Genomic DNA, 576716 nt, shown 5'->3' with positions numbered 1-576716 from the left:
CGAATACGTAGAACTTCGTAAAATTCGATTTACGAATATTCGTATTTTTTATTTTACTTTCCACCTTACAGATTACATTGATCTGTACTCTGTCAACTACTGTCATCACCCCCCACTGTATCTCGATTGATTCCCAAAAGTCTCACATTCCCTAGAAAGTGATTGAGTTGCGAATCTTCGTAAGGCGATTTTATTAGCGCACATGCGAATATCTACACTTGTCCCAGAACAGAGGCAAAGGGCTTTGCATTCATACATTAGTGATTGAATTGAGCTGCGAATCTTCGTAAGGCGATTTTATTAACGCAAATGCAAATATCTACACTTGTCCCCAGAACAGAGAGGCAAAGGCCTGTGCATTCATATAGTATAGCACCATATTCGCGAATACGTAGAACTTCGTAAAATTTGATTAACGAAAATTCGTATTTTTTATTTTACTTTCCACCTTACAGATTACATTGATCTGTACTCTGTCAACTACTGTCATCACCCCCCACTGTATCTCGATTGATTCCCAAAAGTCTCACATTCCCTAGAAAGTGATTGAGGTGCGAATCTTCGTAAGGCGATTTTATTAGCGCACATGCGAATATCTACACTTGTCCCAGAACAGAGGCAAAGGGCATTGCATTCATACATTAGTGATTGAATTGAGTTGCGAATCTTCGTAAGGCGATTTCATTAGCGCACATGTGAATTTAGCATAGCATATGTATTATGCGATGCGAAAATTCGAATTATCGCATATGCGAAATAATAACGAATTTGAATAATCGCGAATATTTTACGAATATTCTTTCGAATATTCACAAAATTTCGCGAATTCGAATATGGGACATGCCGCTCAACACTAGTGCTGGGCCTAAATTTATGACAATGGACTGTTGCAGTGGTGGGTGACGTGAAGCCTGATTCTCTGCTATGACATGCAGACTGATTCTCTGCTGACATGAAGCCAGATTGTCTGTTACGGGACCTCTCTCCTCTGCCTGGGTGCTGGGCCTAAATATATGCCAATGGACTGTTGCAGTGGTGGCTGACGTGAAGCCTCATTCTCTGCTATGACATGCAGACTAATTCTCTGCTGACATGAAGACAGATTCTCTGTTACGGGACCTCTCTCCTCTGCCTGGGTGCCGGGGCCTAAATATCTGAGAATGGACTGTTCCAGTGGTGGGTGACGGGAAGCCAGATTCTCTGCTATGGAACCTCTCTCCAATTGATTTTGGTTAATTTTTATTTATTTAATTTTTATTTTTATTCATTTCCCTATCCACATTTGTTTGCAGGGGATTTACCTACATGTTGCTGCCTTTTGCAGCCCTCTAGCTCTTTCCTGGGCTGTTTTACAGCCTTTTTAGTGCCGAAAAGTTCGGGTCCCCATTGACTTCAATGGGGTTCGGGTTCGGGACGAAGTTCGGATCGGGTTCGGATCCCGAACCCGAACATTTCCGGGATGTTCGGCCGAACTTCTCGAACCCGAACATCCAGGTGTTCGCTCAACTCTAGCAGTAAGGCTGGCCTGAAGGCCGAAAAGTTTTAGTTTTTTTCACCGGGCACGGGTATATGTCATTTATCAAGCCGGCAAGGTTACAACCCATATTCCCTGACAAAATGGAGGCAGTCGTGAAAGCCCTCATGGAGGCTAACTTGCAGCAGCGGGAGGCAAACAAGCAGCAGCAGGAAACCAACCAGCTGCTATTACAGCATGTGATGGCATTACAAGCGGCAGGAGCATCCCAGAACATCCACAATGCCCGGAAAGCTGTTTGTTCAGCGATCCCTAAGATGACCCAATCGGACGACATCGAGACGTATCTGGCAGTGTTAAAAAAGGTGGCTGTGCGGGAGAAGTTACCCTGAGACCAATGGGCTGAGGTCATCGCTCCGTTCCTGGCGTCTGGACCCCAGCAGGTGTTTTTTGACCTATCAGCTGACCAAGCGGCTGACTACCTGACTGTGAAAGGTGAGATTCTGGCAAGACTGGCGGTGAATGTATTGGTCCGGGCCCAGCGAGTGCTCAGTGGGAATTTAACGTAAGCTGAACCCGCCAGACTTCAGTATTATGATCTGCTACACCGGCTGCAAAAATGGCTGCAGCCTGACGTACTGAGTCCTGCTGCTATGCTGGACCGCCTGTTGGCGGATATGTTCTGGAGGGCTTTGCCGTACCCTCTCCAATACTGGATCGGCCAGGTGTCTCCTGGTAATGCCCTAGAGATGGTCGACCTGGTGGAGCGCTACGAGGCCACCAGAAATCTGCAGGTTTTTTGGGGGGGGAGGGGGACAGTCAAACCCCGGAAATCTCCACCCCAGGCTCGGTGTGCCAGCCAAACCTGCCTGGGACTTACCCCCTGCAGACCCAGCCCCGGTGGTCTGCTGGCGGTGTCACGAGCCTGGACACATAAGGGCCGACTGTCCCCATCGGGGTAAACCCATGGACACTAACTGGCTACCACCCCTCAATGTATGCCAGGAGGCTGTGTGAATCCGGTAACCCTGAGACAATAGACAATAGTCACATGTGCCAGCTGCAAGTGGGAGATACCCTGGCAGCCTGGTGTCCCTGGTAAGAGCTGCCCTGGTGCGGCCCACTGAGTATACTGGCTGAAAAGTAGGCGCAGTGTGCATCCATGGAGTGGATGCACACTACGCCTTCCCACTGCCTTCCCACTGGATTCTCACCGTCCTGGTGTCACTATCCACGGTGGCCGGCACATGGACTCATGAGGTGGCCGTCGCCACAAAATTGCACTATGAACTAATAATTGGGAGAGACTTCCCCGGTTTCCCGGCACTATGGCCGGATACGAAAGTTACCAATACCCAGGAGACAGATGTGACCCTAGCAGAGTGGCCCGGCTCAGGGGGGAGACCAGAACCCTGGGAACCTGAGTCCGAAGGGCCAGTGGTAGGGGTGACCGCCACTTCGGTGGAAGAGGGGGAGACAACCCCACTAAGTGTGATGGTTTGAGACATGGAGGACTTGCCGCCGGGTCCAGAGTTGGCAGACCTCAATGTCTACGTCTCCGGAGATAACTTTGGTACAGCACAGCACCAGGACCTGACTCTATCTTGAGCCTGCGAAAATGTGGTAGTAGTTGAGGGTGAGCAGCAACAACTGGAGGCTGAGTCTATGTTCCCCCGTTTTGCAGTTCAACAGGAGATGCTGTATCGGGTAAATCAACTTCAGGGTGAGCATATTGAACATCTGGTGGTGCCCAAGGTGCATCGCAAGCAAGTGTTGGAGTTAGCCCACCAACATGTTCTTGGGGGACACCTGGGCCAGCAGAAAAATCAGGACCGGATTCTACAGCGGTTTTACTGGCCCAGTGTGTTCAGAGAGGTGGAAGAGTATTGCAAGTCTTGCCCAACTTGCCAGATAACCAGCCCCCAGCCACATTTCTGTAGTCCCCTGGTCCCTCTCCCAAATATTGAGGTTCCATTCGAGCGGATCGCTATGGATCTCATAGGCCCAGTACCGAAGTCTGCTAGGGGCACCAACACATCTTAGTCGTCCTCGACTACGCCACTCGGTACCGGGAGGCGGTGCTGCTGCATCATACATTAGCCAAACTCATAGCTAAGGAGTTAATGGAAATGTTTTCTCGAGTGGGTCTGCCTAAGGAGGTTCTGCCTGACCAAGGGACCCCATTTATATCCAAGGTCATGAGGGAACTCTGTAAGTTGCTCCACATAAAACAGCTTTGGACGTCCGTGTATCATCCGGAAACGGATGGCCTGGTAGAGAGGTTTAATCAAATACTAAAAAATATGTTAAAAAAGAGTGGTGTCTATGGATGGGAGGGACTGGGACCTTCTTCTGCCCTATCTCATGTTTGCAGTGCGAGAAGTTCCCCAGGCCTCTACTGGGTTCTCGCCCTTCGAACTGCTATACAGCAGACACCCTCGCGGTCTGTTGGACGTCGCCAAAGAGGCGTGGGAACAACAGCCCACACCGCACAAAAGTGTTGTTGAGTACGTCACCCAGATGCAGGGACGGATGGAAACAGTGTTGCCTCTGGTTAGGGAGCATATGGAGGCAGCACAGCGAGCCCAGAGTAGGGGCTATAATAGGCAGGCTCAGATCCAGAACTTTAACCCGGGTGATTGTCTGTTGGTTCTGGTGCCGACCGTAGACAGTAAGTTTCTAGCTAGGTGGCAGGGGCCCTAAGAGGTACTTGAAAAAAAATTGAGAGGTAGATTACAAGGTACACCAGCCAGGGAGGCAGGTGAACCATGTGAATCTGCTCAAACCCTGGAAAAATAGGGAAACCTGTACGGAAGACAGCCCACGACCAGGGTTCCTAGGGGAAGCGGTTTCGGCCCCTCTGTCTGAAGCAAGCGAAGCGGCTACCACAGTGAAAATTGCTGACAGTCTCTGCTCTAAACAGGAAGCTAGGGAGTTCATTAGTCGGAACATGGATGTGTTTTCGGACCTCCCTGAACGCATGTCCATAATCCCGCATGACATTGTCACTGAGCCTCAGACAAAAGTTCGGTTAAAACCATACCGGGTGCCCGAGGCTCGGCGACAAGCCATCTCGGAGGAAGTGCAGCTGATGCTCCAACTATGTGTCATCGAGGAATCAAAAAGTGAATGGGCCAGTCCGATAGTCTTAATACCCAAGCCGGACGGGATATTGCGGATCTGTAACGATTTCCGCAAACTGAATGAGGTGTCCAAGTTTGACGTGCATCCCATGCCCCGAGTAGATGAGCTTATTGAGAAGTTAGACTAAGCCCGTTATTTTTCTGTGTTGGACCTCACCAAAGGGTACTGGCAGTTACCCTTGACTGAGGCTGCCAAGATAAAAACGGCTTTCATCACGCCAGAGGGGCTGTATCAGTACAAGGTATTACCCTTTGGTCTACATGGCGCTCCGGCCACGTTGCAAAGGCTAATGGACATTGTACTACGTCCACATCGTCTGTACACTTCGGCGTACCTGGACGATATCGTTGTCCATAGCACCGACTGGGAAAGTCACCTACCTAAAGTACAGGCTGTAGTTGACTCCCTTAGGAATGCTGGCTTAACCGCTAACCCAAAAAAGTGTGCGATAGGGTTAGAAGAGACCAAGTACCTGGGGTATGTAATTGGGGGTGGAATGATCAAACCTCAGGTGAACAAAATTGAGGCAATTCGGAATTGGCCCCGACCTGTCACTACTCGGCAAGTAAAGTCGTTCCTGGGTATGGTGGGGTACTATATGAGGTTTGTCCCCAATTTTGCTACAGTCGCCGCACCATTGACAGACCTTTTGAAGGGACGCAAGTCAGTGACGGTCCAGTGGAATGAGAAGGTGGAAAAGGCTTTCTCCGCTTTGAAGTCGGCCCTGTGTGGGTCCCCGGTATTGGTGACCCCCGACTTCAAAAGGGAATTTGTGGTACAGACTGATGCCCCTGAAGTAGGCCTCGGAGCTGTACTCTCTCAGGACATAAATGGGGAGGAACATCCCATTGTTTTCCTGAGCCGAAAGAATACCCCAGCCGAGACTAGGTACAGTATAGTGGAGAGAGAGTACCTGGCCATCAAGTGGGCACTCAAGTCTCTCCGCTATTATCTGTTGGGGAGAAAGTTCCGTCTGGTGACCGACCACTCCCCTCTCAAGTGGATGAGCCAAGCCAAAGAGAGGAATGCTCGGGTCACCAGGTGGTTCTTGTCTTTCCATGGAACATAGGGCAGCCAGGTTACAGGGAAACGCAGATGCCCTGTCCCGCATACACTGTCTGGCAAGTGTTCACCCCCTCAGGGTTGAACAAAGGGGGGAGGTCATTGACGGAAGGTATGTGTCACCGAGAATCCTGGCCTTGGTGAGGTAAGAGCCATTTATTTTAAGTGTCAGCGGCAGTTAGTGCTGACTGACACTATTTGTTATTTAGTATTGCTGTATAGCCGATCCCGGCCGGCTCTTACTGGGAGCAGCCAAAGTGCAGGGTGGGTGGCTTCTCCCCACGTTTCAGGCCGGGTTTTGGTTTGGGATATAAAAACCCAGCCAGCAGTCTCAGCTGAGTGGATTATCCTCCACTTCACAGTGAAGCTGTGGAGATGCTGTGGTTTTGGGATCTGCATGAGTTGTTTTGTGCTAAAGGGCTGAGAGCCGCATTGCTGGAAAACAGGCCCCCATAAAGCCTGCAGTGGATGGCTGATGAAAAACTGCTAACCAGGTGAACATTTGTGTTCTGTGAACTTTTCATGGTGTGAACATACACCAATACTGAGAACTGTTATTTTGTTTTGCCTTTTGTGTGAATAAACACTGAACTATTTAAGTTAAAGACTTTGTGATTGCCTCTATACTGCGTCCACTAAGCTGCCTACCAGAGCAAATCCCCACAAGTTCTTATGGGACACCCTGGGAGCAGATCCACTGCCGACCTCATCTCTTATAGATTCTGGTGGCCAGGGTTGCGTAAGTGTGTTGAGGACTATGTGTCAGCCTGTAGTACCTGTGCACGCGCTTAGGTGACACATCCTTGGCCTTCCGGATCTCTACTTCTGTTGCCCATCTTGTCCAGACCATGGACTCACTTATCCATGGATTTTATCACTGATCTTCCTAATTATTCAGGAAAGACAGTTATTCTGGTGGTAGTTGATCGCTTTAGTAAAATGGTACACTTAATAGCGTTGCCAGGCCTACCTAATGCTAAAACACTTGCACAGTGGCGTAACTACCGGGGGAAGCAGGGGAAGCGGAGGCGCCCGGCAGCGTGTCAGTCAAGTTCTCAGTGCGGCGCTGTCGTCATTGGGAGCCTGGCCTGTCCATCATCCTTCGCCGCTCCTGCCCCCCAGTGTATCTTACTGCCAGAACCAGACAGTGCAGGAATTAGGCTGGTACAAGCTGACAGCGTGCTGTTTAAATTAGGACTGCCCACCAAGTTCCCCCGGTCAGTGCGAGGCTCTGCAGCAGATCCTCCGTCACCCAGTGGCGCTGACTCTGCCAGGCCAGACAGGTATATGCTCCCTGCAATCCCCCTCCCCCCACCGCCAGTCAAGAGGTTTTGCAGCATCCTCCTCCGCATGCAGCGGCGCTGCAGTCAAGTGTGATGCTCTGCAGCCTGTGGTGTGATGCATCCTTCCTCCATGCAGAGCCTGCTGTGCAGCAATGAGGAGGATGCGGCCCAGGCTCAGTCCGTCCTGCCTGCAGAGCATAAGAAGGGATGGATCCTTTCTACCTCTGCAGAGCATCTCTTTTCTAGGTAGTTTTGCTGCACTGCAGAGCATGTGTGGTGACTGCACCTTACTGCATACACACCTGCAGAGCAGAACACCTGGAGCCATGCCCTGTGCTTCCTGCACAGCAGAACACCTGGCAGTATGCCCTGTGCTCCCTGCAGAGCCTGTTGGTCTCACTGCAGAACATGCGGCGTGTTGGCCACTGTTTACAGCCATACTGAGGGTCCCAAATTACTGATCACAAGGTGTCACTGTCTGCAGGTGGATCTCAGTAGGAGGCACCGAGTTCACTCCCCTGATGCCACTGCTGGGGGGGGAGCAGTTTACCTTGATGTTACTGCTGGGGGGCAGTTTACTCTGATGTCATTGCTGGGGGGGCTGTTATTTCTGTGGTTATGTATTTCTTGCTGTTGGTTACCTCTGTTACAATGTATCATTAAAGGGTTTCTGTCACCTGAAAAATGGGTATTAAGCTGCCGGACATTAGCGATGTGCTAATGTCAGCTGAACATAACTATATTAGGCCATCTCACTGCCTAAAAGTCTTTATTGAGAAAAACTAACTTTTATTATATGCTAATTAGCCTCTAGGAGCAGGGGGGAGGGGGGTGTTGCCCCTGCTCCTAGAGGCTTCGTTCTCCCACCTCTGAGCGCAGTGAGTGAAGGGCAAATACTGAACAGCACAAGATTTACATGGCAGACAGGGCCGGCAGGAGGAGACCAATGCCCCTGTCAATCTAGTGTAGCAGGGCTTGGCTAGAGGTGGGAGAACGGAGCCTCTAGGAGCATATTAGCTGCTCCTAGAGGCTAATTTGCATATTATAAAAGGCAAAAGGCAGTGAGATGGCCTAATATAGTTATGTTTAGCTGACATTAGCACATCGCTAATGTCAGCCAGCTTAATACCCATTTTTCAGGTGACAGAAACCCTTTAAGGTCTGGTCAGTTGATTGTATAATGCAGGTCACCCTCACAGGAGTCCAGGAGGCTTAGCTTTGGGGAGCTGTTTGATGGGGCACTCATACACTGCAGCTGCTTTACCCTGTGAGATGGGTGGGGGGCGCTGTAGTTAAGAAGCATAAATTTACAAGGAATAAGGACAGAGAAATTCTATAGACCGACTAGTGGAGGCCATTGGTGATGGAGCCGGGACAGATCTGTGCTGATCCATGTGATGTTTTATGATGTTGCTCTACTAAAAATTCATAGGGTAATATGAACATATCATTGATCTTCTTCTGTGTGTGACAAGGAGATAAGGTGTTGGAAATCAGAAGTCTTAGGATGCGTCCAGACAGTGCATTAAAGATCCGGCCACATCAATTTGCGTGACAAATGGGGACATGTGTGGAATGACAAGAAAGTCGTACAAGATTTGGTCTTTCTGTGGGACATGTAAACTGCAATCTCAGTGTGTTCACATTCTGTTCTTTCGCTCCCTGTGCTATCAGTTCCCCTAGAATGAGAAAGTGGGAACAGAAGGTGAATTTTTTTTACTAGTTTATTGAAAAGGAAAAACTTAAATCTCACATTGACATACGTCTTCAGCCCCTTTTCTCTGGACATAAGTCTTCAGCCCCTTTTCTCGGGACATAAGTCTTCAGCCCCTTTTCTCGGGACATAAGTCTTCAGCCCCTTTACTCGGGACATAAGTCTTCAGCCCCTTTACTCGGGACATAAGTCTTCAGCCCCTTTTCTCTGGACATAAGTCTTCAGCCCCTTTTCTCGGGACATAAGTCTTCAGCCCCTTTTCTCTGGACATAAGTCTTCAGCCCCTTTTCTCGGGACATAAGTCTTCAGCCCCTTTTCTCGGGACATAAGTCTTCAGCCCCTTTACTCGGGACATAAGTCTTCAGCCCCTTTTCTCGGGACATAAGTCTTCAGCCCCTTTTCTCGGGACATAAGTCTTCACCCCCTTTTCTCTGGACATAAGTCTTCAGCCCCTTTACTCGGGACATAAGTCTTCAGCCCCTTTACTCGGGACATAAGTCTTCAGCCCCTTTTCTCGGGACATAAGTCTTCAGCCCCTTTTCTCGGGACATAAGTCTTCAGCCCCTTTACTCGGGACATAAGTCTTCAGCCCCTTTACTCGGGACATAAGTCTTCAGCCCCTTTACTCGGGACATAAGTCTTTCCCTTTATTTTGGCAAAAGGATATTTTCATTTATTTTTTTACTTGAAACTTTTAACACCCTTCTTGCTTGCTGTTGCAATGTTTGTGATGTAAGGTGACAAAAATGGCTTTTTTTTTTACACAGTTTTTTTTTTTTTTTTTTTACGGTGTTCACCTGAGGGGTTATGTCATGTGATATTTTTATAGAGCTGGTTGTTACGGACGTGGTGACACCTAATATGTTTATATTTTTTAAATGTATTTCACTTTAGCACAATAATAGCAGTTTTGAAACAAAAAAAAAATGTTTTAGTGTCTCCATGTTCTGAAAGCTATATTTATTTTTTATTTTTTGGGCGATTGTCTTAGGTAGGGGCTAATTTTTTGCGGCATGAGGTGACGGTTTTAATTGATAACATTTTGTGGGACATACACTTTTTTGATCGCTTGGTGTTTTTTGTGGTGTAAGGTGACAAAAATGGCTTTTTTTACATCGCTTTTATTTATTATTTTATGGTGTTTATTGGACAGGATGGATCATGTGATATCTTTATAGATTCGGTCATTACGGATGCGGCGATATGTAATATGTGTGGTTTTTTTCTTTCTGTTTTTTATTATAAAATAAGGGGAAAGGGGCGTTTTTTCGTTAAACTTTATAAATTTTAATAAAAAACCTTTTTTTTTTACTTTTTTTTACTTATTTCTGATGTTCACTTTTGGGGGTCTGATCCCCCCTGCAATGCATTACAATACATCTGTATTGTAATGCATTGCCTGTTCGTGTACTACAGCGAGTAGTACACTAACAGGTTGCCTAGGAGACCCAGCATGAGGCTGGATCTCTCCCCGCACCCATAGAAGACAGGTCCCGATGCCGTGCAAGGTATTGGGCAGCCTCTGCCCGGCATCGGGCTGCCTTCTGACACATCGAGTCCCCACCACAGCAGCGCGGGGACTCGATGCGCTCCCTTACCTGACACAAACCCCTTCTATGTCGCAGTCAGCGCGGACCGCGGCATAGAAGGGATTAATCCGCCGGCATCGGCTTTTACAGCAATTACGGTGGATACAGCAGGGGCCTGGCTACCAGGGACTGCCGGACTCCTTCAGTGATCACGCATGCACCTCTCCGTTGCCCGCCCGATCACCATGATGTACTATTACGTCAAATTGCAGGAACACAGTGACTTCCATGACGTAATAGTACGTCATGTGTCGGAAAGGGGTAAATGTTTGGGGGGGGAACTTTTTTTTAAAACTTTTTTTTCACTTTATTTTTTGTCCCACTTTGGGACTTCAACTTTTGGTGGTCTGATCCCCTTTACAATGCATGACAATACTCAGTGACTGCGGATCGAGCGGGCGCATCTCCTGCACCCACCCAATTTATGGTGCTGGTCCTTAAGTCACGGACATCTGCGCCATACACATACAACGTGGGTCCTCTACAGGTTAACCTTCCTATAGTTGCTTCTTCCATTATTCTGTAGCTTCTGTGCTTGTGGATTGTTTGTGTTTGGATCTCGGCTGAGTTTCTGGTGCTTCCATAGCCGCATTGAAGTTAAATCTTTCCTTTCCCTTTTGTATTTTGTTTGGGTTCTGTGTGTTGCATTTGCCTATTGTTTGTATTAGGCCTGAAGTAGACTCCTGTTCGTCCTTCCTTTGGGAGGAACAGGTAGTCTCATTCCTGCCATTAGTACCAGGGTCCTATAGGGCTAGATAGGACTCTAGGTATTCCTGTGTATGAACTCACCTACCTTTGGGGTCTGTTCAAACTGGTAGTCAGTCAGAATTTTGGTTATAGTTTTTACTAGGAGGTGTCCTTCCCTAGTTCTCAGGCCTGATTGCCTGTTTCCCCCTTCCCTCATATGCGCGCTGTTTTTCCCTCCCACACAGAAGCGTGACAATATGTGGCTGATTCAAGCATATTGCTATACATGAAAGGGTGAATCTTTCACTAGAGATGAGTGAATCTCTTCTAAACAAATCAAATTTGTTACGAATTTCCCCTGACAAAATTGGATTTCTAGCTAATCTGAAACTATAGCAATTTGTTTCAGATAAAAAGCTCAGAAAACAGAACAGCAGGGCAGGGAAGATGAAGAAGGAGCTTAGGCTGGCTGAAGGGCTTACCCATAATTCCTTGCAGTTGGCCTCAGCCAATCAGGAAGGACTTTACTGACACATGTCATAGCCAATATAACCTATAACCTTTATAAGATCCCAAACAGGAAATGTATGTTTTTTCTGGGATTATACATTGCTAGCATAGAACACAGAATTTAGCTAGTTTCGTGTTAGGGGAGATTAGTGAGGCAATAGCTAATTAGAAAAATGTAATTAATTGATAGACAGAGACAAAGGTTTAGCTAGGGACAGGACATAGTTTAGTGTATCACTCAGTTATGCTGCAAGCCATTGTCAGTGAGTCCGGCAGCAGCATTTAATGCTATACCAGTTTTTATAAATATGTATCACCTCAATGTTTTGCTGCTAAAATTTTTATTTTTATAATTTTGTAAATCCACCTTTTGGCTTTCAATATTTCCTAAATCCTTTTGGACATGCTTTCAATCAGATTCACGCATGTTTTGACCAAAATTAGTTCCCAGGTCTCTTTTACACATTTCCAATGTTGATGCATACTGGTCGACTCACTTGCATACGAATACAGTTTTTTCTTCAACTCTACCCATAAGTGTTCGATTGGGTTGAGGTCTGGTGACTGGGGGCCAATCCAGTTCCTCTACTTCATTGTTATTGAACTATTTCTTCGCCAATCTCGACATATGCTTTGGGTCAAAGTAACTCGTCTTGTAGGATATTCACATATAGCTCAGCATTGAGACCACAATCTATCTTGGTCAAGTATCCAACACCTTTGGCTGTGAAACAACCACATATCATCAGGCTTACTTCACCAAACTCGACAGTTCCTTCAATTTCTCGATCCATTAGCCCCCTTTTCCCATGTTTCTTCCAGACTCATTTGCATCCATCAGATCCCAATCTATTGACTTTCGTCTCATCGCTCCAAATCACCCTTTCCCAATTTTCTACTGTCCACCGATCGTACTTTTTTGCAAACTCGAGCAGACACTTCTTATGACGATATTGAAGTTGAGTCTTCACCTTTTTTGGGCCACCATTCCAGGCTTGTGTAATGCGCCTTGCACAGTTACTCTGATATTTTGCCTGGACGTTCACCTCTTGGCTTTGGAATGGATAGACGGACTTCATTTTGTATTCTTCCAACTTTCAAAGCACTCACATGAAACAGTTTTTTAATTTTATTGGCCGAGATACCTCTATCAATGAGCTGGATGATGCTGTTTCTCTTTTCTTGGGAAATCTCCTTCTTGGCTGCTCCTGGATTCAAGTGACCTTTGGCTTTGGAATCAACCTAATAGCACACTGAGCTATTAGAGAATGTGAGAACAGGTTGTAATTTGTAGTATACAAGAATAAAAAGATTGTTCCACCACCAGAAGCAAAACAGTAACAATGCAGTTACATGACAAGAATCTGCATAACTAATCATATGCTAAAAAGTTCCAAGTCCAATTTATGTATGAGACAGCCAAGATAATTGTCTATAAAATGATGTTAGGCTCATGTTCGAGGCTGTAGTAGGATGTAGGATGGAGAGATATGTAGCATGAAAGTCAAACGTTCGAAACATTTTTATCTGTTTGCTCATCAGTGTATATATATTGTCAGGGATTGCTCTCTGAAGCAGGGCGGTGGTGACAGATTCTGGTGCAGACAACAGGATAAAGTTCAAATCAGGTTTGACTGTATTGTGGCTCAAACAGCAGAAATAAATAGCCTTTACACTTTCAGCAACAAAAACATTAAAATAAATCCTGCTCGTCTGAGCACTAACTAATACAGATAGTATCTGCCTCACCTATAAAACACAGGTCACACAGGGCATCAGGTTTTTCTTTAGTCAGGACAGCAGCCAGGCTCCTGGACTTATCTCCATACAGCACTTCCCCCAGACTGACAGCCTGGGACAGGTTTTTATTTCCCCTTAATGATGGCTACACCTGGAGATCCCTCAGGCTAGGGGAAAACATGCCCTGGAATGGGGTGGACTGGGTCCCTCTACCAAGCCTACCTTCCCCAGTCAAATAAAACCCTGCCCATAAAGTACTAAAGAAAATAGCTTCCACAACTATATTTGCTGAAGCCAGCACCATTCTGGATCTTACTTACCTCAACCAGTTGAGGAACCTGGGTAAGATATACACCCCTTACAAGACTTTACCATATACTTTCCTGTTAACATTACCACTATATATATATATATATATATATATATATACTATATATATATATATATATATATACTGTATATATACAGTACATTTCCCCAAAAAATTAAAATAATGGATCAAGAAGAAGCTATTTGTAAACAACTTACCTGTCCTGGCTTCAGTGGTGCGATTCTCAGTATCCGTGCGACCACGCTGGGAGAATTGCACTGCTGCACCATGTTCCCTGGTGACCTGAACGCATTCTTTGCAACAGGATGCGATACTCAGTTTCTCCCCACAATGGGCATGTTCTGGGAGAGATTAGCAGTGGACTGATTGCTCAGCTGCTCTATTACATTGTGTTAGTGTTTCTGACTAATGGAGCAGCGAGTCATGGATCTATCAGGTTCTGATCCAGGGACTCTGCGCTCTATTTAAATCCCTTCTTGGCCATACACCAGAGCCAATGATAGTCTTTGACTCACTAGATGTGTTCCTGGTTCTTTCTCCTGTGCTTATTTGCATTACTCATACTTCTGACCCCGACTTGTCTTGTCTGACCACTCTCTGTCTCTCGTTTGGTACTGCATAGTCCGTCTGATTTTGATCGCAGCTTGTTTTATAATCCCTGTTTGTCTCTCGTTTGGTACTGCGTAACCCGACTGGTTTTGAGCCATTTACATACTACTCTGTATGGTGTTTGTGTCATGGAACCATGAACCAGACGTACAACAAGAGATAAGTGGGAATAAGAAGGCTTTATTGAAAATCAAGCTGTAAGCAAAAGTCCAAACGGATGGCTAAACCGAAGCAGGGTCTTGCGTAGCCAGAGGTCAGGAACCAGAAGGGTAGTCAGACGAAGCCAGGATCAGGAACCAGCGGGGTAGTCAGACGAGGCCAGGATCAGGAACCAGAAGGGTAGTCAGACGAAGCCAGGATCAGGAACCAGCGGGGTAGTCAGACGAGGCCAGGATCAGGAACCAGAAGCAGCAGCAGTCTTAGAAGCATGTGAACACAGGAGGACCAAGCAAGGAACTGAAGCCACAGACCTCCTATATATATGAGCTAGGCATCCAGCTCCTCCCAGTGGGAAGGAGAAGCCGCAGGGTGGGAGGCTACAAGAAACCCAGAAACCAAGATGGCCGCCAGCACATGTCAAACGAAGGAGAACAGCAAGAAGGTAAGACCATGACAGTACCTCCCCCTCAAGGGCCCCTCCTCCGCGGAGTAAGGAACGGTTTCTGAGGGAAGCGTGCGTGGAAGGCTCGGAGCAAAGCAGGAGCATGGACATCTGCAGAGGGAACCCAGGAACGCTCCTCTGGACCATAACCACGCCAATGGACCAAAAACTGCAACCGACCGCGGACCAGGCGTGAGTCCAGGATATTGCTCACCTCATATTCCTCACGATTGCCCACTTGGACTGGACGGGGCCGAGGAACCGAGGAAGTGAAACGATTACACACCAATGGCTTCAACAGGGAGACATGAAACACGTTGGAGATCCGCATGCCAGGAGGAAGCGCAAGGGCATAGGCTACCGGGTTTACCCTGCGAAGCACTCGGAAGGGACCAACAAAGCGAGGCGCCAGCTTGGGAGTGGGCACTCGAAGGTTGAGGTTGCGGGTGGACAACCATACACGGTCTCCGACCTGGTAGGAAGGAGCGGGTGCTCGTCTGCGATCAGCCTGGAGTCTCTGGCGCTGCGCAGAGACCTCAAGGGACCTCTGGATCTGTACCCAAGAAGCACGTAGGACGGAAAGGTGATCCTCCACAGCCGGAATATCCTGGGGAGAGAATACCTCCGGTAACACGGCAGGTTGGAACCCATAATTGGCCATGAAGGGAGACGTCCCAGAGGAAGAGTTCACCGCCGTGTTCCTGGCAAACTCAGCCCAAGGCAGGAGGTCAACCCAATTGTCTTGGTGATCGGAGACATAGCAACGAAGGAATTGCTCCAAGGCCTGATTGGATCGTTCTGCGGCCCCATTGGACTGAGGGTGGTAGGCCGAGGAGAAAGAGAGATGAATCCCCAACTGGGAGCAAAAGGCGCGCCAGAACCTGGACACAAACTGACTCCCCCGATCCGACACAATCTCCTTGGGCAAACCGTGCAACCGGAAGACCTCCCTGGCGAAAATCGTGGCCAACTCTTGTGCAGAGGGTAACTTCTTGAGAGGAACACAGTGGCACATTTTGGAAAACCGATCCACAATCATGAGAATGACCGTATGGCCTCGGGATGCAGGGAGGTCCACAATGAAATCCATCCCCAGGTGTGACCATGGGCGCTCCCTGGTGGCTATGGGTTGCAAAAGGCCCAACGGAAGGTGCCGAGGGGACTTACTCTGGGCACAAACGGAGCATGCCGCTACATATGCGGCGATGTCGGAACGTAGAGAAGGCCACCAGAACAGACGTGAAACAGCCCAGGACAGCTGATTCTTTCCAGGATGCCCCGCGGCCTTGGAGTTATGGTAGGTTCGTAACAACCGAGTGCGCAACTCCTCCGGCACAAAACATCTGCCGTTGGGTCTCCCAGAGGGAGCACCAGATTGAGCCGCCAAAATCTGCTCACCCAGGGGAGAGGTCAGACTGGTGCGAATGGCGGCCAGGATCTGATTCGGAGGTATGACTGAAGTCGGAATCGACTCCTCCCTGGAAAGCTCGGAGTACTGCCGTGATAAGGCATCCGCTCTGATGTTCTTGGAACCGGGTAGGTAGGAGACCACGTAATTAAAACGTGACAAGAACAGAGCCCATCTGGCCTGACGTGGTGTCAATCTCTTGGCCTCAGAAAGGTAGGTCAGATTCTTGTGGTCCGTCAGGATGAGAACCGGAACCACCGAACTCTCGAGCAAGTGCCTCCATTCTTTAAGGGCCTGCACGATGGCCAATAACTCCCTGTCACCAATCTGATAGTTGCACTCCGCGGAAGACAGTTTCCGGGAGTAAAACCCACAAGGAAGCAGAGGACCCTCTGGTGTTCTACGCTGAGACAGAAGGGCGCCTACTCCCGTCTCAGACACGTCCACCTCGAGGACAAAGGGCAACCCAGGGTTGGGATGCGACAGAATCGGAGCCGACACAAAGGCGGACCTTAGAGCCTCAAAAGCTCGGATGGCCTCGAGCGGCCAGACCTGGAAATTACTGCCCTTCCTGGTCAGATCCGTGAGAGGCTTGGCTAGCATAGAAAAGTCCCTGATGAACTTCCGATAATAATTGGCGAAGCCCAAAAAGCGCTGCAGGGCACGGAGACCACTGGGCTGGGGCCACTGTAAGACAGCCGAAACCTTCTCAGGATCCATGGAGAACCCCTCAGCGGAAATGATGTAACCTAAGAAGGTTACCTGGGATCGGTGAAATTCGCATTTCTCAAGCTTACCGAACAGCCTGTTCTCTCGTAACCGTTGCAACACTCGTCTGACATCCATTATGTGGGCCTCCATGGATTCAGAATATACCAAGATGTCATCCAAATAGACCACCACACACTGCTGCAACAGGTCACGGAAAACATCGTTGATGAATTCCTGGAAGACTGCGGGCGCATTGCACAATCCAAAGGGCATAACCAAGGATTCATAATGACCGGTCCTGGTGTTAAACGCGGTCTTCCACTCATCGCCCGCCTTGATCCTTACCAGGTTATATGCCGCCCTCAGGTCGAGTTTGGTAAAGACCGTGGCCCCTTTGAGGCGATCGAACAGCTCGGAAATCAAGGGTATCGGGTTAGCGTTCTTGATTGTGATGCGATTGAGACCCCTGTAATCGATGCAAGGCCTCAACTCACCGCCCTTCTTTTTCACAAAGAAAAATCCAGCCCCTGCCGGGGACGAGGATTTGCGAATGTGTCCGCGTGAAAGCGCCTCCCTCACGTACTCCTCCATGGCCTCATTCTCCGCTACCGACAGTGGATAGACTTTGCCACGAGGAGGAACGGCACCAGATTGTAACTCTTTGGCACAATCGTATGGGCGGTGCGGAGGTAGGGCAACCGCGCGCACCTTATCGAATACATCCCGGTACTCTTCGTATTCAGGAGGCAACAGAGAGTCCGAGGAAGTACACAGCAACTTGACAGGCCCATGGATGCAACTAGCCCCACACTGCGGTGACCACGAGAGGATCTCGGCCGATCTCCAATCGAAAGTCGGATTATGCTTCTGGAGCCAGGGGTACCCCAAGACCACCGAGTAGTGTGGAGACGAAATCACCTGGAGACAGACCGACTCTCTGTGAACGGCACCAATGGCTATCCCCACTGGAAGGGTCTCATGAGTCACGTGTGGCGGCAGAAGGGGTCTGCCGTCTATCGCCTCAAGAGCCAGTGGGGAACCTCGAGGCTGCAGAGGAATGGAATTGGCGGCAGCGAACACACTATCAATGAACAAACCACCAGCACCAGAGTCCACCAACGCCTGGGTCGTCACCGAGCCCCCGACCCAGGAGAGGACAACAGTGATCAGTGGTTTGTCAACACGGGAAACCAGGGACGAGGAGACTCCACCCAAGATCTGCCCCCGACAGGATCTCAGGTGCGAGCGTTTCCCGGACGGTTCGGACATGCCAACCGAAAATGCCCACCGAGACCACAGTACATGCATCGGCCCTCGCGTCTCCGGAGTACCCTCTCCCCCTTGGACAGGCGAGCAAACCCCAGCTGCATGGGTTCACCCCCAGACAAGTCATCCCCAGGAGGCGTGGGAGGAGAGGGAGGCACGGGTGGGACAGCAAACGTAGGCGCCAATCTGTTAGAAGGCCTCCGCAGGCTCTCCTTAAAGGAAGGTCTCTCCCTGAGTCTGGTGTCAATCAAAATCAGGAAAGAAATAAGAGACTCGAGCTCCACTGGTAGGTCCTTAGCTGCAACCTCATCCTTCAAGGCATCCGAGAGACCATGAGAGAAAGCAGCGACCAGAGCCTCATTATTCCAGCCCACCTCTGCTGCCAGGGTACGAAACTCAATGGCGTATTCAGCTACGGATCGTGAACCCTGTCTGATGGACATAAGGAGCTTCGCAGCAGAGGCAGCACGAGCCGGCACATCGAATACCCTCCGAAGAGAAGCAACAAAACCGGAAAACTCGGCAACCACCGGATTGTTGTTCTCCCATAAAGGGCTGGCCCAGGCCAAGGCCTTGTCCGAGAGCAGCGAGATCAAGAAGCCCACCTTTGATCTCTCAGTAGGAAAGGCATGTGGCAGCAACTCGAAATAAATGCCCACCTGGTTAAGGAAACCTCGGCACTGAGTTGGCTCTCCCCCAAAGCGCTGTGGAAGGGGGGCAGAACCGGTCATACCCCGAGACACCGCAGGCGCAGCAACAGGTGTCGGGGTAGACTCTGGCGCAACAACCGGAGCGGCAGTAGGAGCGGGCCCAGGAGCGACAACCGACCCATCGGCAACGGAAGCGAAATGAGCCGTGCGTTCAAGCAGGGTTTGCAACGCCACAGCGAACCGACCCAACAGGTGATCCTGCTGATCAAGTCTGGCAATCAGCGTAGGTAGTGAGGATGGCCCTGTACCGTCAGAAGTCATGGCTTGGTCCTAATGTCATGGAACCATGAACCAGACGTACAACAAGAGATAAGTGGGAATAAGAAGGCTTTATTGAAAATCAAGCTGTAAGCAAAAGTCCAAACGGATGGCTAAACCGAAGCAGGGTCTTGCGTAGCCAGAGGTCAGGAACCAGAAGGGTAGTCAGACGAAGCCAGGATCAGGAACCAGCGGGGTAGTCAGACGAGGCCAGGATCAGGAACCAGAAGGGTAGTCAGACGAAGCCAGGATCAGGAACCAGCGGGGTAGTCAGACGAGGCCAGGATCAGGAACCAGAAGCAGCAGCAGTCTTAGAAGCATGTGAACACAGGAGGACCAAGCAAGGAACTGAAGCCACAGACCTCCTATATATATGAGCTAGGCATCCAGCTCCTCCCAGTGGGAAGGAGAAGCCGCAGGGTGGGAGGCTACAAGAAACCCAGAAACCAAGATGGCCGCCAGCACATGTCAAACGAAGGAGAACAGCAAGAAGGTAAGACCATGACAGTTTGTCTGTCTTTGTTTGTTAATCCATCTCTGTACATTGTGGAGATTTGCTCTGGTAGACAGGCTTGCGGATGCAGTGTAGAGGCAACAACAACTTCTTTAACTTAAACAAATCAGTGTTTTATTCACACATAAGGAAAGTGACAATAAAAGTCAGTTTCAAGGAAAAAACAGTCACCTTGAGTCTGGTGTTTGTTCATACCAGGCAGCAACACGTAAGTCTTTGGGTGAAACAGAAGTCCACGTGCGTTCTTCCAAACAAGATAGCAGGCCTTAATCCCGGCCCAAACTCTCAGGCCCCAACACAGAGACTGGCAAAGCTCCACTGTCAGATGGAGGATAATCCACTCACAGCTGAGATTGCTGGCTGGGTTTTATATCCCTAACTAAAACCTGGCCTGGAACGGGGGGAACAGCCACCCACCCTGCACTTTGGCTGCTACCAGTAAGAGCCGGCCCAGATCGGCTTTACAGCCACACTAAATAACCAATAGTGTCAGTCAGCACTAGCTGCTGCTGACACTTAAAATTACCGGATCTTACCTCACTGAGGCCAGGAATCTCGGTGACACATATCTTCCGTCAATGATGGCCCCTTGCACTTTCCTAAAACATATACAGTAAATATATATATATATATATATATACAAAGACAGAAGATTGCAGCTCTCACCTCAGATCCCTGTGAAGCATGGAGGATAGGGCTTGAACCCAGCCACATTTGAAATGTCCAAGAAACAAAGGATCGACTCCAGCTTCTGACGTATAAAAATAATTGGTTCTTTATTGGCTTCCAAAATTTAAGATCCGACATACATCACATGGAAAGACAACTACAACTTGTCTTTCCATGTGATGTATGTCGGATCTTAAATTTTGGAAGCCAATAAAGAACCAATTATTTTTATACGTCAGAAGCTGGAGTCGATCCTTTGTTTTTTGGATATATACAGGGAGTGCAGAATTATTAGGCAAGTTGTATTTTTGAGGATTAATTTTATTATTGAACAACAACCATGTTCTCAATGAACCCAAAAAACTCATTAATATCAAAGCTGAATATTTTTGGAAGTAGTTTTTAGTTTGTTTTTAGTTTTAGCTATTTTAGGGGGATATCTGTGTGTGCAGGTGACTATTACTGTGCATAATTATTAGAACAAAAAACAAATATATACCCATTTCAATTATTTTTACCAGTGAAACCAATATAACATCTCAACATTCACAAATATACATTTCTGACATTCAAAAACAAAACAAAAACAAATCAGTGACCAATATAGCCACCTTTCTTTGCAAGGACACTCAAAAGCCTGCCATCCATGGATTCTGTCAGTGTTTTGATCTGTTCACCATCAACATTGCATGCAGCAGCAACCACAGCCTCCCAGACACTGTTCAGAGAAGTGTACTGTTTTCCCTCCTTGTAAATCTCACATTTGATGATGGACCACAGGTTCTCAATGGGGTTCAGATCAGGTGAACAAGAAGGCCATGTCATTAGATTTTATTCTTTTATACCCTTTCTTGCCAGCCACGCTGTGGAGTACTTGGACGCGTGTAATGGAGCATTGTCCTGCATGAAAATCATGTTTTTCTTGAAGGATGCAGACTTCTTCCTGTACCACTGCTTGAAGAAGGTGTCTTCCAGAAACTGGCAGTAGGACTGGGAGTTGAGCTTGACTCCATCCTCAACCCGAAAAGGCCCCACAAGCTCATCTTTGATGATACCAGCCCAAACCAGTACTCCACCTCCACCTTGCTGGCGTCTGAGTCAGACTGGAGCTCTCTGCCCTTTACCAATCCAGCCACGGGCCCATCCATCTGGCCCATCAAGACTCACTCTCATTTCATCAGTCCGTAAAACCTTTGAAAAATCAGTCTTGAGATATTTCTTGGCCCAGTCTTGACGTTTCAGCTTGTGTGTCTTGTTCAGTGGTGGTCGTCTTTCAGCCTTTCTTACCTTGGCCATGTCTCTGAGTATTGCACACCTTGTGCTTTTGGGCACTCCAGTGATGTTGCAGCTCTGAAATATGGCCAAACTGGTGGCAAGTGGCATCTTGGCAGCTGCACGCTTGACTTTTCTCAGTTCATTGGCAGTTATTTTGCGCCTTGGTTTTTCCACACGCTTCTTGCGACTGTTGACTATTGTTGACTATTTTGAATGAAACGCTTGATTGTTCGATGATCACGCTTCAGAAGCTTTGCAATTTTAAGAGTGCTGCATCCCTCTGCAAGATATCTCACTATTTTTGCCTTTTCTGAGTCTGTCAAGTCCTTCTTTTGACCCATTTTGCCAAAGAAAAGGAAGTTGCCTAATAATTATGCACACCTGATATAGGGTGTTGATGTCATTAGACCACACCCCTTCTCATTACAGAGATGCACATCACCTAATATGCTTAATTGGTAGTAGGCTTTCAAGCCTATACAGCTTGGAGTAAGACAACATGCATAAAGAGGATGATGTGGTCAAAATACTCATTTGCCTAATAATTCTGCACTCCCTGTATATATATATATATATATATATATATATATATACACATATATATATATACAGTGCTGCCCATAATTATTTATACCGCTGGCACATTTTTACCTAAAGTTACTTTTATTCAACCAGCAAGTAATTTTGTGACGGGAAATTACATAGGTGTCTCCCAAAAGATTATAGTAAGACGATGTACAAAAGGCATTATTGTGAAAAAAAAAAAAATTCTCAGCTTTTATTTACATTTGAGCAAAAAATACAAGATGTTCCGCACTGTGCAAAATCTCAGAGGATGTGGTCGGAAGCCAAAAGTGACACCTGTGCTGGCCAGGAGGATAGTTAGAGAGGTGAAAAAGAATCCAAGGATAACCACCAAGGCCATCCTGGTGAATCTGGGCTCTGCTGGTGGCAATGTATCAAGGCAGACAATCCAATGGACACTGCACAATGCAGAGCTAGGACACCACTTCTCCAGATAAGGCACACAAAAGCTTGCTTGGCCTTTGCAAAAGCTCATCTGGACAATGAAGAAGACTTCTGGTCTTTTGTGTTATGGTCAGATTAAACAAAAATTTAATTGTTTGGTCACAATGATGTTTCCTTCATTTGGCGTAAAAAAGGAGAAGCCTTCAACGCAAAGAACACCATCCCCACTGTCAAACATGGTGGTGGAAACCTAATGCTTTGGGGGTGTTTTTCAGCCAATGGACCAGGGAACCTAATCACAGTAAACGGCACCATGGAAAAAGAGCAATACATGAGGTTTCTCAATGACAACATCAGGCAGTCTGCAGAGAAACTTGGCCTTGGGCACCAGTGGAAATTTCAGCATGACAATGACCGAAAACACACAGCAAAAGTGGTGAAGAAATAGTTAGCAGGCAACAACATTAACGTTTTGTAGTGGCCCAGCCAGAGTCCAGACTTCCAATCCAATTGAGAATCTGTGGAGGGAGCTAAAGATCAGGGTGACGGAAAGAAGACCCTCCAACCTGAAAGATTTGCAGCTAATTTTGGACTGGACACTTTTTGCTCAAATGTAAATAAAAGCTGAGAAATGTTTTTTTCCACAATAATGTCTCTTGTACATCGTCTTATTATCTTTTCCCATTCAAAAATTACTTGCTGGTTGAATAAAAGTAACTTTAAGTCAAAATTTGCTAGGGGTATGAATAATTATGGGCAGCACTGTGTGTATATATATATATATATATATATATATATATGTATACAGTGTTATATATATATATATATATATATATAGCATATAGTGTTATATAGTGTGGGGACAGTGGACCAGTTGCGGTCTAGATATCTAGAGCTTGCAATGCAAGTAGGTATGGAAAGCTGTCTTGGTACTAGTCTTAAGGCTAACTGTCCTTGTCTGGCCCTACCTACAGTCGTTACATTTATCACTGGCCTGAAAAAGACTAGGTAACTACACTATTATGAATGCCATGGCAGCTTTAGCCTCACGGATGGAAGGCGTTGCTCAGTTAGTGCAGGATTTAGCATAAAGAGTCCAACAGCAAGAATCCTGTCAGACTGGTCCACCTGCTTCCGCCCCCCATCACCAGTAGAACTTAAGATGAATTTTTCTGACTGCTTCTCGGTTGACTGTAAGGGTTTTGCAATTTTTAAGGAATGTTGCAAATTGTATTTTTGTTTGAGACTTCACTCCTCAGGTTCTGAGGCACAGAGAGTCAGTATTATCATGTCTCTGTTGCAAGGTGAACCCCAGTAGTGGGCATTTGCATTTCCACCTAATTCCCCTGAGCTGTACTCTGTAGAAGTTTTTTTTCTGCCCTCAGTCTTCTATATGATGAGCCTGACAAGGCTGCTCTTGCTGAGAGTCAATTCCTCTCTCTGCGTCAAGGCAGGTATCCAGTTTGAACAAGCCAATAAGAAACGTTCCATGGGTCCGAATTTTATTCTGGGAGAAATGTATGGCTGTCGAATTTATGTCTGAGGGTTCATTCTGGTATTTAGCTCCTAAGTTATCTTTTGCTCTTCAGTTGCTATCCTCCTTTATGAAACAATGTTTTTCATAAATCACTGCTTAAGAAATACATTCCTCCTGTGATTTCTCCAACTAAACCGCCTGATCCAGTTGTTATTCAAGGTAAACTGGAGTACGAGTTAGAGAAAATTCTTGACTCCCGGAGAGTTCAGGGCTCTCTGTAGTACTTTATCCATTGGAAGGGATATGGTGCCGAGGGGAGAACATGGGTTGCAGCTCGGGATGTTCATGCTCCTCGTCTGAATAGGAAGTTTGATCTTGAGTTCCCATTGAAGCCTGCTCCCTGAATTAAGAGTCCTGTGGCCCCTCTTAATTGGTTGGGTAATGTAACAAAATTAGCTGTCCAGGCTCTAGCAGCGTGATCCTCAGCGCCGGCACAGCCACGCCGAGAGAGACTTACTGCTGAACCATGCCCCCTGGTGCAACTGCATCACTAGCAACAGGATGCAATGCTTTGTTTCTTCCCACAGTCGGCGTGTGGGAGAGATTAGCAGTGGGCTGATTATCTCAGCTGCTCTATTACTGTGTCTAGTATGTCTGACTAATGGAGCGCCGAGTCACGGACCTATCAGGTTCTGATCCAGGAACTCAAGTAGGTACGTAGCTACGCAAGTAGGTAGGAAAAGCTGGGCTGGGTACTAGACCTAAGGCTCACTGTCCTTGTCTGTCCCTACCTACAGTCGTTACACTGTTGGAATCGAATACAAACTTGACATGTGTGAATATAATGATAGTGTATATACTCAATTGGTGATAAATCTGATGACCAGGCAGGAAGTGTTGCAACCTGGTGGAGACATTCCTGGGAAACCCTTGCTGTGTGTCGGCAAGCATTATCCTAAAGAAAAATGAAGCCCTGCTATGCGAGGTAACATGTGACCTCAGGATGTCCTGCACATAGCACTGAGCTACTGTATTAGTGTCCCTTATATCACTTCTAGGGATAACTTAATGTAATATGTGATGGCTGCACAGATCATCACACCAGCAGTTGGGGAAGTGTGTTGCCCCACAGCAAATGAGACATTGAAGTGCTTACCACTAGAGATGGCCTTGCGGTACGCCAGGCGGTCATTTCACAGCGAACTTTGCTTGTTTGCTGTTCACCGAACAGGCGAACATATGGCGATGTCCGCCGGCGCCATATTCTTTGCATTGTGCAGAACTTTGACCAATGACACATCCATCAGGTGGGACAGGACAGCCAATTGAGACGTTTCAGCACATGGACACACTCCCTGCCCTATAAATAAACCGATCTGGCCACCATTTTACATTCTGTTTTATGCCAGTGTAGGGAGAGGTTGCTGTGTGGAGCAGGGACAGGATGTTAGAGAGTACAGAGACAACAAACACTAGCTAATAGGGCCACAAAAGTCCTTTTAAGAACTGGTATAGGTGTGCTATCGATAGGTGTGACATACTGAGGGGGGTAATATATTTATAATATACTTTCTAACATAGAAAGTATATTATAGTGCATTTTTATTGTGCAGCAGTTGTGTGTGGTTCTGCAGCGATACTGCAGCTATACAGAGGGACAAATGCTATTGGAACCACTAATTGCAACTGGTGTGCTATACCAGTTGCCCCCCCCCCCCAAAAAAAAAAATATGATTGAGGTAGGGGTGTGATATACCTGTAATATAATTTCTATATAGTGCATTTGTATTGTGCTGCATTTGTGTGCGGTTCTGCTGAGATACCTAAGCTATACAGAGGGACAAACATCATTGGAACAACTAATTGCAACTGGTGTGATATAACAGTTGCCCCACAAAAAATATGATTGAGGCAGGGGTGCGATATATCGAGAACATAATTTCTATATAGCGCATTTGTGTGCGGTTCTGCTGAGATACCGCAACTATACAGAGAGACAAACGCCGTTGGAACAACTAATTGCAACTGGTGTGATATCCCAGTTGCCTCCCCAAAAATATGATTAAGGCAGGGGAGCGATATACCTATAATATAATTTCTATATAGTGCATTTGTATTGTGCATCATTTGTGTGCAATTCTGCTGAGATACTGAAGCTATACAGAGGGACAAACGCCATTGGAACAACTAATTACAACCAGTTGCCCCTCCCCAAAAAACTGATTATGGCGTTCTATATACCTGCTTCCACAAATACTGCTTTTCTCTAGGGACTTTGGCACAGGGTCATTTTGAAAATGACAGGCAGAGGAAGAGGCAGGCCGTTGTGCAGGGGTGGTAGGCGTTGGCAGGTGCACCAGGCCGGAGCCTAAGTGGGAAGTTGGAGAAGGTGCGTGCGATTACGTCTAAGGACGCACCAGAGTTGGTTGAGTGGCTCACTTAGCCTTCCACTTCTGCACCCTCCTCATCTTCTGTATCAGCACCCCCCTCACTCTCTGCTGTGTGCACCCCTAAAGACACCGCCTCCACCATAGCCCCTCCACTCTAGTCAGAGGAATTATTTTCCCATCAATTTCCAAACCTTAACAATGCACAGCCATTCTTCGCATCGGATGAGGAAGAGGAGGTAGCAACAGCCGCCACTCAGCAGTCTGACGACAGTACCCATATCAGCCCAAGGAGGGTGGTCCCTGCTGTTTCTGCCTACTCCGAGATCTTTAATGTCAGTGTTGGTGAAGGTGACGATGTTGACGTGTCGATGGAAGTCACATGGGTGCCCACAAGGGAGGAAGAGGAGGGGAGTTCAGAGGGAAAGACAGAGCAGTAGATAGGGAGGAGAAGGAGGAGAAGCAAGCAGAACTCGCAGTGCACAGGAGGCAAAAAGCAGACGGCAAATGTATCTGGAGCGAGCCATCCACCATGCACGGTCACATCTTGCACTCCCAGGACGCCGACACATGGCTCCGCAGTTTAGGCTTTTTTTTAATGTGTCTGCCGTTGATTATAGTGTTGCCATCTGAAGCCTGTGCTGTCAATGCATAAGTCGCGGTAAACCCAACACTCTCCTAGGGACGAACCCTTTAAGAAGGCACCTAGCCTCCCATCACCCAGCCCAGTAGGAGCAATGCCATCTGTGGCGAAACCAACCTCGCCACTGTGTTTTGGAGGGGGCTGTTTGCCAGCCTCCTGCCCTGGGATTATGGTCCCTTAAGTTATTGGGTCTTAAGACACTTGGGACTGAGCCCTCTGTCCCTGGATTGCATCATTTGCCTTACTTGCTTGGATTTTACTATTCCCATGGTGAGAACAATGGATGAAGCACATGGTGAGAACAATAGAACAATAGATAGCGGCCATTTTAACTCACAGACCACTGCTTGACCCTCAACACGGAGCCTTGTCTCGTTATTGGGGGGATTCCCTGTATGCTGTTAGAGACTGATTGCCAGGAGTGTAAGCTGATTGTATGCTTTTCCTGTTCGTCTGCTAGCAGCTATTCGCCAGGCTCCAGTTTGGAGTGCTATTTTGTATCCAGTTCGGGAGTTTAGTGTTCTGCAGTAGCTGTGCCTGTCTCTCAGAAAGGGGCATATCGCCTAAATGGATTTTAACCCCTTGTCTGCTGAAACGGTCCATTACACCATCAAAATCCACAAAGCAACACTCCTGGCACTCCACGTCCTGCCTTTTTTCCTTATCCTCTCTTCTCCTATTTTTCCTCCACTCCACCTTCCACCGTGCTGTCGTCGTGTTCATCTGGCACAATGCAGGCTTCCGTGGCCCAAATGTTTGAGCGTAAAAAAATGATGACGCCGGATAATCCTCTTGTCGGAACTGCTAGCCCGCCAACTACTGCTGTATAAATTGTTGGACTCGGAGGCCTTTAGAAAATTTGTGGCCATTGGCACACAGCAATGGAAGGTCCCCGGAAGGAAATATTTCTCCTAGAAGTGCATCCTTGAACTATATGGCCAAGTTCAGCGGCCAGTTAATATATCTCTGGCACACAGTGTCGGTGCCAAGATGCTTCTGACCACAGACACGTGGTCTAGCAAACACGGGCAGGGAAGGTACATAACTTTTACTGCCCACTGGGTGAAACTTCTGATGGCCTTCAAGCATGTAACCCGTGGCACCCGTGTAGATTTGGTGTTACCGCCACGGATTGCATGCAGGCCTGCCTCTTCTCCTTCTCTTACTCCATCCTCTGTCTCCTCCTCGGCTGACTCCTCCTTTTCCATTGCTAACGCCTCTTCCGCTTCACCCCCCCAAGCTCCCCAGAACCTATTCGACCATGCTGTGCTGCGGCTGTTGTGCCTGGAAGCCAAGAGCCACACCGGTCCTGCACTCCTTTCAGCTCTGTGGTCACAGCACAGGCCGATCAGTGGCTAACCCCGCTCAATTTGACAGTTGGTAAAGTGGTGTGCGACAACGGTGCCAATCTGCTGAGCACTCTGAAACAGGGCAAAATGACACACGTGCCGTGCATGGCACACGTCCTGAACTTAGTCGTGCAGCGATTTGTTGCCAAATATCCCCGGGGTCCAGGATGTCTTGCGGCAGGCCAGGAAAATCTCTGGCCATTTTAGAAGATCTTACACGGCCATGGCTCACCTTGCTGACGTTCAGCAGCGACACCACTTACCCATCAGACGTCTGATTTGTGACTGCCCGATGCGCTGGAACTCCACCTTGTATATGCTTGATAGGCTTCTCCAGCAGAAACGTGCCGTTACCGACTACCTGTACAAACTCTGCGGCAGGACAGGTTCTGGTCTGGGGAGTTCGTTTTTTTTTTTTACCGCGGCAGTGGCTGCTCATGACTTCTGTGCCTATTTGATGAGATCACCAAACTGGTCAGTCGCAGCCAGGGTGCCATCAGTGACATCGTACCTTATGCCTTCTTTCTGGAGCGTGCATTGCATCGTGTCATTGATCAAGCCTTTGAGGAGCAGGAACAGGAAGATGAGGAAGTCGCAATGCTGAATGAATTCCCAGGGTGGGCTACTCCATCTGAGACAAGTCAGCAGGAGTCTGAAGAGGAGTCCGAGGAGGATGGTGTCTGGGGGGGAGGAAGAGGAGCAAGAAAAGCAGGCTTTAAACTTTTCTGGGATCCCTGGTGTTGTCTGTGGATGGGGGGAGGAGACTGAGGACGACATTCTCCTGGGCGATGATCAGGAGCCAGGCTGCTCCACTGCTTCCAATGCTCCAATGTTTGAAGAGGGACCCCTGTATAAAACGCATAAAGTGCAAAGACCAGTACTGAGTAGCAACATACTTAGACCACCGGTACAAACACAAAATGGTGGACATGTTGCCAGCATCACAGAGGGCTGGAGGAATGCAGCATGCAGGAATTTCCACCCACAGAGAAACAGTTGCGAGTACCAATCTTACAGCACATGCAAGAAGAGGGCGGTTTGAAGATGTGTTGGTCACTTCAGATATGAGATCATTCCTGCAGCCAACACATCAACAGCCGCCCTCCGGATCCAGCCTCAGGGAACGCCTAGACCGACAGGTGTTTGACTACATCGGGTTAACATCCGATGTGGACGCTCTGAGAAGTGAGGAACCCCTTGACTACTGGGTGTGCAGACGTGACCTGTGGCCAGAGCTGGCACAACTTTCTATGGAACTCTTGGCTTGCCCCTCATCGAGTGTCCTGTCCGAATGGACGTTCAGCGCAGCAGGGGGGATCATAACTGATAAGCGCACTCGCCTAGCTCACGACAGTGTGGACTAACTCATATTCCTAAAAATTTATGAGGCATGGATCTCGGAGGAATTCAACACCTGTGATGACCACGTTTAATTGAATTTCTTCATGACAGCCCACAAATATCCGCCATCGCCCAGAATAAATTATGATCCCTGTCTTAGGTAAATACAGCAGCATAAAAGGCCTTTTCTGTCCGGTGAATGCCTAATGTTTGGGACCTCGGAGGAATTCAATACCTGTGACGACCACGTGTTATCGAATTTCAACTGTTATTATTTGTTTGTTTTTTTCAAGAGGGGGGATTTTGTTAGCCATGTTTTTAATAAAATTTTATATTTTTTGTTCTTTTAAACATATGTATTTGACATTTATTTGTACTGGCCTGCAGTAAAATTGATATCCAGTAGCTGTCTGTCAATGGCAGGAAATGTAATGCATGCTGTGACAACAAATTTCTTTCTGGTAAGCACCTGGAAATGGTCTGTGCACAGACAGGGGTGTGTATTGAAAGTGCCACTTATGTCTGGATAGTGGACAATGAAAATGCTTGTGCTTTTCAGTGGATCAAATGATCCTCTTTACTAGTGGTCTGTCTGGGAGTACTGTGAGCCTGTTTGCCATGTGTGCATGCCATCACATAACCACTGTTCTCAACACCTCTTGACAGCTACATCAGAATGGCATATATGATGGCCAATTCATTGAAATGACCATCCTGCTTCTCTCAGCCTAACGATGCACCCCCTCTCAAAGTCTGTCAGCTGGGCAAAATGTCTTTGAGTGCATCATAGTGGCATGTCTAGCAGTCAACAATCTCTCAACGAGAGGTACGCTATTCAAAAGTAGCCTCTGTGAACCATTTTTATAGGGCAGCAGAGGAAACACTTTTATGCCCTCTTGTGGCAAGACCCAGCGTCTAATCAAACCATAACTGTGATCATTTACATATCTGCCTGAGACATAAGTGCATGCCAAGTTTTGCAGAAGTCTGACACGTCTCTCTGTGTGCGTTATTTTGTTTGTCAATGAGTGTACACATACATATATATATATATATACTTATACATACATACATAACACCAAACTTGTTGCCATTCATCAAGAATGGATGATTTTTTTTAAAAAGCATAAAAAATTCAACAGTGCGGTGTGTTTATAAATGGTTTAATTTCAGGGCAATTGGGACACTTTCAATTTGAGTTCAAATTATTCAGACCCAAATCAAATTGGATCCAAAAGAAATGTTCTCATCTATCTAAAAAGTTTTAAGGTATGCACTTGCCTTATCAGTATTGAATAGACATATATTTTTTTTAATCCTTTGTTAAGGATTTCCACAATACAAAAAGCAAAAAAATAATAAAAATGTAATTATTTCCCTTCCCACTCAAGTCCCCTGCCCCTTTGACCAGGTGTAGGGAAAACAATTGGAAGGGGGTTAATAGGGAGGTTCCCAATCAATAACAATTAAAAAGATTTTATTTTATTTTTGCACTTGATTATGGTTATTATACTCGATCTTCTCATACTCATATATTATTCTCTGAACTGTTCTCCATTCAATTAATTACAGAAAGGCTCCTGACAGACACTTTCTAAGTATAACTAAGCTAGCCAAAAATAAAGATCTAGTAATAACATATTTCAGTTCTTTATTACAGACCAACCCTCAAAGTTCAGTTCAGTCCAGTTCAACCATAAAATGAATATTAACTTTTACTCTCCACACCCCTACTGCCAATAATGATTTAATTGGACAATTCCATATTGTGAAAAAATCTGCATCTTCACTATGACATTTTATATATTTAGCCTTTCCACCCCTTCCTATTATTTTTAACAAAGTTTGAGTATAATAAAGTTTAAACACTAAATTAAATTAGGTCATTCCTATTTAGTCTCCCATTGAACTTGTTCCACCGTACTGATATCCTTCGCCCATTTTAGACAACTAACATGTCAAATTTATTTGATCAGACCTCTATAATATACTTATGTGAACTTCTCCCTTTCTTGATCTCCATTATGAATTCAATACCGAAATGTGATTCCACTTTGAATACATTTTTATCTATCTCCTTTTTATATGCATGATGCAATTATAAATACTTAACCCATACCCTTCCTGTAAATCCTCAAAAAAAATAATCTCCTTCCTTAAATAATTGTGAAACAAATGTAATCCCTACATACCTCCAGAATTGTGATTGAGATAGTCCCCTAATTTCCTTTATATAACAATTATCCCAGGTATAAAATGTGATACCTACTATCGCTGTGTACGCCACCCAATTGCTCATTAAAGGTTTACTAATTGGACATTTTAAGAAAGGTTCCTACCCTAACTGTCCTGATTCTAAAAGAACAAAAATATCTTTACAAGGTTCCCTACTAAGGACAACCAAGGCTTTCATAATACTAGAATCTTTCTAGCAATAGATGAATTGCAATTGTGATGCCACAAAATACCCATGAAAGTATAGCAGTGAAAAGCCACCTTTACTTTCTGGCTTCCAGAAACATTTCTGTTTGATACATACATGTTTTCTTTCCCGGATAAGTTGATTCATTAGTGTCTCAATAAGCTTGAATATTTTTTGATTCAAACTGGACTAGATACTAAAACATATCACAACTGCAGCAGTATCACAATTTCAATAAGGCCAATTCTATCCATTCTGGAGAAAAGGCACTTTAGACCAGACTTCCACTTTTGCTCTGATTTTAGATAACAAAAGCATTATCAAAGACATCCAATGCAAAATATGTATCAAATAGTGATGATCGAGCACCAAAGTGCTCGGGTGCTCTAGCTCAACACATCGGGATAATGGAAGTCAATGGGAGAAATCGAGCATTAAACCAGGCACCCCCTGCTTTGAAGAGGGGAGGGTGCCTGGTTCATAGGAAAAGGTCAGAAATTGATTGAAACACCACCGAAATGGTTCAGGAACAGCATGGGGAGGATGTCTGGATACATCTTGCACTCCCAGGTCACTACTGGGAACCATGTTGTCCGAGTAGTATGCCACTTTTACAGACTGACAATAATATACACAAAACTGAAAAAAAAAATATATATTTTAGAGGAAAAATTGTTAAGAAACATTCTTTCCTGTATATTTACTTGTATATAAAGTGCAAGTGCTGCCAAAAATTACAAGGAAGAGGTACTCTGATGCAGCCTGTATATCACATAATGGAGGGACTCCTACACTCAAAGGGCTGCCAAAAATTACAAACCGACACTCCAAAACACCCTTTGTTACACATAAAGGAGGGCATCATACACACCCTTGAAAAATTATGATTGATAGCCTGCTGGTGACCCTCAAAAACATTTGGAGCAAGGGCCTGCTGATCTGACCATCTAAAACATTAGAGGCGAAGACCTGCTGCCACATTGGTGACTCTAGATAACCTCTGGGCGATTGCACGTCCCTAGACAGCGATGATCCATTCGGATATCTGCCCTATCAACTTTTGATGTTCTTTTCTGTGCCTACCACGGTGACGGGTAACGGGCAATAAGGGTTCGATGCTGGAGAGGGAGCCTGAGAAAGGGCTACCACATCCAAGGGTGGTCAATGGCTCAAATCTGATTGGCTGTTGTTGCCTTTCTCCTTTTTTCCTAATTGTGAACCACCCTGAGAGGGTGGGTCAAGTTATTAAAGCACAAGCATCCAAGGAAGGCAGCAGGCGCGCAGCAATTACCCACTCCCGACTAGGGGAGGTAGTGATGATAAATACCAATACAGCACTTCTAAGCGGCCCTGTTATTCGAATGAGTACACTTTCTGTTAATGAGGATATTGTCACGGAAGGTGCGCAGGAAACTAGAAAACACAAAATGAATATACGACTGACTGGATCCAAAACTAAGGAACAAAAAGGGAGAGCCCTGCATCAGACCTGGCTCTCTCCCTGACTGCTCAGCCTATGCGAAAATCCCAATGGTAGATGATCGCATATCCTCGTACCTCGACTGTATAACAGAAAAACACAAATAAATGAACAAAACTTATCTTGTAGAAGACTGAGAAGTAGGAACAGCATGCACACACTCCAGGAAGTTGTATAAACCGCAAAGTGATGCACTATGGGAAAAGGATTTAAAGGGATGCAATCAGTGCAACTACATGACAGCTGAGAGAGGCTAACGAGATGAGAAAATGAAAGCAAAACAAAGGAACCTCAAGGAGGAGGTTCTAGACGTCTGTCAGAGCTTCTCAGATGTCTGGTGGTGACAGTAGCCCTCCTTCTACGAGTGGACTCCGGACACTCAGAGCCCAGCTTCTCAGGATGGGACCTATGGAAAGCCCTGATGAGACGAGTGGCCTTAATGTCCGTCACTGGGACCCACTTCCTCTCCTCAGGACCATAACCCTCCCAATGAACGAGGTACTGGAGAGAACCGCGGACAACACGAGAATCCACAATCCTAGAGACCTGAAATTCAAGATTACCATCAACCACAATCGGAGGAGGTGGCAAAGACGAGGGTACAATGGGTTGGACATAAGGTTTTAATAAGGACTTATGAAAAACATTATGGATCTTCCAAGTCTGAGGAAGATCAAGACGGTAGGCAACAGGATTGATGACAGACAAGATTTTGTAAGGCCCAATAAACTTAGGACCCAACTTCCAGGAGGGAAACTTCAATTTGATACTCTTAGTAGACAACCACACCAGATCACCAACATTCAGGTCCGGACCAGGCACACGTCTCTTATCCGCCACACGCTTATATCTCTCATTCATGCTCTTTAGATTATCCTGAATCTTTTGCCAAATAGGTGACAAAGACGAGGAGAATCTGTCCTCATCAGGTAAACCAGAAGACCCCTCTCCCGAGAATGTCCCGAACTGCGGATGAAACCCATATGCACCAAAAAATGGTGACTTATCAGAGGACTCCTGACGACGGTTATTTAAAGCAAACTCAGCAAGAGACAAAAAAGAACACCAATCCTCCTGATTCTCAGCCACAAAACAGCGCAGATATGTCTCCAGATTCTGATTGACGCGCTCTGTCTGGCCATTCGACTGCGGGTGGAAAGCAGAAGAGAATGACAACCGAACCCCCAAGCGAGAACAGAAAGCCTTCCAGAATCTGGAAACAAACTGCGTGCCCCTATCAGAGACTAAGTCTGAAGGAATACCATGCAATTTGACAATGTGATCAATAAATGCCTGCGCCAGCGTCTTAGCATTGGGCAAGCCAGGAAAAGGGATGAAATGCACCATTTTGCTAAAATGGTCCACCACCACCAGAATCACAGTCTTCCCTGAGGAACGAGGCAGGTCCGTAATGAAGTCCATGGACAGATGTGTCCAAGGACGGGAAGGAATGGGTAAGGGAAGGAGAGGACCTGATGGCCGTGAATGAGGGACTTTGGCACGAGCGCAGGTCTCGCAGGCTGCCACAAAACCCTCAACCGACTTACAAAGCGCCGGCCACCAGAATCTCCGAGCGATGAGATCCACTGTGGCTCTTGCCCCCGGGTGCCCAGCAAGGACAGTATCGTGGTGTTCCTTAAAAATCTTGTATCTTAAAGCGAGAGGCACAAACAACCTCCCAGGAGGACAAAGATCAGGAGCCTCTGACTGGGCTACCTGAACCTCTGCCTTTAATTCAGGATAAAGAGCAGAGACCACAACACCTTCAGCCAAAATAGGACCCGGGTCTTCAAAATTCCCACCTCCCGGAAAACAACGTGACAGGGCATCCGCCTTCACATTCTTAACCCCAGGGCAGAACGTGACAACAAAATTAAACCTGGAAAAGAACAAAGACCATCTGGCCTGTCTCGGGTTCAGACGCTTGGCTGACTCCAAGTAGGCCAGATTCTTATGGTCAGTAAACACGGTAATAGGGTGTCTGGCTCCCTCTAGCCAATGGCGCCATTCCTCAAAAGCCAATTTGATGGCCAACAACTCCCTATCTCCCACATCGTAATTTCTCTCTGCGGAGGAGAGTTTCTTCGAGAAAAAGGCACACGGTCGCCATTTGGCAGGAGAGGGACCCTGATACAAGACCGCACCCACACCCACCTCAATAGCATCAACCTCAACTATGAAGGGTAGAGAAATATCAGGTTGTACCAAGATGGGAGCGGAAGCAAAACTCTCCTTGATATTAGAAAAGGCCTTACGCGCCTCTACCGACCAGGAGGAAAAATCTACCCCCTTTCTTGTCATATCAGTGAGTGGTTTAACAACAGAGGAATAATTCAAAATAAACTTCCTGTAATAATCGGCAAAGCCCAAAAAACGCATCAGCGCCTTCTGATTCTCAGGAAGCTCCCACTCAAGCACAGCGCGGACCTTCTCGGGGTCCATGCGAAAACCAGAAGCGGAGAGAAGAAACCCCAGAAATTGAATTTCTGTAACCGCAAACACACATTTTTCCAGTTTAGCGTACAATTTATTCTCCCGCAGGATGAGCAAGACCTGACGTAAGTGTTCCCTATGAGTTTTGAAATCAGGAGAAAAAATCAAAATGTCATCCAGATACACTAATACAAATTTCCCCATTAAATGATAAAATACTGTTCACAAAATGCTGAAAGACGGCTGGAGCATTCATCAAACCAAAAGGCATAACCAAATTCTCAAAATGGCCCTCAGGGGTATTGAAGGCCGTCTTCCATTCGTCTCCTTCTCTGACCCTGACCAGGTTGTATGCCCCTCTTAGATCCAACTTGGGAAAAACTTTAGCCCCAACAATCTGGTTAAACAGGTCCAGGATCAAAGGAAGCGGATAAGGGTCACGAATTGTGATACTGTTCAGCTTCCTGAAATCCAGACATGGTCTTAAAGAACCATCTTTTTTCTTAACAAAGAAAAAACCAGCGGCAACAGGTGACTTTGAGGGTCGTATGTGTCCCTTTCTCAGACTCTCAGAGATATAAGCACGCATAGCGACCCTTTCAGATTGGGAGAGATTGTATAAACGAGATTTAGGCAGCTTGGCGCCTGGGATGAGATTAATAGGGCAATCGTACTCCCTGTGCGGGGGCAAGTCCTGAACACCACTCTCAGAGAAGACATCCGAAAATTCAGAGATAAAAGATGGTACAGTCTTAGTAGAAACCTCTGAAACAGATGTCGTGAGGCAATTCTCTCAGCAAAAGTCACTCCAACCAATTATTTGCCTCGCTTGCCAATCAATGGTGGGGTTATGTTTAGTGAGCCAGGGTAGCCCCAACACTAGAGGAGTAGGCAACCCGCTAAGGACGAAACACATCCTCAACATGAGCATCTCTTACAATCAAACGGATATTGTGAACTATGCCCTTTAATGATTTCTGAGAAAGTGGAGCGGAATCAATAGCAAAAACAGGTATATCCTTTCCCAAAGTGCATACCTGGAAACCATGAGTTATAGCAAATTGATTATCAATGAGATTGACAGCTGCTCCACTATCTACAAAAATCTCACAAAAAATGTTCTTGCTCTCTAGCGCCACCCTGGCAGGTAGGACAAAATGGGAACTACAAGCAAACGGAAAACCTTCAATTTCCGCATCAACCCTGCCAATGGTAACAGATGGAACATTTTTAAAGGATTTTTTCCTTTTTGTTTCTTTATTACTCTCAAAAAACGGCCTGAATCTCCTAGAGGGACAAACATTTGCCAAATGATTTATACCTCCACAACAGAAACAAACCTTCCCATGAGGGCTGAATCTTCTATTGTTAGAGGCAATCAAACCCAGCTGCATGGGCCTCTGCTCAGAAGGAGTTGACAGCGACTGAGACCCCTGTGCACAGAATGAGACCGCCACACTGTCCTGGGATTGAGTATGACAGGAAGGAGTGATCTCTCCTCTCTCTCTAAGACGCCTGTCAATACGAACGGCCCGAGACATGGCAGAGTCCAAGGAGGTAGGCCTCTCATGAAAGGCAAATACGTCTTTCAATCCCTCTGAAAGACCATGGCAAAATTGACTTCGGAGTGCAGCATCATTCCAACCAGTATCAGCTGCCCATCTCCGAAATTCTGAACAGTATATTTCTGCGGATTGTTTACCCTGACATAAAAGACGTAGTCTAGACTCAGCCAGAGCAACACGATCCGGATCATCATATATCTGACCCAGGGCTAAAAAGAATTCATCCACTGAACGGAGGGGCCGTGCCCCCACCGACAGCGAAAAGGCCCAGGACTGAGCGTTATCCCTGTGCAGCGATATGATGATCCCCACCCTCCGTTCCTCATCACCAGAGGAATGGGGAAGTAGGCAAAAATGGAGTTTGCAAGCCTCTCTAAAACACACAAAAATCTCACTACCCCCGGAGAACGTATCCGGGAGCGAGATCTTAGGCTCAGAACAAGCTCCATGAACGCAAGCTGAACCGGTCACTTGAAACTGAGAAAGAGTCTTACAGAGATCTGCTACCTCCAATGAAAGACCCTGCATGCGTTCAGTGAAAAGTGAAACCGGATCCATGCTTGAGACGGTTTCGGCGGTTTTTAATGTCACGGAAGGTGTGCAGGAAACTAGAAAACACAAAATGAATATACGAATGACTGGATCCAAAACTAAGGAACAAAAAGGGAGAGCCCTGCATCAGACCTGGCTCTCTCCCTGACTGCTCAGCCTATGCCAAAATCCCAATGGTAGATAATCGCATATCCTCGTACCTCGACTGTATAACACCTGAACACCCTATAATAGTGAGGGGACACGACCACCGGCTCCCTACACTAGATACGGAGGGAGTCAGGGTCACCTGGGATCCAGCAAACAGAAAAACACAAATAAATGAACAAAACTTATCTTGTAGAAGACTGAGAAGTAGGAACAGCATGCACACACTCCAGGAAGTTGTATAAACCGCAAAGTGATGCACTATGGGAAAAGGATTTAAAGGGATGCAATCAGTGCAACTACATGACAGCTGAGAGAGGCTAACGAGATGAGAAAATGAAAGCAAAACAAAGGAACCTCAAGGAGGAGGTTCTAGACGTCTGTCAGAGCTTCTCAGATGTCTGGTGGTGACAGATATATTGGAGGACAAGTCTGGTGGCAGCAGCCAACTTGCTCCCGGCTTCCACAACGTTCACCCAATGTTCCATCATAATGAGGATTGTGTTGACCAGACTCTTTGGCTAGCGATACTAGACTTGTAGGTGAGGGCCTGCTGCTGCCTTGACTCTAGATAACTTCTAGGCGATCACATGTCCCTGTGACGGCGACGATCCATTTGAGAAGTTCTCTTTGTAGCGGGGGTGGAGAAGGGTGAACAACCAGTAATCTATGTTGTCTAAAATGAGTATAACGTGCGGGTCATAGGAAAGGCAGCCTAACATGAAGTCAGCCATGTGTGCCAGAGTTCCAATAAGCAAAACTTCGCTGTCATCATCAGAAGTTGAGCTGACCCTGTAAAATATTGTAGGTGAGGGCCTTCAGGTGATCTGCCGCTGTAAAACATTATATGCGAGGGCCTGCAGTTGAGCTGACCCTGTAAAAGATTTTAGGTGAGGACCTGCAGTTAATCTGACCATATAAAACATTATATGCAAGGGCCTGCAGGTGAGCTGACCCTGTAAAACATTATATGCATTATGTGCACACACGCGGCACACCTTCACCAGTAGCTCATGCAAATTGGGGTAGGTTTTGAGAAACCGCTGCACTACTAAGTTTAAGACGTGGGCTAGGCATGGGATGTGTGTGAGCTTGTCCAGCTCCAAAGCCGCCACCAAGTTACAGCCATTATCACACACAACCATGCCTGGTTATAGGTTGAGTGGCGAGAGCCACAGCTCACTCTGGTCTCTTATACCCTTCCACAGCTCTGCTGCGGTGTGCTGTTTGACCCCTAAGTTTATCAGCTTCAGCACAGCCGGTTGACGCTTTCCTACTGCAGTGCTACACTGCTTCCAGCTATCCAGCCGATGGCTGACTGGTGCTGCACACGGATAATTCTGAGGTGGAAGTAGAGGAGGTGGTGGACGAGGAGAAGTGGGGGTTGGAGCCACTAACGTAGGTTCTGGCAGAAACCCTGATGGAATTATGGCCTGCAATTCTCAACGTTAGTAGCACCTGTGCCATCCCAGGGTACGACTCGCTCCCAGCCTCCACAATGTTCACGAAGTGTGCAGTCAGGGAAATGTAGCATTCCTAGCCAAATGCACTTGTCCATGTGTCTGTGGTTGTGGTAACCGTGTTGGTCAGGGCACATGTGACGTTTCGGGACACATGTTGGTGTAAGGCGGGCATGGCACAGCTCGAAAAAAATAGTGGCGGCGGGACAGCCGCCGACATCAGGCTGCAGAAGGCCTCAGTGTCCACAAACCTAAATGGCAATATTTCCGCATTTAGTGCTATGGCCTGTGGGTGGGTGGCTGGGTATATGTGCTTTCATTCAAATGCCTGGGGTAATGACATTTGGACGCTGCGCTGGGACAGAGAAGTGGTGGGCAGGAGGCATCCTCGCATGCGCTTTCGACAGGCGATTGGCCAGCACGTACCATAGGGGAAGAGGAGGCAATGGTGTGACTCGTAGACACAGATTGTGGACCCAGATGTCGTCCCACTTATTACGGTGCTAGGATGCCATGTGGCGGATCATGCTGGTGGTGGTGAGGTTGCTAGTGTTCATGCCCCGGCTCATTTTGGTGTGGCACAGGTTGCAAACTATTATTCTTTTGTCGTCCGCACTTTCCTAAAAAAAAGTGCCATATTGCGGAACACCTACCCTTTGGCGAGGGAGATTTACGCAAGGGGGTGCTCCGTGGAACAGTTATGGGCCTGTTTGGTGTAGCCCACCTTCTACCTTTTGCCACCCCACTTCCTCTTCCAGCCTGTTGCGGTGCTTCAGATCCTTTCCCCTCTGTACTGCTGTCCTCGCTCGGCTTTCCACCTTCCCAGGTTGGGTCAGTGACCTCATCGTCCACCACCTCCTCTTCCACTTTCTCACTCTGATCATCCTGTTGATTTGTTGACCTTATCACAACCTCAGTGATTGACAACTGTGTCTCATCCTCTTCCTCAACCTCTTGAGACAGTAATTGCGGCTGACTCATTGGCAACTGTGTTTCATCATCCACCTCATTAAACACTAATTGCTGTTCCCCACCATCATGTTCTTGCAACTGTGGATGCTTAAGAGGTTGGGAATCAGGGCACAAGATCTAATGTCCCTCTTCAAGCGTGCTTTGCGAGAGGGCCAAATCAAGTAATGGCGAGGAAAAGAGCCCCTCAGTATTTCCGAGTGTGGGATCACTTGTTTGGCCAGACACTCCATGGTGGGAGGAAGGAGTTTCAGGGAGAGGATTCTGTTGACCAGACTCTTTGCTACTGAGACTGGTCTTGGTGGAAGACAGGGTGGTGCTTAACCAACTGGAAGCATTATCTGCTGCAATCTTATCGACTACCTGTCGCACTGATCTGACTTCAAGAGTTTTGTCCTGCGATGCCCTGAAAACTGGGACATGAAGCTAGGTATCGTGGATGATTGTGATGATTGACACACAAGATGTAGCATGGATGTCAAAGTTCACAGCAAGCACAGTATATGGAAAAAGTACGTAAAAGTATGGAAAAATGAAAATTAATTCACTTATATTTTTCCTATCTCTGGCTCTGGCACACAGAAGGTATTGCACAGATGTCACAAGTCACTGCAAACACCATCTATAGAAAAAGTATTGAAAATTATGGAAAAAATATAGTAATTTTCACTTCTATTTCTCCAATTTCTGGCCCTGACACACAGAAGGTATTGGACAAATGTCTCTAGTCACTGCAGGCACCCTCTATGGAACAATTATTGAAAATGATGGAAAAAATATGTTTATTTTCAGTTATATTTCTCCAATCTCTGGCCCTGACACACAGAAGGTATTTGACAGATGTCTCTAGTCACTGAAGACACCCTCTATAGAAAAAGTATTGGAAATTGAGGAAAAAATATTGTAATTTTCACTTATATTTCTCCAATCTCTGGTCGCCTTAAGGTATGCAAAACTGATTTTACAAACATTGTTAACCCTTTAGGTGTTCCACAAGAATTAATGGAAAATAGAGATAAAATTAAAAAATTTCACTTTTTTGGCAGATTTTCCATTTAATTTTTTTTTTCCTGTTACAAAACAAGGGTTAACAGCCAAACAAATCTCAATATTTTTGGCCCTGATGCTGTAGTTTACAGAAACACCCCATATGTGGTCGTAAACTGCTGTACGGACACACGGCAGGGCGCAGAAGGAAAGGAATGCCATACGGTTTTTGGAAGGCAAATTTTGCTGGACTGTTTTTTTTGACACCATGTCCCATTTGAAGCTCCCCTGATGTACTCCTGAAACTCAAAAAAAGTGACCTCATTTTGAAAACTATGGGATAGGGTGGCAGTTTTGTTGGCACTATTTTAGGGTACATATGATTTTTTGTTGCTCTATATTATACTTTTTGTCAGGCAAGGTAACAAGAAATAGCTGTTTTGGCACCGTTTTAATTTTCTGTTAATTACAACATTTACCTGACAGGTTATATCATGTGGTATTTTTATAGAGCAGGTTATTATGGAGGCGGCAATATGTAATATGTCAACTTTTTTAAATTTATGTAAGTTGTACACAGTTATTTCATTTTAGAAAAAAAAAAAAAAATCATGTTTTAGTGTCTCCATAGTCCGAGAGGCATAGCGATTATCTTGGGTAGGGTATGATTTTTTGTGGGATGAGATGACGGTTTGATTGGCACAATTTTGGGGTGCGTATGACTTTTTTTATCGCTTGCTATTACACTTTTTGTGATGTAAGGTGACAAAAAATGTAGCTTTTTACACCGTTTTTATAAAAAAATAAAAATTACGGTATTCATCTGAGGGGTTACGTTATGTGATATTTTTATAGAGCAGGTTATTACGGACACGACGATACCTAATATGTTTAGTGCATTATATTTTTTTTAATTTTTAATCAGTGATAAATGTGTCTTTTTATTTTAACTTTTTTCATTATTATTTTTTATTTTTTTGACCCAGACCCACTTGGTTCTTGAATATCCATTGGGTCTGATGTCTGTATAATACAGTACAGTACACTATATAGTGTACTGTACTATATTTTTACTTTACAAAGTCTGATCAGACATCTCCATTTAGCAGAAGTCTGATCAGCACCATGGACAGCCGGAAGCTTGTGAAGGCGTCTGGTTGCCATGGTAACCATCACTCACTGCCACAACAGAGCAGCGGGTGATTGGGAGGGAGGGGGGCCCCCTCCCTCCGTGATCCCGTCAAGAATCGGGGGCTGAAAAGGCACAGCAGCCCCCGATGGGAGAGGGAGGGAGCTCCCTTCCCTGTTAACTCCTTCCATACAGTGGTCCCTACGGAACGCGGCATGGAAGAGGTTAAACGGCTGACATCACAGCACAGATGTCAGCTGTTTCAAGCAGAGTGTCAGCAATGTGCTGACAATCTGCTTGATAACCGCTCGACCATCCTGGAAATGAGAGGCGGGGGTAGGATGATCGCGCGCCCGCCCACCCCCCGGGGGGGTTAAAAATTTGAATTTAGGTCAATCTGAAGTTTCTGATCCCCATGGTCACGGACCGCAGGGATCAGAAACTTCCAAAAGCGCTGCAAACCGCAGGTCTGAATGGTTTTGCTAATTCCAGTCTAATTGATGCTTTTAGTCCAATGTTCACAATATAATTTTTTCATGTTTACCTTAAAGTTGGATAGGGGGCTGAATTTCTCTAATAGGTCATAGATTAGGGGCAAAGATTTACCCGGATTAGTTAGAATTAAAAGGTTGTCAGCGAAGGCTGCCACCTTGTGTTCTTGACTGCCAAGCTTAATTCCTTTAATATTGTCATCATGACTAATTTTTTTAAGTAATGGCTCCACAAAGATTAGAGGAGATAGAGGGCATCCCTGTCTAGTGCCGTTTCTAATGGAAAATGAATTGGAGACAGTGTCATTCACCAGCACCGATGCTGAGACGTTGATATACATAGAGAAGATGGCTTGTATAAAAGAGTTTGGGAGGCCAAACTTGTCAAGTGTCAGACGTATAAAGTCCCAATGGATGCTATAAAAAGCTTTCTCAGCATCGGTGCTCAGAAAAACCAGGGGGCATGAGTGTTTTTTTGCATGATAAAAAGCATTTAGGATCCTGGCTGAGTTGTCTTTTCCCTCCCTTCCTGTAACAAATCCAGTTTGATCCCTGTGTATTAGTTGTGGTAGAAATGAAGATAGGCGATTTGCAAGCATGTTGGCCAGTATTTTCAGATTTAAGTTTAGCAAGGAAATGGGGCGGTAGTTTGCGCAATAAGTAGAATCCTTACCATACTTGGGGATAATGGTTATATGGGCCTTGGTCATGTCTTGAGATAGTGGGGTTCCCTGAAGGGAGTGATTGCAAATGGCCAATACATATGGAACTAGGGATTTGCTAAATGTTCGGTAGTAGAGAGCTGGGAGACCGTCTGGGTCTGGGGATTTCCCTTTGGAAAGTTGTTTAATGGCAAGAAGAATTTCATCTGAAGAAAATGGGGCCTCTAGGGATATTTTTGGGTTCTCATCTAGTTTGGGAAGAGCTACTGAATGTAAAAACTAATTAATTGCTTCTATATTGGAAGTTGTATTTGGTGTTATTTTGTTTTGAGGAATGTTATATAGTGATTGATAAAAGGTCATAAATTGAAGGGTTATATCTTTAGTGTTCATGACCATGTCTTTTCCTTTTCTATTTATTTTACAGATGAAGTTTTGGGCTTTCCTTTTTTTAATGTGATTCATCATAAATTTAGAGGCCTTGTCTCCATGAGCGAAATACCTATATTGTGAGTGCAAGAAGTGTTTAGCTGAGGTAATATTAAGATAGTTCTTTAATTCAGCTCGGAGAGCATTAAGTTGGGGTATGTGTGTTTCTAAAAGGGATTGTTTATGTATTGTTTCAATTCTCTGGATCTCAGATAATATTGTTTCAATATGGGCCGTTCTTAGTTTTTTGGGGTAAGACCCTATACTAATAAATTGGCCACGCATATAGGCCTTGTGGGCATCCCACACCACATGAGGAGATGTGTCTGAAAGGGAGTTTAGTAGAAAGAAGTCGTCAAGAAGTCGGGTGGTTTTATCTATAAGTTCAGTAGATGATATTAATTGCTCATTGAGTCTCCATTTGAAAGCTCTAGGGGGCATGTGTGGTGTGAAGATGGACACTCTGATGGAAGAATGGTCTGACATGTGGATGGAGTCAATTTTGGCTTTTGAACACAATTGGAGATGTTCTTTTGAGATCAAGATATAATCTAGGCGTTGGTATGACTTATGTACATTAGAAAAGAAGGTGTAGTCCCTTATGGAGGGATTTAAAGTTCTCTAAACATCTATCAAATGTATGTAGGTCATGGAGTTTTTTACGCAGAAAGCCCAAAGCTTTGTGTGAGAGAGATGATCTCTGTGATGAGGAATCTATATTAGGTTCCATAGTAATGTTAAAATCACCTCCCATAATGACCACACCATCCTTAAAGGATTCCATTATCTGAAAAAGAGTCTTAAACCAAAACACTTGATTAGTATTAGGTGCATAAATGATAATAAACATGTATACTTGGTTCGCTATAGTACCTTTGAGAAGAATATATCTGCCCTCAACATCTTGTAAGTGTGCACAGTATTGAAATGGGGTACCTCTATGAAAGCCCACACTCACTCCTCTGGAGGCCGAAGAGTTGGAGCCACATGTGTACCATATAGGAAAGTGTGAGTGGGACAGATTAGGATAATGATTAAACTTGAAGTGTGTCTCTTGTAAAAAAAAAAGTACTGAGCAATTTTTCATTTTTAAATGGGAAAGGATTTGGCATCTCTTAGAGGGGGCTTCGAAGCATTTAACATTAAATGAAGCTATTTGTAGATTAGCCATGTTTAATCTTGATCATGAGTTCAAGATCAAGATTAGGTTCACTGAGAAGAACTATCATTATGAAAAGTTTTTTTTCCTAATCTTGACATGTATATCTGTAAGTTGTACCATCAGGGGAATATCCCCTTAAACAAAAATCTACAGTACAGACCAAAAGTTTGGACACACCTTCTCATTCAAAGAATTTTCTTTATTTTCATGACTATGAAAATTGTAGATTCACACTGAATGCATCAAAACTATGAATTAACACATGTGGAATTATATACATAACAAAAAAGTGTGAAACAACTGAAAATATGTCATATTCTAGGTTCTTCAAAGTAGCCACCTTTTGCTTTGATTACTGCTTTGCACACTCTTGGCATTCTCTTGATGAGCTTCAAGAGGTAGTCACCTGAAATGGTTTTCACTTCACAGGTGTGCCCTGTCAGGTTTAATAAGTGGGATTTCTTGCCTTATAAATGGGGTTGGGACCATCAGTTGCGTTGTGGAGAAGTCAGGTGGATACACAGCTGATAGTCCTACTGAATAGACTGTTAGAATTTGTATTATGGCAAGAAAAAAGCAGCTAAGTAAAGAAAAACGAGTGGCCATCATTACTTTAAGAAATGAAGGTCAGTCAGTCTGAAAAATTGGGAAAACTTTGAAAGTGTCCCCAAGTGCAGTCACAAAAACCGTCAAGCGCTACAAAGAAATTGGCTCACATGCGGACCGCCCCAGGAAAGGAAGACCAAGAGTCACCTCTGCTGCGGAGGATAAGTTCACCCGAGTCACCAGCCTCAGAAATCGCAGGTTAACAGCAGCTCAGATTAGAGACCAGGTCAATGCCACACAGAGTTCTAGCAGCAGACACATCTCTAGAACAACTGTTAAGAGGAGACTGCGTGAATCAGGCCTTCATGGTAGACTATCTGCTAGGAAACCACTGCTAAGGACAGGCAACAAACAGAAGAGACTTGTTTGGGCTAAAGAACACAAGGAATGGACAAATCTGTGCTTTGGTCTGATGAGTCCAAATTTGAGATCTATGGTTCCAACCACCGTGTCTTTGTGCGACGCAGAAAAGGTGAACGGATGGACTCTACATGCCTGGTTCCCACCGTGAAGCATGGAGGAGGAGGTGTAATGGTGTGGGGGTGCTTTGCTGGTGACACTGTTGGGGATTTATTCAAAATTGAAGGCATACTGAACCAGCATGGCTACCACAGCATCTTGCAGCGGCATGCTATTCCATCCGGTTTGCGTTTAGTTGGACTATCATTTATTTTTCAACAGGACAATGACCCTAAACACACCTCCAGGCTGTGTAAGGGCTATTTGACCATGAAGGAGAGTGATGGGGTGCTGCGCCAGATGACCTGGCCTCCACAGTCACCGGACCTGAACCCAATCAAGATAGTTTGGGGTGAGCTGGACCGCAGAGTGAAGGCAAAAGGGCCAACAAGTGCTAAGCATCTCTGGGAACGCCTTCAAGACTGTTGGAAGACCATTTCAGGTGACTACCTCTTGAAGCTCATCAAGAGAATGCCAAGAGTGTAATCAAAGCAAAAGGTGGCTACTTTGAAGAACCTAGAATATGACATATTTTCAGTTGTTTCACACTTTTTTGTTATGTATATAATTCCACATGTTAATTCATAGTTTTGATGCCTTCAATGTGAATCTACAATTTTCATAGTCATGAAAATAAAGAAAACTCTTTGAATGAGAAGGTGTGTCCAAACTTTTGGTCTGTACTGTATATAAACAACAATTAACCCATAACAATAACATGGCATAGGTATTGTGAGTGAAAACGGCATGTCTGTGCCGTCAAAGTAGAGTAGGTAGAGAAGATAGAGGGGTGAATATACCATGAGTTATCACCCAGTATAGATAAAGAACCATTAGGGAAAGAATCAGAAGGAGTAGATTGTGCTGAGCACCAGGTGAGAGAGTTGTCAGCATATGTTGAGGTTTAGCGGAGAGAGTATAGAAGATCCATTGAAAAGGCAAACATATATACCCGAGGGCATAATCATATATAAACAGGAATGTAAATTTTCCTCACTCTCCCATGGGTAGTCTCTTAGGAGTAGCTCCCTGAGTGCCTCTCCTTGGTTTGTGTGGGGTGACTTGTCTGTCCCAGGGTTCAAACGGAGGAAGTGCTGGGAGAGATGTTAGGTCTTGAATGGGGTCCCAATTTTGGATATCCAGCGGTTTTATCTTTAGATGGTCGTATATTGGATCCAAGTCCAGATATGTATTTAAGGACATTCTCCGGCCTTCATACATGAAGGATCGGCCAAAGGGGAAAGACCATCTATATTATATATTATGTGCTCTGAGCCAATCTGTCAGAGGCTTCAGTGAGCTCCTTTTTTTAAGGTGGATTGGGCTAAGTTCTGAAAAACCAGGATATCATGACCGTCCCATATTATGGAGTTGACGTCTCTTGCCTTGGCAAGTATGGCTTCTTTTACGGGAAAGCTTAGCAACTTGCATATTACATCCCTAGGCGGGGCATTATTAGCTGATTTAGGTTTCAAAGCTCGATGAGCTCTCTCCAGGATCACTTCATGGACTAAGTCCAAGGAGAGGCAGATTTGGACTACTGTGTTAGAAATGTCCCCTGCTGCCACCATTTCAGGAATGCCTCTGAAGCGTAAGTTGTTGCGTCTCCCGCGGTTCTCCTTGCCTTCCAGGGCACTATATAGTGAGTTTAGATTAGATTGGATGGTATGCATTCGCTGAGATACAGCGATTTGATGGTGGATTAGAGTAGGTTGCGACTCTTTCAGGGATTCCACCCGCCTCCCAATGTGGTGGACATCTTGTTTGATTGCCGCTAGATCGGAGCTCAGTGGCTCGAGTGCAGAGGCTAGGGAAGATGTCAGAGCCTCCTTCAGGTATGTACGGGATATAGGGAGATCTCTGTGTTCATCCTCACCTCCAAGCGCTTGGTCCAGCACTTCTGTCTGCTTGCGGTTAGTGACTCTCGGCGAGGTCGGCGCCATCTTTGTCTCCCGAGCCACATATGCGGAGGCTGCTTTCTTATTGAATTTCTCCATTTTACCACCGTTTGCAGCCGATTTGGGGTGACCTGAGGAGTCACTAGCTTTAGATCCTCCGATCTTTACCATTTTGGGTTCACCAGGCAGTAAGACAAAGCTTTGTGGGTGATTTCATACACAGAGCAGCAGCTTCACACAGCCATCCACTGCAAGTGCTAGCTCCGCCCCCCTTGTTGATTCCCTTTATGTATTTAAAAGTTTCTATCATATCCCCTCTGTCTCGCCTTTCTTCCAAGCTATACGTGTAAAGGTCCTTTAATCTTTCCTAGTAAATTTTATCCTGTAATCCATGTACTAGTTTAGTAGCTCTTCTCTGAACTCTCTCCAAAGTATCAATATCCTTCTGTAGATATGATCTCCAGTACTGAGCACAATACTCCAAATTAGGTCTTGCTAGTGTCCTGTAGAGCAGCATGCGAACCTCCATCTTTCTACTGTTAATGCCTCTCCATATGAACCCAAGGATTCTGCTAGCATTTCCTGCTGCTCTATGACATTGTCTGCCTACCTTTAAGTCTTTTGAAATAATGACCCCTAAATCCCTTTCCTCAGATACTGAGGTAAGGACTGTATCACTGATTTTATATTCTTCTCTTGGGTTTTTACGCCCCAGGTGCATTATCTTGCACTTATCAACATTCAATTTTAGTTGCCATATTTTTGACCATTCCTCTAGTTTTCCTAAATACTTTACCATTTGGTGTATCCCTCCAGGAACATCAACCCTGTCATCAGAAAAAAGACACTCCTTACCATCGAAGCCTTCTGCAATTTCGCTGATAAAGATATTAAACAATATGGGTCCCAGAACAGATCCCTGAGGTACCCCACTGGTAACAAGACCATGGTCTGAATATACTCCATTGACTACAACCCTCTGTTGTCTGTCCCTCAGCTATTGCCTAATCCATTCAACAATATGGGAGTCCAAGCACAAAGACTGCAATTTATTGATAAGCCTTCTATGTGGGACAGTATCAAAAGCCTTACTAAAGTCTAGATAACCGATGTCTACTGCACCTCTGCCATCTATTATTTTAGTCACACAATCAAAAAAATCTATAAGATTAGTTTGACATGATCTCCCTGAAGTAAATCCATGCTGTTTTTCATCTTTCAATCCATGGGATTTTAGATGTTCCACAATCCTCTTCTTAAGTATGGTTTACATTAATTTCCCCACTATTGATGTCAGGCTTACTGGCCTATAGTTGCCCGATTCCTCCCTACTACCTTTCTTGTGAATGGGCACAACATTTTTTAATTTCCAATCTTCTGGGACGACTCCTGTTACCAGTGATTGGTTAAATAACTCTGTTAATGCTTTTGCTAGTACACCGCTAAGCTCTTTTAATAATTTTAGACAGCTGACTTAGGACCTCTTCCTCTGTAAAGACACATGCATCAAAAGATTTATTAGTCTTCCTTCATTTTCCTTTGTAAAAACTGAACGGAAGTGTTCATTGAGGCAGTCAGCTAGTTCTTTATCTTCTTCCATATACCTTACTTCTTTTATTTTTAATATGGTAATTCCTTGTTTTAGTTTCCTTTTTTCATTTATGTATCTGAAGAATGTCTTATCGCCTTTTTTCACTGACTGAGCTAATTTCTCTTCTGTCTGTGCTTTAGAAGCTCTCATAACTTGTTTTTGCCTGTCATCCTCGTTTTTTTTTTTTATAATACTAAATGCTATCTTTTAGTTTTTCATGATTTTGGCCACTTCTGCTGAGTACCACAGTGGTCTCTTCCTTTTTTTTTTGCTTTTACTGACAAGCCTAATGCAATTATCTGTTGCCTTCAATAGTGCCACTTTTAAGTAGACCCATTTCTCCTGGACTCCATTGAAACTGTTCCAATCTGAGAGGGAGTCATATACCACTAATCTAATTTAAAAAAAGTCAATTTTTCTAAAATCGAAAACTTTTGTTTTTGTGTGGTGTAACTCCTACACGAGTTACCTTATGATTATCAAGCTGCAAGGTAAGCCAAACTGACTCTAAATTGGTCTTGCTAACTTGTATTAAATTATATTTTATGCTATCTTTCACATACAGGGCCACCCCTCCCCTTTCTTGCCTTCTCTGTCTTTCCTATATAGAGAGAACCCTGGTATTGTTATATCCCAGTCATTTCTCCCATTGAACCATGTCTCAGTAACTGTCACTAAATCTATATTCTCAGATGCCATTATAGACTCCAGGCTGCATAGAAGGACCCGGTCACAGGCCGATAAAGTGGTGTGCGACAACGGTGCCAATCTGCTGAGCGTGCTTAAACAGGGCAAAATGACACATGTGCCGTGCGTGGTACACGTCCTGAACTTAGTCATGCAGCGATTTGTTGCCAAATACCCCGAGGTCAAGGACATCTTGTGGCAGGCCAGGAAAATTTATGGCCTTGCTGATGTTCAGCGGCGACACCACTTGTCCATCAGACGTCTGATTTGTGACAGCCCGACGCTCTGGAACTCCACCTTGTATATGTTTGATAAGCATCTCCAGCAGCAACGTGCAGTTAACGACTACCTGTACAAACTTTGCTGCAAGACAGGTTCTGGGAGCTTGGTTTCTTTTCATCGCGCCAGTGGCTGCTCATGCGTGACGCATGCAGACTTCTGCAGCCATTTAATGAGATCACTAAACTGGTCAGTAATAGCCAGGGCGCCATCAGTGATATCATACCTTACGCCTTCTTTCTGGAGCGTGCATTGCGTCGTGTCATTGATCAAGCCGTTGAAGAGCAGGAGCAGGAAAATGAGGACATCACAATGCTGAATGAATTCCCAGGGGGGCTACTCCATCTGAGACAAGTCAGCAGGAGACTGAAGAGGAGTCAGAGGAGGATGGTGGCTGGGGGGAGGAGGAGCAAGATCAGGCTTTGAGGGGGACTTTAAACTTTTCCGGGATCAATGGTGTTGTCCGTGGCTGGGAGGGATAAGACCAAGAATTTGACATTTTCCTGGGCGATGAGCAGGAGCCAGATCTTTTTCTCTCCACCGATTCCAATTTAGTGCAAATGGAAGCCTTCATGCTCCAGTGTTTGAAGAGGGACCCCCATATAAAAAGCATAAAGGGCAAGAACCAGTACTGGGTGGCAACATACTAAGACCCCCAATACAAACACAAAATGGTGGACATATTACCAGCATCACAGACGGCTGGCAGAATGCAGCATTTCCAGGCCTTGCTGCGAGAGATGCTGAATTCTGCTGTTGCAGGCACTAGCAGAGGAATTTCCACCCACAGTGAAGAAGAGGGTCGTTTGAAGATGTGTTGGTCACTTCGGATATGAGATCATTCTTGCATCCAACCCATCGACAGCCACCCTCCGGATCCAGCCTCAGGGAACACCTAGACCAACAGTTGTCTAACGGCCGATGTGGACGCTCTGAAAAGCGAAGAACCCCTTGGCTACTGGGTGTGCAGTCTTGACCTTTGGAAAGAGCTGGCACAATTTGCCATGGAACTCTTGGCTTACCCCTTGTTAAGTGTCCTGTCCAAAAGGACGTTCAGCGCAGCAGGGGGGAACGATAAGCGCACTGGCCTAGCTCACGACAGTGTAATCTACCTCACATTTCTAAAAACGAATGAGGCATCGATATTGGAGGAATTCAACACCTGTGATGACCATGTTTAATTGAATTTCCTCATGACAGCCCACAAATATCCGCCACCATTCAGAACAAAGAATGGTCCTTGTCTTATGTATATACAGTGGCATAAAAGGCCTGTACTCCAGCGGCCTACAGTAACATTTGTGTCCAGTGACCACCTAATGTACCTCCAGCCACAAAATCACAAGTTCTTTTCTGTCAGGTGAATGCCTAATTTTTGGGGCCTGTACTGGCCTACAGTAATATTTTTATCCAGTGACTGCATAATGTACTCCCAGCCACATCATCACAAGTTCTTTCCGTCATGTGAATGCCTAATGTTTGGGGCCTGTACTGGTCTACAGTAAAATTTGTATCCAGTGACCGCCTAATGTACCACCAGCCACATCATCACAAGTTCTTCTCTGTCAGGTTAATACCTAATTTTTGGGACCTCTACTCCAATGGCCTACAGTAAAAATGTTTATCTAGTGACCGCCTAATGTACCTCCAGCCACATTATCACAAAATCTATTCTGTCAAATTGTGAAGCTATTGACCGCACTTATGATGTATTCACCGACTTTTGAGTTTGATATTTCAGTCAGTCAGAGTGCGATTTCTCAGATGTCAAAACCGTTTAGTTTAGTTAGTTGCGACAGGGCTGAATCTGTATCATGTATGCTAGGTATACCTTCTTGTGTTCTTTTTAGCAGGGTCCTGAATTTCCTAGAATGTGAATGGCGGTAGCCACTGTATGTTTCTTCAATGCGCGGGGGATGAACGCATCAACTAAAAGGGGTCAAATCTGTGCCCTAATGAAGAAGCAAAGAGTAGATATCTTAATGCTACAGGAGACCCACTTTAGGAAGAATCATGTGCCCAAACTTAGTCACAAGACCTATAATCAGTGGTTTCATAGCACCTCACCTACCTCTGCCTCGAAAGGGGCTAGCATAGCATTCCATAGACACATTCCTTTCGAGGTGTGTTCATCCCTGGCGGACACGGAGGGTAGATACATCTTAAGGGGGTGATAGGACATCAGGTATATACATTTGGTAGCATATATGTACCGAATGAGGCACAAGCGGCCTGGTTAGGGAATTCATTGACACTACTCCAGGGGTTCGCAGAAGGCCCAACTATTTTGTGGGGTGACATGAATGTGGCTATGTTCCCAGATGTAGACACTTCCCTCGGGAGGTCATCGATGTCACAGGCGGCGCTGAGGTCTATCAGAAGGAATATTATCAACATAGGACTAGTAGACAGTTGGAGAGCCCTCTACCCGAGACAAAAAGATTATACATATTACTCACCAGCGCACAAATCCTACCAACGGTTGGATTATATTTTTATGTCCACCTCACTACTGCCTTACTGTACTAAGGCATCAATTGGTTCCATACTGTTGTCTGATCATGCACCAGTTTTCATGAGCTTCCAACTGCTTAATATCCCAAAAAAGGAAATGGTTTGGAGACTCAATGAAACTCTCTTACACAACCCACAACATTTGGAGAGCATGAAGGAGAAGATTGAAGAGTATTTTGCTCTCAATGATACCCCAGAAATATCCCCAGGAACGGTCTGGGAAGTGCATAAGGCAGTGGTGAGGGGACATTTCATTTCCCTAGGCTCCTTCCTCAAAAAGCGTAGAGAGGCGGATATAATCGACCTACAGAATCAGATATTTAGGGCGGAATCCCTGCATAAGAAAAGACAGACACCTGAAACACTGAGTCAGCTTGATCTTCTTAGATCGCAGGTGGGGAAACTTGTTGAACGCTAGGTCGGCAAAGTTATTCTTGTCAGCTAAGTTTAAATACTATGCTCACGGCGACAAAGCCTCCAAATTTATGCTGGCCCAGCTGAAAAAAAGGAAAGCCCACTCTTACATACAAAAAATACATCCCTCTCCGACACACACGGTCTATCAAACTAAGCAGATAGCCACGTGTTTCACAGAATATTACACCCAACTATATATTCTGAATCAGGGGTCATCCACCTCGGACAGCCAAGCTAAACTCTTGGAGATGACGAATTGGCTCTCACAACTTAAGCTGCCTAAGCTTAAGGGGGAGCAATCACTGGCACTGTCCCGTCCCTTTAGTATTGCTGAATTGAAGAAAGCCCTTAAAGATTCGCCCCTCCATAAAAGCCCGGGCCCGGATGGTCTACCAATGAAATACTATGACTCCTTCCAAACATCCCTCCTGCCTAGACTCTTGTAGGTATGCAATTCACTGTGGGAAGGGAAGCCCCTGCACCCGCATATGCTTGCAGCTCAAATAACAATCATTCCTAAAGAAGGGAAAGACCCCGCATAATGTGCAAGCTACAGGCCAATATCTTTGCTCAATACCGACCTGAAATTACTGGCCAAGACGCTGGCCTCTCGCCTCCAGCCGTTCTTACCTCAATTGATCCATATGGAGCAAGTGGGTTTTGTAGGTGGTCGTGAGGGAAGAATGAACATAAGTCGGCTGATTAATATTATATACCACGCCAGGTCATTATCCACTCCATTAGTCCTTCTTGGCACGGATGCCGAGAAGGCTTTTGATAGAGTGAACTGGTCTTTCATGTGTGTAGCACTGAGAGCTTTTGGTATACCAGCCAGTTTCATTGAAGTAGTGATGGCTATGTATAGTGCTCTGAGCGCAAGAGTCCTAGTCAATAACACACTTTCCCCCCCTTTCACAATTAGTAATGGCACCAGGCAGGGTTGCCCCCTCTCCCCGCTCCTTTTCATCCTATCGGTGGAGCCGCTGTTACAGGCTATCCGGCGGGATCAAAAGATTCGAGGTGTGACCATAAAAGGGAAAACACACTCCCTTGCCGCATTCGCAGATGACCTCCTCCTACTTATCACGAACCCCGAGGAAGCCTTCCCAGCGATTCACACTCTGTTGGAATATTTTGGGCGCCTATCTAACTTTAAGGTCAACCTCTCCAAGTACAGGTCTTAAACGTATCGCTAGACACACAGACACAAGCCCGCTTAGAAATAAAGACGCCCTTTTCATGGTACAACAGTAGTATCCCTTTTCTGGGCGTGAACATCACCTCCCGATACTCAGAATTATATGCAGAAAACTTAAAAAATATTCTGCGCACTATCAAGGATCTTATGACCTCATGGGATATGCCGTTTACCTCCTGGTTTGGCCGCAGAACCTTAATTAAAACTATGGTCCTCCCGAAGGTGCTCTATTATCTGCAAGCTCTGCCAATTTTTGTACCTAGAGCATTTTTTCTACAGCTGAAAGAGATTTTGTTGCGTTTCCTCTGGAGTAGTGTCAGACCTAGGCTACCGTACAGCCTAATGATCAAACCTCAGAGGGTGGGGGGGCTAGGAGTACCAGACTTCTTTCTTTATTATAAATCAGTCCAGAGCCTAAGGGTGTTAGAATGGCTAAGGAATCCTCCAGAGAGGCTAGACGTGGTTTTGGAACAGGACTTAGCGGGTCTCCCTTTGCGCTCTCTAGCTTTGCTCGCGGGGCATAGACAGGAGACACTGAGACAGATAGCTAACCCTCTCACCCGTAATACTCTCAAGGTGTGGTTCGCAGGAGTTTCCGGGAAATTGTTATCTGAGCAGACCTCACCACTAGGGATGAGCGAACCCGAACTGTATAGTGCATTTTCGTAAAAGTCCGGGTTCGGTGTTCGTCGCTTTCTTGGCGCTTTTTGAAAGGCTGCAAAGCAGCCATTCAACAAGCGTCATACTACTTGCCCCAAGAGGCCATCACAGCCATGCCTACTATTGGCATGGCTGTGATCGGCCAGTGCAGCATGTGACCTAGCCTCTATTTAAGCTGGAGTCACGTAGCGCCGCACGTCACTCTGCTCTGAACAGTGTAGGGAGAGGTTGCAGCTGCGACTGTTAGGGTGATATTATGCAGTGATTAACTCCTCCAAAACACTTAAGTCAGTGATCGATCTACAGCTGTGAATCATTGCTATTCAATTGCTCACTGTTTTTAGGCTGCCCAGAGCGTTTTTCAGTCACTTTTTTCTGGGGTGATCGGCGGCCATTTTGTGTCTTGTGGTGCGCCAGCACAAGCTGCCACCAAGTACATTTAACCATCAATAGTGTGTTTTGTTTTTTTTTGCTATATCATACATCAGGGGCAAGCTGTCACCAAGTGCATTTAACCATCAATAGTGTGGTTATTTTTTGGCTATATCCTACATCAGGTGCAAGCTGTCACCAAGTGCATTTAACCATCAATAGTGTGGTTATTTTTTGGCTATATCCTACATCAGGGGCAAGCTGTCACCAAGTGCATTTAACCATCAAGAGTGGGGTTATTTTTTGGCTATATCCTACATCAGGGGAAAGCTGTCACCAAGTGCATTTAACCATCAATAGTGTGGTTATTTTTTTGGCTATATCCTACATCAGGCGCAAGCTGTCACCAAGTGCATTTAACCATCAAGAGTGGGGTTATTTTTTGGCTATATCCTACATCAGGGGCAAGCTGTCACCAAGTGCATTTAACCATCAATAGTGTGGTTATTTTTTTGGCTATATCCTACATCAGGCGCAAGCTGTCACCAAGTGCATTTAACCATCAATAGTGTGGTTATTTTTTGGCTATATCCTACATCAGGGGCAAGCTGTCACCAAGTGCATTTAACCATCAATAGTGTGGTTATTTTTTGGCTATATCCTACATCAGGGGCTTGGCTGTGCTTGCTATTTTATTGAGGGGTGAAATACAATTGCCAAAATGGCAGTACCCTAAATCTGGTGTTTCAGCTGTGGCCAGCCAATTGTAATACTGTCTGCTGTCTGGCAAAGGATATATTTTTGTTCAGGGTTGAAATACAATTCCCAACTTAGCAATTCTCTAAATTAGTGGTTTCTGCTGTATCAGGCCTACTTTAAATCTATCCCTAAAAGGGTATATTAGATTCAAGGTGCTGATAGGGTCATTCTCAATAACTTCACACACACGCTACTGTGCATTTCCAAGTCTAATTATGTCTGTAAACGTATACCTGTCATCCAGCGCCTAAATAATAGGCCTCAAATAATCTGCGGTTATTGCTGAGGCTGGTCAAGTTATTTTGGGTCCGTCAAAGCATAGTTTTTGTTCTGGGTTGAAATACAATTCCCAACTTAGCAATTCTCTAAATTAGTGGTTTCTGCTGTATCAGGCCTACTTTAAATCTATCCCTAAAAGGGTATATTAGATTCAAGGTGCTGATAGGGTTATTCTCAATAACTTCACACACACGCTACTGTGCAATTCCAAGTCTAATTCTGTCTGTAAACGTATACCTGTCACCCAGCGCCTAAATATTAGGCCTCAAATTTATATTCAGCTAAATCTGTTGTTACTGCTGAGCCTTTATTAGTGTAATACGGTACCTAAATAGATAGCCAGATAGTGTTAGGTGTCTGTAAAAAAAGGCCTGAATTTGAATTCAATACATTGGGCCAAATAATATTTTTCTTATTGTGGTGAACGGTAACAATGAGGAAAACATCTAGTAAGGGACGCGGACGCGGACATGGTCGTGGTGGTGTTAGTGAACCCTCTGGTGCTGGGAGAGGACGTGGCTGTTCTGCCACAGCCACACGTCCTAGTGTACCAACTACCTCAGGTCCCAGTAGCCGCCAGAATTTACAGTGATATTTGGTGGGGCCCAATGCCGTTCTAAGGATGGTAAGGCCTGAGCAGGTACAGGCATTAGTCAATTGGGTGGCCGACAGTGGATCCAGCACGTTCACATTATCTCCCACCCAGTCTTCTGCAGAAAGCGCACAGATGGCACCTGAAAACCAAGTGCAGTGTCCCAGGGGGTCAGTAGTGTAGCTTTAGGTATGCTGGGCTTTGTAGTGCAGGGCAACCCACTAACCTGGGACTCACTGTCGTCTTCAAACGGGTCAGCACTGGAACAGGCAGGTGATTAATGTCGTGACGCCAGTGCCAATTGAACGGTGGCACACCGTTTGTTGGTAGTAAGAACAACGCAGAAGCCACGTGATAGCCAACCAAAACTGGAACTTTACTTGTATTCTGTAATCGTCATGCATGGACATAATTGGAAGCGCAGTTCCATTGAAGACAGTTGGTTTGCATACGTTACAGACAGGCCGGTTGTAGCAAGGTGGATTTCAGAGGGTTAAACACAGGAGTTACAGTACAGGCGGCTTGCACTCTATTCCTGACTGATCCTGAAAATATGGAACTGATTCTCCAAGGTCTGATGCCCTATCTCTGGCGTATCCTTGGGTATGTCCTTATTAAGTACCTCCTCTGTTGCTTTGAGTACCTCTTGCTTTATCAGGTTTGCCTCTGTTTCGCGCTGTGTCCAGGCTGGTTAAATATGACATTTCTGCTTGGACAGCTAAGACTCAGGAGGGGAACCTTTTCCTTGGATCCGGAACCCGGTTACAGGGCCTACACTACCCTCTCCTAGTCTGCAGGCTCCAGGCCTGCTCTACTCTCACAGGCCCATGGCCTGGCCTTAACTCAGACACAGTCTCATCTCCTTCTCCTTCTCCCACTGTCTGCTGCTCTTTCTACTCCCTGACTGGGCCTTATATACACTAGGGTTCCCTAGCTCCCTCTAGTGACTCAGAGCTGGAATAACACCCCTAGCCGGCCTGCACATGCACATTTCACAGTAACAGGGAAGTACATAGCATTACATTAGCAAGATGATTTGATACCAACCTCCCCATACATAAGGGGGAACGACAGCACACAAGTGACCCTTCTGTAGTAACGGGCATTACAGCTCCCGTACACTACACAAGCCCATCAGTCTGTCACATCACCCCCATGCATACCAGGGAAACTGTCTGAGCCTCAAGTTATGCAGCAGTCTCTTATGATGTTTGAAGACTCCGCTGGGAGGGTTTCCCAAGGGCATCCACCTAGCCCTTCCCCAGCGGTGGAAGACATAGAATGCACTGACGCACAACCACTTATGTTTCCTGATGATGAGGACATGGGAATACCACCTCAGCACGTCTCTGATGATGACGAAACACAGGTGCCAACTGCTGCGTCTTTCTGCAGTGTGCAGACTGAACAGGAGGTCAGGGATCAAGACTGGGTGGAAGACGATGCAGGGGACGATGAGGTCCTAGACCCCACATGGAATGAAGGTCGTGCCACTGACTTTCAAAGTTCGGAGGCAGAGGCAGTGGTGAGACCGAGCCAACAGCGTAGCAAAAGAGGGAGCAGTGGGCAAAAGCAGAACACCCGCCGCCAAGAGACTCCGCCTGCTACTGACCGCCGCCATCTGGGACCGAGCACCCCAAAGGCAGCTTCAAGGAGTTCCCTGGCATGGCACTTCTTCAAACAATGTGCTGATGACAAGACCCGAGTGGTTTGCACGCTGTGCCATCAGAGCCTGAAGCGAGGCATTAACGTTCTGAACCTTAGCACAACCTGCATGACCAGGCACCTGCATGAAAAGCATGAACTGCAGTGGAGTAAACACCTTAAAAATAAGGAAGTCACTCAGGCTCCCCCTGCTACCTCTTCTGCTGCTGCCGCCTCGGCCTCTTCCTCTGCCTCTGGAGGAACGTTGGCACCTGCTGCCCAGCAAACAGAGGATGTACCACCAACACCACCACCTCCGTCACCAAGCATCTCAACCATGTCACACGGCAGCGTTCAGCTCTCCATCTCACAAACATTTGAGAGAAAGCGTAAATTCCCACCTCGATCCCTGGCCCTGAATGCCAGCATTTCTAAACTACTGGCCTATGAAATGCTGTCATTTAGGCTGGTGGACACAGACAGCTTCAAACAGCTCATGTCGCTTGCTGTCCCACAGTATGTTGTTCCTAGCCAGATTCTCTGTTACGGGACCTCTCTCCTCTGCCTGGGTGCCGGGGCCTAAATATCTGACAATGGACTGTTCCAGTGGTGGGTGACGTGAAGCATGATTCTCTGCTATGACATGAAGACTGATTCTCTGCTGACATGAAGCCAGATTCTCTGTTATGTGACCTCTCTCCTCTGCCTGGGTGCCTGGGCCTAAATATCTGACAATGGACTGTTCCAGTGTTGGGTGACGTGAAGCATGATTCTCTGCTATGACATGAAGACTGATTCTCTGCTGACATGAAGCCATATTCTCTGTTATGGGACCTCTTTCCTCTGGCTGGGTGCCGGGGTCTAAATATCTGACAATGGACTGTTCCAGTGTTGGGTGACGTGAAGCATGATTCTCTGCTATGACATGAAGACTGATTCTCTGCTGACATGAAGCCAGATTCTCTGTTACGGGACCTCTCTCCTCTGCCTGGGCCTAAATATCTGACAATGGACTGTTCCAGTGTTGGGTGACGTAAAGCATGATTCTCTGCTATGACATGAAGACTGATTCTCTGCTGACATGAAGCCAGATTCTCTGTTATGGGACCTCTCTCCTCTGCCTGGGTGCCGGGGCCTAAATATATGACAATGGACTGTTCCAGTGGTGGGTGACGTGAAGCCAGATTCTCTGCTATGGGACCTCTCTCCAATTGCAGGGGATTTACCTACATGTTGCTGCCTTTTGCAGCCCTCTAGCCCTTTCCTGGGCTGTTTTACAGCCTTTTTAGTGCCGAAAAGTTCGGGTCCCCATTGACTTCAATGGGGTTCGGGTTCGGGACGAAGTTCGGGTCGGGTTCGGATCCCGAACCTGAACATTTCCGGGAAGTTTGGCCGAACTTCCCGAACCCGAACATCCAGGTGTTCGCTCAACTCTACTCACCACTACTACAAGTTAGAGATGTTTTGTGGGACTCCTCCCCCGAGTTTAGGTCCACTTTAGGCATCGGGCCTAGAAACAATGCCACCCCGATACTTGATTTATTTTGCTCTCATCGTGAAGAAGAGGATGCGGCTCTAGAACAGCCCCAATTAGGGAATGTAACTCACTTTCAATATGCTCATGTATTAAAAACTATTGCAGGGCGTTCGATGCAGGGTCAAAATATCCCCACTCAATTCGAGCAGATGGTATTGGGGAGGAATGAACCCGCTAAGAAAATATCCAAAATCTACGCCTCCCTTCTTATAACCCCTCAAAATACCACTCCCACTTTCATTAGGAACTGGGAGAAGGATATAGAGGTTAAGTTCACCCCTGACGAAATTAAAACAATTCTATCACAAACCAGCAAAATATCCAGATGTGTACGCCTGCAGGAGAGTTACTATAAGTTGGTTACCAGATGGTATTACACCCCGACAAGGCTCCATAGGATCTTCCCTACCTCATCCTTGAAGTGTTTGCGATGTTTAGATATTGAGGGTACATTCATACACATTTGGTGGAGCTGCCATCTGATTAAACCCTTCTGGATGAAAGTGGGGGATGTTATTTCAAGGTTGCAGGGTAGACCTCTACCGATTCTGCCACAATTCTGCCTTATAGGTCTAAAACCACTTAGTTACCTATCTCCCCATACCAACCGCTTACATCAACATCTATTGGTGGTAGCTAGACTCCTCATAGCCTCAAATTGGAAGTCGAGAACACTGCCTGATATCCCCCAATAGCTAGCTCGCTGCGACCAGGTATTCCGGATAAAAAAAATAGCGCACTGGGAGATCAACAGCACCCCTCTGTTCGAAAAAGTGTGGGGGCCTTGGAGGATGTTCGGAGGTTTTCCTTGTTAGGAGAAGGTCAGCCACAGTGGTTGTTTCCGATATTTGCTGTAAGTTAGATCATCATTTTGAGCTGGGTCCAAAGTAGAGCTCACTTGTGGGTATGCCATGCAGAAGAGTATAAGTCATAAACTGTCGCTTGTTGTTGTTATTGTTTTTCACTGATGTATAAAACAACTGCAAATTGTCTATGTAAATGTCTGACTTTGTGTCGCACTGTGAGTGAACACATTTTGATGTAACGCATATATATTGGAGATGAAGACATTCTTGATTTTCTGTACAATAAAATATTTTACAAACTAAACTAAAATCTATTCTGTCAGGTGAAGGCCTAATTTTTGGATCCTGTACTGGCCTACAGTAAAATTTTTATCCAGTGTCTGCCTAATGTGCCTCCAGCCACATAATCACAAGTTCTTTTCTATCAGGTGAATGCATAATTTTTGGGGCCTCTACTGGCCTACAGTAAAATCTGTATCCAGTGACCGCCTAATGTACCTCCAGCCACATATCACAAGTTCTTTTCTGTCAGGTGAATGCCAAATTTTTGTGGCCTGTAATGGCCGACAGTAAAATTTGTATCCAGTGACCGCCTAATGTACCTACAGCCACATCATCACAAGTTCTTTTCTGTCAGGTGAATGCCTAATTTTTGAGGGCCTGTACTGGCCGACAGTAAAATTTGTATCCAGTGACTGCCTAATGTACCTCCAACCACATCATCACAAATTATTTTCTGTCAGGTGAATGCCTAATTTTTGGGGCCTGTACTGGCCTACAGTAAAATTTGTATCCAGTGTCCGCCTAATGTACCTCCAGCCACATCATCACAAGTTCTTTTCTGTCAGGTGAATGCCTAATTTTTGTGGCCTGTTCTGGTCTACAGTAAAATTTGTATCCAGTGTCCGCCTAATGTACCTCCAGCCACATCATCACAAGTTCTTTTCTGTCAACTGAATGCCTAATTTTTGTGGCCTGTTCTGGTCTACAGTAAAATTTGTATCCAGTGACCGCCTAATGTACCTCCAGCCACATCATCACAAGTTCTTTTCTGTCAACTGAATGCCTAATTTTTGTGGCCTGTTCTGGTCTACAGTAAAATTTGTATCCAGTGACCGCCTAATGTACCTCCAGCCACATCATCACAAATTATTTTCTGTCAGGTGAATGCCTAATTTTTGGGGCCTGTACTGGCCTACAGTAAAATTTGTATCCAGTGTCCGCCTAATGTACCTCCAACCACATCATCACAAATTATTTTCTGTCAGGTGAATGCCTAATTTTTGGGGCCTGTACTGGCCTACAGTAAAATTTGTATCCAGTGTCCGCCTAATGTACCTCCAGCCACATCATCACAAGTTCTTTTCTGTCAACTGAATGCCTAATTTTTGTGGCCTGTTCTGGTCTACAGTAAAATTTGTATCCAGTGACCGCCTAATGTACCTCCAGCCACATCATCACAAGTTCTTTTCTGTCAGGTGAATGCCTAATTTTTGGAGCCTGTACTGGCCTACAGTAAAATTTTTATCCAGTGTCCGCCTAATGTACCTCCAGCCACATAATCACAAGTTCTTTTCTGTCAGGTGAATGTATAATTTTTGGGGCCTGTACTGGCCCACAGTAAAATTTGTATCCAGTGTTCGCCTAATGTACCTCCAACCACATCATCACAAATTATTTTCTGTCAGGTGAACGCCTAATTTTTGGGGCCTCTACTGGCCTACAGTAAAATCTGTATCCAGTGACTGCCTAATGTACCTCCAGCCACATATCACAAGTTCTTTTCTGTCAGGTGAATGCCTAATTTTTGTGGCCTGTACTGGCTGACAGTAAAATTTGTATCCAGTGACCGCCTAATGTACCTACAGCCACATCATCACAAGTTCTTTTCTGTTAGGGGAATGCCTCATTTTTGAGGGCCTGTACTGGCCGACAGTAAAATTTTTATCCAGTGACTGCTTAATGTACCTCCAACCACATCATCACAAATTATTTTCTGTCAGGTGAATGCCTAATTTTTGGGGCCTGTACTGGCCTACAGTAAAATTTGTATACAGTGACCGCCTAATGTACCTCCAGCCACATAATCACAAGTTCTTTTCTGTCAGCTGAGTGCCTAATTTTTGGGTCCTGTACTGGCCTAAATTAAAATTTGTATTCAGTTTCCGCCTAATGTACCTCCAGCCACATAATCACAAGATCGTTTCTGTCAGGTGAATGCCTTATTTTTGGGTCCTGTACTGGCCTACGGTAAAATTTGTATCCAGTGACCGCCTAATGTACCTCCAACCACATCATCACAAATTATTTTCTGTCAGATGAATGCCTAATTTTTGGGGCCTGTACTGGTCTGCAGTAAAATTTGTATCCAGTGACCGCCTAATGTAGCTCCAGCCACATCATCACAAATTATTTTTTGTCAGGTGAATGCCTAATTTTTGGGGCCTGTACTGGCCTACAGTAAAATCTGTATCCAGTGACCGCCTAATGTACCTCCAGCCACATATCACAAGTTCTTTTCTGTCAGGTGAATGCCTAATTTTTGTGGCCTGTTCTGGTCTACAGTAAAATTTGTATCCAGTGACCGCCTAATGTACCTCCAGCCACATAATCGCAAGTTCTTTTCTGTCAGGTAAATGCATAATTTTTGGGGCCTGTACTGGCCCACAGTAAAATTTGTATCCAGTGACCGCCTAATGTACCTCCAGCCACATCATCACAAGTTCTTTTGTGTCAGGTGAATGCCTAATTTTTCGGCCTGTACTCCAGTGGCCTGCAGGATCAGTTTAATAGAGTAAGGCCCCTTTCACACGGGTGAGTTTTCCGTGAGGGTGCGATGCGTGCGGTGAACGTATTGCACCCGCACTGAATCCTGACCCATTCATTTCTATGGGGCTGTGCACATGAGCGGTGATTTTCACGCATCACTTGTGCGTTGAGTGAAAATCGCAGCATCCTCTATATTGTCCGATTTTCACGCGACGCAGGCCCCATAGAAGTGAATGGGAAGCGTGAAAATCGCATAGCATCCGCAAGCAAGTACGGATGCGGTGCGATTTTCACGCACGGTTGCTAGGAGACGATCGGGATGGAGACCCGATCATTATTATTTTCCCTTATAACATGGTTATAAGGGAAAATAATAGCATTCTGAATACAGAATGCAGAGTAAAACAGCGCTAGAGGGGTTAAAAAAATATAAAAAATAATTTAACTCACCTTAGTCCCCTTGATCGCGAAGCCGGCATCTCCTTGTGTCTCCTCTGCGCTGAACAGGACCTGGGGTGAGCTGCTGCATTAAATACAGGTTAAGGACCTTTGATGAGGTCACTCCGGCCATCACATGGTCTTTTACCATGGTGAATCACCATGGTAAAAGATCATGTGACGTACCATGTGATGACCGGAGTGACATCATCAAAGGTCCTTAACCTCTATTTAATGCAGCAGCTCACCCCAGGTCCTGTTCAGCGCAGAGGAGACACAAGGAGATGTTTTTTAACCCCTCTAGCGCTGTTTTACTCTGCATTCTGTATTCAGAATGCTATTATTTTCCCTTATAACCATGTTATAAGGGAAAATAATACAATCTTCAGAACATCAATCCCAAGCCCGAACTTCTGTGAAGAAGTTCGGGTTTGGGTACCAAACATGCGCGATTTTTCTCACGCGAGTGCAACGCATGACAATGTTTTGCACTCGCGCGGAAAAATCATGCATTTTCCCGCAACGCACCCGGCTCTTATCCGGGCAAAAAAACTGACGCCCGTGTGAAAGAGGCCTAACAGATATAATACAAACCGGATTCCAAAAAAGTTGGAACACTAAACAAATTGTGAATAAAAACTGAATGCAATGATGTGGAGATGGCAAATGTCAATATTTTATTTGTAATAGAACGTAGATGACAGATCAAACGTTCAATCCAAGTAAATGTATCATTTTAAAGGAAAAATACGTTGATTCAAATTTTCACGGTGTCAACAAATCCCCAAAAAGTTGGGACAAGTAGCAATAAGAGGCTGGAAAAAGTAAATTTGAGCATAACGAAGAGCTGGAAGACCAATTAACACTAATTAGGTCAATTGGCAACATGATTGGGTATAAAAAGAGCTTCTCAGAGTGGCAGTGTCTCTCAGAAGCCAAGATGGGTAGAGGATCACCAATTCCCACAATGTTGCGCAGAAAGATAGTGGAGCAATATCAGAAACCCAGCGAAAAATTGCAAAGACTTTGCATCTATCATCATCAACTGTGCATAACATTATCCGAAGATTCAGAGAATCTGGAACAATCTCTGTGCGAAAAACCATACTGGATGCCCGTGATCTCCGGGCCCTTAAACGACAGTGCACCACAAACAGGAATGCTACTGTAAAGGAAATCACAGAATGGGCTCAGGAATACTTCCAGAAACCATTGTCAGTGAACACAATCCACCGTGCCACCCGCCGTTGCCAGCTGAAACTCTACAGTGCAAAGAAGAAGCCATTTCTAAGCAAGATCCACAATCTCAGGCGTTTTCACTGGACCAGGGATCATTTAAAATGGAGTGTGGCAAAATGGAAGACTGTTCTGTGGTCAGACGAGTCACGATTCGAAGTTCTTTTTGGAAATCTGGGACGCCATGTCATCCGGACCAAAGAGGACAAGGACAACCCAAGTTGTTATCAACGCTCAGTTCAGAAGCCTGCATCTCTGATGGTATGGGGTTGCATGAGTGCGTGTGGCATGGGCAGCTTGCATGTCTGGAAAGGCACCATCAATGCAGAAAAATATATTCAGGTTCTAGAACAACATATGCTCCCATCCAGACGTCATCTCTTTCAGGGAAGACCCTGCATTTTTCAACAAGATAATGCCAGAACACATTCTGCATTAATCACAACATCATGGCTGCGTAGGAGAAGGATCCGGGTACTGAAATGGCCAGTCTGCAGTCCAGATCTTTCACCTATAGAGAACATTTGGCGCATCATAAAGAGGAAGGTGCAACAATGAAGGCCCAAGACGATTGAACAGTTAGAGGCCTGTATTAGACAAGAATGGGAGAGCATTCCTATTTCTAAACTTGAGAAACTGGTCTCCTCGGTCCCCAGACGTCTGTTCAGTGTTGTAAGAAGAAGGGGGGATGCCACACAGTGGTGAAAATGGCCTTGTCCCAACTTTTTGGGAATTTGTTGACACCATGAAATTCTGATTCAACATATTTTTCCCTTAAAATGGTACATTTTCTCAGTTTAAACTTTTGTTCCGTGATTTATGTTCTATTCTGAATAAAATATTAGAAGTTGGCACCTCCACATCATTGTATTCAGTTTTTATTCACAATTTGTATAGTGTCCCAACTTTTTGGGAATCCGGTTTGTAGATACATATTTTTTTTTTCTGGTTTAAATATTAATTGGGGGAAATCTCACATGATGATATTAGGAGATGTCCAGTCAAAGGGAGATGTAAGGGTACACATGCTTGAAAAACACAAGAGTTTTAAATATTTAGGTATACAAATCTCCGGAAGCATAGAAGATTATGAAAAGCTAAATGTACTCCCTATAATAAAAGAACTTAGAACCAAAATACACATTTGGAAAAGATTACCGCTGTCAATTCAGGGTCGGGTAAATCGATTAAAAATGGTTTTCCTCCTAAAAATACTTTTTGTTTTACAAAATGCCCCATTGAGACTACCGCAGAAGATTCTTAGGTTATTTGATAGCATAACGGGGGATTTCATTTGGAAAGGTGCTGTCCCTAGGATAAAAAAAGAAGTGCTTCAGCTCCCAGTAAGAGAGGGTGGATTAGCTGTCCCGAACTGGTTATTCTACTATTTAGTAACACAATATAGTCAGATAAAAGGTAATTTGAATGGATTAGTGGGAAGGCAGGAATTAAATAAACTGGGTTGGAGAGAAGAATGGAACAACTAAGAGATGGAAACAGGCACACTAGGGAAAAAGAATACAGCAAATAGAATATTTAATACACTGGAGTATATATGGGTGGAAGTTACAGTATTAGAGGTTAAAGGTTTTTTGCACTATACACCTATTTGGAAAAAATTTAATTTAAAGGAATTACAAACGATTAGGACTTATGTAGATTGGGAAAGAAAGGGGATGAAGTATTTTGGCCAGATATTCGAGGAAGACAAACTGAAGGACTTCAGTACACTGGTTAGGGAGTTTGGGATCCCTCAAAAGGATTCCTATAAATACTTCCAGCTCAAGGATGCATTGAGGACAGTGGTGCAGGTAGACAAATATAAAAAGGAACAATCAGACAGATTATACAAATTCACTAATGGAGAGGGAAAAAAAGGAACAACCGCAAAAAGATACAGGATTTTGATGGAGGTAAAAAAAAAAACGGATTACAATACTTGCCGGAAAAAAATGGGAAAAAGAATTACAATCTTTTATGGAAGAGAAATGGAAAGATGCCCTCAGAAGTTATACTATGGTGTCGGATAGGGGTTCACATAAGATATCACAGTTTTTCATAGTGCATAGATTACATCGATCCCCTTGGATGTTAAAGAGAATGGGCGTGAGAGACTCAGATAAGTATCCAAAATGTAGGGGAGAAAAAGCAGACCTAATACACTGTTTCTGGAGATGCCCTAGATTGTTTAGATATTGGAAAGAAATAGCTGAGATAATATCAGTACTTTTGGAGGTCCAAGTGTCTGAAGATCCAGTAGTTTGTATATTAGGAGCAACCGAACATCTGAAGTTAAATAAAGAGACACGATTGGTCCTGGGTAAAGTACTTTTCCAAGCTAGACTCCTTATACTGCGGAATTGGGTAAAAGATGATCCACTGCCAGTGGGGCAGTGGCGAGAAGCATTTGTTAACTTGATTAAAGTGGAACTGGTTACTGAATGCTATATCTAAAATTCAAAAAAACTTGATGAAATGTGGAAAAAATGGCTATATTAGGGCTTGGAATTATTATAATTTTTTTTTCACTCCCATCCCTCTCCCTGGGGGTGGTAGGTGGGTAATAGGGGTAAGATAAAGGGAAAAGAGGAAAGAAGGATGAAAGAAAAGGGGGGGAAAAAAGGGGGAAAAAATAGGAAAAAGTTATAATAATATTTATTAAGTGTTAAGCAATGATTTCATTGCTGTGTTTGTGCTAGGAGAGGCGGGGCCACATAGGGTTAAAAGGCAGCGACCGATACCTGCTGCACGTTCGCACGTTCGCTGGCACGTCTGGGGTCGTCAGTGAGGCAGAGGCAGAGCACTTCCGTTCAACAATAAAAAACGCCTAATCTATGATTTGTCCGCCCCGCATTCTTTACACATACCAAGCTTGAACTCGTTAATTCCATCCGAGGAGTTTTCCATGAGATATGCATCAATAGATGAGGCTATACAGGTCATAATCAAATTAGGCAAGGGCACCTGGCTGTCAAAAGCGGACATCACGGATGCTTTCAAATTACTACCCATCCATCCTGAGTTATGGCAGTAGCATGGCATGAAATTGCAGGGTGCTTATTATTTCGCCAGCAAATTGACCTTCGGGTCAAAGTCCAGCCCCTGGTTGTTCGACCAACTGGCCAGCGCGCTGCATTGGGTTTTGACCAACACCTTCCGGGTAAATCATGTCATCCACTACCTGGATGACTTTCTCCTGTTAGAATCCCCAGATCAAGTACCTCAAGATCTACAGGTCCTGCGCACGGCTTTTTCAGACCTTAAAGTTCCATTGGCCTCGCACAAGGTGGAGGGACCTAGCACAGAGATCACCTTTTTAGGCATTTGCTTGAACACAGTGGACATGAAGGCCAGTCTGCCTCTGGACAAGCTGGCCAGAATCAAGTCTGTTGTTCACAGACTAGCGCAAGTGAGGGTGACTACCAGGGCAGATCTTCAGTCACTCTTTGGCATGCTGAATTTTGCTATGCGTATCATGCCACAGGGTAGGTCCTTTATTTCAAGGCTCCTGGCACTCCTCCCACAAGCACCCTGCCAGGACAGCCCTGTCCAGCTGGACCAACGCAATCGCTGACTTACTGATGTGGGACAACTTCCTCTCCCAATGGAATGGGGTTTCCCTGTTCATTCCAGTGGCATCCAGTAATTCCCCTGTGGTCCACACAGACGCCTCGCCCGCTGCCGGCTTTGCAGCCATACATGGCACCCATTGGTTCGCTCAACCATGGCCGGTAGACATCACCAGCATAACAGGGTTTTCAAGGAGTTCCTCACTCTTTGAAATATATCCCATAGTAGCAGCGGCAGTAACATGGGGGGCTCAGTGGAGAAACCAGACAGTCCTGTTCCTCACCGACAATGAGGCTCTCGCTGACATCCTAATGAAGGGGAGGTCAGCCTCCAGGGACATCATGGCGTTTGTGCGGAAGCTCGTGTGGCTGGCCCTGCAAAACAATTTCAATTTGCACACATATAAGTGGGCAACGTAACATCGCAGCCGATGCTCTATCTCGGTTTAACTTTCCCCTCTTCTTTCAGGTCTTTCCAGAGGCAGATCTCTCCCAAACACCAGCCCCGTCTCATGGCCAACTATTGATGGAGTAGCGGCATTTCTCGAGATGGCCAAAAGTCTCATGTCTGATTCTCTGTCCAGCAACACACGAAAGGCGTACAGGACGGCCTGGCGATTGTTTAACAGATTCAAAGTCACATACCCTCCGGCTGGTGAAGGTCCTATCACATACCTGCTTGCATTTACAGCTTTTTGCCACTCACAGCTAAATCTATCCTATAGCACCATCAAGCTGTACCTCGCTGGCATACAGCATCATTGGTATGTGCAGTTTCCGGATCAACCATCACTGTTCATGGCCCATCCAATCAAATCCTTGTTGAGGGGCATCCAGAAACAGTCCATCAGAAGAAGACCCACTAAGCGTCCATTCACCGGCAACATGGTTAGGACCGTTTCCGACGCACTGGCCAATGACCCGTTCGGGCAGTACATCAGCTCACTTGTCAGGGCGGCATTGTATCTGACGTTCTACGGGTTCCTCAGGCCAGGCGAGTTCACTTGTGCTAAATCTTCAAGCAAGTTCTTGCGGAGGAACCAATTGCGTTGGGACGGCACGCTGCTCACCCTCAGCTTGGACTCCAGCAAGACGGGCCGACCTGGGGAATCCGCGCAGGTGAGGTACTTTGTCACCAACAACAAATGGTGCCCAGTAACGGTCCTACGTGAGTGGTTGCAGTACACCGGGAATGTGCCCGCGGAGTCCCCCCTGTTCCAATTGGATGGGTTTCCCTTGAACATCCAGACTTTCCTCAAGTACGTTCGCCTACTAGTCTCCTCTTCGGGGGTCAACCCATTAGCAATCACAGGGCATTCATTCCGCATAGGTGCCGCCTCCGCAGCCTCCAAAAATAATGTTCCGGCACACGTCATCCAGAAATTGGGCAGATGGAAATCTGCATGCTACGCTCGGTATGTTCCTGACCCTCAACAGGAAATGTCACTTGCATTCAATCATCTGCTGTTGTAAATATCACCTAGAATACACAGATTGAATCCTTCCCTGCATCCGCGTGGTTTTTGGCACCTTCAGGCTACCCTTAATACGGCAGTTCCGGCATAACTCTACTGCTTCAGGTAGGTACAGTTAGGTTGTTCTCGTTCAGCCGATCCTAGCACAATTTGTAATATGGATTTTTTCATTGTTGAATTTTCGTAATTTGTGTATAAATGTATATGTTTTTATAAAATTGAATTAAAGAAGACAAAGGGAACCACATCATCACAAGTTCTTTTCTGTCAGGTGAATACCAAATTTTTGGGACCTATACTCCAATGGCCTACAGTTAAATTTTTATCTAGTGACCGCCTAATGTACCTCCAGCCACATTATCACAAGTTCTTTTCTGTCAGATGATTGCCTAATTTTTGGAGCCTGTACTGGCCGACAGTAAAATTTGTATCCAGTGACCGCCTAATGTACCTCCAGCCACATCATCACAAGTTGTATTCTGTCAGGTGAATGCCTAATTTTTGGTCCTGTACTGGCCTACAGTAAAATTTTTATCCAGTGTCTGCCTAATGTTCCTCCAGCCACATAATCACAAGTTATTTTCTGTCAAGTGAATGCCTAATTTTTGGGGCCTGTACTGGCCTACAGTAAAATCTGTATCCGGTGTCCACCTAATGTACCTCCAGACACATAATCACAAGTTCTTTTCTGTTAGGTGAATGCATAATTTTTGGGGCCTGTACTGGCCCACAGTAAAATTTGTATCCAGTAACCGCCTAATGTACCTACAGCCACATCATCACAAGTTCTTTTTTGTCAGGTGAATGCCTAATTTTTCGGGCCTTATCTCCAGTGGCCTACAGTAAAATGTTCATCCAGTGACTGCCTAATGTACATTCAGCCACATCATCACAAGTTTTTTTTCTGTCAGGTGAATGCCATAAGTGCCGGTGACTTCATCGGGCTTCCTGGCAGCCCCATGGAGAGCCTGGTACGTCACCGGAATACTTGAAAATGCCTTTGCCCTGCGCGATTTAGAGCAGGCCAAAGGAGAGCATCAGAGCAAGAACTGCTCCGATGCTCATGTCAAGGGGGCTGCCATGGTGAAAATGGAGGTATGTCCGGGTTCAGCTCTGAACCCGGACAACCCCTTTAATGGTTCAATAGACAGGGAAAATAATAATTAGGAGAGAGAAAATTCATGTCTAGTTTCCCTAGATAACATAAATGAATTAGTAACCTGCCCATTTACTTTAACCCTTGCTGTAGGACAATTATATACCTCTTGTTTGTTTGTTTTTTACCTAATTAATAAAATAAGAATTCCAGCCAAACCTCTTGATCACTTTCCAGAGGAAAATCCACTCCACCCTGTCAAATTCTTTTAAGGCATCCAGTGACAGAATAGTGTTTCTCCTCCTGGCCCAACTCACAAAGAGTCAGGTTACAGTTTATGCTCCAACTAAATTGTAATTATAGTTAATTATTTGGAAAAAAAAAGGCTAAGGGCCAATATTTTTACTAATATTTTGGGATCTATATTCCTGCTGAATCTTAATTTTATTTTTGGAATCAGTGTAATAATGGATTCAGACATGAACTCTGTTAGGCAACCTTCTACCTCACTTTCTTTAAAAATTTCAGCCTAGTTTAAAAAAAAATCCCATACTTCCTAGAAATTTTTAATGGAAGGTCATTGGAACTTAATGATGAATTTCCAGGAATACGGCATACATATTAGGACATCGTCAGACATCATCCACAACTCCATCCTCCGTCAGGCAAAACTCCATCAGCCCTCAGACATCAGACAAAACTCCGTCCTCCGTCAGGCAAAACTCCATCAGACATCAGACAAAACTCCGTCTTCCGTCAGACAAAACTCCATCAGACCTCAGACATCAGACAAAACTCCGTCCTCCATCAGGCAAAACTCCATCAGACCTCAGACATCAGACACAACTCCGTCCTCCGTCACCCAAAACTCCATCAGACCTCAGACATCAGACAAAACTCCGTCCTCCGTCACCCAAAACTCCATCAGACCTCAGACATCAGACAAAACTCCGTCCTCCGTCACCCAAAACTCCATTAGACCTCAGACATCAGACAAAACTCCGTCCTCCGTCAGGCAAAACTCCATCAGACATCAGACAAAACTCCGTCCTCCGTCAGACAAAACTCCATCAGCCCTCAGACATCAGACAAAACTCCGTTCTCCGTCACCCAAAACTCCATCAGACCTCAGACATCAGACAAAACTCCGTCCTCCGTCAGGCAAAACTCCATCAGACATCAGACAAAACTCCGTCCTCCGTCAGACAAAACTCCATCAGCCCTCAGACATCAGACAAAACTCCGTTCTCCGTCACCCAAAACTCCATCAGACCTCAGACATCAGACAAAACTCCGTCCTCCGTCAGGCAAAACTCCATCAGACCTCAGACATCAGACAAAACTCCGTCCTCCGTCACCCAAAACTCCATCAGACCTCAGACATCAGACAAAACTCCGTCCTCCATCAGGCAAAACTCCATCAGACCTCAGACATCAGACAAAACTCCGTCCTCCGTCACCCAAAACTCCATCAGACCTCAGACATCAGACAAAACTCCGTCCTCCATCAGGCAAAACTCCATCAGACCTCAGACATCAGACAAAACTCCGTCCTCCGTCAGGCAAAACTCCATCAGACCTCAGACATCAGACAAAACTCCGTCCTCCGTCACCCAAAACTCCATCAGACCTCTGACATCAGACAAAACTCCGTCCTCCGTCAGGCAAAACTCCATCAGACCTCAGACATCAGACAAAACTCCGTCCTCCGTCACCCAAAACTCCATCAGACCTCAGACATCAGACAAAACTCCGTCCTCCGTCAGGCAAAACTCCATCAGACCTCAGACATCAGACATCAGACAAAACTCCGTCCTCCATCAGGCAAAACTCCATCAGACCTCAGACATCAGATAAAACTTCGTCCTCCGTCAGGCAAAACTCCATCAGACCTCAGACATCAGACAAAACTCCGTCCTCCATCAGGCATCAGCCAAAACTCCGTCCTCCCTAACTCAAAATACGCCCTACTACACACACTATTCACCTGACGGAGCTGCTAGCTGCTGGAGAGGCAAAGGACCTGTGATGACGTCATGACCATGTGACGAGTCACGTGTGTGGGAGGGGTCAGACGTACACAGCAGCTGGTAGAGTGTACAGAACAGTAGCCATCAAATAGAGCTCTGTACTAGAGATGTGTGTGTAACCTGCATGTAGCAGAGCTGTGTACTGTGTTACAGAGATGTATGTGTAACCTGCAGGTAGCAGATCTGTATGTGTAACCTGCAGGTAGCAGAGCTGTGTACTGTGTAGCAGATCTGTATGTGTAACCTGCAGGTAGCAGAGCTGTGTACTGTGTAGTAGATCTGTATGTGTAACCTGCATGTAGCAGAGCTGTGTACTGTGTTACAGAGATGTATGTGTAACCTGCAGGTAGCAGAGCTGTGTACTGTGTTACAGAGATGTATGTGTAACCTGCATGTAGCAGAGTGGTGTACTGTGTTATAGAGATGTATGTGTAACCTGCAGGTAGCAGATCTGTATGTATAACCTGCAGGTAGCAGAGCTGTGTACTGTGTAGCAGATCTGTATGTGTAACCTGCAGGTAGCAGAGCTGTGTACTGTGTAGTAGATCTGTATGTGTAACCTGCATGTAGCAGAGCTGTGTACTGTGTTACAGAGATGTATGTGTAACCTGCAGGTAGCAGAGCTGTGTACTGTGTAGCAGATCTGTATGTGTAACCTGCAGGTAGCAGAGCTGTGTACTGTGTAGCAGATCTGTATGTGTAACCTGCATGTAGCAGAGCTGTGTACTGTGTAGCAGAGCTGTATGTGTAACCTGCATGTAGCAGAGCTGTGTACTGTGTAGCAGTGCTGTATGTGTAACCTGCATGTAGCAGTGCTGTGTACTGTGTAGCAGAGCTGTATGTGTAACCTGCATGTAGCAGTGCTGTGTACTGTGTAGCAGAGCTGTATGTGTAACCTGCATGTAGCAGAGCTGTGTACTGTGTTACAGAGATGTATGTGTAACCTGCAGGTAGCAGAGCTGTGTACTGTGTAGCAGATCTGTATGTGTAACCTGCATGTAGCAGAGCTGTGTACTGTGAAGCAGAGCTGTATGTGTAACCTGCATGTAGCAGAGCTGTGTACTGTGTAGCAGTGCTGTATGTGTAATCTGCATGTAGCAGAGCTGTGTACTGTGTAGCAGAGCTGTATGTGTAACCTGCATGTAGCAGAGCTGTGTACTGTGTAGCAGAGCTGTATGTGTAACCTGCATGTAGCAGTGCTGTGTACTGTGTAGCAGAGCTGTATTTGTAACCTGAATGTAGCAGAGCTGTGTACTGTGTAGCAGAGCTGTATGTGTAATCTGCATGTATCAGAGCTGTGTCCTGTGTAGCGGAGCTGTATGTGTAACCTGCATGTAGCAGGCTGTGTACTGTGTTACAGGGATGTATGTGCAACCTGCATGTAGCAGTGCTGTGTACTGTGTTACAGAGATGTGTGTGTAACCGCATGTAGCAGAGCTTTTTACTGTGTAACAGAGATGTGTGTGTAACCTGGGAACTATAAAAAAGTGTAAAATAAAACAAAAAAATTCAGATCACCCCCCTTTTCCCAAAATGAAAATAAAAAAAAATAAAAAAAATACACATCATGGGTGTCGCAATGTGTAAAAACACCCATTGTATAAAAATATATTCCCCATACGGCAAACGGCAAAACAGAAGAAAAAAAAGAGTCCAAATGTCCGATTCGCCGTTTTTGGTCGCTTCATTTGCTACAAAAATGTAAATAAAAAGCGATCAAAAAGTCTTAAACACCCCAGAATGGTATCAGTGAAAAGTTCAGATTGCCCCGCAAAAAATGAGCCCCCACCCAGCGCCGTACACATAATTACAAAAAAGTTATAGAGCTCAAAATATGACGACAAAAAAAAATAAATAAAATTCTGTAAATCTCCTGTCACTCCGAGTTACTCAGAATTGTAGCCCTAATTAATAAATACATGCAACATGAATGCATATATGCCGCTTCACACAGATCACAAGTGTTAGGCCTCTTGCACATGAACGTTGTTGGTCCATTCCGTGCATTGGGGACAGCAATTTGCAGTCCCCAATGCACGGGCAACGTGCGTGCAGCAGCCGGGACAGATCCAGACCCATTCAACTTGAATAGGTCCGTGAATATGTTCTACTTTTTTGCTGTGCGGAGGCACGGCCAGAAACACCACGGAAGCACTCTGTAGTGCTTCTGTGGGGATCCGATCCGTGTTTCTGTTCCGTTCAAGTGAATGGGTCGACATCACGGATGCGGGATGCACACGGCTGGTGCCCTGTGTATTGCGGAACCGCCGTATGTGGTCCACAATACAACTACAGGCACACAGCGACCATGTGCAAGAGGCCTTACAAAGATGGGATTTAAGGTGCACATCCTCTTGTGCTTCCCATATTCCACAGATTTATATCACACAGCTACTTACAGTTGTGCTGATAAGTTTACATACACTTGCAGAATTTATGATTTCTTAAAGGGGTATTCTCATCTTCCCTTTTTCATACTTACCTTCCTTGAGCGTGACGTTCACTTCCTGTATTCTTCTCCCGGCCGGGCCGCGCTTGCGCAGAAGACTGAAGATTCTCTCCCGGCCGGGCCGCGCAATGTCCTGAACGCGCACAGCGCCGCGCATGTGCCATGGTGACTTATTCCTGGCCTGTATAGTACAGAGTCGGCGTGCGCATTCGCGGCTCTGTACTATACTGGCCAGGAAGAAGTCATCATGGCGCATGCGCAGCGGCATGCGCGTTCAGGACATTGCGCGGCCCAGCCGGGAGAGAATTTTCCGTCTTCTGCGCAAGCGTGGCCCGGCTGGATTCGACAGGAGAGGTGGCCGTAACCAGGGGAGACCAAAGACAACGATCAGGTAAGAGGGGACTTATTTTCTAAAAAAGGATGGGAATTGGGTAATAAAATGTATTTAGAAAAATTATCACTGTCAAATCATTAACAGATTTAAGAGTGATCATTAAGATGAGAATACCCCTTTAACCATTGTTCAGAGAATATGATTGATACCACAGACACTTCTCTCTCGCTCGTGGTTAGTGGTCGGCTGAAGCCATTTATGTCAAACAACGGTGTTTACTCTTTATAAATCATAATCACAACACAAACTCCCCAAATGACCCTGGTCAGAAGTTTACACACCCCAGTTATTAATACCATGTATTGCCCCCGTTAACATCAATGACAGCTTGAAGTCTTTTGTGGTAGTTATGGATGAGGGTCTTTATTTTCTCAGATGGTAAAACTGCCCATTCTTCCTGTTGAAAAAAAAAAGCAATTCCACCACAAATTTACGTGATTTCTATTTACGACATTCGATGTGCGATAAAACTGACTGGTTACTTTTATTCTACAGGTCAGATCGAATCCGGCAATACCTTATATGTATAGTTTTTCTTGCGTTTTAATAGTGTTAAAAAAATAAAAATATCCGATTTTTTTTGTCGCCATATTTTGAGCCCCATAACTTTTTTGTAATTATGTGTACAGAGCTGGATGGGGGCTCATTTTTTGCGGGGCAATCTAAACTTTTTACTGATACCATTCTGGGGTGTTTAAGACTTTTTGATCACTTTTTATTTACATTTTTGTAGCAAATGAAGTGACCAAAAACGGCGAATCGGACATTTGGACTCTTTTTTTTTCTGTTTTGCTGTTTGCCGTATGGGGAATATATTTTTATACAATGGGCGTTTTTACACATTGCGAAACCCATGATGTGTCTTTTATTTTAATTTTGGGAAAAGGGGGGTGATCTGAATATTTATGTTTTTTTTTTACACTTTTTTATAGTTCCCAGATTACACACACATCTCTGTAACACAGTACACAGCTCTGCTACATGCGGTTAGACAAACTGCTCTATATACACAGTACACAGCTCTGCTACCTGCAGGTTGCACATACATCCCTGTAACACAGTACACAGCTCTGCTACATGCAGGTTACACATACAGCCCTGCTACACAGTACACAGCACTTCTACATGCAGGTTACACACACATCTCTGTAACACAGTACACAGCTCTGCTACATGCTGTTACACACACTGCTCTATATACACAGTACACAGCTCTGCTACATGCAGGTTACACATACAGCTCTGTAACACAGTACGCAGCCTGCTACATGCAGGTTACACATACAGCTCTTTAACACAGTACACAGCTCTGCTACGTGCAGGTTACACATACATCTCTGTAACACAGTACACAGCTCTGCTACATGCAGGTTACACATACAGCTCTGCTACACAGTACACAGCACTTCTACATGCAGGTTACACACACATCTCTGTAACACAGTACACAGCTCTGCTACATGCTGTTACACACACTGCTCTATATACACAGTACACAGCTCTGCTACATGCAGGCTACACACACATCTCTGTAACACAGTACACATCTCTGCTACACAGTACACAACACTGCTACCTGCAGGTTGCACATACATCCCTGTAACACAGTACACAGCTCTGCTACATGCAGGTTACACATACAGATCTGCTACACAGTACACAGCTCTGCTACCTGCAGGTTGCAGATACATCTCTGTAACACAGTACACAGCTCTGCTACATGCAGGTTACACATACAGCTCTGATACACAGTACACAGCACTGCTACATGCAGGTTACACATACAGCTCTGCTACACAGTTCACAGCTCTGCTACATGCAGGTTACACATACAGCTCTGCTACACAGTACACAGCTCTGCTACATGCAGGTTACACATACAGATCTGCTACACAGTACACAGCTCTGCTACCTGCAGGTTACACGTACATCTCTGTAACACAGTACACAGCTCTGCTACATGCAGGTTACACATACATCTCTGTAACACAGTACACAGCTCTGCTACATGCAGGTTACACATACATCTCTGTAACACAGTACACAGATCTGCTACCTGCAGGTTACACATACATCTCTGTAACACAGTACACAGCTCTGCTACATTCAGGTTACACATACATCTCTGTAACACAGTACACAGCTCTGCTACATGCAGGTTACACATACATCTCTATAACACAGTACACAGCTCTGCTACATTCAGGTTACACATACATCTCTGTAACACAGTACACAGCTCTGCTACATGCAGGTTACACATACATCTCTATAACACAGTACACAGCTCTGCTACATGCAGGTTACACACACATCTCTGTAACACAGTACACAGCTCTGCTACATGCAGGTTACACACACATCTCTAGTACAGAGCTCTATTTGATGGCTACTGTTCTGTACACTCTACCAGCTGCTGTGCACATCTGACCCCTCCCACACATGTGACTCGTCACATGGTCATGATGTCATCACAGGTCCTTTGCCTCTCCAGCAGCTAGCAGCTCCGTCAGGTGAAGAGTGTGTGTAGTAGGGCGTATTTTGAGTTAGGGAGGACGGAGTTTTGTCTGATGTCTGAGGGAGGACAGAGTTTTAGCTGAAGTCTGAGGTCTGATGGAGTTTTGCCTGACGGAGGACGGAGTTTTGTCTGATGTCTGAGGTCTGATGGAGTTTTGTCTGACGGAGGACGGAGTTTTGTCTGATGTCTGATGTCTGATGGAGTTTTGCCTGATGGAGGACGGAGTTTTGTCTGATGTCTGAGGTCTGATGGAGTTTTGTCTGACGGAGGACGGAGTTTTGTCTGATGTCTGAGGTCTGATGGAGTTTTGTCTGACGGAGGACGGAGTTTTGTCTGATGTCTGAGGGCTGATGGAGTTTTGTCTGACGGAGGACGGAGTTTTGTCTGATGTCTGAGGTCTGATGGAGTTTTGGGTGACGGAGGACGGAGTTTTGTCTGATGTCTGAGGTCTGATGGAGTTTTGTCTGACGGAGGACGGAGTTTTGTCTGATGTCTGATGGAGTTTTGCCTGACGGAGGACGGAGTTTTGTCTGATGTCTGAGGGCTGATGGAGTTTTGCCTGACGGAGGATGGAGTTGTGGATGATGTCTGACGATGTCCTAATATGTATGCCGTACAGGAAGAATATCCACCACTTCCTTCAATTCTTCCAACAGGATAGGTTGGTTCAACAATTTTCACTAAACTTCCAAAAGTCTAGCCAGGCTTATTTTATCCAGATATCTATCAATTTCAGTTATATCCACCTCTACAGTAGAGCTTTAAAGAACAGAAACAAATAAAAATCACAAATTCACTCTCTATCCTGACCTAGAGTTCCTAGTTGAGTCCATATTGTATTCATGCATTCATTTTATGTTGTGGATTCTAGTTCTGTGTTCACAAAAGTTTTCCCAATCTTTTTGATTGCACAAAATATCCCCCCTCCAAAAAATAATAAAAAAACACGTGGTTCTTTACCCAGCAAATGATCCTTATATTCTTTTTGGACATGAATAAATCTCTGTTGCTTTTCCTTTAAATAAAATCCCTCTGAAATAGACCTTTAATACATCCTACACGTAATATTGTTTTGTTGATTCTTCGTTTTCCCCCTCCAAAATCCCCCTTTTAATACAATAAACTGTATCACAAATCCCTAGCCAATGATGGTTAATCCTTGTAGGGTCAGCGTTCAGCATAATTTCCACAATTATCGGTTCATGATCTGAAATCCCATTTAACTCATAAGTCATTCTCCCTATATAATCCAAACAAAAATCATTATCCAGCACCATATCAGACATGGAGTTGTGAGTTTGATGATAGAGGGAGAACACATGAGTCAGAGGAGTATATGGAGCTAAAGTTCTGCTGTATCCAGCTCTTTTTAACCCAAACAAGCCTGGCTGGTGTTATACTATTACAGCCTGTTTCCTCCATCCAATTAGGAACTTGCTCTGCGGACATAAAAAATCTTGATTGTCCCATGTTCACCACACGTACTTTTGCAGTAAAAATCAATAAATGATCTATTTTGGCATTCGTCAACTTTTTCTTAGTCTCAACAAAGGTACATCTCTTTATCTGTTTCCTTAGAAAAATCACTTCAAATTATTTATGTGTTTTTTTTTTATATCCAGCTTCTCCCTGGCTTTTCTTAGGATAGTGTACCAAAGTAACATTGCTCTGGGCGGGTTTCCTGGCAGCAGCTTTTTGCCCTATGGGCACTCTCTGTATCAAAGAGGACAAATTCTCCTTTCAAATAATCTCACGGGGCCACGTCTTCAAAAACTGTATAGAGTTCTCTCCCTCACTTATTTCCTCGAGACCAATCGAACAACCGTTTTTCCTTGAACTCTTTGGGGGGGATTTATCAAACCTGGTGTAAAATAAAACTGGCTTAGTTGCCTATAGCAACCAATCAGATTGCACTTTTCATTTTTTCAACTAACTAATTAAGCCAGTTTTCCTTTACTCCAGTTTTGATAAATTTCCCCCTGTATTTTCTTTTAGAGCAGTCGCCCATTTTTCTTTACAGTCATCAAGGTCTTGTTCCAGGTTTGCTATCTTTATTTCTGCATCTTTAATTTGGTCCCTTATTTTGTCGACTCATTGAGATATCATTACTACTCCCAACTTGGACAAAAGCATCTTAATCGAATTATATTTTTTAACTGCTGCTAAGATCTCCATCCTCCATTAAAATTTCACCTTCCTTTTTATCCTTTCCATCAGCACCTTCACCCCCTCCATGTCCAGTGCAACAACTCTTGATCCTACTACATTGCCCACAGTTAATTTTTATCTCCCATCTGGGTTCAAGTTCCTCAGATCCTTGTCGCACTTCTGAATAGCAGCCTTCACCACCACAGCCAATGGCTTGGCACTTCCACTGCATTGCCCTAGCACAGTGATGGCGAACCTATGGCACGGGTGCCAAAGGCAGCACTCAGAGCCCTCTCTGTGGGCACCCACACCTTGGAAAACGTCTATGTTGTGCCAATATGCCTTAGACTTCTCCTGTCAGTCATTAGCGCAGGGGGCACCATGAACAGTACAGGCAGCGCATTGAATGTAGGCAGGATATTGTAGATAAATGATAAAGTACATGGAAGATATTCTATTTTGGACTGTAGTATTCAAGGGAAATTTCTGTGTTGGCACTTTGCGATAAATAAGTGGGTTTATGTTGCAGTTTGGGCACTCGGTCTGTAAAAGGTTCACCATCACTGCCCTAGCACATGGCAAGGAGGATGATGAAGATAATGTCATCATGGAGAGGGGATCAATGCGAGGAACATCCTACATCATGTCGCTCATGTTCCACCCACCATGTTAAATTTACATCCTTAGCATCCCAGCAACAACTACAGATTTTTTTGTGGTGCAAACAACCTCCTTCGCTTTTATGAAAGCAAATGACTGGTTGTCATATCGTTGTTTCTGACATCATTGACTGAATATAATAGTAATAATAACATCGTGTTTAGAAACGTGATCTTTAACAATTTCTAATTACATTTTATGATTTATTTCAAGGTTGCCTAATAGTGGCTTCATCATAACAGAGAATTGGGTCATAGATAGTAATTTCCACCCACTGAGGTTCTCATTTATAAAAGTGATTTATCACAAAAGGGACAAGTTAACAACAGCAACAAATCAGATGGCAGGTTTATTTTTTAATGAAGATTCGAAAATGAAAATTACTTTTTATCTGCATTTTTTTCTACCTGTCTAATGTGTTTTTCAGTTATATTGAAAAACAACAGACAGAGGTACATGCATACATGTAGGTACGTACAGGTACATGCATGTAAAAAGGAAAGTAAGGAAGGAAAGGAAAGAGGAAGGAAGAAGGGGGAGAGGAAAGGAGGAAAGAAAGGAAAGGGGAAAAAAAAAGGCCCCTAAGCAAAATAGGCATTCTGCTGAGTATACATTGGCCAAAATAGGCCAAAAATGTAGCACTTTTTGAAGTCTCTAAAGGTTGTAAGTACAAGAGCAGGACATAAAGGGTTGCATAATTTGGATGTAGTAAAAAAAAAAGGTGGATTTAGAATGGAAGAAGCTTCTGAACATTACATTCAGGATTTGGGGGCGGAGAGAGATGATGTCATTGTCTTGTCTAAAGACGAATCCTCATCACTGAATGAAATCTTGGGTGCGGTAAAAAAAAAAAGGAGAGTTACAGGTGAAACTCAAAAAATTAAAATATTGGGCAAAGTTTATTTATTTCAGTAATGCAACTTAAAAGGTGAAACTTATATATGAGATAGACTCATTACATGCAAAGCGAGATATTTCAAGCCTTTATTTGTTATAATTTGAATGATTATGGCTTAAAGCTTATGAAACCCCAAAGTCTTAATTTTGAGATACCCTTTGCTCAGGGGGTAGGGATTAATTAGCTGACTAGAGTGTGACACTTTGAGCCTAGAATATTGAACCTTTTCACAAAATTCTACCGTATTTTTTGCCCTATAAGACGCACCTGCCCATAAGACGCACCTAGGTTTTTGAGGAGGAAAATAAGAAAAAAAAGGTGTGCTTTTGGTGGGTTTTGAACTAATGGTGGTCTGTGGATGACACTATTATGGGGGATCTTTTGAGGACACTGTTATGGGGATCTGTTGAGGACACTGTTATGGGGATCTGTTGAGGACACTGTTATGGGGATCTGTGGGTGACACTGTTATGGGGGATCTGTGAGTGACACTGTTATGGGGATCTGTGAGTGACACTGTTATGGGGGATCTGTGAGTGACACTGTTATGGGGGATCTGTGGGTGACACTGTTATGGGGGATCTGTGGGTGACACTGTTATGGGGGATCTGTGGGTGACACTGTTATGGGGGATCTGTGGGTGATACTGTTATGGGGATCTCTGGATGGCTCTTATTGGGGTCTCTGGATGACACTGTTATGGGGATCTGTGGATGACACTGTTATGGGGGGGATCTGTGGATGACACATATATGTGTCATCCACAGATCCCCTCCATAACAGTGTCCCTGTAGTGTGAATGACTCCCAATACAGGGGGTGGGGGTCGCATCTGGTTTTATGACAGCGTGGCCCGTGCAGTGACTGTATTCTACTACACGGGCCCTGCTCACCGTATATACCGTAATCTTATCTATAATTGTGGCATTGTTAATAGTAATCAGCGCCTGTATTACCATAATCTTATCTATAATTGTGGCAATGTTAATTACTATCAGTGCTGTGTATTACTTGCAACAAGTGCTCGGTAGCAGAGAGGAGGGAGGAGGCAGGCCGGGAGGACGTGCGCTGGCAGTATGAGTCACTACGTCATGCGCCCACGCCGCCTGCTTCATTCATAAAGTGGGCGGCGCAGGCCCGTGACGTAGTGACTCACGTTGCCAGCGCCCATCCTCCCGCCCTGCCTCCTCCCTCCTCTCTGCGTCCGAGCGTGGCGTATCATTGACAGCTCGCCAAAATGCAGCATTCCCCCCACTTTTGGGGGGGGGGAAAGTGCGTCTTATAGGGTGATAAAATACGGTAATTTTAAGCTGCATTAATGCAATTCCTTTTAATTAGCATTACTGAAATAAATGGACTATTGCACGATATTCAAATTTTTCGAGTTTCACCTGTAATTAAAGACATCTCCACTCAACTTGGGGTATTTTATACCGATGTGGTTTTGATAAGAGATGATGTTTCCAAAATATGGGACAGTTACTACCATAGAAAAATCTGTGGAGTTCCTGGAGAAGGAAGTTAAAATGTTTAAAATGGTAATCCACATGTTAATACCCTAAAAAAATGGTGGATCTGGAAGACAGGTCTAGGCGATGTAATGTGAAAATTGTGGGCCTACCAGCAGGTATGGAAGGGTACAATCCTGGTGTTATGGTACAGAATTTAATTCTAGAGAGGTTTGGAAAGGAACATTTTTCTCCATTATTTTCTGTGGAAAGGGCCCATCGAGTTCCAGGGGGTAAACCAATTCCTGGAAGGTACCCGCGGATGCTTCTTGCGAAGATACTTGTTTCACGAGACAGGGACATGATTTTGAGAAGGGCAAGGGAGTGCCCCCCTATTTTATACAATGGAAATAGACTGTCCTTTTTTCCTGATTTTTCTAAGGACATTCAAGATAGGAGACGCAGTTATACCAAGGTTAAGAGACGACTTTGTGAAAAGAACATCAAATATTTATTTGTTTATCCAGCTAAACTGCGGATAATTTTCAACAGTGGGACGTATTTTTTGACACTTCTAACTCTGTGGTAGACTTGTTAGACCAGAATAATATCTGATCTTTTTTTCATTGTGGCTGGTGGTGATGGGGAGGGGGAAATAAGGATATGTGGTCTCAGTTGAGAGATCTGTCTTAAGATGGTGGCGGATCAAGAGTTGCTGGGGAGGAGGTGGGTGGTGGGAGGTATGTAGGGTGGGTTGCGATGCGTCTCCCAGTTTTTCTTTTCTTTTTCTGGTTGATTGAAGTCGGTCAGAATCCTAACCTGGAACTGAGGGGGAGATCCCTCGACTCGGTGGGAGATAGGCCATGCAGACCTATCACTCCACATTCACCAGCTATTCAAGAGGAGAAACATTATTAATTCATAAAGGGATTGATTTTTTCTGCCGGGCCTCCTCCATCGATAAGCAAGGGCGATATGTTTTTCTTTATTGGAATATATTTGGGAAATTATGAAATTTGGCTTTTATTTATATTCCTCCCCCTTTTTCTCTCTATGTACTTAACTGTTTATTAATCTTTATGGACCATTGTGAATGCCCTGTCATTGTGATGGGGGATTTTAATTGTGTTATTGATACAGAAAAGTACAGAAAAGTATAGGGTCTCTATGGAAAGAGATATGTATATAGCCTGTCAAGGGTCTCCTTTGTCCTGTTTCTGCCAGGAATCTGGCTTTGTGGATATATTGGGATATTTAGGAAAGGGTAAACGAGTATATTCTTGTGTTAGTAAATCTGGGAAATCGATGTCTACGATAGATCTAGCCCTTATAAATAAAAACAATTTGAAATATATAAAACATATGAAATCTGAAGCTAGGTCTTTATCTGATCACCTACCTCTCTCTATTGAGTTATGTATGATGGATGATAAATATAGTGCTAGGCCTCCATTTAGACTAAACCCTCATTGGATTTTTATAATGGATAACAATAAATTGATAAAACAGGATAGAACTCTTTTGGGATAGTAATTATAACTCAGCAATGACCCATTTGGTATGGGATGCTTTTAAGGACTTTATAAGGGGGGGAAGGGGTGTTTATTAGTAATATTTTTAATTTAAAAAATTGTTATGCTAAGAAAGAGAGAGATTTTCAAGAAGCTGTGGCCGTTGCTATGGATGAGTTTTCCAGTAAGAATACAAAACAAACTAGGGAAACTATGCAGAGGACAAGTCAGGCGTTTTCTGACTTTCTTCTGGATAAGGCCCAGCAAAAGCTTTTTTTCAGGGACAAAAATATTTTTCTGAATCAGGTCGCCCAGGGAAAATTCTGCTTAGGGTGATAGCTAATCAGGATCCCAAAAAGAGATAGTTAGCATTCGCTCTCCTGAAGGCATAATTATTCAAGATCAGGAATCCCTTATAGAGGCATTTGTGAAACACTTTCTGGAAGTATATAAATCAGAAAATAGTGTTTCAGATGAAGCGATCGATTCATATCTGGATTCTATCTCTCTTCCAGTCCTTACAGATATCCAAAGAGAATCCCTTGACGTGGACCTCTCCTTGCCAGAGTTGGAGGCTGCTTTGAAAATTTGTACGGGAGACTCCTCTCCAGGATCTGATGGACTCCCATATGAAGTTTATCATAAATATATAAATATAGGGAGGTTATTCTTCCCGCCTTCTGAAGGTATTTATTGAGGCAATAGAGGACGGTAGTCTTCCAGAATCAATGACAGAGGCTGTAATAGTACTATTATTGAAAAAAGGTAAAAGATCCCCTAGATATGGGTTCATAAGGGTACCCATAATAATTTACACCGCCTTTTTGCCAATATTCAGTCCCCGGGGAGGGGGGGGTTCCCTCGCTGCATCCTGTCCTTGGATGCCTCTAATGTCTTTGACAGGGTGGAGTGGAGATTCCTCTGGAGGGTGTTAGAAAAGAGAGGATTTGGAATTAAGTCTATAAATATGGTTAAGCTTTTGTATAAATCCTCTAAGGCGAGGTTGAATATTAATAAGATGCTTACAAGGTGTATTTCCTTGGAGAGAGGTACCCGTCAAGGATGTCTATTATCCCCATTACTACTTGATATTTATATTGAGCCCCTTGCTGTTAGGGTCAGGCAGGATCCTATGATTGAAGGGTTTGGGATACTGGGAATAGAAGATCGTATTTCCTTATATGCCAATGATGTTTTATTTTATATACAACATACTAATTCTACACTTTTGAGGGTTATTCGAGTTGTTAACTCCTTTGGTGAAGTTTTGGGTCTTGATATTAATTGGTCTAAAACTATTCTTATGCATTTGAAAAAACATATATATAAACAAAAAAAAAAAAATTAATTCTAATGTAATATGTGTCTTAGATTGAACTTCAGCAATACAAAATTTGGTAGTGATTTTGATTTTTGGTCATTCAGAGACACTTATCAGGTGATGCACCACATGGGGTGCAGTAATGGCAGTCTTGCTTTTGTTAGGGTAGGTTCACACTTGTGCTAAACCAGCAGAGAACAGCTTGCCAGAGTTTACTAGATCTGGCCTAGCTGGATACTGCCATTCGCCACCAGAAGCCTCTGACTATAAAGGGAACGGTAGGGGATCCGACCTTTTTCTGGCATGTGCCGGTTTTTGTCAGTTTGAAACATGGCATTTCGTGGTCAGATCTCTGCTGGATTCCATTATAGTCAAATAACGGCAGTAGTTAGGCCGGATCCAGTGAACTCTGGCAGGTTGTTCTCTGCCTGAACAGCCTGCAGGATGCGTTTAACTCAAGTGTGAACCTACCCTTACCACACAACGCCACATTGTATAAAGACACATGATTGTAGAGAAAACATAGACATTAGAATAGGTGAATTTTGAAATGATCACAAAGAAAAACTAAGGCGGTCATTTGCTATGAAGAAATATGCCTATATTAAGCATATTTCTGGTGCCGATTGCAGCACAAAGGTTATTTGCCCCACAATCTGCGACTTTTCCCTGCTTACACAAGGTCTAAAAAAGTGGGCGTAGTGTGTGTCTCATTCATCACTTTATATACAAATGTAAGCCAGGAAGCTTCAGAGGATCCACCGTCAGCAGTAGGGATTATTAAGACCGGCATCTAAAATGCTGGTCTTAATAAACGACCCCCTAAGAGTATGACACTGGGGATTCAAAGAAAACCAAAGAGAATTTTTTTGTGTCACGCGCCACCCCCCTCTGCTCTGCGCGAGGTATAACAAGAGTATGTATTTGTTTAAAGTGTTACTCTATTAGCTATGAATGGCATGAACACCACAAATGTGAGCCTAGTGGGGAGCTAAGCTGAGTGTAAAAATATTGTCTATGCCTCTGGACTAAGGGGGATTTGTTGTAGGACTATAGTAACAGCAATAGTCTGTATTGTTATGCAATCTGTAGCAGCAGGTCAGAGTCTACCCTGGTAGCCATTTGGGCTAAAGCCCAAACATTACAGAGATGTTATATGAAAAGAGAACTATAAATGATTCTCTGAATATTGTTCAATTATAATTGAAATTAAATTAACATTAAGCACGCAAATATTTTTTTTTTTTACATGGAAGCATGCTACGCATTTTACTTTCACACATACCTACACACAATGTGCAGCGTAAGACAGACATACTGCGCTTTCGGATCCCAAGCTTTTAAGAATTTTTTTTCTTTGTTTTATTAATTAAGTGAAAATAGCCCCCATCTGTGATTGGCTCGCAGGGTCTGATTCCCATTTAATCACACGGCGCCATCTGGTAAAGCGAAGATACATCTTCCACAGAAGACCATATGTTCTGTGGATTCATGCTCCAAGAACGGAGGCAACGCGTTATCAGGGTTCATATGAGTGTGACAGTAATGATAGAGAGAGGGAGGAAGCTTTACTCCAAACATGGCTTCTTCTAACATGCTGATAAATTAGTCTCATCATCCCTATTTCTATAAATTATGTATATGTCATGCATGTAAATATGTCCTATAGACATTGTAGATGTGGATTTGCTTTATTTTTCTTTCATTCTGTTGGTGTTACTAAGGTACAGTGATACATCAGCTTTGAATCAGAATTACATTTCCATCTAAAATGATTTAGTTTCAGGACTGATTTCATATTCTATTTTAATGGTTATGGAAATATTTCAGAATAACTATTTGCATTGGCTGTGAAATGTTTTTCTGTCTTTTTTAAAGAGAACTACCAGAAAGTCCAACGTAAAATAATGTTTAAATAAAGTAAAGAATCTATTAAATCTCCTATTCCATTGGTTGCAGTTACAGGATTCTATGGGAGAACATTTTGCCTGTGTCCCCATGGCAACATTTCCTTCTCCTGTGCTGCTACACCCACTGATCAGAATTATTGGGGGCTCCAAGTCCTTTGTGTGAATGAAGTCGTAGTGCACATCTGTGATCACCACTCCACTGACTTCTAGTCGACTATAAAGGTAGCCGGGCACTGTACTCGGCAGTCTTAAAGACACAGTATGGAGTGGTAGTCACATAGGCTCTTTACCATACCATTCACACAGGGCTCAGAGTCAATCATTTTCATGGTCTTTGGGAGCCCAGTGGTCTTAGTACCAGAGATCATACTGTACATTTATAATTTTCTTGTGTGTAGGTGATAAATGTTGTTTGTAGGCCATACTCTTTAATAATATGCCTGCATTAGGTTTCTTTGAGAAATTGGTTGGGTCAGTTGGGTCACTTTACTACTTTTTTTGTTAATTTTGGTCAGTTTGCTGTATTTCTTATCCAACAAATATTATCAGTTAGATTCAACCTGAAAATATTTAGTGCACTTTATCTCTATATTTATTTCTTGAATATTTTTTTGGGGGTTATCCTTAGTCTACATTTATCCTTTACTCTTATCCTTCAGTCTACGTAAATGGTTGTAAGCAGCACTTTAATTAGTAATGCCTTCTATAAAATGACCAGCAAGTTCTTAAAAACTGAAAAACTGTAAGAGAGCTCTGTGAGAGCAGCTTTGAGTGAAACATGGCTTGAGTGCAGACAGACATCATCAAACTATTTCATCTGTGTAGGTCTTCGAGTTCTCAAGGAGCATCATGTCAAAATTCTGTGTTATAGATACATTATAGGAGATGACATTGGTCTGTGATGAGATTTATTTGTATAGTGCTAACATATAGTATATCCAGTTACATTAGAGAAAGTGATTGGCCTCTCTGAAAAGGTATGTTTTTAGAGCATACTTAAAACTGTGTATGTTGGGTATTAGTTTGATTGTCTGGAGTAACACACACATTACAGAGAATTGTTGTAGCTCAGGAATAGGTCATGGAGATGGGAGTGGGAGGTTTTAATCAGGGAGGATGTTAGTCTTAGATCACTGGCAGAGTGTAAGAGACAGGTAGGGTAACACAATGAGGGAGGAGATGTGGGGAGCTTTGGGTCTGAGAGTAGTAACTTTAAATTGTATTCTGGCCAGTGCAGTGACTGGCATAGGCTGGAGACATAAGTGTAACGGTTAGACAGAAAGCTGAACCTGGTCATTGTATTCAGGGTAGACTGGAGAGGAGAGAATTTGAAGCGTTATTGAATATAGCATGAAGGAAAGAGTCAAACATGACTTCAAGACAGTGGGCGTGCTGCCTAGGCATTATGGCAGAATCACCCTGTGAGATGGGATTTCCAGATTTAGATTATTTTTTGAAAGATTAAAATCTCGGACCCCCAAAGATTTCAAGAATCAAAATCCTTTGTAGACAATGGTATGTTCTCATAGCCATTTTCTCATTGATCTACTACCGTTACAGGACAACTGCAGTGCTAGACTCATCATAAGATGGACACCACCAGCCCCAGATAGACTGTCATGGACACCACTGCACAAAATAGTGCACTATGCTGCACAAATGTTTCAATATTTTTTTTTTTTTTATAGAATCTGTGATGGATGCTCCAATTGGATCCTCCATTGCAGAGTAATCTAATGCTTAGACCTAGCAGAGATTTCTGCTGTTGGAATTCTGACACAACATCCATTGATTTGAGTGACCATTTGTTTAGAGCATTGTGTCAGATTTTCATTAACTGAAATCTATTAGACTCTTGAGCACTACACCTTTTTAGCCCTTTCATTCAAGAAAAACTGTTGTGGTCTGAGATTTTCTCATATGTTTCTCTGATATAAAAAAAAAATGATTTTATCCAGATTTTCCCTTTAGGTACTGTCATCACTGAATTCCAGTAGTCTTTACAAATAAGAGCAACCCGTGCTGCCTGATGAGCCAGTGCTACCCTGTAATTTCTACTTACATAGACTCTAACCAAAATAGAAATACAGAGGCTCAGAATGTCTTCAATTAAAAGCAGGGCTCATATGGTGATGGAATAAATGACGATGGAAATACAAAACCTTTAATAATCAGTCCTAGACTGATTATCTCTGCAAATAATTTTTCAGTCACAGACAACTAATGGGATTGCTCATGATTAGGGCTCGTTCACATGAACGTGTGCTGCCCGTTGCCGTATTGCGGACCACATTTGTGGATCCGCAAAACATGGGCACCGTTCCGTGTGCATTCCGCATCACGGATGCGGACTCGTTCACTTCAACAGGTCCGCAAATCCGTTGATGCGGAATGGAAGCACGGAACGGAACACTACGGAAGCACTACAGAGTGCTTTCTGTGGTTCCGTTCTGTGCCTCTGCATCGCAAAAAAATGCTCTATCTTTTCGCGAAACGGAGGGATCGTGGACCCATTCAAGTGAATATGTCCATGATCCCCATGCGGCTGGGCCACGGTCAGTGCCAGTGCATTGCGGACTGGAATTTGCGGTCCACAGTACGTACATGGGCTTCACACGGTCGTGTGAACAAGCCCTTAATTAAATAACTGCTATACTTTTGATGACAAGGTGTTAAAAGGGTTTTCTTGACCTAAGATATTGATTCTATCCATAGAATAGGTAATCAATGTCAGATTACTGGGGGTGCATCACCCTGCACCTACACCAACCAGCTGTTAGTGTCAAATGCAGTTTGATGGAGTAAACAGCATATGTAGCTGGAATACCACAGCTTTGTAAATTGTGTAATGGCCACTCTCAGGTATTGCAGCTCTGCTCCCATTTACTTGAATCTGAGAATCTTGTATCTGAGAATGGCCACTACACACTGCATAGAGCTGTGGTGTCCTGGCTTCATAGAATCATTACTCCCTGGAACCGTGACTGCAGGTAACATCCGGGTGCCGGGTATATTATTGACAGATGTACGATTGCATGATTCAATGATTACACATATTACACTTTTTTTTCTTCCACTTTGCTTAACCCTATATTTTTTTTTCATAAAATGGAAAAACAATCACTAGTCACTGATCACTAACACAGAAGAGATAAATTACCTATGAAATTATCCTTCTCTTTAGTCCAGGAAATACATACTTTTGGTCTCTGGTCCCCCTGCAAATTAAGACAGGTGTTATGCACTAATTAAACTACTGAAGAGTAAAAAAACTCCACTTTCCCCTAGGCCCTTGTGTCATTATCAAGAAAAAACCAAGACAATTTGAGAAAAGAAGAACACTTTATTGTACGAAATAGACATCTGCTGTTTCTTAGTCTGAGGGAAAGTCATTTTTTTTTCTTTTTGTAGGTTTTAGGCAGCAGAAATGTAGAATATAGCAACAATACAAGAAAGAGATACAGCTGACAGAAGTACTGTTCAACCATAACCACTTTTTCTGAAGCCTCAGCGTGCAGCCGATAGCATATGATGAAAGTATGAGGTAGGATACTGTGGTTTACATTTAGAAGTAGATACAGTTGTATCCAGTCTAGTTGTCATCAGATGCACAATTCTCTCTGTTTGCTACAATGTATCATTCTACAGTTCCGGCTGTGTAGCTCACAGAGCATTGCCTATACTGTATACAATAGATACAAAACAATACCAGTTCTTAGCTAAAGTAACCTTAGATCTAAAATACATTTTTATGAGAATCCAATGTCGGACTTGGTTTGCAATATATTACATTTTGTAATTTGCTAACCTTTTAAGATGAAATGATTGCTTCTCACTATTTTACCAGCGGGTTTAATAGCCAAATATAGTATTGGTTCTCCTTTGAGCCCCGAGATATGGAAAATACTGCTTTACTCATAGATTATGTTAGTATGTTAGTATAATTTACCAATAAAAGTATATAGACAAAATAATCCTATAATAGTCCCACCGTGGGGAAATTCACAGTGTTACAGAAGAACAGAGAGTACCACAGCAGCACAGGGAGCACAAATACTCCAAAATAGAGCAGTTGCAGTGACAGTAGGGTACACAGAAAAGTTAAAAATAAGGGATATAGATATCACAGTTTAAAAAAATCATCACATCCAGACTCAAAATTACCCTGGCATTACCCAAAGGGGTTGTACAGCCTATTTGTATGGATGACCTTTCTTCAGGATAGGTCATCAATATATGGTCAGCGGGGGTCCGACACCCAGCCACCCCCGCAGATCAGAAGAAGAGGAGGCAGGCGAAAAAATGGGATAAGCAAGTAAGTTAATAAATTCTGTTGAATTTCCTTTGTTGGGGATGGGGAGAACAGATTACTGTCACACAGAAATTATTTAATGATAAATTGGTGCATAAAGGCTAATTTACAAGATTGTGCTCATTTCCTGAAACATGATCCGTGTGTTGGACTCATCTCCTGAACCAACTGTGCCTCCTCTGACCTAGACTGACTGCATCATAATGTTTCATGATATAGTCACTTCCTAACAGATTGTGGGTCTATTGTACTGTACTCATATGATGATGTGAGCACAGTACAATGGAGCCACAATCAGATAGGAACTGACTGTATCATAAATTACTATGATGCAGTCAGTTTGGGTCAGGGGAGCCAAGGTTGGTCTGGGAGCTGTGGCCAACACACATGTGACATGTGAATCAGCCCTAAATAAAATTGTACATAACTTGTTCTCTTGTTTGGGGGTTAAGTATTTCTGCCACTGGAAAACCAATAATCGGATAGCTTTAAAATTACCTTCCAGTCCAAAAATGTATATGACTACACACCTGGTGCCTTCCTCCATTGCAGAGTTCTGGTCCTCAACTACTTCTACACAAAAAGACTGTCACAGTCTTAGACTTTCTTGTGGAGATGCTCTGAGCAAGTCTATGGCTTCCTCTAAAGCCTTGGGACTGAACCAGCACCAATGCCTTCAGAGTCTGCAGATGAGATGGACGTAACACTGAAGTCGTCGGCCCTGGTTCATTCCAGGGCAGTGGAGAGCTAAGTATGTCTTAGATTTACTGAGAGCATTTCCATAGGATATTCCAAGACTGTGGGGGCATTTTGTGGAGAAGGAGTTGAGAAACTCAATCTCTTCGATGGAGGTTCCATAATTCTTAAGATGTACTCCAGGTGTATCAACTATACATTAACCATGTGTAGTCAAATTTTAGTTTTGGACTTGAAGGTTGCTTTAACTACCTAATCCTGATATTATGCCATGAAATAAGTGGCACTGTAGGACACTGGTAGTAGTTTATGCCTCTATTGAAACATCATGCCTGTTTGCATGACCTGAATATGCATATTAATGGAGAAATATGGGCCCATAGCTGACAGCTAATCAGTAGAGAAACTAATGTCTATGATCAATAGAGAAAAAAAAAAAAGATAGGTGGTAATAACTGTTACATTGGGGGATTTTAGTGGGAAGTAAGGAGAAAAAGTCACAGAAAATATGACAAAACAGTAATTAATGTTCTCACTTGTAATTCCCACCATTCATCTGGTTGAAGTCACATAAATTAAGCTGCAGACATCTTAGGCATAACGTTTTTTTTTTTTTTTTTTAAGAATTGGCATGAAGCAGACTCTGAATATAGGAATACAATTTATTTGACTAAAATGGAAATTTATTATGAAATGAATGTTTCAACTATACATATAACAATATAATAGACATACAGTATAGTATGTAGAAGCAGTGGCAAACATACTTTACAGATAATGTAGTAGATATCACTTGCAGTCATAACATAACACCACAGATAACACAGTGATAACTCTCTGAGTACAGATAATGTAGTAGATGGGTGTGAGTACCCAGAATTCAGAACACGCACAGCCAGGCTGCTACAGTGTGCAAAAAATACCCCCTTTTAATGCCCCCAGTTGAGCTAATGTCCCTATAGAATATAAAATACCCCTTCTAAGTGCCCCCATAGATGACCCTATAGTACTCCTCTCCCCCTTCCCTATAGTACCCACCATAATGTGTCCCAGTGTAAAATGCCCCTATACAGAGCCCCAATATAAAATACCTCTTCTTTGTGGCCTCAGTAGAAGCTCCCATAGTGTTCCTCTCCCCCCTTCCCTCATAGTGCCCCCCTATATAAAATACCCCTTCTTTATGGCCTCAGTAGATGACCCCATACAAAGCCCTCCAATAATGTGCCAGTAAGAAGTGCCCCCATAGATGTCCCCATAGTGCCACCCAACAATGTGCCAGTAGAAAGTGCCCCTATAGTGCCCACAATAATGTGCCTGGGCTTAGAGGTTTAAGGGTGCACCCGGGCAGTTCATTTACATGGTAAAGCAAATTTATTTAGAAAACATTTTTTTTGTGCAAAATTTCAATTTCTCTGCTTTTAAAACAGAAAGTGATACCTCATAAAAAAATGTATTACTTAACAACCCCCATATGTCTACTTTATGTTGGCATCATTTTGTAAATGTCATTTCATATTTCCAAAACCCACTTTTAAAGGACCAGTTCAGGTCTGAAGTCACTTTGTGGGGCTTACATAGTTAAAACCCCCCATAAATGACCGCATTGTAGAAACTACACCCCTCAAATTACTCAAAACGGATTTTACAAACTTTGTTAACCCTTTAGGTCAGGCATCCTCAAACTGCGGCCCTCCAGTTGTTGTAAAACTACAACTCCCACAATGCCCTGCTATAGGCTGATACCTGTAGGCTGTTCGGGCATGCTGGGAGTTGTAGTTTTGCAACAGCTGGGGGGCCGCAGTTTCAGGATGCCTATTTTAGGTGTTTCACCAGAATTAATGATAAATGGAGATGAAATTTCAGAATTTCACTTTTTTGGCAGATTTTCCATTTTTTCCCACTAACAAAGCAAAGGTTAACAGCCAAATAAAACTCAATATTTATTGCCCTAATTCTGTAGTTTACAGAAACACTGCATATGTGGTTGTAAACTGCTGTACGGGCACACGGCAGGCGGCAGAAGGAAAGGAATGCCATATGGTTTTTGGAAAGCAGATTTTGATGGACTGGTTTCTTGACACCATGTCCCTTTTGAAGCTCCCCTGATGCACCCCTAGAGTAGAAAATCCAACAAAGTGACCCCATTTTAGAAACTACACCCCTCGAGGTATTCAAAACCGATTTTACAAGCTCTGTTGCCCCTTTAGGTGTTCTACAAGAATTAATTGAAAATGGATATGAAATTTCAGAATTTCACTTTTTTGGCAGATTCTCCAATTTAATCATTTTTTTCTGCTAACAAAGCAAGGATTAATAGCCAAACTAAACTCAATATTTATTGCCCTGATTCTGTAGTTTACAGAAACACTCCATATGTGGTCGAAAACTGCTGTATGGCCACACAGCAGGGCGCAGAAGGAAAGGAACGCCATATGGTTTTTAGAAGGCAGATTTTGATGGATTGTTTTTTTGACACCATGTCCCATTTGAAGCCCTAGAAGAGGAGTAGAAACTCCAAAGAAGTGACCCCATTTTAGAAACTACACCCCTCAAGATATTTTAAACAGATTTTACAAATTTTGGCAACCCTTTAGGTGTTCCACAAGAATTAATTGAAAATGGATATGAAATTTCAGAATTTTACTTTTTTAGGCAGATTTTACATTTTAATTATTTTTTTTGACACCATGTCCCAAAGGTTAACAGCCAAATAAAACTCAATATTTATTGCCCTAATTCTGTAGTTTACAGAAACACTCCACTCCAAAGCAAGGATTAAAAGCCAAACTAAACTCAATATTTATTGCCCTGATTCTGTAGTTTACATAAACACTCCATATGTGGTGGAAAACTGCTGTGGCCACACGGCAGGGCACAGAAGGAAAGGAACGCCATATGGTTTTTGAAGGGCAGATTTTGATGGACTGTTTTTTGGACACCGTGTCCCATTTGAAGCCTCCCTGATGCACCCCTAGAGTAGAAACTCCAAAAAAGTGACCACATTTTAGAAACTACACCCCTCAAGGTATTCAAAACAGATTTTACAAACTTAGTTAACCCTTTAGGTGTTCCACAAGAATTAATGGAAAATGGAGATTAATTTTCAGAATTTAACTTTTTTGGGCATGTTTTCCAATTTAATTTAATCATTTTCTCTGCTAACAAAGCCAGGATAAACAGCCAAACTAAACTCAATATTTATTGACCTGATTCAGTCGTTTACATAAACTAAACACTCCATATGTGGTCGTAAACTGCTGTACGGGCACACGGCAAGGCGCAGAAGGAAAGGAACGCCATATGGTTTTTGGAGGGCAGATTTCACTGGGATAATTTTAACTTGCCATGTCACATTTGAAGAATGCACCCCTAGAGTAGAAACTACAAAAAAGTGACCCAATTTTGGAAACTATGGGATAAGGTGGCAGTGTTACACTTTTTGTGAGGCAAGGTAAAAAAAATTGCTGTTTTGGCACTGTTTTTATTTTTTGTTATTTACAACGTTCATCTGACAGGTTAGATCATGGGCTATTTTTATGGAGTAGGTTGTTACGGCCGCGACAATACCAAATATGACTACTTTTTTTGTTGTTTGTTTTATGTAGGTGCTCATTTTTTTCAGTATGAGATGACGGTTTAATTGGTACTATTTTGGGGTGCTTTTGATCGGTTGCTATTACACTTTTTATGATGTAAAGAGACAAAATTGACAGTTTGATACCATTTTTATTACAAACCGTATTCCAAAAAAGTTGGGACACTAAACAAATTGTGAATAAAAACTGAATGCAATGATGTGGAGATGGCAAATGTCAATATTTTATTTGTAATAGAACGTAGATGACAGATCAAACGTTTAATCCGAGTAAATGTATCATTTTAAAGGAAAAATACGTTGATTCAAATTTTCACGGTGTCAACAAATCCCCAAAAAGTTGGGACAAGTAGCAATAAGAGGCTGAAAAAAGTAAATTTGAGCATAACGAAGAGCTGGAAGACCAATTAACACTAATTAGGTCAATTGCCAACATGATTGGGTATAAAAAGAGCTTCTCAGAGTGGCAGTGTCTCTCAGAAGCCAAGATGGGTAGAGGATCACCAATTCCCACAATGTTGTACAGAAAGATAGTGGAGCAAAAATTGAAAAGACTTTGCATCTATCATCATCAACTGTGCATAACATCATCCGAAGATTCAGAGAATCTGGAACAATCTCTGTGCGTAAGGGTCAAGGCCGTAAAACCATACTGGATGCCCGTGATCTCCGGGCCCTTAAACGACACTGCACCACAAACAGGAATGCTACTGTAAAGGAAATCACAGAATGGGCTCTGGAATACTTCCAGAAACCATTGTCAGTGAATACAATCCACCGTGCCATCTGCCGTTGCCAGCTGAAACTCTACAGTGCAAAGAAGAAGCCATTTCTAAACAAGATCCACAAGCTCAGGCGTTTTCACTGGGCCAGGGATAATTTAAAATGGAGTGTGGCAAAATGGAAGACTGTTCTGTGGTCAGACGAGTCACGATTCGAAGTTCTTTTTGGAAATCTGGGACGCCATGTCATCTGGACCAAAGAGGACAAGGACAACCCAAGTTGTTATCAACGCTCAGTTCAGAAGCCTGCATCTCTGATGGTATGGGGTTGCATGAGTGCGTGTGGCATGGGCAGCTTGCATGTCTGGAAAGGCACCATCAATGCAGAAAAATATATTCAGGTTCTAGAACAACATATGATCCCATCCAGACGTCATCTCTTTCAGGGAAGACCCTGCATTTTTCAACAAGATAATGCCAGACCACATTCTGCATCAATCACAACATCATGGCTGCGTAGGAGAAGGATCCGGGTACTGAAATGGCCAGTCTGCAGTCCAGATCTTTCACCTATAGAGAACATTTGGCGCATCATAAAGAGGAAGGTGCAACAAAGAAGGCCCAAGACGATTGAACAGTTAGAGGCCTGTATTAGACAAGAATGGGAGAACATTCCTATTTCTAAACTTGAGAAACTGGTCTCCTTGGTCCACAGACGTCTGTTGAGTGTTGTAAGAAGAAGGGGAGATGCCACAAAGTGGTGAAAATGGCCTTGTCCCAACTTTTCTGGGATTTGTTGACACCATGAAATTCTGATTCAACATATTTTCCCCTTAAAATGGTACATTTTTTCAGTTTAAACTTTTGTTCCGTGATTTATGTTCTATTCTGAATAAAATATTAGAAGTTGGCACCTCAACATCATTGCATTCAGTTTTTATTCACGATTTGTATAGTGTCCCAACTTTTTGGGAATCCGGCTTGTAGATTTTTTTTTAAGGTGTTCACCTGAGGGGCTAAATCATGTGATATTTTTATAGAGAAGGTCATTACGGATGCGGAAATACCTAATATGTATACTTTTTTTTAATTTGAGTTTTATACACTAATATAATTTTTGAAACAAAACAAAAATCATGTTTTAGTGTCTCTATAGTCTGAGAGACATAGTTTTAATTTCTTTTGGGTGATTCCCTTAGGTGAGGTATTATTTTTTCAGGATGAGATGATGGTTTTATTGGTACAATTTTGGGGTGCATATGACTTTTTGATCGCTTGCTATTACACTTTTTGTGGTGTAAGGTGACAGAATGTCTTTTTGACCCAGTTTTAAATTTTTTTTTTACGGTCTTCACCTAAGGGGTTAAATCATGTGATATTTTTATAGAGAAGGTCATTACTGACACAGTGATACCTAATATGTATACTTTTTTTTATTTATTTTTTTATGCACTAATATAATTTTTGAAACAAAAATAAAATAATGTTTTAGTGTCTCCATAGCAATAGTTTTTTTATTTTTTAGGCAATTCTCTTAGGTAGAGTATCATTTTTGTGGGATGAGATCACGGTTTGATTGGTACAATTTTGGGGTGCATATAACTTTTTGATCGCTTGCTATTACCCTTTTTGTGATGTAAGGTGACATGTTTTTTTTTATGTTTTTTTTACAGTGTTCACCTGAGGGGTAAATCATATTATATTTTTAAAGAGAAGGTCGTTACGGATGCGGCAATACCTAATATGTTTACTTTTTCATTTATTTAGGTTTTATACACTAATATCATTTTTGAAACAAAAAAAGTCTGAGAGCCATGTTTTTTATTTTATTTTCTGCGATTCTCTTAAGTAAGGTGCAATTTTTGCGGGATGAGATGACAGATTGATTGATTGGTACAATTTTGGGGTGCATATGACTTTTTGATCGCTTGCTATTACACTTTTTGTGATGTTAGGTGACAAAATGGCTTTTTGATACCGTTTTTTTTTTTTTTTTTCTACGGTGTTCACCTGAGGGGTTAAATCATGTGATATTTTTATAAAGAAGGTTGGTACGGATGCGGTGATACCTAATATGTATACTTTTTTATTTATTTAAGTTTTATACACTAATATCATTTTTGAAAGGAAAAAAAAAATCATGTTTTAGTGTCACCATAGCCTGAGAGCCATATTTTTGCGGCAGGAGATGACGGTTTGATTGGTACAATTTTAGGGTGCCTATGACTTTTTGATCTCTTGCTATTACACTTTTTGTGATGTAAGGTCACAAAAAAATTGCTTTTTTGACACAGATTTTTTTTTTTTACGGTGTTCACCTGAGGGGTTAGCTCATGTGGTATTTTTATTGAGCAGGTTGTTACAGACGCGGCGATACCTAATATGTATTCTTTTAATTTTATTTTACATTTAACACAATAAAAGCATTTTTGAAACAAAAAAAAACATGTTTTAGTGTCTCCATAGTCTGAGAGCCATAGTTTTTTTTATTCTTTTGGCGATTGTCCTATGTAGGGGCTAATTTTTTGCAGGATGAGGTTTTGGTTAGATTGGTTCCCATTTTGGGGGGCATACGCCTTTTTGATCGCTTGGTGTTGCACTTTTAGTGATGTAAGGTGACAAAATGGCTTTTTTTTGCACAGTTTTTATTTTTATGGTGTCTATCAGACGGGGTGGATTATGTGATATATTTATAGGGCCGGTCATTACGAACATGGTGATGCCTAATATGTGTGTTTTTCATTTTTTTTCTATTTTTTATTATAAAATCAGTGTAAAAGGTTTTCTTTGTTTTATTTTTTTTAAACTTTATTTCTGTCCCACTCTAGGACTTCAATTTTTTGGGGATCCCCTCTGCAATGCATTGCAATACATCTGTATTGTAATGCATTGCCTGTTAGTGTATTACACAGAGTAATACACTAACAGGTTGCCTAGGAGACCAAGCCTAAGGCTGGATCTCCTGGGCACCCGTAGAAGGAAGGTCCCGATGCCATGATTAAGGAATCAGGCCAGAATTAAAAGAATCAAGTTCTCCCTTTGCTTCTAAGTGTAAAATAGAACATGTAATACATTCAGCAACAGTGTGTATACAGTGCACATTCTCCACTCAGATAATGAGGTATGGTGGCTGGCAAAGTGACAGCTGATTGTACCTCCTGCTAATGTCTCTCCCCTGAACCTTTGGATAACAGCTGAAAGCTGGGACTTGTGGCTGTAGGTGTCCACTGTGTAATCCACGCTTTTTTGGCTTGGCCTGGCCTTGATGTGATCTAAGATGGTGGATGTCGGAGCCGTAGTCCCTCACCTGCAGAAAAGTCTTGATCACTACGGTTGCTGGTCACTCTGCTGACTGTAACTTTGTAGAATATCTGTAGTTTTGTCTTTGAAGTGTTTCTGGAGTTGTAGTTTTACAGATGAGTTTGTTCTCTGGTCCCTAAGGCCCTAGGAAAGGCCCTAGGAGTGTAAGCCTCACCCGGTCCCTAAGGCGCTAGGGGACAGAAAGACTCATCCACTCATCTCCCTGGCACCGAATGAGCTCCCTGTGGAGTTTGGAAAGTCAGTACTCTAAATGTACTGACTGTCATCACAGAAGTGGCAGACCACTGAAATCACTGGGTCTGTCACTACACTATGCTGCTGTGAGGGCAGCATAGTGCATATGACAGGTTCCTTTTAACCTCAATACCATGAAATATGGAGTTTATTTAATCTTTTTAGTGTCTGGTGCGGTCTGTCCATTGGCACCCTATGAAAAGCTGAGGATCATAGGATCGGCACCCCTGCTGATCAGCAGTTTGAACAGTGCTCTGGTGAGTACTGTGGCCTCCTTACAGCTAAGCAAGCAAAGTGCTGTACATTGTATAGCTGCTGTGCTTGGTATTGCAGCTGTGCTTGGTATCACTTACTGTAAATGGGACTGAGCTGCAACTAGGCTATGTGGCCAATAAATGTGACGTCGTTGGCCTAGGAAGAGGACGGAGCGCTCACTGGATTTAGGGAGTCGGACTCCCAGCAATCAGATATTGATGACCTATCCTGAGGATAGGTCATCAATATATGAATTCCCGAAAAGCCCTTTAATATGAGGAAAATTTGCATCTGCATCATGGGTATTTTTAGTCTTCCTCTGAATCAGCTTTGCAGGATCTTCGGCTAAACCAAATGGACATGGTCTTTTTTTCAGCCTGACAAACTATGTGACTATTGTTCAGTCCCACTGTACAGTGTGGCACTGCTTTTTTAAGTCTAATTTATTTTTATTGTATAAATATTACTGATCTCAATAGAGTTCCTATTATTCACAGTTATTCCAAACTGAGGTTTCATTTATACACTATATACCATATCTGCATTTTGGAATTGCCTCATTAATCTCAGTGAGTGCTTGTATATTTGCCAGATCTGGCACCCAAGTCAAGCTGTTTTAGGCTCTTTAGCCAGATACATACATACGGTAAAATGCCAGCAAAAATCAATGGAATCTTTATACAAACATAACTAGTATATTATGTACCTAATGCAATGACATTATAATATACAGAATATAAATCACAATAAGCTCATTATAAAATACACTTGACTATGCAAATATCATACAAGGCTCTTAAAAGGAACCTGTCACCATGGAAACTGCAGCATGTCATAGAGCAGGAGAAGCTGAGCAAATTGATACATAGTTTTGTGAGAAATTATTTAGTATAATTTGTAATTAATTAATTTAATATCTGCTTATTCTATGCATTGTAGTCACTTGGGTGGTCCTATTAGAGATTGACAGCTAATTCTGCATGACTAAACATACATGGAGGTCTATCACTGAGTGGCACCACCAACATGTTATAATACGTCTGCATCTGTCAATCAAATACAATTGTCTTCGTGAATGTGTCTATTGACGAGTATAATCTCCTAACAGACCAAATTGTTCTGGACTCCTAAAAGAGAGAAGACAGATGCGGTTAAGGAAAATGGCTTCAAGTATTGGACTAAGTTAAGAAGATGCATGCTTGATTGTGGAGCAGCTGCATAGATCTGCAGAAAATACAGATTTGTGCATTGCCCTTTAGTAATGAATGGATCAGTGTGCTATCCTCAAAAAATGCAGATAGCACACAGATGAAAAATAAGGTCATGAGCATAAGGCCTAAGGAATATAATATAAATATATAGAAAAATGGTAGTAATAAATATGGGACTAGGTATTTTACTGAATTGGTAACAGGAGTTTTATGTGCAGAAATACTACCACCTGCATCTACTAATTTAAATGTTCCCCATCTCACATAGAAACCCTGTGAACCTCATTAACATTTTTTGTACATCCTGTCTTCCTGCTTTTAACTGTGCGATCCGGAAACCAAGATCAGCAATAAACTCCCCTACATTCAGGACTTCCTTCTTGCTAATTATTTTACAGTAACCTCCTGGTTCTCATCGAAACTTGGAATCTGACACTGCTTCCTCTGCTGTTCTATCTTATGGTAAACTTATATTTTTATTATACACCCAGACCTGAGAACAGACATGGTGGTGGAGTTGGCATACTGTACTTCATTTCCCATAATGCACTTTCCAGATCATTCCCCTAGTACCATTATTCCCATTCCCATCTTTTGTGGTCCACATCCTTAAAGTTTTCCATCCTCTCTTTCTGAGAGTGGCAGATGTATACTAACCTTCTGGCTTAACCACCCAGCTAGTGGATCACTTTACTGCCTGGTTTCTACATTTCCTGTTCTCGGAATTACGACATTTCATTTTGGGCGACTAACATCAACGTAGACAGCCCTATCTTGCCATCTGCTTCCCAGCGTCTATCTCTGACCTTCTCTTTTGGCCTTTCAGAACTTTCTGTCAAACACATAAAGACAGTAATACACTTGACCTGGTCTTCTTCTGATGGTGCTCGGTTTATGACTTAACTAACTCTCCTCTCCCGCTCTCTGACTACAACTGTCTCTCTTTCACTTTCACAAATTCTCATCCATCTCAGCACACTCCTCCTTATCACGCGTTCAGAAATCTACATGCCATTGACCCTTAGAAACTTATAGACACTCTACAGTTATCATTGTCCCTAATCTCTTCCCTCTCTGTCCTGATTTGGCTGCAAAATACTTTAATGATATCCACAGAAGCATCATGAATGAAGTAATGCCCCCTACACTGAGAGCCTCCAAACAGAGATGAAATCAACCCTAACACACACCTCAAACTTGCTTTTTCCAGTGATGCTCCAGGAGTGCTAAATACCTATGGAGAAAAAAATGCACCAGAAAATTTCCTCTGTTACATATTTCTAACTTCACCCAAAAATGAAACTGACTTTCGTATATATGAAAATCCAAAAGACTTTATTATAAATATATATGAACAATACATACATGCATGATAAAAGAAGGCAGCACAAGGCAGGACACACAGATGAGGAGCAGGACCCAAGGAGAGGCCGGGAGATCAGTGCACGAAAATAACAACAGGGAAAAAAGAATGCTAGCTAAAAAAGCATACCTCAAAACCTCATGACAGCAACGCCCCAAACAAAGTGCAAAGGAGGCAATTGTAGAGATTGAGGTTAAAGTACAAGGACAAGATTAAACATACCCTGAGTGGTGCAAAGAGTGGTGCAAAGATCTCTCGGCCGACTTCTGACCCAGCGCTGTTTCGCCAGTAAACCTGGCTTCTTCCGGGGATAGAGAAAAAAATGCATATTACATATTTTTAACTTGTAACTTTGCAAAAAACAGAATATAACAGCACTCTCATAGCCCAAAATACAAAGGTTGTATATAAAAGTATACACCATTTTGATATGATAAATTAGTCTGAGGTTCTTACCAAATATATTTTGATCAAAACACATCTGCAAAATAAATTTTTACACAAATCTGTGCACTACTGTTGTGGATGCAATCAACAAAATCTGACTAAACCCTCACACTGAATATGAAATGAGACTTTAACCAATATATCCTTATATGAAGGACATACCGGAGCCCACGCACCACGTCAAGGTATCTCAGGTGGCACGGGACCTAACACTAACCTACCTGTGCCGTTTGGACAGTACCAGTGGCCAGATCCTGCAAAAATGCATGCAATGGCGGATGCCCGCAGTGGACCACAAGTACCACAATAAACATCCTACATAGGATAGCAAATCTGTGGATGTGATAAACAAACAAAATAACAATAACTTTTACAAAGACAGATGCACTCTGCGGTCTTACTTAACCCTCGTACTGATGTAAAATTGAGATATTAGTCAACATATACTACTGTGGAGGACATGTCTGAGACCGAGCACTGCGCCAAGGTTTCTCAAGTAGCTCGGGGCCTAACGCTAAACCTACCTGTGCCGTATGGGCAATACCAGGAGCCAGTGGGCAAATTACAGGCACGCAAAGTCAGACTCACAGCAAACACCTAGTTACCTCCAGCATGCAGCCATGCTTACAATGGGAGGAGGGAGAGAGCTCTGAGCCCCACCCAAGACTGGCTGATATAGCCCAGGCCTCATGTGTGCACCAGAATGTTGCCTGTGGATGGAAATAAAGAAACATTCAGACTAGGAGTTTTTACACCTCCAAACAATTCTATATATAAACTACAAATTGGCGTGGTAATAAAAAGCAGGAAGTGCTCAACCCCATATGCAGTGGTGCATCTATACCGAGGTGGTGGGGGCCAATCCTGCACTTGTGGTCCGCTGCTAATGGCAATCCCCAGCAAAAATGCATACAATGGAGGATGCCCGCAGCGGACCACAAATTATTTTGTTTATATACTACAAATTGGCGTGAACTCAAAAAGAAGGAAATGCTCAACCCCATATGCAGTTGTGCATCTATACCCGGGGAGCAAATCCTGCACATGTGGTCCGTTGCTAATGGCGATCCCCAGCAAAAAATGCATGCAATGGAGGATGCCCGCAGCGGACCACAAGTGCCACAAAAACGTACTCTATTTAATACCTAGTTAGAATAGAATAGACGGCTCTACTACTTGGGTAAATGCTAGAGGTGCAGGCTGCTAGATCTGACTCACCCAGTCAGGGGCATGTAATCATAAAAAGAAGGAAGTTAAGCAGGCACACTCTGTTTGGGTTCTAATAAATATTTATTTTGAATTAATAATCAGATGTTGGGTAATTTAGTGTTTAGGTATATGTGGTTATAGGAGTACTGTATGGGTATTATCACTCTGTGGTGAATATCCTGGAAACAAAGTAGCATAAAAAGTTTTTCAATATAATAGAGTTCCGATAAAAAATGGTCTAAAATAAAAATGATGCAAGAAAAACGGCTGCAATAAAAAGGACAGCTGCAATAAAAAAGGTCAGCTGCAATAAAAAAGGTTGGAATGAACGATATGTCTGTTAAGTCTTTCAAGTGCTATTTTCTTTATCACAGTGGCTGCTGTTCAAAGGGTAAAAACAAACCAAGTATAGTTGGTAGGGATATCCCGGGTAATGTATTGTTCTTTTGTGGAGACAGTTCATCAATAGATAGTGATGCCGCTTAATCCAGGGTATCAATATTTTTCTATGTCATTACCATGTAGATATAGTTGCGGTACAGGCTGTAGAAGGAAGCGGTGCTCTGTGCCTGGGTGCGGCGTCCCGCACTGTCTCTGGCCACAGAGATCACTTACCCTTCCTGGCGCTGGTACTGTTTTCTTCTACTCCTGGTCGGCACTTCCTGGGAGGCTGTGTGTTCAGTAGCGTACCTCGTGTTGCCTTGGATGCTGGGGGCGTGGTTCGCGCGTCTTGGTGAATGACGTCAGCGGCCCGTAGTAGCGATCCTGTTCAGCGCTTGAATTTTCTGCTCCTCCTGCTCTGGTTCAGAGTCGCAATTAGTGTGATGATCCCCGGCTGCTTAAACGCGTTTCGGGACTTAGTCCCTTCATCAGTAAGTGGAGGATCATAGTCCATGTTGTGGTATTTATAGGGTGATTGACTCCTTTATTGGCTAATTCACTGAATAGGGTTCATTTGTTCATTAATTGTTTTCATGCCCATCTTTTTCAGCTTATTTGGTTAAAGTTAGAGTGGTGTGAGAGATATTAATCTATATAATCACATATATAGACATATATATATATATATATATATATATATATATATATATGTGTGTATCTAAGGGTGAAAGATAGGATGAAATCATAATTAAGGGTGATTGATATCAATTACTCTTCCAATGTAGTAGTTAGTCTATTTGCTAAGTGAATCAGAAGTTAATTTATAATGTATGGTGGTCCTTAATCTATCATACTGGTGAGACAGTCAGTGATCCTGATGCCTCTATGTTTTGGATACATAGGTTACTGGTCCATTTTTATATTATGGTTTATCATCCCAAACACAGCGGAACAAAGATCTAGCAAAGTATAGAGTTCAATTTAATATTGAAGGATAGTGTGCATGATTGGTATTTTTGTTAGTTCTTTCCATCTCAAATGGTCTTGAGATATCCAAATATTTGTATTATGGATATTACTCATCATGGTGTTATATATTATTTGAAGTGGAATCTATGGAAATATAGTGGGAGGCACTCATTGCATCGCTGGTCCGTAATATGCTAGACCCAGAGATTGCTTGGATTGTCTCCCTGTATATTTCAAGGATAGATAGGTATAAATTTCAAAGTGCGGTATCATGGACTCCATATTTCCTGATAGTTAAAGTGGGCCTTCTAGGATTTAACTCCCTGTGTATTTCAAAAGACGTGATAGGGGGAAAGAATATGCTTTCCGGGTATGGTAACATGAAGGAGAATGTTTGGATTGAAAGATATTTTGATCTGTAGATCTATTATAGGGTCAGTATAGTGGGGAAGTCTTATATTTGGATTGCATAGTGGCTGATTGAGTGTATTAAGGCTTAGGGTACCAATGAGCATTAATTTAATCTTCTAGTTTTTCTTTTTCTTGTTTCATGTGTGTTGGGCGTCTGGATGGTATTTAATACCTGTCTCTATGCCAATGTGCATCTTCACTCAGGAGAGCATAACCTACACATACACTATGTTGCTACTTATCACCACTGTGTGCATTTAAGCATCCAATGAAAGGAAGAACAAACTCAGCTATGTGTATCACCTACTTAAAAGCAGCCTGTGGGATAAGAGGTGGTCACACCTCCAAGTGGTTATCGTAGAGACACAAAAAAAGACACAAAAAAAGATAAAACATCCTGCACAATATGATAAATAAATATGTGGATGTACATGGCCACCACTAAAGAAAAAAGTAAATGTAACAGTGCTGCTATATTCTATTTTTAACTCTGCTCTTCACATCTCCAAACAGACCGATTTCACGACTCTTATCCCATCACTATCCAACAATCCTATTAAACTTTTTGACACTTTTCACTCCCTTCTCAGTCCAAAAGTGCAGATGCCTATTACAGACATTTGTGCTGAAGATCTGACCATCTACTTCAAAGAGAAAATTGAAGACATCTGGCTTGAAATTAGCTTCCATCTTTAAGTGTCATAGATTCCCTTCCCTAATGTACCTCCTCTGGTTCACTTTCTACGTTCAACCCAGTCCCAAAAGAAGAAGTCTCTAGTATCCTTTCTTCTTGCCCTACCACGTGCATTACTGTCCCTATTCTCTCACACCTCTGCAATGTCTATCTCCAGCTGTCACTACTCCCCTAAAGTCTTCCATCTTCAGATACATTTTTTGGTGACACATTTCCTTTAGGGTTCATGCACATGACCATTGTTGTTTTGTGGTCTGCAAATGCGGATCCGCGAAACTCGCATACTGACCTATGTGTTCTGCTTTTTGCAGAACAGAACGGCAGGCCAATGATAGAACAGTCCTATCCTTATCTGTAATGGGGACAATAATAGGACATGTTTTATTTTTTTGTGGAATGGACATGCGGACATATGAACACGGAGTCATTTATTTTTTTTGCAGCCCCATTGTAGTAAATGGTTCTATATACTGGCCCCAAAAAACAGACATGGACAAAAAATACATTTGTGTGCATGACCCTTAACAATAAGAGAAGTCCTCTTGTTTTATTTACCTAGAAAATGTCAAAAATATACAATATTTTCTGGTGATATTGAGCTCTGGCATAAACTTAAATGAGTCAACATTTTTTCTTACCTGTGTCATGGACAGAATTTTTCTTCTTCTGCCCCTCTTGAAATTTGTGGGAGAAAGAAGCCATGTGGGGTTCCTTTCCACTGGGATCTTTAATATTTCCTCTAATAAAATCTGTCTTGGTTTAAAAAAAAAAATCCTGGAAATAGGGTCAATGGCCAGGGAACCACTGGAAAACACCTACTGTTGTCCTTTGTATACCTGTACAAAGGATATATAAAATGTAACTTAAAGGGGAAACTCAGCAGTGGGTAAAATACATTTACAATATTTAATTTTCCTTTTAGGTACAAAAGGATCCAATTGAAACAATATAATTTACTATGGAATATAGATTTATATATGTATGCAAGAATGGTTATTATATAGAGAAAAGATAAAAACAGAATACTTGTGTATATGCAGAGATGACATGACAGATCGGTATAGAAAGAAACAAGAAATGACATGATAGAAAATTACTAAATAATGTTCCCTAGTATAGGAGATGAATTGATCAGTGTAAGTTAAGGGGGTTTTGTACTGGTTCTCCATTCAAAGGGTTAACCAGTATTTGGCAGGGTAAACCATTAGCCCTAATAATTATTACGCACTCAGGTGAATGGTAATTTCTCTCACACTGTTTCCTGGCCGCTAACGAGCTTCTGACTCGTTAAAAGGCCTGCAATTAGTGAGTCAGCAGGGTGGACAAAGTAGCTGAATTGTCATTAACCCTTTAATACTCAAAGAAAAGGGGTGCATTGAGAAGAGGTCCTTTGTAGTAACACAAAAGTTTCTTTATTATATGTGTTATACATATAGATTCTGTTTTGTATTATGCATCGTTCTAGGGCTTAAGCCATTTGCAGATACTTGGAAATATTAAGGAAAGGAGTTAAAATGTTGACATTCATGTAACATGAAAAGTAATATCACAAATGATATCTTTAGTAGTGATAATTTAAGATGTTTCCAGGATTGGGTTAAACTGTTCATGTGGCCAGAATGGATCTGGGCATGAAGAGGTAAGGATGAAGAAACAGTGAGTGGTGGTGGGGGTGGAGCACACCAATTGGACATAAAATAATGAAGCTATAATTTTATTGTTGAAAGAGGAGCAGATTGGAAAGAACAGTCTCCGTCTGGCTCTGGAAAATCTTTTAGTTTGGCAACTGTAAACTCCATATAGCCATTTTTTTCATTGCCAAAAAATAATTTTTCTCTATTTTTGTATGAGGACAATACTCGGCTTCATTCCAGAAATATATTTAACCCTATTACTAAGTGCTAAACTATCTATCTATCTATCTATCTATCTGTTTATCGATGCATCTATCTAGATGAAACACCAAACAGAGAGTGTCTATATCTATATAAAAAATATTATCATGCGTATGGCAGACTCTGCGATATGTAATATATATATATATATATATATATATATATATATATATATATATATATTTATTACAGAGCCGAGAGGCTGCCATGCCATGTGCAATATATATAAGTTATGGATGCGCAAACCTGTTGAGATTTGGTTCAGCTCTAAATTTGCTGAATTTAAAAAATATTCATTTGGACCGAACCAAATTGTCTCCAATTGCCCTGGAAATTGGTATATAACACCCTATAGTCTCCTAGGACTCAGAATTTTTAAGAACACATGTTTTCTCTTTTGGTAAATTTTTAATGAATTTTTGCTTTTTCTCTCCCCCCTCCCTAAGCTATGGAATGCAATGACAGCAACAGTTAATCATGTCTGAGTGACACTGACATACACAGCCATGGGTAAATTAATGTTTGACGGTATTAATGAACAGCATGTTTAAATACACTCTGCGTTGTCGCATGTGTTATGCTTTATCATAATTCAAAGCTTCTAAAAAATGTCCCTTATTGGGGCAGATGGTGTTTTAACACACACAGCATCCAAAAATTATAAAAAGAGAAAAAAAGCATGGATTGGACATCCCCTTGGTATGCATTGATCTAGTATTCTACTTAACACAATTTATATCGCTTCTCAGCCTAAAAGCCCTAATCTCCATGGCATACACAAGGCATTAGTATACGTTTTGATCAAAATGTATAGGCCCACTCACCATGCCTAGTTTGCCTCTATGAGTGGGTACCTATTCTAAATTGATACAACACCACATGGCGACTACCACTGCTGCACCACACCCGCAGGGGGAGCGGCCCAGTTGTCTAATAGTACCCCTGTTGTGAGACTAAGCCCCAACTGGGCAGCACCAGGAGCAGATTGGCCATAGAACTTACAGGTGAATTTCTTGGTGGGCCGATGCCTCAGGGAGCCACCCAAGCCCTCCTCTCTGCCGCAGGCTGGGTATGTAATGAGCTATCAGTGGTAATTAATGCTGTGAGAATCAGGTACTTATGTACCTGGCCAGTGACCACACATGCCCTAATGAATTCAACTGCTGTGACCTGCATCTCACCTTCTAGGCCCCCTGCTCCATATCTTAATCAAAGGCAACTGGAGAAAGAGGACAGAAGATGGTAGCTATTGATGGCCACCACAAATATTGGGGCAGAGGGAGAGGTTTTGGGGCAGTGTATTGTTCTGTGGTATATGGTTTTGCTGGGATGGTATATTGCGCTATATTATTTATGACCCCCGACTATTTTTGTGGCCCCCCCTACAACATAGGACCAGTTTTAGTTTTTATTTTCCAGGGCAACTTTTAATGTTCCCAGTGCGCCCCTGGGCAGCACCAACCTATAGGCACAGCACTGGACCGTGTAAACAGATGTCAAAAGCTCAACTTTTCATGTGGTCTCAGGAACTGCAAACTGAGGTATAGTAGTAGTATCTTGCTAATTAAAATCACCTGGGGCAAATGGGAGGAGTGCTGATACCATGAGAACAAGGCAGACACTAGTAAAACAACAAAAAAACAAAAAAAGAGTAAAAGGCATGGATCGCACATCCCCTTGTTATGCATTAATCTAGTATTGCTTCTCAGCTCAATAAAGCCCCGCACTGATAGTGGATCCACCAGAATTATGTAGAGGACCTTGTTTGTGATGTCATGATTAGAATGCTGGCAGATGACTCGCTTACTTGTGGCATCAAAATGAGAGCCATGGCTCATTTACATGATGTCATAAAGGGCGGTGGGTATATATTGAGGTTACACACTGACCCCAGCCTCAGTCTGCAGGGCTGGCTCTCACCTTTAGGGGCCTCTGGTAAGCAGCATAGGACCAGATCGTGTAAGTTTGGCCTCTTTTCTCCTCATATGTTTGGAAATTGTTTTGCTGATCTTTATTTTCTATCTTTTGTATACAATCTGAGAGCTGTGTGTGACCCTTTGTGGCCCCCGAAAATCAGCCTCAGGTGCAACACTCAACCTCCTTCAATGGAAAAATCCCAGGAGAAAGTGAAGAATGACCCTCCACTTCCCTTAAATGGGCCAGAGTCACAGAAATCCATGACCATTTTTAAAAAAATAAAGTTTTCTCTGTGTGTTTCTTTAAAAAATAAGATTCTTGTGTTTTTTTCTTAAATTTTAAATTGTGTCACTTCTCCTGTGCCCGTTTTCTATTGGTATTCTATGGGTGTACTGATTAGTCACAGCACAGAACCCCTGAAGGATGGGCAGGGATCTCAACTCTCCCGGAGGTTCAGGGAGTCTCCCGCTATTAGATAGCGGCTCCCTGACACCCGCATGTCAAACAATATCTCCCAGAAAGGTTTATCGCAGTCAGATAGCAGAGCAGAGAGATAAGAGAAGTGACAGGACAGAGTTTAGATTACAGGTTGAATTAACCCTTTAGGGTCAAATTGGCTTCTCAAGGAGATATATATGTTAAAGGGATCCCTTCTATCTCATTCAGTAGCTATATAACTATTGAGAGAGATGCATTTTTAAAAAAAATACATTTACACATTTAAGGCTACTTTCACACTTGCTTTCGGGGCTCCGCTTGTGGGTTCCGTTTGAAGGCTCTCACAAGCGGCCCCGAACGCTTCCGTCCGTCCAGCGGATCCGCTCAGAATGCATCAGTCTGGCACCGTTTGTCCTCCACTCCGCTCAGCAGGCGGACACCTGAACGCTGCTTGCAGCGTTCGGGTGTCCGCCTGGCCGTGCGGAGGCGTGCGGATCCGTCCAGACTTACAATGTAAGTCAATGGGGACGGATCCGTTTGAAGTTGACACAGTATGGCTCAATTTTCAAAAAAACGGATCCGTCCCCCATTGACTTTCAATGTAAAGTCAAAACGGATCCGTTTGCACTATCATGAACAAAAAAAAATTTTTTTTTGTTCATGGTAATGCAAACGGATCCGTTCTGAACGGATCTAAGCGTTTGCATTATAGGTGCGGATCCGTCTGTGCAGATACCAGACGGATCCACACCGAATGCAAGTGTGAAAGTAGCCTAACCCACCATTTTAATTATATTATTTACCCCAGTGTTAAATTCACACCCCCTGGATGCTTTAATCATATATATAAATATGATAATTTGGGGCAGGGTAATGAGCCCGGTCCTCCATACCATAGAGCAAAGTGTGCAGATACTTCATATGTTTGGAAAATGTAATAAAAAGTTTGTGAAAAAAAAAAAAAAAGAAAACCTCCCTGAAATGAGAAGTGCACCTCCCTGAAATGAGTTTTTGCAGGTTGGGATGTCTGGATGGGTAACCAATGAACTCCTGATAGGAAATTTATTAAAGGGATATTTCCATCTGGGACATTAGTTGCATACCGATAGAATATGCCATAAATGTCAGAAAGTTATGGGTACCACCTGTGGGACAGGTCCTGAAGTGAACGAAGAGCACCTCGCACATGTGTCCTCTCCATGCACTGATATGAGACTTTAAAAAAATTGCCAAGCAGGTGTGCTGTGTATCCAATCTCATACTGTGTAATACAGCCAGCTGAGCTGCTGTATCTAATCCTATCATATGTGATACTGTCTGCTGAACTGTGTATCTGAGCTTCTCCCAGAGTGTTCTTATTAGTAATGGTGTCCCCAGTATTTATAATGCTCCCTGTAGTGCCCCAATAATTATACTGTCTCTTAGAATGCTTCCAGTATTTACACTGGTGGCACTACAGGGGCCATTATAAATACTATGGGGCACTACAAGACACGGTGTAACTATACGGTGAACCTATGCCCGTGATGTTAGGTGTTTGGATAGGTTAAAGGCAGGATATGTTGAGTGCAATGGCCAGCATATGTTGTAGGAGGTAGAAAAATAAACATCTCTCTTTAATGTACAGCAAAATGGAAATTTTATGGCACATCCGGCCAGGATGTGTCCAGGTGTGAATGGTGTCTTAACAGTGTCTCTCAGTGTAGCAAAGTCTGAATGGCTGTAATCACAGATTACCTTGCTGACTCCTATGCTTGGCTATGCAGATTCTAAGGTCTTCTTTACTCTCCTCTCTATTTCTGTGGATCTTGCAGAGATCTGTTAGTTTCAGTAGGTTACTTGGGTCTGAGAGGAGGGAGCATCAAGCAAAAAGTTCTTCCTTGCTGAACTCTCACTAATCAGCCCCTAACTGAGCTGGGGGCAGATCCTGGTTACCCACCCAACCTACTGCAAAGGACTAAGCCAGGATTAATAAACCTTGGCTGGGCCATACATACATGGCTATGCTGGGTTTTAATGCATGGAAAAAAAATACTGTACATACCATAATATTAGATTAAAGAACAAACCATTTGCAGATACTCCCTGCTCTGGGGGTGCAAAAGGACAAAGTGCAAACCTATTAACTTTAGTCTGTACATTATATAGGAAGGTACAAGGGGTCATCATTGATGGTAGGTATGTGTCACCGAGGTTCCTGGCCTCGGTGTAGTAAGAGCCAGTATTTTCATGTGTCAGTGGCAGCTAATGCTGATTGACACTTTGGTATTTAGTATGGCTGTAAATAGCTGTTCTGGTACGGCTCTTACTGGGAGTAGTCAAAGTGCTGGCTGGGTGACTACTCCCCACGTTCCAGGCAAGGTCTTGGCAGGCTTATAAAAAACAGCCAGGACTGTCAGGTGGTGTGGATTACCTCCCTGTGACAGTGGAGCTCTGGAGATCTCTGTGCTGAGGTCTGAAGACCGTGTGTCAGGTGAGCAGGCCGCTTTAAAGCCTGCAAGTGGACTTTCTGAAGCTGAGTATTCAGCCCGGTGTGAACTGATACCCAGGATACCAGGTGAACTTTATTTTGTTTTTCTGTGTGTAAACAAGCTCCAAGCCTGAAAATTGACTGTTGTGTTATGTTATAAGTGTGAATAAACACTGAAGAGTGATTTACAACCTGAACCTTTGCTTCTATACTACATCCACTAACCTGCCTACCAGAGCGAATACCCACAATTTGTGAAGGATGTGGGCAAGCACAGTGAGGTTGGCCTGAAGGCTGAAAAATTTAAGTTTTTTCTGACACGGTTGTATGTCTTACATCAAACCAGTGAGATTACAACCCGTGTCCCTTGACAAAATGGAGGCTGTTGTGAAAGCCCTCGTGGAGGCTAACTTTCAGCAGCCGGAGGCTTATAAGCAGCAGCAGGAAACCAAGCAGCTGCTATTGCAACATGTGATGGTTTTGCAAGCGCCAGGAGCGTTCCAGAACGTCCACGAAGCCCGGAAAGCGGTCCCTGCGGCGATCCCTAAGATGACCCCCTCGGACGACGTTGAGACCTATCTGGCATCTGGCGGTGTTTGAAAAGGTGGTCATGAGGGAGAAGCTACCCCAAGATCAATGGGCTGAGATCGTCGCTCCGTTCCTGGCATCCGGACCCCGGCAGGTGTTTTTTGACTTTGATCAAACGGCCGATTACACGACAGTAAAGTGTGAGATTCTGGCAAGAATGGGGGTGAATGAGTTGGCCCGGGCCCAGTGGGTGCATCAATGGGAGTTTAATCCGGCTGAACCCGTGAGACCTCAGGATTATGACTGCAGCCTGAGTTCCACTGCTATGCTGGACCGTCTGTTGGCTGATGTATTCTGGGGGGCTTTGCCACACCCTCTCTAGCACTGGATCGGCCAGGTGTCTCCTGGCAATGACCTTGAGATGTTCGACCTGATGGAGCACTATGAAGCTACCAGGAATCTATAGGGGTTTTTTGGGGGGAGGGGAGCAGTCAAACCCCAGAAATCTCCACCCCAGAGCTGGTGGCTGGTGCCAGCGAAACCCGCCCGGGAAGTACCCCCTGCAGATCCAGCTCCGATGGTCTGCTGGCGGTGTCAGGAGCCTGGCAACATAAGGGCCGACTGTCCCCATCGGGATGAACCCATGGTTACTGCCACTCATTGTATGCCAGGAAGCTCTGTGCAACAAGTATCCTCAAGACTATAGACAATAGCCAGGTGGAAGTGGGAGAAACTCTGGTGGTAGCTCTGTTGGACTCAAGGAGTCTGGTGTCCTTGGTAAGAGCTGCCCTGGTGCTGCCCGCCGACTATACTGGCCGGAAAGTCAGGGTCGTGTGCATCCATGGAGACGTAAAGGACTATCCCACCACCCTGGTGTCTCTGTCTACGGTGGCCGGCAGGTGGACTCATGAGGTGGCTGTGCCACCAATTTACAATTGGGAGAGACTTCCCGGGTTTCCCATCACTGTGGCCTGATAAGAAATTTACCAATAACCGTGAGACAGGTGTAAACCCAGTAAAGTGGCCTTGCTCAGTGGGGAAACCAAATACCTGGGATATGCCATTGGACGCGGAGTCATCAAACCCCAAGTGAACAAAATAGAGGCGATATACGGAATTGGCCCCAACCTGTCACTATTAGACAAGTAAAGTCATTCCTGGGAATGGTGGGATATTATATGAGGTTTGTCTCCCACTTTGCTATGGTGGCCGCACCATGGACAGGGCTCTTGAAGGGACGCAAGTCGGTGATGGTCCACTGGGATGATCAGGTGGAAGAGGCTTACTCCGCTTTGAAGTCGGCCCTGTGTGGGTCCCCGGTTGGGTGACGCCCAACTTTAAAAGGGAGCTTATAGTACAGACCGATGCCTCTGAAGTAGGCCTCGGTGCTGTAATGTCACAGGGAGTCAACAGGGAGGAGTATCCTGTTGTCTTCCTCAGCCATAAGCTTACCCCAGCCGAGACCAGGTACAGTATAGTGGAGAGACAGTTCCTGGCTATCAAGTGGGCACTCAAGTCTCTCCACTATTATTTGGGGAGAAAAGTTCAGTCTGGTGACCAACCCTTCTCAAATGAATGAGCCAGGCTAGGGACAGAAATACCCGGGTCACCCGATGGTTTCTCTATTTATATAATGTTACGTTTTTGATGGAACAAAGGGCAGGCTGGTTACAGGGAAACGCGGATGCCCTGTCCTGGGTACACTGTTTGACATGTGTTCACCCCCTAAGTGTTGAACAAAGGGGGGAGGAATGTAGGAAGTACAAGGGGTCGTCATTGATGGTAGGTATGTGTCACCAAGGTTCCTGGCCTCGGTGAAGTAAGAGTTGGTATTTACATGTGTCAGCGGCACCTAATGCTGATTGACACTTTGCTATTTAGTATGGCTGTAAATAGCTGATCCAGGATGGCTTTTACTGGAAGTAGTCAAAGTGCTGGCTGGGTGACTACTCCCCATGTTCCAGGCCGGGTCTTGGCAGGCTTATCAAAAACAGCCAGCACTGTCAGGTGGTGTGGATTACCTCCCTCTGACAGTGGAGCTCTGGAGATCTCTGTGCTAAGGTCTGACGACCGTGTGTCAGACGAGCATGCTGCCCTAAAAGGGTTGTTCGGGATAAAAGTATTTTCACCATTTCTAAACGGCTCAGACGGTCTAACTTCCTGCCGCTCTGCGAAACTAAAGTAATGGGCGAGCACACTTCATCTGGATCATAAAGTGCATAAAATGTAATTAAACCACAATAATATGTAAACACGTGTATAACTAATGCAGTCCCTTGTTGATAATAAAAAACAATAAAATACAAATGTAATAAAAAATATATATACTGCACTTCAAACGTTCCACAAAATCCACCGAATTGTTCTATGGAAAATAATTATCTTCACACCGCTATTATATGCAATCTGGTTGATGGTATTTGTATATAGCACTATATAGCAATTGCAGTCCTGTAAATAAAAAAGTCCGCTTGTGGAATGGAAATAATTAATTATAGTCCTACTTCCTAGGATATCTCCAATCCCAATCTGATATTATAGTGGTAATGTAGTCAGGTGATTATAGTCGCCAAGATATTTTGCATGTGCTTCCCAGGTATTGGGTGCCAATCATAGGCGCCAGTATAATTAGCTGGCTGTAATATATTGTTCAGTCCCGTATTTCCTATAGTTGTTAGGCTTATATATGGAAGCTTCTTACCTTCCTCGTTAATGGCGATCTGTTGTAGGCAAGGATCAGGCGGCGCGGGACACTGCCGGCGTCTCGCTTCGTCCTGCTCCAGCTGGCTTACCCGGAATCTCGCGAGAATTCAAATGAGACTTCGTTAAGGCTTAGTCCACCTATTCTCGTCCGGCACAGCGAGAAGGAAGTAGTCTATCTTCGGTATACTTCGAATTGCTTCTGTAATCTTTTAATGTGATTTTACAGCATGGCCATGCTTTTAGCTGCGGAGGTGCTTATTACAGGTGTGCGATCCAGCCCATACGCGTTTCGGGAATTCTCCTTCCCTTCATCAGTGGTGTCGCATCACCTGTTAGCCTCCGTCTTTTATATCATGAATAGCACCAAAATGTGGATCAGTGGATTTTCTTCCTAGGATGCGATTCTTGCGTTTTTTTGTATATGCTGTGAGACAGTGACAGGTCTCACGCAGGTTAGAGGCAAGGAAGGGGTGGATAGTTCGGTCCACACCCCTATTCCACCACAGGTGAGACCAGCTGGAAGTAATCAGGCTGGCACAAAGCACCTCCCAGGGTGTCAGCAAGGGGGGAGTGTGTTGCCTGTTGAAGTTGTGTATAAATATATATTGTCTTCAACTCCATTTCACAATAAAGTCCATAGTGAACATACTCTTGAAGTGCTTGCTTTCTAAATCCATATTATTTAAAATGTTAAAATTGGACTATAAAATATGAGAATAAGACATCAATCCTTATTGTGACTTATAAAATATCTATTTGATTTTTCTTTATTCATTTCCTTTCAATCATATAGAATGTCCTTTGCTATATATCTCTTAGTAGTACGTGGCTGAGGGCCCCTGTCCGAGTCCACGACACAGTGCCGATAGACGGCCTGACTGTGGCGTGTGAGTCGGTTCAAGGGCACCCAGCCTACAGAAACCCAAACAGTTCTAGCTCTGCATTCAGACCCGCTGGTAACATTGATCCAAACTCATATATCCGTCTTGATTCTAGTTTGGACATCTGTTTAATGTAATTTCCTCCTGGCCAGTGTTTGTCTACCTTTTCCAGTGCCATGAAGATCAGTTTGGAGGGATCTTTATTGTGAACATCCCTAAAATGTTTGGATAGACAGGGTTTGTCATACCCCTTTCTTATGTTGGCTATATGTTCTGCCAATCTGGTTTTCATAGGCCGTTTTGTTCTTCCTATATACTGTCTCTTACATGGACACTGGATCAGGTAGATAACACCGGTGGTGTTACAAGTGAGGCACTCTTTGATCTCCCATTTATACATGTTTTGAGTAGAAGAGATTGTTGTTATTTTCCTAGGTGTAGGATTGATCTTACATGCCATACATTTACCACACTTGAAGAAACCAGTAAGTTTCATCCAAGTGCCCATGATCGTATTCTCTCTCATTATTAACTTTGTCGATCTAATGGAAGGGGCTATCTTTAGACCTAAATTCGGTGCTTTTGTAAATGTCAAAGATGGTGTAGTTGGTAAAAGATGGCCTATCATCTTATCACCCAAGATATGGTGCCAATGTGTTTTGAAAACTGTATAAAGCTGTTTTTAGATATAGACTTGGAGAATGTATTGCATATATATTTATTCCCTACCTGTTTGATCTTTAGGTCTAAGAATTCAGTTACCTCTATAATATTTGAGGTGAATTTAAGATTTAGCTGATTCTGATTGATATCACACAAAAATAATTCTAACTCTTCTTTACTGCGTTTCCAAATAAAAATGATATCATCTATAAATCTTCGCCATAGGGCCAGATCCGCCCCAAGTTTGGGTTTGATGTAGTTCGTGTCCCATTCTGCCAAAAATAAATTTGCCGGATGGGCGTGGCTTAGTACAATCTGTTCACACCGAGGTACCGCCCCTCCAAGTGCTGTGCATAATGCCTGCGGCTGATGGTGACATCACCTGGATCCCTGCGAAGCGCAAGAAGTGGCTTTGCTCTGCAGAAGGGACCCAGTATGTCACTGAATGTGAGAAAATACTTCCGGCTGAGAATTTGTGTAATGAATACGGGGCATCAGAAAAGTATGGGAAAGGTAGGACAGTCATGTAGGAGATATTTATGACCTTGTTAAACAATTAAACCAATGTCCCTAATCCGGGGCAACCCCTTTAAAGCCTGCAGTTGGACTTTCTGAGGCTAAGCAGGATACCAGGTGAACTTTATTTTGTTTTACTGTGTGTGAACAAGCACCAAGCCTGAAAAGTGACTGTTGTGTTATGTTATAAGTGTGAATAAACACTGAAGAATGATGTACAAACTGGTCCTTTGCCTCTATACTGCGTCCACTAACCTGCCTACTAGAGCGAATCCCCACAGTTATTACATTCAAAATATCAGCTGTAATAATTAGAATGCTGGCAAATGACTCACTTACTTGTGGCATCATAATGGGGACCATGGCTTATTTACATATGATGTCATAATGGGCGGTGGGTATATATTGAGGTGACGCACTGACCCCAGCCTCAGTCTTCAGGGCTGACTCTCACCTTCAGGGGCCTCTGATGAGCAGCACAGGACCAGATCGGGTAAGTTTGGCCGTCTTTTTCCTTATGTCTTTGAAAATTGTTTTGCTAATCTTTATTTTCTATTTGCTGTATGTGAGAGCTGTGTGGCGACACTTAACCTTCTCCAATTGAAGAATCCCTGGAGAATGTGAAGAAGGAGCCTCCATCTCCCTTAAAGGGTCAGAGCCACAGAAATCCAAGACCATTTTAAAATAAATGAAGTTTTCTCTGTGTGTTTCTTTAAAAAACAAGATTCTTGTGTTTTTTTTCTTAAATATTAAATTGTGCCAATTCTCCTGTGCCCGTTTTCTATCGGTATTCTATGTATGTACTGATTAGTCACAGGGCAGAACCCTTGAAGGATGGGTAACCAATGAACTCCTAATAGGAAATTTATTAAAGGGATATTCCCATCTTGAACATTAGTGGCATACTGCTAGAATATGCCATAAATGTCAGAAAGGTGTAGGTACCACCTGTGGTACAGGTCCCAAAGTTAAGAGCACCCTGCACATGCACAGTAGTGTCATTTCCATTCATTGGTATTAGAATTGCCAAGCAAGTGCGCTGTGTATCCATCTCATCAGTCTGCTGAACTGTGTATCTAATCTTCTCCCAGAGTGTACTTATTAATAATGGTCCCCTCAACATTTATAATGCCCCCTGTAGTGCCCCCAAATATTTATACTGGCTTTTGTAGTGTCCCAAAAGTTTATAAGGCCCCCTTAGTGCCCCAATAATAATACTGTCTCTTGTAGTATTTCCAGCATTTTCCCCTAGTGGCACTACAGGGGCCATTATAACTTCAAACCGGATTCCAAAAAAGTTGGGACACTATACAAATCGTGAATAAAAACTAAATGCAATGATGTGGAGGTGCCAACTTCTAATATTTTATTCAGAATAGAACATAAATCACAGAACAAAAGTTTAAACTGAGAAAATGTACAATTTTAAGGGAAAAATATGTTGAATCAGAATTTCATGGTGTCAACAAATCCCCAAAAAGTTGGGACAAGGCCATTTTCACCACTGTGTGGCATCTCCCCTTCTTCTTACAACACTCATAGACGTCTGGGGACCGAGGAGACCAGTTTCTCAAGTTTAGAAATAGGAATGCTCTCCCATTCTTGTCTAATACAGGCCTCTAACTGTTCAATCGTCTTGGGCCTTCTTTGTTGCACCTTCCTCTTTATGATGCGCCAAATGTTCTCTATAGGTGAAAGATCTGGACTGCAGACTGGCCATTTCAGTACCCGGATCCTTCTCCTACGCAGCCATGATGTTGTGATTGATGCAGAATGTGGTCTGGCATTATCTTGTTGAAAAATGCAGGTCTTCCCTGAAAGAGATGACGTCTGGATGGGAGCATATGTTGTTCTAGAACCTGAATATATTTTTCTGCATTGATGGTGCCTTTCAAGACATGCAAGCTGCCCATGCCACACGCACTCATGCAACCCCATACCATCAGAGATGCAGGCTTCTGAACTGAGCGTTGATAACAACTTGGGTTGTCCTTGTCCTCTTTGGTCCAGTTGACATGGCGTCCCAGATTTCCAAAAATAACTTTGAATCGTGACTCGTCTGACCACAGAACAGTCTTCCATTTTGCCACACTCCATTTTAAATGATCCCTGGCCCAGTGAAAACGCCTAAGCTTGTGGATCTTGCTTAGAAATGGCTTCTTCTTTGCACTGTAGAGTTTCAGCTGGCAACGGCGGATGGCACGGTGGATTGTGTTCACTGACAATGGTTTCTGGAAGTATTCCTGAGCCCATTCTGTGATTTCCTTTACAGTAGCATTCCTGTTTGTGGTGCAGTGTCATTTAAGGGCCCGGAGATCACGGGCATCCAGTATGATTTTACGGCCTTGACCCTTACGCACAGAGATTGTTCCAGATTCTCTGAATCTTCGGATGATGTTATGCACAGTTGATGATGATAGATGCATAGTCTTTGCAATTTTTTTTTTTGGGTAACACCTTTCTGATATTGCTCCACTATCTTTCTGCGCAATATTGTGGGAATTGATGATCCTCTACCCATCTTGGCTTCTGAGAGACACTGTCACTCTGAGAAGCTCTTTTTATACCCAATCATGTTGCCAATTGACCTAATTAGTGTTAATTGGTCTTCCAGCTATTCGTTATGCTCAAATTTACTTTTTCCAGCCTCTTATTGCTACTTGTCCCAAATTTTATGGAATTTGTTGACACCGTGAAAATTTGAATCAACGTATTTTTCCTTTAAAATGATACATTTACTCGGATTAAACATTTGATCTGTCATCTACGTTCTATTACAAATAAAATATTGACATTTGCCATCTCCACATCATTGCATTCAGTTTTTATTCACAATTTGTTTAGTGTCCCAACTTTTTTGGAATCCGGTTTGTACTATGGGGCACTACAAGACACAGGCGAACCTATGCCCGTGATGTTAGGTGTCTGGATGGGCTAAAGGCTGGGTTTATAGAGTGCAATGGTATGGAGTCAGAAAACTAGGCCAGAGGTAGAAAAATAAACATCTCTCTTTACTGTACAGCAAAATTGGAATTGTAGTATCTAACTATAGTGAAACACAGTTCCAACTATACACAGTGCAATTCTCTCCCAGATGGTGTATGAATTTGGGCAAGGATAGGAGTTATGATCCTCTTTGTACACTTTCTTGCTAAAGTATCAACAGAATCTATTGCTGGCAACAGTACATTGGCAGTAATGGCTATGATTTCCATTGCAGGATACAGGGGTTTTTTGTAGCTGGCCAGCTAAGACCTGTCCTAGGTTGCTAATATAGCTTATGTGTTTATACAGCTAGACCTGCCAATAACCTTAATACAGTTCCTATGTTTGTGTGCTAAAGACAAAAGCAGAGTTATTTACAGTGACTTCATGTTTGGATGTCATATAACTGTTATATATTGTGTTCACAGAAGCAGAAAAGATAATATGCTTTTAAGATTCATTATATAAATGAAAGGTAAGCTCAAGGACATAGCAGACACAACAGAAAGCATAGAGTTAAACTGTTGTTGCTTAGCAGGAGCTTTGACCAATCCTAGCTAGCCTCACACAGGCCAGGAGTTTTGATCAATCACAGCCAGCCTCACAAACAGCCTGTGTGGGAAATTCCTCTAGCAGGAGCTGCTAGAATCATTACACCAGAGGAAAGAAGCTGAACAGACATTCACTCCACTAAGCTGTATTTTATGGAAGCAGAGAGGCCAAAATAGGTATTTAAAACAGTTATAAAACGTTCCTACTGTTAATATAGTGATATACTGTATACTGAAACAGTTATATTTGTGTTTACTTACAGTTCCACCAATTGCAAACTACAAAGTTCACAATCCAAATTCAAATTTCATATTGCAATCCAAATTGCATACAACCATACCAGATCATACTCAACCAATCTGCAAATAGTTACTGCTAACTGCATACTGCAAATTGCGACCAAATTCAGCAATTGAACTATTAGTTATACCTCAGATATACCTCTAAGAGAGACCATAAAGTGCTTAAATAACTTAAAGTGAGAGTACAGATACCGAAGAGAGAAATATATCCACCATTTTATGTTGAATGACAAGATTGAACAGTTGAACCACGATTAGTGATGTGTGAAGAGGACTGGAATTTGTGATGTGTGAAGAGGACTATGACATAGTGGGAATAACTGAGACATGGCTGGATGATAGCTATGACTGGGCAGTTAATGTACAGGGTTACAGTCTGTTTAGAAAGGATCGTCAAAACCGGAGAGGAGGAGGGGTCTGCCTTTATGTAAAGTCCGGTCTAAAGCCCACACTCCGTGAAGATATAAGTGAGGGACATGAACATGTGGAGTCATAGGCCTAACTAAATGGGATAAAGTCCTCACAAATAAAAATACAGCGACAAAATGGGATATCTTTAAAAGCATCCTAAAATCTCATTGTGAGAGGTACATACCGTATGGGAATAAAAGGTTAAGGAACAAAAAGAAACCAATGTGGATAAACAGAACTGTAAAGAAAGCAATAAATGACAAAAAGAAAGCATATAAAACACTAAAACAGGAAGGTAGCACGGAAGCACTGAAAAACTATAAGGAAAAAAATAGAACATGTAAAAAACAACTAAAAGCGGCAAAACTATAGACCGAGCGATTGATTGCCACAGAGAGTAAAACTAACCGTAAAATGTTCTTCAATTATATAAATGTTAAAAAGTATAAATCTGAAGGTGTCGGCCCGTTAAAGAGTAATGAGGGGGAAGTCGCAGAGAGCGACGAGGAGAAAACAAAGCTGTTAAATATTTTTTTCTCCAATGTATTCATTGAGGAAAATAAACTGTCAGATGACATGCCGAATGTTGAAATAAATTCCCCATTAAAAGTGTCCTGTCTGACCCAGGAAGAAGTACAACAGCGACTTAAAAAGATTAAAATAGACAAATCGCCAGGACCGGATGGCATACACCCCCGTATCCTAAGGGAATTAAGTAATGTCATAGCCAGACCCTTATTTCTGATATTTGCAAATTCTATATTGACAGGGAATGTCCCACAGGATTGGCGCATGGCAAATGTGGTGCCAATATTCAAAAAGGGACCAAAAACAGAGCCTGGAAACTATAGGCCGGTAAGTTTAACATCTGTTGTGGGTAAACTGTTTGAAGGTTTTTCTATGTTAGAGCATCTTAACAGAAATAAGCAAAAAACGCCATATTAGCATGGCTTTGTGAGGGATTGGTCATGTCAAACAAATTTAATCAGTTTCTATGAGGAGGTAAGTTCTAGACTTGACAGCGGCGAATCAATGGATGTCGTGTATCTGGACTTCTCTAAAGCATTTGACACTGTACCACATAAAAGGTTAGTATATAAAATGAGAATGCTCGGACTGGGAGAAAACGTCTGTAAGTGGGTAAGTAACTGGCTCAATGATAGAAAACAGAGGGTGGTTATTAATGGTACATACTCAGATTGGGTCACTGTCACTAGTGGAGTACCTCAGGGGTCAGTATTGGGCCCTATTCTCTTCAACATATTTATTAATGATCTTGTAGAAGGCTTGCATAGTAAAATATCAATTTTCGCAGATGACACTAAACTGTGTAAAGTAATTAACACTGAAGAGGACAGTATACTACTACAGAGCGATCTGGATAGAATGGAGGCTTGGGCAGATAAGTGGCAGATGAGGTTTAACACTGACAAATGTAAAGTTATGCACATGGGAAGGAATAATGCAAGTCATCCGTACTTATTAAATGGTAAAACACTCGGTAACACTGACATGGAAAAGGATCTGGGAATTTTAATAAACAGCAAACTAAGCTGCAAAAAACAGTGTCAGGCAGCTGCTGCCAAGGCCAATAAGATAATGGGTTGCATCAAAAGGGGCATAGATGCCCGTGATGAGAACATAGTTCTACCACTTCACAAATCGCTAGTCAGACCACACATGGAGTACTGTGTACAGTTCTGGGCTCCTGTAAACAAGGCAGACATAGCAGAGCTGGAGAGGGTCCAGAGGAGGGCAACTAAAGTAATAACTGGAATGGGGCAACTACAGTACCCCGAAAGATTATCAAAATTAGGGTTATTCACTTTAGAAAAAAGACGACTGAGAGGAGATCTAATTAATATGTATAAATATATCAGGGGACAGTACAGAGATCTATCCCATCATCTATTCATTCCCAGGACTGTGACTGTGACGAGGGGACATCCTCTGCGTCTGGAGGAAAGAAGGTTTGTACACAAACATAGAAGAGGATTCTTTACGGTAAGAGCAGTGAGACTATGGAACTCTCTGCCTGAGGAGGTGGTGATGGTGAGTACAATAAAGGAATTCAAGAGGGGCCTGGACGTATTTCTGGAGTGTAATAATATTACAGGATATAGCTACTAGAGAAGGGTCGTTGATCCAGGGAGTTATTCTGATTGCCTGATTGGAGTCGGGAAGGAATTTTTATTCCCCTAAAGTGAGGAAAATTGGCTTCTACCTCACAGGGGTTTTTTGCCTTCCTCTGGATCAACTTGCAGGATAACAGGCTGAACTGGATGGACAAATGTATTTTTTCGGCCTTATGTACTATGTTACTATGTTATCTTATGCATACCGCCATTTTGTGATATATTTAACACGTGTTATGTACATGGACTATCTGCTACAGAGGTGGCAGTGCTATATATGAAGAAAAGGTGTAGTTAAAAAATAAAGAAGTTACTGTTTCCATAGATTGGCGCTAGAAATATTACAGAGTAATAGACAGTCTGGTTAGACAAAAAAGGTCAGAGATATCAGAATTCTTCTAATGTCACAGCGCAAAAGGCACTTCATAGTGCTGCGCCTGCCACAGTGAAACTATTACCCTCAGAGGGCGAAGTGATAGCGCTCCTCAACTTGCATAGTAAAGAGCACATTAGAGCAGTAGAGCGCCAGCATATACCGCCGCGCAGCAACTGTTCCCTGAGTGAGCAAGCAAAGACACCTCAGCGAGGCTACCATAGAGGACATAGAACGTGTGCATTAGTCAAACTGCAGCCGACTCTTAAATTGGCAAAACAATAAAGGTAAAAGTCAGAGAAAGAGCACCAACCCTCCTGCGATAACTAGAGAGAGAAAGAGATGCATGGTGGGAGGCCAAAGTCTAGAGCTAGAGTGCCTGCACCGCTATCCACGTAGAGACCACATACTGCAGCCAGCTAGTTTATCGCCACTAGGCCCAAAGCCTGCAAGCAGCGTAGCCAAGCCAGCGCATTGCAAGCATCGCAAGTCTGCACAGAGCATTGCAGGTCTGCACAGAGCATCGCAAGTCAGAGCAGAGCATTGCATCATATCAATAAAAGACATGTCTCCTTTAAGACTGACATTTGTTCCTGTGCTTCAGAATAAGGTCAAAGCTTTCCTTTTATTACCTATCATTGCATATAGGCTTTGGCATAAAGACACATTTTTTGTGTTCAGAAATAATAGATTTTATAGTAAAAACAAAGGACAGTTTGTAGTATATGGACTCTAAAGTATTTAAAGTGAAAGTCATTTATTTCTGCATTTTGTCAGTATTGCATTAAAAGTGAAAGTCATTTATTTATGCATTTATCAGTATTGCATTTAAAGTGAAAGGTCCTTTAATATTTGTATTGATTGTTATAGCATTTAAAGTAAAATGTCTGAGGCTGGTATTACCATGCCACTGTCAGAGGATGCAAAGATAGATAGAGTAGAAGTTGAAGAGCCATGGAACCTGTCTGAGGTAGAAGATTCTGATGCAGCATTAGTGTTGCATCAAACAAATATAGTCCAAGCAGATGAACTACGACGGTCATCATGTGCCAGAAAACTGACCTCAAAGATGCTGGAAAATTTAGAGCAAGAAGCAGCATTAAAAGATAAAAAGTTAACCAGAATGTATGATAAGTGGAAATTATACATTAAAGACATTCGTAAAAAGCTAAAGAAAGAAAGTATAAAAGGGAACTTGAGTGATATGGTAGAGACGGTTGAAGAATCTGAAGCTTATAGCAGCATATGTCAACTTGTGGTCGTTTTGACACCTTCCCAGGATATTGTAAGAAACATGGACACATGTGCTGCAGTCACTAAAGATTTAGTAAAGCTCATGAGAGAACTTTCATCTGCAGCTAATTATGATGAAGTTAAAGCAAGAAGTAGAATGAATGAGCTTTTTATGAGACACTATGCTAAGTCCTTAGGGGGAATCACAATCTCCAGTGTGACTTCCTTCGCTAGCAGAAGTGCCACCCATATATCAGAGTCCTCAAATACTTCAGCCAAAAGAAAGAACAACTTGCTTTCAAGAGAGCAGAAATTGAAATGGAAGCTGCCATCGCTGCACAGCACTTTCAAATGGAAGCACAGTGCCATCAAATGGAAGCTAAAATGGAGGCACAGCGCCATCAAATGGAAGCTGAATTAAAAAGTCTGGAAAGGCAAAAGGAAGTTAAGATCATAGAATCCAGACTCAGAGTACACGAAGAGGATATGAATCAGAGTAGTCACAGGTTCAAATCTGTACTAAGTGAAGAAGCAGAGAATGGAAGGAAATCTCCAGCACTTAGTGAGGAAATAAGTCATTAGCCTTCCATCCCTGCACAGAAAGACAAAGAGAGGTCTAGTCCAGTGTTAGGAAAAAAGTGTGTGGATTTACCCTCTATCTCTACTGAAAAAGAAGAAGAACTGGACTCACCTAACTCAGAACTAAGTGAGAAAATAGAACCGGATGATTCTATTCCTAGATGCCACGGCAATGCTCAGGAGAATGTTACAACCATTTTCCTAGCAAGACCACAGAGAACAGTCCTAGCTAGACTTCTCATTCCAGAACCTACTGTATTTTCAGGAGACGTACTGAAGTTTACTGAAGTTGATAGAGTGGAAGGCAAGTTTTGAAATGATCATTGAGCATCATTGCTTCAGTCCAGTCGACAAGTTATTCTACCTTCAGAGATATTATTGGTGGGGAAGCAAAGAAAGTTCTTGAAGGTAACTTCTACAGAAAAGACGAAAAAGCCTACAAGCAAGCTTGGGAAAAATGAAATGCAAGATATGGTCATCCTTTTATAGTACAAAGAACTTTTAGAGAAAAATTGAATAACTGGCCTAAAATATGTCCTAAATGCAGCATGCAGCAATGCCATTAGTGATGTCCGGTTCATGAACGAATCGTTCATTTGAATCGATTCAGTTCACTGAACTGGAGGATTCGATTCACCTGACTCAGCCGATCCGTTTGAAACAGTTACGGAGCTCCGCCCTCGTCCCCATTATAGTCAATGGGGACAGAGCGGCGGTACGGCAAAATAGCGGCAGGACGGATCCGACATGGTGAACAGCCTGTCGGATCCATCCTGCCGCAAGTGTGAAAGTACCCTTATTTTCCTGAGTGATGACTGTGGGGACTATTTTATTATCAGCCAGTGTTATTGTAATACTGTTATCAACTTAGCACATACAGTTTTCCCTGTGCATTCACTTGGTTGTACTGCTGTCACTGTGGGTAACAAAATGCATTGCATGCACAACAGACAACAATGCACAGTCACACCACACATGACAGCTCCTGACTCCTGAGTCCTCCTGTCCGGCGTCCGCTTCCCTTGAATCCCTTCACTATCACTATAAATATAATCACTCTTCCTGACTCACTCAGACTGTCAGAGCTCAGTCAGACAATGTACCAACTACCAAGAGCCGACTGAGTCAGCAAGTGAATCGATAGCATCTGCGCATGCGCACCACACCACCTAGAGTCTTCGGTCCACTTGCGAGTCAGCTCAGCAGTCAGTGACTCAGCAAGTGAAGCAAAGATCTGATTCATGAATCGGTTCATTTGAATGAGCTGATTCAAATGAACCGATTCATCTGAAAGATCTGAACTTCCCATCACTAAATGCCATCCCACATGTTCAAGGTCTAGAAGTACTGAACGACTGTCTAAAAAACCACATGATGATATCCAAGCTGCCTGAAGAAGTGGTTTCTAGATGAATCACTAAGTGACTGAACAGTTAGATCTAGGCAAGAACTTACCAAGTTTTAAAGAGTTCTCTGAGTTCGTTAATAAGCAAGCACGGATTGCATGCAATCCAGTAACATCATCTTAAATTTTAAAATCCTTAGAAGAAAGGCCTGCAAGAGAGATAATACCCAACACAGCAACTAAAGGTCTAGAGACCTACGAGAGCAAGTCCAAAGTCACTACTGGGATCAGTAGAGAGACAGAACCGACAAATCTTCAGACTACGTGTATGTTCTGTGGAGAGAACCACTCCAACCACAAGTGCCAACAATTGAAAGAGAGGTCCCCAGATGAAAAGAAAAGGTTTGTACTTGAGTACCAACTGTGTTTCGGTTGTTTAAGAAAAGGCCATGTTACTAAGGAGTGTAAGAAAAAGGCCACATGCAGCATTTGCAAAGGACGCCATCCTACACCACTACATGAAGAACATCCAAAGAAAGATAAATCCTCAATACCTAAAGATACGGAGGAATGAAAGAAAGTATTGGTATTCTCTTGCAGAGTGAGGGAAGGAGAAAGCAACAGCACATCAATAGTTGTACCAGTTTGCATTTCAAATCCTAAAAGGAATAACAAGAAGGTATACGCCTATGCGCTACTGGATGCCCAGAGTGACATCACCTTCATTGATCAAGAAATCTGCAAGAAATTTAAAGTGGCTACAGAACCAGTGAAGCTCACACTCACCACAAAGATGGGGAGAGACACAGTAGTGAACAGTCAAAGGGTCAAAAGACTGAGAATTATAGGACTTCATTCAAATTTCACATTAGATCTACCTCCAGCTTATGCAAAAGATGATATACCTCTAGATCAAGATTGCATACCTACCTGTGAAGCAGCCAATAAATGAGAGCACCTATCACATATCACATGAAATGTCCCCACTGAAGGAGTTTAGTGTTGGACTGTTGATAGGCTATGATTGTCCCGAAGCTTTGGTACAATGAAAGGTAATCACAGGAAAGGGTGAACCCTTCACTGTTCATACTGATCTAGGATGGGGAGTTGTTGGAGGAATACAGCAGATCACAAACTCAAGACAGGTGACAGGATTTTGTCATCGAATATCTGTCCAAGAGTTACCAACTGTAAGTCCAGTAAAAGTAATCAAGATCTCTGAATCCAACTTTGCAGACCTAAGCTCTAAAGATAAGAGTGTATCCCAAGAAGACATAAAGTTCGTACACACTCTAGAAGAAAGTATTCAGCAGAATCAACAAGGTCATCTTGAAATTCCCTTACCTTTTAGAGAACGACCTCGTCTGCCAAATAACAGAAATCTTGCCCTAGCAAGATTGAAATGTTTGAAGAAAAGGATGGGAAGAGAACCCAAACTCAAGAATGATTTATTTGAAATTCATGGAAGGCATCCTTGAAGAAGGACATGCAGAGAAAGTTATAAACCAACCTAAAGAAGGAGAAGTGTGGTACATCCCACATCAAGGTGTTTTCCACTCAAATAAACCAGATAAGATTAGAGTAGTATTTGATTACTCACCAAAGTACAATGGTGTTGCATTGAATGATTATAAACTAAAAGGACCATATCTTACAAACACTCTGCCTGGAGTACTCTGTAGATTCAGAAAGTATCCCGTAGTGGTCATGTGTGACGTTTAAAAGATGTTCCACCAGTTTCATGTGAAGAATGAAAATAGAGACTTCCTGAGGTTTCTATGGTGTGAGGATGGAGATACAGATACAGAGCCAGAAGAATACAGAATGAAAGTACACTTGTTTGGAGCAGCATCGTCTCCAGGTTGCACCAATTATAGCAAGAAGTACCTGGCCAATTAGAATGAAAAGTATTGCCCATCAGCAGCAAATTTTCTGAAGAAAAACTTTTATGTAGATGATGGTCTCATAAGTCTAGAGTCCACAGAATCTGCAATCAAACTAGTAAAAGAAAGCCAAAAGTTATGCGCAAAAGGAAACCTGCACCTTCATAAATTCATCTCAAACAACAGAGAGGTACCGGAATCCATCAGTGACTTTGAACATGCATAATCAATGAAGAATGTAGATCTCAATTATGATCATCTTCCAGTTCAAAATGTATTTGGATTGGGATGGAATGTAGAGAATGACAAGTTCTTCTTTGAAGTATCTATTGAAGAGAAAGTTGCAACTAGACGTACCATTCTTTCCACAGTGGCTTCTACATTTGATCCATTGGGATTATTATCCCAAGTAATACTCAGAGCAAAAGAAAAACTGCAAGAATTATGCAGACAGAAGTTGGGATGGGACGAGACCAAACCTTAAAATTTGAGGCCAAGGTGGGAGAGTTGGATAAGAGACTTCCAAAACTTGAGAGAAGTTCGGATACCCAGATGTTTTGTACCTCATGATTTCGGAAAGTACAAGAAAATAGAACTTCATCATTTTTCAGATGCCAGTAGTTATGGTTATGGTCAGTGCTCCAGAGTGATAGGAGAAGAAAAGATGCACTGTTCCCTGGTTATGGGAAAGGCCAGAGTTGCGTCTACCAGTATTCAGACAATACCAAGACGTGAGCTGACAGCAGCTGTTGTTTCAGCATCAGTAAGCAAGTTTCTGAGAGAAGAATTGGAATTAAAATAGATGTAGAATATTTTGGGACAGACTCACAAGTTGTCCTAGGATACATAAACAACGAAGTGCGAAGATTTCATATCTTTATCTCCAACAGAGTTGAGAAAATTCTGGAAATAACATATCCGGAACATTGGCATCACATTGACACAAAGCATAACCCAGCAGATCATGCTTCAAGAGGCCTGAATGTAATAGAATTGAACAATTCAAATTGGTTTACAGGTCCAGAGTTCCTTTAGGAAAAGGAACTCACGCCCAGTAAAGGTTATACAGAATTGTCTATGGGTGTTCCAGAAATAATAGTTGTACAAACATTGAGCACTGCTGCCAAGTGACAACTTGAAAGACTAGCCAGATGTTCAAAATGGAATACGGTCATATATGTAGTAGCATGAATTCAACGTTTGGCAAAGGGAATCAGAAACAAGGATTTGCTGAATGTAGAAGAAAGAATGAAAGCTGAAAAAACAGTCATAAGACTCATTCAACAGAGATTCTACAGTGAAGAGTTGAAAAGACTTAGTCAAGAACCTAAAAGGCTTCCAAACAACCACCCATTGTACAAGCTTAATCTTGTTCTGCAGGATATATACTAAAGGTGGGAGGGAGACTGGAAAATGCATCCTTACCTGGCAGAGTGAAGTATCCAGCAGTTCTACCCAAAAACTACCTTCGCAAGATTGATTATTGATCACTACCACAACAAATCCTTGCATCAAGGAAGAAGCTTTACCCAAAGCTGTTTAAGAGAAGGTGGATACTGGATAAGGAAAGGATGCAAAGTTATAGCAAAGTATATAAGTAAATGTGTAGTCTGCAGAAAGACACGTAGACCTACCGAAAAACAATGAATGGCAGATTTACTGGCAGATCGTGTAAACCCATCACCACAATTTCTTTATAGTGGAATGGATTGTTTTGGCCCATTCATCACCAAACAGAACCGCAAGGAGTACAAAAAATATGGACTAATATTTACATGTCTAAGCTCCAGAGCAATTCACCTGGAAATGTCAGGTCTTGAGATGTTTCATAGCCATTAGATGTACTGTCAGAAAGCTTAGATCTGACAAGGATCTAATTTTGTCGGAGCAAAGAATGAATTGAAGAAAGCTCTAAAAGAGATCGATAAAGAAAAAGTAACTGAGTATTTGTTAGAGAAACAGTGTGATTTTCACATGAATGCTCCACATGCAAGCCATACAGGAGGAGTTTGGGAAAGACAAATCAGAACTGTAAAAATTGTGTTAAGTTCAGTGTTGAAAAAGAACGCCGGAAGAATAGATGATGCTTCACTTAGGACCCTTTTCTATGAAGTAATGTCTATTGTTAACAGTCGTCCACTTACAGTTGATAACATCAACGACCCAACAAGCTTGGACCCTTTAACTCCCAACCATCTACTTCACCTTACGTCTGACTACATACAGCCACCACCTGGCAAGTTCACCAAAGAGGATTTATATGCTAAAAGGAGATGGCGAAGAGTTCAATATCTATTAGGATCAGTTTTGGAATAGATGGAGGAAATAGTACTTAGCCAATTTTATGCTAAGAAGTAAATGGAAAACACCCAGAAGAAATGTCCAAGTTGGTGACATAGTGTTAGTGAAAGAAGAAGATTTATCTAGAAGTAAGTTGGCCAAAGTTCTAGAAGTTCAATAATAAAAATCTATATATTTTTGTCTACATATTTCATCCTACTTGATTTATTTCATCTCATCTTGTCAACCTGGTATTCCAGAGAATGCTTTTAATTCATATATTCGTGGGGTGGAGCCTGAAGTCAAAGTGGATTGTTGACACATGGTTTTATACATATAAATATGGAATTCGGACTCTATTTAGATACAGTTTGTGCATATTTTAAATGTATATATGTAGACAAGTTAAAGATGTCCGCCACAATAGCTCTGTGAGTCCTTTAAACACTCCATGCCATGATTTCAGTATAGCTGAATTAAATCAAATCGAACTACACCTGGATAGCTATATATAAAGTCAACCAGTTTCATGGAAAAAATAGCCACTGAGGAAGGAGTCTTAGTTAACTCCAAAACGCATCTGGTGAAGGATAATCCCATGAAACTAAACACATAACTGGGATATTGAAGCGCTTCAAGACGACCATAAGGAGAGGGATCGGTATCAAAAATTTGGCAGGAAAAATCGAAAACTGATAGCCGCAGTGATAACTGACCTGCCGCTTGATCAAGCACCTGTGCAGGAACTAAACCACATAAAATCACCAAGACGGCACTCCTGCAAGTGATGACCAAAGATCCCTGAACCTATCTCTTGGAAGCTACACCACTGCCTGCAAGCGCATTACACGTGGGACGCCACGCTAACCACAGCACAGCCGGCACAACTCTACAGAACTGTGAGTAAAAACTAGTGCCGAACTAGTGTATATACAGACAGTGGGATCTGAGACATCAATAATCTAAAGTAAAAGAAATACGAGTGACTATACTATAAATCCTTATCTGATTACATTAATGTTAATCTGTGAACTTTGCCTTTAAAATTCCAAACACTACGGACTGTGTTAAACAGCTTGGCAATCAGACTTGCTGGATGAGTAATGTAATACAGACACACAGAGCTATAGGAAGAAATAATCTATTTGAGATTTTACTAGGATTTTATCCCTTTAGGATCGTATATATAGTTTTATATTATATTGTTTATTTTATCTATTGATTTTTATTAATTCTACAAGCAATATTAAGTTTATACAGCATGCAATTATATGTTTAATAACGTTTTATGTGTCAATATACACTATTTTGGTTTGAATAAAATGTATTGTCTACACAAATCTCCCATGTGTATTTGAATGCAGGTGTGCCCTACTACCTTTTTATCTACATACTGCTAGAATATGCCATACATTTCAGATAGGTATAGATACCACCTGTGGGACAGGTCCCGAAGTGAATGGAGAGCACCCTGCACATGCACAGTATTCTCGTCATTCACTGGTATGAGACTTCCAAAAATTGCCAAGCAGGTGAGCTGTGTTTCCAATCCCATCATGTGTGATACTGTCTGCTGAGCTGCTTTATCTAATCCTATCATATGTGATACTGTCTGCTGAACTGTGTATCTATTCTTCTGCCAGAGTGTACTTAATAGTAATGGTGCCCCCAGTATTTATAATGCTCCCTTTACTGCCCCTAACATTTATAATGTCCCCTGTAGTGTCACCCAATATTTATACTGGCTTTTGTAGTGTCCCAAATGTTTATAAGGCACCTTTAGTGCCCCAATAGTTATACTGTCTCTTGTAGTGCTTCCAGTATTTACACTGGTGGCACTATAGGGGCCATTATATATATTAGGGGCACTACAAGATACAGTATAGCTATCTGGCGAACCTATGCCCATGATGTTAGGTGTCTAGATGGGTTAAAGGCAGGGTATGTAGAGTGCAAAGGCCAGTGTATGGTATAGGATTCAGAAAAATAGTCCAGAAGTAGAAAAAAAAAACATCTCTCTTTACTGTACAGCAAAATGGGAATTGTAGTTCATCTAACTATAGCAAATACAGTTCCAACTGTACACAGTGCAATTTTCTCCCAGATAGGGGTGTATGTATTTAGACAAGGATAGGAGTTATAGTCCTCTGTGTACACTTTCTTGCTAAAATCTTAATATATTTTATGGCTGACAACACTACTGTCACGGATGGTGTTACAGAAAACTAGAAGACACAAATGAAGATCTGACTGACTTGATCCAAAACTAAGGAACACAAGGGTAAGCCCTGTAACAGCCCTAGCTCTCTCCCTTACTGCTCAGCCTATGCAAAAATCTCAATGGTAGAAAATTTCATACCCTCGTTCCTCGACTGTATGACACCTAAACAGCCTATAATAGTAAGGGGACATGACCACCGTCTCCCTACACTTAATACGGAGGGAGTCAGGGTCACCTAGGATCAAGCCCACAGGAAAACAGAAATAAAGAAACAGACTTATCTTGTGGATGCAGCAGTAACAGCTTCTAACATCAGCACACTCCAGGAAGTTGTATAAACCGCAAGGTAAGGCAGCATGGGGAGGAGATATATAGGGAGGCAATCACTGCTAATAGATGACAGCTGGGAGAGGGAGGAGAGATGTCAAAACGAAAGCAAAACAAAAGAAGATCATGCAGAAGGTACTGAAGAAAGTCTAACAGAACTTCTCAAAGATCTGGTGGTGACAGTAGCCCTCCCTCTACGAGTGGACTCCGGACACTCAGAGCCCACCTTCTCAGGATGAGACCTATGGAATTCCCTGAGAAGACGAGTGGCCTTAATGTCCACCACTGGAACCCACATCCTCTCCTCAGGACCATAACCCTCCCAATGAACGAGGTACTGAAGAGAACCGCGGACAATACGAGAGTCCACAATCCTAGAGACCTGAAATTCAAGATTACCATCAACCACAATCGGAGGAGGAGGCAAAGAGGATGGTACAGTGGGTTGGACATAAGGTTTTAATAGGGACTTGTGAAAAACATTATGGATCTTCCAAGTCTGAGGAAGATCAAGACGGTAGGCAACGGGATTGATGACGGACAAGATTTTGTAAGGCCCAATAAACTTAGGACCCAACTTCCAGGAGGGAACCTTCAATTTAATATTCTTAGTAGACAACCATACCAGATCACCAACATTCAGGTCCGGACCAGGCACATGTCTCTTATCCGCCACACGCTTATATCTTTCACTCATGCTCTTTAGATTATCCTGAATCTTTTGCCAAATAGATGACAAAGACGAGGAGAATCTCTCCTCATCAGGTAAACCAGAAGCCCCCTCTCCAGAGAATGTCCCAAACTGTGGATGAAACCCATATGCACCAAAAAATGGTGACCTATCAGAGGACTCCTGATGACGGTTATTTAAAGCAAACTCAGCAAGGGAGAGAAAAGAACACCAATCCTCCTAATTCTCCGCCACAAAACAACGCAGATATGTCTCCAGATTCTGATTGACGCGCTCTGTCTGGCCATTCGACTGTGGGTGGAAAGCAGAAGAGAATGACAACCGAACCCCCAAGCGAGAACAGAAGGCCTTCCAGAATCTGGAAACAAACTGTGTGCCCCTATCAGAGACTATGTCTGAAGGGATACCATACAGTTTGACAATGTGATCAATAAATGCCTGCGCCAGCGTTTTAGCATTGGGCAAACCAGGAAAAGGAACAAAATGCGCCATTTTTCATAAACGGTCCACCACCACCAGAATCACAGTCTTTCCCGAGGAACGAGGCAGGTCTTTAATGAAATCCATGGACAGATGTGTCCAAGGACGGGAAGGAATGGGTAAGGGAAGGAGAGGACCTGATGGCCGTGAATGAGGGACTTTGGCACGAGCGCAGGTCTCGCAGGCTGCCACAAAACCCTCAACCGACTTACGAAGAGCCGGCCACCAGAATCTCCGAGCAATGAGATCCACTGTGGCTCTACCCCCGGGTGCCCAGCAAGGACAGTATTGTGGTGCTCCTTAAAAACCTTGTGTCGTAAAGTGAGAGGCACAAACAACCTCTCAGGACAAAGATCAGGAGCCTCTGCCTGGGCTGCCTGAACCGCTGCCTCCAATTCAGGATAAAGAGCAGACACAACCACCCCTTCAGCCAAAATGGGACCCGGGTCTTCAAAGTTCCCCCCTCCCGGAAAACAACGTGACAGGGCATCCGCCTTCACATTCTTAACCCCAGGGCGGAACGTGACAACAAAATTAAAGCTTGAAAAGAACAAATACCATCTGGCCTGTCTCGGGTTCAGACGCTTGGCTGACTCCAAGTAGGCCAGATTCTTATGGTCGGTAAACACGGCAATAGGGTGTCTGACTCCCTCTAGCCAATGGCGCCATTCCTCAAAAGCTAACTTGATGGCCAACAACTCCCTATCTCCCACATCGTAATTTCTCTCTGCGGAGGAGAGTTTCTTCGAGAAAAAGGCACACGGTCGCCATTTGGCAGGAGAGGGACCCTGAGACAAGACAGCACCCACACCCACCACAGAAGCGTCCACCTCAACTATGAAAGGCAGAGAGATATCAGGTTGTACCAAGATGGGAGCGGAAGCAAAACTCTCCTTGATACTAGAAAAGGCCTTATGTGCCTCTACCGACCAGGAGGAAAAATCTACCCCCTTTCTAGTCATATCAGTGAGTCGTTTAACAACAGAGGAATAATTCAAAATAATCTTCCTGTAATAATTGGCAAAACCCAAAAAACGCATCAGCGCCTTCTGATTCTCAGGAAGCTCCCACTCAAGCACAGCGCGGACCTTCTCGGGGTCCATGCGAAAACCAGAAGCGGAGAGGAGAAACCCCAGAAATTTAATTTCTGGAACCGCAAACACACATTTTTCCAGTTTAGCGTACAATTGCAGGATTTTACTAAATTATGACGTAAAGTCATGATTTTATTAAAGACACGGAGGCGAGTATTGCTTTAACCTTCTTTACTGAATCTACCATAGCAAAGAAAAAAAGGTACAACAAGTGGAAACCATAGCAACAACTCCTCCCCTTATCCCAGTATATCAGTCCTTGTCTGCCTGGGATCCTCCTCTTTCTTTGCGCCTCCACCAGCGCATATCAAAACCGGAACGACTGACTCTGAAACAACAGGGCAACGAAAGAACCTCTTGAAACCTGCCGGCTTGGACCGCAACATCCGGACATCCGACCGATCTAGAACTGTGTAACTCAAGTGCTTGAAGCCGTTAGTCTCTCAACCTGAGAAAAAAGGATAAAAGAAACATTCCATGACCATAATCCAGTGCATTAGAAAACGCAGGATCTACATGTAGAGGATACTACTAATCTCAATATCGTAGTCATAGAGTAACAGACATAACATACTCACCCAGGCCCTAACAAGGGTGGGTCCAGGGAGGGCAATACTCGCCTCCGTGTCTTTAATAAAATCATGACTTTACATCATAATTTAGTAAAATCCTGCAATTTTATAACAAGACACGGAGGCTCATATTGCTTGTTTAAAGCTGAGCCACTAAAGAATCAAAAGCGTGTGTTGCCGGTCTAAAGTAAAACTCGCGGAAGGTGGAAGTCCTGGACCAATCCGCCAATCTCATAACATCTTCGAAGCGTGCCCCTGATGTAGTCATTGAAGTAGCCGCCGCACTGCGAACTGAGTGTGCCGTGAAAACAGTCGTATCAATCCCGGAAAGGGAGAGAATCCACTTAACCCAGCGAGATAAGGTAACGCTGGTGACCGGAGCATATGGACTGCGAAAAGAAATAAATAGTGGGAAGAGAAGGCGACCGCAAGGGGCGGGTTCTATCTTCATATTCCCGCAAACAAGCCACAGGACAAAGTTGTGGTGATGCCGGAAAACGGGGGTAAGAGACCGAATGAATATTGGTCTTAGTGCGTCGGGAAATATTAAAGTGAACCCCTTCCGAGGTGAAGGACCTAGTGTCCCAATCCAAAGCACGCACATCAGACACTCCTTTACAAGAGATTAGACAGAATAAAGTGACCAATTTGGCCGATAATTGACGTAAGGATAATTGAGCATTAGAGGGCCAGTTGATCAAAAAGGTTAGGACACCAGAAACATCCCAGCTTGACGAAAACCATGGCCGAGGCGGTCGGGCCAAGCGTGAACCTTTGAGTAAGCGACAGACGAGGGGATGTTGTCCCGCCGGACGCCCCTCGAAACCGTTATGTCTGGAGGAAATTGCTGACCTAAAGACATTGATGGTACGGTAAGCCTTTCCTGCCTCAAATAGTGAAGTCAAAAAGGCTAAAACGGAATTTACAGGAGCCTCAACGGGATTCAAAGCCCGGTCGATGCACCAGCGAGACCAAGAGCCCCAGGCGGCTCTATAAGCCCACCTCGTACCGGGTGCCCAAGCGCAGTCCAATAGGAATCTAGTTGTTCCTGAAAGGCCAGTGCCTCCTTCGGGACTCCCGAGATCTTGCAGGCCAGGAGACGTAACGATCCGTTCTGCAGGAGTGGATGAAATTCTCCTGCAGGTCCTAGAAGCAGCGACAACTGATCGGGAAGAAGGAGCGGAAAATCCACCAGAAGTTCCAGGATTTGAGGGAACCAGGACTGAGTTCTCCAAAAAGGCACAATCAGAATCAGGTTCGCCAACTGCTGGCGGACTTGAAGGAGTACCCTCGGGATGATCGCAAAGGGAGGAAACGCATACATCAGCGCGCCTCCCCAGTGTTGAAGCAGGGCGTCTACCGCTTCCGCCAAAGGATCCGGCCTCCAGCTGAAAAACCTGGGCAGCTGGGTATTCAACCGGGAAGCGAACAGGTTGACTGAAAAAGGACCCCAAAGAGAAGAAATAGCAGAGAATACCGTCTCGTCGAATCTCCAGTCGCTGGAGTCTGAGATGTAGCGTGAGCTCCAGTCCGCTAGGATATTGTGAAGGCCCGGAAGGTATTCTGCGACCACGGAAATGTTCCTGTCGAGACAGAACTCCCAAAAGTCCCTCGCCAAATGGGTCAGAACAACTGACCGCGTTCCCCCCATGCAGTTGACATACCTGACCGCAGATATGTTGTTCATGCGGAGTCTGATGGCCGTACTGACAACCCCATTGGCAAAACTGCGAATGGCAAATGACCCTGCAAGGAGTTCTAGGGCGTTGATGTGAAGACGAGACTCTTCCCGTGACCATGGACCGCCCGTGGAAACTCCACTGCAATGTGCTCCCCACCCGTGCAGGCTCGCATCGGATTCTATGATGAGATTCGGTTGGGGACCCACAATAGCTCTGCCATTCCAGGCCGATAGGTTGTGGATCCACCACCTCAATTTGTCTTTTGTTTCCGCATCCAACCTGACAAAATCGGCGTAAGAGGCCCCTGTCCGCAGATGAGCGATTTTGAGGCGCTGCAACGCCCGATAATGGAGGGGGGCCGGAAATATGGCTTGGATCGAGGCGGCCAGAAGTCCGATTACCCTCGCCAAGTGTCACAACGACATCCGGGGCAGTCGAAGGACATGTCGCAGCTCCTTGCGAATGGCCTTGATTTTGGAGAGAGGGAGACTGAGGGATAACTCTACTGAATCCACCTGGAATTCCATCGACCTGGCAGGGGTCAGACAAGACTTTTCCTGGTTGACGATGAACCCCAAATTGGAAAGGAGTGACACTGTCAAGTGAATATGCTTCAACAGGAGAGAGTGAGATTGGGCCATGATCAAGATATCGTCCAGGTAGACGATTAGGCGGACACCTCTGCCGCGGAGCCATGCCACCACTGGGCGCATGATCTTGGTAAAGGACCAGGGGGCGGAGGAGAGGCCAAACGGAAGGCAGGTGAAACGCCAAGTCTGACCGTTCCACAGGAACCGAAGCAGGTCTCTTGAAGAGGGAGACACCGGAACTGTCAGGTATGCGTCTTTGAGATCTATCTTGGCCATCCAATCGCCTGGAAGGAGCAGATCTCTCAACAGATGGATGCCCTCCATCTTGAAATGCCGATACTGTACGAAAGCGTTTAAGGCTTTCAAATTTATCACGGGGCGCATCTGGCCCCCTTTCTTTTGCACCAGAAAAATACTGCTGATCACACCCCATCGATTCACTGGTGCGCGCTCGATCGCGCCTTTCAGTAGTAAATCCGACAGCTCCCTCTGAAAGAGGGACTGAGCCGAATTGGATAGGTGTATTGAAGGGGGAACCGGGATGGAACTCGGATCGGCAATCAGATCTATCGTGAACCCCTGTACAGTAGACAGAACCCATTGGTCGGAGGTTATGCCTGGCCACACATGGGAAAAGAACCAGAGTCTGCCTCTGACACATTGGTCTAAAAAAGGTAGAGGACGAAGAATAGGACTTACCAAATGGTCGCCGGGAGTTCGGATTTCCTCTGAAACCGCGTGACCGGAAAGAGGCGACTCGCGATGGGAAAAAGGATGGCTGGTGTCTCTGATCCTGGAGGGATGCTCGATACGTAAAGGAGCCTCTGCCGGAACCCCGGGCATGAATGTTGGAACGGCCGGACAGTCGGCCCCTAGAACTGCCGGCCCTGTTGGAAAAACGCCCCTGGAAGACGCATTGACGTCTGGGCCTTATCAAGAGCCGTAAATTCTCCTACATACTTTCCCAACTCTTTAATAAAAGAGTCGCCGAAGAGCAATCCCTGGGTATCTTTGCCCGCTTCAGTAAAAGCCAAGTTGGACAACTTTGGCTCGATTTTCATCAGTATGGCTTTACGCCTTTCAATGGCGAGCGAGGCATTAACATTACCAGCCATGCAAATGGCTCTCTGGGCCCAACCTCTCAGTTCTTCTGGGTCCACTTGGCTACCTGCTGCCTTAGTGGACTCAGCCATGTCAAAAATTTTTACTAAGGGACCCGTAATATCCAGCAATTTATCCTGGACTGCCCTTTGCGGGGATTAAAACCCGTCTTTGCCAAAAATTGGACCATCTGTGGATCCACTGAGGGGGTTTCACACACTTTGTGTGGTATCAAAGGACGAGGGCATTCGGCCCGCAATTTATTACGCGATTCCTTGCTAAGAGGATTGCGTATGCGAGCTTCCAAGTATTGTGCCACATGTGTGGCGGGCATCCATTCCGCAGAGCGGGGGTGGTGCAGCTCATCAGGGTTAAACAATGGTTCTCCAGATGGATTCTTTAAAAGATCCTCTGACGACCCCTGATGTTGTAAAGTGGGTTTCCGGGCATACATTAAGTGCCGGGTCCACGGCGATATCCGCCAAATCATCCTCCAGATCATAAATTAAATCATCATCATTATCATGAGCCTCCTCCTCCGACTCTCTATCAGAGTCTGACACTGGCTCAGGTAGAGACCTGGTAGTCTTCTATGCCCGCGTTTTTTCTGCCTGGCGGGTGCAAGCTCTGTTACGCGAACGAGGCGCATTATCCTGGGATGGGGAAGGCCCATCAATATGAAGTGTTCTGGAGGCAGTAGGTAATGGCCCTGGGGGCGGGACCGCGCTCTGAGCAGCGGTGCTAGGACGAGCCATGAGGGCCTGAGAAATAGTCTGGGTTAATGAAGAGGACATTGAACCCATGGCGGCTATTATAGCATTAGAAATGGACAGTTGAAGTGCCAAATCATGATCATCCGGGTGAAGCACCTCGGACCTCCTATCCTGAGCAGTGGGGGGGGGGTCATTAGGGGCCACAGAAGCAACGGAATTTTTTCTAACGGACATTGTAGTAGAAGCGAAACGGCAGGAGTTAGTCACCCCAGCCAGGAAGCAGCAGAAAGCACTAGAAAGAGAAGAAAAGAATGCAATGTAATACCAGTCAAAAGAATAAGTGGAGGAATGAATAGGAAAAACGCTAGTACTCACAGGTCACTGATGGGCACAGAACTGCACAGGGCACTGATGGGCACAAAGAAAACTGCACCGGGCACAGATGGGTACAAGGACGTGTCCGACCAGCTGAGTGGTACTGTCCGGTGCGTGCAGTATGGTGAAACTCACAGGGACACCGAAATCTCGCGAGATCTCGGTGTCCAGAATAGGCCTGAATAACCAAATGCCCGTTCTCCTGAGACTACGGCCGGAGCGCAAAGGGAAAATGGCGCCCGAAATCTCGAATCGCGAGACTTCGGGCGGGGAAGGAGAAGAAGAAGCTGGGGAGCGCGCGAAATGGCGGCCGCGACCTGAGGTAACCCGGGGGGGAACGAAGCACCTATAAAGAGCGTGGTACGCGCCGGAAAGCAGTGGAGCCGCAAGGGCCCCCAAAGGGGCAAGAAATAACCCTAGGGAGTCAATAAGGGAAAATAACCTGTTGGGAAAAAATACATATGTGGCAAATCTACCAATAGGTTAACAGACCGCAATAAGGAGACAGCAAACGGATGACAATAAAACACCCTTAAACCCCGAAGGGTTAACTCAATCCAGCTAAAAAAACAGATGTACCAGACCCTGAGCAGAGCTACAGAGCTGGAGTGTACTTATCTGCCTGGTAGCAGCAAAGAAAGAAGAGGATCCCAGGCAGACAAGGACTGATATACTGGGATAAGAGGAGGAGTTGTTGCTATGGTTTCCACTTGTTGTACCTTTTTTTCTTTGCTGCTATGGTAGATTCAGTAAAGAAGGTTAAAGCAATATGAGCCTCCGTGTCTTGTTATAAAATTTATTCTCCCGCAGGATGAGCAAGACCTGACTTAGGTGGTCCTTATGAGTTTTGAAATCAGGAGAAAAAAATCAAAATGTCATCTAAATACACTAGTACAAATTTCCCCATTAAATGATAAAAAATGCTGTTCACAAAAAGCTGAAAGACGGCTTCAGCATTCATCAAACCAAAAGGCATAACCAAATTCTCAAAATGGCCCTCAGGGGTATTGAAGGCCGTCTTCCATTTGTCTCCCTCTCTGACCCTGACCAGGTTGTATGCCCCTCTTAAATCCAACTTGGAAAAAACTTTAGCCCCAACAATCTGGTTAAACAGATCCGGGATCAGAGGAAGCGGATAAGGGTCACGAATTGTGATACTGTTCAGCTCCCTGAAATCCAGACATGGTCTTAAAGAACCATCTTTTTTCTTAACAAAGATAAAACCAGCGGCAACAGGTGACTTCCAGGGTCGTATGTGTCCCTTTCTCAGGCTCTCAGAGATATAAGCATGCATAGCGACCCTTTCAGGAGAGATTGTATAAACGAGATTTAGGCAGCTTGGCGCCTGGGATGAGAATAATAGGGCAATCGTACTCCCTGTGAGGGGGCAGCTCCTGAACACTACTCTCAGAAAACACATCCGAAAATTCAGAGAGAAAAGATGGTACAGTCTTAGTAGAAACCTCTGAAACAGATATCGTGAGGCAATTCTCTCTGCAAAAGTCACTCCAACCATTTATTTGCCTCGCTTGCCAATCAATGGTGGGGTTATGTTTAGTGAGCCAGGGTAGCCCCAACACTAGAGGAGTAGGCAACCTGCTTAGGACGAAACATGACACATCCTCAACATGAGTATCACTCACAATCAAACGGATATTGTGAACTATGCCCTTTAACGATTTCTGAGAAAGTGGAGCGGAATCAATAGCAAAAACAGGTATATCCTTTCCCAAAGTGCCTACCTGGAAACCATGTGTTATAGCAAATTGATTATCAATGAGATTGACAGCTGCTCCACTATCTACAAAAATCTCACAAAAAAATGTTCTTGCTCTCTAGCGCCACCCTGGCAGGTAGGACAAAATGGGAACTACAAGCAAACGGAAAACCTTCAATTTCCGCATCAACCTTGCCAATAGTAACAGATGGAAAGTTTTTAGAGGATTTTTTTCTTTTTGTTTCTTTATTACTCTAAAAAAAACTGCCTGAATCTCCTAGAGCAGTGGTTCTTAACCTGGGTTCGATCGAACCCCAGGGGTTCGGTGAGTCAGTCTCGCGGGTTCGGCCGCCGGCCCTGGGGGGCCGCTTTGATAGGTGGCTGCCACAAGACAGGAAAATATTTATTTCCTGTTACTCAGACTCCTTTAGCCGAGCGAGCGCAATGATTTTGCTTCCGCCAGCCGCCGAATGTGAGCGGCATATGACGACTAGTGATGAGCGGCAGGGGCAATATTCGAATTCGCGATATTTTGCGAATATTTGGGCGAGTATTCGCCATATATTCGCAAATTCGCGAATTCATGATCTTCAGGCATTATTTTCTTGATTGCAAAAATTCGCATAAAATTCGCATACAAATTTTCGCGATTAAAATTCGCAATTACGAATATTCGTGATCAACACTAATGACGACATGACGTCATATCCGGCGGCTGCGCGGCGGCGGATCTAGTGACTGCACAGCATGGTGGCGGCGGCGGCATCCTGTCCCTCCTGCACACAGACACCGGCATCACTGAGCTAAGCTGACCTGTTGTACTACAGGTAAGAGTAAAGGGGCTTAGAGGACCTATTGTGTATTGTATATAAGGGGTCAGCATTGTATTGGAGGGGGGTTAGCAGTGTATTAGGGGAAGGGGGTTAGCAGTGTATTAGGCAAAGGAGGGATCATCAGTGTATTAGGGGAAGGGGGATCATCAGTGTATTATATAGTGGAGAGGGGGGGGCAGTAGTATATTAGGTGCAGTGACTTATGGGGCTGACATAGATTTTTTTACCAGGGCTGCTTTGTATCCCCAGTCCGGCCCTGGAGGTCAAGACACACACCCGACTCGCCCCGCTTGTCCATCATTGGCTGCAGGTGATCACACAACATCGCTTGGCCTATCCCTTCATACTAACTATGTCGAGCAAAAAAATAAAGTGGTCGGACGAATATGTACAATATGGATTCACATGTATAACGGAACGTGATGAGAGTCAGCGTCCTAACTGTATGATTTGCAATGCCAAGTTGAGCAATTCTAGTCTAGCACCGGCAAAACTAAGAGAACACTTCCTTAAGCTGCATGGAGATGGAAAATACAAGAACACAACGCTCGCTGAATTCAAGGTGAGGAGAGCCAGATTCGATGAAAAGGCTAGTCTGCCTGTTCTCGGCTTTGTACCCATCAACAAACCGATCCTCATAGCATCGTACGAAGTTGCTTACCTGATCGCAAAGCAGGGCAAACCCCACACCATTGGTGAAACACTCAAAAAACCAGCTGTGTTGAAGATGGCGAATATCATGCTGGGAAAAGCGGCTGAAGTTAAGTTATCCCAAATTCCTCTTTCAAATGACACCATCAGCGACAGAATAGAGGACATGAGCAAAGACATCTTGGCTCAAATAGTTGCAGATCTGATTTCAAGCCCGGCGAAATTCAGCCTTCAACTCGACGAGACCACAGACGTCGCCAATCTAAGCCAGCTTGCAGTATTCGTGCGCTATGTGAAAGACGACGTGATAAAGGAAGAGTTTTTATTTTGTAAGCCTCTTACAACAACAACTAAGCAGCCAATGTGAAGAAACTTGTGGATGACTTCTTCAAAGACAACAATCTTTCGTGGGATATGGTTTCTGCAGTTTGTTCGGATGGAGCTCCAGCCATGCTGGGAAGAAAGTCTGGTTTTGGTGCGCTAGTGAAAGCCGATGCACCACACATCATTGTTACGCATTGTATTCTGCATAGGCATGCATTGGCAACAAAAACCTTGCCTCCAAAACTGGCAGAAGTATTAAAAATTGTAGTAGAATGTGTGAACTATGTGCGAAATAGTGCTCTGAGGCACCGCATCTTCAGGGAGCTGTGTAAAGAAATGGGATCTGAATTTGAGGTACTTCTGTACCATTCCAACGTTCGGTGGTTATCCCGGGGACAGGTGTTGAATCGTGTTTTTGCCGTGCGTGTGGAATTAGCCCTGTTTTTGCAAGAGCACCAACATTGTCATGCAGATTGCTTCAAAGATTCTGAGTTCATTCTCATTTTAGCGTACATGACTGATATCTTTGCAGCTCTAAATCATCTCAATCAACATATGCAGGGTGGTGGAGTCAACATCATCGAAGCGGAAGAAAACCTAAAGGCTTTTCAAAAATAGCTACCGTTATGGAAACGACGAATAGAGAACGAAAACTTTGCAAACTTTCCCCTGCTAGACGACTTTGTAAGTAAGATCGAAGATGTATCTGGAATCGGAGACATTTCTGTACCCACGGAACTGAAGCAAGCAATTGCCACGCACTTAGATGAGCTTGCAACGTCTCTTGATGGATACTTCCCTACAAGAGAGTCATATCCAGCATGGGTGAGACAGCCGTTCACATTTAGTGTTGAGACAACAGATGTTAATGATGAATACCTCGATGAAATCATTGAACTTCAGCAGAGCCAGGTTCAACAGCAACTCTTCAGAACAACAACGCTCTCAACGTTTTGGTGTCAACAAATGGTAACGTACCCTGTTATTGCTAAGAAAGCTCTGGAGTTTTTCATACCGTTTGTTACAACATATCTTTGCAAGCAATCCTTTTCAAGGATGCTGGACATAAAAACAAAGAAAAGGAACAGACTTTGTTGCGAAAATGACATGAGAGTGGCACTTGCCAAGGTAAAGCCGCGAATTTCTGACCTGGTCTCTGAAAGACAACAGCAGAAGTCCCACTGATTTGCAGTAAATATTCATTATTATGTTTTTATTTTTGTGTGAAAATCATGTTTTAATGGTTTTGTTCTTTGTTCTTTATGGTTTTGTTCTTTAATGGTTTTATTCACTTTGTGCACCTATGTATAAATATATACCTATGTTTTGAATTTGAAAAAATCATATTTAATTTTTCCAATTAAGAAGGGTTCGGTGAATGCGTATATGAAACTGGTGGGGTTCAGTACCTCCAAGAAGGTTAAGAACCACTGTCCTAGAGGGACAAACATTTGCCAAATGATTTATACCTCCACAACAGAAACAAACCCTCCTCTGAGAGCTGAATATTCTATTGTCAGAGACAAGCAAACCCAGCTGCATGGGCTCCTGCTCAGAAGGGATTGAGAGAGACTGAGAACCTGCGGACTGAATGAGACCGCCGCACTGTCCTTGGACTGAGTATGACAGGAATGAGTGATCTCTCCTCTCTCTCTAAGACGCATGTCAATACGAACGGCCCGAGACATGGCAGACTCCAAAGAGATAGGTCTCTCATGAAAGGCAAATGCATCTTTCAATCCCTCTGAAAGACCATGGCAACATTGACTTCGGAGTGCAGCATCAGTCCAACCAGTATTAGCTGCCCATCTCCAAAATTCTGAACAGTATATCTCTGCGGACTGTTTACCCTGGCATAAAAGACATAGTCTACACTCAGCCAGAGCAATACGATCCGGATCATCATATATCTGACCCAGGGCTAAAAAAAAAATCATCCACTGAACGGAGGGGTCGTGCCCCCACCGGCAGCAAAAAAGGCCCAAGACTGAACGTTATCCCTGAGCAGCGAGATGATGATCCCCACCCTCTGCTCCTCATCACCAGAGGAATGGGGAAGTAGCAAAATTCTCACTACCCCCGGAGAACGTATCCGGGAGCGAGATCTTAGGCTCAGAACAAACTCCATGAACGCAAGCTGAACCGTTCACCTGAAACTGATATACAGTTTTATGGAGATCTGCTACCTCCAATGAAAGACCCTGCATGCGTTCAGTCAAAAGTGAAACCGGATCCATGCTTGAGACGGTTTTGGCGGTTTATAATGTCATGGATGGTGTTACAGAAAACTAGAAGACACAAATGAAGATCCGACTGACTTGATCCAAAACTAAGGAACAAAAGGGTAAGCCCTGTAACAGCCCTAGCTCTCTCCTTTACTGCTCAGCCTATGCAAAAATCTCAATGGTAGAAAATTGCATACCCTCGTTCCTCGACTGTATAACACCTAAACACCCTATAACAGTGAGGGGACACAACCACCGGCTCCCTACACTTAATACGGAGGGAGTCAGGGTCACCTAGGATCAAGCCCACAGGAAAACAGAAATAAAGAAACAGACTTATCTTGTGGATGCAGCAGTAACAGCTTCTAGCATCAGCACACTCCAGGAAGTTGTATAAACCGCAAGGTAAGGCAGTATGGGGAGGAGATATATAGGGAGGCAATCACTGCTAATAGATGACAGCTGGGAGAGGGAGGAGAGATGTCAAAAAGAAAGCAAAACAAAAGAAGATCATGCAGAAGGTACTGAAGAACGTCTAACAGAACTTCTCAAAGATCTGGTGGTGACAACTACATTGGCAGTTTGGGCTATAATGTCCATTGCGGGATACAGGGGTTCGATAGCACATCTGGCCAGGGTGTGTCAAGGTGTGAAGGGTGTCTTAAAAGTGTCCCTCAGTGTAGGAAAGTCTGAATGGTTGTAGTTGTAGTGTCCCACTAGGTAGGAGTGGGCACTACACAAGGGTCAATTGGGTCACGCGTTACTCCTGCTCACAAGGGACAGTGATATTATATTTATCTATGCAATTAATGTATTCTTCTGTGTGTTTTACATTTGTTGGTTTCCCTGTTACATGCTTAGCAGGCCTATTTGGGTGTAGTTAGACATCCTACACACTAGAGGTAGATAGGGAGCCCCTAGTATAAATGTCCAGGCCCAGACAGGGAGGGGTAGGTCTGTAGTCAGAAGTGAGAAGGCAGCCAGCCAGAGATATGCTGAGGGCCTCCTCCTGACATGCAGCTAGATAGTCCAGGCTTCTAGTGGCCACCAGGAAGCTAGTGAAGAAATACAGCCTGCCTGGGAAACGCAAATCCAGCTAGCACAGATGAAGTAACCCCAATAGTAGGACTGGACCTCCTGGGAGAAACCTGCAGCCACCTATAACCCAGCAGAGCCAGTACAACCAGCTCAGATAAGTAAGCTGATGGGCAGAGGTACTACAGAATAAGAGCAAGTGTCAATACGGGAGGAAGATTTATTACCAAGGATTAAAGCCAGCATTTAGGCATCCGGGCCTTGGGATCCAGCCAGTCAGAATAGCTGTGGGGATAGAGCAGCCTTGTCTGCGAAGCATTAACTGTTTACTTTCCAAGTATCTTGCAAGATTATACCTGCCATTTTGAGAAATAAGTCTGCTGGTGGAACATTGTTTTATCAGTGACTGCATCACCAACTGTATGTACAAAGTTTGGACTGTTTCAAGTAAAGCAACGTTTGGTTCACCATACCATCTGTGTACCTCAATTACTACTGCTATAAATCGGTGTGCCACCATTACAGGCACTGGCGTCACGATCCTTAAAGGGACCTTGCCCCAGGCACTTAAAATACCTGCAACATCCAGGGCACCTCATCCACCATCAGGCCTGGTCCCTACATCCAGAGTGTGCCCCAGAGGAACTGGTGTCTACCTCTCCTTCACTGCCGCATGCCTGCCCAGGGTTCTCCTCCAAACAGTGAGTAACCCTTCGATTGCCCATAACCGTGACCTCACTTCGCAATACCCTGCAGGTCTGGCGTGCTGCATAAATTGGCGTCCCCGAACAGAATTTACAGATTATTCCTACGCCATTATGGAATTAAAACTGCGTGCCATTATTTGCTCTTAAAGTGACAAGCCCTAATTGTTTATTTGAAAATTGCTGGGCCAAAGAACTCTCATAATTGCGGTGTGAAGAACTGTATATTGTATGGACTGTTTGCCGTTTATTTAAGCCACTGCTTGCTGTCAGTGAATAGACAGCGATTTGCTCAAAGATGGCCGCTTAGCCTCACTGGATTTAATTGCTGCGTCATCTTCATACTTTATTGGCGGTAAAAATTGGCGCCTTCTGCTGAAAAGTGCAGGAAAGGCTATATGTCCGCGCCACCGCCCTGTCTGGATATTTGCATGTCTGCAGTGATGGACTCCGCCTCCCCTATGCTGGAGTACCTGGGGGGCGGCCTCCCAGGGCAATGGGAGGATCTGTCTGCGATTATTGGTGCCGCCCTGTCGCTTTCCGAAGAAGGATCGAGCATGTTGACCAGTGAAGACTGCTCTGCAGGAATGTCGGCACCTGAGGATTTAAAAATGAACTTTACTGAAGTGGCGCGAGAGGACGCTCCACCGGCCTACTCTCCGGGACCGGAGAGACCCACCTGCCCGCCACCGAGGACGCAGCCTGAGACCTACTGTGGCTCATGGAGAGACTTTTTCCAGCCCTCGTTTAAGTGGTCGGCATTGATGGCAGAGATACGGGAGGCCGCGATCAAGAAGACGACTAAAACTAAGATTTACTTCGAGGAACTGGCAAAGACCGTTCATGAGCGCCACACCGACAACCAACCCCGCCTGGAAAGGAGAATGGGGTTGGTAGTGGACGTCGACAAAGACCGAGGCTTCGGCTTTATAAAGGACTATACGACCGGCAGGGATCTGTATGTTAACCGGAGGTCCGTCAAGCGGAGCTACCTCCCAGAACACCTGCACAACCTCCGCGAGGGAGAGGAAGTAGAATTCAACCCTGCCGAGGGTCTGCAAAAGAAACTGGAGGACTGGGAAGAAGACGATGGCTACTCTGGCTGCGAGCGTGAACCTGAGCGCTTTCCAGAACCGGCCTATAATGCCTTTCAAGAGCGGGGCTCCTTCATTGGCCAGAACGTCTTTTGGCAACCTACAGTGGTGGAAAAGAGGGTGAGCCCGTGGCCCTCATCTGAGCTGCCTCGCCGAGAAAAGACCATCAAGGAGTTAGAAGACTTGGAGCGATTCCATGCTGCCTTGGATAACATTCGCAAGGGGAAAAGAGCGGATGCCTCACCTGAACCTGCAGTGGCTGCGCAGGATGCGCCAATTCTTCCTCCTGTGCCGGCGGCGACATCAGAGGACAGCGACGCTGAATCCGAGAGCCTGGACGACCAGATCGTCCGACTGGAGAAACAGCTACGTGAACTGCGCCGGATTGCCACCGCCAGGATCCAGACTCCACCTAAGAAGGAGGAAAGTAAAGTCCCGTACTCAGACATGGCTGGGTCTGAGGTAAGGGTACCTGTCCCTGCTACTCAGCCACCTTCAATGACTGCAGCTGCGGTGAGGCCCTCCTATACTGTGCACGGTCGCGCAGAGCCAGTCACCCCTGAACTTACAGACCCGCTTGCAGCGGCGGTCCCCAGGCCAGTGCAGCAGCACACGATTATTATGCCTGGACCGAAGCGATCACCAACCATGATTACCCCTAGGCCTATGGGGCCAATACCAATACGGGGTCCTTTTATGTTACAATTGCCCCCCAATACGGTGTTGTGTGCTCATCCGCCTGTTGATTCTCAGTACAGACCCAGTTTGCGAATGGAACCAGGGAGCGCCACTGTGATGCCAAGTGGATTTGACATGCCCCTGTGAGTTGGTCTGCTAGGCCATTATGTGATTTGCTTTTGCCAAGGGACCCTATTAAACAGGATTTAACCCTTCCAAGACAGGAGTCCTTTGTTTTGGCCCTCTGTTGTTGCTGCCAGTTACCCACGGCTCAGTGGAGGTGGTCGGCCACTGAAAATACCAAATGTAGCAAGGCCATATTGTTTACATGACCGGTGTATTGTCGAGTCGCTTACCTCTTAAACTCCACTCCCCCTCCCAATAATGACAGACTCAGCAAGTGGATTATATGGCCACAGCAGCCTTTTATTAATAACATAAATACAAATAAATATCATAAATACATAACTTAACCCTTGGCCTTCCCACCTGAAGGCCCCCGCCCTAAAACCTTACCAAGAACCCATGAATGCCAACACGGGGAGGGTCCTTGAAGCCCCATAAATGACGGATAACTGGCCTCGCCCTCAGTTAAATTACCTCTAGCCGATGAACGCCAGCTCAGAGGCAGGAACCGGTAACCAAGGGCAACCAACTTGGGCCGCTACCCGCCATATCACACCTTAAACCAGTACCTGGGGAGTCCAGAGCCTCCTTTGGCTCCCTCCCCACCACGCCAGAGCCACCATAACCACCAACTCCAAGGACCCCCCACCGCCCCAGGCCGCTATGACAAAGCTTACCCTCCAATCACTGCCGGACCATCTGTAATCCACTCGCAACTCCCCGGCCTAACCCCAACACTAAGCGACACTCGAGGACCCCAACCTAATCCCAGGCAAATAGCAGCCAAAAATAACAACAAAAATTGGGTGGGTGGGAGGGGGCTGCTGCCACACTGCTGTCCTCACAAAATGGCCCCTTTTCCCGCCCCTGCTAACCCTTTTAACCCCTTAGCCACACCTCCATCCCTTACGTCACTATCCTTCCTCCTTAACCCTTTGTAACCCCGAATCCTCTCCCTCCAAGCCCCAGTCATGCCAGGCCTCCATCCAGCCTTGCAGCCCTGCTTCCGGCCTGCACTTGACCGGTGTATTGTCGAGTCGCTTACCTCTTAAACTCCACTCCCCCTCCCAATAATGACAGACTCAGCAAGTGGATTATATGGCCACAGCAGCCTTTTATTAATAACATAAATACAAATAAATATCATAAATACATAACTTAACCCTTGGCCTTCCCACCTGAAGGCCCCCGCCCTAAAACCTTACCAAGAACCCATGAATGCCAACACGGGGAGGGTCCTTGAAGCCCCATAAATGACGGATAACTGGCCTCGCCCTCAGTTAAATTACCTCTAGCCGATGAACGCCAGCTCAGAGGCAGGAACCGGTAACCAAGGGCAACCAACTTGGGCCGCTACCCGCCATATCACACCTTAAACCAGTACCTGGGGAGTCCAGAGCCTCCTTTGGCTCCCTCCCCACCACGCCAGAGCCACCATAACCACCAACTCCAAGGACCCCCCACCGCCCACGACTCAAGAAGGTGAACACCTCACCTACTTGTGTCCCGCCACACCCGCAGCGCTAATTCAATGCCATCCTGCAAATCGGAACACCAGAGATCAATCCCCACCCCGTTCAAGTGCACCCCATCGCTCCTCCAAAACGCCCCCACACCGGGCTCCAGCTCCCTATGCCGAACAACAATGCCACCGTTACGTGCCACAAACCTACCAACTGCCCTGTTAACCTTGATTCGCGCCTTATTCAGCCGCTCCACAGACCTCGCCTCCCTCCAATGCTGGCGCGGCACCATATCCGACCAAACCGTCACCAGTCGCGGATATTGCGCCCACAAACGTAGCAAGTCAAACTTAATGTCCCTTGCTAACTCCCTGAAGGGGCGCGCCCCCAAATCATTCCCCCCGACACGCAACACCAAAACATTAGGAGGCCTATCCAACCGTGCAAATCTGTAAAACTCAGGAAGAACCCGACTCCACAGCATCCCACGCATCCCAATCCAACGAATTACCGCCACCTCTCTCGAAATCGACAACTGCCGCCCGTCCGGCCTGACTGCCGCTCGCAACGCTCCCCAGAACACGTAGGAGTGCCCCATAATCCAAACCAAGCACGGTGGAACACCTACAAGAGACAAAGAAAAACGTCAACCAAACACTGCCACCTACCCCCAGCCCCCCTTTCCCGCAAGTTCCTCATACCCATGCGGGCCTCACATATGACCGAAATCGAATAGACTCCCAACGGCCAATACGCCGAATAACGTCATCGCCCAACCCCCTCCTGGCAGCCTCCGTGGCCGCCCCGATCCGAAAAGAATGTCCCCCATACAAAGAGGGATCCTTACCCAAGCCCGACAAGCATGATCGCAGAACTGCTATAAACTGGAAACGAGAAAGATAAGACCCGTCCCCATGAACTAATAAAGGGCCCGCTCCCCCTGTCCCATCCTGTCCCCAAAACTCCCTGAGGCATCGAACCGGGCACGCGACCGAACCCTCCACTTGGAACAACACTACCCTACAACCCTGACCCAGCTGGTCCGTTTTTGACCGTCTAATGCAGAATTCCAAACGGTCATCAAATAATTCCACATCCTGCCCACAAAGGCCTCCCGCCCGCCCCCTACTTTGACTAACCAACTCTCCGATCCTCAAGGCCCCAAAAAAGGCGAGCGAAAAAGCCAACCTAAACAGCCCAACCTCCCCTTCCGAAATACAAACCCCTTCCAACTGACCCAACAGATCCACCAACAAACTAAAAGAAATCGGACGGCGACTATCCACATCGGATGCACGCCTCCTCCAACCACGCAAAGCTTGCGCAACCCAAAAAGACTTCGACACATCCACCACCCCCCGGCTCCGACAACCAAAGGCCACACCCGCCATAAACTTGACCACCCTGGAATACGACCACCCCTCCTCCCGACAGTGCCCCACCCAAAGCAACATCAACGCGCTATCCTCCAACCCACAACCCTGCAACCGCCGCCTCCAGGCCTCCCACAGGGCCCACGCCCGTTCATACGCCGCCCAGGTTCCCGCCGCCAAAGAACCCCTCACCAGATCCTCAACCGACCGAACGGCAGATTCCACATTTCCGGCGGAAAGCTGGTCCCCTCCGTCTCCGCCTCCGGTGCCAATGCGCGAAAACGATCCCACTGGAAACGAGACAAAGCATCCGCAATTGAGTTACTAACCCCCGGTACATGAGACGCCACCACCCACGCGTTTAAAGACAGGCAACCCAACGTCAAATACTGAAGCAACCGCACAACCGGTGGCGACGAAGCTGAATTGCGATTAATGGCCTCAACCACCCCCATATTATCGCAATGAAAACACACCTTCCGATCCCGAAAGATTCCACCCCAAATGGACACCGCCACCACAATGGGGAAAAGTTCCAGCAACACCAAGTTTGTCAACAAGCCCTCCTCCTTCCATACATCCGGCCATTCCCCCACACACCAACGGCCCCCCAGATACGCCCCAAAACCCCGGCCCCCAGCCGCATCCGTAAACAAATCCAAATCTGCTGCCGACACTCCGTCCGCCATCCACAAGGACCGCCCATTGTACGTTTCCAAAAAAGACGCCCACACCGTCAAGTCATCCTGCAACTCACGGGTAACCCGAACAAAATGGTGGGGAGACCGCACTCCCGCCGTTGCCCTAGCCAATTTCCTACAAAAAATTCGCCCCATGGGCATTATGCGACACGCAAAATTAAGCTTGCCCAATAGGGACTGCAACTCGCGGAGCCGCATTTTCCGTTTTCCGCAAGCCACAGACACCTCCCGCTGCAAATCCACAAGTTTATCCTCAGGCAACCTGCATTCCATAGCCACCGTGTCAATGACTATCCCCAAAAAATTCAATCGCGTTGTCGGGCCCTCCGTCTTTGCAGACGCCAAAGGAACACCGAAAAGGCGAGACATGGCTTCAAAAGAATGCAACATCACCGAGCAGCCATTAGAACATGGCGGCCCGATAAACAAAAAATCATCCAAATAATGAATGATAGAACCCCAACCTGACCGCTCGCGTACCACCCACTCCAAAAAAGTAGTGAACTTTTCAAAATAAGCGGACGAAACCGAACAACCCATCGGCAAACACTGGTCAACAAAATATCCCCCATCCCAGAAACACCCCAACAAGTGCTGACACTCCGGGTGCACCGGCAAAAGACGAAATGCCGCCTCAATATCAACTTTGGCCAACAGCGTCCCCTGCCCATACAACCGGACCCAACGAACCGCCTCATCAAACGACGTATTTACAACCGAACACAATTCCGACGCGATCCCATCGTTAACCGAGTTCCCTTTTGGGAAAGAAAGGTGATGTATAAGGCGGAATTTATTCTGCTCCCTCTTAGGTACCACCCCCAACTGAGACACCCGCAAATCCTGCATCGGCAATTCCCGAAAGGGCCCTGCCATGCGACCTAACTCCACCTCTTTGCGCAGTTTCTCTGTCACCACTCCAGGAAGTTCCGTCGCAGAACGCAAATTTTTTCCCCCCGACCCCCCAACCCCTTCAACATACGGAATCCGAAAACCCTCCCGAAAACCAGCAAGCAAAAATTCCGCCGCCTCCACATCAGGGTATTCATTTAGAAAACGCTCCATCTCGGCTACCCGTATTGGCGTCCGCCCCTTTTCCAGCTGCATCACCCCCACTCTTACCCCTGCGCCCCCTGAAGCACCGCTGCGCTCCGTGGTTTCCCCCGCAAAAGGAACACTCGTGCTTGAACTTGCACTTGTCCCCGTACTTGCATCCCCCCTCATTGAACGAAAAACAGAGTCCCTTAACTGAGGCCGCCGAGCGCCCTGATTGCCCCGAACCCCCGGCGCCCCCCGAAAAGGGCTGCCCAGCCCTGGCCAGAGTCATAACCTGCATCCACAGGCCAATGTCTTTATGGTCCCAGCGCATACTAGGCCGGACCGCCTTCCGCTGCCTGAACTGCTCGTCATGCCTCAACCACCCCAAACCCCCATATACTCGGTATGCCTCGCCTATTGCATCCAGACAACAGAAAAGTGCTGAACAATTGTCTAGCGCCTTCTCCCCGATAACACTGGCTAAGATCACAAAAGCCTGTAACCAGTTTGAAAAAGTCAGCAGAATCAAACGAGAACGCCGCTTATCCTCTTCCTCCTCTTTCCTATCATCCCGCCTATCCCGATCCAAATTAAAGCGCTCCAGGGGAAGCTGCGAAAATAAATCCACGTAGTCCCCTTTCCAAATTCTTTCCCTAACCTTCTGCTTCAAGTGCGCCCCCAGCGGCCCCTCAAAGCACACATAAACCTCCCCTTTCGCCGCGTCATCCAAACGCGGCTCCTCACCATCCTTCTCCTTGGCCCCATCCCTTCCTTTATCGCCCTCCTTATCCGCCACTCCCTGGTGCGCCGCCCCAACCCCACCTCCAGCGCCTGAACTGACCTCCCCAGCACCCGCCCCACCAAGACCCCCGGTCGCACTCGCACCCAGCAATCCCGGACGTTGCACCCCCCATGCCGTCAAAGGGGACCCCGCCACCATCCCCGTACCTACCAACCCCGTCACCAAATCACGCAACCCCAACAACAACTCCCCCAACCCACCGGCAACGGACACCCCGGAGACTCCCACCACCCCCGAGGCTCCCCCACTATTAGCAACCACTAAAGAGGAATCCCCGCTTATCTCACCTGGCTGCGTGGACGCTGTGACTCCACCAGCCGGAACGTGAGGCACCGAAACTTGACTGGCGACGAACTCCCGTCCAGACGCCCGCATCTGTTCTGTAACATCTCTGGAATCTGCAGACCCTGCAGCCTGCAAACCTGCAGCTGCGCCACTAGATGTCTCCCTCACAGCACTTGTAGATCCCAAGGCCTGCAGTACCTCAGCCTCGCCACCAGATGTCACCCTCGTCCCGCTTGGAGCTCCAAGAGCCTGCAGATCTGCAGCTCTGCCACCAGATGTCACCCTTCCTTCATCATCTAGAGTCGCCTGAAGCCAGCGCTGCGCTGCTCCGGTAAGGAAACCAGCTCAGGGCCACACACAGGACCCCGCCGACCAGCAGATGCAGTCTGCCTTCCTGTCACACGCCGGGCAGAGTGACCAGGGCCCGATCCCCCTGCCGAACCAGCTCCGGATCCCACGCTGCCTGCATCAGAGGAGAGGGGGAGGTCCCGCATCCCCCTCCTAGGGTCCCGCCGTACCACAGGATTCCTCCCAGCACGCGACTGCCTGGAAGAACTGGTACTCACCGCAGCGCGTGCTGGAGGGGCCACAGAGGGGCTCCTTAACTGGCGCCGGACCCTCGAGGTCACTTCTGGACTTAGGCGCGCCGGAGGCCTTGTCCTCCGCGGCCGGCTGGAGGGGAGAGCTGAAGCAGTAGCCTCCCCAGACCCCGGGAGCAGACCTTGAACGGTAGCCTGCAGCCATCCAGATCCCCTGCTCTCTGCTGCCGCAAGGAGCTGTGCCAGGAGCGCTTCCACCTCGGACATCGTGGGACAGGAACACCAAAAGAGGTACTGCAGCAGCTCAGACACGGGCTGCTGCCATACTGCTGTCCTCACAAAATGGCCCCTTTTCCCGCCCCTGCTAACCCTTTTAACCCCTTAGCCACACCTCCATCCCTTACGTCACTATCCTTCCTCCTTAACCCTTTGTAACCCCGAATCCTCTCCCTCCAAGCCCCAGTCATGCCAGGCCTCCATCCAGCCTTGCAGCCCTGCTTCCGGCCTGCACTGGACCGCCTGCTTGCTATTTTTGGTTTGCACTTTAACCCTTTAACCCCCTTTTCAGGTTGATTAAGGGATAGTGCAGCACTTGTTTTTATATGCCATTTTAGATAATGTGGACTTCTCTTATGTACTGTGACTTTTATTATGCAACTTAAAATTTCAAGGGAATGTGCCCAGAGATGACTCTAATGTATGTGGGCCTCTGAGATTTTGCTACTTTAAAGAAATGTGCCCAGAGATGACTCTAACATATGTGGGCCTCTGCAACATCCAGGGCACCTCATCCACCATCAGGCCTGGTCCCTACATCCAGAGTGTGCCCCAGAGGAACTGGTGGCTACCTCTCCTTCACTGCCGCATGCCTGCCCAGGGTTCTACTCAAAACAGTGAGTAACCCTCGATTGCGCATAACCGTGACCTCACTTCGCAATACCCTGCAGGTCTGGCGTGCTGCATAGTCACATATTACCTTTCTGACTCCTATGCTTGGCTATGCAGATTGTAAGATCTTTTTTACTCTCCTTCTCTCTCTTTCCGTTGATCTTGCAGAGATCTGTTAGGCCTCTTGCACAGGAACATGTGCGCCCCGTGGCTGTGCTCTGGGGGAAAGGCATCAACATGCAATCCCTGGATATTTGGGTGTCACAAAGTGGGAGATCCAATTGAATTGGTTTGTGCACCATTACTCTGCCCAAATCTCCTGGGAGGAACTTTTAACACGCAACTGCTAAGTATTAGAACTTTCTTTGTTTTCTCCTTTTTATTTTACAATTGTTTGCCATTTATGTATGTCTCTTGTTAATAATTTTTTGTAACCAAGTACTGTCTATTTTTAATACATTAAACCTAAAAGTTTGATGGTTTGTCTTGTAACCTTAAGAACCTGTTAGCTCCATGAAGAGTGTGTGTGCAGTCTGAGGCTGTATGTTGTTTTTCCGTGAGGCTTACTACCATGTGTGTGTGTCTGCTTGCGAGTGGAACACTCAGGGGTGTCCTGTCGACCTTATAACTGACGGGTGGTGGCAGTGAAAGTTTCGTGTTAGTGTGTGGGTTTGCTTGCAGGCTTCAGGTGCCGATTTATGCGCGACTTACGGCCCGGCGTAGGCTCATAACAGCGTTTGAGGGCATGAGGTGAATCGGCCTGAAGGGCTTGTGCAACCCTTGTCATGTGACGCGGTGGTCTGGTCTGCTCACTGGTATGGTCACTTCGCAGCAATGGGATATCGCTATTTTTATGTGATAAAGGGTGGTAGAAACCTTGCGAGGTGAACCAACGTACAAGACCAACACCGTACTTGATTTTTGTCCTATAGAGATACGTGCAAACAACCTCCCCTTCTTGTTTTTATTTTTTCTATCTTTTTATTTGGCAACTACTGAAGAGCATGGCGTGCTACATGGGCCTGCTTCTACAGAATTTGAGTGGATGGGAGACTCAAAGCGCCTGGAGATGCTCCAGTCTTCTATAAAAAGGGAGAGAGAATTCTGGAGAAGGATGGCAGAAATTTGTGGGCGCACCAAGAGGATAGCACAATACATGCCTGATCCTGAAGATTTCCCCCTCATGGAGACAGACGAGAAACTACACTCCCTGGGGCCTAAATTTGAGGAAATTTGCCGACGATTCCACTTGGCCTCTGAGCATTGGGCACACCTCTTCATCCTTAGTTTGAAAGGAGACCTCCTAGAAACTTTGGTGCATTTTCCTCCAGAGACCTACTTGGATTATAACACCATAAAAAGCGCACTCGTCCAACAGGGTAAGCTGTATTGTGCCAAGATGCTCAAACCCAAGGACACTGCTTGTAAGCAAACTTTGCTGGTGAAAGAGGTGACTACCACTGTGGGGCAGAGGACACCCCAGCATGTGGATACCCCAATTGTGGACAACACAGCAGCACCTGAGGAGGAAACTTGCAGAACCAGCAAGGTACTGTGTGGGGATTATGACCAGGACTGTGATTTAAAGGCATGTGGGTCCTTGTGGGGACTTGTGGGGTGGCTTCAAAACCACAGAAGTCTCAGAAACCCCTATCTCTCTGCATAATTCCTTCCTGGAGACACCCCCAGAGTTAAATGGACTGTCTCAAGAGGGTCTCGTTTGTGAACCTGCATCTTCAGAGGAAAATTGCAGTGTTTCAGAAGAGACAGGTGTCACGGATGAAGTTAGCAGAAAGCTGGAACTTATAAATAAACGAGCGACTGGCTTGATACCAAACTAAGAAGCATATAGGTGAGCCCTATAAAACCCTAAGAGCTCTCCCTGACTGCTATGCCCATGCAAAGGTCTTTATGGTAGACGATTGCATGCCCATGTACCTAAGTCTGTGTGACACCTGAACTGAAAACCCTATAATAGTGAGGAGACATGACCTCCGGCTCCCTGCAGTTAATACGGACGGAGTCAGGGTCACCTAGAATCAAGCCAGCAAGGAAACACAATAAAGTAAAGGACTTATCTGAACAAACATCAGTCACAGCCTCCAGCAATGAACACTTCATCCAGGAAGTAATATAAACCGCAATGTGAGGCAGTATGGGAGGGAATATAAAGAAAAAGGATTAGTCTGAATAAGTGGCACCTGGCAGAAGGAAAGGAGATGAGAAAGCGAAACCAAAACATAGAACATCATACAAGAGGTAGAGAAGAACATCTGCCAGACCTTCTCACAGGACTGGCGGTGACAACAGGCGAGTTGCAAGAGTGAAACGTTATTAAAGATTCCATTGTCCCAGCGCCGGGAAATGGATGCATGGACACTGTCGGTGAGGATCCCATTGACGGAGGCTATGCAGTAGGGGACAGTGCCCTAACTACAGGGTCCTGTGATGCAGGGGCCAAAGATTATGCTGATGTTGCAGATCTGGATGCATATCCCACTGAGAACTCTAGTGTCCAAGACCCTGGATATGGAGGTATGGACATTGCTGATAAAAGTATGGACATTGTTGATAAAGGCATGAACTTTGTTAATATAGCTGAGGACAACATGGAATACAGTGAAGTCATGAAAGGATCTTTAGAGGCACAGACTGTAAATTGTGTTAATGCTGGAGAGAAGGACAATCTTCCTGTCAAGAATTCAAACATTGAGCAGAGCATGGAGGAGCTGACCAGTGAAGCCCCTTCACTTTGTCAAGCCATCGTCATTGAGACCGTACTGACTGCAGGTCCACAGCACCCACACTATGGACTGACAAATTGGACTGATAATGTTAACCTGGTGGCTGATACCTCACTGGATGTAGCAGCGGAGAGTCAACGTTGAGATGCGCTGAGGGAGATCTTGTCACCAGTTATGAGGGGGGTCAGAGATAATAGGCCCTTCAACATCAAAACTGACACACCAAATATCCACAGTTCCGGGGTAACTGGGGTGAGCCCTCTTCTTGAGACATTTTCTGAAGTAAGGGATCAGGACTTACTTAAGGTCATGGGACATCTACTGTACCATTGTTATGTGAGCTTAGCTATGAGGGCTCCCAGTGATCTTGATATAATTGACCTTTGTGTGAGAGGTCAGCTGATCTCCACTCACAATCCTGTCCCGAAGAAGGCATTGAGATGGACTCAGGAGATGATCTGTGAATCGATCTCCCTTGCCATCTGTTAAAAGGGAGAGGTGTCAGGAATAAGGACCGCCTTATTCCTAGTTATAATGTTTGCTGTGATATTATATGTTTTATGGGTACATGTCGTAGTGTAACATAGTCCAGTGTGATTCACATTCATATACAGTATATATTTATGTGTTTGTATTGCCAGGCCAGCAGCCATTGATGAATTGGTTAAAGGCTGCATATAGTGCCGAGATGTCTGCCTCATACCTGTCCCCCCTCCGGGGGGTTAGTTACCACAGAAGTGCTAACCAGGATGGGCTTGTTTGCTGGTTACACTCAGGACAGGGGCCAGCAGACTCTCCGGCGCTGTGTGTCAGCATGGGGGCTTCATACCAGAGAATAAACAATAAGTTGTAATCCTTCATAACTTGTTCAGGATGGGGCTGACGTCTCCAAAACCCAGCTCATCATATCTGGTATGATGGGGGCATCGCATGGAGACCAGACATGGTGTATAAACTCGCCTTCATCTTTGTAAAATAAGGATCTTCAGAGCGTCCTGGAAGTGTCTCATTTGATATGCTAGGACTCGGAATGATGAGATATTAATTATAAAGAAGGTCTGGGGTCTGTAGTTTCCCAATTGCCCTGCTGAATATATCTTTTTGATATTTTCCGACCTGTTCCCTAGATGGCCAGTGGGCGGCTGTATGGGTAATGAAGCTCAGCCAGAGGGGCTGAGTCAGAGGTGGGAGGGAAAATCCACCTCAGGCCTGCCCCTGGAGGAAAGACATAAACATACAGTCCCTGGATATTTGGGTGTCACAAAGTGGGAGATCCAATTGAATGGGTTTGTGCACCATTACTCTGCACAAATCTCCTGGGAGGAAAGGACTTTTATCACGCAGTATTAGAACTTTCTTTGTTTTCTCCTTTTTATTTCACAATTTTTTGGCATTTATGTATCTCTCTTGTTAATAATTTTTAGTAACCAAGTACTGTCTATTTTTAATGCATTAAACCTAAAAGTTTGATGGTTTGTCTTGTAACCTTAAAGAGGACCTTTCACCAGAATAAAACATCTAAACTAACTATACAGACATCTAGAGCGGCGCCCAGGGATCTCCCTGCACTTAACTGTTATACTGCTCCGTTCTCCCGTTATAGCCTCCGGTATCTTCATAGTTAGGCTCCACCCAGGGGAACCTGCCGGCGTCTCATTCTCCCATGCTGTAGCGCTGGCCAATCGCAGCACTCAGCTCATAGCCTGAGAGAAAAAAAAGCCTCTCAGGCTATGAGCTGAGTGCTGCGATTGGCCAGCGCTACAGCATGGGAGAATGAGACGCCGGCAGGTTCCCCTGGGTGGAGCCTAACTATGAAGATACCGGAGGCTATACCGTAGAATGGAGCGGCGCCCAGGTATAACAGTAAGTGCAGAGAGATCCCTCTGCGCCGCTCTACATGTCTGTATAGTTAGTTTAGATATTTTATTCTGGTGAAAGGTCCTCTTTAAGAACCTGTTAGCTCCATGAAGAGTGTGCGTGCAGTCTGAGGCTGTATGTTGTTTTTCCGTGAGGCTTACTACCGTGTGTGTGTGTCTGCTTGCGAGTGGAGCACTCAGGGGTGTCCTGTCGACCTTATAACTGACGGGTGGTGGCAGTGAAAGTTTTGTGTTAGTGTGTGGGTGTGCTTGCAGGCTTTAGGTGGCGATTTATGCTAGAGTTACGGCCCCGTGTAGGGTTGTAACAACATGTGAGGGCTTGAGGTGAATCGGCCTGAAGGGCTTTGGCAACCCTTGTCACATGACGTGGTGGGCTGGTCAGGTCACTGGTACATGACAGTGCCCCCAGAATTTATAATACTCCCTGTAGTGCCCCCAACATTTATAATGTCCCCTGTAGTGCCCCCCAATATTTAAACTGGCTTTTGTAGTGTCCCAAATGTTTATTAAGCCCCCTAAGTGCCCCAATATTTATACTGTCTCTTGTAGTGCTTCCAGTATTTACACTGCTGGCACTATAGGGGCCATTATAAATATTAGGGGCTCTACAAGACACGGTATAATTATCTGGCGAACTGGCCAGCAAATGCTGTAGGAGTCAGAAAAATAGGCCATTGGTAGAAAAATAAACATCTCTCTTTACTGTACAGCAAAATGGGAATTGTAGAACATCTAACTATAGCAAAACATAGTTGCAACTGTACACAGTGCAATTCTCTCCCAGTTAGCAGTGTATGCATTTAGATATGGATATGAGTTATGGCCCACTTTGTACACTTTCTTGTTAAAGTCTCAACAAAATCTATGGCTGGCAACAGTATCTTGGCAGTAATGGCTATAATGTCTATTGCAGGATGCAGGGTTTTGATGGCACATCTGGCCAGGGTGTTTCCAGGTGTGAAGGGTGTCCTAACAGTGTCCCTCAGTATAGCAAAGTCTGAATGGCTGTAGTCACAGATTACCTTGCTGACTCCTATGCTTGGCTATGTGCAGTGACCAGGAACGGGTACGCTGACGCCACTTATGCAATGGGTCAGGATATGGGTGGATAATAGTCTACAGTTTTGTTTGTGATGCCAATTGCAGCGTGCGCAGGGTACTATCACAGGCCCCTTCAAAGGTGTTATAACGCACATCCCTGATTAGGAATGCCAGAGTGGTGTGGTTGCCTATATGGTCTCTTTATGGTGATGATAATGGTGTCAACGGTGTCTCCTACCTGGGTACGGCTGGAATCCTGGCTCACTTGCAATAAATTGAGTGCAGTGATAGTAGAAGTAATAGAGGGATTTTGCAGTAGAAATTGATGTCCACACCTTTAGGTGAAGTTTAAACTTTTCTTTACTGAAGATAACTTTCATCGAAGCAGAATACAGCTTTGGTCTTTGGTCCCAGCAGGTTTTGGCAATGGTTGGCAGGAATAAATCTTCTGCTATATAAACCTGGAGCTTGCAGGAAAGGACGTCTGCTTAGTAGCTCTAAAATTGTGGCAGGAATTTGGCTTCTGCACTTCTTTATAACTTCTGCTTTATGGGGACAGACTAGCTGAGGAGGAATATGGCTTCTCCTGGGTCTCTGGACTTTACTCACAGTTATATTCTCAGGGAATGCTTTCTTCCTGGAACTAAAGGTTGTCTGCTGTTTCTGCCACCCAGCTGAGGCTGCAGGGCTCAGGCTGAGTATTTGTTTATTGTCTCAGCCGAGACAAGATCCTTGCTTTCTTCCCTATATCGAGGAGCTCCTAACACACCCACCCTACCCCTAGCGGGAGGTGGGCTAGACTCCTCTCTAACTTCCTTCTCCACCCAGGGTGTAGGTTGTGGGAAAAGTCTACACCTCCACAGAGGGGGAAGCTAAGCTGAAATGAACCATTCCAGCTTAGATGTACTAAACTGTAGCTAACTCCTTACCATCACATTACTGCCACCTGCTGGTGAACATTGAAATTACAACAATAATTAACATTTCACATAGTTTATGCCTATTTGTGAATGACATAATGTAAAATCATATCAGATGACAAGGTAAAAGCTCTTAACAGATAGTAGCGGGGTAGAAAAGTGTCATAACACAACTCTGGGGTGTTACATATGTAGATTCTAAGATCTTCTTTACTCTCCTTCTCTCTCTTTCTGTGGATCTTGCAGAGATCTGTTAGTCTGTGTGTGTTTCGTGGGCCTCAGAGAAGGGAGCATCAGGCAAAATTATTTTCCTTGCTGAACTCTCACTAATCGCCCCCTAACTGAGCTGGGGGCAGATCCTGGTTACCCACCCAACCTCCTGCAAAAAACTAAGCCAGGATTAATAAACGTTAGCTGGGCCATCCATACATGGCTATGCTGGGTTTTAATACATAGAAAAAAATACTGTACATAACATATTATTAGATTAAATAACAAACCATTGGAAGATACCCCCTGCTCTGGGGTACTGCAAGGACAAAGTGCTAACCCATTATCTAAAGTCTGTACATTATTACATTCAAAATGGCCGCTGTCATGTTGAGACACTGTTTGTGATGTCATGATTAGAATTCTGGCAGATGACTCTCTTACTATTATTATTGTTTTTGCTGATCTTTATTTTTCTATTTGTTGTATACAATGTGAGAGCTGTGTGTGACCCTCTGCGGCCCCTGAAAATCAGCCTCATTTGCGACACTTAACCTCCTCCAATGGAAGAATCCCAGGAGAATGTGAAGAAGGAGACTCCATCTCCCTTAAAGGGCCAGAGCCACAGAACTCCAAGACCATTTTATAAATAAATAAAGTTGTCTTGTGTTTCTATCGGTATTCTAAGTACAGTACAGGCCAAAAGTTTGGACACACCTTCTCATTCAAAGAGTTTTCTTTATTTTCATGACTATGAAAATTGTAGATTCACACTGAAGGCATCAAAACTATGAATTAACACATGTGGAATTATATACATAACAAAAAAAGTGTGAAACAACTGAAAATATGTCATATTCTAGGTTCTTCAAAGTAGCCACCTTGATGAGCTTCAAGAGGTAGTCACCTGAAATGGTTTTCACTTCACAGGTGTGCAATGTCAGGTTTAATAAGTGGGATTTCTTGCCTTATAAATGGGGTTGGGACCATCAGTTGCGTTGTGTAGAAGTCAGGTGGATACACAGCTGATAGTCCTACTGAATAGACTGTTAGAATTTGTATTATGGCAAGAAAAAAGCAGCTAAGTAAAGAAAAACAAGTGGCCATCATTACTTTAAGAAATGAAGGTCAGTCAGTCTGAAAAATTGGGAAAACTTTGAAAGTGTCCCCAAGTGCAGTCAGAAAAACCATCAAGCGCTACAAAGAAACTGGCTCACATGCGGACCGCCCCAGGAAAGGAAGACCAAGAGTCACCTCTGCTGCGGAGGATAAGTTCATCCGAGTCACCAGCCTCAGAAATCACAGGTTAACAGCAGCTCAGATTAGAGACCAGATCAATGCCACACAGAGTTCTAGCAGCAGACACATCTCTAGAACAGCTGTTAAAAGGAGACTGTGTGAATCAGGCCTTCATGGTAGAATATCTGCTAGGAAACCACTGCTAAGGACAGGCAACAAGCAGAAGAGACTTGTTTGGGCTAAAGAACACAAGGAATGGACATTAGACCAGTGGAAATCTGTGCTTTGGTCTGATGAGTCCAAATTTGAAATCTTTGGTTCCAACCACCGTGTCTTTGTGCGATGCAGAAAAGGTGAACGGATGGACTCTACATGCCTGGTTCCCACCGTGAAGCATGGAGGAGAAGGTGTGATGGAGTGGGGGTGCTTTGCTGGTGACACTGTTGGGTTGAAGGCATACTGAACCAGCATGGCTACCACAGCATCTTGCAGCGGCATGCTATTCCATCCGGTTTGCGTTTAGTTGGACCATCATTTATTTTTCAACAGGACAATGACCCCAAACACACCTCCAGGCTGTATAAGGGCTTTTTGACCATGAAGGAGAGTGATGGGGTGCTGCGCCAGATGACCTGGCCTCCACAGTCACCGGACCTAAACCCAATTGAGACGGTTTGGGGTGAGCTGGACCGCAGAGTGAAGGCAAAAGGGCCAACAAGTGCTAAGCATCTCTGGGAACTCCTTCAAGACTGGAAGACCATTTCAGGTGACTACCTCTTGAAGCTCATCAAGAGAATGCGAAGAGTGTGCAAAGCAGTAATCAAAGAAAAAGGTGGCTACTTTGAAGAACCTAGAATATGACATATTTTCAGTTGTTTCACACTTTTTTGTTATCTATATAATTCCACATGTGTTAATTCATAGTTTTGATGCCTTCAGTGTGAATCTACAATTTTTATAGTCATGAAAATAAAGACAACTCTTTGAATGAGAAGGTGTGTCCAAACTTTTAGTCTGTACTGTATATCTTCTGCCTTGCGCCCATAGAAACACTCATAACAACAAGGACAGCCCAAATACAATAAGACAAGATCCCCAACATCAGGGTGTGCAGCGACAGAAGAAAGGGTGTGCCCTCCTATCAATGCCTGGCCCTAGGGATCATCAGAGTGGGGATAGCCACCGTCAATAACTGTTGAAGCCAGGGACACTGCCACTCCAATCCTCCACTCCACTCCTCCCGGGCTTGTGGCAGGGGCAACCATAATGCAAATCAGCAAATAGGAATGGTAGTGTCTAAACTCTATCCACTGTAAGGACCTTGTGATGTCACATGGTCATGATATTCAAAGCCTAAGTTTCAAAATAACCATGCACCATGACCTTACTATAAACACCATCATTATTGTTAGTTATTATTTTTGTATTATATTGCTAATTTTTATTATCTCAGTGCACAGGATGTAAATATTACCCTTATGATACATCCCGTGTTTGCTTCAAAGCCACATGACTTTGACATGTCAAGTGATCCTATGACGTCAGAATGTCCTTACCACGCATCGAGTTTAGACATTACCAAATAGGAACAGTTCCTGTACAGGCTCAAAAACCTACCCTTTTTGCTTCCTGAACTTTGGTTCCACTTCACTCTTGCTGACACATAGCCCCTAGATTAGGGGTGCACAACCTTCTTTGGTCTAGGAGCTACATTGTCACATCACTCTATTTAAAGGAGCCACAAATAAAAAAAATGTTGATTGGTGCTCATCTGCCTGTGAGGAATATGGATTATTGTTCAATGTCAGCCATGTTCCCACAACAGCCATCTGCTGTCAGATAGCAGAGGTAGTGAACTCCACAGGGGAGCCCTGCTTCAAAGCACAGCCAAATGGCAGAGAACTTCTTGCAGGCCAGCTTTGTTTACAATTTCTCACCTCAATTCAGCCAGCTAGGAACCCAGCTAATGGAACAGGAAAAGCCTCTCTGCAGGGGTCTAGGCCATTCCCCAGTTCAATGAACATTATCAGACATCATGGAACCAGCGATTCATAAGGAATTATGAATTGACAGTCTATCACAGACATAAACCAGATACATATTTGTGTCCCTGTGGCCACGATGAACAGGTCGATGGTCATAGTTTGGTGGTGGGATGCCAGGGAGGGGAGATATACATATCTCCCCACAGAAACCAAATAACGGTACCATGCTTGGACTCTACTGGTAGCCAGAACCCAGATGGACTCGGTCCCAGAACCACCTCCCTGCGACATTCTGGTCTGGAGCCATGAGTCCTAATTGGTTTTGTGGCTCATTTGTTGTTTGTACCAAGCTGACCTTACCTGCTCCTCAGGGACGGTGTAACGTCGCGCCTTGGTAACCAGTGACCACACCATATCTCGCTGGCTCTACGTATTTGACGTCCGACCTCAGTTGGGGTACAGTATTAGTCACATATTAGTAGCAGCAAAGTAGGATGGAGATACTAGTGTGTGTGAGTTTGAGACCCATACTCCCAGACACTAAAGACTACCAGCAGTAACTTTTGCCACTGGAGTCTTAAGATCAACTCAACACTAGACAGTATGAGTGCAAATACAATAAGGTGTGTGTGTGCATCAGGTTGCAGTCTGTATCAGTGATCATCCATGGCAATGATGACCAGTATCACAAGAAGCAAAGCGGAGGAGATGGCCGATGCTATGAACGGTGGTGGGGAGGATGCAGTCCAGATAGGGGGCCAAGAGGAGGTGGAAGGCAACTTTATTCAAAGCGAGGGGGAGCACAACCAAAGATCCCCAAGGAGCCAGTTGCCGGCGGTGAGGTCCATGGTGGGCTGGACTCCACCTGTCCATCCCCCAAGCCAGGCAGGCTTGGTTGCTCTCCCACAGGCTGCTCTAGACCGTCTCTAGGCTGGAGACCAGGCTTCCTACAAGATCCTCATGGCAGCTGCAGAGCGTCGCGATCAAGCAGAGGCTGCAGAGCATCGCGAGCAAGAAGAGGCTGCAGAGCATCACGAGCAAGCAGAGGCTGCAGAACATCATGAGAAAGCTGCAGAACGACGTGAGCAAGCAGAGCGTGAGCATCAGCTGCATTTGCTCCAGCTCCAACTCCAGCAGCCCTCCTCAGCCCACTGTGAGTCTCCAGAGATACGGATTCCAAAACTGTGGGTGGAGGACTTCCCCCTGCTGGACAAAGATGGGGACTTGGACACTTTCTTGTTGGCGTTTGAGATGTCCTGCCATCAGTACCAGCTGCCGGAGGACCAGTGGATCAGATTCCTAACACCACGACTCAGGGGAAAAGCCCTTGAAACATTCAGGTACCTGCCTAGCAAGACCATCCTGAGCTATGGTGACATCAAGCAGGCTCTGGTCCAGCAGTACAACTTAACCCCGGAAAAAGCTCAGAGGTTTGCAGAGGGGTCCTACCCAGAGCTGGGCTGATCACATGAGGGCCCTGCTGAGAGCGGTCGACCAGTTGACCACAGGATTGGAGCTCTCCACCATCCAACAGCTGAAGGATCTCATCGACACAGAACAGTTCTTGTAGAATTGCCCGGAGGACCTCCAGCAGTACCTCCATGACCAGAAGCCTGTCGACTGAAGAGGGCATAACACTCTGCCCCTGCTGCCCCTAGGCCCAAGTGCCACCTATGTAAGCAGCCAGGACACTTCAAGACCATGTGTCCCCAGCGCCTGAGGGACCCGTCCCAGTCATCAATCCGGAAACCGTCCACTGTGTTGTGTATGGGTGGGGGTGGTGGAAGGTCCCTTGAAAATTTTCAACTGGTCACCGTGGGCAAGGCCGTGGCCATGGGACTTCGAGATACCGGCGCTGAGATGACTCTGGTACGGCCTGAACTGGTGGCACCCTATGATTTATTGCCCGGGAGATCCCTTACTGTCTCCGGGATTGGAGGAGTAAAACCCATCGCCAAGGTCTATTTGGACTGGGGCGCCGGTCGAGGAGTAAGGGATGTGGGGGACTCCTCAAATATCCCTGTCAGTGTTTTGCTGGGGATGGAACTAGGGCAGCTTGTGTCTAAGTACATGGCTGCTGACACCCCGATGTCCGATCCCCCAAAATGTGATGCCATGTCCACCCCTGTTGATACTGTTAATGTTCATAACATGCCTGTTGATGGGAATGTGGGGGATGTAATGTGTGCCTCTCCCCTCAGTGGGGAGGTGTCAATCACTCCAGCTGTGCTGAGGCCCTAGGGCAGGCATGTCCAAACTGCGGCCCTCCAGCTGTTCCAAAACTACAACTCCCAGCATGCCTGGATAGCTTACAGCTGTTAGAGCATGCTGGGAGTTGTAGTTTTGCAACAGCTGGAGGGCCGCAGTTTGGACATGCCTGCCCTAGGGTATGGCCAGCAAGTATGCTGAAACCTGTTGTCCTGAAGCGTGGCGACTGAGGGGACAAGCAGGGGCAGACAGCTGCGGAGAACGAGGATGCAAATGAGGTCACGGCTGTCCCAGGAGAAGTAGGGGTCCTAGGTAAAGCCTCAGTGCAGGGTGCCTCCACAACTGGGATGTCAGAAGGGCAGGTTAGTCCATCTGAACTGGCAACATGGTCGGAAGCTGAGGGGAAGCAGGCACTACCAGCGGTGGCAGCGGCCAAAGCTGCTGTCATGCGCAGTGGGAGTGCTGGGGCCCTAGGGACCCCTCAGGGGTCTGATGGCTTTTCCCCCTTCTGACAAAGTGGTTGCCCAGTCAGACGGAGGCCAGGAGACAGGTCCTTTGGACCTGACAGAGGATGTTGCAGTCTCGCCTATTCTGGTCACGTGTGGCCAGGGGTTTCAGGTGGCATTAGTGGCTGACACCAGCCTAAACGCTCTCAAAGAGCAGGCGGCACAGCCTCCCACGGACTCAGACCTTGGAATCGTGGTCTGGGACCAAGGACAGCTGTACCGAGTCACGGTCCAGCAGGGTTCACTGGAGGAGTGGCCTAGGGACTGGCAGGTAGTAGAACTTACAGGGGACGGGGCAGTCTCATCTATTCTGGCCACGTCCCACCAGGGGCTTCTGGTGGTGTTTAGGGCTAGTGCCAGCTTGAAAGCTCTCACGGAGCAGGTGGCACGGCCTCCTTTGGACTCTGGGACCAAGGACAGTTGTGTCAGGAAACGGTCCAGCAGGGCTCACTGGAGGTGTGGCCTAGGAACCGACAATTTGTGGTACCTTATCCATTCAGGACAGAGTCCACCGAGATGCCGTTGGGCATGGAGTATGTCCCTGCCACTTTTAAGCGGATGGTCCAGCTGCTTAAGGGACTCAAAGGGTACGCGGCCGCGTACCTGGAGGTCATTGCCGTCTTCGGTCCTACATGGGAGGATCCCCGGGAGCATCTGGCACAGATGCTTGGGCAGATCTGCCAGGCAGGCTTAACCCTTAAGCCAGGAATGTGCTAGCTGGGCATAAGCAAGGGGCCCTGGGCAGGCGGAGAAGCTTTGGAACCGGAGCACAGGAGAGTGGATGCCAGCGCATCCTAGGTAACACCCCGGGAAAAGAAACAGGTGATTTCCTTTCTGGGCACCGCCGGGTACTATAGGGGGTTCGCGCCCCACTATAGTAACCTGATCAGGCCCTTGACGGACCTCACCAGGAAGAAGATATCTTCTGCAGTCGATTGGACAAATGACTGAAAGATGGCCTTCCAGGTGCTGAAGGACACCCTTTCCAGCGTGGCAGTTTATAGTATGACTGACGCAAGTAATTGCAGCCTCGGTGTCATGCCCAGTCAGGGCGAGTCCATTGGCCAGGAACGTATGGGAGGTGGGTACGTGGGAGCCTTGCGCTCCAGTCGTACCACTTTGCCATTCACCACCAGAAAGGGTGTGGATGGGAGCACGGGGAAAAATAGGAATGTGCTGCCCCTAGCGCCCTCTAAAAGGGGGAGGTGTGAGGAATATGGATTATTGTTCAATGTCAGCCATGTTCCCAAACTAGCCATCTGCTGTCAGATAGAGTTAGTGAACTCCACAGGGGAGCCCTGCTTCAAAGCACAGCCAAATGGCAGAGAACTTCTTGCAGGCCAGCTTTGTTTACAATTTCTCACCTCCATTCAGCCAGCCAGAAACCCAGCTAATGGAACAGGAAAAACCTCTCTGCAGGGGTCTAGGCCATTCCCCAGTTCAATGAAAATTATCAGACATCATGGAATTGCCGATTCATAAGGATACCAGATAAATATTTGTGTCCCTGTGGCCACGATGAACAGGCCGATGGTCATAGTTTGGTGGTGGGATGCCAGGGAGGGGATATATATATATATATATATATATATATATATATATATCCCCACAGAAACCAAATAACGGTATCATGCTTGGACTCTACTGGTAGCCGGAACCCAGGTGGACCCATTGGTCCCAGAACCACCTCCCTGCGACATTCTGGTCTGGAGCCATATGCCCTAATTGGTTTTGTGGCTCATTTGCTGCCAGCTGCAGCAGAGGGGGAGTGAACCCCTCCTAAAGGCCGGGAGGGGAGGGGCTTGTGCCAGCAAGCGGGCATGTCTTTTCTCTGAAGGGAGGTCACATCGTGTCATGTGTTTAGAGGGACCTGCAACCTTCTGACATCATTGTTTCCCATGTGACAACAGCTAAGAACTCATCACAACCCAAAAGACTCATATACCTGGTAAACTGATATTTTTTTTTCTGCTTAACCCTGTTTGTACCACACTATCTGTATTTACCACTCAGACTGCTGTATATATTTTCTGTGTATATTGTGTCTAATGAGCCCTTAAAGGGTTGTCTTATCATGGACAATGGGTGCATATTGTGTTTCGGCATAGTTATACGCTACTGCGGGTTGGTTTCCGTTAGCGGACTGAGCTTATATCAAATGAGAAACTGGTGGCAGTTTTCCAGGCTGAGGAAGAGCTGTTTCACTGAGGCAGTGAAAAGGCTCCTTCAGCTTGTTGCTTCTGTGTGCCCGTGTGGACAGGAGGAGTGTAACGGTCACGTCCACACACACACACAGGGGGAAGGATAGTGACCACTGCGCTCCACCCTCACCCCTGGCCCTGCCTACTTACCTCACGAGTCCTGATGACAGGGGACAACTGGACGACAGTCCCTTACTTAGGATATGTGCAGGGAAGACAGACAAGACAAAATACGGAACGTGAACGGACCGGGTCAGAACCAAGAGAGCTACGCAGTACAAAGAGTTAAGCAAAGAATGGTCAGGAGAAGCCGGGGTCAAATACCAGGAAAGTAGAGAAGTACCAGAGGAGTCCGCAAAGAGTAGTCAGGTGGGAGCTGAGGTCACAATACCAGGACGGATGTGCCGTACAGGAGGAGCAGGCAAAGGATAGTCAGGGAACAGGATCAGGTGAGTATTCAGTAGTCCAACAAATAGCCAGCAACCTAGAAATTAACAGGCAACCTGTGGCCAGCAGGCTGTCTGTATTTATAGTGGGGAGTGAGGGTCATGTGACGTGGCCAGCGTCACATGACCGACAGACCGACCAGTCGAGCACCGAGTGATCAGCTTAGCGCTCAAAGCAGACCTAGGAGCAGGGAGCCTCCCAGCTAGCAAAGCTGCCCTGGGAACGAGGCCAAACACAGATCCTCACTCACGAAGCTAAGCAGCAGGTCTGCGGCTGATGGGAGACCGAGTGCACCTTTGGCACCCCGTTACAAGGAGTCTGTGAACACTGTAGCAAGCTGACCTTACCTGTGCCTCAGGGACGGCGTAACGTCATGCCTTGGTAACCAGTGACCATACCGTATCTCGCTGGTTCTACATATTTGATGTCTGACGTCAGTCGGAGTACGGTATTCGTCACACTGCCTATTACACAAGCCAGTGCAAAGTGACTGGGCAGGAGTGATCGTTACCACAGTCATTCCGCCTTAATTTAGTTATATTGATGATTGGTAGCCCATCCCTGATTACACAGGGAGATGTGCTGCAGATAATTGTACATCTTTCATCATGATAAAATATGCAAATCAGCCGACAAATGAGCGATTCCTTGTTTATAGACTGATCAGCTGATCGATTACACTGGCCAGATATAAGATATGAGCGTTCCTATGAACACTTTTTCCCAGTAATTGTCCCAAATATCATGCTGCAGCATAGCCCCTGAAACCGAAGAGTTATACTTACCTGCTCCCCACTGCTCTGGTCCTTCACACTGCCCCGGACTGTTGGTACAACTAGGGATAACCCAGGGGAAAGGGAGAGAGTAAATAACCGCCCTATTTCTGGCCCATTAACAAACACCACCAACTCCTTTACATAATGACACAGACACCGTTCTTCCTTTCAACACTTTTATTTTGTTGGGTGGTAATCGGCCACAGCTGATAATTTTAACGGCAACCATAAAACCTTTGAACCGTGCGATCTGCCAGCCGCTGGACTCCCAGCGGGCAGTTCCGCTCATTTCCTCCGATACCTCTCTGTTGTCTCAAACTGCCGCCAGCTGTGACTTAATATAATAACCGGGTAGTAACATTCCCATAAAATGGAACGACCAAGGTAACACCAAAAACAGCCAAATATCAACTATACTGCTGCTAGCCAAAAGGGAGGGAGGGTGGGGCACCACGCTTCCGCTCAAAGAGGAAGAGGAAGGCGGGAACCGGGCTTAAGTAAACCGTTAGTCCCCGCCTCCTCCTTATCCCGGGAACAGCCATTAACCCCTTCCTATACCCCTTAAACCCTTAAATCACAAGGGGGCAGAAAAAACCCCCAGGGGCTTAAAAGGGGGAAAAGAGGAAAAAAAAGAGGGTGGTGGGGAGGACCACCAGTCCCTGTCCACCCTCCCTAGACAGTCAGGTGGCCACCAGACTGTTGGTACAACTAGGGATAACCCAGGGGAAAGGGAGGGAATAAATAACCGCCCTATTTCTGGCCCATTAACAAACACCACCAACCCCTTTATATAATGATACAGACACCGTTCTTCCTTTCAACACTTTTATTTTGTTGGGTGGTAATCGGCCACAGCTGATAATTTTAACGGCAACCATAAAACCTTTGAACCGTGCGATCTGCCAGCCGCTGGACTCCCAGCGGGCAGTTCCGCTCATTTCCTCCCATACCTCTCCGTTGTCTCAAACTGCCGCCATGGAGGAGAACTGCCCTCAAGCGGGGCTCCGACCACCACCCAACAAAAACATGGCCTGCTCAATTCCATCCTGAAGACCGGAGAGGAAAATATCTAGACCAATATCAGATAAGTGAACTCCGTCCGGCCTCATCAATGAGCGATTATCACCCTCCAGCTCATGATGACGAACAACCACACCTCCCCTGGATCTAACAAAACGGGAAATACGCGTGTTAACAGTCCTCCTACACCTTTTAATCGCAGCTCCGCCCTGCCACACCACGCGCGGGACGATTTCCGAAAACCAACTCCCGAAAAAACGACGGGAAACGTTCCAAATCAGACCGCATAAGGGTCAACAATTCTACTAATGGCACAGACCCCACGTCATTTCCACCCGCATGAATGACCAGGATCACCGGGCCACTGGCATGCAAGCCGATATCCACGACTTGCGAAAGGAGTTGAGACCATCTCAAGCCACGGATTCCTCTCCATAAGACATCCACCTCCCGAAAGCCGAGGGATCTCCCGCCAGGCCGACAATCAGCCCTCTGCGCCACCCAAAAATATAAGACTGGCCGACTATCCACACTGCCGGTTGCACCACACCTGCAAGAAAAAAGAGTTAGCAAAACCGGAATAACAAAACACATAATAAAAACGTATCCCCGTGAAATAACCATTCACTTTTTTTGCACCTCACAGCAATAAATCCAGCCTAACGTACCTCGCGAAGCAGGCCGATTTCCACCTACCAATTCTCATAACCTCCGATTCGGGCAGGCCCGCCCTAGCAGCCTCAGTAGCTGCCCCAATACGAAAAGAGTGGAGGAGGTGGAGGCAACAAAGTTTGCATTAACGCAGGGGGGGGGGGCGTCCTGCACACTAGCTAAAGCAGGAACTGGCATGGTGACTTCAGCTAATGGGGGCACTGAGGGGTTAATGGTTTGTACAGGGGGCTGTTCCTGCAGCACAGGGATGGAAACAGGTTGGGAGGCAGGAGGAGTGAGAGGAACCTCCTGTGACGAGGAACTGCTAGCCTGCGATCCCATTGCAGCTATGCTTACAGCAGCCCTGGCCACACTAGCACATGTGGCCGAGGCAGGAGCAGGGACCGGAAGGGGCGGAGCTACAAAAGGCCCGCGCGCAAACAGGGAGCTGCCGGCCGGCCCGAGAAGAACCAGTGCTGACAGGTGACAGGGGAAAAACGGGGGGGGACTGTGACCAAGCCTAGCGAGGGGGGCGGATTCGCCGAGCAGACCGCTGGCCCCCCACTGAGGAACTCGGGCATGTACTAGGGACAACCTCCCCAGCAGTACCCGCCACACCAGGGGAGAAGGAAGGCAAGGGAGGCCCAAGGCTGCCCAGAAACGAGCGCAGCCATCCCTCACCCCCCTCCGCCATTCTCGCCAGTAAAACCTCCCGCAAGGGAGCATCACCTGCGGCCATCTCTATGCGGAGCTGCTCACACTGCACCACGCTTCCGCTCAAAGAGGAAGAGGAAGGCGGGAACCGGTCTTAAGTAAACCGTTAGCCCAAGCCTCCTCCTTATCCCGGGAACAGCCATTAACCCCTTTCTATACCCCTTAAACCCTTAAATCACAAGCTGGCAGAAAAAAGACCCCAGGGGCTTAAAAGGGGGGGGGGGAAGAGGGGAAAAAAGAGGGGGGTGGGGAGGACCACCAGTCCCTGTCCACCCTCCCTAGACAGTCAGGTGGCCACCACTGTTTACACCTGGCAGTGCATGGACATGATCATACACTACTCCAGCCAATGACTGGCTTACGCAGTGATGTGGCTACAAGCAGCATGTCACTTCTGAAGCCAGTCATTGACTGGGGCTGTGCAAGTGACCATGGCCATGCACTGCTAAGTGTAAACAGCGCAGGAACCAGAAGGACCAGAGCGGTGTGGAGCATGTAATTATGAATCTTCTATTTCAGAGGCCATTCTGCAGGAATTTCTTTAAAAAAAATGTTACCAGAAAAGTGGCGACATTTCCTTCCATCCTGCCTCCTATTCATAAATCAGTGCTTTCCTTCACTGCAGAGGACGAAGCTCACTGGTTAATACCATCACCTGCCAATCAAGTTATAGGTGCCCTACAGTAAGCACTTTACCTTGCTAGTCCGGAAGGCGCTGACCAGGCCTGAAAAGGCCTTAATGACCAGACACTTTTCTGCGATTTAGCACGTGTGGTGGTTCAAACGGTTGTAACTATCTACAGACGTGGACAAAATTGTTGGTACCCTTTGGTCAATGAAAGAAAAAGTCACAATGGTCACAGAAATAACTTTAATCTGACAAAAGTAATAATAAATTAAAATTCTATAAATGTTAACCAATGAAAGTCAGACATTGTTTTTCAACCATGCTTCAACAGAATTATGTAAAAAAATAAACTCATGAAACAGGCATGGACAAAAATGATGGTACCCCTAGAAAACACAGAACATAATGTGACCAAAGGGACATGTTAATTCAAGGTGTGTCCACTAATTAGCATCACAGGTGTCTACAACCTTGTAATCAGCCATTGGGCCTATATATATGGCTCCAGGTAATCACTGTGTTGTTTGGTGATATGGTGTGTACCACACTCGACATGGACCAGAGGAAGCAAAGGAAAGAGCTGTCTCAAGAGATCAGAAAGAAAATTATAGACAAGCATGTTAAAGGTAAAGGCTATAAGACCATCTCCAAGCAACTAGATGTTCCTGTGAGTACAGTTGCACATATTATTCATAAGTTTAAGATCCATGGGACTGTAGCCAACCTCCCTGGACGTGGCCGCAGGAGGAAAATTGATGACAAATCTAAGAGACGGATAATCCGAATGGTAACAAAAGAGCCTAGAAAGACTTCTAAAGAGATTCAAGGTGAACTTCATGCTCAAGGAACATCAGTGTCAGATCGCACCATCCGTCGTTGTTTGAGCCAAAGTGGACTACATGGGAGACGACCAAGGAGGACACCATTGTTGAAAACGAATCATAAAAAAGCAAGACTGGAATATGCCAAACTACATGTTGACAAGCCACAAAGCTTCTGGGAGAATGTCCTGTGGACAGATGAGACAAAAATCGAAGTTTTTGCCAAGGCACATCAGCTGTATGTTCACAGACGAAAAAATGAAGCATATCAAGAAAAGAACACTGTCCCTACTGTGAAACATGGAGGAGGCTCTGTTATGTTCTGGGGCTGCTTTGCTGCGTCTGGCACAGGGTGTCTTGAATCTGTGCAGGGTACAATGAAATCTCAAGACTATCAAGGAATTCTAGAGAGAAATGTACTAGCCAGTGTCAGAAAGCTTGGTCTCAGTCGCAGGTCATGGGTCTTGCAACAGGACAATGACCCAAAACACACCGCTAAAAACACCCAAGAATGGCTAAGAGGAAAAAATTGGACTATTCTAAAGTGGCCTTCTATGAGCCCTGACCTCAATCCTATTGAGCATCTTTGGAAGGAGCTGAAACATGCAGTCTGGAAAAGGCACCCTTCAAACCGGACACAACTGGAGCAGTTTGCTCATGAGGAGTGGGCCAAAATACCTGCTGAGAGGTGCAGATGTCTCATTGACAGTTACAGGAAGCGTTTGATTGCAGTGATTGCCTCAAAAGGTTGCGCAACAAAATATTAAGTTAGGGGTACCATCATTTTTGTCCATGCCTGTTTCATGAGTTTATTTTTTTACATAATTCTGTTGAAGCATGGTTGAAAAACAATGTCTGACTTTCATTGGTTAACATTTATAGAATTTTAATTTATTATTACTTTTGTCAGATTAAAGTTATTTCTGTGACCATTGTGACTTTTTCTTTCATTGACCAAAGGGTACCAACAATTTTGTCCACGTCTGTATTATCTATTATTTGTTGGACTACCAAAATAATTTTATTTGGGGGAAACTGTACAAAACGTATTTTAAAAGTATTTTTTTTTTTCAAACTATAGCTCCTTATTCTTTAAATATTCAAACTGACACTAAAATAAATTATTATAATTAGTTACCTATTTTGTGTAGGCCGTTTTATTATATAATATGTATAGTTTCACGTGAATGGGGCTGTAATGGTGACGTTTTGGATGGTGTTTTGGTTTGATCATAACAGACAGCTGCGACTGTCTCCCACATATTACATATTACTATTTGTGTTATTTGCACTCCCTATTTCTTTGAAAATTAATAAAAAACTATTGAAAGTAGTATTTTATTTTTGTAATTTTTTGTATTGGTAATAGGTCCCACAAGAGGTCATAAAAAAACTATTGGAGGACAATGAATACTTTTCCTTTTGAATTTTTTTTATATTTTTTTCTCTTTTTTAATTTCCTTTTTATTGAAATCAGCTGGAAAAGACCCATCCAAAAAGTATTTTGGATTGACAAGCCGCCATTTTTTATTTTTTTTTAGAATTTTCTATTATTTTTTAAATATGTCCCCCAACGGGTCAGAAAAAGACTGCTGCGGGACAGTGAACACTCTTTTATTTAGCACTTTTTCCTTTTTTTTTTATTATTATTAAATCATTTTCTATTTTTTTTTTCCTCATTTTATTTCTCTTTTCTTTCATTTATATTTAATTATATTTTTAATTTAGTAAAAAAAAAAATATATAATTTAACTTTTTTTATATATATATTTTTACCACATAATTTGTCCCCAAGAGGTCACTGAAAGACCTTTGGGAGTCAATAAGTGCCTTTTTTTTGTATTATTTCCACTGTAACTGGAGCATCCAAAGGAGAACCAGTTACAGGGAAACCAGCCTGCTTTGGGGGGGAAGGGGGCTTTGTTCCAGGGCAGAACTGATCAGGGTCTACTGCAGCTCTGCGCTCCTCTGCCCCGAGACACGTGATCACCGGGTCCACACTGCAGAGCGCTCATAGAGGAGAAGGCAGAAAAACCGATAAAGTGATTCTGTCTTATCCTCGGCTTCCCGCTCTCACTAATAGTTGGGGCCCCTTCCCTCCTCCTGCTACAGTGCAGGAGTAAAACCTGTGATCCATCTGCTGTGCGGCGCTCCGGGCAGAAACACAGCTGATCGCAGGATCCGCTGTGGTACTACCCAGCAGCGCGGGGGTCGCAAACCATGGGTCTGGGGGCCGCATGCGGCCCGCGGGACGCAGGTTGTGCACCCCTGCCCTAGATACTCTGGCAAGCTATGCATGCAGGGGAGATGCAGCTTCTCTGGGTGTCACACTTTTGAGCACCATGGCCTTCTCACAGCTTACCAGACACAGAGCTATACATTGAATAGCGGCTGTGGTTGGTATTGTGACCCAGGCCCATTCACTGGAACTCAGTTGCAGCTAAGCCATGTAACCAATGAACATGATTTTGCTGGCCTAGGAAGGAGCCACAGTGCTCACCTAAAGTGACTGGCAGGGTACCAAGAAACTGGCCAAAATCGATTAGATATTGATGAACAACCCTGAGGATAGGTTATCAATATTCTACTCCTGGAAAAACCCTTTAAACACTCTGCCAAAATTTACTTCAAATTTTGTGCAAATAATTGGTGTAATGAGTTATTTTTTTGTTCTAATTGCCTTATCACACATTTTATTTTCATGGCTTTGAAGCCATATGTTCCAGTGTTCATTCAGTATATTTCTATCATATTCGGATTTATACCAGCCTCATTATGTCTGTAGTTTACATTGTAAAGTTTATGGTATATGTGCTTACATTTTCTTCTTTAAAGGGGTTGTCTGAGTTATTTTTTTCTAAAGGTAGGGAATTAAAAAAAACTTATACTCACAAACCTATTTCTCTGCCGCGGTGACATGTCCGCAATATCGCAAATATTCTAGATTTTTTTTTCATCAGTACCCATGATCCATCACTGCTTCTTGCTTGGGGGCCAATGAGAAGGCTGTAATATCTTTGACTTTAGGAGTAGTGTTGATCGTGAATTTTCGTATCACAAATTTTTATCATGAATTTTCCAATTGCCGATTTTCGCAATCAAGAAAATAATGAATGGGGATCACGAATTCTCAAATTCATGAATATATAACGAATATTCTCCCAAATATTTGCGAAATATTGTGAATTCGAATATTGCCCCTGCTATATACTGTGGAGTGCCGCTCATCACTGATATTGCAGCCTTCTCATTGGTCCACGGGCAAGAAGCCGTGGTGGATCATGGGTACTGATGAAAATAAATCTAGAATTTTCGCTATTACGAAGATATAGCACTATATTCTAGATATTGGCGAATTCTCGAAGTGGCAATATTCGCAATAAAAATTCGCAATTAGAATATTCACGATCATCACTGGTAGTGATGAGTGGCAGGGGCAATATTCAAATTCGCAATATTTCCTGAATATTTGGGTGAATATTTGTCATAAATTTGCGAATCTGCCATTATTTTCTTGATTGTGAAAATCGGCAATGCACAGAGCACAGCAATGACACAGCTGTCTCTCTCAGAACTGCAAAAAACTGCAGAAAATGGCTGCTCGGGAGATTCTTATATAGTACGGGGTAGTCAACTTTACTATTGGTTGCTAGGGATGTTGCTAAGCTCAGACAAAGACATCACTGCCTTCTCATTTGCCCACAAGCAAGAAGCAGGGAGGGATCATGGGTTCAGATGAAAACATTTTTAGAATATTTGCGAATACGAATATATAGCACTATATTCTAAATCTTCGCAAATTCTCAAAGTGGTAATATTCATGATTAAAAACACTACCAAGCAATATGCAGGCATGTCATTGCTGAAGCTAAAAAATGGGATTACACAGCTGCAGTGGTAGAAAGAATAGGAGTGGTGGTGCTGGAACATAGCCTAAGGGTATGCTCCCACTTTTGCATGTTAGACAGCTTTTTTGTCTACTTTCTGAAATGAACAGATGTAATAAGCAGAATTTTTGTATACGTTTCCTTCCATTTTCTATCCGTTAGCTATCAAGAAGCATCAAAGCATTCCATAATAAAATCTGTTTCTGAATAACATAGAGTTCTAAGAAAAGATGCTGTAGAACTGATTGTTCATGGGGAGAGATTGACAAGTTGTCCTATTATGACCTTTACCTATTGGCTAGAATGTTCCTGTACACTTTAATACAGTAGAGCCTGTGAGATTTGTCCTACCTGAAGACTTGAATGCTTTTCTCCCTCTCCACATTCTGATCTTTGGTGTACAACCTCCTTTCCCCCACTTTGCTGGTATCTTTAAGAGTGCATTCACACAACCGTAGTTCTGGGTCCTCATCCGTTCCTCAATTTTGTGGAAAGGGTGAGGACCCATTCATTTCAATGTGGCTGCAAAAGATGCAGCACATAGTAACATAGTACATAAGGCCGAAAAAAGACATCTGTCCATCCAGTTCGGCCTGTTATCCTGCAAGTTGATCCAGAGGAGGGGGGGGGGGAAACCCCTGTGAGGTAGAAGCCAATTTTCCCCACTTTAGGGGAATAAAAAATTCCTTCCCGACTCCAATCAGAATAACTCCCTGGATCAACGATATCTCTCTAGTAGCTATAGCCTGTAATATTATTACGCTCCAGAAATACATCCAGGCCCCTCTTGAATTCCGTTATTGTACTCACCATCACCACCTCCTCAGGCAGAGAGTTCCATAGTCTCACTGCTCTTACCGTAAAGAATCCTTTTCTATGTTTGTGTACAAACCTTCTTTCCTCCAGACGCAGAGGATGTCCCCTCGTCACAGTCACAGTCCTGGGGATAAATAGCTGATGGGATAGATCTCTGTACTGACCCCTGATATATTTATACATATTAATTAGATCTCCCCTCAGTCGTCTTTTTTCTAAAGTGAATAGCCCTAATTTTGATAATCTTTCAGGGTACTGTAGTTGCCCCATTCCAGTTATTACTTTAGATGCCCTCCTCTGGACCTTCTCCAGCTCTGCTATGTCTGCCTTGTTTACAGGAGCCCAGAACTGTACACAGTACTCCATGTGTGGTCTGACTAGCGATTTGTAAAGTGGTAGGACTATGTTCTTATCACGGGAATCTATGCCCCTTCTGATGCAACCCATTATCTTATTGGCCTTGGCAGCAGCTGCCTGACACTGGTTTTTGCAGCTTAGTTTGCTGTTTATTAAAATTCATGTAGTTGTAGTTCTGTTCCACGGACCCACAAAAAATATAGAACATGTCCTATTCTTGCTTTCAATAGTATACAAGAATAGACATTTCTATCATAGGGTAGGCCGTGTGCGTTTCACAAAATTTGGAACGCACACGGCCGGTGTCCGTGTTTTGCTGATACGCAATTTGCGGACTACAAAACACATTGCTGACAGCATCTCCTCTAAACAGACTCCGGAGGCCAGGAAGTTTGTCAGCAGGAACACGGATGTGTTCTCAGACCTCCCTGGACGCACTTCCACAATTCAGCTTTACATTGTCACTGAGCCTCAGGCAAAAGACTGGTTAAAACCATACCGGGTACCCGAGGCTCGGCAACAAGCCATCTCGGAGGAAGTGCAGGTTAGGACAAGCCCAAATTTTTCTGTTTTGGACCTCACCAAAGGGTACTGGCATGTACCCTTGACGGAGGCTGCCAAAGAGAAAACTGCCTTCATCACACCAGAGGGCTGTAACAATATAAAGTGTTACCCTTTGGTCTGCATGGCGCCCCTGCCACTTTTCAACGACTTATGGACATTGTGCTTCATCCACATCATCGGTACACTTTGCTTTACCCGGACCATATTGTCATCCACAGTACCGACTGGGAAAGTCACCTACCTAAAGTGCAGGCCGTAGTGGATTCCCTTCGAAAGGCTGGACTAACCTCTAACCCCAAAAAATGTGCGATAGTGTTAGAGGAGACTAAATACCTGGGGTATGTCATTTGGGGCAGAGTCATAAAACCCCAAGTGAACAAAATAGAGGTGATACGGAATTGACAGCGACCTGTCACTACTAGGCAAGTAAAGTCGTTCTTGGGAATGGTGGGCTATTACATGAGATTTGTGTAGTTCTAGAGCTCCTGCAAAATATGACCAGAGAGAAGCCTCTACTCCTGAGACTGAAAAGCTGTCAAAAACTAACTGAGGGGATACCCCTGAGGGAAAGAGCCAGCCATCTTGTAAGCTCCAAAACCTTTAAGGCCATGCAAGATAACATCACTTAAATTTGTTTTCTCATCTCAGACAATGGGGGCATATCACTAGGATATACCCACATTTTGTCTGATAGGCTCTCCATTTATTTCTATGTGGCCACTGAGCACTGGCTTTCCATTGGGCCCATAGAAGTGAATGCTAGTGTTGAGCGTGAATATTCGAATATCGATTTTTTTTTTGCGAATATCAACACTTCGCTAATTCGCGAATATTTAGAATATAGTGCTATAAATTAGATTTTTTAAATATTCTTTTTTTTTTTTTTTTTTTTAATTGTTATATTTTTTTCTTTCCCACTTCCCTAAAGTTGTTCTTACCTGTCCTTAGGATTCCTTGCTTCCTGGCTGCTCCAGTCAGTGCCCGTTGCCGCTTCTGCCGACTTCCGTGCTCATGCAGCGTCCCCATTACCATGGGAACGTCTCCATATACTAGAATGTACTGTTGGATTTGAGAATTACATTGAAATCGCAATTCGATTAATTCAAGTTATAATAATCGAATTGCGATTTCAACTTGGACCTGGTTTACTATGTTTGGCTTGGTAGAATTAGCGAATATGACGAATGCATTCGTCATATTCCACAAAACGAAGATAGCAAAGTATTCTCCATCTTCGTTTTAGCTACCTATTCATCAACTTCGCTAATTCTCGCATAGCGAATTAAACTTAGCTGTCTCTATAGTAAACTTTCCTATATGATTGCTAGAATTAGCGAAGTTGATGAATAGGTAGCTAAAACGAAGATGGAGAATACTTTGTTATCTTTGTTTTGTGGAATATGACGAATACATTCGTTATATTCGCTAATTCTACCAAGCCATTAAAGCCAACCATAGTAAACCAGGTCCAAGTTGAAATCGCAATTCGATTATTATAACTTGAATTAATCGAATTGCGATTTCAAATTAGCACTGCTATATTCCATATTAGGCTAGAATTAACGAATATGGAATATAGCAGTACTAAGTTGAAATCGCCATGCGATTACTTCAAGTTATATTAATCGCATTGCGATTTCAACTTGAGGCTGCTGCTGGGTCTCTAATGGAATGGGTCTAGAATTAACGAACTTAACTGATATTGAATCTAGCAGTGCTAATTTTTAATCACAATGTGATAATATTTGCTATTATTATTAACCACATTGTGAATCCAACTTTTATAATGCACTATTCTGACATACAGTACTATATTTGTTTTATTAGTTAATTCTACCACTACCACCTATAGCAAAATCTCCAAAGCTGGAATTGCAATGCAATAAAAATTAGTTGCATTTCGAATTCAACACTATTGCTAAAATATTCGTATTGCTTGTATTGTTATAGTTAACAAGTGACCACTACATCTTATTGGTTAAATGTCCACCACGGCCACGGACATTAGCCGTGGGTTTATGCAGCCACACAAAGCAGGTGGCCATGGCGCCCGCATAAGGATTGATCTATGTTTAATTATTTTGCTGGATGAAGTATAGCTACGTCATTGGGTGTGAAGCGGTAAATGATTATGGAACAAATTGAAGTGGTTACATCACACTACAATGTCTGTAACATGTATGTATGGATAGCAGACAAATGTCTCATATGCACATAGCACCTCTATTTACGTGCTACACACTGTATATCCCACGCTATAAAACCCACACCAACCCCACCATCCCCCTTAAACCCTCCACCACCTTAAACCCCCCTCCATCATGCCCCCCCACCTTCTCACTCACACACAGTTTATGAGAAGTAATGATTGACCTCCAGTATTTCAGTATTCGCTGGTTTATTTACCATAACCCAGGGTGCACCTTGTAGAAGCGAACCAGCTGTACACCCCATACCATACCGTCACCTTACTACACAGGTACACCTCTCCTCAGATGACCATTGGCCAATACCCCATTGCTCATACCCCACACACATGCAATTTAAATACAATGGAATGTTATAACGGTAACCTAAAATCAATTTTTTTCCATTTATAGCCATTATTTTTTATTTTATTTTTTAATGACATGATCACATTAAGTACAAATACTTGTATTTTAATAGTTTTGGATTACATGTATGCATGTTGTACAAGGTATATGATTGGACCTGGTCCCGTCACGCGTGCTGCTAAGAGCGCCACAGTCCGCAGTATTCGGTTTAAATTGTGGCACACACATGACCACCGGTACAAGAAAATAGTCATAGTGAATAAGTGGTGCGACCATAAGTGCCGCCATGTCTATTACCCTATTTCCATGTAACGGCGGCTGCTGTATGTAATGATAATGAATTATTACTTTGGCCCAGACTAAATTGTCCGTACTGTAACCACATTGGTTACAATAAAACAAAACACAACAAATTTTATAGAACAATAAAGTTTTATGAAACAATCTTTATATAAAGAAAAATATTATGAACATAAATAACTAAAGCCCCAAAAAACAAATGAAAAAAAAAAAAATTAAGGTAATTTTTATTTTTACTTTTGGAGCAGTCCATCCAGGGCCTTTTGGTTGGCCTCCTCTGCTCGGATCAGCTCATCCCTCATCCTTCTCATTGGCTGCGCCCTCAACTTTTTCATGCGTTCGCACTGCTCCCGCTGCACTTTTTTAATCTCTTTCAATAAGTTGTCTATCGCTGTAAAAGTAAAGGAAATATAAATTTTAAATGTACTTTAAAAGACAATCATTGTTTGGTGTATAAAGCAGATAAAGTCCTGTCTGACCCATGAAGAAGTACATCAGCGACTTAAAAAGATTAAAATAGACAAATTGCCAGGACCGCCGCATACACCCCCGTATCCTAAGGGAATTAAGTAATATCATAGCCAGACCCTTATTTCTTATATTTGCGGACTCTATACTGACAGTGGATGTCCCACAGGATTGGCGCATGGCAAATGTGATGCCAATATTCAAAGAGGGTCCAAAAACAGAGCTTGGAAACTATAGGCCGGTAAGTTTAACATCTGTTGTGGGTAAACTGTTTGAAGTTTTTCTGAGAAATGCTATCTTAGAGCATCTCAACGGAAATAAGCAAATAACGCCATATCAGCATGGCTTCGTGAGGGATCGGTCATGCCAAACTAATTTAATCATTTCCTATGAGGAGGTAAGTTCTAGACTTGACAACGGCGAATCAATGGATATCGTATATCTGGACTTCTCCAAAGCATTTGACACTGTACCACATAAAAGGTTAGTATATAAAATGAGAATGCTCGGACTGGGAGAAAACGTCTGTAAGTGGGTAAGTAACTGGCTCAATGATAGAAAACAGAGGGTGGTTATTCGTGGTACACACTCAGATTGGGTCACTGTCACTAGTGGAGTACCTCAGGGGTCAGTATTGGGCCCTATTCTCTTCAATATATTTATTAATGATCTTGTAGAAGGCTTGCATAGTAAAGTATCAATTTTTGCAGATGAAAATAAACTGTGTAAAGTAATTAACAATGAAGAGGACAGTATACTGTATATATATATATATATATATATATATATATACACACACACACACACACACACACACTACAGAGTATAATCTACTGCTACAGAGGGATCTGGATAGATTCAAGGTTTGGGCAGATAAGTGGCAGATGAAGTTTAACACTCACAAATGTAAAGTTATGCACATGGGAAGGAATAATGCAAGTCACCCGTACATGCTAAATGGTAAAACACTCGGTAACACTGACATGGAAAAGGACCTATGAATTTTAATAAACAGCAAACTAAGCTGCAAAAACCAGTGTCAGGCAGCTGCTGCCAAGGCCAATAAGATAATGGGTTGCATCAAAAGGGGCATAGATGCCCGTGATAAGAACATAGTCCTACCACTTTACAAATCGCTAGTCAGACCACACATGGAGTACTGTGTACAGTTCTGGGCTCCTGTAAACAAGGCAGACATAGCAGAGCTGGAGAGGGTTCAGAGGAGGGCAACTAAAGTAATAACTGGAATGGGGCAACTGCAGTACCCTGAAAGATTAGCAACATTAGGGTTATTCACTTCAGAAAAAAGACAACTGAGGGGAGATCTAATTACTATGTATAAATATATCAGGGTTCAGTACAGAGATCTATCTCATCATCTGTTTATCCCCAGGACTGTGACAATGGGACATCCTCTGCGTCTGGAGGAAAGAAGGTTTGTACACAAACATAGAAGAGGATTCTTTACGGTAAGAGCAGTGAGACTATGGAACTCTTTGCCTGAGGAGGTGTGACGGTGAGTTTATTAAAAGAGTTCAAGAGGAGCCTGGATGTATTTCTGGAGCGTAATAATATTACAGGCTATAGCTACTAGAGAGGGGTCGTTGATCCATGGAATTATTGTTATTGCCTGATTGGAGTCGGGAAATAATTTTTTGGGTGGTGAAAATTGGCTTCTACCTCACAGTTTTTTTTTTGCCTTCCTCTGGATCAACTTGCAGGATAACAGGCCGAACTGGATGGACAGATATATTTTTTCAGCCTTATGTACTATGTTACTATGTTAATCCATTATATAGTGGTTTAGTTAGGATTAATAATAGTTCTTTAGACTTTAGGGTTATGGACTTAGGGTACTTTCACACTTGCGGCAGTGTGATCCGGCGGGCAGTTCTGCCGTCGGAACTGCCCGCCGGATCCGCCAATCTGCCGCTGACTGAAAGCATTTGTGAGACGGATCCGGATGCGGATCCGTCTCACAAATGCATTGCAAGGACGGATTCGTCTCTCCGCTTGTCATGCGGACCGACGGATCCGTCTTGTACATTTTTTCACATTACTACCAATCTGCGCATGCGCATGCCGGAAAGACGGATCAGGCATTCTGAATGCCGGATCCGGCGCTAATACATTCCTATGGGAAAAAATGCTGGATCCGGCGTTCAGGCAAGTCTTCAGTTTTTTTCGCCGGAGAGTAAACCGTAGCATGCTGCGGTTTTCTCTTTTGCCTGATCAGTCAAAACAACTGAACTGAAGACATCCTGATGCAAACTGAACGGATTACTCGCCATTCAGAATCCATGGGGATAAAACTGATCAGTTCTTTTCCGGTATAGAGCCCCTGTGACGGAACTCTATGCCGGAAAAGAAAAACTTAAGTGTGAATGTACCCTTAGTAGTTAAGTTAATGCTTTTTTTGTAGATTAATTACTTTATAGTGTTCATGTTTTATATTACTGTTGTGTGTTGTACGTTCTTTGTTGACAGTTTCGTAGTTTTTACACCATTTTTTAGATAATTATTAATATGGTTTCGTGCACTTTATTTTTCAGTCTAAGAAAATTTTTATATATTGGATGCTCGTTACATCCAATATTAAACAGTATGCCTCATTCAGATACTTTACGGAAATCAGTACACCAGTGACATCAGCTAGCTGTAAAAAAAACTTTTTACGTGTATTTAATTAGGGTCCTGGTTTTTGGACTGAGTGCCCAGACAGATATAGTGGCACAGGTCACTCCTTTTTAAAAATGCTGTTCTTTTCAAGTGTGGACAGGAGATGTGAAAACTGAACCTGCCGAGAAATGAGGATGGTCTCTGACAGACCCTAAAGAGTGGTGATATACTAATATTTTTGCTACACTAATATTTTTGCTACACTTCTTTGAGTCAACGCAAAGTGTGGGACTTTAGATTATGTAATATTTGAAGTCTGAATAACAATTAGAGGTTGAACGTGAACTTGTTTATAATTGCTTTCTTGAATCAAATCTGCCTGTGGTGAAGACTAAACTGACACCTGTATATGTGTGGGGACATTTTTTAAATTAAAACATCAACAGAATATATTTACTCTCCTGGTGGGGGGTGGTCACCACCTCGTCTTCTTCCTCCTCCTCATCCTCCTGGACCTCAAGTGCCTCAGGTGGGCTATGGGCCTGATGCCCTGATGGTCCTGGCTGCTACTCTTCCTGCTCATCATCCTCCTCATCCTCCATCATCTCCTCTTCCACCACCTTCTTCTTATCAGAGTGCTTAGCTCTTACTTTAGGAAGAGGCACCGCTGCAAGGAACAAATTTTACAAAAATTCCAAGATAAACAAGCAAAGCAAAAATAAAAAAAGCTAACGGTACACAAATTAATCTATGGCGGGATCTGGATGGGATAATGATTACCCCTATGTTTGATTTCACTTGATTTGGTGTTAGATGCAACTACAAATGAAGTCTTTCAGATGGTTTACAGTTGAGTATGTTATTAGCTAGGATGAGGTAGCGGGGGGTATTGGTTCGGAAGGTACTGTTGCAGGGTTATTGAAATGAGGTGGACCAAGTCAACTGTTTTGACATTGGATAAGGGTTTACATCATAGATCTGTATCTCGCTGTGTGTGTATGTATATATTGTAAAGGGATAATCAGCTACGTGTCCCAACATTTATCAAATTCGTGCTGGAGAACTTTTAGGCAGCAGAGAAACCCAACTAAATTATTTATTGCAAATTTCCAATGTTACCATTGTACCTGAATACCAGTATAGTCTGTCTTCCACACAATTATCATTTTGCTGTAACAGCCTGCCTACATTCAATATGCTGACTGTGATGTTAATAGTGTGCCTGCGAAGCTGTATGGTAGGAAATGTCTAAAGCCGATTAGTACACCTTAGACCTTTTCAAGGGTATGCGGCCCACAGAGAGGGCTCTGAGTGCCGCCTCTAGCACCCGTCCCATCGGTTCGACACCACTGAACTAAGTTATCAGTTGTAAAGGGATAGAAATACTTATTTGCATAACTGAACACATAAATAACAATAGGTGGTTGATAGAAAATTAATGTAAGCATCGTACCTGGACAATTTTTGTCTCTGATCTCTTCTATGAGATCCATTTTGTGGCGTTTTAGGTCCGACCACTTTTTTAAATAGGCTCCCTTAGAATGAATCTTGCCATTCCTCTGCCACTGGATGTTAGCCATTCTCCTCACAATGGCTTGTTTCTCTCCACAAGAACCCAGCTCGTCATATCCCTTCTGCAACATAGTCTGCAAGATAACAATTAAAGGATGTAATCCCAAAGTTGTAAAATACAATTATTAGTAATTATAGTCATCTCAACCATAAAAAATAAAATTTAATATGAAAATGTTAAAGAGTAGATATTTATATACTTCCCTATGGAACTATATGAAAGTAAAGTAAAAATAAAAATATTTTTATTCTAAGCAAATATAAGAATTAAACGCCGCAGTGGACGCCACTTTAACAGTGACTTTCAACAATGGCCTCCCATGTAATAGTGACCTTGACAGAGTCTGCTCTTTTAATAGTGACTTTGACAAAGACCTCCCCTTTAGCAGTGACTATAACAGTGGCCGCCCCTTTAAGAGTGACTTGAACAGTGGCTTCCCCTTTAACAGTGACTTGAACAGTGGCTTCCCCTTTAAGAGTGACTTGAACAGTGGCTTCCCCTTTAAGAGTGACTTGAACAGTGGCTTCCCCTTTAAGAGTGACTTGAACAGTGGCCTCCCCTTTAAGAGTGACTTGAACAGTGGCCTCCCCTTTAAGAGTGACTTGAACAGTGGCCTCCCCTTTAAGAGTGACTTGAACAGTGGCCTCCCCTTTAAGAGTGACTTGAACAGTGGCCTCCCCTTTAAGAGTGACTTGAACAGTGGCTTCCCCTTTAAAAGTGACTTGAACAGTGCCCTCCCCTTTAACAGTGACTATAACAGTGGCCGCCCCTTTAAGAGTGACTTGAACAGTGGCTTCCCCTTTAAGAGTGACTTGAACAGTGGCCTCCCCTTTAAGAGTGACTTGAACAGTGCCCTCCCCTTTAACAGTGATTATAACAGTGCCCTCCCCTTTAACAGTGACTATAACAGTGCCCACCCCTTTAAGAGTGACTTGTAACAGTGGCCGCACCTATAACAGTGACTAGAACAGGGGCCACCCCTTTAAGAGTGACTTGGAACAGTGGCCGCACCTATAACAGTGACTAGAACAGGGGCCGCCCCTTTAAGAGTGACTTGAACAGTGGCTTCCCCTTTAAGAGTGACTTGAACAGTGGCCTCTCCTTTAAGAGTGACTTGAACAGTGCCCTCCCCTTTAAGAGTGACTTGAACAGTGGCCTCCCCTTTAAGAGTGACTATAACAGTGGCTTCCCCTTTAAGAGTGACTTGAACAGTGGCTTCCCCTTTAAGAGTGGCTTGAACAGTGGCTTCCCCTTTAAGAGTGACTTGAACAGTGGCCTCCCCTTTAAGAGTGACTTGAACAGTGGCCTCCCCTTTAATAGTCACTTGAACAGTGCTCTCCCCTTTAACAGTGACTATAACAGTGCCCACCCCTTTAAGAGTGACTTGAACAGGGGCCGCCCCTTTAAGAGTGACTTGAACAGGGGCCGCCCCTTTAAGAGTGACTTGGAACAGTGGCCGCACCTATAACAGTGACTAGAACAGGGGCCGCCCTTTTAAGAGTGACTTGGAACGGTGGCCGCACCTATAACAGTGACTAGAACAGGGGCCGCCCCTTTAAGAGTGACTTGGAACAGTGGCCGCACCTTGGACTTGGACAACAGAACAGTGACATACTTTTTCTGGTAGATTTACTTACAGTGATCAAATATTCGAGCTCTTCCGCATCAAAATTGCTTCTTGACATTTTCGTCTGTAGAATCGGTCTCTCTCCACTCTCCTTGCGATCTCAGGCACGCACGTACAGACGCACGCTCACGATTATTTAAATTATGTATTATCGAGATAACGAACCAAACATAGTAGACTGTATAGGCAGGCAAATTTCATATTGGTACCTTGCTCTAAGTTGTATTCGTGTACGAATAAAACTTAATTCTATTGAGCCAACCAATAGTAAATAAGACTAATAGCTCTAATGTTCCATTCGAAAGCGATTAAAACTTATAGTGGGGGACTAATTGGAAAGTTGACTAATGTGAACAATTGACTATTAGATTTAACAAATAAGTAAATAGAGCAGGATTCACTTTATTGGTTGGTTAGGTTCAATCCGGACAGCTGCAAGTTGAAATAGCAATGCGATTAATTCAAGTTATAATAATCGAATTTCGATTTCAGCTTAGCACTGCTATATTCCATATTAGGCTAGAATTAACGAATATAGAATATAGCAGTGCTAAGTTGAAATCGAAATTCGATTATTATAACTTGAATTAATCGCATTGCTATTTCAACTTGGACCTGGTTTACTATGGTTGGCTTGGTAGAATTAGCGAATATGACGAATGTATTCGTCAAATTCCTCAAAACGAAGATAACAAAGTATTCTGCATCTTCGTTTTAGCTATCTATTTGTCATCTTCGCTAATTCTAGCAATCAAATAGGAAGGTTGACTATAGAGACAGCGGTGTTTAATTCGCTATGCGATTATATTACTTTTTTTTTATAAATAGAATCATTATAATAATCAAGTATTTAACTATTCAATTAACAAAAACTAAAAGCAAAGTAATGTAATCGCATAGCGAATTAAACTTAGCTGTCTCTATAGTAAACTTTCCTATATGATTGCTAGAATTAGCGAAGTTGACGAATAGGTAGCTAAAAACGAAGATGGAGAATACTTCGTTATCTTCGTTTTGAGGAATATGACAAATACATTCGTCATATTCGTCATCTTCACTAATTCTAGATATCAAACAAACAATAGGAGAGTAGCATTAAGTTAAAATCGCAATACACAATTATTTAAATCGCATATTAATCGCGATAACTAGAATAATGACAAATATTCGATTTCGACTAATATAAAACGAATATTCTATCGAATATTCGCGAATTTCGTCGAAATCGAATATGGCACCTGCCGCTTATCACTAGTGAATGGGAGCGGTTGTCACGGACGGTGTACAGGAAACAAGACAAAGCAACATGCATATATGACTTACTGGATCCAAAGCTAAGGAACCAAGGGGAGACCCCTGCACAAGACCTAGCACTTTCCCTGGCTGCTCAGCCTATGCAAAGATCCCAGAGGTGGATGGTTGCATAGCCACGTACCTCGACTATATAACCCCTGAACACCCTACAATAGTGAGGGGACACGACCACCGGCTCCCTACACCAGACACGGAGGGAGTCAGGGTCACCTGGGATCCAGCAAACAGAAAATAACAGATAAATGTACAGCACTTAACTTTGTAGCAGACAGGAAAACAGGATGAGCATGCACACACACTCCAGGAAGAAGTATAAGCCGCCCAGTAATGCATTATGGGGCGGAGTTTAAAGGGATGCAATTAATCCAACTACATGACAGCTGAGAGAGGCTAACGAGATGAGAAATACCACAACAAAGAGAACTCAAGGAGGAGGTTCTGAAAGGCTTCTGTCAGAGCTTCTCAGCTGTCTGGTTGTGACAGTACCCCTCCCTCTACGAGTGGACTCCGGACACTCAGAGCCCACCTTCCCAGGATGGGACCTATGGAAAGCCCTGATGAGACGAGAGGCCTTAATGTCCATCACTAGGACCCACATCCTCTCCTCAGGACCATAACCCTCCCAATGAACAAGGTACTGGAGAGAACCGCGGACAAGACGAGAATCCACAATCCTAGAGACCTGAAATTCAAGATTCCCATCAACCATAATCGGAGGAGGAGGCAAAGGCACAATGGGTTGAACATAAGGTTTCAATAAGGACTTATGAAAAACATTATGGATCTTCCAAGTCTGAGGAAGATCAAGACGGTAGGCAACAGGATTGATGACAGACAGGATCTTGTAAGGCCCAATAAACCTAGGACCCAACTTCCAGGACGAAACCTTCAATTTGATATTCTTAGTAGACAACCACACCAGATCACCAACATTCAGGTCCGGACCAAGCACACGTCTCTTATCTGCCACACGCTTATATCTCTCACTCATGCTCTTTAGATTATCCTGAATCTTTTGCCAAATAGATTACAAAGACGAGGAGAATCTGTCCTCATCAGGTAAACCAGAAGACCCCTCTCCCGAGAAAGTCCCAAATTGCGGATGAAACCCATATGCACCAAAAAATGGTGACTTATCAGAAGACTCCTGACGACGGTTATTTAAAGCAAACTCAGCAAGGGACAAAAAAGAACACCAATCCTCTTGATTCTCCGCCACAAAACAGCGCAGATATGTCTCCAGATTCTGATTGATGTGCTCTGTCTGGCCATTCGACTGCGGGTGGAGAGCAGAAGAGAATGACAACCGAACCCCCAAGCAAGAACAGAAAGCCTTCCAGAATCTGGAAACAAACTGCGTGCCCCTATCAGAGACTATGTCTGAAGGAATACCGTGCAATTTGACAATGTGATCAATAAATGCCTGCGCCAGCGTCTTAGCATTGGGCAAACCAGGAAAAGGGATGAAATGCACCATTTTGCTAAAACGGTCCACCACCACCAGAATCACAGTCTTCCCCGAGGAACGAGGCAGGTCCGTTATGAAGTCCATGGACAGATGTGTCCAAGGACGGGAAGGAATGGGTAAGGGAAGGAGAGGACCTGATGGCCGTGAATGAGGGACTTTGGCACGAGCGCAAGTCTCACAGGCTGCCACAAAACCCTCAACCGACTTACGAAGCGCAGGCCACCAGAATCTCCGAGCGATGAGATCCAGTGTGGCTCTTGCCCCCGGGTGCCCAGCAAGGACCGTATCGTGGTGTTCCTTAAAAATCTTGTCTCTTAAAGCAAGAGGCACAAGCAACCTCCCAGGAGGACAAAGATCAGGAGCCTCTGACTGGGCTGCCTGCACCTCTGCCTCTAATTCAGAAAAAAGAGCAGAGACCACCACCCCTTCGGCCAAAATGGGACCCGGGTCTTCAAAATTCCCGCCTCCCGGAAAACAACGTGACAGGGCATCAGCCTTCACATTCTTAACCCCAGGGCGGAACGTGACAACAAAATTAAATCTTGAAAAGAACAAAGACCATCTGGCCTGTCTCGGGTTGAGACGCTTGGCTGACTCCAAGTAGGCCAGATTTTTATGGTCAGTAAACACGGTAATAGGGTGTCTGGCTCCCTCTAGCCAATGGCGCCATTCCTCAAAAGCCAACTTGATGGCCAACAATTCCCTATCTCCCACATCGTAATTTCTCTCTGCGGAGGAGAGTTTTTTCGAGAAAAAGGCACACGGTCGCCATTTGGCAGGAGAGGAACCCTGAGACAAGACCGCACCCACACCCACCTCAGAAGCATCAACCTCAACTATGAAGGGTAAAGAAATATCAGGTTGCACCAAGATGGGAGCGGAAGCAAAACTCTCCTTGATATTAGAAAAAGCCTTACGCGCCTCTACCGACCGAGGAAAAATCTACCCCCTTTCTGGTCATATCAGTGAGTGGTTTAACAATAGAGGAATAATTCAAAATAAACTTCCTGTAATAATTGGCAAAGCCCAAAAAACGCATCAGCGCCTTCTGATTCTCAGGAAGCTCCCACTCAAGCACAGCGCGGACCTTCTCGGGGTCCATGCGAAAACCAGAAGCGGAGAGAAGAAACCCCAGAAATTGAATTTCTGGAACCGCAAAGACACATTTTTCCAGTTTCGCATATAATTTATTCTCCCGCAGGATGAGCAAGACCTGACGTAAATGTTCCTTATGAGTTTTGAAATCAGGAGAAAAAATCAAAATGTCATCCAAATACACTAATACAAATTTTCCCATCAAATGATAAAAAATGCTGTTCACGAAATGCTGAAAAACGGCTGGGGCATTCATCAAACCAAAAGGCATAACCAAATTTTCAAAATGGCCCTCAGGGGTATTGAAGGCCGTCTTCCATTCGTCTCCTTCTCTGACCCTGACCAGGTTGTATGCCCCTCTTAGACCTAATTTGGAAAAGACTTTAGCCCCAACAACCTGGTTAAACAGGTCCGGGATCAGAGGAAGCGGATAAGGGTCACGAATAGTGATACTGTTCAGCTCCCTGAAATCCAGACAAGGTCTTAAAGAACCATCTTTTTTCTTAACAAAGAAAAAAACAGCGGCAACAGGTGACTTCGAGGGTCGTATGTGTCCTTTTCTCAGACTCAAAGATATAAGCACGCATAGCGATCCTTTCAGGTTGGGAAAGATTGTATAAACGAGATTGAGGCAGCTTGGCGCCTGGGATGAGATTAATAGGGCAATCATACTCCCTGTGCGGAGGCAAATCCTGAACTCCACTCAGAGAAGGCATCCGAAAATTCAGAGAGAAAAGATGGTACAGTCTTAGTAGCAACCTCAGAAACAGATGTCGTGAGGCAATTCTCTCTGCAAAAGTCACTCCAACCATTTATTTGCCTCGCTTGCCAATCAATGGTGGGGTTATGTTTAGTGAGCCAGGGTAGCCCCAACACTAGAGGAGTAGGCAAACCGCTAAGGACGAAACATGACACATCCTCAACATGAGCATCACTCACAAGTAAACGGATATTGTGAACTATGCCCTTTAATGATTTCTGAGAAAGTGGAGCGGAATCAATAGCAAAAACAGGTATATCCTTTCCCAAAGTGCGCACCTGGAAACCATGAGTTATCGCAAATTGATTATCAATGAGATTGACAGCTGCTCCACTATCCACAAAAATCTCACAAAAAATGCTCTTGCTCTCAAGCGCCACCCTAGCAGGCAGGACAAAACGGGAACTACAAGCAAGCGGAAAACCTTCAATTTCCGCCTCAACCCTGCCAATAGTAACAGACGGAACATTTTTAAAAGATTTTTTTCCTGTTTGTTTCTTTATTACTCCCAGAGAACTGCCTGAATCTCCTAGAGGGACAAATATTTGCCAAATGATTTATACCTCCACAACAAAAACAAACCCTCCCATGCGAGCTGAATCTTCTATTGTCAGAAGCAATCAACCCCAGCTGCATGGGCTCTTGCTCAGAAGGGGCTGACAGCGACTGAGACCCCTGCGCACAGAATGGGACTGCTGCACTGTCCTGGGACTGAGTATGACAGGAAGGAGAGATCTCTCCTCTCTCTCTAAGACGCCTGTCAATACGAACGGCCTGAGACATAGCACAGTCCAAGGAAATAGGCCTTTCATGAAAGGCAAATGCATCTTTCAATCCCTCTGAAAGACCATGGCAAAATTGACTTCGGAGTGCAGCATCATTCCAACCAGTATCAGCTGCCCATCTCCGAAATTCTGAGCAGTATATCTCTGCGGATTGTTTACCCTGGCATAATAGACGTAGTCTAGACTCAGCCAGAGCAATACGATCCGGATCATCATATATCTGACCCAGGGCTAAAAATAATTCTTCCACTGAACGGAGGGGCCGTGCCCCCTCCGGCAGCGAAAAGGCCCAGGACTGAGCGTTACCCCTGAGCAGCGATATAATGATCCCCACCCTCCGTTCCTCATCACCAGAGGAATGGGGAAGAAGGCGAAAATGGAGTTTGCAAGCCTCTCTAAAATGCACAAAATTCTCACTACCCCCGGAAAACATATCCGGGAGCGAGATCTTAGGCTCAGAACAAACTCCATGAACGCCAGCTGAACCGGTCACTTGAAGCTGAGAAAAAGTCCTGCGGAGATCAGCTACCTCCAATGAAAGACCCTGAAGGCGTTCAGCCAAAAGTGAAACCGGATCCATGCTTGAGACGGTTTTGGCGGCTTATAATGTCACAGACAGTGTACAGGAAACAAGACAAAGCAACATGCATATATGACTTACTGGATCCAAAGCTAAGGAACCAAGGGGAGACCCCTGCACAAGACCTAGCACTTTCCCTGGCTGCTCAGCCTATGCAAAGATCCCAGAGGTGGATGGTTGCATAGCCACGTACCTCGACTATATAACCCCTGAACACCCTACAATAGTGAGGGGACACGACCACCGGCTCCCTACACCAGACACGGAGGGAGTCAGGGTCACCTGGGATCCAGCAAACAGAAAATAACAGATAAATGTACAGCACTTAACTTTGTAGCAGACAGGAAAACAGGATGAGCATGCACACACACTCCAGGAAGAAGTATAAGCCGCCCAGTAATGCATTATGGGGCGGAATTTAAAGGGATGCAATTAATCCAACTACATGACAGCTGTGAGAGGCTAACAAGGTGAGGAACTGAATACCACAACAAAGAGAACTCAAGGAGGAGGTTCTGAAAGGCTTCTGTCAGAGCTTCTCAGCTGTCTGGTTGTGACAGCGGTGGCCGGTAATGCGTGGTGTGCTCCCTTTCACTTACAGTACAGACCAAAAGTTTGGACACACCTTCTCATTCAAACAGTTTTCTTCTTCTTTTCATGACTATTGAAAATTGTTGATACACTGAAGGCATCAAAACTATGAATTAACACATGTGGAATTATATACATAACAAAAAAGTGTGAAACAACTGAAAATATGTCAAATTCTAGGTTCTTCAAAGTAGCCACCTTTTGCTTTGATTACTGCTTTGCACACTATTGGCATTCTCTTGATGAGCTTCAAGAGGTAGTCACCTGAAATGTTTTTCACTTCACAGGTGTGCCCTGTCAGGTTTAATAAGTGGGATTTCTTGCCTTATAAATGGGGATGGGACCATCAGTTGCGTTGTGGAGAAGTCAGGTGGATACACAGCTGATAGTTGTAACGGACCGTTTCAGCAGACAAGGGGTTAAGATCCGTTTAGGCGATATACCCCTTTCTGAAAGACAGGCACAGCTACTGCAGAACACCAACCTCCCGAACTGGATACAAAATAGCACTCCAAACTGGAACCTCGCAAATAGCTGTCAGCAGGCGAACAGGAAAAGCGTACACTCGGCTTACACTCCTGGCAATCAGTCTCTAACAGCATACAGGGAATCCCCCCAATAACGAGACAAGGCTCCGTCTTGAGGGTCAGCAGTGATCTGTACTTCAAGTACAGCCTCTTTTATTGATACAAACCAAACATAGTACTGCCCACAGGGTTTTGAAATCCAACCAATCAGTAATTCACAACACACACAATGTAAATACAGCAACCAATCGTTCCCGCCCCCTAGAGGACCAGAAGGGAGACTGCGACACAGAACAGATACAACATATCCCCATAATGCATCATGGTTTCCTCCTCTCTGCCTGGGAGACGACCAAAGACAATCCAATTATCTCTCAGGACAAAGGGGAGATCACCAATACACATGTGGAGACAACAGGACAGATACACCATTTAAACACACAATGGGACAATAGAACCACACCCAGCATATTCCTCCCAAGCTGACAAGTTACACTTATTATAAGTTGTTATAACTTTGTGAGGTTACATTGTCCATACATATAACTTACATCAATTTAAACAGTATAACTTGGGGGACAAACCTATCCAAAATTCCCTGGAATAGGTTCAGGGGTTTAAAAGTTACTATGGGCCATAATCCTGAGGCAAGAGGCTAGCAACCAGCCCCCTCCAAAACACCGTGGCGAGGTTGGTTTCGTCACAATAGTCCTACTGAATAAACTGTTAGAATTTGTATTATGGCAAGAAAAAAGCAGCTAAGTAAAGAAAAACGAGTGGCCATCATTACCTAAAGAAATGAAGGTCAGTCAGTCCGAAAAATTGGGAAAACTTTGAAAGTGTCCCCAAGTGCAGTCACAAAAACCATCAAGCGCTACAAAGAAACTGGCTCACATGCGGACCGCCCCAGGAAAGGAAGACTGCACAGGAGTGATTGCACAGTTGCAGAGACTGTTGAAGCATTATACAGTGTTAGGCTACATGCACACGAACGTTGTTTGTTTCCATGTCCGTTCCGTTTTTTTTTTGCGGATAGGATGCAGACCCATTCATTTCAATGGGTCCGCAAAAAATGCAGACCTGCAGAGCGCGGTGGCGTGGCGGCCGGGTCGCGTGCTGGCCTGGGCCTTGTGGATGCCGGCCGGGACGTGTTGCATGCGCCGCGGTCGGTGTCCTCTGACCGGCGGCTTCATCGCGGCGGGAGTGTGGAGCGAAGTCCTGCTGCTGGTGTGCTGAGAGCGGCGCGACCTCTAGTGGCGGGTCGGCGTCATAGCACCTTGCTCAGGGCTGATGAGGTGGTTGCGCCCCCTGGTGTGGAACGGGGTACTGCGGCTCACAGTGTCCCTGCTGTGGAGCCTGGATTTCCGGATATTGCAGTGGAGAGGAGTTCGCGGCCAGGTGTGGTGGCCTCTGCTACGACGGGTGTTGTGGATGTCCGGCTTCAGCAAGAGGAGTCTGAAGGGGAGTCGTCGCAGCTGGAGGACGGTGAAGTGGACCCAGGAGAGGGATCTGCGGCTGGCGGTCTGGCCAGCTCCTTCAGGGGCGATGCTGAGCCATCCAGGAGTGACGTCCCGTCGGTTATACCTGAGGGAAGGCTTGCGGCTGCCGGTGGAACTGCCCGGGGACGGCCAGGTGAGAGACCTTCGTGTCAGGTTCCTGTCGGGGGGGTTGGGGGTGCTGTAGTACATGGTGGGGGAGGTTCTGAGGTCTTGGTGCGGGATGTATTGTCTGGTGTGCTTGCGTTGCTGTCACGGTTGGGTCCGGGTTCTGCTGGGTCCCCGGCGGTGGTATGGTCTCCTGCTCCGGAGGTGGCGCTGGTTCAAGGGGCGGCGCAGGGTTTGTTGGGGGCGGGTGACGAGGGCGCGGTGGCTGGTGTGGTGGCCTCAGGTTCAGGAGTGGCGGCTGGGCCTAGGGGTGATGTGGGTGACGGTGTTCGGTTGGCGGATGCTGCTAAAGGTGAGATTTACGTGTGTTTTGAAGGGCCGTTGGTGTCACGACCGCTATCCCAGCAGCAGTCGTGTCGCACCAGACGGAGGGGAAGGGGGACCCTTATCTACGGATGGGAAATAGAACGGTCACCCCTGACTAACTCTAAGCTGGCACCTGTCTGCCCTGATACCCTAGACGGGGTGTGAACCCGTGCGGCGAGCAGGATGCCTAAACCCTCAGTCACCCTAACAAGACTAGACTGGGGAAAGGCAGATGGGAGCACTAGTCACCATCACTCACGTCTAGGAGAACAACAGGGGAAGACAGCAACAAACAAACAAACAATCAAACGTATATAGACTTATCCAGTCATGAGCAGAGAAGGTGATCCCAATAACGACAGTCCACACCAGACGAGAGCTCCACAGCAATACCATCAAACGATCTCCTTCAAAGGTCAGAATAGCACTGGAAGTAAGGACTATATCTGGCAATGACTGCAAGTGAAACTGAAACTAATATAGTAGCTGGGAGTGGCAGACAGGACTCACCTGAGAAGGATGCCTACAAACTCCCAGTCAGGACAAAAAGGTTCACAAGGCAAAACCCTGATGACATACCCTGAACCACAGAGCAAACTCACAAGCTATCGCGAGTAGCAAGTCGCTGCGACCTTCTCCTCCCAGACCTGTCTGGATCAGTCACAGACGTGACAGTTGGGGGCTCATTTGAAGCAGGAGGTCAGGGAGAAGATATGGAAAGATGAATACGTTGAGATTTTTTCTTTGCTTCCGTTGGAGAAATTTAATTTGGATAGGGGTAAGCCGGATGAGAGTAAGAAGGAGGAGGAGGAAAGGAGGCGGTATAGGTTGATTCTGCTGACTTTTCAGAATTGGCTGCAGGCCTTTGCGATTTTGGCCAGCGCGGTGGGGGAAAAGGCGCCTGAGCATTGCTCGGCTCTTTTTTGCTATATGGATGCGATAGGAGAGGCGCATCGGACGTATGGGGGTGTGGCGTGGCTCAGGTACGACGAGCAGTTCCGGCAGCGGAAGGCGGTCAGGCCTAGCATTCATTGGGACCACAAGGATATTGGTCTTTGGATGCGGTTGATGGCGGCGCCCCGGGGTGGGTCTCAGCCCTTTCGTGGGGCGGCCGGGGGTGCCTCGGCTGCGGAGCCTCAAGGGGGGGCCAGACGGGGTTGTTGTTGGCAGTACAATGAGGGACATTGCCGGTTTTTGTCCGACTGCAGGTACAAGCATGAGTGCTCTGGTTGCGGCGGGGCCCATAGCCTGTCTCGATGCTTCCGGCGTGGGAAGGGTAAGGGACCCGAGGTTATGCAGAAAAGGGGTGACACCGGTGAGAGTGGGAGAGATGGAGCCGTATTTAAGGACGTACCCAAATAGGGAGGCGGCTCGGTTGTTGTTGGAGGGGTTTACCGTGGGGTTTGTTATTCCTTGTGGTTTGGTCGGTGCACAGGTTGCGTCCCGGAATTTGTCTTCGGCTTTGAGTTTTCCTGAGGTAGTGAGGGAGAAGATTGTGAAGGAGGTTGCGGCTGGTAGGGTGGTCGGCCCCTTTGCGGAGTCTCCTTTGCCTGATTTGTGGGTTTCCCCTTTGGGTTTGGTCCCTAAGAAGGAGCCCGGCTGGGTCCAGGGTGTGTGCTGTCTTGCTGCATACGATGGAACGGGTGGCGGCGCGTTTTGGCGTGCCGTTGGCTGTGGATAAGACGGAAGGTCCATCCACGGTCATCAAGTTTTTGGGGATTGAGATTGACAGTTTGGCTATGGAATGTCGTCTGCCTGGCGATAAGGTGCTGGATCTGTTGCAGGAGGTGGCGTTTTTGAGGCGGGCTAGGAAGGTTCAGCTCAAGCGGGTTCAGTCGGTTTTGGGTAAATTGAATTTTGCTTGTCGCATTTTGCCGATGGGGCGTTTTTTTTGCCGTCGTTTGGCTTTGGCGACGGCGGGTGTTACTGTACCTTTTCATTATTTGCGGTTGCCGGGGGCTGTGAAGGATGATTTGGCGGTGTGGGAGTCCTTTTTGATGGATTACAATGGACGGTCTGTGTGGATGGACGCAGTGGTTAGTAATGTGGATTTGGAGTTGTTTTCGGATGCGTCTGGTTCATGTGGTTATGGTGTTTTTTGTAGGGGGCAGTGGAGTGCGGAGGCGTGGCCGGCGGAGTGGAAACTGGCTGGTTTTCTTTCCAATTTGGTGTTGTTGGAGCATTTTCCGATTGTTCTGGCTACTGAATTGTGGGGGGACTGGCTCAGGAATCGGCGGGTGCGTTTTTACTGCGATAATATGGGTGTTGTTCAAGCGATTAACAGCCAGTCCGCCAACTCGCCGCCGGTATTGAATCTACTGCGGCATCTGGTGTTACGGGGGTTGCGGTTGAATGCTTGTTTTGTTGCAGTACATGTCCCGGGTGTGGATAACTCACTTGCTGATTCCCTTTCTCGATTTCAGTGGGAGCGTTTTCGAGGTCTGGCGCCGGGTGCCAAAGTCCGAGGGTTGCCCTGTCCCCAGTGGCTCTGGAGCGTGGCCTTGGGGTTTCAGCGGACTTGATTAGGAGGTCGATTAGTAGCGGTACGTGGTCGGCTTACTCTTCTGTGTGGTCTTTGTGGGAGGCTTTGATTGAGCAGGTGGGTGGTTGTAGCTCGTTGGAGGATTTTCAGACGTTGTTGGTTTTCTGGGTGGGCGCGTGTTATGCTGCAGGTTTGTCCTTTTCGGTGGCGTCTAAGAGGGTGGCGGCGGTTGCCTTTTGGTTGCAGTTGCGGGGTATCGCTGATGTGTCTCGGTGTTTTATGGTGCGGCAGGCGTTGAAGGGTTATCGCCGTGGAAGGCTGCGGAGGGACTCCCGTAGGCCGGTTTCATTGGCGGTGTTGCAGATGCTGTGGATGGCGGCGGGGTCGGTTTGTGAGTCGGCATTCGAGGTGTGTCTGTTTAGGGCGGCGTTTACATTGGCCTTTTTCGGAGCATTTCGCATATCGGAATTGGTGGCGGCTAGTCGCAAGGGCGATGGGGGTTTGTTATGGGAGGACGTGGAAGAGATGGATGGGGTTTTGCGGTGTTATATTCGCAGGTCTAAGACGGATCAGGAGGGTAAAGGGGTTGTTTTGTGGCTGAGGCCGTTGGTGGGGTCCTTGCTTTGTCCTGTGCGATGTGTAGGGGAGTTCTTGGAGGTTAGGCCCGGTGGTTTGGGGACGTTGCTGGTTCATCGGGATGGTTCGCGGTTATCGCGTTTTCAATTTGTCGCTGTTTTTAGGAAGTGCTTGGCGGCAGCGGGTTTACCTGCTAAGGAGTACGCCTCTCATTCGTTTCGGATTGGGGCTGCGACCGAGGCGGCCTGGTGGGGCCTGGGGGAGGAGGTTATTCGGCGTATTGGGCGCTGGGAGTCTGATTGTTTTCGATCTTATATTCGGCCTCATCTGTTGTGAGGGGTGTGGGTTGGGCGGAGTGTTGGAGTGATGTGAGTTGTTTGGTTGGTGGTTGTGGTTAATTGTGTTTGTTTTGTTGCAGGGTCGGCGCCGTGTTTGGCTTGGATTTTCAGGCACTCGTATGTTCATTGGGGGGCCTTGCGAGCGGATGTCCGGAGCAATGGACGTCAACTGGGCTTCTCGGCGGACGAGATGCAGATTAGGTGGATTGGTTTGCGGGGGCTTCTGTGGGGGCGGGTTTTGCCCGAGTTTCATTTGAATGTGCGGTTGGATCGGCCTCCAGATATTTTGGTTCTGCATGTTGGTGGGAATGATTTGGGGGTACGTCGTTCGCGTGATGTCATTCGGGATATTAAGCTGGATGTGTTGCGGCTGTTGGCGGATTTTCCGGATGTTTTGTTGGTATGGTCGGAGGTGGTGGCGAGGAGTGGCTGGCGGTTTGCTAGGTCGGTGGAGCGAGTTAATAAAGCTCGGGCGAAACTGAACAAGGAGGTTGGACGATTTGTGCGCAGGCAAGGTGGGATAGTGGTGCGTCATAGGGAATTGGAGGCGGCGTCGCCTCAGTTCTTGAGAGCGGATGGAGTGCACCTCAATGATGTTGGGATGGACATGTGGGCATTGGGCATTCAGGAGGGTCTGGAGACGGCCCTTAGGGTGTGGCAGGACGCCCACAGGTGAGGTGTCACCTGTGGTCTTCTGGTGGCTGATTTATATGGGATCCTGGGGAGCAATACAATGGTTAAGAGATGCGGGACATGTTGGAGCCTGCATCTCATGTGGTTTGGCAATGCTGAGGATGGGGCTCCTGTTTGGGCTAAAAGGCCTACAGGAGGAGATGCGTGGATACTTCAAGGATTTGGTGCTCTTGGGTCGGTGAGTGCGGCCAAGGGTAAGCTTGAAGTATATGGTGAGACGGTTTAAGGAAGATGACGCTTGTTTGGGTTGCCCTCCAGGATCCTTGTTATGGTGCAGTAGGTCATGACGTTGAAGGTTGTGTTAAAGTGTCTGTTGTTATTGTTATTATTATTATTGTATATGAATAATAAAGTTCGGCCGTCATGGTCAATTTCTCCAAAGGTGTCGGTGTGGTTATTGAAATGTATAGGTTTGTATGAAAGACGGAGGAAGTTCTTGCATCCTATTAAGTCAATCCACATACAGTAGGACTGATAGAAGGGAGACCCCTGTTTGGCAACTCAAAGAGATTACTTCTGCATTGGCTTTAATGGAGAGTTGACAACATTTGGCCAATATAAATGGGAAACCATGATGCAGTGCTGGATCAGTCACAGCACAGACAACATAGGTGCCCAATGAACCTATCGACTCACGTTTAGGTTCTGTTCTGGGGGAGGGGGGTTACATGTAGAAAAGGATTTGGGTGTACTTGAAATCATAGGCTAAATACCATCTTGCAATGTCAATCAGCTGCTTCTAAGGCAAGCGGTGCGGTTTATTTTATTGTGTGACTATTTGGTCTGTCCCAGACCCAACTCTCAATGCCGCTGATGAAAGAAGTGCATAGATTATTGTAAAGACTCACATGCAGGAGACATAATGTATGTGCTGAAGGAAACTAAAAGGTACTTAAAGAGATTGTGCGCTGCTGCAGGTTACCATTTACCCTGTGTCTTCTCCATTTAGTTGAACTGTTGCTATACCTTTAATTTCTATTTACATGCTGCTTATATTTTCCTGCACTTAAGTGTGCTTTGTACTTGCAATAATGCCGATGTGCCAGGTTTTATATGTAATGTGATATTACAGATGTGCAATGTCAGTCTAATGCTGCAGAGAATTGTCATCTGGTGTACCAGCAGGATACGGGTATACGCGCTGACGCCACTTATGCAGTGGGTCAGGATATGGGTGGATAATAGTTTGTATTTTGTTCATGACGCCAATTGCAGCGTGCGGAAGGTACTACCCCAGGGCCCTCCCAAGGTGTTATAACGCACGTCCCAGTTTAGGAATGCCATAGTGGTGCGATTGCCTATAATGTCTCTGTATGATGATGATAATGGTGTCAACGGTGTCTCCTACCTGGGTACGGCTGGACTCCTGGCAATAAATTGAGTGTAGTGATAATAGGAGTAATAGAAGGATTTTGCAGCAGAAATTGATGTCCAGACCTTTAAATTAAATTCAAACTTGTCTTTACTGAAGATAACTTTCATCCAAGCAGAATACAGCTTTGGTCTTTGGTCCCAGCAGATTTTGGCAATGGTTGGCAGGAATAAATCTTCTGCACTATAAATCAGGAGCTTGCAGGAAAAGACGTCTGCTTAGTAGCTCTGAAACTGTGGCAGGAATTTATCTTCTGTGCTTCTCTTTATCTTCTGCTGTATGGGGACTGACTAGCTGAGGAGGAATATGGCTTCTCCTAGGTCTGTGGACTTTACTCACAGATAGGCTCTCAGGGAATGCTTTCGTCCTGGAACTGTGGAGATTGTCTGCTTTCTTGTTCTTCCAGCTGAGGGCTCAGTCTGGGAATTTGATCAATGTCTCAGCCGAGACAAGATCCTGGCTTTCTTCCCTATGCAGGGGGACTCCTGAACTCTATCACACAGCCTTCCGTAACAGGGGTGGCTGGAACACTGCATCTAACTTCCTTCTCCACCCAAGTGCAGGATGTGGGAACAGTCCACACCTCCACAGAGGGAGAGCCAAGCTGGAATGGACAATTCCAGCTTAGAAACACTAAACTGAAACTAACTCCTTACCAGTCCATTGCTGCCATCTGCTGGTGAACATGGAAATTACAACAATAATTTACATTTAACATGGTTTATGCATGTGAATGATATAATGTAAAATCTTATCAGATGACAAGGTAAAAGCTCTTAACAGATTGTAGCGGGGTAGAAGAGTTTAGTAACACAACTCTGGGGTGTTACATGTGCACAGAGGATTATGCAGTGCCCCAGAGGATCACTGCAAATGGTTAATTTAACGCTGCCGAGTTGAATGTTATTTGTTGCTAAGACACTTATTTACCTATGTATTCTTGATGGCTGATCATGGGCAGCATAGCTTTAAGTCTTACAGTCTTGTAGTTATTGCTTGGAGATGGGCTCGACCTGTCTCTTGATGAGGTATTTAGAGCTTGCAGTCTGGAGAAAAGACATGTCTATGAGAGTGCTGCAAAATAAATACCTCTCTTTACTAAAGCGCAGAATGGGATTTGTAGTACATGCAATGGTATCAAAACTCAGTTCCAAATATATCACAGTGTAAATCTCCCCAGATAGCAATGTATGGACATAGGCCAGGGTGGGGATTATGGCACCCCTTCATCTCTATTAGAGATGAGCGAATACAAAAAAAAAAACAATTTGGGGAAAAATCCAGTTTGATCCGAATTTATTTGCGGTGAATTACGTTAAAGGCTGAAGAGAGCCTTTATAGTGGTGTAGAATGTGATCTGATCTTCATCTAAGTCGCAACAATAGACAATCACAGTCTGCTTAAACTAATAACACACAAATAATTAAATGTTACCATGTTTTTATTGAACACACCATGTAAACATTCACCGTGCAGGTGGAAAAAGTATGTGAACCCCAAGACTAATGACATCTCCAAGAGCTAATTGGAGTGAGGTGTCAGCCAACTGGAGTCTAATCAATGAGATGAGATTGGAGGTGTTGGTTACAGCTGCCCTGCCCTATAAAAAAAACACACACCAGTTCTGGGTTTGCTTTTCACAAGAAGCATTGCCTGATGTGAATGATGCCTTGCACAAAAGAGCTATCAGAAGACCTACGATTAAGAATTGTTGACTTGCATAAAGCTGGAAAGGGTTATAAAAGTATTTCCAAAAGCTATGCTGTTCATCAGTCCACGGTAAGACAAATTGTCTATAAATGGAGAAAGTTCAGCACTGCTGCTACTTTCCCTAGGAGTGGCCATCCTGTAAAGATGACTGCAAGAGCATATCGCAGACTGCTCAATGAGGTGAAGAAGAATCCTAGAGTGTCAGCTAAAGACTTACAAAAGTTTCTGGCACATGCTAACATCCCTGTTAGCGAAGCTACGATACATAAAACACAAAACAAGAATGGATTTCATGGGAGGATACCACCGAGGAAGCCACTGCTGTCCAAAGAAAACATTGCTGCACGTTTACAGTGTGCACAAGAGCACCTGGATGTTCCACAGCAGTACTGGCAAAATATTCTGTGGACAGATGAAACCAAAGTTGAGTTGTTTGGAAGAAACACACAACACTATGTGTGGAGAAAAAGAGGCACAGCACACCAACATCAAAACCTCATCCCAACTGTGAAGTATGGTGGTTGGGGAATCATGGTTTGGCGCTGCTTTGCTGCGTCAGGGCCTGGATGGATTGCTATCATCAAAGGAAAAATGAATACCCAAGTTTATCAAGACATTTTGCAGGACAACTTAAGGCCATCTGTCCACCAGCTGAAGCTCAACAGAAGATGGGTGTTGCAACAGGACAACGACCCAAAGCATAGAATTAGATCAACAACAGAATGGCTTAGACATAAGAAAATACGCCTTCTGGAGTGGCCCAGTCAGAGTCCTGACCTCAACCCGATTGAGATGCTGTGGCATGACCTCAAGAAAACGATTCACACCAGACATCCCAAGAATATTGCTGAACTAGAACAGTTCTGTAAAGAGGAATGGTCCTGACCGTTGTGCACGTCTGATTTGCAACTACAGGAAACGTTTGGTTGAAGTTATTGCTGCCAAAGGAGGTTGAACCAGTTATTAAATCCAAGGGTTCACATACTTTTTCCACCTGCATTGTGAATGTTTATATGGTGTGTTCAATAGAAAAATAGTAACATTTAATTCTTTGTGTGTTATTAGTTTAAGCAGACTGTGATTGTCTATTGTTGTGACTTAGATGAAGATCAGATTACATTTTATGACCAATTTGTGCAGAAATCCATATCATTCCAAAGGGTTCACATACTTTTTCTTGCAACTGTAGCTGCAGAAGTGAACTAAGAATATATTTATCTTTTTTTTTCTGTAATACAATTTTTTTCGGATCAGAAACAGGTTCACATCTGATGACATAAGAAAATAAAGATCTTCCATATACAGAGCAGATAACAAAACAATACCAAAAAAATGTTGATACATCTTATCAAGATCAAGACATTTTCAAAATGGCATGAGATAAAATTAAATAAAATAAATCACATCCTGATCCATTTTTTTTTTTAAATATATTTAAAACCCTTCCCTTCCCCCTCCCCCAAAAACATAAACCCACAGCACTGTGAGGAGACCGGACCCAGAGACTAAACTGCCAATTTACCTAACCTATTGGCTATTTGTTTCTTCATAAACCAAGTAGTTCCAACAAATGGTTTCATCACCTCTGATTTCATGTACTGTAAGCGTCTTTTCAAAAAACTTTCTCCATTTTTGAAAGAAATTATTTGTGGCTTTTTCTTTGTTTCTTTCAGTATCTAGTCTATCCATATACATAATCTTTTTCATTGTTCCAAACACTTTATCTAGAGAGGGTAATTGGGGTTGTAACCACTTTCTCAAAACACACTTTTTGACTGCTAATAACAAAATATGTGGTCCTTTAATGCTCACTATGTTTGTTGAGTCTGTATCCTGATCTCTGGGAATGAACTGGAAGATACATTGTTGAGGCACATCCCGAACTTCAACTTCCCAAGTTGTCTTAACATAATCACATATTTGCCCCCAAAATGATCTCAAAAGGTCATATCCTCACAACCCATGTAATAAGTCTGCTTTCCGTAACCCACATTTATGGCAATTTCTCAAATAGAGAGCATTGCTATATGACAGGTCAAAGGCATATGTTGCTTTATGAATTATTCTGAATTGGGTTTCCCTCCACTGTTCATTGTTAATAGCTGAACAAATCTTATCCATTCCCTCTCTGATTTTAAAGGTTATAGTATTATCCTCTAATGTGACCTCCCACCCTTTAAAGGTAGTGTGCGCCACCCCTCCAAGTTGGGCATCACAGAGTCTTCTGTAAATGGAAGAAAGCGAATCAGTTCTAGTTTCAGTTCCTGTCAATCCATCAAAACGAACAAGATTGTTTTCCTTCCCTGGGGAACTGGATTGGACTGCACAAAATGCCCTCATCTGTAGAAACTTTAAATAATGTTTTGACGAAAGCTGGAATCTATTCTGTAATTCCTCCCAAGAGATCAGGTTTGCCCCCCCGAGTCATCCAGTATTTTCCTGAGAGTCTTAATACCCTTCTGCCTCCATTCTTTGTATAATTTGTTATTATGGCCTTGCTGAAAGGATGGAAGTGTCCACAATGGCATGTAAGCCGAGATGTACATGGGAAGTTTATACAACTTTCTGATATGTCTCCATGTTGCCAATGTATCCCTAATTATTGAAACATTTTTTGCCTCTTCAGGGTGCAATGCTCTTTTGGTATGTAAAAGGATCTGCAAATCATAAGGTGGCACTAGTTCCTGTTCCAGATCCCTACTTGAGTAGTTATATGTTCTCCAGACCGAATCCCATAATGAGGTGGAAAAAGGAAAAGAACCAAAAATAACATCTCAGGAGACTCTACAGGCCTTATTTCAAGGGAACTTGGTGTTTCCTGAGCTGTAGTAGATACTTCTCGAGATAGCTCCTCCGGTTGAATTGCGGTTGTGTTGGTCTTGGCAGGCACTAAGATATTGAGCCATGGAGTTAAGAACCATTGAAAAGGATCAGAGTCTAATAACATTTTTCCAAAAGACTGTATTGATCCTTCTGAATCAGATGATTTTACAGGCTCTGGTTCTACAGATTGAGTTTGCTCTTGAACAGCTTCTTCTTGAAGAGTTTCTTCTTGAGTATCTTCCTTGAGACACAACTTAAGGCAATTTCAATGTACTACATGTGATTTGTCCTCTTGGGTAATCTCATAAGTATCAGTCTCTGGATTGAGAATAGCAGTAATGGTGTAAGGTTCTCTCTCCCATTTGCTATCCAATGTTACGATAGTTGTTTTTTAACCACACACGGTCACCAATTTTGGGAGGTTCTGCTTTGGCAGATTGGTTATAATCTTTCTGTTGTTTTTCATGAGCATGTTCCATACGTTGTTGAACAATTTCTTGTGCATCAATTAAACGTCTTTGGTGCTCACTCACCCAATCAGTTTTTGGTAGAGGGTTGATTGTATCAGGCACTTGTACGCCCAAAGTATGATCGGCAGGTAGTGTACCTTGTCGGCCAAACATAAGATAGTAGGGTGTATACCTAGTAGAACAATGACTAGTGTTATTGTAGGTGTACATCAATTGAGGCAGTAGAGTAGGCCAATCTCTTCTTGTAGCAGGTGGTACCGCTCTTAACATCTCAATTAAAGTTTGGTTAATTTTTTTCGCAAAGACCATTGTTAAAGGAGATATTAATTATTGATATTTATGCAAATCTCAATAATTAATATTCATAAATAGGAGGAGCCGTCTAGTGATGACTCCACCTATTTATGCCTTCATCATAATATATAAATAGGTTAACTATGTTAACTACCTCTGTTACCTATACACTACACTGAACTACACTACGTGCGACTTACTATCACTATACTACGGCGGCGACTACTAAAAACACCATACACTGTATTATGAACAATAAAGAATATTTATTACACAATACAATTATACAAGTCTAACAATATGCTATATCTATATATATTCATAGATCAATGGATATGAATATATATACATATAGAAGTACACACCGCAGTATAGAAACGGTACTACAATAAACACAATACAAACCTAACTACACTACACAGCACAATCCCAAAATCCACCCCACACACTAGCTATACTTACAATAATGCACTTACATACATACAATTATCGGTTATACACCCGCCTGGCTACTCACTGTCCCTACGGGGGCACAAGTGGGTTAATCACACAATTGTGGCCCTGCAGGGGTTAATACCTGCAGGCCAAGGAACACAGGGTTTTGGGTAAGGCGGGGCAAGGGTTACTCAGGAAAGGGTGTTTATGCTCTGCAGGGACTTGCAGGGCAGAAGCTGGGCCTCATGTTGTGAAGGGGTTAATGGTCAGGACTCTGCAGGGACAAAGCAATGCAGAGGTGTAATGCTCTGCAGGGATTTATTCACACACTATATGTATTTGCTTATAACTATATATATCTATATCAATGGAATAGATATATATATTTATAGCAGCACACAACAATATAAGTACACACACTATACTACACTAACACAGTCCCAAGTCCTCCCCAACTTCTAACTACAATTACTCATGCATACACTTTTCCAGCAGCCCACCCAATCCTGGCAATATACTATCCCTACGGGGAATAACCAGGGGTATTACGGAACAGGGGATATGAGGGATCTACAATCCTGGGGGAACACAGGGGATATTAGGATTATAGGGGGAACTCAGGGCAGGAGAGGTGGGGGTAACCAAGGGTTATAAGGGGGTGTCTGGGCTGCTTCCAGGGTACATGAGGTCAGCAGCCAGGGGTGGGGATAGTTGGTACTCAGCCATTTCCAGGAGCATGTGACCTCTCTTCCTTCAGCGAGCTGTTCCCTCATTGTAGTCCAGATTCCAAGAGACCCTTGTTCCTGGTTTCAGGCTCCTATATCAGCCTCAAACACCCCACCCTCCTCAGGGATGTGACATCATAGTGTGACTGTGACATATGCCTGCCAGTTGGCCCCCTGAGGCTAGCAGCACCACACGCCCAGCCATGTCACAAACATAAGGAGGGGCAGAACATAGTAACTAGGCTGATAAACTAAACAAAAGGCCTTTGAAGTCACCAGTCACCTGGAGACATATCCACCCCCCTGCAGGAACTGGCTGAACGCTGTGCCTATGGGGGGAATATTAAGTATATATATATATATTTAAATCTAACACTTCCCTCAACAATCCCCCTGTTGTCGCAATACGACAATAAACTTTGGGGAAGTGTTGGGATATATTTGCCCCCTCAACCCCCCTCTTGGTAACAGTTCAGGAAGGACTGAGTAATAGGACTGAAGTAATATGGCCCTTAGGTACCTAGTCATCACCCATAGCGCACTAACACCTCCGACCTGCCCTTCAACGTAACCAGGCGTCTCCATCCACAGAATACACCATCTTCTTCTCTGGAACTTTCTTGGTCTGTGGTCTGTCAGTGTCAATCTTCAGTTATCAGCCTCTCCCAATGACTCTGGAATGGCTTCACCCTCACAGTCTATAGGTCGATCCACGTAGCAACCGTGGACTGGCCTCCTTTCGTTTTCGCTGTCAGTGTCGATCTTTAGGTACCCGCCGCCGTCCCCATCTTAGTCTTTCTTTAGTCAGACTCTGGGATAGCTTCACCCTCACGATCTCCAGGTAGTACGGTCAACCGTGGAACGACTTCCTGTTAGTAACAGCACGACTTTTCTTCTGACACTGCTTCTTCCATCTTGATAGAAGAATCAGTTGTTGGGGAGGTTCTCCCATGGACGGATACGTAGGTCTTTACAAGGCAGGTCAGAATTTTTGGTAAGAAGTGATGTCATGGTACCTAAATTCTAACTGCGGGAAAGAACACCGCACTCACTGACATTCAGTCCAACCCTTACAAACGTCACCGTTCTTGGGGTTAAAGTGGCAAATTAACTTGGTAAAGGAGGGGGGGGGGTCTGTCCCTAGGGAATCTACTCTTCCCCATTCACACAAAACAGGTCACATCCCTCCCAACACCACCAAATTCCATTAAATGTGTGTACCCATAGAGACTCATGCAACCTGGCCTATCTCTCTACACCTCCAAAGACACAGGTAGGTCACAGACCCCCGTGTCAATGGGAAACTACTATAGGATGCAAATGTGTACAGCCAAATTATAACTCACCGCAGTGCGTTGGGCGAGTTTTCCTGGGCATAGGCTGTCACACATTTGTACCTAGAGTGTCTATGGGTACACAATCGACCAACATACAAAATCAATATATGTACATATTGCTATGGGGTTTCAGGATAGCACAAGTTATACGTCCTGAACCCTCATAGGAAATAACGTGTGTCCATAAGGTATTTGGCTACTGAACAATGTTTGAGTTATGTCCTGAGCCTCCTCCTCCGGTTAGTTTGGTAAAGTTCTGTCTGGTTCTGGTGTGTTTGGTCAATAAGTCCCTTGACCCTCCAATACGCAGTCTAATGTAGATGATGATGACCAGAACCAGAAGAAGTTCCACTGGGTGAAACAAGAGATCGTAGCTGAATATGCTCTTCCACCCGAACATCTCCAAGTCTTCCTCCAGAGCCTTAGATAATGCTCCCGCTGGATTGTGGCACAGTCCTCCATCTCTAGAACACCTCTGAACAAAGATCGCTTGGTTGCCAAAATCCAGTGGGATCCTCTGGAGCCTCACAAGAGTGTCAGGGGGATAGCTGGTCTCTTCTGTGGCGTCATCTGTGTTTTTCCTCTGTTCCATATAAACACACCTATGGCAGAAGAAAATACCAGGCGCTCCTGGGAGATTTCTCCCCTCACGGTGCAATTAAATGTCAAAATCCCAGCACCAATACCTTTGACCCATGGGTAGAGAAAGGTATTCGGCTGCCCTTTATCTCACAGGACTCCTCGTTATCCTAACACTGGTGTCTGAACACCCTACCTTCAGAGGATTGCGTCCTCTGCTACACATCCCTCTGCACCAACAGATAAGGATGGCCACCCTACTAGGTTAGGATAACTGGAGTTCTGTGGACAAAGCACCATCTTGTTATAGATGGCACCGCATCCCCGTCCACTCATGTGTACCCAGGCTGATTTCCCCCTGTGATCCCGTCCTGTGGAGGCCCGCAGAGCCAATGGCATAGTCATGCCCTGGCTCCCCAGGACCCCACAACACAAGAACACAGTCCACACTCTGCTGCCAAACACTCCGTGTCCAATCCCTATCAGAGCTGTGCTACCTGCTCGGACTAGAATTAAGTGCGCAGCACAACATTACACAAATGTTGTCTGTCCGCCCCAGTCCCCAGCGCAACACAGCCCTACCGAAAACCTTGAGCACAACAGTGTTATCTGTATCGATCTGAGACCCTGGTTGCCCAGAATAATATCACATCATCCTTTGTGTGCTGCATGAAGAAGGTCCTTATGCCTTCTCCCGACCAGCAGGATTTCCCGTGTGATATTATCTGCTCGCGAACCTATACGTTCTCGATCCACAGTATAACACTGTTCCACTCTAAGGGGACACAGAATGAAACAAAAACAGCAGTGACCGGACTTACAGCAAGGAATGTAAACTACAAAAATCAGCATGGTGAACACACTCGCAGACAAGGACTACCACCATCAACATCAAGAAGAACATACAAACAGATAACAAAAACACACAACATGGACATACACAGGGAACAAACTGTGTAACAAATAGTACAGGGGTGTCAAATGTTGCCTAGTCTAGCTTGGCCATTCTGACCCCTCAGCGCATGATGAGGCATGTGTCGCTGAGAGGTAACGCCTTTATGGCCAAGCTGACTAGACCCCACTGCACAATTTGTTACCTGGCTAATACTACTGTTGGACACATTGCAATTACTTGCACAAGGGCAATTCCTTGCAATGTGTCCTTTGTTCCCACACCTGAAACACGTGACTTGGTTTCCTGTCCTGTGTGTTATGTTCCTATCTGCGTTGCAGTGTCTCGCTATGTGACCTAGGCCACCACATGCAAAACATCTGATGTTTGCTCTGCATGGCCCAGGTCTGTCTACACTGCAGCCGTGCTCCCTTCTCCTGAATTGTTCCATTCTCAGGGACGCACTCTTCACAACAGTTCTTTTTCCCAAAGTCAGGGAAAAATCTCTGTTAGTCTGGACTGGCTTGGTCTGATGATTTGACCGGTCACAGACTACTCTCCCCCCTTTTTGCCCTGCACAGGGCAAAGTTTTGGGAGATTCCGCCCCTGACTTTACGGAAAAAGAAAGGGCCGGCACCAAATTGGTGATAACCTGTTGCATGCCAGACATTAGCTGGGACCTTACAGCAACCTCAGCCTTCAATTTGGTTACCGTCACGTCAGTAGAGGCAGTCCGCTCCTTGAAGGCCTTGACCTCAGTATAAGACTGAGTCAACTTAGCCTCAATTTCCTCCTTCTGCCTCTGCAGCTCTACTAACTGTGACTCTATCCTAGCCACCTGCGCATCTCGGTCAACAGTAGACTGCACATTCTCTGCCAGCTGTGCCCGCAATGCCGAAACCTGGTCCGAATTATTAGCACAGCATTGGCAGTGAATGTTCGGAGGAATTGTCTCCGTTGACCGAGACACCAGCGCAACTTCCATTGGCTTGCAGATGCTAACCTCAAATGTTTGCACAAGTTTGGCTAGCATCCGAAGCCGTTTGGTGGCCTTGTTCAACACCGTCCGTTTGTTAACACATAGCTTGTCGTAACTACAAGCCTGTGTTAACAAATCGGACCACAGCATTTCTGCTGACTTGTGAGTGGTGGGGAGGATGGGGTTAAATGTGCTGTGTTTAGCTAGCTGGTGTAGTGTGGAGAAGTCCATACTTACGTCTTGATGAGAGGCCATATTCCTTGGTGCTGTCCTTTGTTGTCCCTTGTGTGCTGCGTGGAGGAGGTCCTTTAACGCCTTCTCCCCTCCAGCCGGACTTCTCTGTTCAGCTCCGACGGTGATGGTCCTCTCTTCAGTCACGCATGTGACGACTTATCTCCAGTGTTAAGTGGGCGTGCAAGGCAATCAGAAAATTGTTAATACACAAAAATCACAAAAGATTTTAGGTTCTCTGCTGTAGAAATTGCCTTGTGTCTAGTTCTAATTGAGAAATCCGCTTTACCTGTCCGAACTATCAGGCTATGGACGCTCAGAATCCACTGACCGCGTCCCTCCCACCTGACTAGTTCACAGCGTAAACTATTTCTCTCACCAAAACCAAACACAGATACAAATTCCTAGCAGTGGGCCTGGCTCGCCAATGTTAAAGGAGATATTAATTATTGATATTTATGCAAATCTCAATAATTAATATTCATAAATAGGAGGAGCCGTCTAGTGATGACTCCGCCTATTTATGCCTTCATCATAATATATAAATAGGTTAACTATGTTAACTACCTCTGTTACCTATACACTACACTGAACTACACTACGTGCGACTTACTATCACTATACTACGGCGGCGACTACTAAAAACACCATACACTGTATTATGAACAATAAAGAATATTTATTACACAATACAATTATACAAGTCTAACAATATGCTATATCTATATATATTCATAGATCAATGGATATGAATATATATACATATAGAAGTACACACCGCAGTATAGAAACGGTACTACAATAAACACAATACAAACCTAACTACACTACACAGCACAATCCCAAAATCCACCCCACACACTAGCTATACTTACAATAATGCACTTACATACATACAATTATCGGTTATACACCCGCCTGGCTACTCACTGTCCCTACGGGGGCACAAGTGGGTTAATCACACAATTGTGGCCCTGCAGGGGTTAATACCTGCAGGCCAAGGAACACAGGGTTTTGGGTAAGGCGGGGCAAGGGTTACTCAGGAAAGGGTGTTTATGCTCTGCAGGGACTTGCAGGGCAGAAGCTGGGCCTCATGTTGTGAAGGGGTTAATGGTCAGGACTCTGCAGGGACAAAGCAATGCAGAGGTGTAATGCTCTGCAGGGATTTATTCACACACTATATGTATTTGCTTATAACTATATATATCTATATCAATGGAATAGATATATATATTTATAGCAGCACACAACAATATAAGTACACACACTATACTACACTAACACAGTCCCAAGTCCTCCCCAACTTCTAACTACAAATACACATGCATACACTTTTCCAGCAGCCCACCCAATCCTGGCAATATACTATCCCTACGGGGAATAACCAGGGGTATTACGGAACAGGGGATATGAGGGATCTACAATCCTGGGGGAACACAGGGGATATTAGGATTATAGGGGGAACTCAGGGCAGGAGAGGTGGGGGTAACCAAGGGTTATAAGGGGGTGTCTGGGCTGCTTCCAGGGTACATGAGGTCAGCAGCCAGGGGTGGGGATAGTTGGTACTCAGCCATTTCCAGGAGCATGTGGCCTCTCTTCCTTCAGCGAGCTGTTCCCTCATTGTAGTCCAGATTCCAAGAGACCCTTGTTCCTGGTTTCAGGCTCCTATATCAGCCTCAAACACCCCACCCTCCTCAGGGATGTGACATCATAGTGTGACTGTGACGTATGCCTGCCAGTTGGCCCCCTGAGGCTAGCAGCACCACACGCCCAGCCATGTCACAAACATAAGGAGGGGCAGAACATAGTAACTAGGCTGATAAACTAAACAAAAGGCCTTTGAAGTCACCAGTCACCTGGAGACATATCCACCCCCCTGCAGGAACTGGCTGAACGCTGTGCCTATGGGGGGAATATTAAGTATATATATATATTTAAATCTAACACTTCCCTCAACAACCATTCCCTTGGGGATGGTAGGCTGTGGTCCTGGCTTTCTGGCAATTGTGAAGTGTACAAAGTTCATTGAAGAGTTGCGACTCAAAGGCAGATCTCTGATCTGTAAGGATTCTTTCTGGGCATCCATATGGCAACAAGAAATGTTTCTAGAAAGCATCTGCATTTGTTTTAGCGGTCAAGTCCTTGGGTACAACAAATTTAGTATAATGATCAAAGATGTCATAGCGTATGTGTAACCTGAATGACTTGGTTCCAGCTTCACATGGTCAATTGCAACTATTTCTAGCGGTGTTCGGCTTACAATGGGATGTAAGGGTGCATTTTAGTCATGTTTTTCATTTCTTCCAACAGCACAGGTGGAACACTCTCGACACCACTTTTTAATGTCTCCTCTCATCCTGATCCAGTAGAATCTTCTACGGATGGTGGCTTCTGTTTTCTGCATGCCAAAGTGTCCTGATTGATCATGGTACATCTCAAGAATTATTCTTGCATCTCGGCGCGGTATTAAGGTTTGATACAGACGATCCCAGGTAATTGGATCTAAGGTCCTTCTTAATAGTAGGCCTTTCTGCAGAAAGAGGTGTTTTCTGTGTCGCCATAGTTTTGACAATTCGGGATCAGCATTCCTCCTGCGGATTCTTTCTGGTGTTCGTCCGCTGGTGAAGAAATCCTGCAGTTCACCCAACACTCTGCTTTCATTTTGCAGCTTGATCTACCTTTCTTTGTCCACTTGAGATTTTGGATCCACTTGTTGTTGAAGGTTAAGGACCTTTTTCCCTTTGACGGTGATAATGTCTTGGTGGGCAAAATTGTTGTAGAAGGATGGCATCTCTACCTCTTCCCAAACATCTTCTTGGGTAGTAGGGTCTTCTTGGGTCGGCAGACAGGATAATGCATCCACATTTTCATTTGCTTTTCCTGTTCTGTACTTCACGGTGAAATTGTAGTTAGCAAGGCGTGAGGCCCATCTTTGTTCTAATGCTCCCAACTTGGCGGTGTTAAAATGCGCTAGCGGGTTGTTATCTGTGAAGGCCAAGAATGGTGTTGCGGCAAGGTGATCTTTAAATTTCTCTGTAACAGCCCACACGAGTGCGAGGAATTCCAATTTGAAGGAACTATAGTTTTGGTTGTTTCTTTCAGTACCTCTAAGAGATCTACTAGCGTAGGAAATGACTCTTTCTTTACCTTCTTGTATTTGCGACAAGACAACTCCCAGGCCTTTCTTACTGGCATCTGTGTAAATATGAAATGGCTGTTGGTAATCCGCATAGCCTAAGATTGGTGGTTCTGTTTACTTCTTTTTAGGAGCTGGAAGGCAATTTCTCTTTTGGTGTTCCATTCAACTGGTATTGGAGATTTCTGATACCTTTTCGGATGTCCTCTCAGGAGCTCTAATATTGGCTCTTCAATTTGGGCAAAATGAGTAATAAAGCGTCTGTAGTATCCTGCGAAACTGAGAAAACCTCTCACTTCTTTCACCGTAGTAGGAGTAGGCCAATTTCGGACTGCGGCTATCTTCTCTGGATCCGGTTTAACACCTTCAGAGCTGACAATATGCCCTAAGTATTTGACTTCTGGCTTCAGTAGATAACACTTAGATGGTTTGACTTTGAGTCCATGCTTAATAAGGACTTGAAAAACTTCGGCCAGATGTTTCAAGTGATCTTCATAAGATTTGGAGTAGATGAGGACATCGTCTAAGTATAACAGAACGGTTTAAAAAAATTTGGGGCCCAGACAACGCTCCATTAATCTTTGAAAAGTTCTGAGTGCATTGCAAAGTCCAAAAGGCATGCAGTTAAATTCAAATAGGCCCATAGGGGTGGTAAATGCAGTCTTCTCACGATCTTCAGGTGTCATTGGTACTTGCCAGTATCCACTGGTTACATCAATAGTAGAGAAGTAAGCTGAAGATCCTTAAAGGGGTTGTCCAGGTTCAGAGCTGAACCTGGACAGCCCTCCATTTCCCCCCCGGCAGCCCCCCTGACATGAGCATCGGAGCAGTTCATGCTCCGATGCTCTCCTTTGCCCTGCGCTAAATCGCGCAGGGCAAAGGCATTTTTCTGAGTTCCGGTGACGTACCGGGGCTCTCTATGGGGCTGACAGGCAGCCCGGTGACGTCACCGGCACTGATGGGCGGGATTTGGCTCTGCCCTAGCCAGTAAAACGGCTAGGGCAGAGCTAAAGCCCGCCCCTCAGAGCCGGTGACGTCACCGAACACACTGCTGGGCGGAAGTTACCGCCCGGCAGTGTGTTATTGTAAACACAAGAGCCTGTGCCCTGCGCGATCTAGCGCAGGGCACAGGAGCGCATCGGAGCATGAGATGCTCCGATGCCAGGCTCAGGAGGGCTGCCGGGGTGAAAATAAGGGTATGTCCGGGTTCAGCTCTGAACCCGGACAACCCCTTTAAGCTGTCAAGGATTCCTCTATTCGTGGTAAAGGGTAAGCATTATTGTGAGTGATTTGGTTAATTTTTCTGTAATCCACACAGAATCTGATGTTACCGTCCTATTTACGGACAAGGACTAGCAGTGCATCTCCTGGATCATTTGCTTTACGGATTGGTCCATAGTTGGTGGTATAGGCCGATACATTTCCTTGATCGGTGGGTGTGAACCTGTAGGGATGGGGTGCTTTATGATATCTACTTCTCCATAGTCTGTAGAATGCTTACTGAAGGCACAGTGATGCTCCTTCACAATTTTCAGTACGCCCTCCAATTGGTGTTCTGGCATTGAAGCATCTCCCACATGAAGTTCTTTCCACCAGGGTGTGCTTAAATTTTGGTCCTGTGGGTGCTGTTTCTTGGTAAGCTTCTCCGTGGTAGCTGTAGCCATACTAATGACATCTTGAAACGTAACTTGGATTAGCTGTACAATGGGACGGTATTTTGTTAGTGTTACACTGCTATCACTCAAGTTTAGGAGTCAAATACGCACTTTACCTTCAGAGACGGTTACTAGGTTTCTTGCAGCTCTAACTAGAGGATGGTCTTCCAAAACAACCGTCTCTATCAGGACTTGGTAGTCTTGACCCTGAATTTTGACTATAGCTCAGCACCACAAGAGGGTTTCGGTATTGGGTTTGAGAATCAGAGGTTGATTATCTCGGATGAAGACACAGCAGATTTCTCCTTTTTCGTTGGCTAATCTCTGTTGCGCATTTAGTACACAGATGGTTTGTTGGATCACCTTCTTAGAAGCAGGAGAGGCAGTAGGCACTGACTGGTGCAAGGCTTCCAGCATCTCAACATAACAGTTCCTGAGGACATTCATATCTAGGACTATTGGAGGTTGTTATTTTCTCTGACTTGTACCACAATAATGCCTTGTCGAGATAGTGTAGTTCCTCCTACTTGAATAGTAGGTTCCCAATAACCATGTATTGGTACGGGTTTGCCGTTACTGGCTATGAGACTCAGCCAGGATTCTGGGGGCTGGGTAAGCTGATTTTGGTCCCAGTATTTTTCAAATGCTGCTTGTTAGATGGTAGTGACTTGGGATCCTGTGTCAACTAGGGCAACAAAGGGAACTCCATTTATTTGAAGTGTCACTTCTGGGATCCTACGTATCTTGGCATCCAATAGGGATCTTCTGGACCTATTGATTTACCTCCTGAGGGGTGGTCCTTGGCCTCGGAGGGCGATCGTTTAACTGCCAGCAGGTTGCTTCAGTATGGCCTGGCTTGTGACAGTATGTGCAGATAGGCCGCTTAGGGGTGCTTGGGTTGCCTGACTGACGACAGGTAAAGGTTTTAAAGGGGTGACCAGCTGTGCTACTGGCACTACAGCGGATCTAACAGGTTCCGTCGGTGGATTTTTTCCCAGTAAACTGATAGCTAACTCCTTAAAGTCTAAAAAAGCAGCACTTGGATGCTGGGCGGCTAACATTCTTTACTTGCTCTTTAGATTGTATGTATTGACGCCTTCAATATATTGCTCTTTCAGGTTTTTGTCCTGATTCTCTGCCTTACGGGGGTCTACTTGGACAACAGCTCTAAGGGCTTCCTGCAAAGATAATGCAAAGTCTCTGAGTGACTCACCCAATTGCTGTTTCTTGCTGAAGAACCTCATATTGACCTCTGACATGGTTCTGGGTTCAAAGGTGGTGTAGAGACGTTCAAATATCTGCTCCAGTGTCCTCCTCTCTGAGCTTGGCCAGGATTTCACTTCTCTGAGAGCAGCTCCTTCCAATTGCACAAGGAGAATCTCCATATGTTGCTCTGGGGATACAGGGTATAATCTAAACACAGTAAAAAAAATGTTTAAGTACCTTGAACTCCAGAATATCGTGGGAACCAGGGGGCCCCAAAATAATAAGGCATGGTTAAAGGCATTAAGCTTGGTGCTGCAGCAGTTGGTATTGCGCTGGGACCGGCTGCGGCTGCCGCAGGGGGTCTGCAGAGGTCAGGCTGTACGTTATCCTCCTGCACAGACATGGTTACTGCAGGTGAATTATGGTTATGTAAGTTAACTGTGGCTGTAGACACTTTTTGCACGACGTTGCTAGGGGCAACCGCCATCTTGCGGGTGTATGGCCCTTTAAGAAACTTGGTGCCGGCTGAATGCAGTGCTTGAATAGAGCCTGTTTAAATCTCTGACAGCGCTCCTGGCTATCAATGCTCCTTATAATTAGTAGGGGCAAATTGAAGTACTCACGGGTTGCGATTACTACTTGGGGGATGCGATCCTTTCCTTTTAGTTCGCATGTGAAAACCTGCGACTTTTGGGTATGCACACGTCACACTCTCCTCCTGTGCTCGGTGTCTCGCTTTGATGTGGCTGCAAAGAGAGGAGGCAGCGCTGCATTTGCATATAGGATCAGCCTCCCAGAATTGACGCAGCAAAAGGGCTGGCCGGACAATTTTGCATAAATGGGCAGCACTAGGTTTTCCCGCTCTTCAGAGGGTGTCACTAACTTATCCACAGTGATGGCGCAGTATTTTTTCAAACAAGAAGGCCTCCGGCAGCCATTTTAAGTGCATAGAAACAGTCCATTCAGTGACAGCAAGCCGTTTTAGTAATACACAAATATCCGATTTTCTCACTTTTGACACTGCGATTTTTATGCTGAAGACTGGTATAACACTTCCATGCAACTTCCAAACACTTTAAACAGTTCTGTGGCCCAACACAGCGTGCAATAAGTAAAAGTCTCTCAATGAAGCAAAGAGGCTTATTCTCATGTGACAGTCTTTGAAATAAGGTGCAGGGGTTAATATCCGGTTCGCAACGCCAAAATTCCGATGTGACGTGCCAGAACCACAGGGGCGACACGTGAGGATAATACAGTTCATCAGGTTACTCACGGTTAGCAGAAAGCCTCCCTGGGCCGGCACAATGATGAGGAAGACAGCACGAAACCTTCCGGGGCACACTCTGTGATAGGGGAGCACCAGCCTAGATGGAGGTTGAGGTGCCCTTGAAGACAGTGGTGTTTAGGGTGCTTGTTGCGGTTGGGTCCCTTGGTGGTATTTGTCGTGACGCCAGTACCGTTTATGGTGGTACAAACAGTTGTAGTAGTAGTATTGAAGAATGAGGTAGACAGTGGTAAGATACAACTCACAACTTTTACTGTAGCTGGTTTTAGTTGCAGTATAAACATCCAGACAGAATACAGTCTCTGGGTATATAGAGGAATTCTGTTGATCAGCTGTTAATAGGTTTTGGCTAGGTCCTGACTCAGGCTGTGGTTCAGTATAGGTTTTACTGGTAGGTGACTTTGCCTCCGGTCCCTTATAAATCCAGTGTAGTTTCGTGCGGTTGCCTATGGCTAAAGAATCCTTCGCCTGGATTCCCAAAGGTCTTTGATGCCTGGGTAGTGGCTATTATCCTTTGGTTTGAGTCCTTTCTTTACTCTGTCTCTTCTTGGACTAGACTTTACTCCTGAGCAGACTTGGGCTTGATCTGCACACTCTCTAACTAACAGAAGACTGAACACGGACTAGACCTGAGCTGGGCTAAGTGCTTCCATGGTGTTTCTGTCCGTGCCTCCGCACCGCAAAAAAAAAATAGAACATGTTCTATTTTTTTGCGGTGTGGATGGATCATGGACCCATTCAAATTGAATGGGTCTCGAGCCGTCCCGGCTGACGCACGGACATTGCCCGTGCATTGGGGAAGATAAATTGCTGTCCCCAATGCACAGAACGGCCGCACAACGACCGTGTGCATGAGGTCTTAGACAGCAAATGCCTTGCTGACTGAGTCACATGCTCATGCAGTCTCTGTACTTTTGGACAGCAATGACTTTCTTGTTCAGAGATGATTCTCTGGAAACCAGGCCTAAATTTCTGGGGAGTAAACCCATATAACTTTTCTCAGTTCATCATCTTACAAACAGTTGACTGAGCTAATGGTGGATCTAAGTCCCTCCTCTAACTTCCTGCAGGGGCCGAGTCAGATTTATTAACCCCGACTGATTCATACAGAGATATGCTGGCACATTACAAGGCATTAACGTATTGAGTAACATTAGATAACAAGAACAGTTTACAAGTACCCTGTTCTTGTTATCTTATAGTTACTAAATAAACCTGACACACTTCACCATACCCATGACTGCATAACATTATTATAATATGACTGGATAACTCCATCATACCATGGCTGGATAACACCTCTATACTGTGACTGGATAACACTACCATACCGAGACAGACACAGTTGTGGGCTAATGTGACCAGTGATGTTACAGTACAGGGTAATGAGTGATGTCACAATTCCCAGAAAGTATACATAGGAACCTTGATCAGCAGTGTCCCAGATTCTGTCTGATTTTACTATGTTCCAGGTATTGTGAGTAATAGGACTGATCAATACTTGTTATTGCGCTGACTGTAATCCCCTTCCAGCAGCTCAGCAAGCACCTTGTTGGATATTTTCCCACAACCTGCTGGACAGCAGCACTGTTTATTTGACTTTCTGTTACATGAGATGGACCCCTCCCTGGATCCTCACTGTTCCATTCTCTAAGCACCTCTCTCCAGTTACTCATGGCTGATGCACAGGAGATACTATCTGCATCAGATGCTCTCTTGACATGCAGCTGTGTTTAGGGCTTAATATCTTGGCTTGTTGATCTGCACCCTGGTTTCGATGTGTGTGTATGTTGTGGCTAGTGTTGAGCGCGAATATTCGAATATTGAATTTTTTTAGCGAATATCGGCACTTCGCTAATTCGCGAATATTTCAAATATAGTGCTATAAATTAGATATTTCGAATATTCGTTTATTTTTATTTTTTTATTGTTATATTTTTTCCTTTCCCACTTCCCTAAAGTTGTTCTTACCTGTCCTTTGGATTCCTGGCTTCCTGGCTGCTCCAGTCAGTGCCCGTTGCCGCTTCTGCCGACTTCCGTGCTCATGGAGCGTCCCCATCACCATGGGAATGTCTCCATATACTATAATGTACTGTCGGATTTGAGAATTACGTTGAAATCGCAATTCGATTATTTCAAGTTAAAATAATCGAATTGCGATTTCAACTTAGCACTGCTATATTCCATATTCGCTAATTCTAGCCTAATATGGAATATAGCATTACAAAGTTGAAATCGCCATGCGATTACTTCGAGTTATATTAACCACCTCCCGACCGCCTAACGCACGGATGCGTCCGGGAGGTGGTTGATTTACTCCTCCTGGACGCATCCGTGCGTCATCTCGCGAGACGTGAGATTTCGGTCACAGCCGGCCCGCGCATGCATTTCGTCAGCAACCTGCCAGCCAATGATCGCGGCTGGCAGGTTGCTGATTTAAAAAAAAAACAATCAGAAGCCACATAGCAGATCATATTAGTAAATATGATCTGTTATATGGCTGCCCTGCTCCTCTGCTGGTCCTTTTCGTCGGTTGGATCCAGCAGAGGAGCAGGCTACACAGTGAGTACACCAAACACCACATACTAGCCCCAGATCACCCCCCTGAACCCCAATTAACCCTTTGATCACCCCTTTGTTCACCCCTGTCAATCACTAGTTAAAGGAAAAAAGTGATCAGTGCAAACTGTCACTTTTTTTTTCCCACTGGTATTGACTGTTAGGTTTTAGGATAGTTTAGGCCCCTTGGTTAGGTAGTTTAGGGATCAGTGAGCGCCCAGCCCACCGCACCGCAGTCCCTTATTCGCTGATTAGCGTATCGCTAATCAGCATTTGTACTTTTATAGTATCTGGAAGTGATCAAAACTGATCACGGTCAGATCTATAATTGTATTAGTGTCACTTTAGTTCGCCCTCCACCCAAAACGCAGTGTTTGCCCGATCAGGCCTGATCGGTCGCCCACACGTGCGTTCACCCACGCCCGCCCCACCGCAGTGACAAAAAAATATATTTTTTTGATCACTGCACATTCACTTTACACGCGCTGTGGCGATAAAAAAATTCAGTTTTGATATTTTTTATCAACCGCAGCGGCCTCCGGTACTTCGCTAGCCTCCCATTTGTAAGACAGGCTTGCTTTTTTTTCTTGGGTAGTCTCAGGGAATACCCCTAAATTTAGTTGCCCAAATGTCAAACAGGGGGTATTCTTCTGAAGAGGCCTACAGGCTTCTGACCCAGTCTGGTGAGGAATGGGAACCCTCATCTGATGAATCTAGCGGGTCAGAATACGAACCTGTAGAAAGCAGTGGCTCTCTGACCCAAAGTTCGGACGAGGAGGCTGAGGTCCCTGATAGCACCAGGCGTACCCGGCCCCGTGTCGCTAGACCGCAGGTTGCGCAGGATTCGCTTCAAGAGCAGCAGAGTGGGGCTGGTGCTGTCGGATTACGTGGTGAGGCATACACCAGCAGCGCAGCCCTTCCTGGACCTAGTACCAGCACTGCCGTAGAACATGGTGAAGTAGCGAGCACCAGAAGGGCAGTTGAAGCTGGTACGGTGGCACGTGCAGTAGTGACCCCGTCGCAGCCACCGCAAAGACGTGCCCGTAGAGCCCCTAGAATCCCTGAGGTGCTGGCAAACCCTGATTGGCAGTCCCCAACTTCAGCCGCACCTGTAGTTCCCCCTTTCACCGCCCAGTCTGGAGTTCGGGTTGAGACAGCTCAGATCGGTTCGGCCCTGGGATTTTTTGAGCTGTTCTTGACTGCGGAGCTCTTAGACTTAGTTGTGGCAGAAACAAATCGGTATGCCACACAATTTATAACCGCTAACCCGGGAAGCTTTTTTGCCCAGCCTTTCCGGTGGAAACCAGTCCAAGTTTCCGAAATTAAATTTTTTTTGGGCCTTCTCCTCAACATGGGTCTAACTAAAAAGCATGAATTGCGGTCATATTGGTCCACAAACCCAATTCATCACATGCCCACGTTCTCTGCTGCTATGTCCAGGACACGATTTGAGACCATCCTGCGTTTCCTGCACTTTAGCGACAACACCGCCTCCCGTCCCAGAGGCCACCCAGCTTTTGACCGGCTCCACAAAATTCGGCCCCTCATAGACCATTTCAACCAGAAATTTGCAGATTTTTATACCCCAGAGCAAAACATCTGCGTAGACGAGTCCCTAATACATTTTACCGGGCGCCTTGGCTTCAAACAATACATCCCAAGCAAGCGCGCCCGGTATGGGGTCAAATTGTATAAGCTCTGTGAAAGGGCCACAGGCTATACCCACAAATTTCGTGTCTATGAGGGAAAAGATCAGACCCTGGAGCCGGTCGGTTGCCCTGACTACCTGGGGAGCAGTGGGAAGATAGTCTGGGACTTGGTGTCACCCTTATTCGGCAAGGGGTACCATCTTTATGTGGACAATTTCTACACAAGTGTGGCCCTCTTTAGGCATTTGTTTCTAGAACGGATTAGCGCGGGCTTCCCCCAACGGCTCGTTAGCACCCGTCTTGCAAGGGGGCAGAGGGCCGCACTGTGTAATGAAGAACTGCTCGCGGTGAAATGGAGAGACAAGCGTGACGTTTACATGCTCTCCTCCATTCACGCAGACACGACAATACAAATTGAGCGAGCAATCCGTGTCATTGAAAAGCCCCTCTCAGTCCACGACTATAACCTTCACATGGGAGGGGTGGACTTCAATGACCAGATATTGTCTCCGTATTTAGTTTCCCGCAGAACCAGACGCTGGTATAAGAAGGTGTCTGTATATTTGATTCAATTGGCTCTGTATAATAGTTTTGTTCTCTACAGTAAGGCTGGGAGAACACGATCCTTCCTCAAATTTCAGGAAGAGATCATCGAGAGCCTCCTGTACCCAGGAGGTTCCGTGGCCCCATCCACCAGTGTAGTTAGCCGTCTACACGAGCGACATTTCCCCAATGTCGTTGCTGGTACCTCAACCCAACCGTCACCCCAAAAAAGATGTTGTGTCTGTAGCAGGAGTGGAATAAGGCATGACACCAGCTATTTCTGTCCTGACTGTCCTGACCACCCTGCCCTATGCTTAGGGGAGTGTTTCCGGAAGTACCACACACAGGTACACCTAGCATAGGGATCACATCTCACCAGGACAGGCACACAGGGCTATTAGGGCCCATTCACTCACAGCTGCTGCAAACGTCTCCTTTCACCTGGGACAAAGTGCATAACGCACTTCGCCACATCTTTGGGCGATTTGCGCTTTGCACATTGACCCATGGGGAAGGAGAGGTTTGTTCTATAAGGTAAAAAAAAAAAAAACACCAGTAAGCAAAAAGGTTAATGTTTAGTTCAAAAAGTTAAAGTTTCTATGTTCTGTTCCAAAGTTAATAAAATTATTGCGTTGCGGCCTGGTTTTTTCTTTCTTTTTTTTTGTTTTACCTTCCAGGTGGACCAACCGATCGACTAGCTGCAGCACTGATGTGCATTCTGACAGAAGCATTGCGCTGCTGTCAGATTACACGCAAGTCGGTGTATGCGGCGCTGCAAGACGAGATTTCTACTCTGCAGTTAAAGATACGTTTGCCAAGGCATGCGAGCTGAGGAGGAGGCGGCGTTCCTATGCTTTGGCAACCACTTTGTATATAAAAAATAAATAAATAAATCCCGGCAATGATTTATTCATTCACATCAATTGATGTGAATGGAGAAATCTGGTTTGCCAGGGCATACGAGCTAAGTGGGTATGGATGTTGGGCGGAGCTCCTATGTCCTGGCAGACGCCTTTCCCCTCCTTTTTTTTTTTTGGCAGAGATTTTTTCATCCACATTGATCAATGCGAATGAAGAAATCTGTGCCGTTCATTTTTTTCTTTCAGCCCAGAGGCTGAACGGAAAAAAAAATCTCATTACCTGTATGCTCAATATAAGGAGAATAGCAGAAACTCCTAATGCTGGCCATACATGTAATGATTGCGGAGACCCTCAAATGCCAGGGCAGTACAAACACCCCACAACTGACCCCATTTTGGAAAGAAGACACCCCAAGGTATTCGCTGAGGAGCATATTGAGTCCATGAAAGATTCAAATTTTTGTCCCAAGTTAGCGGAAAGTGAGACTTTGTGAGAAAAAACAAAAAAAAAATCAATTTCCGCTAACTTATGCCAAAAAAAAAAAAATTCTATGAACTCGCCAGGCCCCTCATTGAATACCTTGGGGTATCCTCTTTCCAAAGTGGGGTCACATGTGGGTATTTATACTGCCCTGGCTTTTTAGGGGCCCTAAAGCGTGAGAAGAAGTCTGGGATCCAAATGTCTAAAAATGCCCTCATAAAAGGAATTTGGGCACCTTTGCGCATCTAGGCTGCAAAAAAGTGTCACACATCTGGTATCGCCGTACTCAGAAGAAGTAGGGGAATGTGTTTTGGGGTGTCATTTTACATATACCCATGCTGGGTGAGAGAAATATCTTGGCAAAAGACAACTTTTCCCATTTTTTTATACAAAGTTGGCATTTGACCAAGATATTTATCTCACCCAGCATGGGTATATGTAAAATGACACCCCAAAACACATTCCCCAACTTCTCCTGAGTACGGCGATACCAGATGTGTGACACTTTTTTGCAGCCAAGGTGGGCAAAGGGGCACATATTCCAAAGTGCACCTTTCGGATTTTGCACGCTATTTTTTACACATTTTGATTGCAAAGTACTTCTCACACATTTGGGCCCCTAAATTGCCAGAGCAGTATAACTACGCCACAAGTGACCCCATTTTGGAAAGAAGACACCCCAAGGTATTCCGTGAGAGGCATGGCGAGTTCCTAGAATTTTTTATTTTTTGTCGCAAGTTAGTGGAATATGAGACTTTGTAAGAAAAAAAAAGAAAAAATCACCATTTTCCGCTAACTTGTGACAAAAAATAAAAAGTTCTATGAACTCACTATGCCCATCAGCGAATACCTTAGGGTGTCTACTTTCCGAAATGGGGTCATTTGTGGGGTTTTTCTACTGTTTGGGCATTGTAGAACCTCAGGAAACATGACAGGTGCTCAGAAAGTCAGAGCTGCTTCAAAAAGCGGAAATTCACATTTTTGTACCATAGTTTGTAAACGCTATAACTTTTACCCAAACCATTTTTTTTTTTTGCCCAAACATTTTTTTTTTTATCAAAGACATGTAGAACAATAAATTTAGCGAAAAATGTATATATGGATGTCGTTTTTTTTTGCAAAATTTTACAGCTGAAAGTGAAAAATTTCATTTTTTTGCAAAAAAATAGTTACATTTCGATTAATAACAAAAAAAAGTAAAAATGTCAGCAGCAATGAAATACCACCAAATGAAAGCTCCATTAGTGAGAAGAAAAGGAGGTAAAATTCATTTGGGTGGTAAGTTGCATGACCGAGCGATAAACGGTGAAAGTAGTGTAGTGCAGAAGTGTAAAAAGTGGCCTGGTCATTAAGGGGGTTTTAGCTAGCGGGGTTGAAGTGGTTAATCGCATGGCGATTTCAACTTGGACCTGGTTTACTATGGTTGGCTTGGTAGAATTAGCGAATATGACGAATATATTCGTTATATTCAACAAAACGAATATGGCAAATTTATTCGTCATATTCCACAAAACGAAGATAACAAAGTATTCTCCATCTTCGTTTTAGCTACCTATTCATCAACTTTGCTAATTCTAGCAATCATATAGGAAAGTTTACTATAGAGACAGCTAAGTTTAATTCGCTATGCGATTATATTACTTTGCTTTTTTTTAAAAATAAATAGAATAATTATAATACCTGATAATTATTATAATTATTCTATTTATTTAAAAAAAAGCAGTCATATAATCGCATAACGAATTAAACTTAGCTGTCTCTATAGTAAACTTTCCTATATGATTGCTAGAATTAGCAAAGTTGATGAATAGGTAGCTAAAACGAAGATGCAGAATACTTTGTTACCTTTGTTTTGTGGAATATGACGAATACATTCGCCATATTCGTTTTGTGGAATATAACGAATACATTCGTCATATTAGCTAATTCTACCAAGCCAACCATAGTAAACCAGGTCCAAGTTGAAATCGCCATGCGATTAATATAACTCGAAGAAATCGCATGGCGATTTCAACTTAGTAATGCTATATTCCATATTCGTTAATTCTAGCCTAATATGGAATATAGCAGTGCTAAGTTGAAATCACAATTCGATTAATTCAAGTTATAATAATAGAATTGCGATTTCAACTTGGACCTGCTATATTCCATAATAGGCTGAAATTAACGAATATGGAATGTAGCAGTGCTAAGTTGAAATCGAAAGTCGATTATTATAACTTGAATTAATCACATTGCTATTACAATAGCAGAGTAGCCTTTAAGTTAAAATCGCAATACGTGATTATTTAAATCGCATATTAATCGCGATAACTAGAATAATGACGAATATTCGATTTCCACGAATATAAAATGAATATTCTATCGAATATTCGCGAATTACGTCTAGATCGAATATGGCACCTGCCGCTCATCACTAGTTGTGGCCACAAGGAGGCACAGTGCAAATCTCTTCTGTTCTGGGTGAAGCTTGCTCCATGATCCCCATAGCAGCACAATTTATGATTATGATATTCTCCACTGTCTTCTCATGTCTTCTAAGCCCACCAAACTTTCCTACTCCACTGAGCATCACAGCTGCCAGTTCAGCAGCAGGATTACTTACTTCCATCAGTCACTGTCACAACCGGAGTAGGCGTAGTCCAATATAAAAGTTACATCTGTTCCAATTTCTCACTCCAGAGTAGAGGAAGAAGCACCTCTCTCCCACTTTCTCTGTTCTGCGCACCCCATGCATTCACCCCCTCCCAGTGCCTAGTGCCAAATATGACCCTGTGTACATAGAGCCTGAACATGTTGCCTAGTGATGAGTGCAGGAGCTATATTCGAAATCGCAATATTTCGCGAATATTCGGCAATGTAATATGCGTGTATTGTGTGCACAATACAGGAGTGGGTCACTTTTGCTAAGTTTTTCAAGCTGCTAGAAGTTTCCTGAGACTGGAGAAAATGGTTGGCACGGAAGAACATTACAATAGCTTTATATGCAGATAGAGTGCTCCAATATATTCGCGATTGCGCAAATCAGCAATTAATGATGTGCATATTTTGAGGCAATACGTGCAACATCACATTTTAGCAGGTCTGACTATATATTACTGATTGGTGCACTATGTATTGTTGTGAACTTGTGATATCACAGCACTATGTCTGTAGCATGTATGTATGGACAGCAGAACACTATATCACTATCTAGCCTATATTGACTATCTCCCACTATCTGTATTTTATATATATATATATATATATATATATATATATATAAACTAACTAACTATCTAATGTAATGGCACAGTATAGCACAGAGCACAGCAATGACACTGCTGTCTCTCAGAACTGCAAAAAACTCCAGAAAATGGCTGTTTGAGAGGTTCTTATATAGCTAGGGATGTTGCTAAGCTCAGACAAAGACATTGCAGCCTTCTCATTGGCACACAAGCAAGAAGCAGGGAGGGATCATGGGTTCAGATGAAATTTTTTTGGGTGGAATATTCGCGAATACGAATATATAGCACTATATTCTAAATATTTGCGAATTCTCAAAGTGGCGATATTCGCAATTAAAATTTGTGATTCCAATATTCTTGCCCAATACTAATGCTGCTATTTATTGACCAACTGTATTATTGTTGTTGGGTAATAAAGTACAAGATGCAACAACAAGGAAATTTGGCTTCACTGCGAATCGAATTTTTCCTGGAATTTGGATCGAAGTCAATTCGTTTGACTTTGATTCGCTCAACACTAATTGTGACCACTATGAGGTGACAAAATCCAGCGTGTTATTGCCCAAGGTCTGGGTGCCATTTAAAACAAACAGAGTGAGACCTCTTAGGCCCCTTTCACACGGGCGAGTTTTCCATGCGGGTGCGATGCGTGCGGTGAACGTATTGCACCCGCATTGAATCCTGACCCATTCATTTCTATGGGGCTGTGCACATGAGCGTTGATTTTCACGCATCACATGTGCATTGAGTGAAAATCGCAGCATGCTCTAAATTGTGCGATTTTCACGCGACGCAGGCCCCATAGAAGTGAATGGGGTGCGTGAAAATGGCATAGCATCCGCAAGCAAGTGCGGATGCTATGCGATTTCCACGCATGGTTGCTAGGTGACAGTCTATTCACTGTATTATTTCCCCTTATATCATGGTTATAAGGGAAAATAATAGCATTCTGAATACAGAATGCAGAGTATAATAGTGCTGGAAGGGTTAAAAAAAATAAGAAAAGTGAACTCACCTTCTCCTCTTGATTGCGTAGTTTACGGTCTCTTTACTTCTTGAATGAGCTGTGGGCTAAAGGACCTGTGGTGACGTCAGATCACATGCTCCATCACCACGGTGATGGACCATGTGATTGGAGCATGTGATCTGACATCACCACAGGTCATTTAGCCCACAGCTCATCATTCAAGGAGTAAAGAGACCGGGAACTACGCGATCAAGAGGAGAAGGTGAGTTAACTTTTTTTTCTTTTTTTTTTAACCCTTCCAGCACTATTATACTCTGCATTCTGTATTCAGAATGCTATTATTTTCCCTTATAACCATGTTATAAGGGAAAATAATACAATCTTCAGAACATCAATCCCAAGCCTGAACTTCTTTGAAGAAGTTCGGGTTTGGGTACCAAACATGCGCGATTCTTCTCACGCGAGTGCAAAACGCATTACAATGTTTTGCACTCGCGCTGAAAAATCGCGCATTTTTCCGCAACGCACCCGCCTCTCATCCGGGCCAAAAATAAGATGCCCGTGTGAAAGAGGCCTTAGGCCCCTTTCACATGAGCGTGACGGATTAGGTCCGGGTGTGTTCAGGGTGCGTTCAGTGAAACTCGCACAATTTTGCAAGCAAGTTCAGTCAGTTTTGTCTGCAATTGCGTTCAGTTGTTCAGTTTTTTCCGCGCTGGTGCAGTGCGTTTTGATGCGTTTTTCACGCGTGTGATAAAAAACTGAAGGTTTACAAACAACATCTCTTAGCAACCATCAGTGAAAAACGCATCGCACCGCACTTGCTTGCGGATGCAATGCGTTTTTCACGCAGCCCCATTCTCTTCTATTGGGCCAGGGCTGCGTGAAAAACGCTGAATATAGAACATGCTGCGAATTTCACACAACGCAGAACTGATGCGTGAAAAACAACGCTCATGTACACAGACCCATTGAAATGAATGGGTCAGGATCAGTGTCGGACTGGGGTACCTAGGGCCCACCAGGAAAATTTATTTTGGGTGCCCACCGTACGGATACATTTAAATATAATAAATAATTTAACAAGTTTTTTATATGAACATAGGCTGGTTGAGGTGCTGTACATTGAATATATGTATGTAGTGCAGTAAGTCTAATGTGTAATGTGCCACTTGTGTAGGGGGTAGGAGACTAGGGGCCCACCCTACTCAGGGGCCCACCGGGGGATTCCCCTGTATCCCTGTGGGCCAGTCCGAGCCTGGTCAGGATTCAGTGCAGGTGCAATGCGTTCACGTCACGCATTGCACCCGCGTGGAAAACTTGCTCGTGTGAAAGGGGCCTTAAAGACACTGTATATTTTCCAGTTGCCACTTAAAGAGACCGTGTACCTAATTAACCTGTTGCCTCTAAGTGCTCATGCACACGAAGGTATTATCTTTCCGTGTCCATTCCGTTTTATTGGCGGACCATAGGCAGAACCATTCATTTTAATAGGTCTGCAAAAAAAAAAACGGAAGGTACTCCGTGTGCATTCCGTTTCTGTATGTCATTGTTTTTATTGTGCAAAAAAATGGAACATGTCTTATTATTGTCCGCATTACGGACAAGGATAGTACTGTTCTATTAGGGGCCAGATCTAGCCCCTAATGACTGATTTCTGTTCCCAAAGATAAAGGAAATATTGAAAGGAAAGAATTTTGATGACATTGATAAAGACAGAAGTGCTGAAGGCCATTCCATAAAATCAGTTCCAAAATTGTTTCGAAGCATGGATGAGGCGCTGCTACAAGCACATAACTTCCCAAGGGGTCTACTTTGAAGGCAACCTCTGTCAAATTCAGCAATAAGGTATGTAGCACTTTTTGACTGCTGTGAGTCAGTGAACATTATTGTCAGACCATATATATGTATATATATATATATATATATATATATATAATTTGCATATATATATTAAAGAAGTAATGTTTATACTCCTTCCCTGTCTTTCTCCCACTCTCTGCATCTGCTCCCCTCCTGCCTTCTGTTTCTATCCGCCAACTTCTGCCTATTTTTCTGCATTTTTAGACATAGATTTCATTGCTTTAAGATCAAAATGTAACCCTCAAGCTGCCAGACTGACCAGATGGAAAATGTAAAATAAAGACTTTGCGCATCTAGGAAAATAGTGCAGATGCTTATAAAATTTTTTATTTTTTTAATATAATGAGGTGTGTTCATTAAAAGGTTCAGGATACAGCTTGAAATATTCACTATTGATAGATATAGCTAGATACCCGGCATCATTATACAGGGATGTGTGGGAGTGCAGCGTGCTATGGGTGAGTGCTCTCTCTCAGACACTGTTTATTGCAGACAGATGATGGCAGAGGAGGGAATAATTGATAGAGCTATGAAATATTAATGAATATCCAAGGGGACAGAGTAGTTGCTACTCACTGCTCACTAACAGTATGTGTGTGTGTATATATATATATTTTATTAGCATCATATGAGTTCTATAACTATTATGTCTATCTATCTATCTATCTATCTATCTATCTATCTATCTATCTATCTATCTATCATCAATTGTCTTTTCCCCAGACATGAAATATGCAGAAATGCAGAGGTGCCTGTCCTCCATGGCTGGCCGTCTGCGTGAAGCATGGTGGTGACACACAGATTGTCTATGTCACATGTCGTGTGAGTCTGGCTGGGACACGGCGTGTATCACATGCCTTCATTTCTCCCAGTGTCTCATCCACAGCCTGAGGCTCACAGAAACCAGGAGTCGGTGGCAGCCAAGCGTACATCCTGACATACAAGCACAGACTCTGAATGCACATCTCGTATTTGTATATGTGTTTGTGTGTATGTGAGTATCATGTCACACTGCACGGTAGGAAGGTTATGCGTAAATATACTACTTTCCTTGTGTCTTTCTTACCCTACTAATAGGTTTAGGATAACAAGCCCATCATCTTCTGAGTGGGAGGTCACACAAGGTCAGCCCCTCTCCGATTATCACTTATTCCTCTGGGTACCCAAGCAGGTGAGAGGTTAGTGGGTAATGTTAATCGCTGTCTCTGCTCACGGTTATTTCGCCTGGTCGGATACACATCCGATTCTGCACGCACAATTAGACCAGCGTGAGAGAGAGAGAGAGAAAGAGGGGGAGGTTGGATATGGTGAGAGCTTGAGAGGGGGTTCAGAAAAAGGGGGCAGTGGAGCACAGCATATGCATTTTATACTGTTATAGTACTCAGATATCTGTATAGCGTTAATATTATCTAATAATGAAATATTAGGAAAAAAAACATTTGGTGATTTAATTTTCATTCCTGGTGAAGTGGAGAAAGGATACAGCAGACTGCTGCATTCCGCTCTTCTTTACTGTCATTCTGTTTATTTGGTGCATATTGCCACTAAATTAAATTGACAGAATCAAAGATTCAACTTAATTAGAACCCTTGTACCCAAGTAGATAAACTGCCACATTCAAATCATTATGGCACAGATTTACTAAGCCTGTAGATGGCGTAAACTGACAGGCTGTCTAGACCTGCACCAGATTTATCACAGGGGCTCAGGCTGAATGATAAATCTGGTGGAGGGATAGACACGTTTCTCTGACTCTCTACTAATTATTGCTTGGCTTACTATGAGGAAGAATTGTATACCAGAATTGCTCCATTGGCACAAAATAGTGCATCTTATAACCACACCTGCCCTGTGAAGCCCCACCTACTTTCTGCAAAGCCCCACCCTTTTTAAACACAGATTTATGGCATAGACACATTACTGTATCTCAGCTTAAAGGAGTTATCCCATCATAATGATCACTGTAAAATCTGTTAATCATTTGACAGTGATCATTTTTGTAAATATATTTGATTAATCAATTCCCACCCTTTAGGAGAAAATTCATCCCCACTTACTTCATTGTTGTCATTCGGTCTCCCCTGGTTACGGCCACTGCTCTTCTCCAGAATCCCTGTGGCCGCGCTTGTGCAGAAGACTCCTTCTTTTCTCCCGGCCGGGCCAATCGCTGTCCTGAACGCGCATGCAGCCACGCATGCGCCATGGTGACTTCTTCCTGGCCAGAATAGTACAGAGCCCGTCCCCAGCCAGAATCCAGTGCGTGAACGACATGCTGGCAGTAGGTAAGTATGAAAAGGTGCCATTGGAATACCCCTTTAAGATTGAAAACAGTGGGCACATTTATGGATATTTCAAGATATTCCACCAAGTAGAGTCACGCTTCTTACATGAGCCTTACAAAATCAATGGATATTACTGAGACTAATATCAAATTATTATTACTACTATTGTCAGTAAATAGCATTGTCAATATATTTCTTGAACTGGATATCAAAATTTTGTGGTAAATTTGGTGTAATGTATAATGTAAACCCAACTCCACTGAAAACATACAAATTACTGTAGCTACAGATAGTCTAAGGTTAATCAAAATGGACAATTTCAACTAAAGTGATCATTCGATGGGTGAAATTTAACAATTAAACAAATTTGTCCAATAGTCAGAGGAAAGGTCTTTCATTCAAAGAAAGATTTCTTATGGACTTGTTGCCAGAATGATCACTTGTTCTCCATCCTGTATCATTGAAACAAGTCAGAGGTCAGGGTAGGCAACAACGGGACAGTGTGATAATCAGGCAAAGGTCAGGTCGGGCAGTGGAGGGTCGGATTCAGGAAACAGGCAGAGTTATGTACACGGACAAACAGAACATCAGACATTTGCAGGAACAAGCAAGCAATATCAGAATACATTTTCTCCAAAAGCCATACAGTACCTGGGCCTGCTACCAGATCTTCGGACGTATGACAAACACAGGGTGAGTGGAGCGTCACCCGTGCCTGCGCAAAGTAGTGAGGCAGCAACAGGCATGGCTTCCAATGTAGCACTATTCAACCATTAATCTGCTTCAAACTAATGTATATGACCACCCTAAGCAGCTGGGTTCAGTTGACTGAATCCTTAAATTAAAAGTAGAGGAAGAAAAGCAACATAACAAGGTTCTTTTCTGTGAGGACCAGACCAAACCTTCTCCAAAAGCCTCTAATTTATGGATCTTTGCTAGATTGCTATGGGGGCAATCAGGCTGTGTGGAGTTAGACTTTAATGGGTTGGTCTGGTATTCTATATTTACTGCTAGAGATGAGCGAAATTATGAAAAATTCGATTTGGCTGCATCGCCGAATTTCACAAAGAAACTCGATTCGTAATGAATTACTTTGCCACAAAGCGCATTTCTTTGTATGTAGCGGGTACAATGACAGGAAACAGCGATTGCAATGACGGGGAACAGCGATTGCACCCCCCCTTACCGTCATTGAACCCCTCAGATGTCACTGATCGCTGCATCTGAGATTTAAATTAAGGCCTTCCAGGGGCCACGTGCAGTGATGTCATCACTAGTGTTGAGCAAATCAAAGTTTCCAAAGTGGACTTCGAACCGAATTTCAGGAAAAATTCGATCCATTGCGCCCATCAAGTGTGATGATCTCATCATGTCACCGTGTGAGATTTTTCACTCTCCACGATCAAATACATAAGGTAAGTATGTATTTTTTTAAACTGGATTAGGCCCTGAAAGGTCTTAATTTTCATCTCAGGTGCCACGATCAGAGATGAACATTGCATCTGAGGGGTTCAATAACGCTCATCCCTATTCATCACCGACAACATCACCGCACCCGGCCAGAGCAGTGACACACATGTCCTTTCTGGGATTCGTGTCCCCACCTATCAACAGTATTAACTATGTAACGTCAACCAGCACAAGATTTTGCATGGTTTCTGCAATCAAGATGGCTGCAATGGCCTCTTCGCACACAAATGGATGAGGTGAGTATGTTTTTTTTTACCCCCATTTCAGGAAAAATAGATTTGTTACCACGAAGCACGAGGAAATTCAGTTTCTGCGGCAAATCAAAGTCCACTTCAGATACATTGATTTGCTTAACATATTTACTGGCATAGCCAGGGGCGTTGCTAGGGTCTCAAAAGATCCAGGGCCCAAGCCCCAATACATATGGGCCCAGTTCGCTAATTCGACCCCCCCCCCCCCTCGCACACTGCATTTTGCTGTACTTGCTATATAGCAGAACATACCTGTCAATTCAGGGGTGTAGCTAAAGGCTTATGGGCCCTGGTGCAATAGTTCATCTTGGGCCTCCTTCCCTCAGTGCTTTGTGGCCAGGGGCAGGGAAGCACATAGCTCTCGTACTGCCTGAGGCAAACATTGTAATGGCAAAAGATAAATTCTTGACCTAACTTCTTATCTCCAGCCAGAGGTGTAACTTGACCAGCATGCACTTTCTGTAGAACTGGTGTTTTCTTATGTGGCACAAGGGTGTTTGGCCCCCCTCAGGCTCCTGGGCCCGGTAGCGACTGCTACCTCTGCACCCCCTATAGCTACACCACTGCCTGTCATATCCAGTGCCTCCCAGGTGACGTCTCCTCCGATGTAGATCTTCTCTGTCATCATCTTCTCCACTTGGTCCAGACTTCTTTCAGCTGCGCCTCATCTCTGCAGAGTGTGACACACAGACATCTTAAGTTCCTCACATTTCTATCATCATCCCCCAACCTGGAGTCCCCACAGTGTTATCCTGCTGCTCGCTGTGCTCCCCAATACCCCCAAATACTATCCTGAAGGAAAATAAGTGCCCCCCATAGTAATACTGCTCCTAATAGTCCCACCAACAGTAATTCCCTTCTAGAATGCCCTCATTAGTAATACTGCCTCCTACTGGACCCAACAGTGATAATGCTCCCCAAGAATGCCCCCATTAGTAATACTGCCGCCTACGGTGCCCCCAACCGTGATAATACTCCCCAAGATTGCCCCATTTGTAGAAGAGCCTTCCAGTATTAATAATACCCTCACAGAGCCCCTAGTAGAAATAAGGCCCCCTATTGTTCCCCCAGTGGTAATAAAACTCTCTACAGGCCCCTCATAGTGTTCTTAGTAGAAAGTAGAAAATCCCCTGGATTTATAATACCCCTACAGTGCCCCCAGTATTTATATCGCCCCCTGTAGTTATATTCCTCCCTCCACCATACAGTCCTATGTAAATAATATCACACCATCTCTCCTGCCCCCTCCAAAATACAGTCCTACATAAATAACATCACTCCCATCCCTTCAGCCCCTCCAACATACAGTCCCATGTAAATAACATTATTTCCCTCCCTCCGCCATAGAGTCCCATGTAAATAACATCACACCATCTCTCCAGCCCCCTCCAATATACAGTCCCATGTAAATAACATCCCTCTCTATCTACAGCCTCCTCCAAAATACAGTCCCATGTAAATACCATCACCTCCTCCCCAGCCGCCTTCAACATACAGTCCCAAGTAAATAGAAACATAGTAACATAGAATGTGTCGGCAGATAAGAACCATTTGGCCCATCTAGTCTGCCCAATATACTAAATAATATGGATAGCCCCTGGCCCTATCTTATATGCCTATCCCATGCATGCTTAAACTCCTCCACTGTATTTGCAGCTACCACTTCTGCAGGAAGGCTATTCCATGCATCCACTACTCTCTCAGTTAAGTAATATTGCCCGCTCCCCAGCCACCTCCAACATTCAATCCCATGTAAAAATCACCCCCTCAACATTCAGTCCCATGTAAATAACATAATTCCCCCCACCTACGACCTTCAATATACAGTGCCATGTAAATAACATCACTCCCTCCCTCAGCCGCCGTCAACATACAGTGCCATGTAAATAACATCACTGCCTCCCCCAGCCCCCTCTGACATGTCCCATGTACATAACATCACTCCCACCCACAGCTGCGTCCAACACACAGTCTCTTGTAAATAACATAATCCCCTCTCATAGCCGCCTTCAACCTACAGTCCCATGTAAATAACATCACCCTGCCCCAGCCCCCTATAAAATTCAGTCCCATATAAGTAATATCACTCCCTCCCACAGCCGCCTTCAATATACAGTCCCATATAAATAACATCACCCTTCCCCAGCCCCCCTCCAACATTCAGTCCCATGTAATATCACTCCCTCCCCCAGCCCCCTCTAACATACAGTCCCATGTAAATAACATCCCCCCCTCTCCAGCCACCTCCAACACACAGTTCCATGTAAATAACATCCCTCCCTTCAGCCCTAACATACAGTCCCAGTTAAATAACCACAACTCCTAGATTGCTCTGCCTCCCCCCTTCACTTACCTCTCCTAATGTTGCAGACCTCACCACAGCTTCTTCCCCCAGGACTTCTCTTCACTGCTGAGCCGTCCTCTCCTGCACTGGTCACATGATGGTGACATCATCCCAGGTCCTTCTCAACCACTGCTTGTTGAGATGTCACCACCTGTCCTTCAGCTCTTCCAATGCATTAGATTCAATTGTATTGCCATCCTGAGGACAGCAATACAGTTGTATCTAGCTAGTAGGCAGGACATTCGGGGCCTGAGAACCAAACATCAGGGGCCCAGGCCCCGAATGTTTTAACCTAGCAACGCCCCTGGGTATAACCAAAGTAATTAGAAAAATACCACTGTACTCCTCCAGCTACTCTATATCCGAATACGTCGCAGTGAGGAAGCTGGCAGCCGGCAAGCATCCTTCCCTCACTACCCCTGCGCTGAATACTGAATGGGACGGCGCAGGCGCGAGATTTCCCCGGGGGACAGGGCCGGCAGGAGGAGACCAACGCTGGCCTGGCCCTGTCAATCAAGAGTAGAAGGGAGTGGAAAGAGGTGTGCGAACAGAGCCTCTAAGAGCAGGTGCAACGCCCCCCCCCCCCCCCCCCCCCCCTGCGTTATAATTGCACAAAAACGGGAGCACACTGAAAAAAAAAAAAAGAATAGCAGAGTTAAATTCAGGTGACATTTGCACATGTATAATGTCAGCCTGTTTAATAGTGAAAAGTGTGGTGACAGAAACCCTTTAAAGCAATAATAAAATAAATGTTGACAACACAATTGTTAATTCATTTTCTGCACTGGAGATATTAGAAGGGTATGTATGATTATATATCATATTTTCCAACATGCAGACTTTCTGACTTGAAGACAAGCCTGACACTTGCTATGTAGTCCTGGCAAATTGTGAGAAGCATGTAAAAGGATAAAAATAACATAGACCTGATAATTTTAGAACCATAGAGAATATTAGAAGAAAGAAAATAGAAGAAAATAAGAGGTAACGAGGTGAAACAAGGATAAGTCAGCAAAAGGTCCAGCAGACACATGATCTGTCCCCTAATGATACATTCCTAACCAACCTCTTCAAGGTCTATTACTTGCCTTTTATACTGTATTTATACAATGGTGCACTTGGTATCACAGCATGATTAGTTTTTATGGGGAATTTTTGAGGATTTTTGATTGCCTTTCAATTGCCAGTTGTGTTTCCTTGGATCACCTTTAGTAGGTTTTAACCATTGCATACCTGGAATACCCCACAAGACCTGTGATTTAAAGGCGCCACAACCAAGTTGTCTAGTTATTGGAACATTGGCCCTTTTCAAAGTCGCTCAGTTTCTTACTTGCTAATTTTGCATATAAATATACACACGTTGATAATGCACCAAAAAGGATTTGTTGGAATTGAAAAAGATGAGATACTTATGGAATCTTGCAACACATTTGCCCACAGATGTTTCAGCTGGGCCTGTAGATCCTGCACACTAGCAACCCAGCTGGTCCCATAAATGCTCGACTGGCAATAAATCTGACAACCAGGAAGGCCAAGGAAGTGTTGCAATCTAGCAAAGACATTCCTGGGAAACCCTTGCTATGTGTGGGTGGTATTGTCCTGCTGAAAAATGCCATTTGGAAACCGTACATGAGGGATAACACATTGGCCACAGGATGTCCTGCACCCCCCCCCCCCATACTTCCCGATCATCCCACCAGCAGTTAAGGCAGTGTGTTGTCCCACAGCAAAGACAAGATTGAAGCACTTACCATCTTTGGATCCAAACAGAACCTGGATTAGTTGCTAACAACAATATGGTTCCAGTCTGTAACAGTTCAGGTTCTTGTTCACAACACCAATGCAAATTATGATGACTGTGGCTGGCTGTCAACAACAGGACACTTAATGGGCACCATAACACAAAATTTCCTTCTGATAAGCTACTGGAAATGGTCAGAGCAGAGACAGGAGTGTGTAATGAAGGCGCCACCTTGTGAACAAATTGTGCTTGTATTTGACAGTAGATGAAACCATCCTCTCTATAGGTGATCTGTCTGGATGTCTGAAACCCGTTTGCCAATTGTGCGTGCCATTACATAACCTCTGCACCCGACACCTGCCCGATGGCCTGGATGATGAATCCTGCTTCTCTCAGTCCTATGATGTGCCACCTCTCGAATTCTGTGAACAGGGAAAAAATGTCTTTGAGTGCATTTTGGTGGCTAGTAGTCAACGATCTGTCACCAAGAAGGAAGCACTTTCACACCCTCTTGTGACAAGACTCAGTTTCTAATCAGACCATACCCATAAACATTTACATATCTGCCTGAGATGTAACTGCATGCCAAGTTTTGCAGCAATCTGACGTATCTATATGGGTGTTTTTTCCTTTTGTCAAAGAATGTATATATAAATACACACACACACACACATACAATTCAAGCCTGTCTCTGCTCTATTACCTCTCAGCTCTACTATAGTCATCTTTCCTCGAAGAATATAAGCATACATAGTCTTTTCCATCTCTCTACTCATTTTCTTGCTATCATTTTCTGCACTTCTTCTCTTCCCTATCTCGCACCCTCCCTCCCAGAGCTCTTTGAACATTAAAGACTCCTAGCCAAAGGGCTGAGGATCTAATAGAAATTCAAATGGAGTTTTTACTATCTGTTCTTATTCTGTGTACAGTTTATGGCAATGTGTGTGTAACTAGAAGTATAGAGCCTGAGGGTAGTTTGAGTGTGCAAGAGAAGGTTCATGTATTGAAAGGAGGCTTGCTTGAAGTAAGTGCAAGTGACTAAAATATAAAACAGGCTCTGAATAATATATGAAATCAGATCGCGTGAATAAAAGATGTTGACCTATAGAGAGCATGAGGTCATAAGGAGGTTGCTGGAATAGCTGATATAGATATCATGCATCCTACCATTTAACATGTTACATGAAGAATTCCCAAAGCTACTTGGCAACTGCAAATCTTCAGGTAATTTCAGAAGAATTAATCAGACTGGCACATGCAAAAAGTGATTCATCCATGAACAGTTGTGCAGGTTCTGAGGGAAGAACTTGGCAGCTGCTACCGTCTAGGTGTAGAAATGAGAGGTGTGTACAGGGCAGACAAGAGACTATGAGTCAGTCTTGTGCAATGCACCAGACATAGATGTACTAGATTTCATAGTGGTGTGTGTCCCAGCGACTCTGTGTGATGGGCCAGATTTATCTGACACAATAGGAAATCACCTCAAAAATGCTGTCTGCTGATAATGAAGAGAAAGCATTAATGGGTTTCGTAGAGGGCAGTTTGACGGTTGGACACAGATTGACCTTTTCCCCGCGGAGAGAGAGACACATGAGGAAGAGAAGGGTCAGCGTATAAAAAAGTCAAACCCCAAATGCCATTTTGTTTTTTTCTTTAGACATGAGAGCAGCCATCCTGAACTTTTCAAACACGGAAGACCTGTCAGAGGATTTAGGATCCAACACAAGATTATATTTCTTTAACCATTGCCATCCTGCTAGCGATTGCAATGGTCAGATAAAAAAGGTGATATTGAGGTCTTAAACAGTGTGTTCCACTTGAGTTATACTCAGGGTATGAGCAATTTTAATCTGCTGCTTCTTAGTTCTTCTTGTGGGTGAGCTCAGTGGCAGCCAATATGGCTGCCTTTAGAGCCCAAGAGCCCAGATGGTGAATTTGCCTAGTCACACAGTTTTGTCATTAATGCTACATTCACAGGAGCCTCTGTTGCAGAGACTGCCAAAAATGGCAGACAAAATGTTGCAACATACTGTGCTGTTTTTTCTAGTAAAATGAGGGACACCAGGAACCAATTGAATACCATTGTAGTTCATTTGGTCTGTTGGGAACTGTTAGCCCTACAACAAAGCTGCATAATGGGAACTAAAAGCAATGACCCAGATTTACTAAGCCTGTAGATCGCATAAGCTTAGACAGGCTGTCTAGACCTGCGTCAGACTTATCACAGGAGCTCAGGCTGGATGATAAATGTGGAGCAGGGATATACATTTTTCACTGGCTTTATGTCAACTATTGGTTGGCTTGCTTTGAGATGGATTTTTATGCCAGAATTGTGCCAAAATTTTAGTGCACAATAGTGCATCATAGGCCACATCCCTTTCATGTGAAGCCCCACCTGCTTTCCACCAAGTCCCACCCCTTTTGCTCCAATTTGTGCAATTTTTAAACACATTTCTGGCATAGATATATTAGTAAATCTGGGCCATTGATGTGATTCCAGCCTTAGAAGCGGGGATAAAATGAGCACAACAAGTTAGTGTTGAAATCTGTGTAAGACTTATAGAAAGTGGGGTAGTTCTCTTTTTTAAGTATTATCAATGTATTATGGCCAATGGCATACATGTCATAAAGGCAGATCATGAGGCTGACCTGGTTGGACTCATTTCCTTTCCGTTAAAGAAGTGAGAACCTATCCAGGGAACATAGCTTCAAATTGTTGGGGGTTTTTTAAATTATTTTTTAGACAGTTTGGTTCCTTTGAAGTAATTGGGGCTCAGCTGCAATGCCATACATAACCTGTGGGCAGATGTGACACTGTTTTTGGAAGCAGTCATGCTTTCTGAACATACACAACTTCTTTAACGGCTATGTACACCTATGGGGGCAATTTATTATTATTGCATTGTACTAATTTTGAGCTAAAAATAATTTCTTTCAAAAATGTTAAGCCACTTTCTCTGTACAGCTTAGACATTCTCCAGTAGCCTTCTGTCTGTTCTCACTCTGTTCTGTTGGGCAGCTCATCTGACGGCTCCTTATCTCTGCTCTCTGACCTCCTAAACACTCAATATAGCTCAGTTCTTACCTTACAGATAAAAATGTACCTTAAATAAGTGTTTATGAACTAGTTATTTAGAGATAAGGTGTATTACATGACCAGCACAATGACCAGTACCATTCACACAGCTAAACAAACAGTTAACCCTTTGTGACAGAACGGCTGAATATTTTTTTTTTTTTCATAAAGACCAATTGAACTAATGAGTAAAATACTATCCTCCGAAGGTGTACATATCCTTTAAGTTATATTTATTGCAAACTCTTATGGAAAGGTGCAAGGCAACCAGCTCCTATCTATGCTGGGAGCATCCACTACTCAGTACCCTTCTACCAGAGCAATGTGAACCCACTCAACACTCATGCTGGCAGAGTTCACTACTCAATACACCTCTTCCTGTAGCAGAGGAGTAGGTATTGAGGGGTATTGAGTAGTGGAGTCCTGTCTAAAAAAAAATTGGGGTTTTCAGAGTTCTCTGTAAATTTCTTAAACTTCTCTGGTAAAATGAAAGCAGTGGGCAAAAAAACAGTTTTTCTTTTAGACAGCTTTTATAAATCTGTTCCATTAAATACAGTTTACATGTAAAACAGTATATTTATTAGAATAATTTGTGCAGGGAGATGAGAGGCAGGCTGAAAAGCTGTGCTTTAGTAGTTAGCACTATGGTGAAGTGGTTACACCATGTGAATGCTGCAAACAATCAGAGAGTAATTGAGTTGTTGGCAACATGGCATTTCTTTTACATACTAGTATGGTAATGAGGTATATGGGGGAAAGTTATATGGACAGTGTTATATGGAGTGAGTGATTATTCCAGGCAGTTATATACTGTAGGGATGGGAGTAATAAGGGACAGTTACTGCATATGGAGAGACATAGAAGTTAGGGACATTGATAACAATGTTCTGAAAATTGCTTTCTAGAATACAGGTAGACTGTAGCATTTGATACAGGCAATGATAATGTTTAAATGTATACATTTGGTTGAATTAGGCGCTTTTTAGAGTATTCCTCATTGACCTACTTGTAGAGGTCAAGTAAAACTAAATGGTTCAGGTTTGTAGTGACAGATATTAAGGTGAAATACCTAGAATATGCATTTTACGATCCTCCGAGACCCCACAGCAGACATAATGCTGTCAGATTGAACCGCTCATGTTTAAGCCCCCTCCTGCCCTGTGCGTCTTCACTAACGAAGCAAACTTGCCATTTCAAGAGGTTCGTTAGCATTTGCATATCCGTGTAGCTTGTCTGAGAGAAGGATCGTCAGACAGAGCGGGCTAATTTGCATGTTAATGAGGCAGTCTGTGGAACACTGACAGGGCGCTCTGAATAAACCCCCCCCTATACACACATACACATTGGCACACTGGATGCACACAGATGGATTTATGACTATACCATGTATTTATACGATTGATATTGTGGATTTAAATAAAAGGAAAAAAGATGAAAAGATTAGAACGATAGATAGATAGATTCTATAGACAGAGATAGATAGATAGATAGCTAGAGTAGATATGAGGTAGATAGATAGATATGAAATAGATTAGATAGATAGATAGATAGATTTTATAGACAGACAGAGATAGGTATGAAATAGATTAGATAGATAGACAGACAGACAAATTCTATAGACAGACAGACATAGATAGATAGGATAGATAGATACATACTAGATAGATAGATAGATAGATAGATAGATAGATGGATAGAATAGATATGAGGTAGATAGATAGATACGATAGATATGAGGTAGATAGATAGATAGATAGATAGATAGATAGATAGATAGGATAGATATGAGGTAGATAGATAGGATAGATAGATAGATAGGATAGATATGAGGTAGATAGATAGATAGATATATAGGATAGATATGAGGTAGATAGATAGATAGATATGAAATAGATTACAGGGAGTGCAGAATTATTAGGCAAATTGTATTTTTGAGGATTAATTTTATTATTGAACAACAACCATGTTCTCAATGAACCCCAAAAACTCATTAATATCAAAGCTGAATATTTTTGGAAGTAGTTTTTAGTTTGTTTTTAGTTTTAGCTATTTTAGGGGGATATCTGTGTGTGCAGGTGACTATTACTGTGCATAATTATTAGGCAACTTAACAAAAAACAAATATATACCCATTTCAATTATTTATTTTTACCAGTGAAACCAATATAACATCTCAACATTCACAAATATACATTTCTGACATTCAAAAACAAAACAAAAACAAATCAGTGACCAATATAGCCACCTTTCTTTGCAAGGACACTCAAAAGCCTGCCATCCATGGATTCTGTCAGTGTTTTGATCTGTTCACCATCAACATTGCGTGCAGCAGCAACCACAGCCTCCCAGACACTGTTCAGAGAGGTGTACTGTTTTCCCTCCTTGCAAATCTCACATTTGATGATGGACCACAGGTTCTCAATGGGGTTCAGATCAGGTGAACAAGGAGGCCATGTCATTAGATTTTCTTCTTTTATACCCTTTCTTGCCAGCCACGCTGTGGAGTACTTGGACGCGTGTGATGGAGCATTGTCCTGCATGAAAATCATGTTTTTCTTAAAGGATGCAGACTTCTTCCTGTACCACTGCTTGAAGAAGGTGTCTTCCAGAAACTGGCAGTAGGACTGGGAGTTGAGCTTGACTCCATCCTCAACCCGAAAAGGCCCCACAAGCTCATCTTTGATGATACCAGCTCAAACCAGTACTCCACCTCCACCTTGCTGGCGTCTGAGTCGGACTGGAGCTCTCTGCCCTTTACCAATCCAGCCACGGGCCAATCCATCTGGCCCATCAAGACTCACTCTCATTTCATCAGTCCATAAAACCTTAGAAAAATCAGTCTTGAGATATTTCTTGGCCCAGTCTTGACGTTTCAGCTTGTGTGTCTTGTTCAGTGCTGGTCGTCTTTCAGCCTTTCTTACCTTGGCCATGTCTCTGAGTATTGCACACCTTGTGCTTTTGGGCACTCCAGTGATGTTGCAGCTCTGAAATATGGCCAAACTGGTGGCAAGTGGCATCTTGGCAGCTGCACGCTTGACTTTTCTCAGTTCATGGGCAGTTATTTTGCGCCTTGGTTTTTCCACACGCTTCTTGCGACCCTGTTGACTATTTTGAATGAAACGCTTGATTGTTCGATGATCACGCTTCAGAAGCTTTGCAATTTTAAGAGTGCTGCATCTCTCTGCAAGATATCTCACTATTTTTGCCTTTTCTGAGCCTGTCAAGTCCTTCTTTTGACCCATTTTGCCAAAGGAAAGGAAGTTGCCTAATAATTATGCACACCTGATATAAGGTGTTGATGTCATTAGACCACACCCCTTCTCATTACAGAGATGCACATCACCTAATATGCTTAATTGGTAGTAGGCTTTCGAGCCTATACAGCTTGGAGTAAGACAACATGCATAAAGAGGATGATGTGGTCAAAATACTCATTTGCCTAATAATTCTGCACTCCCTGTAGATAGATAGATAGACAGACAAATTCTATAGACAGACAGAAATAGATAGACAGCCTGGATAGATAGATAGATAGATAGACAGACAGATAGCAGGGGCGTAACTACCATAGTGGCAGACCATGCGGCTGCTATGGAGCCCAGGATAAGACGGGGTCCAACTGGGATCATCCGTCTTCTACTGGGGGTGGAAACTTGGTCAGGACTCTACCCTCTAAAGGAACCACTTTTACCAAAGGGCAATTAAAAGGGGTTTAGGCGGAAACCCTCCTGTCCTGTGTGGGGGGCCTGGTTTGATCCTTGCTATGGGGCCCTTACTTCTCTATGTACGCCACTAATAGATACATAGATACTATAGATGATAGATAGATAATATATAGATACTATAGATGATAGATAGATAGAATAACATTTGCTTTGCTGTAAGATACAGCAGCACCGGACTGTTGATAATATGCAGTATCTCACAAAAGGGAGTACCCCCTCCCATTTTTTCAAATATTTTATTATATCTTTTCATGAGATAACAATGAAGATCTGACACTTTCATACAATGTAACGTAGTCAGTGTACAGCTTGTATAACAGTGCAAATTTGGTGTGCCCTCAAAATAACTCAACAAACAGCCATGAATGTCTAAACCGCTAGCAACAAAAGTAAGTACACCCCTAAGTGAAAATGGCAAAATTTTCCTCCCCGGTGTCATGTGACTCGTTAGTGTTACAAGGTCTGAGGTTTGAATGGGGAACATGTGTGTTAAATTAGGTGTTATCGCTCTCACACTCTCTCATACTGGTCACTGGAAGTTCAACATGGCACCCCATGGCAAAGAACTCTCTGAGAATCTCAAAAAAACTATTGTTGCTCTACATAAAGATGGCCTAGACCAGGGATCAGCAACCTTCGGCACTCCAGCTGTTGTGAAACTACAATTCCCAGCATGCTCCATTCATTTCCATGTGAGTTCTTAGAAGAGCAGAGCAGGTATGCATGCTGGGAGTTGTAGTTTCACAACAGCTGGAGTGCCGGAGGTTGCCTACCCCTGGCCTAGACTATAGACGTGTGAGTGCTGCCAGCATTGTCGGTGAAGTTAAAGGGGTGAGGGGTCAGCCTGTCAGTGCTCAGACCATACACCACATACTACACCAAATTGGTCTGCATAGCTGTCATCCAAGAAGGAAGCCTCTTCTAAAGATGATGCACAAGAAAGCCCACAAACTGTTTGCTGAATAAAAGCAGACTAAGGAGGAGTACAAAGACAAGTGTGTCTTGCCTACAGTCAAGCATGGTAGTGGTAGTGTCATGGTGTGGGGCTGCATGAGTGCTGCAAGCTGTGGGGGAGCTACAGTACATAGAGGGAAACATGAATGCCAACATGTACTGTGACATACTGCAGCAGAGCATGATCCCCTCCCTTCGTAAACTTGGCCGCAGGGCAGTATTCCAACATGATAATGATTCCAAGACGAACACTGCCTTGCTAACCTAACTAAGGGTAAAGGTGCTGGACTGGCCAAGCATGTCTCCAGACCCAAACCCTATTGAGCATCTGTGGGGCATGTTCAAACGGAAGATGGAGGAGCGCAAGGTCTCTAACATCCACCAGCTCTGTGATGTCATCATGGAAAAGGATTCCAGTGGCAACTTGTGAAGCTCAAGTGAACTCCATGCCCAAAAGAGTTAAGGCAGTGCTGGAAAATAATGGTGGCCACACAAAATATTGACACTTTGGACACAATTTTGCCATTTTCACTTGGGGTGTACTCACTTTTGTTGCCAGCGGTTTAGACATTAATGGCTGTGTGTTAAGTTATTTTGAGGGCACACCAAATTTACACTGTTATACAAGTGCAGTATGCCAGACTGACAGGGGAATTATACGTGAGGTCACAGTGTGAGCATTAATTAGGTGGGCCGAAGTAAATACAGTTCTGGTTACTCACGGTTATGTCCCAGGTACTTGACTTCTGGCTTCAGCAGGTAGCACTTAGATGGTTTGATCTTGAGTCCATGTTTAAAGAGGACTTGGAAGACTTCTGCAAGGTGTTTCAAGTGGTCTTCGTAGGATTTGGAATAAATAATGACATCATCCATAGAATAGGACAGTCTTGAAGTTTCTATGGCCTAAACAGCGTTCCATTAGTCGTTGAAATGTTCCTGGTGCATTACAAAGTCCAAAGGGCATGTAATTAAACTTGAATAGGCCCATGGCGGTGGTGAAAGCTGTTTTCTCTTGATCTTCAGGAGCCATGGGTACTTGCCAGTATCCACTGGTCAGATCAAGAGTAGAGAACCCCAGTGCTGTCAGAAATTCTTCAATTCTGGGTGAGGGATAGGCATCCTTGTGGGTGATTTGATTAATTTTTCTGTAGTCCACACAGAACCTGATGTTACCATCCTTTTTCCGGACAAGAACTAGTTGTGCAGCCCATGGACTGTGGCTGTCTTGGATAATATTGGAATCCTTCATCTCTCATAGAAACATAGAAACATAGAATGTGTCGGCAGATAAGAACCATTTGGCCCATCTAGTCTGCCCAATATACTAAATACCTTTGTTTCACAGATTGGTGCATCGTTGGTGGTATAGGTCGGTACCTTTCTTTTATTGGAGGGTGAGAGCCGGTAGGGATAGGGTGTTTGATTCCATGGACTTCCCCATAATCAGTAGAGTGCTAAATGAAGGCTTGATGATGTTCCTTCACAATTTTCAAAACTCCTTCAATTTGGTTTTTGGGCATAGAGCTGTCTCCCACGTTCAGTTCCTCCCACCAAGATGCAGGCGGAGCATGTTTGGGAGTACTGGAGCCCTGCGCAGATCGTTCTACTTTAATTGCAGGCACGCTGATGACATCCTGGTAAGAAATTTGCACTAACTGAGCGACAGGATAGTGTTTAGTGAGGGTAATGTGGTGATCATTTAAGTTTAGGAGACAGACAGGCACTTTACCTTGGGAAACAGTCACTAAGCTCCTCGTGGCTCTGAGTAGAGGATGATCATCTAGCATGAAGGGCTCTACCATGGCTTAGTAGTCTTGACCTTGAATTCCCAGGGCGGCACGGCACCATATGAGTGTCTTGGTATTTAGTTTAAGTATCACAGGTTGGTTACCTCGGATGCGGACACAGCAGATTTCCCCTTTCTCATTGGCAAATTTATGTTGTGTGCTTAACACATGGATGGCCTTTTGTATGACCCTTTTGGAGGCAGGTGAAGCAGTAGGCATAGATTGGCATAATGCCTCAAATATTTTGGTGTAACAATTCCTAAGGACATTCATTCCTAGGATTACTGAAGAGCCACTTTTGTCACCGTCTTGTACAACAATAATACCTTGTCGAGGTAGGGTGGTTTCTCCTACCTGCAAAGTTGACTCTCAATAACCATGTATTGACACGGGTTTCCCGTTGCTGGCTGTAAAATTCAACCAGGGTTCTGGAGGTTACCTAATTTGGCTCTGGTCCCAGAATTTATCAAATGCAGGCCGTTGGATGGTAGTGACCTGAGACCCGGTGTCCAGTAGGGCGACAAAGGGAACTCCGTTAATTCGGATTGCCACTTCCGGACTGGATCCTACATATCTGGGCATCCAGTTGGGATCTTGTGGACCTACTTGTTTACCTCTCGAGGGTCGGTCCTTAGCCTCGCGGGTTTCTCTTTTAACTGCCAGCACATTGTTTCCGTATGCCCTGACTTACGACAGTAGGTGCAAATAGGTCGCCTGCGGGCGTTGGAGCGGTCACTTGTGCACCCGCCAGGGCATGTGAGATATATATCTTTGTAGTCAAGAGGAAAAAGTTCTCTTCGTACGGGTGCCTCATCCTCCAATAATAAAGGCTTCTCCCACTGTTCTAATTTCTGACACACCTTCTCCAGACTTTTTGTCAAGAAGCTAACCTGTTCTGTCAAGGTTGCTTCGGCATCAGGGACCGGAGTTTGAGCTGCCTGACTGGCTACCAGGCAACACGTGGAAGGGGTAGCAGGCGTATGGACAGGAGTTTCAGCAAATTTAGCAGGTTCTGGCTGCGGACTCTTTCCCAGAAAGCTAATGGACAGCTCTTTAAAGTCTAGGAAGGTGACACTTGGGTGTTGTGCAGCTAACATTCTCAACTGACTTTTTAGGTTGTCAGTGTTAACACCTTCAATGAATTGCTCTTTCAAAGTTGTCTTGGTTCTCTGCCTCACGCAGGGTCTAACTGAACCACAGCTCTAAGGGCTTCTTGTAAAGACAATGCAAAGTCTTTGAGTGACTCACCAGTTTGTTGTTTTGTGCTGAAGAACATCGAGTCCCTCGAAGATCTGTCCCAGTGTTCTCCTTTCAGAGCTGGGCCAGGACTTCACCTCCCAGAGTGCGGCTCCCTCTAGTTGCGCTAGGACTATTTCCATTTGCTGCTCTGTGGAGACAGGGTACAACCTGAACAAGGCACACATTTTCTCATTAAAGTCTCTTAGGGTGTGAGCTTGCCCAGAGTATCGGGGGAACCAAGGGGCCCCAAAGTAGTAGGGCATGGTTAGTGGCATCATGCTGGCTGCTGCAGCGGCTGGCGGTGCACTGGAGCCAGCTGTGGCAGCTGCAGGGGATCCTCTGAGGTCAGGCTGCACGGCTTCTTTCTGAGCAGACATGGCAATGACAGTTTATTTAAATGCTGCAGGCTAAATTTGACTTTATACACATTTTTAAATGGGGTTGCTATAGGCAACCGTTACAGGTGTATGGCCCTTTAAGGCGATCGGTGCAGGCCGGAGATACTATTGAGGATGATTCTTAAATGTCCCCTCTGCTACTGATAGAGGACTTTTTACAGGCTGAGGGGTAAGGTCGGGGCCTTTACTTGCAGGGAGTAGGTCACACTCAAGTCCTGTGCGCGACGCCTCTCTTCAACGCGATCCACAGCCAGAAGGGGCGGTGCTACACTTTGCATGCAGCTCGGCCTCTCCAGACCGTTACAAGAGTGGTAGGCGGCACATTGACTTATTGTTTTGCATATGGGGCAGTGCACCAACTTTTTCAGCTCTGAGAGGGGGTATAACTTAGTTTCTCCCTCCAGACTGCTCTGTGATGGCACAGCAAACAACTACAAGTCCCTTAGGTGCAAAACAGTCCATTCAAATAAAGCAAGCAGCGCCATTGACTTTTGAAAAATCCACAATTTTGCCGTTTTAAAGATACAGTTTTGTAGTAGAAGAGTAGCGCAATATATGCAGACAGTCTCTAAGCAGCCCAAACAGTCCCAATGAAAGCAATCAAACAGTTGGGACTCATTCACAGTAGGCAGTCTATAATGGCGCAGGGGTTTGCAAATCCTGTTCACACAGTTCATTAAAGGCACAAAGGAATGGATCCAATCCTGTTCGTAGTTACGCCAATTTATTTTATGCAGTATGCCAGACCGACAGGGGAATTATACGTGAGGGCACGGTGTGAGCATTAGGTGGGCCGAGGTAAATACAGTTCTGGTTACTCACGGTTATGGGCAGGCTTGCATAAGTGATGAGGAGAACGGCACAAGAATTCTCTGGGGCACACTCTGGTGTAAGGGACACAGGCCAGATGGTGGTTCGAGGTGCCCTTGATGGTCTGTATTAATGTGCATATGGCAAAGTCCCTTGTAGTTGTGACGCCAGTACCTTTTGTGGTGGTACAACCATTTACTGTAATGTTAACTGAGGAATTGGAGACTGAGACAAGGATGGTGCAACTTATAACTTTTACTGAACGTTGCCCCTGGTAACAGTTACATCCAAGTATAAAACAGTCTCTACTACATCCAGATATGAAATACAGTCTCTTTAAGATGGACAGAGGTAAAGCCACAAGAGGTCCACTGCTTACAGGTGTGATGTCTGTCTCTCAGGCTATTAATGATATAATTTTTATGCTTACTGGTAGAGGACTACTACGCTGGTCCCTGTTATCCCAGTGCAGGTTAGTGAGGCTGCCGGAGGCTGGTAAATCCTTCACTTTTGACTCCAAAGGTCCTAGCGATGGCCGTAACCCTTTGGGTCTCTGTTTCTTTAGTGCTCTCTGAATTAATATCCTTCTAAGTATGTGGAACACTTCAGCTCAGGGCTGAAGACTCCAGACTGAGAGCTAAGACTAAAACTGTTAAGACTAGGCCTTAGCTCGGCTATATATATGGGATGTGTTGTCCCCCCCTAGGGGTAGGCTTAGTGTAATTAAATCTAACACATGTGTAGGCAGGGATTATGCATAGAGATGCACTGCAGCATAAAACAGGTTATATAAAGCATACAAAGCATAACACTACAACTTTGCAGTACCCACGCTGGTAGTGGGACACTGCACAAGCTGTACACTGACTACTTTACATTGTATCAAAGTGTCAGATCTTCACTGTTGTCCCATGAAAAGATATAATAAAATATTTACTAACATATGAGGGGTGTACTCACTTTTGCTAGATACTGTATTTATCAATAGTAGATCATATGAATCTACTATATGATCACACAATACCATTAGCACATGCACATTTTTTCATAAGCACTAAAAGATAAACATCAATGACACAAGAATGAATAATTGCTGTACATCCATTCTCTATGAGCAAACATTAGATTGAAAAGTGGCCAGTACTGTATTTTATTGTCTGAATTCCTCATACTTTACATTGCTATATACAATCTATTGAAAGCTTTTATATATTGTTATATTATTGCCTGTTCTAGTGAAATCATAGACTGATACGTTTGTATATGAGAGACCAGTTGGCAGAGAGCTGACACATGCTACTCTACAAGTTCTCACACCTATGTAATAAAAGGGCCTGGTAGACACAAGCTCAATAGATTGCCAAATAGCAGACAAAGAACAGCCCCTGTAATTATCATTCAGGAGTATTAAGGGGTTTCTATTTGTCAAACCAAAAGACAAATAGATGTCTGAAAATTTGATTAACTCAGGAAACACCATGGTAGCAGACTAGGGTTCTCCTTTGCGACACTACACCATACATGCCCAATGCAGGGCTAGACATGGGTACATGCGGTCTGCAGCAGGAGGCCATAGTCATAATCTATAATGTGTCTGCCACTATTGGCCTTTTGGTCTATTTAACTGTACCATTGGAGTAATTACTAGAACAGTATGTGCAATACCCCGAAGTGGTATTACCATTTCTGCACTCCGCTACTGTCTCTAATGGTTAACCTAAATGTCATCTTTGTATTTATTTCCAGGTCTATCACATTGTGCAATGCTAATCTTGCTATAGTTCACCAGGAGGTGGCAGTGTCTATATGGCAGGGAGAGAGACAGATACTTAGATAGAATGGAACTCACCATTCCATTCTCCCCTCTTTGGGCAGAAGTGGGCCAGTCCTGCCAGAAGGGAGGGTCAGCAGTAGATTATTCTAGTCTAGGCTAGACAGTGAAGTGTAAGCCTGGGCACGGTCAGAGCCAGATGTGTCTATAACAGCCAGTGCAGGCTGAGATATGCTTGCCATGGAATCAGATGTATTGAAGATATAGCAAAGTGTCCTTCGGTTGCCAGAAGATATTTGTCACGAGGGTGTCAAGAACCACGCCTGACTCCGTTATACCCGGGGTCAGGAAGTCGCAGCGGTTGGCTGCGCGCTCTATGTAGAAAGATAGGGCTGTTTCTTTATGGTAGCTTTCTGGGTTTGCTTTGCAACCCTTTTTGGCTCACTCAGGGATCCGTAGCTCCTTCTCCTCAGCTGTTCCTTGTCCAGCACTCCCAACCTCGTTATATTCCCCTCTCCCACTTCTCTGGTTGCCAGATATAGAGCTTCCTGCCTGGATTCTATACTGACCCACTGGAGCTGTGTTGCTGCGTTCCCTGGTTGTTGTTCCAGAACGTTACCCTGCGGATCCCTGTTGGGCCTTTGTGGTCTGCTGTTGTCGCCCACCTGAGATTATATGTTTGTCTGTATTGTCTGTCCTCTCCTTGGTGTTTTCCTCTTAGTGTCAGTGGTGCGGACTAGTGATCCCACCGCCCCGTTCACTACCTAGGGCTCATCTTAGGGAAAGCCAGGGTTTAGGCACGTGATCGGCGTATGGGTGAGGAACCCGTCTAGGGACGTCAGGGCAGTCAGGTGCCAGCTGCAAGGTGAGTCAGGGGTCACCACCTTTCCCTCTCCCTTGGGCAGGGCCTTCCCTTTTCCCTCCCTTTGCGTGACGCCGGTCATTACAATATTACAGCAAGGGGAAATTCTTCTGTGGCTGGATCAGGAGCCACAAAAGGGAAGTTGCTTGTAGAGCACCTGGACTACATGCTAATTTACTTTACTGAGTATCAGGAGAGGGATAACAGTCGAAGGCACCCCAATCCAAGGATACCAGAACTGAAGAGAGGTTTACCTCGGCACCTGTACTAGTTCAACCTGATGTCTCCCAGCCTTTTATTGTTGAAGTCGATGCGTCAGAGGTGGGAGTGGGGGCTGTGCTGTCTCAGGGTCCGTCTCCTGCCAAATGGCATCCTTGTGCTTTCTTTTCTAAAAAACTATCAGCAGCAGAAAAGAACTATGATATTGGCAATAGAGAACTATTAGCTATTAAACTAGCGTTTGAAGAATGGCGTCACTTTTTAGAGGGGGCAATCCACCCCGTCACTGTGATTACGGACCACAAAAACCTTCTGTACCTCGAATCAGCTAAGCGTCTCACCCCTAGACAAACTAGGTGGTCGCTATTTTTTACCAGGTTTAGCTTTGTTATTACCTATCGTCCTGGGGCAAAAAATACCAAGGCTGATGCATTAACTCGTTGTTTCCCTGGAGGGGGTATTGTGAGTGATCCGGTACCCATTCTACAAAGAGGAGTGGTTGTCTCTGCGGTACACTCTGCTCTGGAGGGGAAGGTGTTAGAGGCCCAGGGGGACGCCCCGGTCTCTTGCCCCTCAGAGAAATTGTTTGTACCGTTGAACCTGCGTTTCGAATTATTAAAGGAACATCATAATTCGGCACTTGCTGGGCACCCGGGTAGTAAAGCAACCTTGGAGCTATTGTCTCGTCATTTTTGGTGGCCAAGGTTGCGTCAGGATGTAATGGATTTTGTGTCTTCTTGTTCTACTTGTGCGCGCGCGAAAGTCTCTCATACACGTCCTGCAGGGTCTTTATTACCACTTGTCATTCCCAATAGGCCATGGACACATCTGTCAATGGATTTTATCACTGACTTACCTTTGCGGGTAAAACAGTTATTTTGGTAGTAGTGGACAGGTTTAGCAAGATGGTACACTTCATTGCGTTACCCGCACTACCTAATGCTAAGACTCTTGCTCAGGTATTCATCAGTGAAATCGTGAAGCTTCACGGGGTCCCTTCCGATGTTGTTTCGGATCGGGGTACCCAGTTTATTTCTAAATTTTGGAAAGCTTTTTGTTCCCGTTTGGGGGTACACTTGTCATTTTCCTCAGCTTTCCATCCTCAGTCGAATGGACAGACTGAGCGTACCAACCAAAACCTTGAGACATATCTAAGATGTTTTGTGTCTGAAAACCAAGAGTTGTGGTCATCATATTTACCGTTAGCTGAGTTTGCCATAAATAATCGTCGTCAGGAATCCACTGGCAAGTCACCATTTCTTGGTGCATATGGTTTTCATCCCCAATTCTGTACTTTCAAAGAGGGGGGGTCTTCTGGGGTTCCCGAAGAGGAACGGTTTTCGTCATCTCTTTCATCGGTATGGCAGAAGGTGCAAGCTAACTTGAAAAATATGGGAGGTAAATACAAATGCATGGCTGATAAGAGACGGTTGCCAGGTCCGGACCTAGGAGTGAATGACTATGTGTGGTTGTCTACTAGGAATATTAAATTAAAGGTTCCCTCTTGGAAACTGCGTCCTAGGTTCATTGGCCCTTACAAAATTGTAGCCATCATTAACCCCGTGGCTTTTCGCCTGGAGCTACCTCAGATTTTTAAAATCCATAACGTCTTTCATAAGTCGTTACTCAAGAAATATGTTCCACCTCTAGAACCGTCACCGCTGCCACCCCCTCTTGTTGTTGTGGATGGTAATCTAGAGTTTCAGATATCCAAAATTGTTAATTCTCGTCGGGTCCGCCGCTCTCTTCAATATCTGGTGCATTGTAGAGGTTATGGTCCCGAGGAAAGAATGTGGGTTCCTGCGTCTGAGGTAAACGCCGACAGGCTAGTTTGGGCTTTTCATGCCTCTCATCCTGAGAGAACTGGTCCTGAGTGTCCGGAGGCCCCTCGTAGAGAAGGGGGTACTGTCACAAGAGTGTCAAGAACCACGCCTGACCTCGTTATACCCGGGGTCAGGAAGTCGCAGCGGTTGGCTGCGCGCTCTATGTAGAAAGATAGGGCTGTTTCTTTATGGTAGCTTTCTGGGTTTGCTTTGCAACCCTTTTTGGCTCACTCAGGGATCCGTAGCTCCTTCTCCTCAGCTGTTCCTTGTCCAGCACTCCCAACCTCGTTATATTCCCCTCTCCCACTTCTCTGGTTGCCAGATATAGAGCTTCCTGCCTGGACTTCTATACTGACCCACTGGAGCTGTGTTGCTGCGTTCCCTGGTTGTTGTTCCAGAACGTTACTCTCCGGATCCCTGTTGGGCCTTTGTGGTCTGCTGTTGTTGCCCACCTGAGATTATATGTTTGTCTGTATTGTCTGTCCTCTCCTTGGTGTTTTCCTCTTAGTGTCAGTGGTGCGGACTAGTGATCCCACCGCCCCGTTCACTACCTAGGGCTCATCTTAGGGAAAGCCAGGGTTTAGGCACGTGATCGGCGTACGGGTGAGGAACCCGTCTAGGGACGTCAGGGCAGTCAGGTGCCAGCCGCAAGGTGAGTCAGGGGTCACCACCTTTCCCTCTCCCTTGGGCAGGGCCTTCCCTTTTCCATCCCTTTGCGTGACGCCGGTCATTACAATATTACAGCAAGGGGAAATTCTTCTGTGGCTGGATCAGGAGCCACAAAAGGGAAGTTGCTTGTAGAGCACCTGGACTACATGCTAATTTACTTTACTGAGTATCAGGAGAGGGATAACAGTCGAAGGCACCCCAATCCAAGGATACCAGAACTGACTGAAAGTCCAGTAACCAAACCCAAGCAGAGTTTAGCACAGTAGATAGAAAGAAAGCAGAATTATTAAGCATGCCTCTCAGCCCAGCAGAGAAAGAGAGAAAGCACAGTTACCAAGTTTGCCTGCCAGTTTATGCCAAAGCCTGCTGGGGCCAAGAGAAAGCCTGAATGTAATAAAAGCCTCAATATCGTCTGGAATCAAGTTTACCCAAATAAAGCTGCTTTATTTGCTTTAGAGCCTAAGCCTGGGGTCCCGCTGTATCTAGGTAGGAGCACCGTGACACATATAGGCCGCACAACACCACTCGACATTCCACTAAAGCTGGGATGCGATAGGACCCTAAGGGGTGGCACGTTGCATATGCGTAGCAACTGCTATGGGGCCCAGTAAGTAAAGGAGTACTCCAGTAACAAGTTTTCCACTAAACCTCTGGATAGGATATAACTTTAAAATGAATGGGAGTTGATGCAGTCAAACTCCTACCAATCTAATTTGAAAAATTGGCCTGCACCATTTATTGTGTTTAAAAAAATAAATAGAAAAGCAGACCTTTATTTCTTATCTCATGCTGTACATCTGGTTTAAGTTGAAAAAAAAAATGCAATGAATAATGGAAGAGCAGAATGAATAAGGCTTTTACGTTTATTATTAAATGCAGGTTACTTTTGCTCAAAGGAATGGAGGGAAAGTCATTGGGGGCATAGTGAAGTGCAAAGTAAGTTTAAAGGAGCATTAAGGTTTGAGGAAAAAAATCGTATTCATTACATTAAAAAAATGAAAAATAATGTAATGTTTCAACTTCGTGTGGATTGCAAGATCTCTGCTTTCAGTCATTTAATAGGCACCACTATTGATTACATCCAGGATGATGTGTTGGTCCCATTGTTGCAGGACTTAGTACAGTTGCAGTTTAGTTATCGGAGATGTGTTGTAATGAGCTGTATGTCTCCAACACTTGAGCAGAAGTGATTTTTATCTACAGAAAGAAATGAAGGCTTCTACTCAGTTACCAAAACCAGAGATCTGAGGAATTCCTACAGAAAGCATAAATTGTAAAAATTTAAAACTTTTCATTAGAATAACATGTATTAGCTGAAATGTATTAGATGACCTGCCACTGTAGTGGGATCCCATTCCAATTCTTGCTGTGCAGACCCATAGTTATTTGCTAGACCCCTACATCTACTCTTCACTTGAAGTAACAATCTACCTACCGTATGTTGACAACACCCCTCTAACCCCTTCTTACTAAGCTCCTACTTGGCGGTAATGTTTTGCTTTGCACTTTCACTAATTCGACTTAGCAATCGCACTGCCGCAGGGCAGTAAAAACAGAGGAAGACAGGATACCATATTTTTCACTTTATAGGATGCATCTGATGATATAACGCACCTAAGTTTTAGAGGAGGAAAATAAGAAAAAAATGTTTTTTATTACACCTTATATCAGATCCTCAGATCAGACCCCCTATATTAGATGCTCAGATCAAACACCCAAAGGTACATACCTTATGGGAATAAAAGGTTAAGGAACAAGAAGAAACCAATGTGGAAAAATAGAACTGTAAACGAAAGCAATAAATGAAGGAAAGCATTTAAATCACTAAAACAGGAGGGTAGCGAGGAAGCACTGAAAATCTATAAGGTAAAAAATAGAATATATAAAAAAACAAATAAAAGCCGCCAAACTAGAGACCGAGAGAGCAAAACTAACCCTAAAAAGTGTCGGCCCTCTACAGAGCAATGAGGGGGGAGTTGCTGAGAGCGACGAGGAGAAAGCAAAGCTATGAAATATTTTTTTCTCCACTGTATTTACTGAGGAAAATAAACTGTCAGATAAAATTCAGAATATAAAAGTAAATTCCCTATTCAAAGTGCCCTGTCTGACCCAGGAAGAAGTACAACAGCGACTTAAAAAGATTAAAATAGACAAATCGCCAGGGCCAGATGGCATACACCCCTGTATCCTAAGATAATTAAGTAATGTCATAGCTAGACGCTTATTTCTGATATTTAAGGACTCTATACTGACAGGGACTGTTCCACAGGATTGGTGCATAGCAAATGTGGTGCCAATATTCAAAAAGGGTGCAAAAGCAGACCCCGGAAACTATAGGCCGGTAAGTTTAACATCTGTTGTGGGTAAACAGTTTGAAGGTTTTCTAAGAGATGCTATCTTGGAGGATCTCAATGAAAACAAGCAAATAACATCATATCAGCATGGCTTCTTCAGGGAACGCTCATGTCAAACTAATTTAATTTGTTTCTATGAGGAGATAAGTTCTAGACTTGAAAGCGGAGAATCAATGGATCTCGTATATCTGAACTTCTCCAAAGCATTTGACACTGTACCGCATAAAAGGATAATATAGAAAATGAGAATGCTCGGACCTTTAAAGGTTATGGTTAAAAGTACACAATCAGTTATTGGGTCATTAAAGGTACACACTCAGATTGGGTCACTGTCACTAGCGGAGTATCTCAGGGGTCAGTATTGGGCCCTATTTTCTTCAATATATTTATTAATGATCTTGTAGAAGGCTTGCACAGTAAAATATCAATTTTTGCAGATGACACTGAACTGTGTAATGTAATTAACACTAAAGAGGACACTATACAGCTACAGATGGAGCTGGATAGATTAGAGGCTTGGGCAGAGAAGTGGCAGATGAGGTTTAACACTGATAAATGTAAAGTTATGCACATGGGAAGGAATAATGCAAATCACTCTTGCATACTAAATGGTAAAACACTGGGTAACACTGACATGGAAAAGGATCTAGGAATTTTAATAAACAGCAAACTAAGCAGTAAAAACCAGTGTCAGGCAGCTGCTGCCAAGGCCAATAAGATAATGGGTTGCATCAGAAGGGGCATAGATCCCAGTGATGGGAACATAGTCCTACCACTTTACAAATCATTAGTCAGACCACACATGGAGTACTGTGTACAGTTCTGGGCTCCTGTGAACAAGGCAGACATAGCAGAGCTGGAGAGGGTCCAGAGGAGGGCAACTAAAGTAATAACTGGAATGGTGCAACTACTGTACCCTGAAATATTATCAACATTAGGGTTATTCACTTTAGAAAAAAGACGACTGAGGGGAGATCTAATTACTATATATAAATATATCAGGGGGCAGTACAGAGATCTTTCCCATTATAAATTTATCCCCAGGACTGTGATTGTGATGAGGGGACACCCTCTGCGTCTGGAGGAAAGAAGGTTTGCACACAAACATGAAAGAGGATTATTTACGGTAAGAGCAGTGAGACTATGTAACTCTCTGCCTGAGGAGGTGGTGATGGTGAGTACAATAAAATAATTCAAGAGGGGCTTGGATGAATTTCTGGAGTGTAATAATATTACAGGCTATAGCTACTAGAGAGGAATTACTGATCCAGGGAGTTATTTCTGATTGCCTTATTGTTGTCGGGAAGGAATTTTACCCCCTTAAGTGGGGAAATTGGCTTGTACCTCACAGGTGTTTTTCACCTTCCTCTGGATCAACTTGCAGGATAACAGGCCGAGCTGGATGGAGAGATGTCTTTTTTTTAGGCCTTATATATAGGGATGAGCGAACTCGAACTGTATAGTTCGGGTTCGTACCGAATTTTGGGGTGTCCGTGACACGGACCCGAACCCGGACATTTTCGTAAAAGTCCGGGTTCGGGTTCGGTGTTCGTCGCTTTCTTCGCGCTTTTGTGACGCTTTCTTGGCGCTTTTTGAAAGGCTGCAAAGCAGCCAATCAACAAGCGTCATACTACTTGCCCCAAGAGGCCATCACAGCCATGCCTACTATTGGCATGGCTGTGATTGGCCAGAGCACCATGTGACCCAGCCTCTATTTAAGCTGGAGTCACATAGCGCCGCCCGTCACTCTGCTCTGATTAGCGTAGGGAGAGGTTGCGGCTGCGACAGTAGGGCGAGATTAGGCAGATTAACTCCTCCAAAGGACTTGATTAACTGATCGATCTGCAGCTGTGGATCATTGAGCTGCTGATCCTCAATTGCTCACTGTTTTTAGGCTGCCCAGACCGTTTGTCAGTCACATTTTTCTGGGGTGATCGGCGGCCATTTTGTGTCTTGTGGTGCGCCAGCACAAGCTGCGACCAAGTGCATTTAACCCTCAATGGTGTGGTTGTTTTTTGGCTAAAGCCTACATCAGGGTGAAGCTGTCACACCAAGTGCATTTAACCAGCAATAGTCTGTTCATTTTTTGGCCATATACAAAATCAGGGGCAAGCTGCGCCTGTCACCAAGTGCATTTAACCCTCAATGGTGTGGTTGTTTTTTGGCTAAAGCCTACATCAGGGTGAAGCTGTCACACCAAGTGCATTTAACCAGCAATAGTCTGTTCATTTTTTGGCCATATACTAAATCAGGGGCAAGCTGCGCCTGTCACCAAGTGCATTTAACCCTCAATGGTGTGGTTGTTTTTTGGCTAAAGCCTACATCAGGGTGAAGCTGTCACACCAAGTGCATTTAACCAGCAATAGTCTGTTTATTTTTTGGCCATATCCCAGTCTAATTCTGTCACTAAATCCATACCGGTCACCCAGCGCCTAAATACTAGGCCTCAAATTTATATCCCGCTAAATCTGTCCTTAGTGCTGTAGCTGGGCGAGTTATTTAGTGTCCGTTCAAGCACATTTCTTGTTCTGGGTTGAAATACAATTCCCAATTTAGCAATTTCATAATTTAGTGGTTTCTGCTATATCAGAGCTATTTGAAATCTATCCCTAAAAGGGTATATAATATTCAAGGTGCACATTGGGTCATTCAGAATAACTTCACACACACCCGCTACTGTGTATTTCCAAGTCTAATTCTGGCACTAAACCCATACCTGTCACCCAGCGCCTAAATACTAGGCCTCAAATTTATATCCCGCTAAATCTGTCCCTAGTGCTGTAGCTGGGCGAGTTATTTAGTGTCCGTTCAAGCACATTTCTTGTTCTGGGTTGAAATACAATTCCCAATTTAGCAATTTCATAATTTAGTGGTTTCTGCTATATCAGAGCTATTTGAAATCTATCCCTAAAAGGGTATATAATATTCAAGGTGCACATTGGGTCATTCAGAATAACTTCACACACACCCGCTACTGTGTATTTCCAAGTCTAATTCTGGCACTAAACCCATACCTGTCACCCAGCGCCTAAATACTAGGCCTCAAATTTATATCCCGCTAAATCTGTCCCTAGTGCTGTAGCTGGGCGAGTTATTTAGTGTCCGTTCAAGCACATTTCTTGTTCTGGGTTGAAATACAATTCCCAATTTAGCAATTTCATAATTTAGTGGTTTCTGCTATATCAAAGCTATTTGAAATCTATCCCTAAAAGGGTATATAATATTCAAGGTGCACATTGGGTCATTCAGAATAACTTCACACACACCCGCTACTGTGTATTTCCAAGTCTAATTCTGGCACTAAACCCATACCTGTCACCCAGCGCCTAAATACTAGGCCTCAAATTTATATCCCGCTAAATCTGTCCCTAGTGCTGTAGCTGGGCGAGTTATTTAGTGTCCGTTCAAGCACATTTCTTGTTCTGGGTTGAAATACAATTCCCAATTTAGCAATTTCATAATTTAGTGGTTTCTGCTATATCAGAGCTATTTGAAATCTATCCCTAAAAGGGTATATAATATTCAAGGTGCACATTGGGTCATTCAGAATAACTTCACACACACCCGCTACTGTGTATTTCCAAGTCTAATTCTGGCACTAAACCCATACCTGTCACCCAGCGCCTAAATACTAGGCCTCAAATTTATATCCCGCTAAATCTGTCCCTAGTGCTGTAGCTGGGCGAGTTATTTAGTGTCCGTTCAAGCACATTTCTTGTTCTGGGTTGAAATACAATTCCCAATTTAGCAATTTCATAATTTAGTGGTTTCTGCTATATCAGAGCTATTTGAAATCTATCCCTAAAAGGGTATATAATATTCAAGGTGCACATTGGGTCATTCAGAATAACTTCACACACACCCGCTACTGTGTATTTCCAAGTCTAATTCTGGCACTAAACCCATACCTGTCACCCAGCGCCTAAATACTAGGCCTCAAATTTATATCCCGCTAAATCTGTCCCTAGTGCTGTAGCTGGGCGAGTTATTTAGTGTCCGTTCAAGCACATTTCTTGTTCTGGGTTGAAATACAATTCCCAATTTAGCAATTTCATAATTTAGTGGTTTCTGCTATATCAGAGCTATTTGAAATCTATCCCTAAAAGGGTATATAATATTCAAGGTGCACATTGGGTCATTCAGAATAACTTCACACACACCCGCTACTGTGTATTTCCAAGTCTAATTCTGGCACTAAACCCATACCTGTCACCCAGCGCCTAAATACTAGGCCTCAAATTTATATCCCGCTAAATCTGTCCCTAGTGCTGTAGCTGGGCGAGTTATTTAGTGTCCGTTCAAGCACATTTCTTGTTCTGGGTTGAAATACAATTCCCAATTTAGCAATTTCATAATTTAGTGGTTTCTGCTATATCAGAGCTATTTGAAATCTATCCCTAAAAGGGTATATAATATTCAAGGTGCACATTGGGTCATTCAGAATAACTTCACACACACCCGCTACTGTGTATTTCCAAGTCTAATTCTGGCACTAAACCCATACCTGTCACCCAGCGCCTAAATACTAGGCCTCAAATTTATATCCCGCTAAATCTGTCCTTAGTGCTGTAGCTGGGCGAGTTATTTAGTGTCCGTTCAAGCACATTTCTTGTTCTGGGTTGAAATACAATTCCCAATTTAGCAATTTCATAATTTAGTGGTTTCTGCTATATCAGAGCTATTTGAAATCTATCCCTAAAAGGGTATATAATATTCAAGGTGCACATTGGGTCATTCAGAATAACTTCACACACACCCGCTACTGTGTATTTCCAAGTCTAATTCTGGCACTAAACCCATACCTGTCACCCAGCGCCTAAATACTAGGCCTCAAATTTATATCCCGCTAAATCTGTCCCTAGTGCTGTAGCTGGGCGAGTTATTTAGTGTCCGTTCAAGCACATTTCTTGTTCTGGGTTGAAATACAATTCCCAATTTAGCAATTTCATAATTTAGTGGTTTCTGCTATATCAGAGCTATTTGAAATCTATCCCTAAAAGGGTATATAATATTCAAGGTGCACATTGGGTCATTCAGAATAACTTCACACACACCCGCTACTGTGTATTTCCAAGTCTAATTCTGGCACTAAACCCATACCTGTCACCCAGCGCCTAAATACTAGGCCTCAAATTTATATCCCGCTAAATCTGTCCCTAGTGCTGTAGCTGGGCGAGTTATTTAGTGTCCGTTCAAGCACATTTCTTGTTCTGGGTTGAAATACAATTCCCAATTTAGCAATTTCATAATTTAGTGGTTTCTGCTATATCAGAGCTATTTGAAATCTATCCCTAAAAGGGTATATAATATTCAAGGTGCACATTGGGTCATTCAGAATAACTTCACACACACCCGCTACTGTGTATTTCCAAGTCTAATTCTGGCACTAAACCCATACCTGTCACCCAGCGCCTAAATACTAGGCCTCAAATTTATATCCCGCTAAATCTGTCCCTAGTGCTGTAGCTGGGCGAGTTATTTAGTGTCCGTTCAAGCACATTTCTTGTTCTGGGTTGAAATACAATTCCCAATTTAGCAATTTCATAATTTAGTGGTTTCTGCTATATCAGAGCTATTTGAAATCTATCCCTAAAAGGGTATATAATATTCAAGGTGCACATTGGGTCATTCAGAATAACTTCACACACACGCTTCTGTGCATTTCCAAGTCTAATTCTGTCACTAAATCCATACCGGTCACCCAGCGCCTAAATACTAGGCCTCAAATTTATATCCCGCTGAATTTGAATACAATACATTGGGCCAAATAATATATTTGTTGTTGTGGTGAACCATAACAATGAGAAAAACATCTAGTAAGGGACGCGGACGTGGACATGGTCGTGGTGGTGTTAGTGGACCCTCTGGTGCTGGGAGAGGACGTGGCCGTTCTGCCACATCCACACGTCCTAGTGTACCAACTACCTCAGGTCCCAGTAGCCGCCAGAATTTACAGCGATATATGGTGGGGCCCAATGCCGTTCTAAGGATGGTAAGGCCTGAGCAGGTACAGGCATTAGTCAATTGGGTGGCCGACAGTGGATCCAGCACGTTCACATTATCTCCCACCCAGTCTTCTGCAGAAAGCGCACAGATGGCGCCTGAAAACCAACCCCATCAGTCTGTCACATCACCCCCATGCATACCAGGGAAACTGTCTCAGCCTCAAGTTATGCAGCAGTCTCTTATGCTGTTTGAAGACTCCGCTGGCAGGGTTTCCCAAGGGCATCCACCTAGCCCTTCCCCAGCGGTGAAAGACATAGAATGCACTGACGCACAACCACTTATGTTTCCTGATGATGAGGACATGGGAATACCACCTCAGCATGTCTCTGATGATGACGAAACACAGGTGCCAACTGCTGCGTCTTTCTGCAGTGTGCAGACTGAACAGGAGGTCAGGGATCAAGACTGGGTGGAAGACGATGCAGGGGACGATGAGGTCCTAGACCCCACATGGAATGAAGGTCGTGCCACTGACTTTCACAGTTCGGAGGAAGAGGCAGTGGTGAGACCGAGCCAACAGCGTAGCAAAAGAGGGAGCAGTGGGCAAAAGCAGAACACCCGCCGCCAAGAGACTCCGCCTGCTACTGACCGCCGCCATCTGGGACCGAGCACCCCAAAGGCAGCTTCAAGGAGTTCCCTGGCATGGCACTTCTTCAAACAATGTGCTGACGACAAGACCCGAGTGGTTTGCACGCTGTGCCATCAGAGCCTGAAGCGAGGCATTAACGTTCTGAACCTGAGCACAACCTGCATGACCAGGCACCTGCATGCAAAGCATGAACTGCAGTGGAGTAAACACCTTAAAACCAAGGAAGTCACTCAGGCTCCCCCTGCTACCTCTTCTGCTGCTGCCGCCTCGGCCTATTCTGCTGCTGCCGCCTCGGCCTCTTCCTCCGCCTCTGGAGGAACGTTGGCACCTGCCGCCCAGCAAACAGGGGATGTACCACCAACACCACCACCACCACCTCCGTCACCAAGCGTCTCAACCATGTCACACGCCAGCGTTCAGCTCTCCATCTCACAAACATTTGATAGAAAGCGTAAATTCCCACCTAGCCACCCTCGATCCCTGGCCCTGAATGCCAGCATTTCTAAACTACTGGCCTATGAAATGCTGTCATTTAGGCTGGTGGACACAGCTTCAAACAGCTCATGTCGCTTGCTGTCCCACAGTATGTTGTTCCCAGCCGGCACTACTTCTCCAAGAGAGCCGTGCCTTCCCTGCACAACCAAGTATCCGATAAAATCAAGTGTGCACTGCGCAACGCCATCTGTGGCAAGGTCCACCTAACCACAGATACGTGGACCAGTAAGCACGGCCAGGGACGCTATATCTCCCTAACTGCACACTGGGTAAATGTAGTGGCAGCTGGGCCCCAGGCGGAGAGCTGTTTGGCGCACGTCCTTCCGCCGCCAAGGATCGCAGGGCAACATTCTTTGCCTCCTGTTGCCACCTCCTCCTTCTCGGCTTCCTCCTCCTCTTCTTCCACCTGCTCATCCAGTCAGCCACACACCTTCACCACCAACTTCAGCACAGCCCGGGGTAAACGTCAGCAGGCCATTCTGAAACTCATATGTTTGGGGGACAGGCCCCACACCGCACAGGAGTTGTGGCGGGGTATAGAACAACAGACCGACGAGTGGTTGCTGCCGGTGAGCCTCAAGCCCGGCCTGGTGGTGTGTGATAATGGGCGAAATCTCGTTGCAGCTCTGGGACTAGCCAATTTGACGCACATCCCTTGCTTGGCGCATGTGCTGAATTTGGTGGTGCAGAAGTTCATTCACAACTACCCCGACATGTCAGAGCTGCTGCATAAAGTGCGGGCCGTCTGTTCGCGCTTCCGGCGTTCACATCCTGCTGCTGCTCGCCTGTCTGCGCTACAGCGTAACTTCGGCCTTCCCGCTCACCGCCTCATATGCGACGTGCCCACCAGGTGGAACTCCACCTTGCACATGCTGGACAGACTGTGCGAGCAGCAGCAGGCCATAGTGGAGTTTCAGCTGCAGCACGCACGGGTCAGTCGCACTACAGAACAGCACCACTTCACCACCAATGACTGGGCCTCCATGCGAGACCTGTGTGCCCTGTTGCGCTGTTTCGAGTACTCCACCAACATGGCCAGTGGCGATGACACCGTTATCAGCGTTACAATACCACTTCTATGTCTCCTTGAGAAAACACTTAGGGCGATGATGGAAGAGGAGGTGGCCCAGGAGGAGGAGGAGGAGGAGGAAGAGGGGTCATTTTTAGCACTTTCAGGCCAGTCTCTTCGAAGTGACTCAGAGGGAGGTTTTTGGCAACAGCAGAGGCCAGGTACAAATGTGGCCAGCCAGGGCCCACTACTGGAGGACGAGGAGGACGAGGATGAGGAGGAGGTGGAGGAGGATGAGGATGAAGCATGGTCACAGCGGGGTGGCACCCAACGCAGCTCGGGTCCATCACTGGTGCGTGGCTGGGGGGAAAGGCAGGACGATGACGATACGCCTCCCACAGAGGACAGCTTGTCCTTACCCCTGGGCAGCCTGGCACACATGAGCGACTACATGCTGCAGTGCCTGCGCAACGACAGCAGAGTTGCCCACATTTTAACCTGTGCGGACTACTGGGTTGCCACCCTGCTGGATCCACGCTACAAAGACAATGTGCCCACCTTACTTCCTGCACTGGAGCGTGATAGGAAGATGCGCGAGTACAAGCGCACGTTGGTAGACGCGCTACTGAGAGCATTCCCAAATGTCACAGGGGAACAAGTGGAAGCCCAAGGCCAAGGCAGAGGAGGAGCAAGAGGTCGCCAAGGCAGCTGTGTCACGGCCAGCTCCTCTGAGGGCAGGGTTAGCATGGCAGAGATGTGGAAAACTTTTGTCAACACGCCACAGCTAACTGCACCACCACCTGATACGCAACGTGTTAGCAGGAGGCAACATTTCACTAACATGGTGGAACAGTACGTGTGCACACCCCTCCACGTACTGACTGATGGTTCGGCCCCATTCAACTTCTGGGTCTCTAAATTGTCCACGTGGCCAGAGCTAGCCTTTTATGCCTTGGAGGTGCTGGCCTGCCCGGCAGCCAGCGTTTTGTCTGAACGTGTATTCAGCACGGCAGGGGGCGTCATTACAGACAAACGCAGCCGCCTGTCTACAGCCAATGTGGACAAGCTGACGTTCATAAAAATGAACCAGGCATGGATCCCACAGGACCTGTCCGTCCCTTGTCCAGATTAGACATTAACTACCTCCCCATAACCATATATTATTGGACTCCAGGGCACTTCCTCATTCAATCCTATTTTTATTTTCATTTTACCATTATATTGCGAGGCTACCCAAAGTTGAATGAACCTCTCCTCTGCCTGTGTGCTAGGCCTAAATATATGCCAATGGACTGTTGCAGTGGTGGGTGACGTGAAGCCTCATTCTCTGCTATGACATGCAGACTAATTCTCTGCTGACATGAAGACAGATTCTCTGTTACGGGACCTCCCTCCTCTGCCTGGGTGCTGGGCCTAAATATATGCCAATGGACTGTTGCAGTGGTGGGTGACGTGAAGCCTGATTCTCTGCTATGACATGCAGACTAATTCTCTGCTGACATGAAGACAGATTCTCTGTTACGGGACCTCTCTCCTCTGCCTGTGTGTGTGCTGGGCCTAAATATATGCCAATGGACTGTTGCAGTGGTGGCTGACGTGAAGCCTCATTCTCTGCTATGACATGCAGACTAATTCTCTGCTGACATGAAGCCAGATTGTCTGTTACGGGACCTCTCTCCTCTGCCTGTGTGTGTGCTGGGCCTAAATATATGCCAATGGACTGTTGCAGTGGTGGCTGACGTGAAGCCTCATTCTCTGCTATGACATGCAGACTAATTCTCTGCTGACATGAAGACAGATTCTCTGTTACGGGACCTCTCTCCTCTGCCTGTGTGTGTGCTGGGCCTAAATATATGCCAATGGACTGTTGCAGTGGTGGCTGACGTGAAGCCTCATTCTCTGCTATGACATGCAGACTGATTCTCTGCTGACATGAAGCCAGATTCTCTGTTACGGGACCTCTCTCCTCTGCCTGTGTGTGTGCTGGGCCTAAATATATGCCAATGGACTGTTGCAGTGGTGGCTGACGTGAAGCCTCATTCTCTGCTATGACATGCAGACTAATTCTCTGCTGACATGAAGACAGATTCTCTGTTACGGGACCTCCCTCCTCTGCCTGGGTGCTGGGCCTAAATATATGCCAATGGACTGTTGCAGTGGTGGCTGACGTGAAGCCTCATTCTCTGCTATGACATGCAGACTAATTCTCTGCTGACATGAAGACAGATTCTCTGTTACGGGACCTCCCTCCTCTGCCTGGGTGCTGGGCCTAAATATATGCCAATGGACTGTTGCAGTGGTGGCTGACGTGAAGCCTCATTCTCTGCTATGACATGCAGACTAATTCTCTGCTGACATGAAGACAGATTCTCTGTTACGGGACCTCCCTCCTCTGCCTGGGTGCTGGGCCTAAATATATGCCAATGGACTGTTGCAGTGGTGGGTGACGTGAAGCCTCATTCTCTGCTATGACATGCAGACTGATTCTCTGCTGACATGAAGCCAGATTGTCTGTTACGGGACCTCCCTCCTCTGCCTGGGTGCTGGGCCTAAATATATGCCAATGGACTGTTGCAGTGGTGGCTGACGTGAAGCCTCATTCTCTGCTATGACATGCAGACTAATTCTCTGCTGACATGAAGACAGATTCTCTGTTACGGGACCTCCCTCCTCTGCCTGGGTGCTGGGCCTAAATATATGCCAATGGACTGTTGCAGTGGTGGGTGACGTGAAGCCTCATTCTCTGCTATGACATGCAGACTGATTCTCTGCTGACATGAAGCCAGATTGTCTGTTACGGGACCTCTCTCCTCTGCCTGTGTGCTAGGCCTAAATATATGCCAATGGACTGTTGCAGTGGTGGCTGACGTGAAGCCTCATTCTCTGCTATGACATGCAGACTGATTCTCTGCTGACATGAAGCCAGATCGTCTGTTACGGGACCTCTCTGCTCTGCCTGTGTGCTAGGCCTAAATATATGCCAATGGACTGTTGCAGTGGTGGGTGACGTGAAGCCTCATTCTCTGCTATGACATGCAGACTGATTCTCTGCTGTCATGAAGCCAGATTGTCTGTTACGGGACCTCTCTGCTCTGCCTGTGTGCTAGGCCTAAATATATGCCAATGGACTGTTGCAGTGGTGGGTGACGTGAAGCCTCATTCTCTGCTATGACATGCAGACTGATTCTCTGCTGACATGAAGCCAGATTGTCTGTTACGGGACCTCTCTCCTCTGCCTGTGTGCTAGGCCTAAATATATGCCAATGGACTGTTGCAGTGGTGGCTGACGTGAAGCCTCATTCTCTGCTATGACATGCAGACTAATTCTCTGCTGACATGAAGCCAGATTGTCTGTTACGGGACCTCTCTCCTCTGCCTGGGTGCTGGGCCTAAATTTATGACAATGGACTGTTGCAGTGGTGGCTGACGTGAAGCCTGATTCTCTGCTATGACATGCAGACTGATTCTCTGCTGACATGAAGCCAGATCCTCTGTTACGGGACCTCTCTCCTCTGCCTGTGTGTGTGCTGGGCCTAAATATATGCCAATGGACTGTTGCAGTGGTGGCTGACGTGAAGCCTCATTCTCTGCTATGACATGCAGACTAATTCTCTGCTGACATGAAGCCAGATTGTCTGTTACGGGACCTCTCTCCTCTGCCTGGGTGCTGGGCCTAAATTTATGACAATGGACTGTTGCAGTGGTGGCTGACGTGAAGCCTGATTCTCTGCTATGACATGCAGACTGATTCTCTGCTGACATGAAGCCAGATCCTCTGTTACGGGACCTCTCTCCTCTGCCTGTGTGTGTGCTGGGCCTAAATATATGCCAATGGACTGTTGCAGTGGTGGCTGACGTGAAGCCTCATTCTCTGCTATGACATGCAGACTGATTCTCTGCTGACATGAAGCCAGATTCTCTGTTACGGGACCTCTCTCCTCTGCCTGTGTGTGTGCTGGGCCTAAATATATGCCAATGGACTGTTGCAGTGGTGGCTGACGTGAAGCCTCATTCTCTGCTATGACATGCAGACTAATTCTCTGCTGACATGAAGACAGATTCTCTGTTACGGGACCTCCCTCCTCTGCCTGGGTGCTGGGCCTAAATATATGCCAATGGACTGTTGCAGTGGTGGCTGACGTGAAGCCTCATTCTCTGCTATGACATGCAGACTAATTCTCTGCTGACATGAAGACAGATTCTCTGTTACGGGACCTCTCTCCTCTGCCTGGGTGCCGGGGCCTAAATATCTGAGAATGGACTGTTCCAGTGGTGGGTGACGGGAAGCCAGATTCTCTGCTATGGAACCTCTCTCCAATTGATTTTGGTTAATTTTTATTTATTTAATTTTTATTTTAATTCATTTCCCTATCCACATTTGTTTGCAGGGGATTTACCTACATGTTGCTGCCTTTTGCAGCCCTCTAGCTCTTTCCTGGGCTGTTTTACAGCCTTTTTAGTGCCGAAAAGTTCGGGTCCCCATTGACTTCAATGGGGTTCGGGTTCGGGACGAAGTTCGGATCGGGTTCGGATCCCGAACCCGAACATTTCCGGGATGTTCGGCCGAACTTCTCGAACCCGAACATCCAGGTGTTCGCTCAACTCTACTTATATACTATGTTTCTATGTTACTATATCAGGACATCAGACCCCCATATCAGGAACTCAGATCAGACCCCATCCGATCTACATGTCAGACCCCCATCAGACCTCAGATCAGAGATAAAATAAATTCACTTAACACAAAGTGCAACACCCCATATCTTTGACAAACATGTTTTTTTTTTTAGCTGAAGATTTTTTTTATAATAAAATTGTAATGAAAACATTTGTCTTCTACGCCACCCACTTTATCCAACTTATCGGCTTACCAGGCTAATGGAACGAAAATGCATTGATAAATCTGCTTCCTTTCTATTACAAAGCTGGCTGCAGCCACCACTAGGGGGATCTCACTGCATAGGAATTTATACAATTGCCATGGAAGGTGTAATTATCTCTTTGTATTGACCTCACCCTAGTCATGGCTGCATGAAGTTGCAGTGTTTTCTTGTTGGGAAAAATATGGGCCCCTCTCACTTCAGGGCCTGAAGCAGTTGCATGGTCTGCCTCAGTTGTAAGTACGTCATTGGTTCCGGCAATTGCATACAGTGCTACGATGTAAAGTGCCATAGACTATGAAAGCACTATATGAATAAATTCATGCTACAATTACAACTCATTATTGACCAAAATTATTCCAATTGCAGTTACAGTGCCTTGCAAAAGTATTCACCCCCCTTGACATTTTTTATATTTTGTTGCATTACAGCCTACAAGTTCAAATTTTTTTTTATCTGAATTTTATGTGATGGATCAGAACACAATAGTCTAAGTTGGTGAAGTGAAATAATAGAAATATATAAATAAAACTATTGTTTAGAAATAGAAAACAGAAAACTGGCATGTGTGTATGTATTCATCCCCTTTGTTAGGAAGACCATAGAAAGCTCTGATGCAACCAATTACCTTCAGAAGTCACATAATAAGTGAAATTATGTCCACCTATGTGCAATCTAAGTGTCACTATGATCTGTCATTACATATACACCCCTTTTTTGAAAGGCCCCAAAGGCTGCAACACCTAAGCAAGAGGCATCACTAACAAAACACTGCCATGAAGACCAAGGAACTCTCCAAACAAGTAAGGGACAATGTTGTTGAGAAGTATAAGTCAGGGTTAGGTTATAAAAAAATATCCAAATCTTTCATGATGCCCAAGAGCACCATCAAATCTATCATAACCAAATGGAAAGAATATGGCACAACAGCAAACCTGCCAAGAGACGTCCGCCCACCAAAACTCATGGACCGGGCAAGGAGGGCATTAATCAGAGAGGCAGACAGAGACCTATGTTAACCCTGGAGGAGCTGCAGAGTTCCACAACAGAGACTGGAGTACCTGCACATAGGTAGAGATGTCCCGAACTATTCGCCAGCGAACAGTTCCCGGCGAACATCGCTTTTTCGGTCCGCCCCCTATTTGTCATCATTGAGCAAACTTTGACCCTGTACATCACAGTCAGCAGACACATTCCAGCCAATCAGTAGCATACCCTCCCTCCCAGACCCTCCAGCCTCCTAGCAAAAACTAAGGACAGCATCCATCTTAGATTCATTCGGAAGCTGCAGTGTTAGTGAAAGGAGGGACAGTGCAGCTGCTGCTGATTTAATAGGGAAATCGATAGCTAGGCCAGTGTATTCAGTGTCCACTGCAGTCCTGAAAGACTCACCTGATCTGCTGTAAGGACAGCGTCCTGACAGCACCCCAGAAAGCCCTTTTTAGGGCTAGTACATCAGTCTGCTTATTTTTCCCTCTGTAATATAATTGCAGTTTCCTGCCAGCGTGTGTGTCAGGCCCATAGCGTATACTGTGCCCACTTGCCCAGTGCCACCACTCATATCTGGTGTCACAGTAGATTACATAAAAAAAAAAAAAATACATTTTTTGACTGTAATATAACTGCAGTTAGTTGCCTGCAAGTGTGTGTGTCAGGCCTTTAGTGTCAGCGTGTACTGTGCCAACTAATGCCAGTGCATAGTGCCACCAGTGCCACTCATATCTGGTGTCACAGTAGATTACATTTTTTTAAAAACAACACTTTTTTTTACTGTAATATAATTGCAGTTAGTTGCCTGCAAGCGTGTGTGTCAGGCCTACAGCGTGTACTGTGCCAACTACTGCCAGTGCACAGTGCCACCAGTGCCACTCATATGTGGTGTCACAGCAATTTTGACTGTAATATAATTGCAGTTACTTGGCTGCAAGCAAGTGTGTCAGGCCTACTGCGTCAGCGTGTACTGTGCCAACTACTGCCAGTGCACAGTGACACCACTCATATCTGGTGTCACAGTAGATTACATTAAAAAAAAACTGCAATTTTGACTGTAATATAATTGCAGTTACTTGGCTCCAAGCATGTGTGTCAGGCCTACAGCATCAGTTTGTACTGTGCCGACTACTTCCAGTGCACAGTGCCACCAGTGCCACTCATTTCTGGTGTCACAGCAATTTTGACTGTAATATAATTGCATTTACTTGGCTGCAAGCATGTCTGTCAGGCCTACAGCATCAGCGTGTACTGTGCCAACTACTGCCAGTGCACAGTGCCACCAATGCCTCTCATATCTGGTGTCACAGTAGATTACATTAAAAAAGCAACAACAATTTTGACTGTAATATAATTGCAGTTAGTTGCCTGCAAGCGTGTGTGTCAGGCCTACAGCGTGTACTGTGCACAGTGCCACCAGTGCCACTCACATCTGGTGTCACAGTAGATTACATAAAAAAAAAAATGCAATTTTGACTGTAATATAATTTCAGTTACTTGGCTGCAAGCGTGTGTGTCAGGCCTACAGCGTCAGCGTGTACTGTGCCAACTACTGCCAGTGCACAGTGCCACCAGTGCCACTCATATCTGTTGTCATAGTAGATTACATTTAAAAAAACAAAAACAATTTTGACTGTAATATAATTGCAGTTCGTTGCCTGCAAGCGTGTGTGTCAGGCCTACAGCGTGTACTGTGCCAACTACTGCCAGTGCACAGTGCCACCAGTGCCACTCATATGTGGTGTCACAGCAATTTTGACTGTAATATAATTGCAGTTACTTGGCTGCAAGCAAGTGTGTCAGGCCTACAGCGTCAGCGTGTACTGTGCCAACTACTGCCAGTGCACAGTGCCACCAGTGCCACTCATATCTGGTGTCATAGTAGATTACATTTAAAAAAACAAAAACTATTTTGACTGTAATATAATTGTAGTTCGTTGCCTGCAAGCGTGTGTGTCAGGCCTACAGCGTGTACTGTGCCAACTACTGCCAGTGCACAGTGCCACTCATATCTGGTGTCACAGTAGATTACATTTTAAAAAAACACAGCAATTTTGACTGTAATATAATTGCAGTTACTTGGCTGCAAGCGTGTGTGTCAGGCCTACAGCATCAGCGTGTACTGTGCCAACTACTGCCAGTGCACAGTGCCACCAATGCCTTTCATATCTGGTGTCACAGTAGATTACATTTAAAAAAACAACAACAATTTTGACTGTAATATAATTGCAGTTAGTTGCCTGCAAGCGTGTGTGTCAGGCCTACAGCGTGTACTGTGCCAACTACTGCCAGTGCACAGTGCCACCAATGCCACTCACATCTGGTGTCACAGTAGATTACTTTAAAAAAACTGCAATTTTGACTGTAATATAATTGCAGTTACTTGGCTGCAAGCGTGTGTGTCAGGCCTACAGCGTCAGCGTGTACTGTGCCAACTACTGCCAGTGCACAGTGACACTACTCATATCTGGTGTCACAGTAGGTTACATAAAAAAAAAAAAAAAAAAACTGCAATTTTGACTGTAATATAATTGCAGTTCGTTGCCTGTAAGCGTGTGTGTCGGGCCTACAGCGTCAGCGTGTACTGTGCCAACTACTGCCAGTGCACAGTGCCACCAGTGCCACTCATATCTGGTGTCATAGTAGATTACATTTAAAAAAACAAAAACAATTTTGACTGTAATATAATTGCAGTTCGTTGCCTACAAGCGTGTGTGTCAGGCCTACAACGTGTACTGTGCCAACTACTGCCAGTGCACAGTGCCACCACTCATATCTGGTGTCACAGTAGATTACATTTTAAAAAAAACTGCAATTTTGACTGTAATATAATTGCAGTTACTTGGCTGCAAGCGTGTGTGTCAGGCCTACAGCATCAGCGTGTACTGTGCCAACTACTGCCAGTGCACAGTGCCACCAGTGCCACTCATATCTGGTGTCACAGCAATTTTGACTGTAATATAATTGCAGTTACTTGGCTGCAAGCAAGTGTGTCAGGCCTACAGCGTCAGCGTGTACTGTGCCAACTACTGCCAGTGCACAGTGACACCACTCATATCTGGTGTCACAGTAGATTACATTAAAAAAAAACACAGCAATTTTGACTGTAATATAATTGCAGTTAGTTTCCTGCAAGCGTGTGTGTCAGGCCTACAGCGTGTACTGTGCCAACTACTGCCAGTGCACAGTGCCACCAGTGCCACTCACATCTGGTGTCACAGTAGATTACATAAAAAAAACCTGCAATTTTGACTGTAATATAATTTTAGTTACTTGGCTGCAAGCGTGTGTGTCAGGCCTACAGCGTCAGCGTGTACTGTGCCAACTACTGCCAGTGCACAGTGACACTACTCATATCTGGTGTCACAGTAGATTACATAAAATAAAAAAAAAACTGCAATTTTGACTGTAATATAATTGCAGTTACTTGGCTGCAAGCGTGTGTGTCGGGCCTACAGCATCAGCTTGTACTGTGCCAACTACTGCCAGTGCACAGTGCCACCAGTGCCACTCATATCTGTTGTCACAGTAGATTAAATAAAAATAAAAAATGCAATTTTGACTGTAATATAATTGCAGTTACTTAGCTTCAAGCGTGTGTGTCAGGCCTACAGCGTCAGCGTGTACTGTGCCAACGACTGCCAGTGCACAGTGCCACCAGTGCCACTCATATCTGGTGTCACAGCAATTTTGACTATAATATAATTGCAGTTACTTGGCTGCAAGCAAGTGTGTCAGGCCTACAGCGTCAGCGTGTACTGTGCCAACTACTGCCAGTGCACAGTGCCACCAATGCCTCTCATATCTGGTGTCACAGTAGATTACATTTAAAAAAACAACAACAATTTTGACTGTAATATAATTGCAGTTAGTTGCCTGCAAGCGTGTGTGTCAGGCCTGCAGCGTGTACTGTGCCAACTACTGCCAGTGCACAGTGACACCACTCCTATCTGGTGTCACAGTAGCTTGCACGCATAGTACCACTAATCGAAAAAAAAAGAAATGACAGGCAGAGGCAGTCCACCCCGATTTCCTTTGGCCCTAGAATAATGCCCAGTGTTCAGAGGCCACATACCCTGAACTCGAAAAGTTCGGAGGACATAGTTAACTGGCTAACACAGGACACCCAATCTTCTACAGCTTCTGCTCGGAACCTTGACGCACCATCCTCCTCCAGCTCAGCTTCGGGCACCTCTCAAGTTACCACTTGCCCGCCTGCCGCCACCACCAACACTAGCACCACAGCTGCTTCACTTGATCTGTCAGAGGAGTTATTTACACATCAGTTGGAAGAAATGAGTGATGCGCAACCATTATTGCTAGAGGATGTAGATAACCGGGATATGTCTGGGTCAGGCAGCATTACTTGCTGAGTTGTCAGATACAAGTGAAGCGGTTGATGATGACGATGTGTCCGTGGATGCCACGTGGGTGCCCGCTCGAAGAGAAGAATAACAGGGGGAAAGTTCAGATGGGGAGACAGAGAGGAGGAGACGAGTTGGAAGCAGGGGGAGGTCGTCGCAAGGAGCTAGTGGCACAGTAAGACAGCATGTATCGGCACCCGGGGTCAGCCAGACAGCACGCCAATCAATGCATACTGTTGCCACCACCAGAATGCCGTCATTGCAAAGCTCAGCAGCATGGCATTTTGTTTGTGTGTCTGCCTCTGATAACAGCGATGCTATTTGCAACCTGTGCCAAAAGAAACTGAGTCGTGTTAAGTCCAACACCCACCTAGGTACAACTGTTTTGCGAAGGCACATGATCTCACATCACAAACGCCTATGGGATCAACACATGATGACGAGTACAAGCAGCACACAAACTCAAAGCAACCATCCTCCTCCTGGTCCAGCATCTTCAGCCACGTCAACCACTGCTGTCCTCCTTGCCCCCTCTCAACCACCCGCCACTCCGCCTCTCGCCTTGAGCAGTTCCTACTCATCTGCCCACAGTCAGGTGTATGTCAAGGACACGTTTCAGCGTAAGAAGCCAATGTCACACACCCCTTGCCCGGTGTCTGACAGCTGGCTTGTCGGAACTCTTAGCCCGCCAGATTTTACCATACAAGCTGGTGGAGTCTGAGGCCTTCAAAAAAAGTTTATTTATTGGGACACCGCAGTGGAAGGTAGCCGGCCAAAATTTCTTTTCACAAAAGGCAATCCCCAACCTGTACTCTATTGTGAAAAAGGAAGTCATGGCATGTCTGGCACACAGTGTTGGGGCAAGGGTCCATCTGACCACTGATACCTGGTCTGCAAAGCACGGTCAGGGCAGGTATATCACGTACACTGCGCATTGGGTAAACCTGCTGACGTCTGCCAAGCATGGAATGCGTGGCTCTGCAGAAGAGTTGGTGACACTGCCACGACTTGCAGGCAGGCCTGCTGCCACCTCCTCTACTCCATCCTCTTCGCTAACCTCCTCGTCTGAGTCCTCTTCTACTGATGCGTCTTGCTCCACATCAACTGCACACCCCCAGCTCCCCGGGGGCTATTCCACATCCCGGATATGACAGTGTCACGCCGTCTTGGGGTTGACTTGCCTGAAAGCAGAGAGTCACACCGGACCAGCACTCCTGTCCACCCTGAACGCACAGGTAGATCAGTGGCTGACTCCGCACCAATTGGAGATCGGCAAAGTGGTTTATGACAACGGAAGCAATTTGTTGGCGGCATTGAATTTGGGCAAGTTGACACATGTGACATGCATGGCACATGTGTGTAATCTTATTGTACAACTCTTGGTGCATAAGTACTCAGGCTTACGGGATGTCCTCAAGCAGGCCAGGAGGGTGTGTGGCCATTTCAGGCGTTCCTACACGGCCATGGCGCACTTTTCAGATATTCAGCTGCGAAACAACATGCCAGTGAGGAGCTTGATTTGCGACAGCCCGACACATTGGAATTCAACACTCCTAATGTTCGACCGCCTGCTCCAACAAGAAAAAGCCATCAACGAGTATTTGTATGACCGGGGTGCTAGGACAGCCTCTGAGCTGGGTATTTTTTTGCCATGTTACTGGACGCTCATGTGCAATGCCTGTAGGCTCATGCGTCCTTTTGAGGAGGTGACAAACCTAGTCAGTCGCACTGAAGGCACCATCAGCGACATCATCCCATTTGTTTTCTTCCTGGAGCGTGCCCTGCGAAGAGTGCTGGATCAGGCCGTAGATGAGTGTGAAGAGGAAGAATTGCGGTCACCATCACCACCAGAAACAGCCTTATCAGCATCGCTTGCTGGACCTGCGGCAACGCTGGAAGAGGAGTCTGAGGAAGAAGAGTCAGAGGAGGAATGTGGCTTTGAGGAAGAAGAAGACCAACCACAGCAGGCATCCCAGGGTGCTCGTTGTCACCTATCTGGTACCTGTGGTGTTGTACGTGGCTGGGGGGGAAGAACAGACCTTCAATGAGATCAGTGAGGACAAGGAACGGGACATGAGTAGCTCGGCATCCAACCTTGTGCAAATGGGGTCTTTCATGCTGTCATGCCTGTTGAGGGACCCTCGTATAAAAAGGCTGAAGGAGAATGACCTGTACTGGTCACAGGTGGCCACACTACTAGACCCCCGGTATAAGCGGAAAGTACCTGAAATGTTACTGAATTACCAGAAGTCGGAAAGGATGCAGCAGTTCCAAAACAAGTGAAAAAGTATGCTTTACACAACGTATAAGGTTGATGTCACAGCACAACGGGAATCTAACAGGGGAAGAGGTGAAAGTAATCCTCCTCCTACCACGGCCACGCCGGCAAGGACAGGACGCTTTACAGACATGTTGTTGATGGAGGACATGCAGAGCTTTTTAAGTCCTACGCATCGCCACAGCCCTTCGGGGTCCACCCTCAGAGAACGACTCGACCGACAGGTAGCAGACTACCTCGCCTTAACTGCAGATATCGACACTCTGAGGAGCGATGAACCCCTTGACTACTGGGTCTGCAGGCTTGACCTGTGGCCTGAGCTATCCCAATTTGCGATAGAACTTCTAGCCTGTCCCGCTTCAAGTGTCCTGTCAGAAAGGACCTTCAGTGCAGCAGGAGGTATTGTCACTGAGAAGAGAAGTCGCCTAGGTCAAAAAAGTCTAGATTACCTCACCTTTATTAAGATGAATGAGGCATGGATCCCGAAGGGACTGACAGTGGGCGATACATTTGACTAAAAAAGGCCTGATGAGGCCTTGGGCTAAAAATGGTCCACATGCTCCTGTATTTTATCTCTGCATGCCGGATGACTTGCGTGACTTCTCCACCACCAACTAGGGTTCAAGCCACAATGTTTTAGGGCACTTTCTGCCTGGGAAACATCAATCAGCGGCTGCAATAATATCTAATTTTTCAGGCATGTGTACATGCCAAATTTTTCAGGGCTCTTGTGCTCCACTGTGACTGCAAAAACAAAACAAAAAAAAGGCACATACATGTGTCAATTCCCCTTCGTGATCGTTACCTTGTTGTGGTGAAGGGGCTTGCGTATCACAATGAAGCGATCACCTCTATAAGTGTGTTGGCAATAGCAATGTTGGCACACCCCAGATGATAAGGTCGTTGCTTCATTGTGAACAGACCAAAAGCGATCGGCCTGATAATTTTGCATAGAAAAAACATAAATTTTCTTGGTGATCATCTAAGGTGATCATTAAAGCCTACTAGGCCAACAATGGTCCCACACTGCAGAATCATTGTTTTCTGGGTCACTTAACTGTCACTGAACTACCTCAGCACGACCAAAGGCTTTGAAAAACCGCCATCGCCTGCAATCTCCCAAACGTGCGCATGAGCACAGTCATCACTACACCAAGATTGACGCATAGAGGAATAAAATTTATGTCATGAGTGTGTCAACTATTGACAACTCTTCGCGGTTGTCTACAATCTATTCGATACACGTCCCCTGATAGGGGACGTAACAGGGATTATACTGATAGGAATAGTACTACTTAACACACCACTCATATCTGGTGGCACAGTACATTGCAAGGCATACGCGCAGTGCCCCAAATTGGAAGTAAGAGGACCGACCAAGCATCTTTTTCCATCTCCCAGTTCCTAAAATCTATTCCATACACGTCCCCTGATAGGGGACGTAACAGGGATTAAACTGATAGGAATAGTACTACTTAACACACCACTCATATCTGGTGGCACAGTACATTGCAAGGCGTACGCGCAGTGCCCCAAATTGGAAGTAAGAGGACCGACCAAGCATCTTTTTCCATCTCCCGGTTCCTAAAATCTATTTCATACACCGGCCCCTGATAGGGGACGTAACAGGGATTAAACTGATAGGAATAGTATTACTTAACATACCACTCATATTGGGATTGCACAGTACATTGCATGGCGCATGCGCAGTGCCCCAAATTGGAAGTAAGAGGAACGACCAAGCATCTTTTTCCATCTCCCGGTTCCTAAAATCTATTCCATACACCGGCCCCTGATAGGCGACAAAACAGAGATTAAACTGGTAAGAACAGATTATTTTAAATTTAAAATAAAGAGGACAGCCTCTGCGGAGATGGGTATTTTTTGGCCGCCTTACTGAACGCTCATGCACAATGGCTGTAGGCTCACGCGTCCTTTTGCGGAGGTGACAAACCTGGTCAGTCAAACCCAAGGCAACATCATCAACCTCATCCCATATGCGTTTTTTCTGGAGCGTGCCCTGTCGAAGAGTGCTGGATCAGGCTGTAGATGAGCATGAAGAGGAAGAGTTGTGGTCACCATCACCACCAGAAGCAGCCTTGTCGTCATCGATTGCTGGACCTACGGCAACGCAGAGAGAGGAGTCTGAAGAAGAGGAGTCAGAGGAGGAAGGTGGCTTTGAGGAGGTGGAAGACCAACCACAGAAGGCGTCCCGGGGGCTTGTTGTCACCTTTCGGGGACCCTTGGTGTTGTACGTGGCTGGGTGGAGGAAGAGGCCTTCAATGACGTCAGTGAGGACAAGAAACAGGACATGGCTACCTTGGTATCCAACCTTGTGCAAATGAGGAGATTGAGGTTGTGCAAATGGACTGTTTGCGTTTGTTTGCAGTGCATTAAACTGGAAGTTTGGTTTGTCAGAGTTTGGTCTGTCACTGTGAAGCAGGCGTAACCCTTGCACTACCTGATCGATACAACATCATACCTGATCGTATACACACACTGGATGTTTTAAAGCACGTTATTCCAAACAATTTAGGAATGTTAGGTGATTTATGCCCTTTATGGATTAAAACCCGACTCTGCGTCAAATACGTAATTTTCCATGGGAGTTTTGCCATGGATCCCACTCCGGCATGCCACAGTCAAGGTGTTAGTCCCTTTGAAACAACTTTTCCATCACTATTGTGGCCAGAAAGAGTCCCTGTGGGTTTGAAAATTTGCCTGCCTATTTAAGTCTATGGCGGTTCGCCCGGTTCGCCCAATCGCAATATTTGCAAAAATTTGCGTTCGCCGATCGCGAATGGAAAATTTTATGTTTGCGACATCTCTACACATAGGACGACAATAAGCCGTACTCTCCATAGAGTTGGGCGTTATGGCAGGGTGGCCAGAAAAAAGCCATTACTTTCAGTTAAAAACAAAAAGGCACGTTGTCAATTTGTGGAAAGGCATGTGGGAGACTTCCAAAATGTATGGAGGAAGGTGCTCTGGTCTAATGAGACTAAAATTTAACTTTTTGGCCATCAAAGAAAACGCTATGTCTGGCGCAAACCCAACACATCACATCACCCAAAGAACACCATCCCCACAGTGAAACATGGGGGTGGCAGCATCATGCTGTGGGGTTGATTTTCAGCAGCTGGGACTGGAAAACTGGTCAGAGTTGAGGGAAAGATGGATGGTGCTAAATACAGGGATATTCTTGAACCAAACCTGTACCACTCTGCGTGATTTCAGGCTAAGATGGAGGTTCACCTTCCAGCAGGACAATGACCCCCCCAAACACACTGCTAAAGCAACACTTGAGTGGTTTAAGGGGAAACATGTAAATGTGTTGGAATGGCCTTGTCAAAGTCCAGATCTCAATCTAATAGAAAATCTGTGGTAGGACTTAAAGATTGCTGTTCACAAGCTCAACCCATCCAATTTGAAGGAGCTGGAGTTTTGCAAGGAGGAATGGGCAAAAATCCCAGTGGTAAGATGTGGCAAGCTCATAGAGACTTATCCAAAGCGACTTGGAGCTGTGATTCCTGCAAAAGGTGGCACTACAAAGTATTCACTTTAGGGGGGTGAAAAGTTATGCACATTGACTTTTTCTGTTATTTTTAGAGTTGAGCGGACACCTGGATGTTTGGGTTCGAGAAGTTCGGCCGAACTTCCCGGAAATGTTCGGGTTCGGGATCCGAACCCGACCCGAACTTCGTCCCGAACCTGAATCCCATTGAAGTCAATGGGGACCCGAACTTTTCGGCACTAAAAAGGCTGTAAAACAGCCCAGGAAAGAGCTAGAAGGCTGCAAAAGGCAGCAACATGTAGGTAAATCCCCTGCAAACAAATGTGGATAGGGAAATGAATAAAAATAAAAATAAAATTAATAAAAATTAACCAATATCAATTGGAGAGAGGTCCCATAGCAGAGAATCTGGCTTCACGTCACCCACCACTGTAACAGTCCATTGTCAGATATTTAGGCCCAGGCACCCAGGCAGAGGAGAGAGGTCCCGTAACAGAGAATCTGGCTTCATGTCAGCAGAGAATCAGTCTGCATGTCAATGCAGAGAATCAGGCTTCACGTCACCCACCACTGTAACAGTCCATTGTCATATATTTAGGCCCAGGCACCCAGCCAGAGGAGAGAGGTCCCGTAACAGAGAATCTGGCTTCATGTCAGCAGAGAATCAGTCTGCATGTCATAGCAGAGAATCAGGCTTCACGTCAGCCACCACTGTAACAGTCCATTGTCATATATTTAGGCCCAGGCACCCAGCCAGAGGAGAGAGGTCCCGTAAAAGAGAATCTGGCTTCATGTCAGCAGAGAATCAGTCTGCATGTCATAGCAGAGAATCAGGCTTCACGTCACCCAACATTGGAACAGTCCATTGGCATATATTTAGGCCCAGGCACCCAGGCAGAGGAGAGAGGTCCCGTAACAGAGAATCTGGCTTCATGTCAGCAGAGAATCAGTCTGCATGTCATAGCAGAGAATCAGGCTTCACGTCAGCCACCACTGTAACAGTCCATTGTCATATATTTAGGCCCAGGCACCCAGCCAGAGGAGAGAGGTCCCGTAACAGAGAATCTGGCTTCATGTCAGCAGAGAATCAGTCTGCATATCATAGCAGAGAATCAGGCTTCATGTCACCCACCACTGTAACAGTCCATTGTCATATATTTAGGCCCAGGCACCCAGGCAGAGGAGAGAGGTCCTGTAACAGAGAATCTGGCTTCATGTCAGCAGAGAATCAGTCTGCATGTCATAGCAGAGAATCAGGCTTCACGTCACCCAACATTGGAACAGTCCATTGGCATATATTTAGGCCCCGGCACCCAGACAGAGGAGAGGTTCATTCAACTTTGGGTAGCCTCGCAATATAATGGTAAAATGAAAATAAAAATAGGATTGAATGAGGAAGTGCCCTGGAGTACAATAATATATGGTTAAGGGGAGGTAGTTAATGTCTAATCTGCACAAGGGATGGACAGGTCCTGTGGGATCCATGCCTGGTTCATTTTTATGAACGTCAGCTTGTCCACATTGGCTGTAGACAGGCGGCTGCGTTTGTCTGTAATGACGCCCCCTGCCGTGCTGAATACACGTTCAGACAAAACGCTGGCCGCCGGGCAGGCCAGCACCTCCAAGGCATAAAAGGTTAGCTCTGGCCACGTGGACAATTTAGAGACCCAGAAGTTGAACCATCAGTCAGTACGTGGAGGGGTGTGCACACGTACTGTTCCACCATGTTAGTGAAATGTTGCCTCCTGCTAACACGTTGCGTATCAGGTGGTGGTGCAGTTAGCTGTGGCGTGTTGACAAAACTTTTCCACATCTCTGCCATGCTAACCCTGCCCTCAGAGGAGCTGGCCGTGACACAGCTGCCTTGGCGACCTCTTGCTCCTCCTCTGCCTTGGCGGCTTCCACTTGTTCCCCTGTGACATTTGGGAATGCTCTCAGTAGCGCGTCTACCAACGTGCGCTTGTACTCGCGCATCTTCCTATCACGCTCCAGTGCAGGAAGTAAGGTGGGTACATTGTCTTTGTACCGTAGATCCAGCAGGGTGGCAACCCAGTAGTCCGAACACGTTAAAATGTGGGCAACTCTGCTGTCGTTGCGCAGGCACTGCAGCATGTAGTCGCTCATGTGTGCCAGGCTGCCCAGGGGTAAGGACAAGCTGTCCTCTGTGGGAGGCGTATCATCATCGTCCTGCATTTCCCCCCAGCCACGCACCAGTGATGGGCCCAAGCTGCGTTGGGTGCCACCCCGCTGTGACCATGCTTCATCCTCATCCTCCTCCACCTCCTCCTCATCCTCGTCCTCGTCCTCCTCGTCCTCCAGTAGTGGGCCCTGGCTGGTCACATTTGTACCTGGCCTCTGCTGTTGCAAAAAACCTCCCTCTGAGTCACTTCGAAGAGACTGGCCTGAAAGTGCTAAAAATGACCCCTCTTCCTCCTCCTCCTCCTCCTGGGCCACCTCCTCTTCCATCATCACCCTAAGTGTTTTCTCAAGGAGACATAGAAGTGGTATTGTAACGCTGATAACGGCGTCATCGCCACTGGCCATGTTGGTGGAGTACTCAAAACAGCGCAACAGGGCACACAGGTCTCGCATGGAGGCCCAGTCATTGGTGGTGAAGTGGTGCTGTTCCGCAGTGCGACTGACCCATGCGTGCTGCAGCTGAAACTCCACTATGGCCTGCTGCTGCTCGCACAGTCTGTCCAGCATGTGCAAGGTGGAGTTCCACCTGGTGGGCACGCCGCATATGAGGCGGTGAGCGGGAAGGCTGAAGTTACGCTGTAGCGCAGACAGGCGAGCAGCGGCAGGATGTGAACACTGGAAGCGCGAACAGACGGCCCGCACTTTATGCAGCAGCTCTGACATGTCGGGGTAGTTGTGAATGAACTTCTGCACCACCAAATTCAGCACATGCGCCAAGCAAGGGATGTGCGTCAAACCGGCTAGTACCAGAGCTGCAACGAGATTTCGCCCATTATTGCACACCACCAGGCCGGGCTTGAGGCTCACCGGCAGCAACCACTCGTCGGTCTGTTGTTCTATACCCCGCCACAACTCCTGTGCGGTGTGGGGCCTGTCCCCCAAACATATGAGTTTCAGAATGGCCTGCTGACGTTTACCCCGGGCTGTGCTGAAGTTGGTGGTGAAGGTGTGTGGCTGACTGGATGAGCAGGTGGAAGAAGAGGAGGAGGAAGCTGAGTAGGAGGAGGTGGCAACAGGAGGCAAAGAATGTTGCCCTGCGATCCTTGGCGGCGGAAGGACGTGCGCCAAACAGCTCTCCGCCTGGGGCCCAGCTGCCACTACATTTACCCAGTGTGCAGTTAGGGAGATATAGCGTCCCTGGCCGTGCTTACTGGTCCACAGATGGCGTTGCGCAGTGCACACTTGATTTTATCGGATACTTGGTTGTGCAGGGAAGGCACGGCTCTCTTGGAGAAGTAGTGCCGGCTAGGAACAACATACTGTGGGACAGCAAGCGACATGAGCTGTTTGAAGCTGTCTGTGTCCACCAGCCTAAATGACAGCATTTCATAGGCCAGTAGTTTAGAAATGCTGGCATTCAGGGCCAGGGATCGAGGGTGGCTAGGTGGGAATTTACGCTTTCTCTCAAATGTTTGTGAGATGGAGAGCTGAACGCTGCCGTGTGACATGGTTGAGATGCTTGGTGACGGAGGTAGTGGTGTTGGTGGTACATCCTCTGTTTGCTGGGCGGCAGGTGCCAACGTTCCTCCAGAGGAAGAGGAAGAGGCCGAGGCGGCAGCAGCAGAAGAGGTAGCAGGGGGAGCCTGAGTGACTTCCTTGTTTTTAAGGTGTTTACTCCACTGCAGTTCATGCTTTGCATGCAGGTGCCTGGTCATGCAGGTTGTGCTAAGGTTCAGAACGTTAATGCCTCGCTTCAGGCATTGATGGCACAGCGTGCAAACCACTCCGGTCTTGTCGTCAGCACATTGTTTGAAGAAGTGCCATGCCAGGGAACTCCTTGAAGCTGCCTTTGGGGTGCTCGGTCCCAGATGACGGCGGTCAGTAGCAGGCGGAGTCTCTTGGCGGCGGGTGTTCTGCTTTTGCCCACTGCTCCCTCTTTTGCTACGCTGTTGGCTCGGTCTCACCACTACCTCTTCCTCCGAACTGTGAAAGTCAATGGCACGACCTTCATTCCATGTGGGGTCTAGGACCTCATCGTCCCCTGCATCGTCTTCCACCCAGTCTTGATCCCTGACCTCCTGTTCAGTCTGCACACTGCAGAAAGACGCAGCAGTTGGCACCTGTGTTTCGTCATCATCAGAGACATGCTGAGCTGGTATTCCCATGTCCTCATCATCAGGAAACATAAGTGGTTGTGCGTCAGTGCATTCTATGTATTCCACCGCTGGGGAAGGGCTGGGTGGATGCCCTTGAGAAACCCTGCCAGCGGAGTCTTCAAACAGCATAAGAGACTGCTGCATAACTTGAGGCTCAGACAGTTTCCCTGGTATGCATGGGGGTGATGTGACAGACTGATGGGCTTGGTTTTCAGGCGCCATCTGTGCGCTTTCTGCAGAAGACTGGGTGGGAGATAATGTGAACGTGCTGGATCCACTGTCGGCCACCCAATTGACTAATGCCTGTACCTGCTCAGGCCTTACCATCCTTAGAACGGCATTGGGCCCCACCAAATATCGCTGTAAATGATGGCGGCTACTGGGACCTGAGGTAGTTGGTACACTAGGACGTGTGGCTGTGGCAGAACGGCCACGTCCTTTCCCAGCACCAGAGGGTCCACTAACACCACCACGACCATGTCCGCGTCCGCGTCCCTTACTAGATGTTTTCCTCATTGTTACCGTTCACCACAATGGGAAAAATATTATTTGGCCCAATGTATTGAATTCAAATTCAGGCCTTTTTTTACAGACACCTAACACTATCTGGCTATCTATTTAGGTACCGTATTACACTAATACAGGCACAGCAGTAACAACAGATTTAGCTGAATATAAATTTGCGGCCTAGTATTTAGGCGCTGGGTGACAGGTATAGGTTTACTGACAGAATTAGACTTGGAAATGCACAGTAGCGTGTGTGTGAAGTTATTCAGAATGACCCTATGTGCACCTTGAATCTTATATACCCTTTTAGGGATAGATTTAAAATAGCTCTGATACAGCAGAAACCACTAAATTAGGAAATTGCTAAATTGGGAATTGTATTTCAACCCAGAACAAAAACTGTGCTTTGACGGACACTAAATAACTTGACCAGCCACAGCAGTAACGACAGATTTAGCTGGATATAAATTTGAGGCCTAGTATTTAGGCGCTGGGTGACAGGTATAGGTTTACTGACAGAATTAGACTTGGAAATGCACAGTAGTGTGTGTGTGAAGTTATTCAGAATGACCCTATGTGCACCTTGAATCTTATATACCCTTTTAGGGATAGATTTAAAATAGCTCTGATACAGCAGAAACCACTAAATTAGGAAATTGCTAAATTGGGAATTGTATTTCAAACCAGAACAAAAACTGTGCTTTGACGGACACTAAATAACTTGACCAGCCACAGCAGTAATGACAGATTTAGCTGAATATAAATTTGAGGCCTAGTATTTAGGCGCTGGGTGACAGGAATAGGTTTACTGACAGAATTAGACTTGGAAATGCACAGTAGCGTGTGTGTGAAGTTATTCAGAATGACCCTATGTGCACCTTGAATCTTATATACCCTTTTAGGGATAGATTTAAAATAGCTCTGATACAGCAGAAACCACTAAATTAGGAAATTGCTAAATTGGGAATTGTATTTCAACCCAGAACAAAAACTGTGCTTTGACGGACACTAAATAACTTGACCAGCCACAGCAGTAATGACAGATTTAGCTGGATATAAATTTGAGGCCTATTATTTAGGCGCTGGGTGACAGGCATAGTTTTACTGACAGAATTAGACTTGGAAATGCACGGTAGCGTGTGTGTGAAGTTATTCAGAACGACCCTATGTGCACCTTGAATCTTATATACCCTTTTAGGGATAGATTTAAAATAGCTCTGATACAGCAGAAACCACTAAATTAGGAAATTGCTAAATTGGGAATTGTATTTCAACCCAGAACAAAAACTGTGCTTTGACGGACACTAAATAACTTGCCCAGCCACAGCAGTAACGACAGATTTAGCTGAATATAAATTTGAGGCCTAGTATTTAGGCGCTGGGTGACAGGTATAGGTTTACTGACAGAATTAGACTTGGAAATGCACAGTAGCGTGTGTGTGAAGTTATTCAGAATGACCCTATGTGCACCTTGAATCTTATATACCCTTTTAGAGATAGATTTAAAATAGCTGTGATACAGCAGAAACCACTAAATTAGGAAATTGCTAAATTGGGAATTGTATTTCAACCCAGAACAAAAACTGTGCTTTGACGGACACTAAATAACTTGACCAGCCACAGCAGTAATGACAGATTTAGCTGGATATAAATTTGAGGCCTATTATTTAGGCGCTGGGTGACAGGTATAGGTTTACTGACAGAATTAGACTGGGATATGGCCAAAAAATAACCACACTATTGCTGGTTAAATGCACTTGGTGTGACAGCTTGACCAACCACACTATTGAGGGTTAAATGCACTTGGTGACAGGCTCAGCTTGCCCCTGATGTAGTATATGGCCAAAAAATAACCAGACTATTGATGGTTAAATGCACTTGGTGTGACAGCTTGACCCTGATGTGGGATTTAGCCAAAAAACAACCACACCATTGAGGGTTAAATGCACTTGGTGACAGCTTGCCCCTGATGCAGTATATGGCCAAAAAATAACCAGACTATTGATGGTTAAATGCACTTGGTGTGACAGCTTGACCCTGCTGTAGGATTTAGCCAAAAAACAACCACACCATTGAGGGTTAAATGCACTTGGTGACAGCTTGACCCTGATGTAGTATATGGCCAAAAAATAACCAGACTATTGATGGTTAAATGCACTTGGTGTGACAGCTTGACCCTGATGTAGGATTTAGCCAAAAAACAACCACACCATTGAGGGTTAAATGCACTTGGTGACAGCTTGACCCTGATGTAGTATATGGCCATAAAATAACCACACTATTGCTGGTTAAATGCACTTGGTGTGACAGCTTGACCCTGATGTAGGATTTAGCCAAAAAACAACCACACCATTGAGGGTTAAATGCACTTGGTGACAGCTTGCCCCTGATGTAGTATATGGCCAAAAAATAACCACACTATTGCTGGTTAAATGCACTTGGTGTAACAACTTGACCCTGATGTAGGATTTAGTCAAAAAACAACCACACCATTGAGGGTTAAATGCACTTGGTGACAGCTTGCCCCTGATGTAGTATATGGCCAAAAAATAACCAGACTATTGATGGTTAAATGCACTTGGTGTGACAGCTTGACCCTGATGTAGGATTTAGCCAAAAAACAACCACACTATTGAGGGTTAAATGCACTTGGTGGTAGCTTGTGCTGGCACACCACAAGACACAAAATGGCCGCCGATCACCCCAGAAAAAAGTGACTGAAAAACGCTCTGGGCAGCCTAAAAACAGTGAGCAATTCAATAGCAGCAGTTCAATCATCCACAGCTGCAGATCGATCTCTGAATGAAGTCTTTTGGAGGAGCTAATCACTGCCTAATCTCGCCCTAACGTCGCAGCTGCAACCTCTCCCTATGCTGATCAGAGCAGAGTGACGGGCGGCGCTATGTGACTCCGGCTTAAATAGAGGCTGGGTCACATGGTGCTCTGGCCAATCACAGCCATGCCAATAGTAGGCATGGCTGTGACGGCCTCTTGGGGCAAGTAGTATGACGCTTGTTGATTGGCTGCTTTGCAGCCTTTCAAAAAGCGCCAAGAAAGCGACGAACACCGATCCCGAACCCGGACTTTTACGAAAATGTCCGGGTTCGGGTCCGTGTCACGGACACCCCAAAATTCGGTATGAACCCGAACTATACAGTTCGGGTTCGCTCATCCCCAGTTATTTTGTCCTATTTGTTGTGGGCATGTTCTGTAAATTAAATTATGCAAATCCTCAAACAATCCATGTAAATTCCAGGTTGTTAGACACCAAAATACAAAAAAGTCAAGGGGGGGGGGGTGAATACTTTTGAAATGCACTCTACATGTTCTCCTCAGGTCTTCATGTATGAAAGAATCACTCACCTGAAATGACACATACTGTATAATGTGTGAAAACTGTACAATGTGTACCTTGCTAAAGACGACCTGTCAGAATAGAGATTGATTTGTTACATGTCGGCAAAACAAATTTTATTACTTTTTTCGAAATATATAATTAAAAATTCAGTGGTCTAACCACACAGTATTTTTGTGACTTCTATGCTAATTATCCATCTTGTAGCTGAGAACATTTTGATACCCCAGGATGCTTTGCAGTGCAGCCTGAATTCTATCAGACTTCTCAGCTAGGATTCTCATTTTACAAAATACATCCCTTGATATTGATGCAAGCATTATCTGAGCGTATGGGATGTGATAGAAGTAGAGAAGACATAACAACATTGTAGCTTTCAAATTAAATGGCAGATGATCAACCTCCTTCATATTCAACATACAAGGCTGGTTTGTATGGCATAGTTCCTATTCTGGTCCATATTTGAGGATGAGAATAGCCTTTTCTATTGATGGGATTGAGAAAAATACAGAATGAAAATGGAACTAGTTATATTTTGTGGATCCAGTTTTTGGGAACCGAAATGAAAACACTTGTGCATAAAGCTTAAAATAGGAGAGGGAGACCCTTCAAATTATTTGCTCAGGGGTCTCCAACCATCTAAATCACTCTCATATTGTCCTACTGCATGTAGAAAATGTTTTCAATGTGCACTAACAAACTGGCTTCTGTGTTGTTCAATGTAATTTCCGGGTCACCATTTTCTTCATCCACTTGTACCTAAACAGCAATCTGACGTCCCTTCTCTTATCTCTGCTCTGCAGGTAGATCTAATCTTATGATATTGTTTCAGGATCTCATTTAGAAGAAAAAACTCCAGTAGGCTTTTTAATGTTGGTTCTCAAAGAGTGCTGCAAGCTTAACCTCACAAAGACACACATATGGGATTTCTACACATAGAGACTAGCATATTCAAAGGGGTAACGTGACGTCCCTCAGAGGGCTCAGCAATGATGTGACTGTGTTTATTTGAATCAAAGGGGCATTTGGTGGGCTCTCCTTGGTGCTGCAGAAACACATGCAACTTGATGGTGGGAAGTATAGTACACATAAACTTGGGGTAGAGCTTACAGCAATTAAACAAGAGGGACAATGGGAGACAATGCCTTCCCTGAGCCCTCCACACTAGCTGTAGACCACTGAAATTGATGTCTTCATAGGAACCCTCAACAGAATGTTGTTTCTGACCGAATTTACTGTACCTGTTAGCTGATGAATAATGTAAGAATAGCTTTGCTTTGAAGAGACTACATATGATGACACCCATAGTGGTACAACATTAAAATGACAGCAATTATCAGTGCTTGTCAGTAACAGATACTATTACATAAGTGCAAGGTCTTTGTGAACCTTATCTAGTACTTAAAACATGTCCTCTTTAAGCTCTATCTCATGTTTGATGACTTTTCTAATTGTTGTTCAGGGTCCACCTTTTATAGAACACCCAGCTATTCACAGAATGTTTCTTTGGGCTCATGCACATAACTATGTTCACAATTCATGGATCAGGCACCTGGATTCGCCCAAAAAAACTTATGTGTACATAGCCCCAGAGAAATGAATGAATCAGTGTGCTATCAGCCAAAAATTGCAGATAGCACACTGAAGAACTGGGTTCTGTGCATGAGCCCTTGCATGCACTTCAGTTATAATATATACAGTAAATATATCTATATATCTATCTATATATATATATATATATATATATATATATATTGTGGGGGGTTAGCTCTTCTCCGGGGGTCATTCACACAAGTATCGTCGCCAGACACCAAGTTTCAGGTCCAAACATTGCTTTATTTGGCACCTCAGCAAACCAAACATAAATGATACAAAATAAACACCTGCCCGGCTGGGCTCTAACTAAACATATAATAACCTTACTCACCTAAAGGACCGTTCACACACGGTCATAACATGTGGCTTTCTCAGCCCAATAGTCAAGCAGCCTCCAGGCTGTAGCAAATGCAAGTCTCTTTGGGGGATTGTGGTCCAGCAGCCCTCCCGACTCTGACCTTGTGCTGCAGGCGTCACTGCATCCCCCAAATTCCAGGCTGTCCCTTAGCCTCGTGGTCCCTCAGCCTAGCCAGGCTAAGACCACACACACACACAGAGCCTCAACAGGCCTCTGTTTCTGGAAAACACACTCTCCTTCCCCAGACCGGGAGCCACACCCAAGTCCAGCAACAGGATTAAATACCATCCCTGGACATGGGCATATTCCAAAATCCCGGACTGGAGCATGGGAAACAGGCACCCACCCAACACATTGCCTGTTTCCAGTAAAAGCCCGCCCTGGACTAGCTGGAGCCAGCTAAGCTAAGTAGCTTGGTGTCCACCAACTAGCTTAGTGGCCACCTATATCTAGGGCCTTTACTCCACCAAGGCCGGGCCCCTTGGTGACACGCTCCTGGTGCAAACACCCCTTTTTCATGCTTCCCCAGGACTTTACTGCACCCATCACTATTCACATTGCCACAATATATATATATATATATATATATAGTAAGGGATCGTCTCTTTTCAGGGGGTCACACTCACAGATATCTTGCCAAACAATTGATTTTCATGTCCAAACTGTGCATTAATTTTGGCACTCTTCTCATACAGGATAATTCAGTTATACATCACTGGGTTGGGTGAGGTTCCCACACAGCCAACACTTAAAACATAAATAAACTCCTGCCTGTCTAGGCACTACCTAAACAAAATACGTCCCTACCTCACTCGTAGAGCACAGTTCACACATGAACATCATATGCGACTTCCCTCAGCCAATATCAATCCATCAGCCTCCAGGCTGTGGCAATTCCAGTACATTTTTGGAGTATTGTTATCCAGTAGTTCTCCCGACTTTGACCTAGTGACCCTCTTTCCGCATGCGTCAGTGCATCCCCAAAACTTCAGGCTATACCCTAGCCTTCCTAGCTGAGACCACACACCCAGAACCTCAGCAGGACTCTGCTTCACAAACACTCTTTCTCTCCCTCCCAGACTGACACACTGGGAGGTGCTTTAAGTCGGCCTGATTACAGCAGGCCTTATCTGCGATCACCTCAGGTGAAAGGAAAACATGCCCTAGAATGAGGGGGTGGATTGGGAGGTCCCACTGCCAAACCTACCATCCCAATCTAATAAAATCCAACCCTGAACAAATAAAGAAAATAGCTTCAGCAACTAGGTTTGCTGAAGCCAGCGCCATCTTCCTGGACTTTACTTATCTCACCTGGACTTTACTTATCTCACCACTGTTCACATTGCCATATATCCCCCGCACTTCTTCAGACCGGAGTTCTGGGGAATTTCCCACATCGTACCATGCCCTCTGGAAAATGTGGTCAGTGTCACATTTTATGTCTATTCTAGTGTTGATCACGAATATTCGAATTTCAAATTTTTATTGCGAATATAGGTACTTCGAAAATTCGCGAAAATTTCGAATATAGTTATATATATATATATATATATTTTTGTAATCAGTAAACATGATACCTCCCTGCTTCTAGCTTGTGGGCCAATATGAAGGCTGCCATATACTTGACTTTAGGAGTAGTAGTGTTTGCAAATTTTGCTCTATATTCGTTTTTTCGAATATTCGCTATATTGCTATATATTCTTGTTTTAGAATATTACGAATATTCAAAAAAACAAATATAGGACAATTTAGCTAATATAGTGCTATAATCATCTTTGTCTAATAATTGTAATTTTTTTCTCATCTGAAGATTATAGCACTATATTAGCTAAATTGCTCTATATTCGTTTTTTTGAATATTCGCTATATTGCTATATATTCTTGTTTTAGAATATTACGAATATTCGATAAAACTAAGTTATAGCTATATAGCGAATATAGAGCAATTTAGCTAATATAGTGCTATAATCTTCTTTGTCTAATAGTTGTAAGTTGGAAAATTCGCAATAAAAATTAGAATCCGAAAATTCGAATTAAGAAATTCGCATATTACACAATCATTACATTGCCGATTTTTTCAAGAATAAAAAAAATTGCGAATTTTCAAATATTCGAATTCGAATATGACCCCTGCCGTTCATCACTAGTATATTCTGCCACCCCCAGGCTAGCAGCGCTTGGTTTTTCATAAACACTAACTTTCTACCTAGCCTACAATGTCTAAGGGACTCCTCCGTCTCCTCTTCGCTGGAGAACTTCTTCTTAGCTTTCTGGCTTGCTTCTTTTCCAGAGCCAACCTGTCATCTCAATAAGCTTTTGCCTAAGTTTAGTCCTCATTTCTTCCACCTCCTGGTCGAGAGCACGCTTAGACGTCTCCAGCTCATAGACGTTCTTCCCGACGTCATCCTTTGAGCTCATGAAATCTTCCATCTCTGCTCTAAGTTGCCTGTTCAGCCTCTCAAATTAATCTTGCTCCTAAAGTGCTTCTTCAAGGGCTCTAACCAAGGAGAGGGCATTAGTCTCCTTCTCCCAAGCATCTGTCTCCGCTTAGTCACATTCTTCGGCATACCGGCCCGAGGTGTTTTTCTCTTCAGCCAGGAGCTGGTCAAACTTTTTCAGTTTCTTCTCCAACTTAGACACAATTTGCCTCTGGTGGTCAAGGGTCCACCATCCGATCACACAACTCTTGATCAAGTTGAGCAATCCTGGCTTCCAACTGTCTTTTTTCCTCCAAGAGAGCAAATTTTCCTGAAATGCTGTTTAAGACTTCATCAGCCAGCTCATCTCTTTCCTGCTCCGCAGGACGTTTGGATCGCTCAGAAGCTGCAAGTTCCTCTTGAAGTTGGAGAATTTTTGCTTCTATTTGTGACTCTAGATCATTTAGTTTATTCATCTCTTCCTGAGTCTCCTCCTTTGACTCTTCTGGAGCTTTCTCCAGTTGCTCTGCGAGAACAGCTAATCCCTTCTGTAGTGTATCTAGGGACTGTGCGGAGCGGGCTAAAACATCTTCAAGTTTGCAGCCATACTGATCTACCAGGCCCAGCTGGTAGTGAGCCTCTGCCAGCAGTCGGTCATGCTCTTCTACACGCTATTTTTGGTTGGTCAGACCTGCCAGGAAGTCTTCCCATGCCTGGGTATAATTCTCAGACCCTATGCTGATGTCTCCCCACTTATCTCTTGTCATGTCAGGTATAACTGTCTGGTTGGTACTAGCAACTACCTTAATTTCGCAAGACCTTGACATGGTAGATTCCCTTTTTGAGTTGCTATCGGTCACAGCACATACATCATATATACCGCTCGGGTCAATCCTGACCTCTAGGGGCACCGATGAGCTAATCCCCACCTGGGACATTTCCTTATTAAACATAGGACACTGGAGAGACTGCACACTCTCCTCTGGTACGCTAGCTCTGCCCCACTTTCCCGCACACTTATCAAAGTGGGTTCCCTCGGCTGCGTGCCCTCAACATTTCAGCATTTCTACATCATTTATATTTTTACCAGCAGGGGAAGCTTCTTCTCCAATTACAGCCTGCCAGGGAAAAGGGGTGTCATCATTAGTGTTGAGCGCGAATACTTGAATAGCGATTTTTTTTTGCGAATATTGGCGCTTTGCTAATTTGCGAATATTTCTACTATAGCGCTATAAATTCGTTATTTCGAATATTCTTTTTTTTTTTTTTATTGTTATATTTTTTTCTTTCCCACTTCCCAAAAGTAGTTCTTACCTGTTCGGAAGATTCCTGGCTTCCTTGCTGCTCCAGTCAGTGCCTGTTGCCGCTTCTGCCGACTTCCGTGCTTATGGAGCGTCCACATCACCATGGGAATGCCTCCATGCTAGAATGTACTGTCAGATGTGAGAATTAAGTTGAAATCAATGCGATTAATATAACTTGAAGTAATCGCATTGCGATTTCAACTTACAGCTGGGTTTCTAACGGGTCAGCTTGCTAGAATTAACGAAGTTAACGATTATGGAATATAGCAGTGCGGAGTTGAAATCGCAATGCGATTACTTCAAGTTATATTAATCGCATTGCGATTTCAACTTAGCACTGCTATATTCCATATTCGTTAACTTCGTTAATTCTAGCAAGCTGACCCATTAAAAAACACAGATCTAAGTTGAAATCGCAATGCAATTAATATAACTTGAAGTAATCGCATTGCGATTTCAACTTAGACCTGGTTTACTATGGTTGGCTTGGTAGAATTAGCGAAGATGAGGAATATGACTAATGTATTCGTCATATTCCTCAAAACGAAGATAAAATATTCTCCATCTTTGTTTTAGCTCCATATTCGTCAACTTTTTTTAAAAATAAATAGAATAATTATAATACTTGATAAATATTATAATTATTCTATTTATAAAAAAAAGCAAAGTAATATAATCGCATAGCGAATTAAACACAGCTGTCTTTATAGTCAACTTTCCTATTTGATTGCTAGAATTAGCAAAGTTGACGAATATGGAGCTAAAACGAAGATGGAGAATATTTTGTTATCTTCGTTTTGAAGAATATGACGAATACATTAGTCATATTCCTCATCTTCTCTAATTCTAGATAGTAAACCAATAGGATAGTTGCCTTAAGTTAAAATCGCAATACGCGATTATTTAAATCGCATATTAATCGCGATAACTAGAATAATGACGAATATTCGATTTCGACGAATATGAGATGAATATTCTAGCGAATGCTCGCGAATTTCGTCGAAATCAAAAATGGCACCTCCCGCTCATCACTAGTCATCATCATCACACATTGTACATAAATCCGCATTGTCATTATGCATTTCAGACAACTTTGCATATTCACTGTGCACTGTATCGGCACCATTGTTTCCAATGGTGACTTCACTTAAAGGTACAAGTTCTGCAGGAGATTCGTCACTGGCTGCAGAAGTGTCTCCACTACCCCACAACTTCCAAAACAAGGGGAAATCACGGCCCAAAACTACATCATGCACGAGCGTATTTGCAACCCCAAGCTTTTAAGTCCCAGTTCCCACTGGAGTCTCACACTCAGTGAGAGCCACCGGATAGTCCTTACTATCCGCATGATTGTCCCACACATAGTCCCCAGCTAACAGGCTGGCGTGTACCAGGCTTACCTGGTACCTTGTGTTCAACAACGCCTGGACTGAACTACCATTCATCACAATGTTGTACATTTTCGGCACACTCTCTAGTCCTGGTGTTTCAACACCTCCCTGCACAACAGGTAGCAACTGCTGCCGGCTCACTGTCACTTTATCTGCTATACATCTAATAACAGGAGCAGTCTTACGCATTGATGTCACGGGTTCGTCAGTCCCAGCGATGAGGGAGCTCCAGGAACATCTCCCCTGAGGTCACCATCCTTCTCCTGGACACTAAGAACCTCCCACCTTTGACTCCTGGTCACCTGACTCCTGGCCATAGGACAATCAGGTGCACACTTTTTGACTTGACGGCATCTCCAGCAGCACTCTCTCTGCTGCGGGACAGCTGCACGCAGTCGTGGTTAGTTGCTCCTAGCAACAGCCTTATTGCACCTCCCCACTTCCTCTCTAGGACTCTGTACCACTGACCGTGTACACTTAAACTCTTGAGAGCAGCACTGCTCTCCATCTCACTCTCTTCCTGTCAGTTACCCTTGGCAGCGGCACACATCTTACTCTCCAGAACTCCAACCGCAGAACTTGAAGCCCTCTCGCCGTTCCATTTCTGCCAAAATAACGGAAAGGTTTTGCCCAATTCCTCAGCACAGCTGTTACCATGGGAAACGCCTTGGTTAGGATGTCTCTTTGTCTGTCCAACTCGCCCATGAGCTTTTCCTGCTTTTGTTGCCACATCACTTGCCTTTGGCTAGCCTTCAGATTTGCCTGCATCAGCTGCTTTTTTCTAATTTTGTGCCGCCGAGCACCTGATTTACTGCAGCCATGCACTTGTTATTGCCTACCACATCTATGCTTTTTGCTTAACTTTAATAATTACATTTATTTTCATTTTGAGGGATATCTTTTCCATTCACACGTCCGCAAAATGGGTCCGCATCCGTTCCGCAATTTTGTTGTCAGGCCTATATATTTGCGGGAAAAAAAATTTAAGTACAGAAAACAATTTTTCTCCCATAACCTATCCACATTTTTGCTGTCAACGGTATAATCCGTGAATTGTGTGATCTGCGCTTCAATACCTTGTGGGGTTGTCAGGCCTATATATTTGCAAAATAAATCAAAATACAGAAAAAAAAATTCTCCTATACTCTATCCACATTTTTGCTGTCAACGGTGTAATCCGTGAATTGTGTGATCTGTGCTTCAATACCTTGTGCGGTTGTCAGGCCTATATATTGGAAAAAAATATAATAATACAGAAAACGATTTTTCTCACATAATCCATCCACATTTGTGCTGTCAACAGTATAATCCGTGAATTTTGTGATCTGCTCTTCAATGCCTTGTGCGGTTGTCAGGCCTATGTATTAGCAAAAAAAAATGTAAGTACAGAAAAGTATTTTACTTCCATAATCTATCCACATTTTTGCTGTCAACAGTATAAGCCGTGAATTGTGTGATCTGCGCTTCAATACCTTGTGGGGTTGTCAGGCCTATATATATTGGCAAAAAAATAAATAAATACAGAAAACTATTTTTCTCCTATAATCTATCCACATTTTTGCTGTTAACGGTGTAATCCGTGAATTGTGTGATCTGCGCTTCAATACCTGGTGTGGTTGTCAGGCCTATATATACGGAAAAAAAATGAAATACATAAAACCATTTTTCGCCCATAATCTATCCACATTTTTGCTGTCAACTGGGTAATCCGTGAATTGTGTGATATGCGCTTCAATATTTTGTGTGGTTGTCAGACCAATATATTGGCAAAAAAAAAAATACAGAAAACAATTTTACAACCATAATCTATCTACATTTTTGCTGTCAACGATGTAATCCTTGAATTGTGTGATCTGCGCTTCAATACCTTGTGTGGTTGTCAGGCCCAGATATAGAGAAAAATCTAAATACTGTATAAATATAAACTACATGAGAAAACAGTGTCTGTACCGCAGATTCCAATAATTTGGGACTAAAATAGTGTCCATATTCTGTGGTGTTCTGTGACATATACAGTATGCCATCCGAAAACTGTTTCTTTAGGCCAAATTCCATTAAACTGGGCCTAATATAGTGTCCATATTCATATACTGTCCTGCATCAGAAAAAGGTGTCTTTAGCGGACTGTAAAAAAAATCTGCTCCACATCTAGTGACAAAACAATCAATATGAAGAGGCTTGTGGACACTGAGGCCTTCGGCAGCCTGATGTCGGCGCCCGTCCCTCGGTACACAGTCCCCAGTCGCCACTATTATTCAAGGTGTGCCGTGCCCGCCTTACACCAGCATGCGTCCCAGAACATCACCCGTGCCCTGACCAACGCAGTTACTGGGAAGGTCCACTTAACCACGGACACATGGACAAGTGCTGGTGGCCAGGGATGCTATACTTGGTAATGACGTACAGGATTTTGCATCCACCATTTCATTTTCTGAAGTTCTGCCTGTACATAATGTTCAGAATGATAGGCAGAGGCGCATAAAGGAGTTTAACATATGGCTTGGTAAATGGTGTCAAGAGCAAGGATTTGGCTTTGTTTCTCATGATAGCTCTACTTGGAATAGAAAGGAACTGTACAAAAAAGATGGTTTGCATCTTTCTCTCAAAGGAACAAATGTACTTAGTGAACAACTCCAAGAATTTGCGAAAGAGTATTTAAACTAGGAAGGGGGGGCAAAAGAGTGAAAATAAAAGAGTCCAATTGCCCCCCGAAACAATGCCAGAACAGGTCAGATGCACAGAGGTTAAGAAATGATAAGCTCAGAGTCCTCTCTACAAATGCTCGCAGTTTAGGTAAAAAAATCAATGAACTTGGGTCAATAATGGCATCTGAGAATGTAGATTTAGTGGCTGTTACGGAGACATGGTTTAATGAAAGAAATGACTGGGACATAACCATACCAGGGTACTCTTTATACAGAAGAGACAGAGAAGGCAAGAAAGGAGGAGGAGTGGCCCTGTATGTGAAAGATAGCATTAAATCTAACCTAATACAAGTTGGTGAGGCCAACATAGAGTCAGTTTGGGTTACGTTGCAGTTTGCTAATCATGCAGTAACTCGTGTAGGTGTGATATATAGACCACCTGATCAAGTTAAAGAACTAGATGATCTACTAGTTGAAGAAATAGCTAAAATGACAATGAAAGGAGAAGTTATCATTATGGGAGATTTCAATCTTCCAGATATAAACTGGAAAACCAAAATAGCAAGTTCTACCAGGAGTACAGATATTCTAAATTCCCTACTGGGGTTATCCCTACAACAAATGGTTGAGGAGCCAACCCGGAGGGAGGCCATTTTGGATTTGATATTCACAAATGGGGATTCGGTATATGATGTCATTGTAGGCGAAACCTTGGGATCTAGTGATCACCAGTCAGTGTGGTTTAATATAAGAACTGTGAAAGAGTCCCACCACACAAAAACAAAAGTTTTAGATTTTAGAAAAACAGACTTTTCAAAAATGAAATTAGTCATAAAAGAGTCCTTATCAGACTGGAACGGATTACATGGAGTCCAGGAGAAATGGGACTACTTAAAAGGTGCATTATTGAAGGCAACAGAAAATTGCATTAGACTTGTCAGTAAAAGCAAAAAAAGGAAGAGACCACTGTGGTACTCGGCAGAAGTGGCCCAAATCGTTAAAAATAAAAAGCTAGCATTTTGTAATTATAAAAAAACCCAGAGCAATGAAGATAAGGAAATCTACAAGATTAGGCAGAAAGAGGCCAAGCAAGTTATAAGAACTTCTAAAGCGCAGGCAGAAGAAAAACTAGCTCAGTCTATGAAAAAAGGGGATAAGACATTCTTCAGATATATAAATGAAAAAAGGAAATTAAAACAAGGAATAACTAAATTAAAAATAAAGGACGGAAGGTATGTAGAAGAGAATAAAGGGCTAGCCGACTGCCTTAATGAATACTTCTGTTCAGTTTTTACAAAAGAAAAAGAAGGAGAAGGACCTCCACTAGAAAGGATGACTATTAAATCGTTTGATGCATGTGTCTTTACAGAGGAAGATGTTCTAAGTTTGCTGTCTAAAGTGAAGACAAATAAGTCACAGGGGCCTGATGAGATACACCCAAAATTATTAAAAGAGCTTAGTGGTGAGCTGGCAAAACCGTTAACAGATTTATTTAACCAATCATTAGTAACAGGAGTCGTCCCGGAAGATTGGAAATTGGCAAATGTCGTGCCCATTCACAAGAAAGGTAGTAGGGAGGAATCGAGCAACTATAGACCAGTGAGTCTGACATCAATAGTAGGCAAATTAATGGAAACCCTATTAAAGGATAGGATTGTGGAACATCTAAAATCCCATGGATTGCAAGATGAAAAACAGCATGGGTTTACTTCAGGGAGATTATGTCAAACAAATCTTATAGATTTTTTTGACTGGGTGACTAAAATAATAGACGGTGGAGGTGCAGTAGACATCGCATATCTAGATTTTAGTAAGGCTTTTGACACTGTCCCACATAGAAGACTTATCAATAAACTGCAGTCATTGAGCATGGACTCCCATATTGTTGAGTGGATTAGGCAGTGGCTGAGTGACAGACAACAGAGGGTTGTAGTCAATGGAGAACATTCAAAACAAGGTCATGTTACCAGTGGGATTCCACAGGGATCTGTACTGGGACCAATTTTGTTTAATATCTTCATAAGTGACATTGCAAAAGGCCTCGATGGAAAGGTTTGTCTTTTTGCTGATGACACAAAGATATGTAACAGGGTTGATGTTCCTGGAGGGAAACGCCAAATGGAAAAGGACTTAGGAAAACTAGAAGAATGGTCAGAACTCTGGCAACTGAAATTTAATGTGGATAAGTGCAAGATAATGCACCTGGGGCGTAAAAACCCAAGGGCAGAATATAGAATATTCGACACAGTCCTGACCTCAGTATCTGAGGAAAGGGATTTAGGAGTAATTATTTCAGAAGACTTAAAGGTGGGAAGACAATGTAATAAAGCAGCACGAAATGCAAGCAGAATGCTTGGATGTATAGGGAGAGGTATAAGCAGTAGAAAGAGTGAAGTGCTTATGCCGCTGTACAGATCACTAGTGAGACCTCACTTGGAGTATTGTGCGCAGTACTGGAGGCCATATCTCCAGAAGGATATAGATACTCTAGAGAGAGTTCAGAGAAGAGCTACTAAACTAGTACATGGATTGCAGGATAAAACTTACCAGGAAAGGTTAAAAGACCTTAATATGTATAGCTTGGAAGAAAGAAGAGACCGAGGGGATATGATAGAAACTTTTAAATACATAAAGGGAATCAACTCGGTAAAGGAGGAGAGCATATTTAAAAGAAGAAAAACTACCACAAGAGGACACAGTTTTAAATTAGAGGGGCAAAGGTTTAAAAGTAATATAAGGAAGTATTACTTTACTGAGAGGGTAGTGGATGCATGGAATAGCCTTCCTGCAGAAGTGGTAGCTGCAAATACAGTGAAGGAGTTTAAGCATGCATGGGATAGGCATAAGGCCATCCTTCATATAAGATAGGGCCGGGGCTATTCATAGGATTCAGATATATTGGGCAGACTAGATGGGCCAAATGGTTCTTATCTGCCGACACATTCTATGTTTCTATATTTCCCTGACTACACACTGGGTGAATGTTGTGGAGTAAGTCGTACCCTGGGCTGGCACAGGTGCTACCCACACCCAGGATTGCGGGCCCTACGTCCATCAGGGTCTCCTCCAGCAGCTATATTACTGGCTCCAACCCCCACTTCTCCTCCTCCGCAGCCTCCTCCTCCACTTCCACCTCCAGCAGCAGTCAGCCATCAGTCGCTAGCTGGAAGCAGTGTAGCACTGCTGTGAGTAAGCATCAACAGGCCGTGCTGAAGTTGATCTGTTTAGGGGACAAATAGCACACCGCCACAGAGCTGTGGCAGGGTATAAGAGACCAAACCAAGCTATGGCTCTCGCCACTCAACCTACAACCAGTCATGGTTGTGTCTGACAATGGCTGCAACTTGGTGGTGGCTTTAGACCTTGGCAACCTGACACACATCCCATGCCTAGCCCACGTCTTAAACTTAGTGTTATCAAAACCTACCCCAATTTGCCATAGCTACTAGTGAAGGCGCGTCGCGTGTGTGCTCATTTCCGCAAGTCGTCCACAGCTTCAGCTGGTCTGTCGACGCTGCCTCACCGACTGTTGTGCGACGTGAGCATGCACTGGAACTCTACGTTCCACATGTTGGCCAGGCTTTGTGAGCAGCGGAGGGCAGTTGTGGAATACCAGCTGCAACATTGTCGTCGGCTTTCGAGTCAACTGCCACTATTCACAAGCGAGGAGTGGGCATTGGAGTCAGACCTCTGAGAGGTTTTAAAAAACTTTGATGAATCCACACAGATGGTTAGTGGCGAAAACGTTATTATTAGTGTAACCATCCCACTGCTATGTCTACTCAAACGATCGCTGCTCACAATTAAGGACGACACTCTGAAGGTGGCAGACGAGGAAATGGGGGAGGACATTACACAGGGTGATAGCTCGTCCACCCTCAGTTCGTCTTCTCAGTGCGAATTGGACCATAAAGAGGACAAGGAGGAGGAGCTGGAGACAGTTGCCTCTACTACAGAGGGTAGTACCCATGGAACTTTAATTCCATCTGTTCAGCGTGGATGAGCTGAAGAGGAGGAGGAGGATGAGGAGATGGAGAGTCATCCTGATGTCGATATCAACGTTTTGCCTTTTGGTACTCTGGCACACATTGCTGACTTCATGTTAGGCTGCCTTTCCAGCGACACTCGCGTTATAGATAACACGGATTACTGGGTGTTCATCCTTCTCGACCCCCGCTACAAAGAGAACTTCTCATCTCTCATTCCTGTGGTGGAGAGGATGAGTAAAATGGTGCAATACCATAAGGTACTTGTTGAGAGATTGCTCCAAAAATTTTTTATCTGACAATGTTGGGGGAAGAGTCCATACTTCCTGAGGCAACTGAGAAAGGGAGACAAGGGAGACAGTAGTTCCAACAAAGGCAGGGAAACACTCTCCAAGGCATGGGACACTTTCATGACACCCAACCAGCAACCTCACCCTGAAGCGCGACCAAGGAGTGAAAAGTTTTGGAAGATGGTGAAGGAATTTTTTTCTGAGCGTGTATTTAGTGCTGCTGGTGGCATTATAACAGATAAGCGTATCCACTTGTCCACTGGCAATGCTGACAGGTTGACTCAAGGCCTGGATTGCCCCTGACTAGGGTTGAGCGAACCTGAACTGTAAAGTTCGGGTTTGTACCGAACTTTAGGATTTTTGGACCCCGGACCCGAACCTGAACATTTCAGTAAAAGTTCGGGTTCGGTGTTCATCGACTTATTGGCACTTTTTGAAAGGCTGCAGTGCAGCCAATCAACAAGTGTTTAACTCTGCGCCCTTAGAAGCCATCACAGCTATGCCTACTAATGGCATGGCTGTGATTGGCCAGTACAGCATGTGACCCAGCCTCTATATAAGCTGGAGTCATGTAGCGCTACACGTCACTCTGCTGTGCTTAGTGTAGGCATAAGATGCTGCTGCTGTGAGGGAGATAATAGGAAAGAATCTTTAATCTGAAGTGCTTGTTAACTCAGCGATCTACATAGATTTAGTATTGTTTTTCTTTTTACCCTGCTCTGAGCCCTGTGACAGAGAAAAAGAACTTGTATCCATCTGTTATTTAGGTGGGCGGCAGCGGCCATTTTATGCAAGGTCAGCACTGCATATGTGCTTTTGTGACATTCAAATCCAAGCTTTAAATACTGCAATAGTAATCTGGGTTTAAAAAACCACCCATTTTGGGGGGCGGAGCTTGCGCCAGACTGTGATGGACGCGTAGTCTGCTGCTCCACTAAGATGACCGTCCCTAGCACCAGCTACAACCAGCTTACATAAGCGAGGATGGTGAAAATCGGGAACCCTGAGCTCGGAGAATACCCCACGAGCAATAAAAGCCAGATACCGAGTGGTGAGATGGAGAAATTCCTCAAGAAAGCTGATGCTACGGTTGCGCGGCGAGAACCAAAGATGGCTCTGGCTCAACAGCCTAAGGCCCCAAAGCGCTTCCCTGCACAATGCAAGGGAGACAGAGATACGGAGGAGCGGCAACCAGGCACAGACCTACCGCTTACCAGACGATACCTGGATCGAGCCCTCTGCAGAGCTATGGAGCCAGTTCTATCTGAACTTAGCGCCTTCCGCCAGGAGGTGAGAGAAATTGGGGATCGGGTGGACACTTTGGAAACCCATCAGGCCACAACCCTGAACCATCAGACAGCTGTAGCGGTCTCCCTCCGTCGCTGCACCGCGCACCTCAACGAGCTACACAATGCCATGGAAGACCAGGAAAACAGAGGGCAACGCAATACCTTGCATTTCAAGGGGATCCCGGAAACGGTTCCCCCGGGAGAGATTTCCGCAACAATCCTCACCATTTGCAGCTCACTGTTGGGTCCTGATTTCCCCCAAGAAATTGTCTTTGAACGCGCCCATAGGGCACTGCGCCCAAAGCCAAAACCGACTGAGCCTCCCCGTGATATAATATGCAGATTCCTGGAACTTCCAGTCAAAGCGGCTGTTCTGGAGGCAGCGCAAAATCACTCAGACCTCTCCTACGAGGACTCCAGATTGGAAATCTATCAAGATCTGGCTCCGTCTACCCTTAAAAAGCGCAGGGCTCTAAAACCATTAACGGACTGGCTCAGATCCAACAAAGTCCTATACCATTGGACCTATCCGTTTGGCCTCTCATTCTCTTACTTAGGCAAGCGTCTCATCATCTCGGCCTGCGCTGATCTGGATGCTGTCTATGAACACCTGGATGTCTCCCCCATAGAGATTGACAACAGGGAACTCTATCGTGATGTGGGGGACTTACCGCACCTCCCCAAAGTTGCACCCTTTGAACTTCAGCGCACACCGAAGTCGAGATCCAAGAAGAGGAATCACCAGCTTACTCCTAGGAGTCTCTCCCAGGACTTTTAACCAGGTCCTCCTCATCTTATACATTTCTACCCGAGAGAACGGTGTACCGCCTCACCCTAGCGACCCACTTTACTGAACTCTCGATCGCTCTGATAAGTATAGCGAGTTGTTCCCCGGACCTGCTGTTTCCAGAATCGCCAGACCCATCCTTGTCTTTCCCCTCTAGATTTCACCTGGGTGCTATACGGTCACGTACCCGGTCAACTGACCAATTTCCCCCATATGTCTTTGGCATATATCTGTATGCAGGTTTACTTTTGTTTTGATGTCTTATTATGTGTTACATTTGTTTCTTACCCTATTCCCTGTTCAAGGTACATGACATCCTTGTGCTTGCAATGTGAGAAATACAGTGTTCTCTCCGGTACTCCGGCCCCATACCAGAGCCCGACGGTGGCACCTTCTTTTGACAGTGCGTTTCCCTGGACGATGCATCAGCGGCTCCAAGGTACCCCTAAACACATCTCCTGCAATGGCTGAATGAATCCCTCTTGGGTCATCAATCCATGTTAGATTCTGTAGCTAAACACATCAAATAATACTTCTCCTTAAACGAGCACCCAGACCTCTCCACCCGCACCCTATGGGACGTACACAAACCCTATAGTCAAATGCCACACGGGAAAAGCCCAGGCCCGTGCGGCCTCCTAGTCTCTTACTATAAAGCCTTCCAAGAACTCCCCCCCCTTCTTAAAGTCTGCAACCTTGCACTTCAAGGGGTCCAGCTGTCTAGAGACATGACAGCTGCCCATATCGCGCTCATTCCCAAAGAGGGGAAAGACACCAAGCAGTGCTCCAATTATAGACCCATATCCCTCCTGAATATAGACCTCAAACTCTTGGTCAAAATGTTGGCCAACAGGCTAGCGAATCTCCTTCCTCATCTTGTTCACAGGGATCAGGTGGGCTTCATCTGCAACATGGAGGGCAAAGATAAGACATCCCGAGTGATTAATGTACTGTGCCACTCTCACCACACTTCCTCCTCATTGCTCTTTCTCAGCACAGATGTTGAGAAAGCATTCGACAGAGTAAATTGGGCTTATTTGAAGCAAGTTTTGTTGAGATTTGGCCTCCCTGATCCCTTTGTGCAAGCTACCTTTGCTATGTATGTGCAGGCGACAGCCCTGGTCTTGGTCAATGGAAACCTTTCCTCCCCGTTTGCCATAAACAATGGAACTCGCCAGGGCTGTCCTCTCTCCCCACTCTTATTTATGCTAGCTCTGGAACCACTCTTGTCTACTATAAGAAATGATTCGAGAGTTGAGGGTCTATATTTTGGAGGCAGGGAACAAAAAATTATAGCCTTTGCGGATGACGTAATGATGATGACCATCAACCCGACAGTCTCTCACCCCAGCATTCAAGCCCACCTCAATTTTTACAGTACCGTTTCGGACTTTAAGATTAATGCTAGCAAATCCCTGGTCCTGTGCTCGGGAATCCCCTCCCCCACCAAACAACTACTAATGGAAAATTCACCCTTTAATTGGTCCTCCCCCATCATCACCTACTTAGGAGTTCAAATTAGCCCCCTGATAACAGATCTCTTCTCACTTAATGATATCCCCCTGAGGTCTGCAATGTTTGCCACCATAGACAACCTCACCCAGTCCAACTGCACGCTGTCCTGGTTTGGGCGCAAGAACTTGCTCTCCTCCCTAATCCTTCTCCCACCTTATTTACTTACAGCAAGTTCTCCCCATCCCTATACCCAAATACTTCTATGTCTCATTACAAAGAAAGTTCAGGTCCTTTGTTTGGAATGGGAGTAAAGCGAGGCTCTCGATATCCCTCCTAACAAAGCCGGGACAAGCAGGGGGCATAGGCCTTTCGAAACTGGAATAATATGGCAATGCTATACTCCTCTCCCGAGCGGTATCCTGGCTATACCCTTCTTCGCAGTGCTCCGGAGTGGATATAGAACTTGACATCCTAGACAGACCCACCAGGGCACTTCTGCTAGGCCACCAAAGTGTCCCGCCTATCCCTCTTACCCATTACCCAATCATTAAAGCCACCCTGGATGCATGGAAATGGCTCTCCACATCTCATTGTTCCATCCCCTTCCCTTCTCCATTACTAACAGTAAAGGACATCTTGGGCACAGCTCCCCTCACACTGAGAGCATCAACTTCTCAGGGGTTAAAATCTTCACTGACCTCCTTGACATTACTAACAGGGGACTTGATGGAACTGGAGGCCATGAACACTTCACTTACTCCTCACCCGTGCGACCTCATTTTAACCTCATACCTTAGGTCCTACATAAAGCAACACGTCCCTATGGGTGACCTCCATCGCCCCTTTGTTTGGCTTGAGTCAATAATATCCCAACCCACCCCCCTAGAAAGCTTATCTCACGACTTTATAGTAGATTACGATTCCCCCCTGTCCTAGATAAGCCATCGCTTAAAAAACAATGGGCGTTAGACATGAACAGTACAATACCTTTCACCTCCCTTCACAAGCTTCTTGAATCCCCCCACAAGGCTTCCCGTTGTGTCCGGATCCAAGAGAACAGATACAAAATCCTCAACCGCTGGTACAACACACCAGACAAGACATCCCTTTTTTCAGAGTCTGCCTCTGACACATGCTGGAGGTGCCTTGGGGAGAGGGGAACCTTCCTCCACATTTGGTGGTCCTGCCCCCTAATTTCCAGGTGGTGGTCCGAGATATTCTCTCTTGCCAACAAGGTGTGCCTTACATCCATCCAACCGTCCCCACAATTGGCTCTTTTGTCTATTTCCTCTGATGAACATCATGCACACATACCCTACATCTTCAAACAGATGTTGAGAGTAGCTCGCCTCTTGCTCCCTAGATTTTGGCTTCAAACTTCCACTCCCTCTATGGAGCAATGATACCTGAAAATTGATCAACTCTACAGATTTGAGGAATTGTCCTCATGGAAAACTTGCACACATGTGACATTTCTTAAAAAATGGTTGTAATGGTCAAACTATATATTTCCCCAAAAATCTCGCCCACGGCGCGAGTCAGATACCCGCTACACCTTAGCCTATGCAGGTTCTGTTGTTAACTACTACTCACAGCTCTCCCTGGGCCCTCGCCAGTGAGCAGCCTTCATTCTCTTAACCGTCCAAATGTCTTCAGCCAGCAGACATGTATAGTTTCATCTCCATCCTTGTTCTGTACATCCTTAACACTGCTGCATTGTCTCATGTATTCAGCATGTATTCACTGTGTACTTCTTGGGCTTGCATGCCTTGTACCTTGGTATATGTTACCTTTCCTTGTTATCAACGGAAAACTTAAAAATATAAACAAAAGAAAACACCCATTTTTGGCAATATCCTACATCTGGTGCCTTTGCAGCATTTCTCAGTGTGCAATTTAAGCTAGAAATACAGCAATAATTTTCAGGGTTTAAAAAAAAAACACCCTTTTTGGGCAAAATACTAAATTTTACAGCGCTTGCTGCATCTGTCAGTGTGAGATACACACTTTAGATACTGCTGTCATATTCTGTTAGTAAAAAAAACACCAATTGTGGGCAAAGTGCTTAATATTGCAGCCTTTGCTGCATCTGTGACTGTTAAAAACAAGCTTGAAATATTTCAATAATTTTCAGGGTTTTAGAAAACACCCATTTTTGGCAATACCCTCCATCTGGGGCCTCTGCCGCATTAGTCAGTGTACGATTTAAGCTAGAAATACAGCTATAATTTTCTGGGTTTTAAAAAACACAATTTTGGGGCAAAATACTCAATTTTACAGCCCTTGCTGCATCTGTATGTGTGGAATTCAAGCGTTATATACTGCTGTAATATTCTGTTAGTAAAAAAAACCACCCATTTTGGGCAAAGTACTTAATATTGCAGTCTTTGCTGCATCTGTTATTGTTAAAACAATCCTGAAATACTTCAATAATTTTCTGGGTTTTAAAAAACCTCCATCTGGGACCTCTGCCGCATTAGTAAGTGTGCAATTTAACCGCCTCCGGGCCGCCTAACTCAGGATCACGGTCCGGAGGCGGCTGTCCCAGGCAGAGTGACGCATCTATGCATCATCTTGCGAGACGTGAGACTTCCTGTGAACGCACGCACACAGGTGCGCGCGTTCACAGGATCTGCAGCATGTTTGCTGGCAGGCTGTAGATGCGATTTTTTTTAACCCCTAACAGGTATATTAGACGCTGTTTTGATAACAGCATCTAATATACCTGCTACCTGGTCCTCTGGTGGTCCCTTTTGCTTGGATCGACCCCCAGAGGACACAGGCAGCTCAGTAAAGTAGCACCAAGCACCACACTACACTACACCCCCGTCACTTATTAACCCCTTATTAACCCCTGATCACCCCATATAGACTCCCTGATCACCCCCCTATCATTGGTCACCCCCCTGTCATTGATCACCCCCCTGTTAGGCTCCATTCAGATGTCAGTATGTGTTTTACGGATCCACGAATCCATGGATCGGATCCGCAAAACACATACGGACGTCTGAATGGAGCCTTACAGGGGGTGATCAATGACAGGGGGGTGATCACCCCATATAGACTTCCTTATCACCCCCTGTCATTGATCACCCCCCTGTAAGGCTCCATTCAGACGTCCGTATGTGTTTTACGGATCCATGGATACATGGATCGGATCCGCGAAACACATACGGACGACTGAATGGAGCCTTACAGGGTCGGGTGATCAATGACATGGGGGTGATCACCCCGTATACACTCCCTGATCACACCCCTCTCATTGATCACCCCCCTGTAAGGCTCCATTCAGACGTCCGTATGTGTTTTACGAATCCATGAATCGGATCCCCAAAACACATACGGACGTCTCAATGGAGCCTTACAGGGGGGTGATCAATGACAGGGGGGTGATCACCCCATATACACTCCCTGATCACCCCCCTGTCATTAATCACCCCCTGTCATTGATCACCCCCCTGTTAGGCTCCATTCAGACGTCCGTATGTGTTTTATGGATCCATGGATCGGATCCGCAAAACACATATGGACGTCTGAATGGAGCCTTACAGGGGGGTGATTAATGACAGGGGGGTGATCACCCCATATAGACTCCCTGATCACCCCCTGTCATTGATCACCCCCCTGTCATTGATCACCCCCCTTGTAAGGCTCCATTCAAACATCCGTATGTGTTTTACGGATCCAGGGATCCATGGATCGGATCCACAAAACACATATGGACATCTGAATGGAGCCTTACAGGGGGGTGATCAATGACAGGGGGGTGATCACCCCATATAGACTCCCTGATCACCCCCTGTCATTGATCACCCCCCTGTAAGGCTCCATTCAGACGTCAGTATGTGTTTTACGGATCCATGAATCGGATCTGCAAAACACATACGGACGTCTGAATGGAGCCTTACAGGGGGGGTGATCAATGACAGGGGGGTGATCACCCCATATAGACTCCCTGATCACCCCCTGTCATTGATCACCCCCCTGTAAGGCTCCATTCAAATGTCCGTATGTGTTTTACGGATCCAGGGATCCATGGATCGGATCCGCAAAACACATACGGACGTCTGAATGGAGCCTTACAGGGGGGTGATCAATGACAGGGGGGTGATCACCCCATATAGACTCCCTGATTTTTTGGGCACAAGTTAGCGGAAATTGTTTTTTTTTGTTTTTTTGTTTTTTCTTACAAAGTCTCATATTCCACTAACTTGTGTCAAAAAATAAAATCTCACATGAACTCACCATACCCCTCACGGAATCCAAATGCGTAAACATTTTTTTAGACATTTATATTCCAGACTTCTTCTCACGCTTTAGGGCCACTAAAATGCCAGGGCAGTATAAATACCCCACATGTGACCCCATTTCGGAAAGAAGACACCCCAAGGTATTCGCTGAGGGGCATATTGAGTCCATGAAAGATTTAACTTTTTGTGCCCTGGCATTTTAGAGGGGTCCTAAAGCGTGAGAAGAAGTCTGGAATCCAAATGTCTAAAAATGCCCTCCTAAAAGAAATTTGGGCCCCTTTGTGCAGGTAGGCTGCAAACAAGTGTCACACATGTGGTATCGCCGTACTCAGGAGAAGTAGGGAAATGTGTTTTGGGGTGTCATTTTACATATACCCATGCTGGGTGAGATAAATATCTTGTACAAATGCCAACTTTCTCTCACCCAGCATGGGTATATGTAAAATGACACCCCAAAACACATTGCCCAACGTCTCCTGAGTACGGGATACCACATGTGTGACACTTTTTTGCAGCCTAGGTGGGCAAAGTGGCCCACATTCCAAAGAGCACCTTTTGCATTTCACAGGGCATTTTTTACACATTTTGATTTCAAACTACTTCTCACGCATTAGGTCCCCTAAAAAGCCAGGGCAGTATAACTACCCCACAAGTGACCCCATTTTGGAAAGAATACACCCCAAGGTATTCCGTGAGGGGCATGGCGAGTTCCAAGGATTTTTTATTTTTTGTCACAAGTTAGCGGAAAATGATGATTTTTTTTTTCTTACAAAGTCTCATATTCCACTAACTTTTGACAAAAAATAAAAAATTCTAGGAACTCGCCATGCCCCTCACGGAATACCTTGGGGTGTCTTCTTTCCAAAATGGGGTCACTTGTGGGGTAGTTATACTGCCCTGGCTTTTTAGGGGCCCTAATGTGTGAGAAGTAGTTTGAAATCAAAATGTGTAAAAAATGCCCTGTGAAATCCTAAAGGTGCTCTTTGGAATGTGGGCCCCTTTGCCTACCTAAAAGTGTCACACATGTGGTATCACCGTACTCAGGAGAAGTTGGGCAATGTGTTTTGGGGTGTCATTTTACATATACCCATGCTGGGTGAGAGAAAAGTCTCTGCAAAAGACAACTTTTCCCTTTTTTTTTTTACAAAGTTGGCATTTAACCGAGATATTTATCTCACCCAGCATGGGTATATGTAAAATGACACCCCAAAACACATTGCCCAACTTCTCCTGAGTACAGCGATACCACATGTGTGACACTTTTTTGCAGCCAAGGTGGGCAAAGGGGCCCACATTCCAAAGAGCACCTTTAGGATTTCACAGGGCATTTTTTTACACATTTTGATTTCAAACTACTTCTCACACATTAGGGCCCCTAAAAAGCCAGGGCAGTATAACTACCCCACAAGTGACCCCATTTTGGAAAGAAGACATCCCAAGGTATTTCGTGATGGGCATAGTGAGTTCATGGAAGTTTTTATTTTTTTGTCACAAGTTAGTGGAATATGAGACTTTGTAAGGAAAAAAAAAATCATAATTTTCCGCAACTTGTGACAAAAAATAAAAACTTCTATGATCTCACTATGCCCATCAGCAAATTCCTTAGGGTGTCTACTTTCCGAAATAGGGTCATTTGTGGGGTTTATCTACTGTCTGGGCATTGTAGAACCTGAGGAAACATGACAGGTGCTCAGAAAGTCAGAGCTGCTTCAAAATGCGGAAATTCACATTTTTGTACCATAGTTTGTAATAGCTATAACTTTTACCCAAACATTTTTTTATCAAAGACATGTAGAACAAAAATTTGAGTGAAAAATTTACATATAGATGTTGTTTTAAAAAAAAAATTACAACTGAAAGTGAAAATTTTCATTTTATTGCAAAAATTTTGTTAAATTTCGATTAATAAAAAAAATAAAAAAATGTCAGCAGCAATGAAATACCACCAAATGAAAGCTCTATTAGTGAGAAGAAAGGGAAGTAAAATTCATTTGGGTGGTAAGTTGCATGACCGAGCAATAAACAGTGAAAGTAGTGTAGTGCAGAATTGTAAAAAGTGGTCTGGTCATTAAGGGTGTTTAAGCTAGGGGGGGCTGAGGTGGTTAAGCTAGAAATACAACTATAATTTTCTGGATTTTAAAAAACACCCATTAAGGGCAAAATACTTAATTTGTGGCCTTGTCTGCATCTGTCAGTGTGAGATACACGCTTTAGATACTGCTGTGCTATTCTGGTATTAAAAAACACCAATTTTGGGCCAAATGCTTAATTTGCGGCCTTGTCTGCATCTGTACGTGTGAATTTCAAGCGTTAAATACAGCTGTCATATTCTGTTATTTTTAAAAAAACACCTTTTTGGGGCAAAGTGCTTAATATTGCAGTCTTTGCTGCATCTGTTATTGTTAAAAAAGGCTTGAAATACTTCAATAATTTTCTGGGTTTTAAAAAACACCCATTTTTGGCAATACCCTCCATCTGGGGCCTCTGCTGCATTAGTCAGTGTGCAATTTAAGCTAGAAAGACAGTTATAATCTTCTGGGTTTTAAAAAACACCCTTTCTGGGCAAAATACTCAATTTTACAGCCCTTGCTGCATCTGTACGTGTGAAATTCAAGCGTTATATACTGCTGTCATATTCTGTTAGTAAAAAACCCACCCTTTTTGGGCAAAATACTTAATATTACACTATTTGCTGCATCTGTTATTGTTAAAACAAGCTTGAAATACTTTAATAATTTTCTGGGTTTTTAAAAACACCTATTTTTTGCAATACCCTCCATCTGGGGTCTCTGCCACATTAGTCAGTGTGCAATTTAAGCTAGAAATACAGCTATAATTTTCTTGATTTTAAAAAACACCCATTTTGGGCAAAATACTCAATTTGCGGCCTTGGCTGCATCTGTCAGTGTGAGATACATGCTTTAGATACTTCTGTGCTATTCTGGTATAAAAAATAAAAAAAACACCCATTTTGGGCAAAAATCTTAATTTGCGGCCATGTCTGCATCTGTACGTGTGAGATACATGTTTTAGATACTGCTGTGCTATTCTGGTATTAAAAAGACATCCATTTTGGGAAAAAAATCTTAATTTGTGGCCTTGTCTGCATCTGTATGTGTGAGATACACGCTTTAGATACTGGCATGCTATTCTGGTATTAAATAAACACCCATTTTGGGCAAAAATCTATATTTGCGGCCTTGTCTACATCTGTACTTGTAAAATACACGCTTTAGATACTGCTGTGATATTTTGGTATTAAAAAAAATCCCCATTTCTGGCCAAAATCTTAATTTGCGGCCTTGTCTGCATCTGTACATGTGAGATACTCCCTTTAGATACTGCTGTGCTATTCTGGTATTAAAAAAACACCCATTTAGGGCAAAAATCTTAATTTTGCAGCCTTTGCTGCATATGTCATTGTGAGAAAAACCCTTTAGATACTGTTGTTCTATTCTGTTTTAAAAAAAAAACACCCATTTAGGGCAAAAATCTAAATTTTGCAGCCTTTGCTGCATCTGTCATTGTGAGATACACCCTTTATATACTGCTGTGCTATTCTGCTATTAAATAAACACCCATTTTGGGCATATATCTTAATTTACGGCCTTGCCTGCATCTGTACGTGTGAGATACACCCTTTAGATACTGTTGTTCTATTCTGCTATAAAAAACACCCATTTAGGGCAAAAAAAATAATTTTGCAGCCGTTGCTGCATCTGTCATTTTGAGATACATGCGTTAGATACTGTTGTTCTATTCTGTTATTAAAAAAACACCCATTTTGGGCAAGAAACAACATTTGAGAAATATGAGGAGAGCGTTAAATAAGGCACGTGGCCCCGGTCATGGTGCTGCTGATGGAGCTCCTGTTGCAGGGAGAGGTCATGGTCGATCTGTGCCAGCTACACGCACAAGTGAAACACCTTCCTTAGGTGCGAGTAGGTCGACAAAACCTTCAGCGGTATTTAATCGGGCCAAATGCGGCTCTACGAATGTTGAGGCCAGAACAAGTACAGGCGGCTAGTAGATTGGTTTGCTGACAGTGCCTCCAGTTCCTTTACATTGTCTCCTAGTCTCCTGCTGAAAGATCAGAGTTGGCACCTGCAGCCGATGTCCATCAGTCTTTCACCTCACCCCCTTGCAAATCAGTCTGAGCCCCAAGTCATGCAGCAGTCTCTTCTGCTTTTTGATGACTCTACTAGCAGGGTTTCCCAGGGCCATCCACCTAGCCCTGCCCTAGAAGTGGAAGAGATTGATTGCACCGATACCCAACCACTTATGTTTCAAGATGAGTACATGGGAGGACCATCGCAGTACATCTCGGATGATGACGAAACACAGGTGCCAACTGTTGTGGCTTTCAAAAGTGTCCAGACTGACAAGGAGGGCAGGGGTGAAGACTGGGTGGAAGATGATGTGGAGGACGATAAGGTCCTTGACCCCACATGGAATCAAGGTCATGCGAGTGACCTCTGTAGTTCAGAGAAAGAGGCGGTGGTCGCACAGAGCCACCAGCATAGCAGAAGAGGGAGCAGGGTGCAAAAGCGGAGCGGCAGTCCCCTAGACTACTGCCCACCGCAGCAAGGGACCGAGCACACCAAAGCCAGCTCCAAGGAGTTCCCTGGTGTGGCAGTTATTCAGACAATGTGCTGACGACAAGACACGAGTGGTTTGCACGCTGTGCAATGAGAGCCTGAAGCAAGGCATAAACGTTCTCAACCTGAGCACAACCTCCATGACCAGGCATCTAAGTGCAAAGCACGAGCTGCAGTGGAGTAGACACCTCAAAAACCAAGAAAGGTCTCCCACCACCTGGGTCACCAAGCATCTCCACAATGTCCCAGGGAAGCGTTCAGCTCTCCATCTGCCAAACACTGGAGCAAAAGAGGAAGTACCCACCTACCCACTCATGATCCCTGGCCCTGAATGCCAGCATTTCAAAATTACTGTCCTTTGAAATGCTGGCATTCCGTCTGGTGGAGATGGAGAGTTTTAAAAGCCTTATAGCGGTGGCTGTCCCACAGTACGTCGTGCCCAGCCGCCACTACTTTTCCAGGAGTGCCATCCCTTCCCTGCACAACCAGGTGGGGGACAAAATCTGGTTTGCACTGTGCAACGCTATCTGTGGCAAGGTCCACCTAACTACGGAGCAGTAAGCGCAGTCAGGGACGTTATATTTCCATAACAGCACACTGAGTAAGTGCAGCGGCGGCTGGTCCTGAGGCGGATAGCAGTTTGGCACTTGTTCTTCCACCACCGAGGATTGCAGGGCGCTTCATTTTGCCTCTGGTTGCTTCCTCCTCCTACTCCACTTCCTCATTCTCTACCGCCTCCTCATCCGGTCAGCGTAACACCTTCACCACCAACTTTAGCACAGCCAGGGGTAAACGACAGCAGGCAGTTTTAAAATGTATCTGTTTGGGGGACAAACCCCACACCGCGCAGGAGCTGAGGACAGGCCTTGAACAACAGACCGATGAGTGGTTGGTGTCAGTGAGCCTCAAGCCCCCACATGGTGTGGTTGGTGTCAGTGGGCCTCAAGCCCGGCCTGGTGGTGTGCGATTATGGGTGAAATCTCGTAGCAGCTCTGGAACTAGCCTGCATGACACACATCCCTTGCCTGGCGCATGTGCTGAATTTGGCGGTGCAGAGGTTCTTTAAAAATTACTCCGATATGTCAGAGCTGCTGCATGAATTACGGGCCGTCTGTGTGCATTTTCGGCATTCTCACCCTGCTGCTGCTCACCTGTCAGCGCTGCAGTGTAGCTTCGGCCTTCCCGATCATATGCGATGTGCCCACAAGGTGGAACTCCACCTTGCACATGCTGGCCAGACTGTGCGAGCAGCAGCAGGCTATAGTGGAGTTTCAGCTGCAGCACGCACAGGTGAGTCGCTCTGCAGAACAGCACCACTTCACCACCAAATGACTGGGCCTCCAAGCGAGACCTGTGTTCCTTGTTGCGCTGTTTGAAGTGCTCCACCAAAATGGCCTGTACTGATTACGCCTCTCTAAGCGTTACTATCCCACTTCTATGCCTCCTTGAAAAAACACTGCTGGCGATGATGGAAGAGGATGTGGCACAGGAGGAGGAGGAGGAAGAAGGATCATTTCATAGGGTTTCTGACCTGTTATTCACAAGTGCCTCCGAGGGTGGGTTGCTGCACCCACAAATGCCAGGTACACAATTGTCCAGCCAGGGCACAGTTCTGGAGGATGACGAGGTGGAGGATGAGGAGATGGAGGAGGAACAGTGTTCACAGCAGGGTGGCACCCAAACCAGCTCATGGCCATCATTAGTGCGTGGCTGGGGGATACAGAGGACACAGACTATACACCTCCCACAGAGGACAGCTTTTCGTTGCCTCTGGGCAGCCTGGCACACATGCAGTGTCTCTGCAACGACCGCCGAGTTGCCCACATTCTAACTTGTGCTGATTACTAGGTGGCCACGCTGCCGATCCCCGTTACAAGGACAACGCACCGTCCTTAATTCTGTCGCTGGAGGGTCAGATGCGCAAGTACAAGCGCACGCTGGTAGACGAGCTGCTGGTGGCATTCCCACCTGACAGTGGGGGCACAGTGGAAGCACAAGGCGAAGGCAGAGGAGGAGGAAGAGGTCGCCAACGCAGCTGGGGCACCACCAGCATCTCAGAAGGCAGGGTTAGCATGCCAAAATATGGAAAAGCTTTGTCAGCATGCACAACAACCAGCACCACCAGCTGATAAGGAACGTCTTAGCAGGAGGCAGCATTTCACCAACATGGTGGAGCAGTATGTATGCACACGCCTACACGTACTGACTGATGGGTCTGCTCCCTTCAACTTCTGGGTCTTCAAATTGGGCACATGGTCTGAGCTTGCCCTTTACACCTTGGAAGTGCTGTCCTGCAGCCAGTGTATTGTCTGAATGTGTGTTTAGCACGGCAGGGAGCGTTATCACATACAAGCGCAGCCGCCTGTCCACAGCCAATGTGGACAAGCTGAAATTCATTAAAATGAACCAGGCATGGATCCCACAGGACTTGTCCATACCTTGTGCAAAATAGACATTTATACCGGCCTTAACCAGCCATTGTTATACTACAGTGCAATTGCTTATTGTTGTATTTTGGATATTTCACAATCTTTTGGAGTGTACCCAAATAAAAAAATAAATGATTAAAACCAAAAACCAGTGTTGGCTACCTCGTCCTCCTCCACCACCGCTTCCACCTACACCACTATGTCCACCGCCTCCTCAACCTTCGACTCCATATGGACCTCCACCTCATAAATCAAGTTTTTTTTTTTTGTACGTATTTTATTTTATGTAATTTCACTAATTTGTCTGTTACTTTTTCGGGTGAAGTTCACCAATTTTTGGGTGTGATATACCACTGCTATACCTAGTAGACAGGTAAAAAAAAAATCACTAATTTGTCTGTTACATATTCGGGTGAAATTCACAAATTTTTGGGTGTGATATACCACTGCTATACCTAGTAGACAGATAAACAAATTTCACTAATTTGTCTGTTACATTTTTGGGTGAAATTCCCAAATTCTGGGGTGAGATATACCACTGCTATACCTATTAGACAGATAACATTTAACTAATTTGTCTGTTGCATATTCAGGTGAAATTCACAAATTTTTGGGTGTGATATATCCCGGCTGTACCTAGTACACATGTAAAAACATTTCACTAATTTGTCTGTTACATTTTCAGGTGAAATTCACCAATTTTTGGGTGTGATATACCACTGCTATACCTAGTAGACAGGTTAAAAACAAAATCACTAATTTGTCTGTTACATTCTTGGGTGACATTTGACCATTTTTGCCGTGATTAAACCCCTGCTCTGCATAGGTGATAGGGACCTAAATTTCAAAAATTCTTCTTTAATTGATACGCGCCCCCACTCTGGGGGACAGTATGGTGGGACAGTATGTGTGCACACGCCTACACGAACTGACTGATGGGTCTCCAAATTGGACACATGGCCTGAGCTTGCCCTTAACGCCTTAGAGGTGCTGGCCTGCCCTGCAGCTAGTGTATTGTCTGAATGTGTGTTTAGCACTACTGGAGGCGGTGATCACAGGTTATATTTCCCAATGTTTTGGGGTGTACCCTAATTTAAAAAAAATATATATATATATATAAAACCAAAAAGCAGTGTAGGCTACCTCCTCCTCCTCAACCGCCGCTTCCACCTACACCGCCACATCCCCCGCATCCTCAACCTCCTACTCCATATGGACCTCGTCCACCAAGATCAAGATTATTATTTTTTATTTTTACGTATTTTATGTTATTTAAAGTAATTTCCCTATCCACATTTGTTTGCAGAGCACTTGCCATGCTTTTAACCACATTTTGATGCCATTTGCAGCCCTCTAGCCCTTTCCATTAAATTTTTACAGCCATTTTAGTGCTCAAAAGCTCGGGTCCCCATTGACTTCAATAGGTTTCGGGTTTGGGGTCAAGTTCGGGTCCCGAACTAGAACTTTTTTGTGAAGGGTCAGCTCAACAGCAGGCCCTCAACTCAAATTTTTTTATAGGGTCAGCTCACCAGCAGGCCCTCGCCCCTAATGTTTTAGAGTGTCAGCTGAGCAGCAGGTCCTTGCATATAATGTTTTACAGGGTCAGCTCACCAGCAGGCCCTCGCCCCTAATGTTTTAGAGGGTCATCTCAGCAGCAGGCCTTCGCATATAATGTTTTAGAGCATCAGCTCAACAGCAGGCCCTCGCCCCTAATGTTTTAGAGGGTCAGCTCAGCAGCAGGCCCTCACATATAATGTTTAAGAGCGTCAGCTCACCAGTAAGCACTCGCATATAATGTTTTAGAGCGTCAGCTTACCAGCAGGCCCTTGTCTCTAATGTTTTAGAGAGTCAGTTCAACTGCAGGCCCTCGCATATATTGTTTTACAGGGTCAGCTCACCAGCAGGCCCGCACCTAAAATCTTTTACTTGGTCAGCTCACTTGCAGGCCCGCCGGCAACTTAAATCTTTTACAGGGTCAGCTCACCTGCATGCCCAAACTGAAAATCTTTTACAGGGTCAGCTCACCTGCAGGCCCGTAACTCAATGTGAATGAGGCCCTCCTTTATGTGATATACAGGTTGTATCGGAGTGCCTCTTCCTTGTAATTTATGGCAGCGCTTGCACTTTATATACAAGTAAATATACAGGAAAGAATGTTTTCAATACATTTTTCCTATAAAATAGATTTTTTACTTTGGTTTTATGTGTAAAACCTTAATTAGATTGTGGACCTAGTGATCATTTTAAGCCCTTTTAAGCTGCACCAGCAGCAGCATGGTGATAAAAATGAGTGGCAAGGTGAAATGGTGTGGAGATGGCAGCATGAGGAGGCCACATAGTCTTTTATCCAGACTCAGTCATTGTGCCACTAAGGCCACAGATTGTTTAGAAAGATGCAGAAGGAAAGAAATCTGTGGAGCTGTATGACGGTCACCTGTAGATTAATGCAGACCAGAAGGGGCCCATCCAGGAGGAGGAGGACTAAAAGATTTGGTCAGGGCCCCCTCAACCGTATTACACAATTAAATTATACACAGTGACAGTATAGACAGTGTATAAAACTGATGGAACAGCTGCCGGCCATGGTCTGAGAGAGCGATCTTTACTAACCACAGGAATGGGGGTGGCATAAAAGGAAGGGGCTGCTAAAAAATTACTGTGGGATGGAGGCCCATTCAAAAATTTGCTGTGGGGCCCAGTCAATTCTAGCTATGCCACTGATGCAGCCCACAAAAGCAAGTTGGGTTTATCGATTACAAAACCTTAGTTAAATTGTGGGTCTGGTGGTCAGTTTAAGGCCTTTTAAGCAGCATCATCAGCAGCAGCATGGTGATAAAAATGAGTGGCAAGGTGACGTGTGGAGATGGCAGCATGAGGAGGCCACATAGTGGCACAATGCCTGGATAAAAGACTAAAGCCACAGATTGTTTCCATCTGCATGTTTCTAAGCAATCTGTGGAACTGTATCACAGTCACCTGCAGATTAATGCAGCCATCAAATTCAAGTTGGGTTTGTCGGTTCCACCTCATCTCACCAGCAGGCCCGCAACTCAAATCTTTTACTGGGTCATCTCACATGCAGGTTCGCGACTTAAATCTTTTACAGGGTCAGCTCACATACAGGCCCACGCATATAACTTTTTAGAGAGTCAGCTCCGCTGCAGGCCATCGCATAAAATGTTTTACAGGGTCAGCTCACTTGCAGGCACTAGCATATAATGTTATACAGGGTCAGCTCACCAGCAGGCCCAAACCTAAAATCTTTCACAGGGTCAGCTCACCTTCAGGCCCGCAACTCGAATCTTTTACTGGGTCATCTCACATGCAGGTTCGCGACTTAAATATTTTACAGGGTCAGCTCACATGCAGGCCCACACATATAACTTTTTAGAGAGTCAGCTCAGCTGCAGGCCATCGCATAAAATGTTTTACAGGGTCAGCTCACTTGCAGGCACTAGCATATAATGTTTTACAGGGTCAGCTCACCAGCAGGCCCAAACCTAAAATCTTTTACAGGGTCAGCTCACCTGCAGGCTCGCAACTCATGCTGCCTTGCTTTGAAGTAATAGTCGTAGCCGTTTATCAGGCTCCCTCTCTGAAATTGATCAATGAGTCGCTGATACTGGTGGTCACAATGTTAAAGTTGGTAGAGAAGATATCCAAATGGATCGTGGATGTCACTGGGACATGCGATCAGGCAGAAGTTATCTAGAGTCAACAAAGTCAGCAGGGCCTCTCCTGTATAAAGTTTTTCTTCATCCAAAATACCGCAGTGAGAGTCCCTTAATCTGATTGGCTGTTGTTGCCTTGCCCCTATTGTTTCCTAATTGTGAACCACGCAGAGAGGGTGGGTGAAGTTATTAAAGCAGAAAAATCGAAAGAAGGCAGCAGGCACACGGCAATTACCCACTCACGACTCGGGGAGGTAGTGACAATAAATAACAATACAGGACTCTTAAGATGCCCTGTTATTGGAATGAGTAATAAAAAATTACAGGGAATGTCACTTTGGTATTTTGGATGAGTCCTGTATTTTTATTTATCGCCACTGCCTCCCTGAGTCGGGAGTGGGTAATTGCCACACGCCTGCTGCCTTCCTTGGATGTCTCCGTTTTAATAACTTGACCCACCCTCTCTGGGTGGTTCACAATTAGGAAAAAAAAGGGCAAGGCAACAACAGCCAATCAGATTTCAGCCATTGACCTCCCTTGCATGTGGTATCCCTTTCTCAAGCTGAAGCATCGAACCCTGATTCCCCGTTACCCATAATCACCATGGTAGGCGCATAAAAGAACATCAAAAGTTGATAGGGAAGATATCCAAATGGATCGTGGACATCACGGTGACGTGCGATCAGGCAGATGTTATCTAGAGTCAACAAAGCAGCAGCAGGGACTCTCCTGTGTAACTTTTCCTCATCCAAAATACCAAAGTGACATTCCCTGTAATTTTTTATTACTCATTCCAATAACAGGGCATCTTAAGAGTCCTGTATTGTTATTTATTGTCACTACCTCCCCGAGTCGTGAGTGGGTAATTGCCGTGTGCCTGCTGCCTTCTTTCGATTTTTCTGCTTTAATAACTTCACCCACCCTCTCTGCGTGGTTCACAATTAGGAAACAATAGGGGCAAGGCAACAACAGCCAATCAGATTTCAACCATTGACCTCCCTTGCATGTGGTATCCCTTTCTCAAGCTTCCTCTCCGGCATCGAAACCCTGATTCCCCGTTACCCATGATCACCATGGTAGGCGCATAAAAGAACATCGAAAGTTGATAGGGAAGATATCCAAATGGATTGTAGACATCACGAGGACGTGCAATCAGGCAGAAGTTATCTAGAGTCAACAAAGCGGCAGCAGGGCCTCTTCTGTCTAACGTTTCCTCATCCAAAATACCGCAGTGACATTCCCTGTAATTTTTTATTACTCATTCCAATAACAGGGCATCTTAAGAGTCCTGTATTGTTATTCATCGTCACTACCTCCCTGAGTGGGGAGTGGGTAATTGCCGTGCACCAACTGCTTCCTTAAATTTTTTTTGCTTTAATAACTTCACCAATGCGGCAGCAGGCCCTCGCCCCTAAGGTTTTAGATGGTCAGATCAGCAGGCCCTTGCTCCAGCAGGCCATCAGCAGGCCATCAATCATAATTTTTCAAGGGTGTGTATGATACCCTCCTTTATGTGTGACAAAGGGTGTTTTGGAGTGCCGGTTCCTTGTAATTTTTGGCAGCCCTTTCACTTAGTGCATAAGCTTTATGAGTGTAGGAGTCCCACTACCTGAACAATTGTACCACAATGTGAATGAGGCCCTCCTTTATGCGATATACAGGCTATTTTGGCGTGCCTCTTGCTTGTAATTTTTTGCAGCACTTGCACTTTATATACAATTGAATATACAGGAAAGAATGTTTCCTAACAATTTTTGCTGTAAAATAGATTTTTTGGGGGGTTTTGTGCGTATTTTTGTCAGTCTGTAAAAGTGATGTACTACTCGGACAACATGGTTCCCAGTAGCGACCTGGGAGTCCAAGATGCATCCAGACATCGTCCCCATGGTGTTCCCAATCCATTTCGGTGGTGTTTCTGTCACTTTCTGACCTTTTCCAATGGAGCAGACACCCTCTCATCTTCAGAGCAGGGGGTCCCTGGTTGTCTTCCATTGACATCCATTATACTCGGGTGCTAAGCCGAGCACACAAATATAGCAATGTGTTCGGGCTGAATACTTTGGTACTCGATCATCATTAGAGGTCATATCACTCACTGATACATATCCCCTGACGGTCTTTGCTACCAGTTTTTTTCCTACCTGGTATTTTTCATAAAACCTCAGATCAGACTCCCAATGTTATTTACCTCAGACCCCCAATTAGACCTCAGATCAGACCCCAATCAGACCACTAAAATCTACTCACCTCTTCTGCTGAAGATGCTGCTGCCGCTCCTGAGATTCAGAGCTCTTCCTGCCACGCTGTGCTGGGACTTGATGTCACACAGCTTGAGCTCACAGAGCACGGCGATGTCCTCACGCTGGTCGCAGATCACAGCACAGCATACGGTGCAAGCAGTGGTAGACCAGTGAGCGGTGAGTACAGAGCCAGTACAGAGAGTGTTGTATTCATCGCTCCCTGGTCCTACTGTAATAATGAGTGCTTCCATAATATAAGCGCTCATTAGTATTCACCCTATAAGACATACTGACATCTTCCCCCCACATTTTGGAGGAAAAGAGTGCATCTTTTAGGGTGAAAAATACAGTAATTTTTAACGGCCAGAGAGACCCTTTAAATAGACTGTGCCAATAATGAGTGTATATGGGTGCTCTGAGATTAGCCTCCTTAAGTGTCTTATTTTAAATTATAAGAATAACAATTTTCTGCAAATAAAACATGTTTAGTGTACTATCAGGAATCATAATTTTCAATCTAGACACTGAATGGAGAGACATTAGGAATAAAATTCATTTTTAGAACTAATTAAATAGAGTTTTGTGATAAAAAGAGACTGAACCAATAGCTCAAATCCTATATCTAATAATTCTTCTATAATCTGTCTTATATTGTTGTTACTGGAGAACAGTATACAATGATCAACTGTGAGTGACCAGTGAGTGAGGGGTTGTTTTTCTTCTGCAAATGGCATTTAGTAAATACAAGGCACATACCAATGGAGTTACGACCTCCCTGCAATCCAGCAGCGGTGGCCGTGCTTGCACACTATAAGAAAAAGTGTCAACCTATGCACACTCCTCTGGCCCTGGCCATCAGAGAGGCCGGTGCCTTACCCTATAATGTGCAAGCACAGCCACCACAGATGGATTGCAGGATGGTTATAACCCCTGGATATAAGCAGAGTACTGTATATAATGTGATGGAAAAATGAATCAACCAAGTAAAGGAAGCAATATGGACAACCACAATACATTAGTAAGTTCCTTAAATTTACTTTCTCTACATGATAAATGCCTTTAATCAAATACTGGATTTAATCTGTTGATAGTAGCTCCTATAGTTAATTCTGGTTTCTACATCTGTGTATGTGGTTTTGTAACCATTTCATTCTTTTAAATGTCTTCTGTGTCCTTTGTTAGTGTTGAGCACGAATATTCTAATCGCTAATTTTTTATCGCGAATATCGGCACTTCGAGAATTTGCGAAATTCTATAATATAGTGATATATATTCGTAATCGCGAATATTCTAGTTTTTTTCATCAATACTACTGCTTCTTGCTTGTGGGCCAATGAGAAGGCAATATCTTTGTCAGAGCTTAACAACATCCCTAGTAACCAACAGGAAAGTTGCCTACCCCTTTACTATATAGGAAACTCCCCAGCAGCCATTTTGTGCTGTATTTTGCAGTACTGCGAGAGAGCAGTGTCTTTGCTGTGCTCTGTGTTTTGGAGACTCATCTGGATCCTTAGATAGTTATGTCATATAAATAATACAGATAGTTAGCGGGAGATAGGTTCCAGTGCAGGGTGTTAGGTAGTGCTGTTATGTCACAACAATACTTAGTGCACCAATCAGTAATATCTACTCAGACCTGATAAAATGTGAAGTTGCATGTATTGCGCCAAAAATATGCGCATCATTAGTGCCTGTTTGCGTAATCGTGAATATATTGAAGCACTCTATCACGAGTTCTTCCTCACAGTCAAGAAAGTTGCTACCAACCATTATCTCCAGTATCAGGAAACTTCTAGCAGCTTGACAAATGTAGCAAAAGTGATCCATGCATGTGCAATACACGCAAATTACATTGCCGATTTTTGCAATCAAGAAAATAATGACTGGAGATCGTGGATTCTAGAATTCATGAATATGCCGAATATTAGGCCATAAATTTGTGAAATATCACGAAAACAAATATTGCCTATGCCGCTTATCATTATTCTTTGTTCATATTGGGTCATAATTAAGAACTTTGAGTTCGAAACTCGTTGACCAGCTATGCGGTATGTGCTCATGATGTATTTTATCAGTCTTTATTAAACATTGGGTTTTATTTGGAGATACTGAGTGCTGGATACTTCCTCTCTTATTACCAATGTAAACGACAAAAAATAAATAAATTATAGAAATAAAGCAAGCATGTCTCAAGATAAAGTACTTTCACACTAGCGTTAATATTTTCCAGTATTTCGATCCGTCATAGGGTCTCAATACTGGAAACAAACGCTTCCGTTTTGTCCCTATTCATTGTCAATGGGGACAAAATGTAACTGAACAGAACGGAATGCTTCAAAATGCATTCAGTTCAGTTCTTGTACCGGAGAGCAAACCGCAGCATGCTGGGATGCAAGTCAATGGAGACGGATCCGTGAAAGTAGCCTATCATGTTTAAAGTTAGTACGGTGGATCCTTGGGCTTCAGTCAGTGGTCAGCCAGACGCAGCAGTGATGAAACAAAACAGAAACGTAAAGTCAACACAATCAGTCAGTAGAGGTAACCAACGTAAAGTCAACACAAACAGGGAAGACTCAGCAAAGCCAAGTTCATAACTGTGAAGCAGAAGAGTCCACAAGTAGAAAACATTTTTGCAGCTTCGAAGCACAGGGGCACAGGTGTATATCAGAACTAGGAACATGGACCCAAGACACTAGAGCATAGATAAAGGAGCTTGAGAGTAGACATAGAAGCTGAAGCATAGACAACAGCAGGACATCTACTGTAGAACTTGCCCAACAGTCATTACCAGGAACCAAACATTACTAATGTATAAGGCAGGATTGTAGTTATTATTAACCTGGAGACAAGTAGAACCACAAACGATAAGGAATAACTTGGAACTAAAAATAGACTTAGAACGAGGTGCCTTCAAGTTATTGTTCTGATGGTCTAGCAGGTTGTGACAGAGCAATGAAGAAAGAATAACAAACATAGCAGAGTTGGATGGCAGCCAGAATAGTAGAGTTTAATTCATAGAGTAGACCACCTGACATGAAGCTAACAGAGGAAAAGTGAGCAACAGTGTTAACTACACAGTTCATGACATGAAACATTCTTGCTCATTCCTAATCTACTCCAACCTATGAACATAACATACAGTTGTGTTCAAAATATTAGCAGTGTGTTTAAAAAAGTGAATAAAACTAAAAATCCTCCTAATAGCCTCTATTTCCATACACACACACATGCACTGGGAACACTACACATTCTATTCCAAATCAAAACATGTAGAAAAATATATCAAATTTGTGTTGTCCCTCTAAAAAAATTGAAGAAAAGTGAATATGACTGTTCAAAAAAATAGCAGTGTTTGTATTCTTCTTTACAAACTCAAACATTCACTATATAAACTGAAAAATGTTAAGATTTAGCTTTCCTTTAAATCACTTAACAAATATTTAGTTGTATAACCACTGTTTATGAGAACTGCTGTACATCTGTGTTGCATGGAGTCAACCAACTTCTGAAACCTGTGAACAGGTATTCCAGCCCAGGAGGATTGGACTACATTCCACAGTTCTTCTCTATTTCTTGGTTTTGCCTCAGAAACTGCATTTTTGATGTCACCCCACAAGTTTTCTATTGGATTAAGATCCGGGGATTGGGCTGACAACTCCATAATGTCAATCTTGCTGGTCTGGAACCAAGATGTTGCACATTTACTGGTGTGTTTGGAGTTGTTTTCTTGTTGGAACACCCATTTCAAGGGCATTTCCTCTTCAGCATCAGGCAGCATGACCTCTTAAAGTATTCTGATTAGGGATGAGCGAACCCGAACTGTATAGTTCGGGTTCGTACCGAATTTTAGGGTGTCCGTGACACGGACCCGAACCCAGACATTTTCGTAAAAGTCCGGGTTCGGGTTCGGTGTTCGTTGCTTTCTTGGCGCTTTTTGAAAGGCTGCAAAGCAGCCAATCAACAAGCGTCATACTACTTGCCTCAAGAGGCCGTCACAGCCATGCCTACTATTGGCATGGCTGTGATTGGCCAGAGCACCATGTGACCCAGCCTCTATTTAAGCTGGAGTCACATAGTGCCGCCCGTCACTCTGCTCTGATCAGCATAGGGAGAGGTTGCAGCCGCGACGTTAGGGCGAGATTAGGCAGTGATTAACTCCTCCAAAAGACTTCATTCAGAGATCGATCTGCAGCTGTGGATGATTGAACTGCTGCTATTGAATTGCTCACTGTTTTTAGGCTGCCCAGAGCGTTTTTCAGTCACTTTTTTCTGGGGTGATTGGCGGCCATTTTGTGTCTTGTGGTGCACTTAGTGCATTTAGCCATCAATAGTGTGGTTATTTTTGGGCTATATCCTACATCAGGGTCAAGCTGTCACACCAAGTGCATTTAACCAGCAATAGTGTGGTTATTTTTTGGCCATATACTACATCAGGAGCAAGCTGAGCCTGTCACCAAGTGCATTTAACCCTCAATGGTGTGGTTGTTTTTTGGCTAAATCCTACATCAGGGTGAAGCTCTCACACCAAGTGCATTTAACCATCAATAGTCTGGTTATTTTTTGGCCATATACCACATCAGGGGCAAGCTGTCACCAAGTGCATTTAACCCTCAATGGTGTGGTTGTTTTTTGGCTAAATCCTACATCAGGGTGAAGCTGTCACACCAAGTGCATTTAACCATCAATAGTCTGGTTATTTTTTGGCCATATACTACATCAGGGGCAAGCTGTCACCAAGTGCATTTAACCCTCAATGGTGTGGTTGTTTTTTGGCTAAATCCTACATCAGGGTCAAGCTGTCACACCAAGTGCATTTAACCATCAATAGTCTGGTTATTTTTTGGCCATATACTACATCAGGGGCAAGCTGAGCCTGTCACCAAGTGCATTTAACCCTCAATAGTGTGGTTGGTCAAGCTGTCACACCAAGTGCATTTAACCATCAATAGTGTGGTTATTTTTTGGCCATATCCCAGTCTAATTCTGTCAGTAAACGTATACCTGTCACCCAGCGCCTAAATAATAGGCCTCAAATTTATATCCAGCTAAATCTGTCGTTACTGCTGTGGCTGGTCAAGTTATTTAGTGTCCGTCAAAGCACAGTTTTTGTTCTGGGTTTAAATACAATTCCCAATTTAGCAATTTCCTAATTTAGTGGTTTCTGCTGTATCAGAGCTATTTTAAATCTATCCCTAAAAGGGTATATCAGATTCAAGGTGCACATAGGGTCATTCTGAATAACTTCACACACACGCTACTGTGCATTTCCAAGTCTAATTCTGTCAGTAAACCTATACCTGTCACCCAGCGCCTAAATACTAGGCCTCAAATTTATATCCAGCTAATTCTGTCATTACTGCTGTGGCTGGTCAAGTTATTTAGTGTCCGTCAAAGCGCATTTTTTGTTCCGGGTTGAAATACAATTCCCAATTTAGCAATTTCCTAATTTAGTGGTTTCTGCTGTATAAGGCTAGGGATGAGCGAACCCGAACAGTATAGTTCGGGTTCGTACCGAATTTTGGGGTGTCCGTGACTCGGACCCGAACCCGGACATTTTCGTAAAAGTCTGGGTTCGGGTTCGGTGTTCGTCGCTTTCTTGGCGCTTTTTGAAAGGCTGCAAAGCAGCCAATCAACAAGCGTCATACTACTTGCCCCAAGAGGCCATCACAGCCATGCCTACTATTGGCATGGCTGTGATTGGCCAGAGCACCATGTGACCCAGCCTCTATTTAAGGTGGAGTCACATAGCGCCGCCCGTCACTCTGCTCTGATTAGCGTAGGGAGAGGTTGCAGCTGCGACAGTAGGGCGAGATTAGGCTGATTAACTCCTCCAAAAGACTCCATCCAGTGATCGATCTGCAGCTGTGGATCATTGAGCTGCTGATACTCAATTGCTCACTGTTTTTAGGCTGCCCAGACCGTTTGTCAGTCACTTTTTTCTGGGGTGATCGGCGGCCATTTTGTGTCTTGTGGTGCGCCAGCACAAGCTGCGACCAAGTGCATTCAACCCTCAATGGTGTGGTTGTTTTTTGGCTAAAGCCTACATCAGGGTGAAGCTGTCACACCAAGTGCATTTAACCAGCAATAGTCTGTTTATTTTTTGGCCATATACTACATCAGGGGCAAGCTGCGCATGTCACCAAGTGCATTTAACCCTCAATGGTGTGGTTGTTTTTGGGCTAAAGCCTACATCAGGGTGAAGCTGTCACACCAAGTGCATTTAACTAGCAATAGTCTGTTTATTTTTTGGCCATATACTACACCAGGGGCAAGCTGCGCCTGTCACCAAGTGCATTTAACCCTCAATGGTGTGGTTTTTTTTGGGCTAAAGCCTACATCAGGGTGAAGCTGTCACACCAAGTGCATTTAACCATCAATAGTCTGTTTATTTTTTGGCCATATACTACATCAGGGGCAAGCTGCGCCTGTCACCAAGTGCATTTAACCCTCAATGGTGTGGTTGTTTTTTGGCTAAACCCTACATCAGGGTGAAGCTGTCACACCAAGTGCATTTAACCAGCAATAGTCTGTTTATTTTTTGGCCATATACTACATCAGGGGCAAGCTGCGCCTGTCACCAAGTGCATTTAACCCTCAATGGTGTAGTTGTTTTTTTGGCTAAAGCCTACATCAGGGTGAATCTGTCACACCAAGTGCATTTAACCAGCAATAGTCTGTTTATTTTTTGGCCATATACTACATCAGGGGCAAGCTGCGCCTGTCACCAAGTGCATTTAACCCTCAATGGTGTGGTTGTTTTTGGGCTAAATCCTACATCAGGGTCAAGCTGTCACACCAAGTGCATTTAACCAGCAATAGTCTGTTTATTTTTTGGCCATATACTACATCAGGGGCAAGCTGCGCCTGTCACCAAGTGCATTTAACCCTCAATAGTGTGGTTGGTCAAGCTGTCACACCAAGTGCATTTAACCATCAATAGTGTGGTTATTTTTTGGCCATATCCCAGTCTAATTCTGTCAGTAAACGTATACCTGTCACCCAGCGCCTAAATACTAGGCCTCAAGTTTATATCCAGCTAAATCTGTCGTTACTGGTGTGGCTGGGAAAGTTATTTAGTGTCCGTCAAAGCACATTTTTTGTTCTGGGTTGATATACAATTCCCAATTTAGCAATTTCATAATTTAGTGGTTTCTGCTGTATCAGAGCTATTTGAAATCTATCCCTAAAAGGGTATATCATATTCAAGGTGCACATAGGGTCATTCAGAATAACTTCACACACCCGCTACTGTGCATTTCCAAGTCTAATTCTGTCAGTAAACCTATACCTGTCACCCAGCGCCTAAATACTAGGCCTCAAATTTATATCCTGCTAAATCTGTCGTTACTGCTGTACTGTTGTGGCTGGGCAAGTTATTTAGTGTCCGTTAAAGCACAGTTTTTGTTCTGGGTTGAAATACAATTCCCAATTTAGCAATTTCCTAATTTAGTGGTTTCTGCTGTATCAGGCCTACTTTAAATACATCCCTAAAAGGGTATATCAGAATCAAGGTGCTGATAGGGTCATTCTGAATAACTTCTCACACACGCTACTGTGCATTTCCAAGTCTAATTCTGTCAGTAAATCTATACCTGTCACCCAGCGCCTAAATACTAGGCCTCAAATTTATATCCAGCTTAATCTGTCGTTAGTGATGTACTGTTGTGGCTGGTCAAGTTATATAGTGTCCGTCAAAGCACATTTTTTGTTCTGGGTTGAAATACAGTTCCCAATTTAGCAATTTCCTAATTTAGTGGTTTCTGCTGTATCAGAGCTATTTGAAATCTATCCCTAAAAGGGTATATAATATTCAAGGTGCACATAGGGTCATTCAGAATAACTTCACACACACGCTACTGTGCATTTCCAAGTCTAATTCTGTCACTAAATCTATACCTGTCACCCAGCGCCTAAATACTAGGCCTCAAATTTATATCCAGCTAAATCTGTCGATACTGCTGTAGCTGGGCAAGTTATTTAGTGTCCGTTCAAGCACATTTTTTGTTCTGGGTTGAAATACAATTCCCAATTCAGCAATTTCATAATTTAGTGGTTTCTGCTGTATCAGAGCTATTTGAAATCTATCCCTAAAAGGGTATATCATATTGAAGGTGCACATAGGGTCATTCAGAATAACTTCACACACCCACTACTGTGCATTTCCAAGTCTAATTCTGTCAGTAAACCCATACCTGTCACCCAGCGCCTAAATACTAGGCCTCAAATTTATATCCAGCTTAATCTGTCATTACTGCTGTAGCTGGGCAAGATATTTAGTGTCCGTTCAAGCACATTTTTTGTTCTGGGTTGAAATACAATTCCCAATTCAGCAATTTCATAATTTAATGGTTTCTGCTGTATCAGAGCTATTTAAAATCTATCCCTAAAAGGGTATATCATATTGAAGGTGCAGATAGGGTCATTCAGAATAACTTCACACACTCACTATTGTGCATTTCCAAGTCTAATTCTGTCAGTAAACCCATACCTGTCACCCAGCGCCTAAATACTAGGCCTCAAATTTATATCCTGCTAAATTGCTGTGGCTGGGCAAGTTATTTAGTGTCCGTCCAAGCACAGTTTTTGTTCTGGGTTGAAATACAATTCCCAATTTAGCAATTTCATAATTTAGTGGTTTCTGCTATATCAGAGCTATTTGAAATCTATCCCTAAAAGGGTATATCATATTCAAGGTGCACATAGGGTCATTCAGAATAACTTCACACACACGCTACTGTGCATTTCCAAGTCTAATTCTGTCAGTAAATCTATACCTGTCACCCAGCGCCTAAATACTAGGCCTCAAATTGATATCCAGCTAAATCTGTCGTTACTGCTGTAGCTGGGCAAGTTATTTAGTGTCCGTTCAAGCACATTTTTTGTTCTGGGTTGAAATACAATTCCCAATTCAGCAATTTCATAATTTAGTGGTTTCTGCTGTATCAGAGCTATTTGAAATCTATCCCTAAAAGGGTATATCATATTGAAGGTGCACATAGCGTCATTCAGAATAACTTCACACACCCACTACTGTGCATTTCCAAGTCTAATTCTGTCAGTAAACCCATACCTGTCACCCAGTGCCTAAATACTAGGCCTCAAATTTATATCCAGCTAAATCTGTCGTTACTGCTGTAGCTGGGCAAGTTATTTAGTGTCCGTTCAAGCACATTTTTTGTTCTGGGTTGAAATACAATTCCCAATTCAGCTATTTCAAAATTTAGTGGTTTCTGCTGTATCAGAGCTATTTGAAATCTATCCCTAAAAGGGTATATAATATTCAAGGTGCACATAGGGTCATTCTGAATAACTTCACACACACGCTACTGTGCATTTCCAAGTCTAATTCTGTCAGTAAACCTATACCTGTCACCCAGCGCCTAAATACTATGCCTCAAATTTATATCCTGCTAAATTGCTGTGGCTGGGCAAGTTATTTAGTGTACGTCCAAGCACAGTTTTTGTTCTGGGTTGAAATACAATTCCCAATTTAGCAATTTCATAATTTAGTGGTTTCTGCTGTATCAGAGCTATTTGAAATCTATCCCTAAAAGGATATATCATATTCAAGGTGCACATAGGGTCATTCAGAATAACTTCACACACACGCTACTCTGCATTTCCAAGTCTAATTCTGTCAGTAAATCAGTGAATTTGAATACAATACTTTGGGCCAAATAATATTTTTGTTATTGTGGTGAACGATAACAATGAGGAAAATATCTAGTAAGGGACGTGGACATGGTCGTGGTGGTGTTAGTGGACCCTCTGGTGCTGGGAGAGGACGTGGCCGTTCTGCCACATCCACACGTCCTAGTGTACCAACTACCTCAGGTCCCAGTAGCCGCCAGAATTTACAGCGATATATGGTGGGGCCCAATGCCGTTCTAAGGATGGTAAGGCCTGAGCAGGTACAGGCATTAGTCAATTGGGTGGCCGACAGTGGATCCAGCACGTTCACATTATCTCCCACCCAGTCTTCTGCAGAAAGCGCACAGATGGCGCCTGAAAGCCAACCCCATCAGTCTGTCACATCACCCCCATGCATATCAGGGAAACTGTCTGAGCCTCAAGTTATGCAGCAGTCTCTTATGCTGTTTGAAGACTCTGCTGGCAGGGTTTCCCAAGGGCATCCACCTAGCCCTTCCCCAGCGGTGGAAGACATAGAATGCACTGACGCACAACCACTTATGTTGCCTGATGATGAGGACATGGGAATACCACCTCAGCAACTCTCTGATGATGACGAAACACAGGTGCCAACTGCTGCGTCTTTCTGCAGTGTGCAGACTGAACAGGAGGTCAGGGATCAAGACTGGGTGGAAGACGATGCAGGGGACGATGAGGTCCTAGACCCCACATGGAATGAAGGTCGTGCCACTGACTTTCACAGTTCGGAGGAAGAGGCAGTGGTGAGACCGAGCCAACAGCGTAGCAAAAGAGGGAGCAGTGGGCAAAAGCAGAACACCCGCCGCCAAGAGACTCCACCTGCTACTGACCGCCACCATCTTGGACCGAGCACCCCAAATGCAGCTTCAAGGAGTTCCCTGGCATGGCACTTCTTCAAACAATGTGCTGACGACAAGACCCGAGTGGTTTGCACGCTGTGCCATCAGAGCCTGAAGCGAGGCATTAACGTTCTGAACCTTAGCACAACCTGCATGACCAGACACCTGCATGCAAAGCATGAACTGCAGTGGAGTAAACACCTTAAAAACAATAAAGTCGCTCAGGCACCCCCTGCTACCTTTTCTGCTGCTGCCGCCTCGGCCTCTTCTGCTGCTGCCGCCTCGGCCTCTTCCTCCGCCTCAGGAGGAACGTTGGCACCTGCCACCCAGCAAACAGGGGATGTACCACCAACACCACCACCTCCGTCACCAAGCATCTCAACCATGTCACACGGCAGCGTTCAGCTCTCCATCTCACAAACATTTGAGAGAAAGCGTAAATTCCCACCTAGCCACCCTCGATCCCTGGCCCTGAATGCCAGCATTTCTAAACTACTGGCCTATGAAATGCTGTCATTTAGGCTGGTGGACACAGACAGCTTCAAACAGCTCATGTCGCTTGCTGTCCCACAGTATGTTGTTCCCAGCCGCCACTACTTCTCCAAGAGAACCGTGCCTTCCCTGCACAACCAAGTATCCGATAAAATCAAGTGTGCACTGCGCAACGCCATCTGTAGCAAGGTCCACCTAACCACAGATACGTGGACCAGTAAGCACGGCCAGGGACGCTATATCTCCCTAACTGCACACTGGGTAAATGTAGTGGCAGTTGGGCCCCAGTCGGAGAGCTGTTTGGCGCACGTCCTTCCACCGCCAAGGATCGCAGGGCAACATTCTTTGCCTCCTGTTGCCACCTCCTCCTTCTCGGCTTCCTCCTCCTCTTCTTCCACCTGCTCATCCAGTCAGCCACACACCTTCACCACCAACTTCAGCACAGCCCGGGGTAAACGTCAGCAGGCCATTCTGAAACTCATATGTTTGGGGGACAGGCCCCACACCGCACAGGAGTTGTGGCGGGGTATAGAACAACAGACCGACGAGTGGTTGCTGCCGGTGAGCCTCAAGCCCGGCCTGGTGGTGTGCGATAATGGGCGAAATCTCGTTGCAGCTCTGGGACTAGCCGGTTTGACGCACATCCCTTGTCTGGCGCATGTGCTGAATTTGGTGGTGCAGAAGTTCATTCACAACTACCCCGACATGTCAGAGCTGCTGCATAAAGTGCGGGCCGTCTGTTCGCGCTTCCGGCGTTCACATCCTGCCGCTGCTCACCTGTCTGCGCTACAGCGTAACTTCGGACTTCCCGCTCACCGCCTCATATGCGGCGTGCCCACCAGGTGGAACTCCACCTTGCACATGCTGGACAGACTGTGCGAGCAGCAGCAGGCCATAGTGGAGTTTCAGCTGCAGCACGCACGGGTCAGTCGCACTACGGAACAGCACCACTTCACCACCAATGACTGGGCCTCCATGCGAGACCTGTGTGCCCTGTTGCGCTGTTTCGAGTACTCCACCAACATGGCCAGTGGCGATGACGCCGTTATCAGCGTTACAATACCACTTCTATGTCTCCTTGAGAAAACACTTAGGGCGATGATGGAAGAGGAGGTGGCCCAGGAGGAGGAGGAGGAGGAGGAAGAGGGGTCATTTTTAGAACTTTCAGGCCAGTCTCTTCGAAGTGACGCAACAGCAGAGGCCAGGTACAAATGTGGCCAGCCAGGGCCCACTACTGGAGGACGAGGAGGACGAGGATGAGGAGGAGGTGGAGGAGGATGAGGATGAAGCATGGTCACAGCGGGGTGGCACCCAACGCAGCTCGGGCCCATCACTGGTGCGTGGCTGGGGGGAAAGGCAGGACGATGACGATACGCCTCCCACAGAGGACAGCTTGTCCTTACCCCTGGGCAGCCTGGCACACATGAGCTACTACATGCTGCAGTGCCTGCGCAACGACAGCAGAGTTGCCCACATTTTAACGTGTGCGGACTACTGGGTTGCCACCCTGCTGGATCCACGCTACAAAGACAATGTGCCCACCTTACTTCCTGCACTGGAGCGTGATAGGAAGATGCGCGAGTACAAGCGCACGTTGGTAGACGCGCTACTTAGAGCATTCCCAAATGTCACAGGGGAACAAGTGGAAGCCCAAGGCCAAGGCAGAGGAGGAGCAAGAGGTCGCCAAGGCAGCTGTGTCACGGCCAGCTCCTCTGAGGGCAGGGTTAGCATGGCAGAGATGTGGAAAAGTTTTGTCAACACGCCACAGCTAACTGCACCACCACCTGATACGCAACGTGTTAGCAGGAGGCAACATTTCACTAACATAGTGGAACAGTACGTGTGCACACCCCTCCACGTACTGACTGATGGTTCGGCCCCATTTAACTTCTGGGTCTCTAAATTGTGCACGTGGCCAGAGCTAGCCTTTTATGCCTTGGAGGTGCTGGCCTGCCCGGCGGCCAGCGTTTTGTCTGAACGTGTATTCAGCACGGCAGGGGGCATCATTACAGACAAACGCAGCCGCCTGTCTACAGCCAATGTGGACAAGCTGACGTTCATAAAAATGAACCAGGCATGGATCCCACAGGACCTGTCCGTCCCTTGTCCAGATTAGACATTAACTACCTCCCCTTAACCATATATTATTGTACTCCAGGGCACTTCCTCATTCAATCCTATTTTTATTTTCATTTTAGCATTATATTGCGAGGCTACCCAAAGTTGAATGAACCTCTCCTCTGTCTGGGTGCCGGGGCCTAAATATATGCCAATGGACTGTTCCAATGTTGGGTGACGTGAAGCCTGATTCTCTGCTATGACATGCAGACTAATTCTCTGCTGACATGAAGCCAGATTCTCTGTTACGGGACCTCTCTCCTCTGCCTGGGTGCTGGGCCTAACTATCTGACAATGGACTGTTGCAGTGGTGGCTGACGTGAAGCCTGATTTTCTGCTATGACATGCAGACTGATTCTCTGCTGACATGAAGCCAGATCCTCTGTTACGGGACCTCTCTCCTCTGCCTGGGTGCTGGGCCTAAATATCTGACAATGGACTGTTGCAGTGGTGGCTGACGTGAAGCCTGATTTTCTGCTATGACATGCAGACTGATTCTCTGCTGACATGAAGCCAGATCCTCTGTTACGGGACCTCTCTCCTCTGCCTGGGTGCTGGGCCTAAATATACTGTATGACAATGGACTGTTGCACTGGTAGCTGACGTGAAGCCTGATTCTCTGCTATGACATGAAGACTAATTCTCTGCTGACATGAAGACAGATCCTCTGTTACGGGACCTCTCTCCTCTGCCTGGGTGCTGGGCCTAAATATATGCCAATGGACTGTTGCAGTGGTGGCTGACGTGAAGCCTGATTCTCTGCTATGACATGCAGACTGATTCTCTGCTGACATGAAGCCAGATCCTCTGTTACGGGACCTCTCTCCTCTGCATGGGTGCTGGGCCTAAATATATGCCAATGGACTGTTGCACTGGTAGCTGACGTGAAGCCTGATTCTCTGCTATGACATGCAGACTAATTCTCTGCTGACATGAAGACAGATTCTCTGTTACGGGACCTCTCTCCTCTGCCTGGGTGCTGGGCCTAAATATATGACAATGGACTGTTGCAGTGGTGGCTGACGTGAAGCCTGATTCTCTGCTATGACATGCAGACTGATTCTCTGCTGACATGAAGCCAGATCCTCTGTTACGGGACCTCTCTCCTCTGCCTGGGTGCTGGGCCTAAATATATGCCAATGGACTGTTGCACTGGTAGCTGATGTGAAGTCTGATTCTCTGCTATGACATGCAGACTAATTCTCTGCTGACATGAAGACAGATTCTCTGTTACGGGACCTCTCTCCTCTGCCTGGGTGCTGGGCCTAAATATATGCCATTGGACTGTTGCACTGGTGGCTGACGTGAAGCCTGATTCTCTGCTATGACATGCAGACTAATTCTCTGCTGACATGAAGACAGATTCTCTGTTACGAGACCTCTCTCCTCTGCCTGGGTGCTGGGCCTAAATATATGCCAATGGACTGTTGCAGTGGTGGCTGACGTGAAGCCTGATTTTCTGCTATGACATGCAGACTGATTCTCTGCTGACATGAAGCCAGATCCTCTGTTATGGGACCTCTCTCCTCTGCCTGGGTGCTGGGCCTAAATATATGACAATGGACTGTTGCAGTGGTGGCTGACGTGAAGCCTGATTTTCTGCTATGACATGCAGAATGATTCTCTGCTGACATGAAGCCAGATCCTCTGTTACGGGACCTCTCTCCTCTGCCTGGGTGCTGGGCCTAAATATCTGACAATGGACTGTTGCAGTGGTGGGTGACGTGAAGCCTGATTCTCTGCTATGACATGCAGACTGATTCTCTGCTGACATGAAGCCAGATTCTCTGTTACGGGACCTCTCTCCTCTGCCTGGGTGCCTGGGCCTAAATATATGCCAATGGACTGTTGCAGTGGTGGCTGACGTGAAGCCTGATTCTCTTCTATGACATGCAGAATGATTCTCTGCTGACATGAAGCCAGATTCTCTGTTACGGGACCTCTCTCCTCTGGCTGGGTGCCTGGGCCTAAATATATGACAATGGACTGTTACAGTGGTGGGTGACGTGAAGCCTGATTCTCTGCTATGACATGCAGACTGATTCTCTGCTGACATGAAGCCAGATTCTCTGTTACGGGACCTCTCTTCTCTGGCTGGGTGCCTGGGCCTAAATATATGACAATGGACTGTTACAGTGGTGTGTGACGTGAAGCCTGATTCTCTGCTATGACATGCAGACTGATTCTCTGCTGACATGAAGCCAGATTCTCTGTTACGGGACCTCTCTCCTCTGCCTGGGTGCCTGGGCCTAAATATATGCCAATGGACTGTTGCAGTGGTGGCTGACGTGAAGCCTGATTCTCTTCTATGACATGCAGAATGATTCTCTGCTGACATGAAGCCAGATTCTCTGTTACGGGACCTCTCTCCTCTGGCTGGGTGCCTGGGCCTAAATATAAGACAATGGACTGTTACAGTGGTGGGTGACGTGAAGCCTGATTCTCTGCTATGACATGCAGACTGATTCTCTGCTGACATGAAGCCAGATTCTCTGTTACGGGACCTCTCTTCTCTGGCTGGGTGCCTGGGCCTAAATATATGACAATGGACTGTTACAGTGGTGGGTGACGTGAAGCCTGATTCTCTGCTATGACATGCAGACTGATTCTCTGCTGACATGAAGCCAGATTCTCTGTTACGGGACCTCTCTCCTCTGCCTGGGTGCCTCTGCCTAAATATATGCCAATGGACTGTTCCAATGTTGGGTGACGAGAAGCCTGATACTCTGCTATGACATGCAGACTGATTCTCTGCTGACATGAAGCCAGATTCTCTGTTACGGGACCTCTCTCCTCTGGCTGGGTGCCTGGGCCTAAATATATGACAATGGACTGTTACAGTGGTGGGTGACGTAAAGCCTGATTCTCTGCTATGACATGCAGACCGATTCTCTGCTGACATGAAGCCAGATTCTCTGTTACGGGACCTCTTTCCTCTGCCTGGGTGCCTGGGCCTAAATATATGCCAATGGACTGTTCCAATGTTGGGTGACGTGAAGCCTGATTCTCTGCTATGACATGCAGACTGATTCTCTGCTAACATGAAGCCAGATTTTCTGTTACGGGACCTCTCTCCTCTGGCTGGGTGCCTGGGCCTAAATATATGAGAATGGACTGTTACAGTGGTGGGTGACGTGAAGCCAGATTCTCTGCTATGGGACCTCTCTTCAATTGATATTGGTTAATTTTTATTTATTTTATTTTTATTTTTATTAATTTCCCTATCCACATTTGTTTGCAGGGGATTTACCTACATGTTGCTGCCTTTTGCAGCCTTCTAGCTCTTTCCTGGGCTGTTTTACAGCCTTTTTAGTGCCGAAAAGTTCGGGTCCTCATTGACTTCAATGCGGTTCGGGTTCGGGACGAAGTTCGGGTCGGGTTCGGATCCTGAACCCGAACATTTCCGGGAAGTTCGGCCGAACTTCTCGAACCCGAACATCCAGGTGTCCGCTCAACTCTAATTCTGATGTATTCAAACTGATCCATGATCCCTGGTATGCGATAAAAAGGCCCAACTCCTTTGTGTGAGAAACATCCTCATATCATGATGCTTGCGCCACCATGCTTGTGCAGTGTACTGTGGCTTGAATTCAGTGTTTAGGGGTTGTCTGACAAACTGTCTCCAGCCACAAGACCCAAAAAGAACAATCTTACTTTTATCCGTCCACAAAATGTTGAGCCATTTCTCTTTAGGCCAGTCAATGTGCTCTTTGGCAAATTGTAACCTCTTCAGCACATGTCTGTCACCACCAGACATCTGAGAAGCTCTGACAGATGCCTTTCAGAACCTCCTCCTTGAGCTTCCTTTTGTTTTGCTTTCATTTTCTCATCTCGTTAGCCTCTCTCAGCTGTCATGTAGTTGCACTGATTGCATCCCTTTAAATCCCTTTCCAGACTGCTTCACTTTGCGGTTTATATTCCTTCCTGGAGTGTGTGCATGCTGATCCTACTTCTGAGTCTTCTACAGATAAGTTTTGTTCATTCATTTGTGTTTTTCTGTTTTCTGGATCCCAGGTGACCCTGACTCCCTCCGTATCAAGTGTAGGGAGCCGGTGGCCGTGTCCCCTCACTATTATAGGGTGTTCAGGTGTTATACAGTCGAGGTACGAGGATATGCGATCATCTACCATTGGGATTTTCGCATAGGCTGAGCAGTCAGGGAGAGAGCCAGGTCTGATGCAGGGCTCTCCCTTTTGTTCCTTAGTTTTGGATCCAGTGAGTCGGATATTCATTTTGTGTCTTCTAGTTTCCTGTACACCTTCCGTGACAATGTCTTTTCTTCAACAGTGGGACTTTGCGGGGGCTTCTTGCAGATAGCTTGGCTTCACATAGGTGTCTTCTAATTGTAACTGTACTCACAGGTAACTTTAGACCTTATTTGATCTTCCTGGAGCTGATTGTTGGCTTAGTCCTTGCCATTTTGGCTATTCTTCTATCCATTTGAATGGTAGTTTTTCACTTTCTTCCACATCTTTCAGGTTTTGGTTGCCATTTTAAAACATTTGTGATTATTTTAGCGGAGCAGCCTATCATTTTCTACACTTCTTTATATGTTTTCCCCTCTCCAATTAACATTTTAATCAAGGTGCACTGTTCTTCTGAACAATGTCTGGAACGACCCAATTTCCTCAGAATTTCAGAGAGAAATGCACTGTAACCAGCATGTACAACATTTGCTGCCTTCCTTCCTTAAATAAAGGCAATAATTGCCACCTGTTTTTCAAAGAATCAATGACCTCACTCATTGAACTCCACACTGTTATTATTTTTAACATGCCCCTTTTAATAAGTGATTGAATTACAGAGAATCAGCAGTATGCATGGCATGACTGTTGGGTCTGTTAGATTTCTAGTACTCTACTATACCTGCTAGTAAATTATTTGCCATGTAGAAATATAATTTCTACCAAAAACAGTGATTGATCAGGTTAGTGATGTCTGACTGCTATTATTTTGAACACAACTGTACATTTTTACAAACTGCCAACATACAATATGACACCAGAATGTTCATTACATCACTAATGTATTGGTTTCAGATTTAAAGGGGCTGTCTCACCTCATCCTTTCAGCACTTCTGCTGGCTGTTAGGCCTGTAATTTTGGCTCTGTAGGGGGGGAAGTGCCTCTTGATATGTTTGATGGCACAGGAAAGCGGCATAGGGATGCGGTAATCCTGCCCCTGGCCTGTGCATGTGTGCTCAGCCCAGCCCTAAAGCTTTCCAATATGCCACCTTTTAGAAGATGACAGCTAGCAATGGCGATTTGTATTACAGTTAAAAGGGCTATTTAGAAAGCACTGAACCTGTAATACTTCTTTCTCTGCATGTATTGGTGCTGCCATAGCTGTATAGAACAGTTCCAAGGCTATTCCGCATGCCCTGGAATTTCTAGAGCTAGTTCCATACAAACCAGCAGCAGAGATACAAGGTGGCCAGGATAGGAATTGCTACGTATGAGTGTCTATGTGTGTTCACAATCCCGGCCACCAAAGAGGCTGGCTTTTTCCTACAGTTAGTGTGCAAGCACAGCCACTAATGCTGGATTTCAGCGGCAGCCGTAACCCCTAGAAACTAGCAGTGTATAAAGCGATGGAGAAATAAAGCAAACCAGAAAAGGAGGCAATACTGAAAAAAACAATATATTAGTAAGTGACTTATACTGACTTTGTCCACATGATAAATATAAAAGAAAGGACCAGCAACCCAGCGTCAAAGTTCAGAAGTGGTTGTGCTTGGGTGCTCTGGCCGAACACATCGGTATGCTCTACCGAGCACCCGAGCACCCGAGCACAATGGAAGTCAATAGAAGAACCCCAGGCACCCCCTGCTCGGAAGAGAAGAGGGGGTCTGGTTCACAAAAAAAGGTTAGAAATTGATGGAAACCCCATCAAAATGGTTTGGAAACAGCATTAAGAGGATAGCTGGATGCATCTTGGACTCCTATTATCTACGACATACAAAAGACAACCACACAAAGGCTATATGCCAAAAGCCAGGTATGTGCAAGCCATCAATCTATCCATGAGACAGATAACAGGCTTAGTCAGCATACCTTACAATGGCAGCCTTGTACACTTTGAGAGATTCCAAACCAGCTCTTATCTGACTGAGAGCCAGTAAGCCTCAAAGTTACTTCAGATCTGTTGGATGGCTTTGGTGCACCTGCGCAAAAAAGTTTTCTGATTGTCTTAACATAATATTCAATAGCCTTTCTATACAGTTTTGTCATGTAAAAACTAATTTTCTGAAACATTGGCATATGGGAGGGAAAGACATGCAAATGAGCAGAATCTGCCGTGTTTTTCATCTAAAAGACCATTTGCATGGAAAATTTGCGATCTACACTACTCATGAACTGCACCATCTATTGGTTTCATAGTCTTATGACAAGACAAATAGTCTTCGGAGAAAAATAGAACATGTCCTATTTTTGTCCGCAAATGCGGACAAGAATAAGCAGTTCTATGGGGGTGCCGGCCGGGTGTATTGCGGATCCGAGGTTGGCAAATCTAATGCATTGGAAGAGACGAAGGACCTGTGGTGACATCACAGGTCATGTTACCAGTAAAACAGGCAGTGGTTGAGAAGGACCTGCGATGATGTCACCATCATGTCACCAGTGCCAGAGAGGAGGGCAGTGGAAAGGAGAAATCCTGCGGGAAGAAGCTGAGGTGATGTCTGCTACATGAGGAGAGGTAGGTGAAGGGAGAGGCAGAGCAATGCTGGTAGTTGTGCTTATTTAACTGGGACTGTATGTTAGGCCTGAAGGGAGGGATGTTATTTACATGGAATTGTGTGTTGGTGGTGGCTAGGGACGGGGTCATGTTATTTACATGGGACTGTATGTTGATAGTGGCTGTAAGAGGGAGTGATGTTATTTTTATGGGACTGTATGTTGGAGGGGGATGTAGTAGGGAGTGATGTTATTTACATGGGACTGTATGTTGTAAGGGCTGTGGGAGGGAGTGATGTTATTTACATGGGACTGAATGTTGGAGGGGGCTGTGGCAGGGTGACGTTATTTACATCAGACTGTATGTTGAAAGCAGCTGTGGGAGATGATTATGTTATTTACATGGGACTGTATGTCGGGGCGGCTGTGGGAAGTAGTGATGTTATTTACATGGGACTGTATGTCAGAGGGGCTGGGGGAGGCAGTGATGTTATTTACATGGGACTGTATGTTGATGGGGCTGTGGGAGGCAGTGATGTTATTTACATGGGACTGAATGTTACAGGGGTTTGAGGGGGGATATTATTTACATGGGACTGAATGTTGAGGGGGCAATATTATTTACTTGGGACTGTATGTTGAAGGTGGCTAGTGGGGGGGAATGATGTTATTTACATGGGACTAAATGTTGAGGGGGTAAGGTTTACATGGGATTGCATGTTGGAGGCAATTGGGGAGGGAGTGATATTTACTTGGGATTGTATGTTGAAGGCGGCTGGGAGGAGGTGATGTTATTTACATGGGACTCTATTTTGGAGGGGGCTGTACATAGAGAGGAATGTTATTTACATGGGACTGTATATTGGAGGGGACTAAAGGGAAGGGAGTGATGTCATTTACATAGGACTGTATTTTGGAGGGGGCAGAAGAGATGATGCAATGTTATTTACATGGGACTGTATGGTGGAGGGAGGAATATAACTACAGAGGGCACTGCAATTCCAGGCAACATTATAGGCATTCTTATTACTACTAGGGGCTCTATAGGAGGGACTTATAGATCTGCCTTATTTATACAGGGAGTGCAGAATTATTAGGCAAATGAGTATTTTGACCACATCATCCTCTTTATGCATGTTGTCTTACTCCAAGCTGTATAGGCTCGAAAGCCTACTACCAATTAAGCATATTAGGTGATGTGCATCTCTGTAATGATAAGGGGTGTGGTCTAATGACATCAACACCCTATATCAGGTGTGCATAATTATTAGGCAACTTCCTTTCCTTTGGCAAAATGGGTCAAAAGAAGGACTTGACAGGCTCAGAAAAGTCAAAAATAGTGAGATATCTTGCAGAGGGATGCAGCACTCTTAAAATTGCAAATCTTCTGAAGCGTGATCATCGAACAATCAAGCGTTTCATTCAAAATAGTCAACAGGGTCGCAAGAAGCGTGTGGAAAAACCAAGGCGCAAAATAACTGCCCATGAACTGAGAAAAGTCAAGCGTGCAGCTGCCAAGATGCCACTTGCCACCAGTTTGGCCATATTTCAGAGCTGCAACATCACTGGAGTGCCCAAAAGCACAAGGTGTGCAATACTCAGAGACATGGCCAAGGTAAGAAAGGCTGAAAGACGACCAGCACTGAACAAAAACACAAGCTGAAACGTCAAGACTGGGCCAAGAAATATCTCAAGACTGATTTTTCTAAGGTTTTATGGACTGATGAAATGAGAGTGAGTCTTGATGGGCCAGATAGATGGGCCCGTGGCTGGATTGGTAAAGGGCAGAGAGCTCCAGTCTGACTCAGACGCCAGCAAGGTGGAGGTGGAGTACTGGTTTGGGCTGATATCATCAAAGATGAGCTTGTGGGGCCTTTTCGGGTTGAGGATGGAGTCATGCTCAACTCCAAGTCCTACTGGCAGTTTCTGGAAGACACCTTCTTCAAGCAGTGGTACAGGAAGAAGTCTGCATCCTTTAAGAAAAACATGATTTTCATGCAGGACAATGCTCCATCACACGCGTCCAAGTACTCCACAGCGTGGCTGGCAAGAAAGGGTATAAAAGAAGAAAATCTAATGACATGGCCTCCTTGTTCACCTGATCTGAACCCCATTGAGAACCTGTGGTCCATCATCAAATGTGAGATTTACAAGGAGGGAAAACAGTGCACCTCTCTGAACAGTGTCTGGGAGGCTGTGGTTGCTGCTGCACGCAATGTTGATGGTGAACAGATCAAAACACTGACAGAATCCATGGATGGCAGGCTTTTGAGTGTCCTTGCAAAGAAAGGTGGCTATATTGGTCACTGATTTGTTTTTGTTTTGTTTTTGAATGTCAGAAATGTATATTTGTGAATGTTGAGATGTTATATTGGTTTCACTGGTAAAAATAAATAATTGAAATGCGTATTAGTTGCCTAATAATTATGCACATTATGCACACACAGATATCCCCCTAAAATAGCTAAAACTAAAAACAAACTAAAAACTACTTCCAAAAATATTCAGCTTTGATATTAATGAGTTTTTTGGGTTCATTGAGAACATGGTTGTTGTTCAATAATAAAATTAATCCTCAAAAATACAACTTGCCTAATAATTCTGCACTCCCTGTATATTTCTACTAAGAGCACTATGGAGGGCCTTATTTCTATTGGGAGGGTTTACTTAATACTGGAGGGCTCGCTCAACTAATTGGGGGCACTCTTGGGGAGCATTTTTCATGGTTGGGGGCACTGTAGTGGGCAGTATTACTATGGGGGGGGCACACATTTTTCTTCAGGATATTATTTGCGGTATTGGGGAGCACAGTGTGCAGCAGGATAAAACTTTGGGGACTCCAGGTTGGGGGATGATGATAGAAAAGTGAGAAAGTTAAGATGTCTGTGTGTCACACTCTGCAGAGACGAGGCGCAGCTGAAAGAAGTTGTACGGACCAAATGGAGAAGATGATGACAGAGAAGATCTACATCAGAGGAGACGTCACCTGGGAGGCACTGGATGTGACAGGTATGTGCTGCTGTATAGCAAGTACAGCAAAATGAGGTGTGTGGGGGAGGCGGATGTGGCGACTTACAGAACTGGGCCATATTCATTGGGATTTGGGCCCCGGATCTTGTGAGACCCTACATTCGCCCCTGGTAGGAAGCAGCTAAGCAGCCACATTGGAAGATGCAAGGATCACAGTCTGTGGAAGTAACACTCGTATTTTGACTAATAGACTCCACAGCTATTTGACTGGGTATAAAGGTCCTCAGGTCCCTAGTCATACCAAAGATAGAGAGACAGATCACGAACCTGTTTAAAGTCTACATCCCTCAGTGGGCATTGTACAAACATATTTTTGGAGAATATTGCACAACTAGGCTGGATTAGAGTGAAGCATGGCCATACACAGAAAAGTGCATCTGGATGAGGGTAATTCTCTTTATTTATCCATAAATTTATTGAGACTGTGCTGACATATAAAAGTAATTGTATGTGGAGACTGCAAAGATCTTAAAGAACTGGTTATTTGTAAAACTCATTTGTCCTGCTCCTACAAACGAATAGCCTACTGCCGTGCACCCTGACTCTAAGGCCTCTTGCCCACGAACATAAGGGCTCATGCCATGCTGCGGACCGCATACTGTGGTTCCGCAATACACGGGGCACCGGCAGCATGCATTCCGCATCACGAATGCAGACTCATTCACTTGAATGGGTCCACAAATACTGAGATGTGGTGTGGAACAGAAGCAAGGAACGGAACCCCACGGAAGCACTACTGAGTGCTTCCGTGGTGTTCCATTCTGTGCTTCCGTTGCGCAAAAAAAATAGAACTTATTCTATTTTTTTTTCAGAATAGATGGATCCTGGACCCCCTTCAAGTGAATGGGTCCGTGATCTGCATGTGGCTGCCCTAGTGTCGGTGCCCATGCAAATTGTGGTCCGCAGCACAGGCACGGAGCCCCTGACTCAATACTATTTTTTCTATGACAGGCAGATTCACACTGCTCCACCTCCATTCTACTAGTAACAGCTGACAGGAAGAAACCAATCACAAGAAGGAGAGAGGAGAGACAGGCTGAAGCCAAATAGGAGACACTGGAGATTTTGCACATAGCACTGCTGCATCCCTTAAGGGTAGATTAAACTCTGCAGTGTACAGTGTTAGGAGACAGACTTAATATGTCACTGCGCCATCACTTACTGCCTTCGTGCTTGTTCACGTGACAAAAATGTAATACGTATTTCAGCTCATATTCTGTGCCACCTCCCATTGTTAAAAAAAATAAAAAACTGCTTTGTCATTTGGTCCTGGAATTTTCAGCCACAGGTTTGAAATCTGCCTTATAGAAAAAAAATAAGATACTAGCAGCAGTACTTATTGAAGTGGATTTTATGCATGCATTGTATAGGGCTAGTCGCATGCTTATCCGTAGCATGAAAAACAGCAAATCCACAGTAGAAATTTGAGAGAGTACAGGTGAAACTCGAAAAAATTATAATATTGTGCAAAAGTTCATTTATTTCAGTAATGCAACTTAAAAGGAGTTGCATTAATGCAACTTAAAATTACAATATTTGAAAAGGTTCAATATTCTAGGCTCAAGGTGTCACACTCTAGTCAGCTAATTAATCAATATCTCCTGAGCAAAGGGTACCTCAAAATTGTGACTTTGGGGTTTCATAAGCTGTAAGCCATGATCATCCAAATTATAACAAATAAAGGCTTGAAATATCTTGCTTTGCATGTAATGAGTCTATCTCATATATTAGTTTCACCTTTTAACCACCTCCCGTCTGCCCGTTGACTATATACGTCTGGGAGGTGGTTCTCTATCTCTAAATGGATGTTTCTGAATGTCCATTCAGAGATCGCAGCTGCACGCTAATCGTGCAGCTACAGATTGGGTTGCCCGCTGTCAGTGTACAGCAGGGCAACCCTTAGAGAAGGCAGGGACAGTTCCCAGGTGTCCCTGCTTTCTAGATTGCTATATACACAGCGCTCACCGAGCATGTGACCGCCAGAGTCAGGTGAGTGCAGGAGATGTCGGGTCTTTCACAGACCTCGATCAACCCTGCACTGAAGCTGTACAGCGCAGTATACCGCTGTATAGTCTCTCTGGGAGATGTATTTTCCCTGTAACTGGGGCTACCATGTCAGCCCCCCCAGTTACAGGAGAAATCAATAGTGAGAATAAAAATGTCCCCCAGAGGTCTTGTATCACATTATTGGGGATGGAAAGTGTAAAATAAAAAATGTAAGTAAAAGTAAGAAAATCCCCCAAAATTTTTAAAATAGAAAAAATATAATAAAATAGACATATTTGGTCCATGACGGTCGGCTCTATAAATATGTCACATGATACACCCAGTCCTATAAACACCATAAAAAAATTAAAATAAAAACTATGTAAAAAAAAAAAATTTTTGTCACCTTACATGACAAAAAGTGCAACACCAAGTGATCAAAAAGGCGTATGTCCCCAAAAATGATACCAATAAAACCGTCACCTCATCCTACAAAAAATGAGCCCCTACATAAGAAAATCATTAAAAAAAATAAAAAACTATAGCTCCCAGAATATGGACACATCAAAACATATATTTTTTTTTTCCAAAAATGCTATTATTGTGTAAAACTTAAATAAATAAGAAAAAGTATAAATATTAGGTATCGCCGCATCTGTAATGATCTGCTCTATAAAATTATCACATGACCTAACCCCTCAGGTGAATGCTGTAAAAATAAACAAAGTCTGTGCAAAAACAACAAATTTTTGGGTCACCTTGCCCCATAAAGTGTTATAATGAATGATCAAAAAATCATATGTAACCAAAAATAGTACCAATAAAACTGGCATCTTATCCCCTAGTTTCCAAAATGGGGTCACTTTTTGGGAGTTTCTACTGTAAAGGTGCATCAGGGGCGCTTCAAATGGGACATGGCATCTAAAAACCAGTTTAGCAAACTCTGTAGCGCTCCTTTTCTTCTGCGACCTGCATACAGCAGTTTATGACCACATGTGGGATGTTTCTGTAAACCTCAGAATCAGGGTAATAAATATTGAGCTTTGTTTGTCTGTTAACCCTTGATGTGTTATAGAAAAAAATGGATTAAAATGGAAAATCTGCCAAAAAAGTGAAATTTAAAAATTTGATCTCCATTTTCCTTTAATTCTTGTGGAATGCTTATAGGGTTAGCAAAGTTTTTAAAATCAGTATTAAGTAACTTGAGGGGTGTACTTTCTACAATGGGGTCATTTATGGGGGTATCCACTATGTAAGACCCGCAAAGTGACTTCAGACCTGAACTGGTCCTTAAAAAGTGGGTTTTGGCAATTTTCTTAAAGATTTTAAGAATTGCTTCAAAAATTCTAAGCCTTCTAACGTCTTAAAAAAATAAAATGACATTTCCAAAATGATGCCAACATAAAGTAGACATATGGGGAATGTTAAGTAATAAATATTTTATGAGGTATCACTTTCTGTTTTAAAAGCAGAGAAATAGAAATTGTGAAAATTGTGAATTTTTCAAAATTTTGGGTAAATTATGGATTTTTTCATAAATAAAGGTGAAATATATTGACTCAAATTTATGACTATCATGAAGTACAGTGTGTCACTAGAAACTAATCTCTGAATGGCTTGGATAAGTAAAGCGTTCCAAAGTTGTTACCACATAAAGTGAGATATGTCAGATTCGCTAAATTAGGCCTGGTCAGGAAGGGGGTAAATGGCCCGGATGTGAAGTGGTTAAGTTGCATTACTGAAATAAATGAACTTTGCTTGATATTTAGATTTTTTCGAGTTTCACCTATAGAAAAGCCTCCATAGCAGACTTCTGTAGATTTGATGAGAAGAGACATACTGTATGCAGAGATGTTCTTCCTGTCAAAGCAATGGAAACCATGGTGGAACACAACAGACACCTTAATAAGTCAATGACATATGTTGTGCAATGGATCTTGAATTCCATTGTTGTTTCCCTGAAAAGAGCCTAAATAGAGCAATGCAACCATTCAGCAAGTGGCATTTGTTATGTTAAGAAAGTTAATACAAGGCTTTTACTAATGTATTGTTATTATCCATATTGCTTCCTTTGCTGGCTAGACAATTTTTTTTAAATCCCATTATACACAATATCCATGGTTACGACCAACCTGCAATCCAGCATCGGTAGTTGTGCTTTCATACTATAGAAAAAAGCACTGTCCCCTATGGTGGCCAGTACCATAGGAGCGCACGTAGGCCAGTGATTTTTCCTATAGTGTGCAAGCATGGCCACTGATTCTGGATTAAAAGGTGGTTGTAACCATGGAAGCAAAAAGTGTATAATGTGATGGAAAAATGAGTCTAGCCAGAAAAGGAAACAATATGGATAATAATAATAATACATTAGAAAGTGGCTTGTATTAACTTTCTCCACATGATAAATGTCATTTGCTGAAGTGAGATACAACATGCTGCCCCCCCAGGGCCGATCGTGTTCCAGGTATTTTAGTAATGCTGAATGGTGTGGTGCACTGTTTCTGCATGTGTCACAGTGCTCCTACCTGGATACCATCGCTCGCCAGAGTTAGGCTCCGAAGCAATAAAGGGGAGAGTAATGGTGGAGGTGGACTTGCTGACTGTCCTGATATCTCTGCAGCCCACTTCTGCCGAAAAGGAGGAGAATGGAATGGTGAGTTCTATTCTATCTAAAGATCGCTCTGCCATATGTATATCCTCTGCCACCTGCTGGTGAAAACTGCAAAGAAAAAGGGGGTCAGTCAGCACATCCCAATGCGACGGGGGCATCTTGCTATGGCTGAAAACAACACTGTAAAACAAAACATGCAATGCAACAGCTCTCTGCAAACCAAATAAAGTACAAAAATGCATAATAATTGCTAGTGTTATACTTATAAATTAGAGATGCTTGGCAAATCATTCTGTACAAAATTATTTGAGACCGTCTGCCGCACGTCAGGGCGATCTCTGTAAGACGGGTTCCTAACACTAAATTCTACCAGTTATGTGCCATGACGGCTACCATACAATTCAGGGAGTGTAGGTTCCACATGCAAGTTGTGGACTCTCATTGCATTCTTTGGTGGCCATGTGGTGTGGAGTGGGCATGTTTTGTTTTACAGTGTTGTTCTCAGCAATAGCAACCTGCCCCTGCACATTGGAATGTGCTGACTGACCCCCTTTTTCTTTGCAGTTTGTACTGGAGGTGTGGCTGACACCTCAGTCGTGCACTCCTGACCAGCTCATCTGCCCCAATAATTTTAATTAGTGTGAGTATATAGCTTGGCCTGCTCTCCCTCATTCACTGGAAGCCATTTGGCACCAGGAGAGAGATAGTTTGTGGACTCTCATTGCAGTCTTTGGTGGCCATTTGGCACCAGGAGTGGCGTGGAGTGGGCCCGGCATGCATGTTGGTACTTGCATTCCTTGGATATAATGGAGGCCATTTTGGCACCAAAAATGACAGAAATTAAAGCAGGCCCAGCATGCATATGGAACCTACACTCCCTGAATTGTATGGTAGCCATCATGGCACATAACAGATAGAATTTAGTGTTATGAACCCATCTTATAGAGATCGCCTTGACGTGCGGCAGACGGTCTCAAATAATTTTGTACAAAATGATTTGCCAAGCATCTCTAATTTATAAGTATAGAACCTGCTGGTGAACCAGGCACATTACATGTAATACAAGAAATAACAGTTACATAGCAATGGTTAGGAATGCACAATGTAGGAGGACCTGGAATCAATAGATGACAATATTGGTAGGTTATCAAAGACAGTAGCAGGGTATAGGAATTGTAACCCCATGAGCAGATGTGAATGGGACATTTTAGATTACCTGACATTTTCACTACTGTTACACTGATTCCAGCCACGTCTTCCTTTTATCTTTCCACACTATGCGTTCCCTTCTCCAAATATGCCCCCATGATCCAATTAAGTGTCATGTATTGTAATATGACCTACCTTCTCAAGCTTACTGCAGGGACCCCCATTAGTGATGGAAGAACATCTGCCGAGACGGTTCGCGAACACGATCAAATGTTCGCGAACCGCAAGTTTGCGGCGGGTCCCATTCATTTTAATGGCAGGCGAACCTGAAAAACCTTCAGCTCATATTTGCAGCCAAGAAATAATTACTGGAAGTGCACAAATAGTCCTACAACATGGACAGTGATATACCAGATGTATTATTCAAATTTGCAATCTCCAGTCATAATTTTTTTTTCAATGCAAAATATCGGCAATATAATTTTCGCGTACGCGCATGCGCAAATGCACTATAAAGTACCCAAATGCACTATAAAGAAAGTATATTGGTATATAACACCCCGCTTCAATACGTTTTTTGGGGGGGGGCGACTGGTATATCACACCAGTTATAATTATTTTTTCCAATACCGTTTGCCACTCTGTGTAGCAGAGGGAACGCAGCAAAACAGAAAACAAATGTTGCTGTTCCCAAATGCACTATATAGAAAGTATATTATTGGTATATAACATTCCGCTTCTATCAGTTTTGTGGGGGGGTAACTGATATATCACACCAGTTATAATTATTTTTTCTACTTGCGTTTGTCCCTCTATATACCTGCAGTATCGCTGCAGAACCGCACACAACTGCTGCACAATATAAATCCACTATAATATACTTTCTATGTTAGAAAGTATATTATAAGAATATCACACCCCTCAGTAAGTCACACCTATCGATAGCACACCTATACCAGTTCTTAAATGGACTTTTGTGGCCCTATTAGCTAGCGTTTGGTGTCCCTAACATTCTGTCCATGCTCCACATGGCAACCTCTGGCAAAAGACTGAATGTAAAATGGCGGCCAGATCGGGTCTATTTATTAGGTAGGGGGTGTGTCCATGTGCTGAAACGTCTCAATTGGCTGTCCTGTACCACCTGATGGATATGTCATGGGTCAAAGTTGTTCACAATGTAAAAGAATATGGTGGACGCAAATCTCTCCATATGTTTGCATGTTCGGCGAATCGCGAACGGGCAAAGTTCGCCATGAACCGACTGCTGGGCGAACCGCAAGGCCATCTTTAACCCCCATATTCAATCATCTGGTAGCATCTTGCTGCTGTGTGAGCAGGTAATATTTGAATGTATCAGGACCCCTAAAATAAATATTACTGGTGGGCCCTATAGACACGATCAGATAGCTGAGATGACTTCTAAGTATAGAGGAAAGCTAGCCAGTATTCTCTTTTTCCCCAACCTTCTCAAAGTTGCTGCAGTGACCCCCATATTCAAGCATCTTGCTGCTGCGTGAGCAGGTAATATCTGAATGTATCTGTGTTTTGGGGGTTAAAATAAAAAAAGAATACTTCATCCACTTGAACGCGTGGGGACACTCAATCCTCAAACCCTCACTACTCACTGGATGCAGCAGGAGCTACAGTCCCAGCAGGATGACCTCACATGATCACTCTAGGAGCACATGTCCTGCTCTCTCCAATGAGGAGTGAATGTTTTGGCACATGCACGTGGATGAGGTGATCTGTCCACACTACCAAGAATGTAGGGACCCAATGGGGCACATACATATATACTGAAGATCACTAAGGAGTATGATATTTATACTCAGAAGAAACTATGAGGGCAATTATTCACACTGGGGGCACTATGGGGCCATCATTCATACTGGGGGGTCACTATGGTGGCCATTATTCGTAATGGGTTGCACTATGGAAGCCATTTTTTCATACTGGCGGGCACTATGGGGCCATTATTCATACTGGGGGACCCAATGGAGGCCATTATTCGTAATGGGTGGCACTATGGGGCTATTTGTATTGGGGGGCACTATGGGGGCCAATATTCATACTGGGGGGCACTATGGGGGCCATGTCCAAGGGGCAGTGTAGGGGCCATAATATTTACTGATGGCACTGCAACTGTTGGGATGTTAAGGCCTCCTGCACTCAAACGTTTTTGTTCTGTTCCGTGCATTGGGGACCACAATTTGGTCCGTAATCCGCCCGTTCTGAAGTACGGAACAGAACCCCACAGAAACACTCCGTAGTGCTTCCGTAGAGTATGTAGTCCGAAATACGGCAACGGGACACCTACGTTCATGTGCAGGAGGCCTAAAAGCCAATTAAATTAATCCAGTCTTAATGACTATTTTTAACGGCTATTAAAAACAGATGGAAAATGGTTGTTAAAAATGAAAATGGATGCACAAATGGTTAAAAATGGCCATGAAAAACTGACTTTGTGTGCATTTTTAATAACATTTTTTTTTTCACTGTCAGGTGAATGTAGCCTAAAAAGGGTGATAATGTCAATTAGGTGATTCATAAAAAAAAAAAAAAAAAAAAAATTCTGATCATCTTCAAGAGTAGATAATATAATTTATTTAATGGTTTATCTAAAATATCTACTATATATTTAGTGCTGATAATAAACAATAAGCATTTGTACAGACTTAATATGATTGAGCTATGCATTATGGTATTGTTTGTATTTCACATTGAAAGCACCTTAGTGGAATTATATTGAATTTTATTAAAGAGAACATTTTATACGATTATGTGTAAAATATTAAACATTAAAATTGTGCTTAAAAATCTGCTGAATTGGTTGTTTGTGATAATTAATTTGTGATGGTTTTGCACTAAAAAGACGCAGCTGCAGTGAAATATACCTTTAGGGTGAGAAATCTATTTTTACATAACTGTGGCTTCCAGATAGTAGTACCCATGACTCCATGTCACTCCGTCTTGACTATGATATGTTCAGATAATAAATACTGCTTATCTGCTTGTGTGTTTATAAGTTGCCTTTCTCACCCCGGGCCAGTTTTCACCTTCCTGTGCAGGCCATTTTTTGCAAATCTGACATGTATTACTTTATGTGGTAATAACTTTGGAACGCTTTTACTTATCCATGCCATTCTAAGATTGTTTTCTCGTGACAGATTGTACTTCATAATAGTCATAAATTTCAGTCAATATACAGTACAGACCAAAAGTTTGGACACACCTTCTCATTCAAAGAGTTTTCTTTATTTTCATGACTACGAAAATTGTAGATTCACACTGAAGGCATCAAAACTAGGAATTAACACATGTGGAATTATATACATAACAGAAAAGTGTGAAACAACTGAAAATATGTAATATTCTAGGTTCTTCAAAGTAGCCACCTTTTGCTTTGATTACTGCTTTGCACACTCTTGGCATTCTCTTGATGAGCTTTAAGAGGTAGTCACCTGAAATGGTCTTCCAACAGTCTTGAAGGAGTTCCCAGAGATGCTTAGCACTTGTTGGCCCTTTTGCCTTCACTCCAGCTCACCCCAAACCATCTTGATTAGGTTCAGGTCCGGTGACTGTGGAGGCCAGGTCATCTGGTGCAGCACCCCATCACTCTCCTTCATGGTCAAATAGCCCTTACACAGCCTGGAGGTGTGTTTGGGGTCATTGTCCTGTTGAAAATAAATGATGGTCCAACTAAACGCAAACCGGATGGAATAGCATGCCGCTGCAAGATGCTGTGGTAGCCATGCTGGTTCAGTATGCCTTCAATTTTGAATAAATCCCCAACAGTGTCACCAGCAAAGCACCCCCAACACCATCACACCTCCTCCTCCATGCTTAACAGTGGGAACCAGGCATGTAGAGTCCATCCGTTCGCCTTTTCTGCGTCGCACAAAGACACATTGTTGGAACCAAAGATCTCAAATTTGGACTCATCAGACCAAAGCACAGATTTCCACTGGTCTAATGTCCATTCCTTGTGTTCTTTAGCCCAAACAAGTCTCTTCTGCTTGTTGCCTGTCCTTGTTTCCTAGCAGACATTCTACCATGAAGGCCTGATTCACATAGTCTCCTTTTAACAGTTGTTCTAGAGATGTGTCTGCTGCTAGAACTCTGTGTGGCATTGACCTGGTCTCTAATCTGAGCTGCTGTTAACCTGCGATTTCTGAGGCTGGTGACTCGGATGAACTTATCCTCCGCAGCAGAGGTGACTCTTGGTCTTCCTTTCCTGGGGCGGTCTGCATGTGAGCCAGTTTCTTTGTAGCGCTTGATGGTTTTTGTGACTGCACTTGGGGACACTTTCAAAGTTTTCCCAATTTTTCAGACTGACTGACCTTCATTTCTTAAAGTAATGATGGCCACTCATTTTTCTTTACTTAGCTGCTTTTTTCTTGCCATAATACAAATTCTAACAGTCTATTCAGAAGGACTATCAGCTGTGTATCCACCTGACTTCTCCACAACACAACTGATGGTCCCAACCCCATTTATAAGGCAAGAAATCCCACTTATTAAACCTGACAGGGCACACCTGTGAAGTGAAAACCATTTCAGGTGACTACCTCTTGAAGCTCATCAAGAGAATGCCAAGAGTGTGCAAAGCAGTAATCAAAGCAAAAGGTGGCTACTTTGAAGAACCTAGAATATGACATATTTTTAGTTGTTTCACACTTTTTTGTTATGTATCTAATTCCACTTGTGTTAATTCATAGTTTTGATGCCTTCAGTGTGAATCTACAATTTTCATAGTCATGAAAATAAAGAAAACTCTTTGAATGAGAAGGTGTGTCCAAACTTTTGGTCTGTACTGTATGTCACCTTTATTTATGAAAAAAATCGCAAACTTACCAAAAATGTTGAAAAATGTGCAATTTTCTAAATTTCAATTTCTCTGCTTTTAAAACAGAAAGTGATACCTATAAAAATATTTATAAATAAAATATATTTAACCTTTCACATATGTCTACTTTATGTTTGCATAATTTTGTAAATGTCATTTTATTTTTTTGGGACGTTGGAAGGCTTAGAAGTCCTTTTTAAGGACCAGTTCAGGTCGAAAGTCACTTTGTGGGGCTTACATAATAGAAACCCTTTATAAATGACCCCATTGTAGAAACTACACCCCTCAAGTTACTCAAAACTGATTTTACAAGCTTTGTTTACCCTTTAGGTGTTCCACAAGAATTAAAGGAAAATGGAGATGAAATTTCCAAATTTCACTTTTTCAGCAGATTTTCCATTTTAATCAATTTTTTTCTTTAACACATCGAGGATTAACAGCCGAACAAAACTCAACATTTATTACCCTGATTCTGAGATTTACACAAACACCCCACATGTGATCATAAACTGATGTAAGGAAGCACAGCAGGACGCAGAAGGAAAGGACTGCCGCATGGTTTTTGGAAGACAGATTTTTCTGGACTGGTTTTTAAACACCATGTCCCATTTGAAGCTCCCCTGATGCACCTGTACAGTAGAAACTCCCAAAAATGACCCCATTTTGGAAACTAGGGGATAAGGTGACAGTTTTATTGGTACTATTTTAGGGCACATATATTTTTTTATCGCTCTATATTATGTTTTTTGTGAGGCAAGGCACTGTTTTTATTTTTTACAACGTTCATCTGACAGGTTAGATCATGTGCTATTTTTATAAAGCAGGTTGTTATGGACGTGGTGATATCAAATGTGTCTACTTTCTTTGTTTGTTTGAGTTTTACATAAAGAATTTTTGAAAAAAAAAAAATGCTTTGTGTCTCCATTTTCTGAATGCCATATTTTTTTTTTTCTGTCAATCATCTTGTGCAGGGCCTCATTTTTGCAGAAAGTGTTGACATTTTTATTGGTACAATTTTTTGGGTATATCTGATTTTTTGATCATTCATTATTAAACTTTATGAGGTAAGGTGACCCAAAAAATTGGTTGTTTTGGCATCGTTTTTATTTATTTATTTTTACAGTGTTCACCTGAGGGGTTAGGTCACGTGATATTTTTATAGAGCAGGTCGTTACGGATGTGGCAATATCTAATATATATACTTTTTCTTATTTATTTAAGTTTTACAGAATAGCATTTTTTAAACAAAAAAAATAATGTTTTAGTGTTGCAATATCCATATATATTATAATTTTTGGGACCGATTGTCTTAGGTAGGGGCTCATTTTTTTGCAGGGTGAGATGACGGTTTGTTTGGTTCTAGTTTGGGGGGCATATGCTTTTTTGATTGCTTGGTGTTGCACTTTAACCTCCTCAGGACCGCCGAACGCAGGAATGCGCCCTGGCGGCGGCCCTGTTATTCCTCCTGTTATTCCTCACGAGAGGCGAGATTTCCTGTGAACGTGCGCACACTGGAGCGGGAGGTAAACCAGTGGATCTACAGCCTGCCAGCGGCGATCATTCAAAAAATGGGAAAAGTTGTCTTTTAGAGAGATACTTCTCCTGAGTACGGCGATACCACAGTGTGACACTTTTTTGCAGCCAAGATGCTCAAAGGGGCCCAAATTCCAATGAGTACTTTCAGGATTTCACAGGGCATTTTTACGCATTTGAATTCCAAACTACTTCTCACGCTTTAGGGCCCCTAAAATGCCAGAGCAGTATAAATACCCCACATGTGACCCCATTTTGGAAAGAAGACACCCCAAGGTATTCCGTGAGGGGGTATGGTGAGTTCATGTAAAATGTTATTTTTTGTCACAAGTTAGTGGAATATGAGACTTTGTAAGAAAAAAGAAAATAAAAAATATTTTTCAGTTAAAAAAAGAAGTCTTCCATGAACTCAGTATGCCCATCAGCGAATACCTTAGGGTGTCTACTTTCCGAAATGGGGTCATTTGTGGGGTGTTTCTACTGTCTGGGCATTGTGGAACCTCAGGAAACACGACAGGTGCTCAGAAAGTCAGAGCTGCTTCAAAATGCGGAAATTCACATTTTTTGTACCATAGTTTGTAAACGCTATGGGCCAGATTTATCATTAGCTCAGGTCAGAATAATGTAGTGAAAAAGTCCCCAAAAAAGTCCCAAACGCTAAAACTGCGCACAAATTTGCAACTTTTTTCTGCTCTGCACTATGCTCGCCAGTTTTATGAAAGTGGGCGTGTTTTCTTATGTAAATGAATCTCTAGACAGATTTACTATTGGGACTATTTAAAAAGTCGCAAAAAAGTTTCAAAACAGTCTCAATTTCACTCCAGTGAGGACTTTCAGAAAACTGGCGAGCATAGTGCAGAGCAGAAAAAAGTCACAAATTTGTGCGCAGTTTTAGCGTTTGGGACTTTTTGTGGGACTTTTTCACTCCATTATTCTGACCTGAGCTAATGATAAATCTGGCCCATTGCATTTTATTAATCAAAGACATGTAGAACAATAAATTTAGAGAAAAATTTATATAGAAATATAGTTTTATTTGAAAAATTGAAAGTGAAAAATGTCATTTTTTTGCAAAAATTTCAGTCAATATCGATTAATAACAAAAAAAGTAAAAATGTCCGCAGCAATTTTTTCCGCATTTTGTATCCCCACCACACTACACTACACACACCCCACTGTCAGCTTGCACTGTGAGCTTTGCGATGCGATTGGCCAGTGCTACAGCCTAGGAGAAGGAGATGCCCAGCAGAACAAGGGCAGTTCCCTCCTACTATAACCAAGTCCCGAACATACCAGAGGACATAACGGGAGAACGGAGCGGCGCCCAGGGATAATAGTAAGTGCAGTGAGATCCCTGGGCGTCGCTGTATATGTCATGATACTTAGTTCACAATGTTTGGACCGATAAATGTCCTCTTTAAGTAAAATTCAAGAGGACAGCTGGTGTTGGGGTTGCTTTCCTTGTTCGTGACTTCACTGTATCCTGGGGAGCCCACCCCGGTACACGGGTTACATCTATGCAAGGTACCTCATAACAGGTTACTTGCAGGAAGGTTTATTGTTATTGTGTTAATTGGTCTAATGTGCTGTTCTGATTTACTACTTTGTACACTTGATAGTTTTATATGGATAGGTCAGGGTTAACAATCCTGACTCAGCATTATTATAAGGCTAGAAATTGGACTTAGGTCCACGCCTAGCTTAGCAAGTGTGTGTTCTAACTGAGGAGGAGAGAGAAGCTACATGTGCTCACTTCTTAGAAAATTAGGCCTAAGTCCTAGAGAATCACTATCACTGAGACATTCACTGCAAGGATGTCATTGCTACAGTACATAAAAATATCTAAGGCCTCATGCACACGACAGTATTTTTTTGCGGTCCGCAAAAAGGGGTTCTATTGTTCCGTGATCCGTTTCAGTTTTTTTTTCCGTGTGTCTTCCTTTATTTTTGAAGGATCTCCAGACATGAAGGAAAGTAAAAAAAATCTAAGTCAAGTTTGCCATGCAAATGATAGGGAAAAAAAAAGGACGCGCAGACGCGGATGACAATCTTGTGTGCCTCCGCGTTTTTTCACGGACCCATTGACTCGAATGGGTCCGCAAACTGTTTTCCGTGCAAAAAATAGGACAGGTTATATTCTTTTGATGGACTGAAACCACGGACGCGGATGACAAACGGTGCATTAGCCGAGTTTTCAACGGTCCCATTGAAAGTCAATGGGTCCGCAGAAAATCACGAAAAATGGAACAACGGACACTGAATGAAACAACGGTCGTGTGCATGAGGCCTAAGACAGAGAGAAGAGGTAGAGGTCCTGAATTTGCAAGGTCATCACTGGAGTCAGTCAGTAAGGTATGCATTTGTTTAAGGCTCTCAGAAACTTTACTGCTATGAAAGAGGAAATTGCTAATACATCCTTCCACATTTCGACAAAGCATGGCTAGCTGTATCTTAAATGGTACCTGAGTTTAAAAACAAAACAAAAAAGTTTGTATAATGGCTGTGCTTCTTTGAACAATCATAGCTGTGAAAAAATAGGTCTCTTTTTGAGTTTCCCTAATGTCTTTTTCAGCCTAATTATTCCCCTATTTAGCTGCATAGCTAGATGTATTTCTCTAATAAGCATGAATCTGTGGAATCTGCCAGTAGTATACTGCAGTGACGTCCTTTTTCTTACTTCCCCCATGTTTGTTTTCAGCTCCAGAGCTCACAGAACAGATAAGGAGTGATAGATCATGCTTACAGAAAGGCAGGAGGCACCTGTGTATTCAGAACCAGTGTGAAAGCAATTATTTTATCAGGCTCAAGATGTCAGCTAGTTCTGACACGCCACCATTTCTTGTGAGATGTCTTCAATGTCTCTGTTACTAGGGAAAGATCTTGCCTGACAACAGGCAGCGGACTGCAAAATAGGTGGAAGTAAGACCCCTAGTGACCCTTTGTTCAGGTGGCAGGCATATTTTTAGAATGAAGCGATTTAGAAATTTGCTATTTACACCATTCTCTATTAACTCTCTACTGATATGTGACGTGATAGTACGTCACATGTCAGGCCTTGGAGTGGAGCGAGCGCCATAGCTGCCAGGTGCCTGCTGTTTTACACAGCAGCCACCAGGTGCTAATGTCCATGATCAGCGGTAATGCAAATTGCGGACATTTAACCCTTCAAATGGCGTGGTCAAATGTGACTACAGCATCTGAAAGGCAAAAAACTCAGACACAACCACTGCAGCAATGAGCCAGAGCCTGTAATAGGCTTCTCGGCCTATTACTGGTATTTTCCAATTCAGGCCTGCAGATATACTGATCTTTGCATATGGTAATACATAAAATTTGATTTGACAAATTGCAATCTAATAATTACACGTTGGGGACCACTTGGGGGCCTAACTAAAAAAAAGTTTAAAAATAAAAATGTAATCACTCCCCTTTCCCTAAAATCAAAATGTTGCAGGGACATATGTACAAATCACTGGGCCCCATAGCAAGAATCAGATTTAGGCTCTCTTATGAGTGACCTGCAGCACCCCTAAGGCTACATGCACCTCTGCTGCAGAAGTTCCAGCAGAAGCCTCCGTCCTAGATTCTGCCAAAAACAAAGGGTAAAACACCACTGCATGCAAGATCTCGAGTGACCCCATTATTGTGAATGGAATCCACCAGATGCTGGCAGTGTTCAGCTTATGCTGGATCTGGCGATTCTGGTATTGTGCTCTTCTGCTGGAATAGAATACAGAAATCTGATTGCGAATGAGTACCTAACCTTCCCTGATGAATTTTGCCCCGAGGCTGCTAATTTTTATAGTGTGCCATCCTTTCCCCATGAACTGTTGGTTCTGATGCTGTTTCACCTCTACCCCAAATTCTAACTTTCTATTTGTGCTGCTGGCAGAGCACAGTTAGGGCCTGGGGCAGATCTTCACACAACTGTACTGGAGTCTGGACTGGTGACACTGCTGAATCAGGTCAGGTCCGGACTGTTCAGTTCGATCACAGTGAGACCCGAGCTGTCAGAAGAACAGGGCTAGAAAAAGGATACTTGGCAGATTAGGCAAATGCCACCTCCTTGTAGAAATGATTAAAAGCTACCTTACTAGTGTTGATCAAGCACCAAAGTGTTCGGGTGCTCGAGCTGAACACCTTGGGATGCTCGGGTGCTCTACCGAGCACCCAAGCACAATGGAAGTCAATGGGAGAAACCGAGCATTAAACCAGGCACCCCCTGCTCTGAAGAGGGGAGGGTATCTGGTTCACATGAAAAGGTCAGAAATTGATGGAAATACCAATGGTTCGGAAACAGCATGGGAAGGATGTCTAGATGCATCATGGACTCCCAGGTCGCTGCTGGGATGATGTTGTCCGAGTAGTACGCCACTTTTATAACCTGACAATAATACACAGAAAACCAAAGATAAAATCGATTTTAAAATTGTTAGGAAACATTCTTTCCTGTAAATTTACTTGTATATAAAGTGCAAGTGCTGCCAAAAATAACAAGGATGTAGCACTCCGATACAATCTGTATATCACATAAAGGAGGGCCTCATTCACATTGTGGTACAATTGTTGAGGTAGTGGAACTCCTACACTCCTACACTATGCACTAAGTGAAAGGAACCGGCACTCCAATACACCCTTTATTACACATATTACACTATAAAAGATTGTAGGTGAGGGCCTTCAGGTGAGCTGACCCTATAAAAGATTGTAGATGAGGGCCGGCTGGTGAGCTGACCCTGTAAAAGATTGTAAGTGAGGGCCTGCTAGTGAGCTGACTCTCTAAAAATTTTATTTGAGGGCCTGTAGGTGAGCTAACCCTCTAAAAGATTATAGGTGAGGTCCTGCTGGTGAGCTGACCCTCTAAAAAATTATATGCGAGGGCCTGCAGGTGTTCCAGTTCTATTGCTGAATTTGGTCGCAATTTGCAGTATGTAGTTAGCAGTAACTATTTGCAGATTGGTTGAGTATGATCTGGTATGATTGTATGCAATTTGTATTGCAATATGGAATTTGAATTGTTGCAATTGATTGTATGGTATTTGTAGTTTGCAATAGGTGGAACTGTAAGTAAACACACATATAACTGGTTCAGTATACAGTTCTAATCGCTATATTAACAGTATGATCATTATATAACTGTTTTAAATACCTATTTTGCCCTCTCTGCTTCCATTAAACATAGCTCTTAGTGGAGTGAATGTCTGTTCAGCTTCTCTCTCTGGTGAATGATGATTTCTAGCAGCTCTTGCTAGGGGAATTTCCCAATACAGGCTTTGTGTGAGGCTGGCTGTGATTGGTCAAAACTCCTGCTGTGTGTGAGGCTGGCTGTGATTGGTCTAGACTCCTACCCAGCAACAACAGTTTAAAGCTATGCTTTCTGTTGTTTCTGCTGTGTCATTGAGCTTACCTCACATCCATATAATGAATCTTAAAGACATATTATATTTTCTGCTTTTGTGAACACAATATATAACAGTTATATGACATTCAAACATGAAGTTACTGTAAATAAATCTGCCCTTGTCTGTAACACAGAAACAAAAGAAACTATATTAAGGTTATTGGCAGGTCTAGCTTTATAAACATATAAGCTATATTAGCAACCTAGGACAGGTTACATTCCCACCAAAATTACCTCTAATTCTATGATCCTAGTGGTAGGACATGAATTTGAGGAATTTTCCAGCATGTTCTCAACTTTCAAGTGTCTTTTATCACTCTTAAGTAGAACAACTAAGGTATGTATAGGACATTCCAACTTGAGTGGAGTAGTGAGACGTTTTCCCTTTTTGTCAAGTTTTGAGTCTCCTATCCAACTCTCCCACTTTGGCCTCAAGTTTTCAGGTATGGGTTTGTCCCATGCCAACTGATGTCTGCATAATTCTTGTAGTATTTCTCTTGCTCTGAGCATTACTGGGGCCAAGAATCCCAATGGATCATATATGGAAGTCACTGTGGAAAGAATGGTATGTCTAGTTGCAACTTTCTCTTCAATAGATACTTCAAAGAAGAACTTGTCGTTCTCTACATTCCATCCCAATCCAAGTACGTTCTGAACTGGAAGATGATCATAATTGAGATCTACATTCTTCATTGTTGATACACGTTCAGATGGATTCCAGTACCTCTCTGTTGTTTGAGATGAATTTATGAAGGTGCAGGTTTCCTCTTGCGCATAACTCTTGGCTTTATTTCACTAGTTTGATTGCAGATTCTGTAGACTTATGAGACCATTATTTACATAAAAGTTTTTCTTCAGAAAATTTGCTGCTGACAGGCAATCCTTTTGATTCTGATTGGCCAGGTACTTCAAACCATAATTGGCACAACCTGGAGATGATGCTGCTCCAAATAAGTGTACTTTCATTCTGTATGCTGCTGGCTCTGAATCTGTATCTCCGTCCTCCTACCATAGAAACCTCAGGAAGTCTCTATCTTCATTCTTCACATGAAACTGGTGGAACATCTTTTCAACGTCACACATGACCGCTATGGGATACTTTCTTAATCTACAGAGTACTCCAGGCAGAGTGTTTGTAAGATCTGGTCCTTTTAGTAGATGATCATTCAATGCAACACCATCGTACTTTGCTGAGCAATCAAATACTACTCTAATATTATCTGGTTTCTTTTAGTGGTAAACACTAGTGTTGAGCGCAAATATTCTAAAAGGGAATTTTTATCTCGAATATCGCAACTTCGAGAATTTGGGAATATTTAAAATATACTGCTATACAGGTGAAAATTGAAAAATTTGAATATTGTGCAAAGTTCATTTATTTCAGTAATGCAACTTAAAAGGTGAAACTAATATATGAGATAGACTCATTACATGCAAAGCAAGATATTTCAAGCCTTTATTTGTTATAATTTAGATGATTATGGCTTACAGCTTAGGAAACCATAAAGTCTCAATTTTGAGGTACACTTTGCTCAGGGGGTATGTATTCATTAGCTGACTAGGGTGTGACATTTTGAGCCTAGAATATTGAACCTTTTCACAAAATTCCATTTATTGTCTGTTTCACAGGTAGGTATGCGATCTCAATCTAGCGGTATATAGTCATTTGTATAAGCTGGTGGTAGATCTAATGTGAAGTTTGAATGAAGTCCTCTAACTCTCAGTCCTTTGACCCTTTGACTATTCACTAATGTGTCTCTCCCCGTCATTATGGTGAGTTTAAGCTTCACTGTTTTTTTAGCCACTTGTAATTTCTTGCAGATTTCGTGATCAATGAAAGTGACGTCACTCTGGGCATCCAGTAGCGCATAGGCATATACCTTCTTGTTCCTCCTTTTAGGATTTGAAATGCACATTGGTACAATCATTGATGTGCCGTTGCTTTCTCCTTCCCTCACTCTGCAAGAGAATACCAATACTTTATTTCCTTCCTCAGTATCTTTAAGTATTGAGGATTTATCTTTCTTTGGACGTTCTTCATGTAGTGGTATAGGATGGCGTCCTTTGCAAATGCTGCATGTGGCCTTTTTCTCACACTCCTTAGTAACATGGCCTTTTCTTAAACAACCGAAACACAGTTGGTTCTCAAGTACAAACCTTTTCTTTTCATCTGGGGACTTCTTCAATTGTTGGCACTTGTATGGAGTGCCAACAATTGAAGAATATTCAGACACTTGAAGGTAGTCTGAATATTTGTCAGTTCTGTCTCTCTACTGATCCCAGTAGTGACTTTGAACTTGCTCTCGTAAGTATCTGGACCTTTCACTGCTGTGTTGGTTGCAAAGCTAGTTGCTCTTGCAGGCCTTTCTTCTAAGGATTTTAAGACATAAGATGATGTTACTGGATTAAATGCTTTCCGTGCTTCCTTATTGACAAAGAGAACTCAGAGAACTCCTTAAAACTTGGGAAGTTTTTGCCTAGACCTAGACCTAACTGTCCAGACACATAGCGATTCCATCTACAGATGTAGTAGGGTTAGCATTTCAGCTCTTAACTCAAATTTCTTAACTCATCGCGTTATCTTGAGACAAAATCCATTGAGTAGAAGAAACTTCTTCAAGTAGCTTGGCTAGCATCCTGTGGTTTTCTAGATAGTTGTTCAGTACTTCTAGACCTTGAACATGTGGGATGGCATTGCTGCATGCTTGCAGGAAGTCACCATACTCTTGGAGTCTTAAGTGTTCTTTAGGACCTATTTTAGGCCAGTTATTCAATTTCTCCCTAAAGTCTCCAAAGATAAAGACCCGGATTTTTAGCCATTCAAACTGGTCAGTACAAGTTTAAGTTCACCTCTCGCGATATTACACCCTGATCGTATAACCGGATCTGAGATTTGTGGATAACGTTCGAGAGAGACCAGAGACGAACGAACCAGATGGGATGCTTAACACTGAGAACCACGTGAATAAATACCGTGAGTAAAAATCCAAAGGATTGAATATTGGGACTGCAGGATAATCGACATTCACCTGTAAGTAACAACTTGGTGTCCGATTGGATACTTTATTGAATATTTATATCGGACAATTCTGAATATTTGAAAAGGTGCCTTGCATGGATTCTGCTTGTTATATTGCATACAAGAAAGGAATGCCAATACTATTATAAGGAATAGACTGATACTTTTGGCTTGCTATATTTTTTTGCACATTCAGGACGTATGGTCCCCTTATTTTTTGGAATTTTTCAATTTTTATTGACGTTTTAGATTCTAGGTATTTTTAGGGACTGATTTTGTCTCCGCTGCAGCGATTGTTATTTTAATATTGTATTGTGATGTTGTATTTTAATATATTTTGCCAATTAAATATTGTGTAACAACACTATTACTATTGCTCTATTCCCATGCGAGGGAGTGCCAGTCTCATACTACATAATATATATTTTTTATCACGCCTTTGTTGATTTGAGTGAATCAATTTGAGACTAAAGCACCCAATCCAGAATTGTAAGGGGAGTGAGCGGTTTGTCTATACTACATTTCTCCCTAAAGTCTCTTTGTACTAAGAAAGGATGACCATATCTTGCCTTTAATTTTTCCCAAGCTTTCTTGTAGGCTTCTTCATCTTTTCTATAGAAGTTACTATCTTTACTTCCCCATCAACATATCTCTGATGTTAGAATAACTTGTCGACTGGACTGAAGCAATGATGCTCAATTATCATTTCAAAATTTGCCTTCCACTCTATGAACTTCAGTACATTTCCTGAAAATACAGTAGGTTCCGGAACGGGAAGTCTAGCTAGGACTGTTCTCTCTGGTCTTGCTGGGACAATGGTTGTAACATTCTCCTGAGCATTGCCGTGGCATCTAGGAATTGAATCATCTGGTTTTTCTCACTTAGTTCTGAGTTAGGTAAGTCCCTTTCTTCTTCTTTTCCAGTAGACATAGAGGGTAAATCCACACCTTTTTCCTAATACTGGACTAGGACCCTCTTTGTCTTTCTGAGCAGGGATGGAAGGATAATTACTTATTTCTTCACTACATGCTGGAGATTTCCTTTCATTCTCTTGAACGTATGAAGGAAAATAGGAGTCTTTTTCTTCACTTAGTACAGATTTGAACCTATGACTACTCTGACTCTGACTATATCCTCCTGTCAGTATGGGGTCTGCGTCACCACCACAGGGTGGCAGATCGCTGTCTGCACATCTGTCACGGCTAAGGATGGGGGAAAACCCTCAGCCGTGCGGTATCAGCAGATGGAGTCGCTGCAAGGCCAGGACAGAGAATTAGGGAGCTGGTCACCTCCTACACATCCCTAGTTCTGACCCTGTCTCCTATCCGTATGAGCCAACCCTAAAGGTAGGAGGGCTCATACTCTGGAACCTGATATTCCTGCTCGCCCTCAGGGTGGCCCTGGACTAGGAGCAGGGTAAGACGACCCGTTCCTCCTAGACACGGAGGAACAGGAGTCTCACTGGCCAAGCTACACCGAAAGGGGAAACATAAACAGACATATGGCATTGACAGGTAAGTGAGACTAGTACCACACTTACCTGGCACAGACACACAACCTGGAACCCACGTGCAAGTGCTGTTATCCCCAACCAACACCAAGGACACAGCACACAACAGACATCACATGGGAACCCAGTAAGCCATATGCTGCAATAACACATAAGCCATAAACTGACACCAGACACAAAGTTTATGACCACCAGGGTGGCCCTCACTGGCAGATGGTAAATAACCAGGAGGATGTCTCCAGCAAGCATGGCTGAAGCACCCTCTCTGACTACTGCCTTCCATTGAGGCTTTATAGGGCCAAGTAGCCACACCCAACAGTCAGACACACCCAGTGCACACACACACTAGGAAGGAAGTTAACCCTTCCAACACCAGGGAAGTGAAGAACAACTTAAAGGGGAAGTGCACACAACACATATAACACCCCATGCACACCGATAAAAGGCACACCTATAGGAGAGGTTGCCAGGTACAACCGCATGCCTACTGCAGCAAGCTGCCTAGCACCGCTCAGGCTGCTCTGCTGCCACATACACAATGTTGCCAGCGGCAACCACAGGTGAGGCAACATACTATAGCCCTCACCTGTGATTAACAACAACACCAAGCCGCTGACAACCGCATGCGACCACAAGAGTCATGACCAAGACCAAGGGTCGTGACAACATCGCAGCACTATGGGTCCAGGTCCTGGCTTACCTTGTAGGAGAAGCAGGCGCTCGCCAGAATACCACCGCATTCATCCTCACTGCCAGGTGTCATCTGATGCGCTATAGCACGCTCACACGCACCTCTCCTTTTCTTATAGGAGTAGGCAGCTGGTTCCTGATTACGATCCCCACCCGGAGGCGGAACTATTTGTATTTAAGGCAGCTTCACTCATCATGAAGTGCCCAAGCGTGGTTGTTGTACCTCTTGACTCCCGCTGAAGCATCCCACTGTGTCTGTTTCTTGGATCACCTGGATTATAGACCTCAGCACTGTCTGACTACGCATCTGCCCATCACCTCCTGTAAGTCTGCCTGGATCCAGACCCTGAACTGCCTGACAATGAGACCGCTTATATCTGCACGCTATATTGCTCAGAACTTTGTGTTGCCTGTATCTGTCAAGTGACTTTTCAATACTGTCTGCCAGTAAAGACCATCTGTTCCTTTATTCTGCCTTTGTTGGACTTTGTTCACACTACAGCAGGTAGCTGCATTCTGGGTAACTGGTGCAGACACCAGGGTCTTGACTCTGAGCGTCAGCAGTCACCAATATTGGACTAATTCCCAGTCCTCTATCAGCTAACACAGAGGATCCACATCCTCTGGTCTTAACACCTCCTCATGTACTCTGAGTCTGGCTTCTATGATATTAACTTCTTTCTGCCTTTCCAGACTTTTCATCTGTTGGCGCTGTACTTCCATTTCAGCTTCCATTTGATGGCGCTGTGCCTCCATTTCAGCTTCCATTTGATGGCGTGGTGCATCAATTTCAGCTTCCATTTGACAGCGCTGTGCCTCGATCGCAGCTTCCATTTACATTTCTGCTCTCTTGACAGCAGGTTGTTCAGCTATTTCCTTTCTTTTGGCTGAAGTACTTGAGGACTCTGATATGTGGGTGGCACTTCTGCTAGCGAAGGAAGTTACACTTGTGATTGTGGTTCCACCTACGGACCTAGCATAGTCTCTCATAAAAAGCTCATTCATTCTACTTCTTGCTTTAACTTCATCATAGTTAGCTGCAGATGAAAGTTCTCTCATAAGCTTTACTAAATCTTTAGTGACTGCAGTACATGTGTCCATGTTCCTTACAATTTCCTCGGAAGGTGTCGTAGATGACAGCAGGTTGACATATGCTGCCATAAGCGCTGATTCAGATTCTTCTACCGTCTCTACCATATCACTCAAGTTCCTTTTTATACTTTCTTGCTTTAGCTTCCCTACAAATGTCTTTAATGTATGATTTCCACCTATCATACATCCAGGTGAACTTTTTCTCTTTCAGTGCTGCTTCTTGCTCCAAAATTTCCAGCATTTTTGGGGGTTTCTGGCACGTGATGAACGTCTTAGTTCATTTGTTTGGGCTAGATTTGTTTGAGTCTAGACTAGTGCTGCATTAGACTCTTTTAACTCAGAAAGGTTCTCTTGCTTTTCACCTTCTACCCTATCTGTCTTTGTATCCTCTAACAGTGGCATAGTAATACTAGGCTCAAACATTTTACTTTAAATGCTATACTGACAAAATGCAGAAATAAATGACTTTCACTTTAAATACTTTAGAGTCCATACACTACAAACTGTCCTTTATTTTAACTTTAAAGTCTTTTTCTGAACAATTTTTTTTCTCTCTTTATGCCAAAGCCTATATGCAATCATAAGTAATAAAATTAAAGCTCTGACCTTATTCTGAAGAGCAGGAATAAAGGTCAGTCTTAAAGGAGACGTTTCTTTTCTTGATGTGTTGTGATGCTTGCGCTGACCTGCGATGCTCTGTGCTGACTTGCGATGCTCTGTGCTGACTTGCGATGCGCTGGCTTGGATACGCTGGTGCAGACCTTGGGCCTAGTGGTGTGAAACAAGCTTGCTGCAGTACATGGTCTCTCCGTGGATAGCGGTGCGGGCACTCTAGCTTTGGACTTTGGCCTCCCACCATGCAACTCTTTCTCTTTCTAGGGATCGCAGGAGGGTTGGTGTTCTTTCTCTGACTATTTTGCCTTTGCTGTTCTGCCACTTTAAGAGTTGGCTTCAGTTTGACTAATGCACACATTCTATGGTCTCTATGGTAGCTCCGCTGAGGTGTCTTTGCTTGCTCACTCAGGGAACAGTTGCTGTGCGGTGGTATATGCTGGCACTCTGCTGCTCTAATGCACTCTTTACTGTGCAAGTTGAGGAGCACTATCACTTCACCCTCTGAGGCTAATAGTTCCACTATGGCAGGCACAGCACTATGAAGTGCCTTTTGCACTGTGGCATTAGAAGAATTTTGATATCTCAGACTTTTAGTCTAACCAGACTGTCTATTACTCTGTAATTCCACTAGCGCCGTTCTATGGAAACAGTAGGTTTAAAGAGCACACAAAATGCTTGAAATAACTTCTTTATTAAAGGGGTATTCCCATCACAATCACATGATCATTTTTGTAAATATAATGTATAAGCCAATTCCCACCCTTCTTGACAAAATTCTTCCCCATCTTACCCATTGTTGTCATTGCTTTTTCCCTAGTTACAGCCACATCTCGCCTGCCGAATGCAGAGGCCACGCATGCTCAGAAGATCCACAGTTATTCAGTGCCCGTCATCTTTGTTCATTCATGGACGCGCACGGCGCCGGGCGGCCGCGCATGCGCTGATCTCTATTCCTTTGAGCCGCGTCTAAAACAGAGCCATGCATGCGTGTCTCCATTTTATACATGGCACAAAGGATTAAAGATCAGCGCATGCATGGCCGCCCGAAGACTTTGGAGACAGAAGTGGAGTGAGAAGACATGCCGGACAAGTATCGGAGGACCAGGACAACTTCAAAATAGGTGAGTATCATTTTTATATGAATAAATGAAACACCAAATCCACCAACGATATAACAATATAGGACAATAAAGGAATTTGGGATGAACCCCATTATGGAATGGAGCAACATAGGGGGAATACGGTATGGAGTGATGGGACAAAGGGGACGCAATTATGGAATGGAGGGACACAATGGAGATGACATTCTGAAGTAGAGGCACACACACAAGGGACAACAATATGTAGTGGAGGGACCCAGGGGACGCCATTATTGAATGGAGGGACGCAGATGGGATGACATTACTGAATGGAGGGACAGAGGGAAGGACATTATTGAATGGAGGGACACAGAGGTGATGACATTACTGAATGGAGGGACACAGAGGGGAGGACATTACTGAATGGAGGGACACAGAGGGGAGGACATTATTGAATGGAGGGGCACAGAGGGGAGGACATTATGAAGTGGAGGGAATGGAGGGACATTGCCTCCCCTGTTTCCCTTCACTTCAGAATGTCATCCCCTTTGTGTCCTTCCATTCCATAATTGGGTCCCCTTTGTCCCATCATTCCATAACGTATTCCCCCTATGTTGCTCCATTCCATAATGGGGTTCATCCAGAAATCCTTTATTTTCCTATATTGTAATATTGTTGGTGGATTTGGTGGTGCATTTATTCATTTAAAAATTATACTCATCTATTTTGAAGTTATCCTGGTCCTCCGATAATTGTCCGTCACGTCGGGGGCCACGCATGCGCTGATCTTTATATACGCTGATCTTCATATACAGCTCTGCTACATCTGTATTCATCTACACTACCAGCACTGTGTTTGAATCACTTTATATATAGCTCTACTATATATGTCTTCCCCTCCCACACTAGCACTGTGGATGAACTGCTTCCTATACAGATGTAGCAGTGCTGTATAGGAAGCGGTTCAGCCAGAGTGCTAGTGGTTTAGGGGAAGACAGATGTAGCAGAGCTGTACAGGAAGCAGTTCAGCCAGAGTGCTAGTGGTGCAGGGGAAGACAGATGTAGCAGAGCTGTACAGGAAGCGGTTCAGCCAGAGTGCTAGTGGTGAAGGGGAAGACAGATGTAGCAGGGCTGTACAGGAAGCGGTTCAGCCAGAGTGCTAGTGAGGTGGGAAAATAGACAGATGTAGCAGAGCTGTATATGAAGTGATCCAGACACAGTGCTGGTAGTGTAGAGGAAGACAGATGTAGACAAGCTGTATAAAAAGCAGTTCAGGGAAGACTGATGTAGCAGATCTGTATAGGAAGTGGTTCAGCCAGAGGGCTAGTGGGGTGGGGAAATACACAGATGTAGCAGAGCTTTATAGGAAGCGTTTCATCCACAGTCCTAGTGGTGTGGGGGTCAAGACAGATGTAGCAAAGCTGTATATGAATCAGTTCAGCCAGAGTGATAGGGAGATGGGGGAAAACACAGATGTACCAGAGCTGTATAGTAAGCGGTTCATCCACAGTGCTAGTGGTGGAGGGGAAGACAGATGCAGCAGAGCTGTATATGAAGTGATCCAGACACAGTGCTGGTAGTGTAGAGGAAGACAGATGTAGCCGAGCTGTATAAAAAGAGGTTCAGGGAAGACAGATTAAAAAAGTTAGCCCAAATGGTGAAGGATGTAGCAGAAAAATAAAAAAAATACTGATTCACCGTTATTTCATCACTTTATCTCCCAAGAAAATTGAACAAAAATTGATCAAGTCATACACACCCCAAAACTGCATTGTCAAAAACAACAGATTGTCCTGCGAAAAATGAGCCTCCACACATCTCTGTAGACATAACTATAAAAAAGTTATGGGGGTCAGCGGGAAGCAGGGGTTCTGTTAGGGTTGCCTCCTTTCCCAACAAAAAATACTGGTTATACAAATAAAAAGTTTGGTGGGGATTAACACGGATGTTATTTGATCATATTTTGCATTTTTCTTTATTCGTTTTCTCAATAAAATAAAACTTTTCATCCTGTGTATTGAAGTTTTATGTAGCCTCTATTTTTTAAATCTTTCTGCCGAGATTTGAATTAACTGACTTCTACATTAAAGGCAAGAACCTTAACCACTAAGCTATAGTTAAATGTTAAACTGCTGTATATGTATTATGGCTAAAAAACTTAGCTGTAGTTTCCCATGTATTATGCATTCAAATATATCAGAAGAACGATTTTTGTAAATTTTTTTTTTTAGTAATTACATATTTATTTTGTGCCATACCTGACACAAGAGAAGCTACTATGAGGTTTTTCTGCCACAGTTTAACATTGAGCTCTATAGCTTAGTGAGTAAGGTTCTTTGAGTTTTAATCCTGGCAGAAACATTTCAGAAATAGAAGCAAAATAATACTTAAATACACAGGGTATCCCCAAGCATACCGACAATGCTTGGGTATAACCCCTTCATGTTCATAGCACTGATTCTTCAGTAATACTGTGGGATTCCTTAACCCTGTTCAGCAATCTGCCGGGGCTGAAGCCCTAAGTGGACCCAGGTTTACTGGGTGCTGACACTGGGCAGACCATGCGACTGCTATGGTATGGGGCCCAGGGCAAGAGGGGGCCCAGTCTTAGATGGGATTATCTCCTCCTTGGGACTCTACCCTCTAATGCAGGGATGGACAAACGGTGGTTCTCCAGCTGTTATAAAACTACACATCTCATCATGCCCTGCTGTAGGCTGATAGCTGTAGGCAGACTGGGTATACTAGGAGTTGTAGTTTTACAACAGTTGGAGAGCTGCAGTTTGCCCATCCCTGCTCTAAAGGAACAACTTTTAGCAAATGAGGCAGTGGAAAATGGCCCATGGGTCATTGAAAAGGGTTTAGGCAGAAACCCATCGGTACTGAGTGGGGGCCTGGTTTGATCCTTGCTATGGGGCCCTTACTTCTCTATGTACGCCACTGGGTGTTTTCAAATTCACATTTCTAGTGCCATCAAGGGACCATTATGTGATGCAAATTTATTCTACTCATTTGTAGGTGCAATTACAGCCTGTGATCTAGGCCCTAAAAACAGTATGGAGTGAAACAACAGGGGAAGATAGGCTAGTGTATGCCAATAAATAACAGAGGCCTCAGTACATTAGTCAGTATTGTGAGGAAGAATTAATTGGCAGGTAATGCTAATAGATACACTGGCACATGTATAAATAATACATTTGCATACAATACATACAGTACATCTATAAAGTAATGTTCATTCATACAAACTACTGACGAAAGTCTAGGATTTCCTATGATTCTCTCCTTTTTGTGCCCTGACCCTAAGTTCACACCTGAGCGTTTTACAGCGCGTTCAAACGCACTGTAAAACGCTCAACACTTGAAAACCAATGCTTCCCTATGGGAATGGTTCTCACCTGGGCGTTTTACAGCGCGTACGATCGCGCTGTAAAACGCCCGACGCTCAAACAAGTACTTGAGCTTCTTTGGGGCGTTTTGACGCGCGTTTGTGGCCATAGGACACTGCAGTCAATGACACAAACGCGCGTTTACTATTACAAAAAACGCGCGTCAGAAACGCGCGTCAAAAACGCGCGTTTGACGCACGTTTGGGAAACGCTCAGGTGTGAAAGCAGGGTAAATGTTGTAGCTCAGTAGTGTTCACTAAAGTGAAAAATATGCACCTGTTTGCGATCCTTACTTCAAGGTAAATCAAGTCTAACTATTCATGATAACAAGCAACCATACTAAACTAATTATCCACCTGTATCATGGGTGTAGTACTTAACACCTAATATATTGATGTTCCTGGTCACATGCTGTACCTGGAAGTATAAGATAGTTATATTAACTTTCATAGGGCTGCACTGAAGTTCCACATACATTGGTTGGCCAGGAGCATCAGGAACTCATTATCTTTGTTCTTGTTGAGAACGCCAAAGGTTGGATCTCCACCAATCATAATGATAGAGCACAGTGATATCCCAGTGATATGCTATAAAATTATTAAATGGGAAAACTCCTTTAACTCGTTTTATAATGGGACTCGAAGTTCAGGATAAATCAATGTAGGCCAAATATTATACCAGGTCGGACTAGCAGAATATAAATGGAAAGTTCTACAAAAAGTATTTGACCAACTTAAATAAAATCGGGTCAGGTGACAACTATAAATAACGTAAGCACTGATAAAAGTTACTAGATGTTCCTACTCCTAGGAAATCTTGACTAGCAGATGTCTTAAAGCGGTTATCCAAGATCTATAATGCTCCCCATATGCCCGGGCCCCTCACACAGGTAAGTACAATCTGCGTGATGGGCATATGGGGGGCATTATAGGTCTTGGATAACCTCTTTATAGTTTGTCAGGTATTTTTTTTCCAGGAACAATTAATATGCAAACTTTTATCATTATTTAGAAGTCAAATTCTGGTTACTGCTTTTTCAGCTATGTAGATTAGTGTTGAGCAAATTGAAGTTCCCGAAGTGGGCTTCGATCCGAATTTCAGGGAAAATTTGTTTCGCCACAAAGCCGAATTTCCTCATGCTTCGTGGTAACTAATCAATTTTCCCTAAAATGGCAGTAAAACAAGAAATTCATACTCACCTCATTCATTTACGTGCGACGATTCCTCTGCGGATATCTGGATTAAAGATCCCCTACAAAATCTCATGCACAGTGACGTATGAAGCCTTCACGACAGCCTGCGTGACGTCATTATATGAAATTTCGCACTGGATCTTCAAGCAAGATGGCTTTTCACAATCAAATGGATAAGGTGAGTATTTTTTAAACAGATTAACCCCTGACAGCCCTCATTGGTCATCTCAGATGCCGCTACCAGCGATGAACGCGCCATCTGAAGAGTTCAATGACGGGGGGGCAGTGCAATCGCAGTTACCATCATTGCACCCACTACTCACTGTCTGATGGGTGACAACTACACAAGTAACTGAATTCCATCTCATGACAGTAAAATGTAATAATTTATGTTCTGTTTAGATTAGAAAATGCTGTAATGCTAATAAATGAAATTTCCCATTTCCTTTTCGAAGTTCGTGTAATTTTAAACGAGATGTACAGAGGTGACCTGGTCACACATATTTAACTTTGATGAGTTTAACAAGGATTTTAATGTCAGAACTATTTCATACTTTATGCGCAAATCTAACCTTAGAATTTACTAATCATTTATGCGAGTCACCCGACTATTTTAAGTTCATGTTAAGCTTCTCAGTCCTTTAAAATGCTTCAGTTTGGTCCCTGACTTGATCTAGAAAGGGTTACTCTTTGAAATCATAAGTCAAACTTCCATGGTTACAAAGGGCGTCAAACTATAAGATCAACCAAGCTGACATATGCAAAGCAACTCCACAGACTGTCACATTCCCATCAGAGCCTCTGTCCTGGCTGCCACCATCTTGTCAATGGGCATAGTTGTCATGACAACACAACACCGCCAGTTAACAGCCTTCACTGTGTGGACAGCTTAAAGAGATAAGGTTCAGCTAAAGGCTGAGACCCAAGACCCTTCCGACAGGCTAAGATTATTAACTCTTACTCATACAGAATACACATGAGAGGAAATATCTCTAGAAAGTCACAAGGAACATAATTACTAAAATGGACATTAAATTGTATACCCGGTCGATTAACTACTACATTTCAGTTGTGTTTTTTTTTTCTTAATACAGACGTGGACAAAATTGTTGGTACCCTTTGGTCAATGAAAGAAAAAGTCACAATGGTCACAGAAATAACTTTAATCTGACAAAAGTAATAATAAATTAAAATTCTATAAATGTTAACCAATGAAAGTCAGACATTGTTTTTCAACCATGCTTCAACAGAATTATGTAAAAAAATAAACTCATGAAACAGGCATGGACAAAAATGATGGTACCCCTAGAAAACACAGAACATAATGTGACCAAAGGGACATGTTAATTCAAGGTGTGTCCACTAATTAGCATCACAGGTGTCTACAACCTTGTAATCAGCCATTGGGCCTATATATATGGCTCCAGGTAATCACTGTGTTGTTTGGTGATATGGTGTGTACCACACTCGACATGGACCAGAGGAAGCAAAGGAAAGAGCTGTCTCAAGAGATCAGAAAGAAAATTATAGACAAGCATGTTAAAGGTAAAGGCTATAAGACCATCTCCAAGCAACTAGATGTTCCTGTGAGTACAGTTGCACATATTATTCATAAGTTTAAGATCCATGGGACTGTAGCCAACCTCCCTGGACGTGGCCGCAGGAGGAAAATTGATGACAAATCTAAGAGACGGATAATCCGAATGGTAACAAAAGAGCCTAGAAAGACTTCTAAAGAGATTCAAGGTGAACTTCATGCTCAAGGAACATCAGTGTCAGATCGCACCATCCGTCGTTGTTTGAGCCAAAGTGGACTACATGGGAGACGACCAAGGAGGACACCATTGTTGAAAACGAATCATAAAAAAGCAAGACTGGAATATGCCAAACTACATGTTGACAAGCCACAAAGCTTCTGGGAGAATGTCCTGTGGACAGATGAGACAAAAATCGAAGTTTTTGCCAAGGCACATCAGCTGTATGTTCACAGACGAAAAAATGAAGCATATCAAGAAAAGAACACTGTCCCTACTGTGAAACATGGAGGAGGCTCTGTTATGTTCTGGGGCTGCTTTGCTGCGTCTGGCACAGGGTGTCTTGAATCTGTGCAGGGTACAATGAAATCTCAAGACTATCAAGGAATTCTAGAGAGAAATGTACTAGCCAGTGTCAGAAAGCTTGGTCTCAGTCGCAGGTCATGGGTCTTGCAACAGGACAATGACCCAAAACACACCGCTAAAAACACCCAAGAATGGCTAAGAGGAAAAAATTGGACTATTCTAAAGTGGCCTTCTATGAGCCCTGACCTCAATCCTATTGAGCATCTTTGGAAGGAGCTGAAACATGCAGTCTGGAAAAGGCACCCTTCAAACCGGACACAACTGGAGCAGTTTGCTCATGAGGAGTGGGCCAAAATACCTGCTGAGAGGTGCAGATGTCTCATTGACAGTTACAGGAAGCGTTTGATTGCAGTGATTGCCTCAAAAGGTTGCGCAACAAAATATTAAGTTAGGGGTACCATCATTTTTGTCCATGCCTGTTTCATGAGTTTATTTTTTTACATAATTCTGTTGAAGCATGGTTGAAAAACAATGTCTGACTTTCATTGGTTAACATTTATAGAATTTTAATTTATTATTACTTTTGTCAGATTAAAGTTATTTCTGTGACCATTGTGACTTTTTCTTTCATTGACCAAAGGGTACCAACAATTTTGTCCACGTCTGTATATACCGTAATTCTTTAACTTCTCCACCTGTCAATAGGTTGGTCTCTTTTAGGTTCCTCCTTATGCCTAAGGCCCCATGCACACGGCCGTGTTTCACGGCCGTGTGTAGGCCGTGGAACCGCGGCCTGGATCCCTCCTGAGAGCAGGAGCGCACGGCGTCACTGGTTGCTATGACGCCGTGCACTCCCTGCTGCCGCCGCAATACAGTAATACACTGGTATGATCTATACCAGTGTATTACTGTACTGTGCCGGCAGCAGGGAGCGCACGGCGTCATAGCAACCAGTGACGCCGTGCGCTCCTGCTCTCAGGAGGGATCCAGGCCGCGGTTCCACGGCCTGCACACGGCCGTGTGCATGGGGCCTTAGTCACACAGTCAGTGTTCGGTCAGTGATTTCCATCAGTGATAGTGAGCCAAAACCAGGTGCTGGCCTAAACACAGAACATGTGCAGATCTTTCCCTAAGGCCTCATGCACATGACTGTTCCGTTTTTTGCGGTCCATTGTAGAATTGCCTATTCTTGTCTGCTAAACGGACAAGAATAGGACATGTTCTATTTTTTTTGCGGGGCCACAGAACGGAGCAACGAATGCGGACAGCACACGGAGTGATGTCCGCATCTTTTGCGGCCCTACTGAAGTGAATAGGTCCTCATTTTGGCGGCTCGGATGCGGACCCAAACAACGGCCGTGTGCATAAGGCCTTAGGCTACATGTACACGACCGCATGTGTTTTGCGGTCCGCAAATTGCGGATCCGCAGAAAAAATGGATGATGATCCGTATTGCGTCTTTTTTTTGAGGATCCGTTTTTTTTTGCGGATCCATTGTAATAATGCCTATCCTTGTCCGCAAACTAGAAAAGAATAGGACATGCGCTATTTTTTTTGCGGAGCAACGGAACGGACATACGGTGTGCTGTCCGCGTTTTTTGCGGACCCATTAAAATGAATGGGTCCGCATTCTATCCGCAAAAAAAAAATGAACAGACACGGAAACAAAATGAGGTCGTGTGCATGAGGCCTTAGGCTTATACCTTATCTCTGTGGAGGGTCCAATCTTGGCTCACAATCACTGATGGAAATCACTGACCAAAACATTGACATGTGAATGAGGCTTTACGATTGGACTGTAGTTGATCCAGCATTTCCTTTCATTCTTCTTTAAAAGGAGCTGTACAGGTTTAGAAAAACATGGCTGTCATATTTCAAAAATAGGACACACCTGTCCACAGGTTGTGTGTGGTATTGCAGATCTGCCTTATTCACTGTAATACCAGAAACAGTCCACTGTCATATGTGGATCTGTTTTTGAAAGAAAGCAGCCATTTTTTTCTAATCCTAAAGTATACTACCATATGACAACTCTATGGCTTTACTTAACGTTCATAATAAAGCCATACCTTACTTCTTGGCTCAAGATACTCTGAGATGAGTGACACAATAGACCAGGTTTCAAAGAATAAACTTCCTTATTCACAAAGATTATCTTGTGATACTCATCTGAGGCTATCTCAAGCCAAGAGGAAAGGTGAGGAATGACCAAAATTTTAGAAAACAAAATCTGTAGCCGTTGATCTGTACGGCTATCTAAGAGACAACATATGTCTCCTAATTTCTGATGCAATCTCTGCTCCTGCAGGGTTCTCCTATAACATTTTCTCACAACACCTTCCTTCTGCACCAGGGGAACAGAGCAATAAACATACGCCAGCTATCTCTTAAGGGAGCTAAAGAATAGATAATTACAGCAAATGGGGAATCCCTAAACCCCTCAGCCACGAGACAGCTGTAGAAGCCTTACATGATACTGAAATACAAACACGCCTCCAATCTCATTGACATAAAGACAGATATAAAGTAGTTCCGGCTGTGTCTTCGAGTCTGACATAAAGTCATTGGTGGGATATGCATATTATACAGACTACTGATTTAGATTGCAATATTTTTTTTTTAAGTGAATGCTTATTTCATTGAATACATACATTAATGACATAAGAATTTATAAAAATCCTTAGAAAATGTTTTATACATTGGGATGCAATATGTTATTGCATAACATAATTTAATTTATTTACTGCACTCAAACGTTATTAGCCAGTGTGTTTCTATGTTTTCTTGATAATTACTACATGTTCATTTATTATACTCATCTAAGTAATTGTTTGGTATATCTTTTGTATATGTTCAGTTATTTGTTTACATAACTAATTAACTATATACACTACTCACAAACACTAACATACATTTGGCTTTCTGCTGAAATTTATGGAAAATGTATAAAGTTCATGCTTCATGAAAGTATTGTAGGGCCTGCAGTGGTGATTTCCATATCTCAAATAATTTATTGAAAAAAAAGCCAACAACAGTGGTGGGTATACACCCAAAAAAAAATGTCAATGTCTCAATAACTTGTCATGTGCCCTTGAGCATCAATTACAGCTTGACGACGACGTCTCATGCTGTTCACAAGTCGACTTATTGTCTGCGGAGGCATGGCATCCCACTCTTCTTGAAGGGCGGCCCTCAGATCATTGAGGTTCTGGGGTACAGAGTTACTAGCCTCTACATGGCAACTCAGCTGATCCCATAGGTTTTCAATGGGACTTACGTCTGGAGAAAGTGCAGGCAACTCCATTTGAGATAACCCAGACTCTAGCAGCCATACTTACTGAAGATGAAATAAGGCCTGCTTGTTCATGCAAAGGTACAATGACTGGATTAAGATGTTATTCAAGTAGTATGGGCTTGTCAGTGTACCATTCACAATGTGTAGGGCAGTTCTGTATTGACTAGACACACCTGCCTACACTGTAACACCACTACCACGAAAAGGCTCATCTAGTGACAACAGTAGCTGATGTATAGCACTCTCATTGACTCCAACATTGTTGGTGGCCATCATCTCTGCTCAGTGTTAATCGACTTTCATCAGTGAACAGCACTGAGACCCAGTAGTCCCTCGTCCAGCATAGATGCAAGACGATGACGCATGTGCCTGGTGGTGTAGTCAGGTACCCTTGCAGGTCATCTATCATGCAGACCATGCTGATGTAAACAGTTTTGAATGGTCTGATGTCCACTTCTATGCCTTTCTGTTACTCTTCCAGTTTCTCTGTATCTCTGTTGCAACCTGCTGATGACACTCTGTGACACTCTAAGTTCAGTGGCCACTTCCGTCTGAGAACATCTTGCTTGAAGCCTTGCAGGGTAATCAATTGTTAGGTGTCCTCTTGGTCTCATGATGTCAAAATGTGAGTATGATGAGGAGGACTGTTTAGGTACCAATTCTAATTGAAGCTGGAAATGTATTGGGCAATTCATGGATCAAACTCAAGCCAAAAATCACTAACTTTTTGTGAGTAGTGTATGTCAGTTTTATTCTTTTAGGCTGGATTCACTCACAGTGTTTTGCTTTGTTTTTAATAGCATTTCATTGGTGTTTTTCATAATGTTTTGTAGCTTAAAAAAGTAAGACAATTTTTTTTCCGGATCCCATTTTACTCATTTTGGGCTAAAAATAGTTTTTTCATGTGGTCTTTATTAAAAATATTCAGCTGTTCTGTTACAAAGGGTTAAATAGGTTGTTCAGCAATATATATTCATGCGCTTTCCTCAGAATAGGTCAACAATATATGATTGACGGGGTCCGACATCCAGCACCCGTGCTTCATGGTCTTTACACTATGCTTCATCTCCTTTGTAGCGGCAGTGCAGTGTAATTACAGCACAAGCACTCACTCCATTCAAGTGAATGAAGCGAGTAATAGTCATTACACTACACTTCCTAGACAAAGTGCAGTGTAATAAACAGGAAGTGACGCTCACATGGAGTTCTGCTTCCTCCTAAAACAACTGATCGGTGGGGATGTCAGACCCAAACTGATCAGATATCAGTCCTATTCTGAGTACAAACAACTGTTTGTCTAGCTTTACTTTCACTTTGTGCCAGTCATCTAATAACCCTTTTCACTAAATTACTAAAAGGTAATAAAAAGTTATTTAAGCCCCATTCTTATCAGTAAGATAAGAATTGAGCTGTAATGAGTGTTTAGGAGGTCAGAAATATAAGGACCCGTCAGCTGAGCTTTCCGACAGAACAGAGTGAAAAATCTGAGCCTGCTACTAGAGAATCTCAAGGCTGCACAGAGACAGGGGTTCAACATTTTTAGTAGAGACCAATTTAAAAGTCTACAGCCAGCTATGAAAAAAGTCTACATACACAAGGAAAATTTATTATGCCAGAAAAATTGTGGAAGTAATTACTAAATTTTTCGGCAAGCCTACTTTTGAGCAAAAAATTGTTAGTATACACAAGAAATCTATTTAAGCTCTGTGTTGACATAGATTTAAATGGGTTGTCTCACTTCAACAAATAGTATTTGTCATGTAGAGGAAGTTAATACAAGGCACTTACTAATGTATTGTCATTATTTATATTGCTTTCTTTGCTAGCTGGATTCATCTTTCCATCACATTGTACACTGCTCATTTCCATGGCTACAATACAACCACCCTGCAATCTGTCAGCGGTGGTCGTGCTTGCACACTATAGGAAAACGCGCCAGGCTATTTGGGGGCGGGGAGTGCACATAAGCTGGCCCTTTTTCCTATAGTGTGCAAACATGACCATCACTGTTGGATTGCAGGGTGGTCGTAACAATGGAAATGAGCAGTGCATAACGTTATGGAAACATGAATCTAGCCAGCAAAGAAGGGAATATGGAGAATCACAATACATTAGTAAGTGCCTTGTAGTAACTTCCTCTACATAATAAATGCTATTTGCTCAAGTGAGACAACCCCTGGCACATCTCATAACTACTTTTTTTTTTTAAATGACTGAATTAAAAAACAACAGTCTTAGAAAAAACCACAGTGTTTTAATTTTTCTTCTTTTTTTTTTTTTTTTTTTTTACTTTCGGGGTTAGTGCTCTTTCTAGGTATGCCATTTTTTTCTGGTGTCCCTCAGATAGGCTTAATGACTGCATTTTAAGAACATCATAAAAAGAAACACCAAAACACAGCATATTAACAACATAATAAACAGTGAAGCAAAAAAACACCACCAGAAAATATGGTAAAATGTAATAATGCTATACTACTAATATCATAATAGCATAATAGTACTAAAAACACTAACATCTCAATGAGTTAGAAAAACCTTCTACTAGTGTTGATCAAGCACCAAAGTGCTCGGGTGTTCGAGTGCTCGGGTCAAACACCTCGGGATGCTCCGGTGCTCTACCAATCACCTGAGCACAATGGAAGTCAATAGGAGAACCCAAGCATTAAACCAGGCACCCCCTGTTCTGAAGAGGGGGGGGGGGGGGTGTCTGGATCAACAAAAAATTTATGGAAACACCTCCAAAATGGTTTGTGAACAGCATGGGGAGGATGTCTGGATGAATCTTGGACTCCCAGGTCGCAGTTGGGAACGATGTTGTCCGAGTAGTACGCCACTTTTACAGACTGACACTAATACGCACCGAAGATATACAGTAATCGATTTTAGAGGAAAAATTGTTAGGAAACATTCTTTCCTGTATATTTAATTGTACATAAAGTGCAAATGCTGCTAAAAATTACAAGGAAGAGGCACTCCGATACAACCTGTATATCACATAATGGAGGGCCTCATTCACATTGTGGTAGAATTGTTCAGGTAGTGGGACTGCTATACTCATAAAGCCTATGCACCAAGTGAAAGGGCTTCCAAAAATTACAAGGAACCGGCACTCCAATACACCCTTTATTACACATAAAGAAAGGCAACATACACCCTTGAAAAATTATGATTGATGGCCTGCTGGTGACCCTCAAAAACATTAGGAACAAGGGCCTGCTGGTGACCCTCTAAAACATTACGGGCGAGGGCCTGCTGCTGAGCTGGCCATCTAAAAAATTAGGGGTGAGGGTCTTCTGCAGAGCCGACTCTCTAAAACATTGTAGGTAAGGGTGAGTTGACCCTCTAAAACATTATATGCGAGGGCCTGCAGGTGAGCTGACCCTCTAAAAGATTGTAGGTGAGGGCCTGTTGGTGAACTGACCCTCTAAAACATTATGGTTGAGGGCCTGCTGGTGAGCTGACCCTTTAAAACATTACATGCGAGGGCCTGCAGGTAAGCTGGCCCTCTAAAAGAATGTAGGTGAGGGCCTGCCTGTGAGATGAACCTCCAAAACATTATATGCAAGGGCCTGCAGGTGAGTTGACCCTCTAAAAGATTGTAGGTGAGGGCCTGCTGGTGAGCTGACCCTCTAAAACATTACATGCAAGGGCCTGCTGGTGAGATGACCCTCTAAAACATTACATGCGAGGGCCTGCAGGTGAGCTGACCCTTTAAAAAATGTCATGTGAGGGCCTGCAGGTAAGCTGGCCCTCTAAAAGATTGTAGGTGAGGGCCTGCTGCTGGGCTGACCCTCTAAAAGATTGTAGGTGAGGGCCTGCTGGTGAGCTGACCCTCTAAAACATCATATGAGGGGGCCTGCAGGTGAGCTGACCCTCTAAAATATTGTAGGTGAGGGCCTGCAGGTGAGCTGGCACTCTAAAACATTACATGCGAGGGCCTGCAGTTGATCTGGCCCCCTAAAAGATTGTAGGTGAGGGCCTGCTGGTGAGCTGACCATCAAAAAAAATATGAGCAAGGACCTACTGGTGAGCTGACCCTCTAAAAGATTGTAGGTGAAGGCCTGCTGGTGAGCTGACCCTGTAAAACATTATGGTTGAGGGCCTGTTGGCGAGCTGACCCTCAAAAACATTATATGCGGGGGCCTGCGGGTGAGCTGACCCTCTAAAAGATTGTAGGTGAGGGCCTGCTGGTGAGCTGACCCTCTAAAACATTATGGTTGAGGGCCTGCTGGTAAGCTGACCCTCTAAAAGATTGTAGGTGAGGGCCTGCTGGTGAGCTGACTCTCTAAAACATTACATGCGAGGGCCTGCAGGTGAGCTGGCCCTCTAAAAGATTGTAGGAGAAGGCCTGCTGTTCAGCTGACCTTCTAAAACAACATATGCGAAGGCCTTCAGGTGAGCTGACCCACTAAAAGACTGTAGGTGAGGGCCTACTTGTGAACTGATCCTTTAAATCATTACATGCGAGGGCCTGCAAGTAAGCTGGCCCTCTAAAATATTGTAGGTGAAGGCCTGCAGGTGAGCTGACCCTCTACAACATTAGGAGTGAGGGCAGACTAATAAACATGTTGATATGATGGAAGAGGAGGAGAACGAGGACGAGAAAAGGAAGATTGAACCATATACCCTTTTTTGTGGTGGAAGAGGTGCATGGAAATACAGTGTATTCAGTACATTATAAACAACACATTTAAAGTGCCTTTATGTTCAGCCGCTTTCCTCTGGTTGAGTAGAGAAGTCAGGGCAATCTAGGCCTTGTTTATTTTTATAAGAGTCAATCCGTTTGCATTTTCAATTGACAGGCGGATGCGCTTATCAGTTATTAACCGACCACCTGTTTGGACTGGTCTAACTTTGAGAGCATTGTCCTGCGCCACCCTGCAAACTGGGACATGAAGCTAGGTATCATGGATGATTTTTTTCTTGTGCTCTGGCAGCAGGCACAGTTTCAATGAGCACAGGACCATGGCATCTGCGTGCACCATCAGCATCACGGCCTCTTCCCTGTCCCTTACTGCTCGCCTTCTTCATATTAAATGTTATATATGCTCGAAAGTATCTCACACATGAAGTAGTGTAGGATTTGTAAGTGTATGCACAAAAAAAATGAAAAAGGTATTTGGGATGTGGAAACGTCACATAGGAGATATACCGCAGATAATGTCGCTGATGTCAGCAACAGCTAATAAAAAATTACAGGGAATGCCACAGGTATTTGGGATGTGGAAACATTACACAGGAGATGTACCCCAGGTAATGTCACTGTCGGCAGCGGACACCGTCTACGGAAAAAGTACACTGGATGTCACTGATATTTTTTGGATGTGCACACGTTACACAGGAGATGTAGCGCAGCTAATGTCACTATCTGCAGCAGACATTGTCTACGGAAAAAGTACACTAGATGTCAAAGATATTTTGGGGATGCACACACGTTACACAGGAGATGTAGCACAGATAATGTCGCTGTCTGTAGCGGACTAACTATTGCACACTATTTAGCGCAGGATGCGCTAAAAATAGATTTTGCTGCTGCCACACATAACAATAGTCCTTAAAAGGACTTTTGGGTCTCTAACAAGTTTTTCAACTGAAAAAAATGAAAATTGAATTCCCTTCTTAAGCACAGCTCTCCGTGAATAACACTGAGCCAATCATCCGAATACCGCCATGTGCCGAGCATCGAGATGCTCAAGCCGAAATGGTGTTCGGCCGAGCATGCTCGATCAGTACTACCTCCTACTGAAAATGACAAATTAGAAGACGCATCAATGCTTCTGAGTTGAGATTAGATAGATAGATAGATAGATAGATAGCTAGATAGATAGATAGCTACTACAATGCCAATAAAATGAGGTACTGGCATCCAGATAAACTGTGCAGCAAAACTGTATTTACAACCTGAAAAAGGACTGTTTCTGGAGCTGGGGAGAAAAGGAAGAGTCCCAACTCTACCAACATTCATTCCACTAGTGTGGAGACATGATTATTAGGCTCATTGACAGCAAGTTGTAGAGCTCATTTAAAAAAGGGCTGACCTCTTCCAACAGGGGTTCTAAACTGAGGAAACATGTGGCTATGTCAAGGCTTGTGGAATCTAGTACAATATAAATAGTTTGAATTTTTGTATGGGAACTGGGTGGTAGACCCATGTTTTGTTATTGAGGAATGAGGTCTTGTGTAGACCACAGTTGGAGTATGGTTGGCAGGGTTTGGTAATAGGAACAGAACTTACCATTTCCTTCCTCCCCTCTTAGTAGGAGTGGGCTGGTCCGACTTTCTGCCAAGGGTGGGGCTGAGCTAGGGAGAGTCGGTCTAATCATGTAGAGTGAGGAGGAGTGCGATCTATCTTCCACTGCTCTGAGCCAATAGGCCCCCCAGAGGCAGTTCATCTGTAAGGATTAGTGATGGATGAACATCGGCCGGGACAGTTAGCAAACGCGATCGCGTGAATGTGATCAAATATTTGCGAACTGCAAGTTCGCGGTGGGCCCCATTCACGTTAATGGCAGGTAACATAGTAACATAGTACATAAGGCCAAAAAAAGACATTTGTCCATCCAGTTCGGCCTGTCATCCTGCAAGTTGATCCAGAGGAAGGCAAAAAAAAAAAGTGAGGTAGAAGCCAATTTTCCTCACTTTAGGGGAATAAAAAATTCCTCAGAATAACTCCCTGGATCAACGACCCCTCTCTAGAAGCTATATCCTGTAATATTATTACACTCCAGAAATACATCCAGGCCCCTCTTGAATTCCTTTATTGTACTCACCATCACCACCTCCTCAGGCAGAGAGTTCCATAGTCTCACTGCTCTTACCGTAAAGAATCCTCTTCTATGTTTGTGTACAAACCTTCTTTCCTCCAGATGCAGAAGATGTCCCCTCGTCACAGTCACAGTCCTGGGGATAAACAGATGATGGGATAGATCTCTGTACTGACTCCTGATATATTTATACATAGTAATTAGATCTCCCCTCAGTCGTCTTTTTTCTAAAGTAAATAACCCTAATTTTGATAATCTTTCAGGGTACTGTATCTGCCCCATTCCAGTTATTACTTTAGTTGCCATCCTCTGGCCCCTCTCCAGCTCTGCTATGTCTGCCTTGTTCACTGGAGCCCAGAACTGTGCACAGTACTCCATGTGTAGTCTGACTAATGATTTGTAAAGTGGTAGGACTATGTTCTCATCACGGGCATCTATGCCCTTTTGATGCAACCCATTATCTTATTGGCCTTGGCAGCAGCTGCCTGACACTGGTTTTTGCAGCTTAGTTTGCTGTTTATTAAAATTCCTAGATCCTTTTCCATGTCAGTGTTACCGAGTGTTTTACCATTTAATATGTACGAGTGACTTCCTTCCTATGTGCATAACTTTACATTTGTCAGTGTTAAACCTCATCTGCCACTTATCTGCCCAAGCGTCCAATCTATCCAGAGCCCTCTGTAGTAGTATACTGTCCTCTTCAGTTTTAATTACTTTACACAGTTTAGTGTAATCTGCGAAAATTGCTATTTTACTATGCAAGCCTTCTACAAGATCATTAATAAATATATTGAAGAGAATAGGGCCCAATACTGACCCCTGAGGTACTCCACTAGTGACAGTGACCCAATCTGAGTATGTACCGTTAATAACCACCCTCTGTTTTCTATCATTGAGCCAGTTACTTACCCACTTACAGACGTTTTCTCCCAGTCCGAGCATTCTCATTTTATATACTAACCTTTTATGTTGTACAGTGTCAAATGCTTTGGAGAAGTCCAGATACATGACATCCATTGATTTGCCGCTGTAAAGTCTAGAACTCACCTCCTCATAGAAACTGATTAAATTAGTTTGACATGACCGATCCCTCACGAAGCCATGCTGATATGGCGTTATTTTCTTATTTCCGTTAAGATGCTCTAACATAGCATCTCTCAGAAAACCTTCAAACAGTTTACCCACAACAGATGTTAAACTTACCGGCCTATAGTTTCCAGGCTCTGTTTTTGGACCCTTTTTGAATATTGGCATCACATTTGCCATGCGCCAATCCTGTGGGACATTCCCTGTCAGCATATAATCTGCAAATATCAGAAATAAGGGTCTGGCGATTTGTCTATTTTAATCTTTTTAAGTCGCTGTTGTACTTCTTCCTGGGTCAGACAGGACACTTTTAATGGGGAATTTATTTCAACATTCAGCATGTCGTCTGACAGTTTATATTCCTCAGTGAATACATTGGAGAAAAAAATATTTAACAGGTTTCCTTTCTCCTTGTGACTCTCTGCGACTCCCCCCTCAGGTCCAACACCTTCAGATTTATACTTTTTAACATTTATATAATTGAAGAACATTTTAGGGTTAGTTTTGCTCTCTTTGGCAATTAATCTCTCAGTCTCTAGTTTGGCCGCTTTTATTTGTTTTTTACATGTTCTATTTTTTTCCTTATAGTTTTTCAGTGCTTCCGTGCTACCTTCCTGTTTTAGTGTTTTATATGGTTTATTTTTGTCATTTATTGCTTTCTTTACAGTTCTGTTAATCCACATTGGTTTCTTTTTGTTCCTTAACCTTTTATTCCCATACGGTATGTACCTCTCACAATGAGATTTTAGGATGCTTTTAAAGATATCCCATTTTGTGGCTGTATTTTTATTTGTGAGGACTTTATCCCATTTAGTTAGGCCTATGGCCTCTCTTAGTTGGCTAAATGTATCTTTTTTGAAGTTTGGTATTTTTGTTCCTCCCTGTAGAAACGCTCTTTTGAATGATAATTGGAAGGTTATTACTTTATGGTAACTATTTCCCACGTGTCCCCCAACCTAGACGTCTGTTGTTTTGTCAGGCCTATTGGTTAATACTAAGTCCAGTATGGCCATCCTTCTAGTTAGGTCCTGAACCAATTGCGAGAGGTAATTGTCTTTGGTTATTGCCAAGAACCTGTTTCCTTTATGAGATATACAAGTTTCAGTTTCCCAGTCTATATCTGGGTAGTTGAAGTCCCCCATAATAACCAACTCATTATGGTTTGCCGCCTTGTCTATCTCATTTAGTAGTAGATTTTCTGTGAACTCTGGTATATTAGGTGGTTTATAGTAAACTCCTATTAGTAATTTATTATTGTTTTTAGCTCCATGTATCTCTACCCACAGTGACTCCACATGATCATGTCCCTCACTTATATCTTCATGGAGTGTGGGCTTTAGACAGGACTTTACATAAAGGCAGACCCCTCCTCCTTCCGGTTTTGAAAATCCTTTCTAAACAGACTGTAACCCTGTACATTAACTGCCCAGTCATAGCTATCATCCAGCCATGTCTCAGTTATTCCCACTATGTCATACTCCTCCTTACACATCACTAATTCCAGTTCACCAGTTTTATTTGGCTTCTGGCATTGGTATACATACACTTGAGAGGTTTATGTATATTTTTTTACCCTACACCTTTCCTTCTGAACTGTTCTAGTCCCTCGTTCCATTCCTCCCCCAGTCCCACTACCTTGCCCCTGGTCTCTATCTGCACTATCTTCCCTTTGTAACATAATTACCCTCCCCCAGTCCCTAGTTTAAACACTCCTCCAACCTTCTAGCCATCTTCTTCCCCAACACAGCTGCCCCTTCCCCATTGAGGTGCAGTGCGTCCCTACGATAGAGCCTGTAGTCGATAGAGAAGTCGGCCCAGTTCTCCAGGAACCCAAACCCCTCCTTCCTACACCAGTTCTTGAGCCACTTGTTAATCTCCCTAATCTCCCGCTGCCTTTCTTGTGTGGCCCGTGGTACAGGTATTATTTCGGAAAAAACTACCTTTGAGGTCCTTGCCCTAAGCTTTTGACCTAAATCCCTGAAATCATTTTTAAGGACTCTCCACCTACCCCTAACTTTGTTATTGGTTCCGATATGGACCATGACCGCTGGATCTTCTCCAGCCCCTCCCAGTAATCTGTCAACCCGATCCGCAATGTGTCGAACTCAGGTGAACCAGAAAAACCTTCAGCTTCTATTTGCAGCCATCAAATATCTAGTAGAAATGCACAAATAGTCCCACAACATGGAAAGTGACATACTAGAGGGGGGATCAATGACAAATATTCCAACAAAAAATATGTATCTTAATCAAGGGACATTTTCATGCCTCATAAAGGGAAATTCTCTGAAATGTGCCCTGTCGGAGACTAGAAACATTGGGCCAGATTTATCATTAGCTCAGGTCAGAATAATGGAGTGAAAAAGTCCCCAAAAAAGTCCCAAACGCTAAAACTGCGCACAAATTTTTCTGCTCTGCACTATGCTCGCCAGTTTTCTGAAAGTGGGCGTGTTTTCTTATGTAAATGAATCTCTAGACAGATTTACTATTGGGACCATTTAAAAAGTCACAAAAAAGTCGCAATTTCACTCCAGTGAGGACCATGCTTATCTTATGAGACTTTTTAATAGAACATGCAACTTTTTCATAAAAACACGTGACTTTTTCGTAAAGATGTGCGACTTTTGTAAAGCTGCTTACTGACGGATAAACTGCTACCGTCAAACCACATTTATTACAGTCTTAAAGGGCCGATCATAAATCTGACTTGGCTAAAACTGACTTTAGCCATATGTGAAAGTGGAGAGAGCCATGAGTCATGCATGATAAATCTGGCCCATTGTATTTTAGGCCATGGGAGTACGGGCTTTAAAAATTAGGCATTCACCTGACATAAAATAAATTCTGATTATGTGGCTCGAGGTACATTATGCGGTCAATAGATAAAAATGTTACTGTAGGACACTTGACTACAGGCCCCAAACATTAGGCATTCACCAGACAGAAAAGAACAAGTGATTATGCGGCCGGAGTTATACTACACTGTCAATGGATATAAATTTTACTGCAGGCCAGTACAAATATAGGTCAAATACATATGTTTACTTTAGGTTTTTCGGCACCCGGATGTGAACCCGAACATTTACGTAAAAGTTTGGGTTTGGGTTCGGTGATTTTTATGGCACTTTTTGAAAGGCTGCAAAGCAGCCAATCAACAAGCGTCATACTACTTGACCTCAAAAGGCCACCTACTATTGGCATGGCTGTGATTGGCCAACTTCAGCATGTGACCCAGCCTCTATTTAAGCTGGAGTCACTTAGCACCACCCGTCACTCTGCTCGGATTAGTGTAGGGAGAGGCTGCAGCTGCTGTGAGGGAGAGATCAGGGAGCGATCTTATCAAGAACTGGTTTATGTACTCAGTGATTTTTTTTCTTCATTTCATCAATATCAATACCTGATCGGCAGCCATTTTATGCAACGATAGCGCACCAGCATAGGCTATCTGCAAGTCCAGAAATACAGCTTTGGCATACTGGGGTGAAAAAACCCTCTAATATACTGCACATCTGGGATTGGACAAGCATAAGTGACTGTCACATTTAGGACAGAAATACAGCTTTTTGGTTAGGGTGAAAAAAGCCTGTAATATACTGCACATCTGTGATTACACATGCATAAGTCACTGTCACATTTAGGACAGAAATACAGCTTTTTGGTTATATACTGCACATCTGGGATTACACGTGCATAAGTGACTATCACATTTAGACCATAAATATGGCATTGGCATACTGGGGTGAAAAAAGCCTCTCATATACTGCACATCTCTGATTACACGTGCATAAGTGACTGTCACATTTAGGACAGAAATACAGCCTTTTGGTTAGTGTGAAAAAAGCCTGTAATATACTGCACATCTGTGATTACACGTGCATAAGTCACTGTCACATTTAGGACAGAAATACAGCTTTTTGGTTACATACTGCACATCTGGGATTACACGTGCATAAGTGACTGTCACATTTAGGCCATAAATATGGCTTTGGCATACTGGGGTGAAAAAAGCCTCTCATATGCTGCGCATCTGGGATTACACATGCATAAGTGACTGTCACATTTAGGACAGAAATACAGCTTTTTGGTTAGGGTGAAAAAACCCTCTAATATACTGCATATCTGGGATTACACATGCATAAGTGACTGTCACATTTAGGCCATAAATACGGCTTTGGCATAAGGGGGTGAAAAAAGCCTCTCATATACTGCACATCTGGGATTACACGTGCATAAGTGACTGTCACATTTAGGACAGAAATACGGCTTTGACATACTGGGGTGAAAAAAACATCTCATATACTGCACATCTGGGATTACACATGCATAAGTGACTGTTACATTTAGGCCATAAATACGGCTTTGGCATACTGGGGTGAAAAAAGCCTCTCATATACTGCACATCTGGCATTACACATGCATAAGTGACTGTCACATTTAGACCATAAATACGGCTTTGGCATACTGGGGTGAAAAAAGCCTCTCATATACTGCACATCTGGCATTACACATGCATAAGTGACTGTCACATTTAGGCCATAAATACGGCTTTGGCATACTGGGGTGAAAAAAGCCTCTCATATACTGCACATCTGGGATTACACGTGCATAAGTGACTGTCACATTTAGGACAGAAATACAGCTTTTTGGTTAGGGTGAAAAAACTCTCTAATATAATGCACACCTGGGATTAGACAATCATAAGTGACTGTCACATTTAGGACAGAAATACAGCTTTTTGGTTAGGGTGAAAAAAACTCTGATATACTGCACATCTGTGATTACACGTGCATAAGTGATTGTCACATTAAGGCCAGAAATCCTGCTTTGGCTTACTGGGGTGAAAAAACCCTCTGATATACTGCACATCTGTGATTACACTTGCATAAGTCACTGTCACATTTAGGCCAGAAATAGTTTTTTTCTTACTGGGGTGAAAAACCCCTCTGATATACTGCACATCTCTGATTACACATGCATACGTGACTGTCAAATTTTGGCCATAAATACGGCTTTGGCATACTGGGGTGAAAAAAGCCTCTCATATACTGCACATCTGGGATTACACATGCATAAGTGACTGTCACATTTAGGACAGAAATACAGCTTTTTGGTTAGGGTGAAAAAACTCTCTAATATACTGCACATCTGGGATTAGACAATCATAAGTGACTGTCACATTTAGGACAGAAATACAGCTTTTTGGTTAGGGTGAAAAAACCCTCTGATATACTGCACATCTGTGATTCCACGTGCATAAGTGATTGTCACATTTAGGACAGAAATGCAGCTTTTTCTTACTGGGGTGAAAAAAATCACCTGACATACTGCGCATCTCTGATTACACATGCATAAGTGATTGTCAAATTAAGGCCAGAAATCCTGCTTTGGCTTACTGGGGTGAAAAAAAACCTCTGATATACTGTACATCTGTGATTACAGGTGCATAAGTGATTGTCACATTAAGGTCAGAAATACAGCTTTTTTCTTACTGGGGTGAAAAAAACCTCTGATATATTGCATATCTGTGATTACACATGCATAAGTGATATCTCACATTAAGGCCAGAAATCCTGCTTTGGCTTACTGGGATGAAAAACCCCTCTGATATACTGCATATCTCTGATTACACATGCATAAGTGATTGTCACATTAAGGCCATAAATACAGCTTTTTTCTTACTGGGGTGAAAAAACCTCTGATATATTGCACATCTGTGATTACACGTGCATAAGTGATTGTCACATTAAGGCCAGAAATACGCCTTTTTGGTTACTGGGGTGAAAAGAGCCTCTAATATATTGCATATCTGTGATTACACGTGCATAAGTGATTGTCACATTAAGGCCAGAAATACACCTTTTTGGTTACTGGGGTGAAAAAAGCCTGTAATATATTGCACATCTGGGATTACATGTGCATAAGTGAGTGTCACATTTAGGACAGAAATGCGCCTTTTCGGTTACTGGGGTGAAAAAAAGCCTCTGATATACTGCACATCTCTGATTACACGTGCATAAGTGATTGTCATATTAAGGACAGAAATACGCCTTTTTGGTTGCTGAGGTGAAAAAAGCCTCTAATATATTGCACATCTCAGATTACACATGCATAAGCGAGTGTCACATTTAGGCTAGAAATACGCATTTTTGGTTACTGGGGTGAAAAAAGCCTCTAATATATTGCACATCTGGGATTACACATGCATAAGTAAGTGTCACATTTAGGCCACAAATACCACTGTCATATAAAGTAAAAAAATAATAATTTGAGTGCAATACCCTACATCAGGGATTTTATTGGCGTTAAATATTTTTTTAACAGACTTAGGCCCCATGCACACGGCCGTGTTTCACAGCCGTGTGCGGACCGTGGAACCGTGGCCTGAATCCCTCCTGAGAGCAGGAGCGCACGGCGTCACTGGTTGCTATGACGCCGTGCGCTCCCTGCTGCCGGCACAGTACAGTAATACACTGGTATAGATCATACCAGTGTATTACTGTACTGTGCCGGCAGCAGGGAGCGCACGGCGTCATAGCAACCAGCGACGCCGTGCGCTCCTGCTCTCAGGAGGGATCCAGGCCGCGGTTCCACGGCCCGCACACGGCTGTGAAACACGGCCGTGTGCATGGGGCCTTAACCACTTTTTACTTTGCTTTGTAAATGCTAACTATGAGGCAAACATCTAATAAGGGACGCGGTCGTGGTAGTGGTGTTGGTGGAGCCTCTGGTGCAGGGAGAGGACGTGGCCGTTCTGCCTCAGTTATACATCCTACTCAACCTACTACCTCAGGTCCCAGTAGCCAGAATTTACAGCCATATTTGGTCGGACCTAATGCCGTTCCAAGGATGGTAAGGCCTGAGCAAGTACAGGCGCTAGTCAATTGGGTGTCCGACAGTGGATCCAGCACGTTCACATTATCTCCCACCCAGTCTTCTGCAGAAAGCGCACAGGTGGCGCCTGAAACCCATGCCCATCAGTCTGTCACATCACCCCCATGCATATCGGGGAACCTGTCTGAGCCTCAAGTCATGCAGCAGTCTCTTATGATGTTTGAAGACTCTGCTGGCAGGGTTTCCCAAGGTCATCCTCCTAGCCCTTCCCCAGGGGTGGAAGACATAGAATGTACTGACGCACAACCACTTATGTTTCCTGATTAGGACATGGGAATACCACCTCAGCACGTCTCTGATGATGACGAAACACAGGTGCCAACTGCTGCGTCTTTCTGCAGTGTGCAGAACGAAAAGGATGTCAGGGAGGAAGACTGGGTGGAAGACGATGCAGGGGACGATGAGGTCCTAGACCCCACATGGAATGAAGGTCGTGCCACTGACTTTCTGAGTTCGGAGGAAGAGGCAGTGGTGAGACCGAGCCAACAGCGTAGCAAAAGCGGGAGCAGGGTGCAAAAGCAGAGCAGCCATCGCCAAAACAGTTTGCCTGCTACAGGCCACCGTCACCAGGGACCGAGCACACCAAATGCAGCTTCAAGGAGTTCCCTGGCATGGCACTTCTTCACACAATGTGCTGATGACAAGACCCGAGTGGTTTGCACGCTGTGCCACCAGAGCGTGAAGCGAGGGATTAACGGTCTGAACCTTAGCACAACCTGCATGACCAGGCATCTACATGCGAGACACGGGCTGCAGTGGGCTCAGGCCCCTCCTGCTCCCTCTTCTGCTGCTGCCTAGGCCTCTTCCTCCGCCTCTGGAGGAACGTTGGCACCTGCCGCCCAGCAAACAGAGCATGTGCCACCAACAACACCACCTCCGTCACCAAGCATCTCCACCATGTCACACGGAAGCTTTCAGCTCTCCATCTCACAAACCTTTGAGAGAAAGCGTAAATTCCCACCTAGCCACCCTCGATCCCTGGCCCTGAATGCCAGCATTTCTAAACTACTGGCCTTTGAAATGCTGCCATTCAGGCTAGTGGAGATGGACAGCTTCAAACAGCTCATGTCGCTTGCTGTCCCACAGTACGTCGTTCACAGCTGCCTCTACTTCTCCAGGAGAGCCGTGCCCTCCCCGCACAACCAATTTTTTCAATAAAATCAAGTGTGCACTGCACAACGCCATCTGTGGCAAGGTCCACCTAACCACAGATACGTGGACCAGTAAGCACGGCCAGTAACGCTATATCTCCCACACTGGGTAAATGTAGTGGCGGCTAGGCCCCAGGCAGAGAGCGGTTTGGCGCACATTCTTCCGCCGCCAAGGATCACAGGGCATCATTCTTTGCCTCCTGTTGCCTCCTCTTCCTACTCGGCTTCCTCCTCCTCTCCTACCACCTTCTCATCCGGTCAGCGACAGACCTTCACCACCAACTTCAGCACAGTCAGGGGTAAATGTCAGCAGGCCATTCTGAAACTGATGTGTTTGGGGGACAGGCCCCACACCACGCAGGAGTTGTGGCGGGGTATAGACCAACAGACCGACAAGTGGTTGCTGCCAGTGAGCCTCAAGCCCGGCCTGGTGGTGTGCGATAATGGGCGAAATCTCGTTGCAGCTCTGGGACTAGCCGGTTTGACGCACATCCTTTGCCTGGCGCATGTGCTGAATTTGGTGGTGTAGAAATTCATTCACATCTACCCCGACATGTCAGAGTTGCTGCATAAAGTGCGGGCCGTCTGTGTGCGCTTTCAGCATTCTCACTCTGCTGCTGCTTGCCTGCAGCGTAACTTCGGGCCTTCCCGCCCACCGCCTCATATGCGACGTGCCCACCAGGTGGAACTCCACCTTGCACATGCTGGAGAGACTGTGCGAGCAGCAGCAGGCCATAGTGGAGTTTCAGCTGCAGTACACACGGGTGAGTCGCACTGCGGAACAGCACCACTTCACCACCAATGACTGGGCCTCCATGTGAGACCTGTGTGTCCTGTTGCGCTGTTTCGAGTACTTCACCAACATAGCCAGTGGCGATGACGCCGTTATCAGCGTTACAATACCACTTCTATGTCTCCTTGAGAAAACACTTATGGCGATGATGGAAAAGGATGTGGCCCAGGACGAGGACGAGGGGTCATCTCTAACACTTTCAGGCAGTCTTTTTAAAGTGGCTCAGAAATAGGATTTTTGCAACAGCAGAGGCCAGGTACAAATTTGGCCTGCCAGGGCCCACTACTGGAGGACGAGGAGGAGGAGGATGAGGAGGAGGCTGGGGATGAAGCATGTTCACAGTGGGGTGGCATCCAACGCAGCTCGGGCCCATCACTGGTGCGTTGCTGGGGGGATACGGAGGACACAGATGATACGCCTCCCACAGAGGACAGCTTGTCCTTACCTCTGGGCAGCCTGGCACACATGAGTGACTACATGCTGCAGTGCCTGCGCAACGACTGCAGAGTTGCCCACATTTTAACGCGTGTTGACTACTACGTGGCCACCCTGCAGGATCCCCGTTACATAGAGAATGTGCCGTCCTTAATTCCCTCACTGGAGCGTGATCGGAAGATGCGCGACTACAGGCGCATGCTGGTAGAAGTGCTACTGAGAGCATTCCTGACTGATGCCGGGAGACAAGTGGAAGCACAAGGCGAAGTCAGGGGAGGAGGAAGAGGTCTCCTACGCAGCTGTGTCAGCGCCAGCACCTCAGAAGGCAGGGTTAGCATGGCCGACATGTGGAAAAGCTTTGTCACCTCGCCGCAACAACCGGCCCCAACTGCTGATATGGAGCGTGTTAGCAGGAGGCAGCATTTGAACAACATGGTGGAACAGTACCTGTGCACAAGGCTTCATGTACTGACTGATGTTTCTGCCCCATTCAACTTCTGGGTCTCCAAATTGTCCACATGGCCAGAGCTTGCCTGTATGCCTTGGAGGTGTTGGCCTTCCCTGCAGCCAGTGTACTCTCTGAAAGTGTATTTAGCAGGGCAGGAGGCGTCATTAAAGACAGATGCAGCCGCCTGTCCACAGCCAACGTGGACAAGCTCACGTTCATTAAAATGAACCAGGCTTGGATCCCTCAGGACTTGTCTGTACCTTGTGCAGAATAGACATTTATACCACCATCAAACATACATTCTTATACTCAAGTCAAGTGCAATGATTCTTTGTTATCTATTTTTTTTTATATGTCCCAATATTTTCGGGGCTAACTACCTAATAGAAAATTAAAAAAATCATTGTTGGCTACCTGTTCCTCCTCCATTGCTGCCTCCACCTACAACACCACATTCACCGCCTCCTCAACCTCCGACTCCATATCCTCCTTCTCTGAGTTGCAGGTTAATAATTTGTAATTTTTAGTTATTTTATTTCATTTTAAGTTATTTCCCTATCCACATTTGTTTGCAGAGCAGTTGCCATGATTTTAAGCACATTTTACTGCCTTTTACATCCCTCTAGCCTTTTCAAGGACTATTTTAGAGCCATTTTAATTTAAAAAGAGTGGCAATTTTAGTGCCCTAAATTGAAAAAATTCTTAATTTCAATTGTCGGGTGACATTTTACCATTTTTGGCGTATGCAAACCCCTGCTGTGCCTGGGTGACAGGGGCCTAAATCTCTCAAAATCCTTTGTTGTATTACTGGGTGACATGAACCCCCTTTTGCCGTGAAAGAACCCCTGCTGTGCCTGGGTGACAGGGAACTAAATTTAGTGAAAACATCTGTAACTGATCGGAAGATGCGCGACTACAAGCGCACACTGAGGATAGCATTCCCACCTGACAGCGGAGGGCACAGTGGAAGCACAAGGCGAAGGCAGAGGAGGAGGAAGAGGCCGCCAACACAGCTGGGACACCGCCAGCACCTGAGAAGGCAGGGTTAGCATGGCCCAAATGTGGAAAAGCTTTGTCAGCCCTGGAGGTGCTGACCTGCCCTGCAGCCAGTGTATAGTGTGAACATGTGTTTAGCACGGCAGAGAGCATTATCACAGGCCGCAGCCAATGGGGACAAGCTTACGTTTATTAAAATGAACCAGGCATGGATCCCACAGGACTTGTCTGTACCTTGTGCAGAATAGACATTTATACCAGCCTCAACCATCCATTATTGTACTCAAGTGCACTTATTCTTTGTTTTATTTTGTTATATGTCCCAATATTTTGGGGGATATCCCAATTTAAAAATGAAAAATAACACAAATCAGTGTTGACTACCTATTCCTCCTTCACCGCCGCTTCCACCTACACCGCCACGTCAACCTACACAGCCACATACACCCATCCACCGCCTCCTCAACCTCCTACTTCTAGATCCAGATTGTTATTTTAAATGTTTCTGTATTTTATGTTATTTTAAGTCATTTCCCTGTCCACATTTGTTTGCAGAACAGTTGCCATGCTCTTAAAGGGAACCTGTCACCGGGATTTTGTGTATAGAGCTGAGGGCATGGGTTGCTAGATGGCCGCTAGCACATCCGCAATACCCAGTCCCCATAGCTCTGTGTGCTTTTATTGTGTAAAAAAAACGATTTGATACATATGCAAATTAACCTGAGATGAGTCCTGTACCTGATTTGTCTCACCTACAGGACTCATATCAGGTTAATTTCCATATGTATCAAATCGTTTTTTTTCCACAATAAAAGCACACAGAGCTATGGGGACTGGGTATTGTGGATGTGCTAGCGACCATCTAGCAACCCATGTCCTCAGCTTTATACACAAAATCCCGGTGACAGGTTCCCTTTAAGCACATTTTGATGCATTTTGCAGCCCTCTAGCCCTTTCCAGGAGCCATTTTAGTGCCCAAAAGTTTGGTTCCTCATTGATTTCAATGGGGTTCGGGGTCAAATTCGGGTCCCGAACCCGAACTTCTTTTTTCAAGTTCGGCCGAACCTGCCGAACCCGAACATCCAGGTGTCCGCTCAACTCTATTCAATACCCAAATGTACTATATAGAAAGTATATTATTTGTATATAATATTTGTATATAAAAAGTTTTTTTGGGGGGCAACTGGTATATCACACCAGTAGAAATGATTTGTTCCAATAACGTTTGTCACTCTGTGTAGCTTCAGTATCGCAGCAGAACCACACACATCTGCTGCACAATAAAAATGCACTATAATATACTTTCTATGTTAGAAAGTATAGTATAAGTATATCACACCCCTCAGTATATCACACCTATAGATAGCACACCTATACCAGTCCTTAAAAGGACTTTTGTGGCCTTATTAGCTAGCATTTGGTGTCTTTAACAGTCTGTCCCTGCTCCACACAGCAACTTCTCCCTACACTGTCAAAAGACTGAATAAAAAATGGCAGCCAGATCGGGTTTATTTATAAGGTAGGGGGTATGTCCATGTGCTGAATCATCTCAATTGGCTGTCCTGTACTACCTGATGGATGTGTCATGGGTCAAAGTTCTTTACAATGTATAAGAATATGGCACCGGCGGACATCACCATATGTTCGCTCGTTCTGTGAACTGCAAATGAGCAAAGTTTGTCGCAATACGACTGCCGTGCGAACCGCAAGGCCATCTCTAGTGAGGATCACTACTCCAAAGAGCCTACAGAGTCCTATGTCAATGAAGATTAGCATGCTACAGCGTATTAGGCAGCAGAGTGATTAGGCATTTGAGCTATCAAGACTCCACTGCAAAAGTGGTGGGAAACATGATTAAGACGCCATCAAGAAAGTCAGGACAGGCATAGCAAGAACCCTGCATCATACAACTTTATTCACAGGTGTCAGAGTAAAGCATCTATCATATGACTTCCACATAGCACTGGGTTCATAACTCCAGTCAATGTTTGACTTTGCTCATAGTGGTCTTAGTCCTGTATATAGCTGCTCTACTGTTGGAATCCACTTCACAAAACTCCCATTGTATTATTTTTGTTCTGTTGCCACTTCCAAAAGGTGTTTAAAATTCCATAGTGTCTGATGAAGATTTAAACACTGAAAGGGAATCTGTCACCCAGATTTTGGACTATTATATACAGCAATACACAAGTAGTATTGCACATAAAGAGTCCATATCACCATTTTTTACTTTTTTTATTGCCCCCCCCCCCTTCCTCCACTGTCTGCACTCAAAGCTGCCCTGATGCACTGAAATACACAGTCTAGACTGCTGTGCTGTTCTAACATAATGAAGAGGACTCTTGTGCGTATGCAAGGCAAACCTGACAATAGTGCTGACAGCAGGGGAATGATGGGCAGTAGGAAAATAAAAAATAGTAATCTGGACTCCTTATCTGCAGTATTATGTATGCATTAATGTAGATAATAGTCCAAAATCAGGTTGACGGATTTCCTTTAAAGGGGTTGTTCCACAAAAAAATGTAATGTAATTGCATGTAATTAAAAATGTAGTATAACCACTGAGCTATTCAATTAAATCTATCTGTATAGTGTCACTTTTTTGCACTTTCCCTTATTTCTCTGTCTATCTTAGCAGGTGGTCACACATGCTCAGTTTAAATCTTTACCTTCCATCAGACATATCTTCTGCCAGAAGCTATGGCAGTTTCGAGGAGAGAGGCTGAAATAAATGTAGCAGAACAATTGGATCAATTAATGGAGAGATCTTGGGTTCAATCTGAGATACAGTCCTAGTTGTAGCTTTGTTTGAAATAAATTGTTATATACTGTATGATATCTGATTTTATTTGTTTACATCAATTGTAGCATAGTACAGGCTATTCCATTTTGTCAGTCTGCATGGTCTTTCACTTCATAGTTGCGTCTTTTTTACTACTAGATACTTCCAATTCACAATAAGAATACTTGGTTAACTGGAGCAAATCAGACATTCAGACCCTTCACAAATTGACCAGAGGCTGCATCATATGAAAATGCTAAGTTTAAAGTTACTGAGCTCTTCAGTATGGCCCATAGTATTGGAGAATACGTGAAAAAAGTTTCATGTGAGTTTTCTGTTATATACCTGTTTGCAAAGGGTGTGGCTGAACACCTGAACTCAATAGTTGGAAGGGGTGTCCACATACAGTACTTTTGCACATATATAGAGATTTCCTAAGAATGGCATTTCCAAAGCCAGTCTTAGTAAAAAGTGCACTGGAGTAAGATGTGCCAAATTTATTAAGAGGCACAGGCTTAATAAATTTGGAACATCTTTCCATGTAACTTTCCATGTGCCAGAAACTTAGATCTACCCCAGCTAGGAGCTACAGATTACACCAGTAGTAAATTTATGAGGCCAAAGTACACCACACCCCCTTCGCTAAGCCTACCCCTTCCTTTCACCTTTCAAAATTGTCAAGTAGCTCAAAAAGTCCCAAGTTATGGCACAAATATCTTCAACTTTTTTCCATGCCACTATTGTGGTATACATTGATTAATTTCTCCCTTTAGTTTATACAATATATTAAACTAAACATTGTATAAACCACTAGATTACCAGGCATGTGGCACAAACTTTATCGCCAGGTTACCATAGAATGTTAACCATGGTATGCACATATCATTGAGAAGACAAATAATTATGATATGATCATCAGGCAATGAACAATAGTCACCAGCGATGGCATACAATAAATACTCTACATTTGCAACGTGATGGTCCACAGGGGAAAACGCGAGAGGTTCACGGTGGGCCGATGGGTGCAACAGTTCATCGGTACTCACGGTTAGCATATGCCTCCCTGGGCCAGCAGTGCAGTGAAGGGGAGAACAGCACCAAATTCTCTGGGGCACACTTTATTACAGGAGACACCGACCAGGTGGTGATGGAGGTGCTCTTGATGGTGATTGGCTTTTCTGGGTGCTTGTGCAGCTGGGCACCTGAAGTTAGTATAGTCGTGATGCCAGCACCTTGGTGGTGCAAATTGTTGAGAGTGATGGCAGTATGGAGATAGAAGAATGAGGCAGGGTTTGAATCCAACTAAGAACTTTACTGTAACCAAGATCTTGACAGCAATTTTACATCCAGTTATAAACATATCTCTTATGAACATGTAGGTTGGATGTGGCAAATCCAAGTAACAGGCTGTTATATGTGGCTATATCTCAGGCCATAGTGGGAGGTTGTATACTCAGAGGTATTTAGTCCTGAATCTGGTCTTTGTTCTCAGCGACGGTGGTTTTAGGATCCGAGTCTTCTACTTCAATGTTGCTACAGATGGCCTTTCTTTACTTGCAATAATAAACAATGAGGCTGCCGGAAGCTGATAAACCTTTACCTTGGTACAAACTTGCCTAGAAGCCTAGAATAATGGCTATTGTCCTCCTTTGTCTTTATATAAAACAAAAAAAATCTTTCACTGGGCACCCCGGAAGGGTAAACTGTATAAGCAAGATCCCACCTTTTTGCCTATTTCTTGGCTTTGATAACTTAGATTGGTCTGGGCTACTCTGGGCCGTGGAGCTCCAGAGACCTGAGAGGAGGGGGGTCCTCTCCTTCCCCCTGCTCGTCACTCCTCTGTCTGCTACATCTCTCCAACTAACTACCTAACTAGGCCTGAACTGAGTTATATATACTGTGGTACTATCCCCATCTAGTGGTGTAATGTGTGTAGTGCACATGACAGCCTGTTAACAGGGATCTTTATACAAAAGTGCAATACAGCATGATACAACATACATCATAACAAGATTTGCAGTGCCCACGTACACGAGTGGGACACTGCACAATGGGCACTAGCAACTATCAGATTGTATATCATTATGTTGCTAGTGACTTGTACAGAATATTTAGGAATTGTTTTTTAACACCATATAGTGTGCAACTACAGTAGGGTATCAATTTAGTAGGAGACACTCCAGTATTTGTTATCAGCTCTCTAGTCTAGCTAGTGTAGTGGGTTCTTAATGGTAAACCCTTGCTCTAAGATGTCCATATAGAAAGTAGTCGTCTTATTCTGTAGAGCTTTAGAAGTTGTATTGAACTGTCATTTGGTGAAAACAAATTATAGAAGAAGCTAAATAAATAGGGGCAGCTACAATGTGGAGATATGATTAGCTGTGAGGATTGATATAATGGATTACAGCTTATACAAGCTTCACTGTAGGGATGGTATTGGGCAGGTAATGAGCATTGCCTGGTTTCCCACAGACATAACACTTAGAATTGAGGTCAAAAAGGTCAATTATGGTTGTAATCAGACCAGAGGATCTTCTGACAATTCTGCTATAAAGCTCAGATTGGTTGAATGGTGCAGTGATGGTTGACCTTCTGGAAGTTTCTCCCTTCTGTACACATGATCTTTGGAGCTCAGACAGAGTGACCAAGATGCTGCTCCCCCATTTACTTAGTTGGGTAGTGTGGCTACCTCTACAAAGAGTCCTGGTTGTTCCAGACATCTTCCATTTAAAAGTTATGGAGGCCACTCTGCTCTTCGGCATTTTCAGTGCCTCCACACCATTATGTCTCTGATCTCTACAGACAGTCCTTTCTTCCTCATGGGTTGAGGTCCTATTACACTGGCCAAACATCAGTCAGATAATCGCTAATGAACATTCATACAAACGCTCATTAGTGATTATCTGCCAGTGTAACGTTGGTGCCAGTTACCAAGTGATCGTTTATGCAGTCACCCATATCATTGTTTGCAAGCAGAAAATTGTGTCATTTAAACATGCTCCACTGCTGGCAAATAATGATTCTGTTTCGGGATGAATGATGGCATTAGAGATCGCTGCACCCCATACTGTACAGGAGATTCTCTCCTTCACTGCCAAGCAGGTGCCGGCCTGGGAAGAAACGTTTCCTTCTCGACAATTGCCTGTTAAATTGTTCAGGCGATACAGAGAAATGGGAAGCCCAAGAGCTAAATTTCAAATGTCATAGTAAATTGTCTGAATTCTTATGTTCATGCAAAATTTTTGTTTTCAGTTTCTCGTTTTGGGGTATTGAGGGCAGATTGATGATGATTGATGATGATGAAAACTTTTGACTAAATTTTTATTTTATTTTAGCACAAGGTCACAAAATGTGAAAAAAAGTAAAAGGGTCTTTCCAAATGCACTGTAGTTATGCTCTAATTAAACAGGATATTTAGAAGTTATGCAGAGTGATATGATTAGTGTATATGAAATATAGGAATTCAGCAGATCAGAAGCTGTCACTAGAGACAAGCAAAGTTATGGAAAATTTGATTTGGCTGCTTCGCTGAAATTCGCTTCTTGACAAATAACTTAATCACGAAACGCATTTCTTTATATGCAGTGGGCACAATAAAGAGGAACGATGATCGCACTACTCACCATCATTGAACCCCTCAGATGCCACGTTCAGCGCTGAATGCCGCATGTGAGTCTACCATTTAGGCCTTTCAGGGGTTAATCAGGGTAAAAAACAAATAAATACTCACCTGATCCATTCAATCCCGTAGAGGCAGTTGCGTGAAATCTCGGGCGGTGATTGTTCGGTACTTTCAGTCAAGATGACAGCTAGGGCCTCTTTGCTTGCAAATGGATTAAGTGAGTATGTATTATTTTAGTTTTTACTGCCATTTCAGGCACCTTCAGAACCTTCAGTCAAGATGACAGCTATGGCCTCTTTGCTTGCAAATGGATTAGGTGAGTATGTATTTTTTTAGTTTTTACTGGCATTTCAGGCAAAATTGATAGTTACATCAAGAGTGATGAAATTTGGCTTTGCAGCGAATCAAATGTTTACTGAAATTCGTATCAAAGTCAATTTGTTTGACTTTGATTCGCTCGACACTACCTGTCACAGTATAGATGTGCGGAGTTTATGATTTCTCATTATAAGATTACTATATTGTCTATGGTTTTACATAGGACTACAGGTACCCTTGCATTTGTCTAAAATTAACAGGATGCACAAGTGCCCAAAGAGTTAAATGAGAAAATGTTGCTCTGCTACATCTGTCATTAACATCTAGGGAAACAAGGACACATGTAAAATCTTGAGAAATTATATTGGACACAAAGTAGTGCAACGCTATCAGGACAAAGGAAAGCCTCTTCTGTGGTGATCACTGATATGGGCAAGTGGATTAGGTTATAGTAGTTTGAGGCTAGGAGGAGTTTCTTCTCACACACAATCTCTCAGTTTCTCTCCTTCTCCTCCTAGTTCTCTCTACCTCTCTCCCTTTCTCCTGAATCTCCCCGTTGCTATGGTAACTGGCTGCCTCTTCTCTGCACGCCAGTGAGACAAATTTTAATTTTTAATTGCTCCTTGCAGTCAAAATCTTACTGCCGCTACCAGGGTAGAGATGTTCGTGTTTCATAGGGGAATGAGAGTTTGGGGAGTGCATGTGAATAGCATGGTTAGAGAAGGATAGACAAATGGATGCTGGAGAAGCTCAGTCTTCTGTGGTCTTTAAAGCCTTAGTGGGAGTGAGGGTATAAGAGAAAAGAGGTTATGTGCAGGCAGCATCACGCAAAGAATTCAGATTTACCAGACTGATAAGTTTGTAGAACATCTGAAGTAAAGGTAAGTTAGAGCATAGTTTTTCAGAGTTATTTGTTGACCTCCAGAGCAGCATCTAATGCCATTCCTATCATATTAGCCATTCACATTAAGACCATTACTCAGAAGCAATAATGTCACTTCAATGAAAGAGACATTAAACCTCCATTTGTCCTCTAGAGCAGTAGAACATAGAGATAAATGAAAGGCTTCCAATAAATGGAGAATATCCCCCTCCCCCTTTATCTTTTCTAAGACGGTTCAGTACGCCAGTCTTAATTTGCCCTGCGCTGACATGAGATGCGCCAAATTCATTAAGAGGCTCACGCCTCTTAATACATTTGTCACATCTTCTGCTGTCCGTGCATCAGACTAAAGTCTATGCCAGCCAGGAGCTGGAGTAGATTTCAGGTGTAACACCAGCTTTCATATGCAGGTACTGTTAAATCATTTGGGCTGCGGAGCTTCCCCCTTCGGCCCACCTCCTCTTACTCACGTCCTGCTCACTATTTAGCCAGTAATCTCCCTCAAATTGTGTGAAATGCACAAATTTTGTTGGTGCACCATTTGACAAAACTGGGGCAGACTTACTAATCCTCTAGTTGCACCCTGGCAATTAGACTTAAAGAGGTATTTCTTTTTTAGTGATTCATTTTTTTTCTTTAGAGGATAGGCTGTTGAACAATTTCCTAATATAAATATATTTAAATTTTTGCTCACATACCTTTATTATACCTAAACAGTGCCTCTCTCGAAAGAAAATCGATGGTACGGACTACTTTAGTCCTGTAAAACGCATCCATAGGAAAACTGAATAGGACTATACATGGAGCCAGTCATGTGACCCGAATATATGAGGTGCCCTAGCACTACAGAAAAGGGTTAATTATTTTTAAAGATTTAATGCAATGTTATTAAGTTAAATATTGTGATTTGTTATGTTTATGTACTCAATATCAATGTATAAGGCAACAAAACAGTTAACAAATTAGCAGACTGTTTAGGTTACCAGGGAAATGCACCTGGTCCACGCTTTGGCTAGTTGGTAGAGAACGTGAGTCTAGCAGAAGCTTGCTCAGAGAACCTCTGCATCTGAGACTTCAGCTGCCAAGGAAACAACCCCTAAGAGAAAGAGTCCAATTATCTTAGAAGTTCCAGAACCATCTAGGTCGTAGAAGCGCCAGGTAGCAAGGTATTCACTCATTTATGGCAGAAAGGTTTTGCTGGTCATCCATATCTAAAGTTTCTACATCCCTCAACCTGGTAAGTGCAGAAGAACTTAGTAAGCACATCAGTGGTTATCTTGGTAAGATAGCAATATGTTCAGAGTAAGATTCAGAGAATACTACAACCACGATCATTGTTGTAGCCTCTGCACTGCACTGTTGTGCCCACTCTGCTAACACCCCTAAATGCTATCCATACCACTAGGGAGCCAGCCAGACACATGTACAGTATGTCAGGCTTGAGGAAGAGCAGCGCAAATACAAGCCTATCAGAGCCTGTACAGCTCTCAGTGCAGCCACGGGGGAATCCAGCATTCCCATACACAGTGGTGTACGGCAGTATAGATTACAAACTGCAATAGGCACCTGAACTTCAGGTGCCTATTTCCCTAGGGAAAGTAAAAAATAATGATAGTGTATTAGAAATATCTTCTGCACATTTCCAATAGGTTTTAATAGGTTATAAGTTTAGTAAAATTTTAAGATTACCCTGTAAGAATCTGGTGACCAATTTCACTGCGGAAATTATTTAAAGTTATTGTTGCTGCTTGCTGCTTGCTAGGCTTGAACTCAGGACCCAAACCCGAACTTTTCAGTTAAAGAGCAGCCAATCAACAAACGTCTAAATCATGTGTCATTAGAAGCTATCACAGTGATGCATACTAATAGCATGGCTGTGATTGACCAGTGCAGCATGTGACCCAGCCTCTATATAAGCTGGAGTCACGTAGCGCCTCATCACTCTGCTCTTATTAGTTTAGGGATAGGATGCTGCTGCTGTGAGAGAGAGAATAGGAAATAATATTTTATCAGAAGTGTTTGTTAACTCAGCGATTTTGTTTTGTGGGTGCAGTGCACAATTTTTTTTTACCCTGAGCCCAGTGACAAAGAAAAATAACTTTTATCCGTTAGGTGGGTGTCAGCAGCCATTTTATGCAAGTTCAGTGCACCAGCACAGCATATGTGCATTTGTGACAGTCAAGTACAAGCTTGAAATACTGCAATTATATTCTGGGTTTAAAAAAATCACCCAATTTAGGCAATACCCTACATCTGGAGCCTTTGCTGCTTTTGTCACCGTGAAATACAAGCTTTAAATACTGCAATAATATTCTGGGTTTAAAAAAACACCAAATTTTGGCAATACACTACATTTGGGGCCTTTGCTGCATTTGTCACTGTCAAATACAAACTTGAAATACTGCAATAATATTCTGGGTTTAAAAAAAAAACACCCATTTTTGGCAATAACCTATATCCGGGGCCATTGCTGCATTTGTCACAGTGAAATACAAGCTTAAAATACTACAATTATATTCTGGGTATAAAAAAACACATATTTTTAGCAAAACCCTACATCTGGGGCCTTTGTTGCATTTGTTAAAGCAAAATATAATCATTAGATAGTTGTCACGACCATGTTATGGCCATGACTCCTTGGGAGCCGCATACAGTTGCCCGCGGTTTTGGGTTGTTGTGTCAACCGCAGCTGGAGGCGTAATGTGGTTGGCCTCAAGTGCGGTTGCCGCGGACAACAGCTATGTGTGCGGTTCCCTTGGAGTTCTGTGCGTGTTTGTATGCACTGTTGTTTGTCTGTGTGCACTCTGTGTTTTGTTTGGTGTGCACTGACACCTTTCCTGCACTGTGGTTGCCCGTGTCAACGTTTGGTTGTGTATACATGTGGTGGCAGTGTCCTGGCCTTCGGGCTAAATCCCAGGACACGGTTGCCACCCATGTCATTGCCAGCGGTAACAGCCACAGTGTGTTTCTTGTGTTGGACACTTTTCCTTTAAGTTGGTGTTTCCCTTCCCTGGTGCTGGAAGGGTTAACTCCCTTCCCAGTGTGTGTGTGAGTCAGTGGGTGTGTCTGACTGTGGGGTGTGGTTACCTGGGCTATAAAGTCTCAGTCCAGTTCAGTTCTCTGGTGGGGTACTCCAGGCATGTTGCTGGAGTCGTCCTCCTGTTACCCTGTAACCCTCCTTCTGGTAAGGGCCACCCTTCCGGTCATAAAACCCATTACCTTGATGTTTTGTTGATGTCCTGTGTCTTTGGTTTTTAGTGCAGTTATGGATGTCCTGGTCCCTGTGTGTCTTCATGTGTGTGCTGTTTACCTTTGACTGTGTGGACAGCGTTTTCAGAGCACCGGTTCCAGTCAGCAAGGCTGTGGCAGGTTAGTGTGGAACTTTTGGGTTCACCTGTCATGTCCATAGATCTGTTTATGTTCCCCACCTTCATGCTGCTTGGCCAGTGAGACTCCTGCTCCTCCATGCCTAGGAGGAGTAGGTTGTATTACCCTGCTCCTTAGTACAGGGCCATCCTGAGGGCTTGCAGGGACAATTAGGTTCCAGCGTATGAGCCCTCCTACCACCAGGGTCGGCTCATACAGATAGGAGACAGGGTCAGCGTTAGGGACGCAATAGGAGGTGACCTGCTCCCTAATTATGTTGCCCTGGCCGAGTAGCGACCGGACATCTTTTAGCATCACACGACTGAGGATTTTCCCCATCCTCAGCCGTGACAATAGTGCTGTTGTATTCTGGTATTAAAAAAAAACACCCATTTTGGGCAAGATAATAAATTTGCGGCCTTTCCTGCATTTGTCACAGTGAAATACAAGCTTGAAATACTGCAATGATATTCTCGGTTTAAAAAAAACACAAATTTTTTGCAATACCCTACATCTGAGGCCTTTGCTGCATTTGTCACAGTCAAATACAAGCTTAATATACTGCAATAATATTCTGGTTTAAAAAAAAACTAAATTGTTTTGCAATACCCTACATCTGGGGCCTTTGCTGCATTTTTCACAGTGAATTACAAGCTTAAAATAATGCAATAATATTCTGGGTTTAAAAAAAACACCCATTTTTGGCAATACCCTACATCTGGGGTCTTTGCTGCATTTTTCACAGTGAAATTCAAGCGTTAGATACTGCTGTTATATTCTGTTATTTAAAAAACAAAAACATTTTGGGCAAGATACTATATTTGCGGCCTTTGCTTCATTTATCACACTGAAATACAAGCATTAGATACTGCTGTTATATTCTTTTATTAAAAAACACCCATTTTGGGCAAGATAATACATTTGCGGCCGTTGCTGAATTTGTCACAGTGAAATATAAGCGTTATATACTGTTGTTATATTCTTTTATAAAAAAAAACACCCATTTTGGGCAAGATACAAAATGTTCGGCCTTTGCTGATTTTGTTACAGTGAAATACAAGCTTGAAAAACTGCACTAAGGTTCTGGGTTTAAAAAAAACGCCCATTTTTGGAAAGACCCTACATTTGGTGCCTTTGCTGCATTTGTCACAGTGAAATATAGGCTTAAAATACTGCAATTATATTCTGGGTATAAAAAAACACAAATTTTTTGCAATACCCTACATCTAGAGCCTTTGCTGCATTTGTCAAAGTAAAATATAATCATTAGATAGTGCTGTTATATTCTGGCATTAAAAAAACACCCATTTTGGGCAAGATAATAAATTTGCGGCCTTTGTTGCATTTGTCACAGTGAAATACAAGCGTTAGATAGTGATGTTATTTTCTGGTTTTAAAAAACACCCATTTTTGGCAATACCCTACATCTGGTGCCTTTGTTGCATTTGTCACAGTGAAATATAATCGTTAAATAGTGCGGTTATATTCTGAGTAAAAAAATAAAAATAACAATTTTTGCAATTCCCTACATCTGGGGCCTTTGTTGCATTTGTCACAGTGAAATACAAGCTTCAAATAATGCAATTATATTCTGGATTTAAAAAAACACCTATTTTTTGCAATACCCTTCATCTGGGGCCTTTGCTGCATTTTTCACAGTGAAATACAAGCTTGAAATAATGCAATAATATTCTGGGTTTAAAAAAACACCCATTTTTGGCAATACCCTACATCTGGGGTTTTTGCTGCATTTTTCACAGGGAAATTAAAGCGTTAGATACTGCTATTATATTCTGTTATTTAAAAAAAATAACATTTTGGGCAAGATACTATATTTGCGGCCTTTGCTTCATTTGTCACAGTGAAATACAAGCGTTAGATACTGCTGTTATATTCAAGATACAAAATGTTCTGCCTTTGCTGCATTTGTTACAGTGAAATACAAGCTTGAAAAACTGCACCAATGTTCTGGGTTTAAAAAACACCAATTTTTGGCAAGACCCTACATCTGGGGCCTTTGCTGCATTTGTCTCAGTGAAATACAAGCTTGAAATAATGCAATTATATTCTGGGTTTAAAAAAAAAACACCCATTGTTTGCAATACCCTACATCTTGGGCATTTGCTGCATTTGTCAAAGTAAAATATAATCATTAGATAGTGCTGTTATATTCTGGTATTAAAAAAACACCCATTTTGGGCAAGATAATACATTTGCGGCCGTTGCTGAATTTGTCACAGTGAAATATAAGCGTTATATACTGTTGTTATATTCTTTTATAAAAAAAAACACCCATTTTGGGCAAGATACAAAATGTTCGGCCTTTGCTGATTTTGTTACAGTGAAATACAAGCTTGAAAAACTGCACTAAGGTTCTGGGTTTAAAAAAAACGCCCATTTTTGGAAAGACCCTACATTTGGTGCCTTTGCTGCATTTGTCACAGTGAAATATAGGCTTAAAATACTGCAATTATATTCTGGGTATAAAAAAAACACAAATTTTTTGCAATACCCTACATCTAGAGCCTTTGCTGCATTTGTCAAAGTAAAATATAATCATTAGATAGTGCTGTTATATTCTGGCATTAAAAAAACTCCCATTTTGGGCAAGATAATAAATTTGCGGCCTTTGTTGCATTTGTCACAGTGAAATACAAGCGTTAGATAGTGATGTTATTTTCTGGTTTTAAAAAACACCCATTTTTGGCAATACCCTACATCTGGTGCCTTTGTTGCATTTGTCACAGTGAAATATAATCGTTAAATAGTGCGGTTATATTCTGAGTAAAAAAATAAAAATAACAATTTTTGCAATTCCCTACATCTGGGGCCTTTGTTGCATTTGTCACAGTGAAATACAAGCTTCAAATAATGCAATTATATTCTGGATTTAAAAAAACACCTATTTTTTGCAATACCCTTCATCTGGGGCCTTTGCTGCATTTTTCACAGTGAAATACAAGCTTGAAATAATGCAATAATATTCTGGGTTTAAAAAAACACCCATTTTTGGCAATACCCTACATCTGGGGTTTTTGCTGCATTTTTCACAGGGAAATTAAAGCGTTAGATACTGCTATTATATTCTGTTATTTAAAAAAAATAACATTTTGGGCAAGATACTATATTTGCGGCCTTTGCTTCATTTGTCACAGTGAAATACAAGCGTTAGATACTGCTGTTATATTCAAGATACAAAATGTTCTGCCTTTGCTGCATTTGTTACAGTGAAATACAAGCTTGAAAAACTGCACCAATGTTCTGGGTTTAAAAAACACCAATTTTTGGCAAGACCCTACATCTGGGGCCTTTGCTGCATTTGTCTCAGTGAAATACAAGCTTGAAATAATGCAATTATATTCTGGGTTTAAAAAAAAAACACCCATTGTTTGCAATACCCTACATCTTGGGCATTTGCTGCATTTGTCAAACTAAAATATAATCATTAGATAGTGCTGTTATATTCTGGTATTAAAAAAAACACCCATTTTGGGCAAGATAATAAATTTGCGGCCTTTGTTGCATTTGTCACAGTAAAACACAAGCTTGAAATACTGCAATTATATTCTTGGTTTAAAAAAACACCCATTTTTGGCAATACCCTACATCTGGGGTTCTTGCTGCATTTTTCACAGGGAAATTAAAGCGTTAGATACTGCTATTATATTCTGTTATTTAAAAAAAAAAAACATTTTGGGCAAGATACTATATTTGCGGCCTTTGCTTCATTTGTCACAGTGAAATACAAGCGTTAGATACTGCTGTTATATTCTTTTATAAAAAAATACACCCATTTTGGGCAAGATAATACATTTGCAGCCTTTGCTAAATTTGTCACAGTGAAATTCAAGCGTTATATACTGTTGTTATATTCAAGATACAAAATGTTCTGCCTTTGCTGCATTTGTTACAGTGAAATACAAGCTTGAAAAACTGCACTAATGTTCTGGGTTTAAAAAACACCAATTTTTGGCAAGACTCTACATCTGGGGCCTTTGCTTCATTTGTCTCAGTGAAATACAAGCTTAAAATAATGCAATTATATTCTGGGTTTAAAAAAAAAAACACCCATTGTTTGCAATACCCTACATCTGGGGCATTTGCTGCATTTATCAAAGTAAAATATAATCATTAGATAGTGCTGTTATATTCTGGTATTAAAAAAACACCCATTTTGGGCAAGATAATAAATTTGCGGCCTTTGTTGCATTTGTCACAGTAAAACACAAGCTTGAAATACTGCAATTATATTTTCGGTTTAAAAGAACACCCATTTTTTGTAATACCCTACATCTGGTGCCTTTGCTGCATTTGTCACAGTGAAATACAAGCTTGAAATGCTGCAATTATATTCTGGGTTTAAAAAGGACGTATTTGCGGCCTTTGCTGCATTCGTCACAGTGAAATGCAAGCATTAGATATTGCTGTTATATTCTTTTATTTAACCACTTCAACCCCCCTAGCTGAAACCCCCTTAATGACCAGGCCACTTTTTACACTTCTGCACTACACTACTTTCACCGTTTATTGCTCGGTCATGCAACTTACCACCCAAATGAATTTTACCTCCTTTTCTTCTCACTAATAGAGCTTTCATTTGGTGGTATTTCATTGCTGCTGACATTTTTACTTTTTTTATTAATCGAAATTTAACGATTTTTTTGCAAAAAAATGAAATTTTTCACTTTCAGTTGTAAAATTTTGCAAAAAAAACGACATTCATATATAAATTTTTCACTAAATTTATTGTTCTACATGTCTTTGATAAAAAAAAATATGTTTGGGCAAAAAAATTATGGTTTGGGTAAAAGTTATAGCGTTTACAAACTATGGTACAAAAATGTGAATTTCCGCTTGTTGAAACAGCTCTGACTTTCTGAGCACCTGTCATGTTTCCTGAGGTTCTACAATGCCCAGACAGTAGAAAACCCCCACAAATGACCCCATTTCGGAAAGTAGACACCCTAAGGTATTCGCTGATGGGCATAGTGAGTTCATAGAACTTTTTATTTTTTGTCACAAGTTAGCGGAAAATGATGATGATTTTTATTTTTTTTATTTTTTCTTACAAAGTCTCATATTCCACTAACTTGCGACAAAAAATAAAAAATTCTAGGAACTCACCATGCCCCTCACAGAATACCTTGGGGTGTCTTCTTTCCAAAATGGGGTCACTTGTGGGGTAGTTATACTGCCCTGGCATTTTAGGGGCCCATATGCGTGAGAAGTAGTTTGCAATCAAAATCTGTAAAAAATGACCAGTGAAATCCGAAAGGTGCACTTTGGAATGTGGGTCCCTTTGCCCACCTAGGCTGTAAAAAAGTGTCACACATCTGGTATCGCCGTACTCAGGAGAAGTTGGGGAATGTGTTTTGGGGTGTCATTTTACATATACCCATGCTGGGTGAGAGAAATATCTTGGCAAATGACAACTTTTCCCATTTTTTTTATACAAAGTTGGCATTTGACCAAGATATTTATCTCACCCAGCATGGGTATATGTAAAATGACACCCCAAAACACATTCCCCAACTTCTCCTGAGTACGGCGATACCACATGTGTGACACTTTTTTGCAGCCAAGGTGGGCAAAGGGGCACAAATTCCAAAGAGCACCTTTCGGATTTCACAGGCCATTTTTTACACATTTTGATTGCAAACTACTTCTCACACATATGGGCCCCTAAAATGCCAGGGCAGTATAACTACCCCACAAGTGACCCCATTTTGGAAAGAAGACACCCCAAGGTATTCCGTGAGGGGCATGGCGAGTTCCTAGATTTTTTTTTTTTTGTCGCAAGTTAGTGGAATATAAGCCTTTGTAAGGAAAAAAAAATTTTTTAAAAAATCTTCATTTTCCGCTAACTTGTGACAATTTTTTTTTTGCAAGTTAGCGGAATATTTATTTTTTTTTCTCACAAAGTCTCACTTTCCGCTAACTTGGGACAAAAATCTTTTACTGCAGAGGAGAAATCTCATCTTGCAGCACCGCATACACTGACTTGTGTGTAATCTGACAGCAGCGCAATGATTCTGTCAGAATGCACATCAGTGCTGCAGCTAGTCGATCGGTTGGTCCACCTGGAAGGTAAAAAAAAATAAAAATAAATGAAAAAAACAGGCCGCAACGCAATAATTTTATTAACTTTTGAACAGAACATATAAACTTTAACTTTTTGAACTGAACATTAACCTTTTTGCTTACTGGTGATTTTTTTTTGTTTTTTACCTTTATAGGACAAACCTCTCCTTCCCCATGGGACAATGTGCAAAGCGCAAATAGCCCAAAGATGTACGAAGTGCGTTATGCACTTTGTCCCAGGTGAAAGGAGAAGTTTGCAGCAGCTCTGTGTGAATGGGCCCTAATAGCCCTGTGTGCCTGTCCTGGTGAGATGTGATCCCTATGCTAGGTGTACCTGTGTGTGGTACTTCCGGAAACACTCCCCTAAGCATAGGGCAGGCTGGTCAGGGCAGTGAGGACAGAAATAGCAGGTGTCACGCCTTATTCCACTCCCGCTACAGACACAACATCTTTTTCGGGGTGACGGTTGGGCTGAGGTACCGGCAACGATATTGGGGAAATGTCGCTCGTGTAGACGGCTAACTACACTGGTGGATGGGGCCACGGAACCTCCTGGGTACAGGAGGTTCTCGATGATCTCTTCCTGAAATTTGAGGAAGGATCCTGTTCTCCCAGCCTTACTGTAGAGAACAAAACTATTATACAGAGCCAATTGAATCAAATATACAGACACCTTCTTATACCAGCGTCTGGTTCTGTGGGAAACTAAATACGGAGACAACATCTGGTCATTGAAGTCCACCCCTCCCATGTGACGGTTATAGTCGTGGACTGAGAGGGGCTTTTCAATGACACGGGTTGCTCGCTCAATTTGGATTGTCGTGTCTGCGTGAATAGAGGAGAGCATGTAAACGTCACGCTTGTCTCTCCATTTCACCGCGAGCAGTTCTTCGTTACACAAGGCAGCCCTCTCCCCCCTTGCAAGACGGGTGGCAACGAGCCTTTGGGGGAAGCCCGCGCGACTAGTTCACGTGATGCCACAGCAGCCAATCTGTTCTGGAAACAAATGCCTGAAGAGGGCCACACTTGTGTAGAAATTGTCCACATAAAGATGGTACCCCTTGCCGAATAAGGGTGACACCAAGTCCCAGACTGTCTTCCCACTGCTCCCCAGGTAGTCAGGGCAACCGACCGGCTCCAGGGTCTGATCTTTTCCCTCATAGATCCGAAATTTGTGGGTATAGCCTGTGGCCCTTTCACAGAGCTTATACAATTTGACCCCATACCGGGCGCGCTTGCTTGGGATGTATTGTTTGAAGCCAAGGCGCCCGGTAAAACGTATTAGGGACTCGTCTACGCAGATGTTTTGCTCTGGGGTATACAAATCTGCAAATTTCAGGTTGAAGTGGTCTATGAGGGGCCGAATTTTGTGAAGCTGGTCAAAAGCTGTGTGGCCTCTGGGACGGGAGGTGGTGTTGTTGCTAAAGTGCAGGAAACACAGGAATGCCTCAAAACGTGTCCTGGACATAGCAGCAGAGAACATGGACATGTAATGAATTGGGTTCGTGGACCAATATGACCGCAATTCATGCTTTTTGGTTAGACCCATGTTGAGGAGAAGGCCCAGAAAAGTTTTAATTTTGGAAACTTGGACTGGTTTCCACCGGAAAGGCTGGGCATAATAGCTTCCTGGGTTGGCGGTTATAAATTGTGTGGCATACCGGTTTGTTTCTGCCACGACTATGTCCAAGAGCTCCGCAGTCAAGAACATCTCAAAAAATCCCAGGGCCGAACTGATCTGAGCTGTCTCAACCCGAACGCCAGACTGGGTGGTGAAAAGGGGAACTACAGGTGTGGCTGAAGTTGGGGACTGCCAATCAGGATTTGCCAGCACCTCAGGGATTCTAGGGGGTCTACGGGCCTGTCTGTGCGGTGGCTGCGACAGGGTAACTACTGCACGTGCAACCGTACCAGCTTCAACTGCCCTTCTGGTGCTCGCCACTTCACCATGTTGTACGGCAGTGCTGGTACTAGCTCCAGGGAGGGCTGCGCTGCTGGTGTATGCCTCACCACGTAATCCGACAGCCCCACTCTGCTGCCCTTGAATCGGATCCTGCGCAACCTGTGGTCTAGCGACACGGGGCCGGGTACGCCTGGTGCTATCAGGGACCTCAACCTCCTCGCCCGAACTTTGAGTCAGACTGCCACTGCTTTCTACAGGTTCATATTCTGACCCGCTAGATTCGTCAGATGAGGGTTCCCATTCCTCATCCGACTGGGTCAGAAGCCTGTAGGCCTCTTCAGAAGAATACCCCCTGTTTGACATTTAAGCAACTAAATTTAGGGGTATTCCCTGAGGCTACCCAAGAAAAAAAGCAAGCCTGTCTTACAAATGGGAGGCTAGCGAAATACCGGAGGCCGCTGTGGTTGATATAAAAATATCAAAACAATTTTTTTTTATCGCCGCAGCGCGTGTAAAGTGAATGTGCGGTGATAAAAAACGATGTGGGCGAACGATCAGGCCTGATCGGGCAAACACTGCGTTTTGGGTGGAGGGCGAACTAAGGTGACACTAATACAATTATAGATCTGACTGTGATCAGTTTTGATCACTTACAGATACTATAAAAGTACAAATGCTGATTAGCGATACGCTAATCAGCGAATAAGGGACTGCGGTGCGGTGGGCTGGGCGCTTACCGATTGCTAAACTACCTAACCAAGGGGCCTAAACTATCCTAAAACCTAACGGTCAATACCAGTGAGAAAAAAAAGTGACAGTTTACACTGATCACTTTTTTCCTTTCACTAGTGATTGACAGGGGCGATCAAATGGGTGATCAAAGGGTTAATTGGGGTTCAGGGGGTGATCTGGGGCTAAAGTGTACTGTTGGTGCTACTCACTGTGAAGCCTGCTCCTCTGCTGGATCCAACCGACCAAAAGGACCAGCAGAGGAGCAAGGAAGCCATATAACACATCATATTTACTAATATGATGTGTTGTCTGCCTTCTTATTGGATTTTTTTAAAAATCATCAGCTTGCCAGCCACGATCATTGGCTGGCAAGCTGATGACGCGACCCCCCTGGAAGAAATGCCGGCCCGCGATGCGAATGACGCGTATATGCATCACTCTGCCCGCAGCTGCCGCCTCCGGATCGCGGATCTGCGTTAGGCGGTCCGGAGGCGGTTAAAAAATACTCATTTTTGGGCAAGATACCGTATTTGCGGCCTTTGCTGCATTTGTCACTGTGAAATACAAGCGTTAGATACTGATGTTATATTCTTTAATTTAAAAAAAACACTCTTTTTGGGCAAGATAATACATTTTCGGCTTTTGCTGCATTTGTCACAGTGAAATACAAGCATTCTATACTGTTGTTATATTCTGTTGTTAAAAAACACCCATTTTTTGCAATACCCTACATCTGGGGCCTTTGCTGCATTTGTCACAGTGAAACAAAGCTTGAAATACTGCTATTATATTCTGGGTTAAGAAAAAGTCACAGTTAAATACAAGCGTTAGATAGTGCTGGTATATTCTGGTATAAAAAAAAACACCCATTTTGGGCAAGATAATAAATATGTGGCTTTTGCTGCATTTGTCACAGTGAAATACAAGCGTTAGATACTGCTGTTATATTTTGCTATTAAAAAAAAACACCCATTTTGGGCAATATACTAAATGTGCGGCCTTTGCTGCATTTGTCTCAGTGAAATACAAGAGTTAGATAGTGCTGTTATATTTTGTTATTAAAAAACACCCATTTTGGGCAAGATAATATATTTGCGGCCTTTGCTTCATTTGTCACAGTGAAATACAAGCTTGAAATACTGCAATTATATTCTGGGTTTAAAAAACACAAATTTTTTGCAATACCCTACATCTGGGGCCTTTGCTGCATTTGTCACAGTGAAATATAAGTGTTAGATAGTGCTGTTATATTCTGGTATTAAAAAAACACCCATTTTGGGCAAGATAATAAATTTGCGGCCTTTGCTTCATTTGTCACAGTGAAATACAAGCTTGAAATACTGCAATTATATTCTGGGTTTAAAAAACACCCATTTTTTGCAATACCCTACATCTGGGGCCTTTGCTGCATTTGTCACAGTGAAATATAAGCGTTAGATAGTGCTGTTATATTCTGGTATTAAAAAAACACCCATTTTGGGCAAGATAATAAATTTGCGGCCTTTGTTTTATTTGTCACAGTAAAATACAAGCTTGAAATACTGCATTTATATTCTGGTTTAAAGGGCTTCTGTCACCCCACAACAGTCATTATTTTTTTTTGGGCTAGTTACATTCATTATAGCGCGATATATGAGAATATAATGTTGTCACTTACTTTCATGCGGCCGTTTCTTGAGAAAACAAAGTTTTATAATATGCAAATTCGGTCTCTACCAGCAAGTAGGGCGTCTACTTGCTGGTAGCCGCCGCAGAAAACCGCCCCCTCGTCGTGTTGATTGACAGGGCCAGCCGTGATCTCCTCCTTCGGCCGGCCCTGTCAGTATTTCAAAAATCGCGCGCCTCTGTTCATTCGGCGCAGGCGCTCTGAGATGAGGAGGCTCGTCTCCTCAGAACTCCCTCAGTGCGCCTGCGCCGATGACGTCTTCTCTTTCGGTGATGTCATCGGCGCAGGCGCACTGAGGGAGTTCTGAGGAGACGAGCCTCCTCATCTCAGAGCTCCTGCGCCGAATGAATAGAGGCGCGCGATTTTTGGCTGAGCATATGCCATATACAAACCCCTGCTCTGCATAGATGACAGGGACCTAATTTCTGTAAAATTGTTTGTTCAATTGGTGGGTGACATGAACACAGTTTTGCCGTGAATAAACCTCTGCTCTGCATAGTTGACAGGGCTCGAAATTTTAAAAAATCGTCTGTTCCATTGGTGGAAACCCCTGCTCTGCATAGATGTCAGGGACTTAAACTTCTAAAATTAGTCTTTAATTTGCTCTTTCATTTGATCCTTCCGCTTTAATAACTTGTCCCACATTTCAGCTCGAATACATTGTAGCCATTGACCTCCCTTGGATATGGTATCCCTTTCTCACTATCCCTCTCCGGCTTGGAACCCTGATTCACCACTAACCATGATCAACATGGTAGGCGCAGAAAAGAACATTCAAAGTTGATAGAGAAGATATCCAATTGGATCGTGGACATCACGGGGACGTGTGACATGGGAGCAGTATGTGTGCACACGCCTGCACGTACTGACCTTGGGCTGCCCACTTCTGGGTCTCCAAATTGGGCACCTGGCCTGAGTTTGCCCTTTACGCCTTGGAGGTGCTGGCCTGCCCTGCAGCCAGTGTATTGTCTGAATGTTTGTTTAGCACTGCTGGAGGGGGTTATCACAGGTCATATTTCCCAATGTTTTGGGGCTACCAAATTTAAACAAAAAACAAAAACAAAAACCAGTGTTGGCTACCTTCTCCTCCACCTCCTACTCCATGTGGACATCATCCTCTTAGATCAAGATTATTATTTTTTATTTTTATGTATTTTGTTATTTTAAGTCATTTCCCTATCCACATTTGCCATGCTCTTAACCACATTTTGCTGCCATTTGCAGCCCTCTAGCCCTTTCCAGGACTTTTTAGAGCCATTTTAGTGCTCCAAAGTTCGGGTCCCCATTGACTTCAATGGGGTTCTGGGTCAAGTTCGGGTCCCGAACGCGAACTATTTTGTGAAGTTCGGCATAAACCCGTCAAACCTGAACATCCAGGTGTCCGCTCAACTCTATTGCTTGCTTCTCTTGGAATTGTAAATGAAATGAAAGCAATGACCAACCAGCATTCACCAACCTGCCCTCACCTCTGCATTTTGATTTATCATTTCTAAAACTGTGCAGAGATGGTGGGTGGGACTCATCCTGGAGCGGACCTGGAGACCAGTACTGTGTACTCTCACCAATCAGCTTCCTCATCCTTGCTGCTCCCCCTCCTCTCTCACAGCATGAGTGTCACACAATCATTGAGGGAAAGATGCTACTGCAGCTTACTCTCCTCACCCCCACCATGTGTTCTATTTACTACTTACTCTAGACAGATTTTAGTGACTGAGGAGTTCTTCTGCATGGAGGGAAAGGAAAAATCGAGGTTGTTGGATGCTAAGGAAGAAGCCACTTTCCCTATTAAGATGAATTAGAAAGTCTTATACATTATCAAGTCACATTATTATGACCATGTCCTACTTTTGATGTTGGCAGTGCCTAACTGATGAAATTTGTGCAAGAGGTTGTCTGCTGGCTGCACACATATTCTTCTTTGCCGTCTTTGATAAAAGGGGTGAGTTGTTAAAATGGTTGATCATTGGCTTTCGGACCAATGGTGGCAGTATTTCTGAAACTGAGCGGTTTGTGAACTGTTTACAAGCTGCCCTAGTGAAAGTTTATCGTGAGTGAACAAATGGCACCATTGCGAATAAGTGATGTGGAGACTGTGAAGCACAACCTGCCATTGATATGAGAGGTGAATTTCAGCTCCAAAGGTGTATGAGGGCAGACCAACAAACTACAATGGAGACGCTCACCACCAAAATGAACTAGGGGGCTTTCAGACGTGTATCTTAAACAACAGTTCAGCGATCCTGTAGTGCTTGAGACTTTCTAAAGGACATTCAGGCCTTGACTGATGAACAAACATCCAAAGGAGTTTATCTTAAACATTTCTTCTTTCCAATATAAAGCAATTACATGGCAAAAAGTCCATTATTTGTACAACACAAACCTTAACCTTCAGGCTTTTGCATATCCACAGTATATCAGGACTCTCCACAATCATCTACTACCCTGACTGCTATTCAGCTGTGCCCTTTTAATACAATAGTTTCTCCAACAATTCTATGCAGGTTTCTTCTGCAAAAGTCCACAGACCTCTACATAACTTTGGCATATACACCGACAATTCCAAATGGCTTTCTTTCTGTCTTGCATTTAGACAGGCGTAGCAAATGATGAATGAGATAGGTCTACCGACCCACCCCCTTCCCGCCCCCACGGCATGCCCCGATATTTAGACCTAGTGTGAGCAGGGAAGAACCATGGCATGCAACAAAATCTGCACCAGATATTATGCCACAATAGTGGCGTATATCTGGTCATAAATGAACCCCATGGTTTTCACTTAGTTCCCTTAGTTCTGATACACAGGTCCAGGAGGCAAAACCCATAAAGAGGGGGAAAATAAAGCATTAGATGGCTAGCCTAATAAGAAAATAAATAAGAAACACACACATTTTCACAGGCGTTCTGTCAAAACAGAGAATTCATATATCAAAACTAGTGTTGAGCGAACATCGCTGTGCTCGGCACAAAGCAGTGTTCGGATGAATAATGTGTATGTTCGAGCACAATGAAAATCAATGGGAGACCCGAGCATTAAACCAGGCACCCCCTGCTCTGAAGAAAAGAGGGTGTCTGGTTTACAGAAAAAGGTTAGAAATTTACGGAAACACCACCAAAATTATTTGGAAACAGCATGGGGAGGACATCTGGATGCATCTTGGACTTCTATTACCTATGACATACAATAGACAACCACACAAAAGCTATATGCCTAAAGCCCTGTATGTGCAAGCCAACAATCTATCCATGCGACAGATAACAGTCAGCATACCTTGCAGCAATGGCAGCATTATGCACTATGAGACATTCAAAACCAGCTCTCATCTGCCTGAGAGCCAATAAGGCTACTTTCACACTAGCGTTCGTCGGTCCGCTCGTGAGCTCCGTTTGAAGGAGCTCACGAGCGGACCCGAACACCTCCGTCCAGCCCTGATGCAGTCTGAATGGAGCGGATCCGCTCAGACTGCATCAGTCTGGCGGCGTTCAGCCTCCGCTCCGCTCGCCTCCGCACGGCCAGGCGGACAGCTGAACGCTGCTTGCAGCGTTCAGCTGTCCGCCTGGCCGTGCGGAGGCGAGCGGATCCGTTCAGACTTACAATGTAAGTCAATGGGAACGGATCCGCTTGAAGATGACACCATATGGCTCAATCTTCAAGCGGATCCGTCCCCCATTGACTTTACATTGAAAGTCTGAATGGATCCGCTCAGGCATCTTGCGCACTTAGAAATTTTTCTAACTTATTAATGCAGACGGATCCGTACTGAACGGAGCCTTCGTCTGCATTAATATGATCGGATCCGTTCAGAACGGATCCGATCAAGCGCTAGTGTGAAAGTAGCCTAAGCCTCAAAGTTGCTTCATATTTATTGGATGGCTTGGGTGGACCTGCACATCTAGATCATTATAATAAAGGTGACAAAACGTTTTCTGATTGCCCTACTATAATATTTAATAACCTTTCTATAGAGTTTTGTCATCTAAACTAATTTGCATAATCGTGGGCATATGCAGATTAGCTGAATCTGCTTGTTTTTCAGCTTTAACACCATTTGCATGGAAAATTTGTGATAAAACTTTGCGATTAGAATATTTGTGATCAACACTACTCATGAACAGCGCCATTTATTGGATTCATAGTCTTATAAAAAGACTATGAATCCAATAGATGGCGCTGTTCATGACTCATGAATAGCGCCATCTATTGGTTTCATAGTCTTTTTTAAAAAATATTTTAGGTTTTGATATTTACATTCAAAAAGGTACATATTGGATCAAATTACAGGTCATATTCCTTTTTACAGATATGTGCAGTAAAAAAACTAAGATAAAACACATATAAACAGTGCAATAATCCTTACGCTAAAAGTTTTCCTTCCCCCAACACTCCCCCCATCTATACAGGTGATGTGGTTTAAAGTTTTATTTTTATTTTAGGTATTCCTGGAGGTGTACAGTGTCTTATTTTGGAGTTCATGTGGATTTTTTGTCATGTAGTCTCATGGTAGTGCGTATTTATGTAGTGCATATTATCTTTATTGATGATGCTTTATATGTTATTGGAATCAAAGTCTTATGACACGACTATGAATCCAATAGATTGGCGCTGTTCATGACTCATGAACAGCACCATCTATTGGTTTTATAGTTGTAACGGACCGTTTCAGCAGACAAGGGGTTAAAATCCGTTTAGGTGATATGCCCCTTTCAGAGAGACAGGCACAGCTACTGCAGAACACCAACCTCCCGAACTGGATACAAAATAGCACTCCAAACTGGAACCTCACAAATAGCTGCCGGCAGACGAACAGGAAAAGCATTCAGTCAGCTTACACTCCTGGCAATCAGTCTCCAACAGCATACAGGGAATCCCCCCAATAACGAGACAAGGCTCCGTGATCAGGGTTAAGCAGTGGTCTGAAGTGCTGACACACCCAGCCTGGTTTTTATTACAGTTTTGCAAATACAGAACAGATACAACACATCCCCACAATGCATCATGGTTTCCTCCTCTCTGCCTGGGAGACAACCAAGGGCAATCCAATTATCTCTCAGGACAAAGGGGAGATCGCCAATACACACGTGGAGACAACAGGACAGACATCACCATTTAAACACACAATGGGACAATGGGACAATAGAAACACACCCACACAAAATCCTCCCCTCTGCCGATGATGATTATTTGAACACAAGGGCGAATATAATTATTAAAGGCAGAGAAATACTGTTTTATAAAACATATCACAGGAACCCCAAAACATGCAATAACCCCATAACCAATATATCCTCGGAACTGGGGGATCTGGGTGAACCACATGTCCAAAATTCACCCACATCCGTTCAGTAGTTTGGAAGATACAGTTACACTGAAAATATACAAGTTATACCGAAAATAGTCACTAATAAATGTGTCCCCTGTTTGGTAGTTTCAAACTACTGAATGATGTCTCTGTGCACCAAATACAGGCAAGATAGCACCGTGTTGAAAAGTCAGAACAGTGTCTGTGAGTTAAAATGGCCGCTATCTATTGTTCTCACCATGTGCTCCATCCAAGCAAGTAAGGCAAATGATGCAATCCAGGGACAGAGGGCTCAGTCCCAAGTGCCTTAAGACCCAATAACTTAAGGGACCATAATCCCAGGGCAGGAGGCTAGCAAACAGCCCCCTCCAAAACACCGTGGCGAGGTTGGTTTCGCCACACATCTCCCCCCCCCCCCCAGGGAAGACTAACCAGATACCTGACCTCATGCCGGTCGGTACCTGAGTTAGTCTGGCAGCCCACCCACAACCAAATACTGGACCTGTTGACTTTAGTAGCCTGTCTCTGTCCAGTGAATCCACCAAGATTATATTGGTAGCTGGTACTCCCGGTCTCTGTGTTGCTCCCTGGCTTGGAGTGGAGGTTGCTTTGTGGGCAGGTATCAGCGGTACTCTGCCCTGATGCCAGAGTTACCATGGAAGAAGCCTGGTTGGAGCCTGGTTGTTGGAGGGGGAGACCGACTGTCTCCCCTTTGGCTAAACAGCCCTGTTGCTGGGGGACAGGACCGACTGTCCCTACCCCCTGTGCTGTAAGTGCAGAGACCACGGTCCCATCTGCACTGTTGTGGGGCTTACTGTCTCCCCCTGGTGCGTTAAGCTGCCGCTGGGGAGAGGGGGTAACGAGCTCCTCTCCCATACATACTTCCCGCCGCTGGGGAGGGTGACCGACCGCCTCCGCTCCCAATACAGTGTCCTGCTGCTGGGGAAAGGAGACTGGGCTCTCTATTCCCCGTAGAACACTCTGCCGCTGGGGGACAGGACCGACTGTCTCTGCCCCCTGTAACTCCGCCTGCCGCTGGGGAATGGAGACTGGGCTCCCAATTCCCAAAAAATCATGCTGCTGCTGGGGGGCAGGAACAACTACCTCTGCCCCCTGTAACTCAGCCTGCCGCTGGGGAGGGAGGACGTTGCTCTCCTCTCCCTGCACTTCACACTGCCTTCCCGGCATATCACTCTGCTGCTGGGGGGCAGGAACAACTACCTCTGCTCCCTGTAACTCAGCCTGCCGCTGGGGAGGGAGGCCGCTGCTCTCCCCTCCCTGCACTTCACACTGCCGCTGGGGAATGGAGACTGGGCTCCCACTGTCCCGCAACCGTAACTTCCGATGGAGGTCCACCCAACGTGGCAGCTGACCGTCACCTTCTGCCCGGTATAGTAGGGTCTTAGACACTAGACTCCTCACGAACTTCAAGTATTTCTCAGCTGGATTGGGTCCGAAGAAGTTCAGCCGCAACCACATCATACGGTCAAATTCCTCCACAGAGTATCTGTACTCCACTGCTGGTTCCATCCTGGTGCTTTTAGGGTCGCTGTACTGAGACATGCGTTGCTCTTAAGTTGTAAAATCCAAAGAAATGGTGTCTCCTGTAGCTGTCCTTCTGGCTGTAGGAACGATCCCGCTGCTTGCCACCACGGACCGTTTCAGCAGACAAGGGGTTAAAATCCGTTTAGACGATATGCCCCTTTCCGAGAGACAGGCACAGCTACTGCAGAACACCAACCTCCCGAACTGGATACAAAATAGCACTCCAAACTGGAACCTCACAAATAGCTGCCGGCAGACGAACAGGAAAAACGTATCTGTCAGCTTACACTCCTGGCAATCAGTCTCCAACAGCATACAGGGAATCCCCCCAATAACGAGACAAGGCTCCGTCTTGAGGGTCAGCAGTGGTCTGAAGTGTTGGCACACCCAGCCTGGTTTTTATTACAGTTTTGCAAATACAGAACAGATACAACACATCCCCACAATGCATCATGGTTTCCTCCTCTCTGCCTGGGAGACAACCGAGGGCAATCCAATTATCTCTCAGAACAAAGGGGAGATCGCCAATACACACGTGGAGACAACAGGACAGACATCACCATTTAAACACACAATGGGACAATGGGACAATAGAAACACACCCACACAAAATCCTCCCCTCTGCCGATGATGATTATTTGAACACAAGGGTGAATATAATTATTAAAGGCAGAGAAATACTGTTTTTTATAAAACATATCACAGGAACCCCAAAACATGCAATAACCCCATAACCAATATATCCTCGGAACCGAGGGATCTGGGTGAACCACATGTCCAAAATTCACCCACATCCGTTCAGTAGTTTGGAAGATACAGTTACACTGAAAATATACAAGTTATACCAAAAATAGTCACTAATAAATGTGTCCCCTGTTTGGTAGTTTCAAACTACTGAATGATGTCTCTGTGCACCAAATACAGGCAAGATAGCACCGTGTTGAAAAGTCAGAACAGTGTCTGTGAGTTAAAATGGCCGCTATCTATTGTTCTCACCATGTGCTTCATCCAAGCAAGTAAGGCAAATGATGCAATCCAGGGACAGAGGGCTCAGTCCCAAGTGCCTTAAGACCCAATAACTTAAGGGACCATAATCCCAGGGCAGGAGGCTAGCAAGCAGCCCCCTCCAAAACACTGTGGCGAGGTTGGTTTCGCCACAATAGTTTTATGACAAGACTATGAATCCAATAGATGGCGCTGTTCATGAGTCATGAACAGCGCCAATCTCTTGGATTCATGGTCTTATCATAAGACTATGAATCCAATATAAGAGAAGAGGTATACATATCTTCCCACAGAAACCAAATAACGGTACCATGCTTGTACCCTACTGGTAGCCGGAACCCAGGCAGATCCATTGGTCCCAGAACCACCTCCCTGCAAACTTTTGGTCTGGTTTTGTGGCTCATGTGCTGCCAGCCCAGCAGAAGGGGAGTGGCCGGCTACAGGTTAAAAGGATTGTGCCAGCAAGCGGGCGTGTCTTTTTTTTGAAGGGAGGTCACATTGTGCCATGTGTTTAGAGGGACCTGCAACCAGCTGACATCACGGCTTCCCATGTGACCACAGCTAAGAACTCATCACAACCCAAAGGACTCCTATACCTGGTAAACTGACTTTTATTCTGCTTAACCCTGTTTGTAACACGCCATCTGTATTTGTAACCTCAGACCACTGTATATGTTCTTTGTGTGTATAGTGTTATTTCTAGTCGGCCCTTAAGGCAATTAAATATATAATTTAATCTTGTGCTGTCTTGAATCTCAATCACAAATCCCCACGTCCGTGTTTCGGCCTAGAAATACTCTACCGCGGGTTGGTTTCTTACTAGTTATGAGCGAGCATGCTCGGCGGAATATCTGTCTCCTCCCCGCACGTTTTGTGGGTTTTAAGCAGCCAATAAAGATGCAGGTAAGTACTGCCCTCACTGTAATGCCAGTAGCCATGTTTGCTGCTGGCATTACAGTGATTGGCTGGCCTGAACGCGTCATTGGGTGCTATATAGCACCCAATGACGCATGTTCGTCTCAGACGTAGACAGGGAGAGAAGATTATAGGAAGGGAAAGACAGAGTAGAGTAGGGAGCGAATTTCACAGTTTTTATTCTGAGAAAGCTTTTCCAAGACTCAAAAGTCCTTTTAAGGTCTACTGTGTGTGATTGTGCGTTTTAGAGCAGCAATCTATTTACCTGCAGGAAGAAACAGATAGTGCAGGGAGAAAAAATTGCTGTTTTTACTACCAAAAGCTTTTCAAAGACCCCAAAGTCCTTTTTAAGGACTACTGTGTGTATTTGACAGATATTTTTATTTTATACTATTTGTGACATACACTGTACATCATCCGCAGACTGTGTCTTTAATAATCTGGGCCACATCTAGTGTCCATAGTGTGTGGCTTTGTGTAAAAAATACTGAACTACATCTGCAAACAGTCTCTATGTTACAAATTCAAAAATCTGGGCTTAATATAGTGTCCATATTCTGTGGTGTTCTGTAACTAATTCTGTACTACATCAGAAACCAGCGTCTGTATTGCAAATTTCAATAATCTAGGCCTAATATAGTGTCCATAATCTGTGGTGTTTTGTAACCAATACTGTACTACATCAGAAAAAAAGTGTCTATATTGCAAATTCCAATAATCTGGGCTTAATATAGTGTTCATAATCTGTGGTGTTCTGTAACCAATACTGTACTACATCAGAAAACAGTGTCTGTATTGCAAATTCCAATAATCTGGGCTTAATATAGTGTCCTTATGCTGTGGTGTTCTGTAACCAATACTGTACTACATCAGAAAACAGTGTCTGTATTGCAAATTCCAATAATCTGGGCCTAATATAATGTCCATATTCTGGGGTGTTCTGTAGCCAATACTGTACTACATCAGAAAACTGTGTCTGTATTGCAGATTCCAATAATCTGGGCCTAATATAGTGTCCATATTCTGTGGGTTTTTGTGACATATTTTGTCCTGCATCCAAAAACTGTATCTTTAACGGACAGTAACACAATCTGTGCTACATCTCGTGACAAAACCATTAATATGAAGAAGGCAAGCACTACGGGGCGGAGAAAGGGGCGTGATGTTGAAGATGCACACAAAGGCCGTGGCCCTGGGCGCAATTTAACTGTGCCTGCTGCCAGTGCACCAGAAAACAAAAAAAACATCCACCGTACCCAGATTCATGTCCGACTTAGCTGGGTGGCGCAGGACAACACTGTCCAAGTCAGACCAGTGCGAACAGTCGGTCGGTTGGATTGCTGAAGATATTGCTTCCAGTTGGTTAAACACCACCCTCTTTTCCACCAAGTCTCATGAAAGGTGAAGGAAGGGAAGCAAACCAAACACAACAAAATTAAACAAAACAGCAGGCTAGGCCCCAAAGCTAGGGAACAGGGAAAGGTCACCTCTTGATAATCCTTTAGCCTTTCCCTGACTGCTACCAACATGAACAAATCTTAATGGTAGAAGTGTTAATGCACTCCAACCTAAGCCCTGCTTCAACTGACACAAACCCTCAGCTAGAGAGCAGGCAAAAAGCTTTATCTCGTTGACCTCCTCAGTGAAGTGAGTCCTTCTTTTTCTCTCTTTTTTATTTTTATCATCAAACTATACTGACTAGTCTTTTATGTTGCCACTATATTTATTGATGATATTGTTGACAACACAACTACTTGAAACGCACAATATAACGAATTGGCGGCTATATGCTCCCTTAGAGGTGGTGTTTTCTGTTTTTTCTTGTCCTTAGTTAGTGGCTGATGCCAGCCTGAACGCTCTCAGACTCAGACCTCGAGCGGGTGGTCTGGGACCAAGGACGTCTGTACCGGGTCATGGTCCAGCAGGGCTCACTGGAGGAATGGCCTAGGGACCGGCAGGTAGTAGAACTGACAGGGGACGTGGCAGTCTTGTCTATCCTGGTCACATCCCACCTGGGGTTTCAGATGGCGTTTGGGGCTAGCTCCAGCTTTCAGGCGTTCTTTCCAGCTTCCTGGTACCCCAGGCAGCTGACTTCATGCGGCCGTTTATAGTACCGACTGACGCCAGTAATTGTGCCTCGGTGTCATGCTCAGTCAGGATGACTCCATTGGCCAGGAACGAATGGGGGGTGGGTACGCGGAAGCCTTGCTCTCCAGCTGTACCACTTTACTATTCACCACTAGAGAGGGGGCAGATGGGGAAACACAGGAATGTTGTCGGCAAGTAATAATTCAATTAAGAATTATTAATTATGGTCATAAAAATAATTAACCATAAAAAAATAATTTTTTATAAAATTTGTTATACATTCTTAAAATCATGACCTGGTGAATTGTAGACAACCTAATTGATACAATTCACATCTGAGTCCGTTAATGATAAACATGTAGTCCTACATTATACAATAATACACAGGTATTAATAAAAATATGCACATTTATTGGATACAAGGTTATAAACAAATATAAGTAAATAAACACAATGATACATGCAAATAAATATATATGGAATTAATATAAAGCATTACAAGCTTAACAATACATGTGAGTGGAAATAACTTGTCACATTATAACCAAGCTATTATTAGGTTAGGATATCAAAGTAGGAACATAATTTATATACATCACTTGTGTTCAGAGAAAACCTCATGATATCAAGATGGGCATGTCTAATCCTAGACATCTATATGGAATGCTAAATACATTATGCCCCCCTCTAACCAACTACACATCACATGACTTCAGGCATGGGCAAATCCATCCATGGATATAACTTAGAAGAGATAACTGTATACTTCAGCCCCATCATGGACTATTTTCACACATATAACTTTGGTAAGACCATAAAGACAAAGAACAGGGATCTAGGATCTTTGCCAGACCATATCTTAAATGGGAAAGACTTGAAACAAGTCTTTCCTGTGGGAATCCATCACTTAGCTTGGCGAAGAATATTCTATCAATATATATATATACAGTACAGACCAAAAGTTTGGACACACCTTCTCATTCAAAGAGTTTTCTTTATTTTCATGACTATGAAAATTGTAGATTCACACTGAAGGCATCAAAACTTTGAATTAACACATGTGGAATTATATACATAACAAAAAAGTGTGAAACAACTGAACTGCACCAGATGACTGTGGAGGCCAGGTCATCTGGCGCAGCACCCCATCACTCTCCTTCATGGTCAAATAGCCCTTACACAGCCTAGAGGTGTGTTTGGGGTCATTGTCCTGTTGAAAAATAAATGATGGTCCAATCGATGGCACTGTTCATTAGTATTATAATTGCAAATTTTTCATGCAAATGGGTTTTCAGCAGATTCTGCTCATTTGCATGTCTTTCCCATATGCCCATGTTTATGCAAATGAGTTTACATGACAAAACTGTATAGAAAGATTATTGAATACTATGTTAGGACAATCAGAAAACTTTTTGTCACCCTTATGATAATGATCTAGGTGTGCATGTCCACCCAAGTAATCCAACAAATATGAAACAACTTTGAGACTTACTGTCTCTCAGGCAGATGAAAGCTGCTTTTTGAATAGTGCATAAGGCTGCCATTGTGAGGTTTTCTGACTGTATCTGTCTCATGGATAGATTGTTGGTTTGCACATACCCGTCTTTAGACATATAGCCTTTGTGTGGTTGTCTATTGTATGTCATAGGTAATAGAAGTCCAAGATGCATCCAGATGTCCTCTCCAGGCTGTTTCCAAACCATGCTTCCATCAATTTCTAACCTTTTTCTGTAAACCAGACACCCTCTTTTCTTCAGAGCAGGGGGTGCCTGGTTTAATGCTCGGGTTCTCCCATTGACTTCCATTGTGCTCGGGTGCTCGGTAGAGCACCCGAGCATCCTGATGTGTATGACCCGAGCACTTTGATGCTCGAACCTCTTCACAGAACCCTACTGTATATGTGGCTCCAAAGCATGCGGATGGTCACTGCACCTCTTCAAACAAAGTTGCATCAGCAGAAAAAGCTTAGATTTTGTAAGCAGTATTGAAATTGGACCTCTTTTGATTGCCAATTACATTTTCTGCTTCATCAAAAGCATGGATGTTGGTATGTCACACAACAAACATCAGAGAACAAAATCCTGCAGCCATTCCTAGAAGAACACAAGCTGGTGGTGGCAGCATTATGGTCTGGGAAATGTTTTAATGGCATTTTCTAGGCCCACTCATGCATGTTGAAGGCACTATCAACCAATTTGAATATGAATCGATCCTTGCAGATTATGTACACTCATGCATGCTGATTGTTTTCCCTCGGGCGGATGGGATCTTCCATTAAGACAATGCAATATGTCACATGGCTAGAAATATCTGACACTGTTTGGAAGAGCATAACCTACACCTCCAAGTATTACCTTGGTCTCCTTATTTCCCAGACTTGAACTCAATTTAGCATCTGTGGGTCCACCTTAATTGTTGTGTTCACTCTATGGATCATCCCCCATGCATCCTTTCAGCAGCTGTGGGATGCGCTGCAGTCAGCATGGCTCCAGATATCAGTGACAACCTACCAGGAGCTTATTAACCACCTCCGGACCGCCTAACGCACATGTGCGTTCCGGAGGTGGCAGCGCTGCGCACAGTCACGCATATACGCGTCATCTCGCGAGACGCGAGATGACGTGAATATGCGCGCGCGCATGCGCAGTTCGCGCCGGCATTTCGCACAGCAGTATTTCGTCAGCAACCTGCCAGCCAATGGTCGTGGCTGGCAGGTTGCTGATTTTTAAAAAATCCAATCAAAGTGCCAGATAGCAGATCATATTTGTAAATATGATCTGTTATATGGCTGCCTGCTCCTCTGCTGGTTCTTTTCGTCGGTTGGATCCAGCAGAGGAGCAGGCTTCACAGTGAGTACACCAACACTACACTATAGCCCCTGATTACCCCCCTGAACCCCAATTAACCCTTTGATCACCCCTTTGATCACCCCTGTCAATCACAAGTGAAAAGAAAAAAGTGATCAGTGCAAACTGTCACTTTTTTTTCCCACTGTTATTGACCGTTAGGTTTTAGATATAGTTTAGGTCCCTTGGTTAGGTAGTTAGCGATCAGTTAGCGCCCAGCCCACCGCACCGCAGTCCGTTATTCGCTGATTAGCGTATCGCTAACCAGCATTTGTACTTTTATAGTATCTGGAAGTGATCAAAACTGATCACGGTCAGATCTATAATTGTATTAGTGTCACTTTAGTTCGCCCTCCACCCAAAACGCAGTGTTTGCCCGATCAGGCCTGATCGGTCGCCCACACGTGCGTTCGCCCACACCCGCCCCACCGCAGTGACAAAAAACAATTTTTTTTTTTATCACTGCACATTCACTTTACACGCACTGCAGCGATAAAAAAACCAGTTTTGATATTTTTTATCAACCGCAGCGGCCTCCGGTACTTCGCTAGCCTCCCCTTTGTAAGACAGGCTTGCTTTTTTTTTCTTGGGTAGTCTCAGGGAATACCCCTAAATTTAGTTGCCCACATGTCTAACAGGGGGTATTCCTCTGAAGAGGCCTACAGGCTTCTGACCCAGTCGGATGAGGAGTGGGAACCCTCATCTGATGAATCCAGCGGGTCAGAATACGAACCTGTAGAAAGCAGTGGCTCTCTGACCCAAAGTTCGGACGAGGAGGCTGAGGTCCCTGATACCACCAGGCGTACCCGGCCCCGTGTCGCTAGACCGCAGGTTGCGCAGGATCCGCTTCAAGAGCAGCAGAGTGGGGCTGGTGCTGTCGGATTACGTGGTGAGGCATACACCAGCAGCCCAGCCCTCCCTGGACCTAGTACCAGCACTGCCGTACAACCTGGTGAAGTAGCGAGCACCAGAAGGGCAGTTGAAGCTGGTACGGTGGCACGTGCAGTAGTGACCCCGTCGCAGCCACCGCAAAGACGTGCCCGTAGAGCCCCTAGAATCCCAGAGGTGCTGGCAAACCCTGATTGGCAGTCCCCAACTTCAGCCGCACCTGTAGTTTTCCCTTTCACTGCCCAGTCTGGAGTTCGGGTTTAGACGGCTCAGATCGGTTCGGCCCTGGGATTTTTTGAGCTGTTCTTGACTGCGGAGCTTTTAGACATAGTTGTGGCCGAAACAAACAGGTATGCCACACAATTTATCACCGCTAACCCGGGAAGCTTTTATGCCCAGCCTTTCCGGTGGAAACCAGTCCAAGTTTCCGAACTTAAAACTTTTCTGGGCCTCCTCCTCAACATGGGCCTGACAAAAAAGCATGAATTGCGGTCATATTGGTCCACGAACCCGATTCATCACATGCCCATGTTCTCTGCTGCCATGTCCAGGGCACGTTTTGAGGCCATCCTGCGGTTCCTGCACTTTAGTGACAACACCGCCTCCCGTCCCAGGGGCCACCCTACTTTTGACCGGCTCCACAAAATTCGGCCCCTCATAGACCATTTCAACCAGAAATTTGCAGATATTTATACCCCAGAGCAAAACATCTGCATAGACGAGTCCCTGATACATTTTACCGGGCGCCTTGGCTTCAAACAATACATCCCAAGCAAGCGCGCCCGGTATGGGGTCAAATTGTATAAGCTCTGTGAAAGGGCCACAGGCTATACCCACAAATTTCGGGTCTGTGAGGGAAAAGATCAGACCCTGGAGCCGGTCGGTTGCCCTTGACTACCTGGGGAGCAGTGGGAAGACAGTTTGGGACTTGGTGTCACCCTTATTCGGCAAGGGGTACCATCTTTATGTGGACAATTTTTACACAAGTGTGGCCCTCTTTAGGCATTTGTTTCTAGAACGGATTGGCGCCTGTGGTACCGCGCAAACTAGTCGCGCGGGCTTCCCCCAACGGCTCGTTACCACCCGTCTTGCAAGGGGGCAGAGGGCCGCACTGTGTAACGAAGAACTGCTCGCGGTGAAATGGAGAGACAAGCGTGACGTTTACATGCTCTCCTCCATTCACGCAGACACGACAATACAAATTGAACGAGCAACCCGTGTCATTGAAAAGCCCCTCTCAGTCCACGACTATAACCTCCACATGGGAGGGGTCGACTTCAATGACCAGATGTTGTCTCCGTATTTAGTTTCCCGACGCACCAGACGCTGGTATAAGAAGGTGTCTGTATATTTAATTCAATTGGCTCTGTACAATAGTTTTGTTCTCTACAGTAAGGCTGGGAGAACTGGATCCTTCCTCAAATTTCAGGAAGAGATCATTGAGAACCTCCTGTATCCAGGAGGTTCCGTGGCCCCAACCACCAGTGTAGTTAGCCGTCTACACGAGCGACATTTCCCCAATGTCGTTCCTGGTACCTCAACCCAACAGTCACCCCGAAAAAGATGTCGTGTCTGTAGCAGGAGTGGAATAAGGCGTGACACCCGCTATTTCTGTCCTGACTGTCCGGACCACCCTGCCCTATGCTTTGGAGAGTGTTTCCGGAAGTACCACTCACAGGTACACTATTAGCATAGGGATCATCTCACCAGGACAGGCACACAGGGCTATTAGGGCCCATTCAGTCACTGCTGCTGTAAACGTCTCCTTTCACATGGGACAAAGTGCATAACGCACTTCGCCACATCTTTGGGCGATTTGCGCTTTGCACATTGACCCATGGGGAAGGAGAGGTTTGTTCTATAAAGGTAAAAAAAAACAAAAAAAAAAAAAAAAAAAAACAGGTAAGCAAACAGGTTAATGTTTAGTTCCAAAATTTAAAGTTACATGTTCTGTTCCAAAGTTAATAAAATTATTGCGTTGTGGCCTGGTTTTTTCTTTTTTTTTTTTTTTTTTTTTTTACCTTCCAGGTGGACCAACCGATCTACTAGCTGCAGCACTGATGTGCATTCTGACAGAAGCATTGCGCTGCTGTCAGATTACACGCAAGTCGGTGTATGCGGCGCTGCAAGACGAGATTTCTACTCTGCAGTAACAGATACGTTTGCCGATGCATACGAGCTGAGGAGGAGGCGGCGTTCCTATGCTTTGGCAAACACTTTGTATATATATATATAAAAAAAAAAAATCCCGGCAATGATTTATTCATCCACATCGATTGATGTGAATGGAGAAATCTGGTTTGCCAGGGCATACGAGCTAAGTGGGTATGGATGTAGGGCGGAGCTCCTATGTCCTGGCAGACGCCTTTCCCCTCCATTTTTTTTTTTGGCAGAGATTTTTTCATCAACATTGATCGATGCGAATGAAGAAATCTGTGCCGTTCATTTTTTTCTTTCAGCCCAGAGGCTGAACGGAAAAAAAAATCTCATTACCTGTATGCTCAATATAAGGAGAATAGCAGAAACTCCTAATGCTGGCCATACATGTAATGATTGCGGAGACCCTCAAATGCCAGGGCAGTACAAACACCCCACAACTGACCCCATTTTGGAAAGAAGACACCCCAAGGTATTTGCTGAGGGGCATATTGAGTCCATGAAAGATTTAAATTTTTGTCCTAAGTTAGCGGAAAGTGAGACTTTGTGAGAAAAAACAAAAAAAATCATTTTCCGCTAACTTATGCGAAAAAAAAAAAAATTCTATGAACTTGCCAGGCCCCTCATTGGATACCTTGGGGTGTCTTCTTTCCAAAGTGGGGTCACATGTGGGGTATTTATACTGCCCTGGCTTTTTAGGGGCCCTAAAGCGTGAGAAGTAGTCTGGGATCCAAATGTCTAAAAATGCCCTCCTAAAAGGAATTTGGGCACCTTTGCGCATCTAGGCTGCAAAAAAGTGTGACACATCTGGTATCGCCGTACTCAGAAGAAGTTGGGGAATGTGTTTTGGGGTGTCATTTTACATATACCCATGCTGGGTGAGATAAATATCTTGGTCAAATGCCAACTTTGTATAAAAAAATGGGAAAAGTTGTCTTTTGCCAACATATTTCTCTCACCCAGCATGGGTATATGTAAAATGGCACCCCAAAACACATTCCCCAACTTCTCCTGAGTACGGCGATACCAGATGTGTCACACTTTTTTGCTGCCAAGGTGGGCAAAGGGGCACATATTCCAAAGTGCACCTTTCGGATTTTGCAGGCCATTTTTTACACATTTTGATTGCAAAGTTCTTCTCACACATATGGGCCCCTAAATTGCCAGGGCAGTATAACTACGCCACAAGTGACCCCATTTTGGAAAGAAGACACCCCAAGGTATTCCGTGAGGGGCATGGCGAGTTCCTAGAATTTTTTATTTTTTGTCGCAAGTTAGTGGAATATGAGACTTTGTAAGAAAAAAAAAAAAAAAAAAAACATCATCATTTTCCGCTAACTTGTGACAAAAAAATAATAATTCTAGGAACTCGCAGTGCCCCTCACGGAATACCTTAGGGTGTCTTCTTTCCAAAATGGGGTCACTTGTGGCGTAGTTATACTGCCCTGGCAATTTAGGGGCCCATATGTGTGAGAAGAACTTTGCAATCAAAATGTGTAAAAAATGGCCTGCAAAATCCGAAAGGTGCACTTTGGAATATGTGCCCCTTTGCCCACCTTGGCAGCAAAAAAGTGTGACACATCTGGTATCGCCGTACTCAGGAGAAGTTGGGGAATGTGTTTTGGGGTGTCATTTTACATATACCCATGCTGGGTGAGAAAAATATCTTGGTCAAATGCCAACTTTGTATAAAAAAATGGGAAAAGTTGTCGTTTGCCAAGATATTTCTCTCACCCAGCATGGGTATATGTAAAATGACACCCCAAAACACATTCCCCAACTTCTCTTGAGTACGGCGATACCAGATGTGTGACACTTTTTTGATGCCAAGGTGGGCAAAGGGGCGCATATTCCAAAGTGCACCTTTCGGATTTCACCGGTCATTTTTTACAGATTTTGATTGCATAGTACTTCTCACACATATGGGCCCCTAAATTGCCAGGGCAGTATAACTACGCCACAAGTGACCCCATTTTGGAAAGAAGACACCCCAAGGTATTCCGTGAGGGGCATGGCGAGTTCCTAGAATTTTTTATTTTTTGTCGCAAGTTAGTGGAATATGAGACTTTGTAAGGAAAAAAGAGAAAAAAAAAAATCATCATTTTCCGCTAACTTGTGACAAAAAATAAAAAATTCTAGGAACTCGCAGTGCCCCTCACGGAATACCTTGGGGTGTCTTCTTTCCAAAATGGGGTCACTTGTGGCGTAGTTATACTGCCCTGGCAATTTAGGGGCCCAAATGTGTGAGAAGTACCTTGCAATCAAAATGTGTAAAAAATGACCGGCGAAACCCGAAAGGTGCACTTTGGAATATGTGCCCCTTTGCCCACCTAGGCTGCAAAAAAGTGTCACACATGTGGTATCGCCGTACTCAGGAGAAGTTGGGGAATGTGTTTTGGGGTGTAATTTTACATATACCCATGCTGGGTGAGAAAAATATCTTGGTCAAATGCCAACTTTGTATAAAAAAATGGGAAAAGTTGTCTTTTGCCAAGATATTTCTCTCACCCAGCATGGGTATATGTAAAATGACACCCCAAAACACATTCCCCAACTTCTCCTGAGTACGGCGATACCACATGTGTGACACTTTTTTGCTGCCAAGGTGGGCAAAGGGGCGCATATTCCAAAGTGCACCTTTCGGATTTCACCGGTCATTTCTTACACATTTTGATTGCAAAGTTCTTCTCACACATTTGGGCCCCTAAATTGCCAGGGCAGTATAACTACCCCACAAGTGACCCCATTTTGGAAAGAAGACACCCCAAGGTATTCTGTGAGGGGCATGGTAAGTTCCTAGAATTTTTTATTTTTTGTCGCAAGTTAGTGCAATATGAGACTTTGTAAGAAAAAAATAAAAATAAAAAATCATCATCATTTTCCGCTAACTTGTGACAAAAAATAAAAAGTTCTATGAACTCACTATGCCCATCAGCGAATACCTTAGGGTGTCTACTTTCCGAAATGGGGTCATTTGTGGGGGTTTTCTACTGTCTGGGCATTGTAGAACCTCAGGAAACATGACAGGTGCTCAGAAAATCAGAGCCGTTTCGAAAAGCGGAAATTCACATTTTTGTACCATAGTTTGTAAATGCTATAACTTTTACCCAAACCATTCTTTTTTTGCCCAAACATTTTTTTTTTATCAAAGACATGTAGAACTATAAATTTAGCGAAAAATTTATATATGGATGTCGTTTTTTTTGCAAAATTTCACAGCTGAAAGTGAAAAATGTCATTTTTTTGCAAAAAAATCGTTACATTTTGGTTAATAACAAAAAAAGTAAAAATGTCAGCAGCAATAAAATACCACCAAATGAAAGCTCTATTAGTGAGAAGAAAAGGAGGTAAAATTCATTTGGGTGGTAAGTTGCATGACCGAGCGATAAACGGTGAAAGGAGTGTAGTGCCGAAGTGTAAAAAGTGGCCTGGTCATGAAGGGGGTTTCACCTAGCGGGGCTGAAGTGGTTAAGTCACTCCCAATCCATTTGCTGTACATGACAGTTATACTGGATATTAGTTGGTGGTCATGATAATGTGACTTGACTGTATATTTACATGTATTTCTGATTTTTTAACAGTGCAATGGTAAATAGGCTTTAATGGTGCCACTGCAATCTCTAACTTAATATTTATAGCATTGCTCATATGTATGTTTTACATTGGAGTTGATATGAACTTTTAGAAAAGGAGGTTCGTGGACAACTACACATGCATTAGAAGGTGAGGGTAAAGAAAATAAAGTTTTATTTCTCTTTAAAAAAGAATAGGAAAATAGAGAATGAGAGTAAATACCATTCAGGTGACGACATGAATGTATCATGAATCCTCCTCCCCTGAACTACTACAATGTGTGAATAGCTAAAGAGTCATAGATTCCAATTATCGGTATGTAATTATTTTCTGCAAATTCACTTATATTCCCCTGAAGTAAGTTGGCAAACAGCCCATGCTCTGCATTTTGGTTCATTTCCTGGACTACCAAACTCAGAAAAGTAGTACTATTGACTCCCAGATTCTTCATTAGAAGAGCACAAGCTCAGGGGGAGGGAAAGAAACTTAACAATGTAAGGTCACCGCAGAACGGCTAATAACACATATTTTTCATATACACTCCAAAGCTGGTTGTATCACACAACATTTGCACCCCCAAAAAAGCAAGGTTTGCTGGACTTACTGAGCTATCATATAGTGAAAACCTAAAAGCATTAGTATGACAGCAATTATAAACTTCAAAATAGTTTTTTTTGCAAAATATAGTTTTTCTAACACTGTTCCTAGCGCCTGTCACGTCTCTCCCTGCACTAAGTACACTGGTAAATGGCAGAAATCAAGATGGCTGAGGCTATTTATAGGGCTGTGACATCACAGGGCTGGCTGCTGATTGGCTGCATGCATGGCATTATGGGGATCCCTCGTTTCCAGAATTCTTAGCTCCATGTTCTAACATGTGCAGCAGCCATGTGATTCGTTACCACGAATTCCACTTTGTCAAGTTCGATTCGCTCATCTCTAGTACTCACGTTTCTGCAGCTCCCTGGGCCGGCATGCAGTGATGGGAGGGATAGCACCCACTAAAGTAGTAATGACATGGTGGACTTGTCTCTGACTCTCCTCACTTTGAACTGACTCTCTCCTCACTCTCACTATACACTTCCCATATTTCCTGTGTCTAGCCTGTACCTTTTATAGGGGAACGTACCAGGACCATCTAGTGGTGGTTGATGTAATGTGGTGGTTACCAGCCTGTTAATAGGAATTTACAGCTTTACATATTGCATTGGTGACATTACTTTGCCTGACAGCACATTTTCATGAAACACAATTACAGTGTCTAGCAGTATGTTTCAGGACACTGCACATCTGTCAGCAGATTTGAACTTATGAAACTGGCTGACCTGTTTCATGTGCCCTTGGCAGGGCCAGGCAGTGAAAACATCATAACACCTGGCCCTGTCAATCACAGTGCAGAGGGGGCGCCAATTGCAGAGAAAGCAGAGCCTCTAGGAGTAATGACAGTGCCCTTGCTGTTCCTAGAGGCTCATTTGCATACAATAAAACTTAATTTTTCTCAGAAATGCGGGTGCATAAGAACATGGGACCAACACAGATGCCTTTAGCTGCCAAGCGCACATGCAACAGCCCAGACAGTTTCATAGGTACAAATCTGCAGACAGATGGCCTTTATGAGTTTTATTATACAATAGATGGCCTTTATGATTTTTTATTATACAACTTATAATACTATAAAACTTATAAAAATATTGTTATGGGCAATGGTTGTGAAACTACTATGCCAACTAACCAATTTGACTTTGGGCTATTCCTGAGGGCATTGTCTGACCTGTCCCCTTGTATTCACCCTTTAACCCATGTACAGGGATCTCGTCTTCACTGAAGAGCTGCTACCTCTTGGGATAGTCCTGGTGTAGCTAGCAGCTGACCCACAGGTGTAAGGGACACTACTGCAAAGCACCAAGGGATCAGATAATTCTCATAATCAGGAAACAGGCAGAGGTCAGGGCTGGCAGAGTTCATGCTAATCCATGAAACAATCCAAAGTTCAGGGCAGGCGGCACAGGAACAGTATAGTGAACAGACACAGTTCAGCTCAGGCAGCAGAGGGTCAGGATCCAGGAAACAGGCAGTGGTTGGTATACAGGCAGACAAACAGATTATCCTGTAGCTATTTACAAGCTCAGCCAAGCTATAGAGATCTAGCAAGATCTGTAGAGACCAATTACTCAGGCCCGGAAGTGAGGTCAGCAGCACAATTATATAGGAGAGTTGATTAGCTCATTCGTCAAGCGGCTGAGCACAGGATCAGAAAAGGAATTAGTCTCTGCAGTTGTGCTGCTATGCAGTTAAAACTTATATAGTTTACTTCGTTGAACCGTTCATATATTCTATATTTTTTCATATACTCTATATTTTTTCATATACTCCCATCTAGTGGCCCTTTTTGGTATTGCACTTGTTTTTCTTGGTGATATATGCCATTCGTTCATTGCTCCACCCTTTCTTCTGTGTATCTCACTTCCCTTATCTTCATTCTGCTCCAGGCATTCAACAGGTACACATGTATTATCATGCAAGCTTGCAAAAGCATCATCTTTTGACCACACAACACCACACAATATCGGAATCTATCTGTTCTGCTGTACTCTGTTATCTGGCTTACAGAATAAAGCAACTTACATGGATAAACTCGGTATTGGTGAGTTCAAGCTATCTGATAAGAATTGTCCGCAGTGATTATATCTGCTCATACAGGGCAGGCATAGAGGTCTCACTAGGGATAAATCGCTATTACAACAATCTGAGTCAGAATAGTCAAAAGATGCATAGAATTCCTACAGTTTGCTGTGTATATGTGTGTGCCTAGTTCGCAATCAATTTCAGTGCCATCCGCCATCTTGCGAAAGCACATGGTCGCACAAGCTTACTGCACTTCAAGTGAATGTTCAAAACAATTTCTCTACATTGCACTATGTTACCTCACCTCTCTAAGCCGCTGTTCGTCTTCTTAAAGAGACAGTACAATTTTTCACCGTTCGTCTTCTTAAAGGGACAGTACAATTTTTCGCAAAACAGTAAAAAAATGTCTAGACAAGGCTCTGAACACTCTTTTATAGCTGAACCAACGCAGATACATCATGCCTCTGAACCGGCATATGTACAGGGAGCAGATTCTGCATATATTACCAAACAGAGTGTAAGACCCAAACGTACAATAAAACCAACACAGATATCAAGCCACTAGAGATAAGTTCTCCAGTAATCTGTCAGACCTCTGGGACAGAACCTCACACTGCATGTCAGTTTTGTCACACTCTAATGATCAACCATGTGAAATAAGAAACTATAAATCACCTATTTTCTGTGTATGTACACTACCAGCAGCTATCTGCAAAATACTCAGCCTTCCTGCAGGACCCTAATATAGAGGATTCTTCAGCAGAACTGACTAGGACTGATGCACTGAACCAACAAAGGGATCTTGCAGTGCAAAATGCTAAGCTTAAAGGGGTTATCCCACTTCGCCTATTTATACTTACCTGCTGCCAGCACGCCGTTCACTTCATGAATTCTAGCTGGGGAAAAAGACATAGAGTCATCTCCTGTACCTCCTACTAACAAAACTGTTCTGACTATCAACGCAGAGACCTCTCAGCTCTATATGCCTAAGCCTCTTCAAGCCTGCAAAGCAAGTACATCTATGCAGCAAACCGGATCAACTCATGTCAACAACAAGGTGACTCCGGTAATAAGCCGCAGCTCAGACCAAAGCCAGCACAAGCCTTAGAGAGTACACCACAGTTAAACGCTCATGCAACATCATTTTACCATGATAATCCTCACCCTACATCACCAGAGAACTTTCACACCCAAGGGGTTCCACAAGTTACTTTGACACCAAGGAGTGAGAGACTAGACATGAATGACTTTGCCAGATACATGGTACGCCGTGAGCTCATTAACACCAGCCTCTCAAGGTTTGACGACTGTCCAGAGAGCTACAGGGCCTGGAGATCAACCGTCAAGGCTACAATTGCTGATCTCAACCTTACTGCTAAGGAAGAACTTGATTTGCTCATAAAGTGTCTGGGACCAGAATCTGCAGGTCATGTTAAAAGACTCAGAACAGTACATGTTGACCACCCAGACAGGGCCGATCCTACCCGGGGTGCAGCGGGTGCCCCGCACCCCAGCGCTGTCACCCGAAAGGCGCCGGGCGAGCCGCCGGGACTTTTTTTTTTTTGACTTATTTTTTTTTTTTAACCACCTCCCGGTGGGCCGGGCCGCCTCAGCCTCAGGGTTCGAGTGGGGCCGGGGGTGTGCCGTGACAGTGACGAGTCCGTGACACAAAGAACAGACACAGACAGACACACACATATACTGACATGACTCACGTGTGAGACTGAGACCGCCTCCTGTAGTCCGCCTCCTGTAGTCCGCCTCCTGTGCTCTGCGAGTCTGCCTCCTGTCCTGTGCTCCGCCTCCGTGCTCCGCCTCCTGTGCTCTTCCTGACTGCCTCCCATCTTCCGGCCGGCAGCGTAACGTCGCTCACTGCGACGTAACGTAGTGAGTGACGTCACGTCACGTTACAGTTACGCTGCCGCCGGGCGCCAATTTTGAATATTGAAGAGCGGGACTGGAGCACTGCCAGTGCCACGCCAGCCACGCCACGCACCAGCTTCTGCCTGCCAGTGCCCGCCCCTGCGCCCTAGTAGTGCCAACTGGCTTGAAGTTGTACTAAGTTCGCTGTGACTGTGAGAATACATTTGGAGTCCTCCTGACTGAGTCCTGACTCCTGACTGTCCCACAGGCAGTAAGTTAGAGTGAATACTGAATAGTGTTGATTAGTGATAGATTATATTAGATAAGATAGTAACTTATGTAAGGCCTCTTTCAGACTTGCGTTGTCCGGATCCGGCGTGTACTCCACTTGCCGGAATTACACGCCGGATCCGGAAAAACGCAAGTGTACTGAAAGCATTTGAAGACGGATCCGTCTTCAGAATGCTTTCAGTGTTACTATGGCACCCAGGACGCTATTAAAGTCCTGGTTGCCATAGTAGTAGTGGGGAGCGGGGGAGCGGCATACTTACCATCCGTGCGGCTCCCGGGGCGCTCCAGAATGACGTCAGAGCGCCCCAGGCGCACGGATGACGTGTACATGCGATCACGTGATCCATGCGCTTGGGGCGCCCTGACGTCACTCTGGAGCGCCCCGGGAGCCGCACGGACGGTAAGTCGGTAAGTATGCTGCTCCCCGCTCCCCACTACACTTTACCATGGCTGCCAGGACTTTAGCGTCCCGGCAGCCATGGTAACCATTGAGAAAAAGCTAAACGTCGCATCCGGCAATGCGCCGAAACGGCCGGATCCGGATCAATGCCTTTCAATGGGCATTCATTCCGGATCCGGCCTTGCGGCAAGTGTTCCGGATTTTTGGCCGGAGCAAAAAGCGCAGCATGCTGCGCTATTTGCTGCGGCCAAAAAACGTTCCGTTCCGGAACGGAAGACATCCTGATGCATCCTGAAGGACGGACTGTCCATTCAGAATGCATTAGGAAAATCCTGATCAGTATTCTTCCGGCATAGAGCCCCGACGACGGAACTCTATGCCGGAAGACTATAACGCAGGTGTGAAAGGGCCCTAAGTGAGCTATTGAGCTTGTAAATAAACTTGTGCAAACTGCAAACTATATGAGTAGTTACTAACTACTCATATACTTTGCACAAGTTTATTTACAAGCTCAATAGCTCACTTACATAAAGGAACGGACGTCTTACAATAGGGTGGGACACTGTTATGGGGGGGGGGGGGGGAGAAGTGATATGTGGATGATGACACATTTATATAGCACAAGATGCTTGCGCTGCCTGCCATATATGTGTGTCATCCACAGATCCCCCCGGCCACCTATAACAGTGTCATCCACAGATGCCCCATAACAGTGTGTCACCCACAGATGTCCCCATAAGTTCCATAACAGTGTCATCCACAGATGCCCCCATAACCGTGTGTAATCCACTGATGCCCATAACAGTGTGTCATCCACAGATCCCCCATAACAGTGCGTCATACTGTCATCCACAGATCCCCCATAACAGTGCGTCATACTGTCATCCATAGATCCCCCATAACAGTGCGTCATCCACAGATCCCCCATAACAGTGTGTCATCCACAGATCCCCCATAACAGTGCGTCATACTGTCATCCACAGATCCCCCATAACAGTGCGTCATATTGTCATCCACAGATCCCCCATAACAGTGCGTCATCCACAGATCCCCCATAACAGTGTGTCATCCACAGATCCCCCATAACAGTGCGTCATACTGTCATCCACAGATCCCCCATAACAGTGCGTCATACTGTCATCCACAGATCCCCCATAACAGTGCGTCATACTGTCATCCACAGATCCCCCATAACAGTGCGTCATCCACAGATCCCCCATAACAGTGCGTCATCCACAGATCCCCCATAACAGTGCGTCATCCACAGATCCCCCATAACAGTGTGTCATCCACAGATCCCCCATAACAGTGCGTCATACTGTCATCCACAGATCCCCCATAACAGTGCGTCATACTGTCATCCACAGATCCCCCATAACAGTGCGTCATACTGTCATCCACAGATCCCCCATAACAGTGCGTCATACTGTCATCCACAGATCCCCCATAACAGTGCGTCATCCACAGATCCCCCATAACAGTGTGTCATCCACAGATCCCCCATAACAGTGCGTCATACTGTCATCCACAGATCCCCCATAACAGTGCGTCATACTGTCATCCACAGATCCCCCATAACAGTGCGTCATACTGTCATCCACAGATCCCCCATAACAGTGCGTCATACTGTCATCCACAGATCCCCCATAACAGTGCGTCATACTGTCATCCACAGATCCCCCATAACAGTGCGTCATACTGTCATCCACAGATCCCCCATAACAGTGCGCCTGCGCACTGAGGAGAGACAGGAAGGAGGGCACATAATCAGTGGAAGCAAGCAGAGGACGGTACAGCAGACGACTGAATCGCTTCTTTTGTAAGTAAATTGTTTTATTATAAATGTAGTTTAATGTTTTTGTCTTTTATTATATTCTGGCTTTTGCTTGGTTATGTATGATGCTTTTTGATAATAAGTAAATGTAGTGGTGCTATAATGTGGACCCCAGGCCTCTCTGATGTCCTGCAGGCTGGCGCTGTGGCAGCATACGGTTGGTCAGGCAGCAGAGAGGCTCTGGGGCTGTTATTGTGCTCTGGTACTTTTCCCTTCACAGCCACTGCTATCTCTCTCTCGTACAGTGCAGACTCCGCAAGAGGCTTTCCGTTTGCTCTCCGTCCTCTTAAAAGTCTATGGGAATCAAAACTGATCCATCTGGTTCCTGTTATGCAAGACTGAAAACAAAGTCCGTCTTGCATAAGGGGACCCAGACTGATCCGTTATGCTTTCTCATAAACTTCTATTAGGACAGAGCAAAACGGAATGCCTCTTTGGGTCCATTCACACGTCCGTTGTTTCTTTCCTGATCTGTTACGTTTTTTGCGGAACAGATCTGGACCCATTCATTTTCAATGGGTCCTGAAAAAAATCGGACAGCTCAATTTCAGATTTTTTTTCAGGACCCATTGAAAATGAATGGGTACAGAACTGGTCCAGATCTGTTCCGCAAAAAACGGAACAGATCAGGAAAGAAACAACGGACGTGTGAATGGACCCTTAAAGGTTTCCGTTTTGCATTCCATCTGGCCATTCCGTTATATTCCGTTTGAAACGGAACCTATAACGGAATGGCATAACGCAGATGTAAACCCACCCTGTACGGAATAGGTGGTATTTGCCAGAGTTGCTGGAGAACTGTGAGTGCAATTTCGGGGGCACTGACCTGTACAGGGTGTGGAGGATTGGGAGGTTGAGATCCACTGAGGATATTATAAGACTTTTCTGTAGCTTCCTATATTGTTGCAAAGCTTGTGTGTTGGCTGAAGCCTTCCTATCTTACTGGTGGCTGGCCCTGCCCCTCAATTGTGCTTCCGGGTTTGGCTCCACCCCTAGACTGCAAGGGGGTGGGGCTGAAGTTGGGGGCTGAAGTTGTTGCCATAGAAACATTGTAAAGGGGAGGAGTTAGTAAGATAACCACGCCCATGTGGGGGCGCCAGAAATATTTCTGCACCCAGGCGCCTGTGACCCTAGGATCGGCCCTGCACCCAGATGCAGGTCTTGTTGCTGCATGGGTAATATTTGAGCAAGCCTATAGTAGCTCCGAAGCCATAGAAAGCGCTCTATTCAAGAGACTGCAAAACTTCCCAAAAATAGGGAACAAAGACTACCGGAAGCTCCAAGATCTAAGTGACCTCCTCATGGAGCTAGAGTTGGCAAAGACTGACCCACGTCTACCTGGACTAAGATTCCTGGACACCGCTCATGGTGTCAACCCAGTAGTGTCTAAACTGCCATACGGCCTACAAGAGAAATGGGCACAACAGGGCTCAAGATACAAAAGAGACTATAATGTATCCTTTCCTCTATTCTCATATTTCTGCAGGTTCATTAGTGATCAAGCGTAGATGAGAAACGATCCCAGCTTCAGCTTCAGTGAATCCAACCTGCCTGCTTCATCCTCATCATCATCAAGGTATGATAACACAGCAGCTAAACGTAAAGACTTAAATAGAGCTATATCTGTTAAAAGGACAGAAATCTCACCCTCCACAACCTCACCTACTGAACAGGGCGTTGTTGATGAAAGAGATAAATACCCTAATCGTCAGTGTCCTATTCACCAAAAGCCTCACCGTCTCAAGAAATGTTGTGGGCTTAGGGCAAGGACTTTACAAGAGCGTAGGAAGAGAATTCTAGTATGGATTTCACTGGGGGCCACAGTGAACAGCCCGGAGCACACATCACTGCTCCTGCCTGTGCTCCTTTCAAGCTTGGGAACAGCACATCGGTACTCTGTATCCTGTACAGATGTGCTGTGCCAGAATTTAGCCGAGCAGACCTGTCCTAGGTTGCTAATATAGCTTATATGTTTATACAGCTAAACCTGCCAATAACCTTAATACAGTTCCTATGTTTGTGTGTTAAAGACAAAAGCAGAGTTATTCACAGTGACTTCATGCTTGGATGTCATATAACTGATATATATTTTGTGTTCACAGAAGCAGAAAAGATAGTATGCCTATAAGATTCATTATATAATGTAAGGTAAGCTCAATGACACAGCAGAGACAGAAAGCATAGAGTTAAACTGTTGTTGCTGGGCAGGAGTCTTGACCAATCACAGCCAGCCTCACACACAGCAGGAGTTTTGACCAATAACAGCCAGCCTCTCACACAGCCTGTGTGAGAAATTCCCCTAGCAGGAGCTGCTAGAATCATTACACCAGAGCATAGAAGCTAAACAGACATTCACTCCACTAAGAGCTGTGTTTTATGGAAGCAGAGATGCCAAAATAGGTATTTAAAACTAGAGGTGGGACGAATCAAATTTTTTTAGAATCCGAATCTGAAAAGGTTTTCGAATCTCTCAAATCTTTCGAATCTCGAATCTTACAAATCCTGTACATAAGAAAAAATAAAGAGTCCTTACGTTTTTTAACAAAGTATTCGGATTTGGACTTAGATTTTAAAAAAATTGGAAATCCATGGTAATACAGCGCCCCATACCTCTTACATCCAGGGTAATACAGCGCACATACCTCTTACATCCAGTGATGTCTCTTTGACGTAGATATTCTCTTTCCTCATCTTCTCCTTTCAGACCTTCAAATCAGACCTCCAGTTTTCAGCCATTTTTCGTCTCTGCAGTTTGACAAAAAATAAATAAATCTTAGTTTACTACTTTTCCATCATCTTTGCATCTTCTGGACAAATCATCCTACCACAATACTGTGCCACTGTGCTCCCCAATACAATACTGCAGAAACAGATAAACCCTGATAATACTAGTACCCCCATATAAATACCCCTTCTTTGTGGCCTCAGTAGATGTCCCCATAGTGCCCCCCAATAATGTGCCAGTAAAAAGGGCCCCCATAATGCCCCCCAATAATGTTCCAGTAAGTGTCCCCATAGATGCCCCCCCATGTGCCAGTATCAAGTGCCAACCCCCCCATGTGCCAGTATCAACTGCCTCTCTCCTTTCCCCCTATGTCCCAGTATTATAGTGCCATCTCCCCCCCAATGTGCCAATATCAAGTGCCTCTCTCCTTCCCACCAACCTCCCCATGTGCCAGTATCATAGTGCCATCTCCCCCCAATGTACCAGTATTAAGTGCCTCTCTTCTTCCCCCCTATGTGCCAGTATAATAGTGCCATCTCCCCCCAATGTGCCAGTATCAAGTGCCTCTATCCTTCCCACCCACCTCCCCATGTGCCAATATCATAATGCCATCTCCCCACCCAATGTGCCAGTATTAAGTGCCTCTCCCCCATGTGCCAGTATTATAGTGCCATCCCCCAATGTGCCAGTATCAAGTGCCTCTCTCCTTCCCACCCACCTCCATATGTGCCAGTATCATAGTGCCATCTCTCCCCCATGTACCAGTATCATATTGCCATCTCCCTCCCAATGTGCCAGTATCATAGTGCCATCTCCCCCCCAATGTGCCAGTATCATAGTGCCATCTCCCCCCCTCCCAATGTGCCATTATCAAGTGCCTCTCTCCTTACCACCCACTCCCCATGTGCCAGTATCAAGTGCCACCCCCCCATGTGCCAGTATTAAGTGCCTCGGGCTCCCCCCATGTGGAAGTAATAGTCCAGTATTTAAAAAAAAAACCGTATACTTACCTCCATGTTAGCGATGCAGTTTCTTCCGGCCTGTGTCCCGCCCTGTATGTCCATATATAGAGTCAGTGCTTGTGTATTTCAGAAAAGTTTTCGCTGGGACTCACCCACGACCTTCTGCATTAGAGGCAAAGCACCTAACCACACAGCTACAAGAGCTGTATAGCCGCTGCCTGAAAAAATATGAAACTTCTACTGTAGACTCTGTTATAGCTTTGACAGCTACTGTGAATCCATACACATGACAGCTGCCCCAGCACACTCAGCACTGCTACATCTATACACATAGCAACTGCCCCAGCACACCCAGCTCTGCTACATATATACACATAACAGCTGCCCCAGTACACCCAGCTCTGCTGCATCTATACACATAACAGCTACCCCAGCACACCCAGTACTGCTACATCTATACACATGACAGTTGCCCCAGCACACTCAGCTCTGCTATATCTCTATATATCTATCTACTGTAAAGTAATACTTACAGATATATAGATATAGAGCTGAGTGTGCAGGGGCAGCTGTCATGTGTATAGATGTAGCAGGGCTGAGTGTGCTGTGGCAGCTGTCATATATATAGAGAGAAATATAGCAGAGCTGAGTGTGCTGGGGCAGCTGTCATATATAGAGATATAGTAGAGCTGATTGTGCTGGGGCAGCTGTCATATGGAGAGATAGCAGAGCTGGGTGTGCTGGGGCATCTATCATATATAGAGATATAGCAGAGCTGAGTGTGCTGGGGCAGCTGTCATATGGAGAGATAGCAGAGCTGGGTGTATTGGGGCAGCTGTCATATAGAGATATAGCAGTGCTGGGTGTGTTGGGGCAGCTGTCATGTGTATAGATGTACACTGGCTAGAACAGCTAACAGAGTCTACAGTAGAAATCTCATATTTTTCAGTCACTAGCTATACAGCTCTAATAGCTGTGTGGGTAAGTGCCTTGCCTCTGATACCGAAGGTTGTGGGTTTCAGTCCCAGCAAAGATTCATCTCCCTCTTCTGCTGCAGCACAGGCAAGGCATCTGTATCGCTGAGGACATATAGATGACTATGCCTGGGATTTGTCGGATTTGAATTTTGAAAATGAGGTCGGGATTCGAGTCCACGAATCCTTTAAATCCAGCAAGATTCGAGGGATTCGTGGATTTGATGGATTCCTCGTCCCACCTCTATTTAAAACTGTTATATAGTGATTAGAACTGTATATTGAACCAGTTATATGTGTGTTTACTTACAGTTCCACCAATTGTAAACTACAAATTAAATTGCAAACTACAAAGTTTACAATTGCAACCATACAAACAAACTACTGAGCCATACAATCCAAACAAATTGCATAAAACACAGCAAACTGCTCATACCAGATCATAAGCAATTGTATACAGCAAACTGCAAACCAAGTAGAGCAAGTGAACTATTGGTTAACCTCAAATATACCTCTCAGAGAGATCATAAAGTGCTTAAATAACTTAAAATGAGAGTGCAGATACTCAAGAGAGAAATATATCCACCATTTTATGTTGAATGACAAGATTGAACAGTTAAACCACCATCTTATGCATGCCGCCATTTTATGATACTTTATTCAACACGTGTTTTGTACATGGACTATCTACTGCGGAGGCGGCAGTGTTATATATGAAGAAAAGTTGAAGTTAATAAATAAGTTATTTCAAGCATTTGTTGTGCTCTTTAAACCTACTGTTTCCATAGAATGGCACTAAAGGAATTACAGAGTAATAGTCAATCTGGTTAGACTAAAAGGTCAGAGATATAAAAATTCTACTAATGGCACAGTGCAAAAGGCACTTCATAGTTCTGTGCCTGCCACAGTGAAGCTATTATCCTTAGAGTGTGAAGCGATAGTGCTCCTTAACACTCGCACAAAGAGTGCATTAGAGCAGCGGAGCACCAGCATATATCGCTGCGCAGCAACTATTCCCTGAGTGAGCAAGCAAAGACACTTCAGCGGAGCTACCATAGAGGCCATAGAAAGTGTGCATTAGTCAAACTGCAGCCGAGTCATAAAGTGGCAAAACGGCAAAGGCAAAATAGTCAGAGAAAGAGCCCCAACCCTCCTGCGATCCCTAGAGAGAGAAAGAGATGCATGGTGGGAGGCCAAAGTCCAGAGCATCGCATCAAATCAATAAAAGACATGTCGCCTTTAAGACTGACATTTGTTGCTGCTCTTCAGAATAAAGTCAGAGCTTTCCTTTTATTACTTATCATTGCATATAGGCTTTGGCATAAAGAGACATATTTTGTGTTCAGAAATAAGAGACTTGAAAGTAAAAAACTAAGGACAGTTTGTAGTATATGGACTCTAAAGCAATTAAAGTGAAAGTAATTTATTTCTGCATTTTGTCAATATTGCATTTAAAGTGAAGGGTCATTGGATATCAATTTTACAGCAGGCCAGTGGACTACAGGCCCCTAAAAATTATGCATTCAGTGTATTGATTGTTATAGCATTTAAAGCAAAATGTCTGAGCCTAGTATTACCATGCCACTGTTAGAGGATACAAAGATAGATACAGTAGAGGGGGAAGAGCAAGAGAACCTGTCTGAGGTAGAAGAGTCTGATGCAGCATTAGTCTTGCCTCAAACAAATATACCCCAAGCAGATGAACTAAGACATTCATCACGTACCAGAAAACCGACCCCAAAGATGCTGGCGAATTTGGAGCAAGAACTAGCGCTGAAAGGAAAAAAGTTTGCCAGAATGTATGATAATTGAAAATTATACATCAAAGACATTTGTAAAAATCTAGAGCAAGAAAGTATAAAAGGGAACTTGAGTGATATGGTAGAGACGGTAGAAGAATCGGAATCAGAGCTTATGGGAGCATATGTCAACCTGCGGTCATTTACGACACCTTCCCAGGATATTGTAAGGAACATGGACACATGGACTGCGGTCACTAAAGATCTAGCAAAGTTCAAGAGAGAACTTTCATATGCAGCTAAATATGATGAAGTTAAAGCAAGAAGTAGAATGAATGAGCTTTTTATGAGAGACTATGCTAGTTTCTTAGGGGGAACAACAATCTCAAGTGTGACTTCCTTCACTAGCAGAAGTGCCACCCATATATCAGAGCTTCAAATACTTCAGCCAAAAGAAAGGAATTAGCTGAACATCTTACTGTCAAGACAGCAGAAATTGAAATGGAAGCTGCCATCGAGGAACAGCACTGTCAAATGGAAGCACAGCGGCATCAAATGGAAGCTGAAATGGAGGCACAGCTCCATCAAATGGTAGCTGAATTGAAAAGTCTGGAAAGGCAAAAAGAAGTTAAGATCATAGAAGCCAGACTCAGAGTTCACGAAGAGGATATAAATCAGAGTAGTCATAAGTTGAAATCTGTACTAAGTGAAGAAGCAGACTCCTACTTTCCTACATACTCACAGGAGAATGGAAGGAAATCTCCAGCACTTAGTGAGGGAATGAGTCATTATCCTTCCATCCCTGCTCAGAAAGACAAAGAGAAGCCTAGTCCAGTGTTAGGAAAAAGGTGTGTGGATTTACCCTCTGTCTCTATCGGAAAAGAAGAAAAGGACTCACCTAATTCAGAACTAAGTGAGAAAATTGTACCGGATGATTCTATTCCTAGATACCACGGCAATGCTCAGGAGAATGTTACAACCATTGCCCCAGCAAGACCACAGAGATCAGTCCTAGCTAGACTTCCCGTACCGGAACATACTGTATTTTCAGGAGACGTACTGAAGATGATAGTGTGGAAGGCAAGTTTTGAAATGATCATTGAGCATCATTGCTTCAGTCCAGTCGACAAGTTATTATACCTTCAGACATATGTTGGTGGGGAAGCAAAGAAGGTTCTTGAAGGTAACTTCTATAGAAAAGATGAAGAAGCCTACACGCAAGCTTGGGGAAAATGAAATGCAAGATATGGTCATCCTTACTTAGTACAAAGAGCTTTTAGAGAGAAATTGAATAACTTGCCTAAAATAGGTCCAAAAGAACACTTCAGACTCCAAGAGTATGGTGACTTCCTGCAAGCATGCAGCAATGCCATGCCAAATGTTCAAGGACTGGAAGTACTGAATGACTATCTAGAAAACCATAGGATGCTAACTAAGCTACCGTACCTGAAGAAGTGGCTTCTAGATAGAAACGCTATGTGACTGAACAGTTAGATCTAGGCAAGAACCCAAGTTTTAAAGAGTTCTCTGAGTCCATCAATAAGGAAGCACAGATAGCAAGTAATCCAGTAACATCGTCTTACGTCTTAAAATCCTTAGAAGAAAGGCCTGCAAGAGAGATAAGACGTGCAAGAGCAACTAGCTTTGCAACAAATGCAGCAGCTAAAGGTCTAGAAACCTACGAGAGCAAGTTAAAAGTCACTACTGGGATCAGTGTATGTTCTGTGGAGAGAACCACTCCATACACAATTTCCAACAATTGAAGGAGAAGTCCCCAGATGAAAAGAAAAGGTTTGTACTTGAGAACCAACTGTTTCGATTGTCTAAGAAAAGGCCATGTTACTAAGTGTAAGAAAAAGGCCACATGCAGCATTTGCAAAGGACGCCATCATACACCACTACATGAGGAATGTCCAAAGAAAGCTAAATCCTCAATACCTAAAGATACTGAGGAAAGAAAGAATTGGTATTCTCTTGCAGAGTGAGGGAAGGCGAAAGCAAGGGCACATCAATGGTTGTATCAGTTTGCATTTCAATTCCTAAAAAGAGGAACAAGAAGGTATACGCCTATGCGCTACTGGATGCCCAGAGTGATGTCACCTTCATTTATCAAGAAATCTGAAAGAAATTACAAGTGGCTACAGAACCAGTGAAGCTCAAACTCAACATAATGACAGGGAGAGACACATTAGTTAACAGTCAAATGGTGATGGACGAGCATCGGCTGGGACGGTTCGCGAACGTCCCAGCCCTATTCACTTTAATGGCAGGCAAACCTGAAAAACCTTCAGCTCATATTTGCAGCCACCAAATACTTAGTAGAAGTGCACAAATAGTCCCACAACATGGACAGTGACATACTAGAGGGGGATCAATGAAAAATAAAATCAACAAAAAATATGTATCTTAATCAGGGGACATTTTTATGCGTCATAAAGGGAAGTTCTCTGAAATGCGCCCTGTTGGAGCCTAGAAATTTTCCATTTTAGGCCATGGGAGTAAGGGCCTTAAAAATTAGGCATTCATCTGATTATGTGGCTCGAGGTACATTATGCGGTCAATGGACATTTTTTACTGTAGGCCACTGGACTACAGGCCCCAAACATTAGGCATTCACCAAACAGAAAAGATCAAGTGATTATTTGGCTGGAGGAACAATACACGGTCAATGGATAATAATTTTACTGCAGCCCAGTACAAATAAAGGTCAAATACATATGTTTAAAATAACTAAAAATATAAAATTGGATTAAAAACATGGATAACGAAATCCACCCTCTTGGAAAAAAAAGCTAATGATAATAGTTGAAATTCGATAACACGTGATCGTCACTGGTGTTGAATTCCTCCGAGGCCCCAACAATTATTCATTCAGCGTACAGAAAAGAACAAGTAAGTATGTGGCTGGAGTTAGACTACACGGTTATTGGATATCAATTTTACAGCAGGCCAGTGGACTACAGGCCTCAAAAATTATGCATTCAGCGTACAGAAAAGAACAAGTAAGTATGTGGGTGGAGGTAGATTACACGGTCATTGGATATCAATTTTACAGCAGGACAGTGGACTACAGGCCCCAAAAATTATGCATTCACCGTACAGAAAAGATCAAGTGATTATGTGGCTGGAGGTCTATTAGATGGTCAATGGATATCAATTTTATTGAAGGACAGTACAAATGCAGGTCAAATACATAGGTTTAAAAGAACTAAAAAAATAAATAAATAGGATTAAAAACATGGCTAACGAAATCCCTCCTAATCATAATAGTTGAAACACGTGGTCGTCACAGGTGTTGAATTCCTCCGAGGCCCAAAACATTAGGCATTTACTTGACAGAAAAGGCCTTTTATGCCGTTGTATTTACCTAAGACAGGGACTATTATTTGTTCTGGGTTGTGGCAGATATTTGTGGCCTGCCATGATTAAATTCAATTAAACGTGGTCGTTGACTCGTAACATGTGTTAAATTACTCTGAGATCCATGCCTCATTTATTTTTAGAAATGTGAGGTACTACACACTGTCGTGAGCTAGGCGAGTGCGCTTATCGGTCATGATCCCCCCTGCTGCGCTGAACGTCTTTTCAGACAAGACACTGGACGAGAGGCAAGCCTTGAGTTCAATGGCAAATTTTGCCAGCTCTGGCCACAGGTCAAGCTTGCACACCCAGTAGTCCAGGGGATCCTCGCTTCTCAGAGCGTCCACAACGGTCGTTATCCCAATGTAGTAGGACACCTGTCGGTATAGGCGTTCCCTGAGGCTGGATTTGGAAGGTGGCTGCTGATGGGTTGGTTGCAAGAATGATTTCATATCTGAAGTGACCAACACATCTTCAAACCGCCCTGTTCTTGCATGTGCTGTTGGGTCCGCAAAAGCAGAATGCAGCATTTCTTGAAGCAGGGCCTGGAAGTGCTGCATTCTGACAGCCCTCTGTGATGCTGGTAACATGTCCGCCATTTAGTGTTTGTACCTGCGTTCTAGGTATGTTGCCACCTAGTACTGGTCCTTGGCATTTATTATTTTTATATGGGGGTCCCTGTTCAAACACTGGAGCATGAAGGCCCCCATTTGCACTAAACTGGAAGCAGTGAAGTGTCATTCAGGATAATGTCATTCTCGGTCTCCTCCCCCAGCCACGGACAACACCAGGGATACCAGAAAAGTTTAAAGCATGCTCTTCTTGCTCCTCCTCTGCCCGGCACCATCCTCCTCTGACTCCTATTCAGACTCCTGTTGACTTCTCTCAGATGGAGTAGCCCCCCCTGCGAATTTATCCAGCATTGCGACTTCCTCATCTTCCCGCTCCTGCTACGGATGGAGTAGCGTTAACACTCCTGTTTTCTGAGATTTCTGAGTTGTGCTATCTAATCTAAGCAAACACCTTCAATTGCTTTTCAATGGCTTTTGTCTCAAGATAACGCGATGAGTTAAGAAATTTGAGTTAAGAGCTGGAGTGCTAACCCTGCTACATCTGTACTCGACGGCTTGATCAATGACACGATGCAATGCACGCTCCAAAAAGAAGGCATAAGGTACGATGTGACTGATGGCACTCTGGCTGGGACTGACCAGTTTGGTGATCTCATCAAATGGCTGCAGAAGTCTGCATGCGTCGCACATGAACCTGTCCTGCCGCAGAGTTTGTAGAGGTAGTCGTTAACTGAATATTTCTGCTGGAGCAGCCTAGCAAGCATATACAAGGTGAAGTTCCAGCGCGTCGGGCAGTCACAAATCAGATGTCTGACGGGCAGGTGGTGTCGCCGCTGAACGTCAGTAAGGCGAGCCATGGCCGTGTAAGATCTTCTAAAATGGCCAGAGATTTTCCTGGCCTGCCGTAAGACGTGTGCTATGCATGGCACGTGTGTCATTTTGCCCTGTTTCAGCATGCTCAGCAGATTAGCACCATTGTCGCACATCACTTTACCAACTGTCAAATTGAGCGGGGTTAGGCACTGAACGGCCTGTGACTGCAAAGCTGAAAGGAGTGCAGGACCGGTGTGGCTATTAGCTTCCAGGCACAACAGCCACAGCACAGCAAGGCAACGTCTCACCCAGCATGTCGAATAGGTTCTGGGGAGCTTGGAGGGCGCAGCGGAAGAGGCGGTAGCAGTGGAAAAGGAGGAGTCAGCCAAGGAGGAGAAGGAGGATGGAGTAGGAGGAGGAGAAGAAGAGGCAGGCCTGTATGCAATCTGTGGCGGTAACACCAAATCCACATGGGTGCCACGGGTTGCATGGTTGACGGCTGTCAGAAGGTTCACCCAGTGGGCAATACAAGTTATGTACTTTCCCTGCCCGTGTTTGCAAGAGCATGTATCATGGCATCGACACTGTGTGCCAGAGATACATTCACTTGCCGCTGAACATGGCCATATAGCTCCGGATGCCCTTCTGGGAGAAATATTTCCTTCCGGGGACCTTCTATTGCGTTGTGCCAATGGCCGTAAATTTTCTAAAGGCCTCCAAGTCCACCAGTTTATATGGCAGTAGTTGGTGGGCTAGCAGTTCCGACAAGCCAGCGGTCAGCCGTTGGGCAAGAGGGTTATCTAGCGTCATCATCTTTTTACGTTCGAACATTTGGGCCACGGAAGCCTGCCTTTTGCCAGATGAACACGACTACGGCACGGTGGAAGGTGGAGTGGAGGACAAATGGGAGGAGAGAGGAGAAGGAGAAGAGGCAGAATGTGCAGCGCCGGGAGTGTCGCTTAGTGAGTTCTGACAGTGTTGCTCCCACTGGACTCGGTGATGGGAAGCCAGGTGCCTTCTTAAGGTGGTTGTCCCTAGGTGAGTGTTGGGCTTACCGCGACTTATTCGTTGACAGCACAGGCTGCAGATGACAACACTATTGTCAGCAGTGGACACATTTAAAAAAGCCCACACTGCAGAGTCATGCTCCGGCATCCTGGGAGCACCAGGTGTGACTGTGCATGGTGGATGGCTCGTTCCAGATACATTAGCAGTCTGCTTTTTGCCTCCTGTGCACTGTATGTTCTGACTGCTTCTCTTTTTCCACCCTATCTGCTGCTTAGTCTCTCCCTCTGACCTCCCCTCCGTTTCCTCTCTTGTGGGCTCCCATGTGTTGTCCATCGACACGTCATCATCATCACCTTCACCGCTACTGACATTAGAGATCTCGGAGTAGGCAGCAACAGCGGGAACCACCCTTGGGCAGATCTGGGTACTGTTGTCAGACTGCTAGGTGGCGACTATTGATACCTCCTCTTCCTGATCTGATGCCAAGAATGGCTGCTCATCGGTAAGGTCTTGGAATGGATGGGAAAATATTTCCTCTGACTCGAGAAGAGGGGATATGGTGGTGGAGATGGTGGTAGTGTCTTTTGGGGTGCACACAGCAGAGAGACAAGAGGGTGCAGATAGGGTGGATGAGGAGGGTGCAGAAGGCTGTGAGCCACTCAACCAACTCTGGTGCGTCATTTGACTTAATCGCACGCACCTTCTTCAACTTCCCACTTAGGCTCCGGCTTGGTGCACCTGTCTGGCCCCTACCACCCCTGCGGAATGGCCTGTGACAAAAGTCCCTATAGAAAAGCAGTATTTGTGGAAGAAGGCATATAACACCCCTGCCTGAATCACTTTCTTTTTTTTTGGGGGGGGGGGGGGCAACTGGAATATCTCACCAGTAAAAATTATTTGTTCCAATAGCATTTGTCACTATGTGTAGCTGCGGTAACACAGAAAAACCGCAAACAAATGCTACACTACCCAAATGCACTATATAGAAAGTATATTATTGGTATATCACACCCCTTCCATAATCATTTTTTTGGGGGGGCAACTGGTATATCACACCAGTAGAAATTATTTGTTCGAATAGCGTTTGTCACTCTGTAGCTGCGGTAACGCAGCAAAAACGCAAAAAAATGCTATACTACCCAAATGCACTATATAGAAAGTATATTATTGGTATATAACACTCCTGCTTCAATCAGTTTTTTGAGAGGAAACTGGCATATCACACCAGTAGAAATTATTTGTTCCAATAGTGCTTTTCACTATGTTAGAAAGTATATTATAAGAATATCACACCCCTCAGTAAGTCACACCTATCAATAGCACACCTATACCAGTCCTTAAAAGGACTTTTGTGGCCCTATTAGCTAGCGTTTGGTGTCCCTAACAGTCTGTCCCTGCTCCACACAGCAACCTCTCCCTACATTGGCAAAAGACTGAATATAAAATGGTGGCCAGATTGGGTTTATTTATAAGATAGGGGGTATGTGGTGAAACATCTCAATTGGCTGTCCTGTACAACCTGATGGACATGTCATGGGTCAAAGGTCTTCACAATGTAAAAGAATATGGTGACAGTGGACATCGCCATATCAGTTCACAAGGCCATCTCTACAGTCAAAGGGTCAAAAGGACTGAGAGTTAGAGGACTTAATTCAAACTGCACATTAAATCTACCTCTAAAAGACGATATACCTCTAAATCGAGATCACACACCTACTTGTGAAACAGACAATAAATGGGAGCACCTATCCGTCATATATCATGACATTTCCCCACTGAAGGAGTTTGGTGTTGCACTGTTGATAGGCTAGGATTGTCCCAAAGCCTTGGTACCACGAAAGGTAATCCCAGGAGGAAAGGGTGAACCCTACGCTGTTCAAACTGATCTAGGATGGGGTGTTATTGGAGGAAAACAGCAGATCGCAAACTCAAGACAGGTGACACGATCATGTCATCGAATATCTGTCCAAGAGTTACCAACTGTAAGTCCAGAAAAAGTAATCAAGATCCTTGAATCCAACTTTGCAGATATAAGTTCTAAAGAAAGGAGTGTATCCCAAGAAGACATAAAGGTCGTACACACTCTAGAAGAAAGTATTCAGCAGAATCAACAAGGTCCTCTTGAAATACCCTTACTCTTTAGAGTGCGACCATCTCTGCCAAATAACAGAAATCTTGCCCTGGCAAGATTGAAATGTTTGAAGAAAAGGATGGGAAGAGATCCCAAACTCAAGAATGATTATTTAAAATTCATGGAAGCCCTTGAAGAAGGACATGCAGAGATAGTTAATAACCAACCTAAAGAAGGAGAAGTGTGGTACATCCCACATCAAGGTGTTTACCACTCAAAGAAACCAGATAAGATTAGAGTAGTATTTGATTGCTCAGCAAAGTGGAATGGTGTTGCATTGAATGATCATCTACTAAAAAGGACCAGATCTTACAAACACTCTGCCTGGAGTACTCTGTAGATTCAGAAAATATCCAGTAGCGGTCCTGTGTGATGTTGAAAAGATGTTCCACCAGTTTCATGTGACGAATGAAGATAGAGACTTCCTGAGGATTCTATGGTGGAAGGATCGAGATACAGATACAGAGCCAGCAGAATACAGAATGAAAGTACACTTGTTTGGAGCAGCATCATCTCCAGGTTGCATCAATTATGGTATAAAGTAGGTATGAATGAAAAGGATTGGCCATCAGCAGCAAATTTTCTGAAGAAAAACTTTTATGTAGATGATAGTCTCATAAGTCTAGAGTCCACAGAATCTGCAATCAAACTAGCGAAAGAAAGCCAAGAGTTATGTGCAAGAGGAAACCTGTGCCTTCATAAATTAATCTCAAACAACAGAGAAGTACTGGAATCCATCAGTGACTCTGAACATGCATCATCAATGAAGAATGTACATCTCAATTATGATCATCTTCTAGTTCAAAGCGTACTTGGATGGAATGTAGAGAATGACAAATTCTTCTTTGAAGTATCTATTGAAGAGAAAGTTGCAACTAAACGCAACATTTTTTCCGCAATGGCTTCTATATTCGATCCATTGGTATTCTTGGCGCCAGCAATCCTAAGAGCAAAAGAAATACTACAAGAATTATGCAGACAGAAATTGGGATGGAACAAGCCCATACCTGAAAATTTTATGCCAAGGTGGGAGAGTTAGATAAGAGACTTCCAAAACTTGAGAGAAGTTCAGATACCCAGATGTTTTGTACCTCATGATTTCGGAAAGTACAAGAAAATAGAATTTCATCATTTTTCAGATGCCAGTTATGGTTATGGTCAGTGCTCCTACATCAGAGTAACAGGAGAAGAAAAGATACACTGTGCCCTGGTTATGGGGAAGGCCAGAGTTGCACCTACCAGTATTCAGACAATACCAAGACTTGAACTGACAGCAGCCGTAGTTTCAGCATCAGTAAGCAAGTTTATGAGAGAAGAATTGGAATTGAAAATAGATGACAAATAGTTTTCGACAGACTCACAAGTTGTCCTAGGATACATAAACAACGAAGCTCGTAGATTCCATATCTTTGTCGCCAACAGAGTTGAGAAAAATCGTGAAATAACAAATCCGGAACATTGGCATCGCATTGACACAAAGCATAACCCAGCAGATCATGCTTCAAGAGGCCTGAATGTAACAGACTAGAACAATTAAAATTGGTTCACAGGTCCAGAGATCCTTTGGAAAAAGGAAATCATGCCCAGTAAAGGTTACACGGAATTGTCTACGGGTGATCCAGAAGTAAAAGTTGTCCAAACATTTAGCATTGCTGCCAAGTGTCAAGATAACATACTTGAAAGACTAGCCAGCTGTTTAAAATGGAATACGGTCATAAACGTAGTTGCTCGAATTTAACGTTTGGCAAAGGGAATCAGAAAGAAGGATTCATTGAATCTAGAAGAAAGAATGAAAGCTGAAGAAACAGTCATAAGGCTCTTTTAACAGAGATTCTACAGTGAAGAGTTTAAGAGACTTAGTCAACAACCTATAAGACTTCCAAATAACCACCCATTGCACAAGCTTAATCTTGTTCTGCAGGATGGTATACTGAAGATGAAAGAGAGACTGGAAAATTCATTGTTACCTGGCAGAGTGAATCATCCAGCAATTCTACCCAAAAACTCTACCTTCACAAGATTGATTATTGATCATTACCACAACAATTCCTTGCATCAAGGAAGAAGCTTTACCCAAAGCTGTTTGAGAGAAGGTAGTTACTGAATTGTGAAAGGAAGCAAAGTTATAGCAAAGTATATAAGTAAATGTGTAGTCTGCAGAAAGGCACGTAGACCTATCGAAGAACAAAGAATGGCAGATTTACCTGCAGATCGTGTAAACCCATCACCACCATTTCTTTATGGCGATATGGATTGTTTTGTCCCATTCATCACCAAACAGAACCACAAAGAGTACAAGAGATATGGACTAATATTTACATGTCTGAGCTGCAGAGCGATTCACCTGGAAATGTTAGAGGATATGTCAACTGACGCATTCATCAACGCCTTGAGATGTTTCCTAGCCATTAGAGGTACTGTCAGAGAGCTTAGATCTGACTAAGGATCTAATTTTTCAGAAGAAAGAATGAATTGAAGAAAGCTCTAAAAAAAGATTGATAAAGAAAAAGTAACTATTTGTTAGAGAAACAGTGTGATTTTCACATGACTGCTCCACATGCAAGCCATACAGGAGGAGTTTGGGAAAGAAAAATCAGAACTGTAAGAAATGTGTTAAATTCAGTGTTGAAAAAGAATGCCGGAAGAATAGATAATGCTTCACTTAGGACCCTATTCTATAAAGTAATGTCTATTGTTAACAGTCGTCCACTTACAGTTGATAATATCAACAATCCAACAAGTTTGGACCCTTTAACTCTCAACCATCTACTTCACCTTAAAGGGAGCCTGTCACCAGTTTTATGGTGTCCTAACTATGGGCAACATAAATAAATGACTACTTCTCTTAGCAAAATGCTGGGTCACTTTCTTTAATTGATCCAGTCAATCTGCCAACATCTTGTATTGAAAAGCCCCAGCTGATAATGATGAGTCATGAATATTCATGAGCTCCTCACTCTCCCCGCCCACAGGCTGCTGAATGACTGTTTTTTTTCCATATGAATCAGCAGCAGGTGGGCAGGGGAGTGGCTATAGCTCTGAATTAAATATACACTGGACTCAATGACATCACGCTGGACTCAAATCTGCTCATTAGCATGTGGTATGTGGCATCTTTGTGTGTATATTATGAGGTAACCATCTGTCACACCAGTAAGTGAATACATCTAAGGCACTTTTTAGTAGTTAATGATTGTATATAATTAGTTAGATTATAATCAAATATCCACATGACAAGTTCCCTTTAAGTCTGATTACATACAGCCACCACCTGACAAGTTCACCAAAGAGGATTTATACAGTATGCTAAAAGAAGATGGCAGAGAGTTCAATATCTATCAGAAAAATGTTGGAATAGATGGAGAAAAGAGTACTTAAATTAAATGGCAAACACCTAGAAGAAATGTCCAAGTTGGTGACATAGTATTAGTGAAAGAAGATTTGCCTAGGAGTCAATGGAAATTGGCCAAAGTTCTACAAGTTCAAAAGGAGTATTACAAGTAGGTTACACAAAACATAGACATACACATAAACGGTAATTAAATATACTATGTTAAATAAACCCGGAAAGAGTAAGTAAAAACCCACTCAGCGTACATGAATACACCAACCAACAAGAATAAACTGAGATTAAACGGGTATATCATCAAAAATAAATCCTTTATTGAATTAATGACACATAAAAATGAAACATGAGACAACAGATAAAAAATGGCTACATCTGAGGAGGTATGTTAACACAAATGAGACATGGAGAGGAGGGGTTTTGGAGTATGCAATGTACAAAAGGCGGTAGAAAAAAGGAGTACAATACCTCACTGATTTCTGTATGTATAACTGCAACCACAGATATAAAAATACAAAAGTGCAAATACTGAGTGGCAAAACACCATATATATATCTGTGGTTGCAGTTATACATACAGAAATCAGTGAGGTATTGTACTCCTTTTTTCTACCGCCTTTTGTACATTGCATACTCCAAAACCCCTCCTCCCCATGTCTCATTTGTGTTAACATACCTCCTCAGATGTAGCCATTTTTTATCTGTTGTCTCATGTCTCGTTTTTATGTGTCATTAATTCAATAAAGGATTTAATTTTGATGATATACCCGTTTAATCTCAGTTTATTCTTGTTGGTTGGTGAAGTTCAAAAGGATGAAGACAAGCTTGTAAGAAGACTGTTGTTACAAGTAGGAGACTCAAAACTTGACAAAAAAGGAAAACGTTTCACTACTCCACTCAAGTTAGAACGTCCTATACAAAAGTTAGTTGTTCTACTTAAGACTGATGAAAGACACTTGGAAGTTGAGAACCTGATGGAAAATTCCTCAAATTTATTTCCAAGTCTTATCACTAAGAATATAGAATTATAGGTAATTTTGGTGGGAGTGTAGCTGGCCAGCTAAGACATACCCTAGGTTGCTAATATAGCTTGTGTGTTTATACAGCTAGACCTGTCAATAACCTTAATACAGTTCCTATGTTTGTGTATTAAAGACAAAAGCAGAGTTATTCACAGTGTTATTCAATAGTTATATTTTGTGTTCACATAAGCATAAAAGATAGTATGCCTTTAAGATTCATTATATAATGTAAGGTAAGCTCAATGACACAGCAGAAACAACTGAAAGCATAGAGTTAAACTGTTGCAGCCTGTGTGGGAAATTCCCCTAGCAGGAGCTGCTAGAATCATTATAGGATAGAAGCCGAACAGACATTCACTCCACTAAGAGCTGTGTTTTATGGAAGCAGAGAGGCCAAAATAGGTATTTAAAAGAGTTATATAATGTTCCTACTGTTAATATAGTGATTAGAACTGTATACTGAACCAGTCATATGTGTGTTTACTTACAGTTCCACCAAATGCAAATTCCAAATACCATACAATTGCTAATTACAAAGTTCACAATCCAAATTCAAATTCCATATTGCAATCCAAATTGCATTCAACAATACCAGATCATACTCGACAAATCTGAAAATAGTTACTGCTAACTGCATATTGCAAATCGCGACCAAATTCAGCAAGTGAACTATTAGTCAGAGAGATCATAAAGTACTTAAATAACTTAGAGTGAGAGTACAGATACTAAAGAGAGAAATATATCCACCATTTTATATGTTGAATGACAAGATTGAACAGTTGAACCACCATCTTATGCATACCGCCATTTTGTGATACTTTATTCAACACGTGTAGAGTTGAGCGAACACCTGGATGTTCGGGTTCGAGAAGTTCAGCCGAACATCCCGGAAATGTTCGGGTTCGGGATCCGAACCCGATCCGAACTTCGTCCCGAACCCGAACCCCATTGAAGTCAATGGGGACCCGAACTTTTCGGCACTAAAAAGGCTGTAAAACAGCCCAGGAAAGAGCTAGAGGGCTGCAAAAGGCAGCAACATGTAGGTAAATCCCCTGCAAACAAATGTGGATAGGGAAATGAATTAAATTAAAAATTAAATAAATAAAAATTAACCAAAATCAATTGGAGAGAGGTTCCATAGCAGAGAATCTGGCTTCCCGTCACCCACCACTGGAACAGTCCATTCTCAGATATTTAGGCCCCGGCACCCAGGCAGAGGAGAGAGGTCCCGTAACAGAGAATCTGTCTTCATGTCAGCAGAGAATTAGTCTGCATGTCATAGCAGAGAATGAGGCTTCACGTCAGCCACCACTGCAACAGTCCATTGGCATATATTTAGGCCCAGCACACACACAGGCAGAGGAGAGAGGTCCCGTAACAGAGAATCTGTCTTCATGTCAGCAGAGAATTAGTCTGCATGTCATAGCAGAGAATGAGGCTTCACGTCAGCCACCACTGCAACAGTCCATTGGCATATATTTAGGCCCAGCACACACACAGGCAGAGGAGAGAGGTCCCGTAACAGAGAATCTGGCTTCATGTCAGCAGAGAATCAGTCTGCATGTCATAGCAGAGAATGAGGCTTCACGTCAGCCACCACTGCAACAGTCCATTGGCATATATTTAGGCCCAGCACACACACAGGCAGAGGAGAGAGGTCCCGTAACAGAGGATCTGGCTTCATGTCAGCAGAGAATCAGTCTGCATGTCATAGCAGAGAATCAGGCTTCACGTCAGCCACCACTGCAACAGTCCATTGTCATAAATTTAGGCCCAGCACCCAGGCAGAGGAGAGAGGTCCCGTAACAGACAATCTGGCTTCATGTCAGCAGAGAATTAGTCTGCATGTCATAGCAGAGAATGAGGCTTCACGTCAGCCACCACTGCAACAGTCCATTGGCATATATTTAGGCCCAGCACACACACAGGCAGAGGAGAGAGGTCCCGTAACAGAGGATCTGGCTTCATGTCAGCAGAGAATCAGTCTGCATGTCATAGCAGAGAATCAGGCTTCACGTCAGCCACCACTGCAACAGTCCATTGGCATATATTTAGGCCTAGCACACAGGCAGAGGAGAGAGGTCCCGTAACAGACAATCTGGCTTCATGTCAGCAGAGAATCAGTCTGCATGTCATAGCAGAGAATGAGGCTTCACGTCAGCCACCACTGCAACAGTCCATTGTCATAAATTTAGGCCCAGCACCCAGGCAGAGGAGAGAGGTCCCGTAACAGACAATCTGGCTTCATGTCAGCAGAGAATTAGTCTGCATGTCATAGCAGAGAATCAGGCTTCATGTCAGCCACCACTGCAACAGTCCATTGGCATATATTTAGGCCTAGCACACAGGCAGAGGAGAGGTTCATTCAACTTTGGGTAGCATCGCAATATAATGGTAAAATGAAAATAAAAATAGGATTGAATGAGGAAGTGCCCTGGAGTCCAATAATATATGGTTATGGGGAGGTAGTTAATGTCTAATCTGGACAAGGGACGGACAGGTCCTGTGGGATCCATGCCTGGTTCATTTTTATGAACGTCAGCTTGTCCACATTGGCTGTAGACAGGCGGCTGCGTTTGTCTGTAATGACGCCCCCTGCCGTGCTGAATACACGTTCAGACAAAACGCTGGCTGCCGGGCAGGCCAGCACCTCCAAGGCATAAAAGGCTAGCTCTGGCCACGTGGACAATTTAGAGACCCAGAAGTTGAATGGGGCCGAACCATCAGTCAGTACGTGGAGGGGTGTGCACACGTACTGTTCCACCATGTTAGTGAAATGTTGCCTCCTGCTAACACGTTGCGTATCAGGTGGTGGTGCAGTTAGCTGTGGCGTGTTGACAAAAGTTTTCCACATCTCTGCCATGCTAACCCTGCCCTCAGAGGAGCTGGCCATGACACAGCTGCCTTGGCGACCTCTTGCTCCTCCTCTGCCTTGGCCTTGGGCTTCCACTTGTTCCCCTGTGACATTTGGGAATGCTCTCAGTAGCGCGTCTACCAACGTGCGCTTGTACTCGCGCATCTTCCTATCACGCTCCAGTGCAGGAAGTAAGGTGGGCACATTGTCTTTGTAGCGTGGATCCAGCAGGGTGGCAACCCAGTAGTCCGCACAGGTTAAAATGTGGGCAACTCTGCTGTCGTTGCGCAGGCACTGCAGCATGTAGTCGCTCATGTGTGCCAGGCTGCCCAGGGATAAGGACAAGCTGTCCTCTGTGGGAGGCGTATCGTCATCGTCCTGCCTTTCCCCCCAGCCACGCACCAGTGATGGACCCGAGCTGCGTTGGGTGCCACCCCGCTGTGACCATGCTTCATCCTCATCCTCCTCCACCTCCTCCTCATCCTCGTCCTCCTCGTCCTCCAGTAGTGGGCCCTGGCTGGCCACATTTGTACCTGGCCTCTGCTGTTGCCAAAAACCTCCCTCTGAGTCACTTCTAAGAGACTGGCCTGAAAGTGCTAAAAATGACCCCTCTTCCTCCTCCTCCTCCTCCTCCTCCTGGGCCACCTCCTCTTCCATCATCGCCCTAAGTGTTTTCTCAAGGAGACATAGAAGTGGTATTGTAACGCTGATAACGGTGTCATCGCCACTGGCCATGTTGGTGGAGTACTCGAAACAGCGCAACAGGGCACACAGGTCTCGCATGGAGGCCCAGTCATTGGTGGTGAAGTGGTGCTGTTCTGTAGTGCGACTGACCCGTGCGTGCTGCAGCTGAAACTCCACTATGGCCTGCTGCTGCTCGCACAGTCTGTCCAGCATGTGCAAGGTGGAGTTCCACCTGGTGGGCACGTCGCATATGAGGCGGTGAGCGGGAAGGCCGAAGTTACGCTGTAGCGCAGACAGGCGAGCAGCAGCAGGATGTGAACGCCGGAAGCGCGAACAGACGGCCCGCACTTTATGCAGCAGCTCTGACATGTCGGGGTAGTTGTGAATGAACTTCTGCACCACCAAATTCAGCACATGCGCCAAGCAAGGGATGTGCGTCAAATTGGCTAGTCCCAGAGCTGCAACGAGATTTCGCCCATTATCACACACCACCAGGCCGGGCTTGAGGCTCACCGGCAGCAACCACTCGTCGGTCTGTTGTTCTATACCCCGCCACAACTCCTGTGCGGTGTGGGGCCTGTCCCCCAAACATATGAGTTTCAGAATGGCCTGCTGACGTTTACCCCGGGCTGTGCTGAAGTTGGTGGTGAAGGTGTGTGGCTGACTGGATGAGCAGGTGGAAGAAGAGGAGGAGGAAGCCGAGAAGGAGGAGGTGGCAACAGGAGGCAAAGAATGTTGCCCTGCGATCCTTGGCGGCGGAAGGACGTGCGCCAAACAGCTCTCCGCCTGGGGCCCAGCTGCCACTACATTTACCCAGTGTGCAGTTAGGGAGATATAGCGTCCCTGGCCGTGCTTACTGGTCCACGTATCTGTGGTTAGGTGGACCTTGCCACAGATGGCGTTGCGCAGTGCACACTTGATTTTATCGGATACTTGGTTGTGCAGGGAAGGCACGGCTCTCTTGGAGAAGTAGTGCCGGCTGGGAACAACATACTGTGGGACAGCAAGCGACATGAGCTGTTTGAAGCTGTCTGTGTCCACCAGCCTAAATGACAGCATTTCATAGGCCAGTAGTTTAGAAATGCTGGCATTCAGGGCCAGGGATCGAGGGTGGCTAGGTGGGAATTTACGCTTTCTATCAAATGTTTGTGAGATGGAGAGCTGAACGCTGGCGTGTGACATGGTTGAGACGCTTGGTGACGGAGGTGGTGGTGGTGGTGTTGGTGGTACATCCCCTGTTTGCTGGGCGGCAGGTGCCAACGTTCCTCCAGAGGCGGAGGAAGAGGCCGAGGCGGCAGCAGCAGAATAGGCCGAGGCGGCAGCAGCAGAAGAGGTAGCAGGGGGAGCCTGAGTGACTTCCTTGGTTTTAAGGTGTTTACTCCACTGCAGTTCATGCTTTGCATGCAGGTGCCTGGTCATGCAGGTTGTGCTCAGGTTCAGAACGTTAATGCCTCGCTTCAGGCTCTGATGGCACAGCGTGCAAACCACTCGGGTCTTGTCGTCAGCACATTGTTTGAAGAAGTGCCATGCCAGGGAACTCCTTGAAGCTGCCTTTGGGGTGCTCGGTCCCAGATGGTGGCGGTCAGTAGCAGGCGGAGTCTCTTGGCGGCGGGTGTTCTGCTTTTGCCCACTGCTCCCTCTTTTGCTACGCTGTTGGCTCGGTCTCACCACTGCCTCTTCCTCCGAACTGTGAAAGTCAGTGGCACGACCTTCATTCCATGTGGGGTCTAGGACCTCATCGTCCCCTGCATCGTCTTCCACCCAGTCTTGATCCCTGACCTCCTGTTCAGTCTGCACACTGCAGAAAGACGCAGCAGTTGGCACCTGTGTTTCGTCATCATCAGAGACATGCTGAGGTGGTATTCCCATGTCCTCATCATCAGGAAACATAAGTGGTTGTGCGTCAGTGCATTCTATGTCTTTCACCGCTGGGGAAGGGCTAGGTGGATGCCCTTGGGAAACCCTGCCAGCGGAGTCTTCAAACAGCATAAGAGACTGCTGCATAACTTGAGGCTGAGACAGTTTCCCTGGTATGCATGGGGGTGATGTGACAGACTGATGGGGTTGGTTTTCAGGCGCCATCTGTGCGCTTTCTGCAGAAGACTGGGTGGGAGATAATGTGAACGTGCTGGATCCACTGTCGGCCACCCAATTGACTAATGCCTGTACCTGCTCAGGCCTTACCATCCTTAGAACGGCATTGGGCCCCACCATATATCGCTGTAAATTCTGGCGGCTACTGGGACCTGAGGTAGTTGGTACACTAGGACGTGTGGATGTGGCAGAACGGCCACGTCCTCTCCCAGCACCAGAGGGTCCACTAACACCACCACGACCATGTCCACGTCCGCGTCCCTTACTAGATGTTTTTCTCATTGTTATGGTTCACCACAACAACAAATATATTATTTGGCCCAATGTATTGTATTCAAATTCAGCGGGATATAAATTTGAGGCCTAGTATTTAGGCGCTGGGTGACCGGTATGGATTTAGTGACAGAATTAGACTTGGAAATGCACAGAAGCGTGTGTGTGAAGTTATTCTGAATGACCCAATGTGCACCTTGAATATTATATACCCTTTTAGGGATAGATTTCAAATAGCTCTGATATAGCAGAAACCACTAAATTATGAAATTGCTAAATTGGGAATTGTATTTCAACCCAGAACAAGAAATGTGCTTGAACGGACACTAAATAACTCGCCCAGCTACAGCACTAGGGACAGATTTAGCGGGATATAAATTTGAGGCCTAGTATTTAGGCGCTGGGTGACAGGTATGGGTTTAGTGACAGAATTAGATTTGGAAATGCACAGTAGCGGGTGTGTGAAGTTATTCTGAATGACCCTATGTGCACCTTGAATATTATATACCCTTTTAGGGATAGATTTCAAATAGCTCTGATATAGCAGAAACCACTAAATTATGAAATTGCTAAATTGGGAATTGTATTTCAACCCAGAACAAGAAATGTGCTTGAACGGACACTAAATAACTCGCCCAGCTACAGCACTAGGGACAGATTTAGCTGGATATAAATTTGAGGCCTAGTATTTAGGCGCTGGGTGACCGGTATGGATTTAGTGACAGAATTAGACTTGGAAATGCACAGAAGCGTGTGTGTGAAGTTATTCTGAATGACCCTATGTGCACCTTGAATATTATATACCCTTTTAGGGATAGATTTCAAATAGCTCTGATATAGCAGAAACCACTAAATTATGAAATTGCTAAATTGGGAATTGTATTTCAACCCAGAACAAGAAATGTGCTTGAACGGACACTAAATAACTCGCCCAGCTACAGCACTAAGGACAGATTTAGCGGGATATAAATTTGAGGCCTAGTATTTAGGCGCTGGGTGACAGGTATGGGTTTAGTGCCAGAATTAGACTTGGAAATACACAGTAGCGGGTGTGTGTGAAGTTATTCTGAATGACCCAATGTGCACCTTGAATATTATATACCCTTTTAGGGATAGATTTCAAATAGCTCTGATATAGCAGAAACCACTAAATTATGAAATTGCTAAATTGGGAATTGTATTTCAACCCAGAACAAGAAATGTGCTTGAACGGACACTAAATAACTCGCCCAGCTACAGCACTAAGGACAGATTTAGCGGGATATAAATTTGAGGCCTAGTATTTAGGCGCTGGGTGACAGGTATGGGTTTAGTGCCAGAATTAGATTTGGAAATGCACAGTAGCGGGTGTGTGAAGTTATTCTGAATGACCCTATGTGCACCTTGAATATTATATACCCTTTTAGGGATAGATTTCAAATAGCTCTGATATAGCAGAAACCACTAAATTATGAAATTGCTAAATTGGGAATTGTATTTCAACCCAGAACAAGAAATGTGCTTGAACGGACACTAAATAACTCGCCCAGCTACAGCACTAGGGACAGATTTAGCTGGATATAAATTTGAGGCCTAGTATTTAGGCGCTGGGTGACCGGTATGGATTTAGTGACAGAATTAGACTTGGAAATGCACAGAAGCGTGTGTGTGAAGTTATTCTGAATGACCCTATGTGCACCTTGAATATTATATACCCTTTTAGGGATAGATTTCAAATAGCTCTGATATAGCAGAAACCACTAAATTATGAAATTGCTAAATTGGGAATTGTATTTCAACCCAGAACAAGAAATGTGCTTGAACGGACACTAAATAACTCGCCCAGCTACAGCACTAAGGACAGATTTAGCGGGATATAAATTTCAGGCCTAGTATTTAGGCGCTGGGTGACAGGTATGGGTTTAGTGCCAGAATTAGACTTGGAAATACACAGTAGCGGGTGTGTGTGAAGTTATTCTGAATGACCCAATGTGCACCTTGAATATTATATACCCTTTTAGGGATAGATTTCAAATAGCTCTGATATAGCAGAAACCACTAAATTATGAAATTGCTAAATTGGGAATTGTATTTCAACCCAGAACAAGAAATGTGCTTGAACGGACACTAAATAACTCGCCCAGCTACAGCACTAAGGACAGATTTAGCGGGATATAAATTTGAGGCCTAGTATTTAGGCGCTGGGTGACAGGTATGGGTTTAGTGCCAGAATTAGACTTGGAAATACACAGTAGCGGGTGTGTGTGAAGTTATTCTGAATGACCCAATGTGCACCTTGAATATTATATACCCTTTTAGGGATAGATTTCAAATAGCTCTGATATAGCAGAAACCACTAAATTATGAAATTGCTAAATTGGGAATTGTATTTCAACCCAGAACAAGAAATGTGCTTGAACGGACACTAAATAACTCGCCCAGCTACAGCACTAAGGACAGATTTAGCGGGATATAAATTTGAGGCCTAGTATTTAGGCGCTGGGTGACAGGTATGGGTTTAGTGCCAGAATTAGACTTGGAAATACACAGTAGCGGGTGTGTGTGAAGTTATTCTGAATGACCCAATGTGCACCTTGAATATTATATACCCTTTTAGGGATAGATTTCAAATAGCTCTGATATAGCAGAAACCACTAAATTATGAAATTGCTAAATTGGGAATTGTATTTCAACCCAGAACAAGAAATGTGCTTGAACGGACACTAAATAACTCGCCCAGCTACAGCACTAAGGACAGATTTAGCGGGATATAAATTTGAGGCCTAGTATTTAGGCGCTGGGTGACAGGTATGGGTTTAGTGCCAGAATTAGACTTGGAAATACACAGTAGCGGGTGTGTGTGAAGTTATTCTGAATGACCCAATGTGCACCTTGAATATTATATACCCTTTTAGGGATAGATTTCAAATAGCTCTGATATAGCAGAAACCACTAAATTATGAAATTGCTAAATTGGGAATTGTATTTCAACCCAGAACAAGAAATGTGCTTGAACGGACACTAAATAACTCGCCCAGCTACAGCACTAAGGACAGATTTAGCGGGATATAAATTTGAGGCCTAGTATTTAGGCGCTGGGTGACAGGTATGGGTTTAGTGCCAGAATTAGACTTGGAAATACACAGTAGCGGGTGTGTGTGAAGTTATTCTGAATGACCCAATGTGCACCTTGAATATTATATACCCTTTTAGGGATAGATTTCAAATAGCTCTGATATAGCAGAAACCACTAAATTATGAAATTGCTAAATTGGGAATTGTATTTCAACCCAGAACAAGAAATGTGCTTGAACGGACACTAAATAACTCGCCCAGCTACAGCACTAGGGACAGATTTAGCTGGATATAAATTTGAGGCCTAGTATTTAGGCGCTGGGTGACAGGTATGGGTTTAGTGCCAGAATTAGACTTGGAAATACACAGTAGCGGGTGTGTGTGAAGTTATTCTGAATGACCCAATGTGCACCTTGAATATTATATACCCTTTTAGGGATAGATTTCAAATAGCTCTGATATAGCAGAAACCACTAAATTATGAAATTGCTAAATTGGGAATTGTATTTCAACCCAGAACAAGAAATGTGCTTGAACGGACACTAAATAACTCGCCCAGCTACAGCACTAGGGACAGATTTAGCTGGATATAAATTTGAGGCCTAGTATTTAGGCGCTGGGTGACCGGTATGGATTTAGTGACAGAATTAGACTGGGATATGGCCAAAAAATAAACAGACTATTGCTGGTTAAATGCACTTGGTGTGACAGCTTCACCCTGATGTAGGCTTTAGCCAAAAAACAACCACACCATTGAGGGTTAAATGCACTTGGTGACAGGCGCAGCTTGCCCCTGATTTAGTATATGGCCAAAAAATGAACAGACTATTGCTGGTTAAATGCACTTGGTGTGACAGCTTCACCCTGATGTAGGCTTTAGCCAAAAAACAACCACACCATTGAGGGTTAAATGCACTTGGTGACAGGCGCAGCTTGCCCCTGATTTTGTATATGGCCAAAAAATGAACAGACTATTGCTGGTTAAATGCACTTGGTGTGACAGCTTCACCCTGATGTAGGCTTTAGCCAAAAAACAACCACACCATTGAGGGTTAAATGCACTTGGTCGCAGCTTGTGCTGGCGCACCACAAGACACAAAATGGCCGCCGATCACCCCAGAAAAATGTGACTGACAAACGGTCTGTGCAGCCTAAAAACAGTGAGCAATTGAGGATCAGCAGCTCAATGATCCACAGCTGCAGATCGATCAGTTAATCAAGTCCTTTGGAGGAGTTAATCTGCCTAATCTCGCCCTACTGTCGCAGCCGCAACCTCTCCCTACGCTAATCAGAGCAGAGTGACGGGCGGCGCTATGTGACTCCAGCTTAAATAGAGGCTGGGTCACATGGTGCTCTGGCCAATCACAGCCATGCCAATAGTAGGCATGGCTGTGATGGCCTCTTGGGGCAAGTAGTATGACGCTTGTTGATTGGCTGCTTTGCAGCCTTTCAAAAAGCGCCAAGAAAGCGTCACAAAAGCGCGAAGAAAGCGGCGAACACCGAACCCGAACCCGGACTTTTACGAAAATGTCCGGGTTCGGGTCCGTGTCACGGACACCCCAAAATTCGGTACGAACCCGAACTATACAGTTCGAGTTCGCTCATCCCTAAACACGTGTTTTGTACATGGACTATCTGCTGCTGAGGCGGCAGTGTTATATGAGTTATATGAGTTAAAAAAGCAGTTATTTAAAGCATTTGGTGTGCTCTTTAAAAATCTTATTTCTCGTACTTTTTTCCATTGGGGGACACAGACCATGGGTATAGCTTAGAGGTATTAGTAGGAGGGACACTATGCAAATGAAAGAGCTCCTCCTCCTCGGGCTATACCCCCCGACTCCACCAGGAGGAACTCAGTCTTTGCTTAGTGTCTGGTGAAGGAGGTTGACACTCTCTGATTCTACTCCTTTTTGTTATTTTTCTTCTAGATGGGGACACAGGTCGGCATGGCGCCTTCCTGGTCCCCCGTGGAGTGCCCGCCGCCGTCTTTGGGACGTTGCCTGGCTGCCTCCATTTCCCCCCAAGAAGATAAGTGGATCCGGGCTCGACCTGTTAGCTCCGGCATCCGACCAGCTGCTGGGACGCCTGCTGCCTACCCTCCTCCAGAGCACTGTTCTCCTGGATTGGAGTCAGGAGTCTGAAGAGGCGCATCCCTGCTGGTCTGGACATCGAGGGAGCATGCTGAGCAGATAAGTATTGCCCAGTCCCTCCCCCTCCCTCTGTGTCTGTTTGTCTGTGGCTACCTGGGTGAGCTTGAAGAAGGATCCTGATGGGGCACTTTCTTCATTTTGGCACTGGAGTACTGGCATCTCTTCCCCCTTAAACTGTGGGCTTCAGCGCTTCTCTCGTCGGGCCTTGGCTGCTGCGCTGTCTTAGCGCCCGCCGGCAGGCCGCTCCTCCACGTGGTGTTTGTTTAAATCGCGCGCGCGCTTATTTTCACGCGTGCGCTCATTTTCGCGCATATTTTCGCGCGCGCTTATTTCCGCGCATATTTTCGCGCGCGCGCTTATTTTCGCGCATATTTTTCGCGCGCGCGCTTATTTTCGTGTGCGCTTGTTTTGCGCGCTTATTTTGCGCGCTTTTTTCGCGCCATAATGACGCGTTCGGGGGGGCGGAGCCTCGGCATGCCGCTCTGACTCTCCTTACACCGGAGACTCTGTTTGCTCATGGCCGTGCAGCTCCTCATCACTCTACTCCGTTTTGTGCCAGGCAAGCTGGTAGCTCAGTGGTAATGCTGCTTCTGCCCCATGTCCAGGCTTTCTGAGTTCAAAGCCCCTTTCAGCCTTCAAAAATTGTTTACATTATTCTAGATGGGGACACAGGTCGGCATGGCGCTTTCCTGGTCCCCCGTGGAATGCCCGCCGCCGTCCTTGGACGCTGCCCTGCTGCCTCCATTGCCCCCCAAAGAAGACAAGTGGATCCGGGCTCGACCTGCAGCTCCGGTATCCCACCAGCTACTGGGTCTCCTGCTGCCACCCTCCACCAGAACACTGCACTCCTGGACAAGGAGTCAGACGCCTGAAGAGGTGCATCCCTGCTGGTCCTGGAGTCGAGGGAGAAGATCTGCAGGAGCAGATAAGTATTACCTGCATCCCTGCCTTACCCCCCTCCTCCACCCCTCCTCCACGTCCCTGGGAGCCTGCGGTCCCCGCTTGGGCATCTGCCATGTCCAGCGCGGCCGCTAAATTGGTCTTAGTCGCCAAGGCAACCATGTCCTTTAATCCTGTGGCGCTAACGACTCCATCTCTCTCAGTGGTCCCCACAGAGGGTGACTGACTACGAAGAGGCAGCGTGTGCGGCAGCATCCCACCTCGGATGTCTCCGTCTCTCCACCCCCCTCACCTCGCCGGTGGCGCTTGCGGACTGTTCTTCCCCCTCCCTAGGGAGAGTACTCCGAAGGGGAATTATCCGGCTCACGAGCCAGGTCTTTTTTGGACTATAGGGCATTTTCAAATCCTGTGACGCCAACCACCTCTCTAAGTGGTTTTCCACAGAAGACGCCCGACTACTAACAGGGAGCGTGAGCAGCAGCATCCCTCCTCGGATGGCTCCGGCTCTCCCCCCCGCCCCCTCGTCTAGAGGAGCGTTCGGGCGACTCTCCCCTCCCTTAGGGAGCGCAAGTCTGAAGGAGAATTTCCGGCTCTGATTAGGTCATGGAGCGGGACCCCTCGCCTAAGCTCTCCCCCAGGGTGGCTGACTTAGTGGCGACTGTCCGAGACACCTTTATTCTCCAAGGGGATTCTCCTCCTTCCACTGGTCAGGAGTTCCCCCTTTTTCCGTCCAGGCAGTCGGAGACTACCATGTTCCCGGTCCATGAGGGATTTTTCCGCGGTCATGTCCAGGGCCTGGGGTAGTCTTAATAAGGTTCTCGACCACCCAGCGCATGAATATACTTTCCTTTCCCTGCTGATGGCGAGGAGAGATGTCTCCTCCCCCTAAGGTGGATCCTCCGGTGGCCGGATTAGCCAATTATATGGCCCTTCCTGTCTTAGTCAGATTCTTTTTCCAGGATGCTGTAGACAGACGCATAGACTCTCTTCCAGGTCCTTTTTTCGCTGGCAGCGCGTCCCTGTGACCTACCTTTCACTCAGCAGGGGTAGCCAGTGCTCTCTCGGTGTGGTTACAGCACCACCACCAGGAACTGGCGGTACGAGATGCGGCTACTAACACACTGGAGTTGGTTCTCCAGATGTCTCAGGCTTCTAAGATTCTTTGCGAAGCTTCTAGGGACATTGTTTCCCTCTTTGCCCGCTGGTTGGCCATCTCTGTCACTCAGCGCGAAGAGATCTGATTGAAGGTGTGGGACGCTGACGCCTCCACCAAGTGTTCCCTTGCTAATCTCCCCTTTGGGGTTTCCAGACCTTATGGGGATTAGCTGGACGAGTTCATCTCTGCATGCCTTTTGCCGTTTCTCATCTGGTAGGCCGTCGCCTGCTTCCTCCGCCGGGGGTCTCAGGTCGCCCGCAAAGAGGCCTTCCTTTGCACCAGCCTTCCCGGCACTAGAGGGCCCAGTCAGCCCGCCCTGCTGCTCCTAGGCCTATCACATGTCCCGATTGCGGAATCCCACCATCGATTCCTGTGCTTTGCCATTATGGGTCGACACTGTCAGTTTGTCGCCCTTCCTTCGGGTTGGCGACCACCCCGCGGGTCCTTGCCACGGTCCTGGACCGCTCATGGCGCTTCTTCGTACCAGGGGCATTCCTTTGCTGCCCTATCGGGACGATATCCGGATAGAGGCCCCCCTCTCTACCGCAGACCAAGGACAGCGTCCGGATCACTGTTCAGACTCTGGAACGGTTCGGCTGGCTGGTAACTTTCCCAAACTCCTGCCTCTTCCCGTCCCAGAGGCTCTCCTTCCGGAGGATGATTTTGGACACCTCGGCTGCCAAAGTATTCTACCAGCCTTCAAGTCCTCCCAGATCCAGGGGGCAGTGTCGCATCTGCTGCGCTCCCCGTGCCTCTCCATTCGGGAATACTTGCAGGTCCTGGGTCTTATGGTAGCCTCTTTCGAGGCCTTCCATATGCCCAGTTTCACACTCGCCTGGCGCAACAGGAGATCCTTTACCTTTCAGCGGGTTCGGGCAGCTCTCCCTTGGTGGCTGTTCCCGATGAACCTGAGGTCGGGGAGTTCCTTTCTCGCATTCTCCTGGACGATCGCCACCACCGATGCCAGCATCCTGGGTTGGGGGGGCGTTTTCCAGTCTCGCACGGTTCAAGGGATTTGGTCGGCGGCAGAGTCTCGCCTTCCAATCAACATTCTGGAACTGAGGGCGATTTTTTCCGCTCTCTCTCTCCTATTGGACCTCTCTCCTTGCGGGCCTCCCAGTGCGGGTTCAAACGGGCAATGCCGCGGCCGTGGCCTATATCGACCATCAGGGCGGGACCCGCAGCCGGATGGTGATGCAGGAGGTGAAGAGAATTCTGACGTGGGCGGAGACGCACGTTCCGGTGTTGTCAGCAGTTTGCATTCCAGGAGTGGACAACTGGACAGCGGACTTTCTAAGCCACAACAAGGTGGATCCAAGCGAGTGGTCTCTGCATCCAGAAGGGTTCGAAGAAATCTGCCACAGATGGGACCGTCCGGATGTGGACTTAATGGCGTCCGGGTTCAACAACAAGATCCCAGTGGTCCTGGCTCGCGCCCGAGATCCGGAGGCGTACGGATGGATGCGCAGGTGTCTCCGTGGCAGGACTTCAGCCTCCTCTGTTTTCCTCTCCTACCGAAGGGTCTACGCCAGTTCGAGGCGGAAGGGAATCCGACCGTTCTCATCACCCCAGAGTGGCCTCGCCGTGCGTGGTTTTTCGGACGTGGCTCGGTTGCTGGCGGACGCCCCATGGCCTCTTCCCGACAGACAGGACCTACTGTCTCAGGGCCCGTTCTTCCACCGGAATTTACGGTCTCTTCGTTTACCGGCGTGACTGTTGAAACCGCCATCCTGATGAAGATGGGGTTCTCGGATTCAGTGGTTAGGACCATGATCAGTCCGGGGAAGTCTTCTTCCTCCTGGATTTACTATCGTACCTGGATGGCCTTCCTGTCCTTTTGTGAGGGTTCGGGGTTCCCTCCCCTTCGGTTTTCCATCTTGATGGTACTGTCTTTTCTTCAGTCTGGGCTTGTGCAGGGACTGTCGCTTAGTTCCCTGTAAGGTCAGGTTTCGGCGCGGGCCGTCGGAGGTCCCTTGCTCTTAAGGGTCCGGTGGTGACCTTTCTTCGGGGGTGGCGCATTCGGTTCCCCGTATGCTCCTCCTTTGTCTCCTTGGGATCTCAATTTGGTTCTGCGCGCTCTGCAGTCGGCCCCCTTTGAGCCTTTGAGGAGGGTCTCTCTGACTGTTCTCATCTGGACTTCCTTGTGACCATAGCTTCTGATACAGCTACATAGCGTAGTGATTAAAGTTCTGGGCTATTATGCAGTGGCTGTGAGTTCACATCCCATCACGAGCTTTTAAGTCAGACTGGTGTCGAAGCTGGCCGCTATTTCCTGTCAGGAGCCTTTCTGGTTTTCCACCAGGATTAAGTTGTGCTCCGTCCAGTCCCCTTCTTTTTGCCCAGGGTGGTCTCTCCCTTCCACCTTGATGAGGATCTTGTCCTGCCTTCCTTTTGTCCTTCTCCGGCTAACCCCAAGGAACGCACTCTGCATTCCCTGGATGTTGTACGGGTCCTGAAGGTGTATCTCGTGGCTACTGCTTCCGTCCGCCGTTCTTGGCGCTCTGGATCTGCTTGGCTATTTCCGCGGCTTGTCGCGCTTGTGGTGGAGTTCCCCCGGCTAGGATTGCCGCTCGCTCCACTAGGGCGGTGGGGGCTTCCTGGGCAAGACGCAATCGTGCCTCTGCGTCTCAGCTGTGTACGGCGGCCACCTGGTCGTCCTTGCATACCTTTGCAAATTTTTGTCAGTTGCATTCACTGGCTTCGGCTGATGCGGCTTTGGCCGCAGGGTTTTGCAGGCTGTGGTTCCTGTTTGACCGTTGGGCGTTCCTTCCGGCGGTGCTGATATTTTTTCCCACCCCATGGACTGCTTTTGGACGTCCCATGGTCTGTGTCCCCCAATGGAAAAAAGTACGAGAAAAGGAGATTTTTGTGAAACTCACCTGTAAAATCTTTTTCTCGTCTTTTCCATTGGGGGACACAGCTCCCACCCATTATTCCTGTTGCAGGAGGGGTCTTTAGTTCAGTTTTTCTGTTTCTGGTTGGACCTTATGGCTTGGTCCGATGGTTTCCATGATTTTTTCTTGCTCCTTCTCCTACTGCTTGTGCAACGCCTGAGTTCCTCCTGAGTCGGGGGGTATAGCCCGAGGAGGAGGAGCTCTTTCATTTGCATAGTGTCCCTCCTACTAATACCTCTAAGCTATACCCATGGTCTGTCTCCCCCAATGGAAAAGACGAGAAAAAGATTTTACAGGTGAGTTTCACAAAAATCTCCTTGTTTCCATAGAACGGCGTTAGAGGAATTACAGAGTGATAGACAGTATGGTTAGACTAAAAGTCAGAGATATCAGAATTCTTCTAATGCCACAGCGCAAAAGGCACTTCATAGTGCTGCACCTGCCACACAAATAGATGTCAAATACATATGTTTAAAGGAACAAAAAATATAAAATTGGATTAAAAACATGGCTAACAAAATCCCCCCTCTTGAAAAAAATAAAAATAAATGATAATAGTTGAAATTCAATACAGGGTTAACAATGGCAGTGATCTTATATGGACCAATAAATATTGGGCCCAGCTTCCAAGAAGGTACCTTAAGTTTAATGTTTCTTGTAGACAACCACACAGAATCACCCACTCTCAGGTCTGGACCACTCATATGTCTCCTGTCAGCCACACGCTTATACCTGTTGCCCATCTTTTTCAGGCTATTTGGGATTTTCCACCAAATAGAAGACAAAGAAGAGGAAAATCGTTCCTCCTCAGGAATGCTGGAATTTTGAGCACCAGAAAATGTACCAAACTGTGAATGGAACCCATATGCCCCAAAAAACGTCGACTTATCAGTGGATTCCTGCCTACGGTTATTTATAGCAAACTCAGCTAACGACAAAAATGAAGAGCACTCTTCCTGATTCTCTGAAACAAAACATCTCAAGTAAGTCTCCAGATTCTGATTATTGCGCTCCGTCTGTCCGTTCGACTGAAGATGAAAAGCCGAAGAGAAGGACAATTGTACACCCAGACGAGTACAGAATGCTTTCCAGAATCTGGAAGCAAACTGAGTCCCTCTATCGGACACCACATCAGAGGGAATGCCATGTAGTTTCACGATGTCGACAAACACCTGTGCAATAGTTTTAGCATTGGGTAGACTAGGTACTGCAATAAAGTGTGCCATTTTACTAAAACGATCTACAACCTCCAGAATCACAGTTTTTCCCGAAGAATTCGGGAAATCAGTGACAAAATTCATGGACAAATGGGTCCAATATCTGGAAGCAGATTGGTAAACCCCAAAAACTGCATAAGCACTTTCAGATTTTCGAGTCGATCCCAGTCCAACACGGCACAGACCTTCTCGAGATCCATACGAAAACCTGAGGATGAGAGCAGGTAACCCAGAAATTACACTTCCTGTACAGCAAATACACACTTTTCCATCTTAGCATACAACTTATTCTCTCTTAGGATCTGTAACACCTGTCTCACATGATCCTGATGAGTCTCCATATTAGCCGAATAAATTAGTATGTGTCACGGATGATGTTGCAGATAGCTGGAAGTTATGAATAAACGTCCGACTGGCTTGATCCCAAACTAGGGAGCATATAGGTGACCCCTATAAAACCCTAAGAGCTCACCCTGACTGCTAAGCACATACAAGGGTCTCAAAGGTAGACGATTGTATGCCCATGTACCTAAGACTGTGTGACACCTGAAAACCCTATAATAGTGAGGGGACACGACCACCGGCTCCCTGCACTTCATACGGAGGGAGTCAGGATCATCTAGAATCAAGCCAGCAAGGAAACACAATACATGAAAGGACTTATCTTAACAAACAGAAGCCTCCAGCAATGAACACTTCATCCAGGAAGTAGTATAAACCACAAAGTAAGACAGTATGGGAGGGAATATAAAAGAAAAAGGATTAGTCTAAATAGGTTACACCTGGGAGAAGGAAATTAGATGAGAAAGCGAAACCAAAACAAAGAACATCATGCAAGAGGTAGAGAAGGACGTCTGTCAGACCTTCTCACAGAACGGGCGGTGACAGTACCCCTCCCTCTACGGGTGGACCTACGGGTGGACTCCGGACACTCAGAACCCACCTTCTCAGGATGAGACCTATGGAAAGCCTTGATGAGACGAGTGGCCTTAATGTCCGCCACTGGGACCCACATTCTCTCCTCAGGACCATAACCCTCCCAATGAACAAGGTATTGGAGAGAACCGTGGATAATGCGAGAATCCACAATCCTAGAGACCTTAAATTCAAGATTACCATCAACAAAAATCAAGGAGGAGGCAAAGAGGAGGGTACAGTGGGTTGGACATAAGGTTTTAATAGGGACCTGTGAAAAACATTATGGATTTTCCAAGTCTGAGGAAGATCAAGACGGAAGGCAACGGGATTGATGATGGACAAGATCTTGTAAGGCCCAATAAACTTAGGACCCAACTTCCAGGAGGTAACCTTCAGTTTGATATTCTTTGTAGACAACCACACCAGATCACCCACATTCAGGTCTGGACCAGGCACACGTCTCTTATCCACCACACGCTTATATCTCTCACTCATCCTCTTCAGATTACCCTGAATCTTTTGCCAAATAAATGACAAAGACAAGGAAAATCTCTCCTAATCAGGTAAACCAGAAGACCCCTCTCTAGAGAATGTCCCAAACTGTGGATGAAACCCATATGCACCAAAAAATGGTGACTTATCAGAGGACTCCTGGCGACGGTTATTTAAAGCAAACTCTGCAAGGGACAAAAAAGAATACCAATCCTCTTGATTCTCCTCCACAAAACAGCACAGATATGTCTCCAGATTCTGATTGACGCGTTTTGTGTGACAATTCGACTGCTGGTGAAAAGCAGAAGAAAATGACAACCGAATCCCCAAGCGAGAACAGAAGGCCTTCCAGAATTTGGAAACAAATTGCGTGCCCCTATCAGAAACAATGTCTGAAGGAATGCCATGCAATTTAACAATGTGATCAACAAACGCTTGCGCCAACGTCTTAGCATTGGGTTACCCAGGAAAGGGAATGAAATGCGCCATTTTGTTAAAACGGTCCGTAATGAAGTCCATGACAGATGCGTCCAAGAACGGGAAGGAATGGGTAACGGGAGGAGAGAACCCGATGGCCGTGAATGAGGGACCTTGGCATGAGCACAGGTCTCGCAGGCTCCACAAAACCCTCAACCATCTTACGAAGAGCCGGCCACCAGAATCTCTGAACAATGAGATCCACTGTGGCTCTACTCCCCAGGTGCCCAGCAAGGACAGTATCGTGGTGCTCCTTAAAAACCTTGTGTCGTAAAGCGAGAGGCACAAACAACCCCCCAGGAGGACAATGATCAGGAGCCTCTGCCTGGGCTGCCTGAACCTCTGCCTCCAAATCAGGATAAAGAGCAGAGACGACCACCCCTTCAGCCAAAATGGGACCCGGGTCTTCAAAGTTCGCCCCTCCCGGAAAACAACGTGACAGGGCACCCGCCTTCACATTTTTAACCCCAGGGCGGAACGTGACAACAAAATTAAACCTAGAAAAGAACAAAGACCATCTGGCCTGTCTCGGGTTCAGACGCTTGGATGATTCCAAGTAGGCCAGAGTCTTATGGTCGGTAAACACGGTAATAGGGTGTCTGGCTCCCGCTAACCAATAGTGCCATTCCTCAAAAGCTAATTTGATGGCCAACAACTCCCTATCTCCCACATCGTAATTTCTCTCTGCAGAGGAGAGTTTCGTTGAGAAAAAGGCACATGGCCGCCATTTGGCAGGAGAGGGACACTGAGATAAGACCGCACCCACACCCACCTCAGAAGCATCCACCTCAACAATAAAAGGTAGAGAGACATCAGGTTGCACCAAAATGGGAGCGGAAGTAAAACTGTCTTTGATACTAGAAAAGGCTTTAAGAGCATCTACCGACCAGGAGGAAAACTCTACCCCCTTTTTAATCATATTAGTAAATGGCTTAACAACAGAGGAATAATTCATAATTAACTTTCTGTAATAATTGGCAAAACCCAAAAACCGCATCAGTGCCTTCTGATTCTCAGGAAGCTCCCAATCAAGCACAGTGCGGACCTTCTCAGGGTTCATGCTAAAACCAGAAGCGGAGAGAAGAAAACCCAAAAATGTAATCTCCGGAACCGCAAACACACATTTTTCCAGTTAAGGCTACTTTAACACTTGCGTTCGGGGTTCCGTTTGAAGGCTCTCACAAGCGGCCCCGAACGGATCCGTGAAGCCCCAATGCATTCTGAGTGGATAAGGATCCGCTCAGAATGCATCAGTATGGCTCCATTCTGCCTCCAGCGTTTTGGTGTCCGCCTGGCTGTGCGGAGCCAAACGGATCCGTCCAGACTTACAATGTAAGTCAATGGCGACGGATCTGTTTGACGTTGACACAATATGGTGCAATTGCAAACGGATCCGTCCCCCATTGACTTTGAATGCAAAGTCAGGATGGATCCGTCTGACTAACAATTAGACTTAGACTTTTTCCTGAAATATAATGCAGACGGATCCGTTCTGAACGGATACCATCGTATGCATTATAGGTGCGGATCTGTCTGTGCAGATACCAGACAGATCTGCACCGAAGGCAAGTGTGAAAGTAGCAGTAGCGTACAATTTATTCTCCCACAGAATGAGCAAGACCTGACGTAGGTGGTCCCTATGAGTTTTGAAATCTAAATGTCATCTAGATATACCCACCAGTACAAATTTCCCCATTAAATGATAAAAAATGCTGTTCACAAAATATTGGAAGACGGCCGGAGCATTCATCAAACCAAAGGGCATAACCAAATTCTCCAAATGACCCTCAGGGGTATTTGAAGGCCATCTTCCATTCGTCCCCTTCTCTGACACTGACTAGGTTGTATGCCCCTCTTAAATCCAACTTAGAAAAAACTTTAGCCCCAACAATCTGGTTAAACAGGTTCGGGATCAGAGGAAGCGGATATGGGTCACGAATTGTGATACGGTTCAGGTCCCTGAAATCCAGACAAGGTCTTAAAGAACAATCTTTTTTCTTAACAAAAAAAAACAAACAGTGGCAACAGGTGACTTCAAGGGTCAAATGTGTCCCTTTCTCAGGCTCTCAGAGATATAAGTACGCATAGCGACTCTTTCAGGTTGGGAGAGATTGTATAAACGTGATTTTGGCAGCTTGGTGCCTGGGATGAGATTAATAGGGCAATCGTACTCCCGGTGAGGGGGCATCTCCTGGACACCACTCTCGGAAAACACATACGAAAATTCAGAGAGAAATGATGGTACAGTCTTGGTAGAAACTTCTGAAAGAGACGCCATGAGGCAATTCTCTCTGCAAAAGTCACTCCAACCATGTATTTGCCTTTAGAGTTGAGCGAACACCTGAATGTTCGGGTTCGAGAAGTTCGGCCGTACTTCCCGGAAAATGTTCGGGTTCGGGATCCGAACCCGACCCGAACTTTGTCCCGAACCCGAACCCCATTGAAGTCAATGGGGACCCGAACTTTTCGGCACTAAAAAGGCTGTAAAACAGCCCAGGAAAGAGCTAGAGGGCTGCAAAAGGCAGCAACATGTAGGTAAATCCCCTGCAAACAAATGTGGATAGGGAAATGAATTAAAATAAAAATAAAAATTAACCAATATCAATTGGAGAGAGGTCCCATAGAGGAGAATCTGGCTTCACGTCACCCACCACTGTAACAGTCCATTGTCAGATATTTAGTCCCAGGCACCCAGGCAGAGGAGAGAGGTCCCTTAACAGAGAATCTGGCTTCATGTCAGCAGAGAATCAGTCTGCATGTCATAGCAGAGAATCAGGCTTCACGTCAGCCACCACTGTAACAGTCCATTGTCATATATTTAGGCCCAGGCACCCAGGCAGAGGAGAGAGGTCCCGTAACAGAGAATCTGGCTTCATGTCAGCAGAGAATCAGTTTGCATGTCATAGCAGAGAATCAGGCTTCACGTCAGCCACCACTGTAACAGTCCATTGTCATATATTTAGGCCCAGGCACCCAGGCAGAGGAGAGAGGTCCCGTAACAGAGAATCTGGCTTCATGTCAGCAGAGAATCAGTCTGCATGTCATAGTAGAGAATCAGGCTTCATGTCAGCAACCACTGTAACAGTCCATTGTCATATATTTAGGCCCAGGCACCCAGGCAGAGGAGAGAGGTCCCGTAACAGAGAATCTGGCTTCATGTCAGCAGAGAATCAGTCTGCATGTCATAGCAGAGAATCAGGCTTCACGTCACCCAACATTGGAACAGTCCATTGGCATATATTTAGGCCCTGGCACCCAGACAGAGGAGAGGTTCATTCAACTTTGGGTTGCCTCGCAATATAATGGTAAAATGAAAATAAAAATAGGATTGAATGAGGAAGTGCCCTGGAGTACAATAATATATGGTTAAGGGGAGGTAGTTAATGTCTATTCTGCACAAGGGATGGACAGGTCCTGTGGGATCCATGCCTGGTTCATTTTTATGAACGTCAGCTTGTCCACATTGGCTGTAGACAGGCGGCTGCGTTTGTCTGTAATGACGCCCCCTGCCGTGCTGAATACACGTTCAGACAAAACGCTGGCCGCCGGGCAGGTCAGCACCTCCAAGACATAAAAGGCTAGCTTTGGCCACGCGGACAATTTAGAGACCCAGAAGTTGAATGGGGCCGAACCATCAGTCAGTACGTGGAGGGGTGTGCACACGTACTGTTCCACCATGTTAGTGAAATGTTGCCTCCTGCTAACACTTTGCGTATCAGGTGGTGGTGCAGTTAGCTGTGGCGTGTTGACAAAACTTTTCCACATCTCTGCCATGCTAACCCTGCCCTCAGAGGAGCTGGCCGTGACACAGCTGTCTTGGCGACCTCTTGCTCCTCCTCTGCCTTGGCCTTGGGCTTCCACTTGTTCCCCTGTGACATTTGGGAATGCTCTCAGTAGCGCGTCTACCAACGTGCGCTTGTACTCGCGCATCTTCCTATCACGCTCCAGTGCAGGAAGTAAGGTGGGCACATTGTCTTTGTACCGTGAATCCAGCAGGGTGGCAACCCAGTAGTCCGCACACGTTAAAATGTGGGCAACTCTGCTGTCGTTGCGCAGGCACTGCAGCATGTAGTCACTCATGTGTGCCAGGCTGCCCAGGGGTAAGGACAAGCTGTCCTCTGTGGGAGGCGTATCGTCATCGTCCTGCATTTCCCCCCAGCCACGCACCAGTGATGGGTCCGAGCTGCGTTGGGTGCCACCCCGCTGTGACCATGCTTCATCCTCATCCTCATCCTCGTCCTCCTCGTCCTCCAGTAGTGGGCCCTGGCTGGCCACATTTGTACCTGGCCTCTGCTGTTTCAAAAAACCTCCCTCTGAGTCACTTCTAAGAGACTGGACTGAAAGTGCTAAAAATGACCCCTCTTCCTCCTCCTCCTCCTCCTGGGCCACCTCCACTTCCATCATCGCCCTAAGTGTTTTCTCAAGGAGACATAGTACTGGTATTGTAACGCTGATAACGGCGTCATCGCCACTGGCCATGTTGGTGGAGTACTCGAAACAGAGCAACAGGGCACACAGGTCTCGCATGGAGGCCCAGTCATTGGTGGTGAAGTGGTGCTGTTCTGCAGTGCGACTGACCCGTGCGTGCTGCAGCTCAGCTGAAACTTTACTATGGCCTGCTGCTGCTCGCACAGTCTGTCCAGCATGTGCAAGGTGGAGTTCCACCTGGTGGGCACGTCGCATATGAGGCGGTGAGCGGGAAGGCCGAAGTTACGCTGTAGCGCAGACAGGCGAGCAGCGGCAGGATGTGAACGCCGGAAGCGCGAACAGACGGCCCGCACTTTATGCAGCAGCTCTGACATGTCGGGGTAGTTGTGAATGAACTTCTGCACCACCAAATTCAGCACATGCGCCAAGCAAGGGATGTGCGTCAAACCGGCTAGTCCCAGAGCTGCAACGAGATTTCGCCCATTATCGCACACCACCAGGCCGGGCTTGAGGCTCACCGGCAGCAACCACTCGTCGGTCTGTTGTTCTATACCCCGCCACAACTCCTGTGCGGTGTGGGGCCTGTCCCCCAAACATATGAGATTCAGAATGGCCTGCTGACGTTTACCCTGGGCTGTGCTGAAGTTGGTGGTGAAGGTGTGTGGCTGACTGGATGAGCAGGTGGAAGAAGAGGAGGAGGAAGCTGAGTAGGAGGAGGTGGCAACAGGAGGCAAAGAATGTTGCCCTGCGATCCTTGGCGGCGGAAGGACGTGCGCCAAACAGCTCTCCGCCTGGGGCCCAGCTGCCACTACATTTACCCAGTGTGCAGTTAGGGAGATATAGCGTCCCTGGCCGTGCTTACTGGTCCACGTATCTGTGGTTAGGTGGACCTTGCCACAGATGGCGTTGCGCAGAGCACACTTGATTTTATCGGATACTTGGTTGTGCAGGGAAGGCACGGCTCTCTTGGAGAAGTAGTGCCGGCTGGGAACAACATACTGTGGGACAGCAAGCGACATGAGCTGTTTGAAGCTGTCTGTGTCCACCAGCCTGAATGACAGCATTTCATAGGCCAGTAGTTTAGAAATGCTGGCATTCAGGGCCAGGGATCGAGGGTGGCTAGGTGGGAATTTACGTTTTCTCTCAAATGTTTGTGAGATGGAGAGCTGAACGCTGCCGTGTGACATGGTTGAGATGCTTGGTGACGGAGGTGGTGGTGTTGGTGGTACATCCCCTGTTTGCTGGGCGGCAGGTGCCAACGTTCCTCCAGAGATGGAGGAAGAGGCCGAGGCGGCAGCAGCAGAAGAGGCCGAGGCGGCAGCAGCTGAAGAGGTAGCAGGGGGAGCCTGAGTGACTTCCTTGGTTTTAAGGTGTTTACTCCACTGCAGTTCATGCTTTGCATGCAGGTGCCTGGTCATGCAGGTTGTGCTAAGGTTCAGAACGTTAATGCCTCGCTTCAGGCTCTGATGGCACAGCGTGCAAACCACTCGGGTCTTGTCGTCAGCACATTGTTTGAAGAAGTGCCATGCCAGGGAACTCCTTGAAGCTGCCTTTGGGGTGCTCGGTCCCAGATGGCGGCGGTCAGTAGCAGGCGGAGTCTCTTGGCGGCGGGTGTTCTGCTTTTGCCCACTGCTCCCTCTTTTGCTACACTGTTGGCTCGGTCTCACCACTGCCTCTTCCTCCGAACTGTGAAAGTCAGTGGCACGACCTTCATTCCATGTGGGGTCTAGGACCTCATCGTCCCCTGCATCGTCTTCCACCCAGTCTTGATCCCTGACCTCCTGTTCAGTCTGCACACTGCAGAAAGACGCAGCAGTTGGCACCTGTGTTTCGTCATCATCAGAGACATGCTGAGGTGGTATTCCCATGTCCTCATCATCAGGAAACATAAGTGGTTGTGCGTCAGTGCATTCTATGTCTTCCACCGCTGGGGAAGGGCTAGGTGGATGCCCTTGGGAAACCCTGCCAGCGGAGTCTTCAAACAGCATAAGAGACTGCTGCATAACTTGAGGCTCAGACAGTTTCCCTGGTATGCATGGGGGTGATGTGACAGACTGATGGGCTTGGTTTTCAGGCGCCATCTGTGCGCTTTCTGCAGAAGACTGGGTGGGGGAGTTAATGTGCTGGATCCACTGTCGGCCACCCAATTGACTAATGCCTGTACCTGCTCAGGCCTTACCATCCTTAGAACGGCTTTGGGCCCCACCAAATATCGCTGTAAATTATGGTGGCTACTGGGACCCGAGGTAGTTGGTACACTAGGACGTGTGGCTGTGGCAGAACGGCCACGTCCTCTCCCAGCACCAGAGGGTCCACTAACACCACCACGACCATGTCCGCATCCGCTTCCTTTACTAGATGTTTTCCTCATTGTTATCGTTCACCACAACAACAAAAATATTATTTGGCCCAATGTATTGAATTCAAATTCAGGCCTTTTTTTAAAGACACCTAACACTATCTGGCTATCTATTTAGGTACCGTATTACACTAATACAGGCACAGCAGTAACCACAGATTTAGCTGACTATAAATTTGAGGCCTATTATTTAGGCGCTGGGTGACAGGTATACGTTTACAGACAGAATTAGACTGGGATATGCACAGTAGCGTGTGTGTGAAGTTATTGAGAATGACCCTATGTGCACCTTGAATCTTATATACCCTTTTAGGGATAGATTTAAAGGAGGTCTGATACAGCAGAAACCACTAATTTAGAGAATTGCTAAATTGGGAATTGTATTTCAACCAAGAACAAAAACTGTGCTTTGACGGACACTAAATAACTTGACCAGCTACAGAAATAACGACAGATTTGGATGTATATAATTTTGAGGCCTATTATTTAGGCGCTGGGTGACAGGTATATGTTTACGGACAGAATTAGACTGGGATATGCACAGTAGCGTGTGTGTGAAGTAATTGAGAATGACCCTATCTGCACCTTGAATCTAATATACCCTTTTAGGGATAAATTTAAAGTAGGCCTGATACAGCAGAAACCACTAATTTAGAGAATTGCTAAATTGGGAATTGTATTTCAACCCAGAACAAAAACTGTGCTTTGACGGACACTAAATAACTTGACCAGCTACAGCAATAACGACAGATTTGGATGACTATAAATTTGAGGCCTGTTATTTAGGCGCTGGGTGACAGGTATACGTTTACAGACAGAATTAGACTGGGATATGCACAGTAGCGTGCGTGTGAAGTTATTGAGAATGACCCTATGTGCACCTTGAATCTTATATACCCTTTTAGGGATAGATTTAATGGAGGTCTGATACAGCAGAAACCACTAATTTAGAGAATTGCTAAATTGGGAATTGTATTTCAACCCAGAACAAAAACTGTGCTTTGACGGACACTAAATAACTTGCCCAGCTACAGCAATAACCACAGATTTAGCTGACTATAAATTTGAGGCCTATTATTTAGGCGCTGGGTGACAGGTATACGTTTACAGACAGAATTAGACTGGGATATGCACAGTAGCGTGTGTGTGAAGTTATTGAAAATGACCCTATCTGCTACCTCCAGTGAAAGACCTTGCATGCGGTCAATCAAGGCTGAAATCTGATCCATGCTTAAGACGGTAATGGCGGTTTATAATGTCACGGATGATGTTGCAGATAGCTGGAAGTTATGAATAAACGTCCGCCTGGCTTGATCCCAAACTAAGGAGCATATAGGTGACCCCCTATAAAACCCTAAGAGCTCACCCTGACTGCTAAGCACATACAAGAGTCCCAAAGGTAGATTATTGTATGCCCACATACCTAAGACTGTGTGACACCTGAAAACCCTATAATAGTGAGGGGACACGACCACCGGCTCCCTGCACTTCATACGGAGGGAGTCAGGGTCACCTAGAATCAAGCCAGCAAGGAAACACAATACATGAAAGGACTTATCTGAATAAGCAGCAGGAGACGCCTCCAGCAATAAACACTTCATCCAGGAAGTAGTATAAACCGCAAAGTGAGGCAGTATGGGAGGGAATATAAAGGAAAGAGGATTAGTCTAAATAGGTGACACCTGGGAGAAGGAAATGAGATGAGAAAGTGAAACCAAAACAAAGAACATCATGCAAGAGGTAGAGAAGGACGTCTGTCAGACCTTCTCACAGAACTGGCGGTGACAGTATGTGATCAAGGTATACAACGACAAACCTCCTCACCAGATAATGAAAGATGTAATTGACAAAGTGTTGAAAAAACGCAGGAGCATTGGTTAACCCAAAGGGCATGATCAGGTTTTCAAAATGACCCTCAGGGGTATTAAATGCGGTCTTCCACTCATCCCCCTCCTTCATCCTTACCAGAACATATGCCCCACTCAGATCCAACTTAGAGAACACCTTGGCACCGACAATCTGACTAAACAAATCCGAAATCAAAGGACGGGGGTAAGGATCACGGACAGTAATACAATTGAGCTCACGGAAGTCCAGGCATGGTCTCAGGGTACCATCTTTCTTCTTTACAAAGAAAAACCCAGCAGCCACTGGGGACTTGGATGGTCTAATATGTCCCTTTGCCAAACTCTCGGCAATATACTCTCACATGGCCTTTCTTCGGGTTCCAAAAGATTATACAACCGAGATTTGGGCAATTTACCTCCGGGAATAAGATTGACGGGACAGTCATACTCCTGGTGCGGAGGCAACTCCTGATTACCACTCTCAGAGAAAACATCAGAAAATTCTGAAATGAATGAGGGTACAGTTTTAGTGGTCCCCATTGAGAATGATGCATTAAGACAGTTGTCCATGCTAAAATAACTCCAATCGAGAATCTGTCTCGCTTGCCAGTCGATGTTAGGGTTATGTTTGCTTAACCATTGTAAGCCCAACACCAACAGAGCAGGCAGACCCTCCAATACATAGCAGGAGATAGATTCCTGATGCAAATCACCCACTCTTAAATGAATGTCATTCACTACCTGTGACAGGCATTTTTGGGTGAGAGGTGCTGAGTCAATTGCAAAGACAGAAATACTTTTCTCTAATGCATTAGTAGTTAACCCATGAATGCGTACAAACTCTCCATCAATCAAGTTAACTCCTGCCCCACTGTCGATAAATGCTTCGATTTTCACAGTTTTGGACTCTATCCACACCACCAATAGTAATTTGAGGATTAAAAGTTTTTTTCTTTTTGCTTACACCTTAAAGCTGCAAGTACGTACAAATATTCACAAAATGTCCCTTCTTGCCACAATAAAAGCAGACACCTTTCACATGACCCAAGTTTTTGCCAGGAGTAGCTCCTCCTTACTGCATAGGCTCATCACAAGGCGCAACTACCAGTGTCTCTCCACCATAAGTGTCAAAGGAAGCAGTACCCTTATTGGACAGTGCGTCCTGAAGGTGAGGATCCCTAGATCTCTCCCTCAGGCGTCTATCTAGACATACAGTGCTACCCATAATTATTCATACCCCTGGCAAATTTTGACTTAAAGTTACTTTTATTCAACCAGCTAATAATTTTATGACGGGAAATGACATAGGTGTCTCCCAAAAGATAATAAGACGATGTACAAGAGGTATTATTGTGAAAAAAAAAAAACATTTCTCAGCTTTTATTTACATTTGAGCAAAAAATACAAGATGTTCCGCACTGTGGAAAATCTCAGAGGACGTGGTCGGAAGCTAAAAGTGACACCTGTGCTGGCCAGGAGGATAGTTAGAGAGGTGAAAAAGAATCCAAAGATCACCACCAAGGCCATCCTGGTGAATCTGGGCTCTGCTGGTGGCAATGTCTCAAGGCAGACAATCCAACGGACACTGCACAATGCAGAACAAGGAGGGCGCCACTTCTCCAGATAAGGCACACAAAAGCTCGCTTGGCCTTTGCAAAAGCTCATCTGGACAAAGAAGACTTCTGGTCTTCTGTGTTATGGTCATATGAAACAAAAATTGAATTGTTTGGTCACAATGATGTTTTCTTCATTTGGCGTAAAAAAGGAGAAGCCTTCAACCCAAAGAACACCATCCCCACTGTCAAACATGGTGGTGGAAACCTAATGCTTTGGGGGTGTTTTTCAGCCAATGGACCAGGGAACCTAATCACAGTAAACGGCACCATGAAAAAAGAGCAATACATGAGGATTCTCAACGACAACATCAGGCAGTCTGCAGAGAAACTTGGCCTTGGGCACCAGTGGACATTCCAGCATGACAATGACCCAAAACACACAGCAAAAGTGGTTAAGAAATGGTTAGCAGATAACAACATTAACGTTTTGGAGTGGCCCAGCCAGAGTCCAGACTTGAATCCAATTGTGAATCTGTGGAGGGAGCTAAAGATCAGGGTGATGGCAAGGAGACCTTCCAACCTGAAAGATTTGGAGCTCATTGCTAAAGATAAATGGGCAAAAATACCTGTGGAGACATGCAAAAAGCTGGTCTGCAATTATAGGAAGCGTTTGATTGCTGTAATAGCCAATAAAGGCTTTTCTATTGATTATTGAGAAGGGTATGAATAATTTTGGACTGGACACTTTTTGCTCAAATGTAAATAAAAGCATGTTTTTTTTTTCACAATAATGCCTCTTGTACATCGTCTTATTATCTTTTGGTATTTCCCATCAAAAAATGACTTTCTGGTTGAATAAAAGTAACTTTAACTCAAAATTTGCCAGGGGTATGAATAATTATAGTCAGCACTGTACAGCAAGGGACATAGCTGCCTCCAATGACACAGGATTTTCATGAAAGGCCAATGCGTCCTGTAGTCTCTCAGAGAGACCCTGACAGAATTGGCTACGGAGAGCAGGATCGTTCCACTCAGTATCGGTAGCCCATCTCCTAAATTCAGAGCAATAGGTCTCTGCGGAACGTTCTCCCTGCCACAAACTCTGTAACTTGGTCTCGGCCTGAGAGATCTGATCCGGGTCATTGTAGATGAGACCCAAGGCTCTGAAGAATTCATCTACCGACCGGAGAGACAATGATCCGGTTGGCAGAGAAAAAGCCCAAGATTGGGCGTCCTCTTTAAGCAATGAAATAATCATACCCACACGTTGACACTCATGCCCAGATGAGTATGGACGCAGCTTAAAGTATAATTTACATGACTCCCTGTGACATGAAATTGTCACTACCCCTGGAAAACCTGTCCAGGAGAGCCACCTTCGGTTCAGGACAAGCCTGGGATCCACCACTGGAACCAGCAGCCTGTCTGCAAAACAGTTGCGCGGAGGTCTGCTACCTCCAAAGTCAGATTCTGCATCTGTTCGGCCAGTGCAGACATAGTATCTATAGCTGCATTGATCAGAACAAAAATGGCGGTATAGACTTGGGATAAAGTCAAGGATGTAGTAGGGGAGAACACCAAAACACAATCAAGAAAAATATATCCTTCATATAAGATAGGGCCAGGGACTATTCATAGGATTCAGATATATTGGGCAGACTAGATGGGCCAAATGGTTCTTATCTGCCGACACATTCTAAGAAGGAAGGGGAAAGACACTAGGTCTCACTGCTAGGGAAGAAAAAGGGTCACCACCTATAAAACCCTGCTCCTGGCCCTAACTCCTATCCGTACGGGCACCTCTCGATTGTAGAGATACACATACACTGGAACCTAGAAAACCATGGTGACCCTCAGATGCCCTAAAGATGATGACAGGGTAGAGACCACCTGTTCCTTCCCTGGTGAAGGAACTAACGTCTCACTGAGGCCTAGTAAATAACCAGGGGGGGATACAAAACACGACAAGCGGAACACTTAACTTCAGAGGATGAAGGACGAACAGGAATTCAACACAAACCACACTCCAGCTCTTCCAAGACCAAATGAAGCTATCCCAAGCAAGGAGTGATGGGAAAAGTCAGACTAAATAGGGCGAGGTAAAGGTCACTTGATCCACACCTGAACAGGAGGTGTGGACATACCAGCAACACACAAAGTGAAACCAAAAGAGGCTGTCAGATCACTAATGCGTAGATAATCTTTCAGACCTTCTGAGACAAGATGTGACAGCAAGCATGGGGTCCTACCACTAAACTAACTGTGGTGTGTAACAGGGTCTGAACAGTGCTAGAAACCAACTCACAGCCAGACTCTCACATGCCTCCATAGTGGTATCACTAATGCACTGTGAGATAGAATAAAGCTCTGAGCCGCACCCACAACAGACCATGTGACACAGAAGCTACCAGATGCAAAAGAACGTTACCAACAAAATGAAGTGGCACATTCCATACACATAAAGAAAAAAACTCACAAAAAAAAGGCATAAACAGGTCGAAATGCTCCAAACCCAAACACTGTAGCGTGTCTATAACCGGGGGAGCAATTCCTTCACATGTGGTCCACAGATAAAGGCAATCCCCAGAAAAAATTGCGTACAATAGAGGATGCTGGGGCGGACCACATGCACCACAAGGACATCTTACACAAAATGATACATTGTACAGATGAAAAAATATATAAATACAAAAATCACTGCAGAAAATGCACCAAAATGATACGCAACTGATAATACTAGCTAATTCCTCAAGCCGATGTTAAAAGCTGAGAACTTTGCCAATATCTTCCAGTCTACAGTGGACTACAGGCCCCAAAAATTATTCAATCACTGTACAGAAAAGCAAAATTGATAATGTGGCTGGAGGTAAATTTGGCGGTTACCGTATAACAATTTTACTGTTGGCCAGTTAGGTTATAGGCCCCAAAAATATGCATTCACCGTACATAAAAGTTCAAGTGATTATGTGGCCGGAGGTATATTAGACGGTCAATGGATATCAATTTTACTGCAGGCCAGTGGACTACAGGCCCCAAAAATTATTCATTCACCGTACAGAAAAGCACGGTTGATAATGTGGCTGGAGGTAAATTAGGCGGTCATCGTATAACAATTTTAGTTTCAATAGTTTTTTATTTTATCAGCACCATGAAACGAAAGATAAAGGAGCAACTAAGCGTGGACGCAGCCACATGAGACATACGGATATATATGAATAAAGTCAGCAAAACTGTGGACGCAGCCACCATTTGAGTGATCGCATAAGCCAATGGTATAACAAACAGGTTGGACACAGTAATAGTACATGCCGACCACAATGCAATTGTAGCACCAAGGCATCTGCGCAGACTCTATCCATCCCTCGTAATCGCGAGGCAGTTTCTAACATATAAGTCAGGAAAAACAAAAATAAAATAAAAATGAACAATGCAGTTACTAATTTGGTGACCGGGAAACAATTTAAATAGTAACTAGGAGCTATGGTAGACCACGGAACAAAATAGGGTACAGTGACACTTAAGAGGAAATAAGAGAAGCAGAGAAAGAAAGGAAGAGGGGAAGAAACAGGGGAAGGGGGCAAGGGGGTATTCCAGATGCATCTTCGTTGCCTCAGTAGTCAGCCAAAGACCATACCTCAGGGGGAGTAGAAAGTGCTATGGGTCTACCCACTCCAGGCCGCTTGTCTCAATCTAATGGGAATAATTGATGAGGGTAAGGAGTATTCATATCTGCAAGTCTGATTGATCTCTTGTATAACTTCGGAAACCGAAGGAGGGGCCAGGTTTTTCCAGTGCCTGGTAATGACTAGTTTGGCGCTAAGCAAAATATGGCCAGTAATGTGCCTATGCGGAAGAGGGATCTCATTAATACCAAGGAACAACAAGGCTAACTCTGGACAGGGGTCCATTCTATGATCTGTTAGAGTGGAGACAAGTCGGAAGACTTTCTTCCAGTATTTAGTAAGGACAGGACAGGACCAGAGGATATGAAGCAAGGATCCGCCTCCTCCACAACCCCTCCAACAATGGGGCGAAGTAGAAGGGTAGATTATATGAAGTCTCTGGGGGGTAAAGTACCAATGGAGAATAGTTTTTAGACCTCTTCATAGTGAGTGACACATTTAAAATTTGATACGATAAATCCAATGGCAGCAATCCAGGATTCATCAGGAAAGGTCTTGTTTAGTTCCCTTTCCCATCTATGGACGGGAGGGGACTTAATAAAAGTAGCTTTATCCCCCAGTAAATCATACAGGTGTCTCGTGGAATGTCTCTTGAAAAGGGAGGGGAATTGAAATAGTCGCAAAACAGACAAGTTGACCTAGGGAGGAGATTGTAGGATCTTTGAGAGGAAATGACGGAGTCTTAGATATGTATAGAATTTAGAGTGAGGCATAGCAAAGGTACTTTGAATAGTGGCAAAGGGGAGAAGGGAGTGGTCTGCCATTATTTGGGAAATAGTGACAATCCCTCTATCTCGCCATGGCGCTAGGTTAATGTCGGGTATGGACAATTCAATAGCGCATGTGGAAGCGATTTTAAATAAGCGGGTGGATGTATCTTTCGATGTGCTATGAATGTTGGTCCAAAGGGCACTAGCATGTGATATTGTAAGGAAAGGATGTGCGGGGGAGGCAGGGCTCCATAACAAATGGATCAAGTAATCTCTAACCGGAACCTGTTTCAATGCATGAAATTCAATCTGCTGCCCCGCCTTTTCATTATTGTACGCCCACCATTCCCTAGCAAAGGACAGGCCTATCGCTATAAAATAATCTTTAATGTGAGGGAGGCCCGCTCCACCGGCACGTTTCTTCCTGGTCAAAAGTTCACGAGCCACTCTAGGCTTAGAGTTTCCCCCAATATTCTTGCCCAGCAGAGCCTGAGCTTTTTGGAAGAATGCAGCAGGGATCGGGATTGAAAGGGCCCGAAAAATGTAAATCATTTTCGGTAAGGCCATCATCTGGAAAGATGCTATCCTACCCACCCAAGAGACCGTCCGCATAGAGTAGCTCGCGAAGTCCGTAGACAGGGTGGTAAGAAGAGGAACGTAGTTCCGTGTGTAAAGCAGAGAACAGGGCGAGGTGATCTTGACTCCTAGATAGGAAACCTCTGAACACTGCCAGTCAAGGTCATGAGAGGCTTTTAAAGTGGCTAGATCAGAGGGCAGAATGTTGATAGGAAGGGCCTGCGATTTCGAACTGTTAATCTTATAATATGAGAGGGATCCATAATGGGAGATTACATCGAGTGTGGCTGTAAGGGATTGCAAGGGATTTGTGTAAGCGATCAAATGCTTTTTCAGCATCCAGGGTCACTGCAAGCATAGGGAGGGTATGGACTTCTGCAAAATTGACCAGGTCTACAATGCGCCTGGTGTTGTCAGAAGCCTGTCTTCCTGCCACAAAGCCGGTCTGATCTGAGTGGATCAGGGAAGGGATCAAAGGAGAGAGCCTGCTTGCAATGAGCTTGGCAAAAAGTTTTATATCAGAAGTTAACAAGGAGATCGGCCTGAAATTTTGGGGTACATCCGGTGACTTACCAGGCTTAGTTATCATGACTACTAATGCCTCAAGCATGTCAGTGGGGAAGGGGTCACCATCCATAACTCGATTGAAAAGATCTAGTAAGTGGGGGAGGAGGTCGGGCAGGAAATGGCAGTAGTATTCATTCGATAGGACTTCCCCAGCGGCAACAACGAAACTACTTTAGTCAGTTCCTGAGAGGAGATAGGGGCATTAAGGGACTGGAGTTGTGAATCAGTAAGAACGGGTAGAGAAACCTTGGAAAGAAAGTCTTCCACTAGGGCCGGGTAGTCCTGTGGAAGTGAGGTATGATCTTTTAGATTATATAGGGACTGATAATACAGTTTAAATTGGTCAGCGATGTCTTTCGGGTCTAGTAGCTTCGCTTTAGTAACCGGGTGGAGCAAATATGGGATCCTGGATTTGGACTGTTGCTTTTTAAGCTGCTGGGCCAAGAGACGCCCCGCTTTATTTCCCTGGGAGTAGAATTTGGATTTCATTCTAAGGAGGGACTTATGGTAATTTTGTAGTAGTAGAGCACTCAGTTTATTTCTCGCAACCAAGAGGGAGTTGGAGCCCTGTATTGTAGGGGAGGTCTTATTAACATTCTCCAGATCAGCTATCTCTTTCAAGGTCAAGGTTATCTCCCTCTCTCTTTGCTTCTTTAAGTTGATGTTCAATTTAATCAGGGAACCCCTCATAAAAGCCTTATGAGCTTGCCATAACACAAAATTACTCGAGACGGAGCCAACGTTGAATTGAAAGAACTCGCAAAGGTGGGCAGATAGTTCCTCCGTATGTTTAGGGTTGTTAAAGAGAAAAGTGTTGTTTCTCCACACTGGAGCCCTGTGAGATTGAAATTGCTCATCTAGAGCGATTGTGATGGGGGCATGGTCAGACCACTTTATCAGGCCTATATCTGTGGAGAGGGTATGGAGCAGAGAGGTATGGTCAACCAGGAATAGGTCTATTCGAGAATAGGAGAGATGCGGAGCGGAGAAAAAGGTATAATCTCTTTCCAGACTATGTTGGGCTCTCCACACGTCTGTTAATCCCTCTGTCTGCAAAAAAGAGGCTATTCCCGCATCTGTTCTACGGGAGGGGGAGGAAGAGTCGAGGGCAGATTGTAGGACCGAATTAAAGTCCCCACAAAGAATCAATTTACCTTGCTTAAGTGAGTTAACCTGCCGCATTACTTTATGTAGAAATGCTAATTGGTGCGAATTGGGGGCGTATAAATTGACAAGAGTGTATACTACATTATTTATAGAGCATACTAATATGACATAGCGGCCAGAAGGGGCTATTTTTAAAGCAATTGGGGTGAACACTACCGTGTTTTTAACTGCAATAAAAGTACCTCGTTTTTTCCTGGAGAAGTGTGAGTGGAAGATGTTCGAAAAGAGGCGGTGATGAATTTGAAAGGTGCCAGCCTTGAGTAGGTGGGATTCCTGTACACACAGCACATCAGCATAGGAAGTTAAAGCCTCAAACCAGAGATAAGCTCGCTTCTGAGGACAGTTGAGGCCTTTAACATTGAGGCTCATAATCTTGAGACCCATCACTATGTGCAAAAGGTAACCTGTAAGCTAGGAGAACAACGGAGATGCAACTTTAGAGCAATACAACACAAATATACAAAATCAGGCGGTTATTCCCCGAAATTACTGGACAGATATCAACCACCCAGGGAAAGGAAAGGTAAGGGTTAAAGCAGAGAAGAAAGAAAGAAAGCTCGGACAGAGTAGGGTGCAGGCGACGAATCTCGTCACCCATATGGATTAGGGGCAAAAGTCCAACGCCAGGGCTGACGAGGTAGAAGGACAAGTAGAAGGAGGCAGGAGGTCGCACCGGTCCTCTATGAGCAGCAGGGAAGCAGCCCAATAGTAGAATCCATGTCTTGTATCAGTTCCAACATCAGGTGGGGCTCAATGAACTCAGAATGTCCGTCTCATGTAGAAATGATGTAGACAAGAGGAGAGTACATGTTCAGGTCCCTGTAGAGGATGGATGAGACTAATGCAAAACAGGGGGATCACTTCCAGTGGACTTTGAGGAGAAAGGGATACACCAAAGCCGGAGGAGTTGCTTTCCCTCATCAAGATTTTTGATCGCGTGAACTTGCCCATTTCTACGGATGAGAATTTTCAGGGGGTAACCCCATTTATAAGGGACATCACTGTCCTGGAGAGCTGTAGTAATAGGCATTAACTCTCTGCGACGTCAAAGTGTGAATCTTGACAGATCAGTGAAAAGCTTAACCGTCTGATAAGGAGCAGGAAGCGGTTGCTTTCGTCGCACAGCCGACATCATAGCCTTCTTGGTGTGAAATAAATAAATGCGTGCAAGGGTATCACGCGGGATATGTGACCCCAAGTGAGAGGGTTTTGGTATTCTGTGGGCCAGATCGATAATCATATCAGGAGCCGGGATCTGAGGCAGAAGTATTTTCATGAGGCCTTTCAAATATGGTTGCAGTTCCTCAGGGGCCACCTCCTCAGGGATGCCTCTAAACTTTATGTTGTTTCGTCTAGAGCGATCCTCCATATCTGCCAACTTTAAATTAATGGCCTCAATCTGGTCAGCCATGTCATTGTGAGCGTCAATGAGCTCGTTCTGGGACGACGTAAATTCACCCATTTTTGTTTCAATATGGCTAATTGTGCATTCAGCTGAGTACTGGGTTAAGCAGTTTCTCCATGTCAGTGCTGAGGGAGAATTTCAAGGCCAGCAACATTGTTTTGAGAGAGTCTTCAGTGACTAACTTATCAGATGTAGATAGCCTGTGAAAAGGGTCATCAGGCTGACCAGCGGCATAAGTTTTGCTGGAAAAGTCACTGACATGCTGTCCAGAGGAATCTGAGACAGCTGGAATCTGAGACAGCTGGGATCCACGGCTGGGATCCATGGAGAAGGTGAGCAAGCCCCGAATGGTCGGGTGGGGACGGAGAGCGGGCCGCAGGTGCAGGCGACAGAGCTCTGAGAGGAGACACCGGCAGGGATTCAGCCATGAGGCCGACGCCATCTTTTCCTCTGCCTCTGGTGAAGAAGGAGTCCACTGATCCGTACTGGAGCTTAGGTAGGGACCGCTTAGATTTCCCCATAGCAGCAGGGGTTGGCAAGGGAGACCGGGGCCAAAGAATTCTTCCACCTAAAAGATGTTAGTGCAGGGCTGGCTGTGTAAACGTTGCTGCGGTGCAGGAGCTCCTCTTTCATGTGGCCATCTCAGTCAGCAGCCAGGCCACGTCCCCCGTATAACAATTTTACCGTTTGCCAGTTAGATTACAGGCCCCAAAAATTATGCATTTACCGTACATAAATGATCAAGTGATTATGTTGCTGGAGGTAGATTAGACGGCCATTCAATATCAATTTTAATGCAGGCCAGTACAAATAGATGTCAAATACATATAAACAAAAAATATTAAATTGGATTAAAAACATGGCTAACAAAATCCCCCCTATTAAAAAAAACTAAATGATAATAGTTGAAATTCGATAACATGTGGTCGTCACAGGTGTTGAATTCCTCCGAGGTCCCAAACATTAGGCATTCACCGGACAGAAAAGGCCTTTTATGCCACTGTATTTACTTAAGACAGGGACTATTATTTGTTCTGGCTGGTGGCAGATATTTGGGGCCTGTCATGAGGAAATTGGATTAAACGTGGTCGTCACAGGTGTTGAATTCCTCCGAGATCCATGCCGCAATAATTTTTAGAAATGTAAGGTAGTCCAAACTGTCGTGAGCTAGGCGAGTGTGCTTATCAGTCACGATTTCCCCTGATGCGCTGAACGTCCTTTCGGACAGGACACTGGACAAGGGGCAAGCCAAGAGTTCCATGGCAAATTGTGCCAGCTCTCTCCACAGGTCAAGCCTGCACACCCAGTAGTCCAGGGGTTCCTCGCTTCTCAGAGAGTCCACATCAGCCGTTAACCCGAAGCAGTCGGACACCTGTCAGTCTAGGCGTTCCCTGAGGCTGGGTCTGGAGGATGGCTGCCGATGTGTTGGCTGCAAGAATTATCTCATATAAGAAGTGACCAACACATCGTCAAACTGCCCCCTTCTTGCATGCGCTGTAGGATCCAGCATCTCTAGCAGCAAGGCATGGAAATTCTGCATTCTGACAGCCCTAGGTGATGCTAGTAACATGTTTGCCGGGGGTCTAAGTACTTTGCCACCCAGTACTGGTCCTTTCCCTCTATGCTTTTTATATGTATTCCACTGGCTCAGTGAAAAAAAAAAAAGCTCCCCAGAACCTGTACTGCCGCAGAGTTCGTACAGGTAGTAGTTAATGGCACGTTTTTTGCTGGAGAAGCCTATCAAGCATATGCAAGGTGGAGTTCCAGCGTGTTGGGCAGTCACAAATCTGAATTCTGGCGGGCAAGTGGTGTTGCCACTGAACGTCACCAAGGCAAGCCATGGTCGTGTAAGATCTTCTAAAATGGCCAGAGATTTTCCTGGCCTGCCGCAAGACGTCCTTGGCCCCGGGGTATTTGGCAACAAATCGCTGCACAGCTACGTTCAGGACATGTGCCATGCACGGCTCATGTGGCTCATCTTGTTTATGATTAGTGCAATTGTGTGTATTATGTATGTGCACCCCTTATCATATGAACAGCACTATGGAATGAATGGAGCTTTAATAATAATAAATAATAATAATGTGTCATTTTGCCCTGTTTCAGAGGGCTCAGCAGATTGGCACTGTTGTCGCACACCACTTTACCAAATGTCAAATTAAGCGGGATTAGCCACTGATCGGCCTGTGACCGCAGAGCTGAAAGGAGTGCAGGACCAGTGTGGCTCTTGGCTTCCAGGCACAACAGCCGCAGCATAGCATGGCAACGTCTCACCTGGCATGTCGAATATGTTCTCGGGGAGCTGGGGGGTGCAACGAAAGAAGCAATAGCAGTGAAAAAGAAGGAGTCAGCCGAGGAGGAGACAGAGGATGGAGTAGGAGGAGGAGAAGAAGAGGCAGGCCTGCAAGCAATCCGTGGCGGTAACACTAAATCCACACGGGTGCCACGGGTTACATGTTTGACTGCCGTCAGAAGTTAAACCAAGTGGGCTGTAAATGTACCTTCCCTGCCTGTGTTTGCTAGACCATGTGACTGTGGTCAGATGTATCTCTGGTATGCCCTTCTGGGAGAAATATTTGATTCTGTGGACCTTCCATTGCGGTGTGCCAATGGCCACAAATTTTCTAAAGGCCTCTGAGTCCACTAATTTTTATGGCAGTAGTTGGCAGGCTAGCAGTCCCGACAAGCCAGTGGTCAGCTGCTGGGCAAGAGGATTATCCGGCGTCATCATTTTTTTATGCTCAAACATTTGGGCCACGGAAGCCTGCATTGTGCCAGATGAACGCGACGACGGCACTGTGGAAGGTGGAGTGGAGGACAAATGGGAGGAGAGAGAAGGATAAGAGGCAGGATGTGGAGCATCAGGAGTGTGGCTTTGTGGGTTCTGACAGTGTTGCTCCCACTGGGCTCGGTGAAGGGAGGCCAGGTGCCTTCTTAAGGTGGTCGTCCCTAGGTGAGTTTTGGGCTTACCGCGACTTATACGTTGACAGCACAGGCTGCAGATGGCAACACTGTTATCAGCAGCGGACATGTTAAAAAAGCCCACACTGCGGAGCCATGTCTCGTCCAGATACATTTACAGTCTGCTCTTTGCCTTCTGTGCACTTCGAGTTCTGCCAGCTCATTCTCCTCCCTATCTGCTGCTCCGACTCTCCCTCTGAGCTATCCTCCTCTTCCTCTCTTGTGGTCACCCGTGTGGCATCCATCAACACATTTTCATTGTCACCTTCACCACCACTGACATTAGAGCTCTCAGAGTAGGAAGCAACAGCGGTGACCACCCTCCTTGGGCTGATCTGGATACTGTCGTCAGACCGCTGGGTGGCGGCCGTCGCTACCTCCCCTTCCTCATCCGATGACAAGAATAGCTGCGCATCGGTAAGGTCTGGGAATTGATGGGAAAATATTTCCTCTGACTCAAGTGGAGGGGCTATGGTGGTGGTGGTGTCTTTCGGGATGCACACAGCTGAGAGTGATGAGGGTGCAGATACAGAGGATGAGGAGGGTGCAGAAGCAGAAGGCTGAGTGAGCCACTCAAACAACTCTGGTGCATCATTTGACATAATCACACCCACCTTCTCCAACTTCATACTTAGGCTCCGGCCTGGTGCACCTGCCCAACCCCTACCACCCCTGCAGAATGGCTGGCCTCTTCCTCTGCCTGTTATTTTCAGTAAATCCCCTCCCATACTGCATCACTTTGCGGTTTATACAACTTCCTGGATTGTGTGCATGCTGGATGCTGCAACTGATGCTTCTACAGATAAATCTGTTTCTTTATTTGTGTTTTCCTGTTGGCTTGATCCTAGGTGACCCTGACTCCCTCCGTATTAAGTGTAGGGAGCTGGTGGTCGTGTCCCCTCACTATTATAGGGTATTCAGGTGTCATACAGTCGAGGCACGAGGGCATGCAATTATCTATCATAGAGATTTTTGCATGGGCTGAGAAGTCAAGGAGAGTGCTAGTGCTTTTACAGGGCTCACCCTTATGTTCCTTAGTTTGGGATCAAGTTAGTCGGATCTTCATTTGTTGTCTTCTAGTTTTCTACAACACCATCCGTGCCATTATAAACCGCCAAAACCGTCTTAAGCATGAATCCGGTTATACTCTTGACTAAACGCATGCAGGCTCTTTCACTGGAGGTAGCAGATCTCCGTAAAACTGTATCTCAGTTTCAGGTGACCGGTTCAGCTTGCATTCATGGAGTTTGTTCTGAGCCTAAGATCTTGCTCCCGGTTACGTTCTCTGGGGGTAGTGAGAATTTTCTTCATTTTAGAGAGGCTTGCAAACTCCATTTTCGCCTACTTCCCAATTCCTCTGGTGATGAGGAGCAGAGAGTGGGGATCATCATCTCGCTGCTCAGAAATAATGATCAGTCTTGGGCCTTTACATTACCGGTGGGGGCACGGCCCCTCCGATCGGTGGATGAATTTTTTGTAGCCCTGGGTCGGATATATGATGATCCGGATCGTATCGCTCTGGCTGAATCTAGACTGTGTCTTTTATGCCAGGGTAAACACTCCGCAGAGATATACTGCTCAGAATTTCTGAGATGGGCAGCTGATTCTGGTTGGAATGATGCTGCACTCCGAAGTCAATTTTGCCATGGTCTTTCAGAGGGATTGAAGGATGCATTTGCATTTCATGAGAGACCTACCTCCTTGGACACTGCCATGTCTCAGGCTGTTCGTATTGACAGGCGTCTTAGAGAGAGAGGAGAGATCACTCCTTCCTGTCATATTCAGTCCAAGGACAGTGGGTCTGTCTCATTCTCTCTCAATCCCCTTTGAGGAGGAGGCCATGCAGCTGGGTTTGCTTGCCTCTAATAATAGAGGATTCAGCTCTCCAAGGAGGGTTTGTTTCTGTTGTGGAGGTATAAATCATTTGGCAAATGTTTTCCCCTCTAGAAGACCCAGGGAGAGTTTTGAGGGTATGAAAGAAAAAAAAAGAAAGAACTCCTCTAAAAAATTTCCATCTGGTACCATTGGCAAGGTTGATGCGGAAATTGAAGCTTTTCTGTTTGCTTGTAGTTCCCATTTTGTCCTACCTGCCAGGGTGGCGCTAGAGAGCAAGAACATTGTTTGTGAGATTTTTATAGATAGTGGAGCAGCTGTCAATCTCATTGATAGTCAATTTGCTGTAACACATGGTTTCCAGGTATGCACTTTGGGAAAGGACATACCTGTTTTTGCTATTGATTCCGCTCCACTTTCTCAAAAATCGTTAAAGGGCATAGTTCACAATGTCCGTTTGACTGTGAGTGATGCTCATGTTGAATATGTGTCATGTTTTGTTCTAAGCAGATTACCTACTCCTCTAGTATTGTGGCTACCCTGGCTCACTAAACATAACCCCACCATTGATTGGCAAGCGAGGCAAATAAATGGTTGGAGTGATTTTTGCAGAGAGAATTGCCTCTCGACGTCTTTTTGAGAGGTTTCTACTAAGACTGTACCATCTTTTCTCTCAGAATTTTCGGATGTGTTTTCTGAGAATGGTGTTCAGGAGCTGCCCCCCCCCACAGGGAGTACAGTTGACCTATTAATCTCATCCCAGGCGCCAAGCTGCCTAAGTCTCGTTTATACAATCTCTCCCAACCTGATAGGGTCGCTATGCGCCTGAGAAAGGGACACATACAACCCTCGAAGTCACCTGTTGCCGCTGGTTTTTTTTTTGGTTAAGAAAAAAGATGGTTCTTTAAATATCTGGATTTCAGGGAGCTGAACAATTTCACAATTCGTGACCCTTATCCGCTTCCTCTGATCCCGGACCTGTTTAACCAGATTGTTGGGGCTAAAGTTTTTTCCAAGTTGGATTTAAGCGGGGCATACAACCTGGTCAGGGTCAGAGAAGGAGACGAATGGAAGACGGCCTTCAATACCCCTGAGGGCCATTTTGAGAATGTGGTTATGCCTTTTGGTTTGATGAATGCTCCAGCCGTCTTCCAACATTTTGTGAACAGCATTTTTTATAATTTAATGGGGAAATTTGTACTAGCGTATCTAGATGACATTTAGATTTTTTTCTCCTGATTTCAAAACTCATAGGGACCACCTACGTCAGGTCTTGCTCATTCTGTGGGATAATAAATTGCACCCTAAACTGGAAAAATGTGTGTTTGCGGTTCCAGAAATTCAATTTCTGAGGTTTCTTCTCTCCGCTTCTGGTTTTTGCATGGACCCCGAGAAGGTCCGCGCTGTGCTTGATTGGGAGCTTCCTGAGAATCAGAAGGCGCTGATGCGCTTTTTAGGTTTTGCCAATCATTTTGAATTATTCCTCTGTTGTTAAGCCACTCACTGATATGACTAGAAAGGGGTAGATCTTTCCTCCTGGTCGGTAGAGGCGCGTAAGGACTTTTCGAGTATCAAGAAGAGTTTTGCTTCCGCTCCCATTTTGGTACAACCTGATATCTCTCTGCCCTTCATTGTTGAGGTGGACGCTTCTTAGGTGGGTGTGGGTGCGGTCTTGTCTCATGGTCCCTCTCCTGCCAAATGGCGACCATGTGCCTTTTCTCGAAGAAACTCTCCTCCGCAGAGAGGAATTACGATGTGGGAGATAGGGAGTTGTTGGCCATCAAGTTAGCTTTTGAGGAATGGCGCCATTGGCTAGAGGGAGCCAGACTCCCTATTACCGTGTTTACCGACCATAAGAATCTGGCCTACTTGGATTCAGCCAAGCGTCTGAACCCGAGACAGGCCAGATGGTCTGTGTTCTTTTCACGGTTTAATTTTGTTGTCACGTTCCACTCTGGGGTTAAGAATGTGAAGGCGGATGCGCTGTCACATTGTTTTTGGGGAGGGGGGAACTTTGAAGACCCGGGTTCCATTTTGGCTGCAGGGGTGGTTGTCTCTGCTCTTTATCCTGAATTGGAGGCAGAGATTCAAGCAGCCCAGGCAGGGTCTCCTGATCTTTGTCCTCCTGGCAGTTTGTGTGTGCCTCTCGGTTTACGACACAAGGTTTTTAAGGAGCACCATGATACTGTCCTTGCTGGGCACCCGGAGGGTAGAGCAACAGTGGATCTCATTGCTCAGAGATTCTAGTGGCCGGCTCTTCGTAAGTCGGTTGAGGCTTTTGTGGCAGCCAAGGTCCCTCATTCACGGCCATCAGGTCCCCTTCTCCCATTACCCATTCCTTCCCGTCCTTGGACACATCTGTCATGGACTTCATTACGGACCTACCTCGTTCCTCGGGTAAGACTGTGATTCTGGTGGTGGTGGACCGTTTTAGCAAAATGGTGCGTTTCATTCCTTTTCCTAGGTTGCCCAATGCTAAAATGCTGGCGCAGGCATTTATTGATCGCTGTTGAGGAGGGGTTGAGATGTATGCATATATATATCCATACATGCATGCAAATACGTGCGTGCATGTGTGATATATATGCATGCACTGACTGCCACATCATAAGATGATGTGCGCAGGTGTGCCCAGCATCTGCGCATGTCTGCCCCTAGTGGAAAATTGTGGCCCCTGTGGAAAATCTGTGCCCTCAAATAAGTATTTATATATATATATATATATATATATATTTATATATGTAGAGGGAAGTGTATTCAATTCAACTCTTATTAACAGTTCATCCCCCATGTTTAGAGTAAAACTTGTGCTGATAGCCTGTAGGATAACAGCTGATTAGTATCTAGTCCACTTTTGTTCAGGCCCCAGACTATCAGACTCTCTGGCACAGTTCGTCAGGGGGCTTTCTAATCAAAGACATCATAAACCTGTTTTCCACACCTCTGCCCCATGGCTCCATGCCCCTACACCCAGCATTTTGGGACTAGGGGGGAGGACTCTGGGGATTTGAGGAAGGCACACTATGATGTCACATGCCTGATGAGGGGGGAGGTGGGCTGTTTCTGAGGCTAATATAGAAGCCCCAAGCAAGGAACAGGGTCTCTTGCAACCAGACTAGAATCAGAGACACATGGGGGAGAGCAGCTCCATGATGACCACCTGGAAAAGGAGACAGGTGGGGTGGGCTGCTAATACGTGTGTGTGTATTGTATAGTTAGTTTGTGGGTGGAATTTGGGAACCGTGTAGTGTAGTTTAGTGCTGTATTTAGTACTGTATTGTTAGTGTATTGCGTGCGTAGTGTATTGTTGGTAATAATAAATACTGTGTTTTATATATAACTATCTGTGTAATGTGTGGTTATTAACGATAGTTAGTTTAGTAAGGCGCATGCAGTTAGCTTAGTGATTAGCGTAAGGCAAAGTATAGGCAAAGTATTGTATTGTTGTTATATAAAGGTCATCAATAGACGGTGTGGCGAAACCAACCTCGCCACTGGGTTTTGGAGAGGGCTGTTTAAAAGCCTCTTGCCTCAGGATTATGGCCCATAGTAACTGTAAAGGAGAAGACAGACCGGCCGCACAGCTTAAATCTGTCTGTAGAATTGTATTTTATGTTTATTATGCGTTCGGTTAAATTGTATGTTATGTGAGGGCACCCAGATAGCTAATATTATTGTATTCGTGTATTCTGAGTGCCATTCACCTAATGATATGCACTCAGACTTGAGCTATCTGGGGATATGTTAAATGTCTGTGTTTGCTGTGGGGGTGTGCCATTGTGTGTTTGGGTGGTGATTCCTGTCCTGTTGTCTCCACATGTGTATTGGTGATCTCCCCTTTGTCCTGAGAGATAATTGGATTGTGTTCGGTCGTCTCCGGGACAGAGGGGAGGAAACCATGATGCATTGTGGGGATATGTTGTATCTGTCCTGTATCTGCAAAAACTGTAATAAAAACCAGGCTGGGTGTGCCAGCACTTCAGATCACTGCTTGACCCTCAACACGGAGCCTTGTCTCGTTATTGGGGGTCCCTGTATGCTGTTGGAGACTGATTGCCAGGAGTGTAAGCTGACGGATACGCTTTTCCTGTTCGTCTGACTGACAGCTACTTGCGAGGTTCCAGTTTGGAGTGCTATTTTGTATCCAGTTCGGGAGGTTGGTGTTCTGCAGTAGCTGTGCCTGTCTCTCGGAAAGGGGCATATCGCCTAAACGGATTTTAGCCCCTTGTCTGCCGAAACGGTGCCGTTACTTTGGTGGCAAGCAGCGGGATCGTTCCTACAGCCAGAAGGACAGCTACAGGAGACACCATTTCTTTGGATTCTACAATTTAAGGGCAACGCATGTCTCAGTACAGTGACCCTAAAAGCACCAGGATGGAACCAGCAGTGGAGTACAGATACTCTGTGGAGGAATTTGACCGTATGATGTGGTTGCGGCTGAACTTCTTCGGACCCAATCCAGGTGAGAAATACGTGAAGTTCGTGAGGAATCTAGTGTCTACGACCCTACTATACCGGGCAGAAGGTGACGGTCAGCTGCCACGTTGGGTGGACCTCCATCGGAAGTTACGGTTGCGGGACAGTGGGAGCCCAGTCTCCATTCCCCAGCGGCAGTGTGAAGTGCAGGGAGGGGAGAGCAGCGGCCTCCCTCCCCAGCGGCAGGCTGAGTTACAGGGGGCAGAGGTAGTTGTTCCTGCCCCCCAGCAGCAGAGTGATATGCCGGGAAGGCAGTGTGAAATGCAGGGAGAGGAGAGCAGCGGCCTCCCTCCCCAGCGGCAGGCTGAGTTACAGGGGGCAGAGGTAGTTGTTCCTGCCCCCCAGCAGCAGAGTGATATGCCGGGAAGGCAGTGTGAAGTGCAGGGAGGGGAGAGCAGCGGCCTCCCTCCCCAGCGGCAGGCTGAGTTACAGGGGGCAGAGGTAGTTGTTCCTGCCCCCCAGCAGCAGAGTGATGTGCCGGAAGGGCAGTGTGAAATGCAGGGAGAGGAGAGCAACGGCCTCCCTCCCCAGCGGCAGGCTGAGTTACAGGGGGCAGAGGTAGTTGTTCCTGCCCCCCAGCAGCAGCATGATTTTTTGGGAATTGGGAGCCGAGTCTCCATTCCCCAGCGGCAGGCGGAGTTACAGGGGGCAGAGACAGTCGGTCCTGTCCCCCAGCGGCAGAGTGTCCTACAGGGAATAGAGAGCCCAGTCTCCTTTCCCCAGCAGCAGGACACTGTATTGGGAGCGGAGGCGGTCGGTCACTCTCCCCAGCGGCTGGAAGTATGTATGGGAGAGGAGCTCGCTACCCCCTCTCCCCAGCGGCAGCTTAACGCACCAGGGGGAGACAGTAAGCCCCACAACAGTGCAGATGGGACCGTGGTCTCTGCACTTACAGCACAGGGGGTAGGGACAGTTGTTCCTGTCCCCCAGCAACAGGGCAGTTCAGCCAAAGGGGAGACAGTCGGTCTCCCCCTCCAACAACCAGGCTCCAACCAGGCTTCTTCCGTGGTAGCGCTGGCACCAGGGCTGAGTACCGCTGATCCCTGCCCACAAAGCAACCTCCACTCCAAACCAGGGAGCAACACAGAGACCGGGAGTACCAGCTTCCAACATAACTTTGGTGGATTCACTGGACAGAGACATGCTACGAAATTCAGCAGGTCCAGTATTTTGTTGTGGGTGGCCTGCCAGACTAACTCAGGTACCGACCGGCGTGAGGTCAGGTATCTGGTTAGTCTTCCCTGGGGGGGGGAGATGTGTGGCGAAACCAACCTCGCCACTGGGTTTTGGAGAGGGCTGTTTAAAAGCCTCTTGCCTCAGGATTATGGCCCATAGTAACTGTAAAGGAGAAGACAGACCGGCCGCACAGCTTAAATCTGTCTGTAGAATTGTATTTTATGTTTATTATGCGTTCGGTTAAATTGTATGTTATGTGAGGGCACCCAGATAGCTAATATTATTGTATTCGTGTATTCTGAGTGCCATTCACCTAATGATATGCACTCAGACTTGAGCTATCTGGGGATATGTTAAATGTCTGTGTTTGCTGTGGGGGTGTGCCATTGTGTGTTTGGGTGGTGATTCCTGTCCTGTTGTCTCCACATGTGTATTGGTGATCTCCCCTTTGTCCTGAGAGATAATTGGATTGTGTTCGGTCGTCTCCGGGACAGAGGGGAGGAAACCATGATGCATTGTGGGGATATGTTGTATCTGTCCTGTATCTGCAAAAACTGTAATAAAAACCAGGCTGGGTGTGCCAGCACTTCAGATCACTGCTTGACCCTCAACACGGAGCCTTGTCTCGTTATTGGGGGTCCCTGTATGCTGTTGGAGACTGATTGCCAGGAGTGTAAGCTGACGGATACGCTTTTCCTGTTCGTCTGACTGACAGCTACTTGCGAGGTTCCAGTTTGGAGTGCTATTTTGTATCCAGTTCGGGAGGTTGGTGTTCTGCAGTAGCTGTGCCTGTCTCTCGGAAAGGGGCATATCGCCTAAACGGATTTTAGCCCCTTGTCTGCCGAAACGGTGCCGTTACAGACGGCTCCTCCTATTTATGAATATTAATTATCGATATTTGCATAAATATTGGTGATTAATATTCCCCTTTACATTGGCGAGTCAGGCCCACTGTTAGATTTTGAAATCTGTGTTTGGTTTTGAGGCTAGAGGTCGGTTATACTGTGAATTATCAGGCAAGAGAGACGCGGTCAGTGGTCTGAGCGTCTAGGACCTGATAATTCGGACAGGTAACGCGACTCTTCCTTACAGCACCAAACGCAGATCAAAATCTTTAGCAGGGAATCTATAATCTATTCTGTGAATTAATATTTTGCTATTTGCTTTACACGGTCACTGCATCGCTCAAGTGATTGTGAGGGAGAAGAGGACACGTCACTGAAGGAGAGCCATCTTCGTTGGAGCAGCGTACAAGTCCGGCTGGTCGGGAAGAAGCGATCCAGGAGAAAATGGACTTCTTCCAAGCAGTTGCTAGGACGAAGAGGTACGGCCCCAATGAGAAGATGGACGCTCATCAAACAGTGAGTATGGACTTCCCCACACTGCAACACTTGAGCAGACACAGCACATTTAACCCCATCCTCCCCACCACATACAAGTCAGCAGAAATGCTGTGGTCCGATTTGTTAGCACAGGCTTGTAGTTATGACAAGCTTTGTGTTAACAAATGGACGGTGTTGAATAAGGCCACCAAACGGCTTCAGATGCTAGCCAAACTGGTTCATACGTTTGAGGCTAGCATCTGTAAGCCAAAGGAAGTGGCGCTGGTGTCTCAGTCAACGGAGACAATTCCTCCGGCCGTTCACTGCCAGTGCTGTGCCAGTAATTCGGACCAGGTTTCGGCATTACGGACACAGCTGGCGGAGAATGTGCAGTCTACTGTTGACCGAGATGCGCAGGTGGCTAGGTTAGAGTCACAGTTAGTAGAGCTGCAGAGGCAGAAGGAGGAAATTGAGGCTAAGTTGACTCAGTCTTATACTGAGGTCAAGGCCTTCAAGGAGCAGACTGCCTCTACTAATGTGACTGTAGCCAAATTGAAGGCTCAGGTTGCTGTAAGCTCCCAGATAATGACTGGTATGCAACAGGTCATCACCAAGTTGGTGCCGGTCCTTTCTTTTCCCGTAAAGTCTGGGAGGGAATCTCCCAAAACTTTGCCCTATGCAGGGCAAAAAGGAGGGAGAGTAGTCTGTGACAGGCCAAATCACCAGACCAAGCCTGTCCAGACTAACAGAGATTTTTCCCTGACTTTGGGGAAAAGAAAGATTGTGAAAAGTGCCTCCCTGAGGATGGAACAATTCAGGGAGCGCAGTTGCAGTGTGGATGGACCTAAGCCATGCCGGGCAAACATCAAATCTTTTGCGTGTGGTGGCTTGGGTCAAATAGCAAAGCACTGCAAAACACACAAGACAGAAAGCCCAATCAGGTGCTTCAGGTGTGGGAACAAAAGAACACATTGCAAAGAATTGTCCTTGTGCAAGTAATTGCAATGTGTCCAGTGATGGGATTCAGGTAACAAATCGTGCAGCGGGGTCTAGTCACCTTGGCCATAAAGGGGTTACCTCTCAGCGACACATGACTCATCAGGCGCTGAGGGGTCAGAATGGCCAAACTAGGCTAGGCAACATTTGACACCCCTGTACTATTTCTTACACAGTTTGTTCCCTGTGTATGTCCATGTTGTGCGTTTTTGTTATCTGTTTGTACGTTCTTCTGGATGTTGATGGTGGTAGTCCTTGTCTACGAATGTGTTCCACCATGCTGATTTATGTAGTTTGCTGTAAGTCCAGTCTGCTGTTTTTGTTTTATTCTGTGTCCCCTTGGAGTGGAACAGTGTCATTCTGTGGATCGAGAACGTATAGGTTCGCAAGCAGATAATTTCACACGGGAAATCCTGCTGATCGGGAGAAGGCATAAGGACCCTCTCCATGCAGCACACAAAGGATGGTGTGATATTATACTGGGAAACCAGGGTCTCAGATCGATACAGATAACACTGTTGTGCTCAAGGTTTTTGGTAGGGCTATGTTGCACTGGGACTGGGGCGGACAGACAACATTCGTCTAATGTTGTGCTGCGCACTTAAATCTAGTCCGATCAGGTAGCACAGCTCTAATAGGGATTGGACGCAGAGTGTTTGGCAGCAGAGTGTGGACTGTGTTATTGTGTTGTGGGGTCCTGGGGAGCCAGGGCATGGCTATGCCATTGGTTCTGCGGGCCTCCACAAGACAGGATCACAGGGGGAAATCAGCCTGGGCACACATGAGTGGATGGGGATACGGTGCCATCAATAACAAGATGGTGCTTTGTCCACAGCACTTCAGTTATCCTAACCTAGTAGGGTGGCCATCCTTATCTGTTGGTGCAGAGGGATGTGTAGCAGAGGACGCGATCCTCTGAAGGTAGGGTGTTCAGACACCAGTGTTGGGATAACGAGGGGTCCTGTGAGATAAAGGGCAGCCCAATACCTTTCTCTACCCATGGGTCAAAGGTATTGATGCTGGGAATTTTTGACATTTAATTGCACTGTGAGGGGAGAAATCCCCCGGGAGCACCTGGTATTTTCTTCTGCCATAGGTGTGTTTTATATGGAGCGGAAGAAAAACCCAGGAGATGCCACAGAAGAGACCAGCTATTCCCCCTGACACTCTTGTGAGGCTCCAGAGGATCCCACTGGATTTTGGCAATCAAGCGACCTCTGTCTAGAGGTGTTCTAGAGATGGACTGTGCCACAATCCAGCAGGAGCATTATCTCAGGCTCTGGAGGAAGACTTGGAGACGTTCGGGTGGAAGAGCTTATTATCACTTGTTTCACCCAGTGAAACTTCTTCTGGTTCTGGTCATCGTCATCTACATTAGACTGTGTATCGGAGGGTCAAGGGACTTATTGACCAAATACACCAGAACCAGACAGAACTTTACCGAACTAACCGAAGGAGTAGGCTCAGGACATAACGCAAACATTGTTCCTGTAGCCAAATATTGTATGGACACACTGTTTCCTATGAGGGTTCGGGACGTATAACTTCCTGAAAGTACTACCCTGAAACCCCATAGCACACTGTACATTTATTGATTGTGTTTGTCGGTCGATGGTGTACCCATAGACACTCTAGGTACAAATGTGTGACAGCCCACACCCAAGGAAACTCGCCCAACACACTACGGTGAGTTATTATTTGGCTGTACACATTTGCATCCTATAGTCGTTTCCCATTGACACGGGGGTCTGCAACCTACCTGTGTCTTTAGAGGTGTAGAGATATGCCAGGTTGCATGAGTCTCTATGGGTACACATACAAATAATGGAATTTGGTGGTGTTGGGAGGGATGTGACCTGTGTTTTGTGTGACTGGGGATAAGGTTAGGACACAATAGGGACAGGCATCCTTTGTTTTCCATTTGCCACCTTGAACCCTGGAACGGTGAAGTTCTTAAAGGAAGGGCTGGATGTGTAGTGTGGCAGAGGTGTTCTCCGCAGTTAGAATTTAGGTACTATGACATCACCGCTTAAAAGTCTGACCTGCCTTGTAAAGACCTATTAATCTGTCCACGGGAGAACCGCACCCATCAAGATGGAAACAGATGTTGGACGAAAGTTGTGATTGAAGAAAGTTGGGACTGAGGTTGTGAGGGTGAACCCGCTCCAGATTCCTTGGAGGTGGGCCATACCTGAAGATCGGCAGAACTACCGAGAGACTGTGGGGGTGTGGTCACTCCAAAGTGGGGGTGGCCGACACTGAAAGACTGTTAAAGAAAGGTCAGTTAAAGACTGCAAGGGTGAACCCACTCCAGATTTGGGGGGACGACGACACCTGAAGATCAGCAACTACCGAGAGACTGTGGGGGTGTGGTCACTCCAAACATTGGGAGTGGCCGACACTTGAAGACTATCCAAAAGATGTCAAGAAAGTTCCCGAAGACTGTGTATCCTGTGGACGGAGGAGTAGGTTACGGTGAAGGGCAGGTCGGAGGAAGCTGGATGTGGGATGTCTACGTACCTAAAGATCAGTGTGCACTACAGTTCTTCCTGAACTTCCACCAAGGATGGGGTTGAGGGGGGGTGGCAAATATATCTCAACCCGTTACCCCAATATATTGTCGTATTATATATAGACCGACAACAGGGGGATTGTTGAGGAGTAGGGATGAGCGAACTCGAACTGTATAGTTCGGGTTCGTACCGAATTTTGGGGTGTCCGTGACACGGACCCGAACCCGGACATTTTCGTAAAAGTCCGGGTTCGGGTTCGGTGTTCGTCGCTTTCTTGGCGCTTTTGTGACGCTTTCTTGGCGCTTTTTGAAAGGCTGCAAAGCAGCCAATCAACAAGCGTCATACTACTTGCCCCAAGAGGCCATCACAGCCATGCCTACTATTGGCATGGCTGTGATTGGCCAGAGCACCATGTGACCCAGCCTCTATTTAAGCTGGAGTCACATAGCGCCGCCCGTCACTCTGCTCTGATTAGCGTAGGGAGAGGTTGCGGCTGCGACAGTAGGGCGAGATTAGGCAGATTAACTCCTCCAAAGGACTTGATTAACTGATCGATCTGCAGCTGTGGATCATTGAGCTGCTGATCCTCAATTGCTCACTGTTTTTAGGCTGCCCAGACCGTTTGTCAGTCACATTTTTCTGGGGTGATCGGCGGCCATTTTGTGTCTTGTGGTGCGCCAGCACAAGCTGCGACCAAGTGCATTTAACCCTCAATGGTGTGGTTGTTTTTTGGCTAAAGCCTACATCAGGGTGAAGCTGTCACACCAAGTGCATTTAACCAGCAATAGTCTGTTCATTTTTTGGCCATATACAAAATCAGGGGCAAGCTGCGCCTGTCACCAAGTGCATTTAACCCTCAATGGTGTGGTTGTTTTTTGGCTAAAGCCTACATCAGGGTGAAGCTGTCACACCAAGTGCATTTAACCAGCAATAGTCTGTTCATTTTTTGGCCATATACAAAATCAGGGGCAAGCTGCGCTTGTCACCAAGTGCATTTAACCCTCAATGGTGTGGTTGTTTTTTGGCTAAAGCCTACATCAGGGTGAAGCTGTCACACCAAGTGCATTTAACCAGCAATAGTCTGTTCATTTTTTGGCCATATACAAAATCAGGGGCAAGCTGCGCCTGTCACCAAGTGCATTTAACCCTCAATGGTGTGGTTGTTTTTTGGCTAAAGCCTACATCAGGGTGAAGCTGTCACACCAAGTGCATTTAACCAGCAATAGTCTGTTCATTTTTTGGCCATATACAAAATCAGGGGCAAGCTGCGCCTGTCACCAAGTGCATTTAACCCTCAATGGTGTGGTTGTTTTCTGGCTAAAGCCTACATCAGGGTGAAGCTGTCACACCAAGTGCATTTAACCAGCAATAGTCTGTTTATTTTTTGGCCATATACTACATCAGGGGCAAGCTGCGCCCGTCACCAAGTGCATTTAACCCTCAGTAGTGTGGTTGGTCAAGCTGTGACACCAAGTGCATTTAACCAGCAATAGTCTGTTCATTTTTTGGCCATATACTACATCAGGGGCAAGCTGCGCCCGTCACCAAGTGCATTTAACCAGCAATAGTGTGGTTATTTTTTGGCCATATCCCAGTCTAATTCTGTCACTAAATCCATACCGGTCACCCAGCGCCTAAATACTAGGCCTCAAATTTATATCCCGCTAAATCTCTCGTTACCGCTGTCCTGTTGTAGCTGGGAAAGTTATTTAGTGTCCGTCAAAGCACATTTTTTGTTCTGGGTTGAAGTACAATTCCCAATTTAGCAATTTCATAATTTAGTGGTTTCTGCTATATCAGAGCTATTTGAAATCTATCCCTAAAAGGGTATATAATATTCAAGGTGCACATTGGGTCATTCAGAATAACTTCACACACACCCGCTACTGTGTATTTTCAAGTCTAATTCTGTCACTAAACCCATACCTGTCACCCAGCGCCTAAATACTAGGCCTCAAATTTATATCCTGCTAAATCTCTCGTTACCGCTGTCCTGTTGTAGCTGGGAAAGTTATTTAGTGTCCGTCAAAGCACATTTTTTGTTCTGGGTTGGAGTACAATTCCCAATTTAGCAATTTCATAATTTAGTGGTTTCTGCTATATCAGAGCTATTTGAAATCTATCCCTAAAAGGGTATATAATATTCAAGGTGCACATTGGGTCATTCAGAATAACTTCACACACACCCGCTACTGTGTATTTTCAAGTCTAATTCTGTCACTAAACCCATACCTGTCACCCAGCGCCTAAATACTAGGCCTCAAATTTATATCCTGCTAAATCTCTCGTTACCGCTGTCCTGTTGTAGCTGGGAAAGTTATTTAGTGTCCGTCAAAGCACATTTTTTCTTCTGGGTTGAAATACAATTCCCAATTTAGCAATTTCATAATTTAGTGGTTTCTGCTATATCAGAGCTATTTGAAATCTATCCCTAAAAGGGTAGATCATATTGAAGGTGCACATAGGGTCATTCAGAATAACTTCACACACACCCGCTACTGTGTATTTCCAAGTCTAATTCTGTCACTAAACCCATACCTGTCACCCAGCGCCTAAATACTAGGCCTCAAATTTATATCCCGCTAAATCTCTCGTTACCGCTGTCCTGTTGTAGCTGGGAAAGTTATTTAGTGTCCGTCAAAGCACATTTTTTGTTCTGGGTTGAAGTACAATTCCCAATTTAGCAATTTCATAATTTAGTGGTTTCTGCTATATCAGAGCTATTTGAAATCTATCCCTAAAAGGGTATATAATATTCAAGGTGCACATTGGGTCATTCAGAATAACTTCACACACACCCGCTACTGTGTATTTTCAAGTCTAATTCTGTCACTAAACCCATACCTGTCACCCAGCGCCTAAATACTAGGCCTCAAATTTATATCCTGCTAAATCTCTCGTTACCGCTGTCCTGTTGTAGCTGGGAAAGTTATTTAGTGTCCGTCAAAGCACATTTTTTGTTCTGGGTTGAAATACAATTCCCAATTTAGCAATTTCATAATTTAGTGGTTTCTGCTATATCAGAGCTATTTGAAATCTATCCCTAAAAGGGTAGATCATATTGAAGGTGCACATAGGGTCATTCAGAATAACTTCACACACACCCGCTACTGTGTATTTCCAAGTCTAATTCTGTCACTAAACCCATACCTGTCACCCAGCGCCTAAATACTAGGCCTCAAATTTATATCCCGCTAAATCTCTCGTTACCGCTGTCCTGTTGTAGCTGGGAAAGTTATTTAGTGTCCGTCAAAGCACATTTTTTCTTCTGGGTTGAAATACAATTCCCAATTTAGCAATTTCATAATTTAGTGGTTTCTGCTATATCAGAGCTATTTGAAATCTATCCCTAAAAGGGTAGATCATATTGAAGGTGCACATAGGGTCATTCAGAATAACTTCACACACACCCGCTACTGTGTATTTCCAAGTCTAATTCTGTCACTAAACCCATACCTGTCACCCAGCGCCTAAATACTAGGCCTCAAATTTATATCCCGCTAAATCTCTCGTTACCGCTGTCCTGTTGTAGCTGGGAAAGTTATTTAGTGTCCGTCAAAGCACATTTTTTCTTCTGGGTTGAAATACAATTCCCAATTTAGCAATTTCATAATTTAGTGGTTTCTGCTATATCAGAGCTATTTGAAATCTATCCCTAAAAGGGTAGATCATATTGAAGGTGCACATAGGGTCATTCAGAATAACTTCACACACACCCGCTACTGTGTATTTCCAAGTCTAATTCTGTCACTAAACCCATACCTGTCACCCAGCGCCTAAATACTAGGCCTCAAATTTATATCCTGCTAAATCTCTCGTTACCGCTGTACTGTTGTTGCTTGGAAAGATATTTAGTGTCCGTCAAAGCACATTTTTTGTTCTGGGTTGGAGTACAATTCCCAATTTAGCAATTTCATAATTTAGTGGTTTCTGCTATATCAGAGCTATTTGAAATCTATCCCTAAAAGGGTATATAATATTCAAGGTGCACATTGGGTCATTCAGAATAACTTCACACACACCCGCTACTGTGTATTTTCAAGTCTAATTCTGTCACTAAACCCATACCTGTCACCCAGCGCCTAAATACTAGGCCTCAAATTTATATCCTGCTAAATCTCTCGTTACCGCTGTCCTGTTGTAGCTGGGAAAGTTATTTAGTGTCCGTCAAAGCACATTTTTTCTTCTGGGTTGAAATACAATTCCCAATTTAGCAATTTCATAATTTAGTGGTTTCTGCTATATCAGAGCTATTTGAAATCTATCCCTAAAAGGGTAGATCATATTGAAGGTGCACATAGGGTCATTCAGAATAACTTCACACACACCCGCTACTGTGTATTTCCAAGTCTAATTCTGTCACTAAACCCATACCTGTCACCCAGCGCCTAAATACTAGGCCTCAAATTTATATCCCGCTAAATCTCTCGTTACCGCTGTCCTGTTGTAGCTGGGAAAGTTATTTAGTGTCCGTCAAAGCACATTTTTTGTTCTGGGTTGAAGTACAATTCCCAATTTAGCAATTTCATAATTTAGTGGTTTCTGCTATATCAGAGCTATTTGAAATCTATCCCTAAAAGGGTATATAATATTCAAGGTGCACATTGGGTCATTCAGAATAACTTCACACACACCCGCTACTGTGTATTTTCAAGTCTAATTCTGTCACTAAACCCATACCTGTCACCCAGCGCCTAAATACTAGGCCTCAAATTTATATCCTGCTAAATCTCTCGTTACCGCTGTACTGTTGTTGCTGGGCAAGATATTTAGTGTCCGTCAAAGCACATTTCTTGTTCTGGGTTGAAATACAATTCCCAATTTAGCAATTTCATAATTTAGTGGTTTCTGCTATATCAGAGCTATTTGAAATCTATCCCTAAAAGGGTAGATCATATTGAAGGTGCACATAGGGTCATTCAGAATAACTTCACACACACGCTTCTGTGCATTTCCAAGTCTAATTCTGTCACTAAATCCATACCGGTCACCCAGCGCCTAAATACTAGGCCTCAAATTTATATCCCGCTGAATTTGAATACAATACATTGGGCCAAATAATATATTTGTTGTTGTGGTGAACCATAACAATGAGAAAAACATCTAGTAAGGGACGCGGACGTGGACATGGTCGTGGTGGTGTTAGTGGACCCTCTGGTGCTGGGAGAGGACGTGGCCGTTCTGCCACATCCACACGTCCTAGTGTACCAACTACCTCAGGTCCCAGTAGCCGCCAGAATTTACAGCGATATATGGTGGGGCCCAATGCCGTTCTAAGGATGGTAAGGCCTGAGCAGGTACAGGCATTAGTCAATTGGGTGGCCGACAGTGGATCCAGCACGTTCACATTATCTCCCACCCAGTCTTCTGCAGAAAGCGCACAGATGGCGCCTGAAAACCAACCCCATCAGTCTGTCACATCACCCCCATGCATACCAGGGAAACTGTCTCAGCCTCAAGTTATGCAGCAGTCTCTTATGCTGTTTGAAGACTCCGCTGGCAGGGTTTCCCAAGGGCATCCACCTAGCCCTTCCCCAGCGGTGAAAGACATAGAATGCACTGACGCACAACCACTTATGTTTCCTGATGATGAGGACATGGGAATACCACCTCAGCATGTCTCTGATGATGACGAAACACAGGTGCCAACTGCTGCGTCTTTCTGCAGTGTGCAGACTGAACAGGAGGTCAGGGATCAAGACTGGGTGGAAGACGATGCAGGGGACGATGAGGTCCTAGACCCCACATGGAATGAAGGTCGTGCCACTGACTTTCACAGTTCGGAGGAAGAGGCAGTGGTGAGACCGAGCCAACAGCGTAGCAAAAGAGGGAGCAGTGGGCAAAAGCAGAACACCCGCCGCCAAGAGACTCCGCCTGCTACTGACCGCCGCCATCTGGGACCGAGCACCCCAAAGGCAGCTTCAAGGAGTTCCCTGGCATGGCACTTCTTCAAACAATGTGCTGACGACAAGACCCGAGTGGTTTGCACGCTGTGCCATCAGAGCCTGAAGCGAGGCATTAACGTTCTGAACCTGAGCACAACCTGCATGACCAGGCACCTGCATGCAAAGCATGAACTGCAGTGGAGTAAACACCTTAAAACCAAGGAAGTCACTCAGGCTCCCCCTGCTACCTCTTCTGCTGCTGCCGCCTCGGCCTATTCTGCTGCTGCCGCCTCGGCCTCTTCCTCCGCCTCTGGAGGAACGTTGGCACCTGCCGCCCAGCAAACAGGGGATGTACCACCAACACCACCACCACCACCTCCGTCACCAAGCGTCTCAACCATGTCACACGCCAGCGTTCAGCTCTCCATCTCACAAACATTTGATAGAAAGCGTAAATTCCCACCTAGCCACCCTCGATCCCTGGCCCTGAATGCCAGCATTTCTAAACTACTGGCCTATGAAATGCTGTCATTTAGGCTGGTGGACACAGACAGCTTCAAACAGCTCATGTCGCTTGCTGTCCCACAGTATGTTGTTCCCAGCCGGCACTACTTCTCCAAGAGAGCCGTGCCTTCCCTGCACAACCAAGTATCCGATAAAATCAAGTGTGCACTGCGCAACGCCATCTGTAGCAAGGTCCACCTAACCACAGATACGTGGACCAGTAAGCACGGCCAGGGACGCTATATCTCCCTAACTGCACACTGGGTAAATGTAGTGGCAGCTGGGCCCCAGGCGGAGAGCTGTTTGGCGCACGTCCTTCCGCCGCCAAGGATCGCAGGGCAACATTCTTTGCCTCCTGTTGCCACCTCCTCCTTCTCGGCTTCCTCCTCCTCTTCTTCCACCTGCTCATCCAGTCAGCCACACACCTTCACCACCAACTTCAGCACAGCCCGGGGTAAACGTCAGCAGGCCATTCTGAAACTCATATGTTTTGGGGACAGGCCCCACACCGCACAGGAGTTGTGGCGGGGTATTGAACAACAGACCGACGAGTGGTTGCTGCCGGTGAGCCTCAAGCCCGGCCTGGTGGTGTGTGATAATGGGCGAAATCTCGTTGCAGCTCTGGGACTAGCCAATTTGACGCACATCCCTTGCTTGGCGCATGTGCTGAATTTGGTGGTGCAGAAGTTCATTCACAACTACCCCGACATGTCAGAGCTGCTGCATAAAGTGCGGGCCGTCTGTTCGCGCTTCCGGCGTTCACATCCTGCTGCTGCTCGCCTGTCTGCGCTACAGCGTAACTTCGGCCTTCCCGCTCACCGCCTCATATGCGACGTGCCCACCAGGTGGAACTCCACCTTGCACATGCTGGACAGACTGTGCGAGCAGCAGCAGGCCATAGTGGAGTTTCAGCTGCAGCACGCACGGGTCAGTCGCACTACAGAACAGCACCACTTCACCACCAATGACTGGGCCTCCATGCGAGACCTGTGTGCCCTGTTGCGCTGTTTCGAGTACTCCACCAACATGGCCAGTGGCGATGACACCGTTATCAGCGTTACAATACCACTTCTATGTCTCCTTGAGAAAACACTTAGGGCGATGATGGAAGAGGAGGTGGCCCAGGAGGAGGAGGAGGAGGAGGAGGAAGAGGGGTCATTTTTAGCACTTTCAGGCCAGTCTCTTCGAAGTGACTCAGAGGGAGGTTTTTGGCAACAGCAGAGGCCAGGTACAAATGTGGCCAGCCAGGGCCCACTACTGGAGGATGAGGAGGACGAGGATGAGGAGGAGGTGGAGGAGGATGAGGATGAAGCATGGTCACAGCGGGGTGGCACCCAACGCAGCTCGGGTCCATCACTGGTGCGTGGCTGGGGGGAAAGGCAGGACGATGACGATACGCCTCCCACAGAGGACAGCTTGTCCTTACCCCTGGGCAGCCTGGCACACATGAGCGACTACATGCTGCAGTGCCTGCGCAACGACAGCAGAGTTGCCCACATTTTAACCTGTGCGGACTACTGGGTTGCCACCCTGCTGGATCCACGCTACAAAGACAATGTGCCCACCTTACTTCCTGCACTGGAGCGTGATAGGAAGATGCGCGAGTACAAGCGCACGTTGGTAGACGCGCTACTGAGAGCATTCCCAAATGTCACAGGGGAACAAGTGGAAGCCCAAGGCCAAGGCAGAGGAGGAGCAAGAGGTCGCCAAGGCAGCTGTGTCACGGCCAGCTCCTCTGAGGGCAGGGTTAGCATGGCAGAGATGTGGAAAACTTTTGTCAACACGCCACAGCTAACTGCACCACCACCTGATACGCAACGTGTTAGCAGGAGGCAACATTTCACTAACATGGTGGAACAGTACGTGTGCACACCCCTCCACGTACTGACTGATGGTTCGGCCCCATTCAACTTCTGGGTCTCTAAATTGTCCACGTGGCCAGAGCTAGCCTTTTATGCCTTGGAGGTGCTGGCCTGCCCGGCAGCCAGCGTTTTGTCTGAACGTGTATTCAGCACGGCAGGGGGCGTCATTACAGACAAACGCAGCCGCCTGTCTACAGCCAATGTGGACAAGCTGACGTTCATAAAAATGAACCAGGCATGGATCCCACAGGACCTGTCCGTCCCTTGTCCAGATTAGACATTAACTACCTCCCCATAACCATATATTATTGGACTCCAGGGCACTTCCTCATTCAATCCTATTTTTATTTTCATTTTACCATTATATTGCAAGGCTACCCAAAGTTGAATGAACCTCTCCTCTGCCTGTGTGCTAGGCCTAAATATATGCCAATGGATTGTTGCAGTGGTGGCTGACGTGAAGCCTCATTCTCTGCTATGACATGCAGACTGATTCTCTGCTGACATGAAGCCAGATTGTCTGTTACGGGACCTCTCTCCTCTGCCTGGGTGCTGGGCCTAAATATCTGACAATGGACTGTTGCATTGGTGGCTGACGTGAAGCCTGATTCTCTGCTATGATATGAAGACTGATTCTCTGCTGACATGAAGCCAGATTGTCTGTTACGGGACCTCTCTCCTCTGCCTGTGTGCTAGGCCTAAATATATGCCAATGGATTGTTGCAGTGGTGGCTGACGTGAAGCCTGATTCTCTGCTATGACATGCAGACTGATTCTCTGGTGACATGAAGCCAGATCCTCTGTTACGGGACCTCTCTCCTCTGCCTGGGTGCTGGGCCTAAATTTATGAAAATGGACTGTTGCAGTGGTGGGTGACGTGAAGCCTGATTCTCTGCTATGACATGCAGACTGATTCTCTGGTGACATGAAGCCAGATCCTCTGTTACGGGACCTCTCTCCTCTGCCTGGGTGCTGGGCCTAAATTTATGAAAATGGACTGTTGCAGTGGTGGGTGACGTGAAGCCTCATTCTCTGCTATGACATGCAGACTGATTCTCTGCTGACATGAAGCCAGATCGTCTGTTACGGGACCTCTCTCCTCTGCCTGGGTGCTGGGCCTAAATTTATGAAAATGGACTCTTACAGTGGTGGGTGACGTGAAGCCTGATTCTCTGCTATGACATGAAGACTGATTCTCTGCTGACATGAAGCCAGATCCTCTGTTACGGGACCTCTCTCCTCTGCCTGGGTGCTGGGCCTAAATATCTGACAATGGACTGTTGCATTGGTGGCTGACGTGAAGCCTGATTCTCTGCTATGATATGAAGACTGATTCTCTGCTGACATGAAGCCAGATTGTCTGTTACGGGACCTCTCTCCTCTGCCTGTGTGCTAGGCCTAAATATATGCCAATGGATTGTTGCAGTGGTGGCTGACGTGAAGCCTGATTCTCTGCTATGACATGCAGACTGATTCTCTGGTGACATGAAGCCAGATCCTCTGTTACGGGACCTCTCTCCTCTGCCTGGGTGCTGGGCCTAAATTTATGAAAATGGACTGTTGCAGTGGTGGGTGACGTGAAGCCTGATTCTCTGCTATGACATGCAGACTGATTCTCTGGTGACATGAAGCCAGATCCTCTGTTACGGGACCTCTCTCCTCTGCCTGGGTGCTGGGCCTAAATTTATGAAAATGGACTGTTGCAGTGGTGGGTGACGTGAAGCCTCATTCTCTGCTATGACATGCAGACTGATTCTCTGCTGACATGAAGCCAGATTGTCTGTTACGGGACCTCTCTCCTCTGCCTGGGTGCTGGGCCTGAATTTATGACAATGGACTGTTGCAGTGGTGGCTGACGTGAAGCCTGATTCTCTGCTATGATATGAAGACTGATTCTCTGCTGACATGAAGCCAGATTGTCTGTTACGGGACCTCTCTCCTCTGCCTGGGTGCCGGGGCCTAAATATCTGAGAATGGACTGTTCCAGTGGTGGGTAACGGGAAGCCAGATTCTCTGCTATGATATGAAGACTGATTCTCTGCTGACATGAAGCCAGATTGTCTGTTACGGGACCTCTCTCCTCTGCCTGGGTGCTGGGCCTAAATTTATGAAAATGGACTATTACAGTGGTGGGTGACGTGAAGCCTGATTCTCTGCTATGACATGAAGACTGATTCTCTGCTGACATGAAGCCAGATTGTCTGTTACGGGACCTCTCTCCTCTGCCTGGGTGCCGGGGCCTAAATATCTGAGAATGGACTGTTCCAGTGGTGGGTGACGGGAAGCCAGATTCTCTGCTATGGAACCTCTCTCCAATTGATTTTGGTTAATTTTTATTTATTTAATTTTTATTTTTATTAATTTCCCTATCCACATTTGTTTGCAGGGGATTTACCTACATGTTGCTGCCTTTTGCAGCCCTCTAGCCCTTTCCTGGGCTGTTTTACAGCCGTTTTAGTGCCGAAAAGTTCGGGTCCCCATTGACTTCAATGGGGTTCGGGTTCGGGACGAAGTTCGGATCGGGTTCGGATCCCGAACCCGAACATTTCCGGGATGTTCGGCCGAACTTCTCGAACCCGAACATCCAGGTGTTCGCTCAACTCTATTGAGGAGGGGTTGAGATGTATGCATATATATATCCATACATGCATGCAAATATGTGCGTGCATGTGTGATATATATGCATGCGCTGACTGCCACATCATAGGATGATGTGCGCAGGTGTGCCCAGCATCTGTGCACGTCTGCACGTCTGCCCCTAGTGGTCCACAGGGACTCATTGTGGCCCCTGTGGAAAATATGTGCCCTCAAATAAGTATTTATATATATATATATATATATATATAATCGAAGAAACAGGACTGCACTCCGGATTGTGATGAAAAAATCAAAATGGTTTTATTCACCCATATTATGGCATATCTTGCGACGTTTCAGCTCTTGCGAGCCTTTCTCAAGCATAGAATAAGTGAAAGTGAACACATATAAAGCATTACAAAAAGTGTTACACCCATCGGGGTGTGGTTACAATCAGCTTAATTACAGACATGTGTTACAATTTTAAAGTGCATGTTTGACATAGTAACTAGTGAAATACGTTTTATCATATCAGGATATAGTTCCTTTACATACAGAATAAAAATATATCCAGGACCAGTGTTCCAGTTAGAATCATAAGGTGATATAAATATACTGAATAGGGATCCCAGGAACAAAACTCAGAAAGCCATGGAGCCCACATATACCATCGCGTATCTTTAGCGTCTCGATCTCGTCAATGCGCATGCCCAGAATGACGACATCGTGTGAATCACCGTATAAAGTTGGTGCGCATGCGTTCTATCCAGTAACATCTCGCCGCACCATCTTGGTTAATGGAAAGTAGCCCCAAGTTTCAGCTCTGCGCCCATCATATAGATGGTAACTGAACGGAGTATATATTCAAAACCATAACTATAGAACAAAACTCATAAAGAGTATATTGTAGACCGCAGCAGGGATCTCCTACAAAAGCCAGCATCAGGACCGGGGTCCCCACCTCTCGGGAGGGACACCGGACCGTGGGGTCATGTACGTCAGGGGGGAAACATCTCCATGAACCCCACCGACGTATCTGGCCCTCTTGCTGGAAATAAAGCGGTCTGGGAGGGGTAATCCCTCACCTTTACAAAGAGCAACAACATACTGGAGCTTAATGATATATCTGGAGTAGCGCATACACGATAGGACGCTGTAGTTGGTACTGGGCTGCATCGCTTCCATTGAGTTAAAGTCCAGGGGTCCGTACCCAGCACTGTGAGGGTTAAAAATTCTAAAAGGCAAGAAAAAAATATATATTAGTTTCCCAAATCTGTCAAGTATGCAATTGCGTATATTACTTTCACAATTCTAATGCACTTATTACATATGTGGGAAAAGTGTATCACATACATTCGTGGAAAGGACGGGCAAGCGACAGATCAACAGACCCCTATCTGAACTCCACATTTAATCCTCTAGGGTGCAAAGTGTCTAAATCATAAATCCACCTCAATTCTCTTTTCTTGAGAATTGCCAGGCGATCTCCGCCTCTCCTTGGAAGCTCGACATGATCCAGTATCCAGCATCTTAAGTCCCGCTCGGAATGCCCAAGGGACGCAAAATGCCTGGAGACTGGTAAATCGGCACGTTTTTTTCTTATTGAGTTCCTGTGATTATTCAATCTTAGTTTTAATTCTGTAGACGTTTCACCAATATATATTAAGTTACATGGACATGCTAGCACGTAAATCACATAAGAAGATGAACAATTTAGATGAAATCTAATGGGATATTCTTTATGTGTAGTGGGATGTACAAAGGATCTAGATTTGCATATATAGCGACAATTAACACAATTGAGACATGGATAACAACCATGTCCCGATTCAGACAATGTTCGTTGCACACTGATTTTTTTAGGGCCTACATCCGCTCTAACCAAATGGTCCTTGATATTTTTACTTTTTCGATATGATAGGAGAGGAGGGGAATTCAATTCGGGTATGTCTTTTATGGACCTACTGAGGATGCTCCAATTATCCTTTAGAATACGTCCCATCTCCACACTACACTCAGAGTATGTGGACATGAAAGGTATTCTGCGGGTCCTCTGTAGGTTAGAGGTGGTTTTCTTAGGGCTATTCTGCAGAACGTCATTTTTTTGGGCAGCCAGCAATCGATGAGGATAACCCCGTTTCTTAAATTTATCTACCATCATATCCAATGTGGATATTAGCTCAGTCTGCTGGGATACTATGCGTTTAGCACGTAGAAATTGTGAGTGTGGAAGATGTTTAATTAAACTACGAGGATGACTACTTTCGTATCTTAAAGTGGTATTCCTGTCAGTTGGCTTGACATAAAGGCCTGTGTTAATCAAACCGTCAACCAATCTGACATTGGTATCAAGGAAGGATAGTTCAGTCTTGGAGTAAGACACAGTATACTGGAGGTCAGAATCAATGCTGTTTAAATATGTGTGAAACTCAGTCAGCTGCACTTCTGTGCCTGACCACAGGAGAAAGACGTCATCTATGTACCGCCACCACCCAATAACATACTGAAAGTGGTGGGATACATAGATGAAGTCCTCCTCCATGTGCCGCATGTAAATATTTGCGTACGTGGGGGCCACATTGGACCCCATCGCAACGCCACGTTTTTGACTAAAAAAGGTATCCTGGAAAAGAAAATAATTTTTTTCCAGAATAAGTCTCAGCAGGATATTAATAAAACATTTGGAGTGTTGTGTAATAGACGATCCATCCAGATATTTATTGACAGCAGAAATGCCCTTCTCGTGTCCTATTGACGTGTACAAAGATACAACGTCAAAGGACACGAGAGTAGCAGTCTGTAAATCAACTGTATCAACTGCTCTCAGTTGCTGTAAAAAATGCCCAGTGTCCTGAATATATGATTTACCGGCCGTCGAGAATTCTCGCAGAATCCTATCCAGAAACATAGCGATTTTACTAAACACAGAGTCCATGCCAGAAACGATGGGGCGGCCGGGGGGTCCACAAGAGTTTTGTGGACTTTGGGCAGTATATATAAAACCGGAGTAATGGGAGAGGACACTGTTAAATATTCCCTTAGCCCTTCATCAATAATGCCCCCGGCCACAGCATCGGACAGAATATTTTTGATAGTATTCATAATCTGAAATTTAGGATCATGCTGTAACAAACCATACACATCTGTGTCACGGAGTTGACGTTCAATTTCTTTAACATAATTACATGTATCAAGAACAACCACCCCACCCCCCTTATCGGCGGGTTTAATGGTTAATTGGGGGTTGCTTCTAAGTTGAGATAGGGCCTCTACTTCAGCAGTCGTCAGATTAGGTTTATTTAATTTTACTATATCCCCAAAACGGGATTTTAGCTCTCTGACATCCCTTTTGACTGCGGAAATATAGGCCTCAACAGCGGGTTCATCTACATAGGGAAGAAAATTACTTTTAATCATTAAACCCAATTTCTTGAGTGAAAATTCACTCGTGTGTGTCAGTGTGTCAACAGTATGATTCTTAAAGAAAACCTTCAGCTTAATAGACCGAAAAAAATCATTTAGATCCATTTCTAGATCGAACCAATTTACCTTGGATCTTGGGCAAAATGTAAGCCCTTTAGAAAGGACACTATGTTGGGCTACAGTCAGTTCAGCCGAAGATAAATTGAAAACTATTGTCTCTTTCTCTGGGGTGGTACTTTCGTCGATTGTAGTCTGGTCCGGTTGTATCGCTGCTTCCCTTTTCCGTTTGTACCTGCGGCCTCCTCGCCTTGTCCTTGATCCTTTCCTTCTTTTATATCCAAATTGTCCCCTAAAAAAGATTTCTCCTCATCTGGGGGTAATTGCATAAATCTCCTACTTTTCTTATTGCGGTTAGAGCCCATAGATGGTGTATCGGATTGCCATGTATATATATCGCCTCGTTTATAATCATCTGCCATTTTCTTGCCTTTTAGAATTTTTAACCCTCACAGTGCTGGGTACGGACCCCTGGACTTTAACTCAATGGAAGCGATGCAGCCCAGTACCAACTACAGCGTCCTATCGTGTATGCGCTACTCCAGATATATCATTAAGCTCCAGTATGTTGTTGCTCTTTGTAAAGGTGAGGGATTACCCCTCCCAGACCGCTTTATTTCCAGCAAGAGGGCCAGATACGTCGGTGGGGTTCATGGAGATGTTTCCCCCCTGACGTACATGACCCCACGGTCCGGTGTCCCTCCCGAGAGGTGGGGACCCCGGTCCTGATGCTGGCTTTTGTAGGAGATCCCTGCTGCGGTCTACAATATACTCTTTATGAGTTTTGTTCTATAGTTATGGTTTTGAATATATACTCCGTTCAGTTACCATCTATATGATGGGCGCAGAGCTGAAACTTGGGGCTACTTTCCATTAACCAAGATGGTGCGGCGAGATGTTACTGGATAGAACGCATGCGCACCAACTTTATACGGTGATTCACACGATGTCGTCATTCTGGGCATGCGCATTGACGAGATCGAGACGCTAAAGATACGCGATGGTATATGTGGGCTCCATGGCTTTCTGAGTTTTGTTCCTGGGATCCCTATTCAGTATATTTATATCACCTTATGATTCTAACTGGAACACTGGTCCTGGATATATTTTTATTCTGTATGTAAAGGAACTATATCCTGATATGATAAAACGTATTTCACTAGTTACTATGTCAAACATGCACTTTAAAATTGTAACACATGTCTGTAATTAAGCTGATTGTAACCACACCCCGATGGGTGTAACACTTTTTGTAATGCTTTATATGTGTTCACTTTCACTTATTCTATGCTTGAGAAAGGCTCGCAAGAGCTGAAACGTCGCAAGATATGCCATAATATGGGTGAATAAAACCATTTTGATTTTTTCATCACAATCCGGAGTGCAGTCCTGTTTCTTCGATTATATTATTGGGGACTGCCGCTATCCCCCTTGGATTTTGCACCCACTCTTAAGGCTGGTGCTCCCGCTGGACTTTCTTTCTCTCTCTCTCTCTCTCTCTATATATATATATATATATATATTTATTTGTGTATATATTTATATATGTAGAGGGAAGTATATTCAATTCAACTCTTATCAACAGTTCACCCCCCATGTTTAGAGTAAAACTTGTGCTGATAGCCTGTAGGATAACAGCTGATTAGTATCTAGTCCTTTTTTGTTCAGGCCCCAAACTATCAGACTCTCTGGCACCGTTCGTCAGGGGGCTTTCTAAACAAAGACATCATAAACGTGTTTTCCAGACCTCTGCCCCATGGCTTCATGCCCTTACTCCCAGCATTTTGGAACTAGGGGGGAGGACTCTGGGGATTTGAGAAAGGCACACTATGATGTCACATGCCTGATGAGGGGGGAGGTGGGCTGTTTCTGAGGCTGATATAGGAGCCCCAAGCAAGAAACAGGGGTCTCTTGCAACCAGACTAGAATCAGAGACACATGGGAGAGAGCAGCTCCATGATGACCACCTGGAAAAGGAGACAGGTGGGGTGGGCTGCTAATACGTGTGTGTGTGTATTGTATAGTTAGTTTGTGGGTGGAATTTGGGAACCATGTAGTGTAGTTTAGTGCTGTATTTAGTACTGTATTGTTAGTGTATTGCGTGTGTAGTGTATTGTTGTTAATAATAAATACTGTGTTTTATATATAACTATCTGTGTAATGTGTGGTTATTAATGATAGTTAGTTTAGTAAGGCGCATGCAGTTAGCTTAGTTATTAGCGTAAGGCAAAGTATAGGCAAAGCATTGTATTGTTGTTATATAAAGGTATAAATAGGCGGAGTCATCAATAGACGGCTCCTCCTATTTATGAATATTAATTATCGATATTTGCATAAATATTGGTGATTAATATTTCCCTTTACAATCGCATTGTCAAATTGCATGGTATTCCTTCAGACATAGTCTCTGATAGGGGCACGTAGTTTGTTTCCAGATTCTGGAAGGCTTTCTGTTCTCGCTTGGGGGTTCGGTTGTCATTCTCTTCTGCTTTCCACCCGCAGTCGAATGGCCAGACAGAGCGCGTCAATCAGAATCTGGAGACATATCTGTGCTGTTTTGTGGCGGAGAATCAGGAGGATTGGTGTTCTTTTTTGTCCCTTGCTGAGTTTGCTTTAAATAGCCGTCATCAGGAGTCCTCTGATAAGTCACCATTTTATGGTGCATATGGGTTTCATCCGCAGTTTGGGACATTCTCTGGAGAGGGGTCTTCTGGTTTACCTGATGAGGAGAGATTCTCCTCGTCTTTGTCATCTATTTGGCAAAAGATTCAGGATAATCTAAAGAACATGAGTGAGAGATATAAGCGTGTGGCGGATAAGAGACGTGTGCCTGGTCCGGACCTGAATGTTGGTGATCTGGTGTGGTTGTCTACTAAGAATATCAAATTGAAGGTTCCCTCCTGGAAGTTGGGTCCTAAGTTTATTGGACCTTACAAAATCTTGTCCGTCATCAATCCTGTTGCCTACCGTCCTGATCTTCCTCAGATTTGGAAGATCCATAATGTTTTTCATAAGTCCCTATTAAAACCTTATGTCCATGTGGTTTATGGTAATCTTGAATTTCAGGTCTCTAGGATTGTGGATTCTTGTATTGTCCGCGGTTCTCTCCAGTATCTCGTTTATTGGGAGGGTTATGGTCCTGAGGAGAAGATGTGGGTCCCAGTGACGGACATTAAGGCCACTCGTCTCATCAGGGCTTTCCATAGGTCCCATCCTGAGAAGGTGGGCTCTGAGTGTCCGGAGTCCACTCATAGAAGGAGGGGTACTGTCACCGCCAGATATCTGAGAAGCTCTGACAGACGTTCTTCAGAACCTCCTGCTTGAGGTTCTTTTGTTTTGCTTTCGTTTTGTCATCTCGTTTCCCTCTCTCAGCTGTCATCTAGTGGCACTGATTGCATCCCTTTAAATCCCCTCCCATACTGCATCACTTTGCGGTTTATACAACTTCCTGGATTGTGTGCATGCTAGATGCTGCAACTGATGCTTCTACAAATAAGTCTGTTTCTTTATTTGCGTTTTCCTGTTGGCTTGATCCTAGGTGACCCTGACTCCCTCCGTATTAAGTGTAGGGAGCTGGTGGTCGTGTCGCCTCACTATTATAGGGTGTTCAGGTGTCATACAGTCGAGGCACGAGGGCATGCAATTATCTATCATAGAGATCTTTGCATGGGCTGAGAAGTCAGGGAGAGTGCTCGGGCTTTTACAGGGCTCACCGTTATGTTCCTTAGTTTGGGATCAAGTTAGTTGGATCTTCATTTGTTGTCTTCTAGTTTTCTACAACACCATCCGTGACAATTACCCAGTTGCCATTAAAATTAAAGGTCTATACATGTGATTCATGGAGTTGCTGGGTCCTACAGAGAGACACATTTTGAAGCTGATATTTGGTCTGGCTAATAGATGAGGGTTCTGAATTAGGGATTGACAGCATATGTGAAAATGGCTTTTCTAAAGCTGACAACTTCTTTAAATGCAGGAATTAAATTATTTCTGTCATATAGCTTAAATTATAATATTCAATTTGCACAATGCTGATGGCATAAAGAAGAGCAACTACAAGGGTCATTTACCTTGTGACAACATATTTTAATTTCTAAAGAAAAAGGGAAAATATGCATAGCATATATCATCCAATCCCAGTTCTGCATCTCCCGATCAGCATCTTGTTCCATAATCCATATACCACATCCTTCCATTGTTCTTCACACAAAGAGTGTAATAGAATAAGATTGAGAGGTTCACAGGTTTTATATTCCATCAGCATGCAAGGCATTTCGTTCAGTGAACAGTTGTCACACTTTGATGAAATTATAATTGAAAGTATAAATTCAGAGTATAATTGAGCTTTGCAAATCTCATGAATGCTTCATCAACATTTAGAGAGAATCCACGTGTAAACTAAGGACTGACTAGCTAAGCAATCGAGGATATGTATATTTTGGTGGCATGCATTTAACCTGGAAAGCACTGCAAAAAAAAAAAAAAAACTGGTTCTGTTGGGTCCACATTCAAAGGCTGCTTGTGACCATAGCAACTGCTTATAGATTTCATTTTCAATATGATAGCATCTGCTCCATCTATATACAAGTCAGAAAAGGGTAAATCTTTTTAGGGACTAGTCCACCAACATTAGGCTCTGTTCACATAGCATTTCGGTGTTATGTTTGCTTAAAGTGTGCCACTGACTGTATCCACAAGATTGTGTAACTGTATGCCATAGAGTTGCATATGACCGTCATTGTATCTTGAATAGATTTTTCTAGGATGTGCTATGCAATGCCCTTACACAAATTATGCAAGCATACAATATATCCAGGGGGCCCACAGCCACCCAAATTGTCTAAAGGCATAATGCATCTTTGTGCAATGATCTACCCACTTTGCAGCTTGATTGTGTTATTTTTTTCACTGTATAAACTGCAACAAACCTACTTTGTGAAAAGATCCAAATGACCTGCAGAATGACCTACCTTTTACACTTGGCAATCTGAGCCACGAATCAGCACCAATCTACCATATACAAGACAATCAGTACTAATTTTACGTGGTCGTTTTTTGGGGAAAAAAAACGACCAAAACTGTGCTTGGTCATCCTCTATTCAGCTTAAATATTGTTGGCAACACATCCCCTGTCTACACAGGGTGATCTGCTGCCAATAAACTACAGTTTTTGGTGTAACAAAGATGTGATCACTCAAAAAAACAGTTTAACTGGAGACTGGTATCATGTTTACACAGGGCAATCGTTGCCCTGTGTAAAAAGGCCCTAAGTACATGGGGTCTTGTTTGGGGTCTGTATTCTATTTAGGGGTCTAGAGTCTCTATTTTATTTAGGATGTCTGCTTTGGGTTTGTATTGTGGTTCTGAATTTATATAAGTGCTGTGCCCTGGGTCTGGTTTGGGTGTTTGTATTTATTCAGGAGGCCCTGGCCTGGTCTGTATTTATTTAGGAGGTCTGGTTTGGACTTCTGTATTCATTTATGGGGTGGTCTGGATCTGGATTTAGGAATTATGGTTTGGACTGTGTCTGTGTATATTTAGAGGGTCTGGTCTGTTTTTGGGTCTGTATTTGTCTAAAGAGGTCTGGTCTGGGAACTGTGATAGTTTAGGGGTGTGAGATCTAATTTTATTTATGGGGGCCTGTCCTAGGTCTCTATTTAAGGGGTCCAATTTTATTTTGGCAGTCTGGGTAGGTTTAATTCCTTAAGGACACAGCCTTATTTCACCTTAAGGACCAGTCCATTTTTTGTAAATCTGACCAGTGTCACTTTAAGTGGTGATAACTTTAAAACGCTTCGACTTATCCAGGCCACTCTGAGATTTTTTTTTTGTCACATATTGTACTTCATGACACTGGTAAAATGGAGTACAAAAATACCAAATTTGCCAAAAATGTGGAAAGATTAGCAAATTTCAAAGTTTCAATTTCTCTACTTCTATAATACATAGTAATACCTACAAAAATAGTTATTACTTTACATTTTCCATATGTCTACTTCATGCTAGGATCATTTTGGGAATGACATTTTATTTTTGGGGGACGTTACAAGGCTTAGAAGTTTAGAAGTAAATTTTGAAATTTCTCAGAAATTTTCAAAAACCTTTTAAGGACCAGTTCAGGTCTAAAGTCACTTTGTGAGGCTTACATAATAGAAACCAGCCAAAAATGACCCCATTCTAGAAACTACACCCCTCAAGATATTCATTAACCCTTTAGGTGTTCCACAAGAAATAATGGAAAATAGAGATACAATTTCAAAATTTCACTTTTTTGGCAGATTTTCCATTTTAATAATTTTTTTCCAGTTACAAAGCAAGGGATAACAGCCAAACAAAACTCAATATTTATGGCCCTGATTCTGTAGTTTACAGATACACTCCATATATGGTTGTAAACTGTTGTACGGGCACACGGCAGGGCACAGAAGGAAAGAAATGCCATACGGTTTTTGGAAGGCTGATTTTGCTGGACTGTTTTTTTTTTACATCATGTCCCATTTGAAGACGCCCTGATGCACCCCTAGAGTAGAAACTCCAGAAAAGTGACCCCATTTTAGAAACTAAGGGATAGGGTGGAAGTTTTGCTGGTACAAGTTTAGGGTACATATCATTTTTGGTTGCTCTATATTACACTTTTTGTGAGTCAAGGTAACAAGAAATAGCTGTTTTGGCACCGTTTTTATTTTTTGTTACATACAACATTCATATGACAGGTTAGATCATGTGGTATTTTTATAGACCAGGTTGTCACAGATGCGGCGATACTTAAATGTATACTTTTTATTTATTTATGTAAGTTTAACACAATGATTTCAGTTTTGAAACAAAAAAAAAATCATGTTTTAGTGTTTCCATAGTCTGAGAGCCATGGTTTTTTCAGTTTTTATCTTGGGTAGGGTATGATTTTTGCGGGATGAGATGATGGTTTGATTGGCACTATTTTGGGGTGTGTGTGACTTTTTGATCGCTTGCTATTACACTTTTTGTGATGTAAGGTGACAAAAATTTGTTTTTTTTCCACCGTTTTTATTTTTTTACGGTATTCACCTGAGGGGTTAGGTCATGTGATATTTTTATAGAGCCGGTCGATACGGACGCGGCAATATCTAATATGTATATATTTTATTTATTTATGTAAGTTTTACACAATGATTTTATTTTTGAAACAAAGAAAATCATGTTTTAGTGTTTCCATCGTTTTTTCAGTTTTTGGGCAATTATCTTGGGTAGGGTATGATTTTTGTGGGATGAGATGCCGGTTTGATTGGCACAATTTTGGGGTGCATATGACTTTTTGATCGCTCTCTATTACACTTTTTGTGATGTAAGGTGACAAAAAATAGTTTATTTAGCACAGTTTTTATTTTTTATGTTTTATGGTGTTCATCTGAGGGGTTATGTCATGTGATTTTTTTTATAGAGCTGGACAATACGGACGCGTCGATACCTAATATATATACTTTTTTTACTTATGTAGGTTTTACACATAACAGCTTTTTTAAAACAAAAAAATGATGTTTTAGGGTCTCCATATTCTGAGCCATAGTTTTTTTTGGGCGATTGTGTCAGGTGCTGTAGGGGATAATTTTTTTGCGGGATGAGGTGACGGTTAGATATGGTGGGCATATGCCTTTTTGATCGCTTGCCGTTGTACTTTTTGTGATGGAAAGTGACAAAAAAATTGTTTATTTAGCAGTTTTTATTTTGTATTTTTTACGGTGTTCATCTGAGGGGTTAGATCATGTGATATGTTTATAGAGCCGGTCAATACCTAAAATGGTTACTTATTTGTTTCCCCTATTTTTTCCTTTTTTTTTTTTTTACTTTATTTGAGGAAAATTATGTTTTGTTTATTTTTACTTGAAACTTTAAATTTTTTGGGGGGATTTTTTCAACTTTATTTTTCACTTTATTTTTTTGTCCCACTTTGGGACTTCAACATTTGGGGGTCTTATCCTTTACAATGCATTCCAATACTTCTGTATTGGAATGCATTGGCTGTATGAGTAATACTGTACTGTGCGTATTACTCATACAGCTTCCTGCCTGTGAGATCCAGGGGGCTGGATCTCACAGGCTCGTCACTGGAATGGCAGCGCGATGCCTTCTTTAGGCATCACGCTGCCTTCCATGCCATCTGGGGACCCCTACAGCCCCATGGGGACCCAATGGCACCGCCGACCGCAACCGCCGCCTCATGTAAAAGATGCAAACCGCAGGTCTGAATTGACCTGCGGTTTGCGGCGATCGCCGACACAGGGGAGTCACAGGACCCCCCTGGGCATTGAGTTAAGGTGCCTGCTCAAATACACATGAAATACCGGTACGTCATGTGTCCTTAAGTACCAGGACAACATGCCGTACCGGTACGTCATGTCTCCTGAAGAGGTTAAATGGTCTGGTTTGGAAGTATTTATTGAAGGCTACTTTCACACTAGTGTTTTCAATTCCGCTATTGAGATCCATCATAGGATCTCAATAGCAGATGAAAATGCTTCAGTTTTGTCCGCATTCATTGTCAATGGGGTCAAAACTGAACTGAACAGAGTGTACCAGAATGCATTCTGTTCCGTTTGGTTACTCTCCCATCGCAGACAGAAAAACGCTGCAAGCAGCATTTTTCTGCCCGCTATGTGGTGCGGAGCAAGACGGATCCATCATGACACAATTTAATCAATGGAGACAGATCCGTTTTCTCTGACACAATAGAAAACGGATCAGTCTCCCATTGACTTTCAATGGTGTTCATGACGAATCCGTCGTGGCAATATAAGACATGATCCAACTGGATCCGTTCATGATGGATGCACGCGGTTGTATTATTGTAACGGAACCGTGTTTTCAGATCCATGATGGGTCCGCAAAAACGCTAGTGTGAATGTAGCCAAAACTGTCTATTCTTGAGATCTTTGGTTAGTCTATTCTTTGTTTAGTCTGGGGACTGTACTAGTTTAGGAATATGTATTTACAGTGCCTTGAAAAATGATATATACCCTTTTCCACAATTTTTTTCTCATTACACCGACAAACTTAAATGTATTTTATTTGGATTTTATGTGATATACCAACACAAAGTAGCAAGTATGCGTGAAGTGGAAAAAAAAACTTATACATGGTTTTCAAATTTTTTATAAATAAAAATCTGGAAAGTGTGGCATGCATTTGTATTTAGCCCCCCTGAGTCAATATTTTGTAGGACCAGCTTTCACTGCAATTCCAACTACAAGTTTTTTGGGATATGTCTCTACCAGCTTTGCTCATCTGGAGGTTGAAATCTTTGCCCATTCTTCTCTGCAAAATAGCTCAAGCTCATTCAGATTTAATGGAGAGCATCTGTGAACAGCAGTTTTCAAGTCTTGCCACAGATTCTCAATGGGATTTAGTTCTGGACTTTGACTGGACCATTCTAACACATGAATATGCTTTGATCTAAACTATTCTATTGTAGCTCTGGCTGTATGTTTACGATCGTTGTCCTGCTGGAAGGTGAACATCCTCCCCAGTGTCAAGTTTTTTCAGCCTCTGCCAGGTTTTTCTCTAAGATTGCCCTGTATTTAGCTCCATCCATTTTCCAACCAGCTTCCCTGTCCCTACTGAAGAAAAGCATCCCCACATCATGATACTGAAACCACCATGTTTCACGGTGGGGATGGTGTGTTCAGGGTGATGTGTACTCTTTTGCATTTAGGCCCAAAAAGTTCAACTTTGGTCTCATCTGACCAGAGCACCTTCTTCCACATTTACTGTGTCCCCTGTATGGTTTGTGACAAACTGCAAACGGGACTTTTTATGGCTTGCTTTCAAAAATGGCTTTCATATAGCCACTGTTCCATAAATGCCAGATTTGTGTAGTATACAACAAATACTGGTCCTGTGGACAGATTCTCCCACCTGAGCTGTGGATCTCTACAGCTCCTCCATAGTGACCATGGCAGGGGCAGGCACAGACAGCAGAGGGCCCCTGTGCAAAGAATGTGCCTGGGCCCCCCCCCCACCCGCCCATGCCAAATTCTCAACCTAGCCTATTCCGTCCTAACATTACATACAGCAATACAATACATACAAAACATACAGGGTAAGCAGTGGCGTCTCTAGCTTTCAAATTTTGGGGGGGCACACTGGGGGCCAGGACAAAAGTAGGGGGGCAGCTATAACAACGATACATTTACACAAGTACGCTTAGAAATGCTGCAATACTTTACCCAATACCTAAAACCGCAATAGGGAAGAAAAACCCCAGTCACTCAGATTTCAACATGTCCTAGCTGCCTGGGGATCTGTGGATGACACTTATGGAGGGGGATCTGTGGATGACACATACCGTTTATAGCATCTCATGCTATGTGTCATCCACAGATCCACCCCATATCAGTGTCATACCAGGATCCCCCTCCCTATAAGGCCCCATTCACACATCCAAAATTTGCATAACGGAATTGCGGGCCCATTCATTTCTATAGGGCAACAAGACGTGCTGGTGGATACGGAAATGCGGACACGCACTTCCGGGTCCGCAATTCCGTTCCCGAAAAGAAAAATGCAGACCCGCACATTACCGCTGTTACGGATGTCTGAATAGAGCCTAACAGTGTCAGTGGCACAGATCCCCCATAATCGTGTCATCTACAGATCCCCCTCCCTATAACAGTGTCATCTACAGACCCCCCCCCCCGTTACAGTGTCATCTACAGATCCCCCCCCTGTAACAGTGTCATCTACAGATCCCCCCCCTGTAACAGTGTCATCTACAGATCCCCCCCCCCTGTAACAGTGTCATCTACAGATCCCCCCCCTGTAACAGTGTAATCTACAGTTAACCCCCCCTGTAACAGTGTCATCTACAGATCCCCCCCTCTGTAACAGTGTCATCTACAGATCCCCCCCTGTAACAGTGCCATGCACAGATCCCCCCTGTAACAGTGCCATCTACAGATCCCCCCCCCCCTGTAAAAGTGTCATCTACAGATCCCCCCCTGTAACAGTGTCATCTACAGATCCCCCGCCCCTGTAACAGTGTCATCTACAGATCCCCCCCCTCCTGTAACAGTGTCATCTACAGATCCCCCCCCCTGTAACAGTGTCATCTACAGATCCCCCCCTGTAACAGTGTCATCTACAGATCCCCCCGTAACAGTGTCATGACATCCACAGACCCCCGATCCCCCTCCCTATAGCACTATAAGAGTATCATCCACAGATCCCTCCCCCCCTATAACAGTGTAATGACTCATGACATCCACAGACCACAGATCACCCTCCCACCGCTCACATTTAAACATAATTTCTCTAAACGGTAAAGTAGTAAACACTGTAATCATCCAGGCTGCACTGACAGTAACTTTAAAGGGGTTCTGCAATTTCATTTAACTGATGATCTATCCTCTGGTAGATCATCAGCTTCTGATCGGCGGGGGTCAGACACCCGACACCCCCGCCGATCAGCTGTTTGAGAAGGAACCTGCGCTCCAGCAGCGCCACGGCCTTCTCACTGTTTATCGCCGGCCCACTGACTGACATCACGACTAGTATCAACTAGCCTGAGCGCGGCTAAGCTCTGTTCATTTGAATGGAGCTTAGCCGCGCCCACGCTAGTTGATACTAGTCGTGAGCCGTGACATGACTGGGCTGGCAGTAAACAGTGAGAAAGCTGCGGCGATACTGGAGCGCCGGTGCCTTCTCAAGCAGCTGATCGGCGGGGGTCCCAGGTGTCGGACCCCCACCGATCAGAAGCTGATGATCTATCCAGCTTATAGATCATCAGTTAAATTAAAGTGCAGAACCCCTTTAACTTTTAAATCAGGAAGATTCAGGGAATCAGGGGCAGCCGCCAGCCAGCTCTCCTCTCAGACTCAGTCAGATCTAATCTGTCTAGTTAGAAATATAGAAAGAGACTTAGTCCACTAAGTCACTACTTAACCTTATATTATTAGGGGTATTCCCATCTTAGACAATGGGGGCATATTGCTAGGATATGCCCCCATTGTCTGATAGGTGCGGGTCCCACCTCTGGGACCCGCACCTACAACGAGAACGGAGGCGGGGAGAGTTGTGGCTGGAGGACCCCGGGTTTCCATTGAAGTGAATGGGAGCGCACCGCGCATGCACAGCCAACGCTCCCATTCATTACTATGGGGCCGACGGAAATAGCCGAGCCAGCGCTCGGCTATTTTCGGCGGCTCCATAGAAATGAACGGAAGGCGGCTGCGCATGCGCAGTGCGCCCTCCTCCACTTTCTCTGCTCCGGTCTCCTTGTAGGTGCGGGTCCCACCTATCAGACAATGGGGGCATATCCTAGCGATATGCCCCCATTGTCAGATGGGATAACTCCTTTAAGTTAACCTCTCAGTGTCCTGGCTGCAGTGCTACACACCTTTCAATCACCACTAGGTCTGGTCGGTCTTTGGTCAGTCTCAGTCAGTCTGTCTGTGTCTGTTCGGTACATATGGGTAGAGTAGGGCCACGCCACACTGTCTGCTGTCTCGTCGCTGTCTTAGTCTCTAGTCTGGGCCTGGCTGGTTTAAGCAGGTTAGACTATGCAGTGGGCGGGCTGCTCACAGTGACGTCATGCGCCGGAGGAGGAGCAGGAGCGCCGCCCGCACTGCTGCCACAGACAGTCACAGACGCAATTAGTACTTTGAATGAATCATGCAGATCAGAGCTAGTCTAGACTAGCGGCAAGCTGATTCATTTATGCACAGCACTGCCGCCAGTCTGCCACTGAGACTGAGTGAGTCATCTGAGTCGAGTCTGACTCGTCAGGTCCTGGGGGCGGGGCTGAGGATGCGGCGCGGCTGCGGTGGGTGGACTGGAGAGTAGATCAGATGTCCGGTACAGAGCGCAGCACATGTCATGTCACAAGACTCACAGACCAACTAGTCTAGTAGTACCAAATTTTAGTTGGGTGGGCACATGGGGGGGCACAGCTTGATGTAGGGGGGGCCGTGGCCCCCTCTGGCCCCCCCCTGGCGATGCCACTGAGGGTAAGGCTACTTTCACACCTGCGGCACTACGATCTGGCCACCTGATCTGGCAGAGAATGCAAGAAATCCACCTGACACAAACTGTTTGTGCCCTAAGGATTCTCTGCATTTTTGTCAGACTGTGGCCGGATCTCTGCTGGACCCCATTATAGTTTATAGGGCCGGTAGGCAGTGCTGGAGCTGGTTAATTCTGGCAGGCTTTTCTCTGCTGGAACAGCCTGCCAGAATCACTAACTCAGACGTGAAAGTAGCCTAATACAGCGCCACATACCTTTGACATCCAGTGATGTCTCATTTGATGTAGATGTTCTCTGTCCTCATCTTCTCCTTTAAGACCAGACCACCATGATGATTTTTTTAAGCCATCTCTTTTCTCTGCATAGTTTGACAGACATCTTAGTTTTCTACTTTTCCATCATCTTTCCACCTTCTGAACACCCCATCCTGCCACCCCCAATACTGTGCCCACTGTGCTCCAGTACTATACTGCAGAAACAGTCCCCTTGAAAATACTAGCTACACACAGATAGTACCGCCTTCAATAATTATTGGCACACAGTGCCCTAAAAAATACCTGTGCCCAGGAAATAGTGTACCTGATACTAATAGTGTGAACAAAATAAATGTGCTAAGCTGATACGGTGCTACTGGGCCAGAGTGCCCCCTTACCCCAAGTAATAATGCTACTAAAAGTCCCACCTATAGAAATAATTATCTGCTAGAGTGCACATAGTAGTAATAGTGCCCACAACAGTAATAATGCAATAACAAGTAATAATGCTCCCATAGTGCCCATACTAGTATTCATGTTCCTCATAGTCCCTCAATTTTAATACAGCTCACCATAATGCCCCCGATAGTAATAATTCTCATTATAATGCGTGAGAGTAGAAAATTGCCACCCTATAATGTGCAGAAGTACATAAAAATGCCCTGTTGTGTGGCAGTATAAAAAATACCCCCTCTTGGTGTCCCCAGTAGAGCCAATGTCCCCATGGTGCCCTCATAATGTGTGCTAATGCCCCCTACTGTGTTCCTAAAAACCATATTAGTGCCCCCAGTTGAGCTAAGGTCCTCATTGCGCCAGTATAAAATACTTCTATATAGTGCCCCCATAGTGTTTCTCCCCTCGTCCCCGTGGTGCCTGACATAATGTGCCAGTATAAAATGCACCCAAAATGTGTGCTAGTATAATGCCCCATTAGTGCTCCTCTCCCCCACTTCTCCATAGTGCCCCCATGTGTGCCAGTATATAATGCCCCCAGTAGATGCCCTCATAGTGCTCCTCTGCCTCACTTCTCCATAGTGCCCCCATGTGTGTCAATATATAATGCCCCCCCAGTAGATGCCCTATAGTGCTCCTCTCCCCCCTTCTTCACAGAGCCCCCCATGTGTCCTAGTATATAATGCCCCCCAGTAATTTTCCCCATACTGCTCTTCTCCCCCACTACTCCATAGTGCCCCTAGTGCCCTATGTGCCCCTATGAAACATAGTAACATAGTATCTAAGGCTTAAAAAAGACATTTGTCCATCTGTAACACCCCAGAGTTGTGTTATTACACGCCTCTACCCCGCTACTATCTTCTAAGAGCTTTTATACTGTCATCAGATATAATTTACATTATGTCTTCCACAAATGTGCATACACAACCATGTTAAATGCAATTGTTCATGTAATTAGCCTGGTTACCAGTAGGTGGCAGCAACCCATTGGCAGGTACAAGCTCCAGTTTAGTGTATCTGAGCTGGAATAGATTATTCCAGCTTAGCTCCCCCTCTGTGGAGAGGTGGGCTGGTCCCACATCCTGCAGCATGGGTGGAGAAGGAAGTTAGAGAGCAGTGTAGCCCACCCCCTGCTAGGAGTAGGATGTGTGTGTGTGTGTGTAGAGTTCCCCTGCATAGGGAAGACAGCAAAGACCTAGTCTAAGCTGAGACTTGGCCATATACACCGTCTGAGCACCTTCAGCTCTGCTGGAAGAAGGAAGCAGAAACTTCAGCTAAACTCCAGAGTTCTAGGAAGAAAGCATCCCCTGAGAAACCATCTGAGATAAGTCTAGTGCCTAGGAGAATCCTATTCCTCCTCAGATAGTCTGTCCCCACACAGCAGAAGTTACATTTAAAGCAGAAGTACTCATTCTTGCCAATGCTTGCCAAAACCTGCTGGGACCAAGAGACCAAAGATGTATACTGCTTGGATGCAAGTTATTTCAAGTAAAGCAATGTTTGAACTTCATCTAAAGGTCTGGATATCATTTATTCTGCAAAGTTCCTCTATTACTCCTACTATCACTACACTCAAATTTATTGCAAGTGAGCCAGGAGCCAGGAGTCCGGCCATACCCAGGTAGAAGACACCGTGACACAACTACCACAAAACTATAGAGACATAATAGGCCATTACAATACTCTGGTATTCCTAATCTGGGACGTGCGTTATAGCACCTTGGAAGGGCCCTGGGATAGTACCCTGTGCACGCTGCAATTGGCGTCACGACAACTACAGAATATTATCCACCCGTAGCTGGCCACTGTACATCTAGTTCGCCCTGTTATCCTGCAAGTTGATCCAGAGAAAGGCATAAAAACCCCTGCGAGGTAGAAGCCAATGTTCCCCACTTAAGGGGAAAAAAATTCCTTCCCGACTCCAATCAGAATAACTCCCTGGATCAACGACCCATCTCTAGTAGCTATAGTGTGTAATATTATTACACTCCAGAAATACATCCAGGCCCCTCTTGAACTCTTTTAGTGAACTCACCATCACTACCTCCTCAAGCAGAGAGTTCTATAGTCTCACTGCTCTTACCATAAAGAATCCTCTTCTATGTTTGTGTACAAACCTTCATTCCTCTGATGTCCTGTACTTAAGAACACAGGGCATACAGGTACGTCCTGTGTATTTCCGATCACCGGCGGGCGGTGATCGGAACCCGGTGCATGCTCAAATGAAAAAAAAAAAGCTTTTTCCCATATCCGCTCATTTATAATTGATTATAAAATGAAAAAATTTAATAAACTACTGAAGGTGGGTTCAACGGATGATCGTGGATGATAGATACAGATTTAGCAGAGGTAACACACACACTCTTAACTCAAATTTCTTAACTCATCTTGAAACAAAATCCATTGAAAACCAATTGCTTAACGCATTTAGTTGCATTTAGTTAAGATAATGTTGTTGTTTTTTTTGCCTTCCTCTGGATCAACTTGCAGGATGACAGGCCGAACTGGATGGACAAATGACTTTTTCGGCCTTATGTACTATGTTACTATGTCTCATAAAGCATGTGTGTTAACCCTGCTACATCCGTATGTGTCACCGAGGTTTCTGTCCTCGGTGAAGTAAGTGCCTGTTTTATGTGTTAGTTGCTGTTTGACACATTGCTGTTTAGTATGGCTGTAATAGCTGATCTGGGGCGGCTCTTACTGGGAGTAGTCAAAGTGCTGGGTGGGTGACTATTCCTCACGTTCCAGGCCGGGTCTTGGTTTTGGGCTATAAAACATAGGCAGCACTGTCAGGTGGTGTGGATTACTCCTCTCTGACAGTGGAGCTCTGTCAGTCTGTGTGTTGGGACCTGGGAGTTTGTACCTGGATTAAGGCCTGCTATCTTGTTGGTGGGAAAGCAGGTGGATTCTGCTTTGTCCAAGGACTTCTTCTTTGCTGTATGGTGTGAACGAACACCAGAATCACAAGGTGAATATTTTCCTTGAAACTGACTTTTTGTTTTGTCATTTACTTAATGTGTGAATAAACACTGAATTGTTTAATTCGAAGACTTTGTTGTTACCTCTATACTGCGTCCGCTAACCTGCCTACCAGAGCAAATCCTCACAATTGGTTGAGGATGCAGGCAAAGCAGTGAGGCTGGCCTGAAGGCTGAACATTTTTTGTTTTTCCGGGCATGGTTGTATGTCTTACATCAAACCAGCGAGATTTGTCCCTTGACAAAATGGAAGCTGTCGTGAAAGCCCTCATGGAGGCTAACTTGCAGCAGTGGGAGGCTAATAAGCAGCAGCATGAAACCAACCAGCTGCTATTGCAGCATTTGATTGCTTTACCAGCGGCAGGAGCATCATATAACGTCCACGATGACAAAAGCAGTCCATGGGGCGATCCCTAAGATGACCCCCTTGGACGACATCGAGACCTATCTGGCAGTGTTTGAAAAGGTGGCCTTGAGGGAGAAGCTACCCGCTCCATTCCTGGCAACCGGACCCCAACAGGTGTTTTTCGACTTAGATTCTAAGATTCTGGCAAGACTGGGGGTGAATGTGTTGGTCCGTGTCCAGCAGGTGAATCAGTGGGAGTTTAACCCGGCTGAACCCGCGAGACCTCAGTATTATGATCTGTTACGCCGGTTACAAAAAATGGCTGCAGCCTGATGTGCTGAGTTCCACTGCTATGCTGGACTGTCTGTTGGCTGATGTATTCTGGAGGGCTTTGCCGTACCCTCTCCAGCACTAGATCGGCCAGGTGTCTCCTGGTAATGCCTTTGAGATGGTCAACCTGGTGGAGTGCTATGAGGCTACCAGGAATCTACAGGGTGGTTCTTTTGGGAGTGGGGGCAGTCAAACTCCGAAAATCTCCACCCCAGACATGGCGGCTGGTGCCAGCAAAACCCACACGGGATCTACCTCCTGCAGGCTCAGCTCCGATGGTCTGCTGCCAGTGTCAGAAGCCTGGCCACATAAGGGCCGACTGTCCCCATCGTGGCGAACCCCTAGATACTAACTATGGCTACTGCCACTCATTGTATGCCAGGAAGCTGTGTGCAATAGGTAGACAATAGACATCTGTGCCAGGTGGAACAGGGAGACACTCTGGCGGTGGCTCTGCTGAACTCAAGGAGTCTGGTGTCCCCAGTAAGAGCTGCCCTGGTGCTGCCCGCCGAGTATACTGGCCGAAAAGTCAGGGTCATGTGCATCCATAGATTCTTAAAGGACTATCCCACCGCCCTGGTGTCTGTGTCCACGGTGGCCGGCGGGTGGACTCACGAGGTGGCCATCGCTACCAATTTACATTATAAACTTATAATTGGGAGAGACTTCCTGGGTTTCCCGGCACTGTGGCCTGATACGAAAGTTAGACACCCGTGAGACAGGTGTAACCCCAGTAGAGTGACCTTGTCCAGGGGGGAAACCGGAACCCTGGGAACCAGAGACCGAAGGGCCAGTGGTAGAGGTGGACGCCACTGCAGTGGAAGAGGGGGGGGGCAACCCCGCTGAGTATAATGGTGGGAGACATGGAGGATTTGCCACCAGGTCCTGAGTTGGCAGACCTTAACGTCTCCGGGGAAAATTTCGGTACAGCACAGCACCGGGACCCAACACTATCTCGGGCCTGGGAAAATGTTGTAATAGTTGATGGTGAACCTCAACAACCGGAGGTCGAGTCGATGTTTTTCCGTTTTGTGGTTCATCAGAAGATACTGTATCCGGTAAACCAACTACTGGGTGATCATATTGAACAGCTGGTGGTGCCCAAGGCAAATTGCAAGCTCGTGTTGGAGCTATCCCACCAACATGTTCTTGGGGGACACCTGGGATGGCATAAGACACAGGACTGGATTCTACAGCGGTTTTACTGGCCCAGTGTGTTCATAGAGGTGGAAGAGTATTGTAAGTCTTGCCCAACCGGCCAGATAACTAGCCCCCAGCCACATTTCCGTAGTCTCCTGGTCCCTCTCCCGATTATCCAGGTTCCGTTCAAGCGAATCACTATGGATCTCATAGGCCCAGTACCGAAGTCAGATAGAGGGCACCAACACATCTTGGTCGTCCTAGACTATGCCACTCAGTACCCGGAGGTGGTGCCCCTGCGACATACATTGGCCAAACTCATAGCTAAGGAGTTAATGGAGATGTTTTCCCGAATGGCACTACCTAAAGAGATTATGACCGACCAGGGGACCCCTTTAGTCAAAGGTCATGAGGGAACTCTGTAAGTTACTGCACATAAAACAGCTACAGACGTCCGTTTATCATCTGCAAATGGACAGCCTGGTAGAGAGGTTTAATCAAACATTAAAAAACATATTAAAAAGAGTGTTGTCTAAGGATGGGAGGGATTGGGACCTTCTTCTGCCCTATCTCATGTACGCAGTGCGAGAAGTACCCCAGGCCTCTACTGGGTTCTCTCCTTTCGAACTACAATATGGCCAACATCTTTGCGGTCTGTTGGACCTAGCCAAAGAGGCGTGGGAACAACAACCCACACCATATAAAAGTGTGTCACTAAGATGCAAGAGCGGATGGGAACAGTGTTTCCGCTTGTTAGGAGAGATCGGATTTTAGTTCTGGTACCGACACGGACAGTAAGTTTCTGGTTAGGTGGCAGGGGCCCTACGAAGTACTCGAAAAAAGTTGAGGTAAACTACACCCGGAGCAGGTGTATCATGTGAATTTGCTTAAACCATGGAAAGATAGGGAGACCAGTACGGACGACAGCCTGCGGCCGAGTTTTCTAGGGTGAGATTTTGCATTTCCAGCCCCACGGTCTGATACAAGGGAAGCAGTTGCCACAGTGAAGATTGCTGACAGCCTTAACTCTAAACAGACTCAGGAGGCCAGGGAGTTTCTCAGCATGAACACAGATGTGTTCTCTGACCTCCCTGGATGCACTTCTATCATCTAACATGACATTGTCACTGAACCACAGGCCAGAGTCTGGTTGAATCCATACCGGGTACCTGAGTCTCAGCGACAAGCCATCTCAGAAGAAGTGCAGCTAATGTTACAACTAGACTTCATTGAGGAGTCGAAAAGTGAATGGGAAGGTCCAATAGTCTTAATACCCAAGCTGGGACGTTACGGTTCTATAACGATTTCCACAAACTAAATGAGATTTCTAAATTTGATGCGTATCCCATGCCTCAGGTGAATGAGCTTATTGAGACGTTAGGCCAAGCCGGTATTTTTCAGTTTTGGACCTCACCAAAGGGTACTGACAGGTACCCTTGATGGAGACTGCCAAAAAGAAAACCACCTTCATCATACCAGAGGGGCTGTACGAGTATAAGGTGTTACCCTTTGGTCTGCATAGCGCCCCTGCCACTTTTCAGCGGCTCATGGACATTGTGCTGCGTCTACATCGTGGGTAAGCTTTGGCTTACCTGGACGATATTGTCATTCACATTACCGACTGGGAAAGCCACCTACCAAAAGTATAGGCTGTAGTGCATTCCATTTGAAAGGCTGGACTAACAACTAATCCAAAAAAGTGCAATAGGGCTAGAGGAGACAAAATACCTGGGGCATGTCATTGGGTGCGGAGTCATCAAACCCCAAGTAAACAAAATAGAGGTGATAAGGAATTGGCACGGACCTGTCACTACTAGGCAAGTCAAGTTGTTCCTGGGAATGGTGGAATATTATATGAGGTTTGTCTCCCACTTTGTTATGGTGGCCGCATCATTGACAGGACTCTTGAAGGGACGCAAGTCAGTGATGGTCCACTGGGATGATCAGGCGGAAGAGGCTTTCTCCGCTTTGAAGTCGGCCCTGTGTGGGTCTCCGATTTTGGTGACGCCCGACTTCAAAAGGGAGTTTATAGTACAGACCGACGCCTCAGAAGTAGGCCTCGCTGTTGTACTGTCTCAGGAAGTCAACGGGGAGGAACATCCCATTGCCGTAAGCTCACCCCAGCCGAAACCAGGTACAGCATGGTGGAGAGAGAGTGCCTGGCTATCATGTGGGCACTAGAGTCTCTCTGCTATTATTTGTTGGGGAGAAAGTTCCTCCTGGTGACTGACCACTCCCCTCTCAAATGGATGAGCCAGGCCAAGGACAGAAATGCCCAGTTCACTCGATGGTTTCTCTCCCTACAAAATGTAAAATTCTCAGTGGAACACAGGGCAGGCCGGTTGCAAGGAAACACGGAGGCCCTGTCCCGGCTACACTGTTTGATATGTGTTCACCCCCTCAGGGTTGAACAAAGGGAGGAGGTATGTAAGAGGGTTCAAGGGATGATTGTGGATGATAGATATGTGGCTCAGTGGTTAGCACTGGCGCCTTGCAGAGCTGGGGCCCTTGAATCTGACCAAGGGCAACATGTGCATGGAGTTTTTATGTTCTCCCCGTGTTTGCGTGGGTTTCCTCCGGGTACTCCGGTTTCCTCCCACAAGACCAAAGACATACTGATAGGGACTTCCAAAGACATACTGATAGGGACTTAGATTGTGAGCTCCATTGGGGACAGTTGGATGCTAATGTCTGTAAAGTGCTGTGGAATATACAGTAGTAGCACTATATAAGTGCATAAAATAATAATAATTATTATTATTATAATAATAATGTGTCACTAAGGTTCCTGGCCTTGGTGAAGTAAGAGCCGTTTCCATGTGTTAGCAGCAGTTGCTGTTTGACACGTTGCTGTTACTTAATGTGTGAATAAACACTGAACTGTTTAATTCAAAGACTTTGTTGTTGCCTCTATAATGTGTCTAGAGTTGATCGAACCCAAACTGTAAAGTTCGTGTTTGTACCGAACATTAGCTTTTTTTGGACCCGGACCCGAACCCGAACATTTACGTAAAAGTTTGTGTTCGTGTTCGGCAATTTTTATGCCGCTTTTTGAAAGGCTGCAAAGCAGCCAATCAACAAGCGTTTAACTGTGTGCCCTTAGAAGCCATCACAGTTATGCCTACTATTGGCATGGCTGTGATTGGCCAACTGCAGCATGTGACCCAGCCTCTATAAAAGGCCTCATGCACACGACCGTTGTGTGCACCCGTGGCCGTTGTGCCGTTTTCAGTTTTTTTCTGCGGCTCCATTGACTTTCAATGGGGCCGTAGAAAACTCGGCTTGTGCACCGTTTTTACACCGCGCCCGTGACCCGTGTTTCGAGGCCGTGAAAAAAATATAACCTGTCCTATTTTTTTCACGGCCAACGGTTCACGGGCCCATTCAAGTCAATGGGTCCGTGAAAATCACGGATGCACACAAGATTGTCATCCGTGTCCGTGATCCGTGTCCGTGATCCGTGTCAGTTTTTTCCTATCATTTCAATGGCAAACTTGACTTAGATTTTTTTTTCATCTTTCATGTCCGTGGATCCTCCAAAAATCACGGCAGACCCACGGAAGAAAAAACGGGCACGGATCACGGTACAACGGAACCACGTTTTGCGGGACGTTAAAAAATACGTTCGTGTGCATGAGGCCTAAGGCTGAGTCATGTAGCGCTGCACGTCACTCTGCTATTCTTAGTGTAGGGAGAGGATGCTGCTGCTGTCAGGGACAGATCAGGGATAAATACTAAGAAGAACTGCCTTATAACTCAGCGATCTCAATCCAATGTGTTTTGTGGGTGCGGTGCACAGTTTTTTTAAGCCTGCACTGAGCCAACTTCTGTTGAAAATGAATACCTAATCGGCAGCCATTTTATGCAAATATGTTGGTGCAGCACTATCTATCTGCATGTCTGCTAGTCCAGAAATACAGCTTTTTTGCTGACTGCTTAAAATATATATTTTTTTCTTATACTGGTCATCTTTGATTACACGTGCATAGGTGACAGTCACATTTAGGCCACAAATATGGCCATTCGTTTACTGCGGTTGAAATAAACCGTGTGTTCATATACTGGTCATTTTGAATTTAACGTACATAGAATACAGTCACATTTAGGCCACAAATACGGCCATTCGTTTACTGCGGTTGAAATAAACCGTGTGTTCATATAGTGGTCATCTTTGATTACACGTGCATAGGTGACAGTCACATTTAGGCCCCAAAAACGGCCATTCGTTTACTGCGGTTGAAATAAACCGTGTGTTCATATACTGCTCATTTTGAATTTAACGTACATAGAATACAGTCACATTTAGGCCACAAATACGGCCATTCGTTTACTGTGGTTGAAATAAACCGTGTGTTCATATACTGGTCATCTTTGATTACACGTGCATAGGTGACAGTCATATTTAGGCCACAAATACGGCCATTCCTTTACTGCGGTTGAAATAAACCGTGTGTTCATATACTGCTCATTTTGAATTTAATGTACATAGAATACAGTCACATTTTGGCCACAAATACGGCCATTCGTTTACTGCGGTTTAAATAAACCGTGTGTTCATATACTGAACATTTTGGATTTAACGTACATCGAATACAGTCACATTTAGGCCACAAATACCGCTGTCATATAGAGTAAAAAATAAAATATTGAGTGCAATACCCTACATCAGGGTTTATATTGGCGGTTAATTATTTTAACATACTTAACCAATTTTTACTTTGCTTTGTGAACGCTAACTATGAGGCAAATATCTAATAAGGGGCGCGGTCATGGTCATGGTGGTGGTGTTGGTGGAGCCTCTGGTGCAGGGAGAGGACGTGGCCGTTCTGCCACAGCTACACATCCTATTGAACCTACTACCTCAGGTCCCAGTAGCCGCCAGAATCTATAGCCATATTTGGTCGGGCCTAATGCCGTTCTAAGGACGGTAAGGCCTGAGCAAGTACAGGCGCTAGTTAATTGGGTGGCCGACAGTGGATCCAGCACGTTCATATTATCTCCCACCCAGTCTTCTGCAGAAAGCGAACAGGTGGTGCCTGAAACCCATGCCCATCAGTCTGTCATATCACCCCCGTGCATATCGGGGAACCTGTCTGAGCCTCAAGTCATGCAGCAGTCTCTTATGCTGTTTGAAGACTCTGCTGGCAGGGTTTCCCAAGGGCATCCACCTAGCCCTTCCTCAGGGGTGGAAGACATAGAATGCACTGACGCACAACCACTTATGTTTCCTGATGAGGACATGGGAATACCACCTCAGCACGTCTCTGATGACGAAACACAGGTGCCAACTGCTGTGTCTTTCTGCAGTGTGCAGACCGAAAAGGAGCTCAGGGAGGAAGACTAGGTGGAAGACAATGCAGGGGATGATGAGGTCCTAGACCCCACATGGAATGAAGGTCGTGCCACTGACTTTCAGAGTTTGGAGGAAGAGGCAGTGGTGAGACCGAGCCAACAGCGTAGCAAAAGCTGGAGCAGGGTGCAAAAGCAGAGCAACCGTCGCCAAAACAGTTCGCCTTCTACTGGCCACCGTCAACAGGGACCGAGCACCCCAAAGGCAGCTTCAAGGAGTTCCCTGGCATGGCACTTCTTCACACAATGTGCTGACGACAAGACCCGAGTGGTTTGCACGCTGTGCCATCAGAGCCTAAAGCGAGGCATTAAACGGGTATTATCATCTTTATAATCATCTTTTATTCCCCCCACCCCCCCTGAGGCTTTTCCTAAATATAATGCTTATTCTAAATCTTATAGTTTTTAATAAAAATGAAAAATCATATTTTATTGTTTATACTCGCTGCCCATGGATATGGCCACCTATCGCCGGCCGCATCCATGGGCCGCGCCTGCGCACTTCATACTCTGCGATCCTGCGGCCGTCCTCTTGTGAACGCGCACGTCTTATCTCTTTCGGGCTTCCGCGCATGCGCAGAATATCCATCGCGTCTGAGATAGAGCCGCGCATGCGCGGCCGTCCGGACAGTTGAGGCGAGGCAGCGGAGTGAGCGGACGGACGTTGGAGGACCGGGATACCATCTCCTAATAGGTAAGCATAATTTCTACTGCACGCTAATCCACCAACGATTAGTGAATATGTGCCAATAAAGGGGGTTCATCCTGAATTCAAAGGGGGCAACTGTATGAATTGCATGGACTCAGGGGGCAACTGTATGAATTGTATGGACTCAGGGGGCAACTATATGAAATTGATGGACAAAGGGGGCAACTGTATTGAATGGATGGACACTGTGAGCAACTATATGGAATGTAGGGACACAGGGGGCAACTATATGAAATGGATGGACACAGGGGGCAACTGTATGGAATGTAGGGACACAGGGGGCAACTTTATGAAATAGATGGACACTGGGGGCAACTATATAAAATTGATGGACACAGGGGCAACTGTATGGAATGTAGGGAGGCACTTATGGGGGCAGATGGAGGAGGCACTTATGGGGGCTGATGGATGTAGCAGAGCTGAATAAGCGCTGTTCAGCCACAGTACTAATGGTGAAGGAAATAGACGGATTTAGCAGAGATGTGTATGTGGCGGTTTAGAATCAATGCGGGTGAAAGATAGAATCAGATGTAGCAGAGCTGAATAAGCGCTGTTCAGCCACAGTACTAATGGTGAAGGAAATAGACGGATTTAGCAGAGATGTGTATGTGGCGGTTTAGAATCAATGTGGGTGGAAGATAGAATCAGATGTAGCAGAGCTGAATAAGCGCTGTTCAGCCACAGAACTAATGGTGAAGGAAATAGACGGATTTAGCAAAGATGTGTATGTGGCGGTTTAGAATCAATGCGGGTGAAAGATAAAATCAGATTTAGCAGAGCTGAATAAGTGCTGTTCAGCCACAGAACTAATGGTGAAGGAAATAGACGGATTTAGCAAAGATGTGTATGTGGCGGTTTAGAATCAATGCATGTAAAAGATAGAATCAGATGTAGCAGAGCTGAATAAGCGCTGTTCAGCCACAGTACTAATGGTGAAGGAAATAGACAGATGTAACAGAGATGTATATGTGGTGGGTCAACATCAATGCTGATGGAAGAGAGAAACAGATGTAGCATAGCTGTATATGAGACTGTTCAGCCACAGTGCTGGTTGAAGAGATAAACAGACAGATGTAGCAGAGCTTTATATGAAGCTTTTTAGACACAGTGCTAGTGGGGGAGTAGAATAAAGATGTAGCAGAGCTGTATAGGAAGCCATTCAGCCAAAGTGATGTTAGGGGACTGGAGAAGACACATGTAGCTGAACTGTATATGCATCTATACAGATACATAGTGTAAGGTTTATACACAACTGGAGTACAGCTGTAATGGAAATAAATCTGCATCAGTGCTGGTGGGGGTTGGTCGTGTTTTATGGGAGACAAAAGCACAGATTAGAAGTCTACTAGCTGACAAGCTTTTGAGCTAATGTATAATATGGAATTATATTTTTTGATAAACAAAATGGGATTGTAAGAGATCAGACAGAGATTTTGTGTGTAAAACTGCAGAACAGCCACATGCTCCTGTACACTGAGCTTACTTATCACAGCTCTCTGAGGATTCCACAGCAGGGGGAGGGGCCTCAGACACTGCAGGCTGCCAGACTGATGAGTCATAGTCTTCACATAAACTAGCAGGTAAGGCCTCTTTCACACTTGCGTTGTCCAGATCCGGCGTGTACTCCACTTGCCGGAATTACACGCCGGATCCGGAAAAACGCAAGTGTACTGAAAGCATTTGAAGACGGATCCGTCTTCAAAATGCTTTCAGTGTTACTATGGCAGCCAGGACGCTATTAAAGTCCTGGTTGCCATAGTAGGAGCGGGGAGCAGGGAAGCGGCATACTTACAGTCCGTGCGGCTCCCGGAGCGCTCCAGAATGACGTCAGAGCGCCCCATGCGCATGGATGACGTGCCATGCGATCACGTCATCCATGCGCCTGGGGCGCCCTGACGTCACTCTGGAGCGCCCCGGGAGCAGCACGGACTGTAAGTATACTGCTCCCCCGCTCCCCACTACACTTTACCATGGCTGCCAGGACTTTAGCGTCCCGGCAGCCATGGTAACCATGCAGAAAAAGCTAAACGTCGGATCAGGCAATGTGCCGAAACGACGTTTAGCTTAAGGCCGGATCCGGATCAATGCCTTTCAATGGGCATTCATTCCGGATCCGGCCTTGCGGCAAGTCTTCAGGATTTTTGGCCGGAGCAAAAAGCGCAGCATGCTGCAGTATTTTCTCCGGCCAAAAAACGTTCCGGTCCGGAACTGAAGACATCCTGATGCATCCTGAACGGATTGCACTCCATTCAGAATGCATTAGGATAAAACTGATCAGGATTCTTCCGGCATAGAGCCCCGACGACGGAACTCTATGCCGGAAGAAAAGAACGCAGGTGTGAAAGAACCCTAAGAACTCAGTGCTCAGTGTGATGTCATAAGGATGTGTGGCCGGCCTTCACTCTAGCTGCCTAAGCCCGCCCAGCCTTATCTGCAGAAAACCAAGAAGTGAATAGCAGAGTGACTGCAGGGAAGGATGAATAAGCGAGATGAGAATATCCCTTTAACGTTCTGAACCTTAGCACAATCTGCATGACCAGGCATCTACATGCGAGACACGGGCTGCAGTGGAGTAAGCCCCTTCAGGCCCCTCCTGCTCCCTCTTCTGCTGCTTCCTCGGCCTCTTCCTCCGCCTCTGGAGGAACGTTGGCACCTGCCGCCCAGCAAACAGAGGATGTGCCACCAACAACACCACCTCCATCACCAAGCATCTCCACCATGTCACACGGAAGCGTTCAGCTCTCCATCTCACAAACCATTGAGAGAAAGCGTAAGTTCCCACCTAGCCACCCTTGATCCCTTGCCCTGAATGCCAGCATTTCTAAACTACTGGCCTTTGAAATGCTGTCATTCAGGCTGGTGGAGACGGACAGCTTCGAACAGCTCATGTTGTTTGCTGTCCCACAGTACGTCGTTCCTGCAACACGCCAGACCTGCAGGGTATAGCGACAGTGAGGTCATGGGCAATCGAGGGTTACTCACTTTCCTGAGGAGAACCCTGGGCAGGCATGTGACAATGAAAGAGAGGCAGACACTAGTTCCTCTGGGGCACACTCTGTATGTAGGGACCAGACCTGATGGTATGTGAGGTGCCCTGGATGTTGTAGGTGTTTTGAGTGCCTTAGGTAAGGTCCCTTTAAGGATCGTGACGCCAGTGCCTGTAACGGTGGCACACCGGTTTGTAGGAGGATTAATTGAGTACGCAGTTGGCAAACCAAACGTTGCTTTACTTTAGGAAACAGTCCAATTTTATACATACAGTTGCAGTAGGTGAAAATAATGCAGTCCTTTCTAGTACAAGTGCACAGCAGGTTTACTTCACAATATGGCAGGTATAATCTTGCAAGATACTTGGAGGGCAAACAGTTAATGCTTTGCAGTACAATGCTGCTCTATCCCCTCAGCTATTCTAGCTGGCTGGATCCCAAGGCCCGGACACCTAATTGCTGGCTTGAATCCTTGGTATATATAATCCTTCCTCCAGTATTGGCACTTGACTAGGTTACCATACCTCCTTTTCCTAGCTGTCTTGTCTGCTGGAAGGGAAAGGTGGCTGCAGGTTTCTCCCAGGAGGTGCTCTCCTACTACTGGGGTATCTCGACTGAGCTATCCTTAGCCTCAGGAGCTTCAGGCTGACTAGGTGACTCCTCTAGTCCCCTGGAATACACTGCCTCTCCCCTGTCTGGGCCGTCCTATATATAACTAGGGCTCTCTAGCTCCCTCTAACGCCTGGGAGGCTAAACTGCACCCTGACAGGCCTGACACCCAGTTAACACAGGAAATGCATACACATAACAGTAAGGCAGTAAACACATTAACCCCTTTGTGTAGTGCCTACCTTTACCTAGCGGGACACTACATTCCCAGCCGCCACTACTTCTCCAGGAGAGCCGTGCCCTCCCTGCACAACCAAGTATCGGATAAAATCAAGTGTGCACTGCGCAATGCCATCTTTGGCAAGGTCCACCTAACCACACATACGTGGACCAGTAATCACGGCCAGGGACGCTATATCTCCCTAACTGCACACTGGGTAAATGTAGTGGTGGCTGCGCCCCAGACGAGAGCTGTTTGGCGCACGTCCTTCCGCCGCCAAGAATCGCATGGCATCATTCTTTGCCTCCTGTTGCCTCCTCTTCCTACTCGGCTTCCTCCTCCTCTTCTACCACCTCCTCATCCGGTCAGCGACAGACCTTTACCACCAACTTTAGCACAGCCAGGGGTAAACGTCAGCAGGCCATTCTGAAACTGATGTGTTTGGGGGACAGGCCCCACACCGCGCAGGAGTTGTGGCGGGGTATAGAACAACAGACCAACGAGTTGCTGCTGCCAGTGGGCCTCAAGCCCGGCCTGGTGGTGTGCGATAATGGGAGAAATCTCGTTGCAGCTCTGGGACTAGCCGGTTTGATGCACATCCCTTGCCTGGCACATGTGCTGAATTTGGTGGTGCAGAAATTCATTCACAACTACCCCAACATGTCTGAGCTGCTGCATAAAGTGCGGGCCGTCTCTGCGCGCTTCTGGCGTTCTCATCCTGCTTCCGCTCGGCTGTCTGCTCTACAGCGTAACTTCGGCCTTCCCGCTCACCGCCTCATATGCGACGTGCCCACCAGGTGGAACTCTGCCTTGCACATGCTGGACAGACTGTGCGAGCAGCAGCAGGCCATAGTGGAGTTTCAGCTGCAGCACGCATGGGTGAGTCGCTCTGCGGAACAGCACCACTTCACCACCAATGACTGGGCCTCCTTACGAGACCTGTGCGCCCTGTTGCGCTGTTTCGAGTACTCCACCAATATGGCCAGTGGCGATGATGCCGTTATCAGCGCTACAATATCACTTCTATGTCTCCTTGAGAAAACACTTAGGGCGATGATGGAAGAGGATGTGGCCCAGGGCGAGGAGGAGGAAGAGGGGTCATCTCTAACACTTTCAGGCCAGTCTTTTAGAA

The sequence above is a fragment of the Bufo gargarizans genome, chromosome 3 (assembly GCF_014858855.1).
Source record: "Bufo gargarizans isolate SCDJY-AF-19 chromosome 3, ASM1485885v1, whole genome shotgun sequence".
Lineage (NCBI taxonomy): Eukaryota > Metazoa > Chordata > Amphibia > Anura > Bufonidae > Bufo > Bufo gargarizans.
Note: the sequence above shows the minus strand (reverse complement) of the source record.